At 47.3% G+C, this 576,716-nt stretch overlaps 4 protein-coding genes across 14 annotated transcripts in view; 1 reads left to right on the top strand and 3 right to left on the bottom strand.

Moving 5' to 3' along the window:
* Positions 1-16,909, bottom strand: part of maptb (microtubule-associated protein tau b) — a 149,502-nt gene extending 132,593 nt beyond the window's left edge. For 2 of the 5 annotated variants that reach the window (XM_038778826.1, XM_038778827.1), the window contains exon 1: positions 16,621-16,901. The gene's annotated coding sequence lies outside the window, so the exon portion shown is untranslated. Of the gene's footprint in view, positions 1-16,620 lie in introns of all 5 variants that reach the window. The other 3 variants (XM_038778829.1, XM_038778830.1, XM_038778828.1) reach the window with 3 other exon arrangements.
* A 142,005-nt stretch (positions 16,910-158,914) lies between these two features.
* On the bottom strand, positions 158,915-239,397 carry LOC119954251 (myosin light chain 4-like). The gene is made up of 7 exons (XM_038779331.1): positions 239,179-239,397; positions 205,757-205,784; positions 203,253-203,402; positions 178,877-179,050; positions 175,759-175,836; positions 168,838-168,880; positions 158,915-159,196 (listed from the first exon to the last, which is right to left on the bottom strand). Exons 1-6 carry the CDS (start codon positions 239,284-239,286, stop codon positions 168,852-168,854), a joined length of 567 nt encoding a protein of 188 aa, XP_038635259.1. The 5' UTR covers positions 239,287-239,397; the 3' UTR covers positions 158,915-159,196; positions 168,838-168,851.
* Positions 239,398-293,491: 54,094 nt separating this feature from the next.
* On the bottom strand, positions 293,492-381,877 carry strada (STE20 related adaptor alpha). 6 transcript variants are annotated; one of them, XM_038779865.1, is made up of 13 exons: positions 381,792-381,877; positions 366,203-366,258; positions 356,231-356,288; positions 345,654-345,682; positions 336,928-337,030; positions 330,426-330,547; positions 320,904-321,012; positions 318,975-319,098; positions 313,032-313,203; positions 309,838-309,942; positions 302,073-302,314; positions 301,016-301,058; positions 293,492-297,840 (listed from the first exon to the last, which is right to left on the bottom strand). In XM_038779865.1, exons 2-13 carry the CDS (start codon positions 366,212-366,214, stop codon positions 297,688-297,690), a joined length of 1,272 nt encoding a protein of 423 aa, XP_038635793.1. In that variant the 5' UTR covers positions 366,215-366,258; positions 381,792-381,877; the 3' UTR covers positions 293,492-297,687. The 6 variants fall into 6 exon arrangements, with proteins under 6 accessions (XP_038635793.1, XP_038635797.1, XP_038635796.1 ...); XM_038779869.1 differs by lacking the exon at positions 381,792-381,877 and adding an exon at positions 381,104-381,253; XM_038779868.1 differs by lacking the exon at positions 381,792-381,877 and adding an exon at positions 377,124-377,232.
* Positions 381,878-382,458: 581 nt separating this feature from the next.
* Positions 382,459-529,193, top strand: ddx42 (DEAD (Asp-Glu-Ala-Asp) box helicase 42). Of its 2 annotated transcripts, XM_038779390.1 has the most exons (19): positions 382,459-382,610; positions 402,118-402,345; positions 414,408-414,567; positions 434,598-434,659; positions 444,051-444,087; positions 451,406-451,552; positions 452,335-452,439; positions 456,617-456,736; positions 470,699-470,875; positions 476,244-476,372; positions 477,933-478,032; positions 478,742-478,789; positions 481,392-481,489; positions 488,653-488,929; positions 496,998-497,099; positions 508,797-508,921; positions 515,576-515,686; positions 524,595-524,693; positions 527,820-529,193. In XM_038779390.1, exons 2-19 carry the CDS (start codon positions 402,125-402,127, stop codon positions 528,624-528,626), a joined length of 2,925 nt encoding a protein of 974 aa, XP_038635318.1. In that variant the 5' UTR covers positions 382,459-382,610; positions 402,118-402,124; the 3' UTR covers positions 528,627-529,193. The 2 variants fall into 2 exon arrangements, with proteins under 2 accessions (XP_038635318.1, XP_038635319.1); XM_038779391.1 differs by lacking the exons at positions 382,459-382,610; positions 402,118-402,345; positions 444,051-444,087 and having other exon boundaries at positions 414,512-414,567.
* The last annotated feature ends 47,523 nt before the right edge of the window (positions 529,194-576,716 follow it).

Below are 576,716 nucleotides of genomic sequence, written 5' to 3'. Positions count from 1 at the left end.
ACTACCTCCCTATAACTCCTCTCAATAACCTCCTCCGCCTCCCAAATGATCCGAAGTTCATCCAGCTCCAGCTCCAGGTCCCTAATGCGGCTCTCGAGGAGCTGGAGTTGGGTGCACTTCCCGCAGATGTAGTCAGAAGGGACACTAGAGGTGACCCTTTCCTCCCACATTCTGCAGGAGGAACATTCAACTGCCCTAGCCTCCATTCCCACTGAACTAACTTCCCAACTACTGAAAAATAAAAATAAAAAAACTTGTTAGTTTTGCAATCCAACGGACAGAACTTTTTTTTTTGGTTAGAGGAGGAGGATGGGTGGGAGACACTACGTAAGTAGTGTTTTGGGTAAAGCTGTCACTCGAGAACAGTCCCTTAACCTAACCCTAACCCTAACCCTAACCCCAGTGGAACAGCACTGGGGTGCTGTTCCACAAATTGGGCGGGATTCTCGATGGCGTCAATACATAGATTTATATTACATAGAATTTACAGTGCAGAAGGAGGCCATTCGGCCCATCGAGTCTGCACCGGCTCTTGGAAAGAGCATCCTACCCAAGGTCAACACCTCCACCCTATCCCCATAACCCAGTAACCCCACCCAACACTAAGGGCAATTTTGGACACTAAGGGCAATTTTAGCATGGCCAATCCACCTGACCTGCACATCTTTGGACCGTGGGAGGAAACCGGAGCACCCGGAGGAAACCCACGCACACATGGGGAGGATGTGCAGACTCCGCACAGACAGTGACCCAAGCCGGAATCGAACCTGGGACCCTGGAGCTGTGAAGCGATTGTGCTATCCACAATGCTACCAATACGGCCCCAATACGGCCCCAGGATCAACAATTCTGGCCCCTACAGGGAGCCATCAGGGCGCTGGAACGCTTCACGTCGCTCCAGCTGCTGATCTGGCCGTAGACTGGGTGCCGGAGGACGCGTGCATGCGCAGTGGGTCCAGCGCAAACCCGCACATGCGCAGTTCCACTGGCACGTTTTCCGCGCATGCGCGGTGTCTCCCTTGTCCGCACCGGTCCCAACCCAACATGGCGCAGGAGTACAGGCGCCGGCGCGGAAGAAAGGCGGCCGGGAGACAGAGAGGCCGGCCCGCTGATCAGTGTTAAGTAATGGGTTAAGAGACATTCCAATTAGTTGTCTCATTTATGTTAAGTATCCAATAATTGACACTGATATGTAAAGGGGCTACAGATGGCCTTTGTGTCAGGTGATGTGATGTTAGAGTTTTGTACATAGTCTGTTGTAGTAAATTAAAGCTGTTTGTGGAAAAGGAGCAGAACCTTTGACTCTTTATACAACAGCAGCTAAACGTTTATCAAATGGTAGCAGAGGATGGTTGCCGTGTAAATGTGAAGGACTGAAAAATACAACTTTTCCAGACCAAACCAAGGAGTGAGTGAGAAGAAAAAAAACAGATATATGGCTGACCCTAGGATAAAGAAGGCCGGATATGACTATCCCTTTTATTTTCTGAAAGGGGATCGTACAGTCAGTGGAGAAGTGCAGTAGTTATGTGGAATAACTGCCTTGGGAAAGAGAAAATAAGGATTGGCTCTTTCTCTACCTTATGACAGTAAAATACGAAGCAAAGTGTTTACTGAGCTGGAATTGGAAGAGTTAGACTCAGAAGATGGTCTGGAGACTCTATTGCGTTACATGGATAAGATTTTGAAAAAGGATGACTTGTTAAGTGCGTATGAAGCATTGTCGGATTTTGATAGGTTCCGGAAAATGGAGGATTTCTCCATGGAAGACTATATAATGGAATTTGGCAGACTATATAAAAGGCTGCAGAAACACAACCTGGAATTTCCAGTCAGTGTTGGCCTTTAAATTACTTGACTGTGCTAGAGTGAGCAACATGGATAGGCTCCTGGTTTTGACAGGAGTTTAGTTTGCGGATAAGGATACCTTAGTTGATCAGATGACAGAAGCTTTAAAAAAAGTTCCTGGCGAAACATTTGATTCCGTTGGCTCTGATGATCAGAGGATTAGATAGGGTGGACAGTGAGAGCCTTTTTCCTTGGATGGTGATGTCTAGCACGAGGGGACATAGCTTTAAATTGAGGGGAGATAGATATAGGACAGATGTCAGAGGTAGGTTCTTTACTCAGAGAGTAATAAGGGCGTGGAATGCCCTGCCTGCAACAGTAGTGGACTCGCCAACACTGAGAGCATTCAAATGGTCATTGGATAGACATATGGATGATAAGGGAACAGTGTAGATGGGCTTTAGAGGGGTTTCACAGGTCGGCAACATCGAGGGCCAAAGGGCCTGTACTGCGCTGCAATGTTCTATGTTCTATGACCCAAATAGGTCAGTCTGCAATAAAGCAGAATATGGAAGATACACTACCAACAGGATGGCGAAATCGCACGGCTACAAACAGGTTCCAAGACTATAGAGGGAGATCAGGACCGGAAAAGTATGAAGACAGAAACCCAGTTAGAACCTACAATAGGAAGATGAACCCCAGAAATGCACGGGGTATGATAAATCGATGTTTTTGATGTAACTCTCAATACCATTATGCTTTCAACTGTCCAACATGCTATAATAGAGTGTTTGAAGCCACACATGACACGGAAGAGTCAGAAGAGGAAAAAGATAGTGACCAGAAAGAAGGCATTGTCCTATTAACAAGCAGTTTTACCCCGGTAATGAGGGTGTTGGTTGCAGAATCTTTCAATCGTGCTGTATTGGACAGTGGCTACACATCTACTGTGTGTGGAATTGACTGGTTAAAATGTTACCTGGACTCCTTGAAATGCTGAAAATCGTAACAAGGTTAAGGAATTTGAAAGTTCCACAAGTTTCAGGTTGGGGATAATACTCTGAAGTCGCTGAAAAGAGCGGTGATCCCTTGCAATATTGCCGGAGTGAATCATTTCATTAGCACGGATGTTGTATCAAGTGAGATACCTTTGCTTCTGAGCAGACCGTTGATGAAGAAAGCACACATAAAACTGGATATGGAACAGAATAAAGCAACAGTTTTCAAAGATGGTGGACTTACAATTTACACAGTCGGGACACTATTGTATTCCATTACTGACAAATAATATTTCAAATACAGTTGTTAAGGATGTGTTAATGGCAGTTGAAAATTAGACTTTAGCTGATAAAAAGCTTGTTGTATTAAAACTGCATAGGCATTTTGCACATCCGTCTCCTCGGAGGCTGAAAAATTTATTGAAGGATGCAGGGGTAAGGGATGACGACAATACTAAACTGATAGAACAGGTTAGTGACCACTGTGAAGTTTGTAGGAAGTACAGAAGGACATCAGCACGACCGATTGTAACCCTACCTTTGGCCAAGAATTTTAACGACATTGTGGCCATGGACATTAACATAGAACATAGAACAGTACAGCACAGAACAGGCCCTTCGGCCCTCAATGTTGTGCCGAGCCATGATCACCCTACTCAAACCCACCTATCCACCCTATACCCGTAACCTAACAACCCCCCCACTTAACCTTACTTTTATTAGGACACTACGGGCAATTTAGCATGGCCAATCCACCTAACCCGCACATCTTTGGACTGTGGGAGGAAACCGGAGCACCCGGAGGAAACCCACGCACACAGGGGGAGGACGTGCAGTTAAGATCTGGGATAAAGCCTATCATATATTTATTTTGCATTTTGTAGATTTAGCAATCAGATTTAGGCAATCAACGATTTTGTATGAAGTAAAGAAAAGAGTAATTCTGGATCAAATCGTGGAAAATGGATAGGGACACGAATGGGCCCACCGGCAAAATTTCTTACGAACAATGGGGTGAATTTGCTAATGATGAGTTTAGGGATATGTGTGAAAACATTAATATCACAGTTATGAATACAGCTGCAGAAAGCCCATTTAGTTATGGTGTGTGTGAAAGAAACCATGCGATAATAGATGACGTGCTCTGGAAAATTTTAGCAGATAGACCAAACTGCAAGCTAAATTCAGCTTTAGTATGGGCGGTACATGCAAAGAATTCATTGCAGATGGTTGGGGGCTATAGTCCTTATCAATTAGTGTTTGGTAGAAATCCTAAAATTCCCTCCATTTTGGATGACCAGCCTCCAGCTTGGGAAGGGACTACAATTAGCCCTGCCTTTGCTGAACATGTAAATGCCTGACATAGCAGAATAAAAGGTTTTTTGGAAGCAGAAGTCTCTGAAAGAATTCACAGAGCTTTAAGGCATAATGTACGGCCATCAAATACCGTTTTTCAGCAAGGAGACATAGTATACAATTTTAATGAATGGAAAGGCCCAGGGAAGATCATAGGCATAGATGGCAAAACAATTATTTTGCAACATGGCAATCAAACTGTTAGGGTACATTCATCAAGGATAATGGATACAGATTACAAATTTTAAATTTAGACAGAGCAGACAGACATAACGAGGAACCAGAGTCATCTGGTACGCACGTGTTACAGAACTATGAGGACCAGTTAACTGATATAGACAGGGTTTAAGGAGAGGAACACAACACTTCTGATGAATTGGAACAGGCCATTTTTCTGAAAGGACAACTGCCAAAAGTTGGTACAAAAGTGACATACTTGCCTGAAGGGGCTAGTCAATGGAAGAATGCAACTGTTATTAGTAGAGCAGGGAAGGCCACTGGAAAGTATAAACATTGGTTGAATGTACAGCATTCAGCAGAGGGAGTAAAGACAATGGATTGGGAACATGAAGTTCAAAAAATGGAGGGCAGAGAAATGCACTGCCAGTTCAGATAGTACATCGGATAGTGAACAGGTCTGCAGGAAAAGGTCAAGAACTATTGAATGAACATCCAACAGCAGATGGGAAAGATCAAGCAGTAGCAGTACAGAACGAGATACCAGGCGCGAGAGGGAATGTAGTTTATCAACCTCCCGGAACATGAGCAAGACTATAAATACTGACAGGAGTAGAAGCCCACATGCACGTGAGAATATGGTGGCTTCCATAAAATTAGATGAAAAAGTTATCAAAGATGCCAAACAGCAAGAACTGGAGTGAATTTGGGGTATACACGGAAGTACCGGATAGGGGACTTTTTCCCACAGATGGGAAGCTCTATCCCACAGATGGATTTGTACGGAAAAGGTTCTTCCGGATGGAACTTATAAGGCAAATGCCAGGCTTGTGGCAAGGGGATTTGAAGAAAACTTAGAAGATAAGGATTTAAGGGTAGATTCACCTACGGCAGGAAAGGTTATTTTAAAGATCTTCTTGGCTCTATTAGCCACAAAGGCATGGGAATGCCATATAGATATAAAAGCTGCCTTTTTGCAAGGGCATCAGCTCCAGAGAGACATTTTCCTCCGTCCTCCTAAAGAGGCAGCTAACACAGGAGGGGTACTCTGGAAGTTGAACAAATGTGTATATGGGCTAAATGATGCGTCTCGTGTCTGGTACGTTTCAGTCAGGTCAGTTTTGTTAAAGTTAGGCTGTTGCCAGTTGAAAGCAGGTTCGGCATGTTTCTCTGGCACTATAAAGGAAATCTTTCTGGCATCTTTATTCCACACACACTGACTCGAACATAAGAACATAAGATAAGAACATAAGAACTAGGAACAGGAGTAGGCCATCTGGCCCCTCGAGCCTGCTCCGCCATTCAATTAGATCATGGCTGATCTTTTGTGGACTCAGCTCCACTTTCCGGCCCGAACACCATAACCCTTAATCCCTTTATTCTTCAAAAAACTATCTATCTTTACCTTAAAAACATGTAATGAAGGAGCCTCAACTGCTTCACTGGGCAAGGAATTCCATAGATTCACAACCCTTTGGGTGAAGAAGTTCCTCCTAAACTCAGTTCTAAATCTACTTCCCCTTATTTTGAGGCTATGCCCCCTAGTTCTGCTGTCACCCGCCAGTGGAAACAACCTGCCCGCATCTATCCTATCTATTCCCTTCATAATTTTAAATGTTTCTATAAGATCCCCCCTCATCCTTCTAAATTCCAACGAGTACAGTCCCAGTCTACTCAACCTCTCCTCATAATCCAACCCCTTCAGCTCTGGGATTAACCTAGTGAATCTCCTCTGCACACCCTCCAGCGCCAGTACGTCCTTTCTCAAGTAAGGAGACCAAAACTGAACACAATACTCCAGGTGTGGCCGCACTAACACCTTATACAATTGCAACATATCCTCCCTAGTCTTAAACTCCATCCCTCTAGCAATGAAGGACAAAATTCCATTTGCCTTCTTAATCACCTGTTGCACTTGTAAACCAACCTTCTGTGACTCATGCACTAGCACACCCGAGTCTCTCTGAACAGCGGCATGCTTTAATATTTTATCGTTTAAATAATAATCCCGTTTGCTGTTATTTCTACCAAAATGGATAACCTCACATTTGTCAACATTGTATTCCATCTGCCAGACCCGAGCCCATTCACTTAACCTATCCAAATCCCTCTGCAGACTTCCAGTATCCTCTGCACTTTTCGCTTTACCACTCATCTTAGTGTCATCTGCAAACTTGGACACATTGCCCTTGGTCCCCAACTCCAAATCATCAATGTAAATTGTGAACAATTGTGGGCCCAACACGGATCCCTGAGGGACACCACTAGCTACTGATTGCCAACCAGAGAAACACCCATTTATCCCAACTCTTTGCTTTCTATTAATTAACCAATCCTCTATCCATGCTACTACTTTACCCTTAATGCCATGCATCTTTATCTTATGCAGCAACCTTTTGTGTGGCACCTTGTCAAAGGCTTTCTGGAAATCCAGATATACCACATCCATCGGCTCCCCGTTATCTACTGCACTGGTAATGTCCTCAAAAAATTCCACTAAATTAGTTAGGCACGACCTGCCTTTTACGAACCCATGCTGCGTCTGCCCAATGGGACAATTTCTATCCAGATGCCTCGCAATTTCTTCCTTGATGATAGATTCCAGCATCTTCCCTATTACCGAAGTTAAACTCACTGGCCTATAATTTCCTGCTTTCTGCCTACCTCCTTTTTTAAACAGTGGTGTCACGTTTGCTAATTTCCAATCCACCGGGACCACCCCAGAGTCTAGTGAATTTCGGTAAATTATCACTAGTGCATCTGCAATTTCCCTAGCCATCTCTTTTAGCACTCTGGGATGCATTCCATCAGGGCCAGGAGACTTGTCTACCTTTAGCCCCTAAGTTCACTGGGATATGGATTCCAAACTCATGAGGTACGGATTTCACACACATTGACTCCCACCAGGGTACGGGTTCCACACACACTAACTCTCAGTGGGGTACGGGTTCCACACACACTGACTCTCACTGGGGTACGGGTTCCACACACACCCTGACTCTCACTGGGGTACGATTCCACACACACTGACTCTCACTGGGGTAAAGCTCCACACTTACTGACTTCCACTGGGGTACGGGTTTCATAAACACACCGACTCCCACTAGGATGTGGATCCCACACACACTGACTCCCACTACGGTACAGCTCCACACTTACTGACTCTCACTGAGGTTTGGGTTCCACACACATTGACTCTTACTTCATAGAATCATAGAATTTACAGTGCAAAAGGAGGCCTATCAACCCATCGAGTCTGCACGACCCTTGGAAAGAGCATCCTATGCCTCCACCCTATACCCGCAACCTCACCTAATCTTTTTGGACACTAAGGGTAATTTATCATGGCCAATCCACCTAACCAGCACATCTTTGGACTGTGGGAGGAAACCGGAGCACCCGGAGGAAACCCACACTACACGGGGAGAACGTGCAGACTCCGCACAGACAGTGACCCAAGCCGGGAATTGAACCAGTGACTCTGGAGCTGTGAAGCAACTGTGCTAACCACTGTGCTACCGTGCTGCCAAGTACTCATCCTGACTCCCACTGGGGTATGGGTTCCACACACACTGAAAGCCACTTGGGTTCCATACATACCGACTCGGAAGGAGGTACAATACCACAAACCCTGTCTCTCACTGGTAGAGTTGCACACACACTGACTCTCACTGGGGTACGGGTTCCACACACACTGACTCTCACTCGGGAACTGGTTCCACACACACTGACTGCCACTGGGGTATGGATCCCACAAACACTGACTCTCACTGGGGTATGGGTTCCACACTCACTGACTCTCACCGGGGTACAGTTCCACACACACTGACTCTCACTGGGGTACGGGGTCCACACACACTGACTCTCACTGGGGTACAGTTCCACAAACACTGACTCTCACTGGGGTATGGGTTCCACACACACGGACTCTCACTGGGGTACAGTTCCACACACACTGACTCTCACTGGGGTACGGGTTCCAACACAGTGACCTTCTCTGGGGTATGGGTTCCACACACACTGACTCCCACTGTGGTATGGATCCCACACTCACTGGCTCTCACTGGGGTACGGGTTACACACACACTGGCTCTCACTGGGGTGCAGTTCCACACACTGACTCCCACTGAGGTACGGGATCCACACACACTGACACTCACTGGGGTACAGTTCCACAAACACTGACTCTCACTGGGGTATGGGTTCCACACTCACTGGCTCTCACTGGGGTAAGGGTCCCACACACACTGACTCACACTGGGGTACGGGTTCCACACACACTGACTCCCAGTGGGGTATGGGTTCCACACACACTGACTCTCACTGGGGTACGGGTTCACACACACTGGCTTTCACTGGGGTGCAGTTCCAGACACACTGACTTTCACTGGGGTACGGTTCCATGCACACTGACTCTAACTGGGGTACAGCTCCACACACACTGACTCTCACTGGGGTACGGGTTCCACACACACTGACTCTCACTGGGGTACGGGTTCCACGCACACTAACTCTCAGTGGGGTACGGGTTCCACACACACTGACTCTCACTGGGGTACGGGTTCCACACACACCCTGACTCTCACTGGGGTACGATTCCACACACACTGACTCTCACTGGGGTACAGCTTCACACTTACTGACTTCCACTGGGGTACGGGTTTCATAAACACACCGACTCCCACTAGGATGTGGATCCCACACACACTGACTCCCACTACGGTACAGCTCCACACTTACTGACTCTCACTGAGGTTTGGGTTCCACACACATTGACTCTTACTTCATAGAATCATAGAATTTACAGTGCAAAAGGAGGCCTATCAACCCATCGAGTCTGCACGACCCTTGGAAAGAGCATCCTATGCCTCCACCCTATACCCGCAACCTCACCTAATCTTTTTGGACACTAAGGGTAATTTATCATGGCCAATCCACCTAACCAGCACATCTTTGGACTGTGGGAGGAAACCGGAGCACCCGGAGGAAACCCACACTACACGGGGAGAACGTGCAGACTCCGCACAGACAGTGACCCAAGCCGGGAATTGAACCAGTGACTCTGGAGCTGTGAAGCAACTGTGCTAACCACTGTGCTACCGTGCTGCCAAGTACTCATCCTGACTCCCACTGGGGTATGGGTTCCACACACACTGAAAGCCACTTGGGTTCCATACATACCGACTCGGAAGGAGGTACAATACCACAAACCCTGTCTCTCACTGGTATAGAGTTGCACACACACTGACTCTCACTGGGGTACGGGTTCCACACACACTGACTCTCACTCGGGAACTGGTTCCACACACACTGACTCCCACTGGGGTATGGATCCCACAAACACTGACTCTCACTGGGGTATGGGTTCCACACTCACTGACTCTCACCGGGGTACAGTTCCACACACACTGACTCTCACTGGGGTACGGGGTCCACACACACTGACTCTCACTGGGGTACAGTTCCACAAACACTGACTCTCACTGGGGTATGGGTTCCACACACACGGACTCTCACTGGGGTACAGTTCCACACACACTGACTCTCACTGGGGTACGGGTTCCAACACAGTGACCTTCTCTGGGGTATGGGTTCCACACTCACTGACTCCCACTGTGGTATGGATCCCACACTCACTGACTCTCACTGGGGTACGGGTTACACACACACTGGCTCTCACTGGGGTGCAGTTCCACACACTGACTCCCACTGGGGTACGGGATCCACACACACTGACACTCACTGGGGTACGGGTTCCACACACACTGGCTCTCACTGGGGTAAGGGTCCCACACACACTGACTCACACTGGGGTACGGGTTCCACACACACTGACTCCCAGTGGGGTATGGGTTCCACACACACTGACTCTCACTGGGGTACGGGTTCACACACACTGGCTTTCACTGGGGTGCAGTTCCAGACACACTGACTTTCACTGGGGTACGGTTCCATGCACACTGACTCTAACTGGGGTACAGCTCCACACACACTGACTCTCACTGGGGTACGGGTTCCACACACACTGACTCTCACTGGGGTACAGTTCCACACACACTGACTCTCACTGGGGTACGGGTTCCACGCACACTGACTCTCACTGGAGAACAGGTTCCACACACACTGACTCTAACTGGGGTACAGTTCCATGCACACTGACTCTAACTGGGGTACAGTTCCACACACACTGACTCTCACTGGGGAACAGGTTCCACACACACTGACTCTCACTGGGGTACGGGTTCCACACACACTGACTCCTACTTGGGTACGGGTTCCACACACACTGACTCTCACTGGGGTACGGGTTCCACACACACTGGCTCTCACTGGGGTAAGGGTTCCACACACACTGACTCACACTGGGGTACGGGTTCCACACACACTGACTCCCACTGGGGTACGGGTTCCACGCACACTGACTCTCACTGGGGTGCAGTTCCAGACACACTGACTCTCACTGGGGTACGGGTTCCACACACACTGGCTCTCACTGGGGTGCAGTTCCACACACACTGACTCTCACTGGGGTACGGGTTCCACACACACTGACTCCTACTTGGGTACGGGTTCCACACACACTGACTCTCACAGGGGAACAGGTTCCACACACACTGGCTCTCACTGGGGTACGGGTTCCACACACACTGGCTCTCACCGGGGTACAGTTCCACACACACTGACTCACACTGGGGTACGGGTTCCACACACACTGACTCTCACTGGGGTACGGGTTCCACACACACTGACTCTCACTGGGGTGCAGTTCCAGACACACTGACTCTCACTCGGGAACTGGTTCCACACACACTGACTTTAACTGGGGAACAGGTTACACACACACTGACTCTAACTGGGGAACAGGTTACACACACACTGACTCTAACTGGGGTAAGGGTTCCACACACACTGACTCTCACTGGGGTACGGGTTCCACACACACTGACTCTCACTCGGGAACTGGTTCCACACACACTGACTTTAACTGGGGAACAGGTTACACACAAACTGACTCTAACTGGGGAACAGGTTACACACACACTGACTCTAACTGGGGTACAGCTCCACACACACTGACTCTCACTGGGGAACAGGTTCCACACACACTGGCTCTCACTGGGGTGTAGTTCCACACACACTGGCTCTCACTGGGGTACGGGTTCCACACACACTGACTCACTGGAGTATGGGTTCCACACACACTGACTCGCACTGGGGTATGGGTTCCACACACACTGACTCTCACTGGGGTACGGGTTCCACACACACCCTGACTCTCACTGGGGTACGATTCCACACACACTGACTCTCACTGGGGTACAGCTCCACACTTACTGACTTCCACTGGGGTACGGGTTTCATAAACACACCGACTCCCACTAGGATGTGGATCCCACACACACTGACTCCCACTACGGTACAGCTCCACACTTACTGACTCTCACTGAGGTTTGGGTTCCACACACATTGACTCTTACTTCATAGAATCATAGAATTTACAGTGCAAAAGGAGGCCTATCAGCCCATCGAGTCTGCACGACCCTTGGAAAGAGCATCCTATGCCTCCACCCTATACCCGCAACCTCACCTAATCTTTTTGGACACTAAGGGTAATTTATCATGGCCAATCCACCTAACCAGCACATCTTTGGACTGTGGGAGGAAACCGGAGCACCCGGAGGAAACCCACACTACACGGGGAGAACGTGCAGACTCCGCACAGACAGTGACCCAAGCCGGGAATTGAACCAGTGACTCTGGAGCTGTGAAGCAACTGTGCTAACCACTGTGCTACCGTGCTGCCAAGTACTCATCCTGACTCCCACTGGGGTATGGGTTCCACACACACTGAAAGCCACTTGGGTTCCATACATACCGACTCGGAAGGAGGTACAATACCACAAACCCTGTCTCTCACTGGTATAGAGTTGCACACACACTGACTCTCACTGGGGTACGGGTTCCACACACACTGACTCTCACTCGGGAACTGGTTCCACACACACTGACTCCCACTGGGGTATGGATCCCACAAACACTGACTCTCACTGGGGTATGGGTTCCACACTCACTGACTCTCACCGGGGTACAGTTCCACACACACTGACTCTCACTGGGGTACGGGGTCCACACACACTGACTCTCACTGGGGTACAGTTCCACAAACACTGACTCTCACTGGGGTATGGGTTCCACACACACGGACTCTCACTGGGGTACAGTTCCACACACACTGACTCTCACTGGGGTACGGGTTCCAACACAGTGACCTTCTCTGGGGTATGGGTTCCACACACACTGACTCCCACTGTGGTATGGATCCCACACTCACTGACTCTCACTGGGGTACGGGTTACACACACTGGCTCTCACTGGGGTGCAGTTCCACACACTGACTCCCACTGGGGTACGGGATCCACACACACTGACACTCACTGGGGTACGGGTTCCACACACACTGGCTCTCACTGGGGTAAGGGTCCCACACACACTGACTCACACTGGGGTACGGGTTCCACACACACTGACTCCCAGTGGGGTATGGGTTCCACACACACTGACTCTCACTGGGGTACGGGTTCACACACACTGGCTTTCACTGGGGTGCAGTTCCAGACACACTGACTTTCACTGGGGTACGGTTCCATGCACACTGACTCTAACTGGGGTACAGCTCCACACACACTGACTCTCACTGGGGTACGGGTTCCACACACACTGACTCTCACTGGGGTACAGTTCCACACACACTGACTCTCACTGGGGTACGGGTTCCACGCACACTGACTCTCACTGGGGAACAGGTTCCACACACACTGACTCTCACTGGGGTACGGGTTCCACACACACTGGCTCTCACTGGGGTAAGGGTTCCACACACGCTGACTCCTACTTGGGTACGGGTTCCACACACACTGACTCTCACTGGGGTACGGGTTCCACACACACTGGCTCTCACTGGGGTAAGGGTTCCACACACACTGACTCACACTGGGGTACGGGTTCCACACACACTGACTCCCACTGGGGTACGGGTTCCACGCACACTGACTCTCACTGGGGTGCAGTTCCAGACACACTGACTCTCACTGGGGTACGGGTTCCACACACACTGGCTCTCACTGGGGTGCAGTTCCACACACACTGACTCTCACTGGGGTACGGGTTCCACACACACTGACTCCTACTTGGGTATGGGTTCCACACACACTGACTCTCACAGGGGAACAGGTTCCACACACACTGGCTCTCACTGGGGTACGGGTTCCACACACACTGACTCACACTGGGGTACGGGTTCCACATACACTGACTCTCACTGGGGTACGGGTTCCACACACACTGACTCTCACTGGGGTACGGGTTCCACACACACTGACTCCCACTGGGGTACGGGTTCCACACACACTGACTCTCACTGGGGTGCAGTTCCAGACACACTGACTCTAACTGGGGAACAGGTTACACACACACTGACTCTCACTGGGGTAAGGGTTCCACACACACTGACTTTAACTGGGGAACAGGTTACACACACACTGACTCTAACTGGGGAACAGGTTCCACACACACTGACTCTAACTGGGGTACAGTTCCATGCACACTGACTCTAACTGGGGAACAGGTTCCACACACATTGACTCTCACTGGGGAACAGGTTCCACACACACTGACTCTCACTGGGGAACAGGTTCCACACACACTGGCTCTCACTGGGGTGTAGTTCCACACACACTGGCTCTCACTGGGGTACGGGTTCCACACACACTGACTCACTGGAGTATGGGTTCCACACACACTGACTCGCACTGGGGTATGGGTTCCACACACACTGACTCCGATTGGCGTACGGGTTCCACATACACTGACTCTCACTGGGGTATGGGTTCCACACACACTGACTCCGATTGGCGTACGGGTTCCACACACACTGACTCTCACTGGGGTATGGGTTCCACACACACTGACTCTCACTGGGGTATGGGTTCCACACACACTGACTCCGATTGGCGTACGGGTTCCACATACTAGCACTCACTTGGATGCATTTCCACGCACATGACGTTCACTGGGATATGGATTCCAAACATATGAGGTACGGGTTTCACACACATTGACTCCCACCAGGGTACGGGTTCCACACACACTAACTCTCAGTGGGGTACGGGTTCCACACACACTGACTCTCACTGGGATACGGGTTCCACACACACCCTGACTCTCACTGGGGTACGATTCCACACTTGCTGACTTCCACTGGGGTACGGGTTTCATAAACACACCGACTCCCACTAGGATGTGGATCCCACACACACTGACTCCCACTACGGTACAGCTCCACACTTACTGACTCTCACTGAGGTTTGGGTTCCACACACATTGACTCTTACTTCATAGAATCATAGAATTTACAGTGCTAAAGGAGGCCTATCAGCCCATCGAGTCTGCACGACCCTTGGAAAGAGCATCCTATGCCTCCACCCTATACCCGCAACCTCACCTAATCTTTTTGGACACTAAGGGTAATTTATCATGGCCAATTCACCTACCCAGCACATCTTTGGACTGTGGGAGGAAACCGGAGCACCCGGAGGAAACCCACACTACACGGGGAGAACGTGCAGACTCCGCACAGACAGTGACCCAAGCCGGGAATTGAACCAGTGACTCTGGAGCTGTGAAGCAACTGTGCTAACCACTGTGCTACCGTGCTGCCCAGTACTCATCCTGACTCCCACTGGGGTATGGGTTCCACACATACTGAAAGCCACTTGGGTACAGGTTCCATACATACCGACTCGCACGGAGGTACAATACCACAAACCCTGTCTCTCACTGGGATAGAGTTGCACACACACTGACTCTCACTGGGGTACGGGTTCCACGCACACTGACTCTCACTGGGGTACGGGTTCCACACACACTGACTCTCACTGGGGTACGGGTTCCACACACACTGACTCTCACTCGGGAACTGGTTCCACACACACTGACTCTCACTTGGGTATGGGTTCCCCACACACTGACTCTCACTGGGGTACGGGTTCCAACACAGTGACCTTCTCTGGGGTACAGTTCCACAAACACTGACTCTCACTGGGGTATGGGTTCCACACTCACTGACTCTCACTGGGGCACAGTTCCACACACACTGACTCTCACTGGGGTACGGGGTCCACACACACTGACTCTCACTGGGGTACAGTTCCACAAACACTGACTCTCACTGGGGTATGGGTTCCACACTCACTGACTCTCACTGGGGTACAGTTCCACAAACACTGACTCTCACTGGGGTATGGGTTCCACACTCACTGACTCTCACTGGGGTACAGTTCCACAAACACTGACTCTCACTGGGGTATGGGTTCCACACTCACTGAATCTCACTGTGGTACAGTTCCACACACACTGACTCTCACTGGGGTACGGGGTCCACACACGCTGACTCTCACTGGGGTACAGTTCCACAAACACTGACTCTCACTGGGGTATGGGTTCCACACAGACGGACTCTCACTGGGGTACAGTTCCACACACACTGACTCTCACTGGGGTATGGGTTCCACACAGACGGACTCTCACTGGGGTACAGTTCCACACACACTGACTCTCACTGGGGTACGGGTTCCAACACAGTGACCTTCTCTGGGGTATGGGTTCCACACACACTGACTCCCACTGGGGTATGGATCCCACACTCACTGACTCTCACTGGTGTACGGGTTCCACACTCACTGACTCTCACTGGGATACAGTTCCACGCACACTGACTCTCACTTGGATACAGTTCCACGCACACTGACTCTCACTGGGATACAGTTCCACGCACACTGACTCACATTATGGTACGTTTTCCACACAGATTGACTCTCACTGGGGTATGGTTCCGCACACACGGGTTCCACACGCACTGACTCTCATTGGGAGACAGTTCGATAAATGTCTGATATCTCGCTCCTTTGCTATTCTGCCTGTGTGAATCTGCCTGTCCTTAACCCGTGGACAATGTTAGTGCCATTTATATTTGCCAGTGGAGTGCACAGGGAGGTTACTGTGCTTTCTTTACGCACAATCTCTTCACTACAGTGTTTGACATTCTCCCTTTCTCACACTGCCACGCAATGACCTCCTCCCAAACAATCGAGGATTCACCGTCCGAATAATATCACAAAGAATTCCGACAGAGAAGCTTTTATTCCAGCAGTCTGGGTTGATGCCAATTCGAATTGTGTTCACCACTTCTACATTCCATTGACAAGCACATTGACATGAAAGTGCGACATGGTTTACTCACGGTGCATGGTGAGATTCACTTTCAGACAAGAACGGGAATCATTGTGGGAGCCGATCTTTGAGGCGGAGGAGCAGAGCAGGCTGAGAACCACCACCAGCCAATGTGGGTGTGTTCAGTGCCGAGCAGTGCCAAGTATTAGATAAGTGTCTATTATGGGCTGGGTTGGATTACACGGAAGCCGGCAGGAACTGCAGTTGGGTTAGATTGCAGAGAAAGGACTGACAGGAGTGTGACATGTCGTTCTAATTAATGCAGCAAACAGGAATGGGCAAATGTTCAGCCTGCTAAAGAAAAAGAGAAATAAAATACATCTCCTGTGCTGCTGGAAGGATCAGAATGGCTGCAGCACACAGCATGCATTCAGAGAGACAGCAGCGTACTACATCCTGACAATTTCTCAGCTGGATGGGTCTGGAAGCTATTGGATAAATAATCTCTAAGAGGGAGGGCGGTGGTGTTGGTTTGTTTAAAATGCTGAGCACAGTGCAACTAGAGGCTCCTTCAGGCAGACGCACACTAATAATGCTAACAACAGTACAAGAAGGCAACTCACACCACCTTCTGAAGGGCAACTAGGGACGGGCAATAAATACTGGCCTAACCAGCAACGCCCACATCCCATAAATGAATTTAAAAAAAACAGACTTTCAATTACTGATGCTTCCAGTTGATGTGCCGTGTTCAGTAGCCGAACATTCGCTAGACATGATCTGGACATTTAATCTGGAAGTGCGTCAACCAATACCTTGCTGGAATAAGAACAGATAGTGCAGGAAAAACTCAGTTGGTCTGGCAGCATCTGTGGACGAGAAATAGAGGGCGAGATTCTCCCATATGGGGAGAAATCGTAAGGCTGGCGTCAAATCCGGGCGGGTTTGACGCCAGCCCCCCCTACCCGACCGGGAACCGATTCTGGTCCCCGGTCGGGGCTAGCAGCCCGACGCCGTAAGCTCCGGCATCACGGGCTTAACGAATTTCGTTAAGCCCGCTTGCCCGAGTTAGCGCCGGCTGACGCGTCATATGACGTCAGCCGCGCATGCGCGGATTGGAAGACTCCAACCCGCGCATGCGCGGATGACGTCATCGCGTATTTGCGCGAAACCCGCGCATGCGCGGGCCGGGATGCCCCCTCAGCCGCCCCGCGAATGGATACTGCGGGGCGGCGGAAGGACAAATAGTGCGCGGGCATCGGGCCCGCTGCCCGCGTTCGGTGCCCACCGATCGCGGGCCCATGGCACCCTTGGCACGGCCGTGGTACTGCCGTGCCAATCGGTGCCATGGTTATAAAATGCGAGTGTTTACGGCCGTTTCTATGAACGGCCAGACCAGGTGTGTTTGCCATTCGTAAAAACAGCCGTAAAGGGCTGGGAACTCGGCCCATCTATCAGCTGTGAATCGCTGCCGGCCGTAAAAAAACGGCGGCAGCGATTCGTGTTGGGAGTTGGGCGGGGGGGGGGGGAGAGAATAGCGGGAGGGCGTCCGAACAGCGTGGCCGTAAAATTTTACGAGCTACGCTATTCTCCGCACCGTCGGGAGTGCGGAGAATCTCGCCCAGAGTTTTGAAATTTTTTTTTAGATCAAGGTAGCACCTGTTATTATTCATTTTTTAAATGTTTTTTTTCCCAATGAAGTGGCAATTTAACGTGGCCAATCTACCTACCCTGCACACCTTTGGGTTGTGGAGGTGAGACAAAGGAGAATATGCAAACTCCAAACCGACAGTGACCGGGTCTGGGATCGAACCCGGGTCCTCAGCAGTGAGGCAGCAGTGTCCTTTTCGGGACCCTGACGTTAACTCTGTTCCTCCCTCTACAGATGCTGCCAGACCGTCTGAGCTTTTCCTGCATTTTCTGTTTTTAATTCAGATTCCCAACATCCACAATATTTTGCTTTAACTTTAGTCCCCCTGCTGGATAAGTCCAAGAGCCCTTCAGTGGGTGTGGCCCCCAGCTCACTTCCCCATTTCAGCAGCAATTGGCAGCCCTACATTGTGGTGTTCCCTGCAGCTGATACTGAAAGATCTGGGAAACAAACTGGCTTCAGGCTGGTACAGTTTGTTACTCCTTCACCTGTCTTATCCTACATTCCACACTGGCGTTTGGACTGCCCATATTCCCACAACCGTTGATCATTGGAAACACAGTTCCTTAAAAATCACACAAGACTTTGCAAATCAGCTCAGTGGATTGAGTAAGGAGGTCATGGTCTTGCACTGAGGCTTTCTGCAGGAGCCAACATTTGCTGATCTTGCTGTACACAGTGTTATACCCAGAAACACATTGTGTTATTCCACAACAGATAGAGGATAACATTGGGCTGATTCGTGGCAAGTAACATTCATGCTGCACAAGTTCCAGGCAATGGCAATCTCCAACAAGAGAGGATCTAACCATCACCCCTTGATATTCAATGGTATTACCATTGCTGCACCCTCCACCATCAACATTCTGGGAGTTACCATTGACCGGAGTAGCCATATAAATACTGTGGCTACAAGAGCAAGTGTGAGCAAGTGTGCCGAAAAAGAGAAAGGGGTCATGTATTGAGGGATGATTATAATCTCATTATATAAAGGAGCCTTGAGGGAAGAATGGCCATAATACAGCGGAACTTTTGAGTCAGTTTGAAAGTGACATAGTCTTAACATAGAAACATAGAAAATAGGAGCAGGAGGAGGCCAAATCTAAGCAAAGGTACAATGGACAAATTGGCTGTAGGTTGGGAAAATATATTAAAATGTATGCCGTTTCTGACAAATGTACTTTCCTTTTAGGCATAAAAACCCAACAGGAAAAGTGAATCAACCATGGCTAATCAAGGATGTTAAAGATTGTAATCGATCAAAGGAAAATGTTTATAAAGTTACCAAAAACGTTGTAAGAGTAAGGATTGGGAGCTTTTTAGAATTCAACAAAGGAAGACCAAGAAACTGATAAAGAATTGGAGAATAGAACAGTAGAGGAAACAAATGTTTACGAGGATGCTACCAGGACTTGATGGTCTAAGCTACAAGGCTGGATAGACTGGGACTGTTTTCCCTGGAGCATAGGAGGCTTAGGGGTGAACTTATAGAGGTCTGTAAAATAATGAGGGGCATAGAGAAGGTAGATAGTCCACATCTTTTCCCAAAGGTAGAGGAGTGTAGAATTAGAGGGCATAGGTTGAAGGTGAGAGGGGAGAGATACAAAAGAGACCAGAGGGGAAATGTCTTCACACAGAGGGTGATGAGTGTCTGGAATGAGCTGCCAGAGGCAGTGGTAGAGGCAGGTACAATTTTTTCCTTTAACAAACAGTTAGACACTTATATGGGCAGGGTGGGTATAAAGGGATATGGGCCAAATGCGGGCAAGTGGGACTAGCTTAGTGATAGAAACTGGGCAGCATAGACAAGCTGGGCCAAAGGGCCTGTTTCCATGCTGGAGTCATCTATGACTCTAAATAAGAAACATAAAACCAGACTGGAAAAGTTTCTATGCATATGCCAAATGGAAAAGATTAGCAAAAACACATGTGTGCCCACCACAGGAAGAGACAGATAATTTATAATGGAGAACAGGAAAATGGTTAAGAAATGAAATATTTTGCTTCTTTCTTCAAGGAGGAAGATACAAAAGAGCTCCCAGGGATAAATAAAATGTAGCCATAGTGCCAGATGAACATAGGCTGTTTTCCCCATTGAGGGGGAGAGCTGACTGGTCTTATGCAATGAGATAGGATTAATTAATGACCTCATAATAAATACATCCTTAGGTAGCAGTGATCATAATATGATTACATTTTGCATTCCATTGGAGGGAGAGAAGAATGGGTCCAAGACAATATAGGATTCATATTGATTGGTAGGTGATGGTCATCATAGATATGGTGGGCTGATGGGCCTGTATCTGTGCTGCATGACTATGACTAGTATTTTAATTGTAAATAAGGGCTATTATAACTCTCATATTTCTCTTCCTCAAAAGGCAGAGGAGTCAGAACCTCTGAATGTTTAAAAAAATTAATTTAGAGTGCCCAATTCAATTTTTTCCCATTAAGGGGCAATTTAGGGTGGCTAATCCACCTACTCTGCACATCTTTGGGTTGTGGGAGTGAAACCCACGCAGACACGGGGAGAATGTGCAAACTCCACATGGAGAGTGACCAAGAGCCGGGATTGAACCTAGGAGCTGACCACTGCGCCCTATCTTTGAATGTTTTCAAGACAAAGATAGACAGGGAAGGTGGTGGCAGTCTGCCTCTCACTTCTGTCCCATGGGTGGAAAGGTTGGCCTGGGGCAGGGTCTTGGGGCTGTGGTGGCTTTTGAGGGGGAGTGGGGATTCAGGTCACATTAGGCCCCTGAGATGTAGTCCTCATTGCACAATCAGGGATCAACCAGGCGGATAGTGGTAGGTTGTCTAAAAGCCAGGAGTAAGACTTTGTCAAATAATGAGGAGCACCAGAGCTCATCTCACAGCGAGTCATCATCATCCTCCGTCCTGTGGACAAGATCCGCTGATACTGTCAGCCTAGGACAACACCCTGTGGTGATGCTGGTAGGACCCTTGGAAAGGGGAGGGAGAGCTGTGGTCATAGGAAGGGTGATGGGCTAAGAAACTGAGGGAAAGTTGGTGGGGACAGGGGCGTGGGGGGATTGCAATGGTGATGGAGAGGCCAGAAATTTGGCTTCCTAGTCAGCAAATCAGGTTCTCCATTGATCTACAGCCCTGAAAGACTGGTTCTGTGGCTTGTCAAGCCGGCCCCAGGTCTTTGCCTGCCTCATCCTGGACACCGTCCTCATCCAATGAGGCCTGTTGATCTCCCCCCTCCTCCAGTGTATAGCCCTGCTGCTGCACAATGTTGAGCAGGCCACCACAATGTGAGAAACCCTCTGGGGGTGATATTGGACAGCCCCACCAAAGTAGTCCAGGCAGCGGAAGCGCCCCTTAAGGAGACTGATGCACTGCTCGATGATGTTCCTGGTTGCTGAGTGAGAATTGTTATAATGCCTCTCCACCTCAGTCTGGGGCCTCCACACAGGTATCATCAACCATGACCTCAGTGGGTAGGACACCTCACCCACGAGCCAACCCCTCACCCAAGGGAGTGCCTCAATAGTGCCAGGAACCTCCAAGTGTGCCAGGATGTGTGCTTCATGCACGCTGCCTGGGTATTGTGCACAGATATGCATGATGTGCAGCTAGTGATCACACACCAATTGCACATTTAGTGAGTGGAACCCCTTCCTGTTACTCTAGGGCACCCTCTGTCAAGCCAGTACTCTGAGGGTGACATGTGAGCCATCAATAGCCCGCTGGACTTGGGGCATGCCAGCGATAGCAACAAGTCCAGCAGCCCGGGCATCCTATTAGGCCTGGTCCAGGTTAAAGGAGATGTAGGTAACTGCCTGGGCACATAGGACAACCGTGCCATCTCAAATGCAGCTGTGCGTGGATGTTGCAAAATTCCACACATGTTCCTGCTCTAGCCTTGAAACGAGATTGAGGCATAGACGTTGAGGGCAACTTCACCTTGGCGGTCACCTGGAGCAAGCGTCTTCTTCCTAGCCCTCACGGTACCAGGTCCATCACCATCTGACACAGGTGGCACACAATCTCCTTGGGGAGGTGGAGTTGATGTATAGAGGCACGTCCTACACTCATACCCAGTGATTTGAATATTTACTTGGAGGGCTGGAGAAATCACCTGATCATCAGGAGTGAGTTTGTAGATTGTCTCACTAGTGAGGCTGTTACTCTGAGAGGGGCTGTGTGCCAGGAATGTGCACTGTTGCAGGTATCCTTTGTGTGGGGTTCGCTCTGTTAATCTCCTGCTGCCTCTGCTGTGGAGCTGTGCATCTAAGGAGTGCAATGAAGAGTCCCAACACCCAGTGTTCTGGTGATTGAGACTGGCTACACCCTTCCCCTTGATTATACTGTGGATACACAAGGGCTTCCAGATGATGTAGGTGGATATGATCATGATCAGGAGACCTCAGGCTATTTCCAGGATACTGGCAGCAGTCAACAGTTCAAACAGTCAGGAGCCTGTAAGTAACCCCTAAGGGGTGAATTGCTCGTTTTTTACAGCAGAAATGAGAGGTTCAGCGACGGCACCCGATCCAGGGGGGCTGAACCAGAGACTGGAGACATGTGTGCCACTCAGTGCCGATCCATTTTTGTTCGGGATTCCTGAATGTAGCGGCGGGAAGTGGAAAATTCCGCCCAGTGACAGCTTCATAGTGGTCAGTGAAAGTTACGACCAATTGCAAGTTCAGCTGGTGTCTTTCCAGTCAAAGAGTGTTGGGTATTTGCAAAGTACAAGAGAAATGGATTGTGCTAATGTTTTCCCCGCTGACATACCCGTTCCCAGACTTTTCTTTTCATCCAGGAAACCTGGCGCAAAACGACCACCGATTCCCTTCCCTGCTCCGTTGGGGGGGAGGGGGGGGGGGGTCCTGGCGCTAGGAGCCAGGTAGCGTAGAGCTCCCAGCTCTAGTTACTGATATGGCCCAGAGCATTGCCGGGCCAGAGCATTGGTCCGCGGACCTGGACCCCAAAATTAGTCCTCCCCTTCGGCCGCTCACGCGCCCTGGGCTGCCCCCAACAATGCCCCCAGCCCAAAATGAAGCCACCCCTGAGTGAGAATTGTTATAATGCCTCTCAGGGTCGGCCCTCCCCTGACTGTGGCGGTGCTGGACTGAGTTCCCGAATGGTGAGAGCACACGTGTCCCACGCTGTTGGGAACTTGGCCGGTCGGAGAATCGCGGGGCGCGCCTCAGGTAATGGCCTGAGGCCGTGGATACAGCGGGCGGTGTAGAGTGCTAGAGTATGCGATTTTGCCATTGGGAATCGGAGAATCCTGCCCACTGTTCCCCATTGACCTTGGCGATAGTCTCTGCAAAGCCACATTTTGTGAACAACTCAATCAGAATATCAATGACCAAATTGGCTGTAAAGGAATTTGCTGTAGCGATTTCCAACCACTTGCCACGTGGACCATGAACAACAAACTAAACAATGTTGATTTCTTGGGTCTGGTTGCTCTTCTCCAAAAATATCTACTTGGAGTTGTTCCCATGGTTTTGTTGGTCATGGTTGCAAAGTTGTAGGACTTTATTGAACAGATTTTTTGCTGAGTGTACGAACTATGCAGTTTCTAAGGAACTCCTCCATTCAGCGATCTATTGTTGATCAGCAGACTGCTACATGGGATTGGTGTTTAAGCCTTAACCACACCCAAATAGCCTTGATGGACAAGATTCCATACCTGTTGAATGCTTGTAGAGTCTTTGGGAAAAAGACTAGAGACTTCAACAAAGCCAACCTCAAGAGTGTACTGCCAAAATTCCACCAGCACATCTCCTGTCCCACCAGGGGTGACAACACTCTTGACCACTGCTACTCAAAAATCAAAGGCGCCTACCGTTCCATTCCCCGACCGCACTTTGGGAAATCAGACCAGATGACGGTGCTCCTTCTCCTGGCATACAAGCAGAAACTCAAGCGGGGAAATCCAGCTAAGAAGGTTGTGCAGTGCTGGTCCGAGGAGACAGAAGAGCTCTTACGTGAATGCTTAGAGACAGTGGACTGGTCCATATTTAAGAACTCAGCGACTAACTTAAATGAGTATGCCACCACCGTCACAGACTTCATCAGCAAATGTGTGGACGACTGCGTGCCAAAGAAAGCAGTACGTACGTTCCCCAACCGGAAACCATGGCTCAACCGCGAGATTGACTCCCTACTGAAGGACAGATCTGAGGCGTTCAAGGCAGACAACCCTGTCCTATACAAGAAACCCAGGTACGACCTCCGCAAAGCCATCCGAGATGCCAAGAGAGAATATCAAACCAAGCTAGAGCCACAGACAGGCTCTCGGCGGTTGTGGCAAGGAATAAGCAACATAATGGGCTACAAAGCGAAGCCGAGCAGTATCTCTGGCAGCAGCGCACCCCTCCCCGATGAACTTAATGCATTCTATGCTCGGTTTGAGCAGGTAACCAACAATCCGCTGTCGAGTGCCCCAGCAGCCCATAATTCACCCATACCCACCATCACAGTTTCCGAAGTCAGATCGGCCTTCCTGAAGTGAACCCACGGAAGGCGACGGGCCCGGACGGGATCACTGGTCGTGCACTCAGAGCCTGCGCATACCAGCTGGCAGAGGTATTCACAGACATCTTTAACCTGTCCCTACTCCACTCTGAGGTTCCCACCTGCTTCAAGAAGACCACCATCATACCGGTACCAAAGAAGAACCAGGCAACATGCCTCAATGACTACCGCCCGGTGGCCTTGACGTCAGTTGTAATGAAGTACTTTGAGAGGCGGATAATGAAGCGCATCACCTCCATACTCCTGGAACGCTATAACCCACTTCAATTTGCATACCGTCGCAACTGGTCCACATCAGACGCCATTTCCCTGGACCTACAAGCATCCCTAGAGCATCTTGAAAACAAGGACTCCTACATCAGACTCCTATTTATTGACTACAGCTCTGCCTTCAACACCATAATCCCAGCCAAGCTCATATCAAAGCTCCAAAACCTAGGACTTGGCTCTCCACTCTGCAACTGGATGCTTGACTTTCTGACCAACAGACCACAATCACTAAGAATGAACACCAACACCTCCTCCACAATAGTCCTCAATACCGGTGCCCCACAAGGCTGCGTACTTAGCCCCCTACTCTACTCCCTGTACACACACGACTGGGTCGCAAAACTTGGTTCCAACTCCATCTACAAGTTTGCTGACGATACGACCATAGTGGGCCGGATCTTGAATAACGATGAGTCCGAATACAGGAGGGAGATAGATAACCTAGCGGAGTTGTGTAACGACAACAATCTCTCCCTCAATGCCAGCAAAACTAAAGAGCTGGTCATCGACTTCAGGAAGCAAAGTACTGTACACACCCTGTCAGCATCAACGGGGCCGAGGTGGAGATGGTTAGCAGTTTCAAATTCCTAGGGGTGCACATCTCCAAAAATCTGTCCTGGTCCACTCACGTCGACGCTATCACCAAGAAAGCACAACAGCGCCTATGCTTCCTCAGGAAACTAAGGAAATTCGGCATGTCCACATTAACCCTTACCAACTTTTACAGATGCACTATAGAAAGCATCCTATCGGGCTGCATCACAGCCTGGTATGGCAACTGCTCGGCCCAGGACCGCAAGGAACTTCAGAGAGTCGTGAATACCGCCCAGTCCATCACACAAACCTGCCTCCCATCCATGGACTCCATCTACACCTCGCGCTGCCGGGGGAAAGCAGACAGCATAATCAAGGATCCCTCCCACCCGGCTTACTCACTTTTCCAACCTCTTCCATCGGGCAGGAGATTCAGAAGTCTGAGAACACGCACGAACAGACTCAAAAACAGCTTCTTCCCCACTGTCACCAGACTCCTAAATGACCCTCTTATTGACTGACCTCATTAACACTACACCCTGTATGCTTCAACCGATGCCAATGCTTATGTAGTTACATTGTATATCTTGTGTTGCCCTATTATGTATTCGCATATATTTTCTTGAATTTTGTTTAATTCCCTTTTCTTCCATGTACTGAATGATCTGTTGAGCAGCTTGCAGAAAAATACTTTTCACTGTACCTCGGTACACGTGACAATAAACAAATCCAATCCAATCCAATCCAATGAAATGCAGTTGTCATCCGACAACTCATTGCGTTCCCTGTGGTACAGGAATAGTTCTTCCTCTATTTCACGAGGTCATTCAGTATTTAGGTACTGGCTATTTCTGCAGTGTGCTGGCTGTCACTGATCCTCCCTCCAACTTCTCTCATGTAACAAGACCTGGGGTTGGATGCGAAACTATTGTGATCACATAGTCTTTAATGCTGCAAATCGCTTCGCTATCGCCAATGTGTTGTGTGCATCAGTTGTACTTTGATTTGATTTATTATTGTCACATGTATTAGTATACAGTGAAAAGTATTGTTTCTTGCATGCTGTACAAACAATGCATACCGTACATAGGGAAGGAAGGAGAGATTGCAGAATATGTTACAGTTATAGCAAGGTGTAGAGAAAAGATCAACTTAATACAAGGTAGGTCCATTCGAAAGGCTGATGGCAGTAGGGAAGAAGCTGTTCTTGAGTCGGTTGGTGCGTGACCTCAAATTTTGATATCTTTTTCCTGACGGAAGAATATGGAAGAGAGTATGTCCGAGGTTCGTGGGGTCCTTAATTATGCAGGCTGTCTTTCTGAGGCAGCGGGAATTATAGAGTCAATGGATGGGAGGCTGGTTTGCGTGATGGACTAGGCTACATTCACGACCTTTTGTAATTTCCTGCGGTCTTGGTCAGAGCAGGCTCCATACCAAGCTGTGATACAACCAGAAAGAATGCTTTCTATGGCGCATCTGTAGAAATTGGTGAGGGTCGTAGCTGACATGCCAAATTTCCATAGTCTTCTGAGAAAGTAGAGTCGTTGGTGGGCTTTCTTAACTATAGTGTTGGCATGGGGGGGACCAGGACAGGCTGTTGGTGATCTGAGCACCTAAAAATCTTGAAGCTCTCGAGCCTTTCTACTCTGTTCCCATTGATGTAGACAGGGGCATGTACTCCACTACGCTTCCTGAAGTCGATGACAATCTCCTTCATTTTGTTGACATTGAGGTTTTTGTCGTCGCACCAGTTCAGCAGATTCTCTATCTCATTCCTGTACTCTGTCTGATCATTGTTTGAAATCCAACCCACTACGGTGGTGTCATCAGCAAATTTGAAAATTGAGTTGGAGGGGAATTTGAAATGAAATAAAAATCGCTTATTGTCACGAGTAGACCTCAATGAAGTTACTGTGAAAAGCCCCTAGTCGCCACATTCCGGCGCCTGTTCGGGGAGGCTGTTACGGGAATCGAACCGTGCTGCTGGCCTGCTTGGTCTGCTTTCAAAGCCAGCCCAGTGTGCTCCACACAGTCATAGGTGTATAAGGAGTAGAGTAGGAGGCTGAGGACACAGCTTTGTGGGGTACCGGTGATGAGGATGATTGTACAGTTAAGCATGTCAGATACTTGGTGGCGTGACACTGTGAGACATTTGAACTCTGAATGATGAAGATGATCAATCTGTAAATGAGTAAAAGTCGATGGTCAGATCCTGATCACCACTTGGTAAATGGTGCCAAGCGTGAACTTGCCACTGTGATTAAATACTGTGCCATAGTTCACAATAGGAAATACAGGCTAGTGTTTCCCATTCCCTATGTGCGAGTACTTGCATCACGACAATTTTTTTTTTAACAGTGCAGAAGGAGGTCAGTCGTTCCATCGAGTCTGCATTAGAAAGATGAGAAGGGATTGCATGGAAACTTAAAAAATTCTAACAGGATTAGACAGGGTAGATTCAGAAAGAATGTTCCTGATGGTGGGGGAGTCCAGAACTAGGGATCATAGTTTGAGGATAAGGGGTAAACCTTTTAGGACTGAGGTGAGGAAAAATTTCTTCACCCAGAAAATGGTGAATCTATGAAATTCACTACCACAGAAAGTAGTTGAGGCCAAAATGTTGTGTAATTTCAAGAAGGAATTAGATTTTGCTTTTGGGGCTAAAGGGATCAAGGAATATGGGGGAAGGCAGGATCAGAGTATTGAACTTGATGATCAGCCATTATCATAATGAACGGCTGAGCAGGCTCAAAGGGCCAAATGGCCTCTCCTGCTTCTATTTTCTATGTTTCTATGTAACCCACTGAAAAAGCATCCTACCTAGGCCCACATCCCCTCCCTATCCGCATTACCCCATCTAACTTGCACATCTTTGGACACTAAAGGGCAATTTAGCATGGTTAATTCACATAGGTGAAAGGTTGAGGGTGCTAGGCCTTTTCTCATTAGAACGGGGAAGGATGAGGGGCGACTTGATAGAGGTTTATAAGATGATCAGAGGAATAGATAGACAGTCAGAGACTTTTTCCCCGGGTGGAACAAACCATTACAAGGGGACATAAATTTAAGGTGAATGTTGGAAGATGTAGGGGGGATGTCAGAGGTAGGTTCTTCACCCAGAGAGTAGTCGGGGCATGGAATGCACTGCCTGTGGAAGTAGTTGAGTCAGAAACATTAGGGACCTTCAAGCAGCTATTGGATAGGTACATGGATTACGGTAGAATGCTGGGGTGTAGGTTGATTTGTTCTTAATCTAGGACAAAAGTTCGGCACAACATCGTGGGCCGAAGGGCCTGTTCTGTGCTGTATTTCTATGTTCTATAACCCGCACATATTTGGACTGTGAAAAGAAACCGCAGCACTCGGAGAAAGCCCACGCAGACACGGGAGAACATGTAAACTCCACACAAGCACCCAAGGCCAGAATTGAACCCGGGTCCCTGGTGCTGTGAGGCAGCAGTGCCAGCTCCTGTGCCACCATGCCGCTTGGGGGTGATGCTTAAGCAATTGGTCATCTGCTTTCCTCAATGTACTGTGAGAGTATAGCTCCTATGGAGTGGCGATGGTGGCCACCAGCTCCCTCGAGTTCCAGCCTCTGATGATGCCGCGTCTCACAGCCAGCAACCGGAACTAGGCAGCATGGCTGTGCATGTGCCGCCGACAAGTGCATCGGGTCCTCCGGCCCCAGAGGCCCCAGAGGACGTAGTCAGGGGATGTGGTAAGCAGCTGGCTGCCTACACCTCTCATGTGCATCCTGGGGATACACCTACCTGTAGTGGTAGAGCAAGGAAGGCCAAGCACATCGGGAATCACTGAGGGCACTGGGGGGAGGGGTGGTTAGGAGGTAGGGATAAGGAATGGAGTGTATGTTTTGGGGAGGGGAGGGGATGTTGTAGGGCATTGGGAGGTTTGGGGAGGAGGGAGGGTGGGGATAGTGGGGAAGCACCATTGTGAGAGTAGGGCATTAAAATACCCTCACCACAATCAGCCGCCTCTGGCTCTTTGTTCCGTGATGTGGGCCGACTACCAATCCCGTGCCCCATGCCCACCAGACATCCGCCCCCCGCCCTCCCGAGACACCCTGCTCACGCACACCCGGCCACAGGCATGTGCCTGGGGCTAGGGTCCATCCTGGGTGATCAAAGGCTGGCCGCTGTGTCTGTGGTGCTGCCTCCTGCAGTGTTCAAGCATGGTGTCCATGCATCAAGCTGTGATTGGGGTGCTGGGCAATGAGCCCCACAAGCTACCTGGCCCGCCCACCCATTGGAATCTACTTGGGATGTGTAAAGTATAATAATCTTAATAACAATAATCTTTATTCGTATCACAAGTAGGCTTACATTAACACTGCAATGAAGTTACTGCGAAAATCCCCTAGTCGCTACACTTAACGGAGCACCCGGAGGAAATCTACTTAACCACATTTGCCAATTAACCACAAAATGTTCACTTAACCACGATTGCCAGTTCCCTATTGGCAAAAGCCTTCAGCTGCATGGCCAGAGGCCTCTGCGGTCAGTGGGAGTTGTGGGTGGTCAGTGTAGCAGACAGGCAAGGGCTAGGGTTGCCCCCGGTATGGGAACACAAGGTCCAGGGGTTGGTTTAGTGGATCCGCGCACATCTACCCCCACCACCACCACTCCGCAGGGTGCTCCCCCCTTCCCAGCACCAATACTCCAAGCCCTCCACCCCGTCCATGGCCCCGGGCTCATTGCCTGTGAGCGAAGATGGCTGCTCACCTCCTCAGCTCCCTCTAGGTTCACATTTTTCAAAAGGAGTACTAATCAGCGGAAGCGTGACCACTTGCTGGCGAGGTCGCTGAATCACAGGAGCTGTCTCCTGTGGGTTGGATTTGGGTTATCTCCCATTATTAGTATGGAAATAGGGAAATAAGTGAGGATAATCAGTTTCTTGCCATGCTACGGCAAGATCCCGATTTCACTTACGGGAGTGGGTCAGTTTCATTGCAAACGGTTTGGTGGCTGGTGCAGTTTTCATTTTCCACCTCTCCTGCTATTCACCAGTTTCGTTTTGCTTGAGCGACTGTGCAACGAGGCCAGAGAATCAAACCCATTACATTTTGTTCCCTCATCTAAATCATTAATCTATTGTGAATAGCTGGAGTCCCTGTGGTACCCCACTAGTCACTGTCTGCTATTTGGAAAAGGATCTGGTAATTTCTACTCTTTGTTTCCTGTCTGTCAACCAGTTTTCTCTCCATCTCAATACATTACCCCTAATCCCATGCATTTTAATTTTACAAGCTAATCTCTTATGTGGGACTTTGTCAAAAGCCTTCTGAAAGTCCAAATAAATCACATCGACTGGCTACCCCTCACCTCATCTACTATTTACATCCATGAAGAATTCAGATTTGTCAAGCATGATTTCCCCCTTCATAAATCCATGCTGACTCTGTCCGATCCTGCCACTGCTTTCTCAGTGCTCTGCTATAAAATCTTTGACAATGGATTCCAACATATTCTGCACTACCTTACTACCAGGCTTACTCTTTTATAATTCCCTGTTTTCTCCCTACCTTCCTTTTTAAATAGTGGAGTTACATTAGCTACCCTCCAATCTGCAGGAACTGTTCTAGAGTCTATAAAATCTTGAAAGATGACAACCAATTCAATATCTATTGGTGATATTAGCTCATCCACTTTATTGCTAATGCTCCGCGCATTAAGGCACAAAGCCATTAAGCTTGTCTTTTTATCATTTCTTGTCCCACTCCCAGGGCGCGATTCTCCGCTGCCCACAACGGGTCGGAGAATAGCGGAAGGGCCTTCCCGACATTTTTCCCGACCTCCCGCTATTCTCCCCCCCCCCCCCCCCCCCCCCCCCCGAATCACTGCTCGCCGTTTTTTACGGCGAACAGCGATTCTCCCCAGGCCGATGGGCCGAGTTCCCAGGCCTTTACGTCCGTTTTCACGAACGCAAACACACCTGCTCTCACCGTTCGTGAAAACGGCCGCCAAGTGCCGTCCCGGACAACCATGGCACCGAGGCCGTGCCAAGGGTGGCATGGGCCTGCGATCGGTGGGCACCGATCGCGGGCAGCGGGTCCGATACCCGCGCACTCTTTGCTCCTCTTCCGCCGCCCCGCAGGATCAGTCCGTGGAGGCGGCTGAGGGGCATGACGGCCCGCGCATGCGCGGGTTTGACGCATATGCGTGATGACGTCATCGTGCGCGTCAGCCGCACTGCTAGCCCCGACCAGGGGGGAGAATCGGGTTCCGGGAGGGGGCGCGGAGGCTGCCGTGAAACTGGCCGTGTTTCACGGTAGCCTTTACGACTCTCCGCATTTGCGGAGAATCGCGCCCCCAATATTTTTCACTGTGGCCCTGTTTAAATCTGGCCCTTGGTTTCACTGCCTATCGCTTCCCTTTATTCCCCTCTCTTGTCTTTTGTTTTTGTCCTTGATTCCCCCTCCTCTGACTCCTTGCATAGGTTCCCATTTTATTTTAAACCCTCCCCAGCCACTCCAGGATGCCCCCCTAGACATCAGTTCCGGTCCTACCGAGGTGCAACTCATCCAATTTGTGCAGGTCGCACACCTTCCAGAACGGGTCCCAATGCTGCAGGAATTTAAAACCCTCCCCCTCACAATATCTCTTTCGTCATGTGTTCATCCAATATATCCTGCTATTGCTACTCTGACCAGCACGTGGCACTGATAGTAATCTTGCGATTACTACCTTTGAGGTCTGACATCTCAACTTTCTTCCTTCTATAGGACAAATATGAATGCGGAATACAGGGTAGGGTTCTTGGCAATGTGGAGGAGCAGAGAGATCTTGGGGTCTATGTTCATAGTTCTTTGAAAGTTGCCACTCAAGTGGATAGAGCTGTGAAGAAGGCCTATGGTGTGCTAGCATTCATTAGCAGAGGGATTGAATTTAAGAGCCGTGAGGTGATGATGCAGCTGTACAAAACCTTGGTCAGGCCACATTTGGAGTACTGTGTGCAGTTCTGGTCACCTCATTTTAGGAAGGATGTGGAAGCTTTGGAAAAGGTGCAAAGGAGATTTACCAGGATGTTGCCTGGAATGGAGAGTAGGTCTTACGAGGAAAGGTTGAGGGTGCTAGGCCTTTTCTCATTAGAACGGAGAAGGATGAGGGGCGACTTGATAGAGGTTTATAAGATGATCAGGGGAATAGATAGAGTAGACAGTCAGAGACTTTTTCCCCGGGTGGAACACACCATTACAAGGGGACATAAATTTAAGATAAATGGTGGAAGATATAGAGGGGATGTCAGAGGTAGGTTCTTTACCCAGAGAGTAGTGGGGGCATGGAATGCACTGCCTGTGGAAGTAGTTAAGTCGGAAAAGTTAGGGACCTTCAAGCGGCTATTGGATAGGTACTTGGATTAGGGTAGAATAATGGAGTGTAGGTTAACTTCTTAAGGGCAGCACGGTAGCATTGTGGATAGCACAATTGCTTCACAGCTCCAGGGTCCCAAGTTCGATTTTGACTTGGGTCACTGTCTGTGTGGAGTCTGTACATCCTCCCCGTGACTGCGTGGGTTTCCTCCGGGTGCTCCGGTTTCCTCCCACAGTCCAAAGATGTGCAGGTTGGGTGGATTGGCCATGAAAAATTGTCCAAAATTCTATGATTAACCTAGGACAAAAGTTCGGCGCAACATCGTGGGCCGAAGGGCCTGTTCTGTGCTGTATTTCTCTATCTATCTATCTATCTAACTCCTACATACTGCTTTTCGGACCTCATCCCTATTTAGTACCTATGTCATTGGTACTGACGTGTGGCGTCACCATGGCCTGCTCACCTCCCCGTCCAGAACATCCTGTAATGGCTCTGTGGCATCCTTGACCCGAGGGCCAGGCAGGCAACAGACTATCCTGAAACTTGTTTGTGGCCACAGAAAAGTCTATCTGTTCCCCTCACAATTGACTCCCCTATAACTATTGCATTCCCACATTTTTTACTCCTCCCCTCTGCAGCAGAACCAACCATTGTGCAACAATTTGGCTATTTCTGCTTTCCACTGAGAAGTAATTCCCCTCAACAGTATCCAAAGTAGTATATCTGTTTTGCAGGGGAACGGCCACAGGGGATTCCTGCACTGCCTGCCCAGGTCTCTTGCTCTGCCTGTCTTTGGAGTCTGAGCCTGCAATGTGACCACATCTCTATATATGCTATCCATGGCACTCTCCGCCTCAAGGATGATCCACGTTGTGCCCTGCCACCTCTCCAAAACCCGGGCTTCCACAAGCTGTGGCTGGAGATGCATGCTGGCCCCAGGTGCTGGAAATGTTCCTGGCTTCCCACATAGAGCAAGAGGAGCAAACCACATCTTTGAACTCTCCTTCCATGACTTACCCCTTTAAACTAAACCTTTGGCAGATGCTTGATATCAGATTATATCCAATTCTTTCCTAGTCCTTGTTACAACCACTTACAGCCCTTACAGATTATAAACCACAAAATGTATTTTCAAAGTGTAAGTGAGAAAAGTTGTAAAGACTTAAACAAAGGTCGATAAGGATCCACTACTCACCAATCAGCTCTCTCACATGCAGCCTCAACTGCTGCAGCAGGCCAAGACCACTCACCGAAAATTTAACAAGTTACGAAGCAAGGAGAAAAATAAAAAATCCCCCCTTCCCACTCTGTACTGAATTCCCACTCTGATTCAAATTCCTGATACCCACACTAACTCTGGCTGTGTCTCATTTAGGAAGTGTGGGCTTGACTAACAAGGCCAGCATTTGTTGCCCATTCCTAATTACCCTTGAATTCGTTTAGCAAATTGGTCACACCACAGATTAGGATTGCTGAGGGAGAAAGGGAATGGGTGACCAAAAGGCAGAGAAAAAACAGGAATGTAGTGCAGGTGTCCCCTGCGGTAATCTCCCTCTAAAACAGGTATACCATTTTGGATACTGTTGGGGGAGATGGCACACCAGGGGAAGGCAGCAGTAGCCAGCTTCATGACACCGTGGCTGGTTCTGCTGTACAGAAGGGCGGGAAAAAGAGTGGAAGGGCTGTAGTCATAGGGAATTCAATTGTAAGGGGAGTACACAGGCGTTTCTGTGGTCGAAAACGAGACTCCCGAATGGTATGTTGCCTCCCAGGTGCACGGGCCAGGGATGTCTCCGATTGGCTGCAGAACATTCTGAAGGGGAGGGTGAACAGCCAGTTGTCATGGTGCATATAGGCACGAATGATATAGGTAAAAAAACGGGATGAGGTCCGACAAGCAGAATTTAGGGAGTTAGGAGCCAAGTTAAAAAGTCAGACCTCAGAGGTAGTAATCTCAGGATTGCTACCAGTGCCACGTGGTAGTCAGAGTAGAAATGAAAGAATAGGCAGGATGAATGCGTGGCTTGAGAGATGGTGCGGGAGGGAGGGGTGCAGATTTTTGGGACATTGGGACTGGTTCTGGGGGAGGTGGGACTACTACAAATAGGACGGTCTACACCTGGGCTGGACTGGAACCAATATCCTTGGGGGTGCATTTGCTAACGCTGTTGGGGAGGGTTTAAACTAATGTGGCAGGGGGATGGGAACCAAATGAGGAGGTTAGTGGACAGTAAGGAAGTAGTAACTAAAGCCTGCAAGGAACTAGATCATGAAGTCAGCGTGACTAAGGGGAAGAATAGACAGGGAGCAGATGATGAACGCAAAGGGACTGGTGGTCTGAGGTGCATTTGTTTTAATGCGAGAACTGGGGCTGTTTAGCACAGGGCTAAATTGCTGGCTTTGAAAGTAGACCAAGGCAGGCCAGCAGCACAGTTCAATTCCCGTATCAGCCTCCCCGAACAGGCGCCGGAATGTGGCGACTAGGGGCTTTTCACAGTAACTTCATTTGAAGCCGACTTGTGACAATAAGCGATTTTCATTTCATTTCATTTCAAGTGTAGTAGGTAAGGCAGATGGACTTAGGGCTTGGATTAGTACCTGGGATTATGATGTTATTGCTATTACTGAGACTTGGTTGGGCATGATTGGCAACTAAATATCCCAGGATATCGATGCTTCAGGCGGGATAGAGAGTGAGGTAAAAGGGGTAGATTAATTGCATTACTGGTCAGAGAGGATATCACAGCTGTGCTGAAGATGGCACTATGGAGGACTTGAGAAGTGAGGCGATATGGGCAGTGCTCAGAAATAGGAAAGGTGCGGTAACAATGTTGGGGCTGTACTACAGACCTCCCAACAGCGAGCGTGAGATAGAGGTACAAATATGAAACAGATTATGGAAATATGTAGGAGCAACAGGGTGGTGATAATAAGAGATTTTAATTTTCCCAACATTGACTGGGATACACTTAGTGCCAGAGGTCTAGATGGAGCAGAATCTGTAAGGAGCATCCAGGAAGGTTTTCCAGAGCATTATGTAAATAGTCCAACTTGGGAAGGGGCCATACTGGACCTGGTGTTGGGGAATGAGCCCGGCCAGTTGGTTGAAGTTTCAGTCGGGGATTACTTTGGGTATAGTGATCACAATTCCGTAAGTTTTAGAATACTCATGGACAAAGACGAGAATGGTCCTAAAGGAAGAGTGCTAAATTGAGGGAAGGCCAACTATACCAAAATTCGTCCGGAACTGGGGAATGTGGATTGGGAGCAGCCATTTGATATGTGGGAGGCTTTTAATGAGAGGTTGATTAGAATGCAGGACAGACATGTCCCTGTGAAAATGAGGGATAGAAATGGCAAGATTAGGGAACCATGGATGACAGGTCAAAGTGTGAGACTAGCTAAGAGGAACAAGGAAGCATACATAAGGTTTAGGCGACTAAAGACAGACGAAGCTTTGGAAGAATATCGGGAATGTAGGACCAATCTGAAACAAGGAATCAAGAGGGCTAAAAGGGGTCATGAAATATCTTTAGCAAACAGGGTTAAGGAAAATCCCAAAGCCTTTTATTCATATAGAAAGAGCAAGAGGGTAACTAGAGAAAGGGTTGGCCCACTCAAGGACAAAGGAGGAAAGTTATGCGTGGAGTCAGAGAAAATGGGTGAGATTCTTAACGAGTACTTTGCATCGGTATTCACCGAGGAGAGGGACATGACGGGTGTTGAGGTTCGGGATAGATGTTTGATTACTCTAGTCAAGTCAGCATAAGGAGGGAGGATGTGTTGGGTATTCTAAAAGGCATTAAGGTGGACGTCCCCAGGTCCGGATGGGATCTATCCCAGGTTACTGAGGGAAGTGAGAGAGGAAAAAGCTGGGGCCTTAACAGATATCTTTGCAGTATCCTTGATAATTCAGATAATTATAGACCGGTGAGTTTGACGTCAATTGTAGGGAAGCTGCTGGAGAAGATACTGAGGGATAGGATCTATTCCCATTTGGAAGAAAATGGGCTTATCAGTGGTGGGCAACATGGTTTTGTGCAGGGAAGGTCATGTCTTACCAACTTAATAGAATTCTTTGAGGAAGTGACAAAGTTGATTGATGAGGGATGGGCTGTCGATGTCATATACATGGATTTCAGTAAGGCATTTGATAAGGTTCCCCATGGTAGGCTGATGGAGAAAGTGAAGTCTCATGGGGTTCAGGGTGTACTAGCTAGATGGATAAAGAACTGGCTGGGAAACAGGAGACAGAGAGTAGTAGTGGAAGGGAGTTTCTCAAAATGGAGAAAGGTGACTAGTGGCGTTCCACAGGGATCCGTGCTGGGACCACTGTTGTTTGTGATATACAAAAATGATCTGGAGGACGGTATAGGTGGTCTGATTAGCAAGTTTGCAGATGACCCTAAGATTGGTGGAGTAGCAGATAGCGAAGGGGACTGTCAGAGAATACAGCAAAATATAGATAGATTGGAGAGTTGGGCGGAAAAATGGCAGATGGAGTTCAATCCGGGCAAATGCGAGGTGATGCATTTTGGAAGATCCAATTCAAGAGCGAAGTATATGGTAAATGAAAAAGCCCTGGGGAAAATTGATGTTCAGAGAGATCTGGGCGTTCAGGTCCATTGTACCCTGACGGTGGCTGCGCAGGTCGATAGAGTGGTCAAGAAGGCATACGGCATGCTTTCCTTCATCGGAAGGGATATTGAGTACAAGAGTTGGCAGGTCATGTTACAGTTGTATAGGACTTTGGTTCGGCCACATATGGAATACTGCGTGCAGTTCTGGTCGTCACATTACCGAAAGGGTGTGGATGCTTTGGAGAAGGTGCAGAGGAGGTTCGCCAGGATGTTGCCTGGTATGGAGGGTGCTAGCTATGAAGAGAGGTTGAGTAGGTTAGGATTATTTTCATTCGAAAGACGGAGGTTGAGGGGGGACCTCATTGAAGTCTACAAAATCATGAGAAGTATAGACAGGGTGGATAGCAAGAAGCTTTTTCCCAGCGTGGGGGACCCAATTACTAGGGGTCACGAGTTCAAGGTGAGAGGGGAAAAGTTTAAGGGAGATATGCGTGGAAAGTTCGTTACGCAGATGGTGGTGGGTGCCTGGAACGCATTGCCGGCAGAGGTGGTAGAGGCGGGCACAATAGCGTCATTTAAGATGTATCTAGACAGATACGTGAATGGGCAGGGAATAGAGGGATACAGATCCTTAGAAAATAGACGACAGTTTGGTGAGTGCCCACATTAATGGTATTCAGAAGGCATCTTGGCAAATACATGGATAGGATGGGTGTCGAGGGATATGGCACGAGGAAGTGCTGAGGGTTTTGGCCAAGGATGGTATCATGACCGGTACAGGCTTGGAGGGCCAAAGGGCCTGTTCCTGTTCTTTGTTCTTTGAAAACGCAGGTAGAACAAGTAATTAGAAAGCTAATAGAATATCATTTATTGTGAGGGGAATTGAGTACAAAAGGATCCAGGTTTTTCTTCAATAATACAGGGGACTAGTGCGACCACATCTGGAGTATTGTGTACCGTATTGGTCACCTTATTTAAAGAAGGATGCAAATGTGCTGGAAGCAATTCAGAGAAGGTTTACTAGGCTAATACCTGGAATGGGCGGGTTGTCTGATGAGGAAAGGTTAGGGCTTGTATCCACCGGAGTTTCGAAGATTAAGAGGCGACTTGATTGAAACATTTAAGATCCTGAGGGGGATCGATAGGGTGGATGCGAGGAAGATAGTTACTCTTGTGGGAGAATCTAGAACTAGGGGTCACTGTTTAAAAATAAGGGGTCGCCCATTTAAGGCGGAGATAAGGTGAAATTTATTTCACTCAAAGGGTCGTGACTCTTTGGAACTCTCTTCCTGAAAATGGGTGGCATGGTAGCACATAGTTAGCACTATTGCTTCACAGTGCCAGGGTCCCAGGTCCGATTCCCACTTGTGTTACTGTCTGTGCCGAGTCTGCACGTTCTCCCTGTGTCTGTGTGGGTTTCCTCCAGGTGCTCCGGTTTCCTCCCACAAGTCCCGAAAGACTTGCTGTTATGTAATTTGGACATTCTGAATTCTCCCTCTGTGTACCTGAACAGGCACCGGAATGTGGCGACTCGGAGCTTTGCACAGTAACTTCATTGCAGTGTTAATAGAATTTACAGTGCAGAAGGAGACCATTCGGCCCATCGAGTCTACAATGTAAGCCTACTTGTGACAATAATAAAAATTAATCTTAATTAATTAATTAATCTCAGTGGAAACAGAAGACTGTATTCTCTGCCCCACCACGCCACATTTTTTTTAAATTTAGAGTACCCACTTAATTTTTTCCAATTAAGGGGTAATTTGGCATGGCCAATCCACCCACCATGCACATCTTTTGGGTTGTGGGGGTGAAACCCACGCAAACACAGAGAGAATATGCAAACTCCACACGGACAGTGACCCAGAGCCGGGATTGAACCTGGGATCTCGGCACCTTGAGGCAGCAGTGCTATCCACTGCGCCACCGTGCTGCCCAGCCATGACACATTTCTGCCCCGACCCGCCGGCGGGATTCTCCATTACACTGGCCGGTCAATGGGGTTTCCCATTGTGGGGCAGCCCCACACCGTCGGGAAAACCCCGGGCGCCGGCAAAACGGAGAATCCCAGCGGCGGAGAATCCCGTCCCTGCTCTTTGAATTTTTTTAAGGCAGAGGTGGATAGATTCTTGATAAACAAAGGGGAGTGAAAGATTATTGGGGTAGGTAGGAATTTGGAGTGGAGTTTACAATCATATCAACCATGATCAAGTAAATGGTGAAGCAGGTTCAAGGGGCTGAATGGCCTCCTCCTGCTCCTTGTTCACATGTTCGGAATATGCTGGAACTACTTCCCTAACAGCACTGTGGATGTACCGACACCACATGCACTGCAGCAGTTGAAGAGGGTAGCTCACCATCCATCACCTTCTCAAGGCCAATTAGGGATGGGCAATAAATGCTGGGTGAGCCACAATGCCCACATCCCATAAATGAATTTTTAAAAACTCGTGACGCCAAATATTAATATTTTTACTGTTGAACATTCAGAAGCTGATTCTGCAATCGCAGACTCAATGTGTGACAGATAAAGACTTATAAAGAGGCGGGGAGTTGCCTCACTTACTTGGATCCAAACAAACAGGAAATTAAGGCACTTATCACCCACTGCCATTCTGTCACATGGCCAGCTTATCACTGACCACCAGCACATCCCGCCCTCAGGATACCAGCGATATTGCCAGAATGCTATCTGACATCGTGAAAGGCTGCACATGCCTGCCAACTTAAAACAATGATAGACAGAAGGGTTTGTGGGGAGGGAGGGAGCTCTCCCCCTTCGCCGTCCTGCCTTCTGCGTAGTTCAGATAAATAAGGGAAGATTAGCAAAAAGGAGAACGCAGAGAATTGATGATAGTCTTGTGACCTGGGTGGGAAATTGATTGGGAGCTAGGAGTCAGAGAGGGGCAGCATTGTGACTGGGTGTAACAGGTGGGAATCCCCAAGATCTGTTACCAGATTCATGATTTGGAAAAAGAAATAGTCGGTTGTAAATGAAAAGTTTGTGAAACTAAATTAGGCAGGGGAGATCGGGACAGGAAGCTGCAAAGGAATTGAGTGGGCAAAACTATTGCAGATAGAATCAATGTGGACGATGTCGTGTTATTGACCCTGGGGTAACACAGACTGCAACTGGATGCAGTTAGACTGGAAAGCAGACACCAAACTTAAACATTGGTTCAATACGATTTATTGAACTTCTGTAACAACGCACACAGCTTGCTGTGGGTCACGCTCATGTTAATACCACAAGGCTGTGATTATGCTGATTTCAGAGACACTAAGATAATGAATCAATTAATTTCTGGACTATCTGACAAAAATTTGAAGAAGAACATTCACAAAATAAGCATCTAACTCTAGAAACTGCGATACAAAAATGTCTTGCTTATGAACAAAAACAAAATCATACTGTCTGTCTTTACAAACACAGAATCAATGTCTAGAAAAGAAAATCGGGAAAAACGGCGCCAAAACTTACCACGAGGCAGAGACAGGATTGAAACAGAAGAAGACGGAGATTCTGAGCGGCAGACATCTTGAGAAAGGAGTCGCACATGCGCAGTTGTGCCATGAGTGCACAGTAAATGAAACTCGAATTGCGCATGCGCGATCGGGCCCTATGCATGACATCACAAGCGCCATGATGTCAGAGATCCAGGACCACGCCCACTTAAAAGGGAAATGCACAAAAATGAACAAAAAGAAATTTAAAGTAGCAAAACCCAATTTTCTTACCTCAAAAGACAGAACAATGCCCAAACTTACACCAGCAGTTGAAAATAACTTTCACAACACCCTGGAACAAGCAGTCTGCACCACCCAAAGTGAAGAGCACAATAAAAAAATCCGAAACCAAAGAAGATGACTTGTTCATTGAACATGAAGAGAACGATAACAACTCCGAAACAAAAAGGGATGATTTGTCTATCGAACAACACACACAATACTACTCAGACATGGCTGAGTTATTCGGAGATCCTGATCACATCATCAGAAACATGGTTGAAAAGCTCAACACGACTCTTCCCATGGTAGATGAATCCAATGGTTCCATGGCAGATCGTCGATACATTGGATGACAGCAATACACAAGATGAAGACAACGCCAAACAGAGAGCACAGATCGACTCTACAGCGAGAACACTGTACGACTCCACAAAGAGAGCGATGACAGACTCCACAGAGAGAGCGACGAAGGACTCCACAGACAGCTTGGTAACAGACTCAAAAATGGAAGCAAGCAAACACTCCATAGCGAACGCCATGTATGAACAAGACCATGAAGATCTATCAAGCTTATTTGAGCCACCAGAAGAAGACACTGAATGTCTACCCACTGTATGTGAGACAAGTGATGAAGAAATCACAATTCCCATACAGGATGTGCAGGATCACAGTGAGAGTGACAGATCTCAGCTTGTCTGCACAGAAGCACTCAACAATCAGAGGAGGGCTACTCATGAGTCCAGTGCGACCACATCAAATGAAATCATGAAGATTTTGACTCCAAAAGAGGAGCGCCAAGAGTCTAGAGAGACCACGTCAATAGAAATCCTGAAGATTTTGACTCCAGAAGAGGAGCACCAAGAGTCCAGAGAGACTACGTCAATAGAAATCTTGAAGATTTTGACTCCAGAAGAGGAGCACCAAGAAACCAAAGGTGATACAAATGAACCAAAAATAACTCCAGAACAGGAGCACAAAGAGATCAGAGATGATTCAAGTGAACCAGAAACACTCACACACAGACACTAACACATACACACAGGTACTAATACACACTCACAGACACTAATACACACTCACACACACACACAGACACTAACACACACATACAGAGACACTAACACACTCGGTCATACACTAACACACATAGAAGAGGAGTACCAAGGAAGCAAAGAAGAGGAATCAAATCCACCACAAATGACTGATGTCACCATCAATGCAACATCAGATCATTCTCGCAATTCTCAAGAAAAAACGCTCAATGTAACAGATACCACAACGGACACTGATACCAATAACTGTGACAATGACTCACATTATCCACACGGAACACTCATGGAGCTCAACAGGAACAACAAAAACCGCAAGAAGCACAGCAGAAACAAGAACAGTAACAGCAACAACGAAAACAACAAGCAGCGCAACCAGAGCAACAGCAACACGAAGCGTTGCAGAAACAAGAACAATGACAGCAACATCAAAAACTACAAGCACAACAACAAAAATTACAAGAACAACAAACACAACAAGAAGCACAACAGAAACAGAAACAATGAGCACGATGAGAAAGACAACAAGAACAACAGCAAAAACGAAAACAGAAACAACAAGCATGATGAAAACGACAACAAGAACGACAACGAAAACGACCAAAACAGAAACGACAACAATAAAACAACGACCTGTACAACATGGTACAACTCTGCACACGAAGGACAATGCCACAGCACACTGCGACACAATGGCAAGAGTACAAACATGCCATGCCATGGCAACAAATCTCACAAATTCACATTTTCTCCACAACAAACAAGCAAACCAGCTGTCAAGAAAGATTACATGCAGAATCAATACCACAAACACAAGAAAAGCCCAGGTCAGACAACAAAGATGTAACACCTAATCAATACCACCAGCATAGAAAGAAAAAAGCACAAATCAGACATCAAAGTGATTCAACCATTCAAAGATGTGCAGGTTAGGTGGATTGGCCATGATAGATTGCCCTTAGTGTCCAAAATTGCCCTTAGTGTTGGGTGGGGTTACTGGGTTATGGGGATAGGTTGGAGGTGTTAACCTTGGGTAGGGTGCTCTTTCCAAGAGCCAGTGCAGACTCGATGGGCTGAATGGCCTCTTCTGCACTGCAAATTCTATGAAAATATCTCATTGCTGACTTCTTGGCTACTTAAACACAGGAACACTGACGACAGTCACAAAGAAATAACAACATCAACATCACCACTTCAACAACAAAAGAACAAAGCAACTCGACGGAACAAACTCAAAGTATGGACTTACAAAAATGTTTTTATTAAGATTGGACTCATAAATATTAATTGGCTTTGTATAATCATCAAGATCATCATAACTTGTACATAACATCATTTGTCTACCTATTTCATGCAAGCAAAAAAATACTTAAGAGACTGAAAGTATTAACATTTGCAAACTGCATCCATTATGTTTTGTTCAATTTTCTTTACATCATACAGAAAATATGTAACACGAAAAAACGGGAGATGTGGTGATCCATGTGTGCATGTACACAAGGGGTTAATGTGTATTCAGTAGCAACACATGATCACTAGAGGGCTGCACCAACAGGGGTATAAAAGGCAGCCACATTGTCTCTCTCGCTCTCTCTTGGGTGCATTGTGGCCAGGGCAATAGCAGACTAGTTTAGATGGCCAGTGGAGTTACGTATAGTTACCATAGTTAGATGTTAACCTTATCATTGGCATCAAAGTTAAAGTTCATGTAAATATTGTTGTAGTTACTCAATAAACATTTTGTTACTACTGGAAGAGTTCAAATTTTCTTCATCGAAATTCAGAAGACCTCATCACTAAACAAGGTTTGAGTAGCACATGTTACCTACCAGACAGGTTACAAAACACCTTCTACATCCTGTATAAAAGTGGAGGGCCAAGAACTGTGAGCTGGTTCCTGGTAGTAGAGTAACTGATCTGTACTCTTGTTCTGTGCCATTAAACCATTTTTCTTCGACTCAACTTGTTTGGCTCGGTGTGGACTCCTTTCCGACCGTGGACTGGATTATCTACATCCCGATGGCAAAATTGCGGTTGACGATGGGGCAGAGAATCCGAAAAGGACTCAGGGAGTACGCCGCGCCGTGTATCCACCGCCTCAGGGCATGGCCTGAGGCCTGCCCACTATTCTTCGTCCCCAATGGCTGAAATCCAGACGGCGTGTTTCTAATGTGGTCCAGCCATTTGGGAAACTCGCGCAGCGGCAGCGGACTCTGTCCGGGGTCGCCGCAGTTGGGGGAAGGCCAAGTGGATGGCAGGGGTGGCCTCATTCGGGATTGGGGGTTATATGTGTGGGCGGTCGGGTGAGCGGCCAATGTGGGGCGCTATTTTGGCGGTCCAGGTCCGCGGGCTGAGTCCAGGTCCACGGGCTGCCATGGAGCATGGCGCGGTCGCTGGAGGCCGCCACCGTGCACATGTGTGACCTCTGACCTGTAGGTGCGGAGGGCTGTATCGGCAGCTAGAGCTGTGAGCTCCACAACAGCTGCCTGCTAGCCCCTGCAAGACGGTGTTTACCTTTTGACGCCTGTTTTCCTGGCGTAAAAGGCCACAGTTTTCACAACCTAAAAACGGAGAATCCAGCCCCTATTTATAATTAAGTCATCCACTTTGGACCCAAAAAAGACAAACTCGAAAACATTTTGTAAATGATGAAAAGCTAGGATCTAAGGAGTAAAACGATTTAGGAGTCTGAGTAAACGATCTGGCAATATTCTTGTAAATCTACTCTGCGCTTTTCAGAGCAATCGGCCGGGATCCTCCATTTCAAAGTCTGTCAACTGGATTCCCCATTTCTGACACTATGTGTTGACGCCGGCGCAGGAGTTCCACGGCAGCAAAACTGGCCCCGCACCTGGACCGAGTAGAGCCCTGTACAAGCTCCTGAGCATTCCCAGAGCTACTCCCCCTAGTGGCCGGATAACGCTACTGCGCTTACAAAGATACAGTGTGAATTACCATGTTACATTCACCACACCCAGTAACCCCCCACTTAACCTTTTTGGACAGTAAGGGCAATTTAGCATGGCCAATCCACCTAACCCGCACATCTTTGGACTGTGGGAGGAAACTGCAGCACCCGGAGGAAACTCACACAGTCACGGGTAGAACGTGCAGACCTCGCAAAGACAGTGACCCAAGTCGGGAATCGAACCTGGGACCCTGGAGCCGTGAAGCAACTGTGCTAACCACTATGCTACCATGCTGCCCCTATAATAGACGCGCCGTACAACATGGAGACGGCTGCGCGCGGACCCAGCCTGCCAGATACTGCCACCCCTGTAACTCCCTTCGCCACCCCCGGCAACACCCCCCACCAGTATCTCCAGCCCCTGCCAAAGCCCTCCCTGCCAACGGAACTGCTCCCCCCCCCCCCGACTGTGGGGGCGCTGGACACAGTCCGCAGCCACCACGCCAGGTTCATGAAAGTTGAGACGACACGTCTCCCGAGCCTCTGGGAAGTCGGCCCTTCGGGGGCGGAGCATGGGGGAGGGCCTTAGGTGACATCCTGAGGCCACCCCAACTCCTCAAGTACGCAATTTTTGAGAGGGCTGAGCCTCTGAAAAACGACAGCACCCCTGATTTCGGCGCAAAAACAGATTCTCTGGCCAATCGCCGAATGCAATTTTGCCGTTGGCAACCAGAGAAACCTGCCCCTTGTGTCTGTCTTCATGGAGGAAAGTCTGAAAAAACCTCCCAAAAGCACTAGAGAACCAAACGACTCGCATTAGTATTAGTAAACCGCCAATGTTCACAGCCACTTCTTTTGTGAATTTGCTTAACCATGCAAAAATGTTTGTAAACCCAATTGCCCATCGCAGTCCCAGATCTTTGCCCATTTGTGGTATTGGTCCCAAAATATCTCTTTCGGGGTTCATTTTAAAATACTTGTTTATCATTTTCAAGATATTGTGAATGAGGGTAAGAGCCTGAAATAAGGGTTTGCCTTTCTATACTGTAGTCAGTGGTTAAAAGTGAAAACACAATATGGATTAGGGTGGGGGAGGGGTGGGGGCTGACACCTGGTGAGCTATTTCATCGATTAATGCTTTGTAGGTTTTAAGTGGTTGAAATAAAAATAAGATGTGTTTGGGTGAAAGGGTTAAACGTGTATCGAGCTTCTTTATGAAGTGTGAATAAGCACAAAGCCAAGCTGCTAAATAACATGCTGGTACTGTGGAATAATTATATGCTGGGTAAAGTGAAGACTCTAATTGGACGTTGCGGTGATGAGGTGTTTTTTAATGATAATTGCATTCAAGAACATGTTTTTATTAACATTTTAGAGAGTTTGAGAGACATGACTGCTCAGGAGCGATAGGTGCAGAATTAGAGAGGTTTCCACATCTGGACCAGCAAAGCTTGGATGTACAGTTGGGAAGTTGTTTTTGTAATGGATAGAAGCTGTCCAATTCATTCCCATTATAAAGTAATTTCGCTCTTTGCAAGAAATTGCAGGACTGTATCTCGCACAAATGGCGAGACCTTGTTGCATTTGTGTAAAAGTAATACTCGAGAAATGACTGGGACTGAAAGTAGATAAAACCCCTAGACCTGATGATCTATATCAAAGAGCGTTGAAACCAGTGACTGTGGAGATAGTGGATGTATTGGCAATCATCTTCCAAAATTCTATAGATTTGGTTCCTGAAGATTGGAAGGTGGTAAATATCCCCCCACTATTTAAGAAAGGAGGGAGACGAAAACAGGGAATTCACACAGTTCAGTTTATGGAGAGAACAGTGAAGATAATCAGCACAGAACATTCCCACCAGTCACTGCCGCTCCCCCTCATTACCCACCAAAGGTTTTTAGTGAGTGAATGAGTGCATGAGTAAATGGATGGGTGGATAGGGTTTGTTGTTATTCATTCGTGAGGCGTGGGCATTGCTGTTAGGTCAGCATTTGTTGGCCATCCCTAATTGCCCTTGAGAAGGTGAGCTGCATTCCTGAATCATTGCAGTACCTGAGGTGTACGTGCACCAACAGTGCTGTTAGGGAGGGAATTCCAGGATTTTGACCCAGCGACAGTGAAGGAATGCAATATATTTCTAGGTCAGGAGAAGTGACTTGGAGACAAGTGCTTTCACTTCCTCTCCTTCTCAGCAGAAAGCACTTAATTGCTTTTGATATGGCGAGGACCAGTCAATCATAGCTAGATGTTTATAAAGATTGTGGTTAGGTTCAAAGCAGGGTACCTGGGATGTATTCAAGCATGAAGAAAAATAACAACAAACAATCCAGACACGTGGGGTGGGATTCTCAGGCTCCCCCGTCGGGTCGGAGTATCGCCGGGGGGCGGTGTGAATCCCGCCCCGCCGCTCGGACGGCGGCTGCCGAATTCTCCTGCACCAGTTTTTTGGCGGGGGCAGGGATCACGTCGCGCTGGTCAGGGGCTGTTGGCATTGGCCCCCCACGGCGATTCATTGTCGAGTGGCTGCCCATTTTCGGCCGGTCACGCCGGCATGAAATAGACAAGGTCCATACCGGCGGGACCTGGCTCTGAGGGCAGTTAAAGGGGTCCTCAGGGGGGCCCTGTAGGATCCAGCCCTGGGGTGGCCCCCACGGTTGCCTGGCCCGCGATCAGGACCCACCGATCTGCGGGCGGGCCTGTGCCAAGGGGGCACTCTTTCCCTCCGCGCCGGCCTCTGTAAAGCTCCACCATGGCCGGCGCGGAAAAGAAACCCCCTGCGTAAGCGCAGGGATCACGGCAGCAGTTCTGTGCATGCGCCAGAACATGCTGGTGCTCCCACGCATGCGCCAACTCATGCCGGCCGGCAGAGGCCCTTCGCCGCCAGTTGGCGCAGCACCAACCACTCTCGCTCCGGCCTAGCCCCCGGAAGTGCGGAGGATTCTGCAACTTCTGGGCAGCCCGATGCTGGAGTGGTTCACGCCACTTTTTGAGGCCGGTACAGCCCGCCCGCCGGTTGGGGGAGAATTCCGGCCGTGGCTGCCTGGAACCAATTACCCTGTCAATTACAGCCTACTAAAAGCTATTACTCTTTGAAAGTGAAAAGAAGCCATGAAGATTGAAAGTCTTGTGATGTGTTTTGCCTTCCTATGAAGTGACAGCTGCTACTTTCATCATTTCTGTCTGAGGCAGCAGGTGTAAGTGACAGATAAGTGAAAAAACTGATTTTTCACTGTTTCTGCCTGGACTGCTCTTTAGCTTCTGGGCAGGGGTGACTGTTGGCTGTGGGTCTTTGATTGGGTGGGGGTGGAGTCTTTCTTATGGGGGTTCTCTCATATTGGGGGGTTCTCTGACGGGGGGTCTCTGATGGGTGTGTCTGATGGGGGACTGGGGTTATGTGGGCAGGATTTGCATTGTGGGGGGCCCTCCGATGAACTTTGAGGGCATATATCTACCCCTTGGCCCACTATGGAGTCCACCACGTCAGGGTCATTCTGGTAAATACTTGCACCAATCCACACCCACATGGACTTCAGCTGAGACGGGTTGGAGCATCACTGGGAAGTGCAGAATCGAGCTTCCAGTTAATTGGATGCACATGGGCTCAGATGACTCATCTGTATCCTCTCACAGCATGGGGCGCGTTGCTGACTGCTGCTGACAGCGGGAGACCTGAGCATCGGAACGGGTGCCTATCCCATTTTTAGCCCAATGCTCGATTCTCTGCCGCATTGGGAACTTTGCTACTGATGGCAGTAGCGATTTTGAGCGGAAAACTGGTGCAAATTGCATTGGCCGTTCAGGCGCAATTTCCATCACAATTCTCCCACACAGTCATTTTGTTGGAGCCAGGGTTAAAACCCATCGGAAAACTGATGTGTGCAGCCTGAAGACTCGGGTTTCCCACAAGCTCGGTCCTCCCAGAGGGTCTTGTCATAATATACACCAGTATATCATGGTGCAGACACACACTGACTGACACACTGAAAGACCAATCAACACACACAACACCACAGCCAATCACCAGTTAGAGCACACTCACTATAAAGACAGAGGGCATCAGTTTTCCCGCTCATTCGGGATGCAGCCTCTCAGAAGGACTGAGCTCTCAGCTTACAGCACAGATCTTCACCATGTGCTGAGTGCATAGACTGGTTAGGATAGGCATAGGTCTTTAGTTTAATCTAACATAGTGTCGATCCACAGTGAAAGTATGTTCAACAGTTTCTAGCTTAATAAAATAGTGTTGTATTATTTCAAGTGCTGGTAGCCTGTATGTGTTACTGCCGAGGTAAACGCAGTCTCCACGGATCCAGAGTACCCAACACATCAGGTCTCACTTCAGGCCCCTCCCCCTTCAGGCACCAGCACCCCGCCTGCTCCCAGGTAAGCGACCCCCCAATATAGAGTTGCCAAATGTCCCCCACCTCATGCCCTCTTCACACCGGTCCCCTTCATGCCCCCTCATGGCCACGTCCTTTTTCAGGTCCCACACCTTGGTAGTGTCCGCTAACACCTTGGTATTACCAACTTGGAAGGTGCCAGGGGACAGTGCCAGGGTCCTGGCCTGCCAGGTCCTGGTCCTGAGGGCTCCATTGGCCTCCGAGCTCCCAGTGTGGTCATCACATCTGGTCCCCAGTGATAGAGACCAGTAGTGAGTCCCACCACTGTCAGATGTGCTGATGGGGGGAAGAGGAAGGAGGGGTAGGGGGGGGTCGGAAAGGAGGTGGAGAATAATGGGAGCCAGGAGACTCCAGACCTTAGTGGGCCGGATCTCGAATAACGACAAGTCAGAATACAGGAGGGAGATAGAGAACCTGGTGGAGTGGTGCAGCGACAACAATCTCTCCCTCAATGCCAGCAAAACTAAAGAGCTGGTCATTGACTTCAGGAAGCAAAGTACTGTACACACCGCTGTCAGCATCAACGGGGCCAAGGTGGAGATGGTTAGTGTGGTAGTCACCATTGTTGTATATATCACAAATGAGATGTAATACGGTAAGGCTTCTGTACTACAGGTGGGGGGGTAGATCCCTGCCTGCTGGCTCCGTCCAGTAGGCGGAGTATAAATGTGTGTGCACACCGAGCTGCAGCCATTTCGTCAGCAGCTGCAGGAGGCCACACATCTCTGCTTAATAAAGCCTTGATTACACTCTACTCCCGTCTCATCGTAATTGATAGTGCATCAATTTATTACGCAGAAATTTTACAACGATGGACCTCCGCATCAAGCCAGATCGCCTGCAGCTGCACCCTCAAGCAGACAACGCCAAGTCGGCCTTCGCATATTGGCTAGCTTGGTTTGAAGCCTACATCGGATCTGCGACAGAACCACCCACAGAGGCTCAGAAGCTCCAGATCCTCTATACACGGCTGATCTCCGATATCTTTCCCCTCATCCGGGACGCGCCTACCTACGCTGAGGCCATGGCGCTGCTGAAAGAGAACTACACCCGGCCGACCAACAAGCTCTACGCCAGGCACCTCCTGTCCACACGGCAACAACTCCTCGGTGAGTCATTAGAAGATTTCTGGCGTGCCCTGCACACCCTGGCAAGGGACTACGATTGCCAGACCGTTTCGCCTGTTGAACATTCCGAACTCCGAATCAGGAACGCTTTCGTTCCGGCATAGGGTCGGCCTAAATCTGCCAGCGCCTCTTAGAACAGGGCTACCCTCGACCTCGCGGCGACCAAGAAACTCGTGATCTCACTAACGGTCGCCTCCTGTAATGTACAAGCGTACGCCCCCGACCACACGGTCCACCCCTCCTGGACATCATGGACCCCACCAGCGACCGCCCCCAGCCAACCCCAAGCCTGCACTGTGTGGCAGCCAGCCAACCCTTGGGACCCAAGTGCTACTTCTGCGGACAGACAAAGTACCCGGTAGCGCTGCCCGGCGCGGAGCGCGCTCTGCAAGGCCTGCGGGAAGAAAGGACATTTTGCTGCTGTGTGCCAGGCCCTCTCGATCGGCGCTGTAACCAGGCCCATTGACCCTGCACCCCCACCTGTGACCCGTGGGCGCCGCCATTTTCACTCCCGCAACCCACACGGCGCCATCTTCCTCGCCTTAGGACAAGTGCGCCCGTGGGCACCGCCATCTTCCCCGCCTCAGGACACCTGCTTGCCGGGCACCTCATCGGGCCGCTCATCGCCCGCAACCACCGCCGACCAGTCATGCCCTACCAACACCAGCTACAGCTCGCCTCCATCACGATCGACCAGTCCCGGCCGCACAACCTTGCAACCGCGTCGACGACGGTAAAGTCGATGAGCATAAGACATCATGCCTTCTTGACTCCAGGGTGCACAGAGAGCTTCATCCACCCCGATACGGTAAGGCGCTGCTCCCTCATGGTACATCCCATTAACTAGAGAATTTCCCTGGCCTCCAGATCCCACTCCGTGGAGATCCGGGGGTACTGCACCATCAACCATCACCATCCAGGGCGTAGAATTCAGCAACGTCCGGCGCTACATCCTCCCCAACCTCTGCGCTGCCTTGCTACTCGGCCTAGACTTCCAGTGCAACCTCCAAAGTTTAACTCTGAAGTTCGGCAGGGCCCCTACCACCCCTTACTGTATGCGATCTCACAATCCTTAAGGTCGATCCACCTTCCCTGTTTGCAAACCTCACCCAGGATTTCAAACCCATCGCCACCAGGAGCAGACGGTACAGTGCCCAGGACAGGACCTTCATCAGGTCTGAGGTCCAGCGGCTGCTGCGGGAAGGCATCATCGAGGCCAGCAACAGCCCCTGGAGAGCCCAAGTGGTAGTTGTGACAACTGGGGAAAAAAACAGGATGGTTGTTGACTACAGTCAGACCATCAATCGGTACACGCAGCTCGGCGCGTACCCACTCCCACGCATATCTGATATGGTCAATCAGATTGCACAGTACCAGGTCTTTTCGACAGTGGACCTCAAATCTGCCTACCACCAGCTCCCCATTCGCAATGCGGACCGCCCAAACACCACGTTTGAAGCGGATGACCGCATTTACCACTTACTTAGGGTCCCCTTCGGCGTAACTAATGGGGTCTGGGTCTTCCAAAGGGAGATGGACCGAATGGTTGACCGTATGGACTGCGGGCCACCTTCCCGTACCTGGATAACATCACCGTCTGCGGCCACGACTAGCAGGACCACGCCGCTAACCTTTCCAAATTCCTCCACATCGCCAAACTCCTCAACCTAACGTACAACAAGGAGAAGTGCGTGTTCAGCACCAACCGCTTAGCCATTCTCGGCTATGTGGTGCAAAATGGAGTTCTAGGGCCCGATCCGGATCACATGCGCCCCCTCATGGAACTTCCCCTCCCCCAAGGCCCTGAAACGATGCCTGGGGTTCTTCTCGTACTACGCCCAGTGGGTCCCTAAATATGCGGACAAGGCCCGTCCACTCATTCACTCCAGCGCTTTCCCCCTGACGGCCGAGGCTCACCAGGCCTTCAACCGTATCAAGGCCGACATCGCCAAGGTCGCGATGCACGCGGTCGACAAGACTCTCCCCTTCCAAGTCGAGAATGATGCATCCGACGTCGCCCTGGCCGCCACCCTCAACCAGGCAGGTAGGCCCGTGGCATTCTTTTCACGCACCCTCCATGGCCCCGAAATTCGACACTCCTCCGTCGAGAAGGAGGCCCAAGCCATCGTAGAAGCTGTGCGGCATTGGAGGCATTACCTGGCCGGCAGGCGATTCATATCCTCACTGACCAACGGTCGGTTACCTTCTTGTTCAATAACACACAGCGGGGAAAGATCAAAAATGATAAAACCTTGAGGTGGAGGATCGAGCTCTCCACCTACAATTACGAGATTTTGTATCGCCCCGGTAAGCTCAACGAGCCACCCGATGCCCTGTCCCGAGGTACATGTGCCAGCGCACAAGTAGACCAACTCCACACCTTGCACGACGATCTCTGTCACCCAGGGGTCACCCGGTTCTTTCACTTCATAAAGGCCCACAATCTGCCCTACTCCATTGAGGAGGTCAGGGCTATCACCAGAGACTGCCAGGTCAGCGTGGAGTGCAAACCGCAATTCTACCGGCCAGACCGCGTGCATCTAGTGAAGGCCTCCCGCCCCTTTGAACGCCTCAGTGTGGATTTCAAAGGGCCCCTCCCATCCACCGACCGAAACACGGACTTCCTTAAAGTGGTCGACGAATACTCCAGATTCCCCTTCGCTGACCCATGCCCCGATATGACGTCTGCCACCGTTATCAAAGCACTCAACACCATCTTCGCCCTGTTCGGTTTCCCTGCCTACATCCACAACAACCGGGGATCCTCATTTATGAGCGATGAGCTGCCCCAGTACCTGCTCAGTAAGGGCATCGCCTTGAGCAGGTTGACCAGCTACAACCCCCGGGGAAACGGGCAGGTGGAGTGGGAGAATGGGACGGTCTGGAAGGCCATCCAGCTGGCCCTACAGTCCAAGAATCTCCCGGCCTCCCGCTGGCAGGAGGTCCTCCCCGATGCCCTTCACTCCATCCGATCGCTGCTTTGCGCTGCGACTAATGAAACCTCGCATGAACGTCTCCTTGCCTTCCACAGGAAGTCTACCTCTGGGGTTTCGCTCCCAACGTGGCTGGCAGCTCCAGGACCCATTCTCCTCCGCAAGTATAGAACATAGAACATCGAACAGTACAGCACAGAACAGGCCCTTCGGCCCTCAATGTTGTGCCGAGCCATGATCACCCTACTCAAACCCACGTATCCACCCTATACCCGTAACCCAACAACCCCCCCCTTAACCTTACTTTTTTTATTAGGACACTACGGGCAATTTAGCATGGCCAATCCACCTAACCCGCACATAGAACATAGAACATAGAACGATACAGCGCAGTACAGGCCCTTTGGCCCTCGATGTTGCACCGACATGGAAAAAAACTAAAGGCCATCTAACCTACACTATGCCCTTATCATCCATATGCTTATCCAATAAACTTTTAAATGCCCTCAATGTTGGCGAGTTCACTACTGTTGCAGGTAGGGCATTCCACGGCCTCACCACTCTTTGCGTAAAAAACCCACCTCTGACCTCTGTCCTATATCTATTACTAACTTTGGACTGTGGGAGGAAACCGGAGCACCCGGAGGAAACCCACGCACACAGGGGGAGGACGTGCAGACTCCACACAGACAGTGACCCAGCCGGGAATCGAACCTGGGACCCTGGAGCTGTGAAGCATTTATGCTAACCACCATGCTACCCTGCTGCCCTCATGCTACCCTGCTGCCCTCGAAGTATGTTCGACTCCACAAGGCAGACCCGTTGGTCGAGAGGGTACAGCTACTCCATGCAAATCCGCAGTACGCCTATCGTACCCCGACAGCCACCAAGATAGTCTCCCTCAGGGACCTGGCACCAGCTGGGTCACCACCCCCCCCCCCCCCCCCCTCTGCCCCGGCACCAGCCTTCCTGCCCCCAGCGCACCTCACCATGGTCCCCACTCCAGGACGATCCGTCCTCCCCTTGGCCCCACCCGGGGATGAAGATGAGGTCTACACGCTCCCAGAGTCACCGGCGACCGAACGGACGCCTGCATCGCCACCGGGACTGCGGCGCTCACAACGGAGGATCAATTTGTGAATTTGTGAACTTTCCCCAAAATGTTAACCTATGCATGTAAATAGACTTCCACCACCTCCGCTGGACTCTTTTTAACAGGGGGTGAATGCGGTAGTCACCACTGTTGTATATATATCGCATACGAGGTGTATTATGGTAAGGCTCCTGTACTACAGGTACGGGGTAGATCCCTGCCTGCTGGCTCCGCCCAGTAGGCGGAGTATAAATATGTGTGCTCACCGAGCTGCAGCCATTTCAGCAGCAGCTGCGGGAGGCTACACATCTCTGCTTAATAAAGCCTCGATTACATTCTACTCTCATCTCGTTGTAATTGATAGTGCATCAGTCAGCAGCTTCAAATTCCTAGGGGTACACATCTCCAAAAATCTGTCCTGATCCACCCCCATCAACGCTACCACCAAGAAAGCACAACAGCGCCTATACTTCCTCAGGAAACTAAGGAAAGTCCACATTAACTCTTACCAACTGTTACAGATGCACCATAGAAAGCATCCTATCTGGCTGCATCACAGGGAAAGTGGGCAGCATAATCAAAGACCCCTCCCACCCGGCTTACTCACTCTTCCAACTTCTTCCATCGGGCAGGAGATACAAAAGTCTGTGAACATGCACGAACAGATTCAAAAACAGCTTCTTCCCTGCTGTTACCAGACTCCTAAACGACCCTCTTATGGACTGACCTCATTAACACTACACCCCTGTATGCTTCACCCAATGCCGGTGTTTATGTAGTGACATTGTATACCTTGTGTTGTCCTATTACGTGTTTTCTTCTATTTTCTTTTATTTTCATCTACTTAATGATCTGTTGAGCTGCTCGTAGAAAAATACTTTTCACTGTACCTTGGTACACGTGACAATAAACACAATCCAATCCGATCCGACTACCCCAGGTTGTAGCTGTCATACACATTCTGGGGAAGCATCAACTTCAGGTGGTGGCTGTACACAAGTTGAACGTTCAAGGTGTGGAACCCCTTCCTGTCAATGAAGGTCACTCCTGTACGGCCTAGTGTGCCATCTATTACTGTGGACCTGGAGCATCCCAGCAATGGCGGAGAATCCTGCTGAGGGCATCTTGATGGGCTTGGTCCAGGTCTAAGTTTATATAGTCAGCTGTCCTGGCAAACAAGGCATCCACAACTTGTCACACAAGTCCCTGCTTGAGCCCTGGAATGATCCTGAGGCATACATTTTCAGGACTTGACGGGTATCGTCCTACGCCACGTGGTGCCAAGTCCGCAAGGACATGGCACAGGTGCCACACCATCCACTAGTTTAGGCGGGGCCTCCTGCAGACCTCCCAAATTGGGTCTTATCTGGCCTGTTTATTAACAGTCAACGGTATCTTTATACAAAATGGGTCGGCACGGTGGCGCAGTGGTTAGCACTGCTGCCTCACGGTGCTGGGGACCCGGGTTCCATCCTGGCCCCGGGTCACTGTCTGTGTGGAATTTGCACATTCTCCCTGTGTTTGCGTGCGTTTCACCCCCACAACTCAAACATGTGCAGGGTAGGTGGATTGGCCACACCAAATTGCCCCTTAATTGGAAAAAAATTGGCCATTTTAAAAAATAAATAAATTTAGAGTATACAATTATTTTTGTTCCAATTATGGGGCAATGTAGCGTGGCCAATACACTTACCCTGCACATCTTTGGGTTGTCGGGGTGAAGCACACACAAACACGGGGAGAATGTGCAAACGCAACACAGACAGTGACCTGGGGCCAGGATTGAACCCGTGTCCTCATTGCCGTAGGCAGCAGTGATAACCATTGTGCTACCATGCCACCTATTTGGATATTCTAAATTTTAAAAAACTCTTTACACAAAAAATATTTAAAATATCAAACTACTTAACAGTTCACATATCACAACATCCATTAAGAGACATTATGGGGTTGTACGGTGGCATAGTGGTTAGCATTGTTGCCTCACAGCTCCACGTTCATTCCTGACCTCGGGTGACTGTGTCGAGTTTGCACTGTCTCCCTGTGTCTGAGTGGGTTTCCTCTAGGAGCTCCGATATTCTCCCACAGTCCAAAGATGTGCAGGTCAGGTGGATTGGCCATGCTAAATTGCCCCTTAGTGTCAAAAAAAGGTTAGATCAGTGTGGTGAATGTATTATACCAATAATCCACCATTGTATTTGTATCTGTGCTATGCTGTTGCCCTTGTGGGCTTCTCCTATGGGCCATTGTATGGCATTATACATAGGGGAACATGGTGAGGCATGTATGGGCTCCGCCCATGGCTCCTCCCCTTGAAGGGAAGTATAAGGAGTAGTCGACCTAGCAGTAGGCGATTCTCAGTATTGGATCAGTCGCAGGCAGGCACTGTTCTAAGTTGATTAAAGCCACGGTTTACTTCTACTCATGTCTCGAGTGAATTGATGGTCGCATCAATCAGGTTACTGGCTTTACTGGGATAGGGTGGTATCGTGGGCTTAAGAAGGATGCTCTTTTCTGAGAGCTGGTGCCTACTCGATGGAATGGACTTCTTCTGCACTGTAAACTCTATGAAGAGGCACTGTGCCATACACACGGGCACTATTCATTACATGAACATAAAGCCATAACTGTGGATTTAAAACATGGTAAACATTAAACAGTCAACAATAGAGAAAGTTACCAGCATCCAACTCAACCCGCTGCTCTCTTCTGCCGTCCCCCCGTGCCTCGTAGCTCCCAGCAGACTGACATCAGTGGAAAGCCGCCTGGGGATAGTGCAACAACACACTGGAGAGGCACACTGAGGCAGAACATGGCGGAAGGCGAGAGAGCACCCCTCTCTGATTCTGCACATTCCACAGCAAAAGTTACAACACAGAGCATGGCGGAAGAGCGAGACAGCAGCCCCTCCCCCTCTCCAGCATTGGCAGTGGTTTTGAACTCCAGTCCGCAGAAGCAAAAAGGTCTGCAGCAAACAAGCCCAAAGCGTCCAGGCATTAAACAGCAAACAACAACCGTACAATAACAAGCACACGGCTTCCGAACATTAAACATAAACAAGCAACAGTACTAAAAGGCACCTGCAATCTTCAAAGGCATTTCTTCACAATCTTCAAGTTGCACAGTTTAAAAAAATATATATTTAGAGTACCCATTCATTCCCCCTGTGTTCGCGTGGGTTTCGTCCGCACAACCCAGGCTAGGTGGATTGGCCACGCTAAATTGCCCCTTAATTGAAAAAAATTAATTGGGTGCTCTAAATTTATTTAAAATAAATAAATAAATAAATGATCTGGAGGAAAATGTGAATGGTCTGATTAGTAAGATTGGCGGAGTTGCCAATAGTGCCGAGGGTTGTCAGAGGATACAACAGGATATCGATAGATTGGAGACTTGGGCAGATGGAATTAAATGGAATTTAATCCGTAAAAATGTGAGGTGATACATTTTGGAGGATCAAATCCAGGTATGAATTATACTGTAAACGGCAGAACCCTTAGGAACATTAACGTACAGAGGGATCTGGTCGTGCGGGTCCACAGTTCCCTCAAAGTGGCAACACAGTTGGCCAAGGTGATTAAGAAGGCATATTGCATGCTTTCCTTCATCGGCTGGGACATTAAGTACAGGAGTTGGGAAATCATGTTCAGCTGTATAAAACCTTGGTTCAGCCGCATTTGGAGTATTGAGTGCAGTTCTGGTCACCACATTATCAGAAGGACGTGGAAGCTTTGGAAAGAGTACAAAGAAAGTTCACCAGGATGTTGCCTGGTCTCAAGGGTGTTGTCTATGAAGAGAGGTTGAATAAACTAGGATTGTTTTCACTGGAAACACAGGGGCTGAGGGGAGACCTGGTAGAGGTCTACAAAATTATGGGAAGCATAGACAGGATGGATAGTCAGAGGCTTTTTCCAAGGGTGGAAGTCTCAATTACAAGGGAGCACAGGTTTAAGGTGAGAGGGGGAAAGTTTAAAGGACCTGTGTGGGTAAGTATTTCACGCAGAGAGTGGTGGGTGCCTGGAATGCGCTGCCAGAGGATGTGGTGGAAGCAGGCACATTAGTAACATTTAAGAGGCATCTGGATGGATAGATGAATAGGGAAGAAATAGAGGGACATGGACCGAGTAAGGGCAGAAGGTTTTGTTTTTAGTTTGGGCATCATGATCGGTACAGGCTTGAAGGGCTGAAGGGCCTGTTCCTGTGCTGTACTTTTCTTTGTTCTTTGTTCCTAACATGGAGAATGGTGGAGGAGAGGGAGAAGAACTTGGTTGAGGGAAGGGCAAGACTGGCAACTAAATATCCCAGAGTATAGATGCTTCAGGAGGGATAGAGAGGGAGGTAAAAGGGGTGGAGGAGTTGCATTACTGGTCAGAGATGATATCTCAGCTGTGGTTAAGGAGGGCACGATGGAGGATTCGAGCACTGAGGCAATATGGGTAGAGCTAAGAAATAGGAAGGGTGCAGTAACATTGTTGGGACTTTACTACAGGCCTCCCAAAAGCGAGCGTGAAGTAGAGGTACAAATATGTAGACAGATTATAGAAAATGTAGGAGCAATAGGGTGGTCGTGATGGAAGATTTTAACTTCCCCAACATTGAATGGGACTCATGTAGTGTTGGAGACGTAGATGGAGCAGAATTTGTAATAAACTACTAACACTAATTAACTATTGTGGAACTACTGCAAAATACGACTACCCTCCAGCACTACCTACTCCCAACTCCCCAGCCACAGGGTCACGTGGTGGGTTTACACATTGCAAACTTGCTTTGAGCATACCATCACAACCAACAGGAGCAAACAGCAAACAAACTCTCAGCCTCTGTAGCCTCCAGGTATTGGCAGCCACCAGCAGCAGCAAGCAGTAAACAAAATCTGCAGCCGGGAAGTGCTCACATAACTGACATTGCCAATTCCTATGATCGATAACCTTCAACTGTGCAGCCCGAGGCCAGCACAGTCAGTGAGGGTGAAAGCGTCTTTTACCATATTACCACAGACAGGGCTCTGCCACTTCTTTGCCCACTCTCCTAGCCTGTCCAAGTCTTTCTACAGCCCCCTTGCTTCCCCAATACTACTTGTCCCTCTACAGATCTTTGTATCATCTGCAAACTTAGCAACAGTGCCCTCAGTTCCTTCTTCCAGATCATTAATGTATATTGTGAAAAGTTGTGGTCCCAGCACCGACCCCTGAGGTACACCACTAGTCACCACTAGTCACCGGCTGCCATCCTGAAAAAGACCCCTTTATCCCCACTCTCTGCCTTCTGCCAGTCAGGCAATCCTCTATCCATGCCAGGATCTTACCCTTAACTTATTTAATAGTCTCCTATGAGGCACCTTGTCAAAGGCCTTCTGGAAATCTAAATAAACCACATCCACTGGTTCTCTTTTGTCTAACTTCCTTGTTACTTCCTCAAAGAACTGTAACAGATTTGTCAGACATGACCTCCGTGCTGACTCAGTCCTATTTTATCATGCACTTCCAAGTACTCCACGATCTCATCTTTAGTAATGGACTCTAAAATGTTACCAATGACCAAAGGCAGGCCAACCGGCCTATAATTTCCCGTCTTCTGCCTCCCTCCCTTCTTAATCAGTGGTGTGACATTAGCCACTTTCCAGCCCTCTGGGCCCCTTCCTGCCTCCAGTGATTCCTGAAAGATCACCACCAATGCCTCCAGCAATCTCTTTTAGAACCTTGGGGTGTAGTCCGTCCGGTCCAGGTTATTTATCCATCTTCAGACCTTTCAGTTTCCCAGAACCTTCTCCTTAGTGATGGCCACTGCACTCACTTCTGCCCTGATTCTCCTGGAGCTCTGGCATCCCACTGGTGTCTTCCACCGTGAAGACTGATGCAAAGTAACTATTCAGTTCCTCTGCCTTTGTTTCCTATTATTACTTCTCCAGCCACATTTTCCTGTGGTCCAATGTCTATTTTTGCCTCTCTCTTACCTTTTATATATTGAAAAAACTCTTCCTATATTCCTTTATATTACTAGCTAGCTTCCCTTTATATTACTAGCTTGCTTTCATCTTCTCCCCCTTATTATTTTTTTAGTTGTCCTCTGCTCGCTTTTAAAGGCTTCCCATTCCTCTAGCTTCCAACGAATCCTTGCCAATTTGTATGCTTTTTCTTTAGCTTTTATGCTGTCCTTGACTTCCCTCATCAGCCATGGATGCCTTGTATGTTTCCGCCTCCTTGGGATGAATTTCTATTGTGCCTCCCGAAAAAAAAAATCCAGCCATTGCTGTCCTACTGTCTTCCTGCGAGGCTTCTTTTCCAATCAACTCTGACCAGCTCCTCCCTCATGTCTTTGTAGTTACCCTTATTTAATTGTAATACCGTTACATCTGACTGCAGCTACTCCCTCTTAAACTGCAGGGTAAATTCTATCATGTCACTGCTCCCTAAGGGTTCCTTCACCTCATCAAGTCTGCCTCATGACACATCACCAAATCCAGAATTTCTGTCACAAGCTGCTCCAAAAAAATATCTCTTCGACATTCCACAAATTCCTTTTCTTGGGATCCACTACCAACCTGATTTTCCCAGTCCACCTGCATATTGAAGTTCCCCCATGATTATTGCATTATTGCCTTTTTTAGATGCCTTTTCTATCTCCTGATGTATTTTCTGCCCCACATCCTGACTACTGCTTAGGGGCCTGTACATAACTCCCATTAGGGTCTTTTTATCTTTGCGATTCCTCAACTCTACCCACAGCCTTCTGATTCTATATCACTCCTTGCTATCGATTTAACTTCACTCCTTACTAACAATGCAACCCCGCCCCCTTTGCCCATCTGCCTGTCCTTTCGATAGGACACATATCCTTTTATATTTAGATCCCAGCCCCGATCCCCTTGCAGCCACGTCTCTGTGATGCCCACAACACCCCCCCCCCCCCCCCCCCCGCCATACTAGTTTAAATCCTCCAGAGTGACTCGAGCAAACCTTCCAGCCAGGATATCAGTGCCCCTCCAGTTTAGATGCAACCTGTCCTTGTACAGGTCCCCCCTGCCCCAGAAGAGATCCCAATGGTCCAGAAATCAGAAGCCCTCCCTCCTACACCACCAGTTTAGCCATGTGTATAGCTGCATTATCCTCCTGTTTATTGCCTCACTGGCATGTGGCACAGGGAATAATCATGAGATTACCACCCTGGAGGTCCTGCTTTTTAGCTTACTGCCTAACTCCCTGAACTCCTTCTGCAGGACCTCATCACTCTTCCTGCTGATGTCATTAGTACCTATGTGGACTACAACACGGTTCACCCTCCCCCTTCAGGATGCCCTGTGTTCGTTCAGAGACAGTCTTGACCCTGGCACCAGGGAGGCAGCATACCATCCAGGGATGGTATTCATTCAGCAGCTCTTTCACATGCACAGAAGTGCCACTCCGCTGCTGAGCAACAGAGCCAGTTGTGGTGCTACTGTTCTGGCTACTGTTGTTTTCCCCTGATAGGCTATCCCCCTGATCAGTATCTAAAACGGTATACCTGTTAGAGAGGGGGACAGCCACAGGGGATTCCTGCACTGACTGCCTGCCCTTGCTAACGGTCACCTTGTGACCACGTCTCTATAACTCCTATCTATGACGCTTTCCGCCACCTGCATGCTCCTAAGTGCATCCAACTCTGCTCCGACCAAACCACGCAGTCTGTGAAGAGCTGCCATTGGTTACACTTGCTGCAGACGTAGTCGACCGGAATGCTGGAAGTGTCCCTCACACTCTCACATTATGTAGTTGCTGCAAATTCTGCAGGGTTTGTATCGATGATTAACAATATGTTTGTCTGTAATAATTCATAATACGAGAAAAGAAGTAAAACGTCCTATGGACAGAACACCATTCGTATCTGATTCATTCAGCAGCTTTACTTGGCTATATTTACGGTCGAGAGACACATGTTGAAGACTGAGCCTCAGGCAGAATTACAGCTATTTCCAGCACCTTGGAGAATTCAGCAAATGTAGTCGACCTGCCTAAATCCAGAGTCTTTCCAACACATGCTGACCCCCAGCCTCATTACCCAGACCCCAGCCTCATTGCCCAGACCCCAGCCTCATTACCCAGACCCCAGCCTCATTACCCTGACCCCAGCCTCATTACCCAGACCCCAGCCTCATTGCCCAGACCCCAGCCTCATTGCCCAGACACCAGCCTCATTACCCTGACCCCAGCCTCATTCCTGACCCCAGCCTCATTGCCCAGACCCCAGCCTCATTGCCCAGACCCCAGCCTCATTACCCAGACCCCACCCTCATTACCCAGACCCCACCCTCATTACCCAGACCCCACCCTCATTACCCAGACCCCAGACTCATTACCCAGACCCCAGCCTCATTACCCTGACCCCAACCTCATTGCCGCGACCCCAGACTCATTACCCAGACCCCACCCTCATTACCCAGACCCCAGACTCATTACCCAGACCCCAGCCTCATTACCCTGACCCCAACCTCATTACCCAGACCCCAGCCTCATTACCCTGACCCCAGCCTCATTACCCTGACCCCAGCCTCATTACTCGGACCCCAGCCTCATTACCCGGACCCCAACCTCATTACCCAGACCCCAGCCTCATTACCCAGACCCCAGCCTCATTACCCTGACCCCAGCCTCATTACCCTGACCCCAGCCTCATTACCCTGACCCCAGCCTCATTACCCAGACCCCAGGCTCATTACCCAGACCCCAGCCTCATTACCCAGACCCCAGCCTCATTACCCTGACCCCAGCCTCATTACCCTGACCCCAGCCTCATTACCCTGACCCCAGCCTCATTACCCTGACCCCAACCTCATTATCCTGACCCCAGCCTCATTACCCAGACCCCAGCCTCATTACCCTGACCCCAGCCTCATTACCCTGACCCCAGCCTCATTACCCTGACCCCAGCCTCATTACCCTGACCCCAGCCTCATTACCCAGACCCCAGCCTCAATACCCTGACCCCAGCCTCATTACCCTGACCCCAGCCTCATTACCCAGACCCCAGCCTCATTACCCTGACCCCCAGCCTCATTACCCAGACCCCAGCCTCATTACCCTGACCCCCAGCCTCATTACCCAGACCCCAGCCTCATTACCCTGACCCCAGCCTCATTACCCTGACCCCAGCCTCATTACCCAGACCCCAGCCTCATTACCCAGACCCCAGCCTCATTACCCAGACCCCAGCCTCATTACCCTGACCCCAGCCTCATTACCCAGACCCCAGGCTCATTACCCTGACCCCAGCCTCATTACCCAGACCCCAGCCTCATTACCCTGACCCCAGCCTCATTACCCTGACCCCCAGCCTCATTACCCGGACCCCAACCTCATTACCCAGACCCCAGCCTCATTACCCTGACCCCAGCCTCATTACCCTGACCCCAGCCTCAATACCCTGACCCCAGCCTCATTACCCAGACCCCAGCCTCATTACCCTGACCCCAGCCTCATTACCCAGACCCCAACCTCATTACCCTGACCCCAGCTTCATTACCCTGACCCCAACCTCATTACCCAGATCCCAGCCTCATTACCCAGACCCCAGCCTCATTACCCAGACCCCAGCCTCATTACCCAGACCCCAGCCTCATTACCCTGACCCCCAGCCTCATTACCCTGACCCCAGCCTCATTACCCAGACCCCAGCCTCATTACCCAGACCCCAGCCTCATTACCCAGACCCCAGCCTCATTACCCAGACCCCCAGCCTCATTACCCTGACCCCAGCCTCATTACCCTGACCCCCAGCCTCATTACCCTGACCACAGCCTCATTACCCTGACCCCAGCCTCATTACCCTGACCCCAGCCTCATTACCATGACCCCAGCCTCATTATCCTGACCCCAGCCTCATTATCCTGACCCCAGCCTCATTACCCTGACCCCAGCCTCATTACCCAGACCCCAGCCTCATTACCCAGACCCCAGCCTCATTACCCAGACTCCAGCCTCATTACCCTGATCCCAGCTTTGGCACCCTGGCCAATGCCTCACCAACCCCACCTGTCCTCGCCACCCCTACCCCTGTCTTGCCACCCAGACTCCAACATCGCCAAACTGACCCTGGCCTCACCACCATGACCCCAACCCTGACACCCTGATGCCGACCTTGCCACTGCAACCCTGGCCTCACAACTGCAATCTCAGCTTTGCCACAGCGATCCCGGCCCCACCATCCCTATCCTGACCCCGCCACCCTGACCCCCTGACCCCAGCCTCGCCACTGTGACCCCGACCCTGACACCCCGACCCTGGCCCTGCCATCTTGACACCGAAACCTTGACCACAGACTTGCCCTCCCAATACAGGCATCACCACACTGACCCAGAAATCCTGACCCCAGCCTTGCCATCCTGACCACGACCTTGCCAACCAGGCCCCACCACCCCATCCCGGCCACGCTACCCTAACTTGGCCTCTTTCTGGCCTCCGGGTTAATAATAGTCTGCCTCAGCTACAACTTCCAGTATTATCTCCATTTCCCTTGATTCCATTCATTCATTTTTTTAAATAAATTTAGAGTACCCAATTCATTTTTTTACAATTACAGGGCAATGTAGCATTGCCAATCCACCTAGCCTGCACATAGATCATAGAATTTACATGCCAGAAGGAGGCCATTCGGCCCATCGAGTCTGCACCGGCTCTTGGAAAGAGCACCCTACCCAAAATCAACACCTCCACCCTATCCCCATAACCCAGTAACCTCACCCAACACTAAGGGCAATTTTGGACACTAAGGGCAATTTAGCATGGCCAATCCACCTAACCTGCACATCTTTGCGTTGTGGGGGCGAAACCCATGCAAACACGGGGAGAATAGAACATAGAACATAGAACAGTACAGCACAGAACAGGCCCTTCGGCCCTCAATGTTGTGCCGAGCCATGATCACCTTACTCAAACCCACGTATCCACCCTATACCCGTAACCCAACAACCCCCCCCTTAACCTTACTTTTATTAGGAGACTACGGGCAATTTAGCATGGCCAATCCACCTAACCCGCACATCTTTGGACTGTGGGAGGAAACCGGAGCACCCGGAGGAAACCCACGCACACAGGGGGAGGACGTGCAGACTCCACACAGACAGTGACCCAGCCGGGAATCGAACCTGGGACCCTGGAGCTGTGAAGCATTTATGCTAACCACCATGCTACCCTGCTGCCCCAGAATGTGCAAATTCCACACGGAAAGTGACCCAAAGCCGGGATTGAACCTGGGACATCGGCACCATGAGGCAGCAGTGCTAACCACTATTCCACCGTGCTGCTCTGATTCCATTCATTCATGTGTGTTTGGCTCAAAGGCAGATCCTTGGCCTCATGCTCTGCTGGCTTCATCCTGAGCCAATTTCTGAACCGTTTATGGCAGGGTGGTATGCCATCATCTTCCACTCTCAGCAAAGGGACGAGAAAGCAGCTCTCAAGTCTATTTCAGCCAGAATGGGAATCGAGCCCACTCTATTTAAGGTATTCTGCCCTCCAAACTAACCATCTGGGCAAATGAGCTAACCAGCCCCATTGATTCTATTAGTATCCAAACATTTATCAATCTCAGTCTTGAATATATTTGTCAACCCAACATCTGGCATTGGAGTTATCCAAGGATTCACAATCCTTTGACTGAGGAAATTTCTTCACATCTCAGCCCCAACTGGCTGATCCTTTATTACGTCATGGAATGTGGCCAGCGGTAATAGTTTCACCCGTTTGTTTGTCTGTAAACAATATACCTCAAAAACTAATGAATGGATTTCAACGTAGCTTGGTAGACAGATAGAGATTGGCCCAAGAAGGAACTGATTTTTTTTTGACAAAGGTGCAGAACCAGATCCAGATCCTGACCTTGGAATTTTTTTAAGGATCATTGGGAAACATGTTGAAATGACTTATTTGGGAGAATGTTGGGTTTATTTGATTTGGAATGCTGTTGATTGTTTTAGTATGTTATAGATTGTCTTAGCTCCTGTGGTGCACTTTGTCATTGCTGTCAAAATGTGTACAGAGTTTACAGAGCAGGTTGTTGGATGTGGGTTGGCCTGAAATTTGCACATACAAAGCATCAACCAGGCAGGGAAAAGTCTCAAGGAAGAATATAAATTTACAGCGCATCATAGAGCTGTGTGCTCTCTTTGAGTGCCCACTTCACCTGTGCTGAGAATGTGACCTCATATTCTAGATTTCCAACCAGGGAAACAAATTCTCAACATCTACCCTATTATGTTCCTTTGTTTCTGTCATAATCCCCACGAGGAACATGGGGAAACCCGTGTTGGTCTAGCTGAGGGACACATTGAGTACGAGCTTCTCAGGTAGGGGACAGAGGCCACCCAGCTGGAGCATGCTAGATCTACATATAAAACCAGCCCAAATAAGGCCCGGAGCTGGATTGGTAGAGAGTTACTGTCATGGGCAGAGTATTGTACATAGTTCAATAATCCTTGTTCCACTACTGCTAGCTTCCTCGGTTACTAAACTGGCAATGAAGACAAAGGAGACTCTGGACTTGCCTGTGAAACTGTCCAGTTGTCCCATTACCATCCCGGAAGTAGAGAGGTAAAAGTTCAAGATACCGTTGTTTGGTAAGTTGGATGCCTCCGATGCAGGCTGGTAAGAATGGAGCCAGTACGCTAAACATATGAGGTACTTCTTCCGGGCTAATGGTATTCTAGGGGAAGACCATCAGAAAGTCATCCACCTGACTGCCTGTGGGACCCGGATTTTGGAATTATAAAAAGTCTAACTTAGCCGTCTGCACCAGACTCCAAATCATTTGATGAGCTGGTTGCGTTGGAAGCTGAACATTATGACCCTAAACCTTCCGCTATCATGTAGCAGTATGGGTTTAACATGGCGATGCGGTCTCCACGTGAATCAATCACTGACATCTTGACCTGCCTTAGGCGACTGGCAGAGTTCTCCCAGGCAGCACAGTAGCATTGTGGATAGCACAATCGCTTCACAGCTCCAGGGTCCCAGGTTCGATTCCGGATTGGGTCACTGTTTGTGCGGAGTCTGCACATCCTCCCAGTGTGTGCGTGGGTTTCCTCCGGGTTCTCCGGTTTCCTCCCACAGTCCAAAGATGTGCAGGTTAGGTGGATTGGCCATGCTAAATTGCCCTTAGTGTCCAAAATTGCCCTTAGTGTTGGATGGGGTTACTGGGTTATGGAGATAGGGTGGAGGTATTGACCTTGGGTTGGATGCTCTTTCCAAGAGCCAGTGCAGACTCGATGGGCTGAATGGCCTCCTTCTGCACTGTAAATTCTATATATATACTTGAGGATGAGGGACAGGCTGGTTTGTGGCATAAACAACATGGCCACTCAGAGGAAGTTGTGGAGCCGACCTTGGATGTGAAACAGGCCATCGAGCAGTCACTGTCCCATGAGCACCCAGAGAAAGGACTGCAGGAGCTGCAGGGGGTCCATGAACAATGGTACCCATAGTTTGACTCGCCCTCCATTTCAAACTCCTACTGCAGCAACGGAAATGCTGGTCAGCCAGATACCTTCCAAGGGCAACACCGGAGGCAATTCCGCAGCCGAGCCAAGCACTCGGGAGCCACTCCTGACCTACGTGATACCTCCCCCTGAGGATGAAGGAGAGATCCGGCCACACTGCCAGATGTGTGGCTGGAGGACACATGATGGCCTGAGCCACCAATTTCTGTATAGAGAATGCCACCCACAGCAGCTGCTGAGATCACGTGAGCCAGGGCCTTGCACGTGGCCCCCCACATGAGGATGTCTGATACAGATGAATTGCGGCACTGTCCTGAAGGTAGCGCCGATCCAGATCACGTTACAAGTAAATGGTCACCCTGTAGTGTTGGAAATGGATACTGGAGCAGCCAACTCCATCGTGGACCATCAGACATTTCAACGACTTTGCGCAGGGAATCATGCTGCTTATGTTGCTCGACCTAAAGGCAAGTATGCCGACCTATATCGGTGAGTCATTGAGCATCATGGGGACCATCTCAGCTCCAGTCACACCCGGGCAACAATCGGTCTGACTTCCCTTGGTTCAGATACAGGGACCCGGGCCCAATTTGCTGGGGTGTGATTGGTTGTGAGTCCTCCGTTTCCATTGGCAACAGGTTTTTTGGATGGGCACTGGGAATCTGTATGACGTACTGGGCAAATGCCCCAGAGTGTTCCAGGACAGTCTGGACATGATAAAAGGGGCCAAGGCCCATATCTACATGGATCCTGGTGCGCAGCCCCAATACTTTAGAGCGAGGCATGTCCCTTACACATTGCTTGCCAAGGTTGACACAGAGCTACAGCGCATGAAGGATCTGGGGATTATGCACCCTGTACAATTTGCAGAGTGGGCCACACCTGTCATGCCGGTGATGAAGCCCGACAAATTTGTCTAACTCTGTGGGGATTACAAGCTCACAGTACAGAGCTTGATGCCTGGACTGGCACCCGATGCCTAGAGTGGAAGATTTGTATGGCCTGCTTGCATTTATCAGCCTTGATTAGGCTGCATTTGGAGTATTGCGTGCAGTTCTGGTCACTACATTATTAGAAGGGCATGGAAGCTTTGGAGACAGTGCACCGAAGGTTCACCATGATGTTGCCTGGTCTCAAGGGTTTTGGTTATGAGATGGATAGCCAGAGGCTTTTTCCAAGGATGAAAGTATCAATTACAAGGGGGCACAGGTTCAAGGTGAGAGGGGGAAAGTTTAAGGGAGATGTACGTTGGATAGTTTCATCCTTACTTGTTTCCGCTATAATTTCAACTTGGCATCAGACACAGGTAGGTTCTCTTCAATGAGGGTTGCTTGAGCTTCTCCGATCTGTACGACGTCTGTCATCCCTGGATCATCGGATGCACGGGCATCAGCTACAACTACCTCCTCTCCTGGCATGTAGACCAACTCAAAATCGTACCCTTGAAGTTTCATGGCCATTCTCTGAAGTCGTGGAGACATGTCGTTTTAATACATTTATATAATTGAGACGAGAGGACAATGATCAAATTTGACTGTGAATGTGGGTAAGCCATACACGTAGTTATGGAATTTGTCCATACCCGTGAATAGACCCAAACTCTCCTTTCCAATTTGTGCATAGCGCTGCTTGGTTGGTATCATTGTTCTCGAGGCATATGCAACTGGTTGCCATAGCCCTTCACGTGTCTGTTAGAACATAGAACATTACAGCGCAGTACGGGCCCTTCGGCCCTCGATGTTGCGCCGACCTGTGAAACCATCTGAAGCCTATCTGACCTACACTATTCCATTTTCATCCATATGTCTATCCAGTGACCACTTAAATGCCCTTAAAGTTGGCGAGTCTACTACTGTTGCAGGCAGGGCGTTCCACACCCCTACTACTCTCTGAGTAAAGAAACTGCCTCTGACATCTGTCCTATATCTATCACCCCTCAATTTAAAGCTATGTCCCCTCGTGTTGGTCATCACCATCCGAGGAAAAAGACTCTCACTGTCCACCCTATCTAACCCTCTGGCTATCTTATATGTCTCTATTAAGTCACCTCTCAGCCTTCTCCTCTCTAATGAAAACAACCTCAATTCCCTGAGCCTTTCCTCGTAAGACCTTCCCTCCATACCAGGCAACATCCTAGTAAATCTCCTCTGAACCCTTTCCAAAGCTTCCACATCCTTCCTATAATGTGGTGACCAGAACTGCACGCAGTACTCCAGGTGCGGCCGCACCAGAGTTATGTACAGCTGCAGCATGACCTTGTGGTTCCAAAACTCAATCCCCCTGCTTATAAAGGCTAGTACACCATATGCCTTCTTAACAGCCCTATTAACCTGGGTGACAATTTTCAGGGATTTATGTACCTGGATGCCGAGATCTCTCTGTTCATCTACACTACCAAGAATCTTGCCATTAGCCCAGTACTCTGCATTCCTGTTACTCCTTCCAAAGTGAACCACCTCACACTTTTCCGCATTAAACTCCATCTGCCACCTCTCAGCCCAGCTCTGCAGCTTATCTATGTCCCTCTGTATCCTATAACATCCTTCAGCACTATCCACAACTCCACCGACCTTCGTGTCATCTGCAAATTTACTAAACCATCCTTCTACACCCTCTTCCAGGTCATTTATAAAAATGACAAACAGCAGTGGCCCCAAAACAGATCCTTGCGGTACACCACTAGAACTGAACTCCAGGATGAACATTTACCATCAACCACCACCCTCTGTCTTCTTTCAGCTAGCCAATTACTGATCCAAACCGCTAAACCACCTTCAATCCCATACTTCCTTATTTTCTGCAATAGCCTACCGTGGGGAACCTTATCAAACGCCTTACTGAAATCCATATACACCACATCAACAGCTTTACCCTGATCCACCTGTTTGGTCACCTTCTCAAAAAACTCAATAAGGTTTGTGAGGCATGACCTACCCTTCACAGAACCGTGTTGAGTATCGCTAATCAACCTGTTCTTTTCAAGATGATTATAAACCCTATCTCTTATAACCTTTTCCAACATTTTACCCACAACCGAAGTAAGGCTCACAGGTCTATAATTACCAGGGTTGTCTCTACTCCCCTTCTTGAACAAGGGGACAACATTTGCTATCCTCCAGTCTTCCGGCACTATTCCTGTCGACAAAGACGACATAAAGATCAAGGACAAAGGCTCTGCAATCTCCTCCCTGGCTTCCCAGAGAATCCTAGGATAAATCCCATCTGGCCAAGGGGACTTATCTATTTTGACATTTTCCAAAATTGCTAACACCTCCTCCTTTTGAACCTCAATTTCATCTAGCCTGGTCGACTGAACCTGAGTGTTCTCCTCGACAACATTGTCTTTCTCCAGTGTAAACACTGACGAAAAATATCCATTTAATGCTTCCCCTATCTCCTCTGATTCCACACACAACTTTCCACTACTATCCTTGATTGGCCCTAATCTTACTCTAGTCATTCTTTTGTTCCTGATATACCTATAGAAAGCCTTAGGGTTTTCCTTGATCCTATCCGCCAACGACTTTTCGTGTCCTCTCCTCGCTCTTCTTATCTCTCCCTTTAGTTCCTTCCTGGCTAACTTGTAACTCTCAAGTGCCCTAACTGAGCCTTCATGTCTCATCCTAACATAAGCCTTCTTCTTCCTCTTGACAAGTACTTCAACTTCCTTAGTAAACCATGGTTCCCTTGCTCGACAACTTCCTCCCTGCCTGACAGGTACATACTTATCAAGGACACGCAGTAGCTGTTCCTTGAAAAAGCTCCACATTTCGATTGTACCCATCCCCTGCAGTTTCCTTCCCCATCCTATACATCCTTAATCTTGCCGAATAGCATCATAATTGCCTTTCCCTCAGCTATAATTCTTGCCTTGCGGTATATACCTATCCCTGCCCATTGCTAAAGTAAACATAACCAAAGTGCTATCACCAAAGTGCTCACCTCCATCTAATTCTAACACCTGGCCGGGTTCATTACCCAGTACCAAATCCAATGTGGCCTCGCCCCTTGTTGGCCTGTCTACATACTGTGTCAGAAAACCTTCCTGCACATACTGCACAAAAACTGACCCATCTATAGTACTCGAACTGACCCATCTATAGTATTTCCAGTCAATATTTGGAAAGTTAAAGTCCCCCATAACAACTACCCTGTTACTCTCGCTCCTGTCAAGAATCATCTTTGCAATCCTTTCCTCTACATCTCTGGAACTATTCGGAGGTCTATAGACAACTCCCAACAGGGTGACCTCTCCTCTACTGTTCCTAACCTCGGCCCATACTGCCTCAGTAGACGAGTCCTCAAGCGTCCTTTCTACCGCCGTAATACTTTCCTTGACTAACAATGCCACACCCCCCCCTCTTTTACCATCTTCTCTGTTCTTACAGAAACATCTAAATCCTGGAACCTGCGACAACCATTCCTGTCCCTGCTCTACCCATGTCTCCGAAATCGCCACAACATTGAGATCCCAGGTACCAACCCATGCTGCAAGCTCACCCACCTTATTCCGGATGCTCCTGGCGTTGAAGTAGACACACTTCAAACCAGCGTCTTGCTTGCCGGTGCCCTCTTTCGAACTTTTAACCCTATCCCTGACCTCACTACTCTCAACATCCTGTACACTGGGACTACAATTTAGGTTCCCATCCCCCTGCTGAATTAGTTTAAACCCCCCTGAAGAGCACTAGCAAATCTCCCCCCCAGGATATTGGTACCCCTCTGGTTCAGGTGAAGACCATCCTGTTTGTAGAGGTCCCACCTACCCCAGAATGAGCCCCAATTATCCAGGAAACCAAAACCCTCCCTCCTGCACCATCCCTGTAGCCACGTGTTCAACTCCTCTCTCTCCTTATTTCTCACTTCGCTAGCACGTGGCACGGGTCACAACCCAGAGATAACAACTCTGTTTGTTCTAGCTCTCAGCTTCCACCCTAGCTCCCTGAATTTCTGTCTCAAATCCCCATCTCTCTTCCTACCTATGTCGTTGGTACCTATGTGGACCACGACTTGGGGCTGCTCCCCCTCCCCCTTAAGGATCCCAAAAACACGATCAGAGACATCACGAACCCTGGCACCTGGGAGGCAACACACCAACCGTGAGTCTCTTTCGTTCCCACAGAACCTCCTGTCTGTTCTTCTAACTATGGAGTCCCCAATGACAAGTGCTCTGTTCCTCTTCTCCCTTCCCTTCTGAGCAACAGGGACAGACTCTGTGCCAGAGACCTGTGCCCTATTGCTTACCCCTGGTAAGTCGTCCCCCGCAACAGTATCCAAAACGGCATACTTGTTATAGAGGGGAACGACCACAGGGGATCCCTGCACTGCCTGCCGGTTCCCTCTCCCTCCCCTGACGGTAACCCATCTACTTTCTTCTTTTACCTGAGGTGTGACTACCTCCCTATAACTCCTCTCAATAACCTCCTCCGCCTCCCGAATGATCCGAAGTTCATCCAGCTCCAGCTCCAGGTCCCTAACGCGGCTCTCGAGGAGCTGGAGTTGGGTGCACTTCCCGCAGATGTAGTCAGAAGGGACACTAGAGGTGACCCTTTCCTCCCACAATCTGCAGGAGGAACATTCAACTGCCCTAGCCTCCATTCCCACTGAACTAACTTCCCAACTACTGAAAAATAAAAATAAAAAACTTGTTAGTTTAGCAATTCAACGGACAGAACTTTTTTTTTTTTTTTTCGCTCCGATGTCAAGTTTACTGCCATCTGTGGAGATCTTTTTACTGCTTTTGGAATCGAAGAACATCAGAACAGGTGCTGTGGTGAGCGCTCCTTTCAGATTGGACCACTCTGTTGCATTCATCAGACCAATTGAACATCACATAAGTATCTTCATGCTGTGGTGTGTGATGCCAAGTTTGGTATGAATTTTGCCAAATATTTACAACACCTAGCATTCTTAGGACTGCCTTATTGTCTTTTGGACATGATGTGGAGATGCCGGCGTTGGACTGGGGTGAGCACAGTAAGAAGTCTTACAACACCAGGTTAAAGTCCAACAGGTTTGTTTCAAACACGAGCTTTCGGAGCACGGCTCCTTCTTCAGGTGATGTCCTTCTTTTGGACATGACATTCTGGTAATGGCTGCTATCTTGTCACTGTTTGGCTGGATTCCTGGAGTTGATCACCCAAGAAAATTAGTCTGGCGATGCCAAATTGGCATTTGGCTCTGTTCAGTTTGAGACCAAACTTTTCAATTCGCTTCATAATTTGCAAAAGTCGTGCATTAAGTTCCTCTTCATTTGATGGCCAAATCATGATGTCATCCATGTACACTCGTACGCCTGTGATACCTTTGACCGTCTGTTCCATAGCACAATGAAAAATTTCAGAACCTGAAATAATCCCGAAAAGCATTCTGTTGAAACAGTCGGCTGGATTCTCCGCACCCCAACGCTGAAATTGCGGCTGGAGCCCAGTCGGAGAATCCATTTTTCCGCATGGAATCGGGACCGGCACCGGTTCCCCGATTCTCCGGGCCCCGAAAAGCGACGTACTTGGAGAGAACGCCGGACCGCATATCGCCTACCTGCGGTCATTGCTGGTGTCGCGCCCCGTCATTCTCCACCCCCTGACCGGCCGAAGTCCTGACGGCATGGATCTAACATGGTCCTGCCGGTCGGGATATTAGCGTGGTGGCTGCTGGTCGGAAGCGGGCCCATTGGAGGGCAGGGGGAGCCTTATTGGGGGCCTGGCAATTTTGGGGCCGGCAGTCCGAGCCGGACGCGCGGCCGATCGGGGGCACTATGTTTAAGGTCCACCTTCACGGTCTGAGTCCACCATGGAGTACGGCATGGCCGCTGGAGGCCGCTGGAGGCCGCTGGCGTGCGTATTCGCGGCCTCTGACCTGGATGTGCGGTGGCCCATATCAGCAACAGAAGCTGCCAGTTTTATGATGGTTCATTGCTAGCCCCCTGCAGGGCTATGAATATGTGGCCCTTTCACACCAGTTTCTCTGTCAGTATCTCCTGTATGGTGTGTTAAACATGCAGAATATTTAATATCTCCTGTATGGTGTGTTAAACATGCAGAATATTTAATATCTCCTGTATGGTGTGTTAAACATGCAGAATAGTTAATATCTCCTGTATGGTGTGTTAAACATGCAAAATATTTAATATCTCCTGTATGGTGTGTTAAACATGCAGAATATTTAATATCTCCTGTATGGTGTGTTAAAAATGCAGAATATTTAATATCTCCTGTATGGTGTGTTAAACATGCAGAATATTTAATATCTCCTGTATGGTGTGTTAAACATGCAGAATATTTTACTTGCATCATCTTCATTGTGGTCTATGGATCAGGACGTCAAGGATCCAGTTGCAGAGTGAGAAACATAAGAACATAAGAACTAGGAGCAGGAGTAGGCCATCTGGCCCCTCGAGCCTGCTCCGCCATTCAATTAGATCATGGCTGATCTTTTGTGGACTCAGCTCCACTTTCCGGCCCAAACACCATAACCCTTAATCCCTTTATTCTTCAAAAAACTATCTATCTTTACCTTAAAACATGTAATGAAGGAGCCTCAACTGCTTCACTGGGCAAGGAATTCCATAGATTCACAACCCTTTGGGTGAAGAAGTCCCTCCTAAACTCAGTCCTAAATCTACTTCCCCTTATTTTGAGGCTATGTCCCCTAGTTCTGCTGTCACCCGCCAGTGGAAACAACCTGCCCGCATCTATCCTATCTATTCCCTTCATAATTTTAAATGTTTCTATAAGATCCCCCCTCATCCTTCTAAATTCCAACGAGTACAGTCCCAGTCTACTCAACCTCTCCTCATAATCCAACCCCTTCAGCTCTGGGATTAACCTAGTGAATCTCCTCTGCACACCCTCCAGCGCCAGTACGTCCTTTCTCAAGTAAGGAGACCAAAACTGAACACAATACTCCAGGTGTGGCCGCACTAACACCTTATACAATTGCAACATAACCTCCCTAGTCTTAAACTCCATCCCTCTAGCAATGAAGGACAAAATTCCATTTGCCTTCTTAATCACCTGTTGCATTTGTAAACCAACCTTCTGTGACTCATGCACTAGCACTAGTCTCTCTGAACAGCGGCATGCTTTAATATGCTTTAAATGCTGAAACCACTCAGGAAACTAAGGAAATTTTGCATGACCACACTAACTCTTACCAACTTTTACAGATGCATCCTATCTGGCTGCATCACAGTGTGTTAAACATGCAGAATATTTAATACCTCCTGTATGGTGTGTTAAACATGCAACTGCTCAGCCCAAGACCTGAAGAAACTTTAGAGAGTCGTGAACACAGCCCAGTTCATCACATGAACCTGCCTCTCATCCATTGACTCCCTCTGCACCTCCCGCTGCCTGGGGAAAGCAGGCAGGATAATCAAAGACCCCTCTCAACCAGCTTACTCACTCTTCCAACTTCTTCCATCGTGCAGGAGATACAAAAATCTGAGAACACGCATGACCTGGTTCAAAAACAGCTTCTTCCCTGCTTTACCAGACTCCTAAATGACCCTCTTATGAACTGACCTGATTAATACTGCAGTCCTGTATGCTTCACCCGATGCTGATGGCTATATATTTACATTGTCTACCTTGTGTTGCTCTATTATGCATTTTTTCTTTTTCTTTTCTTTTCATGCACTGAATGATCTGTTGAGCTGCTCACAGAAAAATACTTTTCACTGTACCCACTGCATTACACACTGGTTTGTCCGTATACAGGGCATTTTTTAATCTGCTGCGTGTTGCCACAGCTTTTACATATAATGATGCTCCCGACGTCATGCGTAAAATGGCTACCGTCATTCTTAAAATGGCTGCCATTTAGAGCACGTATCTTCTTTAGGTGCGCTACTACACTAATGGCATCGGCTTTGTTTGTTAGTTTTCATGCCACTTTTTCCGCCAATCATTTCTGAAAATTGATTTCTTGCAAGTTCGCTTGCTCTACACATACTGATTGCACCTTTTAAAGGCAAATTGGTCTGTTGCAAAAAGCTTGATGCACTATCAATTAGGACGAGACGCGAGTAGAGCATAATTGAGGCTTTATTACACAGAGATGTGTGGCCTCCTATAGCTGCTGCCGAAATGGCTGCAGTTCGGAGAGCACATACTCCGCCTACTGGGCAGAGCCAGCAGGCAGGGATCTACCCCCGTACCTGTAGTACAGGGGCCTTACCGTAATCACAGACAGATTATCGCAGAATTTACAGTGCAGAAGGAGGCCATTCGGCCCATCGAGTCTGCACCAGCTCTTGGAAAGAGCACCCTACCCAAGGTCAACACCTCCACCCTATCCCCATAACCCAGTAACCCCACCCAACACTAAGGGCAATTTTGGACACTAAGGGCAATTTATCATGGCCAATCCACCTAACCTGCACATCTTTGGACTGTGGGAGGAAACCGGAGCACCCGGAGGAAACCCACGCACACACGGGGGAGGATGTGCAGACTCCGCACAGACAGTGACCCAAGCCGGGAATCGAACCTGGGACCCTGGAGCTGTGAAGCAGTTGTGCTATCCACAAGGCTACCGTGCTGCCCACAAGTAATACCCTCGTATGCAGTGCAGTTTATACAATATAATACAAAAGTGGTGACTATCACAAACCTTTCTTGCATTTTGTCACTTTTTACTCTGTAGACTATCTGATCTCGCAAGAGTGAGTCTGGGAGAATCAAAAAATTACATGTCTGCGCTTTTATACTCAGATCCGTTATGAAGCAGTCAAGCGTTTCACCTGCTTTTTGCACTCTTTGCCTGAACACATACCGTTCAAACGTTTTGTTTTGTTACAACTGGCAGTGCTTGTCAAACTTCTCGATAACTTTGTCGTACTTTTTTTTATCTGCCTCATCCTCAAACCGGAAGGAGTTAAAGATTTCAATGGCTTGCGAGTCAGCGCTGTTAAAAACAGTGCTATTTTGCGCTGGTCGCTGGCCGCTTCTAGGTCGAGGGCAGAGATATACAATTTTAACTGGTGCTTGAAATTGCACCAATTAACGTTTACTTTACCCGAAGTACGAAATTGCCGTGGAGTTTGCTGATCTTCCACCTCGTTTCAACTGGGATTTGCTTTGACGTCATAGTTGAAGTCAAACACTGGTTAGAAATGTTTTAAAAGTTTTTTTCACAGGAATTTCTTGCAAACTTCGTGTTTATCCTTCTGCACCTTCCTACTTATCTACTTCCTACTTATGCAAGCACACCTGGTACCTTATGATGTCCACACCTGTAATGTGATGTTCTTTGATTTATGAAAGATGACTTTGAAGTGTAGTGTCTCACAAAGAACATCAAGCAATGTATTGAACAATGTATTTACACTACAAGTAAATAGATTTGTCTTGCTTGTTAAGATATAAAAGATAACAGATTGACTAAAACTATGATTCTAACTACAGAGCTCCTGAAAGCACAAGTATTCACTATCTCGCCTGACACACTAATCCCCGAGTCAAGAATATCACGTGATCCATGTGCATGCACTTGATTGACATCTAGTGGTTGGATGTAGTTACAGTAAATTGTTAACCTTCATTATGTTTACAATACACATATTGTCACAGTTGGATGTTTGCAGTTAGTTGTCTATCCTTGACACAGCCCGTCTGGTCCTCTGCGACCTCTCCCAGTTCTCCAGCCCCTTGCCAGGACTTTCACAAGTATTTTCGCATCTGTGTTAAGCAGTGAAATGTGTCTGTATGATCTGCATTTCGCATTTGTCTTTTTTGGGTATCAGCGATATGGAGGCCTGTGTTAGCGTAGGATGCAGGGTGCCCCTTGCTAGTTAGCCTGCGAACCTCTCCCGCAGGTGTGGGACGAGAGCCGGTGCTAATATTTTGTAGAAATCTGCCGGGAACCCACCCGGTCCCCGCGCCTTCTCCACCTGCATGCAATTAATGCTCTCCGTATCCTCACCCAGTCCTATTGATGCTTCCAGTTCCCTCTTTCTATCGTCTCCCACAACTGGCATATCCAGTCCATTGGGGAACCATTTCATTCCGAGTCTCCGTCGGGGGGGCTCAGAGGTGTACAGTACCTGATATAAGGCCTCAAATGCTTGGTTGACCTTTTCTGGTTCGACTACCAGTCTGCACTTGCTAACCTTTACCTGGGCTATCTCCCTCGTGGCTGCCTGCTTTCTCAGCTGGATATCCAACAATTGGCTAGCCTTTTCTCTGTGCTTGTAGAAGGTCCCCCGTGTCTGATGGAGTTGGTGCACTGCCTTCCTGGTGGATAGCGGGTTAAAGTTCATTTGTAGTTCTTTTCCCTCTCCGCCAGAAGCTCTTCGGTCGGGGCCTCAGAGTGCCTCCTGTCGACCTCCAGGATGGACTCAATCAGTTGTTGCCTAGCCGCCCTTTCAACCCTATAATCTCGAGAAGCCTTGTAGGCTAAAATCTCCCCCCTAATCATCGCCTTCAGTGTCTCCCATGATGTGTAAGGTGAGACTTCTTCATTCTCGTTGTTACGAATGTACTCGTCTATAGCCTGTGATATTTTCTAGCAGAAGTCCTTGTTGGCCTCCATATGAGGCATTGGGCACGGCCCATCTCCAATCTCACAACCATGTAGTCTGGAGCATGGTTGGAGATGACCATCGCGGAGTATTCCGCTCTGACTATTTATGGAAGCATGATATTGTGGCTGTCACAGAAATGTGATTAAAGGTGGGGCAGAATTGGCAGCTGAACATTGGGGCATATAGATGCTTCAGGAGAGATAGAGAGGAATGTAAAAGGGATGGGGAGTAGCATTACTGGTTAAGGAGCCCATTATAGCCGTACTGCGGGAGAATACCTCGGAGGGCTCATACTTTGAGCCAATCTGAGTATAGCTCAGGAACAGGAAGGGGGCAATGACAATGTTGGGGGTTTATTACAGGCCCCCCAACTGCCAGCAAGAGATAAAGGAGCAGATGGGTAGAGTGATTTTTGATAGATTGTAAAGTAACAGGGTTGTTGTGTTTGGGGATTTAACTTCCCCTATATTGACTGGGATCCACTTCGTGCTGGGGGCTTGGATGGGGCAGAGTTTGTAAGGTGTATCCAGGAAGGCTTCTTGATGTATGGGCAGCAGGGTAGCATGGTGGTTAGCATAAATGCTTCACAGCTCCAGGGTCCCAGGTTCGATTCCCGGCTGGGTCACTGTCTGTGTGGAGTCTGCACGTCCTCCCACTGTGTGCGTGGGTTTCCTCCGGGTGCTCCGGTTTCCTCCCACAGTCCAAAGATGTGCGGGTTAGGTGGATTGGCCATGCTAAATTGCCCGTAGTGTCCTAATAAATGTAAGGTTAAGGGGGGGATTGTTGGGTTACGGGTATAGGGTGGATATGTGGGTTTGAGTAGGGTGATCATGGCTCGGCACAACATTGAGGGCCGAAGGGCCTGTTCTGTGCTGTACTGTTCTATGTTCTATGTAATATGTAGATAGTCCAACTAAGGAAGGGGCAGTACTGCACCTGGTATTGGGGAATGAGCCTGGACAGGTGGTTGAGGTTTCAGTAGGGGAACATTTTGGGAGTAATGACCACAATTCCGTAAGTTTCAGCGTACTTTTGGACAGGGATGAGGGTAACCCTCGCGTTACGTTGGTAAACTGGGGAAAGGCAAATTATGATAACATTAGACAGGAATTGAAGAATTTGGATTGAGGGCGGCTGTTGGAGGATAAATCAACATTGGACATGTGGGAGTCTTTCAAGCAACAGTTGATTAGAATTCAGGACAGTTACATTCCTGAGAGAACGAAGGATAAGAATGGGAAGCCTTGGATAATGAGGGATATTGTGAACTTCGTCAAAAAGAAAAAGATGTTTTGTTTGTCGTTCTGGGTGAGTGTGATTAACACTCAATTTGGCTCTGTTTCTTTACTTAGCTCTGGAGTCGCCAGGTATCGTTAAGATACCGCCACAAGTTCAAGGTGAAGTTCAAAGCAATAAAACCATACACCAATTAGTAAGTTCAAACAACTGAGTTTATTATAATAATTATAATAACTACCCATGCACACGCTAAAAGGATTAAGCTATTCCTACCGCTAAATAAACTAATACTTATCTCGAAGGAACTGCCGGGTCAGGGAACAAGGCCTCTTGCTCTGCTCTGGTCTGCAGACTTCAGGTTGGTATAAGTTAAAAGGGGTCAGGAGTGTCTATCTCTGGTAGCGATCGTTGTGAGACACTTACTTGCTGGCGGCTGCTGTCCGAACCTCTCTCTCTCTCCTTCAGGGTCTTCTTGGCAAAAGCTGGTCGAGGTGCTGGTCCACGGAGGAGTGCTGGTCAAAGAGAGAGGAGGGCTGGACAAGAAGACTGAACCATGTGTTGGACTTGTCTTTTATAGTTCCCAGGGATCCGCGCCACTTTGGGCGGACTCCCTTACCTGCTTGGAATCGATTGGGTCTCTTCCCAATCGATATGTTTGAATCCCCCAATACTGAGGCTGTTCCTTAGCTACTGGGCTGGCTTTCAGGCTCTTTGTTTTCGAACCCTGTTGGTGCCTGAGTGTCTGGTATCCTTTACAATGTTGCAGTTGCTTCCCCATTTGTGTGCATTGTATCTGGAATCGTTCCATTAACATGCTAATTATCCCGGTGATTGCCTCATTAGTATGCGGAATGTTCGTTTCGGTGCTGTCTGCTTTCTTAGCAGACAGAATCCACACCTGCTAGGTGCAGCCTGCTGGCGCTGCAAACATTGTCCATTTTATCCTATATGCTTTGCGTTCCTCCATTTTGTATTCAGGGAAATGGCCAACTTCGGTGGCTACACTTTGTATGATCTAGAAGGCAGTGACAGTTGTTATGGGCCAGGGTTTAGAGAACCCCAAAGTGTATCATAGAGTTCACCTGACCCACAACTTTGAATAGATTGTGGTATGGGGGGCACACGGCCCACTCTAAAGGTGTGGTACAGCAGAAATGGAAAAGTATTTTTTAAAGCAAAACAATGTTTATGCTATGAACTCAAGTTAACCTTTTTAAAACATACAGTGAATACATTAGCAACCCTTAATTCAAATGCAACCCCCAAAGAATACAACACTAAGTAATCCTTTAAGCTTTCCTTTTAACATCCGTACGACTTAAAACACCTTTTACCAGAAGCACACCCATTTCACCTGAAACCTTCTACACTTCCGGGATCCATATCCCTCTATTCCCATCCTATTCATGTATTTGTCAAAATGCCCTTTAAACGTCACGATTGTACCTGCTACCACCACCTCCTCTGGCAGTGAGTTCCAGGCACCCACTACCCTTTGTGTGAAAATCTTGCCTCGTACATCTCCTCTAAACTTTGCCCCTCGCACCTTAAACCTATGCCCCCTATTAATTGACTCTTCCATCCTGGGAAATGCTTCAGACTATCCACTCTCTTCATGACCCTCTTAATCTTGTAGACTTCTATCAGGTCGCCCCTCAACCTCTGACGTTCCAGTGAAAACAAACCGAGTTTAGAAACACAGAAAACAGAAAATAGAAGCAGGAGGAGGCCATTCGGCCATTTGAGCCTCCTCTGTCATTCATTATGATCATGGCTGATCATCAAGTTGAAAACCCCAATTCTGCCATCCCCCCATATCCCTTGATCCCTTTAGTCCCTCCAAGAGCTATATCTAATTCCTCCTTGAAATTGCACAACATTTTGGCCTCAACTACTTTCTGTGGTAGTGAATTCCACAGATTCGCCACTCTCTGGTGTAATGTTCTTATTGGATGGCCTGATTTATATTACAAGAACACTAGTAGCTACAGCTATAAATGATTTATTAACATTAACTATATATAACTATATATAAAACAACAGGTTATAACAGTATGAACACGCACAAGCAATCTTTCTCTTTCCCGCTCTCCAAGCAGTCTAAGGGGGTCACCTGACTCGAACATTCACTTATATACTGGTGAGACTCCTAGTGGTCAGTCAGTGTATTACAATGCAATCATGATATCGCCGCATCTGGGTAAAGAAATTTCTCCTTATTTCAGTCCTAAAAAGTTCTGGACTCCCCCACCATCAGGAACATTCTTTCTGAATCTGCCCTGTCTAATCCTGTTAGAATTTTATAAGTTTCTATGAGAACCCTCCTCACTCTTCTAAACTCCAATGAATATAATCCTAACCATCTTAGTCTCTCCTCATATGACAGTCCTGCCACCTCATAAATCAGCCTGGTAAACCTTCGCTGCACTCTCTCCATAGCAAGAACATCCTTCCTCAAATAAAGAGATCAAAACTGCACACAATATTTCAGGTGTGGCCTCACCAATATCCTAACCTTTGCAGTAAAACATCTCTATTCCTATACTCAAATCCTCTCGCTATGTAAGTCAACATACCATTTGCCTTCTTTACTGCCTACTGTATACCTGCGCGCTTACTTTCAGCGACTAATGCACAAGGACACCAAGGCCTCGCTGAGTATCCACCTCTCTCAATTTACACCCATTCAAATAATAATCTGCCTTCCTATTTTTGCTTACTGAGGCAGATAACCTCACATTTATCCACATTATACTGCATCTGCCATACATGTGCCCCCTCACTCAGCCTGTCCAAATCCCACTGAAGCATCTCTGCATCCTCCTCACAGCTAACCCTCCCACCCAACTTTGTATAATCTGCAAATTTGAAGATAATACATTTAGTTCCCTCGTCCGATTCATGAATATATAATGTAAACAGTTGGGGTCCTAGCACAGATCCTGCGGTACCCCACTAGTCACTGCCTGCCAATCAGAAAAAATCAGTTTATCCAACCGCTCCTCATAGCTAATGCCCTCCATACCAGGCAACATCCTGGTAAATCTCTTCTGACCCTCTCCAAAACCTCCACATCCTTCTGGTAGTGTGGCTACCAGAATTGAACACTATACTCCAAGTGTGGCCTAACTAAGGTTCTAGACAGCTGCAACATGACTTGCCAATTCTTATACTCAATGCCCCGGCCAATGAAGGCAAGCATGCCATATGCCTTCTTGACTACTTTCTCCATCTGCGTTGCCACTTTCAGTGACTTGTGGACCTGTACACCTAGATCCTTCTGCCTGTCAATATTCTTAAGGGTATTTACTGTATGTTCCCTACCTGTATTAGACATTCCAAAATGCATTACCTCACATTTGTCCGGGTTAAACTCCATCTGCCAACTTTCTGCCCATGTCTCCAACCGATTTAAATCTTGCTGTATCCTCTGACAGTCCTCATCGCTATCCGCAATTCCACTAACCTTTGTGTCGTCCGCAAACTTACTAATCAGACCAGTTACATTTTTCTCCAAATCATTTATATATACTACAAACAGCAAAGGTCCCAGCACTGATCCCTGCGGAACACCACTAGTCACAGCCCTCCATTCAGAAAAACACCCTTCCACTGCTACCCTCTACCTTCTATGACCGAGCCAGTGCTGTGTCCAACTTGCCAGCTCACCCCTGATCCTGTGTGACTTCACCTTTTGTACCATCTGCCATGAGAGACCTTGTCAAAGACCTTACTGAAGTCCATGTAGACAACATCCACTGCCCTACCATCATCAATCATCTTCATCACTTCCTCGAAAAACTTAATCAAGTTAGTGAGGCAAGACCTCCCCTTCACAAAACCATGTTGCCTCTCACTAATACGTCCACTGGCTTCCAAATGGGAATCCTCTCCAATAATTTGCCTTCTACTGACGTAAGGCTCACCGACCTGTAATTTCCTGGATTATTCTTGCTACCATTCTTATACAAGGAACATCATTAGCTATTCTCCAGTCCTCTGGGACCTCACCTGTAGCCAGTGAGGATACGAAGATTTATGCAAAGGCCCCAACAATTTCCTCTCTCGCCACACAAGGCCGAATGTGGACCACCTTCCCACCTCCTCCTCAGCCTGTTGGACGGCCGGCTCTCCATCCTCACCGGCTGACTCCTGTTCCTCTGGGGCAGGCCCCACTGCTGCAGGGTCCTCCCTGAACAGCTCCTGCTCGTACAGCCTCAATACATCCCTCAGAACTGCAGCGGCAAGGTAGATGCCAACTATTCCTGGTTGAATTCCAAAATCCATTGTCTGTAGAGGATGAAAGGCAGACATGTTAGCATGGTGCATACCCCTGTGTCCAGCCAGGTCTAACGGGTTACACGGTGGCCTCAGCCTGCACTGCAGCCCCTTCCTCCGCATGTCCCCCTCCCTCCTCCCCTCCCTCCTCTCCCATCCCCACATCCACCTCCAGCCGCTCCTCCTGGTACTCTGCCCTCTGCACTGCACCCCTGGCCCTATTGGTGACTGGTTGGGGGCCTGTGGCTCCGACACCCGTCCCTGCCAGCAGGGCTATCAATGGATGGCGCTGTCCATGCCAGCAGTACGCTCTGCTGCTCACGCCTGGTGTCCTCTTGTAGGAGCCACTGTGGGCATCCCCCTTGGGTGGACTGCATAATGCCCCACTGGCAGGGTAACGCTTGGATGTGGGTGGGGGCTCAGCGCAACTATGGGCTATGGTGGGAGGTCAGTGAGGTGCGCAGCAAAATGGCTGCATGCAGGCCATGGCAATGGCGCTCCGTGCCTGGGCACCTGGTTGCAGGGGGGCACACCAGCCTCACGGCCCATCCACTGGTCATCTACCACTACTTTCCCCCCCCCCCCCCCCCCCCACCCCCCTACAGCTATCCCTGCCAGCGACAGGACCAGCAGCCCTTAAGGAACATGTCCTACCTCCTTTCTCTCCCTCAGCATGCACAGGGCCTGTTTCCTGATATTAAATACCACAAGTGAACCTTACCGTCAGTATTTCCTCCTGGTAGAGACTGAGCATGGTGGGAGACGCGGAGAAATGCAGGGTGGGCCCGTTAATTATATGCCAATGGCGTTTAATGTATGTGCAGAGTAGAATGCATTCACACCTCTGCCGAGGCAATGGAGCATGGTATTCAGTTGGGCGCCAGATGCAAGGCCTTGAATTTTGGCTGACGTGCGATTCTCCACCCGATCGTGCTTCCCGAATCTGACGGAGAATCCTGCCCTATGGTTTTTACCGGGAGGTAAATGTTCTTGAATTCTTTCAGGATTATCTCTGGATCTTTCAGTTCCTTCTCTGTCTGGAAGTTTAATAACTTAAATCTTTCAAGGGCTTCAGAGTGTGCAAGGTTCAATAGGGTAAAAGCCTGTACCTTCTCCAATCTATATTGAAGTGCAGCACCGCATTTCTTCTGGAACTTTTCCCATTATCCGCAATAGTTTCATCAAAGATGACTGGGTCAATTCAGCGAAGTCCTTGTAAACACGCTGACAACTCCTGACACCATGTGGAATATTGTGGGTTCCTTAAACCACCGACATCAAGGACTTCCAACAAAGGTAGTTGATTGCTCAGCTCAACAGCTACACACAGTACTTGTGCTCTGCCCAGGATCCCGGAATAACTCCCACGCTCCCGCTACATCACCTCTTATGTAGCCACGTCATCACATTCTCATGTGACCACTGGGTTTACAGTGCCTGAGACAGGAGAGTTATGAGAGGGTTTAGATGGAGCGGAATCAAATTAATTCTTGGGCATTTGCGTTGTTAGAGCTCAGGCTTTTCAACAAGCTCTTGCCAAAGGAAAGGCCTAGGCGATGAACCACTCCCATTCATCTCTGTTCTGTATATTCAGGTAAATAAGAGGAAAATATCTACCTGGGGCTTTATTGTAGGTCAAGCAAAATATTAATAATTCCCCCCAAGTTCTAAGATATCTCAGACAACTCTACAGGACATCGATCAACGGTATTATTTGGCTGAATACAGAACAGGGCTTGAGTAGCAAACTGACAGACTGACAGCGAGTCGGTCAGTCAGGGACTGAGTAACCCATCAGAAATCAGGCTCCAGGTACCTGACGACTTCAGCAATAACCTGGAAGGTTTACTCGTGACAACAATCACCACTATTGCACCTTCAGTAGTATTACTGGGACTGTGATGTGCTTCACCTATTATAATACAACTTAACCATGTTCAGCCAAACCTTTAAAAGCCCGTAACCTCCCATTAAATCTATTGGTTGATGACATAACCACTGTTTATGTTCCTTCCACAAAGTAAACTTCTTCAGATCTTCTCGCCAACCACCTTCACTCCTCGATAGATCAGTCAATAAACAGTCAGTGTTGCTCCATTTCTTTCACCAAAACTGCTTGTACAGTCTCCGGACTCAGATTTACACAGTTTATAAACCTTTTGTGATGTCTGATCTCACTGTGATGCTCAGTGAGAGGGTGAGGCTTTCTCTCTGATGTCACGGCTGATCTCTTATTTAAAAGGGTCAAATCTTGATGAAATTGTGTTTGACAAACCCAGTTAAGTCGCTGAATATATTTACAGATCAGGGCATGAGGACTAAAACCAGAGCCTGTCAGTGTGATGCTCAGTCAGAGGCTCCAAGGAGGGACCCGAGAATAGTGGGCTGATTAACCATCGGAAATCAGGCTCCATGCTCCCAACTATCTCTGAGCAATCACAAGGAAGATTTACTCTGAGCATCAAATACAATTCTTCGACCCCACTGAGCAGCAGTTTGTGATGTATCTTCACAAATTACAATACAAATAACCATATTGAGGGCGCGATTCTCCGCCCCCCACGACGGGTCGGAGAATAGCGGGAGGGCCTTCCCGACATTTTTCCCGCCCTCCCGCTATTCTCCCCCCCACCCCCCCCCCCCCCCCCCGCCCAACTCCCGTCACAAATCGCTGCCGCCGTTTTTTTACGGCCGGCAGCGATTCACAGCTGATAGATGGGCCGAAGTCCCAGCCCTTTACGCTGTTTTTACGAACGGCAAACAGACCTGGTCTGGCCGCTCGTAAAAACGGCGGGAACAACTCGCTTTTTATAACCATGGCACCGATTGGCACGGCAGTACCACGGCCGTGCCAAGGGTGCCATGGGCCCCGCGATCGGTGGGCACCGATCGCGGGCAGCGGGCCCGATGCCCGCGCACTATTTCTCCTTCCGCCGCCCCGCAGTATCCATTCGCGGGGCGGCTGAGGGGCATCCTGGCCCGCGCATGCGCGGGTTTCGCGCAAATACGCGATGACGTCATCCGCGCATGCGCGGGTTAGAGTCTTCCAATCCGCGCATGCGCGGCTGACGTCATATGACGCGTCAGCCGGCGCTAACTCCGATAAGCGGGCTTAACGAAATCCGTTAAGCCCGTGATGCCGGAGCTTACGGCGTCGGGCTGCTAGCCCCGACCGGGGACCAGAATCGGTTCCCGGTCGGGAAGGGGCGCGCTGGCGTCAAACCCACCCGGGTTTGACGCCAGCCTTACGATTTCTCCCGTTTTGGGAGAATCGCGCCCTGAGATCTGCAACCTTCCACTGAACTTAGTTTGATGGTGTTTCCAGTGATTCCCTTCATGAAGTAAAGCAATTATGATCTTCGAGCCAATTGTATTCACTCTTAGATAGATCAATCAGTTAGTGAACACCGTAGAAACATAGAATCACTACAGTGCAGGAGGAGGCCATTTGGCCCATTGTGTCTGCACCAACCCTCCAAAAGAAGATCCTACATAGGCCAACTGCCCCGCCCTATTCCCGTCACCTCACCTACCATGCACATCTTTGGATACCATAAGACCATAAGACATAGGAGCAGAATTAGGCCACTCGACCCATCGAGTCTGCTCCGCCATTCAATCATGGCTGATTTTTCGCATCCCCATTCACCTGCCTTCTCTGCATAACCCCTGATCCCCTTATTGATCAAAAACTTGTCTATATCTGTCTCAAAGACACTCAATGATTTGGCCTCGATAGCCTCCTGCGGCAAAGAGTTCCACAGATTCACCACCCTCTGGCTGAAAAATATTCCTCCTCATCTCTGTTTTACAGGATCGTCCCTTTAGTCTGAGACTGTGTCCTCTGGTTCTAGTTTTTCATACATGAACATCTGTTCATGTCCACGCTATCCAGGCCTCGCAGTATCCTGTAAGTTTAATTAAGATCCCCCCTCATCCTTCTAAACTCCAACGAGTACAGACCCAGAGTCTTCAACCGTTCCTCATACGACAAGCTCTTCATTCCAGGGATCTTTCTTGTGAACCGCCTCTGAGCCTTGCCAAGGCCTTAGATACGGGGCCCAAAACTGCTCACATTACTCCAAATGGGGTCTGACCAGAGCCTTATACAGCCTCAGAAGTACATTCCTGGTCTTGTAATCTAGTCCTCTCAACATGAATGCTAACATTGCATTTTCCTTCCTAGCTGCCAACTGAACCTGCACGTTAACCTTAAGAGAATCGTGAACAAGGACTCCCAAGTCCCTTTGTGCTTCTGATTTCCTAAGCATTTCCCCATTTAGAATATAGTCTACGCCTCCATTCCTCCTTCCAAAGTGCATAACCTCAGACTTTTCCACATTGTATTCCATCTGCCACTACTTTGCCCACTCTCCTAGCCTGTCCAAGTCCTTCTGCAACCCGCCTGCTTCCTCAACAGATCTTTGTATCATCTGCAAACTTAGCAACAGTGCCTTCAGTTCCTCACTCCAGATCATTAAGTATATTTTGAAAAGTTGTGGGACGGAATTCTCCCATACCCGGAAGGCGAGGGGTCCAGGGGCTAGGCCGGCGCCGGAGTGGTTTGCGCCCCACCGGCTGGCGTGGAAGGCCTTGTCATGGCGGTTGTGGGTACGTCCTTGTCTCCTTTCGTAAGAGGTTTTTGAGCTGCAGATACTGTAGCTCGTTCCCCCTGGCTAGCCGAAATTTCTCTGTCAGTTCGTCCAGTGTTGCGATCCTGCTGTCCGTGTATAGGTCCCTGACTGTCAGTGTTCCTCCGTCCTGCCTCCACCTTTTGAAGGTGGCGTCAGTCAGTGCTGGTGTGAACCTATGGTTGTTGCAGATGGGAGCCTTGTCCGACATTTTGGTCAGGCCAAATTGCTGCCGCAGTTGGTTCCAGGATTGGAGGGTGGCTGTCACCACTGGGCTGCTGGAGTGTTTTTTGGGTGGGGATGGGAGTGCTGCTGTGGCGAGGGCCCGGAGGGAGGTCCCCACGCAGGAGGCCTCCTCCGCGCGCACCCACTCGGCCTCTGGCTCCTGGATCCATCCCCTTACTCGCTCGGCTGCTGCCGCCCAGTGGTAGAATTGTAGGTTTGGGAGGGCTAGCCCCCCCCCCCCTGGATTTTGTTTTTTGTAGGACCTTCTTTGGGATCCTAGCATTTTTACCCCCCCCCCCCATACGAACGCCATGATTAGTTTGTCCAGCGCTTTGAAAAATTCCTGTCTTCCTTTATATTCTAGCTAGCTTGCACTCATATTTCATCTTCTCCCCTTATTGCTGTTTTAGTTGTCCACTGCTCGCTTTTAAAGGCTTCCCAATCCTCTGGTTTCCCACTGATCCTCGCCACTTTTATGCTTTTTTCTTGAGCTTTTTTGCTGTTCTTGACTTGCCTAATCAGCCATGGATGCCTTGTCCTCCCTTAAGCATGTTTCTTCCTCGAGTGACAGCTTTACCCGAAACACTACTTACTTAGTGTCTCCCACCCATCCTCCTCCTCTAACCAAAAAAAAGTTCTGTCCGTCAGATTGCTAAACCAACAAGTTTTTTTTTAGTTTACAGTAGTTGGGAAGTTAGTTCAGTGGGAATGGAGGTTGGGGCAGTTGAATGTTCCTCCTGCAGAATGTGGGAGGAAAGGGTCTCCTCAAGTGTCCCTGCTGACTACATCTGCGGGAAATGCACCCAAATCCAGCTCCTCGAGAACCGCGTTAGGGACCTGGAGCTGGAGCTGGATGAACTTCAGATCATTCGGGAGGCGGAGGGACTTATTGAGAGGAGTTATAGGGAGGTAGTCACACCTCAGGTAAAAGAAGAAGGTAGATGGGTTACCGTCAGGGGAGGGAGAGGGAACCGGCAGGCAGAGTGGTCGTTCCCCTCAATAACAAGTATACCGTTTTGGATACTGTTGCGGGGGACGACTTACCAGGGGTAAGCAATGGGGCACAGGTCTCTGGCACAGAGTCTGTCCCTGCTGCTCAGAAGGGAAGGGAGAAGAGGAACAGAGCACTTGTCATTGGAGACTCCATAGTTAGAGGAACAGACAGGAGGTTCTGTGGGAACGAAAGAGACTCACGGTTGGTGTGTTGCCTCCCAGGTGCCAGGGTCCGTGTTGTCTCTGATCGTGTTTTTGGGATCCTTAAGGGGGAGGGGGAGCAGCCCCAAGTCGTGGTCCACATAGGTACCAACGACATAGGTAAGAAGAGAGATGGGGATTTGAGACAGAAATTCAGGGAGCTAGGGTGGAAGCTGAGAGCTAGAACAAACAGAGTTGTTATCTCTGGGTTGTTACCCATGCCATGTGCTAGCGAAGTGAGAAATAAGGACAGAGAGGAGTTGAACATGTGGCTACAGGGATGGTGCAGGAGGGAGGGTTTTGGTTTCCTGGATAATTGGGGCTCATTCTGGGGTAGGTGGGACCTCTACAAACAGGATGGTCTTCATCTGAACCAGAGGGGTACCAATATCCTGGGGGGGAGATTTGCTAGTGCTCTTCGGAGGGGTTTAAACTAATTCAGCAGGGGGATGGGAACCTAAATTGTAGTCCCAGTGTACAGGATGTTGAGAGTAGTGAGGTCAGGGATAGGGTTAAAAGTTCGAAAGAGGGCACCGGCAAGCAAGACGCTGGTTTGAAGTGTTTCTACTTCAACGCCAGGAGCATCCGGAATAAGGTGGGTGAGCTTGCAGCATGGGTTGGTACCTGGGATCTCGATGTTATGGCGATTTCGGAGACATGGGTAGAGCAGGGACAGGAATGGTTGTTGCAGGTTCCAGGATTTAGATGTTTCTGTAAGAACAGAGGAGATGGTAAAAGAGGGGGGGGGGGTGTGGCATTGTTAATCAAGGAAAGTATTACGGCGGTAGAAAGGACGTTTGAGGACTCGTCTACTGAGGTAGTATGGGCCGAGGTTAGGAACAGGAAAGGAGAGGTCACCCTGTTGGGAGTCGTCTATAGACCTCTGAATAGTTCCAGAGATGTAGAGGAAAGGATTGCAAAGATGATTCTCAACAGGAGCAAGGGTAACAGGGTAGTTGTTATGGGGGACTTTAACTTTCCAAATATTGACTGGGTCAGTTTTTGTGCAGTGTGTGCAGGAGGATTTTCTGACACAGTATGTAGACAGGCCAACAAGGGGCGATGCCATATTGCATTTGGTACTGGGTAATGAACCCGGCCAGGTGTTAGATTTAGATGTAGGTGAGCACTTTGGTGATAGTGATCACAATTCGGTTATGTTTACTTTAGCGATGGGCAGGGATAGGTATATACCGCAAGGCAAGAATTATAGCTGGGGGAAAGGCAATTATGATGTTATTCGGCAAGATTTAGGATGTATAGGATGGGGAAGGAAACTGCAGGGGATGGGTACAATCGAAATGTGGAGCTTTTTCAAGGAACAGCTACTGCGTGTCCTTGATAAGTATGTACCTGTCAGGCAGGGAGGAAGTGGTTGAGCAAGGGAACCATGGTTTACTAAGGAAATTGAAGCACTTGTCAAGAGGAAGAAGAAGGCTTATGTCAGGATGAGACATGAAGGCTCAGTTAGGGCACTTGAGAGTTAGCCAGGAAGGACCTAAAGGGAGAGTTAAGAAGAGCGAGGAGAGGACACGAAAAGTCGTTGGCGGATAGGATCAAGGCAAACCCTAAGGCTTTCTATAGGTATATCAAGAACAAAAGAATGACTAGAGTAAGATTAGGGCCAATCAAGGATAGTAGTGGAAAGTTGTTTGTGGAATCAGAGGAGATAGGAGAAGCATTAAATGGATATTTTTCGTCAGTGTTTACACTGGAGAAAGACAATGTTGTCGAGGAGAATACTCAGGTACAGTCGACCAGGCTAGATGGGATTGAGGTTCACAAGGAGGAGGTGTTAGCAATTTTGGAAAGTGTAAAAATAGATAAGTCCTCTGGGCCAGATGGGATTTATCCTAGGATTCTCTGGGAAGCCAGGGAGGAGATTGCAGAGCCTTTGTCCTTGATCTTTATGTCGTCTTTGTCGACAGGAATAGTGCCGGAAGACTGGAGGATAGCAAATGTTGTACCCTTGTTCAAGAAGGGGAGTAGAGACAACCCTGGTAATTATAGACCTGTGAGCCTTACTTCGGTTGTGGGTAAAATGTTGGAAAAGGTTATAAGAAATAGGGGGCGAAATTCTCCCCCCCCCACGACGGGTGGGAGAATAGCGGGAGGGCCTTCCCGACATTTTTGACGCCCTCCCGCTATTCTCCCCCCCCCCCGCCGAAATCCCGACACGAATCGCTGCCGCCGTTTTTTTACGGCCGGCAGCGATTCACAGCTGTTAGAAGGGCCGAAGTCCCAGCCCTTTACGACCTTTTTACGAACGGCAAACACACCTGGTCCTGCCGTTTGTAAAAACGTCGTGACCACCTGGAAAAAAATAACCATGGCACCGATTGGCACGGCAGTACCACGGCCGTGCCAAGGGTGCCATGGGCCCGCGATCGGTGCCCACCGATCGCGGGCAGCGGGCCCGATGCCCGCGCACTATTTGTCCTTCCGCCGCCCCGCAGTATCAATACGCGGGGCGGCTGAGGGGCAACCCGGACCGCGCATGCGCGGGTTTCGCGCAAAACGCGATGACGTCACCCGCGCATGCGCGGGTGGAGTCTTCCCACCTGCGCATGCGCGGCTGACGTCATATGACGCGTCAGCCGGCACTAAGTCCGACAAGCGGGCTTAACGATTTTCGTTAAGCCCGACTTGTCGGAGCCTCCGACATCGGGCTGCTAGCCCCGACGGGGGACCAGAATCGGTCCCCCGTCGGGAAGGGGCGGGTTTTACGGCAGTTTGACGATTTCTCCCGTTTTGGGAGAATTTCGCCCAGGGTTTATAATCATCTTGAAAAGAACAAGTTGATTAGCGATAGTCAACACTGTTTTGTGAAGTGTAGGTCATGCCTCACAAACCTTATTGAGTTTTTTGAGAAGGTGACCAAACTGGTGGATGAGGGTAAAGCGGTTGATGTGGTGTATATGGATTTCAGTAAGGCGTTTGATAAGGTCCCACACGGTAGGCTATTGCAGAAAATAAGGAAGTATGGGATTGAAGGTGTTTTAGGGGTTTGGATCAGTAATTGGCTAGCTGAAAGAAGACAGAGGGTGGTGGTTGATGGCAAATGTTCATGCTGGAGTTCAGTTACTAGTGGTGTACCGCAAGGATCTGTTTTGGGGTCACTGCTGTTTGTCATTTTTATAAATGACCTGGAAGAGTGTGTAGAAGGATGGGTTAGTAAATTTGCAGATGACACGAAGGTCGGTGGGGTTGTGGATAGTGCTGAAGGATGTTATAGGATACAGAGAGACATAGATAAGCTGCAGAGCTGGGCTGAGAGGTGGCAGATGGAGTTTAATGTGGAAAAGTGTGAGGTGGTTCACTTTGGAAGGAGTAACAGGAATGCAGAGTACTGGGCTAATGGCAAGATTCTTGGTAGTGTAGATGAACAGAGAGATCTCGGCATCCAGGTACATAAATCCCTGAAAGTTGCCACCCAGGTTAATAGGGCTGTTAAGAAGGCATATGGTGTGCTAGCCTTTATCAATAGGGGGATTGAGTTTCGGAGCCACAAGGTCATGCTGCAGCTGTACATAACTCTGGTGCGGCCGCTCCTGGAGTACTGCGTGCAGTTCTGGTCACCACATTATAGGAAGGATGTGGAAGTTTTGGAAAGGGTTCAGAGGAGATTTACTAGGATGTTGCCTGGTATGGAGGGAAGGTCTTACGAGGAAAGGCTCAGGGACTTGAGGTTGTTTTTGTTAGAAAGGAGAAGGCTGAGAGGTGACTTAATAGAGACATATAAGATAGTCAGAGGGTTAGATAGGGTGGACAGTGAGAGTCTTTTTCCTCGGATGGTGATGACCAACACGAGGGGACATAGCTTTAAATTGAGGGGTGGTAGATATAGGACAGATGTCAGAGGCAGTTTCTTTACTCAGAGAGTAGTAGGGGTGCGTTCCGCCCTGCCTGCAACAGTAGTAGACTCGCCAACTTTAAGGGCATTTAAGTGGTCACTGGATAGACATATGAATGAAAATGGAATAGTGTAGGTCAGATAGGCTTCAGATGGTTTCACAGGTCGGCGCAACATCGAGGGCCGAAGGGCCCGTACTGCGCTGTAATGTTCTATGTTCTATGTTCTTGGCATGAATTTCTTTTGTGCCTCCCGAATAACCCCCAAAAACTCTTGCCATTGCTGTTCCACTGTCTTCCCTGCTAGGCGCCTTTTCCAATCAACTCTGGCCAGCTCCTCCCTCATGTGTTGCAGGTGCCCTTATTTAATTGTAATACCGTTACATCTGACTCCAGCTTCTCCCTCTCAAACTGCAGGGTAAATTCTATCATATTGTGGTCACTGCTCCCTGAGGGTTCCTTCATCTTAAGTTCCCTCATCAAGTCTGCCTCATTACACATCACCATATCCAGAATTATCTGTTCCCTAGTCGGCTCTGTCACAAGCTGCTCTAAAAAACCATCGCTTCAACATTCCACAAATTCCTTTTCTTGGGATCCACTACCAACCTGATTTTCCCAGTCCACCTGAATATAGAACATAGAACATAGAGAAATACAGCACGGAACAGGCCCTTCGGCCCACAATGTTGTGCCGAACTTTTGTCCTAGGTTAATCATAGATCATCATAGAATTTTGGACACTAAGGGCAATTTATCATGGCCAATCCTCCCAACCTGAACATCTTTGGACTGTGGGAGGAAACCGGAGCACCCGGAGGAAACCCACGCACACACGGGGGGGATCTGCAGATTCCACACAGGCAGTGACCCAGCCGGGAATCGAACCTGGGACCATGGAGCTGTGAAGCAATTGTGCTATCCACAATGCTACCGTGCTGCCCTTCAGAACAAATTAATCTACACTCCATTATTCTACCATAATCCATGTACCTATCCAATAGCCACTTGAAGGTCCCTAATGTTTCCGACTCAACTACTTCCACAGGCAGTGCATTCCATGCCCACTACTCTCTGGGTAAAGAACCGACCTCTGACATCCCCCCTATATCTTCCACCATTCACCTTAAATTAGTTCCCCCATGACTATTGTAATATTGCCTTTTTTACATACCTTTTCTATCTCCTGATTTATTTTCTGCCCCACATCTTGACTACTGCTAGGGGGCCTGTACATAACTCCCATCAGGGTCTTTTTACCTTTGCAATTCCTCAGCTCTACTCACAGAGATTCTATGTCTTCTGATCCTATATCGCTCCTTGCTATCGATTTAACTTAATTCCTTTCTAACAATGCAACCCCGCCCCTTTTGCCCATTTGTCTGTCCTTTCGATAGGACACACATCCTTGTATATTTAGATCACAGCCCCGATCCCCTTGCAGCCACATCTCTGTGATGCCCACAACATCGTACCGGCCAAATGTGCGCAACAAGCTCATTTACCTTGTTCCGTATACTGTGCGCATTTAGGTACAACACCCTCAATCCTGCATTGACCATCTTTCTTTTCACACTTGTCACCTTTTTTCCTCTGCCTGAGGGTGATGTTGTTCTTTTATTTTGGTTCTCTATTTCTCCTTCATGTATTACACCTTCTAAGTTCACATTCTTGTCGTCCCCCCCCCCCCCCCCCCCCCCCCCCCCATACTAATTTAAATCCTCCCGAGTGACTCTAGCAAATCACCCAGCCAGGATATCGGTGCCCCTCCAGTGTAGATGCAACCCGTCTTTCTTGTACAGGTCCCACCTGCCCCAGAAGAGATCCCAATGATTCAAAAATCTGAAACCCTCCATCCTACACCACTGTTTAGCCATGTGTTTAGCTGCACTATCCTCCTATTTCTAGCCTCACTGGCACATGGAGTAATCCTGAGTTTACAACCCTCAAAGTCCTGCTTTTTAGCTTACTGTCTAACCCCCTGAACTCCTTCTGCAGGACTTCATCACACTTCCTGCCTATGTGGTTGGTACCTATGTGTACTACGACCTCTGGCTGTTCACCCTCCCCCTTCAGGATATCCTGTGTTCGTTCAGAGACATCCTTGACTCTGGCACCAGGGAGGCAACATACCATCCTGGAGTCTCTTTCATATCCACAGAAGAGCCACTCCGCTGCTGAGCAACAGAGCCAGTTGTGGTGCCACTGTTCTGGCTGCTGTTGTTTTCCCCTGATAGGCTATCCCCCTCAACAGTATCCAAAACAGTATACCTAAGGGACAATTGATCATGGCCAATCCACCTAACTCGCACACATTGGACTGTGGGAGGAAACTGGAGCACCCGGAGGAAACCCACACAGTCACAGGGAGAACATACAATTTCCACACAGACAGTTGCCCGAGGTCAGCATTGAACCTGGGTTCCTGGCGCTGTGAGGCAGCCATACTAACCACTGTTCCACAGTGCCAGCTTAGAGTTTGTGCAGCTCCATTTCCTTCACTTCAACTGATTGGGCTGTTTCACGTTTACCCAGTTTACAAATGTATTGTGATGTCAGATCTCACTCTGATACATATTGTGTGGGTGAGGCTTAACTATGATGTGACGGTTTTACTCCTCAGTTAAAGGGGTCAGACTTTTGGGTTCATTTCAGGTACAATGACTTACTGCAATAATACATTTCCATGTGATCAGAGCGCAGAGAACGAGTAACGTGGGTGATGGGCAGAAATGGGATTCTTTGCCTCCTGACATTGATGTTAAATAGTTGTATAAATTGACGGCAGCATGAGTAGGTCATCCTTACGTGTACTTCACCATTGATTTAGATCATGGCCAATCTGAACCACAAATATATTACCCTGTTTTTGGTCCATATTGTCATGTGAGAGTACCTTTAAGTAAGGGGTGTTTAAGAAATGAAGCTGCTCATGTTACTGGAGTGATGTCAGAGTGTGGGTGGAGCTGAGCTCTACTTGTGCTTTTTAGTTTCAGTTTGAGAAAAAGCTTGGGTGTATCTGTGTTTTTCAGTGAGCTGCACCTGGAGTTAAAACAAATGGCTGTACTGTTGATCTCTGCCATCCAAAGACTATCTCTGGATCATTTGGTGAATTCAGTAGAATTATAAATGTTTTCAGTAGTGACTGTCAACTCTGATGTGCTTATGTTTAAAGGTTTGTTAAGTCTTTTGTGTGAAAAAGGACAGCATACAGGTTATTTAGTGTTGTATTCTTTGGGGGGTGTATTTGATTTAATGGTTGCTAAGATGTTCACTGTTTGTTTTAGAAAAGTTAACTTGAGTTCATAGAATAAACATTGTTTTGCTTTATAAAAGAGCCCTTTCTGAAGTACCACACTTGTAAAGTGGCCTGTGTGCTCCCCATACCACAATCTATTAAAAGTTGTGGGTCAGGTGATCTCCATGATACACTTTGGGGTTCTCTAAACCCTGGCCCATAACAACATCCCAAGATAAACTTAAGAAAATAAGAACAGTAGTATCCCGTTCAGCTTCTTGAGCCTGGTTCATCATTCAAGTAGATCATGACTGATCTCTAAATTCAATCTACTCAACTTGTTTTCGTACCCCACAATAACCTACTTAACATAAATTTATCATCCCCCCCCCCCCCCCCCCCCCCCCCCGCCAAGAAACAATTTTTTATGGGCACAATAAGAAGTCTTCCAACACCAGGTTAAAGTCCAACAGGTTTGGTGGAATCCCTAGCTTTCGGAGCACTGCTCCTTCCTCAGGTGAGTCTGTGCTCCAAAAGCTAGTGACTCCAAACAAACCTGTTGTACTTTAACCTGGTATTGTAAGACTTCTTACTGTGGCCACCCCAATCCAACGCCGGCATCTTTACTTTTATTGGGGAGAAGAATCCTGAGTTTCATTGCCCTTTGATTGATGAAATGCTTCCTGACATCACCCCTGGACAGACAAACTCTGAGTTTCGGAATATGCCCTTTGTTCAGGACTCCTTCATCAGAGGAAATAATTCCTCCCTAACTATGTTCAAATCCTAACCATCTGAACCAGCACGGTAGCATTGTGGATAGCACAACCGCTTCACAGCTCCAGGGTCCCAGGTTCGATTCCGGCTTGGGTCACTGCCTGTGCGGAGTCTGCACATCCACCCCATGTGTGCGTGGGTTTCCTCCGGGTGCTCCGGTTTCCTCCCACAGTCCAAAGATGTGCAAGTTAGGTGGATTGGACATGATAAATTGCCCTTAGTGTCCAAAATTGCCCTTAGTGTTGGGTGGGGTTACTGGGTTATGGGGATAGGGTGGAGGTGTTAACCTTGGGTAGTGTGCTCTTTCCAGGAGCCGGTGCAGACTCGATGGGCCGAATGGCCTCCTTCTGCACTGTAAATTCTATGAAAGAAATCCTTAAGCTTCCAAACTAGGAATAGGAGCCTAGTCTATACATGTCCTCGTATTTAATCCCCTAGGGTGCAATCTAACCAAAACAAAACCGAGTCTGGATGGGAATTGAGGGTCTGTACCTGCCGCTTGTAGCCCGCAATCTAATAGCACAGTTTTTTTGGGTGACCCAGTGGGGAACGCAACCCCCCCCCCCCCCCCCCCCCCCCCCGGCCAGGCCACACTCAATCACATTTCCTGCACTAAGGAGCTCCTCTTGCCAGAACTCCTCAGTGCAGGAGGAGATCGGGGTGTTGTTTTTAAATGGCCCCCCGATCTCTCGAAACCCCAATGTGGCCTCGGCCCCCCTCTAATTCCCCAACTCACCAATAAGGGGTCCTCTCAGATGTCAGGGTCTCATGAGGCATGGTGAGCCGGGTAAATCCTGGAAGAGGCCTCTCCTGGTATCTAAAGACCGCATCGTGCCCTGGTGCGGGCGGGAGGTAGATCACACCCCTAATATCCAGCATCATTCTGATGGAATATATGCGACACCCTCCCCAGGATCAATATTGTGAGAAGCAGTGCCGAGAACCGGATTCTGTAAGTCAGGGGTTGTCTAAACCAGAGCACCAGACAAATGGAGCAAAGTTTTCAAGCATTTTTACGTCAGCAGATTTGAGATGAAAACTAACAATTCATGAGCTTTAGAAAATATTTTTTGACTTGTCTCATCAGTTCCCAGTTTATCGCCATTTGGAAAATATCCTGATCTCTCTTTCTTAGCTCCAAACGTTTCCTTTGCCCTTCCTCACAATGAACTCCATCTGCCATAGTTTTGCCCATTCAGTCTATCTTTGTCCCTTTGCACAATTTGGACTCCGTTCATACAGCACAGGAACAGGCCTTTTGGCCCACCATGTCTATGCTGACCATCAAATACCAATCTGCACTAGCCCCATTTACCAGCGCTTGGCCCATAGTCTCCTATACCTTGGCGACGTAAGTGATTGTCCAGATGCTCCTTAAATGTTGTGAGAGTACCTGCCTCCACCACCCTCTCAGGCAGCACGTTCCATATTCCCACCACCTTCTGGATGAAAACATGTTCCCTCAGGTGCCCTCTAAACTACTTACTCCTCAACTTAAACCTCTGCTCTCTGTGATTTGACAAGTTGGCCGTGGGGAAAAGATTCTCACGATTTGCCCGACCTGTGCCTTTCATAATTTTTGAATACCTCTATCAGATCCCCCCCCCCCCCCCCCCCCCCCCCCCCCAGCCTCCTCTGCTTCAGGGAAAACAACCCCAGCCTATCCAGTCTCCACTTATAGCTGAAACTTTCCATCCCAGACGACATCCTGGTGAATCTGCTCCCCTACTCCTCCAGTTCAATCACGTATGTTGGTGATCAGAACTGCACACAATCTTCCATCTGTTTTATAAAGTTGTACCAAGACCTTCCTTCTCCTAAGATGTGTACGTTAGGTGGATTGGCCTTGCTAAATTGCCCCTTAGTGTCTCAGGATATGCAGATTAGATATTGGGCCATGGAAATAGGGTGAGGTGGGCAGGTGAGTGGCCCAGGTAGAGTGCTCTTTCGGAGGTTCAGTATAGACTTGATGGGCCAGTTGGCCTCCTTGTGCACTGCAAGGATTCTATGATATTCTACGCCCCGTCTAACGAAGGAAAACATTCCATTTGCCTTCTTCACCACCTGTGCTGCCACATTCAGGTATCCATGGGTTTGTACGGTGGCACAGTTTTTAGCACTGCTTCCCCACAGCGTCAGGGACCCAGGTTCAATTCCGACCTCGGGTGATTATCCATGTGGAGTTTACACATTCTCCCCATGTCAGCGTGGGTTTCCTCCGGGTGCTCCAGTTTCCTCCCACAGTTTAAAGATGCGCAGGTTAGGTGAATTGGCCATGCTAAATTGCCCAAAGGTTATGTGGGATTGCAGGGATAGCATCGGGGGATTGGGCCTAGGTAGGGTGCTCTATCGAGCAAGGGCCGGTGCAGACTTGATGGCCGAATGGCCTCCGTATGTACTGTAGGGATTGTAGGGATTCTAAACACCAAGGTCCCTTTGTTCCTCAATACTCCCTATTGTGTATGTCTGGCCCTCCCAAAATACATCACCTCACACTTCTCAGGATTAAATTCCATTTGTCATTACTCTGCCCAATTTACCAGCTGATCAGTATCAGTCTGTCGCTTAAGACTATCCTCCTCACTGTCAATTTATATCCCTTTAAGACCATTTATGAGGTTTGCAAGCTCGAGGAGCATGAGTGTCCCCAGCATTAACTGGGCAGAAAATATCAGAGCTGCCACTTTCTAGCACATTCCTGAATCTCAAATTACTCTGAATTTTCAGCATTCCCCGTGCGCAACAGCTGCAACTCCTGATGTGCTTTTGCGCTCCATGGAACGCTAACTCACTCTCTGCTCTCACAAACTGGCCACATCTGCTGCTGTTTTGTCTCCATTTGTATGTCTGTATTTCCATATTTTTCACGGTGAGTTCCTGAAGTGTGAGCTGCTAACAGTGTAATGAGGGAAACCAAACATCCACAATTTGACTTGGCAAGGCCAGTAGCTGCATATCTCCTCAACCAATCAGATTGAAGGATTGGGAAACGGACAGTGAAAAGATCGGAGAATGTCAAAGCAGATACAGAAAAAGAAGTGAAGAGGGGGACAGGAAGAAATGATTGAGAGAGAGAAACTGACCTGTAATTTCCTGCTTTCTGACCCCCTCCCTTGCTAAATGAAGGAGCCAGATGCACTATTTTCCAATTTAATAGAACCTTCAACTGCATCTAGTGAATTTTGGAAAATTAAAACCCGTACATCACTTATCTCTGTAGCCACTTCTTTGAAGACTCCAGGAAGTCCATAAGGACCCGGGTTCTTGTCAGCACACAGCTCCAACAATTTACTCAGGACCACTTCTAATGCCTGTAATATTCCTGTGTTCCTCCTTTCCAATTCCTGGTTTACAGCTATTTCTGGGATGTTTTCTGTGTCCTCCCGAGTGAAGACCAGGAGGTTTTGTGGTGCAGTGAGTAGTGTCCCTGTCTCTGAGCCAAAAGCTCCACATTTTGAGTCCCAGGACCTAGAGTGTCCATAACGGAAACCCTTCCAAACACGTCACTGGCTGTTGGTACGAGTGGGAGAGAGACCTGGTCAGACATGCTTGATGTGGAGTGATGTCCCTCAAGCTATAAGCCTCTGGTGACAGACTAGTGATCTGTTGCAGGAATTACTAGCCATGGAAACAGACAAAAGTCTCCCTTAGGACACCACTAGGTGTGGGAAAAGAATTTGAAAATACCAATTCAATTTTCTCCTTATTTTCCATTATTGGTTTTTCAATCTTACTTTCTATAACGACCAATGGTCACTTTGTTAACTCTTTTTTAAAAATGATAGAAACTCGTACTATCTTTCTTTATATTTTTTGCTAGCTTTCGCTCATACTCTAGTTTCCACCTTTTATTAATCTTTTGATCATTCTTTGCTGTTCTTCATGTTCTGTCCACTCCTCTGACCTTCTACCCATCTTTGCACAATTATATGTTATTTCTTTATATTTGATACTGTCTTTAACATGTTACTTAACCAATGGCTGACAGGTCACCCCTTGGAATTTCTCTTTCTCATTGGAATGAAAGCTATTTTGTGTATAATGAAATATCCCCTTAATGTTTGCCACTTTATCTCGATTAAGCTAAATTGCCAATTCACTTCAGCTAGCTCTGATTCCATGTCCTTATAATTGTCCTTCTTTAAGTTTATAATACTGGCCTTAGACCCACTCTTTTATCTCTCAAACTAAATGTAAAAGTCAATCATATTATGATCACTGCTACCTCGGGTGCCTTCTCAATGAGGTCATTAGTTAATCCTATCCCACTGCACAATACCAGGTCTAGTAAAGCCTGCTGTCTGGCTGGCTCCAGAATGTGCTGTTCTCAGAAACTATCCCCAAAACTCTCTATGAACTCTTCATCTCTGAATCGTTTACCCATCTGATTTTTCAAGTCTATATCGATAAAAATCCCCATGATTAACACAGTACCTTTCTGACAAGGTCCCATTTGCTTCCTTCATTATATCCTGTCCTACTGTGTATTTACTGTTAGGAGGCCCGTATAGCACTTTCAGAAATGACTTATTTGTCCTCATCTCTACCCAAGCCGCTTCTATATCCTGGGTTCCTGAACTTATTGACAGGGCCACCCTTCCACCATTATCCAGCTTCCTGTCATTCCTAAATGTCAAGTAGCCTTCAATATGTTCTTCCAAAGCCATATCTCTGTGATGGCGATCTGATCATACTTTCTATTTTGCCCATGAGTTCATCTGTTCATTTTTAAAGCAAAGTGCATTCAGATACAAGCTTTTAGTTGCGTCCTTTAATTATTTTTGTAACCTCGAGGCTCCGTTAAGGGGGAACCATAGGTTCGTCCCGGGGAACATGGATGGGGGATTTCGGGGATGGTATAGAGCGGGCATTAGACAGCTGAAGGACCTGTTTATCGACGGAAGGTTTGCGAGCCTGGGGGAGTTGGAGGAGAAATTTGGGCTCCCGCCGGGAAACATGTTTAGATATCTGCAGGTAAAGGCATTTGCTAGACGGCAGGTGGAGGGATTCCCTGCGCTCCCCGCGAGGGGGGTGAGTGACAGGGTGCTCTTGGGGAGGGGAAGATATCCGATATCTACAAGGTTATGCAGGAGGTGGAAGAGGCGTCAGTAGAGGAGCTGAAAACGAAGTGGGAGGGGGAACTGGGGGAACAGATCGAAGACGGGACATGGGCTGATGCCCTGGAGAGGGTTAATTCTTCCTCCTCGTGTGCGCGGCTTAGCCTCATCCAATTCAAGGTGCTGCATAGGGCCCACATGACTGGGACGAGGTTGAGTAGGTTCTTTGGGGGTGAAGATAGGTGTGTCAGGTGCTCGGGGAGTCCAGCGAACCATGCCCATATGTTCTGGGCATGCCCGGCATTGGAGGAGTTCTGGAAGGGGGTGGCGAGGATGGTGTCAAGGGTGGTGGGATCCAGGGTCAAGCCAGGATGGGGACTCGCGATCTTTGGGGTTGGGGTAGAGCCGGGAGTGCAGGAGGCGAAAGAGGCCGGTGTGCTGGCCTTTGCGTTCCTAGTAGCCCGGCGAAGGATTTTGCTACAGTGGAAGGACGCGAGGCCCCCAAGCGTGGAGACCTGGATCAATGACATGGCGGGCTTCATTAAGCTTGAGAAGGTTAAATTCGCCCTGAGAGGGTCAGTACAAGGGTTCTTTAAACGGTGGCAACCTTTCCTCGACTTTCTGGCTCAACGATAGGGTTGGGACAGTAGCAGCAGCAACCCGGGGGGGGTGAGGGGGGGGGGGGAGACGTTGATTCTGTTGGCTTATTTTATTTAAATTTGATTTATTTAATTTTAATTTATGGTTAAGTTCTCTTGTTGGGGGGGGGGGGGGGTGGGGTGGGGGGAGTGTGATACATGTGATGTTACGGTATGGGGGGAATTGTGGGTGTTATGGGGCTGTTAGTTGCATATTACTGCTTTTTGCTATACTTGTTGTTATATTTTTATATTTTCTGTAAAAAATTCCAATAAAAATTATTTAAAAAAAAAAAATTATTTTTGTAACCTCTAGCCTCATCTGTTCATCATCATGGAAGGCGTGAACAGTAGAAGGAGGCCATTTGGCCCATCGAGTCTGTACCAATCCCTCTGAAAGAACACTTCACCTAGGCCCAATCCCCTGCCCGATCCCTATAAACCCATAACCTAACCTGAACATGCTTGTGACACTAACAGAAAATTCAGCATGGCCAATCCACCTAACCAGTACATCTTTGGACTATGGGAGAAAACCAGGTTACCCGAGGAAACCCACGCAGACACGGGGAGAACATGCAAACAAACAGACATTCAGGGCTGGAATCAAAGCCAAGTCCCTGGCACTGTCCCTGGTGTGGCTGGTGTCCCTGGTGTCCCTGGTGTTGCTGGTGTCCCTGGTGTGGCTGGTGTCCCTGGTGTCCCTGGTGTTGCTGGTGTCCCTGGTGTTGCTGGTGTCCCTGGTGTGGCTGGTGTCCCTGGTGTTGCTGATGTCCCTGGTGTTGCTGGTGTCCCTGGTGTTGCTGGTGTCCCTGGTGTCCCTGGTGTTGCTGATGTCCCTGGTGTTGCTGGTGTCCCTGGTGTTCCTGGTGTCCCTGGTGTTGCTGATGTCTCTGGTGTGGCTGGTGTCCCTGGTGTTGCTGGTGTCCCTGGTGTTGCTGGTGTGGCTGGTGTTGCTGGTGTCCCTGGTGTCCCTGGTGTGCCTGGTGTTGCTGGTGTGGCTGGTGTCCCTGGTGTCCCTGGTGTCCCTGGTGTGGCTGGTGTCCCTGGTGTCCCTGGTGTGGCTGGTGTCCCTGGTGTGGCTGGTGTCCCTGGTGTTGCTGGTGTCCCTGGTGTCCCTGGTGTCCCTGGTGTCCCTGGTGTGGCTGGTGTCCCTGGTGTTGCTGGTGTCCCTGGTGTGGCTGATGTCCCTGGTGCGGCTGGTGTGGCTGATGTCCCTGGTGTTGCTGGTGTCCCTGGTGTTCCTGGTGTCCCTGGTGTTGCTGATGTCCCTGGTGTGGCTGGTGTCCCTGGTGTCCCTGGTGTTGCTGGTGTCCCTGGTGTCCCTGTGTTGCTGATGTCCCTGGTGTGGCTGGTGTCCCTGGTGTTCCTGGTGTCCCTGGTGTGGCTGGTGTCCCTGGTGTGGCTGGTGTCCCTGGTGTCCCTCGTGTTGCTGATGTCCCTGGTGTCCCTGGTGTCCCTGGTATCCCTGGTCCCTGGTGGGCTGTGTCCCTGGTGTCCCTCGTGTTGCTGTGTCCCTGGTGTCCCTGGTGTTGCTGGAGTCCCTGGTGTGGCTGGTGTCCCTGGTGTGGCTGGGTGGCTGTGGTGTCCCTGGTGTGGCTGGTGTCCCTGGTATCCCTGGTGTTGCTGGTGTCCCTGGTGTTCCTGGTGTCCCGGTGTTGCTGATGTCCCTGGTGTGGCTGGTGTCCCTGGTGTTCCTGGTCCCTGGTGTTGCTGATGTCTCTGGTGTGGCTGGTGTCCCTGGTGCGCGGTGTCCCTGGTGTTGCTGGTCCCTGGTTTCTCCCTGTTCCTGGTGTCCCTGGTGTCCTGGCGCCTCCTGGTGTCCTGTGCTGGTGGGGGGGCTGGAGTCCCTGGGGTGGCTGGTGTCCCTGTGTCCCTGGTGTGCTGATGTCCCTGGTGGTGCTGTGCCCTGGTGTTGCTGGGTGTCCCTGGTGTTGCTGGTTCCCTGGTGTCTGTGTCTGGTGTCCCTGGTGCGGCTGGTGGTCCCTGGTGGGCGGGTCCCTGGTGTGGCCTGGGTGGTGCTGGTGTCCCTGGGTGGTGCTGGTGTCCTGGGTCCCGGTGGGCTGGTGTCCCTGGTGCGGCTGGTGTCCCTGGTGTCCCGGTGTGGCTGGTGTCCCTGGTGTTCCTGGTGTTGCTGGTGTCCCTGGTGTGGCTGGTGTCCCTGGTGTGCTGGGTCCTGGGTGTGGGGTCCCGGTGTCCCTGGTGTGGCTGGTGTCCCTGGTGTTCCTGGTGTTGCTGGTGTCCCTGGTGTGGGGGTCCCTGGTGGCTGGTGTCCCTCGTGTTGGTGGTCCCTGGTGTCCCTGTGTTCTGGTGTGGCTGGTGTCCCTGGTGTTGCTGTGTCCCTGGTGTTGCTGGTGTCCCTGGTGTTGCTGGTGTCCCTGGTGTGGCTGGTGTGGCTGGTGTCCCTGGTGTTGCTGATGTCCCTGGTGTGGCTGGTGTCCCTCGTGTTGCTGGTGTCCCTGGTGTCCCTGGTGTTTCTGGTGTGGCTGGTGTCCTGGTGTTGCTGGTGTCCCTGGTGTTGCGGTGTGTCCCTGGTGTTGCTGGTGTCCCTGGTGTCCCTGGTGTGGCTGGTGTCCCTGGTGTGGCTGGTGTCCCTGGTGTGGCTGGTGTCCCTGGTGTCCCTGGTGTTGCTGGTGTGGCTGGTGTCCCTGGTGTGGCTGGTGTCCCTGGTGTTGCTGGTGTCCCTGGTGTTGCTGGTGTCCCTGGTGTCCCTGGTGTCCTGGTGTGGCTGGTGTCCCTGGTGTGGCTGGTGTCCCTGGTGTGGCTGGTGTGGCTGGTGCCCCTGGTGTGGCTGGTGTCCCTGGTGTGGCTGGTGTCCCTGGTGTGGCTGGTGTCCCTGGTGTGGCTGGTGTCCCTGGTGTGGCTGGTTTTCCTGGTGCTGTTTCTGTCTCTGGTGTTGCTGGTGTTGCAGGAAAGGAGTGTTTATCAAAATAAAAACACCATGGTAGCAACCAGGAGTTCCAAAGTATTTGACATCACCTCTCACACAGAGAAAGCACCATCTCAGACCAAGACCTACGGCCTGATTCAATGCACAGAAAGCATGTTCCCGTTTTGGGCGTTTATAATCCGGTGTTTCGTAATGCCTGCAGCCCCAAGAACGACCCTGCTATCAAATGGGACTTTGTCTTTTTTTTGGCCTTGGCAAGGAATGCCATGGTGAGGCCGCATTTACCTCATTTCCTGCACTGACATCTTTAGCGTGGGTGGATCTCTTGACCCTCCCCCCCCCCCTCGGACTGAAGCCTACACCCTCCCACCCTCTTCCCCAACTTACCTCTTAGGGGGTCCGCGATCCCCCTCCCTCATTCCACCTCTTAGAGGCAGGGCAGCCCTGGGCTCGATCCTAGCCGGGGTAACCTGGCATGTGGGTCCCTTGCCACTGACAGCCTGACACTATATTTTTAAAAATAAATTTAGAGTGCCCAATTCTTTTTTTTTTAATTAAGGGATGATTTGGCGTGGCCAATTCACCTACTGTGCCCATCTTTTGGGACAGACACGGGGAGAATGTGCAAACTCCACAGGGCCAGTGACCTGGGTCAGTATCGTACCCAGGTCCCTTGGCACCGTGTGGGAGCCGTACTAACCACTGTGTCACCGTGTCGCCCAGCCTGACACTCTAGCAGTGCTCCTTCAAGCCTGGCAGTGCCACCTGTGCATCCTGGCGGTACCTGAGTGGCAGTGTGAATTACAAATGCCCATGGCTGCCAACAGCCTGATCACCCAGGGGGACCCCCCTGGTGCTGCTACAGCTGGTCCATGTTTGTGTGGACCGTGCTAAGTGGTGCCCTGCCAACGTCTCCCAGGCACTGGTATTAGTTCCTGGCCCTCGGGAGAATCAGGCACCAACATATTTAAAGATGTTAATCTGGAAGGCACTTAGAGGGTGAAATCCAGATCGTGACGTCTCGCAATATCTCATTAGAGTGTCACAAATCTGGCGAGAGATCTATTGTGAGATTAAACCGCCTCATGGTGTCACCGAATCGTGCAAGACGAGGGCGTTTGATCATGTCCCTCATAAATAAACACCTTTCATTCAGGTAAGTTGTCATAGATCTGTACTTAAAAGCTTTCTAGCCTGTCAGTTCCTGAACCTTGTCAATGTCCACGTACCACTCACCTTTATGGCACTAGTGAATTCCAGACAGTCTGGAAATCCCCTGTCAGGTGAAGACAGATTCCAGGATTAAAGCCGCAGTCAATTAGCTCTTTTGTGTATTTAAATCTCAAACCAGCCAGTTCCATGGAGAACCCCCAAGTAACTATGGAAGTCAATCAGTTTCTTGCCAGATTTGCACCATAAACAAGAATATCGACAGGTAAGTGATTAGGGAAGAGGATTGCAGATCTATATGGGAGTTGGGGCTCAATGTTTTTCAAACTATTTTTCCTCGGACCCACTTTTACCAACCGGCTGACCGTCACCGCCCATGCCAGCCGACCTTTATGACCCACACTGGCTGACCTTCACCGCCCATGCCGGCCGACCTTTATGACCCACACTGGCCGACTTTCACCGCCCATGCCGGCCGACCTTTATGACCCACATTGGCTGACCTTCACCGCCCATGCCAGCCGACCTTTATGATCCACACTGGCTGACCGTCACCGCCCATGCCGGCCGACCTTTATGACCCACACTGGCTGACCTTCACCGCCCATGCCGGCCGACCTTTATGACCCACACTGGCTGACTTCACCGCCCATGCCGGCCGACCTTTATGACCTACACTGGCTGTCTTTCACCGTCCATGCCGGCCAACATTTATGACCCACACTGGCTGACTTTCACCGCCATGCCGGCCGACCTTTATGACCCACATTGGCTGACCTTCACCGCCCATGCCGGCCGACCTTTATGACCCACATTGGCTGACCTTCACCGTCCATGCCGGCCGACCTTTATGACCCACATTGGCTGACCTTCAACCGCCCAAGCCGGCGACCTTGTATGACCCACACTGGCTGACCGTCACCAGCCCATGCCGGCCGACCTTTATGACCCCACACTGGCTGACCTTCGCAACCCATGCCAACCGAACCACCATGACCCACGCCGTCGAATCTTTGCAATTCACATGGTCGAACCTTCGCGACACACCATTTTGCTTACCTTTAATGTGACAGGTGAGCCTGCTTGGTCCTCATGATATCACAGGGGTTTTGTCATTTCTGCTTGAGGATTTAGGCTGACAATTTAAGTTCTCGCTGCATCCTTTGAAAAAAAAAGAGGTTCTCTTTGAACTCGCCATGCTTCGTTTTCAACGCCTTTGAACTTTTGAGGATTTTAAACTTTCATTTGCCACAACTCCCTTGCATATAATATTAGGGGAGGCAGTGGTGTAGTGGTATTGTCACTAGCCTAGTAAACCAGAGACCCAGATTAATGCCCTGGGGACCCAGGTTCAAATCTTGGCACTGCAGATGCTGAAATTTGACTTCAATTTTAAAAAAATCTGGAATTAAAAGTCAGATGATGACCATGAAACCATTTTCGATTGTCGTATAAACCCATCTAGTTCGCTTGAAGGAAATCTGTCTGGCCTACATGTGATTCCCGACCCACAGCAATGTGGTTAACTCTTAACTGCATCAAGGGCAATTAGGGATGGGCAATAAATGCTGGCACATCCTGCGATGGCCCCACTCCCATGAACAAATTTAAAAAAAACACATGGGGTTTGCATCCTGATTTGCACTGGCAAAATTAACAAGCCATTCCTCAAGAGATCATCTTTATCCCACTTTGTTCCTGATTTCAGTTTCTTCTTAATTGTTTGTTCACCAGAGGCCCTGGAGCTCTGGATACAGCTCACACCAGCACTGCTTTGTCCTGCCATAGACTCTCTTGTGAAGCTCTCTCCAGCAGATCCTGGCCTGTTTGTGTCTCTGGTCCTCTCTTCCTTTATTACAAAATGATTCATCTCCAGCTTTTCACACAGTTCTGTTGCTTGCTTGCTGGCAGCTACAAAATGGAGGAATCTCTACGCTGTGATTTTGTGCCCAGAACACGGATCTACAGGCCATGTGCCGTCAGTGTACGGGGTGCATGAGCTACTCTCTGCCACCGATTCTGGTTGGGAAGACTCCATCAATTAAACAAATAATAATCTGGACCTGGGACAGCCCGTTGATGTCAGGTGGAGGTGGTCTGCCCCATTGGGTTCTGGGCCTGTGCACTGCTGGATCTAGCTGAGTGGGCATGCATGCACGGGATGGCCGGCATTCTGGAAAGTTGGTCGCGGCCAGCATTTCTGAAAACTGGTGGCAACTGTTGGGCACTTCTTCCCGCCGGGGATTTGGGAATACCATGACCTCCCAACTCCTGCCCGTGACCCACCTGTGGGTCGTGACCCTGAGTTTGAAAATGACTGCAGCAAAGGACAGCTGTTGGCAGCTGTGTGGCTGAGGAGCTGGAACAGTGCCTGTATCTAGATGCTGGGGTATAGCTTGTCCAACACAGAGGGATCCAGTCTCAGAGGTAGGCCAGCTCAGTATGGAAATAACCATAAAGTGTCTGCAGAGATAGTGAAGATATTAGTTATGATGGAGGGGTATTCTCCGATCCTGTCCATGGCGGGGCCAGTTGTGAGCGAGAATTTAAAATATTTTGTTCCAGCCAAAACTCCAGCCACACCGGAAAATCCCAGCCGCAAAGGAGGACGGGAGATTTTGGCCAATCTTTCAAAATTCCCTTGATTGTGGAAAAGCCCAAGTGGTTTGGGAAACAACAAATGGAACAGCCCATTTCAAGAAAGGAGGGAGACAGAAAGCAGGAAATTATAGACCAGACATTGGCCAAATGCTAGAATCCGTTACATAGGAAGTAGCAGCAGGACATTTTGAAAATCATAATGCAATCAAGCAGAGTCGACATGGCACAATGAATGGATAATTGTACTTGACAAATTTATTTGAGTTCCAAGACAGAACAGGCAGGGTGGATAAAGGGGAACCTATAGATGTAATAGCCAGGATTCACCGATCCCGCGCCCAAGTTCTGACGCTGCCGTCAAAAGCGGCACAAGCCACTCCGGCGTCAACAGGCCTCCAGGCCCAAGTATTCACCCCTTCCGAGGGGGCTAGTATGGCGGCGGAGTGGCGACCGCTGCTCCGGCGCTCTAAAGCTTTCGTTCCACGGCCGTCGTGCATCTGCAGATGCGCGCCACGGCCGGCGCACGTCCGCGCATGCGCATGGGCTCCCGGCTCTGCGCCGGCCCCTGGGCAATATGGCACATACAGGGGCCTGGCGCAGAGGAACATAGGCTCCCACAGAATTAGCCGGCCGGCCGATCGGTAGGCCCTGGTCACGGGCCAGGCCACGTGAAGGCCCCCACCAGAGTCGGATCTCCCCACCCTCCCACCAGGGCGGCCCCTGCAGCCAGAACTCCGAGGTCCCACCAAGTGGGACCACAGGTAACCCACGCCGGCGGGACTCGGCCAAACTCGGCGGGCACTTGGCCCATCGAGGCCCGGAGAATCACCCGGGAGGGGGCACTTTCAATGGCCCCCAACCGGCGCGGCAGCGACCCCGCGGGCACCGGAGGATCGGCGGCCTGGCGTCGGGGCAGCGTGGTGCGATTCACACGCCTCCCCTGTCAATTCTCCAACCCGGTGCGGGGTCGGAAAATCCCGGCCAATGTATTTGGATTTCCAAAAGGCGCCACGTAAATGGTGAGATCTCATGGTAAGATAAGAACTCATGTTGTTGGTGGGTAGCCTGTTGGAGAATTGGCTGATGAACAAGAAGCAGACAGTTGGGGGTCATTTCCAAAGTTCAGCTAGATAGGATTTTTGTACTTTAAGGGTGGCAAGGATTAGGTGACAAAGTGGATTTGAGTTGAGGATCTGTAAGAGGCACTGAGTCAGTGAGGGAAGACTTCGGCCTGAGTAAGACATTGAAGTCTCACAACACCAGTTAAATAATGCACCTGAGGAAGGAGCAGTGCTCCGAAAGCTCGTGTTTGAAACAAATCTGTTGGACTTTAACCTGGTGTTGTAAGACTTCTTACTGTGCTCACCCCAGTCCAACACCGGCAACTCCACATCATGAGTAAGACGTTGACGCAGTGAGTATATCTGGGAATTAGGTGCACAGGCGCAAGAGGTGTTTCGGGTAAGGTTCACTGCAAGAAGGGCAACTCATTAGGTGCTGGGTGTTGGGTAGTTAACAGAGTTAGGAATGATAGGGAAAGAGGTTCACTTTGCTTATTGTTTTCTAGCTTTCTCGGCTTTCAGAAGAAGCTGGTAAGTGACTAAGATGTATTCTTTTCCTAAGTTTTAAAATAGTCTAACACAGGTGGTAGGATTATAAAGAGGTAAAACAAGGTAAAATATATAATTGATTAAAATAATTAAATAGTTGAATGAGAACACATTAAGGATGGCAGTACAGATGATGTGTTACAGCTGCAACACGTGGGAGCTCCTGGATGTCGGCTTGATCCAGGGCAAACCTGTCTGCAGGAAGTGTTTGAATTTCCAGCAGCTTAAGAGCTGGTGGTTGAGCTACACAGACTGCGACACATCAAGGAGGGGGAAGTTATGTGGATTCTTGTACCAGCGGACAGTCGCACCTCTTCGGGCAGGTTCTTCCGATTTGGTCAATGGTCGGGGACAGGAAAGTGTGATGGTGAGTGAGGCAGATAAGGGAACTCAGAGGACAGAAGCCTCAGCCTTTAGAATAGTCCAACAGGTTTGAGGTATTTTCAGCTTGCTTGGATGAGAGTAGGGGCTGCAGGGTGGATGAGCTGACTAACCAAGGCTCTGAGGTACAGGAAGCCATTCATGAGGGGGAGCATAAAGAAAACGTAGTGATAGTCGGGTACAGTATTGTCAGAGGGATTGACACTGTTCTCTGCAGAAAATGAGTCCAGACTCCTTCTGCACTGTAAATTCTATGATTCTATGATAGAGTAGACATTTAACAGTCAATCAACAGATGAGGCCAGAGGTTACAAAAAGAATAAAAGATAGAAATAAAAACTCTGTATGTGAATGCAAGAAGCATTTCAAACAAAAAAAATGATCTGAGAGTGCACGTAGAAATAAATAAGTCCAATTTGATCACCATTCGGAAGACATGGCTGCAGGAGGACATGGATTGGGACATGAATATTGAAGGTTACAGGATCATAGAATCTACAGTGCAGAAGGAGGCCATTTGGCCCATCGAGTCTGCACCAGCTCTTTGAAAGCTCACATCTCCACCCTATCCCCATAACCCAGTAACCCCACCCAACACTGAGGGCAATTTTGAACACTCAGGGCAATTTACCATGGCCAATCCACCTAACCTGCACATCTTTGGACTGTGGGAGGAAACCGGAGCACCCAGAGGAAACCCACGCACACACGGGGAGAACGTGCAGGCTCCACACAGACAGTGACCCAAGCCGGGAATCGAACCTGGGACCCTGGAGCTGTGAAGCAATTGTGCTATCCACCATGCTACTGTGCTGCCCTTTGATATTTAGGAAGGACAGGAGGCAAGGAAAAGGTTTAGGGGTGGCTTCTCTAAATAATGACGGGATTAGCACACTAGATTTTGATTAGATTTAGATTTATTGTCACGTGTACTGAGGTACAGTGAAAAATATTGTTCTGCCTACAGTCCAGGCAGACCATTCCATGCATGAAAAACATAGGACCTATGATAAATACACAATGTAAATACATAAACATCAGGTGTTCGGGAGAAGCATACAGAATTTAGTATTACACAGCAGAGAAGATGCATGGAGAGATCAGTTCAGTCCATAGAGGATCATTCAGGAGAGTGGTAACAATGGGGAAGAAGCTGTTTTTGAATCTGTTTCTGCGTGTTCTCAGACTTTTGTATTTTCTGCGCGATGGAAGAGGTTGGAAGAGAAATTCAGAAATACAGGATTTGGAAAAGAGTTTGGGGTAGAGATGAGAAATGATAACGGCAAGAAGTCACTTGTGGACATCGTGTACAGGCCTCTCTTTAATAATCATATGGTATGGTGGAGCATAAGGGAAGAGATAAGGAGGTCGTCAAAAGGCACGGCGATAATCATGGGATATTTTTAATTTACACATAGGCCAGAAAAGTGAAATGAGCAAAGACAGCCCAGATGGAGAGTTCAGAGAATGTTTTCCGGATAATTTCTCAGAACTGCAAGTTCTGGATCCAACCAGAGAGCAGGATATACTAGACCTGGTATTGTGTAATGAGATGGGAGTAATTAATCATCTCATAGTGAAAGTGCCCCTAGGTAGCAGTGATCATAATATGATTGAATTTTACATACAGTTTGAGGGCAGAGTGAGTCTCAGGTTATGTTTTAATTTAAATAAGAGCAATCATGAGGACCTCAAAGATGAGCCGGCTATAATTAACTGGTAAATGAGTTTAACGGATAGGTCAGCAGAGATGCAGTGGCAAATATTTAGGGGATTGATGCACTATCAATTACGATGAGACGAGAGTAGAGTGTAATCGAGGCTTTATTAAGCAGAGATGTGTAGCCTCCTGCAGCTACTGCTGAAATGGCTGCAGCTCGGTGAGCACACATGTTTATACTCCGCCTACTGGGCGGAGCCAGCAGACAGGGATCTACCCCCGCACCTGTAGTACAGGAGCCTTACCATATTACATTTCATATGTGATATATATACAACAGTGGTGACTACCACAGGGATATTTCAGAATAAACAGAATAGATACATTCCAAAGGGTATGTAAAATTCCAAGCGATGGACCCACCATCCATGGTTAACTAGAAAGGTTAAAGATTGTATCAAACTGAAAGAAAAAGCATAGAATTGTGCAAAGACAGGTGGTGGGTCAAAGATTAGACAGAATGTAAGGAACAGCAATGGTTGATGAAAAGATTAATGAGGGGAAAGCGTATGAGAGAAATTTAGCCAGAAATATTAAAAAAGATAGTAAGAGTTTTATAAATCTTTTTAAAAGAAAAGAGCAAACAAAGTGGGCGTGGATCCTTTGGAAAGTGGTCCTGAGTAAATTGTTGAGTCCGTGGCTGACAAGAGCCCGGGTGCTGATAGATTTCATCATGGAGTCTTCAAAGAACTGACCAATGAGCTAGTTGATGTGAATTTTCCAAAACTCCTTAGATTCGGCGAAGATCCCTTTGAAAGTAAGATACCAGATGTAACTCCTTTATTCATAAAAGGAGGGAGACAGAAAGCGGGAAACTACAGACCAGTTAGCTTAACAGAAGTCTGAGGGAAAATGTTAGAAGCTATTATTGAAGAAGAAGTTACAGCAGGGCACTTGGAAAGGCTGAAGTTGATCAAGCGGAGTCAACGTGGATTTGTGAAAGGGAAATTGTGTTTCACCAACTTACTGGAGTTCTTTGAGGAAGTAATCTGTGCTGTGGATAAAGGCGAAGCAGTCGATTTGATAAAGTGCCATATCAAAGGTTATTGTGCAAAATAAAAGTCATGTTATTAGGGGTAACATATTGGCATAGATAGAATATTGACTAGCTAACAGGAAACAGAGTGTAGACATACATGGGTCTTTTTCTGGTTGGCAGGATGTAAAGAGGGATATATCACAGGGATCAATGCTGGGACCTCAATTGCTTACAATTTATATAAATGACTGAATGAAGGGGTTAAGGGATGGCTGCCAAATATACTGATGGCACAAAGATATAGGTAGAAAAGTAAATTGCGAAGAGGACATAAAGAGGCTGGAAAAATATATAGATAGGCTAAATGAGTGGGCGAAGATCTGGCAAATGGAGTATAATGTGGGAAAATTTTAAATTGTCCATTTTGGCAGGAAGAATAACAAAGAAGCTGATGATCTAAATGGAGAGGCATTGCAGAGCTGAGATGCAGGGGAATCTGGGTGGCCCAGTGCACAAAGGTTAGTATATAGGCACAGCAAGTAATTAGGAACTCTAATAGAATGTTATTGTTTATTGTGAGGGGAATTGAATGTAAAAGTAGGGAGGTTATGCTTCAAGTTGCACAAGGCATTGGCAAGACCACCTCTGGAATACTGTGCACAGTATTGACCTCCCTATTTAGGAAAGATTAGATTTGTTTATTGTCACGTGTACCGAGGTACAGTGAAAAGTGTTTTTCTGCGAGCTGCTCAACAGATCATTAAGTACATGGGAAGAAAAGGGAATTTAAAAAAATACATACTAGGGCAACATAAGGTATACAATGTAACGACATAACCACTGACACCAGATGAAGCATACAGAGGTGTTGTGTTAATGAGGTCAGTCCATAAAAGAGGGTAATTTAGGAGTCTGGTAACAGCGGGGAAGAAGCTGTTTTTGAGTCAGTTCGTGCGTGTTCTCAGACTTCTGTATCTCCTGCACGATGGAAGAAGTTGGAAGAGTGAGTAAGCCGGGTGGGAGGGGTCTTTGATTATGCTGCCCGCTTTCCCCAGGCAGCGGGAGGTGTAGACTGAGTCAATGGATGGGAGGCAGGCTTGTGTGATGGACTGGGCTGTGTTCGCGACTCTCTGAAGTTTCTTGCGGTCCTGGGCCGAGCAGTTGCCATACCAGGCTGTGATGCAGCCAGATAGGATGCTTTCTCTGGTGCATCTGTAAAAGTTGGTAAGAGTTAATGTGAACATGCCGAATTTCCTTAGTTTCCTGAGGCACTGTTGTGCTTTCTTGGTGGTAGCATCAATGTGGGTGGACCAGGACAGATTTTTGGAGATCTGCACACCTAGGAATTTGAAACTGCTAACCATCTCCACCTCAACCCCGTTGATGCTGACAGAGGTGTGTACAGTACTTGCTTCCTGAAGTCAATGACCAGCTCTTTAGTTTTGCTGGCATTGAGGGAGAGATTGTTGTCGTTACACCACTCCACAGGTTCTCTATCTCCCTCCTGTATTCGGACTTGTTGTTATTCGAGATCCGGCTCACTATTGTCGTATCGTCAGCAAACGTGTAGATGGAATTGGAACCAAATTCTGCCACGTAGTCGTGTGTCACAGGGAGTAGAGTAGGGGGCTAAGTACACAGCCTTGCGGGACCCCGGTATTGAGGACTATTGGGGAGGAGGTGTTGTCAATTCTTACTGATTGTGGTCTATGATCAGAAAGTCAAGGATCCAGTTGATTGGGGAGCCAAGTCCTAGGTTTTGTAGTGTAGGGCCAGGGAAATGGCATCTGCTGTGGACCGGTTGCGATGGTATGTGAATTGCAGTGGATCAAGGCGTTCTGGAAGTATGGAGTTGATGTGTTTCATGACCAATCTCTCGAAGCATTTCATTACGATCTATATTGGTTGGAGGCAATTCAGAGAAGATTTACCAGACTAATTCAAGCAACCAGCAGAGGGCAGCAGAGCAGAGCTACTGATCAGCTGTTCTGGGGAAATTTGCATACGTGCAGTGCGGTCAGCCGAAGTTGAAGGTGAACCTGCGAAGAAGACCCAAGGAGTTTGAATAAAGGCAAGCAACCAGCAGAGGGCAGCAGAGCAGAGCTACTGATCAGCTGTTCTGGGGAAATTTGCATACGTGCAGTGCGGTCAGCCGAAGTTGAAGGTGAACCTGCGAAGAAGACCCAAGGAGTTTGAATAAAGGCAAGCAACCAGCAGAGGGCAGCAGAGCAGAGCTACTGATCAGCTGTTCTGGGGAAATTTGCATACGTGCAGTGCGGTCAGCCGAAGTTGAAGGTGAACCTGCGAAGAAGACCCAAGGAGTTTGAATAAAGGCAAGCAACCAGCAGAGGGCAGCAGAGCAGAGCTACTGATCAGCTGTTCTGGGGAAATTTGCATACGTGCAGTGCGGTCAGCCGAAGTTGAAGGTGGTTTGTGGAGGGGCTGTTGGCAAGTGACAGTTAAACCCGAAACTCTTTGTGAGTGTTTCCCACCCTACCTCCTCCTCTAACCAACCCCCCCACCCCACGGTGGTTGGGAAGCGGGAGCAGGGGCCTGTCGTGAAGGTGAGTGAGTGCCTTTAAATTTGCTTACCTTTCAGCGGGATCAGGGTTTGAGGTAATATCAGGTAAGCTCTTCCGTTCTTTTTCTTTTTCTTGTTTTTTTTTAATCTAGAGGGGATGTCAGGGAAGGCAGTACAATGCTCCTCCTGCAGAATGTTTGAGGTGAGGGACGCCGTCAGTGTCCCTGCTGATTTCATCTGTGGGAAGTGCACCCAACTCCAGCTCCTCAAAAACCGTGTTAGGGACCTGGAGCTTGAGCTGGATGAACTTCGGATCATTCGGGAGGCAGAGGGGGTCATAGATAGGAGCTTCAGGGAAGTAGTTACACCAAAGACTGGAGATAGATGGGTAACTGTAAGAGGGATTGGGAAGAAGCAGTCAGTGCAGGGACCCCCTGCGGTCGTTCCCCTGAGTAACAAGTATACCGTTTTGGATACTTGTGGGGGGGACGACTTACCAGGGGTAAGCCATGGGGTACGGGCCTCTGGCACGGAGTCTGTCCCTGTTGCTCAGAAGGGAAGGGGGGAAAGGAGTAGAACATTAGTAATTGGGGACTCAATAGTCAGGGGCACAGATAGGAGATTTTGTGGGAGCGAGAGAGACTCACGTTTGGTATGTTGCCTCCCAGGTGCAAGGGTACGTGATGTCTCGGATCGTGTTTTCCGGGTCCTTAAGGGGGAGGGGGAGCAGCCCCAAGTCGTAGTCCACATTGGCACTAACGACATAGGTAGGAAAGGGGACAAGGATGTCAGGCAGGCCTTTAGGGAGCTAGGATGGAAGCTCAGAGCGAGAACAAACAGAGTTGTTATCTCTGGGTTGTTGCCCGTGCCACGTGATAGTGAGATGAGGAATAGGGAGAGAGAGCAATTAAACACGTGGCTACAGGGATGGTGCAGGCGGGAGGGATTCAGATTTCTGGATAACTGGGGCTCTTTCTGGGGAAGGTGGGACCTCTATAGACAGGATGGTCTACATCTGAACCTGAGGGGCACCAATATCCTGGGGGGGAGATTTGTTAGTACTCTTTGGGGGGGTTTAAACTAATTCAGCAGGGGCATGGGAACCTGGATTGTAGTTTTGGGGTGCGAGAGATTGAGAGTAGAGAGGCCAGGAGCACAGTTTTGACTTCGCAGGAGGGCGGCAGTGTTCAGGTCTGTGGTTTGAAGTGTGTCTATTTCAATGCCAGGAGTATACGAAATAAGGTAGGGGAACTGGCAGCATGGGTTGGTACCTGGGACTTCGATGTTGTGGCCATTTCAGAGACATGGATAGAGCAGGGACAGGAATGGTTGTTGCAGGTTCCGGGGTTTAGGTGCTTTAGTAAGGTCAGAGAAGGGGGCAAAAGAGGGGGAGGTGTGGCGCTGCTAGTCAAGGACAGTATTACGGTGGTAGAAAGGATGCAAGATGGGGACTCTTCTTCCGAGGTAGTATGGGCTGAGGTTAGAAACAGGAAAGGAGAGGTCACCCTGTTGGGAGTTTTCTATAGGCCACCTAATAGTTCGAGAGATGTAGAGGAAAGGATGGCGAAGATGATTCTGGAAAAGAGCGAAAGTAACAGGGTAGTTGTTATGGGAGACTTTAACTTTCCTAATATTGACTGGAAAAGATATAGTTCGAGTACATTGGATGGGTCGTTCTTTGTACAATGTGTGCAGGAGGGTTTTCTGACACAATATGTTGACAGGCCAACAAGAGGTGAGGCCACTTTGGATTTGGTTTTGGGTAATGAACCAGGCCAGGTGTTAGATCTGGAGGTAGGTGAACACTTTGGAGACAGTGACCACAATTCGGTGACCTTTACGTTAGTGATGGAAAGGGATAAGTATACCCCGCAGAGCAAGAGTTATAGCTGGGGGAAGGGCAATTATGATGCCATTAGACATGACTTAGGATGTGTTGGTTGGAGAAGTAGGCTGCAAGGGTTGGGCACACTGGATATGTGGAGCTTGTTCAAGGAACAGCTATTGCATGTTCTTGATAAGTACGTACCAGTCAGGCAGGGAGGAAGGGGTCGAGCGAGGGAACCGTGGTTTACCAAAGAAGTGGAATCTCTTGTTAAGAGGAAGAAGGAGGCCTATGTGAAGATGAGGCGTGAAGTTTCAGTTGGGGCGCTTGATAGTTACAAGGAAGCGAGGAAGGATCTAAAGAGAGAGCTGAGACGAGCAAGGAGGGGACATGAGAAGTCTTTGGCAGGTAGGATCAAGGAAAACCCAAAAGCTTTCTATAGGTATGTCAGGAATAAAAGAATGACTAAGGTAAGAGTAGGGCCAGTCAAGGACAGTGGTGGGAAGTTGTGTGTGGAGGCTGAGGAGATAAGCGAGATACTAAATGAATACTTTTCGTCAGTATTCACTCAAGAAAAAGATAATATTGTGGAGGAGAATGCTGAGACCCAGGCTATTAGAATAGATGGCATTGAGGTGCGTAGGGAAGAAGTGTTGGCAATTCTGGACAAGGTGAAAATAGATAAGTCCCCGGGGCCGGATGGGATTTATCCTAGGATTCTCTGGGAAGCCAGGGAAGAGATTGCTGAGCCTTTGGCTTTGATTTTTAGGTCATCATTGGCTACAGGAATAGTGCCAGAGGACTGGAGGATAGCAAATGTGGTCCCTTTGTTCAAGAAGGGGAGTAGAGATAACCCCGGTAACTATAGGCCGGTGAGCCTAACGTCTGTGGTGGGTAAAGTCTTGGAGAGGATTATAAAAGATACGATTTATAATCATCTAGATAGGAATAATATGATTAGGGATAGTCAGCATGGTTTTGTGAAGGGTAGGTCATGCCTCACAAACCTTATCGAGTTCTTTGAGAAGGTGACTGAACAGGTAGACGAGGGTAGAGCAGTTGATGTGGTGTATATGGACTTCAGTAAAGCGTTTGATAAGGTTCCCCACGGTCGGCTATTGCAGAAAATACGGAGGCTGGGGATTGAGGGTGATTTAGAGATGTGGATCAGAAATTGGCTAGTTGAAAGAAGACAGAGAGTGGTAGTTGATGGGAAATGTTCAGAATGGAGTTCAGTTACGAGTGGCGTACCACAAGGATCTGTTCTGGGGCCGTTGCTGTTTGTCATTTTTATAAATGACCTAGAGGAGGGCGCAGAAGGATGGGTGAGTAAATTTGCAGACGACACTAAAGTCGGTGGAGTTGTAGACAGTGCGGAAGGATGTTGCAGGTTACAGAGGGACATAGATAAGCTGCAGAGCTGGGCTGAGAGGTGGCAAATGGAGTTTAATGTGGAGAAGTGTGAGGTGATTCACTTTGGAAAGAATAACAGAAATGCGGAATATTTGGCTAATGGTAAAATTCTTGGTAGTGTGGATGAGCAGAGGGATCTCGGTGTCCATGTACATAGATCCCTGAAAGTTGCCACCCAGGTTGATAGGGTTGTGAAGAAGGCCTATGGTGTGTTGGCCTTTATTGGTAGAGGGATTGAGTTCCGGAGCCATGAGGTCATGATGCAGCTGTACCAAACTCTGGTACGGCCGCATTTGGAGTATTGCGTACAGTTCTGGTCGCCTCATTATAGGAAGGACGTGGAAGCTTTGGAACGGGTGCAGAGGAGATTTACCAGGATGTTGCCTGGTATGGAGGGAAAATCTTATGAGGAAAGGCTGATGGACTTGAGGTTGTTTTCGTTAGAGAGAAGAAGGTTAAGAGGTGACTTAATAGAGGCATACAAAATGATCAGAGGGTTAGATAGGGTGGACAGCGAGAGCCTTCTCCCGCGGATGGAGGTGGCTAGCACGAGGGGACATAGCCTTAAATTGAGGGGTAATAGATATAGGACAGAGGTCAGAGGTGGGTTTTTTACGCAAAGAGTGGTGAGGCCGTGGAATGCCCTACCTGCAACAGTAGTGAACTCGCCAACATTGAGGGCATTTAAAAATTTATTGGATAAGCATATGGATGATAAGGGCATAGTGTAGGTTAGATGGCCTTTAGTTTTTTTTTTCCATGTCGGTGCAACATCGAGGGCCGAAGGGCCTGTACTGCGCTGTATCGTTCTATGTTCTATGTTCTAATTCCTGGAATGGGTGATTTGTCTTTTGAGGAACGGTTGGACAGGCCAGGCATTTTACCTACTGGAGTTTAGAAGAATAAAAGGCAACTTAATGGAAACCTTGAAGATCCTGAACGGGGTGGATGTAGGGAGGATGTTCCCTCCTGTGGGAAAATCTAGAACTTGGGATCAGTGTTTAAAAATAAGGGTTGTCCATTTTAAATGAGGGCAAATGTTTCCACTCAGAGGGCAATGAGTTTTTGGAATTCTCACCTTGAAAAGAAGATGAAGCAGAATCTTTCAATATTTTTAAGGCAGAGGCGGACAGATTCTTGGTAAGCAAGGGGTGATAGGTTATCGGAGATAGGCTGGATGCAGATTTGAGGTTACTATAACATCATGATCTTAGTAAATGGCAGAGCAGGCACGAGGGCTGAATGGCCTACTCCCTGTGATAATGACTGAATCACGATGATAATCAGCAATCCCCCCCTAATAATGGTCAATCACACACACAATGATAATTGAACCTCCAAAACCAACTTCGAGCGACAATCATTGTTTCCCTATGCTAATGTTCGGCCTTTGCAATACTGATCAATCTCTTTGTGATAACAATAGATTACTTGTTATAACGGTTGATCTTTACTGATAATAATTGGCTCCCTCGGATAATGATCCACACTCTGTAATAATGATTGATAATTGCTGTAATAATAGTAAGAAGTCTTACGACACCAGGTTAAAGTCCAACATGTTTGTTTCAAACACTAGTTTTCGGAGCACTGCTCCTTCCTCAGGTGAATGAAGAGGTATGTTCCAGAAACATAAATAAAAACAAATTCAAAGATGCCAGACAATGCTTAGAATGCGAGCATTAGCAGGTGATTAAGTCGTTACAGATCCAGAGATAGGGGTAACCCCAGGTTAAAGAGGTGTGAATTGTCTCAAGCCAGGACAGTTGGTAGGATTTTGCAAGCCCAGGCCAGATGGTGGGGGATGAATATAATGCGACATGAATCCCAGGTCCCGGTTGAGGCCGCACTCATGTGTGCGGAACTTGGCTATAAGTTTTTGCTCAGTGATTCTGCGTTGTCGCGCGTCCTGAAGGCCGTCTTGGAGAACGCTTACCCGGAGATCAGAGGCTGAATGCCCTTGACTGCTGAAGTGTTCCCCTACTGGAAGGGAACATTCCTGCCTGGTGACTGTCGCGCGATGTCCGTTCATTCGTTGTCGCAGTGTCTTCATGGTCTCGCCAATGTACCACGCTTCGGGAAATCCTTTCCTGCAGCGTACGAGGTAGACAACGTTGGCCGAGTCGCACGAGTATGTACCGCATACCTGGTGGGTGTTGTTCTCACGTGTAATGGTGGTATCCATGTGGATGATCTGGCACGTCTTGCAGAGATTGCCATGGCAGGGTTGTGTGGTGTCGTGGTCGCTGTTCTGAAGGCTGGGTAGTTTGCTACAAACAATGGTTTGTTTGAGGTTGCGTGGTTGTTTGAAGGCAAGTAGTGGGGGTGTGGGGATGACCTTGGCAAGATGCTCATCTTCATCGATGATGTGTTGAAAGCTGCGAAGAATATGTCGTAGTTTCTCCGCTCCGGGAAAGTACTGGATGATGAAGGGTACTCTGTCGGTTGTGTCCTGTGTTTGTCTTCTGAGGTCGGTGCGGTTTTTTGCTGTGGCGCGTTGGAACTGTCGATCGATGAGTCGAGCGCCATATCTCGTTCGTACGAGGGCATCTTTCAGCGTCTGTAGATGTCGGTTACGCTCCTCCTCGTCTGAGCAGAAGGCTGCTGTAATAATGCTTGGTCTGCTGGGTGGCACGGTGGTGCAGTGGATTCAATCCCAGCCCCGGGTCACTGTCTCCGTGGAGTTTGAACATTCTCCCCGTGTCTGCGGGAGTGTCAGCCCCACAAACCCAAAAGATGTGCAGGGTAGGTGGATTGGCCACACTAAATTGCCCCTTAATTGGAAAAAAAGAATTGGGTACTCTAAATGTAAAAGAAAATAATGATTGGACAATCATGGTAATGACTGAACCTCTTGTGCTCATGACCTACACATGATTAATCCTCTTTGGTAATAATCAATCCTCTTTGATAATGATTGTGATGATTAACTCAGTCATATGATAAACCTCTGTATGGAGGGCAATGTTGAAGAGAATAATGTGTGGCAGGGGATAGCTTGTCAGACAATTATGAGTGAGGGGGGCAGGGTGTTTGGCTGGCGGGGGCGGGGGGCGGGGGGGGGGGGGGTGTGTGTACGTGGAAACTGTGGGGTGAGGAACATCAGGGAGGGGAGTTTGAGATTTGCGACATGAAGTGTGGGGCAAAGGTGAAATAGAGGTGGCTGTGCCAGATTGCTGCTACATTTACCTTGGTTTTATTAAACTGGCTGATAAATGGACTCATGGATTCATTGTCTCACAGTGTTTGCTGGTCTGCGAAAGATGCGAGGAGATTGATTTGTTAAATGAGTGTGCCTTGAGAGGGGGCGGCGGGCTCTTTATCAGATGGGAGCACACATCAAGTCAGAGCCATTTGTGTGGGCGTGTTGGCCATTTCCCGTTACATCCTCCTGCTAGGCCTGACACCTCAGATATAATTGCAGCAGAGATTGGAATATTCCAGAAACTGCAGCTGTCTTCAAAATTGGCACTAAAGGCTTCGTTAACATTAAAGCAGTCAGCAAAACACTGCAAATTTATCTCCATAGAAACAGGCTCACACACTGATCTGTATCCATGGAAACGGGCTCACACACTGATCTGTATCCATGGAAACGGGCTCACATACTGATACGTCTCCTTGGAATTAGGTTCCAACAGGGATGTGTTCAACATTTTTGCTGAGATTTAAATCATGTCGATAAAGTCACACTGAATAAGGATCAGAGTCTGGATCAAGAATATGGGGGGTGGGTTCTTTCCTATTGAAAAATGAAAATCGCTTATTGTCACGAGTAGGTTTCAATGAAGTTACTGTGAAATGCCCCTAGTCGCCACATTCCGGCGCCCGTCCGGGGTGGCTGGTACGGGAATTGAACCGTGCTGCTGGCCTGCTTGGTCTGCTTTAAAAGCCAGCGATTTAGCTCAGTGAGCTAAACCAGCCCCTAGTGACTTGGAAGATTTGTTGGCCGTTTTGAAAAACTTGAGGATAAACAAGTCCTCCGGGCCTGATGGGATATATCCAAGGATTCTATGGGAGGCAAGAGATGAAATTGCAGAACCGTTGGCAATGATCTTTTCGTCCTCACTGTCAGCAGTGGTGGTACCAGGGGATTGGAGACTGGCGAATGTCGTGCCCCTGTTCAGAAAAGAGAATAGGGATAACCCTGGGATTTACAGGCCAGTTAGTCTTACTTTGGTGGTAGGCAATGTAATGGAAAGGGTGCTGAGGGATAGGATTTCTGAGCATCTGGAAAGACACTGCTTGATTAGGGATAGTCAGCACGGATTTGTGAGGGGTACGTCTTGCCTTACAAGTCTTATTGACTTCTTTGAGGAGGTGACCAAGCATGTGGATGAATGTAAAGTAGTGGATGTAGTGTACATGGATTTTAGTAAGGCATTTGATAAGGTTCCCCATGGTAGGCTTTTGCAGAAAGTAAGGAGGCATGGAATAGTGGGAAATTTGGCAAATTGGATAACGAACTGACTAATTGATAGAAGTTAGAGAGTGGTGGTGGATGGCAAATATTCAGCCTGGAGCCCAGTTACCAGTGGCGTACCGCAGGGATCAGTTCTGGGTCCTCTGCTGTTTGTGATTTTCATTAATGACTTGGATGAGGGAGTTGAAGGGTGGGTCAGTAAATTTGTAGATGATACGAAGATTGGTGGAGTTGTGGATAGTGAGGAGGGCTGTTGTCGGCTGCAAAGAGACATAGATAGGATGCAGAGCTGGGCTGAGAAGTGGCAGATGGAGTTTAACCCTGACAAGTGTGAGGTTGTCCATTTTGGAAAGACAAATATGAATGCGGAATACAGGGTTAACGGTAGGGTTCTTGACAATGTAGAGGATCAGAGAGATCTTGGGGTCTATGTTCATAGATCTTTTAAAGTTGCCACTCAAGTGGATAGAGCTGTGAAGAAGGCCTATGGTGTGCTAGCGTTCATTAGCAGAGGGATTGAATTTAAGAGCCGTGAGGTGATGATGCAGCTGTACAAAACCATGGTAAGACCACATTTGGAGTACTGTGTGCAGTTCTGGTCACCTCATTTTAGGAAGGATGTGGAAGCTTTGGAAAAGGTGCAAAGGAGATTTACCAGGCTGTTGCCTTGAATGGAGAGTAGGTCTTACGAGGAAAGGTTGAGGGTGCTAGGCCTTTTCTCATTAGAACGGAGAAGGATGAGGGGCGACTTGATGGAGGTTTATAAGATGATCAGGGGAATAGATAGAGTAGACAGTCAGAGACTTTTTCCCCGGGTGGAACACACCATTACAAGGGGACATAGACTTAAAGTAAATGGTGGAAGATATAGGGGGGATGTCAAAGGTCGGTTCTTTACCCAGAGAGTAGTGGGGGCATGGAATGAACTGCCTGTGGAAGTAATTGAGTGGGAAACATTAGGGACCTTCAAGCGGCTATTGGATAGGTACATGGATTAGGGTAGAATAATGGGGTGTAGATTAATTTGTTCTTAAGGACAGCACGATAGCATTGTGGATAGCACAATTGCTTCACAGCTCCAGGGTCCCAGGTTGGATTCCGGCTTGGGTCACTGTCTGTGCGGAGTCTGCACATATTCCCCGTGTGTGCGTGGGTTTCCTCCGGGTGCTCCGGTTTCCTCCCACAGTCCAAAGATGTGTAGGTTGGGTGTATTGGCAATGATAAATTGCCCTTAGTGTCCAAAATTCTATGATCTGTGATTAACCTAGGACAAAAGTTTGGCGCAACATCGTGGGCCGAAGGGCCTGTTCTGTTCTGTATTTGTCTATGTTCTAACGCACCCCTGTCCACGGGTTTCCCAATGACATGGGGTGGTTACAATGGGAAATCCCACTGACAAGCGGAGGGAAGATAGAATCCTACAGCCAGCAATGGCGCGTCGCTGGGAAATACATGGCTGGATTGTGTTGTTCCTCGTGTCTTAATAAATCTCGTAGTCTCAAAGGTGTAGAAGATGCTTTATTGTGAATTTGTTCTGTCTTCAGAGCTTAACTTACGGCTACCTCAAATGCTGCCTGCCTGTGTGTCTGTGTCCTGCTCCCAGTTCTGCCTTCCATGAAGTGTGTCCTCACTTCCTGTCCCTGTGTATTTATAGCTCTCCAGTGCTCCCTCTAGTGCTTGCTCAGTTGTATTGCATCTACTCAGATCTCCAATCACCACATCGCCCCTTTTTCTTTACATATTTTCTATACATCGTTAAAGAAAATTGTACAAAACAGTTAGATTACTTACAGTATGCTATACAAGTGATGGTGCTATTGCATATTTTACAAAGCCAATTTATATTTATGAGTCCAATCGTAATATAAACATTTATGAGTCCAAACTTGATGAATTTGTTCACTGAGTTTTTTCTTTTGTTGTTGTTGACGTGGTGATATTGATATTGCAACTCCGTTGTGAATGTTGTCAGTGTTCTTGTTATTTTAAGTAACCAATACGTCATCCCATGGTGTTTGCATGGTCGAACCACTGATGTTGACTGACATGGACTTTTTTCTGTGCTTGTGGTATCGATTTAGTATGTCATCTGCCTTCAAAGCTGGTGTGCTTGCTTGTTCTGGAGCAGATGTGAGTTTGTGCGATTTGTTGTCATCCCATGGCATGTTTGTAGTCTTGTCATTGTTTTGCAGTGTGCTGTGGCATTGTCCTTCATGTGCAGAGTTGTACCATTTTGTACAAGTCGTTGTTTCATTGCTGTTGTTCCTGTCGTCCCTTATCTTTGTTGTTTTGGTTGCCGTTCTTGTTGCTGTTTTTGTCGTTTCTGTCTTTGTTGTTGTCGCTATCTTTGTTATGCTTCTTGTTGGTTTTGTTGTTCTTCTTGTAGTTTTTGTCGTTGTGCTTGTAGTTTTTGTTGGTGCTGTTGTTGTTCTTGATGCTGCAGTGCTTCTTGCGATTTTTGTTGTTCTTGTCGCGCTTCTTGTTGCTTTTGTTCTTGCTGTTGGTGTTCTCATTTCTGCTGTGCTTCTTTTGGCTTTTGTTTTTCTTGTTATGCTCAATGAGTGTCCCGTGTGGATAATTTGAGTCATTGTCACAGTTATTGGTGCGAGTGTCCTTTGTGGTGTCTGTTACATTGAACGTTTTGTCTCGAGAATGGTGAGACTGATCTGATGTTGCATTGATGCTGGTGACATCAGTCATTTGTGGTGGATTTGATTCGTCGTCTTTGCTTTCTTGGTGCTCCTCTTCTGGAGTCAAATTCTTCACGATTTCATTTGACGCGGTCTCTCTGGACTCTTGGTGCTCCTCTTCCGGAGTCAAAATCTGCATGGTTTCTGTTGATGTGGTCTCACTGGACTCTTGGGTGGCCTTACTCTGTGCTTCTGTACAGACAAGCTGAGAACTGTCAGTCTCACTGTGATCCTGCACCTCCTGTATGTAGAGTGTGATCACCTTGTCACTGTTTTCGCATGCAGTGGGTAGATGTACATTGTCTTCTTCTTGTTTATGTGAGCTTGGTAGACTTTCATAGTCTGCTTGCGGTTGCTCAGATACGGCGGGTTGACCTTCATGGTCTTGTTCATACATGGTGTTTGCCAGGGAGTGTTTGCTTGCTTCCCTTTTGGAGTCTTTCATCACTCTCACTGTGGAGTCTGTCTGTGCTCTCTGTGTGGCGTCGTCTTCATCTTGGGTATTGCTGTCATCCAATGTATCAACGATCTGCCATGGCACCATTGTGTTGGATTAATCTACCACGAGTAGATTTGTGTTGAGCTTTGCGACTGTGTCGCTGATGCTGTGATCAGTATATCCGAATAACTCAGCCATGTCTGAGTAGTATTCTTCGAAAACCAAATCATCTTGGTTGGATTCATCTACCACGAGTAGATTCGTGTTGAGCTTTGCGACCGTGTCGCTGATGCTGTGATCAGCATATCCGAATAACTCAGCCATGTCTGAGTAGTAATCTTCGAAAAACAAATCATCTTCTTTTGTTTCTGATTTCTTTTTGTTCTCTTCACTTTGGGTGGTGCAGACTGCTTTTTCCAGGGTGTTGTGAGTTATTTTCAACTGCTGGTTTAATTCAGGCGTTTTTCGGTGTTCTGAGGCAATAAAGTTTGGTTTTACAGCTTTAAGTATTTTTTTTCAATTTTCGGGCATTTACCTTTTAAGTAGGCGTGGTCCGGATGCTCAGACGTCATGACGCTTGTGACATCACGCATAGGAATCAATTGCACATGCGCAAATCGGCCTTCCTTTACTGTGCGGTTTTGTGTCCACTGCGCATGTGCAAGCCGCGAAAACGATCCGCGACCAAAACGTTTTGAGACTGCGCATGCGCAGAACGCAAAACGGGTGATTGTAACTGTGCATGCGTGGCTTCCGTTTCCTGCGCATGCGCAGACGTAGTTTTTGGTTCTTTGTCTCCCCGAGACTGTAAAATGTGCTCCGACTCCATTTTATCGCGGATTTCAGCGTTTTTTCTTTCTAAAAGTTGTAAGTTACCTTTTGCTTTCGATCTGGACTGAATTTCAGCATTTTGGCTTTGTGAAAAATTCAAGTTAGTTCTTCTTTTTGATCTGTACTTTTCACTCGCGATTTCTTGACTGAACCCTTTCTGTTTGTAGAGTTTTGCATCACTCAGTCTCTGTGCAGTTTGGCCTCTGAGCATACCGTGCTGTTCAAATTCCTTACAGTACTCTTCAAATTTGTTTAGTATTGTTTGTAAGTTGTTGCTTCCTTCACCTTTTGAGTATTTAAATCCATTATATACTTTTCGAGCTTCATGTCCTGCGATGAGCAGTGCTATTTTCATTTCGTCTGAGGCTACTGCTACATCATTAGCTATGATATATATATCGAACACTTGTTTAAATATTTTCCAGACATTTCTTACATTGCCGGTCGTGTCCAGCTGAGGTGGGGTTCCAAGCCACATCCTCGAATAAGCGATGTCTTCCCAAGTCAAATGTCCAGTAGGAGATTTCCATGCCATTTTGTTCTTTCTGTGTCTGCAGCTGAGTTGTCCTGTAGTAAGCGTCTGAAGCCACTGCTGGTACCATGTGTTGTTCCTCGTGTCTTAATAAAGCTCGTAGTCTCAAAGGTGGAGAAGATGCTTTATTGTGAATTTGTTCTGTCTTCAGAGCTTAACTTACGGCTACCTCAAATGCTGCCTGCCTGTGTGTCTGTGTCCTGCTCTCAGTTCCGTGAAGTGTGTCCTCACTTCCTGTCCCTGTGTATTTATAGCTCTCCCGTGCTCCCTCGAGTGCTTGCTCAGTTGTATTGCATCTACTCAGATCCACAATCACCACATGGATAACCAGAGAATCCAGCTTGTTTCTCAAACTTATGTTCATTTTCATTGGTGCATTGTGGCAAGAATTCTGGTGTGAAGTTTGGGGTCAGGTTCAAACCTTTAGTTCTTCCCAATTCCAGCAGATGGCAGCATAAGCCCAGGATTGGCAGCAATTTTCTCCAGACCACAGATAACCCTTCCAGCTGCTCTACGTTTATTCCTGGTCGTTACCTCACCGCCATACCTGCCTTTATTATCCCTTAACATTCTTACCGATCAAAAAATCTGCTCACATTTACTCAGTGTCAACAGTAAACTGAAGAGTATCTTCAATCTATTGGACCGAAAGGATTTATTTATAATTTCGCAGAATTCCCAGATCTACTAGAGTCAAAATAATACATGTTCCCTGATCCACTGGCAAATCAGTTAGCACACCGACAGATTAAATTGTGCATTAGTTGGAGTTGAGTACCTTTGGTCTCCTGTAACTTGCATCTTAATTTATTTTGAGGAACGAGCAAAGACCATAAGATTCTTGTCTTGATCCTTCCTGTTGCCTCCTATTTCCCTATACACTGTCTCATAGGAACATCGGACTTCGGAGCATGAGTAACCCATTCGGCCCTTTGATAAGATCATGGCTGATATGGTTATGGTTCCTCACCTGTCTATCAAAAATCTGTAATTCTGCATTTAATAAATTCTATACGCAGATCATATTGAAACGTATACGATCCCAGGAGACTGGACAAGGCGGATACTGGGAAGGATGTATCCTTTTGTCAGAGAGACTAAAACTAGGGGGACAATAGTTTAGTCTCCTTTTTAAGACCAAGGTGAGGAGATTTAAAAAGAAAAATGTTTATTAAAAAGGGCAGCACGGTATCATAGTGGTCAGCACAGTTGCTTCACAGCTCCAGGGTCCCAGGTTCGATTCCCTGCTGGGTCACTGTCGGTGCGGAATCTGCACGTTCGCCCCGTGTCTGCGTGGGTTTCCTCCGGGTGCTCCGGTTTCCTCCCAGAGTCCAAACATGTGCAGGTTAGGTGGATTGGCCATGATAAATTGCCCTTAGTGTCCAAAAATGTTAGGTTGGGATCCGGGGTTATGGGGAGGGTGGAGGTGTGAGGCTTAAGTCAGGTGCTCTTTCCAAGGGCTGGTGCAGACTCGATGGGCTGAATGGCCTCCTTCTGCACTGTAAATTCTATGAAATTCTATTCATTGTGTTACCTCACTTCGAGTCCTTAGCAAACTATAGGGCTCAGTCCCCAGGACAGGTCACTTGTGGGTACAGCTAGTGTCATTTTTGACACTTTGAGAATGTGTCCATTACCTCTCCTCACTCTCTCCCCTCTCCCACAAATTTCCTATTCAGACAAGCAGTTGTGTGGCCAATTCAGTGCAATCTCAGCAGTGAGACTGTGTGTCATCGGTTCCGATACTCTGCTGAGTGATGAGGTGGAAATCTAACTCTCGACTAGCTTCATTGAAGTGTGAGTGCCTGAGCTGCACCAGGGGTCTGCATGATTCCTGTGAGATTGAACCCAAAGAATCTTTGAGTTCCTCAGAGGAGTCGACATCCGTAACTCCTCTGTCACCCCCAGCTGGACACATAAAGGGCATGTGGGAGATAAGACACGAGCGAGTGCTGCAAAGGTAAGAATGCTGAGGTGATCGTTAAACACTAATGGATGCCAACGTCAGTGGAGCTGTCTGGGCATTCATTGAGCCGCCAGGTAGCTGGCAAAATCCCATCTCCCCATTGCTGACAGCAAAACCCCACTGATCCCCAGCACCGCCTCCTCTGCAGCTGATAATTCAGATACTTGTGGAGGACCATCTCCGTATCTCAATCTCTCTGTTGTATTTCCTGCTCTCTTCTCCTACAAGGAGGGTATGAGTGAGAAGGATGGTGTGTGTTCACCCAATGGATGGAGTGTATTTGTTGAGGATGAGGGGACAATGCCTGAGGGTAGATGAATTGAAGGGGAGGTGGCAGTGCCTAGACACAGAGGGTTTGTATACTACAGGGTAAGTGGGCATGAGAACTGATGTGGCCAAGTAGGTTTGTGAAGGCAGAGTGAGGGGAGATGGGGTGTTGCTGTCATCAGGACGTGTCGCCACACTACCAGAAGGATGCAGAGGCTTTGCAGAGGAGGTTTCTTTTTCATAGAATTTACAGTGCCCATCGAGTCTGCACCGGCTCTTGGAAAGAGCACCCTACCCAACCCCATACCTCCGCCCTATCCCCATAACCCAGTAACCCCACCCAACACTAAGGGCAATTTTGGACACTAAGGGCAGTTTATCATGGCCAATCCCACCTAACCTGCACATCTTTGGACTGTGGGAGGAAACCGGAGCACCCGGAGGAAACCCACGCACACACGGGGAGGATGTGCAGACTCCGCACAGACAGTGACCCAGCCGGGAATCGAACCTGGGACCCTGGAGCTGTGACTCATTTGTGCTAACCACTATGCTACCATGCTGCCTATAAAGGATGCTGCCTGATCTGGAGGGTGTTAGCTTTCATAGAATTTACAGTGCAGAAGGAGGCCATTCGGCCCATCGAGTCTGGCCCGGCTCTTGGAAAGAGCACCCTACCCAAGGTTAACACCTCCACCCTATCCCCATAACCCAGTAACCCCACCCAACACTAAGGGCAATTTTGGACACTATCGCCAATTTATCATGGCCAATCCACCTACCCTGCACATCTTTGGACTGTGGGAGGAAACCGGAGCACCCGGAGGAAACCCACGCACACACGAGGAGGGTGTGCAGACTCCGCACAGACGGTGACCCAAGCCGGAATCAAACCTGGGACCCTGGAGCTGTGACTCATTTGTGCTATCCACAATGCTACCGTGCTGCCCAAGAACGACGGAGAGTGAGGGGTGACCTGATAAAGGTCTAAAAGATTATAAGGGGCATGAAAGAGTGGATGGGCAGGCACTCTTTCCTAGGGTGGAGGGGTCAGTCACCAGGGGGCATAGGTTTAAGGTCCGTTTGGCAAAGTTTAGAGGAGACGTGTGAGGCAGGTTTTTTACACAGAAGGTGGTTAGTGCCTGGAATGCGTTGCCAGGTTGTGGAAGCAAATCCATTAATGGCGTTCAAAAGGCATCTCGACAAATACATGGACAGGATGGATATAGAGGGATACGGCACCAAGAAACGCTGAGGGTTTTGGCCAAGGGTGGTATCATGACCGATACAGGCTTGGAGGGCCGAAGGGCCTGTTCCTGTGCTGTATTGTTCTTTGTTCTAAAGAAGGCAGCAATCCGAGCTTCGGCCTCATTTTAAAAACCCTAATCTCCATAATTGCGGGCAGCATGGTGGCGCAGTGGGTTAGCACTGCTGCCTCACGGCGCCAAGGTCCCAGGTTCAATCCCGGCTCTGGGTCACTGCTTGTGTGGAGTTTCCACATTCTCCCCCTGTCTGCGTGGATCTCACCCCCACAACCCAAAGATGTGCAGAGTAGGTGGATTGGCCATGCTAAATTGCCCCCTAATTGGAAAAAATGAATTGGGTATTCTAAATTTTTTTTTAAAAATCTCTATAATTGCTCTGCGGAGGATGGCCACACACAACCATCTCAGCTATTGGAAGCCAGTGTCCAGTGTTGTATCACAGGGATCTGTTCTGGGTCCTCTATTGTCTGTCTTTTATATAAATGACATAGATGACTGTGTGGGGATAGGATCAGTAAGTTTGCGGATGACACAAAGACAGGCTGGGTGGTTAACAGTGAGGCTGAGAGTCTTGGGTTACAGTAAGATATAGACGGGATGGTCAAATGGGCAGAAAAGTGGCTGATGGAATTTAATCCTGAAAAGTCTGAGGTGTTAGATTTTGGAAGGTGTAATGTGGCAAGGAAATATTCAATGAATGGCACCACACTGGGAAATCCTGAGGGACAAAGAGACCTTTGCATGTTTGCAAATGGATCTCTGAAGGTAGAAGGCAGGTTGATAGAGTAGTGAAAAAGGGCATATGGTACACTTGCCTTTATCAAACATGGCATAGATTACAAAAGCAACAAAGTTATGTTTCAGTTATATAGAACATTGGTGAGGCCACAGCTGGAGTATTGTGTGGCAGTTCTGGTCACCACATTATAGGAAGGATGTGATTACACTTGAGGGGGTGCAGAGGCGATTCACCAGCATGTTGCCTGGGATGGAACATTTAAGTTATGAAGAGAGTCTGGATAAGCTTGGGCTGTTTTCCCTGCAGCAGAGAAGATTGAGAGTGACCTGATCGAGATGTACAAGATTCTGAGGGGCATGGACAGGGTGGATAGGGAGCAGCTGCTCCCCTTAGTTGAAGGGTCAGTTACGAGGGAACACAAGTTCAAGATGAGGGGTGGGAGGTGTGGTGGTATGATTTGCATAGCTGTCTGCCATTGGTGCAGAACACCGGCTTACCATTGGCCCTGGTCGGTCATGTGCCTCTCGACCGATTGGTTAAGACCAGTCATGTGACGGCTCTCCGATTGGTTGAGAGGCTGAGTTAACCACGCCTCCATACCGAGGTATAAATAGTCAGAACGCCCGGCGGTCGTCCATTTACTGTAGTCGACCACAGGGCTAAGTTCTAGCTTATTAAAGCCTAACTTTTGTATAGCAACTCATCTCTCGTGCAATTGATGGCTCATCAGGAGGTTCAGGGGGGTTTTGAGGAAAAATCGTTTTCACCCAGAGGGTAGTGCCAGTCTGGAATGCACTGCCTAGGAGGGTGGTAGGGGCGGGTTGCCTCACATCCTTTAAAAAGTATCTGGCTGAGCACTTGGCACGTCATAACATTCAAGGCCAAGTGCTGGCAAATGGGATGATGTAGGTAGGTCACACAACACCAGGTTAAAGTCCAACAGGTTTGTTTCAAACACGAGCTTTCGGAGCACTGCTCCTTCCTCGGTTGACTGGAGTGGTATGTTCCAGAAACATTTATATAGACATAGTCAGAGATGCCAGACAATGCTTGGAATGCGAGCATTTGCGGGTAATCAAATCATTACAGATCCAGAGATAGGGGGTAATCCCAGGTTAAAGAGGTGTGAATTGTCTCAAGGCAGGACAGTTGGTAGGATTGGTAGGACTTGCAGTGCTCCGAAAGCTAGTGTTTGAAACAAACATGTTGGACTTTAACCTGGTGTTGTAAGACTGCTTACTGTGCTCACCCCAGTCCAACGCCGGCATCTCCACATCGTAGATAGGTCAGGTACCTTTCAGGCAGCGGTGCAGACTCGATGGACTGAAGGGCCTTTTCTGCACTGTATTTTTCTGTGATTATATCGAGAGCACATGCGCGAGCTTTTCTTCTAAGTCTTCTCTCCCAACCTTCATTAATATTTTATGTCCTCCCGGGTGGACGGCAAGCGCCGTTCAAAATCTGCGTTGCCAGATTGCTGTGTTGTATAATGTGGGGAACTGACGCTGGGAAGCACGAAGGGTCAAAACTGCCTTTATTTACCAGGTGTGTTCACTGCAAACTGCTTCTTTGCTCTGCCAGTTTCCCCTGGTGGAGACCTGTGACGTCACTTCTGGTGACAACATGCAGATATTAATACACGGAGTTTACAGCAGCTGCTAAGATTCGACATAAGATTAAATACATAACAGAAAGATGTGACTCTCTGGAAACCGCTGTCAACACTGGGCCCCAAAACCAAGATGTAATCGCATGAGCTTCCGTGGCAGCTGTGAGAGCTCAGGACAGGCTCCATAATGGTCGAAGCACAGTTGCGTTGATGGAGCCACTCCATGTTGAGCAGAATCATCTCCGTGTGCAATGTGAAAATTGGATTCCTCCCTGTTTTGCGATATAGTGCGTAACCCCCTCCAGCAGGCTGCCTGGTACGCCGGACAATTCACAGGAGATCTCCTTCAGCCTTCTTTATTAGGCTGGGGGCTACAGTCAGCATCTGCATCTTCCACGAAGAATTAGTTCATGATCTCATCACCGTGTCCCATTTTCCACCCCCTGCCCCTGCAGCAATCCCCCCCCCCGGTGATGTCTAGGACATCTCCTTCAGGGAATAGAGACAGAAAATGAGAAGTGTTGGACAGTCTTTATTTGCTGTTGTTGACTGGAAGCTTTGTGACTCCAGTGTGGAGACCAGAAAGCCCAAAGCCCCATTGTGGAGCTGCCCTGTCCAGCCATAATGTTAGTTTAAAGGATGCGTGTTACTCAATCCTTGAATTGTCAACATGCAGCTAATGTCCCAGTCACAGGAGTGCCTGCTTGAATAGTGCAGCCCTCAGGAAGGGCCGGTGCTGAGCACAGCCCGTGCAGGTCACGAATTGGAGGAGGGTGGAATCGACAGTCTCAGCAGGGCCTACATTTCTCACTCCTCCTGAGGGTGAGGCAATTATTTCTGGGTAATCATTTCCCCTTTGACCCCACAACAGGTCTATAAATGGTCATCAACTATTGCTTGAGATCTTCACTCAGTGGCTCTTTGACTTAAATAGCAGTCCGCTGCGTGCCCCCCTCCTTGGGGTTTTCCACGAATGTTATTTTGGATTGGTTGCTGCTGCTGTTGATATTCAGTCTGTGTTCAGTCCACAGAGGCCAGGAAATTGGATCAACCAAAACCAACTTGGGAGCTGGGCATGCAATAAGCACCATAGACCCTTAAATTGTGCAGCGAGTAGGGCTAGCAGCTGCTTCAGGCGGGCAATCTGGGTGAGCAGAGAGTGGCCAACTCAATTTAACATGTGACGAATATGCAGTGTGGAATGTGAGCCTGTAAGTTGCACTATGTAACCAAATATCACAGGTTAATCCTTCCTTGTCTCACCCATGTCTCAGCAAGTTCTCCAAAGGCAGCTCAACCAGACCCCAGCTTTCTGGTTTGGTTGGCAGAAGAGTAATTCGATTGGCAATATGTGACCTTAGCTAAAGGAATGTTGGAATATGAACATCTGGGACCATTTCACATTCTGTAACATCTCTCAGTTTTTAGAGACTGATCTTATTGTCCCGGGACCTCTAAGGGAGGCATTTTGCACATTGTTTCTCGGACGGCCCGTGAGAGACTCAGCTGCTTGCTTTTGCCTCTTTGTTTCTGTGTTGTTCCTTATGTCTTAATAAAGCTCGTAGTCTCAAAGTTGGAGAAGATGCTTTATTGTGAATTTGTTCTGTCTTCAGAGCTTAACTTACGGCTACCTCAAATGCTGCCTGCCTGTCCTGTGTCCTGCTCCCAGTTCTGCCTTCCGTGAAGTGTGTCCTCACTTCCTGTCCCTGTATATTTATAGCTCTCCCGTGCTCCCTCTAGTGCTTGCTCAGTTGTATTGCATCTACTCAGATCTACAATCACCACATCCCCCCTTTTTTCTTTACATATTTTCTGTACATCGTTAAAGAACATTGTACAAAACAGTTACTTATGATATGTGTATCTATACAAGTGATGGTACTATTGCATATTTTACAAAGCCAATTTATATTTATGAGTCCACTTTTAATAAAAACATTTATGAGTCCAAACTTGATGAATTTGTTCACTGAGTTTTTTCTTTTGTTGTTGTTGACGTGGTGAATGTTGTCGGTGTTCTTGTTATTTTAAGTAACCAATGCGTCATCCCGAGGTGTTTTCATGGTCGAACCACTGATGTTGACTGACATGGACTTTTTTCTGTGCTTGTGGTATCGATTTATTATGTCATCTGCCTTGAAAGCTGGTGTGCTTGCTTGTTCTGGAGCAGATGTGAGTTTGTGCGATTCGTTGTCATCCCATGGCATGTTTGTAGTCTTGTCATTGTTTTGCAGTGTGCTGTGGCATTGTCCTTCATGTGCAGAGTTGTACCATTTTATACAAGTTGTTGTTTCATTGCTGTTGTTTCTGTCGTTCCTGTCTTTGTTGTTTTCATTGCCGTTCTTGTTGCTGTTTTTGTCATTTCTGTCTTTGTTGTTGTCACTATTTTTGTTATGCTTCTTGTTGGTTTTGTTGTTCTTCTTGTAGTTTTTGTCGTTGTGCTTGTAGTTTTTGTTTCTGCAGTGCTTCTTGCGATTTTTGTTGTTATCATCGCACTTCATGTTGCTTTTGTTCTTGCTGTTGTTGTTCTCGTTTCTGCTGTGCTTCTTGTGGCTTTTGTTTTTCTTGTTATGCTCAATGAGTTTCCCGTGTGGATAATTTGAGTCATTGTCACAGTTATTGGTGTGAGTGCCCTTTGTCTACAATCAACACAGTTTCCTTTGGTGACCATGTGAACTGTGGGTGACATCAGCCCCCCCCCCCCCCCCCCCCCCCACCCGCAGGTAATCACCCTGTTCATAATCCACCATCAAATTATCCAGAACCCCCTCAAGCTTGCTGGTAACTGACCTCCCCACACCTCGACTTCCAGTCAGCTCTCCACAGTCAACATCCACTGTGCATGACCCACACACCTCAACTGTCATCTTTTTTTCTCAATTTAAGTTTGGATTCACTTATTACTACCTCGCTGTTTGCACCAGTTTAGAAAAACCCCATTAAGCTGTGTGAAAAGTTCCCAATCTGTCAATGCATTGATCGATTGGAGTGCGTGATAGTGAATGGGTAACCAGCCCCCCACTGTGATTGAGGGACGTGGATAGTCAAGGCGAGGGCATTTTCAGAGGAACTGGATCAATAACCACCAGGAAGGGTAAAACAGACAGACTGTGTGGCGGCGAGGTTGGTCAATGTGAGGTTGAGCGATGTGAGGTTGATTGATGTGAGGTTGATTGATGTGAGGTTGATTGATGTGAGGTTGATTGATGTGAGGTTGATTGATGTGAGGTTGATCGATGTGAGGTTGATTGATGTGAGGTTGAGCGATGTGAGGCTGATCGATGTGAGGTTGATCGATGTGAGGTTGATTGATGTGAGGTTGATCGATGTGAGGTTGATCGATGTGAGTTTGATCGATGTGAGGTTGATCGATGGGAGGTTGATCGATGGGAGGTTGATCGATGTGAGGTTGATCGATGGGAGGTTGATTGATGTGAGGTTGATTGATGCGAGGTTGATTGATATGAGGTTGATCGATGTGAGGTTGATCGATGTGAGTTTGATCGATGTGAGGATGGTCGATGTGAGGTTGATCGATGGGAGGTTGATTGATGGGAGGTTGATCGATGTGAGTTTGATCGATGTGAGGATGGTCGATGTGAGGTTGATCGATGGGAGGTTGATCGATGTGAGGTTGATCGATGGGAGGTTGATTGATGTGAGGTTGATTGATGCGAGGTTGATTGATATGAGGTTGATCGATGTGAGGTTGATCGATGTGAGTTTGATCGATGTGAGGATGGTCGATGTGAGGTTGATCGATGGGAGGTTGATCGATGGGAGGTTGATCGATGTGAGGTTGATCGATGTGAGTTTGATCGATGGGGGGTTGATCGATGGGAGGTTGATCGATGTGAGTTTGATCGATGGGGGGTTGATCAATGTGAGATTATCAATGTGAGGTTGATCGATGTGAGGTTAATCGATGTGAAGTTGATCGATATTGATGTGAGGCTGATCGATGTGAGGTTGATCAATGTGAGGCTGATCGACGTGAAGTTAATCGATGTGAGATTGATCGATGTGAGGTTCATCGATGTGAGGTTGATTGATGTGAGGCTGATCGATGTGAGGTTGATCAATGTGAGGCTGATCGACGTGAAGTTAATCGATGTGAGATTGATCGATGTGAGGTTCATCGATGTGAGGTTGATTGATGTGAGGCTGATCGATGTGAGGTTGATCAATGTGAGGCTGATCGATGTGAAGTTAATCGATGTGAGATTGATCAATGTGAGGTTCATCGATGTGAGGTTGATTGATGTGAGGCTGATCGATGTGAGGTTGATCAATGTGAGGCTGATCGATGTGAAGTTAATCGATGTGAGATTGATCAATGTGAGGTTCATCGATGTGAGGTTGATTGATGTGAGGCTGATCGATGTGAGGTTGATCGATGTGAGGTTGATCGATGTGAGTTTAATCGATGTGAATTTGATTGATGTGAGGTTGATCGATCTGATGATGGTCGATGTGAGATTATCGATGTGCGGTTGAATGATGTGAGGTTGATCGATGTGAAATTGATCGATGGGAGATTGATCGATGTGAGGCTGATTGATTTGAGTTTGATCGATGTGAGATTGTTCAATCTGAGGTTGATTGATTTGAGAATGGTCGATGTGAGATTATTGATGTGAGGTTGAACGATGTGAGGCTCATCAATGTGAGGTTGATCGATGGGTTGCTGATTGATTTGTGGTTGATCGATCTGATGATGGTCAATGTGAGAATATCTATTTTTGCCTCTCTCTTACCTTTAATATATTGGAAGAAACTCTTCCTATCTTCTTTTCTAATATGAGCTTGCTTGCACTCATATTTCATCTTCTTCCCCCTTATTGCTTTTTTAGTTGTCCTCTGCTTGCTTTTAAAGGATTCCGAATCTTCTGGCTTCCCACTAATGCTTGCCATTTTGTATGCTTTTTCTTTTGCTCTAATGCTGTCCATGACTTCCCTCGTCAGCCGTGGATGCCTAGTCCTCCGCTTAGCATGTTTCCTCCTCCTTGAGATGAATTTCTGCTGTGCCTCCCTAATAACCCCCAAAAACTCCTGCCATTACTGTTCCACTGTCTCCCTGCTAGGCTCCATTCAAATCAACTCTGACCAGCTCCTCCCTCATGTCTTTGTAGTTAGCCTCACATCGTTCAACCTCACATCAATAATCTCACATCGACCATTCTCAAATCAATCAACCTCAGATTGAACAATCTCACATCGATTATTTAATTGTAAGACCGTTACATCTGACTGCAGCTTCTCCCTCTAAAACTGCAGGGTAAATCCTATCATATTGTGGTCACTGCTCCCTATGGTACCTTCACCTTAAGTTCCCTAATCAAGTCTGCCTCATTACACATCACCAAATCCAGAATTGCCTGTTCCGTAGTGGGCTCGGCGACAATCTGCTCCAAAAAAACACTTCTCATAGAATCATAGAATTTACAGTGCAGAAGGAGGCCATTCGGCCCATCGAGTCTGCACCGACTCTTGGAAAGAGCACCCTACCCAAGGTCAACACCTCCACCCTATCCCCATAACCCAGTAACCCCACCCAACACTAAGGGCAATTTTGGACACTATGGGCAATTTATCATGGCCAATCCACCTAACCTGCACATCTTTGGAATGTGGGAGGAAACCGGAGCACCCGGAGGAAACCCACGCACACACGGGGAGGATGTGCAGACTCCGCACAGACAGTGACCCAAGCCGGGAATCGAACCTGGGACCCTGGAGCTGTGAAGCAATTGCGCTAACCACAATGCTACCGTACTGCCCTTAAACATTCCACAAATTCCTTTTCTTGGGACCAACTACCAACCTGATTTTCTCAGTCCACCTGCATATTGAAGATCCCCATGGTCATTGTAATATTGCCTTTTTTACATGGCTTTTCTATCTCCTGATTGATTTACTGCCCCACATCCTGACTGCTGCTAGGACACAACTCCCGTCAGGGTCTTTTTACTTTTGCAATTCCTCAACTCTACCCACAGAGATTCTATGCCTTCCTGCTCAAGGACGGGGCATGGCCTTTGTGCTCATTGGGACCAGGCACAGCTTGATGGCAGGGTGATCATAATCAGTGGTGATGGACATGTCGGGCTCACAACTGGGCTGCACAAGGGATACATCTGCAGCCTGTAAATGGGGGGAAAAGTGAGGAGGGTACACAAATCTCTCCTGGGGTGGGGGAGGGGTCCCTTGTGTGTGGGGCAGCAGTGATGAATTCAAAGGGCAATGTAGGATTGTCCACTGTTATGAATGCAGAAATTGGTATATATTTTATATTATATGTATTTGTTGCAGTAATGTTTTAAAAGCCTGGGTTAGGGTGTGTCTCTATCTGCGCAGTAATATTTTTAAAAATCCTGGTTTAAAATACACACAGTCTTTGTGGTTGCAAGAGGTGCAATTAAGATGTCATAAAAGTGAAAGCATTCTTTCCAACTATGAATATGTTTTCGATGAGAGGCCTAATGTGATTTTGCTATGATTGCTAGGGATTCTCTGGGGGTGTAGTCATAGAATAGATTGTCATAGAATTCATAGTGCAAAAGGAGTCCATTCGGCCCATCAAATCTGCACCGGCTCTTCAAAAGAGCATCCCACGTAAGCCCACACCTTCATTATATCCCCGTGAACCAGTAACCCCACCTAACCTAAGGACAATTTAGCATGGCTAATCCACCTAACCTGCTCATCTTTGGACTGTGGGAGGAAACCAGAACATCCGGAGGAAACTCACGCAGACACGGGGAGAACGTGCAGACTCCGCACAGACAGTGGCCCAGCCGGGAATCGAACCTGGGAGCCTGGAGCAGTGAAGCAATTGTGCTAACCACTGTGGTACCGCGCTGTCCTAATTATTAAAGACATTGGGCGCGATTCAATGGCCTCGTCACACCCAACTTGGTGACTTGATGAGGTTGTTGAATCTTGTAGACCTATCGCAAGATCCGCAATGCTTGAAACATCTCGCAAAATTAAATTAAACCTTGTAAGACATCGCAATCTGCATCTCGCCCTCGCTGGGCTTATTTAAATAAGTCTGCGCTATAGTATCCTGGGGGCCAGAAACTAATGGCCTTGCCTGGAGACATTGCCAAGGCGCATTTAGAACTGGTTTCTACCAACATGGACTAGGTTAATGGCACCTGGAAGGGGACTTCCCAGGCCATTACAGACCCTGGGCATCAGCCTCTGGGCAGCGTGGTACCTTTGCATTCCCTCTAACACCCAGGCACCTTGGCACAGCCAGCCTGGTACCCTGGCAGTGCCTCCCTGGCGTTGCCAGGCTGCCAGAGTTGCACTTCCAGGCTGGTAGTGCCAAGGTGCCTGAGTGCCAGGTTGCCCATGCCAGGTATTGGACCTGGGGTGCCTTGCCCCTAAGAGGTGAGGTAAAGGGGGGGGGGGGGGGGAGGCTCGAGGACCTCATAAGAGTAAGTTTTCAAAAATCTTTAGTAGTGTCACATGTAGGCTTACATTAACACTGCAATGAAGTTACTGTGAAAATCCCCTAGTCGCCACATTCCAGTGCCTGTTCAGGTACACAGAGGGAGATTTCAGAATGTCCAAGATGGGAGCAGTGGGGGAATCTGGAGGTCATGGCGGGTTCCCTGAGGAGAGTTGAAAGAGCTGCAAATACTTTTCCTGCCCAGGCGAGTTGAGCTCATCAGTACAGCAAATTATGTAAGTGCGGCCTTGCCGGGCGTTCCTCACTGAGGCCCCAATAAATGGCATGCTGCCAATAAATAGTGGCATCATTCTCGGCACTAACCCCAAAATGGAACTCAATTTCTGCCTCATTAAATCATCCCATTGAGATTAAACATAAGTAAGTAGATCATGGGATTTGAATGGGATAAAGGTGATGTAACAATGGGAGGAGCCAAGTCTGCAGCAGTCAGTTTTGAGTTAATTTCTGGAAGCTGTGAGCTAAACAGCAGCTTTTGCAGAAGGCTGTCAGATTCGGCATTAATCTGACAGATATGGTTCTGCAGAATGTTCCTGAAAGGATCTCTCTCTCTTCAAGCAATCTTTTAAAATAACTTTATATCCAGAGGCAGGCAAGTAATCCTGTGTTTGTTAACTTTATTTCTGAGTGGTTTTTGACCCATGATGAATTTTGCTTGATTGGAGATAGAGAAGATATAAGTTAGACGTTGAAGTGTTGAACTTTATTGCTAGGCATTGTTTAATTGGTAGTTGTAAGCTACATATACCCCGATTGGAAGGTAGTTTAAGACTGTGTTAGTAATAAAGTATTTTTTACTGCACCATATCCCTATCTGTGTGTGGAATCACTGCTGGAGCAAAGCACACTTTCCTCACAGTTTTCCAAATTTAAAAAAAAATGGCTGGGTTCCTGTCCGGTATTGTAATACTGTTATGTAAAAAATGGGATCCAGGGTTACTGGGGCTGGCTGGAGAATCACCGGAGGGAGTTCTACCTCATATTGTGAGGTTTCAGGAAGATCGGGAGGACCCGAACCTGGACAGCGGAACGGTTGAAGCTGGTCTCAAAGACCCTGAATAATGATGCAACCGGGAAAATAATCTGCAAGGGAGGGGCCTGAGGCAGTGTGGGACCAGGACCCTAACGGGGGTACCAACTGGACTCAGGACCCTAACAGGGGTTACCAGGGAAATGCAGTCTGAGCTGATAGAACTCAGGAAGCGTTTATTGAGAAGATGCAATTGGAGCCACTGATATTTGGAGGGCTTTAAGGTGAGACTGCAGGAGTGATTGGATTCACAGTGAAGTTGATCAGTTGGAGCTTTGATAGAGAGGAATGGAAGAATGGACGATACATCTAAATATAAAGTGAGCACAGCTGCTGGATATCTGCAAGATGATCAATGAAAGCCTCGAAGGAGCTTTCTCCAATTGCCATAGCTAACAGGACAAAGGGCACCCAGTCATTCCAAAAGTTAGGGGAAGGCATAATCCACATACAGACAGGATTGCATTAGATAAAGTTGAACATATCTTGATTGCACTCAAGCGTCTTCCACCCTCTCTGAGATTAAGATATCGAGTAGCTGGGGTGGAATCTTAGTCGCCTTGATCTGTGAGGTAGAGGCTCAGCTGGATCAAGGAAAGACGAGTAGAGCAGATGCAGCTCGAAGGCACGACGATGACTTTCTGATCGTGAGTGGGAGGTTCTCTATAGTTGACCATTACTCATGAACCTGTTGGATCTATCTGTCCACAGGGGGAAGGACTGAATAATGTAGTCTGCACTCAGTGATGCCTTCTTGATGGCAGTGATCGGATTGAGGTGAATAAGAAGGGCCCAGTGGCACCAGCATAGCTTCAAGAGGAGACCTGATCTGAAGACCATGGTTCAGGGGAGCCCCAGAAAACCTGAAGGTTGATGAGGTCAGACACATCTCTAGGCTGTGACTCACGTGACACGGGGTCTTCTGACGATACTGTTCCAAAATGGAGATGAGCAAGAGTCTACGGCTCTCGAGAAATATGGTGGCTCATATCTGCCACATTCAGCGTCCCATGGACTGTGGGATCATCACCTTCCAGTGCTCCGAAGGTCATCAGTGCATTCAATGTTTTTGCCAGGATCTACAGGAGTATCGCTCACTCCGCAACACAAAGTGACCGATGCCCTCTCCAGTATGTTTCATCATTCTATGAAGTTCAGACTCGGTGAAGCTATCCAGGTTGCTAGGTTCCTGGCTTTCACTGGAATACAGGGTGCAATTGATTGTACACATGTAGCTTTGAGGACTGCAGCCCTTGATGTTCATTAACAGCGAAGTGTTCCACTCATTAAATGTTCCGCTGCTGTTTGACTACAAAAGCACATCATGCACGTTTGTGCCAGGAACCTTGGGAGATCACATGGTTCACACATCCTGAGACACTCCCAGATGCCTCAGACATTCAAAGGACTGCAACGCGTACAGGACCGGCTGCTTGGGGATAAATACCAGCGTCTGAAATCTGCGCCACCCTCAAAGTCACTCCCTCGGCTGACAGATATAACGTGGCACATAGTTAAACACGATCCACCATCCTGAAGATGCACCTCCGGCACTTGGAACATTGAGGTAGGGTTCTTCAGTGCTCTCCAGAGAGGGTGTCCTGCACAACCCGCACAACCTGATATTTCAACAGAGACATCACTTGACAGAGGGACACAAGGAAGAGGCTGAGAACTCCTCCGACAAAGAAGACCTGGAAGGGCTGGAACCTGAAGAGGGTGATTATGGACGCTTCCATGTGAGGATGTGCAGAAGACATGCCTGTGACACACCTATAACTACAGGGTTCAGGTGGAATAAAATGCAGGCAAGGGTACCCAAGCACATTTCTCCTGTCCCACACTGTCATGTCAGTGATCGAAAAGGTCTTTACAGCCACAAACATCGAGATCAAGGTCAGCACTGGGCCTTGGATCTCCAACCCTCGTGTTTTACCAGACCTGAATCTTTTGCAAGATCAGCAGACAAAGCTGCAGTTAGCCGCTCTGGGAAGTGAAAGGCAGCATACCAGCACAAAGCCTGCAGAAGGTGGACTTTATGCAGCCATGGCTTCCTCAGAGATACACACATGGCTGGAGAGACCATCATGGCTGCAGGTCTTGTGCTTTGGCACAAACAATCAACAGCTGTTTGATGATGAGGCTAAATGAGTAACTCTGCAAAGCAACTGAGCTGGCAGAACGTCATGGTGTCTTTTCATGACTATCACTTCCTAATGCAATTTGCAGTCATTTTCAATAAAGATGTTGAATCACCTCCTTGACGTTAAGGGGCAATTAACTAAACATGACATGAATATGAGGTTCACAAAGAGAGGCGATCATGGAGTGGGAGCTTGGGTCTTCCTCACAGTAAAAAGCCATATAGATGTAAACGCATAACTGATTCTAATAACGAGACCATTGTGATGAGCAGCAAATTTATTTTTTTTAAATAAATTTAGACTGCCCAATTATTTATTTCCAATAAGGGGCAATTTAGCGTGGCCAATCCACCTAACCTGCACATCTTTTAGGTTGTGGGAGTGAAACCCACGCAGACACGGGTAGAATGTGCAAACTCCACACGGACAGTGACCTGGGGCCGGGATTCGAACCCAGGCCCTCAGCGCCATAGTCCCAGTGCTAACCACTGCGCCACTATGCTGCCCAGAAAATGTATTTATAAAGGTGTGTGATATATACAGTGATGGCCAAAAAGTGATATCAAAGTTTCTTAATCTTTCTAACTCCACCACTATGGTGGATGCCCAAGACCAGTAGCAGAGGGGAAGACAGCCTGCTGACTGCTATGTCCTGTTCACTTTGATGGCTTTGGTAGGTGTCCTCTGCAGGACTAAGGTCTGGAGGATCCCAGCCTGCATTGGGTTTCCTGTTGTGAAGTAGGTTCACCCTCCTTATCCTGTGCAGCTGGAGGTGATGGGGTCACTGGCAGAGGGAATTGGGATTGGCTGAATACTCATGGAGTCACATGAGTGAATGACCCCCGGGTGTCCAGTTGCTGGTTCTCCTCCCTGTGAATTTCCTTGGACCCATGTCCGTCTCCCTGAGGAGTCCCTGCTATAGGCAATGGTGGGCTCCATCAGTAGCTAGGCGAGTAATGGATGCAGCGCCGAGTGCAAATCTGGCAGAATATGCTGGACCAAGGTTTCCAGGACAACCGCCAACGTTCCCATGGAGACTTCAAGGCACTCACATGTTTGAGCTATGAAATGTCAGTGATGGCATCTGCAGCCATGACAGGAGGCAGATGGATCCTTCCATCCTTCACTCTCGTCTAGACTGCCTCTTTCAACTCTGCCTGATGTCCCCTCCTCTGTCTTTCTATTTCCAGCATGTTTGTGACAGCTGCTTCCAGAAGCTTAGGCTTCACAGGTGGTTGTTCAGCAGGCCTCCGAATGCCAGAGACTTGGGCGTCACTGTCTCTGCCTATTGTGGAGATAGGTCAGTGAGATATTCCCCAGAATGTGGCCCTAAGCCTAATGCAGGGTGGGTGTCTCTACAGTGGTGGAGAGTGCAGGTGAACATAATGACAGGTCTTCTTCAGATGACACCTCACCTTCCTCCTCTCACCTGTGGGAATCCCGTTCCCCAACTCTTGCAAGGTTTTGGACGTGCATCGCCATTTACGCAGATGGATAAGGCGGGCTCCAAATCGTGCCCCGTCCCCACCGTGTTTGCTTTAACAAGACTTTTCAGGAAGTGGAGAAGTTACATTGAAGCACTGTATCAGTGAATGACTGGGAGTGAGGCCTGTGTCTACTGGGCTCAGTTACTCTTTCCTCTTCTGTTTGTGGTTATAATGATGCCTCTGAGGAGCCTGGAGGCTCATTATCTATTCTCGGAACTATTTGTGGGCACAGATAATGTGAGCAATTAAAGGGATCTGAAGAGAACGAGCATCAGGAGACCAGCTCTTGAATGCTTGAGGCTCGCATAACAGTTATTATAGAGACCCAATAGATATCTCAGGCTGGTCCCCATAGACATCAGTTGGAAGCTGAAGATGCCCCTGATTTGGCAGTTTATCATGTTAATGCAGCCTGATTTAAAATTAGCTGTCGGAATCTGACAAGGGTAAAGGGCTGAGCTAGCAGGGATTTAAACTTACTTTGAAATGAAGCCTCTGCCTCTAATCCATGCGCTACATACTGGCCTTGTCCAGGTTGAGATGAGCCTGGGGAAAGCTGTGAAAGATGACTCCAGAACTCTGCATAGGGTTCCAGAATCCACTGTTCTCTGAATCTTAATAAAAAATCCTGGAACTCCCTCCCTGCATGGTGGCACAGTGGTTAGCACTGCTGTTTCACAGCGGCAGAGACCCAGATTCAATTCTTGGGTCACTGTCTGTGCGGAGTCTACATGTTCTCCCCATGTCTGCATGGGTTTCCTCCGGGTGCTCTGGTTTCCTCCCACATTCCAAAGATGTGCAGGTTAGGTGGATTGGCCATGATAAATTGCCCCTTAGTCTCCAGGGATGTGCAGGTAAGGTTATAGGGTTACAGGAATAGGGCAGGGTGGAGGGGGGAGTGTAAATAGGTAGCTCATTCGAAGGGTTGGCGCAGATTTGATGGGCTGAATGGCCTACTTCTGCACTGTAGGGATTCTATTCTATTCAAACAGCAGTGTGGGCGTACCTACACCTTAGGAACTGCAGCAGTTCCAGAAGGCTGCTTACCGCCAACACGTCAAGGGCAATAAGGGATGTGCAATAAATGCTGGCCGAGCCAGTAACGTCCACATCCCATAAATTAATTGAAGAAAAAATTAGATTGAAGGAAATAATAACAGCGTGGAACTAGGAAATGGCAGAGAAGTTAAATAAATACTTTACGTCATTCTTCACAGTAGGCGACACTAATCACAATTTTAAAATATTAAATAATCAAAAGGCAAAAAGCGGGGAGTAAATAAATACAATAACTATCACTAGAAGAAAAGTGCAAGGGAAACTAATGGGGATAAAGGCTAATATGGTCCCCTGGAAATGATGGGATGCATGCAAGGATAGTCAAGGAAGTAGCTTGACTATCCTTGACAGAGATAGTGGGTGCACTGGTCCAAGAATCCTTAAATTCTGGGACCGTCCCAGAGGATTGGAAAACAGCCAATGTAACACCTTCATTCAAAAAGGGAGTGAGACAGAAAAAACAGGTAACTATAGGCCTGCTAGCTTAGCAGCTGTCAATGGGAAAATGTTAGAATCCATTCTAAAGGATGTAATAGAAGAGTGTTTAGAAATATATTATAGAATCAAGTAGAGTCAACATGGCTTGATGAAGGGGAAATCGTCCCTGACAATTTTATTAGAATTCGTTGAGGTGGTAATGAGCAGTGTGGATAAAGGGAACCAGTAGATGTAATATACTTGGATTTCCAAAAAAGCATTCGGTATGGTATCACACAAAATGCTAAGAGCCCATGGTGTTGGGGCAGTAGAGTAGAATGGATAGATGATTGGCTAACTAATAGATGGGATAAGAGGGGCATTTTCAGGATGGCAACCCGTAACTAGCGGTATGCCACAGGGATCCTTCAGCCCTCTTTATTGCGCGTTTGAGATTTGTCCTACTTTCCCGATCTTCCTCCAAAGCTTCATGAGTTTTAAATCTCCTAGATCTTATGTATGCTTCCTTTTTCATCTCAGCTAGTCTCACAATTCCACCTGTCATCCATGGTTCCCTAATCTTGCCATTTCTATCCCTCATTTTTACAGGAACATGTCTGTCCTGCATTCTAATCAACATTTCCTTAAAAGACTCCCACATTTCAAATGTGGATTTACCCTTAAACAGCTGCTCCCATCCACATTCCCGAGCTCCTGCCGAATTTTGTTATACTTGGCCTTTCCCCAATTTGGCACTCTTCCTATAGGACCACTCTCGTCTTTGTCCGCGAGTATTCTAAAACTTACGGAACTGTGATCGCTATTCCCAAAGTAATCACCGACTGAAATTTCGACCACCTGGCTGGGACTATTCCCCATATACCAGGTCCAGTATGGCCCCTTCCCAAGTTGGACTATTTACATACTGCTCTAAAAATACTCTCCAGGATGCTCTTTACAAATTTTGCTCCATCTATGCCTCCAACACTACGTGAGTCCCATTCAATGTTGGGGTAGTTAAAATCTCCCATCACGACCACTCTATTGCTCCTCCATTGTTTGATAATCTGTCTACATATTTGGACCTCTACTTCACGCTCGCTTTTGGGAGGCCTGTAGTAAAGTCCCAACAATGTTACTACACCCTTCCTATTTCTTAGCTTGACCCATATTGTCTCAGTGCTCGAATCCTCCATAGTGCCCTCCTTAATCACAGCTGTGATATCATCTCTGACCAGTAATGCAACTCCTCCACCCCTTTTACCTCCATCTCTATCCCTCCTGAGGCATCTATACCCTGGGATATTTAGTTGCTAATCTTGCCCTTCCCTCAAACAAGTCTCAGGAATACAAATAACATCATACTCCCAGGTACTAATCCAAGCCCTAAATTCATCTGCCTTACCTGCTACACTTCTCGCATTAAAACAAATGCACCTCAGACCACCTGTCCCTTTGCATTCATCATCTCTTCATGTCTACTCTTCCCCTTAGTCACATTGAGTTTACTATCTCGTACCTTACTGGCTCTAGTTGCTGCCTCTTTACTGACCTCTAACTTCCTGATCTGGTTCCCATCCCCCTGCCACATTAGCTTAAAACTTCCCCAACAGTGTTAGTAAAAGCACCCCCTAGGACATTGGTTCCAATCCTGCCCAGGTATAGACCATCCGATTTGTAATTGTCCCACCGCCCCCAGAACCGGTTCCAATGTCCCAAAAATCTGAACCCCCCCCCCCCTCCCTCCTGCGCCATCTCTCAAGCCACGTATTCGTTCTGGCTATTCTGGAATTTCTACTCTGACTGTCCCGTGGCACTGGTAGAAATCCTGAGATTGCTACCTTTGAGGTCCTACTTTTTAACTTATCTCCTAACTCCTTAAATTCTGATTGTAGGATCTCATCCCGTTTTTGACCTATATCGTTGATGCCTATATGCACCACGACAATTGGCTGTTCACCCTCCCCCTTCAGTATGTCCTGCAGTCGATCAGAGATATCCCTGACCTGTGCACCCGGGAGGCAACATACCATTCGGGAGTCTTGCTTTCGACCACAGAAATGCCTGCTACTCCCCTTATGATTGAATCCCCAATGACTATAGCCCTGCCAGTCTTTTTCCCACCCTTCTGTGCAGCAGAGCCAGCCATTGTGCCATTAGCCTGGCTACTACTGCCTTCCCCTGGTGAGTCATCTCCCCCAACAGTATCCAAAACGGTATACCTGTTTTGGAGGGAGATGACCGCAGGGGACACCTGCACTGCCTTCCTGCTCTTTCTCTGCCTTTTGGTCACCCATTCCCTATCTCCCTCACCAATCCTAATCTGCGGTGTGACCAACTTACTGAACGTGCTATCCACGACCTCCTTAGCATTGCGGATGCTCCAAAGTGAGTCCATCTGCAGCTGCAGAGCCGTCATGCGGTCTAACAGGAGCTGCAGCTTTTGGGGGGTCTGTAGTACAGCCCCAACATTGTTACCGCACCCTTTCTATTTCTGAGCACTGCCCATATCACCTCACTGCTTGAGTCCTCCATAGTACCATCTTCAGCACAGCTGTGATATCCTCTCTGACCAGTAATGCAATTAATCCACCCCATTTACCTCCCTCACTATCCCGCCTGAAGCATCGATATCCTGGGATATTTAGTTGCCAATCATGCCCTTCCCTCAACCAAGTCTCAGTAATAGCAATAACATCATACTCCCAGGTACTAATCCAAGCCCTAAGTCCATCTGCCTTACCTACTACGCTTCTTGTATTAAAACAAATGCACCTTAGACCACAAGTCCCTTTGCATTCATCATCTGTTCCCTGCCTATTCTTCCCCTTAATCACGCTGACTTCATGATCTAGTTCCTTACAGGCTTTGGTTACTACCTCCTTACTGTCCACTAGCCTCCTCATTTGGTTCCCATCCCCCTGCCACATTAGTTTAAACCCTCTCCAACAGCGTTAGCAAAAGCACCCCCAAGGACATTGGTTCCAGTTTGGCCCAGGTGTAGACCGTCCTATTTGTAGTAGTCCCACCTCCCCCAGAACTGGTCCCAATGTCCCAAAAATCTGAACCCCTCCCTCCTGCACCATCTCTCAAGTCACGCATTCATTCTGCCTATTCTTTCATTTCTACTCTGACTACCACGTGGCACTGGTCGCAATCCTGAGATTACTACCTCTGAGGTTTGACTTTTTAACTTGGCTCCTAACTTCCTAAATTCTGCTTGTAGGACCTCATCCCCTTTTTTACCTATATCATTGGTGCCTATATGCACCACGGCAACTGGCTGTTCACCCTCCCCTTCAGAATGTTCTGCAGCCGATCTGAGACATCCCTGACCCATGCACCTGGGAGGCAACATACCAGTTGGGAGTCTGTCACTTGACAACAGCTCCTCCACAAACCACCTCCTGGATACAGTGACTGCAATGCACTGATGCAAATTTTCCCTGCAACAGCCAATCAGCGGCTCCGCTCTGCTGCCCTCTGCTGGATAGGATAATCCTTAACTCCACTTTCCCACCCTATGTACATAACCCTTGATTTCAATACTGATTGAAAATCTATCTATCTCACCGTGAACATACTTAACGACTCAATCTCTATGGCTCTCTGTGGTAAAGAATTCCACAGATTCACCATTCTCTGAAATAAATTCCTCTTCATCTCTGCCTTAAATGGATGACCCCTTAGTCTGAGATTCTGCCCTCTGGTCCTCGACGCTCCCATCAGGGGAATCAACCTCTCAGCATCGACCCTGACAAGCCCCCTGAGAATTCATTCTGTCTCAATAAGGTCGCCTCTCATTTCCTAAACTCCAATGAGTACTCGCCCAACCTACTCAACCTATCCTGGTGAGAAAATCCCTCCACACTGAGGGTCCACTGAGTGAATCTGTCCTGGACTGCCTTAGATTAGGGTACCACAACTGTTCACAGTATTCCAAGTGCAATCTATCTAATGTCTTGTATAGTTTTAGCAAGACTTGACTATTTTTATATTTTATTCCATTGGGGGCAGCACAGTAGCGGGGACAGCACGGTAGTACAAGTGGATAGCACTGTGGCTTCACAGTGCCAGGGTCCCAGGTTCGATTCCCCGCTGGGTCACTGTCTGTGTGGAGTCTGCACGTTCTCCCCGTGTCTGTGTGGGTTATCTCCAGCTGCTCTGGCTTCCTCCCTATCAGAATATAGATAGATTGGAGAGTTGGGCGGGGAAATGGCAGATGGAGTTCAATCCGGGCAAATGAGAGGTGATGCATTTTGGAAGATCCAATTGAAGAGCGAACTATACGGTAAATGAAAAAGCCCTGGGGAAAATTGATGTACAAAGAGATCTGGGAGTTCAGGTCCATTGTAGCCTGAAGGTGGCAACGCAGGTCGATAGAGTGGACAAGAAGGCATACGGCACGCTTTCCATCATCGGAAAGAGTACCAGTATAACAAAATTCGGCAGGATCTAGGGAATGTGGGTTGGGAGCAGCTGTTTAAGGGTAAATCCACATTGAAATGTGGGAGTCTTTTAAGGAAAGGTTGATTAGAGTGCAGGACAGACAGGTCATGTTTGGTCATGGCAGGTCATGTTACAGTTGTATAAGACTTTGGTTCAGCCACATTTGGAATACTACGTACAGTTCTGGTCACCACATTACCAAAAGGATGTGGATGCTTTGGAGACGGTGCAGAGGTGGCTCATCAGGATGTTGCCTGGTATGGAGGGTGCTAGCTATGAAGAGAGGTTGAGTAGATTAGGATTTTTTTCATCAGAAAGACAGATGTTGAAGGGGGATCTCATTGAGGCCTACAAAATCAGGAGAGGTATGGACAGGGTGGATAGCACGAAGCTTTTTCCCAGAGTGGGGGACTCAATTACTAGGGGTCACGATTTCAAGGTGAGAGGAGAAAGTTTAAGGGAGATATGCGTGGAAAGTTCTTTATGCAGAAGGTGATGGGTGCCTGGAACGCATTGCCGGCGGAGGTGGTGGAGGCGGGCATGATAGCGTCATTTAAGATGTATCTAGACAGATACATGAATGGGCGGGGAGCAGAGGGATACAGATCCTTAGAAAATAGGCGATAGTTTTAGATAGAGGATGTGGATCGGCGCAGGCTTGGAGGGCCGAAGGGCCTGTTCCTGTGCTGTAATTTTTCTTTGTTCTTCTTCTTTGTTTTATCAGATCAGTCATAATCTCATTGGATGGCGGAGCAGACTCGATGGGCTGAATTGCCTACTTCTGCTCCTACATCTTGTGGTCTTAATGTGAAATGGGCCCAGACTACTGGGTTTGCATTGGAGAAGAAAGTGAGGGCACAGTTGGAAAAGGAGAGCCAAAGGCTGGTCCTCGTGGCAGGCAATAAACAAATATCACCTGCTGCTGAGTACAGTACTCAGACTGCCATGGTTTGGTGTAAATACATGTTGGTGTTGTTAAATTTTTTGCTTAATTTGACCATCTTTGTACTATATTCACTGTAATCACAAAGTTAAAGAAACCATTTTAATACAAACATGTGGCTGAAAAAGCCATATTATATCCTGTATTATCTATTAATCAAAAAATCGTATTGAGTAGTAACCAATCTGATACCGATGATTTTATTGAGTTATAATCAATGTAATCAATAGTCATTTTAGAAAGTATTAATTCATTTTAAGTATTAATGTATAATCTCTAAAGGTTGAGTCACAGGTAGATAGGGCAGTGAAGGCTTTTGGCAAGCTGGCCTTCATCAGTCAGGGCACTGAGTATAGAAGTTGGGAAGTTATGTTGCAGTTGTACAGGACGTTGGTGAGACTGCACATGGAGAATGGTGTTGAGTTTTGGTCGCCTTGCTGAAGGAAAGATGTTATTGAACTGGACAGAGTGCAGAAGAGATTTAACAGGATGTTGCCAGGACTCAAGGGCCTGAGTTATAGGGAGAGATTGGACAGGGTAGGGCTTTTCTCTTTCGAGTGAAGGAGACTGAGGGGCCTGTATAAGATCATGAGAGGTATGGATATTGTGAATGCACTCCGTCATTTTCCCAGGGTTGGGGAATTGAGAACTGGAGGGCATAGGTTTAAGCTAAGAGTGGAAAGAATTTTTTTTTTTTTTTAAATTTAGATTAGCCAATTATTTTTTCCAATTAAGGGGCAATTTAGCGTGGCCAATCCACCTACTCTGCACATTTTTGAGCTGTGGGGGCGAAACCCACCCAGACACGGGGAGAACGTGCAAACTCCACATGGACAGTGACCCAGAGCCGGGATCGAACCTGGGACCTCAGCGCCGTGAGGTGGTTGTGCTAACCACTAGGCCACCGTGCTGCCCTAGAGTGGAAAGAATTAATGTGAATCTGAGGAACAACTTTTTTTACACAGAGGATAGTATGACTGTGGAATGAGCAGCCGGAGGAAATGGTTGAGACAGGGACATTGACAACATTTAAAATGTATTTGGGCAGATACATGGATAGGAAAGGTTTCGGGCGATATGGGCCAAATGCAGGCAAATGGGGTTAGCTTAGATAGGCTTTGGTTGGCATGGACCAGTTTGGGCCGAAGGTCCTGTTTCCGTGTCGTAGATTCTGTGATTCTATAACGGGGCAGCACGGTAGCATGGTGGTTAGCATAAATGCTTCACAGCTCCAGGGTCCCAGGTTCGGTTCCCGGCTGGGTCACTGTCTGTGTGGAGTCTGCACGTCCTCCCCGTGTGTGCGTGGGTTTCCTTCGGGTGCTCCGGTTTCCTCCCACAGTCCAAAGATGTGCAGGTTAGGTGGATTGGCCATGCTAAATTGCCCGTAGTGTCCTTAAAAGTAAGGTTAAGGTTGTTGGGTTACGGGTATAGGGTGGATACGTGGGGTTGAGTGGGGTGATCATTGCTCGGCACAACATCGAGGGCCGAAGGGCCTGTTCTGTGCTGTACTGTTCTATGTTCTATGTTCTATGTTGTGTAAGTTTTAAGTTTATCATTCGCATGAGAAGGTGCAGCACAAAATCTTTTGGAACACTGATAAGGACCATGAGACAGTACACTTGCAACAGTCCAGCTTCATGAATAAAGAGTTCTTCAAAATCAGATTAAGAAGTGGTTAGAATTAACATTATTGTGTTTCTGTTTGAGATACTGAGGAAAGATACAAACGAAAGCCAGTCAAATTTGCCCAATGAAAGCTAGAAATCATTAAATCAAAAATAACCTGATTCTAATAATGGTCTTCCGGTGTGTGGTTAGGGAAGAAAGCGGAGAGAGAGACACAAACTGAAGGAGGGAGAGAGACAAACTGGGGAGAGATTGACACAAACTGAGGGAACGGGGAGAGAGACACAAACTGGGGGAGAGAGGGAAACAAGCTGGGGGGCAGAGAGAGACAAAAGCTGATGCAACTCGTCATTGGACAGAGAGCGGGTAGCCAAAGTGTTGAATTAAATTTAGCATTGATTTATTTTTACAAGTTGTATATTGTAAAAAGTCAGAACATTGTATGAAAGATTCAATTCAAAGTCATTTTAATAGATTTTAAAAATTGATATTTAGGAATTTCTCATCAGTAGAAACATTCCAGGAATTTGCATTTAAATGTTCCTTAATACTTTGAATCTTCTGTGTTGTTTCTTTGATTGAGATATTCATCCCACTATAAAACAGAAAATCAAATCATTCATTGCAGTGAGGTCTGTGATCCTGAGACACCAAGCTGAGGCAAATGGAATAAAATTCGGGTCTAGGACAACTCATCGCGGCCGACTCATCGCGGCCGACTCATCGCCGCTGACTCATCGCCAGCCCAACTCATCGCCAGCCAACTCATCGCCAGCCCAACTCATCGCCAGCCCAACTCATCGCCAGCCCAACTCATCGCCAGCCCAACTCATCGCCAGCCAACTCATCGCCAGCCCAACTCATCGCCAGCCCAACTAAAAATTGAAATTCATGGTAATTCATGGTAAAAGCTGTCGGCGGCGGGTAACTTTTGAACGGCCCGCACCAAGCATTTGATAGATAGACCGGCCGGCGAACCAAGTTATATCACAGTTCAGACCGGTGGTATTTCAAATTTAATTCATGGTAAAAGCTGTCGGCGGCGGGTAACTTTTGAACGGCCCGCACCAAGCATTTGATAGATAGACCGGCCGGCGAACCAAGTTATATCACAGTTATAACTTGGTTCGCCGGCCGGTCTATCTATCAAATGCTTGGTGCGGGCCGTTCAAAAGTTACCCGCCGCCGACAGCTTTTACCATGAATTACCATGAATTACAATTTTTAGTTGGGCTGGCGATGAGTTGGCTGGCGATGAGTTGGGCTGGCGATGAGTCAGCGGCGATGAGTTGGCAGCGATGAGTCGGCGGCGATGAGTTGTCCCATTCCCTAAAATTCGCAGTGTCACTTGATCAAATGTCATGTGATTAAGTACCACATGAGTGAGGTAATGTGATTGAGTGTATTATGATCAAATGTCACATGGTCAGATCTCCAGGAATTTCGTGTCGAGTCTCTACCTGAAGCTTCTACTTAATGACTGTAGGTGACCCTTTCCCTGTGGTTCGATTGTTGATGTGTTTAATCTCTACTGTCTGTGACTTGTGCTAGCAACAACATGCTGTGCTGTTATTTTTCTCACTCCCACCCCAAAGAAATACTCGGGGGCAAAATCAGAAAGGTCTTTTGTTGCATTTAATTTGTGGTAAAAACTCATAGAAATTAAAGTACAAGTGAGAGGACAATGAAAGTTGGGGTGAGTGTATTGGAACATATCCACATACAGAACATATTGTCAGAGCAGATAGATTTCAGTGCTAATAACAGGACTGAATGGGACTTCCCCATGACACTTTATGGCTTCTGATTGGCTGAGTGACATCAGTGTGGAATCAGGGAAAGTTGTTGATGAAAAGATTTGACTGCCCCGGTCCATTGGCAACCGCACTGTTCACACTCTGGAATCATAAGAAAGAAAACGATCAGCAATTAGAAAGAAGAGCAGGACATTAACACAAAGCCTTAACACAAATTCGACTGAACTAGAATGAAACAAATTTGCAGCAGAGAAACAGAAGCAGGCCACTCTGCCCATCTGGTCCATGGTGGTGTTCAGGACTAACATGAGCCACCTTCCACCTCTCTTCCTTTCACCACACCACTGTGTTGCTTGTATTTCAATGGCAACTATCACAACCCCAAGATCGTCCAAAGAGATTAGCAGCCAATGAAGTCATTTTGAACTGCAGTTGCTGTTGCCATGAAGGCTGCAAGCAAAGTCCCCATGAACAACAAGGAATTAAATAACCAAATAATCTACTTTAGTGTGATTGCTTAAGGGATAAATGTTAGCCAATGTCACAGAGTCATCGGGCGGGATTTACCCACCACTGCATCACCTGTTTGTCGGCCAGCGGGATCTACCAGTCCTGCCATTGTCAACGGGATTTCCCATTGACTGCACCCTTTGTTGCCGGGAAACCCATGCGCCGTTGTGGGATCGGGATTTCCCGCCAGCGTGAACAGCTGCTAAATCCCGCCCATAGTCATAGGCTGTGATTTAACAAGCCCTGTTTAGGGTGGGTTTAAACATTCCCATTCCCAGTGCTTGTTGTGTCGGGAACAACCCCCGTTATCTAACAGCACTCTGTTGTGTTTTCGGGCCCCCCACACTTCCCCGAGACCGCACTTAGGGTTAATTGCCTGCACTGCGGAGCTCCGACAGTCCTCAGGCAGGAAGAGATTGGGACATTATTTTTAAATGGCTCCCCGATCTCAACCCCCCCCCCCCCACCCATGCTCCCCCGACAAGGCACCAGGACCCTACTCCCAATGCCCCAACTCACCTATACAGGGGTCCTCGAGCTCCCCTGATTGTCAAAATGCCAGCTTGGCACCCTGACAGTCTGGCTGGCAATATCACCTGGGCATGCCAGGCTGGATCCAGTGGCCAGGTGGGATCAGCAGTGCAATGGAACCACCCTGTACAGATACCAAACACCCGGGGCCTCCGATCGCCTAGAAGACCCCCCCCCCCCCCCAAAGTGCCATTCTGCCTGGTCCCCATATGGGCGACCAGTGCTAAACGCACCTAGCTGGGGCATCCTTGGCAAAGCCAGTAGATCCCGGGCGCTGGTTCGATCTGGCATCAATGAGCCTTTAAGCTCACTTAGCTCTGCAAGTCTGGGATTCGCCCAGATCTCGGTCCATTTCACCAGGCATAACGACCATTGGGAATCTTGGGAGAGACCTCGGGCGGTACGCGGCCGGTAAATCGCATCCATCGAGTTCTACAGAACAGGAAAGGCCCTTCAGCCCATCACGTTCGCACCAGTCAAAAACAACCACCCAACTATTTTAATCCCATTTTGCAGCACTTGGCTCGTAGCCTTGAATGCTCTGAGATCACAAGTGCTCATCTAAATACTTCTTCAATGGAATGAGGGTCTCTGCCTCCATCACCCTTTCAGGCAGCAAATTCCAAACTTCCACCATCCTCTGGGTAAAAAGGTTTTTCCTCACATCCCCTCTAAACCCCTTACCTTAAATCAATGCCCCCTGGTCATTGATCCCTCCACCAATGGGAAAAGTTTCTTTCTGTCAACTCTATCTACGCCCCTCATTATTTTATACATCTCAATCATGTCCGTCCTCAGTCTCCTTCGCTCCAAGGAAAATAATCCGTCTATCCAATCTCTCTTCATATCTAACCGGGAGATATTTCTTTGCCCTTCTTGGTTTACTAACCCACCCAAAAAATGCACATTGGGCAGTGCAGCATTCCCTCAGTACTGCACCAAGGGTTTTGGTCCATGGTTCTGGAGTGGGAATTGAATCCACAACATTATGACTCAGGGATTCTCTAAAGGGACTGTGCACAACAGGAAATATAGGCTTTGGCCAGCACATAAGTTATATAAAGTTTTAAAGAGTGTTCAGGGACAGAGCAACCTCAGGGTTCACACACATAAAGGTGACAGGTCATATTGAGAGATTATTTAGCAAGAGATGTGAGACCCTGGGCTTCATAATTACAGGTATTAAGTACAAAAGCAAGGAAATTGCACTGAATGCTTATAAAGCTCTGATTAGGCCCCTGATTAGGGCTTTGACAAAGAGTCATCGGACTCGAAACGTTAGCTCTTTTCTCTCCCTATAGATGTTGCACTGCAGGAATTCTATGGTTCTAAACTGGGGCCGTTCTCCTTGGAACAAAGGAGATTGAGTGGAGGTTTGACGGTGCACAAGATTATGACAGGTGTAGACAAGGTAGACGAGGATAAGTTGTTCTTACAAGGGTCGGAGGGACACTGATTTAAGATTTTGGGCAAGAGATGCAGATGGGAGGAAGAATTTTTTAAAGGAGTGAGTGGTAATGGTCTGGGCCTCCTGTCCATCGAGGGTGGTGGAAATATCAAATTGGATGCCTGAGGGAAATAAATTTGCAGGGAAATGGGGACAAAGCAGGGAACTGGGACTGATTGAACTGCCCTACAACAGGCTTATCCAATCGTTATGCACCGGGAAGGTGGGGGGGGGCACACTTCAAAGGTTTTTCACTCGAGGGGAAAATTTACAAATTTTGCAAAGTTAAAATTTGGGACAACTTTAAACATGACTTTCAAAAAACAACTGCTGGATGAAAAAAAACACCTCTTGTGAAATACAAGCAATGAAGGAACCGTGCGTTCAGAGACAAGTGCTAATATTGTAATCTAACTACAGATCATTCAATAGATGACGCTGCCCAATTGAAGTTTAGTTTTCCCGAGAACAAAGCCTTTTTTACATCAGCTAACATTTTCTCCAACTGTCTAAAGATGTGTGGGTCAGGTGGATTGGTCACGCTAAATTGCCCCTTACCGTCCAAAAGGTTAGGTGGGATAGCTGGGTTATAGGGATAAGGTGGAGGTGTGGGCTTAGGTAGGGTGCTCTTTCAGGGGCCGGTGTAGACTCGATGAGCCGAATGGGCTCCTTCTGCCTGTAAATTCTATGATTCTATGAACTTGCCGAGCAACAGATCAATGAGTAAATAGTAAGGGGGCGATTCTCTGAGCCCCACGCCAGGCCGGAGAGTCGCCGCAACCGCGCCACGATGCCCTGATGCCAGCGCGCGATTATCTGAGATGTGGAGAATCGGCGTTATTTGTGCCGGCGTGTTTGGGAAATTGATTCTCCGGCCCGGAGGGGCCGGGCGGCCGAGCCGATACGACAGAGTCCTGCCGGCGCCGTTCACCCCTGGTCGCTGCCGGCGGGAACTCTGCACGAACGGTCGGGGGGGGGGCGGCCTGTGGGCGGGGAGGAGGGCTCCTTCACCAGGGGGGCCTCGAATGGGGTCTGGCCCGCGATCGGGGCCCACCAATTGGCGGGCCGGCCTCTCCTCCCCCCGGCCAACTTTCTGGCGCGGCCGGCCCTTGAACACCAACGCCACGTTGCGTCAGGGCCGGCGCGCTAAAGAAGTCCCCACGCATGCGCAGGTTGGCGTGGCCCAACTGCGCATGCGCGGGTTGGCTAAGCCCCTGTGGGGGCCAGAATTAGTCGTACCCAGGCCCAGTTTGCACCGTCGTGAAATGTGAATCGCCCCCTAAAGATGAGCATTAAGAGTGTATGTTTACAGCTCACTCCCAGGATCAGTCACTCTCACCCCCTGTGAGTGTGGATGAAAGGGCACGACACACGGCAGCATGGTGGCACAGTGGTTAGCACTGCTACTTTTCACGGCACCAAAGACCTGGGTTCGATCCCAGACCCGGGTCATTGTTTGTGTGGAGTTTGCACATTTTCCCCGTGTCTGTGTGGGTCTCACCCCCACAACTCAAAAAAATCTGCAAGGTAGGTGGATTGGCCACGTTAAATTGCCCCTTAATTGGAAAAAAAGAATTGGGTGCTCCAAATTTATTTTAAAAGTAGAAAGGGCATGATGGGATATGCAGGTGAGATTGAATGAAAATCCTGACACTGGGAGTGAGCCAGATTTACAGACATATTCTGCAGCTGCACTCTCAACAACACCCCCTCCCCCACACTCTTCCTTCACACACTCACTCCCCAATCTCCCTTTTCCCTCACACAATCTCACCAGCCACACTCCCTCATGCCCCAAAACTCCTCCTCATACCACGTCATACTGCCTCATGCCCCCTCACACTCTCCCACCTACACACTCTGTACCCCCTGTCACACTCCCTAGCCCTCTCTCACTCTCTGTCTGACTGCCACACTATCTTCTCCCCCACACATTCTTCTCCCCCACACACACACTCTCTCTCTCTCTCTTCCCCCTCACAATATGTCATTCTCTTACAGTCTCAAGTCATTCACTTATTCAGATGTCAGTGAGCCCCACTCTATAGAACCATAGAAATGTTACAGCACAGAAGGAGGCCATTTGGCCCATCTTGTCCATACCTGTCCAAGGATACACAGGTGACCTTTCTAATCCCACTGTACTGTACCCGGTCTCTGGCCCTGTAGCTTACATGACTTAAGGTGTAGATCCAGGTACGTTTTTAAAGACTTTAGGCTCTTTGCCTACACCAACGCGGGCAGCAAATTCCAGACCCCCGCTACCCTCTGCGTAAAAAAGTTCTTTCTCGTGCCTTCCCTACACCTTCTGCAACTTTTCTTGAATCTATGTCTCCTGGTTCTAGAATTCTCCACCAAGGGAAACAATTTTATCCTGTCAACTCTATCATTTTCCCTCATAATTTTGTTCACCTCAAGTGACCCCTCAGCCTCCTTTGTTCCAAGGAAAATAACCCCAACCTATCTAATCTTTTCTCATAACTACACTTTTCTAGCCCTGGCAACATTCTTATAAACCTCCTCTGCACTCTCTCCAGAGTAATTACATCCTTCCTGTAATGTGTTGACCAGAACTGAACACAATACTCCAGTTGTGGCCTCATCAGTGTTTTATACAATTCCAACCTGATATCCTATTTTTATATTCTATACCTCTGCCAATGAAAGAGAGCATTCCATATGCTTTCTTTACAACCTTGTCTACTTGAACTGCTACCTTTAGGGACCTTTGTACTTGTCCGCCAAGATCTCTCACTTAATTTGGATTTGGATTTGTTTTATTGTCACTTGTGCCGCGATACATTGAAAAGGATTGTTCTACTTACAGTCCAGACAGATCCTTCCATACATGAAAAAAAAATAGGACACACATAAATCCACAATGTAAACGCAAAGGCACAGGCGACGGGTAAGCATATGGGTGCAATATTACTCAGTAGAGAAGATGTGTGAAGAGATCAGTTCAGTCCGTAAGAGGAGTCTTGTAGCAGCGGGGGAAAGCTGTTTTTGAACCTGCTATTGCGTGTTCTCTGACTTTTGTATTTCCTGCTCAATGGAACAAGTTGGGAGAGTGAATAACCTGTGTGGGAGAGGTCTTTGATTATGCTGCCCACTTTCCCAAGGCAGCGGAAGTGTAGACAGAGTCAATGGACGGGAGGCGGGTTTGCGTGATGGCCTGGGTTGTGTTCATGATTCTTTGTAGTTTTTTACGGTCTTGGGCTGAGCAGTTCCCATACCAGGCTATGATTCAGTCAGAGAGGATGCTTTCTAAGGTGCATCTGTAAAAATTGGTGAGAGTCAATATGTGCATGCCAAATTTCCTTTGTTTCCTGAGGCATTGTTGTGCTTTCGTGGTTGTAGAATCAATGTGGGTGGGCCAGGCCAGATTGTTGGTGATGTGCACACCTAGGAATTTGAAATTATCAAGTATCTCCACCTCGGCACCATTGATGCAGACAGGGTTGTGCACGATATTTCGCTTTCTGAAGTCAACGACCAGCTCTTTAATTTTGCTGACATTGAGGGAGAGATTGTTGTTAGTGCACCATGCCACTAGGTTCTCTATCTTCCTCCTGTACTCTGACTCATCGTTGTTCAAGATCCGACCCACTATTGTCGTGTCATCAGCAAACTTTTCACAGTAACTTCATTGTAATGTTAATGTAAGCGTATTTGTGACAGTAAAGATTATTATTTTCTTGTAGATGATGTTGGAGTCAAATCTTGCCACATATTCATGTGTGTATAGGGAGTATAGTAAGGGGCTAAGTATGCAGCTTAATATTGAATACTCTCTATAACTGTTTGACCTCCATAAATGTTGACCTCACACTTCTGTGTTAAATTCCATCTGCCACTTTATTGCCCACTCCACCAACTCATCTATATCATTTTGGAGATTACAGCTATCCTCTACGTTGTCCACCACTCAGCAAATCTTTGTGTTGTCTGCAAATTTCCCAATCGTGCCCCCAAAGTTCACTTCCAAATCGTTAATAAATAACATAATCAGTAAGGGTCTCAACACTGAGCCCCGTGGAACACCACTTGAAACAACTTTCCAGTTTCAAGGGCAGCCATCGACCATTATCCTTTGTTTCCTGTTACTCAGCCAACTTTTTATCCAGTTTGCCACATTGCCCTGTATCTCATCAGCATTTACTTTTTGACCAAGTGGTACTTTGTAAAATGCCTTACTAAAATCCATGTACACCACATCCACTGCACTACCTTTATCAACCCTTCTTGTCACTTCTTCAAAGAATTCAATCAAATTTGTGAGGCAAGACCTTCCTTTAACAAATCCATGCTGACTATCCCTGATTGGTCCATGCCTTTCCATAGGACAGGTAACCTGATCTCTCAGGATTGATTCTACTAGTTTGCCCACCATTGACATAAGACTAACTGGCTTATAATTGTTTGTCATTTCCTTTGATCCCTTTTTAAACAATGGAACAACGTTTGCATTTCTCCAGACTTCCGGTACCTCTCCTACATCTAGTGAGGATTGGAAAACCCTCCTCAGAGTATCCACTATCTCCTCCCTGACCTCCTTCTGTAGCCTCAGAAACAATCCATCTGGCCCTGGCGACTTATCAACTTTCAAGGATTCCAACCCTTCGAGTAATTCCTCTTTCTTTATGATTATTCTGTCCAATATCTGACAATATATCTTGACTACTATATCTGCAGCAACCATTTCCTTTGTAAGCACAGAGACAAAATATTCATTGAAAACCCTTCTCACAGCCTCTGCATCCACACACAAGTTCCTTTCTTCATATCTGGTAGGCCACACTTTTTCCTTAATATATATATTTAGCATTAATATATTGGTAAAACATCTTTGGGTTTTCTTTAACTTTACTTGCTAATCTTTTTTCATGCCCTCTCTTTGATTTCCTTTTTAACTTTGTCCCTGCACTTCCTATACTCGTCTAGGCTATCTGCAGTGCTTAGTTCTTTGTGAACAAAGAACAAAGGAAAGTACAGCACAGGAACAGGCCCTTTGGCCCTCCAAGCCCGTGCCGAACATGCTGCCCATCTAAACTAAAACCTTCTACACTTCCGGAGTCTATTCCCATCCTATTCATGTATTTATCAAGATGCCCCTTAAATGTCACTATCATTCCTGCTTCCACCACCTTCTCCGGCAGCGAGTTCCAGGCACCCACTACCCTCTGTGTAAGAAACTTGCCTCGTACATCTCCTCTAAACCTTGCCCCTCGCACTTTAAATCTATCCCCCCCCCCCCCCCAGTAATTGACCCCTCTACCCTGGGAAAAACCTTCTGACTAATCACTCTGTCTATGCCCCTCATAATTTTGTAGACCTCTATCAGGTCGCCCCTCAACCTCCGTCTGATATGTGCCTATTGTACGCTTCCTTTTCTGTTGATCTTCCCCTGTATTCCTCGAGATAACCATGGGGCTCTAGATTTCGCAGTACCTCTCTTATTCTTGGAGCGGACATGTCGACTTTGTACACTTAGGATCTTGTTTTTTAGTGTTTCCCACTGATTTATCCTCGAGCAGTGCTAGATCTAGAATTGCATCTCCTCTCATTGGGTTTGTCAATAATTGTTGAAAAACAATTTCTGGACACACTGCATGAATTTTTCACCCTCGGTTCCTCTTATATTGTTTGAATCCCAGTTGATATTGGGATAATTAAAGTCTCCTACTGTTATTGCCCTCTTGGTCTTACAGCAGTAATTTGCCTAATGTTCTTCTATTTCCCTTTCACTATTTGTGGTCTGTTGTATACCCCAATAATAATAATCTTTATTGGTGTCACAAGTAGGCTTACATTAACACTGCAATGAAGTTACTGTGAAAATCCCCTAGTTGCCACATTCCGGTGCCTGCTCGGGTACAATGAGGGAGAATTCAGAATGTCCAATTCACCTAACAAGCACTTCTTTCGGGACTTTGGGAAGAAACCGGAGGAAACCGGAGCACCCAGAGAAAACTCACGCAGACATGGGGAGAACATGCAGATTCTGCACAAGCTGTGACCCAAGCTGGGAATCGAATACGGGTCCCTGGCACTGTTAAGCAACAGTAGGGGTAGGGGAGAATCCCGCCCATTGTCTCAAATTATCTACTCTCCAGTAATCGTAACAAAATTCCATTAAGCATCTCTTGGTAAACAAGTAAATGGTTGGAATGAATGATTATCTCACTTTTAATACACTCTTAATTGAATCAGGAGGTAGGGGGTGTCAGGGATTAGTCGTTTAACACTGAGATGTGGAGAAACTTCTTCGCTCATATCACCAAAACCAGGCACCTTCATTTTTCTAATACAAATTTAGAGTACCCAATTATTTGTTTTTCAATTAAGGGTCAATTTAACGTGGCCAATCCACCTACCATGCACATCTTTGGGTTGTGGGGGTGAGACCCACGCAGGCACGGGAAGAATGTGTGAACTCCACACGGAAAGTGACCCGGGACCAGAATTGAAACCGGGTCCTTGGCGCTGTGAAGCATCTGTGCTAACCACTGTGCTACCAGGCTGCCTAATGTGCCCCCCCCCCCCACCCCCACCCCCCACCCCCCTCCGCAGGCAGGGAATGGAACCAGCAGAGATCCAGCCCCTGTTTTACTCAGGTAGGTGGTGTATGGGTCAGATTATCAGATGTGAAGCCTTGCAGTACCAGTCAGTGGCCAGACCAACTGAAAAGTGTCCAAAATATAACCCGGTGTCTGACCGAGCAACTCGAGGGGTTGTGAATCTTTGTAATGCTCTACCCCAGAGCTCTGCGGATGTACAGTTTTTGAGCGTGTTCAAGACAGAGTTTGACAGATTTTAGGATACTCAGAAAACTCAGGGGCTGGTTTAGCTCACAAGGCTAAATCGCTGGCTTTTAAAGCAGACCAAGTGGGTCAGCAACACGGTTCAATTCCTGTACCAGCCTCCCTGGACAGGCGCTGGAATGTGGCGACTAGGGGCTTTTCACAGTAACTTCATTGAAGCCTACTCGTGACAATAAGTGATTTTCATTTTTTTTTCATTTTCAATTGAGAGATATGGACAAAGCACAGGAAAGTGTAATTGAGATAAAAGCCATGATCTTATTGAATGGCAGAGCAGACTTGAGGGGCCAAATGACCCATTCCTGCTCCTATTCCTTCAGTTTTTATGTTTATTTGGAGTTATGTTTCCTCTACATCAGATCCATTTTCACGAAGTGTCCATCCTGTGCCTCAGTGTCATTGAACCAATTGTTGGATTTTGATGGTGATGGCCTTCAGGTGGGAATCACCCAGGACGGTAATTAACTCACCAGTGTGGGACTTCTCATCCTGATAAGATGTGTTTCGCAAAAGCTGCAAAAATAAAACAAAATATTATTGTCATTCTGTTAACATTGCCCCTTGCTGCTAGCTCCAGCTCTCCAACATGTGTCTCTCATCAACTACCACATCCTTTTGGCCAATATGATAAATATTTTTTTTAAGTTCTATAACATTGTTGAAATATAAATTCTGTATTTCTGTCAGCATCTGTAGAGAGAGAAAGCAGCACGGTGGCACAGTGGTTAGCACAGTTGCTTCGCAGCTCCAGGGTCACAGATTCAATTCCCGGCTTGGCTAACTGTCTGTGCGCAGTCTGTACGTTCTCCCTGTGTCTGTGTGGGTTTCCTCCGGGTGCTCCAGTTTCCTCCCACAGTCCAAAGATGTGCAGGTTAGGTGGATTGGACATGTTTAATTGACCCTTAGTTAAGTGGGATACGCAGGTTAAGCGTGGGTACGATGTTGCAGGGATAGAGTTGGAGCCTGGCTCGGGTGGTCTTTTGGAGGATCGGTGCATACTTGAGGGGCCAAATTGCCTCCTTCTGCACTACAGGGATTCTTGATTCATGAACCTTTCGAGTCCATTTGGCTCTTCATCACAATCATAGAATTTTAGAGTCATAGAATTTTCATAGAAGTGTAGAAAGAGGCTAATCGGCCCATCGAGTCTGCACCGACCCTTGGAAAGAGCACCCTATCTAAGCTTACAGCTCCCTGTAACCTAGTAACCTCACCTAAGCTTATTGGACGCGAAGGGCAATTCAGCTTGGCCAATCCACCTAATCTGTACATTTTTGGATTGTGGGTTTAAGGTGCGAGGGGCAAGGTTTAGAGGAGATGTACGAGGCAAGTTTTTTTACACAGACGGTAGTGGGTGCCTGGAACCCGCTGCGGGAGGAGTTGGTGGAAGCAGGGACAAAAGTGACGTTTAAGGGGCATCTTGACAAATACATGGATAGGATGGGAATAGAGGGATACGGACCCCGGAAGTGTCGAAGATTTTAGTTTAGACAGACAGCATGGTCGGCGCAGGCTTGGAGGGCCGAAGAGCCTGTTCCTGTGCTGTACTTTTCTTTGTTCTTTGGGAGGAAACCCGGAGCACACAGACACGGGAAGTAAGTGCAAACTCCACACAGTCACCCTAGGTTGGAATTCAACCCGGATCGCTGTAGCTGTGAGGCAGCAGTGCTGACCACTGTGCCACCGTGCCGCCCTTCCATTCTCCCTCCATTCATTCTGACAAAGAGCTGGACGCACACAAAACATTAAATCTGTTTGTTCTCCATACAGATGCTGACAGAGGTGCTGAGTTTTCTAGCATTTTCTCTTCTCATCTCAGATTCCAGTATCCACAGACTTTTATGTAAATGATGGGTATTTGGTACTATATAACATTTCTGGGTTATGAGATTATTCTTTGTTTGCTTCTCTATAATATTGAATATTGTTATTTTTGAATAAACTATTGTATGGCTCAGTCCACATATATAACTCTATTTCACAGGCTTCCACAGATTATTGTGCACATTGCTATCCTTATATTATCGCACCATTCTATTATTGTCTGTCTTTGGTGTCTTTTTATCTCAACTCCAGTATCACTGAATTCAACATAATTCAACTTTCAGAGTGTGAGTTGTAGAGGTTTGAAGCAAATAACTCATCATCTGAAGCAAGGACTTTCTTTTGTTCTTAATCCTGATTATTTTTACCCTTTCTATCCCTCTGTTTTTGTCTGTCTTATGTGTGTGGGTAGAGGGTGGAACAATTAAAGGGGGCTAGTAGGTTAGCCTGCTTGTTATCCAACTATAATTACGCATATTCCTGTTATAAACAGAAAGTAATCGTGTTTCCACTTACAAACCTGGTGAGTGTAATTATTGGACAGCCAAGGGCCAAATATCTTGGATTTTTCTCATAAGAATTGTTGTTAATTCACTTATGTTGTAACGCGGGACGTATGGGCCTAGAATTGACCGCATTTGCCCAGGGTGGCGTAACAGGCAATAGAGTGAGTTGGAGTGAGGGGACAGAGAGTAAGTTGGAAATAGTTGGAGTGAGGGGACAGAGAGTGCGTTGGAGATTCACTGAGGGGTGTAAGGGTCTTCTTCTTTGTTTCCTGTTCATTCCTATATTTCCCTTTTCTTTTCTTTTTGCAGTTACATCTCTGAACCGTGGGTGATTTATGGATATGCGTCTTTAAGGGCGACAACACTCTTGACCACTGCTACTCAAAAATCAGGGGTGCCTACCGTTCCATCCCCCGATCGCACTTTGGGAAATCAGACCATATGACGATGCTCCTTCTCCCGGCTTACAAGCAGAAACTCAAGCGGGAGAATCCAGCTAAGAAGGTCGTGCAGTGCTGCTCCGAGGAAACAGAAGAGCTCTTACGTGACTGCTCAGAGACAGTGACTGGTCCATATTTAAGAACTCAGCAACCAACTTAAATGGGTATGCCACCACCATTCATTAGTAAATGTGTGGACGACTGCGTGCCAAAGACAGCAGTATGTATGTTCCCCAACCGGAAACCGCGGCTCAATCGCAAGATTGACTCCCTACTGAAGGACAGGTTTGAGGTGTCCAAGTCAGACGACCCTGATCTATACAAGAAATATGATGTCAACCTCCGCAAAGCCATCTGAGTTGCCAAGAGAGAATATCAAACCAAGCTAGAGTCACAGACAGACTCTCGGCGGTTGTGGAAAAGACTAAACAACATAATGGGCTACAAAGCAAAGCTGAGCAGTATCTCCGGCAGCAGTGCACCCCTCCCCGATGAACACAATGCTCGGTTCGAGCAGGAAACCAATAATCTGCTGTCGAGTGCCCTAGTAGCTCATTACTCATCCATACTCACCATCATAGATTCCAAAGTCAGATCGGCCTTCCTGAAAGTGAACGGGCACGGACGGGATCCCTGGTCGTCCACTCAGAGCCTGCGTGGTCCAGCTGGCAGAGGTGTTCGCTGACATCTTTAACCTGTCCCTACACCACTCCGAGTTCCCCACCTGCTTCAAGAAGACCACCATCATACCGGTGCCAAAGAAGAACCAGGAAATGTGCCTCAATGACTACCGTCCGGTGTCCCTGACTTCAGTCGTAATGAAGTGCTTCGAGAGGTTGGTCATGAAGCGCATCACCTCCATACTCCCACTGCACTCCACCTTGACCCACTTCAATTCGCATACCGCTGCAACTGGTCCACAGCAGACACCATGTCCCTGGCCCTACACTCATCCCTAGAGCATCTCGACAACAAGGACTCCTACATCAGACTCCTATTTATTGACTACAGCTCCGCCTTCAACACCATAATCCCAGCCAAGCTCATATCAAAGCTCCAAAACCTAGGACTTGGCTCCCCAATCTGCAACTGGATCCTTGACTTTCTGACCCACAGACGACAATCAGTAAGAATGAACAACAACACCTCCTCCACAGTAGTCCTCAATACCGGGGCGCCGCAAGGCTGCGTACTTAGCCCCCTACTATATTCCTTGTACACACATGACTGTGTGGCAAAATTTGGTTCCAACTCTATCTACAAGTTTGCTGATGATACGACCATAGTGGGCCGGAATTCGAATATCGATGAGTCAGAATACATGAAGGAGATTGAGAACCTAGTGGAGTGGTGCAGCGACAACAATCTCTCCCTCAATGCTAGCTAAACTAAAGAGCTGGGCATTGACTTTAGGAAGCAAAGTACAGTGCACACCCCTGTCAGCATCAACGGGGCCGAGGTGGAGATGGTTAGCAGTTTCAAATTCCTAGGGGTGCACACCTCCAAAAATCTGTCCTGGTTCATCCACGTCTACGCTACCACCAAGAAAGCACAAACAGCGCCTATACTTCCTCAGGAAACTAAGGAAATTCGGCATGTGCACATTAACCCTTACCAACTTTTACAGATGCACCATAGAAAGCATCCTATCTGGCTGCATCAAAGCCTGGTATGGCAACAGCTCAGCCCAGGACCGCAAGGAACTTCAGAGAGTCGTGAACACAGCCCAGTCCATCACACGAACCTGCCTCCCATCCATTGACTCCATCTACACCTCACGCTGCCTGGGGAAAGCAGGCAGCATAATCAAATACCCCTCCCACTTGGCTTACTCACTCTTCCAACTTCTTCCATTGGGCAGGAGATACAGAAGTCCAAGAACACGCACGGACAGACTCACAAACAGCTTCTTCCCCGCTGTTACCAGACTCCTAAACGACCCTCTATGGACTGACCTCATTAACACTACACCCCTGTATGCTTCATCCGATGCCGGTGCTTATGTAGTTACATTATTGACTACAGCTCCGCTTTCAACTTGTGTTGCCCTATTATGTATTTTCTTTTATTCCCTTTTCTTTCCATCTACTTAATGATCTGTTGAGCTGCTCACAGAAAAATACTTTTCACTGTACCTCGGTACGCGTGACAATAAACAAATCCAATCCAATCCAATGTGGGCTGCACCTTTCATTCGAGCAGAAGGCTGTGCTGTTTTTGACTGACATCAGTGATGACTCAGATTGATTGATGTGGCTGGTGGCCATTGTATGGGCCCAAGCGGCTGTACCCTGCCCAATAACAGGTAGTGATTGGATATTACCTCACTGGAATGTTTCTCAGACCCACGAGGTTCCATTGTAGTTTCACTTTTGGTTCTGCAGTCTGAGTGGAGGATTCCAACTAATTTTCTCTCAAAAGATCCAGCTAGAATCTCTTCATAAGGTCACTGTGGGGGCTGATTCTCTCTCCTGTCAGTCTAGGTGTTATTTCCCTGAGACAGCAAAGGCTTGAAAGCAAATCCCAAGCTGATGGCAAGGGTTGATGTGAGACACTGTCGCGGCAAATAAATAGGCCTGAATGTGAGCCTTTGAGTTGAAGGCCCAGTTCAATAAGAACTAAAGTGAATCTTCAGAAGGCCTGCAACCTGTAAGTATCGCACTGAATGAATGACTCTGTCAAGAAGCCCATCACTAGTTGTAAACCAGATGCTTTGATCATCCACCGGGAGGAAACTCTGTTGCAAAGCAAGCATCTTCTGAAGCAAGGACTCTTATCTTTTGTCCTTATTATTTTTATCCGCTCTACCCCACTGTGTTTGTCGGTGTGTCTGTGTGGGTAGAGGGCAGGACAGTTAAAGAGGGGGGGGGGGGGGGGGGGTAGGTCAGCCTGCATGTTATCCAGCTGTAAGTACCGCATGTTTCATCTTTATTCCTGCTTTAAATAAAAGGTTATTGAATGTGATTATTGGGCAGCCAAGGGTCAAAGATTTTTTCTTTTTAATAAGAATCATTGGTTAATTCACTTGTGTTGTGACTCCAGGATGAGTGGGGCTGGAATTGTCTGCGCACTTGCCCAGCGTGTCGTAACAGGGGGGCTGGCGAGAGTTGCAGTGAGTTGGAGTGAGGGGACAGCGAGTGAGTTGGAGTGAGGGGACAGCGAGTGAGTTGGAGTGAGAGGACAGCGAGTGAGTTGGAGTGAGGGGACAGTGAGTGAGATGGAGTGAGGGGTCAGAGAGTGAGTTGGAGTGAGGGGATAGTGAGTGAGTTGGAGTGAGGGGACAGAGAGTGAGTTGGAGTGAGGGGACAGTGAGTTGGAGTGAGGGGACAGTGAGTGAGTTGGAGTGAGGGGATAGTGAGTGAGTTGGAGTGAGGGGACAGAGAGTGAGCTGGAGTGAGGGGACAGTGAGTGAGTTGGAGTGAAGGGACAGAGAGTGAGTTGGAGTGAGGGGACAGTGAGTTGGAGTGAGGGGACAGTGAGTGAGTTGGAGTGAGGGGACAGAGAGTGAGTTGGAGTGAGAGGACAATGAGTGAGTTGGAGTGAGGGGACAGTGAGTGAGATGGAGTGAGGGGACAGTGAGTGAGTTGGAGTGAGGGGACAGATAGTGAGTTGGAGTGAGGGGACAGAGAGCGATTTGGAGTGAGGGGGCAGAGAGTGAGTTGGAGTGAGGGGACAGTGAGTGAGTTGGAGTGAGGGGACAGTGAGTTGGAGTGAGGGGACAGTGAGTGAGTTCGAGTGAGGGGACAGAGAGTGAGTTGGAGTGAGTTGGAGTGAGGGGACAGTGAGTGAGTTGGAGTGAGGGGACAGTGAGTGAGATGGAGTGAGGGGACAGAGAGTGAGTTGGAGTGAGGGGACAGAGAGTGAGTTGGAGTGAGGGGACAGTGAGTGAGTTGGAGTGACGGGACAGTGAGTGAGTTGGAGTGAGGGGACAGAGAGCGATTTGGAGTGAGGGGACAGAGAGCGATTTGGAGTGAGGGGGCAGAGAGTGAGTTGGAGTGAGGGGACAGTGAGTGCGTTGGAGTGAGTTTGAGTGAGGGGACAGAGGGTGAGTTGGAGTGAGTGGACAGAGAGTGAGTTGGAGTGAGGGGACAGAGAGTGAATTGGAGTGAGGGGACAGGGAGTGAGTTGGAGTGAGTGGACAGAGAGTGAGTTGGAGTGAGGGGACAGAGAGTGAGTTGGAGTGAGGGTACAGGGAGTGAGTTGGAGTGAGTTGGAGTGAGGGGACAGAGAGTGAGTTGGAGTGAGGGGACAGAGAGTGAGTTGGAGTGAGTGGACAGAGAGTGAGTTGGAATGAGGGGACAGTGAGTGAGTTGGAGTGAGGGGACAGAGAGTGAGTTGGAGTGAGGGGACAGTGAGTGAGTTGGAGTGAGGGGACAGTGAGTGAGTTGGAGTGTGGGGACAGAGAGTGAGTTGGAGTGAGTTGGATTGAGGGGACAGTGAGTGTGTTGGAGTGAGGGGACAGTGAGTGAGTTGGAGTGAGGGGACAGAGAGTGAGTTGGAGTGAGGGGACAGTGAGTGAGTTGGAGTGAGGGGACAGGGAGTGAGTTGCAGAGAGCTGTGTACACAGTGAGCTTCCCCATTGGTGTTTGTGGAGTGTTCGCTGCTCTCATCCTGGTCTCACCTTCGTAATTGACGCATCCATTTGAATCCTCGTGACCAGCCATTAACTGCTCCACTTCATTTTCTGTCATCTTCTCACCTACCGAGTAACAGACTCATTAGATGATTAAAGGAAGCTAAATTCAGGGATAAACCCTCACTACTAATGTATTCCAGCTATAATACCAACTTTATTTATCTTCTCCGATTTAAAAATGTTTAAATGTCCCACAATGGAGCCAAAATAACATCAACTGCAGACTGGAATCTAATTGAGGGATTTGGGTTGGTTTGTACATAGAATAATAACAGATAACCAGGAGTGAGTTATACTGGAATCTAATCGAGGGGTTCAGAGCTGTTTATGCACAGAATAACAGATTGAACTGGATGTGATCCTGTGGGCTGGAATGATGAGCTCTGATAGGCTCCATGATCTGAGTGTGTTTAAATTACAGACTGGATGGAGTGAATGGTATTAACAGATTCCACAGAAAGTGATGATAGGATTCAAGTTGGCCACCAAGCCACTAAGTATGGTTAGGTTATGGAATTTACAGTGCAGAAGGAGGCCATTCAGCCCATCGAGTGTGCACCGGCTCTTGGAAAGAGCACCCTACCCAACACCTCCACCCTATCCCCATAACCCAGTAACCCCCACCCAACAGTAAGGGTAATTTTGGACACTAAGGGCAATTTATCATGGCCAATCCACCTAACCTGCACATCTTTGGACTATGGGAGGAAACCGGAGCACCCGGAGGAAACCCACGCACACACAGGGAGGATGTGCAGACTCCGCACAGGCAGTAATCCAAGCCGGAATCGAACCTGGGACCCTGGAGCTGTGAAGCAATTGTGCTATCCACAATGCTACCGTGCTGCCCTAAATAGAGTACCCAATTAATTTTTTTCCAATTAAGGGGCAATTTAGCGTGGTCAATCTACCTAACCTGCACATCTTTGGGTTGTGGGGTGAAACCCACGCAGGCACAGGGAGAACGTGCGAACTCCACACGGACAGTGATCCAGGGCCAGGATTCGAACCCAGGTCCTCAGCCCCATAGGCGGCAATGGTAACCACTGTGCCACCGTTCTGCCCCTAATGTTAGGACATTAACCACTGCTGGAAGCAGTCAATGACATGATAGGGAAAATCAGGTGGTGAACAGATGTCACCCTGATGGGATGGCAGAGGTTTGGATGAAGTTAGGGTCAAGAAGGGTGTGGAGGGCGGTCAGGAGACTATTGGAATTATAAAACTAAAAGGGGGAGGAGGCACAGACGAGGGTTTCCGCAGCAGATGAGTTGAACTCAGGGCAGAAACGGGTGATGTTGTAATGGTGGAAGTAACAATTTTACTCATCCTCAGAATTAGAGTTGATGTAAACCAGTTTGATACACGCATGAACAGGGCCAACTGGCTGCTCCAGCGCACTCTGCTGACAAACAGCTAGCACAGGGCATAAAGCTGACAGCTGGGGAATACGAGACATTTCAGATCCTGCAGAAAGATGCAGTGAGGACAACATTGTGACGGACATGCCCAGTGTTCGCTATGGCTGAGTTCCCTGGCACTGAGTTTCTGTTCTGGGTCTGGTCAATGGTGAGACCATGCAGTGATGGTCTGAGACAAGGACCTAGTCGGTCATGTTGAAGGTGAAGGATCCCATTACTGCCCCAGCAGAGCAGTGGAGATTTGCCTGGATCCCAACTTCTGATGGCCGGCTGAGAGCCAAAGGCGAGATCATACAGAGCATCACTTCCATAATATTGTTCAAACAATTCTGCTCTCCCTCCTAGTGTTGATCTACTCTAGAGAGCGAGCCACACACCTGTTCCACTTATTATTTCAAACCACTATTCCAAAATCCTCTTCTAGGGCCCAATGCCCCTCTCAATCTGTGTTTTAACTCTCCCCTTTGCTAATGATTAACTGCAATCCGATGGATTCCCTGCAACTCTCGTTGAATCACACAGAATCTCTAATAATTTTAATCATCACTTATTGTCACAAGTAGGCTTCAATGAAGTTACTGTGAAAAGCCCCTAGTCACCACATTCTGGCGCCTGTTCGGGGAGGCCGGTATGGGAATTGAACCAGCGCTGCTGGCATTGTTCTGCATTACAAGCCGGCTCCTCAAGCCTGTGCAGGAGGAGGCTATTTGGCCCATCGAGTCTGGACCACCCTCCAAAAGAGCTCCCTACCTCGGCCCACTGGGGCCAGCCCACTGTATCCTCGCAAACTAACCTGCACATCCCAGGACACTAAGCGGTATTTACCACAGCCAATCCACCTAACCTGCACATCTTTGGACTGTGGGAGGAAACCAGAGCACCCAGAGGAAACTCACCGGGAGAATGTGCAAACTCCACACAGACAGTCACCCGAGGTTGGAATCAAACCCGGGTTTGCTTTATTGTCCCTGACTTGAAGTAGCCCTGGAGATAGCTGGGTGAGTCATGGCAAACCAAACCCCATCAGTGGACACACATCTGCATTAATCTCCCCCACCCAAACGTGCAGGTGCCGCGGGACTGGGCAATGTAAAGGGACATAAGGTGGTGCCCAGTGATCACTGGCAGTAATGGACTGTATTGGTTCAGAGGGCATTTAATAATCAGTTATGATATTGGGGAGTTTTATGACATCAGAAACGGTCAGTTTGTTAAGAAGGTGAGTATGGGCTGGGGTTTATGGGCAGCATGGTAAAACAGTGGTTAGCACTGTTGCTTCACAGCGCCAGGAACCCGGGTTCGATTCCGGCTTGGGTCACTGTCTATGCGGATTCTGCACGTTCTCCCTGTGTCTGTGTGGGTTTCCTCCGAGTGCTCCGGTTTCCTCCCAGAAGTCCCAAAAGGCGTGCTTGTTAGGTAATTTGGACATTGCATTGTTAATGTAAGCTTGTGACACTAATAAAGATTATTATTAATACAGTTCCCAAGAAGAGGAGTGAACAGCAGACAGGCAGGGGCAGGAAGCTTGAGAGAGTTACATTCTCAACAGCTAAATGGAGGGAAAGGAGGAGAAATTAACAATCAATAATAATCTAATATCGATATCTAGACTCTCTGTGTGCAATGGAAAGAACTCCAAGCTCACCTCCTCTCCAAACTGAAGGGTTACTATAACAACTCACCCAGTGTAGCTAGCACGTGACGAAGCTCAGCTCCCATAACAGTTCCATTTCCTTCCTTGTCAAAGACTTTCAAACCTTCTACAAAGTCTTCATATGTGCCTTGATCCTTGTTCCTGGAGATGTGCTGCAGCATTGGGAGGAAGGTCTCAAAGTCCAACATCTTCTGATTCATCTCTGCAAGGAGCAAAACACACTGTCACGCGGACTGATGGGATCCTTCAGAAGGCAGGTCTGGCCGGAGTGAGAGAATTTTGAAGCGTTTCAGGTCTAAAAAAATTAGAGGGTCAATTCTACCTGCTTGGAACCTCAGGGTGATTCAGGAAGTGAACTGAAAACAGGCTACCGTCCATTCTAATGGATATTAATAAAGGTGTATATGTTGCTCTGCAGCCAGTTCACAGGAAAACCCGCAGAACTGGGGAAATAAAAGAGCACGATAAAGAGCGAGAGTGAGAGCAGAGCCAGGAGGATAAAAATGCGAGATTGAGAGCGGAACTGGGAGGATAAAAGAGTGTGAAAAAGAGCAAGACTGGGAGTGGAGTCGGGAGGATAAAAGAGTGTGAAAAAGAGCGAGACTGAGTGGAGTGATCACCTGGATTTTGGCGCTCCTGATGTGACATCAGAATTCAAAAGTGACGCACAGCAAGGAGAAGGGACTCGTTGGGTGAGTTTAGTCGGGTAAGTATTTACTATTTAAATCTCTTATAGTTTGTAAGGTCTATATTTTGTGGCTCATAGTTTGTAAGGTATATATTATCTGGTCTATATTTGTAAGGGTTATATTCTGTATAAAGAGGACCAGGAAAAAAAAAGGCCAGAGAAGACTTGATATAAATTGATCTCAAAGGTTTAGTTTAAAGTTAGTTGATAAGTAGAACCTCAAAGGTAGTGATAGAACCGTAGAAAGTTAGAGCACAGAAGGAGGCTATTCGGTCCATCTTGTCCATGCCAGCCCGAGGACACCCAGGTGCCCTTTCTGATCTCAACTACCAGGTCCATAGCCCTGTAGCTTACAGCACTTGAGGTGCAGATCCAGATATTTTAAAATATAGTTTAGGGTCTCTGCCTCCACCACCAACCTGGGCAGTGAATTCCAGTCCCACTACCCTCTGCGTAATAAAGTTCTTCCCCATGTACCCTCTACATCTTCTGCCGCTTATCTTGAATCTATTTCCCCTGGTTTGAGAATTCTCCACCATGGGAAATAATTTTATCCTGTCCACTTCCCCTCCTAATTTTGTACACCTCAACTAAATCACCCCTCAGCCTTCTTTGTTCCAAGAGAAATAGCCCCAATCTATCCACTTTCCTAGCCCTGGCAACATTCTTGATCTCAGGATTAGTATCAGTGCCACGTGCTAGTCAGAATGGCAGGACATGTTGGATGAATACATGGTTGAAGAGATAGCGTGAGGGGGAGTGTTTCAGATTCCTGGGACATTGGGACCAGTTCTGGGGGAGGTGCGACCAGCACAAACTGGATGGGTTACACCTGGGCAGGCCTGGGACTGATCTCCTCGGGGGAGTATTTTCCAGAGAGGTTGGGGAGGGTTTATACTAAAATGATAGAGGGATGAGAACCTGCATCAGAGGAGGGAGAAACACAGACAACAACAAAAGATTAAAAAAAGTGATACTCAGAGAAATCAAGGGTCAGAATAAAACAGCCAGAGTGAAAAATAATGGGAACAGGTCAAGAATTATTAAAAAGACCAGCCTTAAGACTTAGTGCCTTTATGCGAGGAGCATTGACAATAAAGTGCATTAATTAATTGTGGACAGTACGAAGTCTTACAACACCAGGTTAAAGTCCAACAGGTTTGTTTCAAATCACTAGCACTGCTCCTTCCTCCTTCCTTCCATTCACCTGAGGTGATTTGAAAGTTAGTGATTCGAAACAAACCTGTTGTACTTTAACCTGATGTTGTAAGACTTCTTACTGTGCTCATCCCAGTCCAACACCAGCATCTCCACATCATAATTAATTGTGCAGATAGATGTAACCGGGTGTCATATAGTTGGGATTACGGAGATATGGCTGCAGGGTGATCAGGTTGGGAATTGAACATCCAAGGGTATTCAGGGTTTAGGAAGTACAGACAAAAAGGAAAGGTGGTGGGCTGGCATTACTGGTTAAAGAGAACATTAGCATAATGGGAAGGAAGGATATTAGCTCCGGTGATGTGGAATTTATGTGGGTCGAGCTGAGAAACACCGAGGGGCAAAAAACGTTAGTGGGGGTTGTATATAGACCCCCAAACTGTAGTGGTGATGTTGGGAATGGCATTAAACAGGAAATTAGAGGCCCATGCGATAAAAGAACATTTGTAATTATGGGTGACTTTATTCTGCGTATACATAAGAACATAAGAACATAAGAACATAAGAACTAGGAGCAGGAGTAGGCCATCTGGCCCCTCGAGCCTGCTCCGCCATTCAATTAGATCATGGCTGATCTTTTGTGGACTCAGCTCCACTTTCCGGCCCGAACATCATAACCCTTAATCCCTTTATTCTTCAAAAAACTATCTATCTTTACCTTAAAAACATGTAATGAAGGAGCCTCAACTGCTTCACTGGGCAAGGAATTCCATAGATTCACAACCCTTTGGGTGAAGAAGTTCCTCCTAAACTCAGTCCTAAATCTACTTCCCCTTATTTTGAGACTATGCCCCCTAGTTCTGCTGTCACCCGCCAGTGGAAACAACCTGCCCGCATCTATCCTATCTATTCCCTTCATAATTTTAAATGTTTCTATAAGATCCCCCCTCATCCTTCTAAATTCCAATGAGTACAGTCCTAGTCTACTCAACCTCTCCTCATAATCCAACCCCTTCAGCTCTGGGATTAACCTAGTGAATCTCCTCTGCACACCCTCCAGCGCCAGTACGTCCTTTCTCAAGTAAGGAGACCAAAACTGAACACAATACTCCAGGTGTGGCCGCACTAACACCTTATACAATTGCAACATAACCTCCCTAGTCTTAAACTCCATCCCTCTAGCAATGAAGGACAAAATTCCATTTGCCTTCTTAATCACCTGTTGCACTTGTAAACCAACCTTCTGTGACTCATGCACTAGCACACCCAAGTCTCTCTGAACAGCGGCATGCTTTAATATTTTATCGTTTAAATAATAATCCCGTTAGCTGTTATTCCTACCAAAATGGATAACCTCACATTTGTCAACATTGTATTCCATCTGCCAGACCCGAGCCCATTCACTTAACCTATCCAAATCCCTCTGCAGACTTCCAGTATCCTCTGCACTTTTCGCTTTACCACTCATCTTAGTGTCATCTGCAAACTTGGACACATTGCCCTTGGTCCCCAACTCCAAATCATCAATGTAAATTGTGAACAATTGTGGGCCCAACACGGATCCCTGAGGGACACCACTAGCTACTGATTGCCAACCAGAGAAACACCCATTTATCCCAACTCTTTGCTTTCTATTAATTAACCAATCCTCTATCCATGCTACTACTTTACCCTTAATGCCATGCATCTTTATCTTATGCAGCAACCTTTTGTGTGGCACCTTGTCAAAGGCTTTCTGGAAATCCAGATATACCACATTCATCGGCTCCCCGTTATCTACTGCACTGGTAATGTCCTCAAAAAATTCCACTAAATTAGTTAGGCATGACCTGCCTTTAACGAACCCATGCTGCGTCTGCCCAATGGGACAATTTCTATCCAGATGCCTCGCAATTTCTTCCTTGATGATAGATTCCAGCATCTTCCCTATTACCGAAGTTAAACTCACTGGCCTATAATTTCCTGCTTTCTGCCTACCTCCTTTTTTAAACAGTGGCGTCACGTTTGCTAATTTCCAATCCACCGGGACCACCCCAGAGTCTAGTGAATTTCGGTAAATTATCACTAGTGCATCTGCAATTTCCCTAGCCATCTCTTTTAGCACTCTGGGATGCATTTCATCAGGGCCAGGAGACTTGTCTACCTTTAGCCCCATTAGCTTGCCCATCACTCCCTCCTTAGTGATAACAATCCTCTCAAGGTCCTCACCTGTCATAGCCTCATTTCTATCAGTCGTTGGCATGTTATTTGTGTCTTCCACTGTGAAGACCGACCCAAAAAACCTGTTCAGTTCCTCAGCCATTTCCTCATTTCCCATTATTAAAATTCCCTTCTCATCCTCTAAAGGACCAATATTTACCTTAGCCACTCTTTTTTGTCTTATATATTTGTAAAAACTTTTACTGTCTGTTTTTATATTCTGAGCAAGTTTACTCTCATAGAATGGGCAAATCAAATTAGTAACCACCTGTAGAAGAGGAATCCCTGGAGTGTATACAGGATGGTTTTCTGGACCAATACGTTGAGGAACCAACTGGAGAACAGGCCATCCTAGACTGGGTATTGTGTAATGAGAAATAAATAATTGACAATCTAGTTGTACGAGACCCCTTGGGAATGAGCAACCGTAATCGGATAGAATTTTTCATCAAGATGGAGAGTGACATAGTTAGAACATAGAACATAGAACAGTACAGCACAGAACAGGCCCTTCGGCCCTCAATGTTGTGCTGAGCCATGATCACCCCACTCAAATCCACGTATCCACCCCATACCCGTAACCCAACAACCCCCCCCTTAACCTTACTTTTATTAGGACACTACGGGCAATTTAGCATGGCCAATCCACCTAACCCGCACATCTTTGGACTGTGGGAGGAAACCGGAGCACCCGGAGGAAACCCACGCACACAGGGGGAGGACGTGCAGACTCCACACAGACAGTGACCCAGCCGGGAATCGAACCTGGGACCCTGGAGCTGTGAAGCATTTATGCTAACCACCATGCTACCCTGCTGCCCCCAAATTCTGAGACTAGGTTTCTGAATCAAAATAAAGGAAACTACAACGGTATGAGGCGTGAGTTGGCTATGTTGTATTGGGGAACGTTACTTAAAGGGATGACGGTGGATAGACAATGCAAATATTCAAAGAGCGCATGGGTGAACTGTAACAATTATTTATTCCTGTCTGGCACAAAAATAAAATGGGAGAGGTGGCCAAACCATGGACTACAGGGGAAATTAGAGATAGTATTATATCCAAGAAAGCGGCATACAAATCGGCCAGAAAAAAACAGCAGACTGTGGATTTCGCAAAGGAGGATTGATTAAGAAGCGGAAAATAGAGCACGAGAGTAAGTTGCGTGGAACATAAAACTGACTGTAAAAGCTTCTAGAGGTATGTGAAGAGAAAAAGATTGGTGAAGACAAATGTAGGTCCATTACAGTCAGGAACTGGGGAATTTATAACGGGGAACAAAGATATGGCTGACAAACTAAATACATACTTTGGTTTTGTCTTCACAAAAGAGGACATAAATAACGTACCAGGGTTTAATGAGAGGGAGGAACTGTAGGAAAATCATTGTTTGTAATTAAATGGTGTTGGAGAAATTGATGAGATTAAAAGCTGATAATATCTCCAGGGTCTGATAATTTACATCCCAGAGTACTTCAGGAAGTGGACCTAGAAATAGTGAATGCATTGGTGGTCATTTTCCAGGATTCTATAGACTCTGGAACAGACTGGAGGGTACTGAATTTAACTCTACTACTTAAAAGAGGCGGTAGAGAGAAACCAGGGAATTATTGACTAAGTAAGCAGGAAATGCTAGAGTCCATTACAAATTATTTAATAGCAGAGCACTTGGAAAACAATGGCAGGATTGGACAGAGTTAGAATGGATTTGTGAAAGGGAAATCATACCTGTCAAATCTACTGGAATTCTTTGAGTAGAGTGACGATAGGGCGCCATTGTGGATGTGGTTTATTTGGACTTTCAGAAGGCTTTTGTAAAAGTCCCACATAAAGGTATAAAATTGAAGTGCATGGGTGTATGAATAGTGTATTGAAATGGATTTTAAAAACTGGTTGGCAGTCAGGAAACAAAGAGTAGGAAGAAATGTGTCTTTTTCTAAGTGACAGGCAGTGACCAGTGGGGTACCGCAGGGATTAGTGCTGGGGCCCCAGCTATTCACAATATATATTAATGATTTAGATGAGGGAATTAAATGTAATATCTGCAAATTTGAAGATGACACAAAGCTGGGTGGGAGGGTGAGCTGTGAGGGGGATGCAGAGATGCTTCAGTGTGATTTGGACAGGCTGAGTGAGTGGCTAGTATAATGTGGATAAATGTGAGGTTATCCACATTGGTTGCAAAAAACAGGAAGACAGATTATTATCTGAATGGCTATAGATTGAGAGAATGGAAGGAGCAACAAGACCTGTACACTAGTCGCTGAATGCACTCTATGACTCGAAGCCACAGGAGGGACTGAAGGCAATACTGCAAATACTGAAAGAGTTTGGGGGGGGGGGGGGGGGGGGGGGGAAGAACCCAGGAATTCCCAAACAGACACTGCAAAGAAGGCAAATCAAAGGGGGCTTGGCCTTCCAAACCTACAATAGTACCACTGGGCAGCAACGGCAGAAAGAGTGAGGGAATGGGTACAAGAACCCAACACAGATTCGGTACAAATGGAGGTGGCCTCCTGTAAAGGAACGACTCTCCGTGCCCTGGCCACAGCAGTACTCCCATCCTCCTCAACAAGATACACAACAAGCCCAACGCTGAGAATGTGGACCCAGCTGAGACAACACTTCGGGATAACCAAAATGTCCCCATGGCCCCCATCTGCGGCAATCACAGATTTCCCCCAGCCATGCTGGATACCACCTTCAAAAGATGAAGGGAGGGGGGGACACACTACTAGAGGCCCTGATAGGCACAAGCAGGGAGAAGTGGGGGGCTATGTGGGAAAACATAAGGACAGCTACTGGACAGAGCCCGAACACTACTGGACGGGACCAAACAAAAATGGGAGCCGAAGGCCAGGGCACGGAGAGTCACCTCCATTTGTACCGAATCTGTGTTGGGTTCTTGTACCCATTCCCTCACTCTTTCTGCCGTTGCTGCCCAGTGGTACTATTGTAGGTTTGGAAGGCCAAGCCCCCTTTGATTTGCCTTCTTTGCAATGAAGGCAGGATGGGGGCACACTGACGGTCGGGGACTTCTACGTAGGGCACAGACTGGCGACACTGGACAAACTGACTTAGAAGTGGAAATTAGTAAAAGTACAGGGAATGAGACACCTCCAAATGAAGCATTTCCTCTGCAAAGAGACAGTAGGGTACCCCGGGGCCCCAGAAAACACACTACTAGAGGACCTGATAGGCACAAGCAGGGAGATGTGGGGGGCTATGTGGGAAAATATACGGACAGCTACTGGACAGAGCCCGAACACTACTGGACGGGACCAGACAAAAATGGGAGGACGAGCTGGGGACAAAGATAGGGTAGGGGCTCTGGCATGAAGCACTGAGCAGGGAGAGCTCCACCTCCTCCTGCGCAAGGCTCAGCCTAATGCAGCTGAAAGTGGTGGACAGAGCGCACCTGACCAGAACCCATATGATCAGGTTCTTCCCAGAGGTGGAGGACAAATGTGAACGGTGCCAGAGGGGCCCGGCCAACCACACCCACATGTTTTGGGCTTGTCCCAAACTTGCTGAGTTCTGGGCAGCCTTTTCTGAGGCAATGTCCAAAGTTGTGGGGGTGAGGGTGAAGCCATGCCCAATAACGGGAATCTTCAAGGTATCAGAGCAGCCAGAGCTACACATGGGGAAGGGGGCCAACGCCCTCGCTTTCGCTTCCCTAATTGCATGCCGGAGAATCCTGCTCGGCGATCAGCAGCACCACCCAAAGCTGCAGACTGGCTCGCTGACCTAGGAATTTCTCCACCTGGAGAAGATTAAGTACACCATCCGAGGGTCAGAGGAAGGCTTCCTGGATACTTGGGGGCAATTTGTCGGCCTGTTCCAAAACCTTTTCAAGGCCAACAATGAGAAGTAACCTAATAAGAATTTTTTTAAAACACCAAGGTAGGTGAGGAACCAAAAGACTGCACAACCCGGGGGGTGAGGTGGAAGGAAGGTGGGGAAACCACAAGAGGTGGGAGGGCGGGCGATACCCCGTATTTTTCATCCTTTCCGGAAAATAAAAGAAAAACACAGCCAAAGCCAGCCGGGAGGGGGGGGGGGGGGGGGGAACGACGACATAAGCCTCTCTAGAAAATAAAGGAAATTAGCACGGGCAAGAAGAATGTGATGTATATATACAACTGTTTAAAAGTATGAGAAATGCCAATAAAAAGATTTATAATAAAAATAGAAAAGAAGAATGGAGGTGCAGCAGACAGTGAGGAAGGCAATAACTATCGAACATAGACCAGTACAGCACAGTACAGGCCCTTCAGCCCACGATGTTGTGCCGACCATTTATCCTCATCTAAGATCAACCAAACCTACACCCCTTCAATTTACTGCTGTCCATGTGCCTGTCTAAGAGTCGCTTAAATGTCCCTCATGACTCTGACTCCACCACCTCTGCTAACATTGCATTCCACACACACACACCACTCTCTGTGTGAAGTACCAACCTCTGACATCTCCCCTCTACCTTCCTCCAATCATCTTAAAATTATGTCCACTCATGACAGCCATTTCCACTCGAGGGAAAAGTCTCTGGCTATCCACTCTATCCATGCCTCTCATCACATTGTACACCTCTATCAAGTCACCTCTCTGCCTTCTTCACTCCATGAGAAAAGCCAGAGCTGCCTCAACCTTTCTTCATAAGACATGCCCTCCAGTCCAGGCAGCATCCTGGTAAATCTCCCCTGCATCCTCTCCAAAGCATCCACATCCTTCCTATAATGAGGCGACCAGAACTGGACACAATATTCCAAGTGTGATCTAACTAGAATTTGATAAAGTTGCAGCAAAACCCTCTTAAACTCAATCCCCCTGTTAATGAAAGCCAACACACCATACGCCTTCTTAACAACCCTATCAACCTGGGTGGCAACTTTGAGGGATCTATGTACGTGGACCCCAAGATCCCTCTGTTCCTCCACACTTCCAAGAATGACAAGCGTCTGGGGGGAGTTGATGAGAGAGCCATATAAGTTATTTGGGTGCCATCTGTCACTTGGTTCCAGAGTGCAGGGTGTCTGACCACATTTTGGACTGTGTACTTCTTGTGAACAATAGTGTATTAGCTAAAGGGATCAAGGGATGTGGACGGAAGGTGAGATCAGGGTAATGAATTTGATGATCAGCCATGATCATAATGAATGGCAGAGCAGGCTCAAAGGGTTAAAGGCAGGAATCTTGGAAGTGTGGAGGAACAGAGGGATCTTGGGGTCCACGTACAGCCGGGAATTGAACCTGGGACTCTGGAGCTATGAAGCATTTATGCTAACCACCATGCTACCGTGCTGCCCGATCTCTCAGAATCCTTTCCAATATTGTGCTCACCACAGACGTAAGACTGACTGGGCTGTAATTCCCAGGGATTTCCTTATTCCCTTTCTTGAACAGAGGAACAACCTTCGCCTCATCGCCAAAGGCGCAGCGATCTCCTCCCTTGCTTCCAGTCGTAACCTTGGGTATATCCCGTCAGGCCCAGGGGACTTATCTATCCTGATGCTTTTCAAAATTTCTAGCACATCCTCCTTCTTAATATCAACCTCTTCGAGTCTATTAATCTGGTTCACACTGTTCTCATGAGCAACAAGGTCCCTCTCTCTCGTGAATCTCGGGGATCTTATTGAAACTTACAAGATACTCGGGGCCTGGATAGAGTGGTCGTGGAGGGGATGTTTCCACTTGTAGGAAAAACTAGAACCACAGGACACCATCTCAGACTAAAGGGATGATCCTTTAAAACAAAGATGAGGAAGAATTTCTTCAGCCAGAGGTTGATGAATCTATGGAACTCTTTGCCGCAGAAGGCTGTGGAGGCCAAATCTTGATTAATAACGGGGTCAGGGGCTATGGGGAGAAGGCAGGAGAATGGGGATGAGAAAATATCAGCCATGATTGATGACTCGATGGGCCAAGTGGCCTAATTCTGCTCCTATGTCTTATGGTCTTATGGTCGTATGGTGAATACTGAAGCAAAATATTCATTTGGGGCCTCCCCATCTACTCAGACTTTAGGCACAAGTTCCCTCCACTATCCCTGATCTGCCCTACTCTCACTCTGATCATCCTCTTATTTCTCTCATAAGTGTAGAACGTCTTGGCGTTTTCCCAAATCCTTCCCACCAGGGCTTTTTCATGCCCCCTTCTAGCTCTCCTCAGTCCATTTTTGAGTTCCTTCCTGGCTACCCTGTAACCCTTTAGAGCCGAGTCAGATCCTTGCTTCCTCAACCTTACGTAAGCTTCCTTCTTCCTCTTGACTAGAAGCTCCACTTCTCTTGTCATCCAAGGCTCCTTCACCTTAACATTCCTTCCTCGTCTCAGTGGGACAAAACTATCCAGCACTCGCAGCAAGTGCTCCTTAAACAACCCCCACATTACTGTTGTGCATTTCCCCGAGAACAACTGTTCCCAATTTATGCTCCTCAGCTCCTGTCTAATAGCAGTATAATTTCCCCTCCCCCAATTAAATACCTTCCCATACTATCTGTTCCTATCCCTCTCCATGACTATGGTAAAGGTCAAGGAGTTGTGGTCATTGTCTCTGAAATGCTCTCCCACTGAGACATCTGACACCTGGCCTGGTTCGTGGCCGAGCACCGAGTCCAATATAGCCTCCCCCCTAGTCGGCCTATCTGCATATTGAGTCAGGAATCTTTCCTGTCCACACCTGACAAAATCTGCTCCATCCAAATCACTTGCACTAAGGAGGTTCCAGTCAATATGAGGGAAGATACATAGATACATAGAAGATAGGAGCAGAATGAGGCCTTTTGGCCCTTTGAGCCTGCTCCGCCATTCATCACGATCATGGCTGATCATCCAATTCAATAGCCTAATCCTGCTTTCTCCCTATAGCCTTTGATCCTATTCTCCCCAAGGGCTATATCCAGCCGCCTCTTGAATATATTCAAAGTTTTAGCAGCAACTACTTCCTGTGGTAATGAATTCCACAGGCTCACCACTCTTTATGCGAAGAAGTGTCTCCTTCTGTCTGTCCGAAATGGTTTACCCTGAATCCTCAGACTGTGACCCCTGATTCTGGACACACCCATCATTGGTAACATCTTCCCTGCATCCACCCTGTCTAGTCCTGTTAGAATTTTATAACTCTCTATGAGACCCCCCCTCATTCTTCTGAACTCCAGCGAGAACAATCCCGACGTAGTCAATCTCTCCTCATATGACAGTCCCACCACCCCTGGAATCAGTCTGGCAAACCTTCACTGCACTCCCTCAAGAGCAAGAACATCATTCCTTAGCAAAGGAGACCAAAACTGCACACAACACAGTGTGACTTCACCAAGGCACTATACCTCCCTGCTTCTATACTCGAAACCTCTTGCAATGAAGGCCAACATACCATTAGCCTTCTTTACCGCCTGCTGCACCTGCGTGCTTACCTTCAGCGAATGGTGCACAAGGACACCCAGGTCCTGCTGCACACTTCCCTCTCCCAATTTACAACCATTCAGGTAGTAATCTGCCTTCCTGTTTTTCTTCCAAAATGAATAACCTCACATTTATCCAAATTATACTGCATCTGCCATTGGCTTGCCCACTCGCCCAACCTGTCCAGACCTTGCTGGCGGATCCCTGCATCCTCGTCACAATTCACCCTCCCACCTAATTTGGTATCATCTGCAAACTTTGAGATGTTACATTTTGTTCCCTCATCCAATCATTAATATATATTGTGAATAGCTGGGGTCCCAGCACCGATCCCTGTGGGAGCCCACTAGTTACTGCCTGCCAATTTGAAAAGGACCCATTAATCCCTACTCTTTGTTTCCTCTCTGCCAACCAGTTTTCTATCCACCTCAATACATTTCCCCCAATCCCATGCACTTTAATTTTGCACAATAATCTCTTATGCGGGACTTTGTCAAACGCCTTCTGAAAGTCCAAATATACCACATCGGCTGGCTCCCCCTTGTCGACTGTACTGGTTACCTCTTCAAAGAATTCCAACAGATTTGTCAAGCATGATTTTCCCTTCATAAATCCATGCAGACTCTGACTGATCCTGCCACTGCTTTCTAAATGTTCCGCTATAAAGTCCTTGATAATGGATTCAAGCATTTTCCCCATGACCGATGTTAGACTTACTGGTCTATAATTCCCTGCTTTCTCTCTATCTCCCTTTTTGAATATCGGAGTGACGTGAGCTACCCTCCAATCTGCAGGGACAGTTCCAGAGTCTATAGAATCCCGGATGATGACCACCAATGCATCCACTATTTCCAGAGCCACCTCCTTAAGCACTCTGGGATGCATATTCTCAGGCCCTGGGGATTTATCCGCCTTTAATCCCATCAGTTTTCCCAGCACCAGTTCTCTACTAATGCTGATCTCCCTCAGTTCGCCCCTCTCACTAAACCTTTCATTCTCCAACATTTCTGGGATCTGATTTGTGTCCTCATTTGTGAAGACAGGCCCAAAGTATGTATTTAATTGCTCAGCCATTTCTTTGTCCCTTATTATGCTTTCCCCTGTTTCTGTCTGTAGGGGGCCTACATTTCTCTTCACCAATCTCTTTCTCTTCACAGATCTGTGGTCACCCATGATAGTTGAAGTTGAAGTCACCCATGACAACAACTCTGTTACTTCTGCACTTTTCCAAGATCTGCCGCTCAATCTGTTCCTCTATCTCTCTGCTGCTATTGGGGGGTGTACAGAAAACTCCCAATAATGTGACTGCTCCTTTCTTGTTTCTGACTTCTACCCATACTGACTCAGTAGACATCCCTCTTCGACTACCTCCTTTTCTGCAGCTGTGGTACACTCCCTAATTTACAGTGCCACCCCCCCTTCTCTTTTACCTCCGTCCCTATTCTTCTGAAAACATCTAAACCCCGGAACGTCTAACAACCATTCCTGCCCCTGTGAAATCTATGTCTCCATAATGGCCACAGCATCATAGTTCCAAGTACTAATCCATGCTCTAAGTTCATCTCCCTTATTCCTGACACTCCTTGCATTGAAACAGACGCACTTTAACCCATTCCACTGAGTGCAACTTTGCCCTATCAACTGTCTATCCTTCCTCACAGACTTGCATACTATTTCTGCCTGTTCAACAGCTACCGTATCATCTGATCCATAGCTCTGGTTCCCATCAACCTGCCAAACTAGTTTAAACCCTCCCGAAGAGCTCTAGCACACCTCCACCCAGGATATTGGTGCCCCTCCAGTTTAGGTGCAATCCGTCCTTCTTGTACAGATCCCACCTTCCCCAGAAGATATCCCAATGATCCACATATCTGAAGCCTTCACTCCTGCACCAGCCCTGTAGCCACGTGTTCAGCTGCACTCGCTCTCTGTTCCTTGCCTCACTAGCGCGTGGTACTGGTAGCAATCCTGAGATCACTACTCTGATTGTCCTGCTCTTTAGCTTCCAATCTAACTCCCGAAAATCACTTTTTAGATCCTCATCCCTTTTCTTAGCTATGCTGTTGGTGCCTATGTGCACCACAACGTCTAGTTGCTCCTCCTCCCCCTTAAGAATGCATTGATCTGAGACATCCCTGGCTCTGGCACCCGGGAGGAATCATACCATCCGGGAGTCTCGCTCGCGACCACAGAATCTCCTATCCATTCCCCTAACCATTGAGTCTCCTATCACTATTGCTTTTCTATTCTCCCCCTTTCACTTCTGAGCCACAGAGCCAGACTCAGTGCCAGGGACCAGGCTACTAGGGCCTTCCCCAGTAGGTCATCCCCCCCCAACAGCATCCAAAATGGTGTAATTGTTTTGAAGGGGAACGGCCACGAGGGATCCTTGCACTGTCTGCCCGTTGATTTTCCTTCCCCAGCTACTCTTGTCCTGTACCGTGGGTGTGGCTAACTCCATGTACCGGTTCTCTATCACCCCTCTGCCTCCCAAATGATCCGAAGTTCATCCACTTCCAGCTCCAGTTCCCTAACATGGTCTCTGAAGAGCTGGAGTTGGGTGCACTTCCCGCAGGTGTAGTCAGCGTGGACACCGGTGGTATCCCTCACCACCCACATCCTACAGGAGGAGCATGCAACTGCCCGCGCCTCCATCCCCTCTTAACTTACAGAATGTAGCTGCCCTGTGGACCAAACGGAACTCCGCCTTCCAACTCTGCTCCCAGTCAGCTGCACTCTGTAAACTCCTGGCTCCCTTCTCACTCTTTGAGAAAATGAAATGAAAGGAGCACCTTGCTCCCTCTTCACCTAATACCCTCAGTCACCAAATTCTCACTATAGCACTCAAATGCACCCAAATTCAGCACTCAGTGCAAACAAAGTCTGCACTGTAACTTGCTCAGATTTATACTGTGACTCTCGCCTCTGAAAACCGGCCTAATCCAATTAACTAATTAACAAGCTCCAGCTGCAAGTAGAACCTCTGTTTAAAGCTGATTGAAAACTCACCTTCTAAACCCAAACAGCAACATTTAAGTTAATTAACTAAATAAAAGAAAGACGAGACTTTAGATAAAAATGAACCCTTAATATCCCTCAGTCACCAAACTCTCATTATAGCACTCAAATGCACCCGAATTCAGCACTCAGTGCAAAGTCAGCACTGTAAGCTGGCTCACCAATATTCTGTCTGACTCTAGCCTCTGAAAACTGGCCTAATCCAATTAACTAATTAACAAGCTCCAGCTGAAAGTAGCTGCAAGTAGAACTTCTGTTTCAAGCTATGTTGGCCCTCATTGCGAGAGGTTTCAAGTACAGGAACACAGGGCCTTGGCGACACCGCATTGGGAATATTGTGTGCAATTTTGGTTTCCTTATTTGAGGAAGGATGCTCTTGTTATGGAGGGAGTGCAGCAAAGGTTTACCAGACGGATTCCTGGGATGGCGGGACTGACGTATGAGCAGAGGTTGAGTTGGCTAGGATTGTATTCGCTGGAGTTCAGAAGAATGAAGGGGCTCTCGTAGAAACCTATAAAATTGTAAAAGAACTAGAAAAGGTAAATGCAGGAAGGATGTTCCCGACGGCGGGGGTGTCGAGAACCAGGGCTACAGTCTGAGGATACGGGATAAAACATTTAGGACTGAGATGAGGAGAACTTTCTTCACCCAGAGAACGGTGAGCCTGTGGAATTCGTTACCACAGAAATAGTTCAAGCCAAAACATTGTATGGTTTCAAGGAGTTAGATATAGCTCTTGAGGCTAAAGGGATGAAAGGAAATGGGGTGAAAGCGGGGACAGGTTACTGAGTTGGATGATCAGGCATGATCCTAATCATAGAATCATAGAATTTACAGTGCAGAAGGAGGCCATTCAGCCCATCGAGTCTGCACCGGCTCTTGGAAATAGCATCCTACCCAAGGTCCACACCTCCATCCTAGCCCCATAATCCAGTAACCCCATCCAACATTAACAAAGAACAAAGAAAATTACAGCACAGGAACAGGCCCTTCGGCCCTCCCAGCCTGCGCCGATCCACATCCTTTATCTAAACCTGTCTCCTATTTTCAGAGGATCTACTTCACTCTGTTCCCGCCCGTTCATATACCTGTCTAGATGCCTCTTAAATGATGCTATTGTGCCTGCCTCTACCACCTCCGCTGGCAAAGCGTTCCAGGCACCCACCACCCTCTGCGTAAAAAAACTTTCCACGCACATCTCCCTTAAACTTTCCCCCTCTCACCTTGAAATCGTGATCCCTTGTAATTGACACCCCCACTCTTGGGAAAAGCTTGTTGCTATCCACCCTGTTCATACCTCTCATAATTTTGTTGACCTCAATCAGGTCCCCCCTCAACCTCCGTCTTTCCAACGAAAACAATCCTAATCTACTCAACCTTTCTTCACAGCTAGCACCCTCCATACCAGGCAACATCCTGGTGAACCTCCTCTGCACCCTCTCCAAAGCATCCACATCCTTCTGGTAATGTGGCGATCAGAACTGCACGCAGTATTCCAAATGTGGCCGAACCAAAGTCCTACACAACTGTAACATGACCTGCCTACTCTTGTACTCAATACCCCGTCCGATGAAGGCAAGCATGCTGTATGCCTTCTTGACCACTCTATCAACCTGCGTTGCCACCTTCAGGGTACAATGGACCTGAAGCAAAGAGTTGGGATAAATGGGTGTTTCTCTGGTTGGCAATCAGTAGCTAGTGGTGTCCCTCAGGGATCCGTGTTGGGCCCACAATTGTTCACAATTTACATTGATGATTTGGAGTTGGGGACCAAGGGCAATGTGTCCAAGTTTGCAGATGACACTAAGATGAGTGGTAAAGCGAAAAGTGCAGAGGATACTGGAAGTCTGCAGAGGGATTTGGATAGGTTAAGTGAATGGGCTCGGGTCTGGCAGATGGAATACAATGTTGACAAATGTGAGGTTATCCATTTTGGTAGGAATAACAGCAAACGGGATTATTATTTAAACGATAAAATATTAAAGCATGCCGCTGTTCAGAGAGACTTGGGTGTGCTAGTGCATGAGTCACAGAAGGTTGGTTTACAAGTGCAACAGGTGATTAAGAAGGCAAATGGAATTTTGTCCTTCATTGCTAGAGGGATGGAGTTTAAGACTAGGGAGGTTATGTTGCAATTGTATAAGGTGTTAGTGCGGCCACACCTGGAGTATTGTGTTCAGTTTTGGTCTCCTTACTTGAGAAAGGACGTACTGGCGCTGGAGGGTGTGCAGAGGAGATTCACTAGGTTAATCCCAGAGCTGAAGGGGTTGGATTATGAGGAGAGGTTGAATAGACTAGGACTGTACTCGTTGGAATTTAGAAGGATGAGGGGGGATCTTATAGAAACATTTAAAATTATGAAGGGAATAGATAGGATAGATGCGGGCAGGTTGTTTCCACTGGCGGGTGACAGCAGAACTAGGGGGCATAGCCTCAAAATAAGGGGAAGTAGATTTAGGACTGAGTTTAGGAGGAACTTCTTCACCCAAAGGGTTGTGAATCTATGGAATTCCTTGCCCAGTGAAGCAGTTGAGGCTCCTTCATTACATGTTTTTAAGGTAAAGATAGATAGTTTTTTGAAGAATAAAGGGATTAAGGGTTATGGTGTTCGGGCCGGAAAGTGGAGCTGAGTCCACAAAAGATCAGCCATGATCTAATTGAATGGCGGAGCAGGCTCGAGGGGCCAGATGGCCTACTCCTGCTCCTAGTTCTTATGTTCTTATGTTCTTATGAACTCCCAGATCTCTCTGTACATCAATTTTCCCCAAGACCTTTCCATTGACCATATAGTCCGCTCTTGAATTTGATCTTCCAAAATGCATCACCTCGCATTTGCCTGGATTGAACTCCATCTGCCATTTCTCTGACCAACTCTCCAATCTATCTATATTTTGTTGTATTCTCTGACAGTCCTCCTCGCTGTCTGCAACTCCACCAATCTTAGTATCATCTGCAAACTTGCTAATCAGACCACCTATACCTTCCTCCAGGTCACAAACAGCAGTGGTCCGAGCACGGATCCCTGTGGGACACCACTAGTCACCCTTCTCCATTTTGAGACACTCCCTTCCTGTAGCCACGGAAGTTGGCCATTTCCTCAATACAAAATGGAGGAACGCAAAGCTTGCAGGGTAAAATGGACAAAGTCTGCAGCACAAGCAGGCTGCAACAAACCACTGTGTATTCTGTCTGTTAAGAGAGCAGACAGCACCGAAACGCATACTAATGAAGCAATCTCTGGGACAGTTAGCATAGTAATGGAACGATCCCAGGGACAAAGGACACAAATAGGGAAGTGATTGCAACATTGTATGGGAAGCCAGACACCCCGGCACCAGCGGGGTTCGAAGACAAAGCACCTGAAGGCCCGCCCAGTAGTCGAGGGACAGCCTCAGTATTGGGGGGATTCAAACAAATCAATTGGGAAGAGACCCAATCGATCCCCAGCAGATAGAGGGTCCGCCCAAAAGGGCGCGAAGCCCTGGGACCTATAAAAGACAGGTCCCAAACTCAGTTCATTCTTCTTGACCAGCCCTCCTCTCTTGGCCAGCCCTCTCGACCAGCTTTTACCGAAGAAGACCTTGACTGAGAGAGAGGAAAGGTTCGGAAAGCAGCCGCCAGCAAGTAAGTGTCTCACAACGATCGCTACCAGAGATAGACACTCCTGACCCCTTTTAACCCGTACCAACCTGAAGTCTGCGGACCCAGTGCAGAGCAAGAGGCCATTGTCCCCCTGATCCGGCAGTTCCTTATTCAGATAAGTATTGGTCTATTTAGTGGTAGGAATAGTTTAGTCACCTTAGCGTGTGCATGAGTAGTTTATAATTGTATTATAATAAACTCATTTTTTTGAACTTACTAATTGGTGTATGGTTTTATTGCTTTGAACTTGACCTTGAAACTTGTGGCGGTATCTTAACGATACCGCAGCATGAAAGGGCAGCACGGTAGCATGGTGGTTAGCATAAATGCTTCACAGCTCCAGGGTCCCAGGTTCGATTCCCGGCTGGGTCACTGTCTGTGTGGAGTCTGCACGTCCTCCCCGTGTGTGCGTGGGTTTCCTCCGGGTGCTCCGGTTTCCTCCCACAGTCCAAAGATGTGCGGGTTAGGTGGATTGGCCATGCTAAATTGCCCGTAGTGTAATAGTAAGGTTAAGGGGGGGGTTGTTGGATTACGGGTATAGGGTGGATACGTGGGTTTGAGTAGGGTGATCATTGCTCGGCACAACATCGAGGGCCGAAGGGCCTGTTCTGTGCTGTACTGTTCTATGTTCTATGATACCTGGCGACTCCAAAGCTAACGAACGAAACAGAGCCAAATTGAGTGTTAAGCACACTCACCCAGAACGAGCAACATTCCACCACTACTCTCTGTCTCCTGTTGCCCAGCCAGTTCTTTATCCATCTAGCTAGTACACTCTGAACCCCATACGACTTCACTTTTTCTATCAACCTGCCATGGGAAACCTTATCAAACGCCTTACTAATGTCCATGTATATGACATCTACAGCCCTTCCTTCGTCAATTAATTTTGTCACTTCCTCAAAGAATTCTATTAGGTTTGTATATAAAGTAAATGAGTTGGTGGCACAAATCATCGTAAATGACTATGATTTAGTGGCCATTACTGAAACATGGTTAAAGGATGGTCACGACTGGGAGTTGAATATCCGAGGGTATCAAACTATTCGGAAGGACAGAGTGGATGGTAAGGGAGGTGGTGTTGCTCTGTTATTTAAGGATGACATCCGGGCAATAGTAAGGGATGACATCGGTGCTATGGAGGATAAGGTTGAATCCATTTGGGTGGAAATCAGGAATAGTAAGGCAAAAAAGTCACTGATAGGAGTAGTCTATCGGCCACCAAATAGTAACGAGATGGTGGGGCAGGCAATAAACAAAGAAATAACTGATGCATGTAGAAATGGTACAGCAGTTATCATGGGGGATTTTAATCTACATGTCGATTGGTTTAACCAGGTCGGTCAAGGCAACCGTGAGGAGGAGTTTATAGAATGTATCCGCGATAGTTTCCTAGAACAGTATGTAATGGAACCTACGAGGGAACAAGCGGTCCTAGATCTTGTCCTGTGTAATGAGACAGGATTGATTCATGATCTCATAGTTAGGGATCCTCTCGGATGGAGCGATCACAATATGGTGGAATTTAAAATACAGATGGAGGGTGAGAAAGTAAAATCAAATACTAGTGTTTTGTGTTTAAACAAAGGAGATTACAAGGGGATGAGAGAAGAACTAGCTAAGGTAGACTGGGAGCTAAGACTTTATGGTGGAACAGTTGAGGAACAGTGGAGAACCTTCCAAGCGATTTTTCACAGTGCTCAGCAAAGGTTTATACCAACAAAAAGGAAGGACGGAAGAAAGAGGGAAAATCGACCGTGGATATCTAAGGAAATAAGGGAGAGTATCAAATTGAAGGAAAAAGCATATAAAGTGGCAAAGATTGCTGGGAGATTAGAGGACTGGGAAATCTTTAGGGGGCAACAGAAAGCTACTAAAAAAGCTATAAAGAAGAGTAAGATAGAGTATGAGAGTAAACTTGCTCAGAATATAAAAACAGACAGTAAAAGTTTTTACAAATATATAAGACAAAAAAGAGTGGCTAAGGTAAATATTGGTCCTTTAGAGGATGAGAAGGGAGTTTTAATAATGGGAAATGAGGAAATGGCTGAGGAACTGAACAGGTTTTTTGGGTCGGTCTTCACAGTGGAAGACACAAATAACATGCCAGCGACTGATAGAAATGAGGCTATGACAGGTGAGGACCTTGAGAGGATTGTTATCACTAAGGAGGGAGTGATGGGCAAGCTAATGGGGCTAAAGGTAGACAAGTCTCCTGGCCCTGATGGAATGCATCCCAGAGTGCTAAAAGAGATGGCTAGGGAAATTGCAGATGCACTAGTGATAATTTACCGAAATTCACTAGACTCTGGGGTGGTCCCGGTGGATTGGAAATTAGCAAACGTGACGCCACTGTTTAAAAAAGGAGGTAGGCAGAAAGCAGGAAATTATAGGCCAGTGAGTTTAACTTCGGTAATAGGGAAGATGCTGGAATCTATCATCAAGGAAGAAATTGCGAGGCATCTGGATAGAAATTGTCCCATTGGGCAGACGCAGCATGGGTTCATTAAAGGCAGGTCATGCCTAACTAATTTAGTGGAATTTTCTGAGGACATTACCAGTGCAGTAGATAACGGGGAGCCGATGGATGTGGTATATCTGGATTTCCAGAAAGCCTTTGACAAGGTGCCACACAAAAGGTTGCTGCATAAGATAAAGATGCATGGCATTAAGGGTAAAGTAGTAGCATGGATAGAGGATTGGTTAATTAATAGAAAGCAAAGAGTTGGGATAAATGGGTGTTTCTCTGGTTGGCAATCAGTAGCTAGTGGTGTCCCTCAGGGATCCGTGTTGGGCCCACAATTGTTCACAATTTACATTGATGATTTGGAGTTGGGGACCAAGGGCAATGTGTCCAAGTTTGCAGATGACACGAAGATGAGTGGTAAAGCGAAAAGTGCAGAGGATACTGGAAGTCTGCAGAGGGTTTGGATAGGTTAAGTGAATGGGCTCGGGTCTGGCAGATGGAATACAATGTTGACAAATGTGAGGTTATCCATTTTGGTAGGAATAACAGCAAACGGGATTATTATTTAAACGATAAAATATTAAAGCATGCCGCTGTTCAGAGAGACTTGGGTGTGCTAGTGCATGAGTCACAGAAGGTTGGTTTACAAGTGCAACAGGTGATTAAGAAGGCAAATGGAATTTTGTCCTTCATTGCTAGAGGGATGGAGTTTAAGACTAGGGAGGTTATGTTGCAATTGTATAAGGTGTTAGTGCGGCCACACCTGGAGTATTGTGTTCAGTTTTGGTCTCCTTACTTGAGAAAGGACGTACTGGCGCTGGAGGGTGTGCAGAGGAGATTCACTAGGTTAATCCCAGAGCTGAAGGGGTTGGATTATGAGGAGAGGTTGAGTAGACTGGGACTGTACTCGTTGGAATTTAGAAGGATGAGGGGGGATCTTATAGAAACATTTAAAATTATGAAGGGAATAGATAGGATAGATGCGGGCAGGTTGTTTCCACTGGCGGGTGACAGCAGAACTAGGGGGCATAGCCTCAAAATAAGGGGAAGTAGATTTAGGACTGAGTTTAGGAGGAACTTCTTCACCCAAAGGGTTGTGAATCTATGGAATTCCTTGCCCAGTGAAGCAGTTGAGGCTCCTTCATTACATGTTTTTAAGGTAAAGATAGATAGTTTTTTGAAGAATAAAGGGATTAAGGGTTATGGTGTTCGGGCTGGAAAGTGGAGCTGAGTCCACAAAAGATCAGCCAGATGGCCTACTCCTGCTCCTAGTTCTTATGTTCTTATGTTCTTATGTTCTTATGTAAGACATGACCTTCCCTGCACAAAACTGTGCTGCCTATCACTGATACGTCTATTTTCTTCCAGATGTGAATAGATCCTATCCCTCAGTATCTTCTCCAACAGTTTGCCTACCACTGACGTCAAGCTCACAGGTCTATAGTTCCCTGGATTATCCCTGCTACCCTTCTTAAATAAAGGAACAACATTAGCAATTCTCCAGTCCTCCGGGTCCTCACCCGTGCTCAAGATGTCTGTTAAGGCCCCAGCTATTTCAACCCTCGCTTCCCTCAGTAACCTGGGATTGATCCCATCCGGTCCTGGGGACTTGTCCACCTTAATGTCTTTTAGAATACCCAAAACTTCCCCCTTCCATCCCTAGCCTCAACATCCGTCTTGTCCCTCTCCTTTGTGAATACCAATGCAAAGTACTCATTAAGAATCTCACCCATTTCCTCTGAGTCCACGCATAAATTCCCTCTTTTGTCTTTGAGTGGGCCAATCCTTTCTCTAGTTACCCTCTTGCTCCTTACATACGAATAAAAGGCTTTGGGATTTTCCTTAACCCGTAAGCCAAAGATATTTCATGACCCCTTTTAGCCCTCTTTATTGCGCGTTTGAGATTCGTCCTACTTTCCCGATATTCCTCCAAAGCTTCATCAGTTTTGAGTTGCCTCGATCCTATGTATGCTTCCTTTTTCATCTTAGCTAGTCTCACAATTTCACCCGTCATCCATGGTTCCCTAATCTTGCCATTTCTATCTTTAAGGGCAATTTTGGACACTCAGGGCAATTTAGCATGGCCAATCCACCTAACCTGCACATCTTTGGACTGTGGGAGGAAACCGGAGCACCCGGAGGAAACCCACGCACACAGGGGGAGGATGTGCAGACTCCGCACAGACAGTGACCCAGCAGTGAATCGAACCTGGGACCCTGGAGCTGTGAAGCAATTGTGCTATCCACAATGCTACCGTGCTACCTGAATGAATGGCAAATCAGGCTCAAAAGGCTGAATGGCCTCTCCCTGCTCCTATTTTCTATGTTTTTGTGAAGCGATTGGATTGGATTTGTTTATTGTCACGTGTACCGAGGTACAGTGAAAAATATTTTTCTGCGAGCAGCTCAACAGATCATTAAGTACATGGGAAGGAAAGGGAATAAAATAAAATAAATAATAGGGCAACACAAGGTATACAATCGAACTACATAACACCGGCATCGGGTGAAGCATACAGAGGTGTAAGGTTAATGAGGTCAGTCCATAAGAGAGTCATTTAGGAGTCTGGTAACAGCGGGAAGAAGCTGTTTTTGAGTCTGTTCGTGCGTGTTCTCAGACTTCTGTATCTCCTGCCCGCAGTCTTGATTGGGATGTTCATTCCTGTGTGTATTCACCTTTGTGTTTCATTGTATTTGTTTGTATATTAGCACATCTGGGCTCATGTCTGTGTTCATGTGGTATATAGGTGTTTCTGCATGTGTACTTGTGTGTGTGTGTGTGTGTGTATATGTGTGTGTATATATATATATACGTGAGTGTGTTTGTATTTCTGTGTATATTTGTGTGTGTGTTGGTATGTGCATGTATATGTGTGTGAGGGCATTTGTGTAAGTGTATGTGTGTGTATATGTGTGTGCATGTGTGTGAGAATGACTATGCATGTGTGTAAGTGCATATGTGTGCGTGTGTATATTTTGTGCAGACATATACCATGTTTCTTTCTCCCCAGTTATTTTCCATCTCCCATTTCATGATTCCATGGACAGAACACAACTCTCAATCCAGGAGCCCACGTCCTGTCACACTCAATCCAGGAGCCCACATCCTGTCACTCTCAATCCAGGAGCCCACGTCCTGTCACACTCAATCCAGGAGCCCACGTCCTGTCACTCTCAATCCAGGAGCTCACACCCCATCACACTCATTCCAGGAGCCCACATCCTGTCACACTCAATCCAGGAGCCCAGGTCCTGTCACACTCAATCCAGTAGCCCAGGTCCTGTCACACTCAATCCAGGAGCCCACATCCTGTCACGCTCAATCCAGGAGCCCACATCCTGTCACACTCAATCCAGGAGCCCAGGTCCTGTCACACTCAATCCAGGAGCCCAGGTGCTGTCACACTCAATCCAGGAGCCCAGGTGCTGTCATACTCAAACCAGGAGCCCAGGTCCTGTCACACTCAATCCAGGAACCCAGGTCCTGTCACACTCAATCCAGGAGCCCAGGTCCTGTCACACTCAATCCAGGAGCCCAGGTGCTGTCACACTCAATCCAGGAGCCCAGGTCCTGTCACACTCAATCCAGGAGCCCAGGTCCTGTCACACTCAATCCAGGAGCTCAGGTGCTGTCACACTCAAACCAGGAGCCCAGGTCCGGTCACACTCAATCCTGGATCCCATGCCCCGTCACTCTGAGCCCGGGAGACCTAGCCCCTTCGCTGATTGTCTCTCAGCCACCATCACTGCTGTTTGTTATAGTCAGTATTGTAAAACCAGGTGACTGCAGGCTTCCTGTTCAATGATGTAGCCCCAGTCTATGATACGCACCTTCTGGTTTGGGTTTGCCAAGCACTTTCATGACATCCGAATTAGTGGGGTTCTGTCCTAAGGCACGCAAGACATCACCGCACTGTGCATAGGTAATCTTCATCTCACAGGACGGAGTCCTGTCGAAAAGGGCAAAAGCCTCCTTGAACTCTGAAATTGACACAAATGTGAGATAGTTATTCTCCACACCCGAGGGACCTGAATTACACCAAGTAGACATAACGAGACATAACCAGACACAATCGAAAACAAACCAGACTTAACCAGACACAATCGAAACCAAACCAAACATAACCAGCCACAATCGAAAACAAACCAGACTTAACCAAACACAGTCGAAAACAAACCTGACATAACCAGACACAATCGAAAACAAACCTGACATAACCAGACACAATCGAAAACAAACCTGACATAACCAGACACAATCGAAAACATACCAAACATAACCAGACACAATCGAAAACATACCAAACATAACCAGACACTATCAAAAACAAACTGGACATAACTAGACATAAATGGTGCTCCGGTTTCCTCCCACTGTCTGCAGGCTAGGTGGATTGTGTCACAATATGTGGATACTGTAAAGCACATAAAGGGTGAATGTAATGTTACTATTCCAGTCACTAGATGGTGCTATAGAGCAACCATATAAATATCACATGCCTCCTTGACTTCTGGGAGATATATGGAGATAGATGGAGAGAGTGGAAGAGAGCAAGACAGAGTAACTGTTAGACAGTTAAACTAAAGTACAATTAATAGTGTGGATCTGTAGTGTAATTTTTACTTAACAAATTCCTCAGTAATGTTTTTGAATCTATTCCATCACTGTCAGAGGTAATGTTTGGCAGACCAGTATGGACCAATTTACCTACCCTTCCCAATTCTACTCTTTCAGAAGCTGGAGAGCAACTTTGAAAACTGCAAGAGAAGATGGCCAAGGTATACGATAAAAATACAGATACAGAATAATTAAGGTTAGTTGGAAGAGCAGGTTCACACCCAGGATCCCACAGAAGGTAGGTGACAACCAGCCAAGGTGACAACGATCCATTCCAGCTCCTCAACCACTCCAGTCCTGTTGCATCGAGGACAAAATCCCAAATGTAACCAGGAACAACATCCAAGATCACTGTGAGCAACTAAAGAAACCTCCAGACAAGATCATCATTACAAGATCTGGGTGTACCAGAGAATTACCTCTACACCTTAGGGACTCATAGATTCGCCAGTCCTATCCAGTCATGTAATGATCACTAAACATGAACATGTGTTGTATCTGGTTGTACTTCATTGGAAGGGGTAAAGTATCTTTAAAAAGAAAGGGGGATGTTTTAATATGACCTTAATGGATAGGAGCATGATATCACAAGAAAGGAAGTGTGTCACGTAATCCAGTTTTAGTTTCACTTTTGCTTTTAGGCAGAACATACACACACAGCTCTGATGTCTTCACGCTTGATATCCATGTCCATCTGTTCACAGGTGTCTAGCCTTAATAAATGAACCCACAAAATATTTACCCAATTCCTTATGAGTGATTGGTCCTTTTACATCATAACAATACAACAATGTAAAAGTGCTTTACAACCAATATATTTGAAGTGTTACAATGTAGGAAATTCAGCAGCCAATCAGAGGCAAGAGTGATACCAAGCAAGCTACAATCAATACACCTTGGGCTGGATTCTCCATTTCAGCGGCTATGTGTTGGCTGAAATGGAAAACTCGCAGGCGTTTTGCAACGCCAAAATCGGCGGCGAACCCTCACCGATTCCGTGAAACTCGCCAGCTCACGTGCCGAAAATGGCCAGAGAATGGCTATATCTGTGGCCGCGCTTACGCACGGCAATGACCTGCAGCGGTCGCACCATACAACATGGCGCTGGCCATGCGCGGACCCTACCCGCCATCCGCGACCCCACAGGCCACCTCTGGCCACTCGCCACCAGTCCCCCCAACCCTCATGGAAGCTCTCTCAGCCAGTGGCACGGCTCCCGGCTGAGTGTGGCGGTGCTGGACACAGTCCGCAGCCGCCACATCGGGTTCCCAACCGCTCAGACCACATGTCAACTGAATGGTCAGGAATTCAGCCCATCGGGGGCAGAGCATTGCGGGCTGGCCTTCCTATGATGCATCAACGCCGTTCCCCGTATCACCCATACCTGCGTATTTATCACAGCTTGCTGATAATGAGACCTAAAGTCTGAATGATAGGTGACCCTTGTTAATTCATTCAAGCACAGCACAGTTTGAAGTTTGGCAGCAAAAAATATTTCCACTTTAATTTTACTGAATAATTTGTTTGCTGCCTGGTGATGCTGGGCAGATGTTCTCAGACTGCAGCTTGTGAATGAGCAGTGGACAAGCTTTTGGCCTGGACTCCACTCCCCTCACTCATTCTCTTGGCTGAATAAGCTGCTTTATGAATATTGAGGTCACAATCAGCAAAGAATCAAAGAGTCGGAGGTGTTTGCTTTGAAACAATGTCAACTCACCTTCAATCTGGTCCGCGCTGAATTCAATCTGAAACAGAAACAAAGAGGAAGAGTTTATGAGGAGATGTTCCAGTCTGTTAATTCAAGGCTGACTCACATTGAATAGCTATGTCCTAATATTGCATGTTTCTATGAAATATGTAGAGATATCCTCACGAGTATTCCTAAAATTTTAAAAGCTAGACAAAGATCCTTAAAATGACTGAAACTATGTGTGTGACCCCCACCCCTAAACAAAATAAGCTACCTAGCAGTATTAGAGAAACTAGAACCTCGTTATCCCTAAAGAGCTATTAATGACCCCCTGTGGGTTGCACATGCCAAACTCAGAGAGAGTTATACAAAGTTAGACAAATTTCATAATCCAGGCTGGTCAACAGGGGTCCGCTCAACTGCTAAAAATTGACCTTCCTTTCAATTCTTAATGGTTGAGACATGCAACAATCTTGGGGTCCCAGATGAGGGATACACATACTTTGTAAAACACAGTGTGGAGAGTTGGGAGTCATGTGGCATGGGCTTCTGGCTTGTGGAGCCTGTAATATTTCCTTGCTAAACGAAAAGGTTCAGTCTGCTGTTACCATCTAATAATAATAATAATCTTTATTGTCACAAGTAGGCTTATATTAACACTGCAATGAAGTTACTGTGAAAAGCCCCTAGTCCCTACACTCCAGCGTCTGTTTGTGTACACAGAGGGAGAATTCAGAATGTCCAAATTACCTAATAGCACGTCTTTCGGGACTTGTGGGAGGAAACCGGAGCACCCGGAGGAAACCTACGCAGACACGGGGAGAACGTGCAGACTCCACACAGACAGTGACCCAAGCCAGAAATCCAACCCATGTCCCTGGTGCTGTGAAGCTATAATGCCAACCATTATGCTACTGTGCTGCCCACTGCCCTATCTAACTGGCAGCATCACAGAAAACAAGCTCTGCCCAAGTAGAACACCTGGACCCATCTACACGGCTTCTGTTTGAAATTCTGTACTACAATACTGACTTATCTCTGCATGCCTATCTCATCACGTGAAGTCAACTCCGCCGTGAATTATCTCAGCTTCGTGCTCACTGACATCCGTGAAGAAATATTGCATTGAATTTTGATTCTGGAATCTGAAACGATTGGAAAACCATATTTATTTTCCCTGTGGCCTCTGAACGGTAAATATTCATTTTCTTTATCCGTCTGTTTATCCCTGAGTGTGGAGGTGACATTGCATTTTGAGTGTACATAAATAAACTCTTTGGGTTCATCCTATTTTGAGTCCAAACACCTTTCTGTTTACAGATAGCTTATTAGAGAAGAAATCAGTTCTGTTCAAGTTAACCCCTCCCCTTGTCCATAACAAGAGCTAGAAGTGGTTACAGACTCTTCGATGTGGGACTGTGAATTCCAAATCTTCTTGTTATAAGAGATTGTGCACTTGAATAGAATAATTATTGTCATAAGGCTTTACTTAATTGACGGCATGTAAATATAGTAAATGTGTTTTTATGAATTAGAGTATTTTTTAATACTCTGCTTCTCCTTCAGCAGTCCCACCTCCGGAGCCTCCGCATACCTCCTGTCCACTCCATGAATCTCTTCCACCAGCCCTGCCATCTCTGCCTGTTCCCCACACAGGGTCCGTTTCCCTCTATTCCCTTCCTATTCATGTATTTGCCAAGATGCCTTTTAAGCGTCACTATCGCATCTGCAGGGGTGGGGGGGGGGATATGAGGAAAAACCCAGAGGGTGGTGATGGTCTGGAATGCACTGCCTGGGAGGGTGGAGAGGAGGATTGAACATAGAACATAGAACAGTACAGCACAGAACAGGCCCTTCGGCCCTCAATGTTGTGCCGAGCCATGATCACCCTACTCAAACCCACGTATCCACCCTATACCCGTAACCCACCAACCCCCCCTTAACCTTACTTTTTTAGGACACTACGGGCAATTTAGCATGGCCAATCCACCTAACCCGCACATCTTTGGACTGTGGGAGGAAACCGGAGCACCCGGAGGAAACCCACGCACACAGGGGGAGGACGTGCAGACTCCACACAGACAGTGACCCAGCCGGGAATCGAACCTGGGACCCTGGAGCTGTGAAGCATTTATGCTAACCACCATGCTACCCTGCTGCCCCATTGCTTCACATCCTTTAAAAAGTACCTGGATAGAGGCAGCACGGTGGCGCAGTGGTTAGCACTGCCGCCTCACGGGTTTGATCCCGGTCCGGGTTATTGTCCGTGTAGGGTTTGCACATTCTCCCCGTGTCTGCGTGGGTCTCACCCCAACAACACAGAAGATATGCAGGGTAGACGGATTGATCATGTTAAATTGTTCCTTAATTGGACAAAAATAATTGAGTACTCTAAAAATATATAGTTTTTTAAAGTACATGGATGAGCACTTGGCATGCCATAACAGTCAAGGCTATGGGCCGTGTACTGGCAAATGGGATTAGGTAGGCAGGTCAGGTATTTTTCATGCATCAGTGCTAACTCGATGGGCTGGAGGGCTTCTTCTGCATTATATTATTCTATAATTCTGTGATACACTGGAGTCTTCCATTAATAAACAAAGGGGTTTATTGATGAAAGGCAAAGGCACTTAGATAACAGACGCAGAACACTATACTCAGGTCTTAATTCTTCAGCTCCCTGGTCCCCACTGTAAAGATATGTATAATGTCAGTATAGTAAAGGGTTAATATCTGAATCTATGTGTAAAACAAATGATAGAGGGTGTCACTAATTCACAATATATGAGGCAGCATCTCTAGGAATTCTGGGAGAAGCTGAAGAGAATATGGAGAGAGCAGAGTGAAAGTTGAATAGAGAAATTTAGCGCAAGGTCAAGTCATAGTGTAGTTTAATAGTTAGATAGAATTTTGGATATTGTATTACAGATTCAGTATCATTTGTTTATTATCTGTAACTCAGTAGAGTGTGCGAACTTCATTTAGTTTAGTAGTGTAAAATAAATTAGTTTTGATTCAAACTTCTTATTTGTATATACTTTGTGAACACTACATATCTAGAAAGGGCACCAAAAGCACACGGGGCAATGGCCGAGCCCGTTCAGGCGAGCTAATCGGCGCGCAAAGCGGCAGAACGGAAGGTTCGCCGCAATGAAAAGAACTGGACAGACAGGAGCTTTTTCCCCCTGGGCCAGAGGGGAACTGGAAGGCAGCCTTTGCCAAGGCACTGAGGGAACATCAGCAGGAAAACAAGGCAGACGCTAGGGCAGACATAGAGGCCGCAGTACAGGCAGCAATGGCCAAGACCCTGGCGGAGGTGCAGCTCGCCCTGGGCAGAGCAGAGGAGAAACTGGAAGCCCAAGAGGCGACCATTAAGGAGCTGGAAAAAGCCGCGACTGATATGAGCGACCGGATCACTGCCCCGGAGAAGAAAGTGGCGAGACTGGGCACAACGCAGGTGAGCCTGAAGGGCAGAGTGGACGATCAGGAAAACTGCTCGAGGAGGCAAAATGTCAGGATAGTGGGCCTGCCAGAGGGGATCGAGGGTAGAAACCCCACGTCATACGTGGCCGAGCTGCTGGGCAACTTAGTGGGGAGGAAAACTTTCCCCAACCCACCAGAAATGGACAGAGCACATCGGTCGCTGCGCCCGAAGCCCAAGGCAGGGGACCACCCGAGAGCAGTTATAGCTAAATTGCACCGGTATCAAGACAGGGAAACAATCCTGTTCTTGGCCAGGCAAAACAGAACCTGCAAATGGGAAGGACACTTCATTAGAGTCTATGAGGACATTGGGGCAGCCTAGCCAGGAGACGGGCCGAATTCAATACAGCAAAAGTAGCTCTTCACAAGAATGATGTGCGTTTTGGTGTGCTGCACCCAGCGAAACTCTGGGTCACACGCCATGAAAGAGAGTAGTTCTTCACAGCCCCCACCGAAGCAAACAAGTTTGTCGAGGAACACGGGCTGGAAAACCTGGCAAGGGGCAACAACACGCCGACAGGGGGGTGGGATGGGGAGGGGTGAGGCAACGCCAGGCCCCTCCGTCCCCAACCCGCCACGGCGAGCGCTCCCTGAACAAAAAGTAAACCACTACCCGAGGGATCGCTTCAGGTGGGAGACCAGGCCCCAGCACGAGGGAATGAGAGTAGCGGAAAAGGGAGAGCAAGCGAGAGGAGTGCAGGGCAGCATGGGGGAAGAGCGGGCAGAAAAGCGCAGAGGCCGGGCAAGGAAGAAGTGAAACAGTAACTCCCGAGAGGGGGTGCAACCACACTAGCAGGAAAGCTAGCGCCGGGGACATGCAACAAAGCAGGGCCGCAGCGCGTCCCATACGGCCGGGGGGGGGGGGGGGGGGGGGGACACCACTCAACAGTGACGGAAGAGCAAACGGGGATAGGAACAGGGGAGAGAGGGACAAAGGAGGGATATACGGGAGGGGGGGGGGAGAGACCGTGGGGGGACACAGGGAGGGAGGGACCGGAGGGGGGGGGGACAAGGGAAGGAGGGACAAACAAGGCGAGAAAAGGAATAGCAATAGGGCTACAAAGAGCCACAACCACGGGCTCGGAACAAGGAATCGCTGCAAGCATCCAGCCAGTATGGTCTCTGGGCGAAGGGAGACCCCAGAGTGCAGGGGACTACCCGCGTGGTGGACGCACATTGGCGGCCATTCCCCTGGACAAAGGGAAACCCCGGAGCGCAGGGACCCGACCGCATGGGGAGAGCAGTGACAGTGGCCATCCTGGACGGCCCCCTAACAAAGGGCATCCCTGGAGGGCAGGGGCGCGTCCACCAGGTAAGTATGGTTAATCCCACAGGAGCGAGGGGGCAGAAGCCCCCCACCGGGATAGTCAGCTGGAACATAAGGGTGCTTAACGGCCCAGTGAAAAGATCCAGAGTCCTCACCCACCTAAGAAATATGAAGGCCGACATAATCTTCCTCCAAGAGACACACCTGAGAGAACAGGACCGACTGCGGGTAAGAAAGGGCTGGGTGGGACTGACCTACCATTCCTGCTATGGGACGAGGGCCAGGGGGGTGGCGATATTGATCAGCAAGAGCACAATGTTTAGGGCGACAAGGACAGTTACGGAGCCAGGGGGGCGGTTTGTCTTGTCAGCGGGCCCTGGATGGGGCACGGGTAGTACTAGTCAACGTGTACGTGCCCAACTGGGACGACACGAGCTTCATCAAAAAGCCAATGGCAGAAATCCCTGACATAGCGACGCACCGACTAATCAGGGGGTGGGGGGGGGGGGGGGGGGGGGGGGGGGGGGGTGGGGGCTTCAACTGTGTACAGGATCCAACGACTGACAGATCAAACCCCAAAACAGGGAAAACTTCAAGCATGGCAAGGGAACTCAGTCACTTTATGGAACAGATGGGAGCGGTGGACCCCTGGAGGTTCACCCACCCAGAGGAGAAGGAGTTTTCCTTCTTCTCCCCAGTACACAGCATATACATCAGAAGTCACTTCTTTGTGGTGGGGAAAACGGTGCTTCCGGGGATAGATAAAGTGGAATACTCCTCAATTGTGATATCAGACCATGCTCCACACTCCATGGAAGTGAGGCTGGAGACAGGCAGGGCCCAATGCCCCACATGGAGGTTGGACATTGCCCTACTAACTGACAAGGCCTTCAACGAAAATATATCACAGGCCATAGCAGAGTACACGGAGAACAACCAGACGGGGAGGTCTCACCCTCCACGTTCTGGGAAGTGCTAAAGGCTGTCCTAAGAGGGGAAATCATCGCTTTCAAAGGGCGAAGAGATACGGAGGAAAGGGCTGCTAGGCAGCAGCTGGTCGACTCCATACTGGAGGTAGACCGTAAATACTCCAAGGCCCCGACCGTAGAGCTCCTGGCGGAGAGAAAAGAGCCACAAAGGAATTTTGATCTGCTCTCCACCAGAAAAGCAGTGCTTCAACTCCGCAAGGCACGTGGGACCCAGTACGAACACGGAGACAAAACCAGCCGCCTGTGGGCACACCAGTTGAGAAAGCAGGCAGCCACCAGAGAAATTGTACAAATCAGGGATACCAGAGGCACATTGGAAACAGAACCAGAAAAGATCAACAAAACCTTCAAGGCCTTCTACCAAGGGCTGTACACCTCAGAGCCCCCAATGGGGGAGTCCGGGATGAAATGGTACCTTGATGGACTGGGTAGGCCAGTCGTGGGCGAGGGCAGAAAACGGGGCCTGGAAGCACCACTAGCACTGGGAGAGATCATGGACAGCATTAGCTCCATGCAGGCAGGGAAGACGCGGGACCAGACGGGTTCCCAGCGGACTTCTACAAAACATTTGCGACAGCGCTGGCCCCACACCTGCGGGAGATGTTCACCGACTCACTAGCGAGGGGCACACTGCCACCCACGCTAGCACAGGCCTCAATCTCGCTGATACCTAAGAAAGATAAAGATCCAATGGAATGTGGGTCATACAGACCCATCTCACTGCTGAACGCAGATGCCAAAATACTGGCCAAAATCCGAGCCAAAAGGCTATAAGACTGCATACCTGAGGTGGTCGCAGAGGGCCAGACGGGCTTTGTCAAAGGTTGACAGCTTACCTCGAACATCGGGCGCCTGCTAAACGTGATAATGACGCCCTCCGGAGAGAGAGTACCAGAGGTAATCATCTCCCTAGACGCAGAAACGGCCTTCGACAGGGTCGAATGGAAATGCCTCATAAAGGTACTGAAGCGATTCGGGCTTGGAACAGGGTTCACCTCCTGGGTAAAACCTCTACATAACGCTCCCATATCGAGCGTACGGACCAACAACATCAACTCCCGATACTTCCAGCTGCACAGGACAAGGATGCCCACTGTCCCCGCTGTTGTTCGCTCTAGCGTTCGAGCCATTAGCAATTGCTCTAGGAGCATCAAAAAGCTGGAGGGGGATCCAAAGGGGCGGTGGAGAGCACAGAGTCTCACTCTGTGCAGATGACCTGCTCCTCTATATTTCGGACCCACAGAGCAGCATGGACGGAATCATCGCGCTCCTGAAAGAGTCTGGCGCCTTCTCGGGCAACAAACTCAACATCAGCAAAAGTGAGATCTTCCTGGTACACCCACAAATAGGGGGGGCAGCACTAACGGGACTGCCATTTAAACAAGCCCGACTCAAATTCCGCTACCTGGGGATCTAAATAGCCCATGACTGGAAAGGGATCCACAAATGGAACCTCACCAGTCTGACAGAGGAAGTAAAAAAGGACCTGCAAAGATGGAACACACTCCCACTCTCCCTCTCGGGGAGAGTCCAGATGATCAAAATGAACGTTCTGCCCAGGTACCTCTTCCTACTTAGATCCATTCCGATCTACATCCCCAGGGCCTTTTTCAAAGCGCTGGACAAACTAATCATGGCGTTCAAGGAGCCAGAAGCCGAGTGGGTGCGCGCGGAGGAGGCCTCCTGCATGGGGACCTCCCTCCGGGCCCTCGTCACGGCGGTGCTCCCATCCCCACCCAAAAAACACTCCAGTAGCCCGGTGGTGACAGCCACCCTCCAGTCCTAGAACCAACTGCGGCAGCAATTTGGCCTGACCAAAATGTCGAACAGGGCTCCCATCTGCAACAACCATAGGGTCACACCAGCACTGACTGACGCCACCTTTATAAAGTGGGGACAGGATTGAGGGCCACTGACAGTCAGGGCCCTATACACAGACAGCAGGATCGCGACACTGGACGAACTGACCGAGAAATCCCAGCTAGCCAGGGGGAACTTCCTACGAAAGGAGACAAGGATGTACCCACAACCACCACGACAGACATTACTGGAAGAGTTACTGGACGCAAGCATCCGAGATAAAGGAAACTGTAGCGACATGTATGACCGACTGGTAGAAGGGGCCGACACTGTATTGGACGCAACAAGAAAGAAATGGGAGGAGGACCTGGAGATTGAGATAGGGTGGGGACTCTGGAGCGAATCAGTGCTGGGTCAACTCCACCTCCACGTGCGCAACGCTCAGCCTGACGCAACTAAAAGTGGTACATAGAGCCCACTTAACAAGGACCCATATGAGTAGGTTCTTCCTGAAGGTGGAGCATAGATGTGAACGGTGCCAAGGAGGCCCGGCCAACCATGCCCACATGTTCTGGTCTTGCCCCAGACTTGTGGAGTACTGGACAGCCTTCTTCGAGGCAATGTCCAAAGTGGTGGGGGTGAGGGTGGAGCCATGCCCAAAAGTGACGGCCTTTGGGGTTTCAGACCAGCCAGATCTATTCCTGGGGAGGAGGGCGGACGCCCTTGCCTTTGCCTTCCTGATCGCCCGCCGTAGAATGCTGTTCAGCTGGCGGTCAGCAGCACCACCCAAAGCTGCAGACTGGCTGTCCGACCTCTCGGAATCTCTCCAAATGGAGAAAATCAAATTCGCCATCAGAGGGTCAGACGACGGCTTCCACAGAATGTGGGAGCCATTCACCCAATTGTTCCGGGACCTGTATGTTCTATGTTTGTGGCCAACAAACAACCAGAAGAATATCTAGGTAGCCAAGAATCAGGGGAAAGTAGCCAAGGCATGAAAGGGAGAGATAGACCGGGAGAAGGCCGGGGGGGGGGGGGGGGGGGGGACAGCTAAACCTAAGAGCGAACCACAGGAGGGGGTGGAGGGGCAGAAGCGGGGGGGGGGGGGGGGAGGAGGGGGGGGAAGAGGAAAGAGACAGGGAACAATAGAGGAGAACCAGGGAGGTGGGGGGGGGGGAGGCAGGGAAATGATAGCCGGAAGGAGGGCACGGGAAATGATAACAAACTTGGCATCTACAGGAACAGACAGCAAGGAGAATCCAGGTGAAAGATGGGACTAACGGTTTAAGCGGAGGTGAGCGCGAGACGACAACGGCAGCGAAACCCGTCCGGGAGAAGCAAATGACAACACCAACACCAGACCCATTTGAGTATTGCCCTCTGTAATTGTTTCTCCGGCACCCAAATGTATATCTACCTCCCCAGTCTCCCCAATCCTCCCCCCACCACCCCCCCCCCCCCCCCCCCCACAAACAGATGCCTATTTATGTGTTGTAAGTAATATTGCCAATTGTACAGAGTTGCTGCTGTTGAGCTGGTGCATAATACCCAGTTACTTTATTTTATTTTTTATTTATTTTTTACTATTGTTTTTTGGTATGTTTGTGTGTGCTCTTCTCTTCCATATATAGATATATATATATCTTATTCTGTGTACATAGCGGTAAATATACCTTGTTCAAAAACCCAATAAAAACATTTATTTAAAAAAACACTACATATCTGTCTATCTTGGAGGAAAATGCTACCAGTAGTGTAAATATAACATGGTACCAGGCTCCTGCTGAGGTTATTTTGATAGATTCGTTATAATCTAGTTTACAAAATATTAGCACGTGACTCAGACATCAAAAAACAGATTGCTTCCAGACCTGCTACTTCAAAATACAGAAGAATCCCAAACTCATGGAGAAAGTTGTCTCTACGACAGCTCAGGATATCTGGTAAACTAGATATAAACTGGAAAGTTTTTAAGCAACAATTTCAACTGCATCTCTCATCCTCCACTGCAGAAAATACCAGTGATAAGTGAAAACTGCTTTATTTTTACTAATGGCTAGACAACAGGCTGTAGAATTACATAACTCATTCCATTTTGAGAGTGATGTTGACAAAAATGACTTTGAACTGGTAGTTTTAAAATGTGATCATTATTCTGAAAATAATGAAAAGCCCAGCAGAAGACTGCAAAAGAAACAAAAAATGATGCCTGAAGATTCGATTAAAATGCACAATGCGAGGAAACAATCTCAAAATATATGTGCCGAAACGTTAAACCATTAAAGTAAAACATTTTTCTCTCCGTGGAAGCTATGGCGCAGTTGAAAATTAATTGCACTGAAAAAAAACAAATGTGCGCAAGGCACCGAAAAAAAACATGCAATTTGGATGCTCAATGTTCTGCGCATATGTAGGACCAGTTCGTACATGCGCACTTACAAAAAAGACGTGAACCGGAAAAAAATACCGTTCTGCGCATGCGCACATGAAAAAGAGCGCGATCTGGCAGATCGATTTGCGCATGCGCAACACGTTTTCACATGACGTATCAATGTCATGACGTCAGAATATTATGGACACATCCACTTAAAGGGAAACTGCCCGAAAATCGAAAAAAACTGTTTAAAAGGTACAAAACAGAAGTTTTTTTGACCTCGTAAAGCAGAACATTGCCTGAATTTAAACAAACAGCTGAGGAAAACGTTGCAGCACCATGGAACAAAATGTTTGCAGCATGCAACATGAAGAAAATGTCAACAGATCTCTCACTAAAGAAGATCAATTGTACATTGAAGAATATTACTCAGGCATGGCAGAGATATTCGGATTTGATGATTATTGTGTTAGCAACACAATTGAAAAGCTAAATACCACTCTACTAATGGTAGATGAATCCAATACATTGATGGAATTGCATACCATTGATAAATCTGATAGCAGTAACCTGACAAATGAACGACCAGAAGAGAGACTCCACAGATAGAGCACTAAAAGACACCACAGAAAGAGCAATGAAAGACTCCAGAGAGAGGCAATGAAAGGCTCCAGAGAGAGAGCAATGAAAGACTCCAGAGAGAGAGCAATGAAAGACTCCAGAGAGAGAGCAATGAAAGACTCCAGAGAGAGAGCAATGAAAGGCGCCAGAGAGATAGCTATGAAAGACTCCAGAGAAAGAGCAATGAAAGACTCCACAGAGAGAGCGATGAAAGACTCCAGAGAGAGAGCAATGAAAGACTCCACAGAGAGAGCGATGAAAGACTCCACAGAGAGAGCAATGAAAGCCTCAAGAGAGAGAGCAACAAAAGGCTCCAGAGAGAGAGCAATGAAAGCCTCCAGAGAGATAGCTATGAAAGACTCCAGTGAGAGAGCATTGAAAGACTTCAGAGAGGGAGCAACAAAAGACACCAGAGAGAGAGCAACGAAAGACTTAGAGAGAGAGCAATGAAAGACTCCAGAGAGAGAGCAGTGAAAGACTCCAGAGATAGAACAATAAAAGACTCCAGAGAGAGAGCACTGAATGGCTCCACACATGATCAATGAAAGACTCCACAGGTAAAGCACTGAAAATTTCCAAAATGGAAGCAATGAAAGACTCCAGAGAGAGAACAATGCATGAAGAAAACTACGAAGGACTCTCTGGCTTATTTGATCAACAAAAAAAAGACTATGAATGTCTACTCACTGTCTTTGCGAATAGTGACAAAGTGATCACAAGTAGCAGATAAAATGCGCAAGACAAAAGCGAGACTGATAGATCTCAGCTTGACTGTACAAAAGAACATGACAATCAGCATGAAAAAGCAATGAATCAATTGAGAACACATTAATTGTGCACATCCTACAAGAAAATGGCATCTTGGAGAAGGTGACTGCAGTAGAGGAGCTCCAAGACATCAAAGATACATCAAATCATCCAGAAGAGACTGATGTTACAAAGCTCAATGATGCATCAGATCATGCACATGAACCTGAGATCATGAAGTGCAACGAAACGTCAGATAATACAAAGGACACTGATACTAAAAAGTTTGAACATGAACCAAACAATCCAGAAGGAACAGTTCTTGAGCACAAAAAGAGAAACTATGGAACTTCAGACTGTGCACAATGGTACGACTGTGAAACTGAAAGACAACTGAACAGCCCAGTCCAATGCAATGTCATGAAGAACAGGACATTGTTGAGACAAAAAAGAAATCATGCCAATGACCAGGTCAGACAATAAAAGTGGTTCAACCAGTCAAGCACCTAATCAATTTCAGCTGATGACTTGTTGGTACAACATTAACATTTTCCAAGATGTTGATGTTGATAAGCATGTACCTGTCAGGCAGGGAGGAAGTTGTCGAGCAAGGGAACTGTGGTTTACTAAGGAAGGTGAAGCACTTGTCAAGAGGAAGAAGAAGGCTTATGTTAGGATGAGACATGAAGGCTCAGTTAGGGCACTTGAGAGTTACAAGTTAGCCAGGAAGGACCTAAATGGAGAGTTAAGAAGAGCGAGGAGAGGACACGAAAAGTCGTTGGCGGATAGGATCAAGGAAAACCCTAAGGCTTTCTATAGGTATATCAGGAACAAAAGAATGACTAGAGTAAGATTAGGACCAATCAAGGATAGTAGTGGAAAGTTGTGTGTGGAATCAGAGGAGATAGGGGAAGCGTTAAATGGATATTTTTCGTCAGTGTTTACACTGGAGAAAGACAATGTTGTCGAGGATAATACTCAGGTACAGTCAACCAGGCTAGATGGGATTGAGGTTCACAAGGAGGAGGTGTTAGCAATTTTGGAAAGTGTAAAAATAGATAAGTCCCCTGGGCCAGATGGGATTTATCCTAGGATTCTCTGGGAAGCCAGGGATGAGATTGCAGAGCCTTTGTCCTTGATCTTTATGTCGTCTTTGTCGACAGGAATAGTGCCGGAAGATTGGAGGATAGCAAATGTTGTCCCCTTGTTCAAGAAGAGGAGTAGAGACAACCCTGGTAATTATAGACCTGTGAGCCTTACTTCGGTTGTGGGTAAAATGTTGGAAAAGGTTATAAGAGATAGGATTTATAATCATCTTGAAAAGAACAAGTTGATTAGCGATACTCAACATGGTTTTGTGAAGGGTAGGCCATGCCTCACAAACCTTATTGAGTTTTTTGAGAAGGTGACCAAACAGGTGGATGGGGGTAAAGCGGTTGATGTGGTGTATATGGATTTCAGTAAGGCGTTTGATAAGGTTCCCCATGGTAGGCTATTGCAGAAAATACGGAAGTATGGGATTGAAGGTGATTTAGCGGTTTGGATCAGTAATTGGCTAGCTAAAAGAAGACAGAGGGTGGTGGTTGATGGCAAATGTTCATCCTGGAGTTCAGTTCCTAGTGGTGTACCGCAAGGATCTGTTTTGGGGCCACTGCTGTTTGTCATTTTTATAAATGACTGGAAGAGGGTGTAGAAGGATGGGTTAGTAAATTTGCAGATGACACGAAGGTCGGTGGAGTTGTGGATAGTGCTGAAGGATGTTATAGGTTACAGAGGGACATAGATAAGTTGCAGAGCTGGGCTGAAAGGTGGCAGATGGAGTTTAATGCAGAAAAGTGTGGGGTGGTTCACTTTGGAAAGAGTAACAGGAATGCAGAGTACTGGGCTAATGGCAAGATTCTTGGTAGTGTAGATGAACAGAGAGATCTCGGCATCCAGGTACATAAATCCCTGAAAGTTGCCACCCAGGTTAATAGGGCTGTTAAGAAGGCAATTAAGGTGTGCCAGCCTTTATCAGTAGGGGGATTGAGTTTCGAAGCCACGAGGTCATGCTGCAGCTGTACAAAACTCTGGTGCGGCCGCACCTGGAGTACTGTGTGCAGTTCTGGTCACCACATTATAGGAAGGATGTGGAAGCTTTGGAAAGGGTTCAGAGGAGATTTACAAGGATGTTGCCTGGGATGGAGGGAAGGCCTTTCGAGGACAGGCTCAGGAACTTGAGATTGTTTTCGTTAGAGAGGAGAAGGCTGAGAGGTGACTTAATAGAGACATATAAGATAGTCAGAGGGTTAGATAGGGTGGACAGTGAGAGTCTTTTTCCTCGGATGGTGATGACCAACATGAGGGGACATAGCTTTAAATTGCGGGGTGGTAGATATAGGACAGGTGTCAGAGGAAGTTTCTTTACTCAGAGAGTAGTAGGGGTGTGGAACGCCCTGCCTGCAACAGTAGTAGACTCGCCAAACTTAAGGACATTTAAGTGGTCACTGGATAGACATATGGATGAAAATGGAATAGTGTAGGTCAGATAGGCTTCAGATGGTTTCACGGGTCGGCGCAACATCGAGGGCCGAAGGGCCCGTACTGCGCTGTAATGTTCTATGTTCTATGTTCTAAGATACTAGAAGACTTCCAGAAGACGTTCGAGTTTATATTTATAAAACAGAATTGCGTCTTTTAAAATTTTTTTTAACCAATTTTAACTATCAGGCATCAACAAAAACAAAACACAACAGCCGCCCCCCGCCACTCACCGCAGTAATAAACTGCAGCTCACACGGCTTACACAAACAAGACCTCCTTCCCCAGCCACCCTATCCATTGGTCTTCCTAACCTTACTCAACCCCCCCCCCCCCCCACGCCTCCCCACCCCCCCTCTGCTGACAGCCTAATTTTCCTTGAAGAAGTCGATGAGCGACTGCCACCTCCAGGCAAACCCCGGCAACGATTCCCTCAAGGTGAATTTGATTTTTCTCAAGTCTGAGAAACCCCGCCATGTCACTAGCCCATACCCCTGACTTCGGGCGTTCCGAGTCCCTCCAGCCTAGATCCGTCTCCGGGCCACCAGGGAGGCAAAGGCCAGGTCATCAGCCTCTCTCACCACCTGGGCTCCCAGATCTTCCAACACGACAAAGATCGCCATCTGGACTCAGCACCACACTCACCTTTAATACTTCTGACATGACGTCAGCAAACCCCTGCCAGAAACCCCACAGCCTTGGACATGCCCAAAACATATGGACATGGTTCGCAGGACCCACCCCGCACAGTGTCCATACCTGTCCTCCACCTCCACCTCCTCGAAGAACCTGTTCATCCAGCCCACCGTCATGTGCGCCCTGTCGACCACCTTAAACTGTATCAGGCTGAGCCTGGCACATGATGAGGATGCATTAACTCTCCTCAGTGCCTCCTCCCATAATGCGGCCTCCAACTCCCCACCCAGATCTTCCTCCCACTTTCTCTTCACCTCCCCTATCGGGGCTCCCTCCCACTCCATCAGTTCCTTATAGATCTCAGGAACCTTCCCCTCCCCTATTCCTACTCTTGACACCACCTTATCCTGTTACCCCTAGGGTGACAGGTGTGGGAAGGTCAAAACCTGCCTCCGCACAAAGCCCCTCACTTGCAGATTCGGAAGACATTCCCATCTAGCAGTTCAAATTCCTCCTCTAATTCCTCCAAGCTCTGGAAGCCCTCATCAATAAAGAGATCTCCAAATCTCTCTCCCTGCCAGCTGCCACCTCCAGAACCCCATCCAGCACCCCTGGAGCAAACAGCTGGTTATTACATATCGGTGCCCACACCGACACCCCCTCCAGCCCCATGTGCTGCTGTCATTGTCCCCACACCCTCAGGGCTGTCACTGCTACTGGGCTTGTGGAGTACCTGGCCGGCGAGATCAGCAAAGGTGCCGTTAACCGTGCCCCCAAACTTGTGTCTTTACATGACGCCGCCTCCACCTGCTCCCTCCCACACTACCACTTTCTGACCATCACTGTATTCGCTGCCCAATAATAATTTATAAAATTCAGAAGAGCCAGCCCCTCTGCACCTCCCCTTCCCCCTCACGCCCCTGCTCCAGCAGCACCTTCTTCACCCGCAAAGTTTTCCTCACCCAAACAAATCCCGAGATCACCACAATTACTTTTTTAAAGAATGCCTTCGGGATAAAAATTGGAAGGCTCTGAAAGACAAACAAAAACCTCAGGAGGACCGTCATTTTCACCATCTGTACCCATCCCGCCAATGACAGCGGGAGCGGACTACCTCCGATAGTCCGCCCTCATCAGTTCCACCAACCGACCAAATGCTCCCACTCCCGCGCCACCTGGATATCCAAATGCCTAAACCTCCCTCCCACCATCTTGAACGGCATCTCACCCAATCTGTCCCTTCACCTGAATCACAAAGACCTCACTCTTACCCGTATTCAATTTATACCCCAAAAACCGACTGAATTCCTCTAATATCCCCAGAATCCCTCCAATCCCCCAGCGTGTCTGAAATATATAGAAGTAAATCATCAGCGTATAGTGAGACCCTGTGCTCCACCCTCCCCTCCTTAGTACTATCTGCTGCCAGACTCCCAACGCTCTCTGCACCATTGTCAACGGCTCTATAGCCAGGGCAAACAGCAGTGGGGAAAGTGGCCATCCCTCTCACGTCTCCTGGTGCAGCCTGAAATAGTCTGAACTCACGGGTTTGTCTGCAGACTAGCCATCGGTGCCAGGTAAAGCAACCCGACCCAGTCCACAAAGCCGTGCCCAAACCCAAACCGCCCCAGGACCTCTCATAGATATTCCCAATCCACTCAATCAAAGGCATACTCTGCGTGCATGGCAGCCACTACCCCTACCTCTCGCCCCTCTGGAGGCATCATGATCACATTCAATAACATCCTGATGTTGGCCGCCAGATGCCTCCCCTTCACGTCCCCATCTGGTCCACCCTATCATCCTTAGCACACAATCCTCTATCCTCGAGGCCAAGATCATGGCCAATAGTTTGGCATCTGCATTCGCAGGGAAGCACAGTACAGGCCCTTCAGCCCACGATGTGCCGACCATTTATCCTAATCTAAGATCAACCTAACCGACACCGCTTCAATTTACTGCGGTCCATGTGCCTGTCCAAGACTCGCTTAAATGTCCTTAATGACTCTGACTCCACCACCTCTGCTGGCAGTGCATTCCACACACCCACCACTCTCTGTGTAAAGAGCCTACCTCTGACATCTCCCCTATACCTTCCTCCAATCACCTTAAAATTATGACCCCCTCGTGACAGCCATTTCCGCCCTGGGGAAAAGTCTCTGGCTATCCAGAGGCAGCACGGTAGCAGAGGGCAGCACGGTAGCATGGTGGTTAGCATAAATGCTTCACAGCTCCAGGGTCCCAGGTTCGATTCCCGGCTGGGTCACTGTCTGTGCGGAGTCTGCACGTCCTCCCCGTGTGTGCGTGGGTTTCCTCCGGGTGCTCCGGTTTCCTCCCACAGTCCAAAGATGTGCGGGTTAGGTGGATTGGCCATGCTAAATTGCCCTTAGTGTCCTTAAAAAGTAAGGTTAAGGGGGGGTTGTTGGGTTACGGGTATAGGGTGGATACGTGGGTTTGAGTAGGGTGATCATTGCTCGGCACAACATCGAGGGCCGAAGAGCCTGTTCTGTGCTGTACTGTTCTAATTCTAATTCTAATTCTATCCACTCTATCCATGCCTCTCATCACCTTGTACACCTCTATCAAGTCACCTCTCTGCCTTCTTCGCTCCAGTGAGAAAAGCCCTAGCTCCCCCAACCTTTCTTCATAAGACACACCCTCCAGTCCAGGCAGCATCCTGGTAAATCTCCTCTGTTCCCTCTCCAAAGCACCCACGTCCTTCCTATAATGAGGTGACCAGAATGGGACACAATATTCCAAATGTGGTCTAAATAGGGTTTTATAAAGCTGCAGCAAAACCTCACGTCTCTTAAACTCAATCCCCCTGTTAATGAAAGCCAACACACCATACGCCTTCTTAACAATCCTATCAACCTGAGTGGCAACTTTGAGGGATCTATGTACATGGACCCCAAGATCCCTCTGTTCCTCCACACTTCCAAGAATCCTGCCTTTAACCCTGTATTCAGCATTCAAATTCGACATTCCAAATTGAATCACTTCATATTTATCTAGGTTGAACTCCATCTGCCACTTCTCAGACCAGCTCTGTGTCCTGTCAATGTCCTGCTGTAACCTGCAACAGCTCTTGACACTATCTACAACTCCACCAACCTTTGTGTCATTGGCAAACTTACTAACCCACCCTTCCACTTCCTCATTCAAGTCATTTATAAAAACCACAAAGAGCAGAGGTCCCAGAACAGATCCCTGTGGGACACCACTGGTCACCAACCTCCAGGCGGAATACTTTCCATCCACTACCACTCGCTGTCTTCTTTCAGCCAGCCAATTCTGCATCCGGGCAGCCAGGTTTCCCTGTATCCCATGCCGCCTAAGTTTCTGAATGAGCCTACCATGGAAAATCTTATCAAATGCCTTACTGAAATCCATATACACCACATCCACTGCCCGACCTTCATCAATGTGTCTCGTCACATCCTCAAACAATTCATTGACGCTTGTGAGGCATGACCTGCCCCTCACAAAGCCATGCTCACTATCTTTAATCAAACTATGTTTTTCTAAATAATCATAAATCCTATCTCTCAGAATCCTTTCCAATATTTTGCTCACCACAGACGTAAGACTGATGGGTCTGTAATTCCCAGGGATTTCCCTTTTCTCTTTCTTGAACAGGGGAACAACTTTCGTCTCCCTCCAATCATCCGATACTACTCAGGTGGAGCGTGAGGACGCAAAGATCACGCCAACGACGCAGCAATCTTCTCCCTCGCTTCCCGTAGTAACCTTGCGTATATCCCGTCAGGCCCAGGGGACTTATCTATCCTGATGCTTTTCAAAATTTCCAGCACATCTTCCTTCTTAATATCAACCTGTTTGAGTCTATTAACCAGGTTCACACTGTGCTCATGAGCAACAAGGTCCCTCTCTCCAGTGAATACTGAAGCAAAGTATTCATTTAGGGCCTCCCCCATCTCTTCAGACTCTAGGCACAAGTTCCCTCCACTATCCTTGATCGGCCCTGCTCGCACTCTGATCATCATAAGTGTAGAACGACTTGGGGTTTTCCCTAATCATTCCCGCCAGGGCTTTTTCATGCCCCCTTCTACCTCTCCTAATTCCATTTTTGAGTTCCTTCCTGGCTACCTTGTAACACTTTAGAGCCGAGTCAGATCCTTGCTTCCTCAACCTTATGTAAGCTTCCTTCTTCCTCTTGAGTGGGACAAAACTATCCAGCACTCACAGCAAGTGCTCCTTAAACAATCCCCATGTTACTGTTGTGCATTTCCCCAAGAACAATTGTTCCCACTTTATGCTCCTCAGCTCCTGTCTAATAGCAGTATAATTTCCCCTCCCCCAATTAATTACCTTCCCATACTGTGTGTTCCTATCCCTCTCTATGACTATGGTAAAGGTCAAGGAGTTATGGTCACTATCACAGAAATGCTCTCCCACCGAGACATCTGACACCTGGCCTGGTTGTTGCCGAGCACCAAGTACAATATGGCCTCCCCCCTAGTCGGCCTATCTACATATTGAGTCAGGAATCCTTCCTGTACACACCTGACAAAATCTGCTCCATCCAAACCATTTGCACTAAGGAGCTTCCAGCCAATATTAGGGAAGTTGAAGTCACCCATGACAACAACTCTGTTACTTCGGCACCTTTCTAAGATCTGCCACCCAATCTGTTCCTCTATCTCTCTGCTGCTATTGGGGGGTGTATAGAAAACTCCCAATATGGTGACTGCTCCTTTCTTGTTTCTGACTCCCACCCATACTGACTCAGTAGACAAACCCTCTTCGACCACCTCCTTTTCTGCAGCTGTGGTACACTCCCTAATTAACGGTGCCGCTCCCCCTCCTCTTTTACCTGCCTCCCCATTCTCCTGAAAACATCTAAGGCCGGGAACGTCTAACAACCATACCTGCCCCTGTGAAATCCATGTCTCCATAATGGCAACAGCATCATAGTTCCAAGTACTGATCCATGCTCTAAGTTCACCTCCCTTATTCCTGACACTCCTTGCATTGAAACAGACACACTTTAACCCATTCCACTGAGTGCAACTTTGCCCTATCAACTGTCTATCCTTCCTCACAGACTTGCTGCCTACTATTTCTGCCTGTTCAACAGCTACCGTATCCTCTGATCCATCGCTCTGGTTCCCATCCCTCTGCCAAACTAGTTTAAATCCTCCCGAAGAGCTCTAGCAATCCTCCCACCCAGGATGTTGGTGCCCCTCCAGTTTAGGTGCAATCCGTCCTTCATGTACAGGTCCCACCTTCCCCAGAAGATATCCTAATGATCCACATATCTGAAGCCTTCCCTTCTGCACCAGCCCTGTAGCCACGTGTTCAGCTGCACTCGCTTTCTGTTCCTTGACTCACTTGCTCGTGGCACCAGTAGCAATCCTGAGATCACTGCTCTGCTTGTCCTGCTCTTTAGCTTCCAACCTAACTCCCTAAATTACTTTTTAGATCCTCATCCCTTTTCTTAGCTATGTCGTTGGTGCCTATGTGGTTGCTCACCCTCCCCCTTAAGAATCCTGTAGACTCAACCCGAGACATCCCTGGCCCTTGTACCCAGGAGGCAACATACCTTCCGGGATTCTCGCTCGCGACCACAGAATCTCCTATCTATTCCCCTAACCATTGAGTCTCCTATCACTATTGCTTTTGTATTCTCCCCCTTCCCTTCTGAGCCACAGAGCCCGACTCAGTGCCAGAGACCTGGCCGCTAGGGCCTTCCCCCGGTAGGTCATCCCCCCCAACAGCATCCAAAACGGTATACTTGTTTTGAAGGGGAACAGTCACGAGGGATCCCTGCACTGTCTGCCTGTTCATTTTCTTTCCCCTGACTGTAACCCAGCTACTCTTGTCCTGTGCCTTGGGTGTGGCTACCTCCCTGTACCTCTTCTCTATTACCCTCTCTGCCTCCTGGATGATCCGAAGTTCATCCAGTTCCAGCTCCAGTCCCTAACACGGTCTCTGAGGACCTGGAGTTGGGTGCACTTCCCGCAGGTATAGTCAGCGGAGACACCGGTGGGATCCCTCACCAAAGACATCCTACAGGAGGAACATGCAACTGCCCTAGCCTCCACTCCCTCTTACCTGACAGAATATAGATGCCCTGTGGACCAACTGGAACTCAGCCCTCCGACTCTGCCCCTAGTCAGCTACACTCTCTGTAAACTCCTGGCTCCCTTCACGCTCTTTGCGGAAATGTTGACCCACATTGTTCTGGGTCTTTAAAATGAGGGAGATCGAAGCCTGCGACAACATCAGGCGGGGGGTGGGGGGGGGGGGGGGGGGGGGTACTTCCAGCTTCCTTGCCTCGTTGAAAGCCCTTACCAGCAGCGGTCCCAATACAGCCGAGAACTTCTTGTAAAATTCCACCGGGTACCCGTCCAGATCTGGGGCCTTGCCCAATTGCATCGCCTCCAGCCCCTCCACTACTTCTACCAGCTCTATTGGGGTCCCCATGCTCTACACCAACTCCTCATCCACCTTCGGAACCTTCAACCCCTCTAGAAACCGCCTCATCCCTCCACCCAGGCTCGGGGTTCCGACTCATACAGCTTGCTGTAGAAGTCCCTAAACACCCCGTTCACCCCCGCCAGGTCCAAGACTGTATTCCCCCCTGTGTCCTTCACTTTCCCAATCTCCCTCGCGCCTCCTGCTTCCTGAACTGGTGCACGAGCATCCTGCTCGCCTTCTGTCCATACTCATACACCGCCCCTCTCACCCTTCTCAACTGCCCCACTGCCTTCCTGTAGATAATAGCCCAAACTCCATCTGCAGCCTCTGTCGCTTCTTTAGCAGCCCTGCCTCCGGGGCATCCGCATACCTCCTCACCTCCTGCAGGATTTCCTCCACTAGCCTTTCTATCTCCACCCGTTCCAGCTTCTCCCTAAGTGCCCGAATCAAAATAAACTCTTCCCTGACCACTTCCTTTAGTGCCTCCCAGACCATACCTGCCAAGCCCTCCCCCGTATCATTCATCTCCACATATCCCCAGATGGTCTTCGTCACCTGCTCACACTCCTCTTCCTCTGCCAAGTCCCATCTCCAGCCTCCATTGTGGGCGCTGGGTACCCCCTTTGCTCACCTGTAGGTCCGCCCAGTGCGGGCATGGTCCGACACCACTATTGCCGAGTACTCAATATCAACCACCCCCGCCAGCAACGCCTTGAACACAAAAAAGTCTATTCGGGAATGCACCTTGTGCACATGGGAGAAGAATAAAAATTATTTGGCCCTCGGTCTCCCAAATCTGCACAGGTCCACCCCCCCCCCCCCCCCCCCCCCCCCCCCCCCCCCAACCATGTGCACCATGAACCCCTGTAGCTCCTTTGCTGTAGCGACACCCTCCCTGACCTTGAGCTCAACTGGTCCAGTCTCGGATCTAGAACTGTATTAAAGACCCCCCCCCCTCGCAAAATTAACCGATGGGAGGCCCAGTCGGGGGTCCTCCCCAGCACCCGCCTCATAAATTCAACGTCGTCCTAGTTTGGGGCATAAATATTCACTAATGCCACCGTTTCCCACTCACCATAACATACCTCCCCCAGAGTCCATCACTATGCTTCCCACTTCAAATGCCACCTACTTACTAATCAAAATCGCCCTTCGTTTTAGAATCCAATCCCAAGTGAAATACTTGACCTCTGCATCCCTTCCTCAGTCTAGTCTGGTCCCTCACATTCAGGCGAATCTCCTGTCGCATGGCCACATCGCCTTCAAATGTTTTAAACTGTGCGAAATCATGGGCCCTCTTGACCGGCTCATTCAATCCTTATCCTCGCACGATCCACGTGATCAGCCTGGTCGGGGGCCACCCACCCACCCGGGGCCACCCACCCACCCAACCCCCCCCCACTCCCCCAAATAGCACCCAACACCCCACCCCATCCCCACCCCATCCCCACACCACCCCCACCCCCTCCGATCGCCCATAGCCCCTCTCAGACCAGCCTCCAGCCCGTATCCCACACCTCCCCAGGCCCACCCTTGGGCACCCACCATCATCAACCCTCCTCCTATTACCTTTTAGAAGCCCTACCCATGTCAGCAGTACATCCCCCTCACCCCCCACTGTGCTTCCGTGAACTAGTCCGCCCAGCTAGCCTGGCTGTCCCCGCCCATGGTCCTACCCCCCACTGGTTCCCCTCACCCCCGCCATCCAACAAACCTGCTAGTGCAAACAAACACAACCCCACCCCAAGCCCAATCGAAGAGAACAACCCCCCACTTTCCAACAAAGAACAGAAACAAACCTGAAGCAAAACAATGGCCCCAAACACCGATTAAACACAGCGGCAAAGCATCTCCACCAATGTTCAATGTCCTCCTTCTCCTGCCAGTCCATTGTCTCTAATAAACTCCATTGCCTCCTCCGACGTCACAAAGTACAGTTCCCGGCCTTCATAGGTCACCCACAATGTGCCGGGTACAGCATCCCGAACTTCACCCCCTTCTTGTAGAGGACCTCCTTGCCCTTACTAAAGCTCGCTCTCCTCTTGGCCAGCTCTGCACCCAGGTCCTGGTACACTCGAATTTCACTGCCCTCCCAGGTGCAGCGCCTTGTCTGCCTGGCCCATCTCAAGATCCGCTCCTTGTCCAGGAAACGGTGCAACCGCATCGTCCTCGGTGGCTCGTTCCCCTGGGGCTTCCTCATTAGTGCCCTAAGCACTCGATCCTCTTTCAGAGGTTGTGCGAATGCTCCCTCTCCCAGCAGCTTCTCCAGCATCCTCTCCACGTACGTGCTGGCAGCAGTACCCTCACTTCCCTCTGGCAGGCCCACGATACTTACGTTCTGCCTGCATGATCGGTTCTCCAGGTCCTCAACTTTCTCCTGGAGCCTCCTCTGCTGATCCCGGATCAGCCCCATCTCCGCTGCCATCGAGGCGAGCTGCTCCTCATGTTCCCCCGCCACTTCCTCCAAATTCTGGATCATCTGGGCCTCCAGTCTCGTCTCCACGTAGCCAATCACCACCTTAATCTAGTCCATCGCCCTGGCCAGATCCTCCAGATTCTCCTAACATTGCTGGGTGAACTTCCCATTCAGGAATCCCACCAGCTGTTCCATTGGCCACTGAGCTGGTGGGACCATTCCCTGACCCTCCGCCATCTCCACGTGAGTTGCAGACACCGCACCAGCTTTTGAAATCTGTTCCCCTCCTTTGCATCTGCTTCTGGTCCTCAGCTCCATGCACCAGTGGGTTACTCTCTTCTACCAGCACTCCTGCAACTTTTACCCTCCTCGCATCCACCCACTAACCGGGGAAAAGGTCCAAAAAACCGCCACAATGGGGAGGCACCAAATGAGCCACCACTCACACCACCGGAAGTCTCCAGAATCGTGTCTTTATAACCACTTTCTCTTTCTAAAAAGAATATTTTTATTGAAGTATTTGTAAAATGTTATAACAAAAACAGAAAAAGAACAATAAGCGTTAAACATTAACACAGTGCAAAAATAGATATTTCCCTGAACGGCTCTGTCTTCACAGACCATCGAAAATAACAAAAAACAGACAAACTCAACACTCCCCCCCCCCCCCCCCACCCCCCCCCCCCCCCCCCCCCCACCCCCTCTCCCCCCCCCCACCCCCTCTCAGAAAGCTGCTACTGCCGACATTTTAAATTAAATTCCCCCAAGAAAGTCGACGAACGGTTGCCACCTCCGGGAGAACACTAACAATGATCCTCTCAAGGCAAACTTTATTTTCTCCAGCTTGAGAAACCCAGCCATGTCACTGACCCAGGTCTCCACACTCGGGGGCTTTGAGTCCCTCCGCATTAAAAGGATCCGTGTCCGGGCTACCAGGGAGACAAAGGCCAGGACGTCGGCCTCTTTTACTCCCTGTACGCCTGGGTCTTCTGACACCCCAAAGATCGCCACCTCCGGATTCTGCACCGCCCACGTGCCTAGCACCTTGGACAGTGCCTTGGCAAATCCCTGCCAGAACCCTCCAAGCTTCGGGCATTCCCAAAACACATGGACATGGTTTGCTGGGCTGTCCACGCACCTCGCACATCTGAAAATCTTGCTCATCCTCGCTGCCCGTCATTTGTTCCTTGAAGCTCTCAGCGCTATGGCCAGCGGCTCAATGGTGGAATCAAATAATAACGGGGAAAGGGGACACCCTTGCCTCATCCCCCGGTGCAATTTAAAATACTCCGACCTAAGCCAGTCTGTGCGCACGCTTGCCACAGGCGCCTGGTGCAGCAATCACACCCACCGGATAAAGCCCTCACCAAACCCAAACCTATCCAGCGCCTCCCACAGGTACTCCCACCCCACCCGATCAAAAGCTTTCTCTGTATCCATCGCTGCCACACCCTCTGCTACCTCTCCTTCCGAGGGCATCATAACAATATTTAAAAGCCTCCGCACATTAGCATTAAGTTGCCTGCCCTTAACGAATCCAGTCTGGTCCTCTCCTATCACCCCCGGGTCACAATCCTCTACCCTCGTGGCCAAGATCTTAGCCAATAGCTTGGCATCCACATTAAGCAACGAGATTGGCCTGTAAGACCCAAACTGTTCAGGATCCTTCTCCTGTTTCAGAATGAGTGAGATCGAAGCCTGCAACATTGTAGGGGGGAGGATTCCCCTCTCTTTAGCCTCATTAAAGGTCCTCATCAGCAGTGGGCTCAACACCTCTGAAATTTTTCTTTAAAATTCCACCGGGAAGCCATCTGGCCCTGGAGCTTTGCCCGAGTGCATGCCCTCCAGCCCCTCAATAATTTCTTCTGTCTCGATCGGTGCCCCCAGCCCCTCCACCAGACCCTCCTCCATTCTCAGGAACCTCAGCTGGTCCAGAAATTGCCTCATCCCTTCCGCCCCCGCCGGGGGCTCCGACTCATATAGTTTGCTGTAGAATTCCTTAAAAACTTCATTCACCCACTCCGGGTCTGAGACCAAGCTGCCCTCCTTATTCTTTACTCCCCCAATCTCCCTGGCCGCCTCTCTCTTTCTAAACTGGTGCCCCAGCATTCTACTCGCCTTCTCCACATATTCATACACCGCACCCCTAGCTTTCCTCAACTGTTCTACCGCTTTCCCTGTGGTCAACAATTCAAACTCTGCCTGAAGCTTGCGCTGCTCCCTCAGGCATCCCGCGTCCGGGGCCTCCGCATATTTCCTGTCCACCCGGAGTTTCTCCGGCACCAATCTCTCCCTCTCCGCCCTTTCCCTCTTTTCTCTATGGGACCGGATCAATATAAGTTCCCCTCTAATAACTGCCTTCAGGGCTTTCCAGACCGTCCCTGCTGATACCTCTCCCATGTCGTTTGTTTCCAAATAGTTCTGGATACTCTTATTCACCCGCCCGCAAACCGTCTCGTCCGCTAAGAGCCCCACGTCCAGTCTCCACAGCAGAAGCTGCCCTCTCTCCTCCCCAAACCGCAAATCTACCCAGTGCGGGGCATGATCCGAAACTGTAATCGGTGAGTATTCCGTCCCCGTCACCTTTGGGATCAATGCCCTGCCCAGAACAAAAAAATCAATATGGGAATAGACTTTGTGGACGTGGGAGAAGAAGGAAAATGCCTTTACCCTCGGCCATGAAAACCTCCAGGGGTTTACGCCCCCCCATCTGTTCCATAAAGCCCTTTAATTCCTTGCCGCCGACGGCCTCTTCCCTGTCCTGAATTTTGGGCGATCCAATTCAGGTTCAATGACCGTATACCCTCCTATGACCAAGTTGTGTGACTCATGGTCCAGGAGTTTGCCTAACACGCGCCTCATAAAATCCACATCATCCCAGTTCGGGGCGTAGACATTCACGAGCACCACCCGCCCCCCCTTCAGCTTCCCACTCACCATGATATACCTACCCCCTTTATCAGACACTATTCCCCAGCCTCAAATGCCAGTCGCTTACTGATCGAAATTGCTACCCCCCCTAGTCTTTGAGTCCAGCCCTGAGTGGAGCACCTGACCCACCCAACCCTTCTTTAATCTCATCTGGTCTGTGACCTTCAGATGTGTCTCCCGGAGCATTGCCACGTCAACCTTTAGTCCCTTTAAATGCGCGAACACGCGTGCTCTCTTCCCTGGCCCATTCAGACCTCTCACGTTCCAAGTAATCAGCCTGGACGGGGGGGCTACACCCCCCCCACCCGACTAGCCGTCACCCATTTTTGGCCAGCCCCGAGCCCGCGCCTCCCGCTTCCCGGGCACCCCCTTAAGCAGCAGCCGGCCCCCGATCCTCCTTTTATTCCCTGAAGAAAATTTCTCCCTTGCCCGCAGAGCAGCCACTCCCCTCCCCCCCAACACCAGAAACCTAATCTCCCAAATCAAACACCAACTCAACACTAACTCACCCCTCACTGTGCTTCCGAGAGTCAGCTGATCCATGCTGACCCCGATAGTCCCTGCCCCTGGTTGGGTCAGACTATCGCCCTATTATTCGGACCCCTCTCCCCACCTATTTACAAGATCACATTCCCCAGTAAGTAAACATCAGCTCTCCAAAACCATTAGTATAACCATAAAGCCGAACAGACACTCACTGAAAACAAAACCCAGTCCCCCGAAACGTAATGCTAGCATCAGGCTCCTCCCCCCCAGCATCAGCCACCTTCTAAACAAAGCGCCCTCCAACTGTCCCTCCAACCCGCCATCTCACCCATGACTAATCACAATCTTGTTTAAAACAGAACACCATCTTCGAAACATTAAGTGTCTCTTAACTCGAGTCCAACTTCTTGTCTTTAATAAACGTCCAGACATCATCTGGCGACTCGAAATAATAGTGTCAGTCCTCGTGCGTTACCCACAGTCTCGCTGGGTATAACACCCCAAACTTCACCCCCTTCGTCTTTGCCCGGTTGAACCCCGCACGTCTCTTGGCCAGCTCCGCACCCAGGTCCTGATAGATGCGCACCTCACTATTCTCCCACTTGTTGCTCCGTTCCTTCTTGGCCCATCGCAGGATGTGATGAAAATCGGTGAAAACGGCCCACCATGGCCCTTGGCGGGTCGTTCGCCTTGGGCTTCCTTGCCAGGGCTCTGTGCGCTCCATCCAGCTCCAGGGGTCGAGGTAAAGCCCCCGCTCCCATCAACGACTCCAGCATACTCGCCACATACGTTCCCGCATCTGATCCCTCGATACCTTCAGGAGGGCCAACAATTCTTAAATTCTGCCTCCTGGTTCTGTTCTCCAGCTCCTCCAGCTTCTCCTGCATCTGCTTGTGGTGGTCCTCTAGCACCTCCACCTTGTGCTCCAGCAGTTATCTCAGCCTCTTGGTTGGAGAGTTTTAATTCGATCTCCTGGATCGCTTTCCCCTGGGCTGCCTGAGTCGCCACCATTTGGTCGATCGATGCTTTCAATGGGTCAAGCGTATCCCTTTTTAGCTCGGCAAAGCAACTCTTGAAAAACTCCACCTGCTGCTCCTTCGGCCAGTGAGCCGCCCTCCCTGGTCCTTCCCATCTGCCATGCTTCACCACACTGCCGGCTCCTCTTGCTTCCCTCTATATGGACTAATTTGCTTCACACAGACACTTCTGATCCAGCTATCCATATACCGGGGGGGGGGGGGGGGGGGGGGGAGAGAGCTGTGCTCCGAAAGCTCGTGTTTGAATCAAACCTGTTGGACTTTAACCTGGTGTTGTAAGACTTCTTACGATGTATAAACCAACCTTGGCTTCACAGTGCCAGGGTCCCAGGTTCGATTCCCGGGTGGGTCACTGTCTGTGCAGAGTCTACACGTTCTCCCTGTGTCTGCGTGGGTTTCCTCCGGGTGCTCCGGTTTCCTCCCACAGTCCAAAGACGTACAGATTAGGTGGATTGGCCATGCTAAATTGCCCTTAGTGACCAAAAAGGTTAGATGGGGTTATTGGGTTACAGGGATAGGGTGGAAGTGAGGGCTTAAGTGGGTCGGTGCAGACTCGATGTGCCGAATGGCCTCCTTCTGCACTGTATGTTCTATGTTCTATGAGTGCAGTAGACGATGTCATCTGTGAAATCCAGGTCTGTTAATTGGTGGTGTTGCTAAGGGAGAACATCTGTACCCAGCCGCCTTCATTATCTAATCAATAACCAAGCGGAAAAGGAATGGGAAGAGTCCGCGGTATCTGTGCTGCTCTTGATGCAGCTGGAGTCATGGTACAAGACTTTGAAGATGTTAATACCCCATTCCTGGATATCGCACTGTCTTCTTTAGAATTGCACACTTTATTTGGGGCAGCATGGTAGCATGGTGGTTAGCATAAATGCTTCACAGCTCCAGGGTCCCAGGTTCGATTCCCGGCTGGGTCACTGTCTGTGCTGAGTCTGCACGTCCTCCCCGTGTGTGCGTGGGTTTCCGCCGGGTGCTCCGGTTTCCTCCCACAGTCCAAAGATGTGTGGGTTAGGTGGATTGGCCATGATAAATTGCCCGTAGTGTCCTAAAAAGTAAGGTTAAGGGGGGGTTGTTGGGTTACGGGTATAGGGTGGATACGTGGGTTTGAGTAGGGTGATCATTGCTCGGCACAACATCAAGGGCCTGTTCTGTTCTATGTTCTACTTTATATTGTCACTCCTGCCAAAATGTATCACTTCATACTTCTCTGCGTTAAATTTAAAAATTAAATTTAAATTAAATATCTGTACCTCCTCTTTCCAGATCTCCCTCCCCATTCCACATCTTCCTCTCTCTCTATACCCAGTATCACCTTCAACCCCTCTATCACCCCATCCCACCTCTTTCGATTTCTGTCACTCTTAACCTGTCTCCCTCTCCATTCTCCTCTATCTCACTCTACATAAGAATGTATCGAATATCCAGCACAGAAGCAAGTCTACACACCTGCTTAGGCCCCACAATAGCCACCTCCCATTCTACTGAACACACCTTGTCAATGCACCATTCTATTTTCTCTCGTGGTTAGCACTGCTGCCTCACAGTGCCAGGGACCTAGGCTCGATTCCCACCTTGGGTGACTGTGCGGCGTCTGCACGTTCTCACCGTGGGTTTCCACCGGGTGCTCCGGTTTCCACCCATAGTCTGAAGATATGCAGATTAGGTGGATTCACCATGATCAATTTCCCCTCAGGTGGGGTTGCAGGGATAGTTAGGGCGCTTCTTCAGGGGGTTGGTGCAGACTCGATGGGCCGAAAGGCCTCCATCTGCACTTTTGGAGTTCTATGTTTCTATGATCACCAATCAGCGTTCAATCCCTTCAGTGTCTCAGGGAAATTTCAGCCATCAGTTTGACTGAACTCAGACCTGTTGAGCAACCCTATCAGGAGAATGCCTGATTGCATTTCTCTCTCAGTTAATATATTTTCATTGTAAAACTAGCCTGACTGCATAGCCTTCTCCTGGGAAAAGTAAATGCCCAGGCGGAGGATGCGTTTGTTCATCAGCTGTTAACTGAGAGTGCAAAGTTCTCCAGCTGTGCATGGAGTTGATGCTGAGACAGCCAGGAGGGCACAGACAGCACAGTCAGGAGGGCACAGCCAGGAGGGCACAGACAGCACAGACAGGAGGGCACAGCCAGGAGGGCACAGACAGCACAGACAGGAGGGCACAGCCAGGAGGGCACAGGCAGCACAGACAGGAGGGCACAGCCAGGAGGGCACAGGCAGCACAGACAGGAGGGCACAGCCAGGACGGCACAGCCATGACACAGACAGGAGGGCACAGCCAGGACGGCACAGACAGCACAGCCAGGACACAGACAGGACTCAGCCGGGAGGGCACAGCCAGGACACAGCCAGGAGGGCACAGCCAGTACACAGCAAGGAGGGCACAGCCAGGAGGGCACAGCCAGGAGGGCACAGCCATGACACAGACAGGAGGGCACAGCCAGGAGGGCACAGCCAGTAGGGCACAGACAGCACAGACAGGAGGGCACAGCCAGGACACAGACAGGACTCAGCCGGGAGGGCATAGCCAGGGCACAGCCAGGGCACAGCCAGGAGGGCACAGCCGGGAGGGCACAGCCAGGACACAGCCAGGAGGGCACAACCAGGAGGGCACAGACAGCACAGACAGGAGGGCACAGCCAGTAGGGCACAGACAGCATAGACAGGAGGGCACAGCCAGGACACAGACAGGAGGGCACAGCCAGGAGGGCACAGCCAGGACACAGACAGGACTCAGCCGGGAGGGCACAGCCAGGAGGGCACAGCCGGGAGGGCACAGCCAGGGCACAGCCAGGACACAGCCAGGAGGGCACAGCCAGGACACAGACAGGACTCAGCCGGGAGAGCACAGCCAGGAGGGCACAGCCAGGAGAGCACAGCCAGGACACAGCCAGGAGGGCACAGCCAGGAGGGCACAGCCAGGAGAGCACAGCCAGGAGGACACAGCCAGGAGGACACAGCCAGGAGGGCACAGCCAGGAGGGCACAGCCAGGAGGGCACAGCCAGGAGGACACAGCCAGGAGGACGCAGCCAGGAGGGCACAGCCAGGAGGGCACAGCCAGGAGGGCACAGCCAGGAGGGCACAGATAGGAGGGCACAGCCAGGAGGGCACAGCCAGGAGGACACAGCCAGGAGGGCACAGATAGGAGGGCACAGCCAGGAGGGCACAGCCAGGAGGACACAGCCAGGAGGGCACAGCCAGGAGGGCACAGCCAGGAGGGCACAGACAGGACACAGCCAGGAGGACACAGACAGGACACAGCCAGGAGGACACAGTCAGGAGGGAACAGCCAGGAGGACACAGCCAGGAGGGCACAGACAGGAGGGCACAGCCAGGAGGACACAGTCGGGAGGGCACAGACAGGACACAGCCAGAACGGCACAGCCAGGAGGGCACAGCCAGGAGGACACAGCCAGGAGGACACAGCCAGGAGGGCACAGCCAGGAGGGCACAGCCAGGAGGACACAGCCAGGAGGGCACAGCCAGGAGGACACAGCCAGGATGGAACAGCCAGGAGGGCACAGCCAGGAGGGCACAGCCAGGATGGAACAGCCAGGAGGGCACAGACAGGATGGCACAGCCAGGATGGCACAGCCAGGAGGACACAGCCAGGAGGGCACAGCCAGGAGGGCACAGCCAAGACGGCACAGACAGCACAGACAGGAGGGCACAGCCAGGAGGGCACAGACAGCACAGACAGGAGGGCACAGCCAGGAGGGCACAGCCAGGACACAGCCAGGATGGCACAGTCAGGAGGACACAGCCAGGAGGGCACAGCCAGGAGGACACAGCCGGGCGGGAAAACCGGGATGGCACAGACAGGACACAGCCAGGAGGGCACAGCCAGGAGGGAACAGCCAGAAGGGCACAGCCAGGACACAGGCAGGAGGGAATAGCCAGGACACATCCAGGAGGGCACAGCCAGGAGGGCACAGCCAGGAGGGAACAGCCAGGAGGGCATAGCCAGGACACATCCAGGAGGGCACAGCCAGGAGGGCATAGCCAGGACACAGACAGGACTCAGCCGGGAGGGCACAGCCAGGAGGGCACAGCCAGGGGGGCACAGCCAGGACACATCCAGGACACAGCCAGGACGCACAGCCAGGACACAGCCAGCAGGACACAGCCAGGAGGACACAGCCAGGAGGACACAGCCAGGAGGGCACAGCCAGTACACAGCCAGGACACAGCCAGCTGGACACAGCCAGGAGGGCACAGCCAGGAGGGCACAGCCAGGAGGACACAGCCAGGAGGGCACAGACAAAACACAGCCAGGAGGGCACAGCCAGGAGGGCACAGGCAGGACACAGCCAGGAGGACACTGCCAGGAGGGCACAGCCGGGAGGGCACAGCTGGGAGGGCACAGCCAGGACACAGCCAGGAGGGCACAGCCGGGAGGGCACAGCCAGGACACAGCCAGGAGGGCACAGCCGGGAGGGCACAGCCAGGACACAGCCAGGAGGGCACAGCCAGGAGGGCACAGCCAGGACACAGCCAGGAGGGCACAGCCGGGAGGGCACAGCCAGGAGGGCACAGCCAGGTGGGCACAGCCAGGACACAGCCAGGAGGGCACAGCCAGGACACTGCCAGGAGGGCACAGCCAGGACGGCACAGACAGCACAGCCAGGAGGGCACAGCCGGGAGGACACAGCCAGGAGGGCACAGCCGGGAGGACACAGCCAGGAGGGCACAGACAGGACACAGCCAGGAGGGCACAGACAGGACACAGACAGGAGGGCACAGCCAGGAGGGCACAGACAGGACACAGCCAGGACACAGCCGGGAGGGCAGTGCGTGAACCTGATCCAGCCACTGTTTCGATCTGAAGTGCCGAAGGCTCGTTTAGACTGAAGACTGTGGGTTTTAGCTTCTGTTACTGAGGAACGATTCTGTCCTCAGGGCTGCAATGGCAGCTCTTATGTGATAAGGGACAGATGTGTATTGCATAGATTTTCAGCAATACCTTTTTCAGCTCACAGAGCCGCCATAGATAGAAAGCGTTGTTCAGACAGTGGAGGAGACTGCAGCTCGGGAAAACAGCGTGACTGCTGGCTCGCCATTGCCTGAAACTATTGGTAAAACACAGGAAAGGCAGAATTTGTCAGGAATTAGATGGAGTTAAACAGGAGAAGATTTAAATTGATCATGTTTTGGAGAGGAGGGCACAGTTGCCCTCAACACCACCTGGGCTATGGACAGAAACATAAACTGCAGCAATGGGTGTCGGTGAGTCAAGGTCAGAACACCTGCCTCCTCAAGTTGCAATAGATGTTTTCTGGTTACAGGGAACACTCCTGAAATCATGGGGCTTGTGAGGGTCAGACAGAGTGTTTAGGAGGCGGGGGAGACAAAGGAACGAGAAATGAGAAAGGTTCTTGCAGATACTGATTGCTCGAATTTTCTGCTGACAAAAAAAGGAAATGGGAGAAATAGTGTCCACTCTCCCAGTGCAAACTGCAGTAATGAATTGTCATTGAGGCGGAAAATGAAAGCTGTAATGACAATGGCGTTTCCAGCTGATTATTTATAAAAGTAACATTAAAAAGAAACCTTTCAGTTGCTCAATCTCGAGCTTTGCCCCTTGTGCTATCTCCTTTAATAACTCACATAATCATTAACAGCCCAATATTGAATATCTCACATTGTCGCTCTGGCCTTGGCTGACCTTCTCTCATCTACTTACCATCACACTCTTGGGGTCAAAGACTGGTTCCTTGGGGGGCTCTGGAGGTGGGGGGGCTGCAGCTGCTGGCTTGGCAGGTTCCTTCTTCACTTCTTTCTTGGGGGCCATTCTATCGTGGGAGAGGCAGAGCGGTGTCTGCAGAAACTGTTCAGCGCCCGGACGAGCATCCGCAGCCCCCAGCCCACTATTATATAGTACCCTCCCTCACCAGCAGACAGCTGAGGAAGCTGCAATTACTGCCTATAAATGGAAGAAATCTCCATCCCTCCAGGGAATATTGGAGCATGGCTGGCGGCTTCCATCAGCCGGTGCTGGCATGGCAACCAGAAACCCGACAGCTCTGGAAATCTGAGCTAATACAGTTAAAGGGAAGCCATCCTCCTGAAAAGGTATTTGACAAAGTCTTTAAGAGGATGCCGGAAGGAGGAGATGCTCCCAGTGACTTTAAACAAAGCCGCAGCGTTGTAAAGATGTGATTTGACAAAGCTCCTCTCCCTCGGCTCTGTGCTTGAGAATGAACAAAAGGTTTGTGAAACACACAACAGAAAACACTGGACCATCGATATTTTTATTTCTGTGGTGAAAATGTCCCTTTAATGTTACAGCGCCACAGCTTTGCAATAACCCCGTTATCTGTTTGACTCCACGGCCCCAGAGATCAGAGAGATGATGCTCCAAACTTTAAATAGCTTTTTTACGGTTAGTACCATTGGAGGCTGAATAACAGCCCTGGGCTGGCGAAGCTGGAGCTGGAGTTCCCATCTGTCGGTGCCTGTCTACAGGACGGTGTATGAGGAAGAGCCTTTTGGAAACTTAATAAAATCTGATTCCTGCCTTTCTTTCTCATCCATTGTACAATGACCACTGAACTCCCTACCCATTGACCACTGTACCCACTGAGCTCCCTATCCACTGACCACTGTACCCACTGACCACTGTACCCACTGAGCTCCCTACTCATTGACCACTGTACCCACTGAGCTCCCTACACACTGACCACTGTACCCACTGAGCTCCCTACCCACTGACCACTGTACCCACTGACCTTCCTACCCACTGACCACTGTTCCCACTGAGCTCCCTACCCACTGACCACTGTACCCACTGACCTTCCTACCCATTGACCACTGTACCCACTGAGCTCCCTACCCACTGACCACTGTACCCACTGAGCTCCCTACCCACTGACCACTGTACCCACTGACCTTCCTACCCATTGACCACTGTACCCACTGAGCTCCTTACCCACTGACCACTGTACCCACTGAGCTCCCTACCCACTGACCACTGTACCCACTGACCTTCCTACCCATTGACCTCCCTACCCACTGACCACCCTGCCCACTGACCTTCCTACCCACTGACCACTGTACCCACTGAGCTCCCTACCCACTGACCACTGTACCCACTGAGCTCCCTGACCACTGTACCCACTGACCACTGTACCCACTGAGCTCCCTACCCACTGACCACTGTACCCACTGAGCTCCCTACCCACTGACCACTGTACCCACTGAGCTCCCTACCCACTGACCACTGTACCCACTGACCTTCCTACCCATTGACCACTGTACCCACTGAACTCCCTACCCACTGACCACTGTACCCACTGAGCTCCCTACCCACTGACCACTGTACCCACTGAGCTTCCTACCCATTGGCCTCCCTACCCACTGACCACCCTGCCCACTGACCTTCCTACCCACTGACCACTGTACCCACTGAGCTCCCTACCCACTGACCACTGTACCCACTGACCTTCCTACCCACTGACCACTGTTCCCACTGAGCTCCCTACCCACTGACCACTGTACCCACTGACCTTCCTACCCATTGACCACTGTACCCACTGAGCTCCCTACCCACTGACCACTGTACCCACTGAGCTCCCTACCCACTGACCACTGTACCCACTGACCTTCCTACCCATTGACCACTGTACCCACTGAGCTCCTTACCCACTGACCACTGTACCCACTGAGCTCCCTACCCACTGACCACTGTACCCACTGACCTTCCTACCCATTGGCCTCCCTACCCACTGACCACCCTGCCCACTGACCTTCCTACCCACTGACCACTGTACCCACTGAGCTCCCTACCCACTGACCACTGTACCCACTGAGCTCCCTGACCACTGTACCCACTGACCACTGTACCCACTGAGCTCCCTACCCACTGACCACTGTACCCACTGAGCTCCCTACCCACTGAGCACTGTACCCACTGAGCTCCCTACCCACTGACCACTGTACCCACTGAGCTCCCTACCCACTGACCACTGTACCCACTGACCTTCCTACCCATTGACCACTGTACCCACTGAACTCCCTACCCACTGACCACTGTACCCACTGAGCTCCCTACCCACTGACCACTGTACCCACTGAGCTTCCTACCCATTGGCCTCCCTACCCACTGACCACCCTGCCCACTGACCTTCCTACCCACTGACCACTGTACCCACTGAGCTCCCTACCCACTGACCACTGTACCCACTGAGCTCCCTACCCACTGACCACTGAACCCACTGAGCCCCCTACCCATTGGCCTCCGTACCCACTGACCACCCTACCCACTGACCTTCCTACCCACTGACCACTGTACCCACTGAGCTCCCTACCCACTGACCACTGTACCCACTGAGCTCCCTACCCACTGACCACTGTACCCACTGACCACTGTACCCACTGAGCTCCCTACCCACTGACCACTGTTCCCACTGAGCTCACTACTCACTGACCACTGTACCCACTAAGCTCCCTACCCACTGAGCTCCCGACACACTGACCACTGGACCCACTGAGCTCCCTACCCACTGACCTCCTTACCCACTGAGCTCCCTACCCACTGACCACTGTACCCACTGACCTTCCTACCCATTGGCCTCCCTACCCACTGACCACCCTGCCCACTGACCTTCCTACCCACTGACCACTGTACCCACTGAGCTCCCTACCCACTGACCACTGTACCCACTGAGTTCCCTGACCACTGTACCCACTGACCACTGTACCCACTGAGCTCCCTACCCACTGACCACTGTACCCACTGAGCTCCCTACCCACTGAGCACTGTACCCACTGAGCTCCCTACCCACTGACCACTGTACCCACTGAGCTCCCTACCCACTGACCACTGTACCCACTGACCTTCCTACCCATTGACCACTGTACCCACTGAACTCCCTACCCACTGACCACTGTACCCACTGAGCTCCCTACCCACTGACCACTGTACCCACTGAGCTTCCTACCCATTGGCCTCCCTACCCACTGACCACCCTGCCCACTGACCTTCCTACCCACTGACCACTGTACCCACTGAGCTCCCTACCCACTGACCACTGTACCCACTGAGCTCCCTACCCACTGACCACTGTACCCACTGACCACTGTACCCACTGATCCCCCTACACACTGACCACTGTACCCACTGAGCCCCCTACCCACTGACCACTGTACCCACTGAGCTCCCTACCCACTGACCACTGTACCCACTAAGCTCCCTACCCACTGACCACTGAACCCACTGAGCCCCCTACCCATTGGCCTCCATACCCACTGACCACCCTACCCACTGACCTTCCTACCCACTGACCACTGTACCCACTGAGCTCCCTACCCACTGACCACTGTACCCACTGAGCTCCCTACCCACTGACCACTGTACCCACTGACCACTGTACCCACTGAGCTCCCTGACCACTGTACCCACTGACCACTGTACCCACTGAGCTCCCTACCCACTGACCACTGTACCCACTGAGCTCCCTACCCACTGAGCACTGTACCCACTGAGCTCCCTACCCACTGACCACTGTACCCACTGAGCTCCCTACCCACTGACCACTTTACCCACTGAGCTCCCTACCCACTGACCACTGTACCCACTGACCTTCCTACCCACTGACCACTGTACCCACTGAGCTCCCTACCCACTGACCACTGTACCCACTGAGCTTCCTACCCATTGGCCTCCCTACCCACTGACCACCCTGCCCACTGACCTTCCTACCCACTGACCACTGTACCCACTGAGCTCCCTACCCACTGACCACTGTACCCACTGAGCTCCCTACCCACTGACCACTGTAACCACTGACCACTGTACCCACTGATCCCCCTACACACTGACCACTGTACCCACTGAGCCCCCTACCCACTGACCACTGTACCCACTGAGCTCACTACCCACTGATCACTGTACCCACTAAGCTCCCTACCCACTGACCACTGAACCCACTGAGCCCCCTACCCATTGGCCTCCGTACCCACTGACCACCCTACCCACTGACCTTCCTACCCACTGACTACTGTACCCACTGAGCTCCCTACCCACTGACCACTGTACCCACTGAGCTCCCTACCCACTGACCACTGTACCCACTGACCACTGTACCCACTGAGCTCCCTACCCACTGACCACTGTACCCACTGACCACTGTACCCACTGAGCTCCCTACCCACTGACCACTGTTCCCACTGAGCTCACTACTCACTGACCACTGTACCCACTAAGCTCCCTACCCACTGAGCTCCCGACACACTGACCACTGGACCCACTGAGCTCCCTACCCACTGACCTCCTTACCCACTGAGATCCCTACCCACTGACCACTGTACCCACTGAGCTCCCTACCCACTGACCACTGTTCCCACTGAGCTCACTACCCACTAACCACTGTACCCACTAAGCTCCCTACCCACTGAGCTCCCTACCCACTGAGCACTGTACCCACTGACCTCCCTACCCACTGACCACTGTACCAACTGAGCTCCCTACCCACTGACCACTGTACCCACTGAGCTCCCTACCCACTGAGCACTGTACCCACTGAGCTCCCTACCCACTGACTACTGTACCCACTGAGCTCCCTACCCACTGACCACTGTACCCACTGACCTTCCTACCCATTGACCACTGTACCCACTGAACTCCCTACCCACTGACCACTGTACCCACTGAGCTCCCTACCCACTGACCACTGTACCCACTGAGCTTCCTACCCATTGGCCTCCCTACCCACTGCCCACCCTGCCCACTGACCTTCCTACCCACTGACCACTGTACCCATTGAGCTCCCTACCCACTGACCACTGTACCCACTGAGCTCCCTACCCACTGACCACTGTACCCACTGAGCTCCCTACCCACTGACCACTGTACCCACTGAGCTTCCTACCCATTGGCCTCCCTACCCACTGACCACCCTGCCCACTGACCTTCCTACCCACTGACCACTGTACCCACTGAGCTCCCTACCCACTGACCACTGTACCCACTGAGCTCCCTACCCACTGACCACTGAACCCACTGAGCCCCCTACCCATTGGCCTCCGTACCCACTGACCACCCTACCCACTGACCTTCCTACCCACTGACCACTGTACCCACTGAGCTCCCTACCCACTGACCACTGTACCCACTGAGCTCCCTACTCACTGCCACTGTACCCACTGACCACTGTACCCACTGAGCTCCCTACCCACTGACCACTGTTCCCACTGAGCTCACTACTCACTGACCACTGTACCCACTAAGCTCCCTACCCACTGAGCTCCCGACACACTGACCACTGGACCCACTGAGCTCCCTACCCACTGACCTCCTTACCCACTGAGCTCCCTACCCACTGACCACTGTACCCACTGACCTTCCTACCCATTGGCCTCCCTACCCACTGACCACCCTGCCCACTGACCTTCCTACCCACTGACCACTGTACCCACTGAGCTCCCTACCCACTGACCACTGTACCCACTGAGTTCCCTGACCACTGTACCCACTGACCACTGTACCCACTGAGCTCACTACCCACTGACCACTGTACCCACTGAGCTCCCTACCCACTGAGCACTGTACCCACTGAGCTCCCTACCCACTGACTACTGTACCCACTGAGCTCCCTACCCACTGACCACTGTACCCACTGACCTTCCTACCCATTGACCACTGTACCCACTGAACTCCCTACCCACTGACCACTGTACCCACTGAGCTCCCTACCCACTGACCACTGTACCCACTGAGCTTCCTACCCATTGGCCTCCCTACCCACTGCCCACCCTGCCCACTGACCTTCCTACCCACTGACCACTGTACCCACTGAGCTCCCTACCCACTGACCACTGTACCCACTGAGCTCCCTACCCACTGACCACTGTACCCACTGACCACTGTACCCACTGATCCCCATACACACTGACCACTGTACCCACTGAGCCCCCTACCCACTGACCACTGTACCCACTGAGCTCACTACCCACTGACCACTGTACCCACTAAGCTCCCTACCCACTGACCACTGAACCCACTGAGCCCCCTACCCATTGGCCTCCATACCCACTGACCACCCTACCCACTGACCTTCCTACCCACTGACCACTGTACCCACTGAGCTCCCTACCCACTGACCACTGTACCCACTGAGCTCCCTACCCACTGACCACTGTACCCACTGACCACTGTACCCACTGAGCTCCCTGACCACTGTACCCACTGACCACTGTACCCACTGAGCTCCCTACCCACTGACCACTGTACCCACCGAGCTCCCTACCCACTGAGCACTGTACCCACTGAGCTCCCTACCCACTGACCACTGTACCCACTGAGCTCCCTACCCACTGACCACTTTACCCACTGAGCTCCCTACCCACTGACCACTGTACCCACTGACCTTCCTACCCACTGACCACTGTACCCACTGAGCTCCCTACCCACTGACCACTGTACCCACTGAGCTTCCTACCCATTGGCCTCCCTACCCACTGACCACCCTGCCCACTGACCTTCCTACCCACTGACCACTGTACCCACTGAGCTCCCTACCCACTGACCACTGTACCCACTGAGCTCCCTACCCACTGACCACTGTACCCACTGACCACTGTACCCACTGATCCCCCTACACACTGACCACTGTACCCACTGAGCCCCCTACCCACTGACCACTGTACCCACTGAGCTCACTACCCACTGATCACTGTACCCACTAAGCTCCCTACCCACTGACCACTGAACCCACTGAGCCCCCTACCCATTGGCCTCCGTACCCACTGACCACCCTACCCACTGACCTTCCTACCCACTGACCACTGTACCCACTGAGCTCCCTACCCACTGACCACTGTACCCACTGAGCTCCCTACCCACTGACCACTGTACCCACTGACCACTGTACCCACTGAGCTCCCTACCCACTGACCACTGTACCCACTGACCACTGTACCCACTGAGCTCCCTACCCACTGACCACTGTTCCCACTGAGCTCACTACTCACTGACCACTGTACCCACTAAGCTCCCTACCCACTGAGCTCCCGACACACTGACCACTGGACCCACTGAGCTCCCTACCCACTGACCTCCTTACCCACTGAGATCCCTACCCACTGACCACTGTACCCACTGAGCTCCCTGCCCACTGACCACTGTTCCCACTGAGCTCACTACCCACTAACCACTGTACCCACTAAGCTCCCTACCCACTGAGCTCCCTACCCACTGAGCACTGTACCCACTGACCTCCCTACCCACTGACCACTGTACCAACTGACCACTGTACCCACTGACCTCCTTACCCAGTGACTATTGTACCCACTGACCACAGTACCCAGTGACCTCCCTACCAACTGACCTCCTTACCCATTGGCCTCCCTACCCACTGACCACCCTACCCACTGACCTTCCTACCCACTGACCACTGTACCCACTGAGCGCCCTACCCACTGACCTTCCTACCCACTGACCTTCCTACCCACTGACCTTCCTACCCACTGACCTTCCTACCCACTGACCTTCCTACCCACTGACCTTCCTACCCATTGGCCTCCCTACCCACGGACCTTCCTACCCACTGACCTTCCTACCCACTGAGCTTCCTACCCACTGACCTTCCAACCCACTGACCTCCCTACCCACTGACTATTGCACCCACTGACCACTGTACCCATTGACCACTGCACCTATTGACCACTGTACCCACTGACCTCCCTACCCAATATCCTCCCTATCCACTGACCTCCTTACCCACTGACCTCCCTACCCACGCCACTGTACCCGATAACCAATGAACCCAGCTTCCTACTGGCCACTTTACCCGCTGTCCACTGTACCCATTGTCCACTGTACCCACTGACTTCCCTACCCACTGACCACTGAACCCACTGACCTCCCTATACACTGACCACTGTAGCCATTGACCTCGGCACCCATTGACCTCTGTACCTACTGACCACTGTATACACTGACTCCCTACCCACTGACCACTGTACCCATTGTCCACTGTGCCCACTGACCTCCCTACCCGTTGACCTCCCTACCCACTGACCTCTGTACCCATTGACCACTGTACCCACTGACCTCCCTACCCACTGACCTCCCTACCCACTGACCTCCCTACCTATTGACTACTGTGCCCACTGACCACCCTATCCACTAACCTCCCTACCCACTGAGCACTGTACCCACTGACCTCCCTACCCACTGACCACTGTACCAACTGAGCTCCCTGCCCACTGACCACTGTACCCACTGAGCTCCCTACCCACTGAGCACTGTACCCACTGAGCTCCCTACCCACTGACTACTGTACCCACTGAGCTCCCTACCCACTGACCACTGTACCCACTGACCTTCCTACCCATTGACCACTGTACCCACTGAACTCCCTACCCACTGACCACTGTACCCAATGAGCTCCCTACCCACTGACCACTGTACCCACTGAGCTTCCTACCCATTGGCCTCCCTACCCACTGCCCACCCTGCCCACTGACCTTCCTACCCACTGACCACTGTACCCACTGAGCTCCCTACCCACTGACCACTGTACCCACTGAGCTCCCTACCCACTGACCACTGTACCCACTGAGCTCCCTACCCACTGACCACTGTACCCACTGAGCTTCCTACCCATTGGCCTCCCTACCCACTGACCACCCTGCCCACTGACCTTCCTACCCACTGACCACTGTACCCACTGAGCTCCCTACCCACTGACCACTGTACCCACTGAGCTCCCTACCCACTGACCACTGAACCCACTGAGCCCCCTACCCATTGGCCTCCGTACCCACTGACCACCCTACCCACTGACCTTCCTACCCACTGACCACTGTACCCACTGAGCTCCCTACCCACTGACCACTGTACCCACTGAGCTCCCTACCCACTGACCACTGTACCCACTGACCACTGTACCCACTGAGCTCCCTACCCACTGACCACTGTTCCCACTGAGCTCACTACTCACTGACCACTGTACCCACTAAGCTCCCTACCCACTGAGCTCCCGACACACTGACCACTGGACCCACTGAGCTCCCTACCCACTGACCTCCTTACCCACTGAGCTCCCTACCCACTGACCACTGTACCCACTGACCTTCCTACCCATTGGCCTCCCTACCCACTGACCACCCTGCCCACTGACCTTCCTACCCACTGACCACTGTACCCACTGAGCTCCCTACCCACTGACCACTGTACCCACTGAGTTCCCTGACCACTGTACCCACTGACCACTGTACCCACTGAGCTCCCTACCCACTGACCACTGTACCCACTGAGCTCCCTACCCACTGAGCACTGTACCCACTGAGCTCCCTACCCACTGACTACTGTACCCACTGAGCTCCCTACCCACTGACCACTGTACCCACTGACCTTCCTACCCATTGACCACTGTACCCACTGAACTCCCTACCCACTGACCACTGTACCCACTGAGCTCCCTACCCACTGACCACTGTACCCACTGAGCTTCCTACCCATTGGCCTCCCTACCCACTGCCCACCCTGCCCACTGACCTTCCTACCCACTGACCACTGTACCCACTGAGCTCCCTACCCACTGACCACTGTACCCACTGAGCTCCCTACCCACTGACCACTGTACCCACTGACCACTGTACCCACTGATCCCCATACACACTGACCACTGTACCCACTGAGCCCCCTACCCACTGACCACTGTACCCACTGAGCTCACTACCCACTGACCACTGTACCCACTAAGCTCCCTACCCACTGACCACTGAACCCACTGAGCCCCCTACCCATTGGCCTCCATACCCACTGACCACCCTACCCACTGACCTTCCTACCCACTGACCACTGTACCCACTGAGCTCCCTACCCACTGACCACTGTTCCCACTGAGCTCACTACTCACTGACCACTGTACCCACTAAGCTCCCTACCCACTGAGCTCCCGACACACTGACCACTGGACCCACTGAGCTCCCTACCCACTGACCTCCTTACCCACTGAGCTCCCTACCCACTGACCACTGTACCCACTGACCTTCCTACCCATTGGCCTCCCTACCCACTGACCACCCTGCCCACTGACCTTCCTACCCACTGACCACTGTACCCACTGAGCTCCCTACCCACTGACCACTGTACCCACTGAGTTCCCTGACCACTGTACCCACTGACCACTGTACCCACTGAGCTCACTACCCACTGACCACTGTACCCACTGAGCTCCCTACCCACTGAGCACTGTACCCACTGAGCTCCCTACCACTGACTACTGTACCCACTGAGCTCCCTACCCACTGACCACTGTACCCACTGACCTTCCTACCCATTGACCACTGTACCCACTGAACTCCCTACCCACTGACCACTGTACCCACTGAGCTCCCTACCCACTGACCACTGTACCCACTGAGCTTCCTACCCATTGGCCTCCCTACCCACTGCCCACCCTGCCCACTGACCTTCCTACCCACTGACCACTGTACCCACTGAGCTCCCTACCCACTGACCACTGTACCCACTGAGCTCCCTACCCACTGACCACTGTACCCACTGACCACTGTACCCACTGATCCCCATACACACTGACCACTGTACCCACTGAGCCCCCTACCCACTGACCACTGTACCCACTGAGCTCACTACCCACTGACCACTGTACCCACTAAGCTCCCTACCCACTGACCACTGAACCCACTGAGCCCCCTACCCATTGGCCTCCATACCCACTGACCACCCTACCCACTGACCTTCCTACCCACTGACCACTGTACCCACTGAGCTCCCTACCCACTGACCACTGTACCCACTGAGCTCCCTACCCACTGACCACTGTACCCACTGACCACTGTACCCACTGAGCTCCCTGACCACTGTACCCACTGACCACTGTACCCACTGAGCTCCCTACCCACTGACCACTGTACCCACCGAGCTCCCTACCCACTGAGCACTGTACCCACTGAGCTCCCTACCCACTGACCACTGTACCCACTGAGCTCCCTACCCACTGACCACTGTACCCACTGAGCTTCCTACCCATTGGCCTCCCTACCCACTGACCACCCTGCCCACTGACCTTCCTACCCACTGACCACTGTACCCACTGAGCTCCCTACCCACTGACCACTGTACCCACTGAGCTCCCTACCCACTGACCACTGAACCCACTGAGCCCCCTACCCATTGGCCTCCGTACCCACTGACCACCCTACCCACTGACCTTCCTACCCACTGACCACTGTACCCACTGAGCTCCCTACCCACTGACCACTGTACCCACTGAGCTCCCTACTCACTGACCACTGTACCCACTGACCACTGTACCCACTGAGCTCCCTACCCACTGACCACTGTTCCCACTGAGCTCACTACTCACTGACCACTGTACCCACTAAGCTCCCTACCCACTGAGCTCCCGACACACTGACCACTGGACCCACTGAGCTCCCTACCCACTGACCTCCTTACCCACTGAGCTCCCTACCCACTGACCACTGTACCCACTGACCTTCCTACCCATTGGCCTCCCTACCCACTGACCACCCTGCCCACTGACCTTCCTACCCACTGACCACTGTACCCACTGAGCTCCCTACCCACTGACCACTGTACCCACTGAGTTCCCTGACCACTGTACCCACTGACCACTGTACCCACTGAGCTCCCTACCCACTGACCACTGTACCCACTGAGCTCCCTACCCACTGAGCACTGTACCCACTGAGCTCCCTACCCACTGACCACTGTACCCACTGAGCTCCCTACCCACTGACCACTGTACCCACTGACCTTCCTACCCATTGACCACTGTACCCACTGAACTCCCTACCCACTGACCACTGTACCCACTGAGCTCCCTACCCACTGACCACTGTACCCACTGAGCTTCCTACCCATTGGCCTCCCTACCCACTGCCCACCCTGCCCACTGACCTTCCTACCCACTGACCACTGTACCCACTGAGCTCCCTACCCACTGACCACTGTACCCACTGAGCTCCCTACCCACTGACCACTGTACCCACTGACCACTGTACCCACTGATCCCCATACACACTGACCACTGTACCCACTGAGCCCCCTACCCACTGACCACTGTACCCACTGAGCTCACTACCCACTGACCACTGTACCCACTGAGCTCCCTACCCACTGACCACTGAACCCACTGAGCCCCCTACCCATTGGCCTCCATACCCACTGACCACCCTACCCACTGACCTTCCTACCCACTGACCACTGTACCCACTGAGCTCCCTACCCACTGACCACTGTACCCACTGAGCTCCCTACCCACTGACCACTGTACCCACTGACCACTGTACCCACTGAGCTCCCTGACCACTGTACCCACTGACCACTGTACCCACTGAGCTCCCTACCCACTGACCACTGTACCCACCGAGCTCCCTACCCACTGAGCACTGTACCCACTGAGCTCCCTACCCACTGACCACTGTACCCACTGAGCTCCCTACCCACTGACCACTTTACCCACTGAGCTCCCTACCCACTGACCACTGTACCCACTGACCTTCCTACCCACTGACCACTGTACCCACTGAGCTCCCTACCCACTGACCACTGTACCCACTGAGCTTCCTACCCATTGGCCTCCCTACCCACTGACCACCCTGCCCACTGACCTTCCTACCCACTGACCACTGTACCCACTGAGCTCCCTACCCACTGACCACTGTACCCACTGAGCTCCCTACCCACTGACCACTGTACCCACTGACCACTGTACCCACTGATCCCCCTACACACTGACCACTGTACCCACTGAGCCCCCTACCCACTGACCACTGTACCCACTGAGCTCACTACCCACTGATCACTGTACCCACTAAGCTCCCTACCCACTGACCACTGAACCCACTGAGCCCCCTACCCATTGGCCTCCGTACCCACTGACCACCCTACCCACTGACCTTCCTACCCACTGACTACTGTACCCACTGAGCTCCCTACCCACTGACCACTGTACCCACTGAGCTCCCTACCCACTGACCACTGTACCCACTGACCACTGTACCCACTGAGCTCCCTACCCACTGACCACTGTACCCACTGACCACTGTACCCACTGAGCTCCCTACCCACTGACCACTGTTCCCACTGAGCTCACTACTCACTGACCACTGTACCCACTAAGCTCCCTACCCACTGAGCTCCCGACACACTGACCACTGGACCCACTGAGCTCCCTACCCACTGACCTCCTTACCCACTGAGATCCCTACCCACTGACCACTGTACCCACTGAGCTCCCTACCCACTGACCACTGTTCCCACTGAGCTCACTACCCACTAACCACTGTACCCACTAAGCTCCCTACCCACTGAGCTCCCTACCCACTGAGCACTGTACCCACTGACCTCCCTACCCACTGACCACTGTACCAACTGACCACTGTACCCACTGACCTCCTTACCCAGTGACTATTGTACCCACTGACCACAGTACCCAGTGACCTCTCTACCAACTGACCTCCTTACCCATTGGCCTCCCTACCCACTGACCACCCTACCCACTGACCTTCCTACCCACTGACCACTGTACCCACTGAGCGCCCTACCCACTGACCTTCCTACCCACTGACCTTCCTACCCACTGACCTTCCTACCCACTGACCTTCCTACCCACTGACCTTCCTACCCACTGACCTTCCTACCCATTGGCCTCCCTACCCACTGACCTTCCTACCCACTGACCTTCCTACCCACTGACCTTCCTACCCACGGACCTTCCTACCCACTGACCTTCCTACCCACTGAGCTTCCTACCCACTGACCTTCCAACCCACTGACCTCCCTACCCACTGACTATTGCACCCACTGACCACTGTACCCATTGACCACTGCACCTATTGACCACTGTACCCACTGACCTCCCTACCCAATATCCTCCCTATCCACTGACCTCCTTACCCACTGACCTCCCTACCCACGCCACTGTACCCGATAACCAATGAACCCAGCTTCCTACTGGCCACTTTACCCGCTGTCCACTGTACCCATTGTCCACTGTACCCACTGACTTCCCTACCCACTGACCACTGAACCCACTGACCTCCCTATACACTGACCACTGTAGCCATTGACCTCGGCACCCATTGACCTCTGTACCTACTGACCACTGTATACACTGACTCCCTACCCACTGACCACTGTACCCATTGTCCACTGTGCCCACTGACCTCCCTACCCGTTGACCTCCCTACCCACTGACCTCTGTACCCATTGACCACTGTACCCACTGACCTCCCTACCCACTGACCTCCCTACCCACTGACCTCCCTACCTATTGACTACTGTGCCCACTGACCACCCTATCCACTAACCTCCCTACCCACTGACCATTGTACCCACTGACCTCCCTACCCACTGACCACTGTACCCACTGACCACTGTACCCATTGACCACTGTACCCATTGACAGCTGTACCCACTGACCTCCCTACCCAATATCCGCTCTACCCAGTGACCTCTCTACCCATTGACCTTTGAACCCACTGACCTCCTTACCCACTGACCACTTACCCACTGACCTCCCTACCCACTATCCTCCCTACCCACTGACCACTGAACCCACTGACCTCCCTACCAATTGACCTCCTTACCCACTGACCACTTACCCACTGACCTCCCTACCCACTATCCTCCCTACCCACTGACCACTGAACCCACTGACCTCCCTACCCATTGACCTCCTTACCCACTGACCACTGTACCCACTGACCTCTCTGCCCACTGACCTCCTTACCCATTGACCACTGTACCCATTGACCACTGTACCAATGACCACTGTACCCATTGACAGCTGTACCCACTGACCTCGCTACCCACTGTAGCCACCTAAGATGGACACTGGGCTAACAAGATGGAGAACTGCTAAGACTGCAGGGAAAAAGCAGTTTAGCCAAGACAAGCAGTCTGCAAAGACTGATTAGCATTTTGCACGCAGCAAAACTAGTTTTTGGCCAGGTGGAAGATCTCAACCAAAGGTGTTAATAGCAAAACGCTTTGCATATTAATGAGGCAATCCAGATCTTGGCACACACAATGGCAACATTTGGGTTTGAATAGATACTTTAAGTGGATGTCCAGACAGAGCGGCACCAAAGGTATCCACCACAAAAGACCATAGAGACCGCCCCCTCCATCGAGGAGAGACCCTCACATTGGGGGATTCGAAAGATATCGATTGGGAGCTGATCCAATCGATACCTGAAGGTAAAAGCCCGCCCCAAAAAGGCACGGACATTGGGGGCCCTATAAAAGATAGACCCCCACACATGGTCCGGTCTGTTTTTGTGCTCCGGCTTTGACTTCGACCCAGAACTTCGACTTGTATCCTGTCTCCAGCCGTTGAGCACCAGCCGCCGAACCGTAAGTGACAATACGACGCTCGCTACGCGAACCAGCCCCACTAGACCCCCAGCGACCAGCACACTCTCTGAAGGTTACAGACCAAGATCGGAACGAAGGCCTCGCTCCCTGACCTTGCCTGTTCCTGTTTAGTTAAGTATTCTGATCATTTAGTTTAGTTGTAGCTTAGTCCCTTAGCGTGTGCATGTGTATTTATTATATTTGTAATAATAAATACTAATCGTTTGGAACTTACTAATCGGTGTATTGTTTTATTACTTTGAACCTGACCTTGGAATATTTGTGAGGTGTTTTTTTTTTTTTTTTAATTTTTTTATTGGAATTTTTTGCAGAAAATATAACAAAAAGTATAGCAAAAAGCAGTAATATGCAACTAACAGCCCCATAACACCCACAATTCCCCCCATACCGTAACATCACATGTATCACATTCCCCACCCCCCCCCCCCCCCAAACAAGAGAACTTAACCATAAATTAAAATTAGATAAATCAAATTTAAATAAAATAAGCTAACATAATCAACGCCTCCCCCCCCCCCCCCCCCCCGGGTTGCTGCTGCTACTGTCCCAGTACCCTATCGTTGAGCCAGAAAGTCGAGGAAAGGTTGCCACCGTTTAAAGAACCCTTGCACCGATCCTCTCAGGGCGAATTTAACCTTCTCAAGCTTAATAAAGCCCGCCATGTCATTGATCCAGGTCTCCACGCTTGGGGGCCTCGCGTCCTTCCACTGTAGCAAAATCCTTCGCCGGGCTACTAGGGACGCAAAGGCCAGCACACCGGCCTCTTTCGCCTCCTGCACTCCCGGCTCTACCCCAACCCCAAAGATCGCGAGTCCCCATCCTGGCTTGACCCTGGATCCCACCACCCTTGACACCGTCCTCGCCACCCCCTTCCAGAACTCCTCCAATGCCGGGCATGCCCAGAACATATGGGCATGGTTCGCTGGACTCCCCGAGCACCTGGCACACCTATCTTCACCCCCAAAGAACCTATTCATCCTCGTCCCAGTCATGTGGGCCCTATGCAGCACCTTGAATTGGATGAGGCTAAGCCGCGCACACGAGGAGGAAGAATTTACCCTCTCCAGGGCATCAGCCCATGTCCCGTCTTCGATCTGTTCCCCCAGTTCCCCCTCCCACTTCGTTTTCAGCTCCTCTACTGACGCCTCTTCCTTCTCCTGCATAAGCTTGTAGATATCGGATATCTTCCCCTCCCCGACCCAGACCCCCGAGAGCACCCTGTCACTCACCCCCTTCGCGGGGAGCGCAGGGAATCCCTCCACCTGCCGTCTAGCAAATGCCTTTACCTGCAGATATCTAAACATGTTTCCCGGCGGGAGCCCAAATTTCTCTTCCAACTCCCCCAGGCTCGCAAACCTTCCGTCGATAAACAGGTCCTTCAGCTGTCTAATGCCCGCTCTATACCATTCCCGAAATCCCCCATCCATGTTCCCCGGGACGAACCTATGGTTCCCCCTTAACGGAGCCTCCATCGAGCCCCCCACTTCTCCCCTATGTCGCCTCCACTGCCCCCAAATCTTGAGGGTAGCCGCCACCACCGGACTCGTGGTATACCTCATGGGAGGGAGCGGCCACGGCGCCGTTACCAGGGCCCCCAGGCTTGTATCCCCACAGGACGCTCTCTCCATCCGTTTCCATGCTGCCCCCTCCCCCTCCATCACCCACTTACGCACCATCGACACGTTGGCCGCCCAGTAATACCCCGAGAGGTAGGGCAACGCCAGCCCCCCCCCATCCCTACTCCGCTCCAAGAAGACCCTCTTCACCCTCGGGGTGCCATGCGCCCAAACAAATCCCATGATGCTGCTGGTCACCCTTTTAAAAAAGGCCCTAGGGATAAAGATGGGCAAGCACTGGAAGAGGAACAAGAACCTCGGGAGAACCGTCATTTTGACGGATTGCACTCTGCCCGCCAGCGATAGCGGCACCATGTCCCACCTTTTAAATTCCTCCTCCATCTGTTCCACTAGTCTGGTGAAGTTAAGCTTATGAAGAGCCCCCCAACTCCTGGCCACCTGCACCCCAGGTACCTGAAACTCTTCACTGCCCTCCTGAAGGGGAGCCTCCCAATTCCCTCCTCCTGATCTCCCGGGTGCACTACAAATACCTCGCTCTTTCCTAAATTCAGCTTATAGCCCGAGAAGCCCCCAAATTCCGCTAACAGTTCCATCACCCCCGGCATTCCCCCCTCTGAGTCCGCCACATATAACAGCAGGTCGTCTGCATACAGCGATACCCGGTGCTCCTCCCCCCCCCGCACCAGACCCCTCCACTTCCCTGACTCCCTCAACGCCATGGCCAGCGGTTCAATCGCCAGTGCAAAGAGCAGGGGGGACAGGGGACACCCCTGCCTGGTCCCACGATAAAGCCTAAAATACTCCGATCTCCTTCCATTTGTGACTACACTCGCCATCGGCGCCGCGTAAAGCAGCCTCACCCATTTGATGAATCCCTCCCCAAATCCAAACCTCTCCAGCACCTCCCATAGGTACCCCCACTCAACTCTATCAAACGCCTTTTCTGCATCCAGCGCCACCACTATCTCCGCCTCCCCCTCCACTGCCGGCATCATGATAACATTGAGCAGTCTCCGCACATTCGTGTTGAGCTGCCGCCCCTTGACAAACCCTGTCTGATCTTCATGAATTACCTCTGGCACACAATCCTCTATCCTGGTAGCCAGGATCTTCGCCAGCAACTTAGCGTCTACGTTAAGGAGTGAAATAGGCCTATATGATCCGCACTGCAAGGGGTCCTTATCCCGTTTTAGGATCAAAGAGATCAGTGCCCGCGACATCGTCGGGGGCAAAGCCCCCCCCCTCCCACGCCTCATTGAAAGTTCGCACCAGCAGGGGACCCACCAGGTCCGCATATTTTTTGTAAAATTCTGCCGGGAACCCGTCCGGCCCCGGGGCCTTACCTGACTGCATTTGCCCGATCCCCCTGACTAGCTCCTCCAACTCTATCGGCGCCCCCAGCCCCTCAACCAGCCTCTCTTGAACCCTTGGGAAACATAGCCTGTTCATGAAGCTCTCCATCCCCTCTCTCCCCCTCGGAGGTTCCGACCGGTACAATCCCTCGTAAAAGTCCCTAAAGACCCCTTTTACTTCTGTCCCCTTCTGCACTACATTTCCACCCCCATCCTTCACTCCCCCAATTTCCCTAGCCGCATCTCGCCTACGGAGCTGATGCGCCAACATCCTGCTCGCCTTCTCTCCATACTCATATACCGCACCCTGCGCCCTCCTCCACTGTGTCTCCGCCTTTCTGGTGGTCAACAAGTCAAAATTGGCCTGCAACCTGCGCCGTTCTCCCAGCAACCCTTCCTCCGGTGCCTCCGCATATCTCCTGTCCACCTCCAGAAGCTCTCCCACCAGTCTCTCCCTCTCCTTCCTCTCCCTCCTTTCCCTGTGGGCCCGGATGGAGATCAGCTCCCCCCGGATCACTGCTTTCAGAGCCTCCCAGACCATCCCCACCTGGACCTCCCCCGTATCATTGGTAACCAGATACCCCTCAATGCTTCTCTGAACCCTCTTACACACCTCCTCCTCCGCCAGCATCCCCACATCCAGGCGCCAGAGTGGGCGCTGGTCCCGTGCCTCCCCCATCTCCAGATCAATCCAGTGCGGGGCATGGTCCGAAATCGCTATGGCCGAATACTCGGCATCCTGCACCCTCGGGATCAACCCCCTGCTCAGGACAAAAAAGTCTATCCGGGAATAAACCCTATGGACGTGAGAGAAAAAGGAATACTCCCGCGCTCTCGGTCTCCCAAACCTCCAGGGATCCACCCCTCCCATCTGGTCCATGTATCCCCTCAGCACTTTGGCCGCCGCCGGTCTCCTACCCGTCCTTGAACTGGACCGGTCCAGTATGGGATCCAGCACTGTGTTAAAATCTCCCCCCATGATCAGGCCCCCTGCCTCCAGGTCCGGGACGCGGCCCAACATGCGCCTCATGAAGCCAGCATCATCCCAATTCGGGGCATATACGTTCACCAGCACCACCTTCTCTCCCTGCAGCCTACCCCTCACCATGATATATCTGCCCTCCTTGTCCGACACCACCTCAGCCGCCTCAAACGCCACCCTCTTCCCCACTAGAATCGCCACCCCCCGGTTCTTTGCGTCCAATCCTGAATGATAAACCTGCCCCACCCACCCCTTCCTCAGACGGACCTGGTCCGCCACCTTCAGGTGGGTCTCCTGGAGCATAGCCACGTCCGCCTTCAACCCCCTTAGATGGGAGACCACCCTGGTTCTCTTAACCGGCCCGTTCAGCCCCCTCACGTTCCAGGTAATCAGCCGGATCAGAGGGCAACCCGCCCCCCTCCCCTGCTGACTAGCCATAGCTTGGCAGATGTTCGCCCCAGGCCAGCATACCCCGCTCGACCCGTTCCCCATGGCGATAGCGCCTCTCCTCTTCCCCCCCGGCCCTCATCGGCTCCTTCCTAGTCGTTCCAGCAGCAACCCGGTAATTTGTGAGGTGTTTATACGACACCTGGCGACTCCCGAGCTGAAAATACACATACAGAGCCTAGCAGTGTTAAGCACACGGCCTTTAAACGGAGGAGTGTTAATACACTCCAATAAACGCGAATTACACTCAAGTAAAACGTGAAACACCACTGACCTCCCTACCCACGGACCTCCCAACCCACTGACCACTGTACCCATCTTCCCACTGATCACTGTTCCCACTGACATCTGTACCCACCTTCACACTGACCATTGTACCCACTGACCACTGTACCCACTGACCACTGTACCCACTGACCATTGTACCCACTGACCACTGTACCCACTGACCACTGTACCCACTGACCTCTGTACTGGCTAGGCCAGAATTTATTGCCCATCCCTAATTACCCTTCAGATGGTGGTGAACTGCCTTCTAGAACTGCTGCAGTACACGTGGCATAGGTACACCGACAGTGCGGTCAGGGACTGAGTTCCATGATTTTGACACAGTGACAGTGAAGGAAAGGTGATATATTTCCAAGTCAGGGTGGTAAGTGATTTGGAGGTGAACCTGAAGGCTCTTGAATTCCTATGCACCAGGGGCCCTTGTCCTTCTAGGGATCAAGGTTGTGGACGTGGAAGGTGCTGTCAAAGGAGCCTCGGTGAGTTCTTACAGTGCGTCTTCCCATTGACTCTCTACCCACTGACCCACTGACCACTGTTCCCACTGAACACTGGAACTCAGTCCCTGACAGCACTGTCAGAAGGCACACACGGCTGCTACTGTGCTTCGGTGGTGGAGGGAGTGAATTTATGGGAAAGAAGTGCCAACAATTAGGCTGTTTTGTCGTTCATGGTGTTGAGTTTCTTGAGTGTTGTTGGAGCTGTACACAAGTGGGGAGTATTCCAACCCACTCCTGACTTGTTCCTTGTCAATGGCAGACAGGCTTTGGGGAGTCCATAGCCTTGTATGCTATGGTGTTTCAAATGCTCAGCTAAATGTTTTTTAAATTTTGTGAGGGTCTACACGACCATTTCAGGCAGTGAGTTCCAGATTCCCACCACCTTCTGAATGAAAAAGCTTTTCCTTAAATCCCCCCTCTTACCTTAAATCTATGCCCCCTGGTTATTGACCCCTCTACTACGTGAAAAGGTTTCTTCTTATCGACCCTATCTATGTCCCTCAGAATTTTGTACACGTAAATTAGGCCCCCAATCAGCCTTCTTTGTTCCAAGGAGAACAACCCCAGCCTTATCAAACCCTCTTCGTAGCTGAAACGGGGCTGGATTAGCACAGTGGGCTAAATGGCTGGCTTGCAGTGCAGAACAATGCCAGCAGCGCGGGTTCAATTCCCGTACCAGCCTCCCCGAACAGGCGCCGGAATGTGGCGACTAGGGGCTTTTCACAATAACTTCATTGAAGCCTACTCGTGACAATAAACGATTATTATTATTATTATTATTATTATTATTAATAAACGGTCCATTCAAGCAACATGGGGGACTTCAATATGCAGGTGGACTGGAAAAATCAGGTTGGTAGTGGATCCCAAGAAAAAGAATGTGTGGAATGTCGAAGAGATGGGGCTGGATTCTTCGCCCCCCTGACGACGAAATCGCGTTTGGCGACGGGGCGGAGAATCCATTTTGTCGCCAAAATCAGTAGTGCCGCCGGTTTCTCAAATCTCCGCCCCCTGAAAATCGGGTATTCGAGAAGTAAATCACCTGGACCGATGGACTACACCCCAGGGTTCTAAAAGCGATAGTTGAGGAGCTTGTGGAGGCATTGGCCGTCATCTTTCAGGAATCAGTGGAGGCAGGGAGGGTCTCAGAGGACTGGAAATTGGCTAATGTAACACCGCTCTACACACTAAGAAAGGAGGGAGGCAGAAGATTGGAAATTTTAGGCCGGTTAGCCTGACTTCGGTCATTGGTAAGATTTTAGAGTCCATTATTAAAGATGAGATTGCGGAGTACTTGGAAGTGCATGATAAAATAGGACTGAATCAGCACGGCTTCGGCAAGGGAAGGTCATGTCTGATAAATCTGTTCTTTAAAGAAGGAACAAGGAACCTAGACAAAGAAGAACCAGTGAACATGATTTATTTAGGTTTCCAGAAGGCCTTTGACAAGGTGCCGCATAGGAGACGGTCAAATAGGTTATGGTGTTAAGGGTAAGATCCTGGAATGGACTTCCGGTGGCAGCTATGAAGAAATAGGTCGCACATTTGGTGGCTCCCGCTCGGGTCGGAACTTTGGACCTTTGTCCCCGATTTTCTGTCGGATCTGATTTGGAAAATTGATGGTGAATGGAACTGGGACGAGGAATCCTACATCAGTGCATGGAGAGGCGGACCAGGAGTGCTCGCAAAGGAAGAAATAGGCAAACTCAGAAGGTGTGGGCTGAAGCTGCAGCGGGAGAAAGCACGGCGGACAACCAGAGTTCAGAGTCGACGACTCAGCGGTCGACAGAGCAGCTGATGCAGTTCATACAGGAGGGCTTCGCCAAGCGGAAACAGGAATGCTTGGACCCGATTAAGGAATCGATTGCGTGGTTGGAACTTAGACTGAATGCTCAAGACCGGGCGATCCAGAAAGTGGAGAAGGCACTGACTGAGCAGGAGGAACACCAAGTGTAGTCATCTGGGATGGCCACTTACAAAGGAAACAGGGATACTTGCAAAGACTCAAGGAAAATATGACCAATACAGGCAAACCCGGAGCCTGAATGTGTATTTGCTAACAGAGAACCAGACAGTATCGAAGCCCCGAGCCGATTTGCATTCTAATGGCCCATTTCCCCAGGACAAAGGACTGGTACTCAGGTATCAGATACAATTCCAGACACATCGGCACCACTCCCTTCACCCAGGAAGCCCAAACAGCCAAGGTCAATGACCGCTCATGACGTTTAAGGGGCATCTTGACAAATACATGAATAGGATGGGAATAGAGGGATACTGACCCTGGAAGTGTCGAAGATTTTAGTTTAGTCGGGCAGCATGGTCGGCGCAGGCTTTGAGTGCCGAAGGGCCTGTTCCTGTGCTGTACTTTTCTTTGTTCTTTGTTGTTTGTTCTTTGGGTCGCCCGAGGAAGCAATGGACTTTGCTAGAAGGAAAGGGCTGGTAGCGGACTGAGGTGTTTGGACTGAACTTTGCTTCAGCGTTCATGTTTTTAAAAGTTTTTGTTTGGACGTTATCTGTAATACCTTCAGTATAGGTTTGGGGCCTGCGGATGAGCTGCTTGAGGTAAAGTTTGCATTTGCACTGATGGGGGATGGAGGTGTGAATGTTAGATGATGGATCTTCTTTTTGATTTTCTTTGTATTTCTTTTGGGCAACTGGGTTGGGGTTGTTTTCTTTTGCATATGTGTGTCCGAGCCGGGGAGCAATAGCAAAGGAGCTGAAGGGGTTTTTGGAGCAGATGGGGGTGGGGGGGGGGGGGGGTGGACCCATTGAGATTTGGGCAGCTGTGAGTGAAGGAGTTCTCCTTCTACTCACACGTGCATAACGTGTACTCCCGGATTGACTTTTTAAAATCCTGAACAGGGCTTTACTGACGGGGGTAGTGGACACTGAGTACTCAGCGATTACGATCTCTGATCATGCCCCGCACTGGGTTGACCTACAGGTGAGCAAGGAGGATGGCCAACGCCCGCATTGGAGGCTGGACGTAGGACTTTTAGTGGATGAGGAGGTGTGTGGGCGACTGAGGAAATGTATCCAGAACTATTTGGAAGTCAATGACACGGGAACGTTTCGGCTGCAGTTATCTGGGAGGCGCTGATGGTGGTGGTTAGAGGGGAGCTGATCTCGATACGGGCCCACAGGGAGATGGTAGACAGAGCAGAGACGGACCGACTGATAAAGGAAGTACTACAGGTTGACAGCAGTTATATGGAGGCCCCAGAGGCAGGGATTCTAAGGGAACGATGGAGGCTACACACGGAGTTTGGCTTGTTAACTACAGGGAAGGCGGTGGAGCAGCTGAGGAAAGCGATGAGGCAATTCATGAATATGGGGAGAAGGCCAGCAGAATGCTTGCGTAGCAGCTTGGAAAGCGGGAGGCAGCCAGGGAGATTGGGAATGTAAGGGACAGGGATGAGAACCTGGTCAGAGATTCAGCTGGGGTCAGTAAGGCATTTAAGGAATTCTACAGCAGGCTGTATGAGTCGGAACCCCCAGCTGGTTCGGAAGGGATGAGGCAATTCTTAGGGAGGCTGAGGTTCCCGAAGGTTGACAAAGAGTTGGTAGAAGGGCTGGGGGTCCCGATTGGGTTGGAAGAGATAGCAGAAGGGCTGAAGGCCATACAGTCAGGTAAAGCCCCGGGACTAGACAGGTACCCAGTGGAGTTTTACAAAAAGTTCTCTGGGATACTGGGGTCACTGCTGAAGAGGATATTTAATGAGGCAAGGGAGAGAAGGGGGCTTCCCCCGACTATGTCACAGGCCACTATCTCATTGATCCTGAAGTAGGGCAAGGACCCAGAGCTATGCAGGTCCAACAGGCCGATCTCCCTACTAAATGTGGACGCCAAACTGTTGGCTAAGATCTTGTCCTCAAGGATTGAAGACTGCGTTCCGGACAGGATTGGGGGAGGACCAGACGGGATTTGTTAAGGGGAGGCAGTGGGCGGCCAAAGTAAGAAGGTTGCTGAATGTAATTATGATGCCCACAGAGGGTAGGGACGTGGAGGTAGTGGTCGCAATGGACGTAGAGACGGTATTTGATCGGGTGGAATGGGATTATCTGTGGGAGGTACTGGGGCAGTTTGGATTTGAACGGAGCTTCATCGACTGGGTCAGACTGCTGTATCAGGCACCTGTGGCAAGTGTTTGGATGAACAGATTGACATTGGGCTATTTTAGGCTTCACCAGGGGATGAGGCAAGGTGCCTCCTCTCCCCGCTGCTGTTCGCACTGGCCATAGAACCGCTGGCAATTGTGTTGAGAGCCTCAAGTGGCTGAAAGGGGCTGTTCCAGGGTGAGTGGAATACAGAGTCTCATTATACTCAGACGACCTGCTCGTATGTGTCGGACCCACTGGAAGGGATGCAAATTATGAGGATTCTGGGGGAGATTGGCCGGCTTTCGGGTTATAAATTGAATATGGGGAAAAGTGAGATGTTTGCGATCCAGGCAAGGGGGCAGGAAAGGCGATTGAGGGAGCTGCTGCTTAGTGTGGTAGGGGGAATCTTCCGGTACCTAGGCATCCAGGTGGCGCGAAAATGGGAATGGCTGCACAAGCTAAATCTGGCCCGACTAGTAGACCAAATTAAGGAGGATTTTCGAAGTTGGGACGTGTTCCCGCTGTCACTGGCTGGGAGGGTACAGACAGTGAAAATGACGGTCCTCCCGAGATTCCTGTTTGTGTTTCAGTGTCTCCCCATCTTTATTCCACGGTCCTTCTTTAAACGGGTCAATAAGGTGATCTCGGTCTTTGTCTGTGCAGGTAAGACACTGCAAGTTAAAAAGGGGATGCTGGAGCCCAGCCGGGGGGGAGGGCGGGCTGGCACTCCAGAACTTTAGTAATTATTACTGGACGGCGAATATAGCCATGATTAGGAGGTGGGTGGTGGTGGATGGGGGTCAATGTGGGAGCGAGTAGAGGCAGCATCATGTAAGGGCACTAGTTTGGGGGGGCGTTGGTAACGGCACCTCTCCCATTCCCGCCAGCACGGTACTTCACCAGCCCCAGTGGTGGTTGCAGCCCTGAGAGTCTGGGGGCAATGCAGGAGACACGTGGGAGAAGAGGGAGCATCGGTCTGGTCTCATAGATCATAGAATTTACAGTGCAGGAGGAGGCCATTTGGCCCATCTAGTCTGCACTGGCTCTAGGAAACAGCACCCTACCCAAGGTCCACACCTCCACCCTATCCCCATAACCCAGTAGCCCCACCCAACACTGAGGGCAATTTTGGACACTAAGGACAATTTATCATGGCCAATCCACCTAACCTGCACATCTTTGGACTGTGGGAGGAAACCGGAGCACCCGGAGGAAACCCACGCACATGGGGAGAACGTGCAGACTCCGCACAGACAGTGACCCAAGCCGGGAATCGAACCTGGACCCTGGAGCTGTGAAGCAATTGTGCTATCCACAATGCTACCGTGTTGCCCAATCTCCAATCTGCAATAATCAGCGGTTTACCTGGGGAGGCTAGATGGAGGGTTCCGGAGATGGCAGAGAGCAGGGATCGAGAGGATGGGAGATATGTTTACAGAGGGGAGCTTTCCCAGCCTGAGGGAGTTGGAGGAGAAATTTGAATTGGCGGGAGGGAACGAGTTTAGGTACCTGCAGGAGCGGGACTTCCTACGTAGGCAGGTCTCAACATTCCCGCCTCTACCACCAAGGGAGATACAGGATAGGGTAGTTTCCAGAATGTGGGTGGGAGAAGGGAGGGTTTCGGATATTTATAAAGAACTCATGGGGTCAGAGGAAACGCAGGCCGAGGAGTTGAAACACAAATGGGAAGAGGAGTTAGGAGGAGAGAAAGAAGATGGTCTCTGGGCGGAGGCGTTGAGCACGGTCAACGCGTCCACATCATGTGCCATGCTCAGCCTGATACAGTTTAAGGTCATTCACCCGGCCCACATGACAGTGGCCCAGATGAGCAGGTTCTTTGAGGTCGAAGATAGGTGTGCAAGGTGTGCAGGAGGGCCAGTGAACCATGTCCATACGCTCTGGGCATGTCCAAAGCTTAGGGGATTCTGGCAGGGGTTTGCTGATGTCATGTCCAACGTGTTGAAAACAAGGGTGGCGCCGAGTCCAGAGGTGGAGATCTTTGGAGTGTCGGATGACCCGGGAATCCAGGAGGAGAAAGAGGCAGACGTTCTGGCCTTTGCTTCCCTGGTAGCCCGGAGACGGATACTATTAGCATGGAGGGACTCAAAGCCCCCGAAGTCGGAGACCTGGCTATCGGACATGGCTAGCTTTCTCTGTTTGGAGAAAATCAAGTTTGTCTTGAGAGGGTCACTGTTAGGGTTCACCCGGAGGTGGCAACCGTTCATCGACTTCTTTGCGGGAAATTAACCGTCAGCACGGGGTGAGGGGGGTGGGGGGGGCGTTGGGGTTTAGTTTAGTTTACAGTAGGGTGTTAGAAAAGATGGAACCTGTGAGGGAGGAAGACTGTTTTTGCACTATGTTTATATTTGTATGTACACTGTTTCTTCTGTTATTGTTATAAAACCATAAATACCTCAGCAAAATGTTTATTAAAAGAAGGGTAAGATCTTGGCATGGATAGAGGATTGACTGACTGGCAGAAGGCCAGTGGGGATAAAGGGATCTTTTTCAGGATGGCAGCCGGTGACTAGTGATGTGTCTCAGGGGTCGTTGCTGGGACCACAACTTTTCACAATATACATTAATGATCTGGAAGAAGGAACTGAAGGCACGGTTGCTAGGTTTGCAGATGATACAAAGATCTGTAGAGGGACAAGTAGTATTGAGGAAGCAAGCGGGCTGCAGAAGGACTTGGACAGACTAGGAGAGTGGGCAAAGCAGTGGCAGATGGAATACAATGTGGAAAAGTCTGAGGTTATGCACTTTGGAAGGAGAAATGGAGGGACAGACTATTTTCAAAATAGAGCTTTTCTCACTGGAGCGAAGAAGGAAGAGATGTACAAGGTGATGAGAGGCATGGATAGAATGGATAGCCAGAGACTTTTCCCCAGGGTGGAAATGGTTGTCACGAGGGGACATCATTTTAAGGTGTTTGGAGGCAGGGGAGATGACAGAGGTAGGTTCTTTACACAGAGAGTGGTGGGTGTGTGGAATGCACTGCCAGCAGAGGTGGTGGAGTCAGAGTCATTAGGGACATTTAAGTGACTGTCAGACAGGCACATGGACAGCAGTAAATTGAAGGGGTGCAGGTTAGGTTGATCTTAGATTCGGATAAATTCGCACAACATCGTGGGCCGAAGGGCCTGTACTGTGTTGGACTGTTCTGTGTTCTATGTTCAATGCAGTCTGAAGGCAAGATGTGCAAAATCTGAAAGTGAAACCTTGATGTGAGCAGCGGAGGGGAAGCATAATATCAAAGATTTTAAAACGTGACTTTTGAAAGGGGAATTTGAGATCTCTCGTGTGGAAGCCGGAGTTCAATGAGACAAGGTGGCGCATGGTGTACGAATCACCTGGGGGGTTTTGAGGAGAAATTCACAGACATTCACTTGGGTTCAGAGAGGAGTGTGTCTGATCACAGTCATCCTGTGTGTTTAAAGGCACTTTGTATGTTAATGACACCATTGTTTCTTCAGATGTAGTTAGTAATCCATGTTAATGTTAAATCTGTGTGTAACTGTTAAGCTAAGGGGGGAGTAAAGGAGTATTGTATCAAATCCAATTTTTCCAGGTTTAATAAATGTTTTTTTTCTTGTTGTTAAATCTAATTAGCGGCCCTGTGAGTCTGATCCTCCATATTTTATTAAAAAATCAAGTAAAAGTTACAGCTTTTTGAGCCAGGATACCATTCTGGGATCTCCCGTCCAGCTATAACGTCAACTGGGATCGTAAAAAAATTGGGGTCTTTTGCGGGATTTCAAAACATGGAGAAACAGTTCTCGGATACTGATTAGTTATCATTCGTTGCAAAATTTTGAAATGTGGAAAGCAAGTTACAGGAGACTGAATAGTAAAATTTATCTGGGATTTATTTTTAAATGTTGGGATCTGTGAATCCTTAAAAGGAGTAAATGGGGTACTGAATAAAATAATTGGATTTACTGTGAGGTATATTTTGCAGGTTAAGAATCCAAAATGGCATTGGAAGTTGCTAATACTTTCTGAAAGTCGGAATGTATAACTTTGAAGGTTTACAGAAAGTAATCAAGTACCAGTTAATTGAATTGAATGGAGTTGGGATGACGTGCAGGAGTGAGGAAATTTTACATTTCAAGATTTGTCAGATACGCCAAGTATTTCAAAAAGGGAGGAAAATGAATTAGCTAGCACCAACTGGGATTGTAACAATGGTTTCATAAGACCATAAGACATAGGAGTAAAATTAGGCCACTCGACCCATCAAGTCTGCTCCGCCATTCAATTAGGCTGATATTTTGTCTCAACACCATTCTACTGCGTTCTCCCCATAACTCCTGATCCCCTTATTAATCAAGAACCCGATCTATCTCTGTCTTGAAGACACTCAGTGATTTGGCCTCCACAGCCTTCGACGGTAAAGAGTTCCACAGATTCACCATCCTCTGGCTGAAGAAATTCGTCCTCATCTCTGTTTAAAGGATCGTCCCTTTAGTCTGAGATTATGTCCTCTGGTTCTAGTTTTTCCTACAAGTGGAAACATTCTCTCCACGCTCACTCTATCCAGGCCTTGCAGTATCCTGTAAGTTTCAATAAGATCCCGCTCATCCTTCTAAACTCCAACGAGTACAGACCCAGTGTCTTCAAACGTTCTTCATACTACAAATACTTCATTCCAGGGATCATTCTTGTGAACCTCCACTGGCCTCTTTCCAGTGAAAGATACGGGGCCCAAAAATGCTCACAATACTCCAAATGGGGTCTTACCAGAGCCTTATACAGCCTCAGAAGTACATTCCTGGTCTTGTATTCCAGCCCTCTTGATATGAATGTTAACATTGTATTTGCCTTCTTAACTGCCCACTGAACCTGCACATTAACCTTAAGAGAAACGTGAACAAAGACTCCCAAGTCCCTTTGTGCCTTCCTGAGCATTTCCCCATTTAGAAAATAGTCTATGCCTAAATTTCTCCTTCCAAAGTGCATAACCTCACACTTTTCCACATTGTATTTTGTAGCCATCTAAGATGGGCACCAGTAACACAAAATGGAAGACTGCAAAGAATACAGGGAAAAACGGACATGGTCAAAAGCAAACAGCTTGCAGAAGCAGTCAGCATTGAGACACTTGCAAAAATCGGTTTCCCGACAGCTGCAGAGTTCAGGCAGTGCTGCTAATTGGAAAACAGTTTATCTATTGATACTTTCAATAGAGAAGCTGACACGATGGAGCCAGCGAAACCAGGACAATGAGTCCTAAGAACCGCCCCAGCCATCAAGGAATGACCCTAGGATAGGGGGGTTCAAATCATATCGGGGCCTCACGGTAGCATGGTGGTTAGCATCAATGCTTCACAGCTCCATGGTCCCAGGTTCGATTCCCGGCTGGGTCACTGTCTGTGTGGAGTCTGCACATCCTCCCCGTGTGTGCGTGGGTTTCCTCCGGGTGCTCCGGTTTCCTCCCACAGTCCAAAGATGTGCGGGTTAGGTGGATTGGCCATGCTAAATTGCCCATAGTGTAAGGTTAATGGGGGGGATTGTCGGGTTACATGGGTTTAAGTAGGGTGATCATTGCTCGGCACAACATCGAGGGCCGAAGGGCCTGTTCTGTGCTGTACTGTTCTATATCGATTGGGAAAAGGCCCAATCGATCCCTAGCAGATGAGGAAGCCCGCCCCAAGGGGCACGGACCTCCTGGGACCAATAAAAGAAGGTCCCGCACATGGTTCGGTCTCCGGCCTCCGACTCCAGCCTCCAGATCCTGTCTTTTACACCAGCCGTCGAGCAGCAGCCATCGATAAGTAAGTGCCAAAACGACGATCGCTACCTTGACCCAGGCATTACTTATACCCGTGCCGACCAGTAGTAACAAGAAGTTGCAGACCAGAACGGAACGAAGGCCTTGTTCCCTGACCTTGCCTGTTCCTTCTTAGATAAGTATTAGTCGTTTAATGGTAGAGAAGTAAGTTAGTCTTTAGCGTGTGCATGAGTATTTATTATAATTGTTATAATAAACTCTAACTGTTTGGACTTACTAATTGGTGTATAGCTTTATTGCTTTGAACTTAACCTTGATGCTTGTGACGGTGTCTCTTGCAGCACCTGGCGACTCCAGAGCATAGAAACAAGAAACAGAGCCAAGCGAGTGTTAAGCACACTTCCTCTGTTGGAGGAGTGTTAAACACACTAACTCAGAACGAGCAACAATTTCATTTGCCACTTTATTGCCCACTCTCCTAGCTTGTCCAAGTCCTTCTGCAGCCCCCTTGCTTCCTCAATACTACCTGTCCCGCTACAGATCTTTGTATCATCTGCAAACTTAGCAACAGTGCCTTCAGTACCTTCTTCCAGATGTATATTGTAAAAAGTTCTGGTCCCAGCACAGACCCCTGAGGCACACCACTAGTCACCGGCTGCCATCCTGAAAAAGACCCCTTTATCCCCAGTATCTGCCTGCTGCCAGTCAGCGAATCCTCTATCCATGCCAGGATCTTACCCTTAACACTATGAGCTCTTAACTTATTTGACAGTCTCCTATGCAGAACCTTGTCAAAGGCCTTCTGGAAATCTAAATAAATTACGTCCACTGGTTCTCCTTTGTCTAACTTCTGTGTTACGTCCTCATAGAACTCTAACAGATTTGTCAGACACGACCTCCCTTTGATAAAGCCATGCTGACTCAGTCCTATTTTATCATGCACTTCCAAGTGCTTTGCGATCTCATCTTTAATAACAGACTCTAAAACCTTACAAATGACCGAAGTCAGGCTAACCGGCCTATAATTTCCCGTCTTCTGCCTCCTTCCCTTCTTAAACAGCAGAGTTACATTAGCCACCTTCCAGATCTCTGGGACCATTCCTGCCTCCAATGATTCCTGAAAATCAACATTAATGCATGCGCCACAATTTCCTCAGCTATCTCGTTTAGGACCCTGGGGTGTAGTCCATCCGGTACAGGTGACGTATCCACCTTCAGACCTTTCAGTTTCTCCAGAACCTTCTCCTTAGTAATGCTCACTGCACTCACCTCTGCCCCCTGGTTCTCCTGGAGCTCTGGCATCCCACTGGTGTCTTCCACCGTGAAAACTGATGCAAAATAACTATTCAGTTTGTCTGCCATTTCTTTGTTTCCTGTTATTACTTCTCCAACCACATTTTCTAGTGGTCCAATGTCTATTTTTACCTCTCTCTTACCTTTTATATATTGAAAAAATCTTTTCCTGTTTTCCTTTATATTACTAGCTGGTTTGCACTCATACTTCATCTTCTCCTACCTTATTGCTTTTTTAGTTGTCCTCTGCTCACTTTTAAAGTCTTCCCAATCCTCTGGTTTCCCATTAATACTCGCCGTTTTGTATGCTTTTTCTGTAGCTTTTATGCTGTCCTTGACATCCCTCATCAGCCATGGATGCCTTGTCCTCCCCTTAGCATGTTTTCCCCTCCTTGGGATGAATTTCTGTTATGCCTCCCTAATAACCCCCAAAAACCCCTGCCACTGCTGCTCCACTGTCTTCCCTAATCGGCTCCTCTTCCAATCATAAGAACATAAGAACATAAGAACTAGGAGCAGGAGTAGGCCATCTGGCCCCTCGAGCCTGCTCCGCCATTCAATTAGATCATGGCTGATCTTTTGTGGACTCAGCTCCACTTTCCGGCCCGAACACCATAACCCTTAATCCCTTTATTCTTCAAAAAACTATCTATCTTTACCTTAAAAACATGTAATGAAGGAGCCTCAACTGCTTCACTGGGCAAGGAATTCCATAGATTCACAACCCTTTGGGTGAAGAAGTTCCTCCTAAACTCAGTCCTAAATCTACTTCCCCTTATTTTGAGGCTATGCCCCCTAGTTCTGCTGTCACCCGCCAGTGGAAACAACCTGCCCGCATCTATCCTATCTATTCCCTTCATAATTTTAAATGTTTCTGTAAGATCCCCCCTCATCCTTCTAAATTCCAATGAGTACAGTCCCAGTCTACTCAACCTCTCCTCATAATCCAACCCCTTCAGATCTGGGATTAACCTAGTGAATCTGCTCTGCACACCCTCCAGCGCCAGTACGTCCTTTCTCAAGTAAGGAGACCAAAACTGAACACAATACTCCAGGTGTGGCCTCACTAACACCTTATACAATTGCAACATAACCTCCCTAGTCTTAAACTCCATCCCTCTAGCAATGAAGGACAAAATTCCATTTGCCTTCTTAATCACCTGTTGCACTTGTAAACCAACCTTCTGTGACTCATGCACTAGCACTAGTCTCTCTGAACAGCGGCATGCTTTAATATGCTTTAAATGCTGAAACCACTCAGGAAACTAAGGAAATTTTGCATGTCCACACTAACTCTTACCAACTTTTACAGATGCATCCTATCTGGCTGCATCACAGTGTGTTAAACATGCAGAATATTTAATACCTCCTGTATGGTGTGTTAAACATGCAACTGCTCAGCCCAAGACCTGAAGAAACTTTAGAGGGTCGTGAACACAGCCCAGTTCATCACATGAACCTGCCTCTCATCCATTGACTCCCTCTGCACCTCCCGCTGCCTGGGGAAAGCAGGCAGGATAATCAAAGACCCCTCCCAACCAGCTTACTCACTCTTCCAACTTCTTCCATCGTGCAGGAGATACAAAAATCTGAGAACACGCATGACCTGGTTCAAAAACAGCTTCTTCCCTGCTTTACCAGACTCCTAAATGACCCTCTTATGAACTGACCTGATTAATACTGCAGTACTGTATGCTTCACCCGATGCTGATGGCTATATATTTACATTGTCTACCTTGTGTTGCTCTATTATGCATTTTTTCTTTTTCTTTTCTTTTCATGCACTGAATGATCTGTTGAGCTGCTCACAGAAAAATACTTTTCACTGTACCCACTGCATTACACACTGGTTTGTCCGTATACAGGGCATTTTTTAATCTGCTGCGTGTTGCCACAGCTTTTACATATAATGATGCTCCCGACGTCATGCGTAAAATGGCTACCGTCATTCTTAAAATGGCTGCCATTTCCCTTCATAATCAACTCTGGCCAGCTCCTCCCTCATGTCTTTGTACCCTTATTTAATTGTAATATCATTACATCTGATTGCAGCTTCTCCCTTTCAAACTGCAGGGTAAATTCTATGATATTGTGGTCACTGCTTCCGAAGAATTCCTTCACCTTAAGATCCCTAATCAAGTCTGCCTCATTACACATAACCTAATCCAGAATTGCCTGTTCCCCAGTAGGCTCTGTCACAAGCTGCTCTAAAAAACCATCTCTTAGACATTCAAAGAACAAACAAAGAACAAAGAAAATTATAACACAGGAACAGGCCCTTCGGCCCTCCCAGCCTGTGCCAATCCAGATCCTTTATCTAAACCTGTCGGCTATTTTCCAAGTATCTACTTCCCTCTGTTCCCCGCCCGTTCATATATCTGTCTAGAAATCTTAAATCTTAAATGATGCTATCGTGCCTGCCTCTACCACCTCCGCTGGCAAAGCGTTCCAGGCACCCACCACCCTCTGCGTAAAAAACTTTCCACGCATATCTCCCTTAAACTTTCCCCCTCTCACCATGAAATTGTGACCCCTTGTAATTGACACCCCCACTCTTGGAAAAAGCTTGTTGCTATCCACCCTGTTCATACCTCTCATAATTTTGTAGACCTCAATCAGGTCCCCCCTCAACCTCCGTCTTTCCAACGAAAACAATCCTAATCTATTCAACCTTTCTTCATAGCTAGCACCCTCCATACCAGGCAACATCCTGGTGAACCTCCTCTGCACCCTCTCCAAAGCATCCACGTCCTTCTGGTAATGTGACGACCAGAACTGTATGCAGTATTCCAAATGTGGCCAAACTAAAGTCTTATACAACTGTAACATGACCTGCCAACTCTTGTACTCAATACCCCATCCGATGAAGGCAAGCATACTGAATGCCTGCTTGACCACTCTATCGACCCGTGTTCCCACCTTCAGGGTACAATGGACCTGAACTCCCAGATCTCTCTGTACATCAATTTTCCCCAGGACTCTTCCATTGACCGTATAGTCCGCTCTTGAATTGGATCTTCCAAAATGCATCACCTCGCGCTGCCTGGATTGAACTCCATCTGCCATTTCTCTGCCCAACTCTCCAATCTATCTATATTTTGCTGTATTCTCTGACAGTCCCCCTCGCTATCTGCAACTCCATCAATCTTCGTATCATCTGCAAACTTGCTCATCAGACCACCTATACCTTCGTCCTGATCATTTATGTGTATCACAAACAACAATGGTCTGAGCACGGATCCCTGTGGAACACCACTAGTCACCTTTCTCCATTTTGAGACACTCCCTTCCACCACTACTCTCTGTCTCCTGTTGCCCAGCCAGGACTTTATCCATCTAGCTAGTACACCCTGAACCCCATGCGACTTCACTTTTTCCATCAACCTGCCATGGGAAACTTTATCAAACGCCTTACTGAAGTCCATGTATGCGACATCTACAGCCCTTCCCTCATCAATTAACTTTGAAACTTCCTCAAAGAATTCTATTAGGTTTGTAAGACATGACCTTCCCTGCACAAAACCATACTGCCTGTCACTGATAAGTCTCTTTTCTTCCAAATGTGAATAGATCCTATCCCTCAGTATCTTCTCCAACAGTTTGCCTACCACTGACGTCAAACTCACAGGTCTATAATTCCCTGGATTATCCCTGCTACCCTTCTTAAATAAAGGGACAACATTAGCAATTCTCCAGTCCTCCGGGACCTCACCCGTGCTGAAGAATGCTTCAAAGATATCTGTTAAGGCCCCAGCTATTTCGTCCCTCGCTTCCCTCAGTAACCTGGGATAGATCCCATCCGGGCCTGGGGCCTTGTCCACCTTAATGCCTTTTAGAGTACCCAAAACCTTCCCCTTCCTTGTGCCGACTTGACCTGGAGTATTTAAACATCCATCCCTAGCCTCAACATCCGTCCTATCCCTCTCCTTGGTGAATACCGATGCAAAGTACTCATTAAGAATCTCATCCATTTCCTCTGACTCCATGCATAAATTCCCTCTTTTGTCTTTGAGTGAGCCAATCCTTTCTCTAGTTACTCTCTTGCTCCTTATATACGAATAAAAGGCTTTGGGATTTTCCTTAACACTGTTTGCTAAAGATATTTCATGACCCCTATTAGCCCTCTTTATTGCGCGTTTGAGATTTGTCCTACTTTCCCGATATTCCTCCAAAGCTTCATCAGTTTTAAGTCGCCTAGATCTTATGTGTGCTTCCTTTTTCATCATAGCTAGTCTCACAATTCCACCCGTCATCCTTGGTTCTTTAATCTTGCCATTTCTTTTTTTTTAAATTTAGAGTACCCAATTATTTTTTCCAATTAAGGGGCAATTTAGCGTGGCCAATCTGCCTATCCTGCACATTTTTGGATTGTGGGGGTGAAACCCACGCAGACACGGGGAGAACGTGCAAACTCCACACGGACAGTGACCCAGGGCCGGGATTCGAACCCGGGTCCTCAGCGCCGTAGGCAGCAATGCTAACCACTGTGCCACCGTGCTGCCCTATTTTGCCATTTCTATCCCTCATTTTCACAGGGACATGACTGTCCTGCACTCTAATCAACCTTTCCTTAAAAGACTCCCACATTTCAAATGTGGATTTACCCTTAAACAGCTGCTCCCAATCCACATTCCCTAGCTCCTGCCGAATTTTGTTATACTTGGCCTTTCCCCAATTTAGCAGTCTTCCTTTAGGACCACTCTCGTCTTTGTCCATGAGTATTCTAAAACTTACGGAATTGTGATCGCTATTCCCAAAGTAATCATCGACTGAAACTTCAGCCACCTGGCCGGGATCAGTCCCCAATACCAGGTCCAGTATGGCCCCTTCCCGAGTTGGACTATTTACATACTGCTCTAAAAAAACTCTCCTGGATGCGCTTTACCAATTCTGCTCCATCTACGCCTCCAACATTGCATGAGTCCCATTCAATGTTGGGGAAGTTAAAATCTCCCATCACGACCACCCTATTGCTCCTACATTTTTCTATAATCTGTCTACATATTTGTACCTATCCTTCACGCTCGCTTTTTGGAGGCTTATAGTAAAGTCCCAACAATGTTACGGCACCCTTCCTATTTCTTAGCTCTACCCATATTGCCTCAGCGCTCGAATCTTCCATCGTGCCCTCCTTAATCACAGCTGTTATATCATCCACAAATTCCATTTCTTGGGATCTGCTACAAACCTGATTTTTACAGTCCACCTGAATATTGAAGTCCCCGATGATTATTGTAATATTGCCTTTTTTACATGCCTTTTCTATCTCCTGATGGATTTTCTGCCCCACATCCTGACTACTGCTGGGGGGCCTCTACGTAACTCCCATCAGGGTCTTTTGACCTTTGCGATTCCTCAGCTCTCCCCACAGAGATTTTATGCCTTCTGATTCTATATCACTCCTTGCTATCGATTTAACTTCATTCCTTACTAACAATGCAACCCCGCCCCCTTTTCCCATCTGCCTGTCCTTTCAATAGGACATATATTCTTGGATATTTAGATCCCAGCCATTATCCCCTTGTAGCCATGTCTCTGTGATGCCCACAACATCATACCGGCCAATTTCAATGTGCGCAACGAGCTCATTTACCTTAGAACATAGAACATAGAACATAGAACGATACAGCGCAGTACAGGCCCTTCGGCCCTCGATGTTGCACCGACATGGAAAAAAAAACTAAAGGCCATCTAACCTACACTATGCCCTTATCATCCATATGCTTATCCAATAAATTTTTAAATGCCCTCAATGTTGGCGAGTTCACTACTGTTGCAGGTAGGGCATTCCACGGCCTCACCACTCTTTGCGTAAAAAACCCACCTCTGACCTCTGTCCTATATCTATTACCCCTCAATTTAAGGCTATGTCCCCTCGTGCTAGCCACCTCCATCCGCGGGAGAAGGCTCTCGCTGTCCACCCTATCTAACCCTCTGATCATTTTGTATGCCTCTATTAAGTCACCTCTTAACCTTCTTCTCTCTAACGAAAACAACCTCAAGTCCATCAGCCTTTCCTCATAAGATTTTCCCTCCATACCAGGCAACATCCTGGTAAATCTCCTCTGCACCCGTTCCAAAGCTTCCACGTCCTTCCTATAATGAGGCGACCAGAACTGTACGCAATACTCCAAATGCGGCCGTACCAGAGTTTGGTACAGCTGCATCATGACCTCATGGCTCCGGAACTCAATCCCTCTACCAATAAAGGCCAACACACCATAGGCCTTCTTCACAACCCTATCAACCTGGGTGGCAACTTTCAGGGATCTATGTACATGGACACCGAGATCCCTCTGCTCATCCACACTACCAAGAATTTTACCATTAGCCAAATATTCCGCATTCCTGTTATTCTTTCCAAAGTGAATCACCTCACACTTCTCCACATTAAACTCCATTTGCCACCTCTCAGCCCAGCTCTGCAGCTTATCTATGTCCCTCTGTAACCTGCAACATCCTTCCGCACTGTCTACAACTCCACCGACTTTAGTGTCGTCTGCAAATTTACTCACCCATCCTTCTGCGCCCTCCTCTAGGTCATTTATAAAAATGACAAACAGCAACGGCCCCAGAACAGATCCTTGTGGTACGCCACTCGTGACTGAACTCCATTCTGAACATTTCCCATCAACTACCACTCTCTGTCTTCTTTCAACTAGCCAATTTCTGATCCACATCTCTAAATCACCCTCAATCCCCAGCCTCCGTATTTTCTGCAATAGCCGACCGTGGGGAACCTTATCAAACGCTTTACTGAAATCCATATACACCACATCAACTGCTCTACCCTCGTCTACCTGTTCAGTCACCTTCTCAAAGAACTCGATAAGGTTTGTGAGGCATGACCTACCCTTCACAAAACCATGCTGACTATCCCTAATCATATTATTCCTATCTAGATGATTATAAATCGTATCTTTTATAATCCTCTCCAAGACTTTACCCACCACAGACGTTAGGCTCACCGGCCTATAGTTACCGGGGTTATCTCTACTCCCCTTCTTGAACAAAGGGACCACATTTGCTATCCTCCAGTCCTCTGGCACTATTCCTGTAGCCAATGATGACCTAAAAATCAAAGCCAAAGGCTCAGCAATCTCTTCCCTGGCTTCCCAGAGAATCCTAGGATAAATCCCATCCGGCCCCGGGGACTTATCTATTTTCACCTTGTCCAGAATTGCCAACACTTCTTCCCTACGCACCTCAACGCCATCTATTCTAATAGCCTGGGTCTCAGCATTCTCCTCCACAATATTATCTTTTTCTTGAGTGAATACTGACGAAAAGTATTCATTTAGTATCTCGCTTATCTCCTCAGCCTCCACACACAACTTCCCACCACTGTCCTTGACTGGCCCTACTCTTACCCTAGTCATTCTTTTATTCCTGACATACCTATAGAAAGCTTTTGGGTTTTCCTTGATCCTACCTGCCAAAGACTTCTCATGTCCCCTCCTTGCTCGTCTCAGCTCTCTCTTTAGATCCTTCCTCGCTTCCTTGTAACTATCAAGCGCCCCAACTGAAACTTCATGCCTCATCTTCACATAGGCCTCCTTCTTCCTCTTAACAAGAGATTCCACTTCTTTGGTAAACCACGGTTCCCTCGCTCGACCCCTTCCTCCCTGCCTGACTGGTACGTACTTATCAAGAACATGCAATAGCTGTTCCTTGAACAAGCTCCACATATCCAGTGTGCCCAACCCTTGCAGCCTACTTCTCCAACCAACACATCCTAAGTCATGTCTAATGGCATCATAATTGCCCTTCCCCCAGCTATAACTCTTGCTCTGCGGGGTATACTTATCCCTTTCCATCACTAACGTAAAGGTCACCGAATTGTGGTCACTGTCTCCAAAGTGTTCACCTACCTCCAGATCTAACACCTGGCCTGGTTCATTACCCAAAACCAAATCCAAAGTGGCCTCACCTCTTGTTGGCCTGTCAACATATTGTGTCAGAAAACCCTCCTGCACACATTGTACAAAGAACGACCCATCCAATGTACTCGAACTATATCTTTTCCAGTCAATATTAGGAAAGTTAAAGTCTCCCATAACAACTACCCTGTTACTTTCGCTCTTTTCCAGAATCATCTTCGCCATCCTTTCCTCTACATCTCTAGAACTATTAGGTGGCCTATAGAAAACTCCCAACAGGGTGACCTCTCCTTTCCTGTTTCTAACCTCAGCCCATACTACCTCGGAAGAAGAGTCCCCATCTTGCATCCTTTCTACCACCGTAATACTGTCCTTGACTAGCAGCGCCACACCTCCCCCTCTTTTGCCCCCTTCTCTGACCTTACTAAAGCACCTAAACCCCGGAACCTGCAACAACCATTCCTGTCCCTGCTCTATCCATGTCTCTGAAATGGCCACAACATCGAAGTCCCAGGTACCAACCCATGCTGCCAGTTCCCCTACCTTATTTCGTATACTCCTGGCATTGAAATAGACACACTTCAAACCACAGACCTGAACACTGCCGCCCTCCTGCGAAGTCAAAACTGTGCTCCTGACATCTCTACTCTCAATCTCTCGCACCCCAAAACTACAATCCAGGTTCCCATGCCCCTGCTGAATTAGTTTAAACCCCCCCAAAGAGTACTAACAAATCTCCCCCCCAGGATATTGGTGCCCCTCAGGTTCAGATGTAGACCATCCTGTCTATAGAGGTCCCACCTTCCCCAGAAAGAGCCCCAGTTATCCAGAAATCTGAATCCCTCCCGCCTGCACCATCCCTGTAGCCACGTGTTTAATTGCTCTCTCTCCCTATTCCTCATCTCACTATCACGTGGCACGGGCAACAACCCAGAGATAACAACTCTGTTTGTTCTCGCTCTGAGCTTCCATCCTAGCTCCCTAAAGGCCTGCCTGACATCCTTGTCCCCTTTCCTACCTATGTCGTTAGTGCCAATGTGGACTACGACTTGGGGCTGCTCCCCCTCCCCCTTAAGGACCCGGAAAACACGATCCGAGACATCACGTACCCTTGCACCTGGGAGGCAACATACCAAACGTGAGTCTCTCTCGCTCCCACAAAATCTCCTATCTGTGCCCCTGACTATTGAGTCCCCAATTACTAATGTTCTACTCCTTTCCCCCCTTCCCTTCTGAGCAACAGGGACAGACTCCGTGCCAGAGGCCCGTACCCCATGGCTTACCCCTGGTAAGTCGTCCCCCCCACAAGTATCCAAAACGGTATACTTGTTACTCAGGGGAACGACCGCAGGGGGTCCCTGCACTGACTGCTTCTTCCCAGTCCCTCTTACAGTTACCCATCTATCTCCAGTCTTTGGTGTAACTACTTCCCTGAAGCTCCTATCTATGACCCCCTCTGCCTCCCGAATGATCCGAAGTTCATCCAGCTCAAGCTCCAGGTCCCTAACACGGTTTTTGAGGAGCTGGAGTTGGGTGCACTTCCCACAGATGAAATCAGCAGGGACACTGACGGCGTCCCTCACCTCAAACATTCTGCAGGAGGAGCATTGTACTGCCTTCCCTGACATCACCTCTAGATTTAAAAAAAAAACAAGAAAAAGAAAAAGAAAGGAAGAGCTTACCTGATATTACCTCAAACCCTGATCCCGCTGAAAGGTAAGCAAATTTAAAGGCACTCACTCACCTTCACGACAGGCCCCTGCTCCCGCTTCCCAACCACCGTGGGGTGGGGGGGTTGGTTAGAGGAGGAGGTAGGGTGGGAAACACTCACAAAGTGTTTCGGGTTTAACTGTCACTTGCCAATAGCCCCTCCACAAACCACCTTCAACTTAGGCTGACCGCACTGCACGTATGCAAATTTCCCCAGAACAGCTGATCAGTAGCTCTGCTCTGCTGCCCTCTGCTGGTTGCTTGCCTTTACTCAAACTCCTTGGGTCTTCTTCGCAGGTTCACCTTCAACTTAGGCTGACCGCACTGCACGTATGCAAATTTCCCCAGAACAGCTGATCAGTAGCTCTGCTCTGCTGCCCTCTGCTGGTTGCTTGCCTTTACTCAAACTCCTTGGGTCTTCTTCGCAGGTTCACCTTCAACTTAGGCTGACCGCACTGCACGTATGCAAATTTCCCCAGAACAGCTGATCAGTAGCTCTGCTCTGCTGCCCTCTGCTGGTTGCTTGCCTTTACTCAAACTCCTTGGGTCTTCTTCGCAGGTTCACCTTCAACTTAGGCTGACCGCACTGCACGTATGCAAATTTCCCCAGAACAGCTGATCAGTAGCTCTGCTCTGCTGCCCTCTGCTGGTTGCTTGCCTTTACTCAAACTCCTTGGGTCTTCTTCGCAGGTTCACCTTCAACTTAGGCTGACCGCACTGCACGTATGCAAATTTCCCCAGAACAGCTGATCAGTAGCTCTGCTCTGCTGCCCTCTGCTGGTTGCTTGCCTTTACTCAAACTCCTTGGGTCTTCTTCGCAGGTTCACCTTCAACTTAGGCTGACCGCACTGCACGTATGCAAATTTCCCCAGAACAGCTGATCAGTAGCTCTGCTCTGCTGCCCTCTGCTGGTTGCTTGCCTTTACTCAAACTCCTTGGGTCTTCTTCGCAGGTTCACCTTCAACTTAGGCTGACCGCACTGCACGTATGCAAATTTCCCCAGAACAGCTGATCAGTAGCTCTGCTCTGCTGCCCTCTGCTGGTTGCTTGCCTTTACTCAAACTCCTTGGGTCTTCTTCGCAGGTTCACCTTCAACTTAGGCTGACCGCACTGCACGTATGCAAATTTCCCCAGAACAGCTGATCAGTAGCTCTGCTCTGCTGCCCTCTGCTGGTTGCTTGCCTTTACTCAAACTCCTTGGGTCTTCTTCGCAGGTTCACCTTCAACTTAGGCTGACCGCACTGCACGTATGCAAATTTCCCCAGAACAGCTGATCAGTAGCTCTGCTCTGCTGCCCTCTGCTGGTTGCTTGCCTTTACTCAAACTCCTTGGGTCTTCTTCGCAGGTTCACCTTCAACTTAGGCTGACCGCACTGCACGTATGCAAATTTCCCCAGAACAGCTGATCAGTAGCTCTGCTCTGCTGCCCTCTGCTGGTTGCTTGCCTTTACTCAAACTCCTTGGGTCTTCTTCGCAGGTTCACCTTCAACTTAGGCTGACCGCACTGCACGTATGCAAATTTCCCCAGAACAGCTGATCAGTAGCTCTGCTCTGCTGCCCTCTGCTGGTTGCTTGCCTTTACTCAAACTCCTTGGGTCTTCTTCGCAGGTTCACCTTCAACTTAGGCTGACCGCACTGCACGTATGCAAATTTCCCCAGAACAGCTGATCAGTAGCTCTGCTCTGCTGCCCTCTGCTGGTTGCTTGCCTTTACTCAAACTCCTTGGGTCTTCTTCGCAGGTTCACCTTCAACTTAGGCTGACCGCACTGCACGTATGCAAATTTCCCCAGAACAGCTGATCAGTAGCTCTGCTCTGCTGCCCTCTGCTGGTTGCTTGCCTTTACTCAAACTCCTTGGGTCTTCTTCGCAGGTTCACCTTCAACTTAGGCTGACCGCACTGCACGTATGCAAATTTCCCCAGAACAGCTGATCAGTAGCTCTGCTCTGCTGCCCTCTGCTGGTTGCTTGCCTTTACTCAAACTCCTTGGGTCTTCTTCGCAGGTTCACCTTCAACTTAGGCTGACCGCACTGCACGTATGCAAATTTCCCCAGAACAGCTGATCAGTAGCTCTGCTCTGCTGCCCTCTGCTGGTTGCTTGCCTTTACTCAAACTCCTTGGGTCTTCTTCGCAGGTTCACCTTCAACTTAGGCTGACCGCACTGCACGTATGCAAATTTCCCCAGAACAGCTGATCAGTAGCTCTGCTCTGCTGCCCTCTGCTGGTTGCTTGCCTTTACTCAAACTCCTTGGGTCTTCTTCGCAGGTTCACCTTCAACTTAGGCTGACCGCACTGCACGTATGCAAATTTCCCCAGAACAGCTGATCAGTAGCTCTGCTCTGCTGCCCTCTGCTGGTTGCTTGCCTTTACTCAAACTCCTTGGGTCTTCTTCGCAGGTTCACCTTCAACTTAGGCTGACCGCACTGCACGTATGCAAATTTCCCCAGAACAGCTGATCAGTAGCTCTGCTCTGCTGCCCTCTGCTGGTTGCTTGCCTTTACTCAAACTCCTTGGGTCTTCTTCGCAGGTTCACCTTCAACTTAGGCTGACCGCACTGCACGTATGCAAATTTCCCCAGAACAGCTGATCAGTAGCTCTGCTCTGCTGCCCTCTGCTGGTTCCGTATACTGCGCACATTTAAGTACAACACCCTCAATCCTGTCTTGGTCACCTCCCTTTTCACAGTCTCCTCAGTCCCTGTACTGTGGCTCTTTTTAATTTTTGACTATGGCTTCTCTGCCTTACACTTACCCCCTTACTGCTTTTTGTTTCTGGCCCCGTTTTACTTCCCTCCGACTTTCTGCATCGGTTCCCACCCCCCGCCACATTATCTTAAACCCTTCCTAACAGCACTAGCAAACCCCCCCCCCCCCCCCCCCCAAGGACATCGGTTCCAGTCCTGCCCAGGTGCAGACCGTCCGGTTTGTACTGGTCCCACCTCCCCCAGAACCAGTTCCAATGCCCCAGGAATTTGAATCCCTCCCTCTTGCACCATCTCTCGAGCCACGCATTCATTCTATCTATCCTGACATTCCTACTCTGACTAGCTCATGGCATGTTTCAAGTTTCTTGAGTGATGTTATAGTTGCACGCATCCAGATATTGGGCTGGATTCTCCATGTCAGGGACTATGTCCCCACACAGTTGTGAAAACTGTGGTCTTTTACGCCAGAAAAACTGGCGTCAAAAGTCACAGATTTACCGTCTTGCAGGGGGCTAGCAGGCTGCTGTCATGAAGCTCGCCCACCTGTCGATACGGCCCCCCGCACTTCCGGGTCAGAGGCCATTCATGCGCACGGCGGTGGCCTCCATGGCGGACTTAGACCGCGGACCTGGACCGCGGAAATAGTGCCCCCACTCGGACGCTCGCCTGCCCCTGAGTGCCCGCACAAAAGTACCCCAGTCCCAAATGAGGCACCCCCTGCCCTCCAACTGGCCCGCCCCTGACTCTGGCGGTCGCAGACTGAGTCCGCAGCCACCACGCGAGATTCCCGAATGGCTGGGAGCAGAGTAGAAATACCCCGTCAGGAATGTTGCCGTTTGAAGGCGGAGAATAGCGGGGCGGGCCTCTGGTAATGGCCTCAGTACGCCGAGTACGCTGCTTTTCGGGGGGGAGTGGGGGGGGGGTGGGGGAGTAGGGAGAATCGTCGAACCGGCGCTGGTCCCGATTTTGTGTGGAAACTGGATTCTCCACACCATAGCCGCCGAACGCAAATTCAGCGGCGGGGAGCGGAGCATCCAGCCCAATGCATCTAACCTTGTGGTTTACCTGTCCTGGAAGTGCTTGATAGGGACAGTGTAAGGGGAGATTTACTCTGTATCTAACACTGTGGTTTACCTGTCCTGGGAGTGTTTGATGGGACAGTGTCGGGGGAGATTTACTCTGTATCTAACACTGTGGTTTACCTGTCCTGGCAGTGTTTGATAGGGACAGTGTAGGGGGAGATTTACTCTGTATCTAACACTGTGGTTTACCCGTCCTGGGAGTGTTTGATGGGGATAGTGTAGGGGGAGATTTACTCTGTATCTAACACTTTGGTTTACCTGTGCTGGGCGTGTTTGATAGGGACAGTGTAGGGGGAGATTTACTCTGTATCTAACACTGTGGTTTACCTGTCCTGGCAGTGTTGGATGGGGACAGTGTAGGGGGAGATTTACTCTGTATCTAACACTGTGGTTTACCTGTCTTGGGAGTGTTTGATGGGACAGTGTAGGGGGAGATTTACTCTGTATCTAACACTTTGGTTTACCTGTCCTGGGCGTGTTTGATAGGGACAGTGTAGGGGGAGATTTACTCTGTATCTAACACTGTGGTTTACCTGTCCTGGGAGTGTTTGATGGGACAGTGTAGGGGGAGATTTACTCTGTATCTAACACTGTGGTTTACTTGTCCTGGGTGTGTTTGATGGGAACAGTGTAGGGGGAGATTTACTCTGTATCTAACACTGTGGTTTACCTGTCCTGGGCGTGTTGTATGGGGACAGTGTAGGGGGAGATTTACTCTGTATCTAACACTGTGGTTTACCTGTCCTGGCAGTGTTGGATGGGGACAGTGTAGGGGGAGATTTACTCTGTACCTAACACTGTGGTTTACCTGTCCTGGCCGTGTTTGATAGGGATAGTGTAGGGGGAGATTTACTCTGTATGTAACACTGTGGTTTACCTGTCCTGGCAGTGTTGGATGGGGACAGTGTAGGGGGAGATTTACTCTGTATCTAACACTGTGGTTTACCTGTCCTGGGAGTGTTTGATGGTGACAGTGTAGGGGGCGATTTACTCTGTATCTAATCTTGTGGTGTACCTGTCCTAGGAGTGTTTGGTGGGGACAGTGCAGGGGAAGATTTACTCTGTATCTAACCCCGTGTTGTACCTGTCTTCGAAGTGTTTGATACGGACAGTGTAGGGGAGCTTTACTCTGTATCTAACCCCGTGCTGTACCTGTCCTAGGAGTGTTTGATGGAGACAATGTAGAGGGAGCTTTACTCAATATCTAACCCTATGCTGTACCTGTCCTGAGACTTTGATGGGGACAGTGTAGGGGAAGCTTTACTGCGTTTCTAACCAGGCTGTATTTTACTGGATGAACCTTTAATGTTATTGGATCATTCTGAAAGGACCTGTGTGACCCCTGTACACCAATTGGTTATTAAGAAAGTTGAGTTATTTTAGAAAGGTCAGCTGGGCTGGCAAAGCTGACAGTAACAGAATTCATTTCTCAAGGGTTTTAATAAACTCCTGGAATCTGCTGAGCAGCAACACTGATATCACGCCACAGACTGGCCGAGGACACACAAGCTCACAGCACAGTATGCGATCTTGCAGCAGAATATGCCTCTGATCAGTGTCTGAAAAAAATCTCTAATTTGGACCTCCAGCCCAGCATTTTCCCCATAACACTGCAAACTATGGGCTGGATTCTTTGTTTGAGAGACCAAGTTCTTGCTCCTGGACTGCGCTGACGCTAACTATGGCACCCAGAAGTGATTCCCTCCCCTTTCCATGCAAATGTATGCATGACAGGGAGCTCGGGAATTCTGGCAGAACCCCGTTCTTGTCGGCATTTTGAGGCCGATAACAAGGTTTGGTGTCTGGCGCTCCGCCACAATGCAAATGCTCCCCCACCACCACCATCAGCAAAAGAATTATGGATCACCCCCCCACAGTATGCATGGGAGTGCCCCCCCCCCCCCAAATCAGATCGCCCACAACACCCCCAGGACCAGGATGGCTCTGATCGGCTGCAGGACATACTGAAGGGGGAGGGTGAACAGCCAGTTGTCGTGGTGCATATAGGCACTAACAATATAGGTAAAAAAAAGGGGTGAGGTCCTACAATCAGAATTTAGGGAGTTAGGAGATAAGTTAAAAAGTAGGACCTCAAAGGTAGTAATCTCAGGATTGCTACCAGTGCCATGGGACAGTCAGAGTAGAAATTCAAGAATACTCAGAATGAATACGTGGCTTGAGAGATGGTGCAGGAGGGAGGGGTTCAGATTTTTGGGACATTGTAACCGGTTCTGGGGGCGGTGGGACCATTACAAACCGGATGGTCTACACCTGGGCAGGACTGGAACCAATGTCCCAGGGGGTGCTTTTGCTAACACTGTTGGGGAGGTTTTAAACTAATGTGGCAGGGGGATGGGAACCAGATTAGGAAGTTAGAGGTCAGTAAAGAAGCAGCAACTAAAGCCAGTAAGATACAAGACAATAAACTCAATGTGACTAAGGGGAAGAGTAGACTGGGAAGAGATGATGAAAGCAAAGGTGGTCTGAGGTGCATTTGTTTTAATGCGAGAAGTGTAGCAGGTAAGGCAGATGAACTTAGGGCTTGGATCAGTACTTGGGAATATGATGCTATTGGTATTACTGAGACTTGGTTGAGGGAAGGGCAGGACTGGCAACTGAATATCCCAGGGTATAGATGCTTCAGGAGGGATAGAGAGGGAGGTAGAAGGGGTGGAGGAGTTGCATTACTCGTCAGAGATGATATCACAGCTGTGATTAAGGAGGGCACGATGGAGGATTCGAGCACTGAGGCAATATGGGTGGAGCTGAGAAATAGGAAGGGTGCAGTAACATTGTTGGGACTTTACTACAGGCCTCCCAAAAGCGAGCATGAAGTAGAGGTACAAATATGCAGACAGATTATAGAAAAATGTAGGAGCAATAGGGTGGTTGTGATGGGAGATTTTAACTTCCCCAACATTGAATGGGATTTGTGTAGTGTTGGAGGCGTAGATGGAGCAGAGTTTGTAAGGAGCATCCAGGAGAGTTTTTTAGAGCAGTATGTAAATAGTACTCAGGAAGGGGCCATACTGGACCTGGTATTGGGGAATGATCCCAGCCAGGTGGTTGATGCTTCAGTCGGTGATTACTTTGGGAATAGCGATCACAATTCAGTAAGTTTTAGAATACTCATGGACAAGGACAGGAGGGGTCCGAAAGGAAGAGTGCTAAATTGGGGAAAGGCAAAGTATAACAAAATTCGGCAGGAGCTAGGGAATGTGGATAGGGAGTAGCTGTTTAAGGGTAAATCCACATTTGAAATGTGGGAGTCTGTTAAGGAAAGGTTGATTAGAGTGCAGGACAGACATGTTCCTGTGAAAATGAAAGATAGAAATGGCAAGATTAGGGAACCATGGATGACGGGTGAAATTGAGAGACTAGCTAAAATGAAAAAGGAAGCATACATAGGATCGAGGCAACTCAAAACTGATGAAGCTTTGGAGGAATATCGGGAAAGTAGGACGAATCTCAAACGCGCAATAAAGAGGGCTAAAAGGGGTCATGAAATATCTTTGGCTAACAGGGTTAAGGAAAATCCCAAAGCATTTTATTCGTATGCAAGGAGCAAGAGGGTAACTAGAGAAAGGATTGGCCCACTCAAAGACAAAAGAGGGAATTTATGCGTGGACTCAGAGGAAATGGGTGAGATTCTTAATGAGTACTTTGCATCGGTATTCACAAAGGAGAGGGACAAGACGGATGTTGAGGCTAGGGATGGATGTTTAAATACTCTAGGTCAAGTTGTCATACGGAAGGGGGAAGTTTTGGGATTCTAAAAGACATTAAGTTGGACAAGTCCCCAGGACCGGATGGGATCTATCCCAGGGTACTGAGGGAAGCGAGGGTCGAAATAGCTGGGGCCTTAACAGATATCTTTGCAGCATCCTTGAGCACAGGTGAGGTCCCGGAGGACTGGAGAATTGCTAATGTTGTCCCTTTGTTTAAGAAGGGTAGCAGGGATAATCCAGGGAATCCTAGACCTGTGAGCTTGATGTCAGTGGTAGGCAAACTGTTGGAGAAGATACTGAGGGATAGGATCTATTCACATCTGGAAGAAAATACACTTATCAGTGATAGGCAGCATGGTTTTGTGCAGGGAAGGTCATGTCTTACAAACCTAATAGAATTCTTTGAGGAAGTGACAAAGTTAATTGATGAGGGAAGGGCTGTAGATGTCGTATACATGCACTTTAGTAAGGCGTTTGATAAGGTTTCCCATGGCAGGTTGATGGAAAAAGTGAAGTCCTATGGGGTTCAGGGTGTACTAGCTAGATGGATAAAGAACTGGCTGGGCAACAGGAGACAGAGAGTAGTGGTGGAAGGGAGTGTCTCAAAATGGAGAAGGGTGACTAGTGGTGTCCCACAGGGATCCGTGCTCGGACCACTGTTGTTTGTGATCTACATAAATGACCTGGAGGAAGGTATAGGTGGTCTGATTAGCAAGTTTGCAGATGATACTAAGATTGGTGGAGTTGCAGATAGCGAGGAGGACTGTACAAAAAAATATAGATAGATTGGAGAGTTGGGCAGAGAAATGGCAGATGGAGTTCAATCCAGGCAAATGCGAGGTGATGCATTTTGGAAGATCAAATTCAAGAGCGGACTATATGGTCAATGGAAGGGTCTTGGGGAAAATTGATGCGCAGAGAGATCTGGGAGTTCAGGTCCATTGTACCCTGAAGGTGGCAACGCAGGTGGATAGAGTGGTCAAGAAGGCATACAGCATGCTTGCCTTCATCGGACGGGGTATTGAGTACAAGAGTTGGCAGGTCATGTTACAGTTGTATAGGAATTTGGTTCGGCCACATTTGGAATACTGCGTGCAGTTCTGGTCGCCACATTACCAGAAGGATGTGGATGCCTTGGAGAGGGTGCAGAGGAGGTTCATAGAACATAGAACATAGAACACTACAGCGCAGTACGGGCCCTTCGGCCCTCGATGTTGCGCCGACCTGTGAAACCATCTGAAGCCTATCTGACCTACACTATTCCATTTTCATCCATATGTCTATCCAGTGACCACTTAAATGCCCTTAAAGTTGGCGAGTCTACTACTGTTGCAGGCAGGGCGTTCCACACCCCTACTACTCTCTGAGTAAAGAAACTGCCTCTGATATCTGTCCTATATCTATCACCCCTCAATTTAAAGCTATGTCCCCTCGTGTTGGTCATCACCAACCGAGGAAAAAGACTCTCACTGTCCACCCTATCTAACCCTCTGGCTATCTTATATGTCTCTATTAAGTCACCTCTCAGCCTTCTCCTCTCTAACGAAAACAACCTCAATTCCCTGAGCCTTTCCTCGTAAGACCTTCCCTCCATACCAGGCAACATCCTAGTAAATCTCCTCTGAACCCTTTCCAAAGCTTCCACATCCTTCCTATAATGTGGTGACCAGAACTGCACGCAGTACTCCAGGTGTGGCCGCACCAGAGTTATGTACAGCTGCAGCATGACCTTGTGGTTCCGAAACTCAATCCCCCTGCTTATAAAGGCTAGCACACCATATGCCTTAACAGCCCTATTAACCTGGGTGGCAACTTTCAGGGATTTATGTACCTGGATGCCGAGATCTCTCTGTTCATCTACACTACCAAGAATCTTGCCATTAGCCCAGTACTCTGCATTCCTGTTACTCCTTCCAAAGTGAACCACCTCACACTTTTCCGCATTAAACTCCATCTGCCACCTCTCAGCCCAGCTCTGCAGCTTATCTATGTCCCTCTGTATCCTACAACATCCTTCAGCACTATCCACAACTCCACCGACCTTCGTGTCATCTGCAAATTTACTAACCCATCCTTCTACACCCTCTTCCAGGTCATTTATAAAAATGACAAACAGCAGTGGCCCCAAAACAGATCCTTGCGGTACACCACTAGTAACTGAACTCCAGGATGAACATTTTGCCATCAACCACCACCCTCTGTCTTCTTTCAGCTGGCCAATTACTGATCCAAACCGCTAAATCACCTTCAATTCCATACTTCCTTATTTTCTGCAATAGCCTACCGTGGGGAACCTTATCAAACGCCTTACTGAAATCCATATACACCACATCAACAGCTTTACCCTGATCCACCTGTTTGGTCACCTTCTCAAAAAACTCAATAAGTTTGTGAGGCATGACCTACCCTTCACAAAACCGTGTTGACTATCGCTAATCAACTTGTTCTTTTCAAGATGATTATAAACCCTATCTCTTATAACCTTTTCCAACATTTTACCCACAACCGAAGTAAGGCTCACAGGTCTATAATTAGCAGGGTTGTCTCTGCTCCCCTTCTTGAACAAGGGGACAGCATTTGCTATCCTCCAGTCTTCCGGCACTATTCCTGTCGACAAAGACGACATAAAGATCAAGGACAAAGGCTCTGCAATCTCCTCCCTGGCTTCCCAGAGAATCCTAGGATAAATCCCATCTGGCCCAGGGGACTTATCTATTTTGACATTTTCCAAAATTGCTAACACCTCCTCCTTTTGAACCTCAATTCCATCTAGCCTGGTCGACTGAACCGGAGTGTTCTCCTCGACAACATTGTCTTTCTCCAGTGTAAACACTGACGAAAAATATCCATTTAACGCTTCCCCTATCTCCTCTGATTCCACACACAACTTTCCACTACTATCCTTGATTGGCCCTAATCTTACTCGAGTCATTCTTTTGTTCCTGATATACCTATAGAAAGCCAGGATGTTGCCTGGTATGGAGGGTGCTAGCTATGAAGAAAGGTTGAGTAGATTAGGATTGTTTTCGTTGGAAAGACGAAGGTTGAGGAGGGACCTAATTGAGGTCTACAAAATTATGAGAGGTATGGACAGGGTGGATAGCAACAAGCTTTTTCCAAGAGTGGGGGTGTCAGTTGCAAGGGGTCACGATTTCAAAGTGAGAGGGGGAAAGTTTAAGGGAGATGTGCGTGGAAAGTTTTTTCGCAGAGGGTGGTGGATGCCTGGAACGCTTTACCAGCGGAGGTGGTAGAGGCGGGCACGATAGCATCATTTAAGAAGCATCTAGACAGGTATATGAATGGGCAGGAACAGAGGGAAGTAGACCTTGGAAAATAGGAGACAGGTTTAGATAAAGGATCTTGATCGGCGCATGCTGGGAGGGCCGAAGGGCCTGTTCCTGTGCTGTAATTTTCTTTGCTCTTTGTTCTTAATAGGATGCAAATGGGTTCAAATGACCACCAATTCAAGGCGCATAGCTCACTGCCACCGGTGGAGGGTAATCGGAGCATCAGTACGAGATCGGCGCCCTTTTAGCCCAATGCTCGATTCTCTGCTGGATCAGGAAACCTGCTACCAGTGTTGAAGAATCCATCCCTACAGCTCTCCAAGTATACCCAAATCACAGCAATGTGCCCAGTCTTGGTATAGAATGCTAGGCGCTAAACAGTGCAGGTTTCCTCCATGCCATGGTGTACAGTCTGTCCTCGAACACTACCTGCTCCACATCAGAGTGTGGTCACTGCCCCTCCCCCACTGTCATGTCAGTCTGTCAACTCAGTGCACAGTAAAACTGCAAATACCGAACACACAACCCACAGAGCACAGACTGCAGAAATCTGATTATTCACATAGAGTAACAGAGACCCATAAATGGGTAATTGGGTTGGAATCTAATCAAGTGATTGGTGATTATATGCTGAGCTGTTTGACAGGTTAGACTTCCTGCCAGTTAGGGGATGCTCTTGATCAAGCCGCAAACGATCATGGGAGCCTGTAGCATGGTTAATGAGGGCTCCAAGATCCATGTGTGACCCACATGGGAGCCTGTAGCATGGTTAATGAGGGCTCCAAGATCCATGTGTGACCCACATGGGAGCCTGTAGCATGGTTAATGAGGGCTCCAAGATCCATGTGTGACCCACAATGCTGAACAGGACGTTGGAGATCATGGGGAAGGTTTGATAATCCTGGGAGGGGTCTGAGTACCAGGGTGGGGGAGGTCTGTAATGTTGAGAGGGAAGGCTATTGATTTGGGGAAAGTTTGGCAATCCTGGGGTAGTTCAAAATGTTGAGGAAAGCAAACAGGTTAGCACAGAAGGTGAAGTGGTGAAGCACTGCTGTTCCTCCCAGCCCACAAGCAGTGCTGGGAAGGCACTCATCTCTTGCATGCAGCAATCATCATCTCCCTTTAACTGTTGGATTTCCTATGGTCCGGAAACTCAGGGTTAAACTTGAAATACAGGTAAGGCCCGTGGCATGCAGTCTGATTATAATAATTAAATGACCAACCTGCCTCCTGGCCATATTTATCCTTCAGCCACCATCACACCAACATATGCACGCGAGCAGTGCTTGGGGTCCCATCTATTCAAAGTCTATGTCAAAAAACAAATGTAATATCTCCAGATTTGGTGTTGGCACAAAAGTAGCTGGGAATGTCAATTGTGAGGAAGATGCAAAGAGGTTTCAAGGGGAATTAGACACAGGCCGAGTGGGCAAGAACGTAACAGTTGGAATGTAATTTAGGGGCCTCACGGTAGCATGGTGGTTAGCATCAATGCTTCACAGCTCCAGGGTCCCAGGTTCGATTCCCGGCTGCGTCACTGTCTGTGCGGAGTCTGCACGTCCTCCCCGTGTGTGCGTGGGTTTCCTCCGGGTGCTCCGGTTTCCTCCCACAGTCCAAAGATGTGCGGGTTAGGTGGATTGGCTATGCTAAATTGCCCGTAGTGTAAGGTTAATGGGGGGATTGTTGGGTTACGGGTATAAGGGTTACGTGGGTTTAAGTAGGGTGATCATTGCTCGGCACAACATTGAGGGCCGAAGGGCCTGTTCTGTGCTGTACTGTTCTATGTTCTATGTTCTATGTAATGAGAAAAAATGTGAAGTTAACCACTATGGGAGGAAAACCAAGAATGTTAGCGTACTTCCTAAACAGTGAGAGATTGGGTAGTGTTGACGTCCAAAGGGACCTGGGTGTCCTTGTCCATAAATAATTTAAAGCAAATATACACGTTTAACAAACAATTAAGAAGGCCAGTTGTATGTTCACCTTTATTACAAGAGAATTTGAATACAGAATTAAGAAACTTGATGCAGTTGTACAGAGCCTTGGTGAGACTGCGCCTGGGGTACTGTGCAGTTTTCATCTCCTCACCTAATTAAGGATATACATGCCAGAGAGGGAGTTCAATGTCGGTTCCCAGATTAATCCCTGGGATGGTGGGACTGCCCCATGAGAGGAGATGGAGACTGGGCTTGTATTTTCCACAGTTTAGAAGAATGAAAGGTGATCTCATTGAAATTTACAAAACTATTAAGGGGATAGACACGGTACGTGCAGATAGGATGTCTTCCTTGGCTGGGAGTCTGGAACCAGGGAACACAGTCTCAGAATAAGGGGCAGACCATTTAAGGACCACGTTGAGGAGCAATTTATTCACTCAAGAGGGTGGTGAATCTTTAGAATTGGTTAAGGAAGGAGATACATACCAGAGAGGGAGTGCGATGCAGGTTCACCAGACTAATTCCTGGCATGTTGGAATGAGGGGAGATTGAGGAGACTGGGCCTGTATTCTCTCGAGTTTAGAAGAATGAGGGGTAATCTCATTGGAGTGTCAAAATTCTTAAGAGGGTTTGACAGGGTTGATGCAGGAAGGATGCTTCCCCTTGGCATGGACCGGTTCCGTTCTGGAATTAGGGGGCGAAGTCTCAGAATAAGTCGACTGCCATTAGGTATATTGAAGTCTTCACAATATTAAAGATAATATTAAAGACAATAGGTATCAAGCGGTATGGGGATAATGTGGGAAAATGGTATTAAATAGAAAATCAGTCACGATGAAAATGAATATCAGAGCAGGGTCGAGGGGCTGAATGGACTACTCCTATCTGGTCATTATCACATTGCCAATTGTGGAATCTTGTTGTGTGCAAATTGGTGCTGTTATGCCCACAACTCTGACTATACTTCTAAATCTTGCATTGGCTATAAAATGGATTGGATCATGCTGAGGTTGGAAAAGGTGATACACAAATGCAGTCTTTCTTTTCTCACATCCCAAGAACAAAAATAGTCCTCTTTGTAGTATCCCTGCCACCAGGTCACTATAAATTTCTCATTCTCTGGTCAACATTTGTTTGAAACAATTAGGAAATTTACTTATACAGGTACCGAAAAGGACTGCCCTTCAACAAAAATATAGGTGTCAGCCGTGGCTCAGTGTTTGCACCCTTGTTTGCAAGTCAGAAAGTTGTTGGTTCAAGTTCCACACCAGAAAGTTGAGCTAAAGATTAAGGCTGACACTCCAGTGGTACTGAGGGAGTGCTGCTCTGTGGAGACACTAGCTGGAATTTTCCAGTTGTTTTTACTGGCGGGTTCTTCCAATCCTGCTGTGGGTTTCCCAGCTGTTCTCTCCGGCAGGATCTTCTAATCCTACCGACGGCAAACCCCGCCATGGCTTTCCCAGTGGTGGGGGCTGCATAGAATGGGAAACCCCATTGACTGTGGTGGGATCAGCTGCTGTGCAACACATCGCCCAGGATGAGGGGAGGAATCAGGATGCACAGAAATTCCCACCCACTGTATGTTGGATGATGTGCTAAAACGATTGCTTCGTGACTGTCAATTGCGTGGGAGCAAAATCTTGCACTATTTTGAAGAACTGCCGTTTTTCATCCAAGCTTCATCCCTCGGTCAACTTCACAGATAATTCAGTCATTATCCCATCGCTGTTTGTAGAAGCTTACTTGCACAAATTGGCAGCTGTGTTTCCTACATTAGAACAGTTTCAAGTGTGTGTTTGGTTGGAAAGGCGATATTCTCAGGTTGTGAAAACTGCTATAAAAACACACGCGTTTCTTCTTATTTGAGATTGTTTTTCAGTTGTAATTTCTGTTTCAGCTGTAAATGTTCTGTGAATGTGCCAGTTTTTCCACGTTTTTGAGACTGATGTAAACTGAAGTTGAGGAGGAGGTGGAGGTGTTGGGTTTGAATCTTGCGGGGAGTATGCTGGTAGGAATTGGAACATCCTAAATTTGTTTTTACTTGTGACAATTAACTCCGGTGGTTTCTATAGCATGCACGCACAGTATATAGTTGAAGGGCTGAAAACCAGCCTCACAGAACTTTTATTTTTTTCAGTGCAAACCATTCCAACTTCCAAGAATCTTCCTTCTGGCCTAAGCACCAAAAAAAAAACTTGCATATCTTGTAATACCTTTCACTTCCTTGGAATTTGAAATTGCATCCGAGGCAGTCAGAGGCAAATGTTGCAGCCAATTTGTACACAGCAAGGTCTTGTAACAACTGAAAACAGTAACAAGTTTTGCCCTCCAGCCCCCAGGGTAACTTCCTTCGATAGGAGTCACAGCTTCTTTTGTAATTCACCCCAACAATAATACATCTCATTTAAAAGAGGGCCATTCAACCCTGCGGCACCACCTCAGCACTGTACTGAAGTAGTAGCCTGATTATGTGCTCAAGTCAGTCAAGCAGAGCTGAGATTCATGACTGAACAGAGGGGAAAGCTTGCCACACCGTGTCAAGTCAACATTTTCAACGCTGTTGGTTTAGTGTCAAGAGTGATTTTACTGATGATATTTGATTTGAAAACAGTTGTGGTAAAATAAACCGATAAAAATCAATAACTGCACTGGGAGCTATTTGACCTGCACTTCTTTCGAGCAATTACAGGTCTGATCTCCTTAATGCGAGTGGTATCAGTGGTTCCTTTGATTACTCTGAACAAATTGCCATATTATTTACTTGCACAATATTTTAACCTAGGGATGCAGCAATAACATTCTCTTATGCCTACACCAGGTAATTGTGTCATCTGCATTTGTATTTCTGTAGACTCTGATGGCAATACCAGATAAGACAAGATTTGCTACGAATGAGGTGCCAGGTAGATGATTCCATCACCTGCTTCCCTCCAACTGCCATAGCCCCATAGATGGGATGCAAGAAGCTTTAGTCTGGCAATTTCACAAAGAGTAGCTCCACAAAACGTTGTATATTGGAGCGACAATGATTGCTGCTGTGGTCAGAAACTGAATAAATATCTTTCATTGGAATAGAAAACCCAAACTCTTTTTTTTAAAAACAATAAACAAAAATGTTAATAGAAAATGAAAAAACACACTTTTATTGCCACATTATCGTTCTGCTGGGCACTGCTCAGGCGATTAAAATACTCAGACTTTGGGACAATTATGGAGGAGTTGGGAAACCTACTTTTTCCAAAAAGAGGCCATCAGAAAGTGACCTCCTCAGTGGAGCCCACGGGTTTGTGACTATCTGGCAAGTTTTCTCGCGCAGCTCAGATCCACTGGAGGATCTTGGTTTGGGGCATCACTCAAAAATGCTGGGTTTCTCTTGGAGAATTCTGCACTGCGGCTCAGCTGAGACCAGGTCCTATTTGAAGAGATCCTGCAAACTGCTCCTGTTCTAGCTCTGATGGGATCCATATAGAGCCCAACCTCAACAGTCTGTGGGGTCATAGATCTCACACTCGAGTCCAGCCCATGTTCTGCTGACTCATCAATCAGAGGCAGCAACCGACTGGAAAATACCCCCACTCCCCGATGTCCCTCTAAAGCTGTGTAATGAAAACAATTAACCCAATGGGCTTGACAGAATGTTGAATTGGAAAATTCAGAATCAGGTTTCCTTTTGCATCTGGGACTTGCCCAGTATACAAGGGTTCCACAGATTTCTATCCAAATGTAACTTTAATATTGACTGAATCTGAATAAATAATTCAGGTATAAAGGGATTTTATGTAAGAAGGTAGTAAAATATTATCAGCGTACACTTCACCCTCTCCACTGTGACAAAGGTTTAGAGTACGATGACTGTACTCACAAGTGGTGAAGTTTGAAGACACTGTACTCACGAGGAGTGTGGGTGGGTGACAATATCTGTGTACTCACGAGGGGTGCAAGTACACTGCTGCTGCACTCATGATTCGCTAGCTGCTGGTACAGTTACAGTAAAAGGTAAAGATTTTGATCTGAAATGTCAAGTTCCAAGTTGAGCAACAATGTTCAGTCAGTGGTCCCTGATCCACCTGAGCTGGTTTGATGGGCACACACATTATTCAGCTTCCATCAGTCTGGATCCCGGCTAACATTTGTAGATTAATGAAGTTGGCTTTTTATGTACAAAAAATACAAATAAAGACCATTAGCATCGTGCAACTGCTGCATGGGCTCCGCTTTCAAAAGTCCCAATCCTCTACGTCCAGCTGCTCCAGGCTTGATGCCAGTCCGGCCATTCCTCGCAACTCGTGTGGGTGAGTTCCTTCCATGTCGGTCATAGGGGTGACAGGTCGGAGCAGGTCGGGAAGCACCTCCACCACTCGACGCTTCAGCTTGAAGAAAAGAAGAAAGAATCAGTGACTGGTCACAGCTCAGGAGGAGTGGAATTGACAGAATGGGGAGCTGACAAACTGGTGAAACCAGAGCAGCAACACCTCTATGTAGAAAACTTGTTTTCATTCTTTCATGGGAGGAGTGCGTCACTGGCAAGGCCAATATTTGTAATAACAGTAAAAAAGTCCAAAATGAACTTAACCTCCAGTTTTGGTATGAATGTGTCACCATTCGTATTAAAGAAATTCGATCCACTTAGCAATGTTTCCAAAATTAATTCCCCAGTTCCTGGAGTCCCTATTAATCTAAACAGAAATACATTGGATACCAGCTTCATTTCGTTAACTATTAAAACAGAACGGTAGCATTGTGGATAGCACAATTGCTTCACAGCTCCGTTTTCCTCCCACAGTCCAAAGATGTGCGGGTTAGGTGGATTGGCCATGCCTGTATTGCCTGTAGTGTCCTAATAAAAGTAAGGTTAAGGGGGGGGGGGGGGCGTTGTTGGGTTATGGGTATAGGGTGGATACGTGGGTTTGAGTAGGGTGATCATGGCTCGGCACAACATTGAGGGCCGAAGGGCCTGTTCTGTGCTGTACTGTTCTATGTTCTATCTTCCCAGTGTGTGCGTGGGTTTGCTCCGGTTTCCTCCCACAGTCCAAAGATGTGCAAGTTAGTAGATTGGCCATGATAAATTGCCCTTAGTGTCCAAAATTGCCCTTAGTGTTGGGTGGGGTTACTGGGTTATGGGATAGAGTGGAGGTGTTGACCTTGGGTAGGATGCGCTTTCCAAGAGCCGGTGCAGACTCGATGGGCCGAATGGCCTCCTTCTGCGCTGTAAATTCTATGATAATTCTATGATAATCTCCAGCACCTCTGCTATCACCCCCTTCCCCTTCCCCTTCCTCCCAGGGTAGAGAGTCATCCCTTTTCCTCACTTTTCACCTCACCAGCCTCTGCATTCAAAGAATCATCCTCCACCAGTTCCACCAAAACTCCAGCACGATACCACTACCAAACATCTCCCCCTCACTCCCCCTGTCAGAATTTTGCAGGACCATTCCCTCCGGGATACCCATTTCCACTCCCCCCCCCATCAACTCACCGCCTTCCCACAGCACCTTCCCATGCAATCGCAGGTGTAACACTCATCCTTTACCTCCTCCATGCCCACCATCTCAGGGTCTAAACACTTTCAAGTGTGGTAGTGCTTCACATGTACCTCCTTCAACGTGGTCTATTTGCTGCTCCCAATGCGCTCTGTTCTACATTGGAGAAACTGAACCCAGACTGTTGCCTGCTTTGCAGAACACCTTTGGTCCGTTATAAGCAGGACCCAGACCTTCTAGTCGCTGCCATTTCAACTCACCATCCTGCTCTCACGTCCACATGTCTATCCTTGGCCTGCTGCAATGTTCCAGTGAAGACCAGCACAAACTGGAGGAACAACACCTCATCTTCCAATCAGGCACGTTACAGCCTTCCGGACTTAACATTGAATTCAACAACTTCAGACTGTGAACTCTCTCCTCCACTTTCACCCCATTTTTATTTCTATCAATTTATTTTCATTTCTTCCATTGATATGATTTTCCCACCATTGACCCCCTCCCCCCACCCCACTTGGACCATCTGTTCCCTGTGCCTAGTTGACCGTTGACACATTTCTCACTGTTAACACATTCTAATCTCTATGGGCCACAATCAGCACTCTTCCTAGCCTTAATACCCCCCCCCCCACCATTTACATTCTCTGTGTCTATCTGTTCACGACATCTTTGCCAATCTCCACCTACCGCTGGCCCCCAATCCAGCCCCACAGCAAAACCCCCCCCAACAGTATAAATCTGACCACATTTCCAGTACTCTCCAGCTTTGACAAAGTCATCCAGACTCAAAATGTTTAGTCCGTTTTCTCTCCACAGATGCTGTCAGGCCTGCTGAGATTGTCCAGTATTTTCCGTTTTGTTTTGGATTCCAGCATCCGCAATAATTTCCTTTCATATTTTCTGGAGTTTTGAAGAATGAGAAGTGATCTCGTTGAAACCTACAACATTTTAAAAGGGCTTGATGATAATGTGGACACTGAGAGATTGTTTCTGCCGGTCGAGGAATCTAAAAGACAGGGACACAGTCCCAGGGTCAGGGGGGCCGATCATTTAGGACTGAGATGAGGAGAAATTATTTCACTCAAAAAGGTTGTGAATCTTTGGAATTCTCTACACCAGAGGGTTGCTGATGCTCCGTTGGTGAATACATTGAAGGCTGGGATAGACAGAGTTTTAGTCTCGCGGGGAAATCGAGGAATATAGGGAGTTGGTTAGAGTTGAAACCCCAGGGCAGCACGGTGGCACTGCTGCTTCATGGCGCCGAGATCCCATGTTTGATCCTGGCTCTGTGTCACTGTCCGTGTGAAGTTTGGACAATCTCCCCGTGTTTGCGTGGCTTTCGCCCCCACAACCCAAAGATGTGCAGGGTAGGTGGATTGGCTATGCTAAATTGCCCCTTAATTGGAAAAAATGAATTGGATACTCTAAATTTATATTAAAAAAATATAAAAATAGAGTTGAAGCCCAAGATCAGCCACGATCATATTGAATGGAACAGCCTCGATGGGCCAAGTGGTCTACACTTGCCTCTATTTTGTGTGTTCCAGACCTGACTTCTCTCATCCCTTCTTTCAACTTATCTCCCACAATCTCCTATGCATATGCGAGTTCTTCCCATAAACGCCTTTCTCAATCCCACTTTCCATTTGCCTTCCCAAGATGATATGCAGTGAGTAGTCAACTGTGAGCTTTGGAGAAAAGCCTCATCCTGTAGAATGCTTTATTCCACTCTCCCTTTGCCTGTAAAAATACAGAACCAAGGGCAGCACGGTGGCCTAGTGGTTAGCACAACTGCCTCATGGCGCTGCGGTCCCAGGTTCGATCCCGGCTCTGGGTCACTGTCTGTGTGGAGTTTGCACATTCTCCCCGTGTCTGCGTGGGTTTCGCCCCCACAATCCAAAAATGTGCAGAGTAGGTAGATTGGCCACGCTAAATTGCCCCTTAATTGGAAAAAATAATTGGGTAATCTAAATTTATAAAAAAAAATACAGAACCTTGGGGATCTGAGAAGGTACAGAGGGACAGAGAAACTAAATATATAAAGGATAAATCATGATGCACATACCTGCTTCACAAACGAATGGTTGAGTAATGTACTGGCTGAGGGCCTAGAAAGAACACACAAAGGCAAGTGTCAGCCAAGAGTGGGTAAAGCAGACAACATTGACTGCAGCAACATTGCAGTGAGGGTGATGCAGACAGCATCGACTGCAGCAATAATGCAGTGAGGGTGACGCAGACAGCATCGACTGCAGCAACATTGCAGTGAGGGTGATGCAGACAGCATCGACTGCAGCAATAATGCAGTGAGGGTGATGCAGACAGCATCGACTGCAGCAACATTGCAGTGAGGGTGATGCAGACAGCATCGGCTGCAGCAACATTGCAGTGAGGGTGATGCAGACAGCATCGGCTGCAGCAATATTGCAGTGAGGGTGATGCAGACAGCATCGACTGCAGCAATATTGCAGTGAGGGTGATGCAGACAGCATCGACTGCAGCAACATGGCAATGAGGGTGATGCAGACAGCATCGGCTGCAGCAACATTGCAGTGAGGGTGATGCAGACAGCATCGACTGCAGCAATATTGCAGTGAGGGTGATGCAGACAGCATCGGCTGCAGTAAGGGGGATGCAGATTAACCACAGCTAGATTGAAAAAAATGCTTCCTTAATGGTGCAGTTGGTAAAAACAGCAGTGAGCAGCTGCGCATACAGACCAGACTTGTACCTGTGTCACATTGGCTAACGTCAGCTACGTGCCACATTGATTTGGGGGGGGGGGGGGGGAAATCACTGGTGGTCCATGTTCGAATATGACCAAGTTAACTTCAGAATCAGACTTGGATGATTGCCCAGAAAAACAAACCCAGAGCATTCATGGAGATTAGTCAGTTGGCTGACGTTTCATTGCAAGAGAGACTGCAGTTGGGCAGAATCAAGGGACCTTTACTCTGTATTTCCAACATCTGACGCAGGAGTACTCACTATCAAGAATTAAATGGAAAGGGTTTCATCTCCTGGCATTATCAGCTGCATAAGCACAAAGATTTTTCATATATCTAATTTTATGAATGAAATCTAGGCACTGATCTGCTTCGACAATGCTGGAATGCTGGTACCTCTGCTCAGGCTCCCGTTGTAGGCACAATTCCACAAAATTGTGGAAGAGCCCAGAGAAGGTCCTGTTATATGGATGCTGCACCTGCTCCCCATTTGTTGTTTGTATTCCACAAGCAGCAGAGCTCTCGACGATGCCCGAATCCACCGCTGACTGAGAGTTTGTCATCAACAACTCCTCTGCAGGGATGGTCGTGGTGTCCAGTAGGCACGGCACTGTCCCATTCAACTTCTCCAGCAACATCTGAGGAGAGCAAAGGGTCCATGGGAATAAGGAGGTAAATATCTTAAACGTAAACATTAGATACAAAGGAGGAAATAGGGGAAGATGATAGATTGTGGTAGGGTCACTGGACTAGTGAGGCAAGAGGCCCAGGCTAATGCTCTGGGGACAAGGGTTTAAATCTCACCAACAGACCTGGTGGGATTTAAATTCAATAAGTCTCAGTAATGGTGACCATGAAACAGATTTATTCAGTCGCATCCTCACCTCCACCTTTAATGTCTGAATCTCCAATAATGGTATCACACTCTCTCTCACCCTGGCTAATCTCCAAGCACAACCGTCATTTTAGCTCACTTAAATCCAAGGGACAAATACTGAAAGGATATAGTTTAGCCATCCATTGCCAGGAAGGCTGGACTACAACACTATCGGTCCCCATTCTCATCTGCTAAAACTGCTCCCTTTTCCAGGATGTACAAATCGCTCTCGGCTTCCTGTGGACCGTGTTAAATCCTCTCCCCTGTCCCCACTAAATCGTCTCCCCTGTCCCCACTGTCTCACCTCCCAGCAACAACTTGCAGCAGCTCATGGACTTGTTGTCACAAACATTATCAATCGGATCAGTTGTCTCTGCCCAGTCTCTTCCCCTCGTCCTGCCACTCCTGCCACCCCCCCCCCCCCCCCCCCCCCCCCCCCACCCCCAGCATCCGACCATCCATCCTTGCGAACTACCATTCCAACTCTAACCTCCCTTTCCTCTTTGACCATACAGGTGGCACAGTGGTTAGCTGCTGCCTCACAGCGCCAGAGACCTGGGTTCGATTCTGGCTTTGGGTGACTGTGGAGTTTACATGTTTTCCATTTCTGCATTGGGTTTCCTCCGGGTGCTTTCCTCTGGTTGCTCAGTCTTCCTCCCACAGTCCAAAGCTGGGCAGGTTAGGTAAATTGGACATGATAAAACTGCATGTCCAGAGAAAGGATTAACTTAATACGAGGTAGGTCCATTCAGATGTCTGCAGGGAAGAAGCTGTTCAATTTTATAAAATTCTCAGTGCTGAAAGAGACCACACGGCCTATCAAATCTGCACCGAACCCCCCCCGAAAAAGCGCTCCATCCAGTCCCACCTCTCCTCCCCGCAACCCCATAACCATACCTACTCTACACATCTTTGGACTGTGTCAGGAAGCCGGAGCACCTGGAGGACAACACGGGGAGAACGTGCAAACTCCACTGTCAGTGACCCAAGGCCGGAATTGAACCCGTGTCCCTGGCCACTGTGCCACCATACCAACATCCAATACTTTGCACTGGTGTCATTTGTATTTCTTCTGCCATATTCACGTTATTTCCTCCACCCGTTGTGCTGCTCAAAGCTGACATAATTCCTCTTCGAAGCATTGAGATGTTCAGGCACAGAAAGAGGCCATTCAGCCCATCTTGTGCTTGCCAACCAGAGTTGAAAATATAAACTAGCTGCTCCTTTTAATCCCACTTTGCAGCATCTGGCTCGTAATCTTGCAGTTATAGCAGGCGCCAAGTGCTCACAGCCAGCTACCTATCCACCACCAAATGAGATTACATGTCCACCAACTGGGTTAGTCTTCAGCTGTCACTGTTTGGTTTACTTGGATTTGTCCAGATCCAGCTGCAATTTCGGAGCAGTTTCCTCTTTCTCCGAATCTGTCACTATCTATGCCCCTCAGATTATTGCTATGTCATAATTTTCAATTAGCACAACCATCAATTTGAGTGCTTTCTTTATTCATTTACATACACCCTGGATAGTCAAGTCTATCCTTCAGATCATTTCCTCCTCATTCGGCCTTTTTTTGATCCTCTCCGAACACAGGTCTCGTAATCTTACTGTTTTTATAGTTAATCTCCCAGTACCTCTGTCCTCCGTTCAGTTGTCAGGAAATGAATAAGGTCGATAAACACAGACCCTGGGCTTTTCATATAATAGTTCGTCCTATTGATCCTGCTACTGGTTTCCATTCCTGATCTCCCATTGCAAGTCCTGTACTGAATCTTCTTTCCTCCTCTTGTGTGGCACAGCATGTAGGCAGCTGGTTATTGACACTGCTCTGCATCAACAACGTATATACTCCTTTCCTGACCCAAGACTTTCCGCATCCTGCAAGTTCTACAAATCATGTGCCTCATTCTGGATCCCATCATTCCTACATTCACAAGTAGTAACCCTACAACTCTCTTCCCAGCTGTATTGGTGGTGGTGACTTGGGCCTGCTACTTTCCAGCACCAAATGTCTTAACATAAGAACATAAGAACTAGGAGCAGGAGTAGGCCATCTGGCCCCTCGAGCCTGCTCCACCACTCAATGAGATCATGGCTGATCTTTTGTGGACTCAGCTCCACTTTCCGGCCCGAACACCATAACCCTTAATCCCTTTATTCTTCAAAAAACTATCTATCTTTACCTTAAAAACATGTAATGAAGGAGCCTCAACTGCTTCACTGGGCAAGGAATTCCATAGATTCACAACCCTTTGGGTGAAGAAGTTCCTCCTAAACTCAGTCCTAAATCTACTTCCCCTTATTTTGAGGCTATGCCCCCTAGTTCTGCTTTCACCCGCCAGTGGAAACAACCTGCCCGCATCTATCCTATCTATTCCCTTCATAATTTTAAATGTTTCTGTAAGATCCCCCCTCATCCTTCTAAATTCCAACGAGTACAGTCCCAGTCTACTCAACCTCTCCTCATAATCCAACCCCTTCAGCTCTGGGATTAACCTAGTGAATCTCCTCTGCACACCCTCCAGTGCCAGTACGTCCTTTCTCAAGTAAGGAGACCAAAACTGAACACAATACTCCAGGTGTGGCCTCATTAACACCTTCCCAACTTAAACTCACTGTCACCCTTTTGCAGCCAGCCTCTTGGGCCTCTGGTAGCCTCACAGCAGAGATTCATAACAGTACCTTTGTTAAATTAAACAATATTACTAAATATCCCATAACACTAAGTAGGACATCAGCAGTAACAGCTCTGACTGGTATTATGATTTTCTTTGAAACTAGTAACTGCTTTTGTTAAAAAGAAAACCTAAATCCCAATTATTTACGAAAAGAATGCAGCCACAAGAATCCACTGCTTAAAACAGAAGATGTTTTTACTTTTCAATAATAATAATAATCTTTATTAGTGTCATAAGTAGGCTTACATTAACACTGCAATGAGGTTACTGTGAAAATCCCCTAGTCGCCACACTCTGGCGCCTGTTCGGGTACACTGAGGGGGAATTCAGAATGTCCAATTCACCTAACAGCATGTCTTTTGATACTTGTGGGAGGTAACCGGAGTACCCGGAGGAAATCCATGCAGACACTGGGAAATCGTGCAGACTCTGCACAGGCAGTGACCCAAACCGGGAATCGAATCAGACTTCCTGCCGCTATGAAGCAACAGTGCAACCCGCTGTGTTGCCTTGCTGTGACAAGAGACAAACAAAGGAAACAGCATGCACAATCTTAGATAACCTCCTGGGTGGCACGGTAGCACAGTGGTTAGCACTGTTGCTTCACAACGCCAGGGTCGCAGGTTCGATTCTGGCTTGGGTCACTGTCTGTGCAGAATCTGCGCGGTCTCCCAGTGTCTGCATAAATTTACTCCAGGTGCTCCGGATTCTTATAATCCACAGTGCAGAAGGAGGCTATTCGGCCCATTGAGTCTGCACCGGTCCTTACAAAGAGCACCCTACTCAAGCCCATGTATCTACCACTACCCTGTAACCCAGCAACCCCCACTTAACCTTTTCCTCCCACAAATCCCGAAAGACGTGTCGTTAGGTGAATCGGGCATTCTGAATTCTCCCTCCATGTACCCGACAGGGGATTTTCATAGTAACTTCATTGCAGCGTTACTTTGACAATAAGAATTATTATTATTAGACTCAAACATCCATGAAACCAATAAAAAAAAGAGAATTGAATACAAATGTAAACCAGCAAGAAACATAAAACTAGACTGTAAAAAGCCTCTGTACACATAAGAACACAAGAACTAGGAGCAGGAGTAGGCCATCTGGCCCCTCGAGCCTGCTCCGCCATTCAATTAGATCATGGCTGATCTTTTGTGGACTCAGCTCCACTTTCCGGCCCGAACACCATAACCCTTAATCCCTTTATTCTTCAAAAAACTATCTATCTTTACCTTAAAAACATGTAATAAAGGAGCCTCAACTGCTTCACTGGGCAAGGAATTCCATAGATTCACAACCCTTTGGGTGAAGAAGTTCCTCCTAAACTCAGTCCTAAATCTACTCCCCCTTATTTTGAGGCTATGCCCCCTAGTTCTGCTGTCACCCGCCAGTGGAAACAACCTGCCCGCATCTATCTTATCTATTCCCTTCATAATTTTAAATGTTTCTATAAGATCCCCCCTCATCCTTCTAAATTCCAACGAGTACAGTCCCAGTCTACTCAACCTCTCCTCATAATCCAACCCCTTCAGCTCTGGGATTAACCTAGTGAATCTCCTCTGCACACCCTCCAGCGCCAGTACGTCCTTTCTCAAGTAAGGAGACCAAAACTGAACACAATACTCCAGGTGTGGCCGCACTAACACCTTATACAATTGCAACATAGCCTCCCTAGTCTTAAACTCCACCCCTCTAGCAATGAAGGACAAAATTCCATTTGCCTTCTTAATCACCTGTTGCACTTGTAAACCAACCTTCTGTGACTCATGCACTAGCACACCCAAGTCTCTCTGAACAGCGGCATGCTTTAATATTTTATCGTTTAAATAATAATCCCGTTTGCTGTTATTCCTACCAAAATGGATAACCTCACATTTGTCAACATTGTATTCCATCTGCCAGACCCGAGCCCATTCACTTAACCTATCCAAATCCCTCTGCAGACTTCCAGTATCCTCTGCACTTTTCGCTTTACCACTCATCTTAGTGTCATCTGCAAACTTGGACACATTGCCCTTGGTCCCCAACTCCAAATCATCTATGTAAATTGTGAACAATTGTGGGCCCAACACGGATCCCTGAGGGACACCACTAGCTACTGATTGCCAACCAGAGAAACACCCATTTATCCCAACTCTTTGCTTTCTATTAATTAACCAATCCTCTATCCATGCTACTACTTTACCCTTAATGCCATGCATCTTTATCTTATGCAGCAACCTTTTGTGTGGCACCTTGTCAAAGGCTTTCTGGAAATCCAGATATACCACATCCATCGGCTCCCCGTTATCTACTGCACTGGTAATGTCCTCAAAAAATTCCACTAAATTAGTTAGGCATGACCTGCCTTTAACGAACCCATGCTGCGTCTGCCCAATGGGACAATTTCTATCCAGATGCCTCGCAATTTCTTCCTTGATGATAGATTCCAGCATCTTCCCTATTACCGAAGTTAAACTCACTGGCCTATAATTTCCTGCTTTCTGCCTACCTCCTTTTTTAAACAGTGGCGTCACATTTGCTAATTTCCAATCCACCGGGACCACCCCAGAGTCTAGTGAATTTCGGTAAATTATCACTAGTGCATCTGCAATTTCCCTAGCCATCTCTTTTAGCACTCTGGGATGCATTCCATCAGGGCCAGGAGACTTGTCTACCTTTAGCCCCATTAGCTTGCCCATCACTCCCTCCTTAGTGATAACAATCCTCTCAAGGTCCTCACCTGTCATAGCCTCATTTCTATCAGTCGCTGGCATGTTATTTGTGTCTTCCACTGTGAAGACCGACCCAAAAAACCTGTTCAGTTCCTCAGCCATTTCCTCATTTCCCATTATTAAAACTCCCTTCTCATCCTCTAAAGGACCAATATTTACCTTAGCCACTCTTTTTTGTCTTATATGTTTGTAAAAACTTTTACTGTCTGTTTTTATATTCTGAGCAAGTTTACTCTCATACTCTATCTTACTCTTCTTTATAGCTTTTTTAGTAGCTGTAAAAAGGAAAAGAATAATAAGACAAATGTGGATCTATCACAGGCATAACAGAATAATTTATAAATGGGGAATAGGGAAATGGCAGAGAAACAAAATAATTACTTGTGTCTGTCATCAGGAGGTGTAGATACACCTACAGTGCTCTTAGGTAGAGAGTCCCAGGATTTTGACCCAGCTACAGTGAAGGAACGGTGATATATTTCCAAGTCAGGATGGTGAGTGACTTGGGAGGGGAACCTCCAGGTGGTGATGTTCCCATGTCTCTGCTACTCTTCTAGATGTTAGTAGTTGTGGGTTTGAAAGGTGCTAACCAAGGAGCCTTGGTGAGTTGCTGTTACTGTGTGTTGGTGATGGAGAGAGCAACTGATCGTCGATGTGGTGCCAATCAAGCGGGCTGTTTTGCCCTTGATAAAAGTCAAACTTTGAGTATTGTTGGAGGTGTACTCTTCCAGGCAAGTAGAGTATTCCATTGGAACAAGTCGATGTGGTGTATTTGGTTTTTCAGAAGGCTTTCAATAAGGTCTTACACACTGAGGTTAGCAAAGAAAATTAGAGCAGATGGGATAATATACTGGCATGACGATTGGTTAACAGACAGAAAACAGAATGGGTCATTCTCAGGTTACTAGTGGGGTACCGCAAGGGTCAGTGTTGGGACCCTAGGTATTCACACTCTATATCAATTATTTGTGGGGGTCAAATGTAATATTTCTAAGTTTGTTGATGACACAAAACCAGATGGGACTGAAGAGTTATGAGAAAGATGCAAAGAGGATTCAGGAGGACTTGAACAAGCTTAGCAAGTGGATAAGAACATGGCAGATGGAACAAAATGTCAATAATTGTGATGGAAGAATGGAGCTTCACAGTATTTCTCAAATGATGGGAAATTAGGAACTGTTGATGTCCAAAGGGACTGGGTGCCCGTGCCCATGAGTCACAAAGTTAAAATGCATGTGCAGCAAGCAATTAGGAAGGCAATAGGTATGATGGCCTTTATTACAAGAGGATTTGAGTACAGGAGTAAAGATGTCATGTTTGAATTGTATAGAACTTTGGTTAGATCACATCGGGTGTTCAGTACAGTTTTGGTCCCTATAACTTGTCAGAGGGAGCGCAGCAAAAGTTTACGAGACTGATTCCTGGGATGGTGGGACTGTCTCATGATGAAAGATTGAGGAAACTGGGCCTTTATTCTCCCGAGTTTAGAAGACTGAAAAGTGATCTATTAGATATTTACAAAACTATTAAGGGGCTAGACATGGTAGATACTGGAAGGATGTCTTCCCCAGCTGGGATTCCAGAAACAGGGGACATAATTAGAAATAAGGTGCAAACCAGGACCAGAGTCAGCTTTACTAACAGTGTGATGAATAACAACATCATAGCTAGTACAAATCAAGTTGCATGTTAGAAAACTAAAGGGAAGATAATTCTGTGATTGAACTGAACCGTAACAGTGACAAATACTGATCAACAATTCTTAGCCTGCCAATTAAATCTTCCTTCACAATCAATTGATCATTATATTATCAGAGCCCTGTGATGTGCCAACCTCATGTTGTCTATGCCTATGGCAAGCAGCACTGAGTACATTATAACACACATACCTGAGTCGCAGGCATATTTTTAAAGGGAACATGTCCATTAGCCAGTTCGCATGCCGTTATTCCCAGGCTGTAAATATCAGATTTGGCATCATAACCCTGCAGATTCTACAGGAAGGAAGGGAACAAATGGTAACAGGATACTCATAGTTAACAGCTGTAAATATTATAACAAGGCATTAATATACAGTTTCCCAATGATCAACAGCCATGTAAATGGAACTTGGTGACTAAATAACCTATAATCAGCTGCTAGAATCTCACACAGGATCGGGTTCACTCTACTGAAAGCCTTTAATTCAGCTTACTGCGAAATAAACCTGCGACACAGTAAATAAATCACTACTTCACACAACCTCCATTCACGAATGAGGTGCAGGACTCCAGTGTACATCAATTTCGCATCACCCGACCCTGATCCTACCCCCATCTAATGAGGATCCGACTCCTGCTGAGTGAGCACAGTGGCAGAGATTTCCAACAGAGACACATTGGTCTTCAAAGCAAATCACCATCTATCTGAGCAGGGTCCCCGACGACAACAGGGATAGGGTCGACGGGGCTCCAGAGAGGGGACAGAGACCAAGGTTGGTGGGCAAATTTGGATGGGAAGCTTTGGTTTTCCAATTTTGACTCCACAGTGTACAATGTTTGTTGAAGAGGCTCCCAACCAGAAATCAGTCCGAATGACTGGCTTCCTTTTGGCTGGAAAGCACTTCAGAGCTGACCCACAGGGACAAGGAAGGACCAGCAGCAGCTCGTCAGACGGTTGGTGGGGAGTGGGGGTACATAATCTAATCTGCAATTTTTGGGGAGAGAGATTTTCTGGATGGGCATTTTAATTGCATGAGCAGAGGAGGTAAGCTTGGTGGGCTGTGGGAAAGCATTCCCATTTTCTCCTTTCCCACAAGCAGTGATGCAAGGGCCTTTGCAGTTGCTCTGAAGCTTACTCACCTCTTGTGGTTTCTCCAGTTTTCCAGACGACCAGGAAACCTGGCCACCCACTGTTGCTCGTTATGCTTTCTCTTTAATTGCTCTGTTTTAATAACCTTTGCTCTAGAGTCGCCAGGTATCTTTCTGATACCACCACAGGGTTTACAGCCAAGTACTGATAAATAACTCAATACACCATAGAACATAGAACAGTACAGCACAGAACAGGCCCTTCGGCCCTCGATGTTGTGCCGAGCAATGATCACCCTACTCAAACCCACGTATCCACCCTATACCCGTAACCCAACAACCCCCCCACTTAACCTTACTTTTTAGGACACTACGGGCAATTTAGCATGGCCAATCCACCTAACCCGCACATCTTTGGACTGTGGGAGGAAACCGGAGCACCCGGAGGAAACCCACGCACACACGGGGAGGACGTGCAGACTCCGCACAGACAGTGACCCACCCGGGAATCGAACCTGGGACCCTGGAGCTGGGAAGCATTTATGCTAACCACCATGCTACCATGCTGCCAGTTAGTAAGTTTGAAATCAATACACATTTATTATATACACAGTCAATCACTACTCATGCATAAACTCTACTTACTAAACTATCACTACTACTAAAGCCTATACTTAGCTTCGAATGGCCCACCAGGTCAGGGGAACAATGGCCGTTGTCCGGTTCTGATTCTGATGGCTTCAAACTGGTACGGAATAGTAGCTAGGAGCGTCTATCTCGTAGCTTGCGTTGACTTGAGCCTTACTTGTTTGATGCAGCTGCTAGGCAGGTCTCTCCTCGCTGAGAGCCAAGGCCAAGAGTTATTTCGAGAGCTGCCAAGAGAGCAAACTGAACTTGGGGACTCTATTTTATAGTCCCCAGGGGTTTCGCACCCTTTTGGGCGGACCCCGGACTTGGTCCCAATTAATTAGACCATGTCCCAATCGTTCTTATCGATTTCTCCAATACCGGAGTTGTTCCCTGATCGTTGGCCTGCCTTTGTCTTAGCTCCCGCTGGCACCGGAGAGTCTGGCTTGGTCTCGATTGTTTTAATGTTGCTTTTTGTCCCTGGAGATAGCCCATTAATATGTTAATGGCTACTGGTTTCAGTTCTGTCTGGGTTCTGCAAATCTTAATACACAGGAAACCTTGCACCTGCTTGTGTTCTCTGGTGTTATCCAATTTTCCCTACACTCCTTGCGAGTGTCCATTTTGAAATCGGGACGTGGCCACCCCAGATGGCTACACCACCCAGTGTTATACCTGTTGAGCAGGGCAAGTGTGAAGCTCTCAGCTTCATTATATTTAAATGTTTCCCCGTCTCATCTCTGTTAACCCTGCGAGTGGTCAGTTTGGAGACAAGTTTGAGATTTAATTTGTTTTTCTTACATCCGAATAGTATTCCTTGCTGCGACAGTAATACAGGCTAAGGGCAGATACTTCCCCTCCCCCTCATCATTGTGAATAGAAGTTCCACTGGTTCAGTAACAAACTTTCCGCTGCAAACCATTCCAACAAGGAACGATAATCGTACATCCTGCATTGTTACTAGTTCAAAATCCTGGAATGATCTTCCTAATAGCACTGTGGTGTACCTACATCACACGGACTGCAGCCGTTCAAGAAGATAGCTCTCTATCACCTTCTCAAGGACAATTAGGAACGGCAAATAAATATCAACTTTGCCAGTGACACCCACATCAGAAGACTGAATTAAGACAAAACAGTCCACACTCACTTTTGTTCCCAGAATCAGTAATCAACAATTGCAACCAAGTACAAGAAGGTGGATTCTGAGCGCAAGCTGAATATAAGGGCACCAAACCCCTGACCAAGAACAGCAGGAGCATTAACCCAAGCATTACTTCTCAATCTACAGGTTCGCAGATGAAAACACATTTTTTTCAACCAGCAGGAAACATCAGTGTCAAGTCTATTGGGATCTTGGCATTAGCTCTAGTGTTCTGTCACAAGGCAGACCACCATCACTGTAACTGGCCAGCAACGGGATCACTGTAGACGTTCCCTTGCCATTGGCCCAGTAACAATCAGAGGTCTTCCTGGTTTACTCAGCTGAATGCTGGTTAATTCAAACAGTTATGTTAAATATATTTTAATGCACCAGCAAATAATAAAATCAAAAATTTATCAGACTGGACTGATTTTGCCACACTTTCCTGGTTCCATACTGGCAAGATTATAAATATAAAATGCAACCCGACGTGCAAAGAGCTTGGTTACAGGTGTGAACTTACCTGTTGCAGCAGCTCAGGGCTCAGCCATGGTAATATTTTAACACTGTATTTAGGGAAGTCATGGATCACCCTTAGCCTCTGCCCATGGCTGATCATACTGAAAATACTGCGGAGTCCTGATAAATAAACTTGTCCATCTGACGATATTAGAATGTGACTTGCTTGAACACTCCTGAAAGGAAGGAAATAAGGTGGTTGAATATATACAGTTTGGTGAAACAGATGTCATGAGAGTGAGTGAGCCTGAGAGAGAACAGTGCCCAAGTGAAAAGCAGTGACAGAGTCAGTGGGAATCGGCACACAGGTTTGAAAGAAAAATGTGATATTAGAAAGTATCTGATAAGTTGCTAGTTGAGGTGGTTTGCACCCCAGGCCACTAAAGGAAGTTTAGGGGTGGGCAGGTGCCAGAGGATTGGAGTGTGACACACTTATTCAAGAGTCCGGACATTAAACATTAGTTTAACGTCAGTGTTGGGTTAGGTTTCAGAAACCATGATTAAGGAAAAAAAATCATTAGGGGCCAGCACAGATTTATAAAAGGCAGAAGGTGCTTGGCTAATGTAATTAATGTTTTTGTGGTGTAATAGAGAAGGTTGATGAAGGGAAAGAATTGGTGTTATCTATAAAATAAATGTTGTCTGTATAGACTTAAGAGTGTCTGGCAAAGTATCACATAAAATGCTGGCACATAAAATTGAGGCTCATCAAATAAGCGGGTCAGTGTCAACTTGGATTAAAAAAAAATTGGCTTCAGGACAGAAAGGGACAGCCATGGGAAATGTTCTTTTAAAAAATCAGACATGTAGCTGTGGTGTTTCCCCAAGGATCACTGCTCGGGCCAGTGCTTTATGGTTTTTTAAATTTTACTTTGTGTTCCATTTGTTGAGAATCCAATCTTGGAGATGTGGATGATACCGATTGACTACAATGGGTCACGGATAGGTTAGTAAAATGGACAGACAAATACAGAAATGTGTGACCTCATTCACTTTAAGAAGTCTTAAAACACCAGGTTAAAGTCCAACAGGTTTGTTTTGAATCACTAGCTTTCGGGGCACTGCTCCTTCCTCAGGTGAATGAAGAGGTATGTTCCAGAAACATATATATAGACAAAGTCAAAGATGCAAGATGATACTTTGAATGCGAGTCTTTGCAGGTAATTGAGTCTTTACAGATCCAGAGAGAGGGATAACAAAAGGTTAAAGAGGTGTGAATTGTCTCAAGCACCTCATGCACTTTGGCAGAAGGGCTAGGAATAGAGGCAATACAGATTAAATGAAACAGTTCTAAAAGGTGTACAGAGGAGAGGGCTTCATGTGCAGATATTTTTGTGGGTTGCAGGACATGTTAAGAGAACAGTTAGTTATATATAGAATCTTAGGCTTCATTAATAGCAGATAAGAGTGCAACAGCAGGGAAGTTCTGCATAAAGTTCTGGTTAGGCTTTAACTTGCGTATTATTGTTATGCACACATATCCGTCCTTGACCTGCTGCAACGCTCCAGTGAAGCCCAATGCAAACTGGATGAGCAACATCTCATCCGCCGATTAGGCAGGTGACAGCCCACAGGACTCAACATTGTGTTCAACAACTTTAGACTGTGACCATCCTCCTCCATTTTAAACACCCTTTAAAAAAAAACATTCTAATATTGTCTCAATACAAACACCCCCTCCCACATCAGTCAATTTGTCTTTTGCTCTTACAGTTGCTACACGTTATTGCAATCTCTCCCAGCTACAGTTTGATATCCAACACATTCTCCCGCTCTTCAGTTCCGATGAAGAGCCGAGTGGGCTCGAAACTACAGATGCTGTCAGACCTGCTGAGTTTTTCTAGCATCCTCAGTTCTTGTTTCGGATTCTAGCATCTGCATATTAAGTATTATTGTCCAGTTCTGGTCACACCACAAGGTCCTTGAGAGGGTGCAGAATATATTTACCAGAATGACTAGAGGGATGAGAGATTTTAGCTACGTTAGGTTAGGTTCGAGAAGTTGGGATTGTTCTTCTTGGAGTGAAGGAGATTGAAGGGACATCTGATAGGTGTACAAGATTATCGCAAGTTTAGATAAATGCAGACAAAGAAAAGCTGTTCCCATTAGTTAACTGTACAAGAACTAGGGGAGACATATTCAAGGTTTTGGCCAAGGATGCAGAGGGGAGGTGACAAGAACTTTGATGCACCAAGTGTTAATTGAGGGTAGTGGAAGCAGAGACAATGAATAATCTTAAAAACAAATTTGGATGGGCACTCAAATGAAATAAACTTACATGGTTACAAGGATAGAGCAGGGGAATGGGATTGTTTGGATTGTTCTGCAGACTAATCTAAGGGTGGCACAGAGGCTAGCACTGCTGCCTCACAGTGCCAGGGACCCGGGTTTGATTCGGACCTTGGGTGACTGTCTGTGTGGATTCTGCACGTTCTCCCTATGTCTGCGTGGGTTTCCTTTGGGTGCTGCAGTTTCTTCCCAAGTCCTGTGCTGTTTAGGTGGATTAGTCATGCTAAATTGCCCCTTTGTGTCCAAGGTTAGGTGGATAGGAAGTGGGTTTAGGCGGGGGGGGGGGGGGGGGGGGGGGGTGCTCTTTCAGAGGGTCAGTGCAGACTCAATGGGATGAATGGCTTCCTTCTGCACTGTAGGGATCTTACGATTCCTGTGAGATCCAACATGAACTGATGGGCCAAATGGCCTCCTTCTGTGCTGTACCAACTTATGACTCTTTGTGGAGAGACTGGCATTGTTCTCCTTGGGAGTATGAAAGATTAAATGGAGATTTAATGGGTGTGTTCAAAATTATGAATGATTTTGAAAAAAATGTTTTTACTGGCAAAAAGGCAAAAACGTACCGTAATACATATAATACGGTCTACCACACTGTTTTAATAAAAAGATATGACAGGAGTGCAGCAGTCAAATCCAGACACTAAAATATCAGGTTCACACTCTTTGTGGCAGCCTCACAAATAATGTGAATCAATTGGAACTGGATTGAAAAATTCTCTGGAAGCAGCTGTGGGAAAGCTGGAATGACCTTTCAGCTACGCCCGAGGTAATAATGCAGAATGTACCTAGCAAGCTCATTCGCTATGTGTCACTTTGTCCACGTGTCCTTCAAACGTCTGCTCCAAGAGTAAACTTCTGAAGTTGCATAATAACTTGTCACCTCTCAGAACTCCCGTATACTATAAACAGCATTCACCTTCCTACTGTGTGATGCCAGATAAATCAGTAAAGCAATAATTTTGTGCAGACATTAGGCTGTGAAGTTATAATGGGCTCTTGACCTTAGTCGAGCAGTAGGACATTTAAAGGCAGTCTTGCATTTTGTAGCTATTTTCAACATGTTTCACAGGGTCTTAATAGCTTCTAGCAATTCTCCCACCTGCTGCTAAAAATAGCCCTCCAGAAAATGTTGGTGAAAGATGAGCATCAATAGTTGCTGCTCTAACTCCAATGGGGAATGAGGCAGCTGAACATCAAATGTCATGGAATCCCACCAAGGCATTGATGATGCCTCTTACTGCAACCTCAGAATTGCATACAGTTGTCAGCAAAACAGACTCCAGTCTGCTTTAACAAGCTGTTTGGCAGTGCAATGATTGTGACTGGGCTGTTATACTCCTGATGCTGAAAGAAGAATCCAAAGCCAGTCTTTACTTGGGGGATAGATTTATTCAGAGTGAAGGAGTTAACTTCAATTGATACAATTAACATGGACCATCAACGTGGAGCAATCATACCAAGTTGGGAAACAGCTCTATAAATGTAGACATTTTTGGTTTGGCACTGTTGCATTCGAGGGGGGGGGGGGGGGGGGGCTCTTTAAAGTATTAGTTAAAATGATTCTTGAAAATTATTGAATTTGTAGAAATATGAGCAAGTTAAAATTGTGTGAATACTGTCCCTGGCGGTCTCAAATGTTATGAATAATGTACTACAAGTTCTGATATGGAAGATACATTCCACAAGATTGAAACAATATCGTAGCTGAGACCAGACGTGACGTAGGGAGTTTGACCATGGGACAGTTAATTAATTTGGAGTCATTGATTCATGTCTAATTAACCAATCGCCTGTTAAGTGACTGTCACTTTCTGAACGATTCAAAGGAGTCTCAGCTGAGAATTAGAACCAATGAAATTAAGTAAGGGGTTAAACCCAGATAAGGATTCCCTTAAGAATGTGATTCAACGAACTGATTGGCAGAGAAAATTACAGCCGTTGGAGAATAAACACATCAACAAAGGCCTTTGTTGAAATGACTTTTAATTTTGTAAGTCTGAAGTCACTTTTATCTTGAAGTTTTTGTTTCCACTTGTTGGTGCTCCAAGGACATTGAGAGACACGGAAGAAGCATTTTCCAGTTATTTTCGTGTGAAAGTAGCGAAATGTGTTTTTAAGAAATAAACTTTGCTTGCATTCATTCAACTTATCTATGAGCGAGAGACAAGACAAATCTTACTGGCACCAAAACAAATTCTGAGAGTCTGGTGCATTATTGTAAACAGGTCACTGGTGCCGATCAATAATCACAACATGAAACAGCCACAACCACAGTCGCAGAAGCATCCAACATTATTAGTGTCACCCAAAGCCTGAGAACAAAATAATTAACTATGCTGCCTGCAACTGCAAGAGTCTCCAAGTTAAAAACTCTTCCAATAAGCTTGTCGGTACAATATTCTGACCTGATTAAGTCTTTTAAGTTAGTCAGTTGATATAAACAATCACACCAAATCAGGAAGCAGTTCTATAAATGTAGGTAGATTTGGCTTGACACCAGAACAAGTTTGGAGAACCTGCTGCATTATTGTAACCGGTTCACTGGTGTCCTTCAAATATGTTTGCAGCTAAAAGCCCCATCAACAAGAGGGGGGGGGGGGGGAAATCCCAGAAAGACCTGGGAGATCCATCACTCAGTCAATGGATGGGATACTATATACATGTTCTACTAACTGATAGGGTAGTTTGTAGACTTGGTGCAGCTTGGAAATACCCTGATAATGTACACGTTAGTCAGATCCCTGTGATTGTAGCCCACAGGAAAATGGGCAGATTAACAGTGCCATGATAGTGTTTTGTTATGGTTTGTGCCAGTCTTTGGAGGTACCCCCAGTTAGGGAGCATTCCACAGAGGGGGAAAACACGATATTCACTGGATTAATTTGTTATGGAAATTGAATCATTGCCATTGTGTGATTTGCCATTCTTCCAGCATGCCTGAGCCAACAGTCTCACTCTGCAGGCCAGATGACACAACAATTTGCATTTATACAGTACTTGTAATACAGAAACAAGTCCCAAAGTGCTTTACAGGGCAATTTGGACAGATTGTGAACAAAACAAACTAGGGATGGTAAGTGAAAGAGAAGTTGACAGTCAGGTTTAAATAAGATTTTGAAGAAAATTAAAAATTGTGAAGGGGTAGTGGCAGAGAATTCTGGAAGTGCAATATGGTGGCTGGTTGCTTAGCCCCGAAAATGAAGGGCACATGGAACACCTGACACTCAGAAGCCTAAAGAATAGCAGCTAGGATAACAGCTGGGCGATGTGAAACAGCACACTGATTAGTCAATTAAGGTTCACAAGACAAACAACAGCACCATAAGCAGACAAGACCATTAAATACTATGAAACATTGGGTGGAATGAAAGGTAGAGTACACAAATGGGGAATTGATGCAAATTCTTCATAAGATCACAGCATATGGGGCTTTGGGCTTCACAAAGTAGGAAAGGTGTCTGCAATAGAGACAGTGCAACACAGATTGTGTTTCCTGATATGCAGATATGGGGCTGTGTTGATTAGAGCAGATGAGATTAAAAGACTATTTGACAGATGATTAAAATTATGAAGGTATGGATGAAGTTGTCAGAAACAGTTTTCAATGTTGACATATTTATTTCATTTTCTGTCATCTGAGCTAACGGTACATTACCTGTGTACGTATCCCATTCTATGAATATAAACCAAGGCCTTTAGCACCCCCTGCAGGATGTAAGCGATTGTTTGCTCATTTAGTCCATCTGTAAAATGGGTGTTCATCAGATCTTTAGCAGAACCTGGCAATTAGACCATATAAAATCATTAAAAGCTATTCAATTTGAAAACGTAAACTGACCCATCTGAGACAGGGGTGAAAATCTGTCGTAACCCCTCATACTAAACTGGTGTCTTGATTCATTCATTATTCAGTGTCCAATAATTTCAGTTTTATACAATCGTCCTCACTTTTGCCAATTTACCTTTATAGATTAAGTGAGAATTTTAGAAGCTTTTCTTCCAGTTATTACATTTATAAAAGCTCATGTGTAAAAAGAAAACACTTGGTAGAAAATGCTGGTATTGCATTTCTGGTTACCAGTCCCATCAAACAGATACATGATAATAATAATCTTTATTGTAACAAGTAGGCTTACATTAACACTGAAGTTACTGTGAAAAGCCCCTAGTCGCCACATTCCGGCGCCTGTTCGTGTACACAGAGGGAGAATTCAAAATGTCCAAATTACCTAACATGCCTTTCAGGAATTAGAATAGTACAGCACAGAACAGGCCCTTCGGCCCTCAATGTTGTGCCGAGCAATGATCATCCTACTCAAGCCCACGTATCCACCCTATACCAGTAACCCAACAACCCCCATTAACATTATTTTTTTTTAGGACACTAAGGGCAATTTAGCCTGGCCAATCCACCTAACCCGCACATCTTTGGACTGTGGGAGGAAACCGGAGCACCCGGAGGAAACCCACGCACACACGGGGAGGACGTGCAGACTCCGCACAGACAGTGACCCAGCCGGGAATCGAACCTGGGACCCTGGAGCTGTGAAGCATTGATGCTAACCACCATGCTACCGTGCTCCGTGGGCCAATCCACCTAACCCGCACATCTTTGGACTGTGGGAGGAAACCGGAGCACCCGGAGGAAACCCACGCACACACGGGGAGGACGTGCAGACTCCGCACAGACAGTGACCCAGCCGGGAATCGAACCTAGGACCTTGGCGCTGTGAAGTAACAGTGCTAACCACTGTGCTACAATGCCGCCTGGATAGGGTTAGATACAGAGTAAAACTCCCTCTGCACTGTCCCCGTCAAACACTTGCCAGGCAGGTACAGCATGGGGTTAGACACAGAGTAAAGCTCCCTCCATCAAACACTTCCTGGACAGGTACAGCATGGGGTTGGGTAAAGAGTCTACATTGGTGCCCATCAAACATTCCCAGTACAGGTACAGCACTGGGTCAGAAATTCAATTTCATGGTGAATTAGAAGAAATTTTGTTCTGAGAGTTCATATTCTTTAGGAATGGGACTGAAATTGCCCAAAATTATTTCATAGGTGGCATGGTGGCAATGGTTAGCACTACTGCCTCAGAGCCAGGGTTCAATTCTAGCCTTGGATGACTGTCTGTGTGGAGATTGTACTTTATCGTGTCAGTGTGGGTTTCTTACAAAGCTAGGGCGGGGGAGTGGGCCAAGGTAGGGTGTTCTTTGGAAGGTCGGTGCAGACTATGGGTCGGATGACTTTCTTCCGCACTACAGGAATTCTATGTTAAGTGCATGACCCTTAAAGTCAGTAAGAAAGAGATATCTTTTATCCCATCATTGACCTAAAATTGCCACCAGGATCAATGTCCCAGTTTCCAGACAGTAATTAGACCCCAACCTGGTCAATATGATAATTCTATGTATTGTATCATAGTGATGCAATGTTTTTTTTATTGTTCAAGGAATAGCAATGGAGAGAGGAGTTAGCAACGTGAAAAATTGAAACGTTTTCAAAGTTGTCCTTTGAAAATGAGAACAAGTTCAATTTGACTGTTACACAGTGCTGTCCAAAGTTTTACACACACCAAACTTACCATAGGCCATGAATGGAGTCACGACCCACACCTCATTGTTGGCTATCAGGGTGGCTTTATATGGCAATATATTAGGATGATGAAATAACTTTGAAACGTGGAGTTCACTCTGGTGAAATAAACTCATTGTTAGGTCACATATCAAACTTCATGGTTCAGCTGCTAATGAGTTAAGAGAAAGAGATCATCAGTAAATTAAGAATCGCTACACATCTTGTCCGATGGTAACAGGCATCACTTAGATTTCCTAATCCACAGTTTCACGGCACAACACCATTATTCTCAATGTTGTTCCTTAATGTAGATTGACTCAGAAAACATTTCAATTAGCAACATGAGCCTCATATTAGACTCACAAAACATGAGAAATCACAAGGATAAATACATACACCCTTCCTAACATACCACAGCTTCCTAATCAATACTCTGTCCACTACCCTGCTACATGTTTCACAGCCAAGGTGTTGAGGTTTAAAGCTCCAGGCAAAATCTCTTGCAGTTTTACAGCATCAGTAAATATTCTAAGGTGTGAATTCATGCAGTGTGATGTTAGATGGGTCTAGGTGGAAAGTTTCCAGTAACGTTTCCCAAACAAGTTAAGTTATTGGGAAGTTGCTAAAGTCCGATACTCAGGAGATTATAGCAGGATACTTAGCAAATCATAGTCAACATGACTTTGTGAAAGGAAATTGTGTTTATCCAATTTATTAGAGTTTTTTGAGGAAGTAATAAGCAAGGTGGTTAAAGAGGAACTTGTAGATATGTTGTCCTTGGATTTCCAAAAGGCATTAGACAAGGTGTCACATTAAAGGCAAGATTCCATGGTGCAGGGGGTAACATCTTAGCATGGATAAGGGATTGGTCAACTAACAGGAAGCAGCAAGTAGGGATAAAGGTTTTTTTTTTGGGTTGTAATTAGTGGAGTGCCACAGGGATCAGTGCCAAGGCCATAACTACTTAAGGTCTTTTTAATGACTTGGATGAAGGGACAGAATGTACAGTAGCTAAATTTGCCAATGGCACCAAGAGAGGTCAGAAAGTAAATTGTCAAGAGGAGAGTCTGTGAAAGTGATATGGTGAATGGGCAAAAATTTGACAGGTGGAGTTTAATATGGGAAAATATGAACTTGCCCACTTTTGCAGGAAGAATAGAAGAGTATACTATTAATTGGTGCTAGATTGCAAAACTCAGTGAGAGAGGGATTTAGGTGTCTGATACACGAATTCCTAATAGAATGCAGGTACAGCAAGTAATTAGGGAGGCAAATGGAATGTCAGCCTTTATTGTCGGGGGAAGGAATATAAAAGCAGGGATAAGAACAAAGAAAACTATAGCACAGGATCTCCCAAGCCTGCACCGACCATGCTGCCCATCTGAACTAAAACCTTCTACCCTTCCGATGACCATATGCCCAACCTATTCATGTTTTACTGCAGCTGTCCAGAATCTTGGTGAGACCACAGCTAGATTATTATGCAGTTTTGGTTTCCTTACATAATTGCATCAATAGCAGTTCAGAGAAGGTTTGTTCAACACATTCCTGGGATGAGGGGTTTAGCTTCTGAGAAAAGGTTGAACAGGTTGGGCCTATATCCACTGGAATTTAGAAGAATGATACGTGATCTGACTGAAACATGTAAGATTCTGAGAAGTGGGAGGTGCAATTTAGGAATAAGGGGTCTCCTTTTCAAGACAAAGATTAGTTTAATTGTTTTCCCCCAGGCTCATTAGTCTGCGAAACGCTTCTCCAGAAGGCAGTGGTGATTGGGTCATTACATTTTTTAAGGCAAGAGATGTTTTGATAGATGGTGTGGGGGGCAAACAGCAAAATGTTTCTATGATTGATCTTTTGATCTTTGAATACATGCTCCTGGTGATCTTTATCCCCCACAGCCAATGTCTCTCTGCCATGTTTAGTATGGAATCTCAATATCACCACCTGTTGGTATGAGCTAATTCTACTGTCACAAATACCGTACTGACTGCATCAGTCTGACATTAGTGCAACTGCACCTAGACAGCTTCTTGCACATCGCCCTATTGGACTAGGGTGCACTGCTTTACAGACCTAAAAACATTGAGGCCTGCTCTGTGCGACAAGTTATCAGAACCTGTGGAAGGAGGAGAAGAGAAGAGAAAACAATTAACCAGGGTTCTAGGATCTGCTTCTACCCAGCAGCCTGCGCCAGAAAGGAAAAGCCTTGCATTGCTGTACATCCTTTCACGGACCCCCCCCCACCCAAAGCTCCTTACAGATAATCAAGTATTTTTGAAGAGCAGTTACTATTGTAATGTCAAAAACGCAGCACTATGTATAGCAAGATCCCTTAAACAGTAGTGTAACATCCAGATAAACTGTTATGGTTATGCAGGTTGAGAGCAAAATATTGGTTAGGACACTGGGGTTAACTTTATTGGCCCTGGAACATAGCAAGACAAGTCTCAGGAGCAGACCATTCGGACCTTGGGGCCTGCTCCACCATTGGGCAAGATCATGGTTGATTTGGCTGCAGTCTCAACTCTACTTTCCTCTCTGCCCCCCACCCCCAATTAACCCTCGACTCCCTTGTCTATCACAATCTATCTAACTCAGCCTTCAATAAAGTCAACGACCCAGCCTTCACAGCTTTCGGGGACCAAATGCAGGAAAGGTTACGCTATCCAGGAACCAAACTTCCAAATCAGATTCATCAGCAATACCATATTTAAACGAGTCTGTGTGGAGGTTGTACTTTTCTCTTCCAGTTCCTCTTCCACAGACATATTCGTAAAGCAAACCATTTGTCTCAGGCTGAGATATTGCTCAGGTAGGTTATGAATGTTGACAAACTTCAGAAAGAGACTGGTGAGCAAATATAACTAGACCCATTACCTAATCTGGACACCTGGGAGTGAAACCAGTCACTGCATTACTACAATTCTCAAAATAATTAGCAGACAATGTTTTTGAAGTGCCATTTTTCTTCAGCAATTGAAACTGGTTATGTTAAAAATAAGATTCCAAAAACAAAATACAAACTAAATATATTTCACAATTCCATATGTTCACTGAATTGCCTTTTATTTATCTTGATAAAAAGGCTCCAGCCTCACAGTTGGTACTTTGCCCAGAGCTGTGACTTGCAGCTGAATTTGGTTTGCACTCCGAGCAGGTGCAGTGCACCTAATTGGCCAGTATGCACCAGCCCAGTTCGGTCAGCTGTCAAGTGAATTTTGTCCTCAAGTTCTCGCATTCTGTTTAGTTCTCAAAATTATTTGGGAAAAAATTGGGACGTCAGTTTTCAAAACAAAAATTCATAGAGTGCTTTTAAATAAAAAAACTGTCTGACACTAAAATAATGGGGGAGTTATGTCTGCCTTGGTCCATTTGTCTCTAATTCCTAACCCTGCTTAATCTGAAGAATTGGTTGTAAATTCTAGTCTGCAAATCCATGGGAGATTAAACAGTAACACAACTGAAAAAAGGGCGGGCTTGCTTGTTCAATGACAGAAGGATCTGGACATGGCAGATGGGGAGAAGGTGTTCACGTTGTTGAAAAGGGAGAGATCGATTTTAGGTAAATTTAAGGCAAGAGAACCAAAGGTGACAGGAAAAATAACTTTTTAATGGACCAAGTGTTTAGGATCTGGAATTCACTGCCTAAGGGTGCGGTGGAAGCAGATGGAATTGTGACTTTCAAAAGGAACGCCCTACGGGGGAGGTGGTGGAAGCAGATACGATGGCAGAGTTTAAGACGCATCTTTCATGAATAAGATGGGAATAGAGGGATAGGACCTCGGAAGTGAAGGTTTTAGTTTAGACAGGCATCATGATCGGCGCAGGCATGGAGGGCCAAAGGGCCTGTTCCTGTGCTGTACTGTTCTTCATTCAATTATCCAACAGGTTGGTGGTATTTTCAGCTTGCTTGGATGGGAGTAGGGGGTGCAGGGTGGATGAGCTGACTAACCAAGGCACTGAGGTACAGGAAGCCATTCTTGAGGGGGGAGGGGGGGGGGGGGGGGGAGAAGCATAAAGAAAATGTTGTGGTAGTCGGGCACAGTATAGTCAGAGGGATTGACGCTGTTCTCTGCAGTAGAGAGTACGAATCCAGGCGGCTTGCTCAGTGCCAGGGTTCTGCCACCTGCTCATGGCTGGAGAAGAACTTGCAATGGGACAAAAGGTCAAAATCTCAGCTTTTCACAGTAATTTCATTGCAATGTAAACCTACTTGTGACAATAAAGATTATTAATTATTAATCTATGGATTATTACCTGAACCATATGATATAGGACAAATCAGATTAGAGAGATGAATGTGTGGCTGAACGACTGGTGTGGGAGAAGTGGTTTCTGGTTCAAGGGGCACTGGCACCAGTACTGGGGAAAGTGGGGGCAGTACCAGTATAGAGAAATACAGCACAGAACAGGCCCTTCGGCCCACGAAGTTGCGCCAAACCTTTGTCCTAGGTTAATCATAGAATTTTGGACAATTTTTCATGGCCAATCCACCCAACCTGCACATCTTTGGACTGTGGGAGGAAACCGGAGCAACCGGAGGAAACCCACGCAGTCACGGGGAGGATGTGCAGACTCCACACAGACAGTGACCCAAGTCGAAATCGAACTTGGGACCCTGGAGCTGTGAAGCAATTGTGCTATCCACAATGCTACCGTGCTGCCCTTAAGAAGTTAACCTATACTCCATTATTCTACCCTAATCCAAGTACCTATCCAATAGCCGCTTGAAGGTCCCTAACTTTTCCGACTCAACTACTACCACAGGCAGTGCATTCCATGCCCCCACTACTCTCTGGGTAAAGAACCTACCTCTGACATCCCCTCTATATCTTCCACCATTTATCTTAAATTTATGTCCCCTTGTAATGGTGTGTTCCACCTGGGGAAAAAGTCTCTGACTGTCTACTCCATCTATTCCCCTGATCATCTTATAAACCTCTATCAAGTCGCCCCTCATCCTTCTCCGTTCTAATGAGAAAAGGCCTAGCACCCTCAACCTTTCCCCGTATGACCTACTCTCCATTCCAGGCAACATCCTGGTAAATCTCCTTTGCACCTTTTCCAAAGCTTCCGCATCCTTCCTAAAATGAGGTGACCAGAACTGCACACAGTACTCCAAATGTGGCCTGACCAAGGTTTTGTACAGCTGTATCATCACCTCACGGCTCTTAAATTCAATCCCTCTGCTAATGAACGCTAGCACACCATAGGCCTTCTTCACAGCTCTATCCACTTGAGTGGCAACTTTCAAAGAACTATGAACATAGACCCCAAGATCTCTCTGCTCCTCCACATTGCCAAGAACCCTACCATTAACCCTGTATTCCGCATTCAGATTTGTCCTTCCAAAATGTACAACCTCACACTTGTCAGGGTTAAACTCCATCTGCCACTTCTCAGCCCAGCTCTGCATTCTATCTATGTCTCTTTGCAGCCGTCAACAGCCCTCCTCACTATCCACAACTCCACCAATCTTCGTATCATCTGCAAATTTACTGATCCACCCTTCAACTCCCTCATCCAAGTCGTTAATGAAAATCACAAACAGCAGAGGACCCAGAACTGATCCCTGCGGTACGCCACTGATAACTGGGCTCCAAGCTGAATATTTACCATCCACCACCACTCTCTGTCTTCTATCGGTTAGCCAGTTTGTTATCCAACTGGCCAAATTTCCCACTATCCCATGCCTCCTTACTTTCTGCATAAGCCTACCATGGGGAACCTTATCAAATGCCTTACTAAAATCCATGTACACTACATCCACTGCTTTACCTTCATCCACATGCTTGGTCACCTCCTCAAAGAATTCAATAAGACTTGTAAGGCAAGACCTACCCCTCACAAATCCGTGCTGACTATCCCTAATCAAGCAATGACCACTGGGACGGTCTACACCTGAACCATGCTGGGGCTGGTGTTCTTGCAAGCCACATATGGAGGCAGAAAGGGTTTTAAACTAAATAGTGAGGGCAAGGGATTAAATTTGGGAAGATGTGATAAATCAAAGAGTAGAGACAAGATAAAAGTATTATTACAGGAAATGAAAGAGACTGTGATAGGAGTAAATCAACAGTCGAGACTAGAGGTTGTAAAAGGAATACAAGGATAAAACTAAAGGCTCTGTATCAAAATGAACGTAGCATTCAAAACAAAACAGATGCAGGGGATAAATAACTACACTAGGATAGCCTGAACTGAGACATGTCTGCAGGATGACATGGATTTGGATCTGAATATTGAAGGGTACAGGATATTTCGGAAGGCCAGAGTGAGGAAAAAGGTGGAAGGGTAGCTTTGTTAGTTAGTGATGGTATTACCGCAATAGAGAGGGGTGATCTAAGTTCAGAAAACCAGGCTTTGGAGACAGTTTGGGTAGAGATGAGAAATGGTAAAGGCAAGAAGTCACTTGTGGGAGTCGTACACAGGCCCCTTAATAATAACCACATGGTATGGTGGAGCATAAAGCAAGAAATAGTTGAAGCTCGTCAGAAAGGCAAAAATCAGATAGACAAAATGACGACGGCAGAGAATGTTTTCGGGATAATTTCTCAGTATAGCACATTCTGGAGCCAACCAGAGAGCAGGATATACTAGACCTGGTATTGTGTAATGAGATGGGAGTAAATCATGATCTTAGTGAAAGTGTTCCGAGGTAGCAGTGACCATAATATGACTGAATTTGACATTTAGTTTGAGGGCGGAGTGAGTCTCAGATTATGTTTTAATTTAAATAAGAGCAATAATGAGGGTCTGAAAGATCAGCTGGCTAAAGTTAATTGGTAAGTGAGGTTAAGGGATAGGTCAGTAGAGATGCAGTGGCAAACATTTAGGGGATATTTCAGAATAAACAGAATAGATGCATTCCAAAGAGTAAGAAACAATCCAAAGGATGGACCCACCATCCCATGATTAACTAGAAAGGTTAAAGATAGTTTCAAACATTGTGCAAAGGCAGGTGGCAGGTCACAAGATTAGGAATATTAGAAACTATAAGGAATAGCAAAGGATGATGAAAAAGATTAATGAGGAGGGAAATAATAGAATACGGGAAAAATCTAGCCAGAAAAATAACAGATAGTAAGAGTTTTTATAAATAGTTAAAAGAAAAAAAAAGGTGAAAGTGAACACTGCTCCTATGCAAAGTAAGTATGGAGAACTGATAATCGCAAACAAGAAGATGGCAAATGAATTGAACAGGTATTTTGCATGGTACCCACAATACCTAGAAGCAGATATAAATCAGGAAATGAAAGAGAGGGAGGAACTCAGGAAAATTATCACCAGAGAAGTGGTGCTGAGTAAATTGTTGGAATTGTGGCTGACAAGAGCCCAGGTCCCAATGAACACCATCCTGGAGTCTTAAGGAGAAATATCTAGTGAGATAGTTGATGCAATCGTTTTAATTTTCCAAAACACCTTATTTGGGAAGGTCCCATTAGATTGGAAAATATCAAATGTAACTCCATTATTCAAAAGGGTAAGGTAGCAGAAAGTGGGAAACTACAAGCCAGTTAGTTCAACATCTGAAATAGGGAAAGCTATTGAAGAAATTTTAGCAGGGCACTTGGATATTCTCAAGACGATCAGGTGGAGGAAACATGGTTTTGTGCAAGGGAAATCAGGTTTAACCAACTTATGGAAATAACGTGCTGTAGATAAAGGGGAACTGGTTGACGTACAGTACTTAGATTTCCAGGAGGCATTTTATAAAATGTCATATCAAAGGTTATTGTGGGAATAAAAGCACATGGTATAGGGAGTAACATATTCGCATGGATAGAGAACATTGGCTGTTAACAGGAAGCAGAGAGTAGAAATATTTTTCTTTCTGGTTGGCAAGATCTAATGAGTGGTGTGCCTCAGGGATCAGTGCTGAACCTCAGCTGTTTACAATTTATAGAATTTGGATGAGGGGAGAGAAGACATGATAGCTGACACAAAGATAAGTAAAAGTACGTTGTGAAGAGGACACAAGGAGGTTGCGAAAAGATTTAGATAAAGTGAGAGGGCAAATATTCTCAAATGGAGTATAATGTGAAATTGCCCATTTTGACAGGAGGAAAAAGCCTATTATCCAACTAGTGAGATTGCAGAGCTCGGAGTACACAGGGATCTGGGTGTTTCATGTCTGATCACAAAAGGCCAGTATGCAGGTACAAGTGATTAGGAAAACAAATAGAATGTTATAATTTATTGGGGGGGGGAATTTAATACAAAGGTAGAGAGATTATGCTTCAGTCATGAGACTACATTTGCACAACTTTATCTACAACCAGACTCTTTCGCCCTTCGTGTGGCACAGTGGTTTGCACTGCTGTCTCACAGCTCCAGGGACTCGAGTTCAATTCCAGCCTTGGATGACTGTCTGCACTTTCTCCCCGTATCTGTGTGGGTTTCTTCTGGGTGCTCCGGCTTCCTCCCACAGTCCAAATATGCACAGTTAGGTGGATTGGCATTGCTAAATTGCCCCTAAACATACAAAGGTTAGCTGGTAGATAGATAGATAGAATAGATAGAACAGTACAGCACAGAACAGGCCAATCGACCTCGATGTTGTGCCGAGCCATGATCACCCCACTCAAACCCACGCATCCACCCCATACCCCCAACAACCCCCCCCCCCCTAACCTTACTTTTTTTTAGGACACTACGGGCAATCTAGCATGGCCAATCCACCTAACCCGCACATCTTTGGACTGTGGGAGGAAACCGGAGCACCCGGAGGAAACCCACGCACACACGGGGAGGACGTGCAGACTCCGCACAGACAGTGACCCAGCCGGGAATCGAACCTGGGACCCTGGAGCTGTGAAGCATTTATGCTAACCACCATGCTACCGTGCTGCCCCTACATGGTGTTATGGGGATAGGACAGGACAGTGGGCCTAGGTAGGGTGCTCTTTCAGAGGATCGGTGCAGAGTCAATGGGCTGAATTGCTTCCTTCTGCACTGCAGTGATTCTATGGGTTCCCTTTATTATGGGGAGCAATGTGTGTGGATCAATTTTGTCAAGTCTCTTTATAATGTTAAAATCTTCAATTCACTCTTCCCAAAATCACCTATTTTCCGATAAAACAGATTCAACTGCCTTAATAATCCCGTAAAATTTACAAAGGCAATTCTCTATATCAGGATTGTAACAGACTTCTGTTCCATCATGGATTTCAAATCCTCTATAGATGCCACCGATCAATTCAAACATTTCTTATAAGCCACTAACAAGTATACTCAAGAAATCTGGCCCCAGGGTCCAATCTAGCCCAGGGATAGTATGTTCTTTGAAGTTACAGCTCTTCATTCAGAATAGAAACACATTATAATGTCAGACTGGCCCCATGTCATCAGTCACATCAAATGAAATAAGGGAACCTTTTAGCATGATCATAACTGGTTTCAAATACTTACCTGAAAATGTATTCATTTAAAATATCACTATGGGCTCTTTTAAATCTAAAAACACAAGGCACATGCTTCCTCTACTAACTCCCAACTCCCATACTTTACTAACGCAAGGGATTACCTGTAATAAAGAAAACATCTCATTTGTGCAGTAGTCCAAGTTAATTCTTCGAACAGCCACCTGCTGGCCAGTCCGTTTGTACCTCCCCAAGGTCACAGTCATAATGTCATTAAATCCTTTACCTGTGCACAAAAGACAATCATTTCATTCTGGGGGGGAAAGCAGACCAGTTCAATACTGAGTTTACAGCTACATTTACCGAATTCAACAGTATTCTACTCATTCTTCTTTCCTATGCAAATGGTACATCCTTTGGGAGGTGTCCACAGGTGGATAGTATTTCTGTTGTGGAATTTTTGTTCAGTTTCTTTAGCTGACTTTGCGTCAGTTGATCTCTCTCTCAGAAACTGAGTTGGAAGGATATGGATCCAAGGTCATGTTGACTGAATAATCTAGGCTAAAACTCCAGTAGTGTGGAAAGAGAGCTGCACTGTCAAGCGTAGCTGCCCTCTAACAGAGATAATTACAATATGGCTTAATGTGCCTGCTCCAGCAGACATTAACAAGCACACGTCATTATCTGAGGAGTAGGGAGTTTTCCCAGTGTCCGAACAAAGATTCCTCCTCTAAACATGCAAGTTGGATTATCTTTCACTTCAAATGTTGTTTGTTGGATTTTGCTGCAATCAAAATGGCTGGCAAAATGCCGGTGTAACTCTCTCCCAAGTAACTGCATGTATGCGAAGTACTAGGATGCACTGCTCACTGACCTAGTGAAGTGCTTTATAAATATTTAAATCTTTCCTTAATTCCTTTAAAACTGTTCCTTGTTGAAAGCACAATTACCAAAAGATTTGGTCTCTTTTTAATGGTGGTGACCAGGTGCAGGTAATAAAGAGAGGGAGGGTTCATCAATATTTGACTCTCAGTTCTGAGGTTTGTGATATTGATAACGAGGATAATTTAGTGCACAGTTTGATTTTATTTTGTAGACTCATTTTGTTCTGTATTCCAGAGTCTGCTGCAATAAATTTGGTCAGATTATTGATTTTACACATCAGGATCATCAGTTTATAAATTTATACTTGGGTCCTTGGTCAGTCTATTGGCAAATTTTGTACGCTGCTGCAGGGTTTAATTTTATATTTGTTTTCTGCACATTCCTATTTTCGATGTATTGCACGACAGATTTTCTGTTGTTTTGGTTCTTTTTGGCCCAACAGCTGCTCCCATGGGATTGGCTTTCTCAGCGTCACCTGGGACAGTTTGTATTCCCCCATTTAGTTGTGCACAGCCTATTACCACCAAGAAATAAAAGGGTAAAGTACTGTTTCTCCATTTGCATTGGATTTGTTTTTTGTCAGGTGTACCAAGATACAGTGAAAAGTATTGTTCTGTGAGCAGCTCAAACAGATCATAAAATAAAATTAAAATAAAATACATAATAGGGCAACACAAGGTAAAAGATTAGTACCATTATGAGAGATGTAAAAAGAGGATCTGTTTGCGAGAGTTCGCAGAGAGTCACCACGCTCTGGCGCCATCTTGTGGGAGAGTATTTGAGAAAATATCTGTGGCTGTGACCCTAGAACTCATGTTATAACAGTATTTACTGACATGGAATTACAAAGTATATCAGGAAATTCTCAACTCAAAGTACAGCAAGTTCCTGGTGAAGGACAGCTGACAGTCTACAAATAAACAATTCATTGACAAACACTTTCCGGGGTTTCAATGTGATAAACTGGATTATCCAACATGACTGAACCTTGTACTTCCAAAATGTTTTTGCAGTACTTTCAGCAGCTCCTATTTCTGCACCCTCTCATTCACTCACAGTTGTGCAAAAGTGAGGGCGTCCTCATCCCAATTGTTAATTTGGGTGTAGAAAAGGTCAGCATTTATTGTCGATCCCGAAATGTCCTTGGGAAGGGGAGCTGCCTTCTTGAACCGTTTTCTTGAACTATGTGCTGGGGGACACACCTTCAGTGATGTTAGGTAGGGAGTTGTGGTATTTCAGCCCAGTGACAGTGAAAGAATGCTGATATACCTTCAAGTTAAGGGAATCTTACATTTAGTAATTGTGGGGTTGGAAAGATTTGCACACATTTCCAAGATCACAGTTTGATGTCCAAATTCCATTTAATCATTTACGTACCACAGAATTATAGAATTCCTACAGTATTAAAGGAGGCCATTCAGCTTGTTGTCTATCAGACAGTTTGACCATTTTATTAGTAAAACGTTTTACCCAGGTGCCTTTATTTGCGAGATGAACAAAGGACTAACAGAGGTTAACGAATCCACCCCAATTTGTTCAGAACCACAACAAAAGTTATTTTCCCAAATATAATCAGCCCAAGGTTCTCATGAATTTGATCAAGCTGTGGGTCCAGGGTCCTCGTCCGTGAAGGTGGGTCTCGCACACCTCTTCCATCCGTTCTCGGGCCCGCTGCCTAGTCTCTCCAATGTCTCTGCGCAGAGGGTCGTCCCTGGGTGTCGTCTTCTTATATTCCCCTTCACACCCTTCCAGAAGTTTCTCTGGCCCTCAGCCAATGAGGGCGCTGGGCGAGGATCTCAACACCCAATGGAATCGCCAACTGAAACTCTGCAGGACACCAGAAACTCCCCTCAGGGGTCCATCCTCAGATGCATTGGTCACATGTAACCATACACCATAAACGGTAATGGCAGGAAATCTGAGTGTCAGAAAGTCTGGCTTCATCTGGGCAATGATCCATTTGAACAGGGCCGATTATCTGCCGATCTCCTGTTTACAGGACAAGCCCAGACTTGCCCTGGCTGTGTCTGTCTGTCCAGGTTTTTCAAGTTTGGTTGTTTGACTTCCCAGCTGGAATGTCTGTGGCTCCGACTGTGGTTTTAATTTAAAATATCCATTTTTATGTCGGGCCTGAGATTCAGGCCATTGGCCATTTTACCACAGGCCCATAGAGTCTGCAAGAGCACCAACCAGGCTCACTCTCCCTTATCCCTATAACCCCACAACCTGCACATCTTTGAACTGTGGGAGGAAACTCACGCATCCAGGGGAAATCCACGCAGACACGGGGAGAAAGTGCAAACTCTGCACAGAAAGACCCCAAAGCCAGAATTGATCCCGGGTCCCTGGCACTGTGAAGCAGCAGTGCTAACCATTATGCCACCATGCCATCCCCAAGACTGTAGACTGAAAGGGAACCTTTTTTGCAACATGTTGAGGTGGTGAGATGATGGGTTAGCCCAGTGTGTCACACACTGTTGTGCTGAAACTTCTGCTTTTGCCATGATTCAAAAAAACTTCATCATTTATCAGCTATGTGGAGAGGCTGAATAGACTCGGACTGTTTTCATTAGAAAGAAGGAGATTGAGAGGTGACCTGATAGAGATCTACAAGATTATGAGGGGTATGAAAAGAGTGGATGGGCAGGCACTCTTTCCCAGGGTGGAGGGGTCAGTCACCAGGGGGCATAGGTTTAAGGTCCGTGGGGCAAAGTTTAGAGGATATGTGCGAGGCAGGTTTTTTTTTTTTTTTTTTTTACACAGAGGGTGGTGAGTGCTGAGAACGCGTTGCCAAGGGAGGTTGTGGAAGCAGATACATTATTGGCGTTGAAAAGGCATCTTGACAAACACATGGATAGGATGGGTATAGAGGAATACGGTACAAGGAAGTGATGAGGGTTGGTATCTGACCAGTATAGTCTTGGGAGGGCCGATGTGCCTGTTCCTGTGCTGTATTGTTCTTTGTAGCACCAATTTCAACCAGGAGGGAAGGAGAACAATAAAAAAGTACCTTTTGTTCAAAATACTCCGATTTATCCAAAGTAAAATATTTGGCAGCAACATATCGAATTTATAAATGTTTTGATTCCCCAGCATTGGCTCTTCCTCTCCAAGTTGTCACTGACTGGGAGCAGAATTCTAGGATCGCAGCTGGGAAAAATTAATTCATGGGGTTTAGGCATCACTGGCTGGCCCATTTCAGTCACCTGTAGGTAGGTCAGACCAGATAAGGACAGCAAATTTCCTTCCCTAAAGGACATTAGCGAACCAGATGGACTTTTGTGACAATCAACAAGGGTTTCATGGTCAACATTTAGACTTTGGATTCCATAAAAATCTGGAATTAAAATTTTACTATCTGCCATGGTGGGATTCAAACCTAGGATTACTAGTCCAGCGACAATTTTGCAATACCACCACCTCCAGTAATGGCATCACAAGAGCCCATAAACATTTTTTAAGAGTTAACACTGAATTCTTTCAGTTCTCTTTTGAAGACAAGATTCTGGCAACTTAATTACCAGACAATGTCATCTACTAGACCAAGTCAGGCTCAGTTATTTTTCTATAATAAATTTAGAGTACCCAATTATTTTTGCCAATTAATGGGCAGTTAGCATGGCCTATCCACCTACCCTGCACATCTGTTTGGGTTGTGGGGCTGAGACCCACCCAGACAAGGGGAGAATGTGCAAACTCCACATGGGCAGTGACCTGGGACCAATCGTGGATCCTCGGCGCCATGAGACAGCAGTGCTAACCACTGCACCACAGTGCTGCCCTGGGCTCAGTTCAATACAGTCTGTTGTCAATTAGTCCCAGAACAATCCAAGGAGGTGACATCACTGACCCACAGGAGGGCAAACCCAACCAGAGGGCCTATGGATGGACAGAGATACTCTATGCAATCATAAAATCCCTACAGTGTAGAAGGAGGCCATTCGGCCCATCGGGTCTGCAACGGCCCTTAAAAAAGAGTGCCCGACTTAAGCCCACACCTCCACCCAAACCCTGTAACCCAGTAAACCCACCTAACCTTTTGGACTCTAAGGAGCAATTTAGCATGCCCAATCCACCGAACCTACACAGCTTTGGACTGTTGGAGGAAACCAGATAACGCGAAGGAAACCCACGCAGACACGGGGAGAAAGTGCAAACTCCAGACAGTGACTCGAGGCCATAATTGAACCGGGGGTTGCTGGAGAGGTGAGGCAGCAATGCTAACCACTGTGCCGCTGAACCCGTTAAACTTTTGGGGGCCTTGAGATTTTCAATATGGTTTAGCTGTTCTGGAAATTGCTAGTTTCATGGTGCAGGGCTTTACTGAATCTCAAGTCTAGCTCAGTCAGTATCAGTAGCTGCATGTGCCATTCCTCTCCTGTGACCTCTTATCACCAAAAAGGGCAAGACCTGCAATGTTGTGGGACCATCTCGCTCTAAGTCACATACCAGCTTAATTTGCCACTATTCCATTATTCGCTGGAGTTTCATGCTGAAAGATATTGTATTACATAGATTTATACAGACTTTGTCACACAGAAGCGGACCATTTGGTCCAATTCGGCTTTGCCATTGTTTATACTTGACATAAGTCTCCTCCTACCCCTCTTCATCTCACCTTTAAACAAGAAATTAACATTAACTACAACAATTTATATTTCTAGAATTGTACATTATCATTTGACACTGAGCCACATGTAGGTATTGGGGAAGATCACAAACAAAAAAATGTATCAGCCAATGAGTAGGTTTTAAGGAATGTCAAAGGAGGGAAGAGAATTGGAGATTTAGGGAGAGAATTACAGAGCTTCAGGTCCTGGGAGCATGGCTGCTAAAGGAGCAATTAAAATTAGGAATGCTCAAGAGGCCAGCAATGGAGTTAAGAAGAATAAGAGGTGTTCTTATTGAAACTTGATCTTGAGGGGATTTGATAGGGTAAATACCTGGAGGATGTTTTCACTTGTGGGGCAGACTAGAACTAGCGGACACAGTTTAAGAATGAGGCGCCTTTTGCTCTCTCAAAGGGTCATTAGTCTGTGGAATTCTCTTCCCAGAAGCAGTGGAGACTCATTGAACTTACAGATCTCTGATAGACAAGAGGATCAGGAGTTATTTTTTTTGGGGGGGGGGGGGGGGGGGGGGGGAGAAAGGTGGGAGAAGAGAAACAGATGACAAAGTGGAATTGATACACAATCAGATCAGCCATTATCTTATGGAATGGTGGAACAGGCTCAAAAAAGGCTGAATGGCCAACTCCCAAGTCTTATGTTATGAGGGTGGAAATACAAAGTATTCTCAAATGGCGCAAATATGTGGTAGGAAACTCATTTCAGGACCACATATCAAGGTAGTGAACAGCCTGGTTCATCCTCAGATAGTTGCCAGAAGAAAACTGGAGGCATGGCAAGGGTACAGAGTTTACGGCAGGGACCAAAGACAGAGCAAAGTTCTACAGATCCAGTACTCAATATCAGGTGAGCAGTATGATAGTTTAGAGATAGCTGCAGGAGGAAAGGAAGGAAAGGCAGACTTGAGCGTTCCAATCTTCATGTCCATTTTGTGATAGGTGGGGCCCACTTCATTAACGTCTCATTTGGTGTCACTGTGTTGGGATATATTTCATTGTTCATAATTGCCACGCGATAGTTGGAGTACGTAAATCCACTTTCTAGTTGGATAATGCATACACATACACACCCCACAGAGCAGAGCTGGATTAAAACTAAAACCCAAATCACTCATTAAAAAAAAAGGCAATTTATACACATGTGCAAACATTACCTATTGCAGTCAGCAGCTCATAGGAACTACTATCTGCTGGGAAGTTGCTCACGATATCCCAGTTCTGGGGAGACGTAATATTTTCCGATGGGTGTTCATCTGGCTGAAGGAGGAAAGAAACAGAACATGGGTATTGTAGCAGAGTGGTGAATGAACAACTGTGAGATCAGCAGTCAGACTTGCTGCCAGCTGGTGGTTCAGCCGAGCCATCCAACTCAGCTGGTGCAGCTTTATATCTCTTCAAATTGTTGACTAAATTAAGCTATTGTGATAAAACACTGTTCATCCTCTCCAATTTGTGTCCCCTTTAACATCACAGCACTGGCAATCAATTTCACAATGAATATCTCAGAAACCAGCTACCCCGCATTTTCTCCGTCTTCCACAAGACAGTTCAGGTAGCCAGTGGCGCACAATATACAGCTATTTAATATCAGAGCAGGAGACATACAACGAGCAGAGTCTTAAAAATTAATAGCAGCAATAAGGGTCGAGATCAAAGGGGATGCGACTTCATTTAAATGTCAACAGCAAGCAAGAATAGGCAGGGTAAGCTGACAAGGAAAGCATCCGTGTACAACAGATAAGACAAACAGAATCATAGATTAATACAGCACAGCAGACAGCCATTGAGTCTATCAGCATTTCCAACCACAACCCAGCTGCTCCCACTCTCCTGCCCTTTCCACCAATCATTACAATTTTTTTTTCAAGTATTTATCCAACTTTCTTTTGGAAACTGCTATTGAATCGGTTTCCACCATCTTACGAAACAGCAGACTGAAAACTACTCATTGCATAGAAAAGATTTTCCTCATTATCACCTCTGGTTTGTCACCTTGAATTTGTGTCTCTGGTTATTGACTATTCAGCCCTTGAAAACGGGTTGAATTACTAACTTTATCTAAACCCAACATTGATTTTAAACATCTTTATTGCCTCTCCTCTCAACTCTATTTGGTCTAAAGGGGAATAATCTCAACTTGTGCAGTCTATCCAGGAATCTGTAATCCTTCAACCATTCTAGCAAATCTTGTCCACACCCTCTCCCAAGCCTTTAAGTTCTTTCTCAAGTTTGGTGTCCAGAATTTGATTTGATTTTTTGATTGGATTTGATTTATTGTCACAGTACAGTGAAAAGTATTTTTCTGCGGCCAGGGAATGTACACAGTACGTACATAGTAGACAAAAGAATGGGACACAGTATTAGAAGGCCAAAACTAGTGTTCTTTATGTTTATAATTTCATAGAACATAGAACAGTACAGCACAGAACAGGCCCTTCGGCCCTCAATGTTGTGCCGAGCCATGATCACCCTACTCAAACCCACGTATCAACCCTATACCCGTAACCCAACAACCCCCCCTTAACCTTACTTTTATTAGGACACTACGGGCAATTTAGCATGGCCAATCCACCTAACCCGCACATCTTTGGACTGTGGGAGGAAACCGGAGCACCCGGAGGAAACCCATGCACACAGGGGGAGGACGTGCAGACTCCACACAGACAGTGACCCAGCCGGGAATCGAACCTGGGACCCTGGAGCTGTGAAGCATTTATGCTAACCACCATGCTACCCTGCTGCCCCGATTTCCACAGGCTTCCTTTCTCTGTGCCTCAAAACCAGGGTCCCATTTGCTTCAACTGTTTTATTAATCATTAGTCACCTTCAAAGATAGTGCACAATTACTCCCAGATGTGTCTATTTTGGCACTTCTGTCTGTAATCATTCTTCCTCCCAAAATATATTTCATACTTGATTTTCATCAGTCATGTTTCCATGCATTCCACCAGCTGTTTACATCCGCATGAAGTCTATTATCATCTTCCTTACATTTTATTTTCTTTCCAAATCTTATGGAAATTGCAATTGCGCTTTGCACTCTGAGATCAAAGTCCTGTATCAAAAACAGGAGCATGGAACCTTGGTGAACTCAACTTCAATTCAAACTCCCTCCAGTCCAACAAAAGTCATATGCCATCTTTTAACTAACTTTGTATCCATGTTACTACTGTCCTTTTTATCCCATCAGCTTCAATTTTGCTAACACTAGCTTTTGAAAGCTCTTATGCACAACATCAACATTATTAGGGGAATGTCAGAGATGGATATTACGATTAGCTGTGGGCTGGATGGGTTGATTGCCAAGAGCCAGGTTTAATGGCCATTTTGTAGAACAGGTGCAGCACAAAAGTGGTGTCCATGTTGGTTTTCTGAAAGAGCTCTACTACCCCCACTCCTCCACCTTTAGTCCGACATTGTTTTTTTATATTCAGATAACTTCTGTAGATGTTAGTTTACAAGTTAACCATTGAAACTTCCAAAAATAAATTATAAAACGTGAACCACTGGCATGAGTGGTCACCAAATATGAAATGTGAAAAAGCACCAGGTACTTCTATTAATATGGCACAGTTCAGTGAATATATTAATTGCACAGAGGCACTTTAATCACAAATGAAAGCTTTTTAGAATCCACTAAGCTAGTCTCTGGCACCCAACAAAGAGTTTATCAAATTCATTGAATCCCTTTGGCTATGGCACCATTGTGAGAATCCCACTAAATCAGATGTGGTGCTTTCAGTTTCAGAATCCTCCCCCCCACCCTCAACAAATCATCTTCCTCTCCAACCATTGAATTGAATATTCTGCATTTTGATTGATCCGATGAACGTTTGAGCATTAATACTGTCTGATAACAAAAATTCACAAAGCAGCAAGCGCACACATTTCCAATCTTTATAAAGTTCTTTCCTCCATCAACCATCCATCTATTTGATTTGGTACGGACATGATCCTCGATTGGCTTGTTGAGGCACACATCCAAATTTTGAAATAAGGTCGTTAGCCCCCCGCTTGGTGTAACTGTGGGTGTTATTCCTTCACAAGTACCTCTTAATTTAAGTGATTATTATTGATTTCATTGGAGATATGGGGTCTGAACATGTCCTACACGAATAAGCTGCATTCATTACATAGGCCACCGGGACACCTATTTCACACATTATTGATCCGTAACTTCGATCCATCCAACTGTTGTCATGGTCAGGCACTGAACCTCCAGCAGGGAACTTCGTGATTATCAGCATAGTTTTATGTTTGAAAATTACCATAGGTGTCAGCCAGGCAGATTAGAACTACCATGAATCTGATCTTCCCATGTCCTGTGGTTTTCACTAGAACGGTTTTCAAACTTTTCCTCTCCACAATTCAGTTGCTGGGTAGATAAATTCATGGGGGATTCATCCATGCTAATTGTGGCAGAATGGGTATTTTGCCATTGTCTGATGAATCACTGGAAACTGGTTATTTTAGCACCAAGCGCTGTTGGATCTTCAAGGGATCCCTCTCAAGGGATCTACACCTTCTGCTGCAAACTAGACATTTTCACTCCGTAAAGAGGTTACAGCAGGCAGCTCGGAAATCGCTGCTGGGCTGATGGTTTGATTTCGTCCATTTAAATACACATTGCATTTTGGTGATGAGGAATCCATTCTGACAATGAGGATAATTTGCACGCTTGTCAAGATTGGTCCTTGTTCTCATGGTGCATTTGGTCTTGGGCATCTTCTTTACGGTGGCTTCTTTCTTTCATTCTCGCACCAGCTCTTCACTGACACTGCATCACAGTTATTCGGTGAGTTTGAAATGTTAGGACATGAAACTTAAAGCCAACTTCATACTTAATTTGTTCTCCTGGAAGACTGATTTCTCTGTCAATTGACATGCAGGGTCTTGGCTATGTATTAAACTTCCATACAGCTTCACGACATAACCCACATCAATTTTCTCTTCTGCCCCCCACCCCCATTCCTGCATCCATTCTATTACTGTACATTTCCTTCTCGTTCTCCCTGCCAAATGAATCACGTCACACTTGTCTGCATTCAAATCCTTCTCTCTCGTGACCACCCATTCCACCAGTCTATGTTGAAGCCCTTCACCATCATACTCAGTGGATTGTGACATATAGAACATAGAACATAGAACATAGAACATAGAACAGTACAGCACAGAACAGGCCCTTCGGCCCTCGATGTTGTGCCGAACAATGATCACCCCACTTAAACCCACGTAACCCGTATACCCGTCCCCCCCATTAACGTTACACTACGGGCAATTTAGCATGGCCAATCCACCTAATCCGCACATCTTTGGACTGTTTGGATATCAATCGACAGGACATACAAGATAACCACAATTCCCAGCATCAAAATGCATATTTAAGTCAGCACACAAGGCAACACCCATTTTTCAGCTGATAATGTTTAGGTCTATACTTGCCTTTAGGTCAGTGCGTGGGATCAAGCAGGAGATATGGGCCATGTTGCTACAGTGATGGGTTGTGGACACTTAAGACATGCCCAAACAAAGCAGACTGTGCACGGTGACAGACGAACAGAAATGGATACCGCAACAACACTGGCAGCTCATATTTTATACTCAAAGTACAAGTTTTTGGAAAGATTTTTGGAAGCTTCAAAACTCAACTTACACACTGCAATTCATGGCAATTCCAGGTGTTGTCTCATTTGCTAATTTTGAAATAATGCCTCGCACACTCTCTGGGCATTAATATACATAAAGAAAATGAGTGGCCCCAAAATCTCCTCCTGCACCATAAACAATGAGCCCACTGTCTATCTTCCTCCAGTTTCTATTCCTGAGGTTGCCCAATCCTATCTTTGTTTAAGAGCGAAAATGGATTTATTTTCAGTTCAGTGGGTTTGATGTTAATTCTTCAATCAAGGGCAGATCCAACTGCATGTCTACACCTGCACGAACCTCCACTATGATTCCATTTAACCCACTGCAAAGGCAAGATTCAGCTTGTTGGGATGGTTGCTGATTATAATGAATCATAGTTCTAGAATCCCAACGGTGCAGAAGGTCATTTGGCCCACTGAGTCTGCACCGACCCTCTGAAAGAGCACCCTACCTCGGTCCTCCCCCCACCCTATTCCCATAACCCCATCTAATCTTTTGGACACAAAAGGAACAATTTAGTGTGGTTAACCCCCCTAAACCTGCCCATCTTGGACTTTGTTACTAAATGCTGAGTCCTTGGATTTCAAACAAGTTTTTAAAAAAAAAAAACGTATATTTTCTCCCGTGACCAATTCACTCTTCACATCTGCTTTGCTACCTTTATGAGAATCCGAGCATCCCCTCAGCCTCATTATCGCTCAGGTACAGCAACTCCTGCCCCATTCGGAACAGTCAGAGGCCTGGCTGCCCATTGTCTAACATTAATATCTCTCAGGCTGATGAGCTAAATTTACTATTAGAGATGTGATATATTAAAAAGGGCCTCAAACAGAGAGAATATGCTCAATTATCAAGGCAGCACACTGGCCCTGACACAATATGTTAGAGTCTCACTTACTTTGCTGGTGCTAATAGAATGAGACTGAATCATAGAAACCCTACAGTGCAGGAAGCCATTCGGTCCATCAAGTCTGCACTGACCCTCTGAAAGAGCACCCTTACCAAACTCCCACCCTATCCCTACAACCCTGTAACCCCACTTAACCCACATATCCCTGAACATGAAGGGGCAATTTAGTATGGCCAAACCACTTAACCTGCTCATCTTTGGACTGTGGGAGTAAACCGGAGAACCTGGAGGAAACCCACGCAGTCACGGAGGGAAGCACCCAAGGCGGCAACTGAACCCGGGTCTCCGGCACGGTTAGGCAGCAGTGCTAACTACTGTACCAGCCCAAATAATGGATCTGATGTGTCTATCCAATTACCATGTCAGCTCCACATTGAATTGTCATGGGTTCCCAGTCCAGGAGTTAATACAGCAGCATTTAGTCAAACTACAAATCAGTAAAAACAAATGAACAGGACAGATGCAAATCTCTCACAAGTAAAGCAGCATGTACAGAGACTCCAGAATATATGAACTTGCAATCAACAGCAAGCTTTGTCTGTTAAATCTTTGTTAGGTACAGGAAAACAAATAGATACTATATTAAATTATGAATATTACCAAAGTAGTAAAATGCAGTAAGTTTCGTGGCAAACACAATGTTGGAAATCACTGCCCTCAGCAATGGTAGCACAATATAATGCAGACACACTGCACAACAGCCTTGTTCCCAACCACCATTTAGTGAACCCACCCCCCCCCCCCCCCCCGCCCCAGAGATAGGATCAGGTGAAAGCAGGATAAAGCCAAAAGTAGCTGCGCTGCCACTTTTGTTGCACAGCTTTTGACAAGTCAAGTGTACACTTATACTTGAGCAGGTTTGCGAGGTTTTGTACTCACACCCAAGCAAGGACTTCAAGGAGAGGATAGGGAAAAATAAGAATGGTTTAAAATGGCTGGGTGAAATGAAGGGCAGGGAAATTGAATGAGAAAGCAGCGAGGATCATGCTGCATTGCTAGTCACAAACAGTTTTCACCAACAGGAGTTTGAATCTGGTTTATTACTGAAATTTCCTGATGGAAGATTGTCATGGGAATAAAGAGAATACTGCTCCACAGCAGCCTAGCCCATAGAACATAGAACAGTACAGCACAGAACAGGCCCTTCGGCCCTCAATGTTGTGCCGAGCCATGATCACCCTACTCAAACCCACGTATCCACCCTATACCCGTAACCCAACAACCCCCCCCCCTTAACCTTACATTTATTAGGACACTACGGGCAATTTAGCATGGCCAATCCACCTAACCCGCACATCTTTGGACTGTGGGAGGAAACTGGAGCACCCGGAGGAAACCCACGCACACAGGGGGAGGACGTGCAGACTCCACACAGACAGTGACCCAGCCGGGAATCGAACCTGGGACCCTGGAGCTGTGAAGCATTTATGCTAACCACCATGCTACCCTGCTGCCCCTATGTAGCAGCATGGAGGGTTGTGTTCATGGATGGACTGCTGCATCCCCCAAAGTTGCGGCATGAAGTATTAATCTGTGTCTTGAAATGAAATGAAATGAAAATTGCTTATTGTCACAAGTAGGCTTCAAATGAAGTTACTGTGAAAAGCCCCTAGTCGCCACATTCCGGCACCTGTTCGGGGAGGCTGTTACGGGAATCGAACTGTGCTGCTGGCCTGCCTTAGTCTGCTTTCAAAGCCAGCGATTTAGCCCTGTGCTAAACAGACGACTTTCACTTTAAACAGTTTATGTTAATGTTCTATAGCAATGCTCCAAATCATATTTTAATTTAATGGATTATGAAGATCTGCACAATGAACCAGTTCCATCCTCACAGTTAACTATTCTCTGCTGACTGTTTTTATGTTGATGAGCTGGCCACTGGAGGGGTACCCCCACATACTTTGGGGCAGCAGGGTAGCATGGTGGTTAGCATAAATGCTTCACAGCTCCAGGGTCCCAGGTTCGATTCCCGGCTGGGTCACTGTCTGTGTGGAGTCTGCACGTCCTCCCCCTGTGTGCGTGGGTTTCCTCCGGGTGCTCCGGTTTCCTCCCACAGTCCAAAGATGTGCGGGTTAGGTGGATTGGCCATGCTAAATTGCCCGTAGTGTCCTAATAAAAGTAAGGTTAGGGGGGGGGGGGTTGTTGGGTTACGGGTATAGGGTGGATACGTGGGTTTGAGTAGGGTGATCATGGCTCGGCACAACATTGAGGGCCGAATGGCCTGTTCTGTGCTGTACTGTTCTATATACTTAAACTCACCTGCTGACTTTTGTATTTTTCTTCGTAAGCAATCAGCAAGTCAGTGTCCAGCTCCACATCGCAATCGGAACCTCTGTCTTACAATAAATGCTGCTCAGAGCTGTCTCTACCTGTGATGTGTTACAGGAGACAATACCTTGTTGACCATTTATTCTGTGATATTTGGAGACAGATGGAATCCATCACAGAGAATGATTTGCAGTAATGACTCTTTAAATGCTGAATTTTAAAGAATAGAGCAAGGGCTCCCAGCCTTTGGCTTTACAGGTTTGTTGAGATTTGCTTTTCAAAATACAAATATCAAACCTTGCCACTCAGAATATGAGAAATGCTTTGAAATTTGTTCCCAGTGCATCAAATTACTAACGGACTATGCACTGCTATAATATTAAATGGGCATAGAGGAAGTGAAAAAAAGGATATACAAAAAGATGAATCAAAATGGAGAGATGAGCAGGGACAATGAACAAGCTGAGACTCCTCTCTTTTCTAGACAAGACTGAGGGGTAACCTAACATAGGTCCTTATGAAGAGCTTCGATTGGATAGACGAATAAATATTTCCACTTGTGGAGAAGACAAAAAACTTTGGGCTAATAAGATAGTCACTGATAAGGGATTCAGAGGAAACGTCTGTACTCAAGAATAGTCAGAATGTGGTATTTGCTACCACGGAGGAGTGGAGATGAATGGCACAGATGCATTTCAGGGGTAACGAGATTAAGTACTAAGGGAGAAAGGAATAGAGGATATATTAATGGGAGGAATGGGAGAAGGCTCTTGTGGGCACAATCATAGAACTATTGGGCTTCCATGTCATGTCATTTATAACAATTATCTTTCTAACACTACATTGTGCAGAAGTGGAACAAAGTAAAACAAAAAAGGAACTTTAATAAACAAATGCACAAAATAAAATTCCCTTCAGCAACATATGGACATACAGGAGGGCAAATTATGCAAGGATGCAGTTACAGTGAAGCCAACTGCAACACAAAATGACATACCACATTACACAAGGGCTCACATGCAACCGATATCACAACCTTTTGTGCTCGGTACTCACCTTTTTGTGATATCCCGCCTGAGGCCGCTCTGAAGTAAAGAAACTAAGAGTTGACTTTCAGTTGTGGGGCAGAACAATTGGCAAACAAGACTGGCAATTATGATTATAGCCGACACCTCGATCAGAGTCACAGTCACATGGCACAGAATTGCCGATTGCTCAGAGTAAAAATGTTGGCATTTCACAGCAATAATAGTATTTGAATGATAAAGAGATTGGAGTTATTTTTATTACACCTGCACAAAATTAGAGTCTTATACTGTAGTCACTTATAACACTGAATTACATACATGTTATAGATGCCATGAAAATGTTTACAATACGGAGATCAATTTAGAATAATTCAATCACTACATTCCACAAGAGCAAAGGAATTAACATTGCAGCACAGTCCCCAAATGATGGGATTCTGAAAAATACCGCAGACCTTATGTAAGACAGTGCGGCCCTCCCATAGGCTCGAGAGATCATTTAGACACAACAACAGAAGATTATCTGTAGAATTGCAGTTTGCAACAAAGCTGAATGTCATTAAAAAATCTTTCAGATCAAACTGCGCAAGGAAGAGACAATAATCTTCAAGACATCAAAGATGAAATAGCAAGGCTGGATTTTAAAGGCTGATATACTGGAGGTGGAAGAGGAAAATGAGGGACGGAAGAAGTTAAACCCCATTTAGCTCCTGAGAATGCAAGGGATATTGAAGTGTTGAGTGTTAGTATCCATGGAAAACAAAGAGAGGAAAGTACAGAACAGATAAGACCATCGCAGTACAGTCAAACAGATAAAAAAGTGTGTAAAGCAAGATGTCGCAGGCTAGGAGTTAGAATGGATTGCTCATCAGATACAAAGACACCAAACAAGGTGAGGAAATGTTAATTGATACTCAGCTAAAACCACACATCACTCTCCCTAACCATAAATGTCTAGGCAAGACAGAGAAAAATGCCTGACCAGTTTTCCAGGAAAAAGTCCGAGCAGTTCCAGGGCATCCAGGGTTATTGATGCAACTAACCAAAACTCTCCACTCACGTTTCTCAATTTCCTTAAGAACACAAAACGAGAAGACTAGGAAAGGTATTTTCTATCAAACCCAAATATCATCAACTTTTCTATTCAGATACACATTCTGTCTAAACATCAACCATCACCCTTCCAAAATTAATAATATCCTCTATTTCCACTGCCTTTCTGGGTAGATTATTCCATAAGCAGTCTCCTGTGTATTCAACCCCCTCATAGGAGGCAGCATTGTCCATAGCACTCATCCTGGCTCTTTGGTAGAGAAATCCAGTGAATCGAATCCTGTTCTGCTCTTTTCTCATAGCCCTGTTATTTTTTTTCTCCTTCAAGCATTTATCCAATTTCCTTTTGAATGTTACAATGTGTTTGGCTTTCACCATCCTTCCAGGCTATGAATTCCCCATTAAGAACAGTTACAACACCATTGTGTCTATTCTGGCTCTCCGAAAGAGCAATTCCCTACATTCTCCCTGTAACTTCCTTTTCAGATAATAACCCAATTCCCTTTCGAATGCCTCGAATGGCCCTGCCTCCACCACGCTCACTCACATTCCAGATACATGAAAATGTTGATCATGTCGCCATTGCTTCTTTCGCCGATTAACTAAAATCTGCGCTCTGGTTCTCACTCTTTCCACTAATGGGAAAAAGCTCTTCCCATCTACTGTGTCCAAATTAAATCTCCTCTCAACCTTCAAATCCATGTGACTTTAGTTCTTCAGCTCTGGAACTATTCTAGTGAAACTTTTTTTGCACTCTCTCCAATACCTCCATATCCTTCCTGAAACTGCAGCGCCCAGAACTGGACGCAATTCTCCAGCTGAAGCCAAAGCAGTGCTGTGAGAAAGTGTAACATAATGTCTTGGTTTCCACACTCTTATGCTCCTATTTATAAAGCCCATGATACTGAATGCCTCATAACTGCTCTCAGCCTGTCCTGACACCTTCAGTGATTTATTCACAAATACACCAGGTTCCTCTGCTCCGGCACCCCTTTTAGAAATGTAACCTTTTATGTTGTATCATTCATCCATATTTTTCATCCCAAAATGAATTACTTCTGTATCAAATTTTACCTGTAACTTCTCTGTCCATTCCACAAACTTTTAAATTTCTACACAATCTCCTCACAATTCACAAGTTTTGAATCAACCTAAAGTTTTGAATTTGTGCCATGAGGTTGAAGCAATTCATATACATCAGGAAATGTTGGGGTCCTAATACTGACTTAATGAATGACTCACCTGAAGAAGGAGCCGTGCTCCGAAAGCTCGTGTTTGAAACAAACCTGTTGGACTTTAACCTGGTGTTGTAAGACTTCTTACTGTGCTCACCCCAGTCCAACGCCGGCATCTCCACATCATGACTTAATGAACACCACTATAAACCTTCCTCCAATCGGAAAAACGCCGATCAACCATTATTTGTGGTTTCAATCAAATTTGTACCCACACTGCTACTGTCTCTTGAATGCCACCAGTTCAACAGGTCTGTTGTGGCACGGTATCAAATACCTTATGAAAGTCTAGGTCGACCACATCAATAGCATTGTCCTCAGCAACTCTGTTACCGTGTCAAAAACCTTCAGCAAGGCAAACACTATTTCCCCTTAACAAATACATCCTAGCTTTCCTCAATTAAGGGACACTTGGACAAGTGCAGGTTGATTTTGTCTCAAATCATCATTTCCAGAAGTTTCCCCACCACCAAGCATAGTTGCCTGTAGTCACTGGCCTTATATTTATAAGCTTTCTTTCAAGAAGAGTGTATTATTTGCAATTCTCCAGTTTTCTGACACGAACCTGAAACTAAGACTGAAACATTATAAAAGTGTCACTGAAATTTCTACTCCCAATTCCCTCAGTATCTTTGGATGCATCTCATCCAACCCTGGTGCCTGATCAACTTGAAGTACAGGTGGACTATCCATCACCGCCTCTTTCAATTTTAAAACCTTCAAGCAACTGAATTACCTCCTCTTTCACCCGGCCCTGTCCAGCATCTTTCTTGGCAAAGACAGATGCAAAATATTAATTTCATATTTCAGCCCCCTCAGTGCATAAATCCTCTGTTTGATCCCTTATCGGCCCTACCCCTCCTTTTACTATATGCCTGTAAAAGGAAATCCAAAATCCTTCTATGTTAGCTGCCAGTCTCTTTTCATACTTTCTCTTTGATTCTTTTATTTGCTTTTTCAATTCCTCTCAATCTTTTCAATTCAGCAATTTTCTTGGATGTATAATCCACCTGACATCTGTCACAGGCACAGGTTTTCTTCTTCATCCCGAGATCTTTGGTTATCCAGAAAGCTGTGAATTGGTGTGCCTGCCTTTTATATTTGTACTGTGCCCAAACTCTCTTGGTTTAAAGACAGCTCATTGCTTAGATATAATTTTGTCTGCCAATCTTCGAGCATCTCTTATCCCATTGAAGTTTCCCCAGTTAATTATTCTTCCTCTGGATTGTTCCTAGTCCTCTTTCTAACCTAAACCTTAATAGACAAAAATCGATGCACCCCCCTCAACTTCCCCGACTGACACTTGATCGACTTCATCCCCAAGAACTAGGTCTAGCAATATCTTTTCTTCGCGGACTGGAAACATTGCTGTGGAAAAATTGCCTCATCAAATACTTGGAACTTCTGCCATCCCCCTCCCCTCCTTTACACAGCCAATTATCCAAATATACATTGTGATTCTACCATTACAACTACATTATAATTTTTGCGACTCGAATTTTCTTGCAGATTTGTTCCTCTACCTCTTTCCCACTAATTAGATGCACTGGGTAATGTAATTTCACCTTTTGTCCATATCTCTAACCAAATAGAATCGGTCTTGGCCCAGCACTGCAATATTCAACTTAATCGATACAGCCACCCCTCCAGCTTTCCTACCTAAACACCTTATATCCAGGAATATTTCATTCCTGGCCTTCTTTGAGTCAGGTCTGTTATAGTCACAACATCTTATTTCCACATGGCAATCTGTGCCTGTAACTCAATCTTATTAACTATACTCTGCATATTCACATTCATGCACAGTAACTCTAATGTAAGCTTTGTTAATTTCTCTGTTACTCTGAACCCATCTAACAAGCCTTCATCCACCCTTGCTACTCACGAAAACATACCAGCTGCTCATCTCTTTCTGTTGATTTACTTAATTATCGGAAGCTAACTAAATGCTTTTCGTGGAATGAATCTTTTTAGTCTGCTCAAGCTTGCTCTTTACATAAAAGACATTTCCTCCTGTTATCCATTATCTTAAATGTGTTCTTTGGTTACTGAATGTTTTGCCACCAGAAATAGTTTCTACATTATTTGATCACTGCTACCAAGACTCTTCTTAACCTTCCGTGTGCCAAGAACAATTCTAGCTTCTTCAGTCTCTCCATGTAACTGAAGTCCCTCGGACAACTCTAGTAAATCACCTCCATGCTCTCCATCTCCGAAAGTGATGTGCCCCCAATTGGATGTGATACTTAAGCAGGGGCTTAACCTGGATTTTATAAAGATTGAGCATAACTTAATTGCTTTGTACTCTCTTCCGCTAAAAACAAAAGCAAAAATTCCATATGCTGCAAGAACAGCCTTCTCAACTTGCCCCAAGATAGGTGTAATTATATCAGATCTCTCTTTTTCAGCATCTCTTTAAAATTGCATAAACTGCCTCACTTCATCTTCCTGCCTTCACATTTCTCAGCATTAAATGTTTTCAACTGCATATAATTTAAAGAGAAAATTTAAAAGAACAATGTTAGCTGGGACAAGGATAGAAAAGCAACCTGGGATTAGGCAAAGGCAATCCAAAACTGTAACAGTGTTATGGGTCAGACACCTGCACCAGAATGTCTGATTAGTTGAATTATCAGATTCTTGGGTGAAGATTAGAAATTTAGTTGAACTGAAGAAAATGTTCTCATTTTGTATTACGCTGTAGCCTACAAGAATTCCTCCAAGGGACTGCAATCGAATACATTGCCATGTCTGTACACAAGGTATGGATTTGCTGGGAACAGGAGTGGAATGGTACTACCCCACACTCAGCAGCAGCATTGTAGGAGAGAAAAATCTGCCATTTACGTATTCCCCAGTTAACTACTGAGTAGAAGAGGCATTGACCTGGATCTCACCCTCCCTCCATTCAAATTGGTGTGCGGTATGCCAGCCTCAGGGACTCTGGAGTCAAGAGAGAAACATCAGCCAAGGTTCCTATTCTCAATCACTATCCAGCGATCCCTGCTGAAAAGTGAGTCAGGTGAGGACAGGTTTAGGTTTGGCTGTGATGCCTTGCATGAGAGAATAGCCTGTGCAGACTGACTGGCCAGGCTTAGATTTGGGCAATGTGATAAAGATGTTGCTGATGCCTGGGGAGCTAAACATTCAATTAACAAAACACATCGTCATTTTTCTTCACGCACCGAGGGACAAAGTGCAGTTGGTCTTTCACAGATCAAAAACATCGTAGGAAATAAGTGAAAAACCCAAATTATTCTTAAGGATTATTAGAGCCGTTTCTGAACTCACATGGAGTGAGGACAACCATTCTCAGTCACGTCCTGTCGGGGAGACCCGTGATTAGTTTTCACTGTTTCACCATCGTTGAAGGGCTTAAGAGAGTAGGATCAGCCTGTCAACCCCAATTGATATTGAGGCAGGCAGGCAGCTCAAATTATGGTGAAATTTCCAACAATTCCACATCACAAACAAATCTACAGACCCTAATCAAACACGTAATTTTGAAAATAAACTGGAATAAAGACAGGAAATGTTGGAAATGTAGAGATCAGTCACTGAAAAGTGATCCTTCCAAAGATTTACACCCAAACTAATTTGTATTTCCTCTTCCAGATGTTGATCATCTGGCTGCATATTTACAGCAGTTGCTGGTTTTACAACAGGATTCTCAGTGGTACACAGCCAACAAGGGAGAAATATTTCTCACTCTGATACTGCAGTGTCATGTTATTTGTCTCTGTTCCTCCCGACCCTGGTTCATAAACATCTGAAAACATCAGCTTTGCTGGTCAAAGGATTGCAAATACAGGTTCTGGCAAGTGTGTTACAGAGAGGAATGAATAGCAAAGAAATTCAGAAGAGTTAAGCAACAACCACAAAAGTTCAGGGTTGTTCATGGTGTGGGGATATAATACAATATATACACGAGTAACCTTGTAAGGGTCCTTCCTCACAATACCTTAGAGACTGTGTGGGCAGCACAAGTGGATAGCACTGTGGCTTCACAGCGCCAGGATCCCAGGTTCGATTCCCTGCTGGGTCACTGTCTGTGCGGAGTCTGCACGTTCTCCCCGTGTCTGCATGGGTTTACTCTGGGTGCTCCTGTTTCCTCACACAGTTCAAAGGCATGCAGGTTAGGTGGATTGTCCATGATAAATTGCCCTTAGTGACCAAAAAGGATAGGAAGGGTTATTGGGTTACAGAGATAGGGTGGAAGTGAGGGCCTCCTTCTGCACTGTATGTTCTTGTTGATTCCCTTATTTCCCCTTTCCTTATTTTTGCTGTTATCATTTTGATCCATGGATGTTTAATGGACATATGTCTTAAATTCAAGAACAGGAAGTGAGGAACTCAAACGTTACACAATACTTGACTGTACTAGTATTTGGACAGCAGAACTGACTTTTTGGCACCCAACAGATCAGTGGGAGATTGGTTGGCTGGTCATCAATGAATTGGCCAACAGGCTGTATTCAGCTTTGTGACAGGTGGTGATTGGATCCTAGCCAAGTGGAGACTTTCAGAGAATCAAGGAAAGGACAGTGGGGTCCTGGACGCTCAGCGGGAGGGAACCGCTCCCTCTCGTTTTTTCCAGAATAGTTGCATAGCTGTACAGAGAATCTGGATGAATCTACAGTGAAAACTATTACATACTGAAAGCAGAAACATCAAACTGAAAGCCTTGATTGACGGAAGGTGTGCTAGAAGTCAACCATATAAAATAGGCTTTTATAATTTTCACTAAGTTTTACACCCTTTTCCCCCCTCCGTTTGTTTGTTTGTTGTGTGTGTATATATATTAGAGGGTGGGGAAGAGTTGCGGGTGGAAGGTGGGGAAGAGGAGAGGAGCTGGGAATTAGATAACCAGTTGCATTTGCTGCACGTTTAATTATAGTTATTGCTTTTAACAAAATTAATTATGTTTAAATTTACAAACCTGGTGACTGTAGTTATTGGGCAGCCAAGGGCCAAAGACTTTGGGTGCTTTTCTAAATATTGTGAGATAACTTCAATTGTGTTGTGACTCCAGGTCAAGTGGGTCTGGAATTGACCATGCCCTAGTCTGGGGGTTGCAACAATATTAGTAGCAGGTTTTAGGCATTCAAAAGGCATCTCGACAAATCCATGAATAGGATGGATATAGAGGGATACGGCACGAGGAAGTGCTGAGGGTTTTAGCCAAGGGTGGCAACATGACCGGTACAGGCTTGCAAGGCCGAAGGGCCTGTTCCTGTATTATATTGTTCTTTGTTCATGGGATCTGGGCAACGTTGGCTTGGCCAGCCTGCGTTGCCCAGCCCTAATCTCCCTTCAGAAGATGGTGGTGAACTACCTTCTTTCACCATTGCCATCCATGTGTTGGAGCACCCAGAGTGCTGGAAGGAAGGGAGTTCCAGGATTTTGGCCCAGTGACAGTGAAGGAATGACGATATATTTCAAAGTCAGGGCGGTGTAACTTAGAGGGGAACTTCCAGGTGGTGTCCTTGTCCTTCTAGATGATAATGGTTGTGGGTTTGGAAGATGCTGTAAATAGAGCCTTGGACAGTTGTTGCTGTGCATCTTGTAGTTGGTACACACAGCTGTCACTGTACATCAGTGGCGGAGGGAGTGACTGAATGTTTATAATGGTGGATAGGGTGCCAAGTCAAACAGCCTGCTTTGCCCTGGAAAATGGTGGAGCTGCACTCATTGTGGCAAGTGGAGAACATTCCATCACACTTGTGCCTCGTCAATAGCAGACAGACTTTGAGGAGTCAGGTGTTGAGTAACGTGCTGCAGAATTTCCAGTGTCTGACAGACTCTTATAGTTACAGTATATAAATGGTTAGTCCAGTATCGTATCTGTTAAATGGTAACCTCCGTGGTGTTGATAGTGAAGGATTGAGCAATGATAATGCCATTGAATGTCAAGGGGTGGTGGTTAGATCCTCTCCTGTAGGAGATGGTTAGTGTCTGGCACAAATATTACTTGCCACTTATCAGCCCAGGATAGAATGTTGTCCAGGTCTGGCTGCATATGGACACAACTGCTTCAGTATCTGAAATGGTTCTGAACATTGTGAACATTCCTTCTAGATCGGTAATGAATGTAGGAAATTTTTATATATTGTATATTTTGTTGTAGTAATGTTATTAAAAACCCTGGTTTAAAATACATACAGACAGCATTGCTGTGATAAATGAGTCGTTAGGTGAGGTAATCATTGATTTTAACTATTTACTTGTTCACAAAGAGCTGGCTAACGGAATATTGTTTATGTTTTCGGAGGTTCCCTCAGGTGTAGATAATGAGGGATAGTGTTTAGTCCTAGCTAAGCAGGTCATGGGATATCTTAGTAGGATTCAGATGATGTAATTAAAGGGAGGAGCCAGCTCTGCCCATGGTTTTAGCAGTTGGTTGTAGGATTAGAGTCTGACAAGGCAGAAGGGTTTTCAGGTTGTTCACAAAAGGTTCTACCTCAAAGTTCTACACAGAGAACAGCAAGTAACCCTGATTACTAACTAGTTACATGGATTTTGAACTGTATTGGGTTGCTTGGTTGGAATATATAAAGCAGCAGGTGTAGAGTTAAAGCTTTTCCTCTGAAGAATGGTTTATCTTAATTGTAAAGTTATTTCTTTGATGTTAATGTGGTTAAATCTGGTGTTTAAATTAAAGTTTGTTTCAATATAAAATATACCTATTGGTCAGAGTCATCACTGCATCCTTTCCTCAGCTTTACAAATAGAAAAATTGTTTGGAGTTTCTCATCTGGTACCCTAACAAAAATTGGGGTCTGGTCCAGAATCCTAATTGACGGAAAGTCGCTGACGATCGACAAATGCTGAAACAGCTAAAGATGGTCAAGCTGAGGACACTTACTGCAGCCATCTCGAGACTGAGATGACCGTTGAAAACCAAAACCACCTCCGTTTGTGCTAGGTTCGACTCCAACCAGCAGTTTGCCCCGAAGTCCATGGACTTGAATTTTGCAGTGCTCTTCGATGCTACACATTGTGAAATGGTGCATCGATTTCAAGGGTAATGACACTATGATTACCTCTTGAACTCACTTCTCTTGTAATGCGTTCAGAAGCCAAGCTGTTAAACTGAACATCTGAAAACAGGTTATTGCTGACCAAGTGCCCTTCGCCCTAGCACTGTCATCGACCTCTCCCATCACTTTGCTGACGATCGGGGTAGACTAACGGAGCTACAGTCGACAGGATGAGATTTGTTGTGCTTTGTTTGTAGGACATATGGGTAATTTTTCACATCAGCAGACAGTTGCTGGTATTGTAGTTGTCATGAACTCTTGCCTAGGGGTTTGGCTAGTTCAGGAGCATATGTCTTCAGTACTACTTCCTGGGATGTTGTCAGTATCCATGGCCATTGTTGCATCAAGAATTGACTGAAGGCAATGGATACTATGTACAGTGCATCAAATAGAATGAAGTCTGGTATCAGCGATGCTGGGCAACTCATTAGGAGGCGGAGATGGATCATCTACTTGGCACGTCTGACTGAAGATGGTTGCAAATGCTTCAATCTGGTCTTTAGCACTGATGTGCTGAGCTCCCCCATTACTTGGCATGTTTGTTGTTTAGTTAGTTGTGTATTGTCCACCATCATTGATATGGCAGGACTGGAGAGCTTTGATTTGATCTGTTCATTGTAGGATCAGTTTGCTGTCTAAGGCATGCTTCCACTGTTTGTCATGCATGTAGCCCACTGTGGTAGCTTCACCAGGTTTGTACCTCATTCCTAGATATGCCAGGTGCTGCTTCTGGTCTGCTATCCTGCACTCTTCCTTGAAACAAAGTTTGCTCACCTGGTTTGATGGTAGAGTGAGGGGTAAAGTGGGCCATGAGATTACAGATTGTGGGTTGAATATACACTACATGCAAGTGGTTGTTTTGCATTATTTCAACGACTTAGTTCAATAAAGAGGCCAAAATGTTTGAGGCTTTCTTTTACCTCAAATGGAGATTTGAGCTCAAGAATATATGGCAATATCTTCAAACGTAGGATATCAGACTGGAAACAAACATCCATTCCCCCATACTAGTCCGAGCTAGTCGAGAGCTATTTTTAGAATGCCCAATACAGGAACTACTAGCTCATCCGCCTGCCTCCACATATCCCAACTCTTGGGAAGAGGTGGTCCATGGCACATTGACATCAAGTATAGGAACGAGGAGAAATGGGTATCAAGAGTGCAAAGGGGGCTCAAAGGCATTGCCATTGCTCCCTGATGAATGACCATCACATCGTAGTTATTTAACCAGTTAATCTCTAGCTGCAATGATGCAAAATGGTTCAAAACTAACTTACCACCAAACAGTCCCACATCCTGCAGGCTCTCCACGCTCAGCTTTTCAGACACCCACCTCTACACCACGCAATTCCAATAAGTAGAAGAAACAAAATGGTGAGAAATCACAATTAGTATGTATATATTTTTAGAACACTTTTGCTACCTTTACAAAGCTTCAAAACAATGCAGGAAAATCCAAGCAAGATCAGAAGCCGATAAGCAACTTCCAGATTCTAATTCACTGTTCTCTCAGTCTGCACTATGTAGCTTCAGATTCTATTGCAAAGTAGCAGTTTCAAATCTCCTCCTCCAAATTTCTGCCCTTGTTGCTCTTTTTATGGAGACTTGCAGGCATACGAGCCCATGGCACAATCCATCATCCAGTGCTTTACCCAATGGCCACTATGGATTTTGAACATTGTCTAAGGGTCAACTACACAAATGTTTGAGATACAAGTGCTAATAATTGGATTCCTTTGCATCTTAGAGCAACAGGATGAACTTCGGATCATTCGGGAGGCGGAGGAGGTTATTAAGAGGAGTTATAGGGAGATAGTCACACCTCAGGTAAAAGAAGAAGGTAGATGGGTTACCGTCAGGGGAGGGAGGGGGAACCGGCAGGCAGTGCAGGGATCCCCTGTGGACGTTCCCCTCTATAACAAGTATACCGTTTTGGATACTGTTGCGGGGGACGACTTACCAGGGGTAAGAAATAGGGCACAGGTCTCTGGCACATAGTCTGTCCCTGTTGCTCAGAAGGGAAGGGAGAAGAGGAACAGAGCACGTGTCATTGGGGACTCCATAGTTAGAGGAACAGACAGGAGGTTCTGTGGGAACGAAAGAGACTCACGGTTGGTGTGTTGCCTCCCAGGTGCCAGGGTTCGTGATGTCTCTGATCGTGTTTTTGGGATCCTTAAGGGGGAGGGGGAGCAGCCCCAAGTCGTGGTCCACATAGGTACCAACGACATAGGTAGGAAGAGAGATGGGGATTTGAGACAGAAATTCAGGGAGCTAGGGTGGAAGCTGAGAGCTAGAACAAACAGAGTTGTTATCTCTGGGTTGTTACCCGTGCCACGTGCTAGCGAAGTGAGAAATAAGGAGAGAGAGGAGTTGAACACGTGGCTACAGGGATGGTGCAGGAGGGAGGGTTTTGGTTTCCTGGATAATTGGGGCTCATTCTGGGGTAGGTGGGACCTCTACAAACAGGATGGTCTTCACCTGAACCAGAGGGGTACCAATATCCTGGGGGGGGATTTGCTAGTGCTCTTCGGGGGGGTTTAAAACAAATTCAGCAGGGGGATGGGAACCTAAATTGTAGTCCCAGTGTACAGGATGTTGAGAGTAGTGAGGTCAGGGATAGGGTTAAAAGTTCGAAAGAGGGCACCGGCAAGCAGGACGCTGGTTTGAAGTGTGTCTACTTCAACGCCAGGAGCATCCGGAATAAGGTGGGTGAGCTTGCAGCATGGGTTGGTACCTGGGATCTCGATGTTGTGGCCATTTCGGAGACATGGGTAGAGCAGGGACAGGAATGGTTGTTGCAGGTTCCAGGATTTAGATGTTTCTGTAAGAACAGGGAAGATGGTAAAAGAGGAGGGGATGTGGCATTGTTAATCAAGGAAAGTATTACGGCGGTAGAAAGGACGCTTGAGGACTCGTCTACTGAGGCAGTATGGGCCGAGGTTAGGAACAGTAGAGGAGAGGTCACCCTGTTGGGAGTTGTCTATAGACCTCCGAATAGTTCCAGAGATGTAGAGGAAAGGATTGCAAAGATGATTCTTGACAGGAGCGAGAGTAACAGAGTAGTTGTTATGGGGGACTTTAACTTTCCAAATATTGACTGGAAATACTATAGTTCGAGTACTATAGATGGGTCAGTTTTTGTGCAGTGTGTGCAGGAGGGTTTTCTGACACAGTATGTAGACATGCCAACAAGGGGCGAGGCCACATTGGATTTGGTACTGGGTAATAAACCCGGCCAGGTGTTAGATTTAGATGTAGGTGAGCACTTTGGTGATAGTGATCACAACTCGGTTATGTTTACTTTAGCAATGGGCAGGGATAGGTATATACCGCAAGGCAAGAATTATAGCTGGGGGAAAGGCAATTATGACGCTATTCGGCAAGATTTAGGATGTATAGGATGGGGAAGGAAACTGCAGGGGATGGTACAATCGAAATGTGGAGCTTTTTCAAGGAACAGCTACTGCGTGTCCTTGATAAGTATGTACCTGTCAGGCAGGGAGGAAGTTGTCGAGCAAGGGAACCGTGGTTTACTAAGGAAGTTGAAGCACTTGTCAAGAGGAAGGCGGCGGCTTATGTTAGGATGAGACATGAAGGCTCAGTTAGGGCACTTGAGAGTTACAAGTTAGCCAGGAAGGACCTAAAGGGAGAGTTAAGAAGAGCGAGGAGAGGACACGAAAAGTCGTTGGCGGATAGGATCAAGGAAAACCCTAAGGCTTTCTATAGGTATATCAGGAACAAAAGAATGACTAGAGTAAGATTAGGGCCAATCAAGGATAGTAGTGGAAAGTTGTGTGTGGAATCAGAGGAGATAGGGGAAGCATTAAATGGATATTTTTCGTCAGTGTTTACACTGGAGAAAGACAATGTTGTCGAGGAGAACACTCAGTTTCAGTCGACCAGGCTAGATGGAATTGAGGTTCAAAAGGAGGAAGTGTTAGCAATTTTGGAAAATGTCAAAATAGATAAGTCCCCTGGGCCAGATGGGATTTATCCTCGGATTCTCTGGGAAGCCAGGGAGGAGATTGCAGAGCCTTTGTCCTTGACTGGAGGATAGCAAATGTTGTCCCCTTGTTCAAGAAGGGGAGTAGAGACAACCCTGGTAATTATAGACCTGCGAGCCTTACTTCGGTTGTGGGTAAAATGTTGGAAAAGGTTATAAGAGATAGGGTTTATAATCATCTTGAAAAGAACAAGTTGATTAGCGATAGTCAACACGGTTTTGTGAAGGGTAGGTCATGCCTCACAAACCTTATTGAGTTTTTTGAGAAGGTGACCAAACAGGTGGATTAGGGTAAAGCTGTTGATGTGGTGTACATGGATTTCAGTAAGGCGTTTGATAAGGTTCCCCACGGTAGGCTATTGCAGAAAATAAGGAAGTATGGAATTGAAGGTGATTTAGCGGTTTGGATCAGTAATTGGCTAGCTGAAAGAAGACAGAGGGTGGTGGTTGATGGCAAATGTTCATCCTGGAGTTCAGTTACTAGTGGTGTACCGCAAGGATCTGTTTTGGGGCCACCGCTGTTTGTCATTTTTATAAATGACCTGGAAGAGGGTGTAGAAGGATGGGTTAGTAAATTTGCAGATGACACGAAGGTCGGTGGAGTTGTGGATAGTGCTGAAGGATGTTATAGGATACAGAGGGACATAGATAAGCTGCAGAGCTGGGCTGAGAGGTGGCAGATGGAGTTTAATGCGGAAAAGTGTGAGGTGGTTCACTTTGGAAGGAGTAACAGGAATGCAGAGTACTGGGCTAATGGCAAGATTCTTGGTAGTGTAGATGAACAGAGAGATCTCGGCATCCAGGTACATAAATCCCTGAAAGTTGCCACCCAGGTTAATAGGGCTGTTAAGACATATGATGTGCTAGCCTTTATAAGCAGGGGGATTGAGTTTCGGAACCACAAGGTCATGCTGCAGCTGTCCATAACTCTGGTGCGGCCCCACCTGGAGTACTGCGTGCAGTTCTGGTCACCACATTATAGGAAGGATGTGGAAGCTTTGGAAAGGGTTCAGAGGAGATTTACTAGGATGTTGCCTGGTATGGAGGGAAGGTCTTACGAGGAAAGGCTCAGGGAATTGAGGTTGTTTTCGTTAGAGAGGAGAAGGCTGAGAGGTGACTTAATAGGGACATATAAGATAGTCAGAGGGTTAGATAGGGTGGACAGTGAGAGTCTTTTTCCTCAGATGGTGATGACCAACACGAGGGGACATAGCTTTAAATTGAGGGGTGATAGATATAGGACAGATGTCAGAGGCAGTTTCTTTACTCAGAGAGTAGTCGGGGTGTGGAACGCCCTGCCTGTAACAGTAGTAGACTCGCCAACTTTAAGGGCATTTAAGTGGTCACTGGATAGACATATGGATGAAAATGGAATAGTGTAGGTCAGATAGGCTTCAGATGGTTTCACAGGTCGGCGCAACATCGAGGGCCGAAGGGCCCGTACTGCGCTGTAGTGTTCTATGTTCTAGGCTGTTCAGGATTAATAGCTTTGAGGTATCAGAGGTTGCCTGGCTTATCTTCTGTTCCATATATCTGTGTAATTACCATGAATACTCTTGTAAAAGTAGAATTGGAGACCAATGTTTGAGCCTAAAAGTTAAGAGATCGACTTTTATATGGGTAATGTTTGAGGGGCTTAGTTTCAACTGATACACACCAATGATGGTTCCCCAAGAGAATCCACAGGGTACTTGGGGTGGGAGGGGGGGGGGGGGGGGTTCCTCCACTTCCCAGAGCAACAGTGGGTGAAGATCAAGGATACATGACTGGAGTGATTATTTATTTAAAGTTTGCTCTTGAAGTTGATCCCTGTATTCATGTGCACTGTTTATTAGTCTGCCCCAATCTGTTAGTTTCTCCCCCCAAGAAATTAAAATCAATCTACATTCCAAATAGAACGGTGGCAGAGTGGTTAACACTGCTGCCTCATAGCACCAGAGACCCGGGTTCGATTCCAGCCTTGGGTGACAGCCTGTATGGAGTTTGCACATTCACCCCATGTCTGCACGGGTTTCTTCCGGGTTCCTCCAAAAATGTGCAAGTTAGGTGGATTGGCCATGCAATTGCAGGTTAGTGTCCAGGCATTTGCAGGTTACGTTGGGTTATTCGATTGCATGGATAGGGTGGGAGCATAGTTAGGGTACTCTTTCAGAGGATCAGTTCAGACCTGGATGGACCAAATGACCTTCTTCTGCATTGTAGGGATTCTAATGATTCCATGATAAAAGCAAAATACTGCAGATGCTAGAAATCTGAAATAAAAGTGAATTCCAGAAAATACTCAGGTCTGTTAACATCTGTGGGGAGAGAAACAGAGTTAATGTCTCGAGTCAAATAGGATTTTATCTGAAGATAGAAACGTGGCGAGTTTTATGCCATTGCAAGGGAGGGGGGTGGGGGGAGGCAAAGCAAAAGAGAAAGTCTGGAATAGGGTAGAGGGCAGGAGAGATTAAATGACAAAGATGGCCTGGACCAAAGGGCATAGGGAGTGGTAATGGTTGTAGTATAGAAAGAAAACATTTGTCCAGAGAGAGTCTGAATGATAGAACAATAAATAGTTTTGTCTGACCAACATTTTTCCTGCCTTCACTGACGAGTCGGAGCTGGATGGATACAGCAAGTAACCTTTGTAATGAATTGGCGTTTTTGATTTGATTGTAGAGATTATTTTTGGTTCTGAAATTTTTGGCCTCTGATCCCTAAAAATGTAGGATCGACTTTTTCACAAGGTTTATAAAAAAGCATGGGGTTTTAGACCAGAAAACATGGGGTGAACTTTTACACGAGTATCTACGGTATCTTGAAGAAATGTTTCAACAAGGAAATCAGCAGCTGAGATAGCAACAACTAGGAGTGATTCAAGTACAACTTAAGTGGCTTGTGTATTAAACATGGGTAGAAGGGTCCATTAACTATTCATAAAACCACTCTACTGGTTTGATGAGTTGAAATCTTGTTTCAGTATAATTGAAGTAAATAACTCCAATATTTCATGCAAGTCAGCTGTTTTGAAAGGATTCTGAAACAAATAAATCAGTAAGTCTTATCTGTGCTATATATTATCGATGCAGGCAACTATGGGGTTATAACTGGAGCACATTTTGCAACAGTCATTTGCAGAGCCGGAGAAAGATACAAAAACCAAATCCTTGTACACAGTATACATTGATCAATTATGTTGCATAGGGATAAAATCTGCTCTGTACAGCAACATGTTTACTCGGGTGTCACCGTGAACCATCGAAGGAGGAGGACTAACAATTCCTGTAGGAGTAGAGGCTTTCACCCTAATGTAGGTCTCAAATAAAATGAGTGCAATAACCCACAATTTATTTATAATGTACATTGGGTATCAGACCCAGTTCTATTTGGATTTGACCCAAAGTATTTCTTTCTTCCGGCTGCAAGCTCCTGATGAGGAAACACAACCCAAAGGACAAAACTGTCCCTATTCAGCACAATCTGGGCTCTAGCTACAAAACAACTGGTGTGAAACATAGAAAAATTGCTGCAATGGTGCAGGAGGGAGACGGTGTTTTCTTCGGTAGTCACCGAGAGTCAAGGGTGATATGCTTCCACTGTAAAAATGGAGTTCTCAGCTGAGTGAGGAGTCTAATGCATGACCTAGAGTCTGTCATGGGTTGGGGGAGGCGACACTTGGTTTCAGCTTGTTCTCGGTGATGAAACTCAATATGTTCAGCTCCTTCCCAGGGTCCTCCTCCTCTCTCTCTCTCTCTTCCTCCCCCTCCTCCCCCTCCTCCCCCCCCCCCCTTTTGATAACAGGGAAACAGTGCTGTGCGGCAGAAGCAGGTTAGTAGACGACCTTTGTCTTAATGCAAGGCCCATGCACTCGTATGCCCCAATGAAGGTGTTCTCGATGGCTTGGAATTCGGCCTCAAGTGTTTGCAAATGTAAGCATCATCTGCATACTCTAGTTCAATGAGAGGGTGGGATGACGTTGAGTCTGGCCTGCAAGCAGAGGCTTAATAGGTTCCTGTTTGTTCTGTGGTTTAGCTCCACTCCAACGGGTGAGATGGAGTATTGCAGCAAGGAGATCGAAAAGAGCACTGGTGCAATGACACAGCCTTGCTTGACCCCAATCTGAATGTCAATTGGGGTCTGTGGTTGATCCGTTGTTCAGGATGACTGCTTGTATATCATCATTGTGGAGCAGACAACGGCTGGTGACAGATTTTTAGGTGCAGCCAAAATGGAGGAGGACGCTCCATCTTCCCTTAGATCAAAGGTCATATCTGAGGATTGGTGCTGTTCACTGCATTTCTCTTGTAGGGAAATTCCTCTGCAGTTGGATGTGTTACCTTTCTGAAGATAGTCACAATTACAGTGTTTGAGATTGCCTGGCATGTCCCCCTCCTTCCAGATAAGGGAAATGAGATGACGTATGCATGCTAATAGTGCTTTTCCAGCATGTTTTAGTGCATCCACAGGGATTCCATCGGTTCTTAATGTTTTGTGATTCAGTTGTTGAATAGCCTCTTCCTTTTCTACCTGGTTGGGATTGGATTATGCCGAGATGGTGGTGGGTAGCTGTGGAATGGAGCAGAGGATACTCACTTTTAAGACCGTCTCTGTTAAGAGCTCCTTCCAGCGGTTACTGGCCACCTCTGTTCTTGACGAGCACCGTTGCATTCTTCAATAGCAGTGGGGCCTGGGGTGCTTGGTGGTCATGACTGCGCTGAAGAAAGTTTGTGCATTATCGTTGCCAGCTAACTGCTGGATCACCCGCTCTTTCACCATCCACCATCTATTGTTTAGTTCACAGGTTTTTGCTTGACCTCAGCCATCTGCTTTCTTGCAAGAGTTTGGTTGTTGCTTCAGGTTCATGGTAGCACAAGTGGTTAGCACTATGGCTTCACAACACGAGGGTCCCAGGTTCGATTCCCAGCTTGGGTCACTGTCTGTGGGGAGTCTGCACGTTCTCCCAGTGTCTGCATTTCATCCGAGTGCTCCGGTTTCCACCCACAAGTCCTGAAAGACGTACTATTAGGTAATTTGGGTATTCTCCCTCCGTGTACCCAAACAGGTGCCGGAATGTGGTGACTAGGGGCTTTTCAAAGTAACTTCATTCCAGTCTACTTGTGACAATAAAGATTATTTAAAAAGATTCAGAAAAGCCTTGCGCTTGCTGCTTATCAACCCCTGGTCATTCTTATTGAATCAGTCTTGGCGTTTCCTGGTTGAATGATCAAGCATCTCTTGATACAGTGGGCATTGCATCTCTGGGAGTTATCAGTTTCGCAGTTTGGCACTGGCTGAATAGGGCTTTCTGATCAGGATCATTTCCTTAGCGTTGATTTTCCTGCTGCATTCTGTCCCATGATGTTGCTGTTTTAGGGCTACATTAATGTTGACCAGAGTGGATCAGCCAGTGGTCCGCACAGCAGTCATTGGCTCTCATTACGGCACAGTCCCATGTCCCATGCATGTCCCAGAGGTCCCTCGCTCAGACAACGCTGTAGTCGAACAGGTGCTTGGAGCAAGGTTTTAGAACAAAAGAAGAAAAGTACAGCACAGGAACAGGCCCTTCGGCCCTCCAAGCCCGTGCCGACCATGCTGCACGACTAAACTACAATCTTCTACATTTCCTGGGTCTGTATCCCTCTATTCCCATCCTATTCATGTATTTGTCAAGATGCCCCTTAAATGTCACTATTGTCCCTGCTTCCACCACCTCATCCGGCAGCGAGTTACAGGCACCCACTACCCTCGGTGTAAAAAAAACTTGCCTCGTACATCTATTCTATACCTTGCCCCTTGCACCTTAAACCTATGCCCCCAGTAATTGACCCCTCTACCTTGGGGAAAAGTCTCTGACTATCCACTCTGTCTATGCCCCTCATAATTTTGTAGACCTCTATCAGGTCGCCCCTCAACCTCCGTCGATCCAGTGAGAACAAACCGAGTTTATTCAACCACTCCTCATAGCTAATGCCCTCCATACCAGTCAACATCCTGGTAAATCTCTTCTGCACCCTCTCTAAAGCCTCCACATCCTTCTGGTAGTGCGGCGACCAGAATTGAACATTATACTCCAAGTGTGGCCTAACTAAGGTTCTATACAACTGCAACATGTTTTCCACGAGGTGCAGGAGGGAGACTTCTAGTCCTGGGCTAAACAGTGTTAACCCAGTGTTAACAGTAAGCTGTGGAATCTAGAAACAATAATTTATTTTGCATTGTTTCATTTTAAAAGCCGCAACTGCACTGGATGTTGAGGCTTTGGAGAGGGCGCAGAGGAGACTTACCAGGGTGGTGCCTGGTCTGGAGGGTATCAGCTGAATAGACTGTTTTCATTGGAAAGATGGAGGTTGAGGGGTGACCTGATAGAGGCCTACAAGATTATGAGTGGCATGGATAGAGTAGATGGGCAGGCACTCTTTCCCAGGGTGGAGGGTCAGCTACCAGGCATAGGTTTATGGTTCGTAGGGAAAAGTTTAGAGGAGCTGTGCAAGGCAGGTTTTTTATGCAGAGGGTGGGGAGTGCCTGGAACGCGTTGCCAGGGGGGCTGTGGAAGCAGATACATTATTGGCGTTGAAAAGACATCTTGACAAACACATGGATAGATGGGTATAGAGGGATACGGCACAAGGAAGTGCTGAGGGTTTTGGCAAAGGTTGGTAACTGACCGGTACAGTCTTGGGAGGGCCAAAGGGCCTGTTCCTGTGCTGTATTCTTCTTTGTGCACAGTAAACACAAAAACTCACTAAAAACTAAAGAGAGTCAACATCTTTTCCCAAAGGTAGGGAGTCTAAAACTAGAGGGCATAGGTTTAAGCTAAGAGGAGAGAGTTACAAAAGAGTCCAGAGGGTCAATTTTTTCCACAGACGGTGGTGTGTCTGGAACAAGCTGCCAGAGGCAGTAGTAGAGGCGGGTACAATTTTGTCTTTCAAAAAGCATTTCGACAGTTATATGGGAAAGATGGGTATAGAGGGTTATGGACCAAATGCGAGCAATTGCAACTAGCTTAGTGGTAAAAACTGGGCGGCATAGACAAGTTGGGCCAAAGGGCCTGTTTTCATTCTGTAAAACTCTTTGACTCGGTGCTTCATACAAACTCACTTGCAGACTCGATGTCAAACTAACTCATCCTGCACTCAATCTGTCAACTAGCTCACATTTTTCCATAAACCAATCAGTCCTTAAACATCTCAGAGCTCAAGCTAATAAAACAGCTAGTACTTCACAATTTACATCAATGTATATGTAGAAATAAAATGGGACTTACCAAAAATGACATGGAAAAGCTGGTGTGTCACCAAACAGGCACTGCCATGAAGAGATCTAATATGAATAAGAGCACCAATATAAACATAATGATTTCACAGTGTATCTGCATCACTCATCTGGTGCATGAATACCCTGGTGATTAAATGAGGTTCCGGAACGTCCGGTTGCAACCATGAGCTGAGCAGTCGCATGAAAGGTGGCTTTCTCTTGTCTAACTTGACCTTTTAAACCTGTTAAAAAAGGGTACGAAAGGTTCCCCAGCTTCACCCCCATTTCATACCCAACCGACTGAGATGCAGATGAACCAGCAGCAGGGCGACAAGAACAGCAGAAGCAGGAAAAGGAAGACCCCAACCCTAGAACAAGGAGACATGTGGGTCGAACTAGACCGGAGTATGGCAGGTCCAACAGATCACTAGCACCAGCCCAGACATTGATGGGAGTTTATCCCTGCAGAGCTCCAGGAACAGAGACTCAATAAAAGTGAACCTTATGTCGGCCAGGAGGTCTGTAATAGAGACCACGCTGGGAAAGATGGATAGAGCGGAGTGGGGACAGGAAGCCCAGGAGGGGACGTGCAGGGCATCGGGAAATCGGCCACCGACCAGATGAGCGGATCACTTCGCTCAAAGCCAAGATTGGTGACGACCCAGAAGATGCTAAATGGGAAAGTTGACGACCAGGAATACAGATCGCATCGACAGAACCTGTGGACTGTCAGGCTACCAGAGGGTGCAGAGGGGAGGAAATCGACAGAATATGTCTCGAAGATCCTCGGCAAACTGGTTGGGGAGGGCTTCGCCAAGCTCCCAGAGGTGGAGTCGGCCCACGGGTCACTCCAGCGTTCTGGCAAAAACCCAAGTCAGGGGAACCGCCACGGGCAATAACCGCAAAACTAAGTTTTATGATAAGGAGCGGGTTCTTAACTGGCCGAAGAGAACGCAGCCGTGCACCACAATCCGCATATATCAGGTCATTGGAGCCAACCTGGCCAAGTGCCAGGCCAAATCCAAACTATTTAAAAGTAAAGTGCGACTCGGCACGTTGCACCCGGTCACGTACAACAATAAAGAACTTTGTTTTTAACATGGAGGAGGAAGCGAATAGGTTTGTATGAAAGAATAGACTCATGAAGAAACAATGAGGGACAATTAAGAACTATGTGAACTTGCACGATCTGAGGGGCGGGTGGGGGGGGGGGGAGGTGTGGCACTATACTTGGGCACGTTGGGTGGGGGTGGGGGGGGGAAGAGGAGGAGAAAAGAGATAACCAGATGGATTGGGCACTATATATTTTTAAAAAGCAGTTCTTGGGGGGGGGGGGGATCCACCACACCAGCAAGCAGACTGGTGTACTCAAGGTCGGGTGAGGGGGAAAGAGGTTTAATAATGTGGTTACAACAATTGCACATGGAGATGGTCAGAAAGAGGAAGGCGATGGTGGCCATCTTGGAAGGTCCATGAACAAAGGGAACTCCGACGTGCAGGGGGACGTCCACGATGGAAGTATGGCTGACCTCACAGAAGGGGACTATCCCCAATCAGAATAGTCACCCGGAACGGGCACGGCACAACATTGAGGGCCGAAGGGCCTGTTCTGTGCTGTACTGTTCTATGTTCTAACGCAAGGGGATTTAGGATTAGTGAAAAGATGCAGAGCATTTGCCCACCTAAAAACCTCAAGGTCGACGCAGTTTTCCTTCAGGAGACATATTTGAGGGAGGAGGACTACGGAGGATAAGAAACGCTGGCTAGGTCAGACGTGTTTCGACTCGAGCTGTGGGCCATGCTGCAGATGGACAGCCTTTACAGCGCCGAACACCGACGATTAAATGGTTAGCGGACCCTAGGAAGGGGCCCCGGAGGTACTTGCAAATAAATATATGCCACAAACTGATGGAACGACAGTAGTAGAGACAGATACAATTTTGTTTTTTTTTAAATCATTTAGACAGTGATGGGTATAGAAGGATATGGGTCAAATGCGGGCAATTGGGACTAGCTTAGTGGTAATAACTGGGCGGCATGGACAAGGTAATACAATAATAATCTTTATTGTCAAAGGTAGGCTTACATTAACACTGCAATGAAGTTACTGTGAAGAGGCCCTAGTTGCCAAAGTTGGGCCTGTTTCCATTCTGTAAACCTCTACGACTATGACGCCGAGTTCATTTAAAATTATTTTGGATATCTCCAACCTCGACTCCATGGGGGGGGCAGAAAGAGAAGAGAGAGAGAGACTTCAATATGTACAGGACCAAATGATAGACATGTCTGGCCAGATCGGGGGCAAAGTCAGGGATGACAAAAGAACTAAACTCTTTTGTGGAGCAGATTGGGGGAGGGGGGGGGGGGGCAATTGGTGGACCCCTGGAGGTTCAACCACCCGAGGGAGAAGGCGATCTTCTTCGCCCATGTACACAAATCCTACTCCCGCATAGACTTCTTTATAGCGGTAATTCAATGCTTCCAAGGAGGTAGGGGTGAAATACTCTGCATTAGTTATCTCGGAGCACACGCCACATTACATGAATGTGAGGCTGGAGACGGGCCGGCAGTGCACCCCACAGAGACTAGACAGTCCTCCTCGCCAACAAGGCATTCTGCTGTCACGAGCCATCAATGGGTATGTAAACTACAACCAAAATAGAGAGGTCTCAACCTCCACATTCTGGGAGGCACTGAAGGGAGGAAACAATAACATACAGGGCCCCAACCATGGAGCTGCTGGCAGAAAGGAAAAAGCTAGAAATGGAATTTGATCTGCCCTCCACAGGGAAACTGGTGAACCAGCTGCGCCAGACATATGGGAACTTTGACAAACATGGAGCACACCAGCTGAGGAAGCAGGCTCCACGAGGGAGATTGCACAGGTAAGGGACAGGAACGGTGGAATAGTCACAGCACCAAATAAGATCAACGAGGCCTTCACAACCTTCTACCAAGGACTGTACACCTCCGAGCCCTGGAGAGGGACTCGTAGAGGGAACGGTTCCTGGATGAGCTGGACATACCAGTGGTGGGGGGATGAAAAGAAACAGGGACTGGAAGCACATCTAAGACTGGGGTAGGTCATTAAATTCATGCAGTCAGGGAGGCACCGGGACTGGACAGATTCCTGGTGGACATCTATAAGTCCGCAGCAGCACTGGCTGGCCCCGCACCTGCGGGAAATGTTCAACGACTCACTGTCAAGGGGAGTCCTGCCACCCATGTTGGCACAGGCCTCGATATCACTGATCCCTAAAACGACAAGGACACGATGGATCGTGGGTCATACAGACCGATCTCACTCCTGAACACAGACGCCAAAATCCTGGCGAGAGCTCTGGCGAGGCAACAGCAGAGTTGCTTGCCATGAGTAATTGCTGAAGATCAGACAGGGTTTGTGAAGGGCAGACAGCTAAACGGCAAACATCAGGCACCTGCTGAACGTGACCATGGCCCCATCCGGGGAGGAGAGACCAGAAGTGATCATCTCCCTTCTGCCAGGTTGGGGGGAGAAGAAACGAATGGAGGTACCTCATAGAGTTTCTGGAACAATTTTGGTTTGGGCCAGGGTTCACCTCGTGGGTGAAACAACTATACAGTGCTCCTATGGCAAGCGCACAGACAAATGCTACCAGTTCTGAATATTTCCAGCTACACAGAAACATGAGGCAGGGATGCCCATTGTCCCTCTTGTTGTTCGTCCTGGCAATCGTGACACTGGCTATTGTTGTCAGATCAGCGAAAGGGTGTAGAGGTATCCAGAGGGGAGACGGGGAGCAGAGTCTCATTCTATGTAGATGACCTGCTCCACTACGTCTCAAATCCCTGAGCCAGCATGGGAAAGATAATGGAACTGCTAAGGGAGTTCGGAACCTGCTTAGGTTACAAACTTAATCCGAGCAAGGGCAAAATCTGCACCGTGAGCCCCCAGTGGGGGGTGGGGACCCAAGGCAGAATGGGTATAGGTGGAGGAGACCTTCTGCATTGGAACGTTCCTCCGAGTACTGACCATGACCCACTCCCATTCCCCGCCCCCAATTAAATACTCAAAGGAGCCCAGTGTTGGTGGCAATGCTGAGGACCTGGAACCAGCTCAGACACCATTTCAAACTTGGTGACATGTCTGTTGCAGCCCCCATCTGCAAAAATCATAAATGAATCCTGACAAATATAGTCACCACCTTCAAAACATTGGGAAAGGATGAAGGGTAACTGACAGTAAGGGGTCTGTTCGTAGATTGTAGAGTAGCAACCCTGGGGGAACTAACAGAAGTTCCAGCTCCTGAAACAGAATGAGCTCCGATACCTACAACTGCGGGACTTCCTCCACAAGGAGACCGCAACATTCCCCCAGTTACGCTCCACTGGACTGCTAATGGCGGACGAATTAGGGGTCGGTAATGTACAGGTACATGTACAGGTGAATGTTAAAAGAGATGAGGGCTCCGCTAGACGAGACACGGGAAAGATGGGAGGAAGAACTGGACATGGAGATAGGGGGAGGGGGAAGGACTCTGGATCGAAACACTGCAAAGGGTGAACTTCACCTCCTCATGCGCAGGGCTGAGCCTAACGCAGCCAAAGGTGATGCACAGGGCATACCTAACCAGGACACACATGGGCAGATTCTTCCTGGAGGCGGACGATAAATGTGAATGGTGTCAGGGAGGTCCTGTCAACCACGCCCACGTGTTCTGTTCCTGTCCCCTGTTGGGCACCAGACCACCTTTTTCAACACCATGTCCAGGGTTGTGGGGGTGAGGGTGGAGCCATGCCTGTTAGTGGTGGTTTTCAGGACCAGCCGGAACTCTATGGGGAAAGGAGCAGATGTCCCAGCCTTTGCCTCTCCGATGGCTCGGGCGGACATAGCTGTACCACCCAAGTCCCCGGACTGGCTGTCTGACCTAGCGGAATTCCTCAGATTGGAAAAAATGAAATTTACCATGGAGTTAGGGAGAAAGTTTGTATAAAACCATAAGACATAGGAGCAGAATTAGGCCACTCCGTCCATCGAGTCTGCTCTGCCATTCAATCATGGCTGATATTTTCTTATCCCCATTCTCCTGCCTTCTTCTCATAACCCCTGATTAATCAAGAACCTATCTATTTCTGTCTTAAAGACACTCAAGTGAAATGAATGAAATGAAATTCACTTATTATCACGAGTAGGCTTCAATGAAGTTACTGTGAAAAGCCCCTAGTCACCACATTCCGGCGCTGCCTTCTGCGGCAGAGACTTCCATAGATTCACCACCCTCTGGCTGAAGAAATTCCTCCTCATCTCTGTTTTAAAGAATTGTCCCTTTAGTCTGAGATGGTTTCCTCTGGTTCTAGTTTTTCCTACAAGCGGAAACATCTTCCCCACATGCACTCTATCCAGGCCTTGCAGTATCCTGTAAGTTTCAACAAGATACTCTTTCATCCTTCTAAACTCCAACGAGTACAGACCCAGAGTCCTCCGCCGTTCCTCACAAGACAAGCTCTTCATTCCAGGGATCATTCTTGTGAACCTCCTCTGGACCCTTTCCAAGGCCAGCACATCTTTCCTTAGATACGGGGTCAAAAACAGCTCACAATACTCGTAATGCTGCCACGTCTGTGATGCCACAACATCGTACCAGCCAATTTCAATGTGTGCAACAAGCTCATTTACCTTGTTCCACTACAATTCATCAGTCCGAGGACCTGTTTGTAACAAGCAGAAAACATAAAACACATTGGTTCCCATCCTGCTCCTTGTTCAAATTGAATTAACATGCCATCGAAAGAGTTTGCCAGGTGAGTTTCCCACAGACCTTGTTACAGAGAACTCTGGTTAGCACACAGATAAACTCATATGCCAAGATGATGGTAGGCCTGTTCTCTGCAATGACCCAAGAGGATGGTGGACCTGTTCTCTGCAATGACCCATCAGTGAATCCCCAACCCACCACTGGTGATAAATATTTGGAATCAACATCAACACATTTCTTTTTTGCGTCAAATAAAGAATCCAAACAAACGAGGGGTCTGGACATATTCTGTAACAGCTTCATTCTACCCGGGACATGAAAATGAAACCCTTCCTATTTCTTCCATCATGCAGCTCTGGCTGGATACAGATTAAAGCTCCCTCTACTGGGGTATGGGCACCAGGATGAAACGAGAGAGAAAAATGGCACACACTGGACGTGGAGACATGAAAAAATAACTGCTATAGTAGGCATCAGAGAGAGAAATTGCAGGCAGACTAAAATGGTCTGGAGTGTTTGATGCGTGGTAAATAACATTGCGAGCTGCAGCCACAAATTGCCACATGCAACGAACATAGAACAGTACAGCACAGAACAGGCCCTTCGGCCCTCAAAGTTGTGTCGAGCTTTGTCTGAAACCAAGATCAAGCTATCCCACTCCCTGTCATTCTGGTGTGCTCCATGTACCTATCCAATAACCGCTTGAAAGTTCCAAAAGTGTCAGACTCCACTATTACAGCAGGCAGTCCATTCCACACCCTAACCACTCTCTGAGTAAAGAAAAGAACAACACAGCATAGAAACAAGTCCTTCGGCCCTCTAAGCCTGTACCGGTCATGATACCATGCTTGGCCAAAACCCTCAGCTCTTCCTTGTGCCATATCCCTCTATACCCATCCTATCCATGTATTTGTCAAGATGCCTTTTGAAAGCTGTTAATGTATCTGCTTCCACAACCTCCCCTGGCAACGCGTTTCAGGCACTCACCACCCTCTGTAAAAGAATTGACTCGCTCATCTCCTCTAAACTTTGCCCCATGGACCTTAAACATATGCCCCTGGTGACTGGCCTCTTCACCATGGGAAAGAATGCCTGCCCATCCACTCTGTCCATGCCCCTCAAACTTGTAGACCACTTTCAGATCATCCCTCAACCTCCGTCACTCTAATGAAAACTGTCTGAGTTTATTCAGCCTCTCTACATAGCTAACACCCTGCAGAACAGGCAACATCCTGGTGAACCTCCTCTGCATCCTCTCAAAAGTCTCCACATCCTTCTGGTAGTGTGGCAACCAGAGTTGTGCGCAATATTCCAAGTGCAGCCATAACAAGGTTCGATACAAATGCAGCACGACTTGCCAATTTTTATACTCAATGCCCGTCCAATGAAGGCAAGCATTCCATATGCTTTTTTGACTACCTTATCCATTTGGGTTGCCACTTTCAAAGATCTGTGGACCTGCATGCCTAGATCTCTCTGATTCTATATTCCTTCGAATTTTGCCATTTACAGTATATTTCCCTTCTATGTTCGACCTACCAAAATACATGACCTCACATTTGTCTGCATTAAACTCAATTTGCTATTTCTCTGCCCAAGCCTCCAACCTATCTATGTCCTGCTGGATCTCTGAGAATCCTCAACACTATCTGCCACATCACCAACACTGGTGACATCCGCGAACTTACTAAATCAGACCAGTTACATTTTCCTCCAAATCGATTTTGTATACTACAAATCAACAGAGGTCCCATAACAGATCCCTGTGGAACACCATTAGTCACAACCTTACATTCAGAAAAACACCCATCTACTGCTACCCTTTGCCTTCTGTGACCGAGCCAGTTCTGTATCGATCCTACCACCTCACCTCTGATCCCATGTGACTTCACCTTTTGTACCAGGATTATGGTATTGTGGCAATAACAGAGATCTGATTCAAAGCAGGATCCAATTGGGAATTTAATATTCAGGGCTACAGGATATTCAGGAAATATAGGGACTGAAATTAAAGAGTGGAGGTCGCTGCAATAATCACATAAATGATTAAAAGTCAGAGTTCCTCCGACGTATGCTGTCCTCCAGTCTCGCTGATGCTCACTACTGTATTCTCTCATCGGACAAAGGAAACTCTGCATTGTTTTTTAATCCATCCGGACAGAATATCTGTTCTCAGTAACTTTACTACCACAAAGACCAAAATCTGGTCAGCGAAGGAAACCCACACACAATAATTGTATATATCCACAGCTTCCTGTTTTTCAATGAATCAACCCCAAAATGCAACCACCTATAGTGGGGGAAATTAATAAACAAAAAAACTATGCAATGTTCTTTACTTTGACAATCTCTCTCAGTTGCTGCAGTTCCTACATCCTATGCTCCACAGGGAAACGATGGACTGGCATGCCCTGTTGTCAAAATAATGCTCGTGTGTCGGAGACAGCATTTTCTTGCATAATGTCAAGATTACTCTGCACCAAAGCAAACTTCCTGCTGATAGCTCAAAGCAGTCATTTTGTCTGGTGTTAAGGCTGGCAACAATCAATGAGCCCTTACATTTCCTGGAATGAGGCTGTGGCCCATTGTGCAGGACACCACCAGTAAAAGAGAACTAGATACAGAACTTCTACTAACTCAAAACTATACTATCACTGATGATTCTTGGGAATTTGCCAAATGCTGCATCATTTGGAGAACAGGAAGAAGTCTTACAACACCAGGTTAAAGTCCAACATGTTTGTTTCAAACACCAGCTTTCGGAGCACTGCTCCTTCCTCAGGTGAATGTTGGACTTTAACCTGGTATTGTAAGACTTCTTACTGTGCTCACCCCAGTCCAACGCCGGCATCATGATTTGGAGAAGTAACATTTAAACATTTTTGTGGGGGCATTTCACAGTACCAAGGAATGTTAAAGAACAGACTGTCCCTATAGCTGCTTTTATTCTGTTTTTTTAAGATAAAGACTTATACATTTATACAGAACACTTTCTGTCCCTTGGGCATCCCAAAGTACTCCAGTGCCAATGGTTTTTAGTTTGAGTAGTCATGGTTGTTCTATCGGCAAATATGATTTGTCATGTACAAAGCACGATCCCACAAACTGCAATTTGATGACAGGACTCACTCCAAAGACACCAAGATCAAAATGCAAAATATAGGTGACCACATATCGGTGTTTGCAAATGTGAAAACACAGTTGTTAAGTATTTACAGTGAAATGTTGAAATGCAGGATTGCCAAATCCAGTTGTGAATGCTGGGGTACGACTAAAAGGAGAGGACTCCACGAACATCCCCACCATCAACAATGGTGCAGCCAGCCTGCAAGGGCAAAAGGCAAGGTTGAAGCATCTGTAATCGTCTTCCATGAATTTGATTGACTCCACATGATATCAGCACACAGAATATGAAAAGAACATTGCTGAAGACTTGTGTTCCAGATCTAGTCCCAAGTCTAGCCAAGATGCTGTGTGGAGTCTGCACGTCCTCCCCGTGTGCGTGGGTTTCCTCCGGGTGCTCCGGTTTCCTCCCACAGTCCAAAGATGTGCGGGTTAGGTGGATTGGCTATGCTAAATTGCCCGTAGTGTCCTAATAAAAGTAAGGTTGAGGGGTTGTTGGGTTACGGGTATAGGGTGGATACGTGGGTTTGAGTGGGGTGATCATGGCTCGGCACAACATTGAGGGCCGAAGGGCCTGTTCTGTGCTGTACTGTTCTATGTTCTATGCTCCAATAAGCTCCACCATTGGAATCTACCAACAATGTGAAAAATTGCCCAGTTCTGTCGTCGCCCAAATAAGAACACAGAACAATTACCACCCGACCAGTCTATTCTCAATCACTGAATGAAGGCATCATTAACAAGCAATTTCAAGTGGCACTTAATAGGAATAACCTGACCACCCACCGAGTTTAACCAAGGTGATTCAGCTTCAAACCTTATTACACGTGGTCCAATCACGGACAAAAGAGTCGTATTTTCGAGGGAAGCCAAATGTGACTATTGTTCACATCAAAGTAGCGTTTGAGAGTATGGCTTCAAAGAGCTTATTAAAACAGGTGGAAGGACATATTGGGAGAGGAGTTAGCAAAACATATGGGATCTTGGGCTTCATAATTAGAGTAAGAAGTCTTACAACACCAGGTTAAAGTCCAATAGGTTTGTTTTGAATCACTAGTTTTCGGAGCACTGCTCCTTCCTCAGGTGATTCACTGAAAGCTGGTGATTCGAAACAAACCTGTTGGACTTTAACCTGGTGTTGTAAGACTTATTACTGTGCTCACCCCAGCATGGATGTCATGTTGCACTTTTATAAATTTCTGATCAAAGGTCACAACTAGAGTAGTGTGTCCACTTCTGGTCACAACAAGAAGGAAAAAGGATTCTTCAGAGGATGCAGAGATGATTTACCAGAATAAGCCCAGAGGGAAGGGATTTTAGTTACAAGGTTAGGTTGGATAAACTGGGGTAATACTCCAAGAGCAAAGGAGATTGAAGGGAGGTTTAGAGATGTACAAGATTATAACAGGTTGAGATAAGATTAACTGCACCCATCAGCTGAATGTACAAGGACCAGAAGTCACAGATGAAGTTGAGGAAGAGATGCAGGCCGAGTGTATGGCTGAACGTTTTTTTGTGCAGGAAGTAGTAATGATCTGGAATTTGCTGCCAACAAGGATGGTGGAAGCAGAGCCAATCAATGATTTCAAATGGACACCGGACACGCACTTGAAGGAAAAACGTTTGGGGCTAGAGGGAAATCGAGCAGGGGGAAGGGGAATTACTGAATGCTCAACAGAGCCAGCATTGACTCAACGGGTCCAATAATCCCCTTCTATGCCACGACTATGAGAAGTCAATGGGGATTGCAGGAAAAGTCTCCACTGCTTGGAGTCATGCCCAGCACAAAGGAAGATGGGTATGGTGATTGAAGGTTAATCATCTCAGCCCCAGGAAATCATTTGTTGAGTCAACGAATGATTTGTTGAGTCATGTTTCATTAGTCAAACATAATACAATATAGCTGGTAGGGCAGGTGATGTGTTGCAGTTGTAGAATGTGGAAGCTGATGGGCATCAGTATGATGCACAACAACCACAGTAAGTGACTGCAGCTGGAAGAACTTTTGTCTCAGTTGATGAGCTGGAGTCAGAGTTTCAGACACGATGGTGCATTAGGAAAAGGGAAGCTTACCTGGACATTTTGGTCCAGGAGGCACTCATGTTGTTGGTCAGCATAGTAGCACAAGTGGATAGCGCTGTGGCTTCACAGCACCAGGGTCCCAGGTTCGATTCCCCGCTGGGTCACTGTCTCTGCGGAGATGATGTCAGGGTTAATGGTCCATCTGGGTCCCAATGACATTGGCAGAATGAAAAGGGTTCGGTTGAGAGACAATGAGCAGCATGGACTACATTTAAAAAAAAACTACATTAATAGTTAAAATTGTTGGATTACTACCCAAGCCACAAGCAAATTGGTACAGGGTAAATAAGATCAGAAAGTTGAATGTGTCACTCAAAGATCAGTGTGGGGGAAATGGGTTTCTATTCATGGGACACTGACACCAATCAAGGGGAAAGTGGGTGTTGTGCCATTGGGACAGCCTTCACCTGAATTGTGCTACATTGTTGGGGAGATTACATCAAGAGCACAGTTCGCTCAGCAGGCTGGGCGGCTGGTTTGTGATGCGGAGCCAACTGCATGGGTTCAATTCCCGTACTGGCTGAGGTTATTCAAGAAGGCCAGCCTGCTTTCTGAACCTTGCCCCTCGCTCAAGGTGTGGTGACCCTCAAGTTAAATCATCACCAGTCAGTTTTCTCTAAAAAGGGCCATGTAATTTTTGGTATCTATATTTAAAGGAGGGATATGCTTGCATCAGAGAACATTTATTAGATTGATTCCTGGAATGATAGGATGGGGAAAGGTGCGGAGAGGTTGAACAGGTTGGTGCTATTTTGACTTTAGAAGATTGAAAGGTGTTGGATTGGAACATTGGGCCTTGACAGAATGGAAGCGGAGAGGACTTTCTCTTCAAGGGAAGGTCAAGAACTAGGAAACAATTTCCATGATAAGGAGACGTCCATTTAAGACTGAGATGAGGAATTTTTCCTCAGAGGGTCACATTCTTTGGAATGCTCCATGCTAGAGATCAATCGAGGCTGGGTTAGTAAATATATTCAAGCTGAAATGCTTATGTTCAAAAGAATTTGGGTACCTTTCATAGGGCCCAATGTTAACATGCCAGTACAATAAGCAATTAGGAAGGCAAATGGTAATTTGATCTTACAAGAGGGAAGACGTCTTGCTGCAATTGTACGGGACTTTGAGTGGGACCACACTTGGTGTCCCGTGTTTTGGTCACCATATCGAAGGAGGGATATATTTGTCTTGGAGGTAGTCCAACAAAGGCTCACCAGATAGAGACCTGGGATGAGGAAGCTGGAATACGAGGAAAGATTGAATCAAATCAGTCCATAGTCTGAAGTTTAGAAAAACTTATGGATGATCTAATTGAAACACAGGACCGAGGGAACTGACAAGAAAGATTCGAAGGGGCTGTTTCTCCTAGTTGAAAAATCTAGAACTTGGGAACAAAGGGTCAGAGGATGATCATCTGGAACCAAGATGGAGATAAATATTGGTTGTGAATTCTTGGTATTTTCTACCCCAGAGAGGATGCATGCTCAGTTGTTGAGTATATGCAAGGCTGGGAACAACATATTTTTGCACTCTTAAGGGAATCAAGTGATATGGGGATTAGGCAGGCAGAGGCTGGTCCTATTACTTATGCCCTTACTCACAATTCCTGAGATAATCAAACAGCTGTGCCAACGTGCAGCAACACATGGACAAAATTTAGGCTTGGAATGGTAAGTGGCTAACAACATTGACACTCAAATGCAACACATTGGACATCTGCAACAAGACTCTAGTCATCTCTACTTGACATTCAATTATTACTAACATTTATTGCTCCACCAAAACATCTTGGCGATCACCTGACCAGAAGCTTAACTGGACCAACCACAAATGCAGTTTCTACAAAAAGCAGGTCAGAGGCTGAGAACTTCATGGCAAATTAGCAAAGCCCCCTCACCATCTAGAAGGCACCAAATGTGATAGAATACTGTCTACTTCCTTGGATGGCTAGAGCTACAAATATACATATTGTTGCCGGCAGAGTTTTATTCCAAAACAGAACTTACACTGCACCTGACAAGTGAACATGGTCAATTTCTGAGTATGGACATAAGACATTGGAGCAGAGCAGGCTATTCGGTCAATCGAGTCTGTTCCGCCATTCAATGAGATCTGAAGTAAGCCTCAACTTCACTTTCCCACCTTATCCCCATATCTCTTAATTCCCTGACTGACTAAAAATCTGTCTTTCTCAGCCTTAAACATACTCAATGACCTAACCTCTACAGTTTACTGCAGTAAAGAATTCCACAGATTCATTACCGTCAGAAGAAATTCTCCTAATCTCTGCCTTAAATGGGCGACCCTTTACTCAGATAATGGCCTCTGATCCTAGATTCACCCACAAGAGTGAACATCCTCTCAGCATATACCATGTGAGAATCTTGTAGGTTTCAAAAAGTTCACCTGTCATTCTTCTAAACCACATTAGTACAGGCTCAGCTTGCTCAATCTCTCCTAAACAAATCTCTCCATACCTGGGATCAACCTAGTGAACCTTCTCTGTACTGCCCCCAATGCCAATATACCTTTCCTCAAATAAGGGGATCAAAGCAGTTTGCAGTATTCTAGGTGTGGTCTAACTGGTGCCTTGTGTAGCTTAAGCAGGACATCCCTATTTTTATACTCCATTCCCTTTGAAATAAAGGCACTCTATTTACCTTCCCAATTGCATGCTGAACTTGCATGCTAAATTCTGATTTATGCATGAGGACCCCCAAATCCCTCTGTGCTGCAGCTTTCTGCATTCTTCCTCCATTTAAATAGCGTTCAGCTCCTTTATTCTGCCTAGAGTGCATAACTTCACATTTTCCTCCATCATATTCCATCTGCCAAGTTTTTGTCCACTCACCCAAGTCTATATGCCTCTGTAAACACTATTATCCTCACCATTTGCCATCACACAGAAACAAACTTAGAAGAGTGATTTTCTCTTCTATATTCCATATTACATTCTGGACTAAAATGGAAGGCAAACTTTTATTTTGTGTCATTGATTTAGCAGCAGCATTCCTTCTAGGAAGATTGTGGGTTAAAGCTAATTCCAGAATTTGAATACAAATTTATCTGACATTGAGTGTAATACTGAATGAGCGTAGCCTTGTTCAGTAGAAGTGTTATGCTGCAATGCAACACAATCTGCCTATTCAAGTGTAAATTAACTATTCAAAACCAGCAAGATTCCTCCTGCTGTCTCCATTAAACATTCATTCCGTAATCAACACCAAGCAAAAACAATTCATGTATCATTTCACACAATTCTTCTTTGTGGCACATTTCCAGATAAAAAGTGGCTTCTGCACTTCAAAAAAGCCATTAAATAGTAATAAGACACTTTGGGATTTCCTGGAGATAAGAAATGCATGATCTGAACACTTTTTAAAATTAAGACTGTATGGGGTTAAATCACAATATATAAACCTAGGCTAACAATTAACTACAATATTAAGAGAGAACTAGATTGCCCTCCTCAATTAGTTAGAAACAATCCCACAGACCTATTGGATGAGGGTAGACTGTTCCCTCCATATCACTTCACTGTTTATGGAAGCTTGCTATGCACATTTTGACCACCATAGTTCCAACATTACAAGTACACTTCAAAAATACTTTGTTGGCTGCAATGCACTTGATGCTTTGTTGTCCTGAAACAGTTATACAAATGCATTTATTTTTCTTGGACCGCAACACTGGTCAATTGTTTCATTGCTGTTTAGGGCCATGTATGCACAAAGTATTTCAAAAGTAATTAAGTCACCATGAAACACTTCTGAATATGATAGGGATGTGAAAACATATACAGCTCAGTCACATAGCACAGTCACACTTGCAGAATGAAAAATACAGCAACCAATTTGCACATAGGAAGCTTCCACAAAATTGTTTTATAGTTGAATGTGGACAGAAATATCAGCCAGGACACCAAGAGCCCTGCTCCTATTTGAAATAGTATTTAAATGATCTGTTCCATTCACCTGAGACACAAAAGGGTTTCACACCTCATCAGAACTAACGGCAGCACAGCTCCCCCTCAGATGATGATTCGCCCTCGGTGCTGACCCTCCGGCAGCACAGCACCCCCTCTTTTAATAATAATTTAATAACCTTTATTGCCACAAGTAGGCTTACATTAACACTGCAATAAATGAAAAACACCAAGTCACCACATTCCAGCACCTATTCAGGTACACCGAGGGAGAATTCAGAACATCCAATTCACCAAGTCTTTCAGGACTTGTGGGAGGAAACCGGAGCACCCGGAGGAAATCCACGCAGACACAGGTAGAACGTGCAGACTCCGCACAGACAGTGTTCCAAGCCAGGAATCGAACCTGGGACCCTGGCGCTGTGAAGCAACAGTGCTGATGCTCCCTCAGCGCTGACCCTCCGGCAGTGCGACGCCCCCTGGGCGCTGACATTGAAGTGTCAGGTTGGACAACGGGCTCTGGCTGGAATGCCTGACCTTCTGACTGGGAAGAGTTATGCAGAGCCCAGCTCCCATTGCAAAGCCAGGGTTATTGTCAGCCCTGCGCCACTGCAGCATCTGGCCTGCTGAGTATTCCCTGCACGCCCCAATGCTGCCGCAGCGGCCGGGATCTGACTCCCTCACCCCCAGGAGTAGCCTGAACTCCGCCGCGGAACCGACCAGATACCGTCACTGACCTCCAGCTGCTGCCGTCTCCCTTTGCCCGCACCACCCAGCACCAGAAGTCCCGCCTTCCCTGCCTACTCCCATTGGTGCATCCTCTCGAATTGACGTTAGCGGATGCGGGGCGGTGCAGCTGTCCCGGTCTCCGATTGGCTGCCGTAGGTGCCAATCGCCATCCTCCCGCCTTCCCGCTCGGTTGGTCAAAGGTCACTGTCCGGAGCTTAGCCCATGACGTCACCAACACAATCCTCAATTCCTTTTCCATTATTTTTATTTTTAGCCGACAACAAATTGTCTTTTACTCATCAGGAAAATCATTTGTTTTTACTTCGCTCTAAAGGTCATTCGGTAAAAGAAAATGCCTGAGGTCGTATTGCCCTTTGACCTAGTGACGTCAAGCCATTTGAGTGAAAACTCAAATATTGTCCAGAGTTTATTTTTATTTATTTCCCGTGCGGCCGGAGAGTCTTTCTGAGAGACTTAGACTGGCGGCGAAATCAGCCAGAAATAAACCCGGCCTTCGCCTCAGGGCGGGCAGCGCGCATGCGCGGACTGGGGCTCGCACGACGGCCTGGAGAGAGCGGGTATCGGGGGGCCTGGACAGAGCGGGTATCGGGGGGCCTGGACAGAGCGGGTATCGGGGGCCTGGACAGAGCGGGCATCGGGAGAGAGCGGGCGTCGGGGGCTGGGAGAGAGCGGGCGTCGGGGGCCTGGAGAGCGGGCATCGGGAGAGAGCGGAGCGTCGGGGGCCGGGACAGAGCGGGCGTCGGGAGAGATCGTGAGGCCAAGGCCGCGCTGAGGAACATCGACGTCGAGTGTTTATCTTCTCTCAGGTAGGCTGCGGCCTGGCTGTCCGCTCCGGGCCCTGGGCCCGGGTACTCAGCTGCTGCCTGTTTACAGGATTGTGACCGGCGCAGTTCCATCCTTGTGTCCCCCCGGCCTGGCTGGCCTGCACTGTCTGCGGTTTCTGGGCACAGAGTTGTGTTTAAATCCGGGGGGGGGGGGGGTTCAGGTAGTCACCTAATTAATGTGACAATCTTACTTATATCGCACAATGGAACTCGTCTGTTTGCAAAGGAAGCTGCTTAATGTTTTGGATTGGAAACCATTGGAGCTGGAGCTCTAATGAAAAGCCTTGATCTGATGTGTTAACTTTTCTCAGATAGGGTCTGCGCAGGATACTCACTTGGCATTTTACTAACCAACTTAAAATAATCAATTTGTTTTGGGTTTATTAGTAATCATCCTGGACACAGGTCTGATACAGTGGAGAACACTGGTGCCATCCCAATAGTAACAGGTAATGAGAGAGAGGAATTTAGGACAATCATCATCAATAGGGAAAAAGTACGAAACAAACTATTGGGATTGAAGGCAGACAAGTTCCCAGGGCCTGATGGCTTTCACCTTCGGGTCATGAAGGAAATGGCAACAGAGATAGTGGATCCATTAGTTATAATATACCAAAATTCCCTGGATGCGGCAAAGGTTTCAGTGGATTGCAAAAAAGGGAGGGAGGCAGAAAGTAGGAAACTATAAGCCAGTTAGTTTAATATCTCGTTCAGAAAGTATTAGAATCCATTATTGAAGAAGTAATAACTGGACATTTAGAAAGTCAAAACGCAATCCATCGGAGTCAGTATGATTTTATGAAGAGTAAATCCGTTTGACTAATTTGCTAGAGTTCTTTGAAGATGTAACACACCAAGTGGATAATGGGGCTCGTGTAGATGTAGTACATCTGGACTTGCAGAAGGCATTTAATAATGTGCCATAAAAAAGGTAAGATCACTTGGGATTTGGGATCATTTATTAACTTGGATAGAAAACTGGCTAACTGAAAGAAGGGAGAGTCAGGATAAATGGGTCTTTTTCTGGTTGGTAAGATGTAACTAGTGGGGTGCCATTGGATTTGGTCCTTGGGCCCCAACTATTTACAATATGTATTAATGAGTTGGATGTAGGGATGGAAGATACTACAGTTAAATTTGCGGATGTCACTAAAATACGTGGGACAGTAAGTTGCATTGAGGAAATAAAAAATTTACAAATAGATAAAGGGTAGCATGGTGGTTAGCGTCAATGCTTCACAGCTCCAGGGTCCCAGGCTCGATTCCCGGCTGGGTCACTGTCTGTGTGGAGTCTGCACGTCCTCCCCGTGTGTGCGTGGGTTTCCTCTGGGTGCTCCGGTTTATAAGAACATAAGAACTAGGAGCAGGAGTAGGCCATCTGGCCCCTCGAGCCTGCTCCGCCATTCAATTAGATCATGGCTGATCTTTTGTGGACTCAGCTCCACTTTCCGGCCCGAACACCATAACCCTTAATCCCTTTATTCTTCAAAAAACTATCTATCTTTACCTTAAAAACATGTAATGAAGGAGCCTCAACTGCTTCACTGGGCAAGGAATTCCATAGATTCACAACCCTTTGGGTGAAGAAGTTCCTCCTAAACTCAGTCCTAAATCTACTTCCCCTTATTTTGAGGCTTGTGTGGCTGAGATCCACGCACACACGGGGAGAATGCAAACTCCACAAGGACACGGGCCTCACGGTAGCATGGTGGTTAGCATCAATGCTTCACAGCTCCAGGGTCCCAGGTTCGGTTCCCGGCTGGGTCACTGTCTGTGTGGAGTCTGCACGTCCTCCCCGTGTGTGCGTGGGTTTCCTCCGGGTGCTCCGGTTTCCTCCCACAGTCCAAAGATGTGCGGGTTAGGTGGATTGGCCATGCTAAATTGCCCGTAGTGTCCTAAAAAAAAGTAAGGTTAAGGGGGGGGGGGGGTATAGGGTGGATACGTGGGTTTGAGTAGGGTGATCATTGCTCGGCACAACATCGAGGGCCGAAGGGCCTGTTCTGTGCTGTACTGTTCTATGTTCTATGTTCTAATATGGTTAGGTGAATGGGCCAAAATTTGGCAGATGGAGTTTAACGTGGATAACTGTGAGGTTATCCATCCATCTCTTGGTCTGGTCTGAAAAATGGAACGGCAACTTATTATCTAAACAAGATAAACTTCGGGGCAAGGGATTTTGGTGTCCTCGTGCATGAATTGCAAAAAACTAGCATGCAGTTACACCAGGAAATAATGATGTGGAGATGCCGGCGTTGGACTGGGGTGAGCACAGTAAGAAGTCTTACAACACCAGGTTAAAGTCCAACAGGTTTGTTTCAAACACGAGCTTTCGGAGCACGGCTCCTTCTTCAGGTGAATTGATTCACCTGAAGAAGGAGCCGTGCTCCGAAAGCTCGTGTTTGAAACAAACCTGTTGGACTTTAACCTGGTGTTGTAAGACTTCTTATCAGGAAATAAGGATAAGGAAGGCAATGGAAATTTGGTCTTTATTTGGAGCATAAAGGTAGGGAAGTGTTGTTGCAACTGTACAAGGCATTAGTGAGACCGCACTTGGAATATTGTGTACAGTTTTGGTCCCCTTTGAAGAGGGGTGTAATTTCTTTAGAGACAGTTCAGAGGAGGTTCACTAGATTGATTCCAGGGAAGATGGGTTTGTTTTATGAAGAGAGATTGTAGGATGGCATGGTGGTTCAGTGGTTAGCACTGTTGCCTCACGGCGCCGAGAACCTGGTTTTGAACCAGTCTCCGGGTCACTGTCATAGAACATAGAACAGTACAGCACAGAACAGGCCCTTCGGCCCTCAATGTTGTGCCGAGCAATGATCACCCTACTTAAACCCACGTAACCCGTAAACCCGTAACCCAACAATCCCCCCATTAACCTTACACTACGGGCAATTTAGAATGGCCAATCCACCTAACCCGCACATCTTTGGACTGTGGGAGGAAACCGGAGCACCCGGAGGAAACCCACGCACACAGTGGGAGGACGTGCAGACTCCGCACAGCCAGTGACCCAGCCGGGAACCGAACCTGGGACCCTGGAGCTGTGAAGCATTGATGCTAACCACCATGCTACCGTGAGGCCCGTGTCCTTGTGGAGTTTGCATTCTCCCCGTGTGTGCGTGGATCTCAGCCACACAAGCCAAAGAGATGCAGGGTCGGTGGACTGGCCAAGCTAAATTGCCCAACAATTGGAAAAAAAATAATTGGATTTAGAAGAATGAGAGGATATCGGCACGGTAGCACAGTGGTTAGCACTGTTGCGTCACAGCGCCAGGAACCCGGGTTCAATTCCCGGCTTGGGTGACTTTCTGCACGTTCTCCCCGTGTCTGCGTGGGTTTCCTCCAGATGGATTATCCTCCCACAACAAAAGGTTATATTTGTAGAATAAAGGGAAGCAGATCTGTAACTGACATGTGGGGAAATTACTTCTCTCACAGGGTTGTGAATATGTGGAATTCACTACCCCAGAGTTAAGTGGATGCTAGGGCATCGAGTAAATTTAAGGAGGAGATACACATTTTTATTTAGTAATGAGTTGAAGGGTTATGGAAAGTGGGCAGGAAAGTGCAGTTGAGGCCAAGAGGAGATAAGCCAGGGGCTGACTTGACAAATCCTGCTCCTAGTATTTAGGTTCTGATGTTTATTGTGATTGTCCTGGACACACAATTGGCATTGTATAAATCCAAGTATTTTTTTCTTGGGTCTGAAGATATTTGGGGATCTATATATCATGGACAAAGACTGAAAATAATTATAAAGCTTTTGGAATGTTTCCCTTTTCTATTTAGAAAATTATTGGGTGGGAGTCATGTTACAGCTATACAAAGCTCTCCTTTGACCATATGCGGAGTACTGTATTCGGTTGTGGACACCACACCATAGAAAAGCTATTTGGTCTTTGAGGAATTGCAGCACAGATTAGTACCTGGATTACAGGGTTAAATTATGAGAGGTAATTACACAAGTTAGGCATATGCTCCCTCAGAACACAAATCATGATTGTTTTCAGGTTATCAGGGGAACAGTAAGGATAGAAAGAAATTATTTCCACTGTTTAGAGAGATAACGGACAGTGCCTAAAAATTAAAGCCAGACTTTTCAGGAGTAAAATTAGGAAACATTTTCTTTCCATGGCACTATTTTGAAGCAGGCGATTTCTTCCCAGGGTCCTGCCCAAAATCTATCTCTCAATCAACATCAAGAACACAGATTGCTTGGTCATTATCACATTCCTGTTCGTGGGAGCTTGCTGTGTGAGAACTGGCCTCCTTAAAGTGCTTTACAGCCAAGGAAATACTTTAAAATTGTAGCAATGAACAGTTGCAATTTAGAAAGTGCTGGAGCCAATTTGTACACTGAGCGCTCCCACAAACGAGAGTGTGAGAATGAAGAGATAATCTGTGCCAGTGATGTTGATTTAGGCATAAATATTGGCTTGGACACTGGAAATAACTGCACTTCTCTTCAAAATAGTACCATGGATGATTTTACATCCACCTGCAAGGGCAGATGACACCATGGTTTAACATCTCATCCAAAACATATTTAATTAGGAGCAGGGGAGACCCTTTGAGCCTGCTCCATCATTCATTATGATCATAGCTGATCATCCAACTAAATAGCCTAATCCCGCTTATCCCCATATCCTTTGATCCCCTTCACCCCAAGTGCTATATCTAACTTGTTCTTGAAAACATGCAATGTTTTGGCCTCAACTACTTCCTGTGGTAACAAATTTCACAGGCCGACCACTCGCTGAAGAAATTTATTTTTGCCCATTCCCCTTAATCTATCAATATCTCTTGCGATTTTATGATTCCTTCTAAACTGCTTACAGTGCTGCCTATCTTTGGGTCATGAGAAAGTTTGCATATGTGGCTGTCTGTCTCATCATGCAAGTAATGAATCAACACAGTGAACAGTTGAAGCTCCAGCACACACCTTCACAGAATCACATCCTGCCAATTAGAGCATCTACCCGTTATCCCTACCTTCTGTTGCCTGCAGCTCAGTTAATTTCCAACCAGATCAATAATTTGCCTTCAATTCTGTTTGCTTGGACTAAAGGTCTTAAAACAGACTTTATCATTTATCTATTATGTCCATTGACTTTTCTCTGCACTATGTTATTCTCATCTTCATAAATTAAATCAGAATCACCTGGTATGACATGCCCTTTACAAATCTGTACAGCTGAAAATCTTTAAGGTGTTCAATTACTGTATCCTTAATCATAGACTTTAGTAATTTCCTGACAACAGATATTATTGGTTGGTTTATAATTCTTTGATTAAATAGCAGAGTGATTTGTAATCGGAAGAAACAGTTTCTGAATTAAGAGAATTTTACAAGATTAGAATTAAGCATCAGAAATGTTTTCACCTACCCAAACCCTAAGATGGAAACCATCTGGGATATACGTCATTCTTTAGGGCCATTATTGTCTTCATTACTTGCTTAATTAGTTTTAGTGAGTCCCCATCTCTGATTCAAGATCTTGCTGAGTCTGTCTACTGTATTGACCACTGTTGCAAAGCAACAATTTAAAATGTCAGCCATTTTCTTTTCATTTAATTTATCATTATAAATTTTCAAACGGCCCACATTACTTCTGATCACTCTCTTTTAAATACAAGTGTAAGCTATTTTGTGTTGACTTTGACATTTTCATACGTTCTGCATATAAATTGTGTTTGCTACTGCACAGAGTAATGCAGCACTCCATGATCTGGGAACCCTGTGCCAAATTGGGAATTTGGTACAGAGGGGCAAGGAGGTTTTGCTTTTGTTTTGTTTTCTCTATAGTGGTTGATGAGTGTTCTTTTGTCTCCGAGCAAGGAGACTGGCGTACCATTACTTTCACTTACCGTTAGTCATTTTGTTACTCATTTAGTTAAGTAATGAAATAAATAGGTTAGATGGACATGACAGAGCATGTGGTAGGTCATGGATATAAAAGTTACTTTAGATCTAGTGTTGTGTAATGACAGGACTAATTAGTAATCTCGCAGTAAAAGATCCATTGAGGAAAAAGTGATCATAATACAAATGAATTTTGCTTTTAAGTTTGAAAGTGACATCCTATTCCAAAACAAGAGCCAATTACATAGGCTTGAGGGACAGCTGGCCGTTGTTGATAAGTTAAATAGGCTGAAAGATATGGCGATAAATGAAACATGGGAAACATTTAAGGAAATAATTTAGCATGTTCAACCAGAATACGTTCTGGTAGAAAACAAAAATCAGCCAGAAAGATCGATACAGGTCTTACTAAGGAAGTCCAGGATAGTATCAGATTAAAAGAAAAGGCTTATAATTTGCCAAAGATTAGCAGTAAAGTGAAGATTGAAAGTGTTTTAGATACCAGCAAAGAGTCACCAAAATGTTGATGAAAAGGGGAAAGATAAGATATGAGTAAACTATCCAGGAATATAAAAACAGGTGAGAGCTTTCAGGACTCTAGAATAAAGGGGAATGGCTAAAGTAAGTATTGGTGATAGAGACAGACACAAGAATGAGGACATGTCAGATATATTGACCAGATCCAGCAGTTTCCCAGGACCAAATGGTGGTTATGATTTTCCAGAGTTCCATTGATTCTCGAACGGTCCCAGTGGATTGGAAGATAGTAAATTAACTCCACAATTTGAGAAAGTTGGGAGAGAAAACCGGGGCCCACAGTTAGCCTGACATCAGCTGTCAGGAAAGAACTGGAATCATTCATTAAGGACACTGAGAAAATCATGCTACATCCGTATGGAGTCAGTGTGAAAATCGCTTTGACATTTCAGTGTTTTTTGGGAGTATATCTTAATAGGGTACAAGAAGCAGAACCAGTGGATGCAGTATGTTTTAATTTCCATAAGGCTTTCATTAAAGTATCACATAAAGGTTAATCCGCAAGATAAGGGTTCATGGGGTTGGGGGTAATATGTTGGCATGGATGAAGGATTGGTTAACAAACAGGAAGCCATGAGTATGGACGTACAAGTTAGGAGTAGACCACTTGGCCCCTCGAGTCTGCTCCGCCATTCAATGAGATCATGTCTGATCGAATTGTAATCTCAATCCCACATTCCTGCCTACCCCCGATTCCTTAAATGTTTCACCCCCTGTTAATCAAGAATCTATAAAGCTCTGCTTTTAAAATATTCAAAGATTGTGCTTCCACTGCCTTTTCAGAAAGAGATCTCCAGAGACTCTACTCTCGGGGGAGGGGGGAATTTTCCTCATTTCAGTCTTAAATGAACAACCTCTTCTTTTAAACAGTGACCCCTAGTTCTAGATTCTTCCACAGAAGGAAACGTTGGGTCCGATCTTACGACCTTGTTACGCTTGCGCTAAAGTGTAACGAGTTGATGAATAGCGGGAGAGGCCAAAAACGGGAATCGCGCCAGGCGCCAAACAGTTTGCGATGCAACCAGCCTGCTGCCGGAGGCGAAATGGGAATCTCGCCGTAGTGTCACGAGAAACCAATTATCACCACTTAAACCCCATTTCCAAGCAATTAACGAGAGCCACCCCTTATCCAACAGCCTCCTTTCACTCAGCGGCCTGACAAGTGGTCACGCTGGCGTCAATTAGAACGCCTTTTAGAACATAGAACAGTACAGCACAGAACAGGCCCCTCGGCCCTCGATGTTGTGCCGTGCTTTGTCCGAAATCAAGATCAAGCTATTCCACTCCCTGTCATTCTAGTGTGCTCCATGTGCCTATCCAATAACCGCTTGAAAGTTCCTAAGGTGTCCGACTCCACTATCACAGCAGGCAGTCCATTCCACACTCCAACCACTCTCTGAGTAAAGAACCTACCTCGGACATCCCTCCTATATCTCCCACCCTGAACCTTATAGTTGTGCCCCCTTGTAACAGCTACATCTACTCGAGGAAATAGTCTCTGAACGTTCACTCTATCTGTCCCCCTCATTATCTTATAAACCTCTATTAAGTCGCCTCTCATCCTCCTTCGCTCCAATGAGAAAAGCCCTCAACCTCTCCTCATAAGACCTACCCTCCAATCCAGGCAGCATCCTGGCAATTCTCCTATGCACTCCCTCCAATGCCCCCACACCCCTCCCACAATGAGGTGACCAGAACTGCACACAATACTCCAAATGTGGTCCCACCCGGGTCCTGCACAGTTGCAGCATAACCCCACTGCTCTTAAACTGTTAATAAACGCCAACACACCATAGGCCCTCTCCACGGCTCTATCCACTTGAGTGGCAACCCCCAGAGATCTGCGGACATGAACCCCAAGATCTCTCCGTTCCTCCACACTCCTCAGAACCCTGCCGTTGACCCTGTAATCCGCATTCAAATTTTTCCTACCAAAATGAATCACCTCGCACCTATCAGGGTTAAACTCCATCTGCCATTTTTCGGCCCAGCTCTGCATCCTATCAATGTCTCTTTGCAGCCTACAACAGCCCTCCACCTCATCCACTACTCCACCAATCTTGGTGTCATCAGCAAATTTACTGACCCACCCTTCAGCCCCCTCCTCCAAGTCATTAATAAAAATCACAAATAGCAGAGGACCCAGCACTGATCCCTGTGGTACACCGTTGGTAACTGGTCTCCAGTCTGAAAATTTTCCATCCACCACCACCTTCTATGTGATGGCCAGTTACTTATCCAGTTGGCCAAATTCCCTCTATCCCACACCTCCTTACTTTCTTCATGAGCCGACCATGGGGAACTTATCAAATGCCTTACTGAAATCCATGTATACGACATCAACTGCTCTACCTTCATCTACACACACTTAGTTATCTCCTCAAAGAATTCAATCAAATTTGTGAGGCAAGACTTAACCTTCACGAATCCGTGTTGACTATCCCGGATTAAGCTGCATCTTTCCAAATGGTCATTAATCCTATCCCTCAGGATCCTTTCCATTAACTTACCGACCACCGAAGTAAGACGAACCGGCCGATAATTACTAGGGTCATTCCTATTCCCTTTCTTGAACAGAGGAACAACTTCGCCACTCTCCAGTCCTCTGGCACTATCCCCGTGGACAGTGAGGACCCAAAGATCAAAGCCAAAGGCTCTGCAATCTTATCCCTTGCCTCCCAAAGAATCCTAGGATATATCCCATCTGGCCCAGGGGACTTGTCGACCCTCAGGTTTTTCAAAATTGCTAATACATCTTCTGTCAGAACATCTACCTCCTCCAGCCTACCTGCCTGTATCACACTCTCTCATCCTCAAAAACATAGCCCCCCTCCTCGGTGAACACTGAAGAAAAGTATTCATTCAATGCCTTTCCTATCTCTTCTGACTCCATGCACAAGTTTCCACTACTGTCCTTGACTGGCCCTAACCTCACCCTGGTCAGTCTTTTATTTCTCACTGAAGAGTAAAATGCCATGGGGTTTTCCTTGATCCGACCCGCCAAGGACTTCTCATGCCCCCTCCTAGCTCTCCTAAGCCCTTTTTTTTTTAGCTCATTCCTTGTTACCTTGTAACCCTCAAGCGACCCAACTGAACCTTGTTTTCTCATCCTTACATACGCTTCCTTTTTCCTCTTGACAAGACATTCAACCTCTTTTGCGAACCATGGTTCCCTGACACGACCATTTCCTCCCTGCCTGACAGGGACATAACCTATCAAGGACACTCAGTATTTGTTCCTTGAACAAGTTCCACTTTTCATTTGTGCCTTTCCCTGACAGTTTCTGTTCCCATCTTATGCTCCCTAATTCTTGCCTAATCGCATAATAATTACTCCTCCCCCAATTATATACCTTGCCCTGCCGTACGGCTCTCTCCCTCTCCATTGCAATAGTGAAAGACACTGAATTGTGGTCACTATCTCCAAAGTGCTCTCCCAGAAACAAATCTAACACTTGGCCCGGTTCATTACCCAGTACCAAATCCAATGTGGCCCCATCTCTTGTCGGCCTATCTACATATTATGTCAGGAACCCTCCTGCACACACTGTACAAAAACTGTCCCATCCGAACTGTTCGACCTATAGAGGTTCCAATCAATATTTGGAAAGTTAAAGTCACCCATGACACCTACCCTGAGACCTCCACACCTATCCATAATCTGCTTTGCAATTTCTTCCTCCCCATCTCTATTACTATTTGGGGGCCTATTGAAAACTCCTAACAATGTGGCCTCCTTTCCTATTTCTAACTTCAGCCCATATTACCTCAGTAGGCAGATCCCCCTCGAACTGCCTTTCTGCAGCCGTTAAACTATCCTTGATTAACAATGCTACTCCTCCACCTCTTTTACCACCTTCCCATCTCTTGCTGAAACATCTATACCCCGGAACTTTCAACAACCATTCCTGTCCCTGTTCTAACCATGTCTCCATAATGGGCACAACATTTGAAAAACCTGAACCTGATGGAAGGGCGTCTGTGGGGACGTGAGGAGATGAGTAGCCATCTTTGCTCACAGGCAAAGAGCCTGGGGGTGTGGGGTTTGCTGCCCCAGTGCTCAGCGGGGGGATGGGGAACTCTCTGCTGGGGGAGGGGGGCCCTCTGCATCAGTGGGCCGCCATGGGAGGGTGGAGGGGGGGCAATCGCACGCGGCACCGCCATGCCAATCCCTGGATCCCTACCCCATTCCGGGGACAACCCTTGTCCCTCCCATTTGTCGCACCCATAACCCTCACCGGCTGTTGAGGACCCTGGCTGCGTGGTTGAAGGCTATCGCTTACAGGGAATTGGCAATTGTGGGTCAGTAGGCACCTGACACAGAGAATCATTGAATTTACAGTGCAGAAAGAGGCCATTTGGCCCATCGGCTCTTGGAAAGAGCACCCTGCCCAAGCCCACACCTCCACCCTATCCCCATAACCCAGTAACCCCACCCAACACTGAGGGCAATTTTGGACACTAAGGACAATATGGCCAATGCACATCTTTGGACTGTGGGAGGAAACCGGAGCACCGGGAGGAAACCGGAGCACCAGGAGGAAACCCACACACACACGGGGAGAACGTGCAGTCTCCGCACAGGCAGTGACCTAAGCCGGGACTTGAACCTGGGACCATGGAGCTGTGAAGCAATTGTTCTAACCCCTATGCTACCGTGCTGCCCAAAAATGCAGCAGCCAACACCCAAACACCCAGGGGATGGGACACCGCTCTGGGGGCACGGCCAGAGGCTGGGTAAGCGCCACGGAGGGGGTTGTTGTTGCCTGGAGAGATGGGCATGGGTCCCGGGGCCAGCATTGTGGAAGAAAGTGACAGAGGCATCATAATGGCTGTGCAAAAAGTTGTTTAATGTGCTGCACAATTCCCGATAGTGCCGCCGGGAAGAGGGGTGGAACTCAGGAGAGCTGGTGGTCACCATCGTCACCCCATGGGACGGGTCCTTATTGGGTCCTTGACGGGTTCTTCCCGGTCAGTGCCCATAGGGCCCTGGGGTTCACCTTGGGACGGGGTTGGGGGGGGGGGGGGAGCAGCTGGATCGAGCCCTGGCTGCCCCTGCATCATCTGGCTTTGCCAGCCCTGGCGGTTCCCCATGGTCCGCACCATTGTGTGGACGGCCCCGGCAATGCTCCTCATTGATTGGGCAATGCTCTGCAGCACCTCGCCAATGTCTACCTGCAACTGGGACAAGCTTCTCGGCCATGCCCATCTGAGAGCGAGACATGACCTGCAGAACCTCATAAAGGTCGGCTGGCACTGGGCGACATCTCCCAGTGAGGCAGACATACTGCTGAGACCCTCCGCCATGACGGTAACCGACTGTGCCATGCCTTGGACACCTTCACTCATGGTGCCGACGTCGTGTACCAGGCTCTCCACTGCGGTCGCCACCCTAGCAGTGTTGGCTTCAGTGCCACTCATTGCCGGTGCCATCTCCTGCACCCGCAGCTATGGATGTGCTGGAGTGACGCTGATTTCTCCCTCTGAATGTCCCGGCCACTCCCTATCGTCTCCATCAACTCCGGGTAACCCTGTCCCATAGGCTGTGTCAAGCTTGGACCCAGCTGGGCCCAGGGATCCAGCAGACCTCCAACTACTGTCTCGCCTGGGGCTTCGTGCCTCCATCAGCAGCAGTGTACCCCAGAAGCCTGACCACTAACATGTCCCACCGAGGTGTGCTTATCTGCGCTGGTGGAGGGTGGGGATGACAGCTGTGCCGCGACTATAACAGTTGTGTCCTCGGGGCTCTCCTCCAGGGGTTCTCCTCTGAGTCATGAGAGGGTGCCGCTCGGGATGGGCCACGCCGTCGGCTGCTGGCCCTGCGGGAGAATGGACTTGTGGTTAGTGGGAGGGATGGATCAGTCAGTAAGGCAATCGCTACTCACATTTGACAGATCCTCCGGGTGGAGCATAGTGGTTCCTCGCGTCTACGACGTCTGCCAGCCTCCCCGTTGGTGACTGCCCTGTACTCGGCTACACCAGTCACCTCCAGGGCCTGTTCTTCGAATGAGGTGAGGATTCTCAAGTCTGGCACCCCACCGCCAACCTGGACCCTCTCCTGTCAATTATGGGAGAGCTTTTCCTGAGGAGACACAGAGTGGGCAAAGTTAGCCACACATGCGCTTCACAGTTGTGGGGGGGGGGGGGGGAGAGCGGGATGGAGGGAGGGTTGGGGTCGCTTGGGGGGGGGGGGGGGGGGAATGCTCATTTGGGGGAGGGGTGGGATGTTGGTGTCTATGCATTTGTGCTTCTTCCGACACTGGAGGAGGCCAGTCCTCCTGGTCACACTGCCCGAGCAGGCTGCTGCCACCACCTCGTCCCAGGCAGCACTGACTGCCTTGTGACTTGCCCTTCGGGACTCTCTGGGTAACAGGACATCCCTCCTCGCCTCCACTGCATTCAGGGGCCTTCACAGGTCAGTATCCCCAAATCTTGGGGCTGGTCTCCTCGGTGCCATTGTTGCTTGCTGGCTGAGCAAGTGTAACTTAAGTGCTGCTCGACCTTGTTCGTTGGGGGCTGGCGAGCCAGCATTCGGGGCGTTAAGTTGACCAATTAATATTGAATTGCGTTGCCTGTTTCGCTGGGCCAAGTGCCGGGAAATATGTGGCAATTCCCGCTCGCTGCAACACTTGGAAATTTTTCAGGAAGATTGCACCCATCCTCTCCACATCTACTGTCAATATATTTCAGCATCTTGAAGGTGTCGATCAAGTCATCTCTTACTCTTCTAAACTTGAATGGATACAAGCCTGGCCTCTCCAACCTTTCCTCACAAGACAACCCGCCCATTCCTGGTATTAGTCCAGTAAACCTTCTCTGAACTACTTCTAACACATTTACATTCTTCCTTGAATAAGGAAACTAATACTGTACACAATACTCCAGATGTGGTCTCACCAATCCCCTGTACAACTGTCAGTATAATCTCCCAATTTTTGTAATCAATTCCCCTCACACGCAATATCCTATGACACCCAAATCATTGACCTTGGAGCTCTGCAATCTCTCACCATTTAGATAATAAGCGTCTTTTTTTAAATTCTCCCTGACAAAATGGGCAATTTCATATTTTCCCATATTATACACTATTTGCCAGATTTTTGCCCCCTCACCTTATCTATAGCCATAGTCTTCTTCAGTATGTACTTTCCTACCTAGGTTACAGACCAAGTACTGGAAAATGGAATGAGAATGGATAGATGCTTGATGGCTGGGGTCTCAATCAATATTCATCAATAAATCAATAATTAGACTAAGAGAATAATGTATTGAAGTTTGCTGATGATACAGAGCTCAGATTGTAAACCGAGGAAAGGACACAGAGGCTGCAAAGAGATATAGCCAGATTAGATTAGCAACAAGACAGCAGACGTAATATAATGTGGGGAAGTGCGAGATTATTAATTTTGGTCCTAAGAATAGAAAAGCAAATTACATGTAAAAAGGTGTGAAAGATGTAATTGTTGATGTTCAGAGGGACTTGGGTATACTTGCACAAGTTGTCCAGGGAGTTTGCATGGAGGTACAGCAAGCTATCAGGAAGGAAAATTACAAATTGGCCTTTAATTGCAAGGGGAGTGGAGAACAATAATAAGGAAGTTTTGCTACAATTGAACAGGATTTTGATGAGATCACTCCTGCAATACTGTGTGCAGTGTTGGTCTCCATATTGCGTTGTAGGTGTTGTAGCAAAGGTTCACCAGACTGGTTCCTGGGATGATAAGATTGTCCTATGATAAGTGGCTGAGTAAGTTGGTTCCATGTTCTGTGGACTTCAGAAATTTCAGAGGTCATCTTTTGAAACAAAGATCTTGAAGGTACTTGACAGGCTCAACGCTGAGGTTGTTTCTCCTGCCTGGGGAACCTAGAACATGGGGCACAGTCTCAGGATAAAGATTGATTATTTAGGTCTGAGATGAGGAGAATTGTATTCACTCGGAGAATTGTTAATCGTTGGAATTTTCTATCCCAGAGGGTTACAGATGCTCCCTGATTACATAGATTACATAGAATTTACAGTGCAGAAGGAGGCCATTCGGCCCATCGAGTCTGCACCGGCTCCTGGAAAGAGCACCCTAACCAAGGTTAACACCTCCACCCTATCCCCATAACCCAGTAACCCTACCCAACACTAAGGGCAATTTTGGACACTAGGGGCAATTTATCATGGCCAATCCACCTAACCTGCACATCTTTGGACTGTGGGAGGAAACCGGAGCACCCGGAGAAAACCCACGCACACACGGGGAGGATGTGCAGACTCCACACAGTGACCCAAGCCGGAATCGAACCTGGGACCCTGACGCTGTGAAGCGATTGTGCTATCCACAATGCTACCGTGCTGCCCCAATTGAATTAAGACCGAGACTGTAACCAAATTAAGGAATATGTGGAGCAGTGGGAAAGTGGATTTAAGGTTGAAGATCAGCCATAATTGGATTGACGCGCAGGCGCCAGTATGCTCCACCCCCGAAAGTATCCTCTCTGTGCGGAGCATGCGCGGTGCTGCTCCGGGCTGAGCGCAGCCGCAGTGAGTGAGTGCGGCTCCCAGAGGCTGAATGAGAGCTGCCGCGAGCGGGGACAATGGTGAGAACCCAAACCCCCCAATAAGACCCATTGGTTTTATTGTCAGTCTGCAGACAGGAGCTGGAGAACTGAACCCAGGCAGAGGAGAGGGAGGGAGAATTATATCTTTCTTAGCATGGTGGTTAGCGTCAATGCTTCACAGCTCCAGGGTCCCAGGTTCGATTCCCGGCTGGGTCACTGTCTGTGCGGAGTCTGCATGTCCTCCCCGTGTGTGCGTGGGTTTCCTCCGGGTGCTCCGGTTTCCTCCCACAGTCCAAAGATGTGCGGGTTAGGTGGATTGGCCATGCTAAATTGCCCGTAGTGTCCTTAAAAAAAAGTAAGGTTAAGGAGGGGGTTGTTGGGTTACGGGTATAGGGTGAATACGTGGGTTTGAGTAGGGTGATCATTGCTCGGCACAACATCGAGGGCTGAAGAGCCTGTTCTGTGCTGTACTGTTCTATGTTCTATGAATATCAGAGCAGACTTGATGGGCTGCATGGTCTACTCCTATTTCTTACGTTGTTGCATCATTTGCATGTTCCTTTCAATAGTCACATTCTGTAGCTCTTACTTTCTGTTTGTCACCCTTTGTATATCTCCAAGTCACTGGAATCTCTGGAACCTGTGCTACACTTTTGTTTTGTTTTCTCCCTTGATTTTATGTTGTCCCTTACCTCTTAAGAGTTGCATGTTTTTTTTTGCCAAGTAGAGTTCTTGTTGCTTTATGGTTATAAACCAGTTAGAACATAGAACATAGAACAGTACAGCACAGAACAGGCCCTTCGGCCCTCAATGTTGTGCCGAGCCATGATCACCCAACTCAAACCCACGTATCCACCCTATACCCATAACCCAACAACCCCCCCTTAACCTTACTTTTTATTAGGACACTACGGACAATTTAGCATGGCCAATCCACCTAACCCGTTCTGTATTATTTAAAATTCTTGTTTGAACACCACCCACTGACCTTTTGATGAATTCTTCGTTTACATATTTGCCCAATTCATTGTCAGTGTCCCATTCCATTGAAGTCAGCCGTATCAAATTTAGAATTTAGTGGCAGTTTTGCTTTTTCCAATTAAAGGCATCATTGAACTCGATCATATGATCACTGGTAATGTTCACACACTGTTAGGCTGTCTAATCTAGCTCAATACCCATTAAGTCAAACAACGCTTGCCTTCTTACATAAAAGTGTAAGTAGGAGCAGGAGAAGACCATTCAATAAGATCATAGCTGATCTGATTGTGACCTGAACTCCACTTTCTTGCCTGCCACTTCTATCCCACCCATAATCTTTGAGTCCTTTGTAGATCAAAAACCTGTCTAACGCACCATCTATGTAGTCAAACCCCCTCAGAATCTTTCAATATGATCAGAAGACCTAGGAGCAGAATTAGTCCATACGGCCGATTGAGTCTGCTCTGCCATTCTATCATGGCTGATATTTTCTCATCCCCATTCTCCTGCCTGCTTCTCCCCATAACCTCTGACCCCTGATTAATCAAGAACCTATCTATGTTTTAAAGACACTCAGTGATTTGGCCTCCACAGCCTTCTGCGGCAAAGAGTTCCACAGATTCACCACCCTCTGGCTGAAAAAATTCCTCCCCATCTCTGTTTTAAAGGATCGTCCCTTTAGTCTGAGATGGTGTCCTCTGGTTCTAGTTTTTCCTGCAATGGAAACATCCTCTCCACGCCCACTCTATCGAGGCCTCGCAGTATCTTGTAAGTTTCAACAAGATCCCCGCTCATCCTTCTAAACTCCCGAGTACAGACCCAGAGTCCTCAAACGTTTCTCATACGACAGATCACCTCTCATTCTTCTGAACTTAAATGAGTGTAGACTCAATTTTTTCTCTGAAGACAATCCCTTCATCCTAAGAATCAGCCAGGTGAACTTTCTCTGAACTGCTTCTGGTGCAAACATTGGAAGGAGAACAAAACTTTACACACTATTCCAGGTGTGGTCTCACCAATGGCCTGTACGGTTGTAAGAACACTTTCCAACTTTTATACTCCATTACCTTTGCAATAAAGACCAACATTCTATTTATCTTTCTAATTGCTGGTGCCCGCATGCTGACTTAAGTTATGTATGAGGGTACCCAGATCCCTCTGTACCTCAGCATTCTGCAGTATCCATTTAAATAATATTCTGCTTCTTTGTTCATCCTGCCCAAGTGAACAACCTTCTCTGCCAAACGTTTGCAAAAAATTATTTATATTCATTTTGTTTCTCTACCTATCTTTTTGTGTATTCTAAGAATTAGTGCTGCAGAAAACTATGCTGAACACACTCAGTAAATTTGCTACTTTTCTGACATGAGCAAATCTCAACTCAATTTGTAAGAATGTTTAAAATCTCATTAAAACTATGCTGCCTTTGCTACAGACTTGTTTAATTTCTGCATTAATACATTCTGCCACTTAACAGCTGTTGGCAGGCAATATATACATGACCATCACTACAATCTTAAATACTTTTCTGTTTCTTAACTTCCCATTGCTTGATTTCCTCTCACTATATTCTCTTATCATTAAAGTCATTTCCTCCTTAATCACAAAGACCACTCCTCTATCAGTTTCTCCCAGTGGACCGTCTAACCTGGTATATTTAACCTTACTGTCTTCTGATGGCAACCATGTTGCACTCAAAAGATAAATTTGTGTCTTCAGTTCATTCAATTTGATCCTATAAGTGGGACATATTTTATTAAGAATACTTCTTTGGATCGATTCCAACCTGTCCTTCTGCTCTCATGTTTTTTCTCATTTTTCTTTTTAAAAATTACTTTACATCTTTTACTTTTCCCATTACCTGTTTGACTATTTATTTACTCTTTTGCTTTCAAATGATCACTAATACTACTCTTTCCCACCTGAGCCTTCCCATTTACTGGGTTAAAATCCTAGCCTGGTTCAAATGAACCCCAATACAACTCTACAAATCGAGAATTAAAAGCCTAAATCTGACCATGAAACCATTGTCGATTGTTGTTGAAAATCCATCTGAATCACTAATGTCCTTTAGGGGAGGAAATCTGTCGTCTTTACCTGATCTGGCCTACATGTGACTCCAGATCCACAGCAATGTGGTTGACTCTTCAATGCCCTCGGTGATGGACAATAAATGTTGGCCGAGCCAGCGACTCCCACATCCCATGAACCAATAAAAGAAAAACTGTACAGTTTCTTACCTGTTCCAGTGTTCGCTCCAGCGATTTACAAAACGGAACCCCACTTTCCCAGATCACGCCTTCAGCCATGAGTTAATTTCCTTCAGCTGCTTAATCTATCTCCATTTGCACATGATTCAGGTAATGAAGTCTGTTCTAATTTAGTTCCCAGTACCCCGTACCTGATATTCTCTGAATCACTAGCTACGCTGGGCAAGTGAAATTTGTTAGGCACCTGGTAGATATTCTGATCATGCTCTCTCATTCGGCCATTACAAAAAGGCTCAGCACAATGCTTGTTAGGTTTGTCCAGGGAGAGTAAGAGTGCCCATACTGTACACTCTGTTGCTAAAAAAGCTACATGATGTGGATAGTGGAAATCATGAAATAAAACAGGAAATCTTGAAGTACTCGGGTCAGGCAGCATCTGTGGAGGGAGAAACGGTTAACTTTTCTGAGCTTTTCAGTGCTAACTGCAAGGAGTTGTAATCCCTAACCTCCATTCTGGAGGAGTGAATAGTCCCCACAACAAATATTGAGCTTCACATCACATGCTATTATGTGTTTACCAATGAACTTGTGGAGATACTGAATAGCTTGGAACCTATTCTTGGTACCTTATTTTAGTGAATAGCACAATGTCCCCTCAAATTTTATTTGTTGTGCATGGCCTATATTAAGTGCATGCAGCCCATTAAATTTCTTTGCCCAGCCAATTTGTGCTCATGGGAAATTCCTGCATGTGAGATTCTGGGTTGCTTTGCAGCTTAGAGGGAACATTGGCACATCCCCTCACCCAAACCATCATCGAGGAGCATAAATCAGACACAGTCACTTACCAATAAGTGGGCAAGGACAGCAATCCCACCCAGTGGGATCACTAGGAGGCAGGGCCTCAAGTCAACCGAACTGAGAATCCGAACAAACTACTAGAATCCATGTGGCTGCTATCCAAGAAACTTTAGTGTATTAATCCAACAATCCTACAAGCACTGTTAATGGTTCGTAAAATGTTAAACTCACAATATATTTTCGGTGTGATGTTTATTTCACACCTAGCTATCCTGCTGATAAAGCCTTTCTTCCTAAATGTATAGCTAATTAATGGTTGTCAGACATCTTGCTGACTGTTCTGCTAATATAATCTCTGATCCTATTCGTGTAGTTTACGTCTTTGGGTTTTTTTGGGTAGTGTTTTCTTTTTCATTTTCCTTTTAAATTCAAAAGGCAGCATGAAGGACTAGAAGATCTTTTCCTAGCTGTCATTGTTTAAATGAAGTCTCTGGTTGAAAGTGTTTTCGGGAGCACTAATCACTCGTGATTTATGTTCATGCAGCTAAAGAATGAATTGGAATAAAGGAGGCAGTGGAGCAAAGAGGGGATTTGGTTTTGGTGGCTTTGCCATTGTACCTGGGAAGAAGGAAGAACCAAAGCTCCCAAAGACATCACATTCTGTATTCGGTCCGTTGGGCCCGCCTGGAGGTTATGGAAAAACACAGCCTGCTCAAACACCTTGTTTCTACAAAGTGGGCTCTAAACGGCCAAACTTCGATGAAGAAAATGCGTGAGTATTGTAGAATGAGCTGTCGACAGATTGGAATTACTGACCAGAGGGGAAAATATAAAGAAATAACCTCACCACTGTACAAGCATGAGGAAGCGATTCAAGCCTGTTCCATTCAATTAAATCATGGCTGATTTGTATTTTAACTCCATTTACCCACATTGGTCTGCACCCCTTAATATCTTAGTCTTACTAAAATCTTATCGGTCTTTCTTTGTTTTGAAATTTCTAATTGAAGCCCAGCTGCTGCAGTTATTTGCTCTCTTTTGTGGACTGTTGCAAGAAAAATATTTCTTACAAATTGAAATTGAGTGGGTCACAACAGCTGACAAATCTGATGTATAACTTGGTTACAGCTTTAACTTTAAAATAATTGCAAACTGTTTCAAAGCAGAACATAGAACATACAGTGCAGAAGGAGGCCATTCGGCCCATCGAGTCTGCACCAACCCACTTAAACCCTTCCATCCTATCCCAATAACCCCTTCTAAACGTTTTGGATACTAAGGGCAATTTAGCATGGCCAAAGCACCGAACCTGCACGTCTTTGGACTGTGGGAGGAAACCGGAGTACCCGGAGGAAACCCACGCAGACACGGGGAGAACGTGCAGACTCCACACAGACAGTGACCCAGCAGGGAATCAAACCTGGGACCCTGGTGCTGTGAAGCCACAGTGCTAACCACTGTGCTACCATGCTGCCCTGAATGCACTTTAAATATTCTCCATGTATTAAATATAAAGTTTGTATATTGTCTAATTTTGGAATATGATTCCCTGATTACTCAAGACTGAATCGAAAGGCAAGCTAGAATCTTGCATCCATATCTTCAAATATTTTTGCAAACTGAAAACCTGCCAGATGTAAGTTTATATGTTTTTAAGACAGAAAGTTGTATCTCTGGTGTACCTTACTGATTTGAATTGGGAGCATTCTGCCAACAATAGGGGAGAAAAACGATTTCAAAGTGATCTGGAAACATTGGGGATTGAGGCTGACAGCAGATAATAATAATCTTTATTAGTGTCACAAGTATTAACACTGCATGAAATTAATGTGAATGTTGCAAGGGAATAAGTTGAAATATAAAGGGAATGATAGATGTCGACAAGGCTTTTCCAACCTTTTCATATAGGGAGTGGAAGGGGAAGTTGAACTACATTTCAAATTTTTTCTTGCTCAAGGGTCTGATCAAATTTCAGCAAGATAAGATTTGGCAGAACATTAAATATAAATTTTAAAAAGTCAAAGCAATATATTTATAATCTATCAACAATTAATAAAAATGACTGTTTAAAAAGTGCCAAGCAGCAGAGTGAACGAATAAAACCTTTTTTTGTCTCTTTGCTTATGAAGCAGAGATAGAGAGAGCGACAGACTAGATCCCGAGTCCTGGTCACCAGAGAAATGTGGGGACCCAGATTGAGCAAAGGTGTTGGGTTTAACTAGCACTGACCTTGTATTCACCTTTGGTGGTACACACTCAGAGCTGACATATGCTCTGCAGAGCAAAATTCATATGAAAGTGTGGGTTGGAAGTAGGGTGGCTTTCAACCTGGGTTTTCCTCCTGTCCTGGCTTGCTTTTTGGATAGATTTTTGGGGAGGGAGGGAGAGGAGGAAATGATTTGTGTGTGTGTATATATGTCCATCTCGCTCCCTGTCTGTCTCGGGGTTCTCGCTGTCACCCGCTCATGCGCCTGCCTGCCCAGCCACACTTACCTCATCCGGATTTGGTCGCCCCGCCATGTCTGAGCCTCCAGCTAAAGAAATAAACAATATATTGTACAAGAGCACTACAACAGTCCCTCAAATACAGTTTGTCAGTCCTGGAAAACCAGGCCACAAAGCACAGACTTTTGTTTGCATTCAGATTTCATACTTGCTGATCTGCTCTCTTTGAATTTTATGGTTTGGAGTGGACTGTCCTTACTTCAGTTTTCTCAATGGTGGATGAATCCAAAACCTTGGCACCAAGAGATGTTGATGTATATCGGCAGCTTAAGATAACTATGGAAAACTGGAATTCAATATTATGGCCTTTAATACTTGACATATGCATCAAATACAAAAATCCTGCACGCTCTGGTGTACAGCTAGCGATAGAGACACATAACCCGTAAGGATATATGAAATAGGAGCTGAAGTAAGCCATTTGACTCTTTGCCCCTGCTCCGCGATTCAACAAGATCATGGCTGATCTTCTACCTCATCTCGCCTTCCTGCAAAAAGAGGCAACAGTGAACAGTTAGAGCACTGACCCAGTCCCCGCTGGAGTACTGTGCAGTTAGTCACTTGGAAAGGACACAAAGAGAAATTGAACTGATACAGCAGATTAAGCATTTAACTCAGAAAACTGATGAGATTTACTTTGGACTTTATGATCCCAGAGGTAATGATGGAAGTCCAATCTTAAAGCAAATGCTGTAGTTTGGAAGCATGGGCACACACTCACTTTAGATTTAACTGTTCCAGACATAAAGTGGCGTGTGTGTGTGAAACTGGCACTTAATGGGATCATGTCAACAAGTTCAAGAGGGTCCGGCATCGTGTCTTGGACAATTTTAGAGAGATTTACGAGAGAGCTTATTTTATGGGATTGTTTGAATGAAAGGAGAGATGAGGTATTACATAAGATATGGGAAGTGATTTAACCTAGGTTTATATGGGTTTCTAATGTAACTTCCCTGTTTTTCAGTTCCATTCTTCTAAAATGTACCTCAGTTCTTTGTTTGCATCTTTATAACCTTGTTAACTTGCATTGTTACATCTAATAATTTGTCAATGTATACCCCTAGATCCTTTTGTTCTTTTACCCCTTTAGGTTTCTGTTCTTCCAAAATGTACCACCTCACATTCATCTGTTTAAATTTGTTTTCCATTTAAATGCTCTTTCTACAGTTTAGTGGCATCTTCTGCACTTTGTTATAGCCTTAAAATGGCTTTTAGCTACACTTCTCAATTTTGCATCATCTGCAAACTTTGAAAGAGGGGGGGGGGGGATGATCTGTTTAAAGGCCAATAATGTTTTATTTTAAAGTAAATAAAGATTCAGATTCAAGACACCTGCTCAGTGAATAAAGCCACAAAATTCCACTGGTTTTGAGCAAACAAAAACAAACTTTACTAAACTAGTTCAGAAAGATGAAACACATTTGCAACATGTATCTTGTACTCCAACATTCAGGGTAAGTATGAGGTACATGTAAATGAACAGATGAACTGTAATTCATCTGGGGCGGCCATGAGGGGCTGCACAGTAGCACAGTGGTTAGCATAGTTGCTTCACAGCTCCAGGGTCCCAGGTTCAATTCCCGTCTTGGGTCACTAACCGCATACTCCCCATGTCTGCGTGGGTTTCCGCCGGATGCCCCAGTTTCCTCCCACAGTCCAAAGGTGTGCAGGTTAGGTGGATTGGCCATGCTAAATTGCCCGTAGGTTAGGTGGGGTTACGAGGTGTGGGCTTGGGCAGAGTGCTCCTTCCAAGAGCCAGTGCAGACTCAATGGGTTGATTGGCCTCCTGCACTATAGATTCTACGATTAATTGAAAGCATCACACGACAGAGTAAATGGCAGATGCAGCCAAGACTGATGTGATGTTGCACGAAATAAGTAATGGCATGATGGGAAAACTGGTCAATTACTTGGTACAATGTAAGAAAAGCTGACTTTGCATGACTTGAAGCCTGAATAAGATTGGAGAAGGTCAAGCAGTTCCGAAATGCCTTACCTCCGCAACTTCTGATCAGAGTAACTCGTCATAACCCAAAGCAGTCTAAATAAGACGAGATAAGGGTCAGGAAGGAACAAGTCTCCTCCGACCTTTTAATGTTCCATCAAAGGACAAGATAATGGTATGATAGATGAGACAAAGAGTCCTGGAAGGTCAGCAAGGTGACGCTTGTTTTATGATATTGCTTATGTTTATACTTCTGATCGAATTCCTGACTAAGCTGTAGTCACGTAATCCTGATTCTGATAATGTATAAATACTGAGCTGATTCTCTGAAAGCGCGAGCTTAGGAAGGAATCAGCAGTAATACTAACTGCCTCTGACCTCAAGTTTCAGCCATTACTGCATGCAGTCTGTTCATAAATAAAGTCTAGTTATTTTTCCATAACGAGTGTTGTTGAATCTTTCTACCACAGTCCAGAAGTGGGAAAAATATTGACTTCTACACTGAGCCTATGGATTTTTAATGAATCCACCTAGACATCACTACACACCAAGTCAAACAATCACGTTCAAACTATGTCTCACAAGGTATTCCCAGCTTCACCTCTCCTTGGAATTCTCCCCAAAAGTTGCTCCCATTAGGACAACTTCAACAATGGCCCCCTTCACAGGGTTTAAATCTCACCTTCCGAGATTGCTTCTCCTTGGATTCATGTCTGCACTTCAGCCTCTACTTGCAGGTGTAATTTCAACTTTTTGGGAGACAACTAGTTTCACTGCACTGGCACTCCCCTGAGTTTCTCCAAACTCCTGTACCAAGCCACATATGACCCCTCGGGTGCATCCTGAGCACTGTTAAGTTGCCAGGGGATGATACCAATCGACTGCAGCAGGACAAGGCTCGGATAACAGAATGGACAGAAAAGTGGAACATTGAATTTTGCACAGAGAAGTGTGAGGTGATGCATTTTGGCTCAAGCAATCAAGAGAGGCCATATAGCGTTCATGACACAATTTTAAAGCATGTGCTGCAAACTCCCACATTGTACTTGATTGCCATCCCATCCACCAATTTCAACATTCACTCCATCCACTACAGATGCACAGCAGCAGTGTGCACCATCTACAATATGCATTGCAGCAGCTCAACAAGACAATTTCAACAGCACCTTCCAAACCCCTGCCACCTAGAAGGACAACCTCTATCACTTAGAAGGACAAAGACAGTAGAATCATGGGAACACCACCACCTGGAAGTTCTCCAAATCGTACACCATGCTGACTTGGACCGATATCCTTGTTCTTTCACTGTCTCTGGCTCAAAGTTCTGGAACTCTCTTCCTCACAGCTCTGTGGTTGTACCTACGCAGCATGACACACTACCACCTTCTCGAGGACAATTAGAGATGAGCAACAAATACTGGCCTAGCATTTAATGTAACATCCCCACTAACACTTGTGAATTGCTTGCCTTAGAGCACACAAGCTAGAGAAAAGGCATCTGTGAAGGCGGCAATCACTTTTGAGTATCGTAGGGTGGAGCATGTGGAGGCCAAGCATAAACAGCGGAAGGAGAGCGCAGAATCTGGAGCGTCCCATCCACCCACCACGGATAGTACCACCTGCCAAACCTGTGGCAGAGTCTGCGGATCAGGATCGGACTTTTCAGCCACTGCAGAACCCACTTCCCCGGAGCGGAAGCATACATTCTTGAGGCTGAGATACTGCCCAAGACTGGCCTAGCCAGCGAAGTCCACATCCGTGAACGAATCAAAAATAAAACATAGCTGTTCCTGAACAGAAGAACAAATACAGGGTTCTCTACATGGATAGATTTGGAATAAACAAGGCAGTGAAAGCTAATTGTGGGTAGGGGGGCGCAGATTTGAGTTTACTATCTGATCAACCATGATTTTGTTAAATGGCAGAGCAGGCTTGAGGGTATGAATGACCTACTCTTGCTCCTTGTTCCTATGTTTACACAGTGAGTGATAATGATCTGGAACTTGCAGCTTGTGAGGGTGATGAAAGCGGAAATTGGATGAACGCTTGTGGGAAATAAACCTGCAGGCTGCTGGGATAGAGCTGGGAGGGAATAAATGGAATGGATTGTTCTGCAGATGGCCAACATGGGCGAAATGGTCACCTTTTGAGCCACACATTACTCTATTGGATAAACAAACCATAGTGTGTTGTGTATTTGGTTTCCCATTTTGTTAGATTTTCTTTCAAAAATGCCGTGGGACCAGCTGAACAATTCTGATGAATGCATCTTGCTGTACTATTGCTGTATCACCACAGCTACTGAATTGGTTGCATAGCTAAAATGTTTAAAACTGTGAGATGCTTCAATATTGGATCAGTTGCAGTATCCTACAACTGGAAAGAGTATTCCTCCTGCCAGCCTTGTACGTTTAAATTGGTGTTGCCATTGGCTGTACAAAAGCTGTGCATTGGAAGCTAGCAGCACTGGCAATGCAAAGCAGCTTTAGAAAAAAACATATCAATTTTATTTTGTATTGAAAAGGTGTGTGTGTATTTGCTTTTTAACACTGGTTCTTTGATAGACTAGTTGTCAAGTGCAAGTATGATGTGGAGATGCCGGCGTTGGACTGGGGTTGGGCACTGTACGAAGTCTTAGAACACCAGGTTAAAGTCCAACAGGTTTGTTTCGAATCACTAGCTGTCACTCACCTGATGAAGGAGCTGCGCTCTGAAAGTTAGTGATTCGAAACCTGTTGGACTTTAACCTGGTGTTGTAAAACTTCTTATGATGTAAGTAATTCATGAACTGAAAAGCAGAATAACACTGAATTTCAAAATAAAAGCAAAATACTGGGAGGAAAATCAGTTCAGGCAGAATCTGTATCGAGCGGAAAACAGAGTTGACATTTCATTCTGAACCGTTCATCAGAACTGGAAATAGTTTGAGATATTATGTGTTTTGAGCAAGGGGTGTGTCGGGAAAAGACCAAAGTAAGGATGTGATAGGGTGAAAGTTGGGCGAGATTAACTGACCAAAGTCTTCCCGGGTCAGTGGTGATAGAGCAAGAAAAGAAACAAACAATGTGCCTAGAGCAAGTACTAACTGAAATTAAACGAGCAAAGCAAAGGAAACAAAGTAAGGACAGAGTTTACAGTCAGAAATTGTTGAACTCAGCATTGAGTCTAGAAGGCTGCCACATACGTAACTGAAAGATGAGGTGCTGTCCCCGAAGCTTACATTGAGCTTCACCAGAACAGTGAAGCAGGCCAAGGAAAGAGATGTCAGCGTGAGAGCAAGCCATCCGCACAATTGAAATGACAGGTGTTCTACAAAGTGGTCATCCGATCTGGGGTTGGTCTCCCCAGTATAAAGGTGACCACATTGTGAATAGTGAATACAGTAAATACAATTGAAAGAAGTACATGCGTCATCTGGAAGGAGTATTTGGGGCCTTGGACGGTGTGGCGAGAAAAGGTAAAAGGGCAGTTTGCATGGGAAAGGGAATGTTAGGGTAACCTGAGAAGTCAACCACGGTATCACAGAGCGGACAGTCCCTTTGGAATGCTGGAATGGAAGGGGAAGATGGGGTGGCTGAAGCGGCAGAAAATTATTCGTTGAATGCGGAGGTTAGTGGGATGGAAGGTGAGAACAGAGAAACCCCTCGTGGCGGACCGTGACCGTACGCTACCTTTTTATAAAATATATATACTTTTGCTCATTCTAAATTTTAAAATGGGACCTTGGCTGAACACAGTCCTTAAAATGGCAGAACCTATGTCTGTCTGTGACCCCAGAAATAAAATAAGCCATTTTGCAGTTTTGGGATAACGCACACCTCGTTCTCTCTGAGGAGCCACTCGTGCACAACATAACTTCAAAGAGAGCTATAAAAGGCCAATTGCATTTGATAACCCAGCTGACCAGCAGGAGACGGACTCTGTCTGTGAACACAAAAGACCCCTCAAATAAGGAAATTTGCCATGCCAGCTACGACCCTCACCAACTTCGCCAGATGCACCATAGAAAGCATTCTTTCTGGTTGTATCACAACTTGGTATGGAGCCTGCTCTGCCTGAGACCGCAGGAAACTCCAAAAGGTTGTGAATGTAGCCCAGTCCATCACGCAAACCAGTCTCCCATCCATTTACTCTATAATTCCCGCTGCCTCAGAAAGGCAGCCAGCATAATTAAGGACCCCACGCACTCTGGACATACTCTCTTCCACCTTCTTCCGTCAGGAAAAAGATACCAAAGTTTGAGGTCACGTACCAACCGACTCAAGAACAGCTTCTTCCCTACTGCTATCAGACTTTTGAATGGACCTACCTCGTATTAAGTTGATCTTTTCTCTACACCTTGCTATAACTGTAACATTATATTCTGCAGTCTCTCCTTCCTTCCCTATGTACGGTATGCATTGTTTGTACAGCATGCAAGAAACAATACTTTTCACTGTATACTAATACATGTGACAATAATAAATCAAATCAACCATTCAAGCCATATTGGCTGGGACACTTAGTCTTTGAGACATAGTCAAATTGCAGGTGACTCGTGTACATCATTTGTTGAAGACCTGGTGGAGAGGTGAGGGTCATGTGACCTGGACCTCTGGCTTGTTGAACAAGTTAATATTGCCTTGCTAAGTTGAATAGCTCAGTCTGCTCTTTAACATCTGACAGAAAGAAACTCACCCAGGTTGAGCATCTTTGACACTGTTTCTGTGGTGGAGGTGCTGGCTTTGGACTGGGATGGACACAGTAAGAAGTCTTACAACACCATGTTAAAGTCCAACTGGTTTGTTTGGAATAGGTTTAAGGTGAGAGGAGAGGGATTCAAAAGAGACCAGAGAGGAAATGTCTTCACACAGGGTGGTGAACATCTGGAACGGGCTGGCAGAGGTTGAGGCGGGATAATTTTGTCCTTTGAAAAGCAGTTAGACAGTTACATGGGCAGGGTGGGTATAGAGGGAAGAGTCGGACATGGACCATGTGAAGCCGGATGAAGGGTGGAAATTCAACCTTTCCTGTCTCACCCTATCACACTTCTGAAATGAAAATCACTTATTGTCACAAGTAGGTTTCAAATGAAGTTACTGTGAAAAGCCCCTAGTCGTCACATTCCGGCACCTGTTCGGGGAGACTGGTACGGGAATTGAATCGTGCTGCTGGCCTCCCTTGGTCTGCTTTAAAAGCCAGCTCTTCAGCCCTTTCTTTAATCATTGTTCCTCCTACCCCTTGTTCAAAACTTATTGCATCTCGAACTTTACCCAGTTCTGATGAAAGGTCACGGGCATGGAAGATGGGGCGCGATCAGTTTTGGTCTCCTTACTTGAGAAAGGACGTACTGGCGCTGGAGGGTGTGCAGAGGAGATTCACTAGGTTAATCCCAGAGCTGAAGGGGTTGGATTATGAGGAGAGGTTGAGTAGACTGGGACTGTACTCGTTGGAATTTAGAAGGATGAGGGGGGATCTTATAGAAACATTTAAAATTATGAAGGGAATAGATAGGATAGATGCGGGCAGGTTGTTTCCACTGGCGGGTGACAGCAGAACTAGGGGGCATAGCCTCAAAATAAGGGGAAGTAGATTTAGGACTGAGTTTAGGAGGAACTTCTTCACCCAAAGGGTTGTGAATCTATGGAATTCCTTGCCCAGTGAAGCAGTTGAGGCTCCTTCATTACATGTTTTTAAGGTAAAGATAGATAGTTTTTTGAAGAATAAAGGGATTAAGGGTTATGGTGTTCGGGCCGGAAAGTGGAGCTGAGTCCACAAAAGATCAGCCATGATCTAATTGAATGGCGGAGCAGGCTCGAGGGGCCAGATGGCCTACTCCTGCTCCTAGTTCTTATGTTCTTATGATCTTCCCAAAATGTTCCTGAGCGAGCACGTTTCGCAGTGCCGAGAAACATGTGGCTATTCACCGCGACTTGCTTTGCACAAGGGGTCTAAATGGTGAACGCGCGGCCACACCGCGCACAGCGCGTTTTCTATTTACAACAGGGAGCTCAAACACCCATGCGGGTAACCCCAGCCCAATTGCTCGCGTACAAAAAATGTCTTACTGGCACCTTGGCAGTACCAGTGTGGCAGCCTGGCAGTACCAGTGTGGCAGCCTGGCAGTGCCAGGGTGCCCAGGTGGCACCAACAGTGCCAGGGCATTACCCTGCCTGGGAGACCCCCACGAGTGCCGTTCCATCCGGTCCCGTGTTTGGGAACAAGTATCAAACGATGCTCACCTGAGGTCCCCAAGCTGAAGGGATTGAATCCCAAAGCCTCCGGAATCTGCATATTTGAATCAGGCTTTTTGCCTTGCTCCAATGTGCAGATTTGCCAAAAACTGATCGTGCCCATTGCACTGAATCTCGCAAGGCGTTGCGTGCCTGGTAGATCTCTGGAGCAGGGTCTCCCGGCTTTCATCGGCCACACTGCGAGAAGCCTTTCCGGGCAGCATAGCTGGAAGATCGAACGCATGAACTCTGTTTCGCACTGTGCACAGTGCTGCCTTACTTTGCTGAGATTTTTCACGCATTTTCTGTTTAATTTCCCAGCTGATGTGTTTCTTGGTTGGGCCTATTTCCATTCTGCTTAATAAGGTGGTTTTGACAAAATACACTTCGAATGGAATATAACTTTGCTTGTTATGTCTTCTCAACCCACGCAGCCGCCTTCAGGTTTTGGCCTTTCATTGTTAACTGTTGGCTATTAGAGTCATAGTGTCATTATTATGGCACAGAAAGAGACCATTAAACCTATTGAGTCCATGCCGGGTCTCTGTACAGTAATCCAGTCAGCCCTATTCTGCCCCTCTATCCACGTAGCCCTGCAGGTTTATTTACCTTCGGTGACTATACAATGTTCTTTATAAATAATCAGTGGTCTCCACTCCAAGGCAGCGACTTCCCTATCATTATTATTTGTGACCCCCGCCAAAGGTAGGTAATGGCAGGAAGGGTTTTGGGGGCAAGGCTGAGGGTGTGTGGCTCCCAGCAGGCTCAGACTTGCCCACCCCTCTTCCCAGTGCCAAGTCTTTCAAAAAGGCACTGATTTATTGCCTTTGAAGGAGGGAACCCCCAACCCACCCCTCTCCGATGACTGACAAACAGCTCACACAGGTTTACTTATTGTACATGCCACGTGGCAAAACGTCTACCTGCGACAAGGTGAATATAAGTAGCCGCTGGATGAGGCTCTTACATAGTCATTAGTTGCCACCTAAGGGCGATGGACAGCAGTATATGGGCAAGCAAACCACAGACATCCCCACCTTGGTCTACGTAGAGGTGGAGGCAGGAAGATGATGGGCTGCTCACTTGCTGCCCTCCCTGCCTCCAACCACGCTACTAGAGCGGGTAAAAATTCCACCGTTATTTCTGCCAAATATATACAATATCTTTAAGAGTCCCACTGTTTAAGGAGGCTAAATAAGTTTGCCTTATCCTAATGATTTATTGGATAAATAAGGGCAGCTGTTTTAGCTCAGTTGGCTGGATAGCTGGTTTGATGCAGAGTGTGGGTTCAATTCCCGTACCGGCTAAGGTTACTCATGAAGGTCCACCTTCTCAAGCTTCCCCCTTGCCTGAGGTCTGGTGATCCTCGGGTTAAATCACCACCAGTCAGCTCTTCCCACCAAAGCGGAAAGCAGTCTATGGTCAACTGGGTAAATGGCGACTTTACCTATTAGATAAATACACTGCCTGATCGTGTGGAACAGTTGCATTCTGCGTAGTTAGTCACTATCAGATAGGATAAAACATGATTGTATTCCTCCTTGATAGCCCTGCAATGGGGAAGAGCAGTGGTAGATGGGTAATCCTAGAAGTAAGAGATTACTGCAGTCCGTTTTATGTATGGGAAAGCATTGGGCTGCATTAATGTTAGTTTGGAGTCACCTGTGTTCTGGAAGTTAATACAATTCAGTGCGATGTGACTGTTCTATTTCTTTTATATTTCACACTGATTTAGAAGAGCGTAGAATTTTACCAGGAAAAAATGATTGTTAGTTTCAAGGTGTGTTTTAATTGAAAACTGTACTAAATTCTACTCTGCCATTAAGAAGAAGCAGCCGATCAAATCACCTGCTTGAGTACTATATATATATATATATATATATATATATATTGCGCTTGAGTAAGAGTATACTATTTTCAAATTAAATTCTGCAAATCAAAACTTCAAAATAAACATAATGCCCTCATCTTGAGAAATTTGAAGTGTTTCCTCTTCCCCAATCTGATGTGAATACTTAACAACTAAAAATATTTTAAAAATATGCTTTCTCATCTGACTACATTGCTGTGTAAAAGAAAAAGCATGTCGAATGGAAGCAGATTCTATTTAACCTGTCATATGGTGCTACTTCCAACTACACAAAATCTTCACATTAGAATTGCGTTTTCTAGGTATTTTGAAGATGACGATGAAGATGACAGTTCAGCAAATGTCGATTTGCCTTACATCCCTGCAGAAAATTCTCCAACCAGACAGCAGTTTGCTTCTAAGGGTGATGACTCTGAAGACAGTGAGGAAGATCCATTGGATGCATACATGGCAGAAGTGGAGGTGATGTTTGTGTTTTCCCTTTTTTTGCCTCAGGATGAGAATTATTCAGTGTATTCAGAATGCATTTTGGGCACTAACTGTCAACATCTACCACAAAACTCAGCCCACAAACTCTGTTTGCTGTTGCACCTTTTGGTTTACCGGATTGATTCCAACATTGGTTTCAATGAAGAATTGGGAAGAGAGAACATTGACCGTTGGGTGAACAGAGTCGGCAGAGTTCTTGGTTCTACGAACTTGCCTTCTACAAATGCCTAACTCAATGTCAGACTTTTATTACACGGATTGTGGGTAATATTGGGATTCAGTCCATGTGACCCCAGAACAAATGTAGAAGATGCGCTCTGTCACCCATTCATAGGTCGCATAGTGGTTAGCATAATTGCTTCACAGCTCCAGGGTCCCAGGTTCGATTCCGGCTTGGGCCACTGTGTGTGCAGAGTCTGCACGTTCGCCCCGTGTGTGCGTGGGTTTCCTCCGGGTGCTCCGGTTTCCTCCCACAGTCCAAAGATGTGCAGGTGAGGTGGATTGGCTATGCTAAATTGTCCTTGGTGTCCAAAATTGCCCTTGGTGTTGGGTGGGGTTACTGGGTTATGGGGAGAGGGTGGAGGTGTGGGCTTGGCTAGGGTGCTCTTTCCAAGAGCCGGTGCAGACTCGATGAGCCGAATGGCCTCCTTCTGCACTGTAAATCCTATGATTCTATCTATGATCCCTCTTTGGTTCCCTTAACGTCTACAATTTTTCTAATGTAGCTAGTCTGTAGCTGATATATTTCCTCCTTGTAGATCACCATTGCCCCATTTCAGTTTTCCTTATCAACCTTAGTTTAATTTTATCCTGGCTAGCTCCCTTCTCATCCCATGGAGGCTAGCTCTATTCAAAAGTAGAAATTCTACTCCTGAATATTTGAATTAAGAGCAGGAGTAGGTCACTCAGCCCTTTGTGTCGGCCCCACCATTCAGTAAGATCATGGCTGATTTGATTGTAACTTCAAATTCACATTCCTGCCTACCCCCAATAACCTTTCACCCCCATATTAATCAAGAATCTATCTAGCTCTGTCTTAAAAATATTCGAAGATTCTGCTTCCTCTGCCTTTTCAGGAAGACAGTTCCAAAGATCCCCCTCGTCCTCACATTTCATCCCACCAGCCTCCGTTTGCAAAGCATAATCCTCCGCCATTTTCGCCAACTCCTGTGTGATGCCACCACCAAACACATCTTCCCTTCACTCCCTCTGTCAGCATTCCGCAGAAACCGTTCCCTCCGAGACAATCTAGTCCACTCCTCCACCATACCCAGTACCTCTCCCATCACCCATGGCACCTTCCCATGCAATCGCAGAAGGTGTAACACCTGCCCCTTTACCTCTCCCATGCTTAACATTCCAGGCCCAAAACACTCATTCCAGGTTAAGCAGCGTTTCACTTGCACCTCTTTCAATCTGGTCTACTGCATTCGCTGCTCCCAATGTGGTCTCCTCTATATCGGAGAGACCAAACGCAGACTGGGTGATCGCTTTGCTGAGCATCTTCGGTCTGTGCGCATTCAGGATCCTGACCTTCCTGTTGCTTGCCATTTTAACAAAAGACCCTGCTCCCATGCCCACATGTCTGTTCTTGGCCTGCTGCAATGTTCCAGTGAAGCGCAACGCAAACTGGAGGAACAACTGGGCAGCACGGTAGCATTGTGGATAGCACAATCGCTTCACAGCTCCAGGGTCCCAGGTTCGATTCCGGCTTGGGTCACTGTCTGTGCGGAGTCTGCACATCCTCCCCGTGTGTGCGTGGGTTTCCTCCGGGTGCTCTGGTTTCCTCCCACAGTCCAAAGATGTGCAAGTTAGGTGGATTGGACATGATAAATTGCCCTTAGTGTCCAAAATTGCCCTTAGTGTTGGGTGGGGTTACTGGGTTATGGGGATAGGGTGGAGGTGTTAACCTTGGGTGGGGTGCTCTTTCCAGGAGCCGGTGCAGACGCAATGGGCCGAATGGCCTCCTTCTGCACTGTAAATTCTATGATCTAAACAAGCTGAACATCTCATCTTCTGGTTAGGCACGCTACAGCCTTCTGGCCTTAACATCGAATTCAACAACTTCAGATGATCAGCCCCACCTCGACCCATTTGTTTTCATTTCATTTTAACTGTCTTTTACCATTTCTTTCTTTCTTAATATACATTTAATTTCTCTCCCCCCCCCCCCCAATCTTATCCACCTTTCCTGCACCTTTCTCCTCTTTGCTTCCCCCTTCGCCTCCCCCCACACCCACAGGTCATCCTCTGATGTTAGTTTCCCTGCTGTTTGACCGTTTACATCTTTTGTCCTCTCTGGGTACTGCCATTAACACTCTTTCACCTTGGTATCTGTGGCCATTAGCACCCAGTTTCCCTGGGTTTCTGTGGCTATGACTCATCTTTCATTCTCACTCCTGGTATAAAAAATTCCCACTTTCTGTCTGTTAGCTTTGACAAAGAGTCATTGGACTCGAAACGTTAGCTATTTTCTCTCCCTACAGATGCTGCCAGACCTGCTGAAATTTCCAGCATTTTCCCTTTCGTTCCAGAGACTCATGGCCCTCTGAGAGAAAACATTTCTTCTCATCTCTGTCTTAAATGGGCGATCCCTTATTTTCAAAAAGTGACCCCTGGTTTAGATTCTCCGACAAGAGGAAACATCCACAACCTCCCTGTCAATACTGCTCCGTATTCTAACGGTTTTGATCAAGTTGCCTCTTACTATAAACTCCAGTGGATACAAATCTAACCTCTCCAACCTTTCCTTGTAAGTCAACTCGGCCATTCTTGTGTGAGTCTAGTACAAAGAACAAAGAAAATTACAGCACAGCCCTTCGGCCCTCCCAGCCTGCGCCGATCCAGATCCTTTACCTAAACCTGTCTCCTATTTTCCAAGGTCTACTTCCCTCTGTTCCCACCCGTTCATATACCAGTCCAGATGCATCTTAAATGATGCTATCGTGCCCGCCTCTACCACCTCCGCTGGTAAAGCGTTCCATGCACCCACCACCCTCTGTGTAAAAAAAACTTTCCACGCACATCTCCCTTAAACTTTCTCCCCCTCACCTTGAAATCGTGACCCCTTGTAACTGACACCCCCACTCTTGGGAAAAACTTGTTGCTATCCACCCTGTCCATACCTCTCATAATTTTGTAGACCTCAATCAGGTCCCCCCTCAACCTCCGTCTTTCCAACGAAAACAATCCTAATCTACTCAACCTTTCTTCATAGCTAGCACCCTCCATACCAGGCAACATCCTGGTGAACCTCCTCTGCACCCTCTCCAAAGCATCCACATCCTTCTGGTAATGTGGCGACCAGAACTGCACGCAGTATTCCAAATGTGGCCGAACCAAAGTCCTATACAACTGTAACATGACCTGCCAACCCTTGTACTCAATACCCCTTCCGATGAAGGCAAGCATGCTGTATGCCTTCTTGACCACTCTATCCACCTGCGTTGCCACCTTCAGGGTACAATGGACCTGAACTCCCAGATCTCTCTGTACATCAATTTTCCCCAAGACCCTTCCATTGACCATATAGTCCGCTCTTGAATTAGATCTTCCAAAATGCATCACCTCGCATTTGCCAGGATTGAACTCCATCTGCCATTTCTCTGCCCAATTCTCCAATCTATCTATATTTTGTTGTATTCTGTGACAGTCCTCCTCGCTATCTGCAACTCCACCAATCTTAGTATCATCTGCAAACTTGCTAATCAGACCACCTATATCTTCCTCCAGGTCATTTATGTAGATCACAAACAACAGTGGACCGAGCACGGATCCCTGTGGAACACCACTATTTTGAGACACTCCCTTCCACCACTACTCTCTGTCTCCTGTTGCCCAGCCAGTTCTTTATCCATCTAGCTAGTACACCCTGAACCCCATACGACTTCACTTTTTCCATCAACCTGCCATGGGAAACTTTATAAAACGCCTTACTAAAGTCCATATATATTACATCTACAGCCCTTCCCTCACCAATTAACTTTGTCACTTCCTCAAAGAATTCTATTTGGTTTGTAAGACATGACCTTCCCTCCCATGCTGCCTATCACTGATAAGTCTATTTTCTTCCAGATGTGAATAGATCCTATCCCTCAGTATCTTCTCCAACAGTTTGGCTACCACTGACGTCAAGCCCACAGGTCTATAATTCCCTGGATTATCCCTGCTACCCTTCTTAAACAAAGGGACAACATTAGCAATTCTCCAGTCCTCCGGGATCTCACCCGTGCTCATTTGTTATTTTGTTATACTCTGCCTTTCCCCAATTTAGTACTCTTCCTTTCGGACCCCTCTTGTCCTTGTCCATGAGTATCTTCTCTGAACTGCTTCTAATGTATTTACTTATTTTCTTAAATAAGGAGACCAATACTCCAGATGTGTTCTCACCAGTGCTTTGTTTAACTGAAACATAACCTTTAGTAATTTATTCCTCTCACAATAAATGATAACATTCTATCAGCTTTCCTAATTACTTGTAACTGTATAGTTCATGCACTAGGATCCCTCTGCACCTCAGCTCTGCAATCTTTCACCATTTAGATAATAAGCTTTTTTATTCTTCCTACCAAATAGAGAATTCCACATTTGTTCACTCAGATTGCATTATTACTCTTCAAACAGGTATTCACACTCAATCCGGTCAAATGCCTTCTCCATGTCCATAGATATTATCACCTCCGCTTCCTGATTCCTCGGGGACATCATCACCACATTTAATAACTTTCTAATATTTTGTGAGGGCCACGAAGAATCCAGCACGAGTTTTCAGGATACAAAGAAATAACATTTATTTACAATAACACATATATACAACAGCAGCAGCAACTTCCCTTGCTGCTCATTCCTCTCTCTCTCTCTGCTGGTTCCAAACTGGCCAACTCTCTTTATGCAGGGAGTCTGCTAATGATTTCTCCGCCCCCCCTCATTGGGGAAGCTCATACTCCCATAGGATTGTGGGATTGTCATTAGTCCCCAGCCAATTGTAAGCAGGCAGGTTATAACATCCCCCCCCCCCCCCCCCCAAAGTCCAAGGAATCCACCGAAGACCCTGGCGAAGGAGGGCGTTGGACTCGATTTGCCGCAGACCGGACACCATTTGCAAGATGGAGACCGGCGCTTCCGTGATGAACGGCGCAACGGTTGTACATCCACGGTCCGTGGGCCCGAGGATTCCCCCTCTGAGGTGTCTTGTGTCTCCATCTCGGAGTCAAAGTCTGCTGCCTCTGTCATCTCGGCGTCTTTATCTCCACGCGGTTCTGTCACGACCTGTGCAGGCTTTGAGTGAGGCACCAGAGGAAGATTGTGAGGCATACTTTCCATTTTGTCTGTTCTCTGTGGCTGTAGAAATGAGCTTCTGGGGCGGGGAATGTTTGGAAGGGATAGTCTTCTGGACCGAACATGGACTACATGTTTGCGCTGGAGACGACCCGGGGCTTGCACCTGGTAAGAGATAGGGCCCGTTTGGCGAAAGGTTACGGCAGGGACTCACTGGGCACCACCAGCAAAATTCCGAACGAACAGTGGGTCACCGGGCGTAAACTGCCGAATCTGCAGATGACGAGAAAAACCATGTCCCTGCCGTTCTTGTGTGCAACGTACTTTTGCGCCAATGTCCGGGAAAACCATGCTAAGGCGGGTGCGAAGTCTCCGGCCCATTAGGAGTTCTGCGGGAGCTACCCCAGTCACCGCATGGGGGGTGGTCCTATATGAAAAAAAAACCGAGCCAGTCTCGTGTCCATCGACCCGGAAGACTGCTTCTTTAGTCTTCGTTTGAATGGCTGCACTACGCGCTCCGCCAACCCATTTGAAGCCGGGGGGTCGGGGCAGTGCGGATATGGCGTATGCCATTCATCTTCATGAACCTCGCAAACTCCTCGCTTGTGAACGGAGTGCCGTTGTCCGTGACCAGCACCTCGGGGAGGCCATGCGTACTGAAAGACAAACGCATCTTCTCGATTGTTGCGCAGGACGTTGTGCCTCCCATCTTATGCACCTCTAGCCATTTAGACTGGGCGTCGATTAATAGCAGAAACATGGATCCTTGAAAAGGGCCGGCGAAATCTGCATGCAAGTGAGCCCAAGGCCGCCCTGACCATTCCCAGTGATGTAGGGGCGTGGCCAGCGGAAGTTTCTGATGCTCCTGGCAAATGGAGAAGTTTTGGGCCACCTTCTGAATGTCGGTGTCGAGGCCTGGCCACCAGACATAACTCCGGGCCAACATTTTCATTTTGGTCACACCTGGATGCCCATTGTGCAAGTCTCTCAGTATCAGCTCCTGTCCTTTTTCTGGGACAATCACACGCGTCCCCCACGAAAGGACGCTGAATTCGGACAGCTTGGAGGAAAATGCCTGCAACTCGCCTGGGAGCTGTCTATGCTGCCCACCATACAAGATTATGTGCCGAACCTTTGACAGGACTGGCTCCGTCTGGGTCCACTCACGGATCTGTGACAGGCAAGGTGTCCATAAAATTTAGGGTTGCAACCACCTCACCGGTCGTGGGGGGGCGACATGGAGCCGGTCGATAAAGGCAGTCGGCTCAGTGCGTCGGCATTCTCTATCTGGGTTCCTGGTTTGTGCTCCAGAGAATACTCGTATGCAGCGAGCAACAAAGCCCAGCGCTGGATCCGTGCGGAAGCAATAGGCGTTATTGGCTTATCCTCTCTGAAAAGTCTCAGCAGAGGCTTATGATCAGTCACGATAGTGAAGTGGCGGCCATATACGTACTGGTGGAAACGTTTCACCGCGAAGACCACTGCCAGGCCCCCCTTCTCGATCTGCGCGTACTTTCTTTCCGCTGCACTCAATGTGCAGGAGGCGAAAGCTACCTTCTCCATCTTGTGGGACAGGACGGCCCCAATACCATACGGGGATGCATCACATGTGACGAGCAAAGGCTTTCCAGGATCATAGTGGGTTAGTAACCCAGACGGTGACAATTGTTGTTTTACCCGCCGGAAAGCGGTTTCTTGCGGCTGACCCAAACCCAGGTGTGATTCTTCTTCACCAGAAGGTGCAACAGGGCCAGCATAGTTGCCAGATTGGGGAGGAACTTTCCGTAATAGTTTACGAGGCCGAGAAACGAACGAAAATGCGAAGTGTCAGTCGGGGCGGGGGCCTGTTGAATCGCGCGCACCTTCTCTGCGACAGGGTGCAAACCTTCGCGGTCCACCCAATAACCCAGGTAGACAACTTCCTTCGCCTGAAAAACGCACTTTGTGCGACGTAAACGGACTCCAGCCTCCGAAAAACGTCTAAGGACAGCCTCCAAATTTTCCAAATGTTCCTGCTCCGATGTCCCTGTGATCAAAACGTCATCTAAGTAGACAGCAGCACGCGGTAAACCTCTCAAAATGCCCTGCATAATTCTTTGAAAAATAGCGCAGACAGAGGATCCTCCAAGGGGCAAACATGTATATTCATACAGGCCCCGGTGTGTATTAATCGTTACATATGGCCGGGAGGCAGGGTCCAGCTCCAACTGTAAGTAGGCGTGACTCATATCTAATTTTGTGAACAAGAGTCCGCCTGCAAGCTTTGCGTAGAGATCCTCTATGCGAGGCATTGGGTATCGGTCGAGTCGCGAAGCCGTATTCACTAAGTTTATAGTCGGCGCACAAGCGAACTGTGGCATCTGGCTTAATTACAGGTACAATTGGTGCTGCCCAGTCAGCGAAACGGACGGGCCTGATGATACCCAAAGTCTCCAAACGAGTGAGCTCCCCTTCTACCTTCTCGAGCTAGGCGTAAAGGCACCGGGCGCGCCCGGAAATAGCGCGGCGTGGCTCCTGGTTCGACTTGGATACGGGCTACAGCCCCTTTTATTTTACCCAAACTGGGCTGGAATTTAGAATTTAGAACAGTACAGCACAGAACAGGCCCTTCGGCCCTCGATGTTGTGCCGAGCAATGATCACCCTATTCAAGTCAACGTATCCACACTATACCAGTAACCCAACAACCCCCCCTCCCCCCCCCCACATTAACCTTATTTTCTAGGACACTATGGGCAATTTAGCATAGCCAATCCACCTAACCCGCACATCTTTGGACTGTGGGAGGAAACCGGAGCACCCGGAGGAAACCCACGCACACATGGGGAGGACGTGCAGACTCCGCACAGACAGTGACCCAGCCGGGAATCGAACCTGGGACCCTGGAGCTGTGAAGCATTTATGCTAACCACCATGCTACCGTGCTGCCCTTATTCATCTGGGTATCGTCCAAGCACCTCAGTCAACCCTCCAGAAACTGTTTGGAGGATGTGCTGCCACTGCAACCGCAAATAGCGCAACCAGTCCCGACCCAACAGGCTGGGCCCATGGCCGCGCACCACGATAAGTGGGAAACGCCCCTCCTGGCGTCCATAAACAACAGGGGTCATTGTAGTTCCTGCAATGTCCAATGGTTCCCCCATGTAGGTGGCCAATCTGGCCTCTGTCGGTTAAGGTAAGGGTCTGTATACCCTGCTTGATGCGGTCAAATGTTCTCTGGGCGATCACTGAGACCGCTGCGCCAGTGTCCAACTCCATCTCAAGCGGGTGACCATTGACCCGTACTGTCACTTTAATGGGGGCCACATGGGGCGCTGCCACACAATGCAGCTGCAGGCAGTCATTCTCCGTCTCCACGTCCTCGGGGGTAGTCGCCGCAGGTTCATCCAATAGAAAGGTACGGCCCCTGGGCTTGCCCCAGTTTCGGTCGGAACAACGGCGCCTCTGGCGCCCCCAGGACCGGCGTCCACGACGGGGTCGGCGTCTACAAGTCTGACACGGACATGGCTCCTCATCCATTGTTTCTGGAGAAGGCTCCCTTCGGGGAGGAATGTCCAACGGCCACTGGCGACGATCCGGATTTCGCCTCGCCCAAGGTACCGCAGGGGTGCAGGGGGACGCTTTCGGACGGAAGGGGTTGCGCCCCAAGGCATGCACCTCCATTCCCTGTAGCTCCTGCACTCCTCGTTCTGCGCTGTCTTGGGACAATACTATTTGAATGGCCTGTTGAAAAGTCAATGTTGGCTCGGCTAACAACTTTCTCTGGGTGGCCGCATTGTTAATACCGCAAACTAAACGGTCGCATAACATTTCTGACAAGATCTCACCATAGTCACAGTACTCCGTAATCCTGCGTAGCCTGGATAGAAAGTCGGCAAGAGATTCTCCTGGGGTCCTCTCAGCGGTATTAAACCGGTAACGTTGGACTATCGTGGATGGGGTTGGGTTAAAATGTTGCCCCATTAAGTTCACAAGTTCATCAAACATTTTGGTGTCCGGCGCAGTAAGGCTCCTAATCACCCCAAACATATTCGGTCAGCAATATGACCACCTGGCGCTTGTTTTCGGCGATGTTGTTTGCCCGGAAATAGTAACGCATCCGTTGTGCATACTGGTTCCAGCTTTCCAGCGCAGCATCAAAAACATCCAAACGTCCATACAGAGGCATGGTGTAATAGAAAACAACTTCCAACCTGTATCCAACAAAAATCCAGGGAGGTGGCTTCAGCAGTGGAGACAGCTATTCACTTTAACCCTCGTCGCCAGTTTTGTGAGGGCCACGAAGAATCCAGCACGTGTTTTCAGGATACAAAGAAATAACATTTATTTACAAAAGCAACAGTAATAGGAGATTCAATGGTCAGGGGAATAGATAGGAGATTCTGTGGTCGCGAGCGAGACTCCCGAAAGGTATGTTGTCTCCCGGGTGCCAGGGCCAGGGGTGTCTTGGATCGAGTCTTCAGGATCCTGAAGGGGGAGGGTGAGCAGCCAGAAGTTGTGGTGCACATTGGTACCAACGACGTAGGTAGGACAAGGGGTGTGGAGGTAATAAACAAGTTTAGGGAGTTAGGCTGGAAGTTAAAGACCAGGACAGACAGAGTTGTCATCTCTGGTTTGTTGCCTGTGCCACGTGATAGCGAGGCTAGGAATAGGGAGAGAGTGCAGTTGAACACGTGGCTGCAGGAATGGTGTAGGAGGGAGGGCTTCAGGTATTTGGAAAATTATAGCGCATTCTGGGGAAGGTGGGACCTGTACAAGCAGGACGGGTTGCATCTGAACCGGAGGGGCACCAATATCCTGGGGGGGGGGGGGGGGGGGGGGGGGGTTCTAGTAGTCTTCGGGAGGGTTTAAACTAATTTGGCTGGGGAATGGGAACCGGATTTGTAGTCCAGCAACTAATGAAGCCGATATTCAGGACGCCAAAGCACGTAGTGATGCAGTGGGGAAGGTAACACTGACAAAGGTGAGTACTTGCAGGCAAGGAGATGGGTTGAAGTGTGTATACTTCAATGCAAGAAGCATCAGGAATAAGGTGGGTGAACTTAAGGCATTGATCGGTACTTGGGACTACGATGTGGTGGCCATCACGGAAACTTGGATAGAAGAGGGGCAGAAATGGTTGTTGGAGGTCCCTGGCTATAGATGTTTCAACAAGATTAGGGAGGATGGTAAAAGAGGTGGGGAGGGGTGGCATTGTTAATTAGAGATAGTATAGCAGCTGCAGAAAGGCAGTTTGAGGAGGATCTGCCTACTGAGGTAGTATGGGTTAAAGTCAGAAATAGGAAAGGAGCAGTCACCTTGTTGGGAGTTTTCTATAGGCCCCCCAATAGCAGCAGAGACGTGGAGGAACAGATTGGGAAACAGATTTTGGAAAGGTGCAGAAGTCACAGGGTAGTAGTCATGGGTGACTTCAACTTCCCAAACATTGAGTGGAAACTCTTCAGATCAAATAGTTTGGATGGGGTAGGGTTTGTGCAGTGTGTCCAGGAAGCTTTTATAACACAGTATGTAGATTGTCCGACCAGAGGGGAGGCCATATTGGATTTGGTACTTGGTAATGAACCAGGGCAGGTGATAGATTTGTTAGTGAGGGAGCATTTTGGAGGTAGTGACCACAATTCTGTGACTTTCACTTTAGTAATGGAGAGGGATAGGTGTGTGCAAAAGGGCAAGGTTTACAATTGGGGGAAGGGTAAATACAATGCAGTCAGACAAGAATTGAAGTGCATAAGTTGGGAACATAGGCTGTCAGGGAAGGACACAAGTGAAATATGGAACTTGTTCAAGGAACAGGTACTGCGTGTTTTTGATATGTATGTCCCTGTCAGGCAGGGAAGAGATGGTCGAGTGAGGGAACCATGGTTGACAAGAGAGGTTGAATGTCTTGTTAAGAGGAAGAAGGAGACTTATGTAAGGCTGAGGAAACAAGGTTCAGACAGGGCGCTGGAGGGATACAAGATAGCCAGGAGGGAACTGAAGAAAGGGATTAGGAGAGCTAAGAGAGGGCATGAAAAATCTTTGGCGGGTAGGATCAAGGAAAACCCCAAGGCCTTTTACACATATGTGAGAAATATGAGAATGACTAGAGCGAGGGTAGGTCCAATCAAGGACAGTAGCGGGAGGTTGTGTATTGAGTCTGAAGAGATAGGAGAGGTCTTGAACAAGTATTTTTTCTTCAGTATTTCCAAACGAGAGGGGCCATATTGTTGGAGAGGACAGTGTGAAACAGACTGGTAAGCTCGAGGAGATACTTGTTAGAAAGGAAGATGTGGTGGGCATTTTGAAAAACTTGAGGATAGACAAGACCCCCGGGCCTGATGGGATATGTCCTAGGATTCTATGGGAAGCGAGAGATGAAATTGCAGAGCCGTTGGCAATGATCTTTTCACCCTCATTGTCAACAGGGTTGGTACCAGGGGATTGAAGAGTGCCGAATGTCGTGCCCCTGTTCAAAAAAGGGAATAGGGATAAACCTGGGAATTACAGGCCAGTTCGTCTTACTTCGGTGGTAGGCAAAGTAATGGAAAGGGTACTGAGGGATAGTATTTCTGAGCATCTGGAAAGACACTGCTTGATTAGGGATAGTCAGCACGGATTTGTGAGGGGTAGGTCTTGCCTTACATGTCTTATTGACTTCTTTGAGGAGGTGACCAAGCATGTGGATGAAGGTAAAGCAGTGGATGTGGTGTACATGGATTTTAGTAAGGCATTTGATAAGATTCTCCACGGTAGACTTATGCAGAAAGTAAGGAGGCATGGGAGAGTGGAACATTTGGCCAGTTGGATAACGAACTGGCTAACCGATAGAAGACAGAGAGTGGTGGTGGATGGCAAATATTCAGCCTGGAGCCCAGTTACCAGTGGCATACCACAGGGATCAGTTCTGGGTCCTCTGCTGTTTGTGATTTTCATTAACGACTTGGATGAGGGAGTTGAAGGGTGGGTCAGTAAATTTGCAGACGATACGAAGATTGGTGGAATTGTGGATAGTGAGGAGGGCTGTTGTCGGCTTCAAAGAGACATAGATAGGATGCAGAGCTGGGCTGAGAAGTGGCAGATGGAGTTTAACCCTGACAAGTGTGAGGTTATCCATTTTGGAAGAACAAATATGAATGCGGAATACAGGGTTAACGGTAGGGTTCTTGGCAATGTGGAGGAGCAGAGAGATCTTGGGGTCTATGTTCATAGATCTTTGAAAGTTGCCACTCAAGTGGATAGCGCTGTGAAGAAGGCCTATGGTGTGCTAGCGTTCATTAGCAGAGGGATTGAATTTAAGAGCCGTGAGGTGATGATGCAGCTGTACAAAACCTTGGTACGGCCACATTTGGAGTACTGTGTGCAGTTCTGGTCACCTCATTTTAGGAAGGATGTGGAAGCTTTGGAAAAGGTGCAAAGGAGATTTACCAGGATGTTGCCTAGAATGGAGAGTAGGCCTTGCGAGGGAAGGTTGAGGGTGCTAGGCCTTTTCTCATCAGAACGGAGAAGGATGAGGGGCGACTTGATAGAGGTTTATAAGATGATCAGGGGAATAGATAGAGTAGACAGTCAGAGACTTTTTCCCCGGGTGGAACACACCATTACAAGGGGACATAAATTTAAGATAAATGGTAGAAGATATAGAGGGGATGTCAGAGGTAGGTTCTTTACCCAGAGAGTAGTGGGGGCATGGAATTCACTGCCTGTGGAAGTAGTTGAGTCGGAAACGTTAGGGACCTTCAAGCGGCTATTGGATAGGTACATGGATTAGGGTAGAATAATGGAGTGTAGATTAATTTCTTCTTAAGGGCAGCATGGTAGCATTGTGGATAGCACAATTGCTTCACAGCTTTAGGGTCCCAAGTTCGATTTCGACATGGGTCACTCTGTGTGGTGTCTGCACATCCTCCCCGTGTGTGCGTGGGTTTCCTCTGGGTGCTCCGTTTTCATCCCACAGTCGAAAGATGTGCAGGTTGGGTGGATTGGCCATGATAAATTGCCCTTTCTGTCCAAACGTCTATGATTAACCTAGGATAAAAGTTCGGCACAACATCATGGGCCGACAGGCCTGTTCTGTGCTGTATTTCTCTCTCTCTATACAACAGCAGCACCAACTTCCCTTGCTGCTCACTCTCTCTCTCTCTCTGCTGGTTCCAAACTGGCCTGCTCTATTTATGCAGGGAGTCTGCTAATGATTTCTCCGCCCCCCTCATTGGGGAACCTCATACTCCCATAGGATTGTGGGATTGTCATTAGTCCCCAGCCAATGGTAAGCAGGCAGGTTATAACATAATATTAGACCATAGCTAGCGCCCCTTCATGAACCCCGTTGGGTTCTCACCTATCACATCCGGCACACAATCGTCCATGTGCGTTGCCAGCACCTTGGCCAACAACAGGGCATCTACATTCAAAAACAATGTCTATCAATACGATCCACATTCTTCTGGATCATTATCCATCTTTTGAATAAGTGAAATTGATGCTTGTTTCAGCGTGTGCTGAAGCTCCCCCTTATTAATCGAATCATTAAACATTTCGACTAAGAGAGGCCCCAACTCCGTAGTTAACGTTTTATGAAATTTTGATGGGAATCCATCTGGACTCAGGTCCGTCCCAGTCTGCATCGACCAGTACACCTCATCACCTCCTCCAGCCCAACTGGAGTGCCCAGCCCCTGGACCTTGTCTTCCTACACCACCGGGAAATCCAAGCCGTCCAATGCCCGTGTCTCCCCCCGGGGGCTCCGACCTGTGTAGTCCTTGGTAGAAGGCCTCAAACACTCCATACATCTAACCTGGCTCAGTGACCATCCTGCCCCCTGAATCCCTAATCTCCTTCGCTGCTGCCTCAACTGGTGCGCAAGCAGCCTAGTGGCGTTTTCTCAATTCTCTTATAACGCCCCTCTAAACTGCCACAACTGGTCCACTGCCTTCCCATAGACAGAAGCTCAAACTCCATCTAGAGCTTCTTCCTTTCTATCAATAACCCCTCCTCAGGGGCCATCGAGTACTTCCGATACACTGCTGAAATGGCCTCCACCAACCTCTGATTTTCCGACTGCTCCATCTTATCTCTATGCACTTTGATCAAAATAAACTCTCCTCCCCCCCTCCCCTCCCCCCTTTCAGCACCTCCCACAGCACGGAGACCAAAACCTCCTCACTTTTATTAAGCTCAACGTATGTGCGTAAAGCCACCCCATACCTCTCACATGCCCCTTATCAGCTAACAATCTCACAGACCGCCTCCGCTGCGGTCGCTAGGATCCCCCCTTCTCTACACACAAATCCACAAAATGTGGCTCATAGTCCGACACCACAATCACTGAATACTCTGCCCCAACCACCCCCACCAACTACGTCTTGTCCATAACAAATAAATCGATTCGGGAAAACACCCTATGCCCACCGGGAAGAACGTAAATTTCTTCGCCCTCGGTTGCCCATACCACAATGGGTCCACTCCTCCCATTTGCTCTACAAACCCCAATAATTCCCTTGCCATTGCTGACATGTTCAAGGACTTGGGGCACAAACAATCCAACCTAGGGTCAAGAACCATGTTAAGATCAACCCCACAGTCAACTGATGCGAGAATCCGGAAACTTTGCCAACAAACTCTTCATGAAATCCACATAATCCCAGTTGGGGGCGTAGACATTCACCACTGCATCCCCTCTAATCACCCACATATCTACCTTGAATTCCCCACCATGCAATTCGCCAGAAAGCCACCCTCTTATAATTAACACCACAGTCCCCCTCACCTTCATAGCCAACCCCGAATGAAACACTTGGCCCAGTCACCCTCAGGTGCATCTCCCAGGCCCCTATCTCACCCACCACCTTGGTCTCCTCAAGATGGCTGTCGCCATCCATTTCCTCCAAAACTAAATCTTTGACATCAGCAACCCCTACCCCAAAGAAAGAAAGCCCCGACCTCCGCGTGCTACCCACCTGTCCCCACACATTTTAATATTCGCAACACCAACACCCCAAACAAAGGAGGAAAATGGTACAAATTACTTACACTACGATACAGAATAGGTAAAACTAACAAAAACATATATAACAACTGCATGCAAAAAGATACTATTCCTCCCTCCCACTGAATAAAATTTTCCCAGTTCAGGTAACCGGTGAACCCACCAAAAATCCAAAGTTTTCAAACTTCCCTCTGTCATATCGAAGTAGTACTCCTTTCCCCCTTGCGTGATCCACAGTGAACAGGGTACGTCATCCCGAATCATACCTTGTTGCCAAAAAGGGCTACCATGGCTCTATGAAATCTGGCCATTCGCTTGGCCAGCTCTGCTCCCAAATCCTGGTAAATACGAACCGTATGGTGCATTCCGGTGTCTCCTTCACCTACCTCAGGATCTTTTCCTTGTCTAAGTGCTGATGTATCCTCACAATAATTGCTTGTGGCGCTCACAATGATTGCTTGCACTCTCATCCAAACAAGCTGAAAGAACCTCAAACCTGTTGACAATTGCAGAGGCTGACACTCCTGCCCTCTGGGTCCCCTTATCTACCTGAGCTGTAGTCACAACCTCCCATCTCTTACCACCTTCCAAACCCTAAGATCCTACCCTAAGGTGTGTGACTGCCTCCTGAAACAAAGCATCCAACTTGCTCTCGCCCTCCTTGATGTGTCACAGTATCCACAGCTCAGCATCCACCTCTGAAGCTCCTCAAGTCACAGACACTTGCTGCAGATGTGCTTTCCCTGGATAACACTGGTATCCATGAGCTTCACAATCTGCAGCCTCGACACATTACCAGTCCTGTCATACCTAAGAGCTTTACTTAATTATTTTGTTCAGTTGTTTATTTTCTTTTAAACATTGGGAAAATAGATTTTGACCACTTACCGGATATTCACCAGATACTCACCAACTCACTTCTTCCCTTGTAGTGGAGCAGACACCAATTCCTACTGGTTGAAAAAGTTAAAAAACTTGAAGGATAACCTCCCTTTCTCACCAAACTTCCACACTCTGTTTTAAGTTCTACTCAGTAATTTAGATTATTTCTTGCTCTTCTCCATCACTAATCTAAATATTTTTGATATGCTGATCTCTCTTACCAGTGTTTTTCCACATTTGGCCCACTTGTCCTGCCACATTGTGCTCTACCAGGCTTAGAAATGCCGCCTTTCTAGTTGGATCAAGAACATTCTGGTCAAAGAAATTCTGAACACATTTCAGAAATCCCCCCCCCTGCCTTCCTTTCCCTTTACTCTAATGTCTTCCTAATTGATTTTTGGATAATTAGATTCTTTACCCCCCTCCCCAACACATACATCACCATTCTATAACTTTTACACATGGCCTCTGTTCCTAAGCTCAGGTGGTGAGTTCCAATCAGGCAAAAAGTACACACCTACTAACGCTCATTATTTATTTACAAAATAATGCATATTCCCAGAGCTTTCTCCACTCTGACTGAACCTCATGCACTGTGTGCTGGAGACAATAAAAAAATAAGTTTATCCTCACCTGGTCACCACATATTCTGAATGCTCAATACAAAACATTGGCCAAAGTTCTGACCTTTCAACCAGACACCAGACATAGATCATCATTTATAGAGATTAAATAATATAATGAATCAGATATATTGTATTGTGTGTATTCGGTGCAGTAAGGGCAGCACGGTAGCATGGTGGTTAGCATAAGTGCTTCACAGCTCCAGGGTCCCAGGTTCGGTTCCCGGCTGGGTCACTGTCTGTGCGGAGTCTGCACGTCCTCCCCGTGTGTGCGTGGGTTTCCTCCGGGTGCTCCGGTTTCCTCCCACAGTCCAAAGATGTGCGAGTTAGGTGGATTGGCCATGCTAAATTGCCCGTAGTGTCCTAAAAAGTAAGGTTAAGGGGGGGGGGGGGGGGGGGGTTGTTGGGTTACGGGTATAGGGTGGATAAGTGGGGTTGAGTAGGGTGATCATTGATCGGCACAACATTGAGGGCCGAAGGGCCTGTTCTGTGCTGTACTGTTCTATGTTCTAAAAGACTGAGGGGACGATCTTCTGGCCACGCTGCGCCGGAAAAGTATCTCGCTGTGATGTAGCGTGGTGGGTGAAAACCGGGATCCTGGGCTCCTGGGATCCACCCACTTGCAAAGTTTCACGAGATTGCTTTGAATCTCGCAAGGAGGATGCTGCCCACAATGGGCGGGATCACTTTTTCGCAAATCTGTATAGAATCAGTGCAGAAGGAGCCATTAGGCCCATCGAGTCTTCTCCGGCTCTTGGAAAGAGCAACCTGCTTAAGCCCTATCCCTGTAACCCAGCAACCCCATCTAACCTAAGGGCAATTTAGCATTCCCAATCCACCTAACCTGCATATCTTTGGACTGTGGGAGGAAACCGGAGCACCCGAAGAAAACCCACGCAGACACAGGGAGAATGTGCAGACTCCACACAGACAGTGACCCAAGCGGCAATCGAACATGGGACCCTGGCGCTCTAAAGCCATAGTGCGAGCCACTATGGTATCGTGCTGCATATTAGAGCGAGGCTGTAGGCCTTGCTATATGTGCAGATTTTCAAGATACCAGAGGCTTGGAGATTCAATCCCTTTTCCTCAGGCGAGCGCCATTCAGCACTGGTCCCCACAAACGGACCCAACGGACCCTGCCCTGTTGCATTCGGGCTGGCAGTAGGTCAGGGATTTTATTTGTGGACGTCTGAGATCAGGATGCCATTTAAAAATGGCGTCCCGATATCTTGCTGCAATGGCAGTTCCGGCGAACAGAGCTCCCAGTTGTAAAAAAACGTGGCCATGTGCGGCCTCAGCCGCATGTTCGCCGTTTAGGCCCCTTATTCAACATGAATGCCGTTGAATAGCCACGTATTTCTCGGCACTGCGAGTGCTGGGAGACATGCAGCTAAACACGCCCGCGAGGGGACTTTGTTCTTTTGGGCTGCGCGGTCGCACAATGGTCGCACTGTTTCTTCACAGCGCCAGGTTCCCAGGTTTGATTCCCGGCTTGGGTCACTGGCTATGCGGTCTCTGCACGTTCTCCCGATGTCTGCATGGGTTTCGTCCGAGTGCTCTGGTTTCCTCCCACAAGTCCACAAAGACGTGCTGTTAAGTGAATTGGATATTCTGAATTCTCCCTCTGTGTACCCGAGCAGTTGCTGGAATGTGGCGACTAGGAGCTTTTCACAGTAACTTCATTGCAGTGTTAATGTAAGTCCACTTGTGACAATAAAGATTATTATTATTTTGGGAAGATCACGCCCTGAGTTAGTATGTGACTGCTGCAATCATATTTTAAAAGAATCCTGGTTTGAAAGGTTAGGAACCGGGGTGCAATTAGGGCATTTTAAAAAGCTTGGGCTAATGCAATTTTGTTTGGATTAACGGGGATCTCTGTGGAGCTAATTAGATTTCAGCCTGGTAAGATGATGTAGTTACAGGGTGGAGCTAAGGTATCAGGCATTTTGCAGAAAAGCTTGTCTGTGGAGTGTTAGATGAAGCTGTGAGCAGAAGTCAAGATTTTGCTCTCTCTGCAGTTCAGTTCAAAGATATGTCTGTAGACTAGTAGTGTGGCTGGAAAGGTGAACAAAACAGCTGAAGCAGCTCTTGAAGACATACAGCTAGAGTTTCTGGATGGTTCTGACAGGAGTCAGATCTTTTCTTTAAAAACAGTGTGAAAAGGTCTTTCTCTTCGTAAATTATCCAGACATCTCTTTAAACCCTAAGTGCTCATGGTATTTAAAGTGGATTGAGAGTTGAGATGGTTTTTCTTGTTGTTTGAGTGAGAATAAAGATAGCAGTTAGAGGTTGCTGTGCCACTGCATTGATTAGCATTGTTTAAGGAGTGATTGTAAGTTATTTGTTCTTATGTTCTTATTTGCTTTGTGGGATCTTTAATATATTTTAATACTGTGTTATTAATAAAGTTTGTTTTAATATCCCTACTTGGTGAGAAATCACTCCGGGAGAGGGGTATCCTTTCCTCACAGGCTTACAAAATTAAAACAAAATATTGGGGTTACTGTCCAGTATCCTAGCCACTGTTGGGGCTGGCCTGTGATTGTAATAATTGAGTTTCACTGGGCTTAATGGGGCATATCATTCCTCCATGCTGTTTGCTGTAAAGGGCCACTGAATCTTCTGATCTGCAACAGCTCATCTCATGATATTTAATAACAGTTCTGATTTGTTTGTGAACATGTTTTTCAGTTCTGCTCTTTAGATGTTAGTGGAGTTGTCCATTTGTTTCAAATTAGTACCTTGAAGCAGGAATAAAGAATGAAATCAGTCGTAATAAAGTAGGACTTGAGCAAATGGATAGAAAACTTTATGAATGACCAAAGTGTCAATAGCCTTGCAAGCAAGCAGGCCACATTGTGTTCACTTGCTCTGTGCAAAATTATGTGATCGCAGGTGGAACACCCATCCAACCTCACCATTATCCTTCTCTGGATAATGCAAATATGTGGAGATGTGAAAATTGGGGTAGGCATTGCTAAGTAGCTGCTAAAGTCACAAGAAGCACATCCACTTGGAAAAGGTAGCAGGCAGTGACTCACATCCCTGGCACTGTAGCTACCTAAGGAGGATGTGGGCGAGGTATATGGGCAAAATAATTGGGTACAGCAGAATTTAAAGCAGAAATCTGCCAATTTTGTTCAAGCTGAATAAAATTCATGGATATACCAGTCACAGCGCGGAACGTCATTCGTCAGAACTGCTCACTGACAGGATTATGATTTTTGTTGTGCACTCAAACTTTTTTCCCAGGACCAAGCAGCAAAAGATATAAGAAGACTTGATGAAAAGGAGATTGAGAAGAAAAATGCAAAGTAAGAACCATTTCTTCTCTTTAATTTCTCACAAGCTCATTTGTAATTGCATTGTTATGGTAAGCTGTGCATTATGATTCACCTATCAGTCCTAATGAATATGCCCTAGCCTTCGTTTTGGAAAAAGTAAAACAAAGTAACATTTCCAACTCTTTTTTTTTTCAGCCCAATCTGTTCCCATAAAATGGCCAAGCAATTGATATCTGGATAACCAAACAAAATTCTTCAGAAATATGTCTCATAGTTTTGGAAAATAAAAGTAAGGTTGAGGGAATCTTTTACTTCATCTTAGAAAAAGGTGATTTGAGGACACATGATCTGGCTTGTGTTACCTTTGAAATTTTAAATAGTTTTCTCAAATTCCAAAAAAGAAACAAATAGTTTGCAATTTTTTGACAAAGTTTCAAAGTGTTTTACCCAATGTGATTTCAAATAATGCATGGCATTCTTCCACCGAGAATCGTGAAAACTGAGGAAAGACACGGGTAGTAGTCAGCAGAGGGGTGCAGTTGTTCGTAGATCATCTTTGAAAAATCTTTTGAGAATACAACTGAGTTAATTAAGGTAAATTTAGTAGATTCAGTTTGCAGGGTCCACAGACACATTTACTATTTCAATGGAGTCAGTGCAATATACTTTGATTCAGGCCTCACCCAAGAAGCCAAGGCTCAAATCCAGTTTGAGGATCCGGGTAAGGCTTTGCAAACATACTAATGAAAAGCCTATGAATCTATTTTACTTTGTAAACTGGGAAATACTTTCAGTAAAGTTCTTCCTGTTTTGTAGAGCGCCTGTTGGAGCACCTATAGGCTTCAAGTAGGATATGCAGACTGGTGGTAATACAGGGTGGCATGGTGAGTTTATATAAGTTTGTCACATGTTCCTTATCCTCAAGCTGCCCCAAAGGGAAAAGGTTAGCTCCAACTCGTAGGACTGATGGCAATCTGTGAGCACAGATACATGATGTTGGTTAACAGAATTGTGACTCATGGAACATGAGGGTCAGCATCAACTTGGGTTTTAAAAGAAATGGCTTAAGGCAGAAAATCACTCAAAGTAAATGCTTGTTTTTCTAGACAGGAGGATGGTAGACTTATGCTCCCCAATGGTGAGTGCTTGGTCTAATCTGTCTTGAAATGAATGACTTAGATACATTAGAATACAGCGTGAAATTTCAAGATCTGTCTGGGATAATTTAGAGCCATGGCAACAGTGATGATTCCTACTGACTGCAACAAGAAGTGAATAGCCTAACTGAATATACAGACAAGTAGCAGATAGAATTGAATACAGAGAACTGTGAATTTAATTTAGAGAAGTGTGAATTGATATTGCTTTGCAGAAAGGAGAGAGAGAAACAATATAAACTTAAACAGCATAGTTCTAAAGTGTGTGCAGGAACGAGAAGCATGGGAATTTATCTGCATTGATCACTAAAGGTGACAGAACATGTTGAGAGAGTACTTAATAAAGCATTCGGAACTTTACACTCCACAGAGACAAGTATGAGTGCATACTGTGGTTGGACCGTAACTGGGGCATTGCGTCCAATTCTGATCACCACACTTTGGGAAGGATATGATGTCCTTGGTGTGTGCTGAGCAGGTTTACCCTAATGTTCAGAGGATGAGGGCCTTTAGCATTAGATTGGAGAAGCTGGGTTTGTGACCTTTGGATGGAGGTGCATATACTTTATATAAACAAGGTTTAGGGAAGGTAGATAAAGAAAAGTTGTTCCCATTATATGATTTTACAAGAACATGATTTTACAAAGACTTGGGGACACACTTAAGATTTTGGCCAAGAGACGTAGAGGACGACCTTTTTTACACAGCAAGTGGTAAAGACCTGGAACCCATTGCAGAAGGTGGTGGATGTGTAGACGATGAAAGATTTCAAAAGGAAATTGGATCAGCACTTTGGGGATAGAGCAGGGGAAAGAGACTGACTGAGTTGCTGCACAGAGAACTGGCATGGACACGATGGGCAGAATGGCCTCCTTCATGGCCATAAATTTTCTCATCCTCCATAATATGCAAAAAAGAATACTGTAGAATGTCAACAAAAGGAAATTAAAACTAGATTTCCTGAGGCATTTAAACATGAGATGAGTTCCAATTGGTTTGGTTTCATTATTGAACACACACTGACATAACTTACAGAAAAGCTACTCAGGATGTAATTGTAAATTTTGTCCAGTGTCGGATGTGGGATATTAATGTTTTCACAAAAGTTTTAAAACACATATTTTGCAGCACTAGTATGCTTACCACTTTGCACATTCAGCTGCACTACTATGGCGAGGGAAGGAGCATTTTAGTATTGTAAATTCGAGAGATGTGGGTACATGAATAATTCAGAGTGAGCCCCTTCTAACAAGATTAGTGTGATTGATTGGAGGAAGGAATGTTCAAGCGAGGTAAAATTTGGATATTGCAGTGGTATCGATTTTTTTTTTTCTTTCTCTGGGACTTGGGTTTAAATCCTGGACTGGCTAGTTGGGTAAACGTGCCCACCCATCTGTCAAATGCAAGGTATCTGTAAGGAACTATGCTCAAGCAGTCTTAACTCAGAACCAAGTGAGCAACAGCACAGAGAACAAGCTGCTAAATGTGGCCCTCGGGATGAGCTCCATTAAAATCCATCTCCAGCTCTGATTTGTAAATAAAGTCTAGAGAGAACATAAATGGTTTATTAATAGGGGTACAGCGTACAAGAACAAGGCAGTTATGTTAAATTTGTGTGAAACAGTGGAGTTTGGGTTCAGCTGGAATATTGCACCCAACAGACTCGAGAACAGAAACCAGTGAGTCATAGAACATAGAAAAATACAGCACAGAACAGGCCCTTCGGCCCACGATGTTGTGCCGAACTTTTGTCCTTGATTAAGAACAAATTAATCTACACCCCACCATTCTACCGTAATCCATGTACCTATCCAGTAGCCGCTTGAAGGTCCCTAATGTTTCCGACTCAACTACTTCCACAGGCAGTGCATTCCATGCCCCCACGACTCTCTGTGTAAAGAACCTACCTCTGACATCCCCACTATATCTTCCACCATTCACCTTAAATTTATGTCCCCTTGTAATGGTTTGTTCCACCCGGGGGGAAAGTCTCTGACTGTCTACTCTATCTGTTCCCCTGATCATCTTATAAACCTCTATCAAGTCGACCCTCATCCTTCTCTGTTCTAATGAGAAAAGGCTGAGCACCCTCACCTTTTTCTCGTAAGACCTACTCTCCATTCCAGGCAACATTCTGGTAAATCTCCTTTGCACCATTTCCAAAGCTTCTACATCCTTCCTAAAATGAGGCGACCAGAACTGCACACAGTACTCCAAATGTGGCCGTACCAAGGTTTTGTACAGCTGCATCATCACCTCACGGCTCTGAATTCAATCCCTCTGCTAATGAACGCTAGCACACCATAGGCCTTCTTCACAGCTCTATCCACTTGAGTGGCAACTTTCAAAGAACTATGAACGTAGACCGCAAGATCTCTCTGCTCCTCCACATTGCCAAAAACCCTACCGTTAACCCTATATTCCGCATTCATATTTGTCCTTCCAAAATGGAAAACCTCTCACTTTTCAGGGTTAAACTCCACCTGCCACTTCTCAGCCCAGCTCTGCATCCTATCTATGTCTCTTTGCAGCCAACAACAGCCCTCCTCACTATCCACAACTCCACCAATCTTCGTATCGTCTGCAGATTTACTGACCCACCCTTCAACTCCCTCATCCAAGTCATTAATGAAAATCACAAACAGCAGAGGACCAAGAACTGATCCCTGCGGTACGCCACTGGTAACTGGGCTCCAGGCTGAATATTTGCCATCCACCACCACCACTCTCTGACTTCTATCGGTTAGCCAGTTCGTTATCCAACTGGCCAAATTTCCCACTATCCCATGCCTCCTTACTTTCTGCATAAGCCTATCATGGGGAACCTTATCAAATGCCTTACTAAAATCCATGTACACCACATTCACTGCTTTACCTTCATCCACTGCTTCACCTTCATCCACGTGCTTGGTCACCTCCTCAAAGAATTCAATAAGACTTGTAAGGCAAGACCGACCCCTCACAAATCCGTGCTGACTATCCCTAATCAAGTAGTGTCTTTCCAAATGCTCAGAAATCCTATCCCTCAGTACCCTTTCCATTACGTTACCTACCACCGAAGTAAGACGAACTGGCCTGTAATTCCCAGGTTTATCCCTATTCCCTTTTTTGAACAGGGGCACGACATTCAGCACTCTTCAATCCCCTGGTACCAACCCTGTTGACAGTGAGGATGAAAAGATCATTGCCAACGGCTCTGAAATTTCATCTCTTGCTTCCCATAGAATCCTTGGACATATCCCATCAGGCCCGGGGGACTTGTCTATCCTCAAGTTTTTCAAAATGCCCAACACATCTTCCTTTCTAACAAGTATCTCCTCGAGCTTACCAGTCTGTTTCACACTGTCCTCTCCAACAATATGGCCCCTCTCATTTGTAAATACTGAAGAAAAGTACTTGTTCAAGACCTCTCCTATCTCTTCAGACTCAATACACAATCTCCCGCTACTGTCCTTGATCGGACCCACCCTCGCTCTAGTCATTCTTGTATTTCTCACATGTGTAAAAGGCTTGGGGTTTTCCTTGATTCTACCCGCCAAAGATTTTTCATGCCCTCTCTTAGCTCTCCTAATCCCTTTCTTCAGTTCCCTCCTGGCTATCTTGTATCCCTCAAGCGCCCTGTCTGAACCTTGTTTCCTCAGCCTTACATAAGTATCCTTCTTCCTCTTAACAAGACATTCAACATCTCTTGTCAACCATAGTTCCCTCACTCGACCATCTCTTCCCTACCTGACAGGGACATACATATCAAGGACACGTAGTATCTGTTCCTTGAACAAGTTCCACATTTCAATTGTGTCCTTCCTGACAGCCTATGTTCCCAACTTATGCACTTCAGTTCTTGTCTGACAGCATCGTATTTACCCTTCCCCAATTGTAAACCTTGCCCTGTTGCACGCACCTATCCCTCTCCATTACTAAAGTGAAAGTCACAGAATTGTGGTCACTATCCCCAAAATGCTCCCCACTAACTATCACTTGCCCATGTTCCTTACCAAGTACCAAATCCAATATGGCCTCCCCTCTGGTCGGACAATCGACATACTGTGTTATAATAGCTTCCTGGACACACTGCACAAACACCACCCCATCCAAACTATTTGATCTAAAGAGTTTCCACTCAATATTTGGGAAGTTGAAGTCACCCATGACTACTACCCTGTGACATCTGCACCGTACCAAAATATGTTTCCCAATCTGTTCCTTCACATCTCTGCTGCTATTGGGGAGCCTATAGAAAACTCCCAACAAGGTGACTGCTTCTTTCCTATTTCTGACTTCAACCCATACTACCTCAGTAGGCAGATCCTCCTCGAACTGATTTCTGCAGCTGTTATACTATAATTAATAATGCAACCCCCCCCCCCCCCACCTCTTTTACCACCCTCCCTAATCTTATTCATAGAATTTACAGTGGAGAAGGAGGCCATTCGGCCCATTGAGTCCGCACCGGCTCTTGGAAAGAGCACCCTACCCAAGGTCAACACCTCCACCTTATCCCCATAACCCAGTAACCTCACCCAACACTAAGGGCAATTTTGGACACTAAGGGAAATTTATCATGGCCAATCCACCTAACCTGCACATCTTTGGACTGTGGGAGGAAACCGGAGCACCCGGAGGAAACCCACGTACACACGGGGAGGATGTGCAGACTCCACACAGACAGTGACCCAAGCCGGAATCGAACCTGGGACCCTGGAGCTGTGAAGCAATTGTGCTATCCACAAGGCTACCGTGCTGCCCCCACAAGGCTACCGTGCTTTGGAAATTGAAACATCTAGAACCAGGAACCTCCAACAACATTTTTGTCCCTCTTCTATCCAAGTTTCCGTGATGGCCACCACATTGTAGTCCCAAGTACCGATCCATGCCTTAAGTTCACCCGTCTTATTCCTGTGCTTCTTGCGTTGAAATATACACACTTCAACCCATCTCCATGCCTGCAAGTACTCTCCTTTGTCAGTGTTACCTTCCCCACTGCCTCGCTTTGACATCCTGAATATCGGCTACCTTAGTTGCTCGACTACAAATCCGGTTCCCATTCCACTGCCAAATTAGTTTAAACCCTCCCGAAGAGTATTAGAAAACCTCCCTCCCAGGATATTGGTGCCCCTCTGGTTCGGATGCAACCCGTCCTGCTTGTACAGATCCCACCCTCCCCAGAATACGCTCCAATTATCCAAATACCTGAAGCCCTCCCTCCTACACCATTCCTGCAGCCACGTGTTCAACTGCACTCTCTCCCTATTCCTAGCCTCGCTATTACATGGCACCGGCAACAAACCAGAGATGACAACTCTGTCTGTTGTGGCTTTTAACTTCCAGCCTAACTCCCTAAAGTTAATGGTTGTTTTTTAAACTGGAGAATGGTAGATAGCTGTGTTTCCCCAATCATCAATGCTCGGACTACTGCTTTTTTAAATTGACCTGTATATTGAATACAGTCAAGTTTTAAAATTATCGATGGTACCAAACTTGGAGATGTAGCAGACAGTGTGGATGGTATCAACTGACTGTGTAACAAATGCAGAATTTTAGATACGTTGCATTATAAACATTTGGAAATTTAAAGGTTAAAAGCCTGGAGTTAGTGTGTGTTTGATTGTAGTAGTCATGTTTTTGAAAAGAATCTTGTTTTGCAGGACCAGCAAGCTTTTAGGGGCCAAAGGTATAATTGACCAGAGTAAAAGCAGCCTGGGCTAATGCAATGTTGTTTGGCTAGGGGGAGTTCCTGAGGAGTTAATTTGTTTTCAGTTTGGGGAGATGATGTAATTTCTGGGTGGAACTAAGGTATCTGGACATTTTGAGAGAGTTTTTTGAGTTGCGTTCTGATCTGACTAACCCTTTAGACACAAGTATCTCACAGTAGGATAGTCTTAAACCAAAACAGACGCCTGAGGATAGGAGGAAAGCTGAAATAAACCAGTTGAAACAGCTTTTTGAAGACATCCAGCCACAATCTGCAGGAGTTCTAACAGGAATCAAATCTGTTCTGCAAAGCAAGTTTTACTCTGTGCCATTGGGATGGATTGAGAGCTGTATGCTTTTTTCCCTTTTTCTTGTTGTTTAATTTGGATCACAGATAGTAAGTATTGGGTCGTATTGTTTAAAGGATAATTACAAGCTATTTTCGGGTGTGATGTTAAAGAGAATGTTGTGTGAATAATAAAGTTTTGTTTTAAAATGCCAAATCCCTAATTCTTCGTGCGATCATTCCTGGGGCGAAGTACTCTTACCACACAGTCTTTCAAAATAAAATATTGGGGTTTTGGTCCAGTATCCGAGCCACTGTTGGGGTCAGGTCTGGGATCGTAATAACTGTAAAAAGGACATAGTTGGCCAGTGGAATTTACAGACAGAATTTAAGACAGAGAAGTGTGAGGTGATGCATTTTGACAGAAGGGATAAGGAGGGGTCATCTAATTGTAATGGCACAGTTTTTAAGAATATGCTGGGACAGTGAGATTTGAGGGTTTTTGTGGGTTGATACTTGAAGATGACAGGGCAGGACATATTGAGAGGCTGTTTAGCAAAGCATATCAGGTTTTGAGCATAAAAACAAGAAAGATATGTTGCACCTTTTATAAAGCTCTGGTTAGACCATAATGCAGTGTTCTTCAAACTTTTTTTCCGGGAACCCATTTTTACTAACCGGCCAACCTTCAGGACCCAACCCGGCCAACCTGTGCAACCCACCATTTTCTCTTGCCTTGTTTGCTGCTGACAAAAATGGGGGAAATGGATTTGGGTCCCTTTGGCCCTCGTACACGCTCCTCCAATGGAACCCGTTGGATGAAGGTGAAGCCTTCCGGTGTCGGAAAGTATGGAGTCTCCATCTGTCCAAAGTTCTGAATTTTTTCCCTGTAAAATGTAATCAAATAAACCCCCACCCCCCCCACCCCCCGAACTTTAAAAAAAAATAAAATGAGTAAAATAAATGAAAAAAATGAATAAACCCCCCCCCAAACTTATAAAGAAAAATGAATAAAATAAATGAAAAAATAAAAATTAAATGAATAAAATAAATGAATAAAAACCACTACTGAACTTGTAAAAAAGCTGCAACCGTTAAAAAAAAATAGCAGCCGCAGTGCGCTTACGCGCCGATCATCATGCGCAATGCGGCCAAATTTTTTTTTGACATGTTCCCGGCTGCTTGCAGCCGGCGTTATGAAAAGCCGGCTGCTGCGCGGGGATTTGCGTGATCGGGAGCGCCGTGGACAACGGCTCCACGGCCCTTCCGATGCCCGCGAAGCACCCGCGAGTCGAGCCCCCGACTTTGAAGGACACTGCCATAATGAGAGTATTTCATCTCGTTCTGGTCACTGCATTTCAGGAAGGATGTGAGGGTCTTAAGAGGTGCAAAGGAGATTTAACAGAATGGTTCCAAGGAGGAGAGATAAGCTGGAGTTATTATCCTTGGAGCAAAGAATATCGAGGGGTGATTTGAAAGTTGTACAAGTGCTGACAGGCTTAAATAGGGTAGACAAAGAAAAACTTCCCAATTCCCTATCTTGTGCTGAAGTCAGAAGGCTAAGGCATATTGAAAAAAGTTAGCGAAAAGGCAGTAAGATCAGTGCATCATTATTAGCACGCTTTATAAATTGTATCTAATATTCCATAAACGTTTCTTTAATACTTGTGATGGTTTTTAACCATGCAGCAAGGGTAGTTGAGAATATCGATTTAATCTGTTCAGATTTATGACAATGCCACATAGTTTGAATATTGATGAGGTAGAAAACAAATCAGTTTAAATGTGTTCACTTAAAAAAAATAACATTGAAGCTGCTAAGAACTACGGCTGACTCACCATTTACTTGAGCAGCATTTCATAGTTGGATTTTTTGCAACTTGAGTGCAGTCATGTCATCCAAGAAACTTTCTTTGGTGTGCATCTAACGTTCACAGCAATAAATGCTGTTCAGGTATGTTTTAAATTATGTAATATCAAATAACATGTAGCCTGCTAGAATTACTTTGTAGAATATTGTTACTAGTTAATGTAATTAAGATGGATTTGTCCCTTAAGAAAGATACTGCACAGAAATGTCCATGTTATTGGAAAATCTGTTTAACAGGAGAATCATTTTGGTATTTGTATTTCCCTGATTTTAAAACAGGAGCAAAATATGTAAAGATTTTCAAGAAACTAGGAACTTCTTGGTGTTTTCACACTGTGATCATTTCATGCTTTGCTGCATTCGTGCTGGGTCTGTTGAACACTTGTAGGGAGTTGGTTTTTCCCTTTGTTTTTGCAGGGGTATAAGGGATGACATTGAAGAGGAAGATGACCATGTGAGTTCTTGTGCTGTCTTTCTTGAATATACTGAAAAGATTGATATAATATTGAATGTACTGTTAAACATATAATGCAGATTGTTGTGCATTCACTGTAGCCTTTGGTCTGGATCAATTCTTGGTATGCAGCCACATTTCCAAAAGGTGCTTAATTTCACCTTGTGTCTTGAGGTTTTTCCATAAGACTGGCCCACATTATGGCAGTGATTTCTGCTTTCCTACTCCATCTAGATTATTTTTGGAGGATTACTGCTCTGGAGCAGCAACATCTAGTTGCCAGTGGAGCTCCATATTTACAATCCTAGCAGTTACCTGTGGTTCAGATGGTTGTTTCAGTGTCCTGTGACAACAGAGGTTGTCATTGGACCATCTCCCTCTGCCAAATGTTTTGATTGAATTTCCACTTATCAATGAAAGGACTTTCTTGACTTATGAAAAATGCTCAAAATGTCAATTGAGAACCATATCAATGACCTGGTGCTAACTCTTGGCTGCAGTGTTGAATTCTATGTGTGTAAAGTAACAGAAGATCTCAGTCATCTTTATAATTCAGACCCCGGACAGGTTTTTGAAAACATAATGTTATTAATAATCTGTTTCTTCTTAGAAACCCCAACTATTTTCAAAGAGTAAAAAGAATCAGTAAGCTAACCTAAACTATACCCCTCATATCTTGAAGGGTTTCATTAATGCAAGTTCTTTGCATTTTGCCCATGTGCTACTTTTTGGGCTTACTGAGTAAAGGGTAGATCATTCTGTTGATTACAGTTTCTTATTTACCTTCTGGTGATCTGTCTAACTGTGGGTGTAACCAGGTACAAGCGGTACAATTTTTGCTTTATTTTTCTAAGACCTTATTTTTGTCAAGGATCCTACAATATTTTTAATCAAAAGGAAAGGACAGCAGTGATAGTATTTCTTCCTGATTGACTATCATAGAGCACCTTCCCTCAGCTGCATGAATCAGTGCTTTCTCTACCTAGCCATGTCCAATCTCACAAATACCAACTGGTGACTACAAAAATAGACAGGAGCATAGAATCATAGAATTTACAGTGCAGAAGGAGGCCATTTGGCCCATCGTGTCTGCACTGGCATGAGTGAGGTGAGTGCAGGAGGAAATTAGTATATTGAAACATTAGCACAACAAAATTGAGGGTTATAGCGAGAAAGGAAGAGGAGGCGGCGAAAAGGGAAGAAAGAAAGAGAGAAATCGAGCGGTGAGAGAAAGGCGGCAGGTGAGTTATAGAAAAGCAGACGATTAAAGGAGTCTGTACGGAGTCTGAACGTTCTCCCCGTGTCTGTGTGGGTTTCCTCTGGGTGCTCCCGTTTCCTCCCACAGTCCAAAGATGTGCAGGTTAGGTGGATTGGCCAGGCTAAATTGCCCTTAGTGTCCAAAAAGGTTAAGTGGGAGTTATTGGATTACGGGGATAGGGGAGAGATGCGGGGGCTTGAGTAGGGTGCTCTTTGTCAGGGACGTGCAGGCTCGATGGGCCGAACTGTAAATTCTATGATTCTATGATAAAGTAAAAACAAGTGGGAGAGGGAAATATTTCAGAAATAACAACAGACACACTGAAGGAGGGGTGGGGAAGAGCAAGAGGGGAGTGAGCAAGAAACACAGAATTTATGGGAGGGAATATAGTAGTTAGAGGGAAGAAGGGAGGGATGGAGCGGGACTTAGGGACAGACAGGATGGAATGGAAATGGAGATTTATGACTGGGTGGGGTTTGACATGACAGTGAGGGAGCAGCAGAGTGGGGAGCTACATGGCGACAGGGAGTAACAATCTGGGACAAGAACAGAGGAAGCAATAGATGGGGACAGACAGAGACTATGGGCTGGATTTTCTTATTACAGGCAGGTGACTGGAGTCAGGAAATAACCCAGCTTGGCGTGCCTGCCTCGGGGGAAAAAGGGCTTTGAAAGGTGCGATCTTCATTCTGAGGGATGGGCGCATGCTGGAGTTGGGCCCACTGACTCAGAAAGCAGCTTGGCAGTGGGGACGGTGGCTGATCAATGCCAGGCCCACCTCATTTCTCTGGGATTTATTATTCAATATTAGGACCTTTATCCTTCACCACGCCATGCCCCGACTAATGCCTTATCTGTGCCAACCCATGCCCCTCCACCCTGCCCCAATGGCCCATCATGCCATCCCATGCCATTTCACCTCATGATCTCCCCTCAACCCATAGCCCCCCATGCCAACTTAGTGACAGCTCATGCTAAACTTCCCCCCAACCCCTTTGCCTTCCTTTGTCCTTCTATCCTCTAATTTACCCAATATTCATTATGCATAGATCTTGGGAGCCATGCTGAGATTAAATGAGACACATTTCTGAGTATTTAATATGGACTTCACTCTTTAAAAAACTTTCATTCATGAACGCACATTCTGTGCATTAAAATTCTCTCAAATGTTTAATTCTGGATAAAAATAAACATTTTTATTCAAAGACCGGTAATCTTTTAATAGCCACTTGATAGCTGTCAATCAAACTGACTGTTACCTTTGCAGAGGCTGAGCGCCAACTCTTAGAAACTCCCCATGGACCATGACCCCATTACCAAACATCAAGTCATTGTTTCAGAACTGTCACTGATCTCAACGTCTCCGGAGATCTTCATTCTAGTTTCCTAGCTCATAGTCCCCCAAACCTCGCACAGCTCGCTTCTACTTCTTTCCCAAAATCTACACACGGGACAGCCGTGGTAGACCCACTGTATCAACCTGTTCCTGCCCCACAAAATTCAATTCTTCCCATCTTGGCTCCATCATCTTGCACAAGTCTCTTCTCACCTATATTTGTGGTTCCTCTGATGCTCTACGCCATATCAACAGTTTCCAGTTTCCTGGTCCTAACCGCCTCCTCTTCACAAGGATGTCCAATCCTTCTACACCTCCAGCCCCCACGAGGAGGGTCTGAGGGCTGTCTGCTTCTTCCTTGAGCAGAGGCCCAAACAATCCCTGCCCACCACCTTCCTCCACCTGGCTAAACTTGTTCTGTCGCCCAACAATTTCCCCTTTAACTTGTCACACTTGCTGCAAATAAACGGTGTGGCCATGGGTACCTGCCTGCGCCCCAGTTATGCCTGTCTTTTTTGTGGGTTTTGTAGAACTCTCCTTCCAGTCAGACTCGGGCACGTTCCCACAACTCTCTTTCTGGTACATCAATGACTCTATCAATGCTGTTTCATGCTCTCGTCTGGACCTGGAAAAACCCTATCGGTTTTGCTTCCAATTTTCACCCCTTCTCAACTTCACGTGGTCCATCTCCGATACTTCCCTTCCCGTTCTTGACCTCTCTGTTTCCATTTAGGTGATGAACTGACCACCAATGTTCATTACAATAATTATAATCTTTATCAGTGTCACATGTAGGCTTACATTAACACTGCAGTTAAGTTACTGTGAAAATCCCCTAGTCTCCACACTCTGGCCCATCTTCGGCTACATGAGGGAGAATTCAGAATGTCCAATTCACCTAACAAGCACGTCTTTCGTGACTAGTGGGAGGAACCAGAGCACCCAGAGGAAACCCACGCAGACACTGGGAGAACGTGCAGACTCCACACAAACCCCCAAGCTGGGAATCGAACCCGGGTCCCTGGTGCTGTGAAGCAACAGTGCTACCGTGCCGCCCACTGATTACAAACACACCAATTCCCGCAGCTACCTCGGTTACAGTTTCTCACACCCCACTCCTTGTAATGCATCGTCCAATTCTCCCAGTTTCTTCGCCTTCATCGCATCTGTTCCGAGTATGCCACCATCGTAAATGGTGTTCTGACATGTTTGCTTACTTCGGCCCTCACTCCTTCCCCTCCCTCCCAGAACGATGACGTTGTCCTCACTTTCCACCCTGCCAGCCTCCACATTCAAAGGATCATCCTCTGCTATTTCCGCCGAGTCCAGCTTAATGCCACCAATAAACACATCTTCCCCTCACCCTACCGTCAGCATTTCACATGGACCGCTCCCTTTGTGATACCCTGGTCACCACTCCTTTCTCATCCCATTCCCATCGCATCTTCCGTTGCAATAGCAGACGGTGCGACACCTGCCCCTTCACCTCCTAACTGTTCAAGGCGCCAAACAGTCCTTTCAGGTGAAGCAACATTTCTCTTACACCTCCTTCAATGTTCTCTAAATAGTTCACTGGTCTGGCATATATGTGACTCCCGATCCACATTATGTGGTTGACTCTTAAATGCTGTCGGGAATGGGCAATATGCCCACATCCCATGAACAAATTTTTAAAAATATGCTCCACTTCATCGTTCCCAATGCAGTCTCTTCTACATTGGGGAGACTAAATACAGATTGGGTGACTGCTTTGCAGAACAACTTTGCTCAGCCCGCAGGAATGACCCTGACCGTCCTGTCGCTTGGTATTTCAGCTCTGTAGCTCTTATGCCCACATGTAATTGGCCTGCTGCAATACCCCAGTGAAGCCCGACGCAAACTGGAGGAGTAGCACCTCATCTTCCAATTAAACACATTACAACCCTCAGGACTCAACATTTGGGTTCAGCAACTTCAGACTGTGACCGTTCTCCTCCATCGTGACCCTTTTTTAAATATCCAAAACATTTTTTTGTTCCAATGCAAAAAAACAACTCCCACACCAGACCACTGTCACTTACATTGAGCATAGAACATACAGCGCAGAAGGAGGCCATTCAGCCCATCGAGTCTGCACCGACCCACTCAAACCCTCACTTCCACCTTATCCCCGTAACCCAACAACCCCTCCTAACCTTTTTGGTCACCAAGGGCAATTTATCATGGCCAATCCACTTAATCTGCACGTCTTTGGACAGTGGGAGGAAACCGGAGCACCTGGAGGAAACCCACACGGACACGGGGAGAACGTGCAGACTCCGCACAGACAGTGACCCAGCAGGGAATTGAAAATGTGACCCTGGCGCTGTGAAGCCACAGTGCTAACCACGTGTGCTACCGTGCTGCACTTGTTCTTAAGTTTCACCTTCACTGAGCACTAACCTTATATTATCCAAGTAATCTTTAAACCACTACTAGCACCGTCTCCTGCCTTCCTCTATCTCATGACCTGCACATCTTTGTTGCAATCTCTCCTAGCCCCCACTAATTACTGATCTACTCTGCGCCACCTCTGCTTCTACAGTATATAATCCATCACATTTTCCCTCCCATTAGCTCTGAAGAAGAGTCATGCAAATTCAAAACGTTAAGCTATTTTCCTGGGGCAGCACGGGGCTGCAGTAGTTAGCACTGCTGCCTCACAGCGCCGAGAACCAAGATCGATCCCGGTGTCTGTGTGGGTCTCATCCCCACAACCTAAAGATGGGCAGGATCGGTAGACTGGCCACGTTAAATTGCCCCTTAATTGCGAAAAATTAATTGGGTACTTTAAATTTATTTTTCTCTCTCCATTTAATATTTCCGGTATTTTCTGTTTATTGTTTCAGATTCCAGTATCCGCATTACTTTGCTTTTTTGAAAGCTACTCTATCTCCCCTCCCAACTGTTATAATGACAGGTTATGGAAACTTTCAAGCCATAATAATGTACAGTGGTAGCCCTTAAGGCTAGGAGCAGTGCTCCGAAAAGCTAGTGTTTTAAACAAACATGTTGGACTTTAACCTGGTGTTGTAAGACTTCTTACTGTGCTCACCCCAGTCCAACGCCGGCATCTCCACATCTGGACAGCTCAGCAGTTCAACATAATTTATACACTCTTCACCAGCATTTATGGCTCCACCATAAAGTTGTGGTACATGTACTGCAAGTTGTGACCATTCCTGGAGTGAAAATCACTTCTGCTTGTCCTGAGCACTAAATTTAAATAGCCCAGCTGAGTTTGGGATTCCCCCATGTGTGCTTCACACCCTACCCCCTACCCATGAAAATGTTGTGTGCTGGAAATCAGGGTGGAACATCAGATCCAGATCCCATCCATTATTTTTGAAAGGTCCCTGCACAAAAATCATCCCTATGAGACTGGCGGGGAGAGAGAGGGCCCAAAGTGACTGAGCAAATTGGTGGTGATTTGGAAAAGCGAGGGGCAGATGGGTATGAAGCGAGAAAAGACAGAAATATTTGAGGGAAAGTGTGTTGAGATGTTCTGTTGAAGGAGAAGAGGTGTAGACCTGGGCTTATTAGAAAGAAGGGCAAAACATGGCTGAAGTAAAGGGAATGTGGAGTAGGGAGAGCAGTATAACAAAATAATGTCGAAGGAACAAATTGTGTGTGTGTGTGTTGGGGAGGGGGCGTGGAAACAGAAAATGCTGGAACTGCATGGCTGATCCAGTCAGTATGTAGCTGTTTCAAGAGTGGTTCTTCTGTCAGAACACACATAGAAACCACAAATCATTACCTTCTGTGACTGCAGATTCCCAAAATGTTTGTGCGACACAATTATATGGCTTATATTGTCAAGTAAAATTGTTTCTGGGTTTTACAGTGAGCAATTTGCCATGTGTTTTTTTAAATCTGCTTACTGACTAGATCCAAAGTACTTCCAAGTTCATTTGATGGTACTGTTCTGACAACCTTACAAAGTTCCATCTTTCGAGCGTTTTTAAAAAATAGAGCAGTTTTTGCAGCAGCTGATTTATAGTGATTTTAATTGCCCTTTTTTGACATCTGTCAGTATCATGAAAGCCAGAGTGTATCATTCTGTCACTGGGACAGTCAGGGAATCAGCACACTGATGCTGTCCTTCCATTAACTAAACAAGTTCTACTGTGATGCTCCTTGCATTCCATGCGGCTGCTGATCCCCAAGGATAGAGGGTGTACATAATGATAGCCAGAGCAATAACCAGAAACAATAGATAATGTAGCTAGGAATGGATGGAAACAGGAGCAGAAAAGATGTCTTCAAAAGGAGAACAAGAGAAACAAATTAATAGTGTGGATAAAAATTAATTGTACGATAATGGGATCATTGAAAAGGAGAGAATAATAACACCAAGAGAAAGGGAGGAAAGTGCACACAGAATATTCACCTGATTGTGAGAGTGCACTGTGCATTTAGAAAGCACAGGATGATGATTATACTGCACACAATTCATGGACGACTACCAGTGTTTTGTGGCAGGTGACTGGCACTGCAAACTGTCCTTTCAGGCCCTACCAAATACTTTTTGCCCTATTCATAGTTTTTTTTTGTGTGTTCAATACACTTAAAACAATTCGATTTAGTGAATACTGCTTGAAAGTATTGTATTTTTCAGGGGTTGACCTCGATCGAGGAAGTGTTCAATTACACTGAGCCGTGTTGCGTTATTTCCAGTTTGACTTGTGGATTACGTTTATGTGCAGGAAGCCTACTTTCGGTACATGGCTGAAAATCCTAACGCTGGTGTGATTCAGGAGGAGGAGGATGATATTGAATATGACAGTGATGGTAATCCCATACCTCCACAAAAAAAAGCGATTGATCCATTGCCTTCTATTGACCATACGGAGGTAAGCAGAAATCTGAAAAAGTCCCTAGTTATACAATGTCTGACTTTGATCCCCTTGAAAATGAACCTGTTGGACAGATGTCTGCTGTAAATGGTAACCTCGACTGATGGGACAGATTGGATCTTTGACTTAACCTGGAATGTTTAACTCATCCCTATGGATATGAGGAAATACATTTGTGGGAGGGGCAATTAATGTTGGGACGTTTATAATTGGCTGACTCCAACTTTCTGACAAAGATAATGGAGTGATGTGAAAAATTAAGTTTTTTTCAGAAAAATCCACGTCATCTTGCCTTGATGAGTCATTGAGAGAACCTGGTTATTAATGAATAATGAGCAGTTTGTGTTAATGGATCCATGGAAAACTGGATTGAAACTGTACCAAATTCAAGTTCTTAAACATATGGTCAACAGTGGCGCCTTACCACCATCTGAGTTTGTTCCGAACTCCAAAAGTAAAACCTCAGTGCTGTAACTAGTCTTTAATTTGTTGAAAGCTAATTTGGACTAAGAGGGTTTTGCTCCTCACGTTATAATAAAGACCAATCTTCTGAGACTGCTCAATCCTTCCTACCTTCAGACAGTTCTCACTAATCTGGAGATTTTGTGCTGTTTAATGAATGTATAACATAATTGCATATTATTATAAAACTGCATCCAATCAAGGAAACAGACGAGAACATTTTTGATAAAAGATCAACATCAGATTTTAGTAATTTGTCACTTTAAACATTCTGTTGAAATGAGCCCGGCGGAGCCAGTAACTTGTAAATCTTTTAGATCGAGTACCAGCCATTTGAGAAGAATTTCTACATTGAACATGAAGAATTGGTCAAACTTTCACTCATCCCATTAGCTGAACTCCGGCAGAAACTGAACTTGAGAGTAAGTATGGAATTTCATCTACTAATGCTTTATATTATTATGTTGACAGTTAGTAAAATGCTGAGTTTTACTAAAAATGTCAGTTTGGTCTGCATCTTATCTTAGAACTCAAGTAGCAGTTTGGTTGAGGTTGATCAAACTACTGAAGGTTGTCTCTGACCAGTTTAGTGTCATGTGAATGGTCATGTTAGAATCATAGAATCCCTGCAGTGCAAAAGGAGGCCATGTGGCTCATCAAATCTGCAACCACCCTCTGAAAGAACACCCTCCCTGGGTCCATATCCCCGCCCTATCCCCGTAACCCCACCTAACCTTTGGACACTTAAGGGGCAATTTAGCATGGCTGATCCATCGAACCCGCACATCTTTGGACTGTGAGAGGAAACCGGAGCACCCGGAGGAAATCCAGGCAGACACTGGGAGACTGTGCAAACTCCACATAGGCAGTCACCCAAGGCCAGAATTGAACTCCAGTCCCTGGCGCTGTGAGGCAGCAGTGCTAACCGCTGTGCCACCTTTCTCATCCATTTTTCAATCTTTTCTCATTGCACAGTACCCAGTCTAGAATAGCCTATTCTCTGGTTTGTTTCATCAAAGTATTGATCAAAAAAACCATTAGGTACATGTTTATAGGGAGTCAGTGGTGTTAACGGTATTGCCAGACTGCTGTGTAAAGAATATAAAAGACCAAGATCTGCTAAATGGATTAAACCCCCACACAATCTCGTTGTGTGATAAAGAATAATGTAGGCTTACATGTTTGAAAGATGCAGTCTATATACAGCTTCAGAATATTTGGAAGAGGCAGCCAAACATCCATTGACTTTGGCTGGGAATTACATCTGCCATTTCTATGACCGAACAGCCAGTGCAGCCTTCAGCACTCTGTGGTCCAGTATAATATGATTAAATTCTTCATTTGGAGCTTCCAGAAAGTGAGCTGTATTTTGAAACCTGCTCAGGTTGAAAAGACTTGGTGGAGAGGATGAATGGGTGGAGGATTATGGGGTGGAGGCAAGAGAATGGCACTAAGTGAATTCAGAGAGCCAGTGCAGTGACCATGGAGTGAATGGCCTCTTCTGCACTTCTGCGATATGAAAAAAATATTTTAGAATTGTTAAAAGAACATTAACTTCAAAAAAACAGCTAAGTTTGTAACAAGATAAAGTTGATTTAGTTGAACATATTGGTTACATTCCGCCATACTAGTTATATTGCAGTTGCATATTCTTTAGGAATTGGTCTTGACAGTGAGAATTGGTTTACATAGAACATAGAACGATACAGCGCAGTACAGGCCCTTCGGCCCTCGATGTTGCACCGACATGGAAAAAAAACTAAAGGCCATCTAACCTACATTATGCCCTTATCATCCATATGCTTATCCAATAAATTTTTTAATGCCCTCAATGTTGGCGAGTTCACTACTGTTGCAGGTAGGGCATTCCACGGCCTCACCACTCTTTGCGTAAAAAAACCCACCTCTGACCTCTGTCCTATATCTATTACCCCTCAATTTAAGGCTATGTCCCCTCGTGCTAGCCACCTCCATCCGCGGGAGAAGGCTCTCGCTGTCCACCCTATCTAACCCTCTGATCATTTTGTATGCCTCTATTAAGTCACCTCTTAACCTTCTTCTCTCTAACGAAAACAACCTCAAGTCCATCAGCCTTTCCTCATAAGATTTTCCCTCCATACCAGGCAACATCCTGGTAAATCTTTAGCACCATTGTGACTGGTTAAAAGGAATGTAAATGTCATCCCAGTTGCCAACTTTGCCAGTTGGCTGGACAGCTGGTTCATGACGGGAGTGATGCCTACACCGCTGGTTCAATTCCTGTACCGGCTGAGATTATTTATGAAGGCTCTGCCTTCTCAACCTTGGCCCGAGTCGGAGGTGTGGTGACCCTCAGGTTAAATCACCACCAGCCAGCTCGCTCTCCCCTCAACAGAAAGCTGATGGCTCTGCCTGGATAGTTCAAGTCTGCTTTTTGTCATCCTGCACAGTACATGTTTGTGATAGTATCTCTACAGTGCTCAAGTAGTTGCATAGAATATTAGAACATCGAACATTACAGCGCAGTACAGGCCCTTCGGCCCTCAATGTTGCGCCGACCTGTGACAGGGCATTCCACGCCCTTACTACTCTCTGAGTAAAGAATCTACCTCTGACATCTGTCCTATATCTATCTCCCCTCAATTTAAAGCTATGTCCCCTCGTGCTGGACATCACCGTCCGAGGAAAAAGGCTCTCGATGTCCACCCTATCTAATTCTCTGATCATCTTGTATGCCTCAATTAAGTCACCTCTTAACCTTCTTCTTTCTAACGAAAACAGCCTCAAGTCCTTCAGCCTTTCCTCGTAAGATCTTTCATCCATACCAGGCAACATCCTTGTAAATCTCCTCTGTACCCTTTCCAATGCTTCCACATCCTTCCTATAATGTGGCGACCAGAACTGCACGCAATACTCCAAATGCGGCCGCACCAGAGTTTTGTTCAACTGCAACATGACCTCATGGCTCCGAAACTCAATTCCTCTACCAATAAAAGCTAACACACCGTATGCCTTCTTAACAACCCTCTCAACCTGGGTGGCAACTTTTAGGGATCTATGGACATGGACACCGAGATCTCTCTGCTCGTCCACACTAGCAAGAATCTTACCATTAGCCCAGTACTCTGTCTTCCTGTCATTCCTTCCAAAATGAATCACCTCACACTTTTCTGCATTAAACTCCATTTGCCACCTTTCAGCCCAGCTCTGCAGCTTATCTATGTCCCTCTGTAACTTGTAACATCCTTCTGCACTGTCCACAACTCCACCGACTTTAGATCATAGATCATAGAATTTACAGTGCAGAAGGAGGCCATTCGGCCCATCGAGTCTGCACCGGCTCCTGGAAAGAGCACCCTAACCAAGGTTAACACCTCCACCCTATCCCCATAACCCAGTAACCCCACCCAACACCAAGGGCAATTTTGGACACTAAGGGCAATTGCACATCTTTGGACTGTGGGAGGAAACCGGAGCACCCGGAGGAAACCCACACGCACACGGGGAGGATTTGCAGACTCCGCACAGACAATGACCCTAGCCAGAATCGAACCTGGGACTCTGGAGCTGTGAAGCGATTGTGCTATCCACAATGCTACCGTAGTGTCATCTGCAAATTTACTCACCCATCCTTCTACGCCCTCCTCCAGGTCATTTATAAAAATGACAAACAGCAGCGGCCCCAAAACAGATCCTTGTGGTACACCACTAGTAACTGGACACCAGTCTGAACATTTCCCATCAACTACCACCCTTTGTCTTCTATCAGCGAGCCAATTTCTGATCCAAACTGCTAAATCACCCTGAATCCCATGCCTTTGTATTTTCTGTAAGAAGTCTTACAACACCAGGTTAAAGTCCAACAGGTTTGTTTCAAACACGAGCTTTCGGAGCGCAGCTCCTTCTTCAGGTGACTGGAGAGGTATGATCCAGAAACATTTATATAGACAAAGTCAGCGATGCCGGACAATGCTTGGAATGCGAGAATGGCTACCATCGACTTTGTATTTTCTGAAATAGCCTACCGTGGGGAACCTTATCAAACGCTTTACTGAAATCCAAATACACCACATGAACTGCTTTACCCTCATCCACCTGTTTGGTCATCTTCTCGAAGAACTCAATAAGGTTTGTGAGGCACAACCTACCCTTCACAAAACCATGTTGACTATCTCTAATCAAATTATTCCTTTCTAGATTATTATAGATCCTATCTCTTAGAAACCTTTCCAATACTTTGTCCACAACAGAAGTAAGGCTCACTGGTCTATAGTTACTGGGGTTATCTCTACTTCCCTTCTTGAACAAGGGGACAACATTTGCTATCCTCCAGCCTTCTGACACTATTCCTGTAGCCAAAGATGACTTAAAGATCAAAGCCAAAGGCTCAGCAATCTCCTCCCTAGCTTCCCAGATATTATTTCTTGTCTTGTTGGAATTGGTATTTCAGTGTTTTAGGTCTACACATTCCACAGCTTATGGAAGAGTAACATGCTCACAAACATGCAATTGAAAAAAAAAAATCATCAAAAATGTTTGTTCTAAAGTTGTCTAGCTGAATTTGTGAGCAATACTCTTAATTTGAACCATTTTAACATAACGGAATTTCTTCCTCCACAGGTCTCTGGTGCGGACCCTCCAAAACCTTGCAGTAGTTTTGCTCACTTTGGCTTTGATGAGCAGTTGATGCACCAGATCCGAAAGTCGGAATACACACAGCCAACACCAATACAGTGTCAGGTAAGAGTCTGAACATTTCACATACACCATCTTCCTTTTATGCAAGACGGTTGAAATACCTACCTTATAAATACTACTCTCATTTCCATTTTCACATGACTTGTATCTTGGATTGTAAACTTGGAAGAGTGACAAAAAATCAAGATGATATGAATTGCCTGTAACAGTGGAACCATCTTCAGCTGCTTCATCAATGACCTCCCTTCCATCATAAGGATAGAAGTGAGGATGTTCGCAGATAACTGCACAATATTCAGCACCATTCACGACTCCTCAGATAATATCCAAATGCAGCAAGACCTGGACAATATCCAGGCTTGTGCTGACGAGTGGCAAGTTATGTTATGCCACACAAGTGCCAGACACTAACCATCTCCTACAAGAGAGAATCTAACCACCACCCCTTGACATTCAATGCCATTACCATCGCTGAATCCCCCACCATTCACATCCTGCGGGGGGTTACCATTGATCAAAAACTGAACTAAACTTGCCATATAAAAACTGGCTACCAGGTTGGGTCAAAGGATAGGAATCCGACAACGAGTAGGACCCCCCCCCCACTCAAAAAAATAAGCTTATCCACCATCTACAAGGCACAAGTCAGGAACGTAATGGAATGCTCTCCACTTGCCTGGATGAGTACAGCTCCAATAACACTCAAGAAGCTTGACCCTATCCAGGATAAAACAGTCCTCTTGATTGCTACCCCTTCCTTAAACATTCAATCCACCGTCACCGACGAACAGTGGCAGCTGTGTGTACCATCTACAAGATGCACTGCAGTAACTCACCAAGGTTCCTTCGGCAGCATCTGCCAAGCCCACAGTCACTACCATCTAGAAGGATAAGAGCAGCAGTTATCTGGGAACCCCACCGCCTGGAGGTTCCCCTCCAAGTCACTCACCACCCTGACTTGGAAATATATCTCTGTTCCTTCACTGTCACTGGGTCAAAATCCTGGAACAGCATAGTGAGTACCTACACCTCGGGGACTGCAGCGGTTCAAGCAGGCAATTCACCACCTTCTGAAAGGCAATAAATGCTGGCCTAACGATAGATGCCCACATCCCATAAATGAATTTTTAAACAGAAAGTAGAATGGGAGGCAGGTGGAAATTAATATTAAGTATGAATTGATGCATTTCGGCAGAACAGATAGGGAGAAGAAATAGATTAAATAGCACAGTTTTAAAGAGTATGCAGGGACAGAGGAACCTGGCGGTGCACGTGCATTGATCTTTGAAGGTGGCAGGACATATTGGCAAAGTATATGGGATCTTCAGCTTCATAAATAGAGATATTAAATGCAAAAGCAAGGAACCTTTATAAAGCTCTGTTTACACCTCAACGAGCGTATCACATCCGGTTCTGGTCATAACATTTAAGGAAGATGTGTGGCTCTTTGAGAGGATTCAGAGATGTACCAGAATGGTTCTAAGGATGGAGGATTGTAGCTACAAGGTTACATTGGACAAACACGTGTTGTTCTCCTTGGAGCAAAGAACATTGAAGGGAGATTTGATGGAAATGTACAAGATTGACCGGTTTGGACAAGGAAAAACCTTTTCCACTAGCTGATAGTACAATGACTGGGGGAACACAGATTTAAGGCTTTGGCAAGAGATGCAGGGTTACAGGGATACAGTAGTGCAACGGAACTGACTGGATTGCCCAACAATAGGTTGCCATCGACTTGATGGGCCAAATGGCCCCCTTCTGTACAGTAAATGAGTCTGTGACTTCAGGTTTGTGATATTATTTGTATTTAAGAGGCATTAAGGATAGAACTGAAGTGAAGAAAAGATTCTGGAATGATTGGGTGGCATAGTAACACAGTGGTTAGCACTGCTGCCTCACCACGCCAGGGACTCTGGTTCAATTCCGGCCTTGGTGTGACTGTGGAGTTTACACGTTCTCCTTGTGTCTGCATGGATTTCCTCCGGGTGCTCCGGCTTAATCCTACCGTCCACAAATGTGCAGGTTAGGTGGGGATACGAGGCTAGGGTGGCGGAGGCAGGGTGCTCTTTTGGAGAGCCAGTGCAGACTCAGTGGGCTAAATGGCATACTTGTGCACATGTGCACTGTAGCGATTGTATAATTCTATAATTAACTATAGGGGAGCAGGTCAGTTACTGTGTTTGTTGTCTTTGATCCTAAAAATGTTGATCGATCCTCGGCATTGGTATTGCAGGCGGTATTTTCAGGTCAGCAAATCCTTAGAAAGGCTATCTCATATGTCATGCCACTGTTTGATGAAATTAGGTTAAACTGCTCATGTGCTGTTCTGGTGTTACAGAAAATTACAAAGGGAATTCTGTTCTTTGACTGCATGCTGGGCAGTCCTGATATGAACATGGGGCGAAAATCTCCCCTAACCGGCGGGGCGGGGGGTCCCGTCGTAGCGGAGAATTCTCGGCACCTTTAGGGGCTAGGCCTGCTCCGGAGTGGCTCCTGCTCCGCCGATGGCGCCAAAACTGGCGCCAACGGCCTTTGGCGCTATGGCGCCCGGTATCGGGGCTGGCCGAAAGGCCTTCGCCGGTCCACGCAAGCGCCGGAGCGTCAGCGGCCGCTGACGTCTCCACCGGCGCATGCGCGGTGGAGGGGGTCTCTTCCGTCTCCGCCATGGTGGAGGCCGTGGCGGCGGCGGAAGAAAAAGAGTGCCCCCACGGCACTAGCCCGCCAATCGGTGGGCCCCGATCGCGGGCCGGGCCACCGTGGGGGCCCTCCCCGGGGTCCGATCAACCCCCCCCAACAAACCCGGGGGCCCGCTTGCGCCGCCAATCCCACCGGCAAAAGGTGGGATCGGCGGGATTGGCCTGTCAGCGGCGGAACTTCGGCCCATCGTGGGCCGGAGAATCGCCGCGGGGGGCACGCCGATTGGCGGGGCGTGATTCCCGCTCCCGCCGATTCCCGGGGGTCGGAGAATTCCGCCCATGATCTTTAATTTTTCAGTTGCATTATATTAGAACAAAGTAGGCCCTTGAGCCTGCTCCATCGTTCACTTAGATTGTGATTGATCCATATCACAACTCATCTACTGGAGGAATTAATGGAATTGAAAATTAATAAATCCCGTGGACCTGATGATCAATGTCCCAGAGTGTTGAAGGAGGTGGCTATAGAGACAGTGGTCATCTTCCAAAATTCTATTAATTCTGGAATGGTACATTGAAAGTTCGCAAATATAAAAAAAGTATAGTGATTATAGTCCCAGGTGATCATAGGCTGCTTTCCCCTTTTAGGGGAGAACTGACTGGTGTGATTTAACCTGAGGATCAACACAACTCAGGTGAGGTGCAAGGTTGAGAAGGGTCTTCATGAATAACCTCAGCTGGTACAGGAATTTAACCTGCACTGTTGGTCCACTCTGCATCATGAACCAGCTGTCCGGCCAACTGAGTGAAACCGGCCCCGTTATGAAAGAAAGGAGAGGGAGAGAAACAACAGACTATAGTGGTGTTGCTCTGTTTACCTGCTATAAATATAGCAGTCAATATGGTGGCCTTTCTTAACCGTAAATTATGCTTACACTTGGAGTCGCCAGGTATCTCGATACCGCCACAAGGTTCAAACCCGAATACTGATCAAAGAGCCAATGCACCAGTTAGTTAGTTCAAAGTCAATAGAACATAGAACACTACAGCGCAGTACGGGCCCTTCGGCCCTCGATGTTGCGCCGACCTGTGAAACCATCTGAAGCCTATCTGACATACACTATTCCATTTTCATCCATATGTCTATCCAGTGACCACTTAAATGCCCTTAAAGTTGGCGAGTCTACTACTGTTGCAGGCAGGGCGTTCCACAGCCCGACTACTCTCTGAGTAAAGAAACTGCCTCTGACATCTGTCCTATATCTATCACCCCTCAATTTAAAGCTATGTCCCCTTTTGTTGGTCATCACCATCCGAGGAAAAAGGCTCTCGCTGTCCACCCGATCTAACCCTCTGACTATCTTATATGTCTCTATTAAGTCACCTCTCAGCCTTCTCCTCTCTAACGAAAACAACCTCAATTCCCTGAGCCTTTCCTCGTAAGACCTTCCCTCCATACCAGGCAACATCCTAGTAAATCTCCTCTGAACCCTTTCCAAAGCTTCCACATCCTTCCTATAATGTGGTGACCAGAACTGCACGCAGTACTCCAGGTGCGGCCGCACCAGAGTTATGGACAGCTGCAGCATGACCTTGTGGTTCCGAAACTCAATCCCCCTGCTTATAAAGGCTAGCACACCATATGCCTTCTTAACAGCCCTATTAACCTGGGTGGCAACTTTCAGGGATTTATGTACTTGGATGCCGAGATCTCTCTGTTCATCTACACTACCAAGCATCTTGCCATTAGCCCAGTACTCTGCATTCCTGTTACTCCTTCCAAAGTGAACCACCTCACACTTTTCCGCATTAAACTCCATCTGCCACCTCTCAGCCCAGCTCTGCAGCTTATCTATGTCCCTCTGTATCCTATAACATCCTTCAGCACTATCCACAACTCCACCGACCTTCGTGTCATCTGCAAATTTACTAACCCATCCTTCTACACCCTCTTCCAGGTCATTTATAAAAATGACAAACAGCAGTGGCCCCAAAACAGATCCTTGCGGTACACCACTAGTAACTGAACTCCAGGATGGACATTTGCCATCAACCACCACCCTCTGTCTTCTTTCAGCTAGCCAATTACTGATCCAAACCGCTAAATCACCTTCAATCCCATACTTCCTTATTTTCTGCAATAGCCTACCGTGGGGAACCTTATCAAACGCCTTACTGAAATCCATATACACCACATCAACAGCTTTACCCTGATCCACCTGTTTGGTCACCTTCTCAAAAAACTCAATAAGGTTTGTGAGGCATGACCTACCCTTCACAAAACCGTATTGACTATCGCTAATCAACTTGTTCTTTTCAAGATGATTATAAACCCTATCTCTTATAACCTTTTCCAACATTTTACCCACAACCGAAGTAAGGCTCACAGGTCTATAATTACCAGGGTTGTCTCTACTCCCCTGTTTATTTACTGTTTATTTACACACCCAGTAGGATCTACACATGCACAAAGTACTACAAACTAAACTATCTCTAACGCTAATGTCTATACTTAACTTCGGGTGCCCACTCAGTCAGAGGAACAATGGCCGTTGTTCGGATCTGAGGTTGTTGAGTTCGAAGAGGTACAGGAGAACAGCTAAGGTCGTCCGTATGATGGGAAGCGTTGACCTTGAACTTACTTGCTTCTCGTGATTCTGGTGGACGGGTCTCTCCGCTTTAGAGCCGGCAGCGGTACCTGGATTCTGTTCCATTCTAGCCGGCTGTGGTACCTGGAATCTGTTCCATTCTAGCCGGCTGTGGTACCTCGATTCTGTTCCATTCAGGCCGGCTGATACCTGGATTCTGTTCCATTCTAGCTGGCTGTGGTATCTGGATTCTGTTCCATTCTAGCCGGCTGATACCTGGATTCTGTTCCATTCTAGCCGGCTGTGGTACCTGGTTTCTGTTCCATTCTAGCCGGCTCTGGTACCTCAATTTTGTTCCATTCTAGCCGGCTGTGGTACCTGGATTCTGTTCCATTCAGTCCGGCTGATAGCTGGATTCTGTTCCATTCTAGCCGGCTGTGGTACCTGGATTCTGTCCCATTCTACCCGGCTGATACCTGCAATCTGCTCCATTCTAGCCAGCTGACACCTAGATTCTGTTCCATTCTAGCCAGCTGTGGTACCTGGATTCTGTTCCATTCTAGCCGGCTGTGGTATCTGGATTCTGTTCGATTCTAGCCGGCTGTGGTACCTGGATTCTGTTCCATTCTAGCCAGCTGGTAGCTGGATTCTGTTCCATTCTAGCCGGCAGCGGTACCTGGATTCTGTTCCATTCTAGCCGGCTGTGGTACCTGGAATCTGTTGCATTTTAGCCGGCTGTGGTACCTCGATTCTGTTCCATTCAGGCCGGCTGATACCTGGATTCTGTTCCATTCTAGCCGGCTGATACCTGGGTTCTGTTCCATTCTAGCCGGCTGTGGTACCTGGATTCTGTTCCATTCTAGCCGGCTGTGGTACCTGGATTCTGTTCCATTCTAGCCGGCTGTGGTACCTGGATTCTGTTCCATTCTAGCCGGCTGATACCTGGATTCTGTTCCATTCTAGCCGGCTGTGGTACCTGGATTCTGTTCCATTCTAGCCGGCTGTGGTACCTGGATTCTGTTCCATTCTAGCCGGCTGTGGTATCTGGATTCTGTTCCATTCCAGCCGGCTGATACCTGGATTCTGTTCCATTCAGGCCGGCTGTGGTACCTGGATTCTGTTCCATTCTAGCCGGCTGTGGTACCTGGATTCTGTTCCATTCTAGCCGGCTGTGGTACCTCGATTCTGTTCCATTCTAACAGGCTGTGGTACCTCGATTCTGTTCCATTCAGTCCGGCTGATAGCTGGATTCTGTTCCATTCAAGCCGGCTGTGGTACCTGAATTCTGTTCCATTCTAGCCGGCTGTGGTACCTCGATTCTGTTCCATTCTAGCCGGCTGATACCTGGATTCTGTTCCATTCTAGCCGGCTGATACCTGGATTCTGTTCCATTCTAGCCGGCTGATTGCTGGATTCTGTTCCCTTCAGGCCGGTTGATACCTGTATTCTGTTCCATTCTAGCCGGCTGTGGTACCTGGATTCTGTTCCATTCTAGCCGGCTGTAGTACCTCGATTCTGTTCCATTCTAGCCGCGCTGATACCTGGATTCTGTTCCATTCTAGCCGGCTGATACCTAGATTCTGTTCCATTCTAGCTGGCTGTGGTACCTGGATTCTGTTCCATTCTAGCCGGCTGTGGTACCTTGATTCTGTTCCATTCTAGCCGGCTGAAACCTAGATTCAGTTCCATTCTAGCCGGCTGAGGTACCTGGATTCTGTTCCATTCTAGCCGGCTGTGGTACCTCGATTCTGTTCCCTTCAGGCCGGTTGATACCTGGATTCTGTTCCATTCTAGCCGGCTGTGGTACCTCGATTCTGTTCCATTCTAGCCGGCTGTGGTACCTGGATTCTGTTCCATTCTAGCCGTCTGATACCTGGATTCTGTTTCATTCTAGCCGGCTGATACCTAGATTCTGTTCCATTCTAGCTGGCTGTGGTACCTAGATTCTGTTCCATTTTTGCTGGCTGTGGTACCTCGATTCTGTTCCATTCTAGCCGGCTGTGGTACCTGGATTCTGTTCCATTCTAGCCGGCTGATACCTGGATTCTGTTCCATTCTAGCCGGCTGTGGTATCTGGATTCTGTTCCATTCTAGCCGGCCATAGCACCTGGATTCTGTTCCATTCAGGCCGGCTGGTACCTGGATTCTGTTCCATTTTAGCCGTCTGGTAGCTGGATTCTGTTCCATTCTAGCCGGCAGCGGTACCTGGATTCTGTTCCATTCTAGCCGGCTGTGGTACCTTGATTCTGTTCCATTCTAGCCGGCTGATACCTGGATTCTGTTCTATTCAGGCCGGCTGGTACCTGGATTCTGTTCCATTTTAGCCGGCTGGTAGCTGGATTCTGTTCCATTCTAGCCGGCAGCGGTACCTGAATTCTTTTCCATTCTAGCCGGCTGTGGTACCTCGAATCTGTTCCATTCTAGCCGGCTGTGGTACCTCGATTCTGTTCCATTCAGGCCGGCTGATCCCTGGATTCTGTTCCATTCTAGCCGGCTGTGGTACCTGGATTCTGTTCCACTCTAGCCGGCTGTGGTACCTGGATTCTGTTCCATTCTAGCCGGCTGATACCAGGATTCTGTTCCATTCTAGCAGGCTGTGGTACCTCAATTCTGTTCCATTCTAGCCGGCTGTGGTACCTCGATTCTGTTCCATTCTAGCCGGCTGATACCTGGATTCTGTTCCATTCTAGCTGGCTGATTGCTGGATTCTGTTCCCTTCAGGCCGGTTGATACCTGGATTCTGTTCCATTCTAGCCGGCTGTGGTACCTCGATTCTGTTCCATTCTAGCCGGCCGTGGTACCTGGATTCTGTTCCATTCTAGCCGGCTGTGGTACCTGGATTCTGTTCCATTCTAGCCGGCTGTGGTACCTAGATTCTGTTCCATTCTAGCTGGCTGTGGTACCTCGATTCTGTTCCATTCTAGCCGGCTGTGGTATCTGGATTCTGTTCCATTCTAGCCGGCTGATACCTGGATGCTGTTCCATTCTAGCCGGCTGGTACCTGGATTCTGTTCCATTCTAGCCGGCTGTGGTATCTGGATTCTGTTCCATTCGAGCCGGCTGTAGCACCTGGATTCTGTTCCATTCAGGCCGGCTGGTACCTGGATTCTGTTCCATTTTAGCCGTCTGGTAGCTGGATTCTGTTCCATTCTAGCCGGCAGCGGTACCTGGATTCTGTTCCATTCTACCCGGCTGATACCTGGATTCTGTTCCATTCTAGCCGGCTGTGGTACCTGGATTCTGTTCCATTCAGTCCGGCTGATAGCTGGATTCTGTTCCATTCTAGCCGGCTGTGGTACCTGAATTCTGTTCCATTCTAGCCGGCTGTGGTACCTGGATTCTGTTCCATTCTAGACGGCTGTGGTACCTGAATTCTGTTCCATTCTAGCCGGCTGTGGTACCTCGATTCTGTTCCATTCTAGCCGGCTGATACCTGGATTCTGTTCTATTCTAGCCGGCTGATTGCTGGATTCTGTTCCGTTCAGGCCGGTTGATACCTCGATTCTGTTCCATTCTAGCCGGCTGTGGTATCTGGATTCTGTTCCATTCTAGCCGGCTGATACCTGGATTCTGCTCCATTCAGGCCGGCTGGTACCTAGATTCTGTTCCGTTTTAGCCGGCTGGTAGCTGGATTCTGTTCCATTCTAGCCTGCAGCGGTACCTGGATTCTGTTCCATTCTAGCCGGCTGTGGTACTTCGAATCTGTTCCATTCTAGCCAGCTGTGGTACCTCGATTCTGTTCCATTCAGGCCGGCTGATAGCTGGATTCTGTTCCATTCTAGCCGGCTGTGGTACCTCGATTCTGTTCCATTCTAGCTGGCAGATACCTGGATTCTGTTCCATTCTAGCCGGCTGATTGCTGGATTCTGTTCCGTTCAGGCCGGTTGATACCTGGATTCTGTTCCATTCTAGCCGGCTGTGGTACCTGGATTCTGTTCCCTTCTAGCCGGCTGTGGTACCTCGATTCTTTTCCATTCTAGCCGGCTGTGGTACCTGAATTCTGTTCCACTCAGGCCGGCTGTGGTACCTGGATTCTGTTCCATTTTAGCCGGCTGGTAGCTGGATTCTGTTCCATTCTAGCCGGCTGTGGTACCTGGAATCTGTTGCATTCTAGCCGGCTGTGGTACCTCGATTCTGTTCCATTCAGGCCTGCTGATACCTGAATTCTGTTCCACTCAGGCCGGCTGTGGTACCTGGATTCTGTTCCATTTTAGCCGGCTGGTAGCTGGATTCTGTTCCATTCTAGCCGGCTGTGGTACCTGGAATCTGTTGCATTCTAGCCGGCTGTGGTACCTCGATTCTGTTCCATTCAGGCCTGCTGATAGCTGGATTCTGTTCCATTCTAGCCGGCTGATACCTGGATTCTGTTCCATTCTAGCCAGCTGTGGTACCTCGATTCTGTTCCATTCTAGCCGGCTGTGGTACCTGGATTCTGTTCCTTTCTAGCCGGCTGATACCTGACTTCTGTTCCATTCTAGCCGGCTGATTGCTGGATTCTGTTCCGTTCAGGCTGGTTGATACTTGGATTCTGTTCCATTCTAGCCGGCGGTGGTATCTGGATTCTGTTCCATTCTAGCAGGCTGATACCTGGATTCTGTTCCATTCTAGCCGGCTGTGGTACCTGGATTCTGTTCCATTCTATCCGGCTGGTACATGGATTCTGTTCCATTCTAGCCGGCTGGTACCTGGATTCTGTTCCATTCTAGCTGGCTGATACCTGGATTCTGTTCCATTCTAGCCGCCTGATTGCTGGATTCTGTTCCGTTCAGGCCGGTTGATACCTGGATTCTGTTCCATTCTAGCCGGCTGTGGTACCTGGATTCTGTTCCATTCTAGCCGGCTGTGGTACCTCGATTCTTTTCCATTCTAGCCGGCTGTGGTATCTGAATTCTGTTCCACTCAGGCCGGCTGTGGTACCTGGATTCTGTTCCATTTTTAGCCGGCTGGTAGCTGGATTCTGTTCCATTCTAGCCGGCTGTGGTACCTGGAATCTGTTGCATTCTAGCCGGCTGTGGTACCTCGATTCTGTTCCATTCAGGCCTGCTGATAGCTGGATTCTGTTCCATTCTAGCCGGCTGATACCTGGATTCTGTTCCATTCTAGCCGGCTGTGGTACCTCGATTCTGTTCCATTCTAGCCGGCTGTGGTACCTGGATTCTGTTCCTTTCTAGCCGGCTGATACCTGACTTCTGTTCCATTCTAGCCGGCTGATTGCTGGATTCTGTTCCGTTCAGGCCGGTTGATACTTGGATTCTGTTCCATTCTAGCCGGCTGTGGTACCTGGATTCTGTTCCATTCTAGCCGGCTGTGGTATCTGGATTCTGTTCCATTCTCGCCGGCTGATACCTGGATTCTGTTCCATTCTAGCCGGCTGTGGTACCTGGATTCTGTTCCATTCTATCCGGCTGGTACATGGATTCTGTTCCATTCTAGCCGGCTGGTACCTGGATTCTGTTCCATTCTACCTGACTGTGGTACCTGGATTCTGTTCCATTCTAGCCGGCTGATACCTGGATTCTGTTCCATTCTAGCCGGCTGATAACCTAGATTCTGTTCCATTCTAGCTGGCTGTGGTACCTGGATTCTGTTCCATTCTAGCCGGCTGTGGTATCTGGATTCTGTTCCATTCTAGCCGGCTGGTACCTGGATTCTGTTCCATTCTAGCCGGCTGTGGAATCTGGATTCTGTTCCATTCTAGCCGGCTGTGGCACCTGGATTCTGTTCCATTCAGGCCGGCTGGTACCTGGATTCTGTTCCATTTTAGCCGTCTGGTAGCTGGATTCTGTTCCATTACAGCCGGCAGCGGTACCTGGATTCTGTTCCATTCTAGCCGGCTGTGGTACCTCTAATCTGTTCCATTCTTGCCGGCTGTGGTACTTCGATTCTGTTCCATTCAGGCCGGCTGATACCTGGATTCTGTTCCATTCTAGCCGGCTGTGGTAACTGGATTCTGTTCCATTCTAGCCGGCTGTGGTACCTGGATTCTGTTCCATTCTAGCCGGCTGATTGTTGGATTCTGTTCCGTTTAGGCCAGTTGATACCTGGATTCTGTTCCATTCTAGCCGGCTGTGGTATCTGGATTCTGTTCCATTCTAGCCGGCTGCTACCTGGATTCTGTTCCATACAGGCCGGCTGGTACCTGGATTCTGTTCCATTTTAGCCGGCTGATACCTGGATTCTGTTCCATTCTAGCCGGCTGATACCTGGATTCTGTTCCATTCAGGCCGGCTGGTACCTGGATTCTGTTCCATTTTAGCCGGCTGGTAGCTGGATTCGGTTCCATTCTAGCCGGCAGCGGTCCTGAATTTTTTCCCTTCTAGCCGGCTGTGGTACCTCGATTCTGTTCCATTCAGGCCGGCTGATACCTGGATTCTGTTCCATTCTAGCCGGCTGTGGTACCTGGATTCTGGTCCATTCTAGCCGGCTGATACCTGGATTCTGTGGTACCTGGAATCTGTTCCATTCTAGCCCGCTGTGGTACCTCGATTCTGTTCCATTCAGGCCGGCTGATACCTGGATTCTGTTCCATTCTAGCCGGCTGTGGTACCTGGATTCTGGTCCATTCTAGCCGGCTGATACCTGGATTCTGTTCCATTCTAGCCGGCTGTGGTACCTGGATTCTGTTCCATTCTATCCGGCTGGTACATGGATTCTGTTCCATTCTAGCCGGCTGGTACCTGGATTCTGTTCCATTCTACCTGACTGTGGTACCTGGATTCTGTTGCATTCTAATCGGCTGTGGTATCTGGATTTGTACCTGTCCAAGATAATTTACAGGTATTGGATGGGCACAGCCCATTTAGAAAGGTGGTGGGAGTAGTGTTGAAATCTTTAACATACGAGTCAAACTTTTAGACTGAAAGAAGTTTAACAGATAACAACACAGTTAATGGTTAAATGATTTTACTTGTCACAAGGAGAGAGGCCGCTGGAATGAAGGGTTGCAGCAAGCATATTCTGAGGAACATGAAGGACGTGGAGGTCTTTATACATAAAAGAACCCTCCCCAGGGGATACATTGGTAATTGCTGAGCCTTTCAGTTGGCTTACACAGAGACAAAGGTATAATTCCAATGAAGGAGGGGTGATCAGATGACGTCAATGTCTACTGCAGTAATTCTACAGCGATGAATATACATAAGCAATATAAAGGCCATGCTAATCGACTGACATCACTGGCTTCATTGGTACTGTTATTGAATAATGGTGTGTGTGTAAATAAGACCATAAGTCATAGGAGCAGAATTAGGCCACTCGGCCCATCGTGTCTGCTCCGCCATTCATTCATGGCTGATATTTTCTCATCCCCATTCTCCTGCCTTCTCCCCATAACCCCTGATCCCCTTATTAATCAAGAACCTATCTATCTCTGTCTTAAAGACACTCAGTGAATTGGCCTCCACAGTCTTCTGCGGCAAAGAGTTCCACAGATTCACCACCCTCTGGCTGAAGAAATTCCTCCTCATCTCTGTTTTAAAGGATCGCCCCTTTAGTCTGAGATGGTGTCCTCTTGTTCTAGTTTTTCCGACAAGTGGAAACATCCTCTCCACGTCCACGCTAGCCAGGCCTCGCAGTATCTTGTAAGTTTCAATAAGATCCCCTCTCATCCTTCTAAACTCCCAACGAGGACAGACCCAGAGTCCTCAAACGTTCCTCATACGACAAGTTCTTCATTCCAGGGATCATTCTTGTGAACCTCCTCTGGACCCTTTCCAAGGCCAACACGTCCTTCCTTAGATACGGGGCCCAAAACTGCTCACAATACTCCAAATGGGGTCTGACCAGAGCCTTATACAGCCTCAGAAGGACATCTCTGGTCTTGTATCTCGCCCTCTTGACATGAATGCTAACATTGCATTTGCCTTCTTAACTGCCAACTGAACCTGCACATTAACCTTAAGAGAATCTTGAATAAGGACTCCCAAGTCCCTTTGTGCTTTGGCTTTTCGAAGCATTTCCCCATTTAGAAAATAGTCTATTCCTATATCCGTCCTTTTAAAGTGCATAACCTCACACTTTTCACGATACAAACTGAATTGATCTCGTCGCGATCGATTAAACTCCACAATGTAATCACGTTACAGGGGCCATCTGTCTGCTGACTGACTTAATGAGGTAGTAAAGAAATTTACAATGGGATCCTTTAAGACTTTGTCTTGTATCCCATGAGGCTGCAAAATGGCCATGTTAGGTTTCCACATTAGTTATCTTTGCTGCAGAAGGAACATGGTATGTCTGCTGGTATGCTTGGCACCCCATGTATAGAATAGCTTATAACCAATGATAACAGTGTGATTTAGGTGGGAAGGTGGTCATAATTTATGTTGCATTGCTTTTGCTTTGATTGGACCATCTGCTTCCTCCTTGTATTAGTTTGCCCAAAAAGAAGCATTTGTCTCAGTGTTATCCTCTATTCTCATTGGTCTGAACTCGGGACCAAAACTGCCTCTAATTTCAAACTAATTGGAACAAAATGAGCAGTGAGGCCACCCGATAAATGGTGTCACAAATGCTGCAATAAGGGCTGAGGCATAGGAGTGAAGGAAACTTGGTTCTATGTTCTGCCAATGCTTGATGTTACAGGGGGCCATCTGTCTGCTGACTGCTCACTCAAAGCCTAAAATAGAAGGTGTTTAATTTACAAGCACAAATATATGAACACAAAGTTCACCTAAAAGCCATGAATTGCTTAGATTGTTATAAAATTGTTATAAAATAAGGTCATTATAAAAGGGCTATTTGCACTGTGCTTACTATGTATGTTTGTTTGAATGCAGGGTGTCCCCATTGCACTGAGTGGGAGAGACATGATTGGAATCGCCAAAACTGGGAGTGGTAAAACTGCAGCCTTTATTTGGCCAATGCTGGTTCACATCATGGATCAAAAGGAGCTGGAGCCCGGGGATGGGCCTATTGGTGTGATTGTTTGTCCAACCAGAGAACTTTGCCAGCAGGTACAGTCGATGATGCTAATGCATGAAAACAGCTGACAACCAGAGCAGCACTGATTTAAAAACGGAGCAAATGATAATGTTATAGAGTCGGCTTCTCAAAGTTAAAGTAAAAATCTTTGAAGATGTGATTGTTCCTTAAGCGTTCAAATTATCCCTTTGAATGTTAAGACTGCGGCATTATTTTGTTAAAATCACTGATATCTATGAATCTACAGCACGGATACCTGAAATAAGATAAGTATTGCAATCAGTTAAAGAAAAAGTTGAAAATACTGGAAATATAAACCGGAGGCCAGTCAGCGCCTGTGGAGGGAGCAGGCCAGTCAGCGCCTGTGGAGGGAGAAGGCCAGTCAGCGCCTGTGGAGGGAACAGGTCAGTCAGAGCCTGTGGAGGGAGCAGGTCAGTCAGCGCCTGTGGAGGGAAAAGGCCAGTCAGCGCCTGTGGAGGGAACAGGTCAGTCAGCGCCTGTGCAGGGAGCAGGTCAGTCAGAGCCTGTGATGGGAGCAGGCCAGTCAGCGCCTGTGGAGGGAGCAGGCCAGTCAGCGCCTGTGGAGGGAGTAGGCCAGCCAGCGCCTGTGGAGGGAGCAGGCCAGTCAGCGTCTGTGGAGGGAGCAGGTCAGTCAGCGCCTGTGGAGGGAGCAGGTCAGTCAGCGCCTGTGGAGGGAGCAGGTCAGTCAGTGCCTGTGGAGGGAGCAGGCCAGTCAGCGCCTGTGGAGGGAGCAGGCCAGTCAGCGCCTGTGGAGGGAGCAGGTCAGTCAGCATCTGTGGAGGGAGCAGGCCAGTCAGCGTCTGTGGAGGGAGCAGGCCAGTCAGCGCCTGTGGAGGGAGCAGGTCAGTCAGCATCTGTGGAGGGAGCAGGCCAGTCAGCGTCTGTGGAGGGAGCAGGTCAGTCAGCGCCTGTGGAGGGAGCAGGTCAGTCAGCGCCTGTGGAGGGAGCAGGTCAGTCAGCGTCTGTGGAGGGAGCAGAACAGTCAGCATCTGTGGAGGGAGCAGGCCAGTCAGCGCCTGTGGAGGGAGCAGGTCAGTCAGTGTCTGTGGAGGGAGCAGGCCAGTCAGCGCCTGTGGAGGGGGAAGGAAAGCATTTATTTCGACGTGGAGAATTACATAGACATTGCAACACAAAAACGGGCCAGTGTGCACATCTAACCCTTGCTAGTGTTTATCCTGAGTAGTAGCCTTGGTCCAGGTGTGTTGCCCTGCTCCATATTCCTTAATTACAGACTGTGGTAATCTGTTTTTAAATGTGCCTGTAATTGCTGTGGAAATACCAAAAAAGGAAGCTCTGGTCACTGCTGTCATTTTTAAACTTTGAACCAATGGTCAGAAGAAGTGTTATTCTCCAGCAACTTCAATGTACTTTTTCAATTTCCTTTTCAACTTTGACAAATGTTTGTGCTTTTCATAATTTTGGAACTATTTTAAAATAGTGATTCATTTTGAGTAAAAGTAGGAAAAAAATCTACTGTCTCCAATTCATGGAAGGCTGAGAAAAATGTTATATGGGGACATATTTTGTAATGAATTTGTTCGTTGGTTAATCAGATTAGGTTAGAGTTGGCGATTGTTGCATATGCTCCTTTGCGAATTATATTAAATAAAGATTACTTGGTGTAGCTAAACTGTTAAAATGTACATTAATCAACATACAAGGTAATGATTAAAACAAGCTTTGAGGCAGCAGGGTAGCACAAGTAGCTAGCACTGTGGTTTCACAGCGCCAGGGTCCCAGGTTCAATTCCCCACTGGGTCACTGTGCGGAGTCTGCACGTTCTCCCCGTGTGTGCGTGGGTTTCCTCCGGGTGCTCCGGTTTCCTCCCACAGTCCAAAGATGTGCAGGTTAGGTGGATTGGCCATGCTAAATTGCCCTTGGTGTCCAAAAAGGGTTATTGGGTGACAGGGATAGGGTGGAAGTTATGTGGGTCGGTGCAGACTCGATGGGCCAAATGGCCTTCTTCTGCACTGTATGTTCTATGTTCATGTTCTATGTTCCATGCATCACAATTTGCTAACAGGTCATTTGGCTTTCCGAAAGAGCAACATGACTTAGTGCCATTCGCCTGCCATTACCCTGTACCCCTACACATCATTTCTATTCAATGCCTTGGTTGGACTTGCTTCCACTACCACGCCTCCAGGCAGTGAATTTCAGAACCGAACAGCTTGTTTTACGAAAAAATTCTCATGATTAGTACAAGTTGAGTGAGTAGGCAAGTGAATGGCAGATGCAGTATAATTTGGATAAATGTGAGGTTATCCACTTTGGTAGCAAAAACAAGAAGGCAGATTATTATCTGAATGGCCATAAATGTAGAGAGGGGAATGTGCAACGAGACCTGGGTGTCCTCATACACCATTCACTGAAGGTAAACATGCAGATGCAGCAGGCGGTAAAGAATGCAAATGGTGGGGCAGCACGGTGGCGCAGTGGCTAACACTGTGGTCTCAGCGCCGAGGTCTCAGGTTCAATCCCTGCTCTGGGTTACTGTCAGTGTGGAGTTTGCACATTCTCCCCGTGTTTGCATGGGTTTCGCCCCCACAACACAAAGATGTGCAGGCTAGGTGGATTGAACACGCTAAATTGCCCCTTAATTGGAAAAAATGAATTGGGTACTCTAAATTTATTTTAAAAAGAATGCAAATGGTATGTTGGCCTTCATAGCGAGAGGATTCAAGTATAGGAGTAGGGATGTCTTGTGACAATTATACAGTGCCTTGGTGAAGCCACACCTAGACTATTGTATTCAGTTTAGGTTTCCTTATCGAAAGAAGGGTGTTCTTACTCTCGAGGGAGTGCAGAGAAGGCTTACCAGACTGATTGCTGGAATGGTGGGACTGACGTGTGAGGATAGATTGAATCAGTTGGATTGTATTCGCTGAAGTTCAGAAGCATGAGGGGGGATCTCCTCGAAATCCATAAAATTCTTAACAGGGCAAGACAGGGTAGACATAAGAAAGATATTACCAATGCTGGGGGTGTCCAGAACCAGGAGTCAACGTCTGAGGATACGGGGCGGACCATTAAGCACTGATCAGGTGAAATTTCTTCATCCAGAGTGGTCGGCCTGTGGAATTCGCTGCCACAGGAAGCAGTTGAGGCTAAAATGCTATGTTTTCACAAAGCAGTTAGATCTAGCACTTGGGGCGAAGGGGATCAGAAGATATGGAGGTGGGGAGGCGGGATCAGGTTATTGAGTTGGATGATCAGCTGTGGTCATAATGAATGGGGGAGCCGACTCGAAGAATAAAGAACAAAGAAAAGTACAGCACAGGTACAGGCCCTTCGACCCTCCAAGCCTGTGCCGATCATGCTGCCCATCTAAACTAAAATCTTCTGCACTTCCACGTATCCCTCTCTTCCCATCCTATTCATGTATTTGTCAAGATGTCCCTTAAACGTCACTATCGTCCCTGCTTCCACCACCTCCTCCGGCAGCAAGTTCCAGGCACCCACTACCCTCTGTGTAAAAAAAACTTGCTTCGTACATCTCCTCTAAACCTTGCCCTCGCACATTAAACCTATGCCCCCTAGTAATTGACCCCTCTACCCTGGGAAAAAGCCTCTGACTATCCACTCTGTCTATGCCCCTCATAATTTTGGAGACCTCTTATCTGGTCGCCCCTCAACCTCCATCGTTCCAGTGAGAACAAACCGAGTTTATTCAACCTCTCCTCATAGCTAATGCCCTCCATACCAGGCAACATCCTGGTAAATCTCTTCTGCACCCTCTCTGAAGTCTCCACATCCTTCTGGTAATGTGGCGACCAGAATTGAACACTATACTCCAAGTGTGGCCTAACCTAAGGTTCTATGCAGCTGCAACATAACTTGCCAATTTTTATATTCAATGTCCCGGCCAATGAAGGCAAGCATGCTGTATGCCTTCTTGACTACCTTCTCCACCTGTGTTGTCCCTTTCAGTGACCTGTGGACCTGTACACCTAGATCTCTCTGACTGTCAATACTCTTGAGGGTTCTACCATTCACTGTATATTCCCTACCTGCATTAGACCTTTCAAAATGCATTACCTCACATTTGTCCGGATTAAACTCCATCTGCCATCTCTCCGCCCAAGTCTCCAAACGATCTAAATCTTGCTGTATCCTCTGATAGTCCTCATCGCTAGCCACAATTCCACCAACCTTTGTGTCGTCTGCAAACTTACTAATCAGACCAGTCATATATACTACGAACAGCAAAGGTCCCAGCACGTGTAAAAAGCCTTGGGATTTTTCTTAACCCTATTTGGCAATGACTTTTCGTGACCCCTTTTAGCCCTCCTGACTCCTTGCTTAAGTTCCTTCCTACTTTCCTTATATTCCACACAGGCCTCGTCTGTTCTCAGCCTTCTAGCCCTGACAAATGCCTCCTTTTTCTTTTTGACGAGACCTACAATATCTCTCGTTATCCAAGGTTCACAAAATTCCTCCCCCCCCCCCCCCAAATTTAGCATATTCACTCGAGGACCACTCTTATCCTTGTCCACCAGCACTTTAAAACTTATTGAATTATGGTCACTGTTCCCGAACTGCTCCCCTACTGACACATCTACCACCTGGCCGGGCACATTCCCCCAATACCTGGTCCAGTACAGCCCCTTTCCTAGTTGGACTATCTACATATTGTTTCAAGAAGCCCTCCTGGTTGCTCCTTACAAACTCTGCCCCGTCCAAGCCCCTAGCACTAAGTGAGTCCCAGTCAATAGGGTAAGTTAAAGTCTCCCGTCACAACAACTCTGTTGCTTTTACTCCTTTCCAAAGTCTGTCTATCTATCTGCTCTATCTCTCGCTGGCTGTTTGGTGGCCTGTAGTAAACCCCCAACATTGTGATTCACCCTTCTTATTCCTGATCTCTACTCATATAGCCTCGCTGCCCTCTGAGGTGTCCTCCCGCAAGTACAGCTGTGATAGTCTCCCGAAACAAAGGGCCAAATGGCCTCTTGTTTCTATTTTCTATGGTTGATATGCACTCTTCAATGCGTTCACATCGTTCTTTATAGTGTGCTGCCCAGAACTAAACACAATATTCCAGCTGAGGTCTAACTAGTGCCTTCTATAAGCTCCTTGCCCCTCAGATATGGACGCCAAACTGGTTATCCATGTGGCTTAATCCAGAGACACATTCCTTGTCGATTGTATTGAACCTGAAGAGGTCCTAATATTGAAACCTTCCACTTTGGTTTGTTTTGCTTTTCTTATACTTATCAACAGGAGGTAGACTGTTCTGCTTGATAATGCAAATATGACAGTTACTGTCACAACCATACCCCGTTATAGTGACTCGTCACTAAATTGCATTTTGTGTGATACAATTTCTGCATGTCTCCCTGTATGTTCACACTAAATTAGTTCATTTCCTGTAATATACAGATTCATTCTGAGTGTCGGAAGTTTGGAAAGGCCTACAACCTGAGGTCAGTGGCCGTGTATGGCGGAGGCAGCATGTGGGAACAGGCAAAGGCTCTACAAGAAGGGGCAGAGATCGTCGTGTGCACACCGGTCAGTACAAAAAAATGGAGAGCCTAGAGCCACTTAGTAACAGAATGCTTTCCAGAATAGCAGATCAAAGGAAGAAGTGTCAAAATTGCTGCTACTATCAAGAGTTGTGGAGTTGTATAATGCTGCAATTTGTAAAATGAAATGTCTGTGATAGCTTTTGACAGTGAGATGTTAACAATGGAAGTCAACTGATTCGACCATATAGTTACGTTTAAAAATCTTGAAAGTAAGTCTTAAAACCTAGAATTTCAAAATACTTCCAAATTCACAAAGAAGAAGAAAAAAGACTTGCGTTATTAGCACTTCTCACAAGCTCAGGATGTCCAACTAAATACTTTTGAACTATAATCATTGGAATGTAGGAAATTCCGGCGTCAGTTTGAATGTGGCAAGCTCCGACAAACACCACTGTGATAATGATCGGGCATTTTTTATTTTATTGAGTGAGGGATACATATTGGCACCAAGGGTGATTCCTCTGCTGTTCTTCAAAATAGTGTCTTGCTTTAATGTCTCATCCAAAAGTTGTCAGCTCCAGCAGAGCAGCACTCCTTCACTTCTGCGCTGGACTGTTGGACTTGATTTCTGTGCTCAAACCCTCAAGTGGGACTTGAACTGACAAAATACAGGCTCAAAAGCAAGAGTTCTACCAGCAAAGTCGCAGTCGAAACTTTAATTGAGACCTGAATATTCGCTATTGAGGCTGCTATTTGCCCTGCGCGATGGGAGGTTGGGGTGGGGGGTGGGGGGGGTGCCGGCACACCTCGACCCAAGGCACATGGACAGTGTCAGGATGATTTTCCACCTCAAGAGGCGGTGGGGGGGGGGGGGGGGGGGGGGGGGGGGGAAGGAGGGGGAGGAGGAGGAGGGGAGTGCCGTGAATGGAAAGGTCTTCATTCTGCAGGGACAGATGCGCGCTGGAGTTGGGCCTGCTGCCCATCCAGATCTGTAGAAGCCACTGGGAGTGGTTAGAAAGTCAGCCTCGGTTATCTGGGGATTTGCCTCAGATGTGAGTGCTCTCACGCATTGCAACATAAGGTCCTCGCTCCAGTGAAATTGAACTCAGCACTGGGTTTTTAAAATGGCCCTTCTGAGTTCATGTTTCCCTCATGTGAGTCACTTCCTGTCCCCGTTCCCCGACCAGCAAAAATAGGATCTGTTGGAAATGGGGGCAGGGCTTTTTGATTCGGGTTCCACATGTCATTTTTATTTAATTGTGGATTCTCCATAACTGTGCAAAATATGGGCTGAAGTAACCACCCTGAATCTCTGCTGAATTGAGAATTCCTTTGAGCAATTTCCTTCCATTTTGTGGTATTTATCAAGTGGACCTTACTGGGTTATTCCGAACATAAAGAGCATTTTTAATATCTCCTATTTGACTAAGTTGTATACGATAATTATGAAATAGCTTTTGAAATCCCAACCATATTAATATTCCAGGAGTAGAAGCTGCGACAAATCATTCAACTTTCTTTGACCAGTGAGCGCAAATACTTGGGTGTCCACGTAAGCCACTAAACAAATTGTTAGATTTTGATTGTTGCTCTTTCTCCCCAGGGTCGGTTGATAGACCACGTGAAAAAGAAAGCCACCAATCTCCAGCGAGTGACCTACTTGGTATTTGATGAAGCTGACCGAATGTTTGACATGGGATTTGGTAAAAGATCAGCAGTTGTTCTTGTTTTGTCAGATTTGGATTATTTCGCATGGTGGCCTCTCGGATATTTACATCTTAATGCTTACAATATTCTTTAAATGTTATGCCACTGCACTTGTGACATATAAATGGATAGATTTTACAAAGAGCCAGCACAGCAGCGATGGATTGAGTCAGCTCCTTTTGTGCTGTACGAATTATATTCTTAAATCATTTCAAATTATTCCTTCTGTGCCTCCCATCAATGGCATGCATGCACACTATAATACGAATTTTTGTTGTCACAAGTAGGCTTACATTAACATTGCAATGAAGTTACTGTGAAAAGTCGCCACATTAAGGCACCTATTCGGAAGGAGAATTAGTGTCCAAATTACCTATCAGCATGTCTTTCTGGACTTGTGGGAGTTAACCGGAGAACCCAGCCAGTCATGGGGAGAACGTGCAGACTCCGCACAGACAGTGACCCAAGCCGGGAATCGAACCTGGGACGCTGTCGCTGTGAAGCAACAATGCTAACGACTGTGCTACCGTGCTGCTTCACCGATGCAAGTTCACTCTGGCTGAATCTTAATGGCAACAGTAAAATTCAGATTTGCATTTTTAAGCTCTTTAAGAGGACATAATGCTGAGCTGCCTGTTAATCTACTGAATGAAGGTGCATTAGTGAGTGCATGTCATGATATAGTGATTTCTTTATCTTTTACAGAATATCAGGTCCGATCATTAGCTAATCATGTCCGTCCAGACAGGCAGAGTAAGTTATGTTTTATTGTATTCCTTATAGCGTAACCAGTGAGTTCAATTAAAGTTTACAGTTTATAGCAGTCATTGTACTGGAGAAAGATGGAAAATGATGCACTCATTGGCATGAAATAGTTTCAGCTCCTTTATGGGAGGGGCTAGAATTCAAAACTATCTGCAGAAACAGTATTTTGTGAGCAGGTGATCTGCTATTTAACATTCTCCCTGGTGTAACCCCTCTTGATTATTTTTTTTTTCCTTTATTTTTATTAGTTCATGGGACATGGGCATCGCTGGCTGTGCCAGCGTTTATTGCCCATCCCTAATTGCCCTTAAGGGGGGCAGTTAAGAGTCAACCACATTGCTGTGGATCTGAGTCACATATAGGCCAGATCGGGTAAGGTTGGCCAATTTCCTTCCTGAAGTACATTAGTGAACCAGATGGGTTTGTATGACAGTCGAGAATGGTTTCATGGTCATCATGAGACAATTCCAGATTTTTATTGAATTAAAATTTCACCATCTGCAGTGACCCCGAGACCCAGGAGCAGTACTCTGGGTCTCTGGTGAGGAACCAATCCAGTGACAACACCACTACGCCACCACCTCCCTTTCTAATGGAAATAGAAGTAACAGTTGGGATATATTTTGAGTAATTTGAACAATGACATTGTTCTATGTCTAACTTGCTTGGGTGGAACTGGTTTTTGGACTGGTGATTCCCAGGGCACTCCACTGCAGGAGTTTTCTGCATCTTGTCTGGGTCACTTGTGAACATATCGTTAGAGATTGGTTGCGAGGATTGGATAATGGTTCCATTCTTGTTAAATCATGCGACGAACAAGTTGATAGAAGGTGAATAAGATTAATCCGCCTTTTGTCGTCTAGCACTTCCTGCGAACAAGTGCAGTGCTTGAAACTGTTACTTCTCAGGAAAACCTGAATTTTCAAATATGTGATTTTCAAACGAGGCAGCATTTATTGCCCACCCCTAATTGCCCTGATGTTGTGGTTATTTTGATGGGGCATTTTGATCAGCTGCACTCCTTCTGGTGGTGGTACACTATTGATTTTAGTAAGTGTTATGGGCCAGGGTTTAGAGAACCCCAAAGTGTATCATGAAGTTCACCTCACCCACAACTTTTAATAGATTGTGGTATGGGGAGCACACAACTCACTCTACAGGTGTGGTACAGCAGAAATGGAAAAGTATTTTTTGAAGCAAAACAATGTTTATTCTATGAACTCAAGTTAACCTTTTTAAAACATACAGTCAACATCTTAGCAACCATCAATTCAAATATAACCCCCAAAGAATACAACACTAAGTAATCCTTAAGCTGTCCTTTTAACATCCATAAGACTTTTAAAAAAGCTTTTAACAGAAGCACATCCGGTTAAAGCCACTACTGAGAGCACTTATTAGTTTTAAAACTGTCACACAAACTCATTATTGTCACTTTTTGAATAAATTCAGTAGCTCTTGTCCTCAACTCTAATTGTTTTTGGAGTTGAGCTACGGATAACTGTGCTACCAGGCTCAGTTGGTGCAGCCATTTCTTCTTGGGGAACAGAGAGGTCCGCAGTTGTTTGTGGATCACAAAAAACAGAGGGTAAAGTCAAGGTTCCCTGACCCAACAGTGACTTCAATCCCACATCCAAGTGGTTAACTCTTTGCTGCCATCTGGTGACCCAGCAAACCTCTGTTTTCTTTCTTCCATACAGTAATTCAAGAAGAATGCCCAATAGCACCTTCATGTACATCTGTGGGCTGGACAATAAATGCTGACCTTGTCAGCAATGTCTAAATCTTGGGTTTGAATCAAAAATGGTTGTGCTGCACAGTCACAAGATTGAGACCAGCGTTGTTGGAGATGCAGTACCAGGCAGCTTCACCACCCAGATAGCTATATAAACAGCAGGCCAGATCTGTAGTGGTGCTGGGTGATACTTGAGGTCAAAAGGGTGTGTTTTCAAGTTATAAGGCTTGATGTGCTAAACTGTTACAATTTTTCTATTGCTATACCTATACCAATGGTACTATCAATAAATGTTTTTTATTCTTCCATGGAATATGAGCTCCTTTGGCAAAGCCTACATCCCGAACTGCCTTTGAGAATTATGAATTAGTGAAAGGCTGATTGATAAGTTAATTAGATCTTGCTTTTGTAAAGATAAGTACAGATGAGGGATGTCATTTGGCTCACTCTTCCATAGAAACCTACATTCCCCATCCTGTCGTTTCACTGCCTCTTGCATGACCCCAGAGTATCTGTCTTCAGTACCCCATCCTTACACCATTTCAGGTACTGGCCACTCTCTGCATATCTAGAATTTGCCTTTCACCAGTTTATAGCTGGAGTTTGTAATCATTGTTATACCATAAGTAGTCCTTAGAATTACACTCATTCAGCTTCGCATTGCATTTACCTCTGATGTCACTTCCTTTCAAAGCAGGAGAGCCTACATCATGACCTCTCCTAACTCAAAACACTTACATTTTAGATTAAAACAAGTGCAGGAGAAATTTCAGTAATCTGCAGTAGATTTCACGTCCAGGGTATGTGATTTGATTGGCATATTGCCGCCATTTTCTCATATGGATTGTCTTACAGCTCTGCTCTTCAGTGCTACTTTCCGGAAGAAGATCGAGAGGCTGGCTCGAGACATTCTCATTGACCCTATTCGAGTTGTACAGGGAGACATAGGAGAGGTAATGGGGCACCTTATTGGTAACCGGGCTTGATTTCCTATTATTAAATGCAGTAAATAAAGTACAAGCTATTCCCAGCTTTAATCACAGAATGGGAGGCAATTAATGTATGGGTTCTGAACTAGAATCTTTGGCTAGCTAAGTGCCTCTACTGTGCAACCAAGGGAAGATATTGTACAGAGGATAAGCACTTCTCCATCGGGAGCAAAGTGCAGATCAAAGAGCATTTTACCTGTGGCTGCTTACAACCTGCTTATTATTTGCAAGCTGGTAGAAAATGTATAGGTTCTTTTTTATGTTAACTGCTAATCTGTTCTCATATTCTCTCTCTGATTGTCTTATTTTCCACTTCACTTCTCTTCAACTCATTGCAGCCTGGTTCTCGCATGGAAAAATTCAACCGACATGCATCATGGATCTTTTTTTTCCATGTCCTCTGTCTCCCTCATCATCCAAGGAGCCCTGGCTCTGATTCCCTACCTTTCTGCCTTGTTGGAGTGTACCCAGCCTATGCCTAAAACATGTTCTTCTTAAAGATCACTCATTTTTCTGTTACAGCTTTTCCTGTTGGTCTTTAGCTGCATTTTATTCTGGCTAGATCTCCCCTCACCTATTGAGTTTAGCCCTTTTCCAATGCCACAGTTCCACTTTAAATTGTTCCTTCCTACTCTGCATTAGTAATCTAAACCTTATAATAAGATGATTACTCCTTTCCCAGTTCCACAGACATTTGGCCTACGTCATTGCCCCAGTACTAGATCCAGCAATGCGTCCTTCCTATTTCGACTGAAACAGACTGGTCAAGAAGGATTCACGTGAGGAGAGATATGAAAAGTTAACAAGAAAGGACAAGACGATAGTGCAGGGTTGTGATATGGTCAATTATAATCAGAGTGTGACAGGAAACATGCAAACATAAGACTGCACCAGCAAATAAGGTTGGAGTGGGGAAAAATGGTAAAAATACAGAATACATGGGCATTTGTAATAACATGAATTGATAACAGAAATTGGTGAGTATGACATGAGAACCATGACAGAGTTGTGACCAAAGGCTGAACCATGAATATTGTAGGATATGTCAACATTTCGGAAGGACAGGAAGAAAGGGGGAGCTGGTGAAGGAGATTTGTTAATAAAGGGTAGCAGTCAGAAATAATTTTGGCTCAAAAGATCAAGATATAGAATCAGTTGGGGTAGGGTTAAGAAATAACAAAGAAAATAAGTCACTGGTGGGAGTAAATTATAGGCTCCCTAACGTAACTGCACTGTAGGACAGTGTGTAGATCAATAAATAAGGGAGCCTGCATAAAAGGCAATAATCATGGGCAACTTTATTTTCCTTTAGATTGGACAAATCAATATGGCAAAGTTGGCCTTGACGATGAGTTCATAGAGTGTATGCATAGAATAGAATCCGTACAGTGCAGAAGGAGGCTATTTGGCACATTGGGTCTGCACCGATGCTCTGTCTTATTCCCTTTTGAATGCCTCAGTGGAACCTTCCTCGATCACATGCTCAGGAAGCGCATTCCCGATCTTAGTTGTTCACTGTATGAAAACGTTTTTTTTCTCACTTTGCAGTTACTTCTGTAAATTATTTCAAATCTGTAGCTTCTCGCTCTCGATCCTTTCACAAATGGAAACAATTTCTCTCTATCTACTCTATCCAGACCCCTCGTAATTTTGCTTATCTCTAATCTCCTCAGCCTTTTCTTCTCCAAGGAAAACAGTCTTCTCCGATCTATTCTCATACCTGAAGTTTCTCACCCCTGAAACCATCCTCATGAATCTTTTCTGCACTCTCTCCAATGTTTTCACATTCTTCCTAAAGTGAGGTGCCCAGACCATAACTGAAGCTGAACCAGTGTTTTATTCAAGTTTAACTTATCCTCTTGCTCTTGGGCTCTGTGCCCCTATTAATAAAGCCTAAGATATTGTATGCTCTATTAGCCTCTCTCAACCTGTCCTACCACCTTATTTGACCCATGCACATATACGCCCAGGTCCTGATGCTCCTGCAATCCCTTTAGAATAGAACCCTTTGTTTTATGTTGTCTCCATGTCCTTCAGGGAAAATTTTAGAATACAGAAAAAAATGGGATCAGAATAGATAAGTGCTTGAGGGAGATACTAGAATGTGAGAGGAAACTAGCAAAAAATATAAAAACAGATAGTAAAAGCTCATTCAAGTATTAATATAAATATTAGTAAAACAGTAGCTGAAGTGAGCATTGATCCCTTGGAGGGTAAGACTGGGGACTTAATAATGGGAAACTAGGAAATGACAAATTTAAACTAGTGTCTTGTATCTGACTTCACAATAGAAGACAAAAAAGGCATCCCAAGAACAATGAAAAATCAAGAGGCACAAGGGAGGGAGAAACTGAAAACAATCAATTAAATTGTCCCTTTGGAGTCCAAAAGAGTAGGTGGGGTTGATTGCTTTGACAAAGGGTCATCTGGACTCGAAATGTTAGCTCTTCTCTCCCTACAGATGCTGTCAGACCTGCTGAGATTTTCCAGCATTTTCTATTTGGTTTCAGATTCCAGCATCCACAGTAATTTGCTTTTAAAACAATCACAATCACCAGAGTAAAAATAGAAGGAAAACTAGCATGACAAAATGCTGGCAGATCCCCTGGAACTGATGGCCTGCATCCGAGGATCTTAAAATAAGTAGCTGCAGAGATGGTGGTCGAGATCCCCTCCACCACCGGCATGTTTTGTGGCGATGGGGGTGGCCCACTATTGACCGCTAGTGGGATCTTCCATCCTGCTGCTATCAACAGGATTTCCCGTTCATGCCCTCTACCGCGGATTTCACAGTTGGCAGGATTTGAAGATCCAATCAGTGGGAACGGCTGGAAAATCCCACCCAGTTACAACCATAGAGTTTTACAGCACGGAATTGCGTCTGCGCAGACGTCACGCACCTATCTATCCTAGTCCCATTTTCCAGCTTTCGCCCATAGCCTCATATGCAATGGTATTTAAAGTGCTCATCTAAATACTTTTTAAATGTCGCGAGGGTTCCCGCCTCTACCATCCTTGCAGACAGTGAGTTCCAGATTCTCACCACCCTCTGGGTGAGAATGTTTTTCCTCACATCTCCTCTAAACCCTGTACCCTGGTTATTGACCCTTCCAAGAAGGGGAAAATTACTTTCCTCTCCACCTTATATATGTCCCTCATTAATTTTATACAATTCCATTAGGTTCCCCCTGAGCCTTCTCTGCTCCAGGGAAAACAACTCCAGTCTACAATCTCTCTTGAAGCAGCACGGTAGCACAGTGGTTAGCACAGTTGCTTCACAGATCCAGGGTCTCGGGTTCGATTCCCACTTGGGCCACTGTCTATGCGGAGTCTGCATGTTCTCCCCGTATCTGCGTGGGTTTCCTCTGAGTGCTCTGGTTTCCTCCCACAGTCCAAAGATGTGCAGGTTATGTGGATTAGCTGTGCTAAATTGCCCTTGGTGTCCAAAAAAACGGTTAGGTGGGGTTACGGGGATAGGCTGGAGGTGAGGGGATAGGGTGGAGGTTTGGGCTTCGGTAGGGTGCTGTTTCCAAGGGCCGATGCAGACTTGATGGGCTGATGGCCGCCTTCTGCACTGTAAATTCTATGATTCTATGAAGCACTCCAGCTCAGGCAACATCCTGGTGAATCTCCTCTGCAACTCTCCAGTGCAATCACTCCCCCTCCTATAGTATGGTGACCAGAACTGCACACACTACTACAGCTGGGGCCTAACCAGCATTTTATACAGCTTCAATATAATTGTATTCAAAGCCTCAGTTAATAAAGGCAAGAATCCCATAATCCTCCTTACCCACCTTATCTGCTTGTCCTGCTGTCAACGGAGATCTGTGGACATGCACACCAAGGCCACTTTGATCCTCTGTACATCCTAGGGTCCAACCATTCATTGTATATTCCCTTGCCTTGCTAATAGAATCTCTACAATGCAGAAGGAAGGCATTCAGCCCATCAAGTCTGCACTGAACCTTGGAAAGAGTGTCCTGCCTAGGTGCACGCCCTGGCCCTATCCCTGAAACCCCACCTAACCTTTTGAACACTAAGGGGCAATTTAACATGGCCAATCCACCTAATTTAGACTGAGAGCAAATCCACGCAGACACAGGGCAAAAGTGCAAACTCCATCAGTCACCCAAGGTCGGAATTGAACCCATGTCCTTAGTGCTGTGAGGCAGCAGTGCTAACCACTGTGCCACCGTGCCCCAAAATGCATTACCTCACACCTTTCATGGTTACATTCCATCTGCCCATCTAACCACCCTGTCTTTATCATCCTGTAATCTAAGACCAGGGGCGGAATTCTCCGACCCCCCGCAGGGTCGGGGAATCGCCCGGGGCCTTCGTAAATCCCGCCCCCGCCGTGGCCGGAATTCTCTGCCACCTGGGAATCAGCGGGGGCGGGAATCACGGCACGCCGGTCAGCGGGCCCCCCACGGCGATTTTCCGGCCCGAGATAGGCCGCTGTCAAGCCTCTCCCGCCGACGTGGTTTAAACCAACTCTGGTGGCGGCGGGAGCAGGCGGCGCGAGCGGGCCCCGGGGTCCTGGGGGGGGGCGCGGGGCGATCTGACCCCGGGGGGTGCCCCCACAGTGACCTGGTCCGCGATCGGGCCAGTGCTGTGGGGGCACTCTTTTTCTTCCGCTGCCGCTACGGCCTCCACCATGGTGGAGGCGGAAGAGACCCCCTCCACCGCACATGCGCCAGGGTGACGTCAGCAGCCGCTGACGCTCCGGCGCATGCGCGGACTCACGCCGACCGGCGAAGGCCTTTCAGCCAGCCCCGACGCCGGTCGGCGTGGCGCCAAAGGCCGTTGGCGCCAGTCGGCGGACCGGGAGCCACTCCGACGCGGGTCTAGCCCCTAAAGGTGCGGAGAATTCCGCATCTTGTGGCCAGAGCAGATTTGAAAATTTTTGTCAGAGCCGCCTCAATCTCCTCACTTGCCTCTTGCAGCAAACTGGGATTACATCTCATCTGGCTCCAGGGATTTATCCACTTTTAGGTCCGTTAAAACTATTAATACATCTTCCCTCAATGTTAAGTCACTCAAATAAATCACCATGTGCCTCCCTGATTTCTGTACCTACATCATCCTTCTCCGTAGTGAACACAGATGCGAAGTACTCACCTACATCTTCTGGTTCCACACACAAATTGCCATATTGGTCTCTAGTAGGCCCTACCTTTGTCAACCTGTTGCCCTTGATATACTTATAAAACACCATTTGATTTTACTTTATTTTACCCGCAGTGGTTTTTCATGCCCCCTCTTTGCTCTCCTAATTTATTTCTTAAGTTGATGCATTAGTTGCAATCTTCCAAAATTCCCTGGACTGGAAAGGTGACAGCGGATTGGAAATCTGCAAACGGAACATGTCTGATCAAGATAGGACGGAGAGAGAAATCAGGAAATGATGGGTCACTTATAGTCTTATTTAGTCTGGCATGTGTTAATAGGAAAATACTAGAATCCATTTTTAACAAAGCAGTAGTAGAGCACTTAGAAAATCATAATACAATCAAGCACAATTAAAATTGTTCTGTGAAAGGGAAATTATGTTTGGCAAATCTATTCTAGTTCTTTGGGGATGTAACCAGCAGGGTGGTTGAAGGGGAACTAACAGATGTTGTGTATTTGGATTTCCAAAAAAGCATTCAGTAAGGTACCACAATATAAGAGCTTGTATTGTTCGGGGAAATTTATTAACATGGATGGAGGATGGCCAACTAACAAGAAATAGAAAATCAAGATAAATGGCTCATTTCCAGGTTGGCAGTTGGAACCAAGTGTGTTGTAGTTAAATTTACTGATGATACAAAAATACGTAGAAGAGCAAGTTCTGAGGAGGTTTCAAAGAGTCTGCAAAGGGATAGAAGTAGGTTAAGTGACTGGGCATGACAACTTCAGGAAGAAGAGAATAGCAGTACTATATAAATGCTGAAAAACTGCAGAATAGGGCAGTACAGAGGGATCTGGGTAATCTGGTATATGAATCAGAAAAGGTTAACATGCAGGTAGAGCAAGCAATTAGGAAGGCAAATGTTGGTGATGGAGTAGAGAATGCTACAGGTGTACGAGGCAATGGTGAGACCACACCTAGAGTACTGTGTACATTTTTTGCCTCCTTAAGGTGGGGCATCGTTGCATTAGAAGCAGCTCCGAAGTGATTGCAAAGGGGTTGGAGTATAGAATCATTGGAATCCCTACAGTGCAGAAGGAGGCCATTCAGCCCATTGAAACTGCACCGACCCTCCGAAAGAGCACCCTACCTAGGCCCACTCCCCCACCTTATCCCTGAAACTCCGTTACCTAATCTGTACATCTTGGACATTAAGGGGCAATTTAGCACGGCCAATATACCTAACCACATCTTTGGACTGTGGGAGGCAACCGGAGGAAATCCACACAGACACGGTGAAAGTGCAAACTCCACACACAGTCACCCAAGGCCAGAATTGAACCCGGGTCCCTGGTGCGATGAAGCAACAGTGCTAACCACTGTGTCGCCAAAGTAGGGAATAAAAATAAAGTTCTGGAAAAATGAAGCAGATCTGGCAGCATTGTGGAGAGAGAAACAGAGTTAACATTTTAAGTCCAAGATGACTCCCCTTTGGAACAGTTCAGTGCTGAGATGACTCTTATGATCTTGTGTTCTTTAGGCAGTTTTACCAAACACATTTTGGAAATATCTCCCTCTCCTCGCCCTTTTATCCTGACATTATCTCAGTCGATATTTCGATAATTAGAGTCCCCCATTTTTACACATCTCTCACTCTCCCCTCACTGTCTCTCATACTTACTCTCAAACACACACACACACACACACACACACACACACACACACACACACACACACTCACACACTCTCACTATTTGGAGGCAATGATGTTGCTTCTCGGCACCAACCAAGTGGACTTGGACTTTGACTGTGCCTCCTCAAAGGCACCCTTTCTTATCTAACCTGTGCTGCTACCTTTTTGCGTTCCATATCTTTTTTAAACACTTTATATCCTTGAATATTATGTGTGTAGTCCCGTTTCTGTTATTACCAATACATCGTATTCCCACATGGCTCTTTGTGTTTGTAAGTCACCAACCTTATTCACCATACCTTGTTTATTTTGTTTTAGGCAAATGAGGATATTACTCAGATTGTGGAGATTTTTGTGGCTGGCTCCGACAAGTGGAGCTGGCTCACGAGGAGACTTGTTGAGTTGACATCCAGAGGCAGCGTTCTGATCTTTGTGACTAAGAAAGTGAACAGCGATGAACTTGCTGCCAATCTAAACCAGGAGGGCTACACAGTTGGGCTGTTGCATGGCGACATGGATCAGAGTGAAAGAAACAAAGTCATCTCTGATTTCAAGAAGAAGTCAATTCCTGTTCTTGTGGCTACAGATGTTGCAGGTGAGTCCTGCTACATGTATGGAATTTGTTGTGGCCAATTACCCAAATGGGTCTGGAGATAGTGTGGGGGGGAAAGGCATTGAAGTGGATGATCAGCTGTGATCGTATTGAGTGGTGGAACAGGCTTGATAGGCTGAATGGCCTACTCCTGCTTTTATGTTCTCCTGTACAGATAACCTCCTCAAATTTTCCACTATATCCACGCAGCTCTTCACAGTTGGAACAACAAAATGCTTACAACAATATTAAGCTTTTCTACACTCGTAAATGAATCCTTACAACCTCAATTTAGAGCAGGTTTTGTTGGCCTACTGCAGTTTGCCTGCTGTACAAGTTGGATACATATTTGAGCAAATAGTTCCTGGCCCTAAGTAAGTTTTGGAATGGGAAAATACATTGGTGCTTTGCATGGAAAGGCACACTCTGATTTCTTGATTGTTATAATTTTCTCCTCTTGCAATTATTGTCGATAAAAAGAACAGCAGAGGCAGTAGTAGCTCGAGCTCCGCTGAAGCTTGATATGGGGAGGAATGACAAATGGCTAAAGTTGAAAAGCTGAAATAAAAACTGGAAATGCTAAACGCACGAGTGGAAAGAAAAACAGATTGATTGATGATGGGTTTTCATCAGAACTGCTATGCGTTCCAGCACTTTCTGAATTTATTGCAGATTTTCATCATCCACAGTATTTAGCTGTTTTAAATACTGGTTGGATTTATTGTACATGAACTGCTTGGTTGGGTTATTGTAATGAATTAGATGGCCAGCATTATGGGTGCCTATTTCTGCCTCTACTCATAGAACATACAGTGCAGAAGGAGGCCATTCGGCCCATCGAGTCTGCACTGACCCACTTAAGCCCTCACTTCCACACTATCCCTGAAACCCAATAACCCCTCCTAACCTTTTTGGTCACTAAGGGCAATTTTATCATGGCCAATTCACCAAACCTGCACGTCTTTGGACTGTGGGAGGAAACCGGAGCACCCGGAGGAAACCCACTCAGACACGGAGAGAACGTGCAGACTCCGCACAGACAGTGACCTAGCAGGGAATCGATCCTGGGGCCCTGGCGCTGTGAAGCCACAGTGCTATCCACTTGTGCTACCGTGCTGCCTACTCGCTGGTGGTTTTAATATTCTGTATGAATTGAAGTAAATTATAGAAGCCCATTACCTATTTTGTTTACAACCTTATTAACCGGAAGTATTGCAATTAATGTTGCGTGAATCTGTGCCGCTAAATACCTCTGCTCTTGCACAGCGCTGAGCTGCTTCCATGCAAAAGATAATTACAGCTGTTATTTTTTTAAACTATAAAATGGATCATCTCATTTACTGACGTAGAATCATAGAATGATATCACACAGAGGAATTTATTCATCCTATTGTGCCTGGTAAACAATTTCTCCGTATTTTATCAAACTCCTTCTTGATTTTGATCACCTCTCTGAAATGACCTCTTAACTTTCTCTGTTTTAAAAACAACTGCACTCTTCCTGTGTCTTCAGATGACTGAAATTCCTCACTCCTGGTACTGTTCTAGTACATTTTGGCTACATACTCTCGAAGGGCCCCAACATCCTCCCAGAGCTGAACACATTGCTCCGGCTGAGGTCTGACTAGTGTTTAATAAATGTTTAGTCTTACTCACTTGCGTTTGTGCTCTGTTCCTCGGTTAATAAAGCTGAAGATGCCATAGCTTTTTTCAGAAAAAGCAAAATACTGCGGATGCTGGAACCTGAAACCAAAGAGAAAATGCTGGAACATCTCAGCAGGTCTGGCAGCAGTGTCCTGCTCTTCACCAGTGTCCAGCACCAGTGTCCTGCTCTTCCGCCTGAAATGTATATGTAGAACCAATGCTTGTGAAACGGCCAGCCAGCAATAAGGCAGCGCCTTCATAAAGGAATGATGCGGAGATGCCGGCGTTGGACTGGGATCGACACAGTTGGACTGGGGTCTGCCCATTTCACCAGTCTGCCTTTCTGAGGTCTGCTTGTTATCTGCCTTAGTGTTTCCTACATTCCTGAGTTTTGTATTATCTTCAGATAGTGAAATTATGTAGGGAGAGAAAAGATGTAACGTTTCAAGTCCAGATGACGCTTTGTCAAAGCTTTTTTCATAGCCTTCTCAGTTTGTTCTGTCATGTTCAAAAGATTTTTATACATGCACCCCCAGATCTCGCTTCCTGCACTGCTTTTAAATTGATCTCCCCTCATTCTTCCGACCAAAATGTATAACATTGAGCTTTAAATTTCATCTGTCACGTGTCTGCCCATTTCACCAGTCTGCCTTTCTGAGGTCTGCTGTTAACTGCCTTGGTGTTTACTACATTCCTGAGTTTTGTATTATCTGCAAATAGTGAAATTATGTCTTGTATTCTAGTCGAGGCCTTTAATCCCAAATGGTAGTAGTGCAAAGTACATCCTGTGGGGAGCACTAGTGTCCTGCTCTTCAGCCTGAAACGTGTATGTGGAAGCAATGCTTGTGGCCAGCTAGCAATAAGGCAGTGCCTTCATAAAGGAATGATGCGGAGATGCCGGCGTTGGACTGGTGTCGGCACAGTAAGAAGTCTTACAACACCAGATGAAAGTCCAACAGGTTTGTTTTGAATCACTAGCTTTCAGAGCGCAGCTCCTTCATCAGGAAGGAAGAATGAGACTTCTGGTGACGGGGATGTGCTGAGAGGATGCACGAAAGGTGACTCTCCCCCTGGAAACTCGGAATTAGACACTTCCAACCCAAAATAGCCCGTTAAACACAGAAAAAATCTGCCACCCTCCTCCAACGCCACCACACAAAAGAAACATACCAAGCAAAAACAACCCGAGAAGCCGAAGAGATGGCAATGGCAGTAAATGCCGGGAGAAAAAGACTGAGGCAATGGTGAACACTCGGGCAAGGAGGTTCCGGGCACACCCGAACAGGATGGACCACCAGAACATATGCCGGGGTACCTCCTGATGAACGACTGGAGGGAATTCCTAACACAGGAACTCGAAGAGCTCAAGGACACCATCAAACTTGAAATAATGGCGATGGTGAAAGTGGCAGCAGCGGAGGCGCTGATCATCTCGCAAGCAGCGCTGGAAAAGATGGAGCGGCGCTTAGAGATGTAGGAGATGGCAATCAGAGAGCTGGAAAAGGGGGAAGGTGAAGGACCAAGAAAATCGATCACTCCACCAAAACCTCCTCATTGTGGCCGTAATGGAGGGCACCGAGGGCAGGAACCCTACGGAGTATGTGGCCCAGATGCTGGGCAAACTGATTGGAAGGGAAATCTTCCCCGAACCCCCAGGTCACTCCTGTCGGCTCACCAGATGAGAAAGCAGGCAGCCACAAGGGAAATAACTCAGGTCAAAGACAGAAGCGGCAACCAAGTCGCCACACCGGAAAGGGTCAACAAGGTCTTCATGGCCTTCTACCAGGAGATGTTTACCTCTGAGCCATCGAGGGAGACTCGGATGAAGCAGTTCCTCAACGGACTGAACATGCGGTTATGGGGGAATAAAAGACGGAGCCTGGAAAGCACCATTGGAACTGGGAGAAGTCATGGAAAGTATCAACTCCATGCAGGTGGGGAAGGCGCCGGGTCAAGATGGATTCCCGGCGCACTTCTACAAAACATTTGCGCTCAAATTGGCTTGGCCCCGCACCTGCGGGAGATGCTCGCAGACTCGCATGTTAGGGGCACCTTGCCTCTGATCCTGGCAAAGCGGCTGGATAACTGTGTGCCAGAGGTAATCAGGGAGGACCATATGGACTTTGTCCCAATTCTAATGGTGCAGGCAGCTAACCTCGAACATCTGGCGCCTGCTGAACGTGACAATGACCCCCATCTGGGGAGAAAAAAACAAGTGATCATCTCGATGAACGCAGAAAAGGCCTTCGACAGAGTCCAGTAGAAGTATCTCATTGAGATTCTGGAACGCATTTTGGGTTTGGACCAGGGTTCACCTCCTCGGTAAAACTGCTGTACAGTCCTCCCATGGAGAACAAGCAAACAAATAACACAGCTCTAAATATATCCAACTGCACAGAGGCATGAGGCAGGGTTGCCCGCAATCCCCGCCATTGTTTGTGCTGGAAATCGAGCCATTGGTGATCGTCTTTAGAGCAGTGAAGGGGTAGAGGTGTCTGGGGTGGCATTGAATTTTGCTCTATGTGCATGATCTGCTCCTCTACATCTTAAAACCCCCCCCAGACCAAACTCCGCTACCTGGGGATCCACAAATGGAACCTCACTAGTCTTGTGGAGAAAGTCAAAAGGGACCTGCAGAGATGGGGCCCACTCCCACTCTCCCTGGCAGGGAGAGTGTAGACGATCAAAATGAATGTACTGCCCAGGTTCCTCTTCCTGTTCCCTGAAGCGTTTTTTAACTAGTTAGATAAACTAATCATGGTGTTTGTGGGGGACCGGATGAAGGTGGAAGAGAGTTTCTATCTAAGGACGTCCCTTGGAGCCCTAGTCACAACCGCCCTTTTATCCCTAACCACATTCGAGAAGCCCAGTGTATTACCCACACCCCAGAAGGTACCAAATAAGGCAACACTTTGGCCTAACCAAAATGTCCACCCTATCTGCAACAACCACAGGTTTACTCCCGCAATAATGGACGGCACCTTCAAAAGGTGGAGACAGGACATGGGGACACTGATGTACCCGGATGACAGGGGAGCGACCCTGGGGAATACGTGAGCGGTTCTAACTGCCAAAAGGAAATGAGCTAAGACAGACCAGTCAAAGATTTTCTCCGTAAGGAAATGACGATGTACCCCCAAATATCAGGACATACAATAGTCAAAGAACTGTTGGACATTGTGACCGAGGGAAGGAAATTGGGGACCTGTTTGGACACCTGTTGGAAGAGGTACACTCCCCCTGTACAAGACAAGTGAAAAATGGGAAGAGGAACTAGGCATAAAAATAGGGGGAGGACTCTGGTTCGAAGCACTGCACAGGGTGAACTCCACCTCCCACATGCGCAGGGCACAGCCTAACGCAACTAAAGTTGGTGCACAGAGTGCACCTAACCAGACCCCAAATTATTTTGGGAGGTGGAGGACAAATGTGAACGGTGCAAGGGAGGTCCAGCTAAACACACCCACATGGCTTGCACCAGACTTGTCAGCTACTGGACAACCTTTTTTGAGCAGGTGTCCAGAGTTGTGGGAGTGAGGGTGGAGCCAAGCCCAATAGTGGCGATCTTCAGGGTCTCAGACCAGCCAGAACCCTTCTTGGGGAGGGGGGCTTGTGCCTTAGCCTTTGTCTCCCTGATTGCCCACCGGAGAATCCTGCTAGTCTGGTGATCAGCATCAACACCCAAGGCTCCAGACTGGCTGGCCAACCTGGCAGAATTTCAAAACTGGAGAAAATAAAATTTACCATCCAAGGGTCAGAAGAGGGATATGGAAGCTGTTCACCAACATGTTCCAAGATCTGTTTGTAGCCAGTAACCAATAGAGTAACTGGGGGATGGGGGAGACACAAGCGAGTCGCAGGATAAAGATGAAAAGGAAATAGTGGGAAGGATGGGTGGGGTATGTAAAATGTAACATGTGAGTTGTGAAATACAAAATGTGAAAACCCAATAAAAACACTTAATATAGTCATGACACTTTTTTAAAATGAGGGGTCACGTGATGTGAGCACAAGAGCAATCGCGTTTTCATGAGCTCCGGCTCTGCTCACCTTTTAACCTTTTTTAAATCTGTATGCACGTTTCTTGCACGTCTGTTCTTGGTTTACATAGTTTTTACTATGTTCTGAGATTTGTTGAGTGATTCGGCACTATTGAGTCAAGACAAAATGCTTAAATCCTCGTTGATTTGTGGCGGCTGGAAGGAGTTGGAGTGGGGCTTTGTCTTCAGGGGCACAGCTACTTTTGGAAGGTGTCCTGCCTTGATGATGCAGTGCATGCCAACCGATGGGGAGTCAGTGGCATGGTTGTATTGTCACTGGACTAGTAAACCAGAGACCTAGCTAATGCTCCAGGGACCCAGGTTCAAATCCCGCCACTGCAAATGATGAAATTTTAATTCAATAAAAATCTGGAATTAAAAGTCTAACGATGACCATGAAACTGTTGTCGATTGTCGGAAAAACCCATCTGGTTCACTAATATCCTTCAGGGAAAGAAATCTGCCGTCTTTACCTGGTCTGGCCTACATGTGACACCAGACCCAAAGCAATGTGGTTGACACAACTGCCCCCTCAAGGGTAGTTACGGATGGGAAATAAACGCTGGCATAGCCTGCGACGCTCACGACCCATGAACGAATAATAAGAAAATGATGGCTGTTTACGATTATATTAATGCATCTGAATGTCTCGGCTCTGCGGTGCAGGTCATCAAAGTCCAATCTTAAGAGTTGCTAGGTGTTTTTGTGGCGGATTTGGAGATGGACAAGGAGCTTCTTGCTGCAGAGAGAGCATTGTCGATGGAGCACATTTAATCCTGTCTTGGGGTGTGTTTGGCCTCCTGACCTTGGTCCTGTGTTGTCCTGTTCCGTCAAGAAAGGTTGGGGTTGACTGAGGCAGCCGGATCATTCCCCTTCCTGTTCAAGCACAGGTTGTTGGCAGCCTGGGTTTGGGTGAGACGGCAATGAGATTTCTTATTCAATCGTTGGAATCCATGGGAGATCCTGAAGTTTGTTCACCATTTTGGATCCTGCTTTATCCTCTATTCTACTTTCTTTGTGCGCCAGTGGAGAAATCTTTATCCTGATAACGGTCTTGCATCTCCATTGTTATCCTGGACATCGCTCCCTGATAGTCATGTTGTTGCTTGTTGATGTTGTAATTGCATTTGCTTGAGGGAAAGTGAATAGGTTGGGTGTGATGTCCTGTACTGTTGGGTATCCTGATATATATCATGTCATGCTCTATGTTAAGTTCGAGATGTGTGCACATTAAGTTTGAGATGTGTGCAGTCTCATTATCCTAATATATCCTTGGTGGGAGGATGTCAGAGCAGGACGAGGGGTAGAAGGGAGGGGTTGGTAGGATTAGTTTTTCCTCGCTATGTTCGAGGAAGGTACCCCCAATGCGACTTAGTTTCTTATTTTTGTTTGCCTCCTTTTCAGGCAGACAGCATGTTCTGCCTATTCTGGTCTGGGCCTGGAGAAGAGAAGAGTGTAGTTTGTGCCGTGAGCATGAGTCGATTTTCCCCTTTAGCTCTGGGGTTCTCAACATTGTTTTTTTTCCTTCTGCTATTTTGTTTTGGGGTATGTGTGCGATGTAGGTCTGTGTTGTTGCCTGTATCCTGTTATACATTGATACCCACAGCTATCTTTTTTTTAAATAATGGTTGTGTTATTGTTGACTCTATCCTACTCTGGTACAGGCAGGTCTTTTTCTGTGAAAGGAGCAGTTTGGGGATACTTTGGTGCCTCTGGTGTAAAGTGGGTTGGAGGATGGGGGAAACGGCACAAGCCTGATTGTGGCATGAAAACTCAATCTTATTCCTTTCTTTGGCCTATTCAGTGGTGGCAGTCTGCAATATTTTGGGGTATACGACCTGAATTCACATCCTTCTGTATCCATATAATCTTACCCTCTTTCCCCACTCACTGTGTTAACTTATTGATTTAATCTAGGGGCCATGGTCCCTCAAACTTCCAGTTCTGAACTGACTTTGTACTGTGTTAAGACCATAAGATGTTGGAGTAGAATTAGGCCATTCGGCTCATTGAGTCTGCTCCACCGTTCGATCATGGCTGATGTTTCTCATCCCCATTCTCCTGCCTTCCCCCCCGTAACCCTGATCCCCTTACTAATCAAGAACCTAGCTATCTCTGTCTTAAAGACACTCAGTGACTTGTTGCTTGTATTTATGGTCGGAAGAACTCTTGTTCTGCTCTGTACCCATTCTGCACTAATCTTTCTGTTACTTTGTTGCATTTATTGTTTAAAAAATGGGGATAAAACCCTAATTCAAAATATATTAAATGAAAAACAAGGTTTGTAACTGCCCTGGGATGCTGAAACACCTTTTGAGATCCTGTGGTTGTTTGAGGTCACTCCACCTGTTAATTTTGAAATAATTGCGTTGTTCCATTTATTATAGCACGTGGTTTGGATATTCCATCCATTAAAACGGTGATTAACTATGATGTGGCTCGTGATATTGATACACACACTCACAGGATCGGACGTACTGGCAGAGCAGGTAAGGCGGTGTTGTTGACTTCTGCAATGTGCGTGCATTATAATGTCCAGCTTTAGGGCAGCACGGTGGCGCAGTGGGTTAGCCCTGTAGCCTCACGGTGCCGAGGTCCCATGTTCGATCCCGGCTCTGGGTCACTTTCTGGTGTGCTCCATGTGCCTATCCAATAACCGCTTGAAAGTTCCTAAAGTGTCCGACTCCACTATCACAGCAGGCAGTCCATTCCACACCCTAACCACTCTCTGAGTAAAGAACCTACCTCGGATATCCCTTCTATATCTCCCACCCTGAACCTTATAGTTATGCCCCCTTCTAACAGCTACATCCACGCGAGGAAATAGTCTCTGAATGTCCACTCTATCTATCCCCCTCATCATCTTATAAACCTCTATTAAGTCACCTCTCATCCTCCTCCGCTCCAAAGAGAAAAGCCCTAGCTCCCTCAACCTTTCCTCATAAGACCTATCCTGCAAACCAGGCAGCATCCTGGTAAATCTCCTTTGCACCCGTTCCAATGTTTCCAAATCCTTCCTATAGTGAGGTGACCAGAACTGCACACACTACTCCAAGTGTGGTCTCACCAGGATCATGTATAGTTGCAGCATAACGCGGCTCTTAAACTCAAGCCCCCTGTTAATAAACGCTAACACACTATATGCCTTCTTCACGGCTCTATCCACTTGAGTGGCAACCTTCAGAGATCTGTGGACGTGAACCCCAAGATCTCTCTGTTCCTCCACATTCCTCAGAACCCTGCCGTTGACCCTGTAATCCGCATTCAAATTTTTTCTGCCAAAATGAATCACCTTGCACTTATCAGGGTGCAACTCCATCTGCCATTTTTCGGCCCAGCTCTGCATCCTGTCAATGTCTCTTTGCAGCCTACAACAGCCCTCCACCTCATTCACTACTCCACCAATCTTGGTGTCATCAGCAAATTTACTGACCCACCCTTCAGCCCCCTCCTCCAAGTCATTAATAAAATTCACAAATAGCAGAGGACCCAGCACTGATCCCTGTGGTACACCGCTGGTAACTGGTCTCCAGTCTGAAAATTTTCCAACCACCACCATCCTCTGTCTTCTATGTGATAACCAGTTACTTATCCAATTGGCCAAATTCCCTCTATCCCACACCTCCTTACTTTCTTCATGAGCCGACCATGGGGAACCTTATCAAACGCCTTATTAACATCCATGTATATGACATCAACTGCTCTACCTTCATCGACACACTTAGTTACCTCCTCAAAGAATTCAATCAAATTTGTGAGGCAAGACTTACCCTTCACGAATCCGTGTTGACTCTCCCAGATTAAGCTGCATCTTTCCAAATGGTCATAAACCTTATCCTTCAGAACCTTTTCCATTAACTTACCAACCACCGAAGTAAGACTAACTGGCCTATAATTACCAGGGTCATTCCTATTCCCTCGCTTGAACAGAGGAACAATATTCGCCACTCTCCAGTCCTCTGGCAATATCCCCGTGGACAGTGAGGACCCAAAGATCAAAGCCAAAGGCTCTGCAATCTCATCCCTTGCCTCCCAAAGAATCCTTGGATATATCCCATCTGGCCCAGGGGACATGTCAACCCTCAGGTTTTTCAAAATTGCGAATACATCCTTCCTCAGAACATCTACCTCCTCCAGCCTACCCGCCTGTATCACACTCTTATCCTCAAAAACATGGCCCCTCTCCTTGGTAAACACTGAAGAAAAGTATTCATTCAACGCCTCTCCTATTTCTTTTGACTCCATGCACAAGTTCCCACTACTGTCCTTGACCGGCCCTAACCTCACCCTGGTCATTCTTTTATTTCTCACATAAGAGTAAAAAACCTTGGGGTTTTCCTTGATCCGACCCGCCAAGAACTTCTCATGCCCCCTCCTAGCTCTCCGAAGCCTTTTTTGTAGCTCATTCCTTGCTACCTTTTAACCCTCAAGCGACCCAACTGAACATTGTTTTCTCATCCTTACATACTCTTCCTTTTTCCTCTTGACAAGACATTCAACCTCTTCTGTGAACCATGGTTCCCTCACACGGCCATTTCCTCCCTGTCTAACAGGGACATACCTATCAAGGACACACAGTATTTGTTCCTTGAACAAGCTCCAATTTTCATTTGTGCCTTTCCCTGACAGTTTCTGTTCCCATCTTATGCTCCCTAATTCTTGCCTAATCGCATCATAATTACCACTCCCCCAATTATAAACCTTGCCCTGCCGTATGGCCTTATCCCCCTCCGTGGCAAAAGTGAAAGACACCGAATTGTGGTCACTATCTCCAAAGTGCTCTCCGAAAAACAAATATAACACTTGGTCCGGTTCATTACCCAGTACCAAATCCAATGTGGCCCCCCCTCTTGTCCATATATTGTGTCAGGAAACCCTCCTGCACACACTGTACAAAAACTGCCCCATCCGAACTGTTCGACCTATAGAGGTTCCAATCAATATTTGGTAAGTTAAAGTCATCCATGACAACTACCCTAAGACCTCCACACTTATCCATAATCTGTTTTGCAATTTCTTCCTCCACATCTCTATTAATATTTGGGGGTCTATAGAGAACTCTTAACAATGTGACCGCTCCTTTCCTATTTCTAACTTCGGCCCATATTACCTCAGTAGGCAGATCCCCTTCGAACTGCCTTTCTGCAGCCGTTAAACTATCCTTGATTAACAATGCAACTCCTCCACCTCTTTTACCATCTTCCCTACTCTTACTGAAACATCTATACCCCGGAACTTCCAACAACCATTCCAGTCCTTGTTCTAACCATGTCTCCGTAATGGCCACAACATCGTAGTCCCAAGTACCAATTCAAGCTCCAAGTTCACCTACCTTATTCCGGATGCTCCTTGCATTGAAGTAGACACACTTCAACCCACCTTTCTGTCTGCCGGTACATCCTGCGACCTTGATACCCTCCTCAGTATATCACTACTCTCAACACTGGCTTCTGGACTACAGCTCATTTTCCCAGCCCCCTGACAAATTAGTTTAAACCCCCTGAAGTGCCGTAGCAAATTTCCCTCCCAGGATATTGGTGCCCCGCCGGTTCAGGTGCAAAACCATTTGTTCTTTGATTGAGGTCTACAAAATTATGAGAGGTATGGACAGGGTGGATAGCAACAAGCTTTTTCCAAGAGTGGGGATGTCAATTACAAGGGGTCACGATTTCAAGGTTAGAGGGGGAAAGTTTAAGGGAGATGTGCGTAGAAAGTTTTTTACGCAGAGGGTGGTGGGTGCCTGGAGGTGGTAGAGGCGGGCACGATAGCATAATTTAAGATGCATCTGGACAGATATATGAACGGGCGGGGAACAGAGGGAAGTAGATCCTTGGAAAATAGGCAACAGGTTTAGATAAAGGATCTGGATCGGCACAGGCTGGGATGGCCGAAGGGCCTGGTCCTGTGCTGTAATTTTCTTTGTTCTTTGTTATCCTGTCTGTACAGGTCCCACCTTCCCCAGAATGTGCTCCCAATTATCCACGTACCTGAAACCTTCCCTCCTTCCCGGCAGCCACGTGTTTATCTGCACTCTCTCCCTGTTCCTCACCTCACTCGCACGTGGCACCGGCAACAAACCAGAGATGACAACATGGTTTTTCCTGGCTCTCAGCTTCCACCCTAGCTCCCTAAATTCCTGTTTTAAATCCCCGTCCCTTCTCTTACCTATGTCGTTGGTACCGATGTGTACCACGACTTGTGACTGTTCCCCCTCCCCCTTAAGGATTCTGAAAACACGGTCCGAGACGTCACGGACCCTGGCACCCGGGAGGCAACATACCATCCGTGAGTCTCTTTTGCTGCCACAGAACCGTCTACCTGTCCCTCTAACTATCGAGTCCCCAATAACTATTGCTCTCCTGCTCTCCCTCCTTCCCTTCTGAGCCACAGGGACGGACTGAGTGCTGGAGATCCGTTCACCGTGGCAATTTCATATTTTTATTTTATTAAAATTAACAAACAATAGAATTGTGGATATTTTCCCAACCCATCACAAAACTCAGTGAGCGAACTTATCTTAAATTTATTTGACTGCAAACCTTTCTCTCACATGCTCTTATTACGGTACCCAGAACAGATACCAATTTATATTAGGAAGCCGGACATATGCCCCAGTTTTTGAATGTTATAAAATGAGGAAATGATTCCGTGGCCTATTGGGAATCTTTTATATGAAAACAAACTTTTGTATTGACACCGAATTAACCCCTTTAACATCCAAGCTTTTCAATTAACAGTTAAACAGTTCTTTTTTTAAAAAAAGGTCTTTGAGCATACTTTCCCATCTACTTCTAAAACTTTCAATTAAGCAAAATCTGCACACACCGGTCAAATGCCATTTATTAATAAAGTTAACACTCAGTGGCTTACAGATTTATGCATAGAGTCCTTGGGAAAGAAGCTTTGGGGCAGCACGGTAGCATGGTGGTTAGCATAAATGCTTCACAGCTCCAGGGTCCCAGGTTCGGTTCCCGGCTGGGTCACTGTCTGTGCGGAGTCTGCACGTCCTCCCCGTGTGTGCGTGGGTTTCCTCCGGGTGCTCCGGTTTCCTCCCACAGTCCAAAGATGTGCGGGTTAGGTGGATTGGCCATGCTAAATTGCCCGTAGTGTCCTAAAAGTAAGGTTAAGGGGGGGAGTTGTTGGGTTGCGGGTATAGGGTGGATACGTGGGTTTGAGTAGGGTGATCATTGCTCGGCACAACATCGAGGGCCGAAGGGCCTGTACTGTGCTGTACTGTTCTATGTTCTATGTTCTAGAAGTCAGTCTGAGAAACACACCTTTCCTCAGAACCCAGAGCAGAACTCAAGAAAAATGAAACTAAAAGCAACAGGCACAGGGCAGGGCTGAAAATGAAACTAAAAACAGACTGAGCCCCTCCCGTGAGTGACATAGCAGCCTACCCAGCTGTTAGCCCCTTAATCACAGTTTTAGCAGACATATAATCTGGATACCGTAAAAGTTATTTAATTACATTGCTGCATCGGGCATATTATACAATATATATTTAAAAAATCCTTCATTCATCACACCGTATTGTCTTTTATCTCCTAACTTACCATTCTCAATGCATGTTGTAATAGGTTTATAGTGAAAAGCAGCACACTTTGAAAAGAAGATTACTGTTAAATATATCTAATGTTTTCATTAAATTTAAGGACAAGTAACTCATGGTGTCGATGCACTAGTAACCAATGCTTATCATAGAATCTCTACAGTGCAGAAGGAGACCACTCGGCCCAACGAGTCTGCACCCACCCTTTGAACGACCACACTACCTGGGCCCAATCTCCCATCCTATTCCTGCAACCCCACCCTAAGGGCAGTTTAGCATGGCCAGTCCACCTAACCTGGACATCTTTGGACTGTGGGGGGGGAAACCTGAGTAGCCGGAGGAAACCCACGTAGACATTGGGAGAATGTGCAAACTCCACACAGACAGTCACCCGAGGTTGGAATCAAACCAGGTCCCTGGTGCTGTGAGGCAGCAGTACTAACCACTGTGCCACCCCTTACATTTGAACAAGGAGCAGAAGGAGGCCATTTAGCCCTTTGAGCCTGCTCCACCATTTAATAAGGTCGTGGCTGATCAGATCTGCATCCCGCCTACCCCCTTGCTTATCAGGAATCCAGCTACCTCTGCCTTAAAAATATTCAAGGACTCTGCTTCCACCATCGTCCCAGGAAGAGAATTTCAAAGACTCATGACCCCATAATTTCAAATAGTGACCCCTAGTTCAAGATTCTTCCACAAGAGGAAACATCCTCTGCGCATCCACCCTGTCAAGGCCCCTCAGAATCTTGTATGTTTCAATCAAGTTGCCTCTTACTCTTCAAAACTCAAGTGGATACAAGCTTATCCTGTCCAACCTTGCCTCAGAAGACAACCCACCCATTGCAGGTATTAGTCTGGTGAACATTCTCTGAAATGCTTCCAATGCATTTACATCCTTTCTTAAATAAGGTGACCAATACTGTACACAGTACTCCAAATATGGTCTCATTAGTGCTCTGTACAACTGAAGCATAACCTCCTGACTTTTGTATTCCATTCCTGTCTCAATAAATGATAACATTCTATAAGCTTTCCTAATTGTGTGCTGTACCTGTATACCAGCCTTTTGTGATTCATGCATTAGGACATCCAGATCTTTCTGCATCTCAGAGCTCTGTAATCTCTCACCATTTAGGCAATAAGCATCTTTTTTTATTCTTCCAGCCAGAATGGACAATTTCAGATTTTCCCACATTATGCTCCAGATCTTTGCCCATTCGCTTAACCTGTCTATATCTTTTTGTGGCCTAGTAAGGGCAGCATGGTGGACAGTTGTTAGCACTGCTGCCTCACAACGCCAGAGACCCAGGTATGATTCCGACTTGGGTGACTGTCTGTCTGTGTGGAGTTTGCACGTTCCCCCATATCTGCGTGGATTTCCTGCGGGTGCTCCAGTTTCCTCCCACAGTCCAACAATGTGGAGGGAGGGTGAATTGGCTACTCTTAATTGCCATTGGTGGGGTTGTGGACATTGCGCCAAGATCGGTGCTCTTTCAGATGGTCGGTGCAGACCCATTGGGCCAAATGGCATCTTTGCACTGTAGTGATTCTATGATTCTAATGTCCTCTTCACAACTTACTTTCCTACCTATCTTTGTGACATCAGCAAATTTGAGAACCATCCTTTGTAAGTCCCCCATCCAATTGATTTGTATAAATTGTAAGCAGTTGAGGTCCCAGCTCTGATTCTGTGCCAGCCAGAAAAAGACCTATTCATGCCTACTTTCTGCTTCCTGTTAACTAGCCAATCTGCAACCTGTGCCAATATGTTACCCCCGACAACATGAGCTTTCATTTCCTGCTTTGATCTTTAATGTGGCCCTTCTTCAAAGCTCTTCTGGAAATGTGAATTAACCCCATCGGGTGTGATGCAAAACTCCAATAGTGTTAATATTGACTTTCAAGGGAACATTTCACCTCTATCTGGTCTATCCTATATGTGATTGCTGTCAACACCACATAGTGATTGTTACTGTCCATCACTATGAAACACCAGTACTACAGTGTCTTCAGACGTTCAAGAAATCATCTCACAGTCTCATCAGGAAGGGCAGCATGTGCTGCCTTGCCAATGTCAGTAATGCAGAATTTTAGTTCTTTACAGCTGATGAAGTACTTTTGAAATGTAGTCACCATTATTTGTGCTCCCACAAGCAGAAGTGTGATAACCAGATGATCTATTCTCTTGGTGCAAGTTGAGGAGTTAATGTCAGCCAGGACACTGGAGAGAACAAGAACAAAGAAAGTTACAGCACAAGACCAGGCCCATCGGCCCTCCCAGCCTGCGCCGATCCAGATCCTTTATCAAAACCTGTCGCCTATTTTCCATGGATCTACTTCCCACTGTTCCCCGCCCGTTCATATATCTGTCTAGATGCATCTTAAATGATGCTATCGTGCCCGCCTCTATCACCTCCGCTGGCAAAGCGTTCCAGACACCCACCACCCTCTGCGTGAACACCTTTGCACGCACATCTCCCTTAAACTTTCCCCCTCTCACCTTGAAATTGTGACCCCTTGTAATTGACACCCCCACTCTTGGAAAACTATTGTTGCTATGCACCCTGTAACCATACCTCTCATAATTGTGTAGACCTCAATCAGGTCCCCCCTCAACCTCCGTCTTTCCAACGAAAACAATCCTAAAATACTCAACCTTTCTTCATAGCTAGCACACTCCATACCAGGCAACATCCTGGTGAACCTCCTCTGCACCCTCTCTAAAGCATCCACATCCTTCTGGTAATGTGGTGACCAGAACTCCACGCAGTATTCCAAATGTGGCCTAACCAAAGTCCTATAGAACTGTAACATGACCTGCCGACTCTTGTACTCAATACCCTGTCTGATGAAGGCAAGCATGCTGTATGCCGCCTTGACCACTCTATCGACCTGTGTTGCCACCTTCAGGGTACAATGGACCTGAACTCCCAGATCTCCCTGTACATCAATTTTCCCCAGGACTCTTCTATTGACCGTATAGTCCGCTCTTGAATTAGATCTTCCAAAATGCATCACCTCGCATTTGCATGGATTGAACTCCATCTGCCATTTCTCTGCCCAACTCTCCAATCTATCTATATTTTGCTGTATTCTCTAACAGTCCTCCTCGCTATCTGCAACTCCACCAATCTTAGTATCATCTGCAAACTTGTTAATCAGACCACATATACCTTCCTCCAGGTCATTTATGTATATCACAAACAACAGTGGTCCGAGCACGGATCCCTGTGGAACACCACTAGTCACCTTTTTCCATTTTGAGGCATTCCCTGCCACCACTACTCTCTGTCTCCTGTTGCTCAGCCAGTTCTTTATCCATCCAGCTTGTACACCCTGAACCCCATACGACTTCACTTTTTCCATCAACCTGCCATGGGAAACTTTATCAAACACCTTACTGAAGTCCATGTGTATGACATCCACAGCCCTTCCCTCATCAATTAATTTTGTCACTTCCTCAAAGAATTCTATTGGGTTTGTAAGACATGATCTTCCCTGCACAAAACCATTCTGCCTATCACTAATAAGTCTATTTTCTTCCAAATGTGAATAGATCCTATCCCTCAGTATCTTCTCCAACAGTTTGCCTACCACTGACGTCAAGCTCACAGGTCTATAATTCCCTGGATTATCTGTGCCACCCTTCTTAAACAAAGGGACAACATTAGCAATTCTCCAGTCCTCCGGGACCTCACCCGTGCTCAAGGATACTTCAAAGATATCTGTTAAGGCCCCAGCTATTTCGTCCCTCTTCCCTCAGTAACCTGGGATAGATCCCATCCGGACCTGGGGACCTGTCCACCTTAATACCTTTTAGAATACCCAAAACTTCCTTCTTCCTTATGCCAACTTGACCTAGAGTATTTAAACTTCCATCCCTAGCCTCAACATCCATCATGTCCCTCTCCTTGGTGAATACCGATGCAAAGTACTCATTAAGAATCTCACCCATTTCCTCTGACTCCACGCATAAATTTCCTCTTTTGTCTTTGAGTGGGCCAATCCTTTCTCTAGTTACCCTCTTGCTCCTTATATATGAATAAAAGGCTTTGGGATTTTCCTTAACCCTGTTAGCCAAAGATATTTCATGACCCCTTTTAGCCCTCTTTATTGCGTGTTTGAGATTTGTCCTACTTTCCCAATATTCCTCCAAAGCTTCATCAGTTTTAAGTCGCCTAGATTTTATGTATGCTTCCTTTTTCATTTTAGCTAGTCTCACAATTCCACCTGTCATTCATGGTTCCCTAATCTTGCCATTTCTATCCCTCATTTTCACAGGGACATGTCTGTCCTGCACTCTAATCAAGCTTTCCTTAGAAGACTCCCACATTTCAAATGTGGATTTACCCTTAAACAGCTGCTCCCAATCCACATTCCCTAATCACCAACTGAAACTTCAACCACCTGGCCGGGATAATTCCCCAATACCAGGTCCAGTATGGCCCCTTCCCGAGTTGGACTATTTACATACTGCTCTAAAAAACTCTCCTGGATGCTCCTTACAAATTCTGCTCCATCTACGCCTCCAATACTACATGAGTCCCATTCAATTTTGGGGAAGTTAAAATCTCCCATCACGACCACCCTGCTACATTTTTCTATAATCTGTCTACATATTTGTACCTCTACTTCACGCTCGCTTTTGGGAGGCCTGTAGTAAAGTCCCAACAATGTCCCAACCACATGAGAGGTTCCTGAAGATTGGAGGGTAGCAAATGTACCCTTCTTTAAGACTAGGGAGGTTATGTTGCAATTGTATAAGGTGTTAGTGAGGCCACACCTGGAGTATTGTGTTCAGTTTTGGTCTCCTTACTTGAGAAAGGACATACTGGCACTGGAGGGTGCGCAGAGGAGATTCACTAGGTTAATCCCAGAGCTGAAGGGGTTGGATTATGAGGAGAGGTTGAGTAGACTGGGACTGTACTCGTTGGAATTTAGAAGGATGAGGGGGGATCTTATAGAAGCATGTAAAATTATGAAGGGAATAGATAGAATAGATGCGGGCAGGTTGTTTCCACTGGCGGGTGAAAGCAGAACTGGGGGCATAGCCTCAAAATAAGGGGAAGTAGCTTTAGGACTGAGTTTAGGAGGAACTTCTTCACCCAAAGGGTTGTGAATCTGGAATTCCTTGCCCAGTGAAGCAGTTGAGGCTCCTTCATTAAATGTTTTTAAGGTAAAGATAGATAGTTTTTTGAAGAATAAAGGGATTAAGGGTTATGGTGTTCGGGCCGGAAAGTGGAGCCGAGTCCACAAAAGATCAGCCATGATCTCATTGAATGGCGGAGCAGGCTCGAGGGGCCAGATGACCTCCTCCTGCTCTTAGTTCTTATGTTCTTATGTGGAGTTGATGTGGACTTTAGTAAGGCGATGTGCGGGGTACATTTTTCACGCAGAGAGTGGTGGGTGCCTGGAATATGCTGCCAGAGGATGTGGTGGAAGAAGGCGCATTTGCAACATTTAAGAGGCATTTGGATGGATACATTAATGTGAAAGAAATAGTGGGATAATAGGTTTTTACACTAGAAATTGTTTTTTTACACAGAGGGTAGTGATGCCTGGAACTCGCTGCCGGAGGAGGTGATGGAAGCAGGGATGGTAGTGACGTTTAAGGGACATCTTGACAAATACATGAATAGGGTGGGAATAGAGGGATACGGACCCCAGAAGTGTAGAACATTTTAGTTTAGATGGGCAGCATGGTCGGTGCAGGCTTGGAGGGCTGAAGGGCCTGTTCCTGTGTTGTACTTTTCTTTGTTCTTTGTTCTCCATGATGGTGTTCATTGGGCTTGATGGTGCACTCTCATCTCAATGAGTCAAAGGACGTGGGTTTCAAGCCTCATTCGAGACTTGAGCTCGGCTGGCAGTTCATTGCGAGACAGAGAGAGTGCTCCACAATCGTAGATGGCCACCTTATACGAACATACAAATTAGGAACAGTTCTCGGGCCCTCTAACCTCCTCTGCCATTCAGTAAGATCATGGCTGATCTGCTGACCCCTGATAGTCTTTCACCCCCTTGTTTATCAGGACTCTATCTTTCTGCCTTTAAAATAATTGAACCAAGATCTAGTCCACCAAATCAAAGGAGAGTGGAAAATCACAATGGCACTTCTGAGATTCTTCCATTGTCCTCCCTGACATTTATTCCTCAACCAGTGTCGCCAAAACGGATTCACTTGTCACATCTCTTTATGGGACTTTATTGTGCACAATAGGCTACTCGGTTTTCCCCCACATCAATGATTGGTTGAAAAGTACTTTTGGATGCCCTGAGAGCTTGACAGCACTATCTAAATACAAGGGGTGGGATTCTCTGTCCTGCCGCCGGTATACCGGTATAGCGTGCCCCCACCGGCAGCGGGATCCTCCGTCCCGTCAGTAGGCCAATGGGGTTTTCCATTGTGGGCACCCCCATGCTGTCGGAAAATCCCTGGCCGCGAGTGCGCTGCCGGCGAAACGGAGATCCTGCTGACCGAGAATCCAGTCCCGGGTTTTTTCCTAGCCAGGAGTAGATATCTAAACAAAAAATCCACTTCCATCCCTAGATTTCCTCCCTATTTAACTTGTGTTTAACTCTAGCCTTATTAAAGGGAAATTTTAATTCTGCCATGATTTATCCTGTTTCTGTCCAGGAGAGAAAGGTGTGGCTTATACATTCATGACCGGCAAAGACAGTAATTTCGCTGGGGATCTCGTTCGCAATTTGGAAGGGGCTAACCAGTATGTTTCGAAAGAACTGTTGGATCTGGCTATGCAGGTATGTTGCTTTAAACTCCTGGATCATATCTACCAACATGAAGGCCCACCTTCTGAATCTTGCCCTTTTCCTGAGATATAGTGGTCCTCCGATTAAATCACCACCAGTCAGCTCTCCCCCTCAAAGGGGAAAGCAGCCTCTGTTCATCTGGGACTATGGCGACTTTACCTTACCTTTACCTTTCCTCAAGCACAAGTGTGATGAATGTAGGTATTTCAGATATATTGTTTTTTATATATTTTAGATAACAGGGGCGGCACAGTGGTTAGCACTGCTGCCTCACAGCGCCAGGGACCTGGTTTCCATTCTGGCCTCGGGTGACTGTGTGGAGTTTGCACTTTCTCCTCCTGTCTGCGTGGGTTGCCTTTCCTCCCACAGTCCAGAGATGTGCAGGTTAGGTGTATTGGCCATGCCAAATTGTCCCTTGCTGTCCAAAGGTTAGGTGGGGTTATATGGGTTGCGGGGCAGAGGGCCTAGATAGGGAGCTCTCTCAGAGTGCAGACCCGATGGGCTAAATGGCCTCCTTCTGCACTGTAGGGATTCTATGGTGCAGTCAGGATTAAAAGCCTGGGTTAATGTGTGTTAATGTTTTATAAATCCTGGTTAGCAAGAGAGCTTGGCTTTTTGGGAGCCAGGGCCGGGATTCCCCCCTACCCGGCGGGGCGGGGGGTCCCGGCATGTCGGAGTGGCGTGAACCACTCCGGCGTCAGGCCGCCTCAAAGGTGCGGCAGTCTCTGCACCTTTAGGGGCCAAGCCCTCACATTGAGGGCGTTTGATAAGGTTCCCCACGGTAGGCTATTGCAGAAAATAAGGAAGTATGGGATTGAAGGTGATTTAGCGGTTTGGATCAGTAATTGGCTAGCTGAAAGAAGACAGAGGGTGGTGGTTGATGGCAAATGTTCATCCTGGAGTTCAGTTACTAGTGGTGTACCGCAAGGATCTGTTTTGGGGCCACTGCTGTTTGTCATTTTTATAAATGACCTGGAAGAGGGTGTAGAAGGATGGGTTAGTAAATTTGCAGGTGACACGAAGGTCGGTGGAGTTGTGGATAGTGCTGAAGGATGTTATAGGATACAGAGGGACATAGATAAGCTGCAGAGCTGGGCTGAGAGGTGGCAGATGGAGTTTAATGCGGAAAAGTGTGAGGTGGTTCACTTTGGAAGGAGTAACAGGAATGCAGAGTACTGGGCTAATGGCAAGATGCTTGGTAGTGTAGATGAACAGAGATCTCGGCATCCAGGTACCTAAATCCCTGAAAGTTGCCACCCAGGTTAATTGGGCTGTTAAGAAGGCATATGGTGTGCTAGCCTTTATAAGCAGGGGGATTGAGTTTTGGAGCCACAAGGTCATGCTGCCGCTGTACATAACTCTGGTGCGGCCGCACCTGGAGTACTGCGTGCAGTTCTGGTCACCACATTATAGGAAGGATGTGGAAGCTTTGGAAAGGGTTCAGAGGAGATTTACTGGGATGTTGCCTGGTATGGAGGGAAGGTCTTACGAGGAAAGGCTCAGGGACTTGAGGTTGTTTTCGTTAGAGAGGAGAAGGCTGAGAGGTGACTTAATAGAGACATTTAAGATAGTCAGAGGATTAGATAGGGTGGACAGTGAGAGTCTTTTTCCTCGGATGGTGATGACCAACACGAGGGGACATAGCTTTAAATTGAGGGGTGGTAGATATAGGACAGATGTCAGAGGCAGTTTCTTTACTCGGAGAGTAGTAGGGGTGTGGAACGCCCTGCCTGCAACAGTAGTAGACTCGCCAACTTTAAGGGCATTTAAGTGGTCACTGGATAGACATATGGATGAAAATGGAATAGTGTAGGTCAGATAGGCTTCAGATGGTTTCACAGGTCGGCGTAACATCGAGGGCCGAAGGGCCCGTACTGCGCTGTAATGTTCTATGTTCTATTGAGGGGCTAGGCCCTCGCCGGAGTGGTTCCCACTCCGCCGGCTGGCGTGAACGGCCTTTGGCGCCACGCCAGCCGGGGCCGAAAGGACTTCGCCGGCCAGCGTAACTCCGCGCATGCGCCATAGCGTCAACGGCTGCTGACGTCATACCGGCGCATGCCCAGTGGAGGGGTTCTCTTCCGCCTCCGCCATGGTGAAGACCATGACCAAGGCGGAAAATAAAGAGTGCCCCCACGGCACAGGCCCGCCCGCCGACCGGTGGGCCCCGATCGCGGGCCAGGCTACTGTGGGTCACCCCCGGGGTCAGATCGCCCCGCGCTCCCCCCCCCCCCCCCCCCCCAGGACCCCGGAGCCCGCCCGCGCCGCCAATCCCGCCGGTCAGGTAGGTGGTTTAATCCACATCGGCAGGAGAGGCCTGTCAGCGGTGTGACTTCGGCCCACCGGAGATTCCCGTCCCCGCCGAATCTCGGGGGAGGGGGCGGAGAATTCGGGACACGGCGGGGGCGGGTTTGACGCGGCCCCGGGCGATTCTCCGACCCGGTGGGGGGTCGGAAAATCCCGCCCCTGAGGTGTAATTAAAGTACAACAAAAGCTTGGGCTCATGGATTTTTATTTGGATTAAGAGGGTTCCCTTTGGAGTCTTTAATTGGAGACATAGTGTTCAGTTAGTAAGATGCTGTAGTTAATGGAAGGAGCCCAGGGCTGAATTAGTCAGATGTTTACGTTTTAGATCGGGATGGGAACAGAAGTCCAGCATCTGCTCCTGACACAGTTCAGGATCTGTCTGTATCAGTTTCCTTCTAAATAGTTCAGAGTTTTAGTGGCCTGGCTGGAAGGTGAGCTGAAACAAGTGATAGAAACTGGGCAGCATGGATAAGCTGGGCCGAAGGGCCTGTTTTCATGCTGTAAACATCCATGACTCTAAGCTGAGAAGCAGCTTCTGAAGAAATACAGCCAGAGTTTCTGCATTGTTCTGAAAGGGTCAGGTCTCTTTCTTGAAAGCAGTGTCAAAAGATCTCTCGTTCAAAGTGGAGTTTCAACACAGCAAATATTCCTGAGTGCTAACTGTTTAAAAGTGGATTGTGCTCTGAGATAAAGAACAATACAGCACGGAACAGGCCCTTTGGCCCTCCAAACCTGTACCGGTCATGATACCACCCTTGGTCAAAACTCTCAGCACTTCCTTTTGCCGTATCCCTCTATACCAATCCTATCATCCTATCCATGTATTTGTCGAGATGCCTTTTGAACGCTATTAATGTATCTGCTTCCACAACCTCTCCAGGCATTTGCCACCCACTTTGTAAAAAGCCTGCCTCGCACATCTCCTCTAAACTTTGCCCCGTGGACCTTAAACCTATGCCCCCCTGGCGACTTACCCCTCCACCTGGGAAAGAGTGCCTGCCCATCCACTCTATCCATGTCCCTCATAATCTTGTAGACCTCCATCAGGTCACCCCTCAACCTCCGTCATTTTAATGAAAAGAGTCCTAGTCTATTCAGCCTCTCCGCATAGCTAACACCCTCCAGACCAGGCAACATCCTGGTAAACTTCCTCTGCACCCTCTCCAAAGCCTCCACATCTTTCTAGTAGTGTGACGACCAGAATTGTGCACAATATTGTGCAGCCTTACCAAGGTTCTATACAACTGGCACATGACTTGCCAGTTTTTATGTTCGATGCCCCGTCCAATGAAGGCAAGAATTCCGTATGCTTTCTTGACTACCTTGTCCACTTGTGTTGCCACTTTCAATGATCTGTGGACCTGCACGCCCAGATGTGATTCTACTGTGTTAATAACATTTGTTTTAATATATCATATTCCTGTGCTGTGTGAAATCACTCCTGAAGTGAGGTATCCTTTCCTCAGAGTCTTACAAAATGAAAGTAAAATATTTGGCTCTCTGTCCAGTATCCGAGTCACTAATTTCATCATGGCTGGTTTCCAAAAGACTGGAGTCATCCTGGTTACATATCTCCAAACCCTTGCTAAAAACCTTTTTTTAAGACATGTGGATCTAAAATACACAACATTGCAATCTGAAATGTCAATCTGACTTGTTCTGATGTGTAATCCCATGTTCTCCAGATGCATTGGAGAATATGATTTGTCTTAATGACTGCTTAACACTGGCCAGATGTATCATCAATGCTCACTCCAAATCGGTTCCTTTTCAATGTCTGCCCATGCAGCGAAATCCACTGAATTGTTTCAGATAACAATTTAGGTAGGTCAGACCTTCCCTGAACAATGTTGGTGGTGTTGCCCCTTTACTGTGAGGTAGCTGTGTAAATTTCAGACCACTAGGATACTAAAGAAGCATGTTTTTGTTTTGTGCCTTCCATATTTTCTGTATATAATTTTTTTCCTGATCTTTCACTGATTTGTGAGTAAATCTTTACTTTTGCTGTGGTTTCTGTGTTCCTTTGTATGCTGCCTAGAAGGTGTAGAACTTTTGATGTAACTAATTAGCAAATCATAGTAACTTAACCTGGCTTTCAGCATTCAAGAATCTGAACCCACGATTGAAAGGCACTAGCTTTTTTCCTCCTTTCTGTCCTGAAGACGCTCACTCATGCTGGCTTACAGTTCCAGCTGAGCTTCTGGAACATTGCCTCGATGTTGCCAGGCTTTGTGTCTGAACCTATATAATGAGCAGCCATTTAATATGCGCTATCACAACCCTATCTAATCCCATCTTTCTCAAAAGTTCATGTCCATGTTTTCCACCAAGAGACACAGAGCAGTGCGAGTAGACAGGAGCCCTTGCTGATTTTTCTCCCTTCCCTGCTGCTAAAACCAATAATACAACTACCGTTGTAGCTGAATTGAGATGTCAGTTGAGATCATGAAACCTGGGCCATTGATAAAGTCCAAAAAAGCCAATCATTCAAAAAAAACAATTACCATTTGAATATCAGGATGAAAAGGAAAAAGCTACTTAGTGCTCCTGGTTCTAAATCATTCAGGTTCACCTGCAGGTGCTCGTTAAAGGAAATGTGGCGTATGTGAAGTGAGATGCAAAGGTGCAATCTTTCTTATCAAAGTATCGGCAATTTTTCCTAGTTTAGTGATACCAAGCTTGTCCCTTTTATGACTCAGCAAGAATTCCCAGTTCTTTCATGAATACAATGGGCAGAATTTTCAACCTCTCCTCAGGGTCTACTTCCAAAGTATTAATAACTTTTTTTCTCTTATTAGATAATAGCTCCCACAAATCTATGGCGCTTGCATAATGCTTTTGATTATTCATTCCATTCCATGAATAATGCATTCCATTATTGTACATTATCTTGGCTGGGATTCTCTGTCTTGGAGACTAAGTGCATCCACCAATAGAGAATCGGGACTGGTCTGAGCTGGCGCCGGGAGCGGAGCCCAGGTGCAAGTCTCACTCCTTAACCATGCAAATATATGCATGGTCGAGAGTTCGCCAGATTCCGTCAGAATCTCTGTATCGGGCTGCCATTTTTTTGAACAGGCGGCCTGTTACGAAGGTCCGGCGGCAGGCCCCCCCTGCCCCCCCCCCCCCCCCCCCCCCCCCCCCCCCATCCCAACCGTTACCCCTGTCTTGAAAGCTGAAGAACAGTTCAGGCAGTATAGTGAAAAATCAAAAGTCTTGAAAGCAGTAGCTATTACAAGTGTCAGAGGCTTACTCCAAAGCCAAGTATACTTGAAAGGGCTTCAAATCCCCTGACAGCCTTTGAAAGGCAAATCTTCCATTCAGTTTCACACAACAATACATTTCACATGCAATGATTGGCATTTTTATTGGTGCAGACACAGGTGTTTGGTGGATTGTTTATTTACCTTCCCCTTTACACATGAATGTATCTCCATTACCCTGCTTTGATGCTGACCACAGTGTTTATAAACGCTCTTACTATGATTGACAACGTCTAGCCACATCAAAAGCAGCTAAGTAGTTTCTGCTGTGAAAAAGAGGAAGTAGCAGCTGTTGCTTGAAATACTTTTGTTTGAGGCAATAGATGTTAGGAAGGCGAAGTGAAAATGCAGTGATTTGCACTGTACTGTCTGGACTGCTCTTCAGCCTTCAGGCAGGGGTGACTGACTTGGCTAACCTTGCACCATTGCCTGCCAGGTGGAGTTCCTGATGAGGGGGTCAGAGCATCATGGTGAGGTGGGGGGGTTAAACTCTGGCTTAAAGCCTGTTAATTGCATGCATATGCATGCTTTAATTTACATATTCCCACTGCACAGGGAAGGTTGTGCATGCTGCCGCCAGCTGGGGATCGGAGTCTGGGCGGCGAACCTGTTTTTCGGGAGATGCTCCATTCTTCGCCAGAACGGGATTCTCAATTGGAACCAAGGGAAATTCCCAGCCCTTGTGTTTCTAGATACCATTTTCACCCTTGTACCCAATTACTAGGTATACATAGAATTTTCTGAATGATATTCCTCTCCATTCTAGTTATACCCAAAGAGAGAAAATCAGGGGGAGTGATAACTCTATATCTTGCACCATTCCAGCTGTGTGTTTCAGTGATGTTTTTCAAGGTCTGGAGATGGATCACCTGCTGTCTTGACCATGAAGGGTCAGGGAGATAATCAAATAGGACCAAAATTACTTTTTTGTTTAATGAGCTTCTTAAGTTAAAGGATTACCTTAATTTATTGCTATGTATCAAACATTTCATGAAAGTATTAATTTACTGGTTTAATAGTGTGTATGTTACTATTTAAGTTAGCAATAAGTATTCCAATCATTTTTATTCACTGTCAGAACCCATGGTTTCGAAAATCTCGTTACAAAGCTGGGAAAGGGAAGAGAATGAATATTGGAGGTGGAGGACTAGGCTACAGAGAACGTCCAGGGCTGGGCGCAGACACTTCCGTGAGTAAATGATGTTTTTGGTGTTACTGCTATCAATGAATATTGTTTGTTGAAAGTAGTGTCACACTGGAACTGCTGGCTTTTTACTGCTGTATACAAATATAAAACTACCATTAACCTTGTGTTCTGTCTAGGACTGTTCCAAGTTTTTTTGGATAAGTTTCTCCAATCAAATTGAAGCCAAAAATGGAATGAACTAGATTAAAAATAATGTTCCATTTTCAGTCTTTAAGCTGCAATTGAGATGGACTGTTGCTGAATCCTTTTTTAAATCTGTTGATTATGGTTTTACATTTTAGCAACAACAACAAAATTACAAAATAAATTGATTGATTGATTTGATTTATTGTCACATGTACTGAGGTACAGTGAAAAGTATTGTTCTGCATACAGTCCAGACAGATCACCTGAGGAAGGAGCAGTGCTCCGAAAGCTAGTGATTTGAAACAAACCTGTTGGACTTTAACCTGGTGTTGTAAAACTTCTTACTGTACTGCATGCAGTAAGTAAGGAAAAGAAAAAACTCAACCTGCGTGAATATAGAGAGGGACAGGAGAACAGCACTAAAACTGGCTCGATACAATCATTCGACGTAGCTAGATACCTCTAAAGCTCGCCCCGCCCCCCCCTGGAAGAAACAGGATGAGGTCACAAAAAAATGCATCAGCTCTCAATTACCACGCCTCGTGGGGGGGTGATAACTGGATATCCACCAAAGTACAGGACCCCACTCATCCCCAGGCCTCCTGCCCAAAGAAGCAAAGCCCAACCTCTCATGATGTCCTTAGTAATCACCTTTGAGAAGGGGCATCCCAAGCCCAAGAGGGAAAAAGAGTCCCAAAGGAGAGATTCCACCTCAGGGAAGAGTCCAAAAGAACCAATCCTCCAGGTGAATAGGGTGGGATGCCCAAATGTACACAACTCGTACCTTCCCAGAAGTCAGTGTGGATGCAGAGTAGGATGAGGCAAAAATGGAAGCTTATGTCAGATACCAAGAGATCAATACTGCAGAAACCCCCAAGCTATGTAGAAAGAAGAAAGAAAAGTACAGCACAGGAACGGGCCCTTCGGCCCTCCAAACCTGTGCCGACCATGCTGCCGTCTAAACTAAAATCTTCTATACTTCCATGGTTCGTGTCCCTCTATTCCCATCCTATTCATGTATTTATCAAGATGCCCCTTAAACGTCATTATCGTCCCTGCTTCCACCACCTCCTTCAGCTGTGAGTTCCAGGCACCCACTACCCTCTGTGTAAAAAAACTTGCCTCGTACACCTCCTCTAAACCTTGCCCCTCGCAGCTTAAACCTATGCCCCCTAGTAATTGGCCCCTCTACCCTGGGAAAAAGTCTCTGACTATCCACTCTGTCTATGCCCCTCATAATTTTGTAGAAGTGCAGGCATAACATGGAAAAAGAGGAATGAAAATATTCTAGCAAGAAAGATCAAGGAAAACCTTGACGTTTCATAAAGACATAAAGAGCAAGAATATTTCAAAGGAAAGAGTAGGGCCTGTTAGAGATCAAAAATGTAATTTGTGACATGAGCATGATTCTAATGGGCACTTTGCACCTGTCTTCTCAAAGAGAGGAACAATAGGCATCACGGTGGTGCAGTGGGTTAGCCCTGCTGCCTCACGGTGCCGAGGCCCCAGGTTCGATCCTGGCTCTGGATCACTGTCCGTGTGGAGTTTGCACATTCTCCCTGTGTTTACTTGGGTTTCACCCCCACAACCCAAAGATGTGCAGGATAGGTGGATTGGCCATGCTAAATTGCCCCTTAATTGGAAAAAAATAATTAGGTACTGTATACCTATTTTTAAAAATAAAGAGAGGAAGAATGCAGATTTTTGTAGTTGAGTTGAAGGAATGAGAAGTCTTGGATTGGATAAACAAAGAGGGAAGTAGGAAGGTGTTCAGCATCTTTCAAAGTGAATACATTGCCAGTCCCAGGTGCAATGTATGTCAGCCTGCAAAGTGAAAGATGAGAAGAAATAGCGGTGGCTCTGATCACCATTTTTCAATCCTCTCTGTCTACAGATTTGAGGCCAGAGGTCTGTAGGGCTGATGGCATTGTATTATTGTTTAAAAGGGTGAAAGAAATAGACCAAGTAATTACAGGTGTGTGATGAATGGAGGAAAGTGTTATACATAATATTTTATATTTGTCATAGTAATGTTATTAAAAACCCTGGGTTCGGCGAATCTCCGCGCTCGACGGGCCGAGTGTCCGCCGAGTCCCGCCGGTATGGTTCACATGTGGTCCCACCTGGCGGGTCCTCGGCGTTCTGGCTGCGGGGGCCGTCCTGGAGGGGGAGGCGGGGGCATCCGACTCCGAGGGGGCCTCCACGGTGGCCAGTCCCGCGATCGGTGGCTACCGATCTGGCGGGCGCGTTCATTCAGGCGGGGTGGGGGCGGGGGCTTTGTTCCTCTGCGCCAGATTACTTTCTAGGAAAAAGTCCGGAGTGATTCTCACCCGTTTACCGACGGGCATGAGGACTTAGTCCGAGAAGGGAGAATCCCGCCCACTGTTTTGATTTTGGAGGATTCCTGGGGTATAGATAATTTGAGGGATTATGTTTACTCCTAGCTATGCAGGTTATAGAACATCTTTGTGGGCGTAGACTGGAGAATGTCTTATGCTTGGGATACAAATTATGTAATTAATGGGAGGAGCCATGCCTGTGTCATTTTGCAGTTTTGCCACAGGATTTCAAGTTGAAAAGAACTGTCTTGACAAGACAAGGGGCAGCAGGGTAGCATGGTGGTTAGCATAAATGCTTCACAGCTCCAGGGTCCCAGGTTCGATTCCCGGCTGGGTCACTGTCTGTGTGGAGTCTGCACGTCCTCCCCCTGTGTGCGTGGGTTTCCTCCGGGTGCTCCGGTTTCCTCCCACAGTCCAAAGATGTGCGGGTTAGGTGGATTGGCCATGCTAAATTGCCCGTAGTGTCCTAATAAAAGTAAGGTTAAGGCGGGGGGGGGGGGGGTTGTTGGGTTACGGGTATAGGGTGGATACGTGGGTTGAGTAGGGTGATCATGGCTCGGCACAACATTGAGGGCCGAAGGGCCTGTTCTGTGCTGTACTGTTCTATGTTCTAAGACACAAGAATTTTCAGCTTGTTCCTGAAAGTGTGCCGTTCCAAAGGTCTGCACAGAAAAGCAAGTAAACTTGATTGTTAACTTTATTTATCAATGGCATTTGGACGATATTGAGTTGCTGTGGCTGGTGTTGCTGCAGATCTTCTACAGCTGTCTGCTGTGAAGGAGCAGCTTCTCCAGTTTATATATGTTTGGTACATTTGGTTGTTCATTTTCACCTTGTGCAATCGAGGTGACAACTTCTCAACACAAGTCCTAACTTGCTAAGTGGGTTAACTTTTGAGTGCATTGAACGTTTGCACTCTGACTGGCTCTCAATTCTCAACTTGTGCAATGACTTGGCAGCTATATCAAAGTGAAAATTGACTTTCTGGTTTAATTATAATTTTGTCACTCACATTCCTGTTAGTACTTCTGACTTCAGTCGTATTTTAGCTATTAGAAGAGTAGTTTGGGTGAGACATTAGTCTCCGAACTGGACTATCTCCATGCCTTCAGTCGGTGTGTTTCTCCACTCTAGGATTGCCTTTATACACATGGGACCCTGGAGCTGTGAAGCATTGATGCTAACCACCATGCTACCGTGTGCCAGGTCTATTCCATTTTCTAATGATCCCTTTGGAAATTTTCACTGCTGCCTCAGCCTTTCCATTTGACTGGAGTTAGTGCAGAAACGACATGTGGTGCTGAATTTCCCAATAATTTTGGTAATGTCTGGATTCTAGTCATCAACTGAGGGCCATTGTCACTCAACAGAATGCCGGTAATGTCATAAACGATTGAAGTGAGTTGTCAGTCATTGTGCGATCCATGGTGGCCGTTGACATCAGCTTGTCTTAACTCCCAATGGTCTGTTCTCAACAGTGGAGATAGTCAGTTCCAAAGAACTCCAAGCTTCATCCATAGCCTGTCTGGAGTGTCATGAGTGGCTCTTTAGCTTGGTAGCTTGATGTTCATTTACAGGCATTGCACTGACTGATATGGTCCTTGATCTCATTGCTCATGTTTGGCCAACCGAGCACTTCTCTTGCGTTCATCAGACTAGATTTAATTTCTTAATGGTTTGCTTAGACGCTATTCCGAATCTCTTTCGGGATGATGACTCCTAGTTCCTTTGTACAAGATGCCACCTTGGGTCATCACTTCATCCCTGCATGCCCAATACTATCTTATAGCAACAGGTATGACTTAATCATCCTTTTATCACTACATCCTGCAGCACTTGGGCAGTTGCATCTTGTTGCGTAGTTCACTTGATCTGAGCAAAATGCTTGTCTGTCAAGTCAATGTCCCTGCTGAATTGATGATTTTCAGAGCTGTTGCTTCTTGCTGAATCTGGTAGATTTCACTCTGTGCCAGCAGCAGTAACATTCTTCAAAAAGGAGTACAGCTCTTGACAGCCTGTCAGTGATGTACATCCACTTCCCCGATTGTACTTAATTTCCAAATGATATTGCTGCAAACGAGTAACATCCTTTGTAGACACTTTGAAACAGGTAGAAGTGGTTTGAGAAAGATGCTTTAAACTAGCTTGTGGTCAGACTCGACCGTCAGTTTGTTCCTTTCAAACAAGTACTGTTAAAATGTGTGACAACAAAAACAATAGCCGGGCATTCTTTCTCAATCTGTGTGACAGTGTTCGGTTTGCGTGAATGTTCTGGATGCAAACACAACCAGTTGGCCTTGCTGCATGAGGCTGCTCCAAGTTCAGTCTCACTGTCACCACACTGCAGTGTGACCTCATTGTTAACACCTCAGTGTTAGCATTGTTGTCACTACTTATTTGATATGAGTGAAAGCAGTTGCTTGTTCTGTGCCCCAATACCACTGAACGTCTTTGGAAGTGAGATTGTGTAGAGGTTCACACAATGATAACAAATTGGCAAGAACTTTGCTGGGTCGTTCACAAATCCACAAATCGTTCCAGAGCCTTCACATTCTTTGATTGCTGCATCTCTGCTGCAACTCTCATCGTATCAGGATTAGGGTGAACACTTCACACTGTCAGTGAACAATCTGTCAGAGTGACTTCAGTCATCTTTGGTTGCAGTTTTTTCTGATTCAGCTACAGGTTTATCTGGCAAGCTCTCTGTAGCCTCCTTAGATTCTGATCATGGTCTGCGATGGCTTCATCCATCATTTCTCACATCCATAGATTAGCAGGTAATTTCTGCTGGCCCGATCGCTTCCACTCCTGGAAGATCTTTAATTGTCTCGTGCTGTCGTTGATATTCTTCTGGAGCAGTATAAATACCAAATGGTATCCGTGACCATCGGTACCACCCAAATGACATCCAGAATATAGTCGGAAACTATTGCTTTCATCGAACTTCACTTGCCAGTATCCATCCTTCTCATTCAAGGTAGACCTTTGCCTTGGAATGTTGCAGCAAAATCTCTTCTGTAGTTGGGATGGAGTAGTGAGTCTCTTTAAAGTTCAATGAGATCCTTTGATCTCTGCACACTCAGCTGACCAGCTTGTTTTGCTGCTACCATGCTGCTAATCCACTCAGTTAAAGTTGTCACTTTCTTAGTTACTCCCATCTTTTCAAGTTCCTCTATTGTATCTTTCTGGCTGGACTTGAGAGGAGCTGGAACTGCCCTTGGAAAATGCTGAGTTGGTTTCACTCACATTTACTTCCAAGATGATATTCAACAGGAAGATGTCCAAGACCTGTGAAAACATCTCAGTCATTTTTTAGGATTTGTTGAGCAGTCTGGTTTTATGCTGTGTGAAACACTGCAACCTTCTAGTACATGAAGGGTTACCAGTCCAAGCTTTCGACTTGTTTCAGCTGAAATGAATAGATTTTGCTGTGTCCATTACTTGGAACTGCATATCATCTTTCTTCCCATTGCATTGGGGTTTCAACTTAGTTTGCCTTCCTTGGGGTAAGTAGGGCGGCACGGTAGCATAGCAGTTAGCACTGTTGCTTCAAAACACCACGGTCCCAGCCTCGATTCGCAGCTTGTGTCACTGTCTTTGCAGAATCTGTATTTTTTCCCTGTGTCTGCGAGTGTTTCCTCCGGGTGCTCCGGTTTCCTCCCACAGGTCCCGAAAGAGGTGCTTGTTCGGTGAATTGGACATTTTGAATTCTCCCTCAATGTACCCAAACAGGCGCCGGAGTGTGGCAACTGGGGGATTTTCACAGTAACGTCGTGGCAGCAGTGCTTGTAAGCCGACTTGTGACACTAATAAAAGGTTATTAATGTTCCATCTTATAACCTCAACGTTACCTGTGGCTTCATTTTTGGGACCTTCAAGGACTTTGAGCAAATTCACACAGGTCTTTAAAGCTCATGATGTTGCTCGGAGCATTAGTGTCTGTCTGGCACTTGACGTTAACTTGATGGTCTCCTTATACAGTCATCATTGCAATCATCACAATCCATTTTTTCCCTCTAGACTTGAGGGCACCAGTCTGTTCTAGGGTGCCAGGTTCATCATCCAACATCATAATAATATTTATTCGTGTCACAAGTAGGCTTACATTAACGCTACCATGAAGTTACTGTGAAAATCCTCGAGTCACCACACTCCGGCACCTGTTTGGGTACACTGAGGGCGAATTCAGATTGTCCAATTCACCGAACAAGCGCGTCTGTCGAGACCTGTGGGAGGAAACCGGAGCACCCGGAGGAAACCCACACACACACTGGGAGAACGTGCAGACTCTGCACAGACAGTGACCTAAACGGGGAATCGAACCCGGGTCCCTGGCACTGTGAAGCAACAGTGCTAACCACTGCTCTCGTGCCATCCATCACTCCTGAGAACATGTTTGTTAGCTAGTTTTTTCTCTTTCCAGCAAAATACTTGTGTGCAAAGTGATTCATCTTCTTGCAGTCAGAGCATGACTTTCCCCACACTGGACCTGTCTTTGTGTAGTGTCCTCAATATTTACATGCAGTACTCTGGCTATCATCTTTCTGCTGGCCCTTCTAAAAATAGTTATTCTTTTTCTCCATTAGCTTATGCTTCAAAGGCAAAGCCTCGTCATTATTTGGTTGACGCAGAGACATAGTGGTTAGCACTGCTGCCTCACAGCTCCAAGGACCCGGATTCAATTCCGGCCTTGGTTGACTGTTTGCGTGAAGTTTGCACTTTCTCCCCGTGTCTGTGTGAGTTTCCTCCGGTTGCTCCGGTTTCCTTCCACAGTCCAACGATGTGCAGATTAGGTGGATTGGCCATGCTAAATTGCCCTTTAGTGTCCAACGGTTAGGTGGGGTTACTGGTTTACGGGAATAGGGTGTAGGTGTGGGCTTAAGTAGGGTGCTCTTTCAAGGGCCAGTGCGATCTCGATGGGCCCTCCTTCTGGACTGTACATTCTATGATTCAATTCTCCTATCAGTACTCTGCAGCTGATTGACCGCTTCTGCACATGTCAATATCTTTCTTGAGAGTAAGTTTCTCTTTGCTCAGCAGATGTGTTGTTATGGCGGGATCTGTTGTTCCGAAGACAATCCTATCTGATCAGGATGTGGAGATGCCGGCGTTGGACTGGGGTGAGCACAGTAACAAGTCTTACAACACCAGGTTAAAGTCCAACAGGTTTGTTTCAAACACGAGCTTTCGGAGCACGGCTCCTTCTTCAGGTGTGAAGACCTGAAGAAGGAGCCGTGCTCCGAAAGCTCGTGTTTGAAACAAACCTGTTGGACTTTAACCTGGTGTTGTAAGACTTCTTACTGTATCTGATCAGATCATCCTTCAGTTGCTCAAACTCATGAGATTCAACTGTTTCCCCCCTTTCCTGAATTCTGGTGTTGAACACCTAACGTTCATAAATACCATTTGAGAGCTCAAGGTTGCTCCTTAAGGCAACAAAATTTCACAAGATTAGCTTTTCTGCTCTTCGGTGATACAGCAATACAGCTTGCAGTACTCTTTACCAAGCACTGATAACAGAGTTGCTAATCTTAATTGTTCAGGTTTCTTTTTTAACTCTGCGGCAATTTTATAGTTTTGCCATTGAGACTTTCCAATTCATTTTCAAATCTGTCTTCATCTTCATTGGAGCAGATGTTGGAATAATCAATGCCATAGTGATTCACGCAGTGACCAGTGTCCTGTACAAAGTTGCAGAATGAAATTTTAATTATCCTCTGCCATTTCTTATACCTTCTGGCTTTCTTACAGCTATCAAAGTTAACTCAATTTCTGTTGCACACACTGACACCATGTTCAAATGGTGGATTAAATGGCTTTGGCTCTCGAGCCTTCATGCAACAAAGATGATGTCCGAGATTACATGATCATGGCCGGTCTCTGGTCACATTGCCCAAAAGGCGCTTCTCCAAAGAATCACAATAGTGAGAGTACAGAGGAGATTCAGTAGAAATTGGATAGGCTGGGGTTTTCTTGGAACCAAGAATGCTGAGGGGAGTTTTAATTGAGCTGTATAAAATTACGAGGAGTCTAGTGGATTTTGTCCTTCCTAGCTACTGTTATTTCCCTTAGCAGAGAGGTAATAAACAGGATGCATAGATTTTAAAAGTATTTGGATTTGCAGTTGAAAGACCATAACCTAAAAGACTGCAAATCAAGAGCTGGAAAATGACGTGAGACTGGATGTGTCTTTCTCAGCTGTGATGGACAGAATGGGCCTACATTTTCTACATTCCACTCTGTTGAATCCTCTTCGGCAAACTGCTGTTAAAAAAGCATTGATGTAAACCCCTCTATCAAATCCTATCACAGTATATTCCTCAGCTAACTCGTGAATTTCTATTGCATGAACTTTGAAGTTTATTTGACTCTATTAATCTTAAACCTGTTACTTGATACGTGGTAACAACAGTTGTCTTTTACAGGACAGAACATCTGGCAACGTGCTGTCTAATTATGAAGCATACAAACCATCCACAGGAGCAATGGGTGACAGAATGTCAGCTATGAAAGCAGCGTTTCAGGTAAAGATTCTTTGACAGATCTGAGCTGTTGGGTTTTTAAACTGTAGCTACCCCTAACATATTTCAAGGCGAAATGTTGTTCCTGGGGTTATAAAAGAGATCCTTGTTATATTTTTCACCCGAGGAACCCCCTATTGCTTCACCTTCCAATGCAATGCTCAGAAAATTAGTACTTTTATATTCTATTCTTTGATATCAATTCAAAGCAGCAATTATTTAAAATACAAGTGAACATCCACCCAGAGATACCTAGCTGTACATACATTGATGCGTCTTTGGAATCCTTGACAGTTAATCAGTTAAGATAACTAGCAGCCTACACATGGGACAATAGTCAAGCGAATGCAAAATCATGCCAAACGTTAGCTGAAGTAATAATGATGGGGGGGTCTGTCACTAAGATAGGTAAAAGCACCAAACTGCAAGAATATAGCGTCAAATGTTTAAAGCAGATGAATTATCATTGTAACTGGTCGTTATGAATAGTGATTCATTGAGCAGGGTTGCGCTGAGCAAAAATGTATGAGGCCATAAACAGCTCTCTGGAGGCAAGAACTTCATTTCTGCAATGTTCACTATCAGACCAATCAAATGTTTTTTTAGAAAGACTGCTGATGCTAACATTACATTAACTCCGATTTTAAAAATGTTACATCAACCAGGATTTATGTGACCTTTGTGATTCCCACAATTTTGAGGACGGTATTTATTTGTTTAAAATTCTGTCATTCCAAGCAACATATTAGGTGGCCGACATTTGGTTTTGAGAATCTGCATTACAGATGTATTTGTAATTTGTAAAGAAAACTCAGCACTGTGGATCAAATGTATCCTGTAATTAATTAAATATCATTAATCTGTCCTTTCCATTAATGTTCTTCTTCCCAACCTGGACGGGTGCCCCTCCATGAGAGAAAAATATGAATTCCACCAATACAAAAGGTCCCAGATTTAGTTCCTGGTTCTTGCTACATTAATTGGTCTCAGCAGTTGAGTTTAATGTCAGTGGATGGGGAAATTCCTCTGGGTTCCCATGCCGGCCTGTTTGCTAAGAAGAGAAATTGCCTGTAATCTGGTATCCCACTCTAACCCAACTTTAACAGTTTGCCAATGTCACCGAGATCATACACTGAGAACATCCTCCACCTGATCCCTCAACCAATTGACAATTATTCTCGCTTGAGGGTTATTCGGCTCATCTTCTGCAGAGGGCATCCTTTGATGTTGGAGCTATTCTGGGTGTGTCACAAATTGCTGGCAGAAGCCATGGGGATTTGCACCTCCTTAAGCTAGACTCAATAAGCTCAATCGTAGGAGCACCATTACTGCCCTGGCCCAGATAGTCAACACAGCATTGTCGTGTCTGTAAGGCTTGGTGCTGCTAACTAGCATGTAAGGGACATAAATCAATTCTAACTGATCATGCATCTCACAATCTCGCCAAATTATCATACATTGAGTCTGGATCTGATAGCTATTGTAACTAGATACGTGATGAGGAGTGGCCCAATGCTCGTGTCACTCCAGTCTGGATGCAACATGTTGTAGCTCCATCACACTGGCAGCAGTTTAGTTTCACCCTAAATCCACAGCAAAGGCATGATCGACCCTTTCTTTATGAACACTCAGGAACTGGCTGTTTGTGTCAAAGTTGTAGATTCCTTTGGACAAGAGACTTCCAAAGAGTCTAAACCATATATATGTAGTTGTTTGGCAGTACAGAACTTGAATATTGCTGAAAAAAGATTTTTATTGTCGAAGCTTTTAATTTTGTACCTATCGGGCCATTCGTAAGACTGCAATGCAAGGTAGATCAACAAATTTATATTGTATGAGAAGAGAGAATACCACTTGTATTTATACTGCATAGTAACAGAGCGAAACAACTAGCTACTAGCTTTAAAAAAATAGTTCCAGGGATGAGAAACGTCTTGTTAGAATAGAATGGAGAGGTTGGGGATGTTCTCATTGGAGAGAAGATGGATGAGAGGAGATTTGATAGAGATATTCAAAACCATGAGTGGCTGGACAGAGTAGATAGAGAGAAATTGTTCCCACTCACTCATAAAAGGATTGAGAACATGTGGTTTGCAAAAGAAGCAAATGTGATGTGAAAATAAACTTGTTCACACAGCGAGTTGCTTGGGCCTGGAATGCAGTGCTTGAGTGCGATGGAGGCAAGTTGAATCAAAGCATTCAAGAGGGCATTAGATGATTACTTGAATAGAAACGAGGGGGAAAGGCAGGGGAGTGGCACTAAGTCATGATGTTCGTTTGGTGAGCTAATGCCGATACAATGCTGTAACAATTCTGTGATTTTGTGCTTCCCTGTAGTTCAGTTTTTTGAGGTACCTTGCCTTTCCAGGGTAATCTGTGGTGGACTGGGCATTTTTCAAAACCGAGTGTGACAGCCTTATGCCTGTTCATGGGTTTGTGTGATACACAGCCCAAAATAATCTGATCAGCGTAGCCATTATCCTACAGGATGTCTTTGAAGTGCCCTATTTCAGCATCAAGCTTGCATGGTGAGCAAATGGCTCTGACCCTATTTATAGTGTTTCCAATTATTTTATGCAGCTGCAGATTTAAATATTTTATATGTATCATTCACATATCAGAAATATGTAAGGGATAGGAGGTTAGGTGTAATTCCAGCAAAGATGCATGGAACTCAACAAAATGTTCGCAATGGGCAAGGTTTAGACCACAGCCAACCAACCATGCTTGAAAAAGACAAACGCTGTGTCCAACATTAGATGTGATTTCGCAAATGGATGTAAAGCTTCGACAGAATTTATTTTTTCAGCAATAAACCAGATATATTCTGCAATGATGAAGATTATCCAAGACCAACAGCACCACCTACAATATTGCATTGTCCTTCAGTATACTGCAGAAGGAGATCAGTGAAAGCCTCAAATCCTTGAACCACAACAGACCATTCTAACCCATCGTTATTGGTTGATTACATCATATTTTGTGTTAAGCAATTTTACGTAGTAGAACATCACTGCTCAATCTATTGATGCAATATTTCTGATAAAGGTTGAATATCTGCAAGACTAATGCTTGTGTTTGGGGATGTACATCACTGCACACTAACATTGTTTTTTTTTATTCCACCAGTCACAGTACAAATCACACTTTGTTGCAGCCACTGGTAGTGCTCCTAAGATCACAGGCTCTGCCGCTGGTACTAGCAACTGGACAAGTGCTGGGAGTCTCAGCATTATCCCCACCTGTCCTCTGGGAAATCCAATCATCAACCAGCCCCCAGCTCCCAGCACTAACAGCGGAGGTGGTGTAGAGAATAAAGACAGCAGCAGTCGTCCTGTTGAGATCAAGGTGAACCGTGTCGTTGATGGCGGCTCTAGCCGTTTTGAAAGCAGCAGTCGTCACAGTGACAACTTTAGTCGTCATAGCGACAGTGGCAGCCGTCACAGTGACAGCAGCAGTCGTCATGGTGATTCTGGCAGTCGCCATTCTGTCAGCAAATACAACGATCGCGGAGGTGAGAGCAGGCACAGCGACCGAGGCAGTGAGAGGCACACTGACCGGGGCGGTGACCGGAACAGCGAAAGACATGTTGACCGCAGCGACAGCAGGCATGGCGACCGGCGCAGTGACAGCCGACACAGCGATAGGCACAGTGAGAGTCGAAGTAGTGATGGCCGGCATGGCGAGACCAGAAGTGCTAGCCAAAACCGGAGTGGTGGGGAAAGTGTGAGAGAGAGCGGGAGTGTGAGGGAGAGCGGAAGTATGAGGGAGAGCGGGAGTGTGAACGAGACCGGGAGCAGCGGAGAGAACAGGAGCACCAGCGAAAGCAGGAATGGAGACAGCAGAAATACTAATCGGACCAGTTCTGCTGAGAATGACGGCTTTGCAGTGCCAGAACCACCTCCCAGAAAGAAGAGGAGCAGATGGGATAATTAAATCCCGACATTTGTGTTCCACATGTTCTCTTGCAGACAAGAGATGCTTACACTTTGAATCTCTGTTAGAAACTAAATTGCATAGTTTTATCTGCATAACCATCGATACAAAAAAGGGACGCTACAAATTGGATTTTTATTTAGAGTAGTGAACTATGTATCTTGTATGTTAGTGTTGGTCTTTGAAATAGAAAGCCGTCATTGGGAGTTTTTTCAAATTGTCAGATACTTTCAATATACATCTGTTTCACATGTTTTGCCTTTGCTCTGCTCTCTTTGTGAAACAGTAAAGTCATCTCAAATGTTTCTAAAGTTGTCCTGAATCCTATCTACTTTTATTTTTCGCTGATTTACAGATTTACATTGTGAAATGCGGCTATGTTTGGGTTGACATTGCTTTTCTGTCAGGAGAAGGCTACCAAGGGGGAACTTTCTTATTGTCTTGACCCCAGGCTAAGGCCAGATTCTGCTGTCAGTTTTGTCGAAGTCTGCTCACTAAGTCGCTTGTGATTACTTTTGAGAACTTGGCTCTTTTATGAAAAAATAAAGAAAGGACAATTCAATTAAATGAAATGTTTACAGAAGCTCTGATTGAACTGATTCACACGTTAAGAATGTACAAGAGCAGCCGTGCACCTCAGTTTTTCTATTTTGTGCTGCCTTGTGAATGGAGAGGAGAGGTGTAAACCAAACAGATATAGTGTGAAGAAATTTCTGAGGTATTGGGTAGCAAGCATTAGAGCGTTGTCATTACCCCAACAGAACTCTAGCTTTTCATACAATGTGTGGTAGCTGGGGATATCTGACAGGGGAGGAAGTAACTTGTGAATCTTACATTGAGGAGCACAGGCAGTTCAGCCGCTTGGGTGCCAATTTTTTGAAATATGTGTACCAATGCTGAGGTGTGCCTCCAACAGCTCCTGGGTTCCCAGCAGAAGTGCCCATGAGTCAAGTGGCAGCAGCAGAAAAAACATTTATATCGAGCCATTTGTGACCTTTGGGTGACCCTAAGCACTTTGCAGCCAATAACGTACTTTGGAAGTGTCTTATCAGCAGTCCGGGATGAGGCATGCAAAAGGAACTGCTAACTAGATTTGGATTGCCAAGCACCCAGGGAGCAGAAATACTTGAGCAGGTACTTTAGGTGATACTCTTTTTCATTTCCTGCTTCTGCTGGAATGTTAAAGAAATTTATAATATTTATAATAGAAAAATACGCTTGGGAAGCATGGGTAATCAGAAAAGTCAGCATGGTTTTAGAAAAGAGAATTCGTGCCTGACAAATTTATTAAGAGTCTTTCGAGGATGTAGCTCGTAAAGGGGAACCAGTGGTTATGACCCTTGGCCTGACCCTGGGATCTGAGGCGGTGTTCCGGATACATAGATACATAAAAATGCTATATCCAACCGCCTCTTGAATATGTTCAAAGTTTTAGCATCAACCACTTCCTGTGGCAATGAATTCCACAGGCTCACCACTGTGTGAAGAAATGTCTCCTTATCTCTGTCCGAAATGGACAAAGCTGAATCCTCAGGCTGTGACCCCTGGTCCTGGACACACCCATCAGAGAACAGAGAGAGAGAGAACAGAGAACGATACAGCGCAGTACAGGCCCTTCGGCCCACGATGTTGCACCGACATGGGAAGTCAAAAACTGAAGGCCATCTAACCTACACTATGCCATTATAATCCATATGCTTATCCAATAAACTTTTAAATGCCCTCAATGTTGGCGAGTTCACTACTGTTGCAGGTAGGGCATTCCACGGCCTCACCACTCTTTGCGTAAAAAACCTACCTCTGACGTCTGTCCTATATCTATTACTCCTCAATTTAAGGCTATGTCCCCTCGTGCTCGCCACCTCCATCCGCGGGAGAAGGCTCTCACTGTCCACCCTATCTAACCCTCTGATCGTTTTGTATGCCTCTATTAAGTCACCTCTTAACCTCTCTAATGAAAACAACCTCAAGTCCATCAGCCTTTCCTCATAAGATTTTCCCTCCATACCAGGCAACATCCTGGTAAATCTCCTCTGCACCCGTTCCAAAGCTTCCACGTCCTTCCTATAATGAGGCGACCAGAACTGTACGCAATACTCCAAATGCGGCCGTACCAGAGTTTTGTACAGCTGCAACATGACCTCATGGCTCCGGAACTCAATCCCTCTACCAATAAAGGCCAACACACCATAGGCCTTCTTCACAACCCTATCAACCTGGGTGGCAACTTTCAGGGATCTATGTACATGGACACCGAGATCCCTCTGCTCATCCACACTGCTAAGAATTTTACCATTAGCCAAATATTCCGCATTCCTGTTATTCTTTCCAAAGTGAATCACCTCACACTTCTCTACATTAAACTCCATTTGCCACCTCTCAGCCCAGCTCTGCAGCTTATCTATGTCCCTCTGTAACCTGCACCATCCTTCCACACTGTCTACAATTCCACCGACTTTAGTGTCGTCTGCAAATTTACTCACCCAACCTTCTGTGCCCTCTAGGTCATTTATAAAAATGACAAACAGCAACGGCCCCAGAACAGATCCTTCATTGGTAACATCTTCCCTGCATCTACCCTGTCTGGTCCTGTTAGAATTTTATAAGTCTCTATGAGATCCCCCCTCATTCTTCTGAACTCCAGCTAGAACAATCCCAACCTAGTCAATCTCTCCTCATATGACAGTCCTGCCATCTCTGGTTAGGGACAAATATCATTTTGTTTAAAGTAGATAAAGTTTGCGATTCAAGACACCTCGGTGAATAAAACCACAAAAGTCCACAGGTTTTGAACAAACATAAACAAACTTAAGTTCAGAAAGATAGAACAATTTACAAAATTTATCTTGTACTCCAACATTCAGGGTAAGTTTGAAATACATGTGAATGAACAGCAGAACTGTGGTTGAACACACCATACCACAGAATAAATGACAGATGCAACCAAGATTTGAGTCCATGGATTTTTCAAGAACCCACCTAGACGTCCGTGAGCAAGTCAAATAATCTTGTTGAAGCCATGTCTCATGAGTGATTCCTAACATTACCTTGCCTTTGAAGGTCTCTCCTTAGAATTCTCTCCACAAGTCACTGCCACAGATGGATTTAACAATAGCCCACTTTACAGGGTTTCAACCTGCCCTTCGAGATTCCTTCTCCCTGGATTCCCAAGTCTGCAGTTCAGCCGCTACATACTGGTGTAATCTCGGGTCTTTGCAAGACTAGCTTCACTGAGCTGGAACTACCCCTGGGATGTTTCCGAACTTTGTCCCCTTGGCTGTATTCAACCATAAATGGCTTTTGGGGCTTCCCTTTAGCCCTCTTTGATTACCAGAGATTCCTCTGAGCCCCTTTCTCAGCTCCTCAAAGCTAAAGGTAGCATGGAGCTTTTCCCCAGTGCTCCTGATTCTCCCGAAACTGACCACTTCAAAGGGGGTTATTCATAAACCCTCGAGTTGTTCTGATGACCTACCAAAATACACCCAGAAGGTTCCACCTTGGTCTCTCAGCAGGAACAAACATAAGAAGCATTAGAACATGTACCTGAAATGTTACAATCTCCACAGGCGGCTAATTTAGCCCCCAGCAACTCCTAAATTAAGGGATTTCATGATACGAAGCTGGGTAGAAATGTAAGCTCTGAGGAGGGCATGGCAGCTGCAAAGAGATATGGACAGGTTAATTGATTGAGCTGGGCAAGGAGGTGAAGCAGACAATGTTTACGGCACCTTTTCTGGCCTTCCCTCGTACAAGGGCAGCGAGAGAATGGTCCTAAAAAGGACCACTTGGTCAATCCAAAAGCCTGTGTGCAGGTTTGCGGCTGCAGCTCCCAGTGAATTCACACCTGCTGCTACTTCACACATCCATCACCACAGGACTTGTGACAAACCACCAGTTCTGGATGAGATGCATCCAAGGATATTGAAGGAAGTGAGAATGGAAATTATAGGGGCACTGGCCATATTCTTCCAGTCTTCTCTAGACTCGGAGATGGTGCCAGAGGACTGGAGAATCGCAAACGTTTCACCCTTGTTCAAAAAAGTTTGTAAGTCTAGCCCCAAGAATTACATGCCAGATTGGTAGGGAAGCTCCAGAAATAACTATTCAGGGTAGAGTTAATAGCCACATAGAAAACTGGATTAAATAAAAAGAGCCAGCATGGATTTTTAAAGGGAAAATCATGTTTGATTAACGTTTTCGGGTTTTTTGACGTAACAAAGCTGGTCGATGAGGGTAATACTGTTGATGTGGTGTACGGGGACTTTCAGAAGGCATTCAATACAGTGCCACATAACAGACTTGTGAGAAAAGTTACAGCTCACAGAATAAAAGGAACACTCATAACATGGATACAAATTTGGCTGAAGAATAAATAGGAAGCAGAGAGGAATGGTCAATGGATATTTTTCAGGCTGGACAAAGTTTTGCAGTGGTGTTCCCCAGGGTCCAGTATTGGGACCCTTGCTTTTCCTGATCTATATTAATGATCTAGATCTTGGTGTGCCGGGGACAATTTCTAAGATTGTCCCCTGCATTGTAGCATTGTGGATACCACAATGGCTTCACAGATCCAGGGTCCCAGGTTCGATTCCAGCTTGGGTCACTGTCTGTGTGGAGTCTGCACATCCTCCCAGTGTGTGCATGGGTTTCCTCCGGGTGCTCCAGTTTCCTCCCACAGTCCAAAGATGTGCAGGTTAGGTGGATTGGCCATGATAAATTGCCCTTAGTGTCCAAAATTGCACTTAGTGTTGGGTGGGGTTACTGGGTTATTGGGATAGGGGGAGGTGTTGACCTTGGGTAGGGTGCTCTTTCCAAGAGCCGGTGCAGACTCGATGGGCCGACTGGCCTCCTGCACTGTAAATTCTATGATGATGACACCAAATTTGGAATTATTGTAAACTCTGAAATGGAGAAGATTGACGGGTGACCTGATTGAGATATATAAGATTATGAGGGGCATGGACATGGTGGATAGCAAGCAGCTGTTCCCCTTCGTTGAAGGGTCAGTTACGAGGGGGCTCAAATTCAGGTGCAGGAGGTTTAGGGGGATTGCAGGAAAAATCTTTTTACCCAGAGGGAGGTGATGGTCTAGAATGCACTGCCTGGGAGGGTAGTCGAGTTGGGTTGCCCTCACATTCTTTACAGAGTAAATGGATGAGCACTTGGCATGTCATAACCTTCTAAGCTATGGGCCAAGTACTGGTAAATGCGATTAGGTAAACACAGTAGCACAGTGGTTAGCACTGTTGCTTCACAGCGCCAGGATCTCTGGTTCGATTCCTGGCTTGGGTCACTGGGTGGAGTCTGCATTTTCTCCCCGTGTCTCCATGGGTTTCCTCTGGGTGCTCTGGTTTCCTCCTACAAGTCCCAAAAGACGTGCTGTTAGATAATTTGGACATTCTGAATTCTCCCTCTGTGTACCCGAACAGGAGCTGGAATGTGGTGACTAGGGGATTTTCACAGTAACTTCATTGCAGTGTTAATGTAAGCTTGTGACAATAAAGATAATTCTTTAAAAAAATTATTAGGTCAGTTTTTCATGCATTGGTGCAGACTCTTCTGTGCTGTATTATTCTGTGATAGTGTAGAACTTCATAAGTACATAGACAAGTTGCTGATGTGGGCAAATAGGTGGCAGATGAATTTTAATACGGAGAAGTGTGAGGTGATGCATTTTGACAGGAAGAACATGGAGAGACAGTTTAAAATAAGGGTTGAAACTCTTAAAAGGGTGCAGGAGCAGCGGGACCTGGGTGTATGTGTGCATAGATCATTCCCGTACCAGCCTCCCCGGACAGGTGCTGGAATGTGGCGACTAGGGGCTTTTCACAGTAACTTCATTGAAGCCTACTCGTGACAATAAGCGACTTTCATTTTCATTTCATTTCAAAGGTGACAGGACAGGTGGAGAGAACAGTGATAAAGCTTATAATATTCTGGGCTTTATTAATAGGGGCATAGAGTAGAAGAACAAGGATGATATGCTGAATTTATACAAGATACTAGTTAGACATCAGCTAGAATATTCTGTACAGTTTTGGGCACCACACCCTATTACTTTTACACTTTTCTAACATAGAACATAGAAAAATACAGCAGAACAGGCCCTTCGGCCCACAATGTTGTGCCGAACTTTTGTCCCAGATTAAGAACAAATTAATCGACATCCCATCATTCTCCCGTAATCCACGTACTTATCCAATAGCCGCGTGAAGGTCCCTAATGTTTCCGACTCAACTACTTCCACAGGCAGTGCATTCCATGCCCCCACTAATCTCTGCATAAAGAACTGACCTCTGACATCCCCCCTATATCTTCTACCATTCACCTTAAATTTATGTTTGTTCCACCCGGGGGAAAAGTCTCTGACTGTCTACTCTATCTATTCCCCTGATCATCATATAAACCTCTATCAAGTCGCCCCTCATCCTTCTCCGTTCTAATGAGAAAAGGCCGAGCACCCTCAACCTTTCCTCGGAAGCCCTGCTCTCCATTCCAGGCAACATCCTGGTAAATCTCCTTTGCACCTTTTCCAAAGCTTCCACATCCTTCCTAAAATGAGGCGACCGCAACTGCACACAGTACTCCAAATGTGGCCTTACCAAGGTTTTGTACAGCTGCATCATCGCCTCACGGCTCTTAAATTCAATCCCTCTGCTAATGAACGCTAGCACACCATAGGCCTTCTTCACAGCTCTATCCACTTGAGTGGCAACTTTCAAAGATCTATGAACATAGACCCCAAGATCTCTCTGCTCCTCCACATTGCCAAGAACCCTACCGTTAACCCTGTATTCCGCATTCATATTTGTCCTTCCAAAATGGACAACCTCACACTTTTCAGGGTTTATTACATCCACACCCCTCTTCCTACCTACGTCATTGGTACCAATGTACACATTGGTGGTGGAAGAAGGGACAATAGTGACATTTAAGGGGCATCTTGGCAAATACATGAATAGGATGGGAATAGAGAGATATGGACCCTGGAAGTGTAGAAGATTTTAGTTTAGATGGGCAGCAGGGTCAGCGCAGGCTTGGAGGGCCGAAGGGCCTTTTCCTGTGCTGTACTTTGTACAGTACTACCCTCTTTGTGCTGTACTACCCTCTGTGTAAAAACAACGACTCGTACATGCCCCTCGCACCTTAAACCTATGCCCCCTAGTAATTGACACCTCTACCCTGGGAAAAAGTCTCTGACTATCCACCCTGTCTATGCCCCTCATAATTTTGTAGACCTCTATCAGGTCGCCCATCAACCTCCGTCATTCCAGTGAGAACAAACCGAGTTTATTCAACCTCTCCTCATAGCTAATGCCAGGCAGCATCCTGGTAAATCTTCTTCACCCTCTCTAAAGCCTCCACATCCTTCTGGTAATGTATACTCCCAAGTGTGGCCTAACTAAGGTTCTATACAGCTGCAACATGAGTTGCCAATTTTTATATTCAGTGCCCCGGCCAATGAAGGCAAGCATGCCGTATGCTTTCTTGACTACCTTCTCCATCTGTGTTGCCCCTTTCAGTGACCTGTGGACCTGTACACCTAGATCTCTCTGACTGTCAATACTCTTGAGGGTTCTACCATTCACTGTATATTCCCTACCTGCATTAGACCTTCCAAAATGCATTACCTCACATTTGTCCGGATTAAACTCCATCTGCCATCTCTCTGCCCAAGTCTCCAAACGATCTAAATCCTGCTGTATCCTCTGACAGTCCTCATCGCCATCCGCAAGTCCATCAACCTTTGTGTCATCCGCAAACTTACTAATCAGACCAGTTACATTTTCCTCCAAATCATTTAGATATACTACGGACAGCAAAGGTCCCAGCACTGATCCCTGCGGAATGCCATTCGTCAGAGCCCTCCAATCAGAAAAGCACCCTTCCATTCCTACTCTCTGCCTTCTATGATCTAGCCAGTTCTGTATCCATCTTGCCAACTCACTGCTGATCCTGTGTGACTTCACCTTTTGTACTAGTCTGCCATGAGGGACCTTGTCAAACGCCTTACTGAAGTCCATATGGACAACATCCACTGCCCTACCTGCATCAATCATCTTTGTGACCTCCTCGAAAAACTCTATGAAGTTAGTGAGACACGACCTCCCCTTCACAAAACCATGCTGCCTCGTGCTAATATGTCCATTTGCTTCCAAATGGGAGTAGATCCAATCTCAAAGAATTCTCTCCAGTAATTTCCCTACCACTGACGTAAGGCTCACCGGCCTGTAGTTCCCTGGATTATACTTGCCACCCTTCTTAAACAAAGGAACAACATTGGCTATTCTCCAGTCCTCCAGGACATCACCTGAAGACAGTGAGGATCCAAAGATTTCTTTCAAGGCCTCAGCAATTTCCTCTCTAGCCTCCTTCAGTATTCTGGGGTAGATCCCATCAGGTCCTGGGGACTTATCTACCGTAATATTTTTCAAGACACCCAACACCTTGTCTTTTTGGATCTCAATGTGACCCAGGCTATCTACACACCCTCCTCCAGACTCAACATCCACCAATTCCTTCTCTTTGGTGAATACTGATGCAAAGTATTCATTTAATACCTCACCCATTTCCTCTGGCTCCACACATAGATTCCCTCCCCTGTCCTTCAGTGGGCTAACTGGCTACTCTCTTGCTTTTTATGTACGTGTAAAAAGCCTTGGGATTTTCCTTAACCCCATTTGGCAATGACTTTTCGTGACCCCTTTTAGCCCTCTTGACTCCTTGCTTAAGTTCCTTCCTACTTTCTTTATATCCCACACAGGCTTCGTCTGTTCCCAGCCTTCTAGCCCTGACAAATGCCTCCTTTTTCTTTTTGAAGGCCTACAATATCTCTCATTACCCAAGGTTCCTGAAATTAGCCATATTTGTCCTTCCTCACAGGATCATGCCGGTCCTGAATTCCTTTCAACTGACATTTGAAAGCCTCCCACATTGATTTCCCCTCAAACATCCGCCCCCAATCTAGATTCTTCAGTTCCTGCCTAATATTGTTATAATTAGCCTTCACCCCCCCAATTTAGCGTATTCACCCTAGGACCACTCTTATCCTTGTCCGCCAGCACTTTAAAACTTATTGAATTGAAATCTCTTTTGCAGCCACAGAAATGCATGTCTGTCCCCCTTACATTTGAATCCCTTACCACTGTAGTCCTGCCGTTCTTCCTCCTCCCCTCTTGTGCAGCAGATTCACCCATGATGCCATGAAGTTGGACACTGCTTTACCCTGTACAGTCACCTTCCCCCAAAAATATCCATAGGGCCATAGGGGACTCCTGCACTACCTGCCTTCCTCTACTCTGCCTGGTGGTCACCCATGCCCTTCCTGCCTGTTGAATCTTCACCTGCGGTGTGACAACCTCACTGAACATGCTACCCAGACTTGCTCAGCATTACAGATTTCCTGCACACATGGTCACCAGGGACAACTGAAGGTTCCATGATTTGCCACATAGCACAGGAGGAGCATATAATGGGTGCGAGCACTCCTGCCATGACTACTCTTAAACCCCTTATTTACTCCTTTTTCAACAAAAGATTATGCCTCTATAAGAATACTATTACATATCTTCCTTACGCTAACTTCTAAAAAAGGTATTTTTATTGGTTTTCGGCATTATTTACAATAACATGTGTAATACACAGTAGCATTAATATCAATATACAACCTAACAGAAAAAAGACTTAAGAGAAAAAAAAAGACCTAAATTGGGGTCTGCCTACGTACAACAGTAAAAGTAACCAGGAAACAAAATTATGTGGGGCAGAGGAGTCGTCTTCGTTAGGCAATAAGGGAGGCAAAGGCTAGGGCATTTGCCTTTCTCCCGATAGAGAGCTCTGGCTGCTCCGATACCACAAAGACTTCTACGAGCAGGCACGGTTTCACCCTCACCCCACAACCTTGAAAATAGATTCAAAAAGGCTGGCCAGTAACCGATAAGTCTGGGACAGGACCAGAACATGTGGGTGCGGTTGGCCAGGCCTCCTTAGCACCGTTCACATTTGTCTTCCACCTCTGGGAAGAACCCGCTTATTCTTGTTCTGGTTAGGTGTGCCCTGTGCACCACTTATAGCTGTGTTAGGCTCAGCCCTCCGCATGTGGAGGTGGTGTTCACCCTGTGCAGAGCTTCGATTCAGAGTCCTCCCACTATCTCCCTGCCAGTTCCTCCTCCCATTTCTCATGTGTCTTGTCAAGTGGTGACTGTTCCTCCTCTAGCAGTAGTCCGTTCCTGTCAATGTATTTACCGCAATCTAGTTCGCCCACAGTCAGAAGTCTGCCCAGTAGTGAGAACAATACAGCACAGGAACAGGTCCTTCGGCCCTCCAAGCCTGTACTGGTCATGATATCACCCTTGGTCAAAACCCTCAGCACTTCCTAGTTCCGTATCCCTCTATACCCATCCTATCTATGTATTTGTCAAGAGGCCTTTTGAACACCGTTAATGTATCTGTTTCCACAACCTCCCCTGGCAGCGCGTTCCAGCCACTCCCCACCCTTTGTGTAAAAAAACCTGCCGCGCACAACTCCTCTAAACTTTGCCCCACTGACCTGAGTGTCCTGGCTTTGGGGGAACATCATTGTCTCTTTTCAGAGGAAGTTCCTAATTTGCATGTATCTTAGCTCGTTCCCTTTTGGGAGTTGGCGCTTGTCCATGGGTTTCCCCAGGGTCGCTGTTCTGCCCTCCATGTATAGGTCCCCTACCTTCTGTGTCCTTTCGTCCTCTGTCTCCACCATTTGAAGGATGTGTCCATCGTCGTGGGGATGCATTTGTGGTTTTTGCAGATGAGAGGCATAATGGACATCGCAGTTATACCAAGTGGTACTGTAGTTGGTGCCACGTTCTCAGCGTGGCCAGTACCACTGGGCTTTTTGAGTATCTGGCTGGGGGGGGGGGGGGGGGGGGGACTGGAGTGGAGCCATGGCCAGCACACCCGATGGGATGCCCCATACAGGAGCTCTCCTCCATCTTAACCCATTCCGCCCCTGTCAAGACTCAACCCCGTACCCTTTGTGTGGTAGCAGCCCAGTGGTAGAATTGGAGGTTCGGTAGAAGCAGGTTCCCCATGTTCCTCCTCCTTTATAGCATCTTTTTCCTGATTCTCAGGTGTTCTGGTCCCCCCCCCCCCCCCCCCCCCCGCCCGCCCTCCCCACACGCACGCACACACAAATGGCATGATTAATTTTTCAGGAGGAATCTGGACGTCTCTGAGTGCCGCTGCACCCATTCACTAATCTGAGAGAAATAGCCAGTGGCTCGATTGCTGGAGCAAATAATAGCAGGTGCAGTAGGCAACCCTGCCTCATTCCTCTGTGCAGCCGAAAGGATCCAGAACTGGTGGTGTTTGCCCGTGTGCTCTCATGGGAGCGCTGTACAGTAGTTTCAGCCATGAGATGACGCTGGCCTGAACCCAAACCCAAGCTGTTCCAATACCTCTGTGAGGTGCCTCCATTCGACCATGCCTTCACCAGGACATTGGCATCAGTGTTTAGGAGTGAGATGGGTCTGTATGGCCCGCACTTTGTTGAGTCTTTGTCTTTTTTAGGGATCAGTGAGATCAAGGCCTGTGCCAGCATGGGCGGCAGGGTCCCTCTCGATAACGAGTCATTGAACATCTCCTGCAGTGCTGGCGTGAATGTTTTGTAGAAATCACTGGGAGCCCGTCTGGACCCGGTGCTTTCCCTGACTGCATGGCGTTAATACACTCCCATGACTTCCCACAGTTCTAATGGTGCTTCCAGGTCCTGCCTTTTTTCCTCCCCCATGACTGGCATGTCCAGACTCCGCACAGACAGTAACCCAAGCCGGGAATCGAAACTGGGACCCTGGAGCTGTGAAGCTACTACGCTGCCCGGTCTTTTTTATAGAGTCAGCGTCATCCCAGTAGGGAACATACACATTTACAAGCACCACTGGTGCCCATTCCAGGACACTGCTAACCATGGAGGAAAATTAAGACGGCCCTCAGCCTTTTCATATGGATGAAGACTGGATATTTTCACCAGACTGTTGAGTCCCCTGAGGTTCCAGGTGACTATTGTGATAGCTTGCAGAGTTACTGAACAGCAAACGATAGAAGACAACTGATTTGATTTGATTTCTTATTGTCACATGTATTAGTATACAATGAAAAGTATTGTTTCTTGCATGCTGTACAAACAATGCATACCGTACATAGGGAAGGAAGGAGAGACTGCAGAATATAATGTTACAGTTATAGCAAGGTGTAGAGAAAAGATCAACTTAATACGAGGTAAATCCATTCAAAGTCTGATGGCAGTAGGGAAGAAGCTATTCGTGAGTCGGAAGGTATGTGACCTCAAACTTTGGTATCTTTCCTGATGGAAGAAGATGGAAGAGAGTATGTCCGGGGTGCGTGGGGTCCTTAGGGCGAAATTCTCCCAAAACGGGAGAAATCGTAAAACTGCCGTAAAACCTGGGCGGATTTTACGGCAGCGCGCCCCTTCCCGACGGGGGACCGATTCTGGTCCCCCGTCGGGGCTAGCAGCCCGACGTCGGAGGCTCCGACAAGTCGGGCTTAACGAAAATCGTTAAACCCGCTTGCCGGAGTTAGCGCCGGCTGACGCGTCATATGACGTCAGCCGCGCATGCGTAGGTGGGAAGACTCCACCCGCGCATGCGCGGGTGACGTCATCGCGTTTTTGCGCGAAACCCGCGCATGCGCGGGCCGGGTTGCCCCTCTGCCGCCCCGCGTATTGATACTGCGGGTCAGCGGAAGGACAAATAGTGCGCGGGCATCGGGCCCGCTGCCCGCGATCGGTGCCCACCGATCGCGGGCCCATGGCACCCTTGGCACGGCCATGGTACTGCCGTGCCAATCGGTGCCATGGTTATTTTTTGCGAGTTTGTCACGACGTTTTTACGAACGGCAGGACCAGGTGTGTTTGCCGTTCGTAAAAAGGTCGTAAAGGGCTGGGACTTCGGCCCTTCTAACAGCTGAGAATCGCTGCCGGCCGTAAAAAAACGGCGGCAGCGATTCTTGTCGGGATTTCGGCGGGGGGGGGGGGGGGGAATAGCGGGAGGGCGTCAAAAAAGTCGGGAAGGCCCTCCCGCTATTCTCCCACCCGTCGTGGGGGGCGGAGAATTTCGCCCTTAGTTATGCTGGCTGCCTTTCTGAGGCAGCGGGAATTATAGATAGAGTCAATGGATGGGAGGCTGGTTTGCGTGATGGACTGGGCTACATTCACAACCTTTTGTAGTTTCCTGCGGTCTTGGGCAGAGCAGGCTCCATACCAAGCTGTGATACAACCAGAAAGATTGCTTTCTATGGTGTATCTGTAGAAGTTGGTGAGGGTCGTAGCTGACATGTCAAATCTCCTTAATCTTCTGAGAAAGTAGAGTCGTTGATGGACTTTCTTAACTATAGTGTCAGCATGGGGGGACCAGGACAGGCTGTTGGTGATCTGTACACCTAAAAACTTGAAGCTCTCGACCTTCGTTCCCATGGATGTAGACAGTGGCATGTTCACCACTACGCTTCCTGAAGTCGATGACAATCTCCTTCGTTTTGTTGACATTGAGGGAGAGATTATTGTTGTTGCACCAATTCTCTATCTCATTCCTGTACTCTGTCTCGTCATTGTTTGAAATCCGACCCAGTACGGTAGTGTCATCTGCAAATTTGAAAATCGAGTTGGAGGGGAATTTGGCCACACAGTCTTTGCAAAGCAAAGTGCATTCTCCAAATCACCAAGAGCAAGTCAGACAACAACTCACTGATGCACAGGTAGGAGGTCAACATTTCAACAAGTTTGCTAAACCCTTGCCTGAGTTGTAGAGAGAACAAATTGCATCTGCAGGATCCAATTCGTGGAAACCTGGGCACAGCAAAGGTGAAACTGAGACACCAAGGTCATTATCATTGAGACAAAAAACAATCAGCAGAATAGGAAGTAACAGAGTCCATATTCAACCTACACCAGAAGTGGAAAAGCAGACAAGATCATCAGAAACATTACTAACCAGCGAGACCACATCAACAGCATCACCAACAAGTGGTCCAACATAACAGCAACGTGATACATCAGCGGCAGCATCAAGTATAACTCCTACACGTGACATGTACAGTGAGCCAACTCATCTGTAAGAGTGAGGGCTACCAAATCCATCAGCTGGAGGTGCATTTTACCACCTCAGCCATACCATGAATAGTGTTTCTTGAGAAAAGAAAACGAGCTATAAAAGAAAATTAAGTTCAGAATTGCAAGTTTAACTATAGAAACTGATTATAAATTTTGTAAATTGAAAGATTATGTTGACAAAGAGAAGCATATTCTTTCTACTATATTGTAATCCAAAATGATTTAAGAACTATATAGTTCATTGAATGTATACATGAAGAGTCAGATAATCACATCACTTACCGAGGCACTGTGGTTTACAAAGCAATGTATCACTGCACAGCACATTGTGGGATCTAGAAAAATACACATGATGAAAGCTCCCTTTTTTGTTTCTAAAAGTGTGATTATTTTAAACCTCTGGGAACGGCATGGAATTACAGAGACAGTCCGATATTCCTGATAACTCTGCTTAATGACTCTGGTATCGTCCTCTTGAATAATGTGTTCATTCTACAATAATATCTTGAATACGAAGTTCTCGAAACACTCAGCAGATCAAACACCATCTGGAAAGAGATCAACGGGGTTAAAATTTCAAGTCGATGAAAGTCAAAGAGATTAAGCAAGTACCGAGGCAGGAGAAAAAGGGAAGGGAGGATGAGAACAAAATGTCTGTGATAGGCCACAGGAAAGATTAAGCAACGGCAAGAGATGATGGTGCAAGGCGTAAAAAGATGGTTATAGGACAAGAAAAGAAATAAAAGATGTATCTAAAGTTGTTGTAAATAGGAAAACAGAATTATCACCAATAGCTTCAGTCTGAAGCTGAAAATGAGGGCAAAGATTGCAGTCTAAAATTGTTGAATGTCTTATGTTCTGTCCTGAAGGCTGTGAAATGCCGAATCAAAAGGTGAGGAGCTGTTCCTCGAAATTAAGTAAGCTTCATAGGAGCAGTTGGAGGCTGGGGGTAATTTGCGTTTGGTCTCTAATGTAGAGGAGACTACTTTATGAGCAGTAAATACAATAAGTACAAGTAAATCACTGATAGTCCTGGAAGAAGTCTTTAGGGCCACGAACTGTGAGGAGAGATATAAGAACTAGGAGCAGGAGTAGGCCATCTGGCCCCTCGAGTCTGCTCCACCATTCAATGAGATCATGGCTGATCTTTTGTGGACTCAACTCCACTTTCTGGCCTGAACACCATAACCCTTAATCCCTTTATTCTTCAAAAAACTATCTATTTTTACCTTAAAAACATTTAATCGGACTTCTGGCGGCGGCAATGATCGAGTGAGCCGCACATTCGGCGGGCTCTCACTCCAGCGGGACCTTAGGAACTGATTCCCCGCGATAGCGGGACTGTGGAGCGGCGAAAAGGCGGCCGCGAGAGTGCGGAGGAGTGGGCAGTAGTTTATGGAACCGCGGGAGGCCAGGACACAAAGGAAGAGGGAGAGAAAGGGACAGAGGCAAGGAGCAGGGGAAGCTGACCTGAAACCCAAGATGGCGGACACATGGACCTCGGACTCAGCAATCCAGCAGGCGCTGGAAAACATGCTACAGGTGATGAAAAGCAGTTTTGAGTCACTGAAGCGGGACAACTTGGACCCACTTCAGAAGGCAGTGGATCAGCTGAATCAGAGGCTGGATGCCCAGGATGCAAAAGTTAAGGAGCTGGGAGAAGTGGTGGAGGAGCAGGCGGATGCGCAGACGATTGCGGCGCTAGAAATCGACGGGCTGAAGGAGAGGCAAAGAAGGCTGCTGGATCGAGTGGAGGAGTTGGAAAATAGAGACCGCAGGAATAATCTGAGGATCATCGGCCTCCCGGAGGGGGCTGAGGGAGCTGATGCCACAGCGTTTGTGGCAGACCTGTTGATGCAGGATGGGGGCTGAAGCCTTTCCGCGACCGCCAGAGCTGGAGGGGGCATACAGAGTGCAGGGGCAGCCGCCGCCCCCCCCCCCCCCCCCCCCCCCCCCCCCCCCGTCCGATGGTGATTAGGTTCCACAGGTTCGTGGACAAGCAGCGGATGCTGCGGTGGGTGAAGAGCGCCAGGAGCAGCACATGGAACAACAGTGTTCTTCGCATATACCAGGGCCTAAACCAGGAGGTGGCTCGGCGGCGAGCAGCCTTTAAACACGTCAAGGAGGTATTGTGAAGTTTGGTCTGCTGTTCCCGGCCCGTCTTTGGGTCACGCATCAGGGTCAACACCACTACTTCTCTGAGCCCGAAGAAGCGATGGACTTTACGAGGGATCGGGGCTGGTCCCGAAAAGAGGTCCCACGGGCGCGAATTAGGGCCCGAGAACTACCGTTCGAAGGGACGCCGAATGTGCCTGGACTGCTGTTCAACGGTTTACATGGTTAAAGGTGCCATGCGGGACATTTGGGACTCTTCCCTTTGTTTTTGGTTGCTGTTTTTTTTTCCTTTCCATGTGAACCATTATTGCCCGGGGTGTGGATCTTACTGTTGTACTTTTTGTGGGGCTCGCTGAGTGCACTGGAGCCGGTATTGTAACTAAGGGGTGGCCGGTCAGCAAGGAGGGTTAAAGACGTGGGTTGGGGGTTTTTGTTTTATTGGTGTTTATGACTTCCTGTGCCAGTGAGTTTGCTCCAGTGGGTTGGAGAGGGGGATGGGGTGCCGGGGAGTGGGGAGTGCCCCCCAACCAGGCTAATCCCCTGGAATGTCAGGGGTCTGAATGGGCCGGTTAAGAGGGCGCGGGTGTTCGCGCACTTGCGGGCTCTGAAGGCGGACGTAATTATGTTGCAGGAGACACATCTGAAAGTGTCTGACCAGACTAGGTTAAGGAAGGGCTGGATTAGCCAGGTCTTCCACTCGGACTTGGACTCGAAGTCCAGGGGGGTGGCAATCATGATCAACAAGCGGGTGTAATTTGAGGCAGAGGGCATAGCCTCAGACAGTGGGGGCAGATACCTGATGGTATGGGGCAGACTGGAGGGGAGAAGAGTGGTGCTGGTGAATATATATGCCCCGAACTGGGACGACGTGGAATTTATTAAAAGAGTGCTGGGACCTGGACTCTCGTAGGCTAATAATGGGGGGGGGGACTTTAACATGGTCCTTGACCCGAGGCTGGATCGGTCGTGTCCCAGAACGGGTATTATCCCAGCAATGGCAAGGGAGCTGAAAGGGTTTATGGAGCAAATGGGGGCTGTGGACCCCTGGAGAGCCAGACAGCCAATGGGAAGGGGCTACTCGTTTTACTCGCACGTTCATAAAGTATATTCTAGGATAGACTTCTTTATTCCAAGCAGGGACTGTATAGGGGAGGTAAAGAACACGGAATATTCGGCAATCACTATCTCGGACCATGTCCCGCACTGGGTAGCCCTGCAGGCCAGAGGGACGAATCACCAACGCCCACAATGGAGGCCAGACCGTTGTCGGAGGAGGGGATATGTGAGAGACTTTGGAAGTGTATGCAAAACTACTTGCAGGTGAACGATACGGGGGAGGTCTCAGCGGCGACCCTGTGGGAGGCAGTAGTGCGGGGAGAGTTGATCTCAATTGGGGTCCACAGGGCCAAGGCGGACAGGGCAGAGATGGACAGATTGGTTAGGGAAATGTGTCGGATAGACAAGGAACATGCGGAATTCCCGAGGGAGGATCTACTCAGGGAGAGGCAGAGACTACAGGCGGAACTGGGGGCGCTATCCACGAGTAGGGCCGTGGAACAGCTTAGGAAGGCGAGGGGTGTGGTGTACGAGCATGGGGAAAAGGCCAGCAGATTGTTAGCGCAGCAGCTTAGGAAGAGGGAGGCGGCCAGGGAAATAAGTAGAGTGATGGATGGGATGGGGTGCAGAGTGGAGGACCCGGCAGGATTGAATAAGGTATTCCGGGACTTCTATAGCAAGCTGCACACTTCGGAGCCCCCGGAAGAGCCGGAGAAGATGAAAAGGTTCCTGGATGGGCTAACATTCCCAACAGTAGGTGGGGGGCGAGTGGATGGGCTGGGGGCCCCGATTAGAGTGGAGGGGGTATTGGGGGGCATGAAGGCCCATGCAGTCGGGGAAAGCCCTGGGGCCGGATGGATACCCAGTAGAGTTTTACAAGAAGTTCTCTGAGTTAGTGGGACCGATCTTGGCGAGGGTTTTTAATGAGGCAAGGGACAGAGGGACCCTGCGGCTTCGTGCAGAGGCACCAGCTTGGCAGCCCTGGTCACGGCTCCCCTACCGCTGCCGCCGGCCAGGTACTCCACCTGCCCGATAGTGGGGGCGACCCTGCGGACATGGGGCCAGTGGAGGAGGCATATAGGGGAGGTGGGGCCGTCTGTCTGGGCGGCAATCTGCGACAACCATCGGTTTGCCCCCAGGAGTAATGAAGAAGCCTCAACTGCTTCACTGGGCAAGGAATTCCATAGATTCATAACCCTTTGGGTGAAGAAGTTCCTCCGAAACTCAGTCCTAAATCTACTTCCCCTTATTTTGAGGCTGTGCCCCCTAGTTCTGCTTTCACCTGGCAGTGGAAACAACCTGCCCACATCTATCCTATCTATTCCCTTCATAACATTATATGTTTCTAAAAGATCCCCCCACATCCTTCTAAATTCCAACGAGTACAGTCCCAGTCTACTCAATCTCTCCTCATAATCCAACCCCTTCAGCTCTGGGATTAACCTAGTGAATCTCCTCTGCACACCCTCCAGTGCCAGTACGTCCTTTCTCAAGTAAGGAGACTAAAACTGAACACAATACTCCAGGTGTGGCCTCACTAACACCTTATACAATTGCAGCATAACATCCCTAGTCTTAAACTCCATCCCTCTAGCAATGAAGGACAAAATTCCATTTGCCTTCTTAATCAACTGTTTCACCTGTAAACCAACTTTCTGTGACTCATGCACTAGCACACCCAGGTCTCTCTGCACAGCAGCATGCTTTAATATTTTATCATTTAAATAATAATCCCGTTTGCTGTTATTCGTACCAAAATGGATAACCTCACATTTGTCAACATTGTACTCCATCTGCCAGACCCTAGCCCATTCACTTAACCTATCCAAATCCCTCTGCAGACTTCCAGTATCCTCTGCACTTTTCTCTTTACCACTCATCTTAGTGTCATCTGTAAACTTGGACACATTGCCCTTGATCCCCAACTCCAAATCATCTATGTAAATTGTGAACAATTGTGGGCCCAACACGGATCCCTGAGGGACACCATTAGCTACTGATTGCCAACCAGAGAAACACCCATTAATCCCCACTCTTTGCTTTCTATTAATTAACCAATCCTCTATCCATGCTACTACTTTACTCTTAATGCCATGCATCTTTATCTTATGCAGCAACCTTTTGTGTGGCACCTTGTCAAAGGCTTTCTGGAAATCCAGATATACCACATCCATTGGCTCCCCGTTATGTACTGCACTGGTAATGTCCTCAAAAAATTCCACTAAATTAGTTAGGCACGACCTGCCCTTTATGAACCCATGCTGCATCTGCCCAATGGGACAATTTCTATCCAGATACCTCGCTATTTATTCCTTGATGATAGTTAAGCTCACTGGCCTATAATTACCTGCTTTCTGCCAACCTCCTTTTTTAAACAGTGGTGTCACGTTTGCTAATTTCCAATCCACCGGGACCACCCCAGAGTCTAGTGAATTTCGGTAAATTATCATTAGTGCATTTGCAATTTCCCTAGCCATCTCTTTTAGCACTCTGGGATGCATCAGGGCCAGGAGACTTGTCTACCTTTAGCCCCATTAGCTTGCCCATCACTACCTCCTTAGTGATAACAATCCTCTCAAGGTCCTCACCTGTCATAGCCTCATTTCTATCAGTCACTGGCATGTTATTTGTGTCTTCCGCTGTGAAGACCGACCCAAAAAACCTGTTCAGTTCCTCAGCCATTTCCTCATCTCCCATTATTAAAATTCCTTTCTCATCCTCTAAAGGACCAATATTTACCTTAGCCACTCTTTTTGTTTTATATATTTGTAGAAACTTTTACTGTCTGTTTTTATATTCTGAGCAAGTTTACTCTCATACTCTATCTTACTCTTCTTTATAGCTTTTTTAGTAGCTTTCTGTTGCCCCCTAAAGATTTCCCAGTCCTCTCTTCTCCCACCAATCTTTGCCACTTTGTATGCTTTTTCCTTCAATTTGATACTCTCCCTAATTTCCTTAGATATCCACCATCGATTTTTCCTCTTTCTCCCGTCCTTCGTTTTTGTTGGTATAAACCTTTGCTGAGCACTGTAAAAAACGCTTGGAAGGTTCTCCACTGTTCCTCAACTGTTCCATCATAAAGTCTTTGCTCCCAGTCTACCTTAGCTGGTGAATTTTAAACTCACCACTATTCTTAGAATTCCCCCTATACCAAAAAGGGCCAATATTCTAAATGGTGAACATGGATTCTCACTCCCTGACTCCGATGCAGGCTTCGGTGGGTGCTATTTAGGACAAACTATATTTTCAAGTTATCTCCCAGTATAACCCATACCTTCACCGAAGAATTTTACCTACTTACCCCTTAGTAGCATCGATGTCCTGGGTCCTGCGTTGTTAAGGAAGTAAAGTAGGCTAATAACCACTTTTTCAGGTTAAGTAAAGTTATTTTATTATTATATTTTTTCTTTTAAAAGCTGCAAACACTTTCTTTACAGAAAGGTAAAAAGATCTTGCTTCGGGATCCTTCCTGTTGGTTGTAGAGACCTTCAGGCCCACATTGACACTCAATCTTCTTTAAATTCTGGTCTTCTTGAGTTGTATTCGCTGGTGAACTCGGTTGCAGTGTCCTGTCCTTCCCATGCACCGAGCTGTGAGAGCTGGCTCTGCTGGCTGTCCCCTTTCTTCAGGTTTATATTCTCTTTCGAAGAGTCACCAAGTTTTAACGACTTTATTGTTTATGAGCTTGTTTCATTTTGATTGTCAAAAAGTATCCTTGATGCAAACAGCCAAATACAACCAACTATTCACTTTGCGCATAACGTCACCTCTCAGATCTGATTACAAAACGCCCCGGTTTCAATAGGTGTTACCTCCACTTCCTGCTTTTGAATTGCTTAATTTTCCAATTGTCCCCAGCTCATAACATTGCCTTTGATTTTGACTTCAAATTGTGTCTCCCGTAGACAGGTCGTCTCCAATTTTCTTTTAATTGACTTGATGTCCATAGAATTTTACATTTTAGAATTTACACCAAATTCGACTGAGCATCTTCCATCCTTTCCAGCTGTTTACTAAGAGTTTATTTCAATTAAGGTGTGAGACTTTGCTTTTAGCTGTATGCTAAAATTTAACTGAAAGACCTGCCTGTTTTAAACATTTGTCAATTGAAACTCTCATCCATGCCTTTCCAGATACTTCCTGAGATAGTTACATTCCATGAAGGTGTGAGCCATTGTTTTAGCTTACCACATGAAACCTGTGTGTTTGATAATCTGCATTTTACAATCCTGCTCTTTGCAGCTGCTATTAACCTTTTGTGGGATCTTTCCCTGTATCCTCTCAGACCAGATATTGCCAGACTTCCATGTTTCAAATGACACATTTTTCTGTATTTTCAAGAACACTAGTTCTTCTCCCATCCCATTATAATCTCCTTTGTTTAAGCACAAAACACTAGTATTTGATGTTACCTTCTCACCCACCATCTGTATTTTAAATTCCACCATATTGTGATCGCTCCTTTCGAGAGGATCCCTAACTATGAGATCATGAATCAGTCCTGTCTCATTACACAGGACAAGATGTAGGACCGCTTGTTCCCTCATAGCTTCCATTACATACTGTTCTAGGAAACTATTGCAGATACATTCTCTAAACTCCTCCTCAAGGCTGCCTTGACCGACCTGGTTAAACCAATCCACATGTAGATTAAAATCCCCCATGATAACTGCTGTACCATTTCTACATGCATCAGTTATTTCTTTGTTTATTGCCCGCCCCACCATAACATTACTATTTGGTGGCCTATAGACTACTCCTATCAGTGACTTTTTCGCCTTACTGTTCCTGATTTCCACCCAAATGGATTCATAAGAACTAGGAACAGGAGTAGGCCATCTGGCCCCTCGAGCCTGCTCCGCCATTCAATTAGATCATGGCTGATCTTTTGTGGACTCAGCTCCACTTTCCGGCCCATTCAACCTTATCCTCCATAGCACCGATGTCATCCCTTACTATTGCCCGGATGTCATCCTTAAATAACAGAGCTACACCACCTCCCTTACCATCCACTCTGTCCTTCTGAATAGTTTGATACCCTCAGATATTTAACTCCCAGTCGTGACCATCCTTTAACCATGTTTCTGTAATGGCCACTAAATCATAGTCATTCACGATGATTTGCGCCATCAACTCATTTACTTTATTCCGAATACTACGAGCATTCGGGTAAAGTACACTTATGTTGTTTTTTTTACCTCTGTTTTGAATCTTAACATCTCCAGTTTTATTCCTTTTAGTATTACTGGGCCTATTCACTGAGCTCCCCTCAGTCACTGTACCTTGTACTGTCGCCCTTTTTGATTTTTGACTATGGCTTCTCTGCCTTACACTTTCCCCCTTACTTCCTTTTGCTTCTGTCCCTATTTTACTACCTTCCAATTTCCTGCATTGGTTCCCATCTCCCTGCTACATTAGTTTAAACCCTCCCCAACAGCCCCAACAGCTCTAGAAAACACCCTCCTCAGGACATTGGTTCCAGTCCTGCCCAGGTGCAGACCATCCGGTTTGTACTGGTCCCACCTCCCCCAGAACTGGTTCCAATGCCCCAGGAATTTGAATCCCTCCCTCTTGCACCATCTCTCGAGCCACGCATTCATCCTATCTATCCTGACATTCCTACTCTGACTAGCTCGTGGCACTGGTAGCAATCCTGAGATTACTACCTTTGAGGTCCTACTTTTTCGTTTAACTCCTAACTCCCTGAATTCAGCTTGTAGGACCTCATCCCGTTTTTTACCTATATCGTTGGTGCCTATGTGCACTATGACAGCTGGCTGTTCCCCCCCCCCCCCCCCCCCCCTCAGAATGTCCTGCAGCCACTCCGAGACATCCTTGACCCTTGCACCAGAGAGGCAACATACCATCCTGGAGTCTCGATTGCGTCCACAGAACAGCCTGTCTATTCCCCTTACGATTGAGTCCCCTATCACTATAGCCCTGCCATTTTTCTTCCTGCCCTGCTGCGCAGCAGAGCCAGCCACGGTGCCATGAACCCGGCTGCTGCTGCATTCCCCTAGTGAGCCATCTCCCTCAACAGTATCCAAAGCGGTATATCTGTTTTGCAGGGAGATGACCGCAGGGGACACCTGCACTGCCTTCCTACTCTTGCTCTGTCTTTTGGTCACCTATTTTCTATCTCCCTCAGTAACTTTCACCTGCGGTGTGACCAACTCGCTAAACGTGCTATCCACGACCTCCTCAGCATCGCGGATGCTCCAAAGTGAGTCCATCTGCAGCTCCAGAGCCGTCAAGCGGTCTAACAGGAGCTGCAACTGAACACACTTCTTGCACGTGAAGGAGCCAGGGACAGTGGACATGTCCCTGAGCTCCCACATCACACACGAGGAGCATGACACGGGTCTGGGATCTCCTGCCATGTCTTAAACCTTAGGTAAACTTATACAACTACAATTTCAAAAAACGAAAGAAAAATAAATAAATTAGACAATCAAAAGAAAAACTACTTACCAGTCACTTCCCAGGGTTAAAAGCACCTCCTCCCCACCCAGCTTTGAATTCCCATCTAGCTTCAAATTCCTAAACTCACTCTGAGCTGTGTCTCACTCTGGCTGTGTCTTCTCTGGCTAACTGGGAGAACTCACCCAGGGTCTCAGATGCTCCCTGGATCTCTCCCTGCAGATTAAAAGTTACAGGCCAGAAGAAAGAGAGAGAACAAAACAGTAGAGAAAAAGCACCTTCTCCCACTCTGCACCGAATTACCTCACTGCACCAAATTACCAAGTTCCAACTTCCCACTCTGGATGTGCCTCACTCCGGCTGTGTCTTCTCGACTTGTGCAAAGCTTCAAGTATGGTAAAATGGTAAAATGGTCTCCTACATTGACATTGGGTACAAAAGCATGTCATATCAGAAGCTGTGGAAAGTTACGTCATCACAAAAGATGTGACGAAGATGGAAACACTTGGAGAGTGGAAGAGTCTTTACAGGAAGGGTGTGGGGAAGTTGTGGTTGTCCCTGGGCTTAACATGGGTATTTGTAGGTAGCCTAGCCCAGAAATGGAAACAGAGCGGTCAAGCAATGGAAGAATAGCGTCAGAGATGGACCTTGTAAAGATGAAGGATGGGGGGAAATTGGAAGTTGATAGATTAATTTTTCTAGTTCAGAGCAAGAGCAGAAAACTGCGCCAATGCAGTCATCAATGTGCAGTAAAAAGAGGAAGGGGGCTTGAGGTGAACTGTAACAAGCGTTGTTCCATATATCCCACAAAAAGTCAAGCAGAGCAAGGATCCATACTGGTACCCATGCCTTTTAAGGGAGTGAGTGGAGTTTAAGGAGAAGGAGATGTAGAATGTGAGCTCATGCAGGGCACTGGGAACATGGAGTTGGTAATCAGGGGCATATTTGGGGAAGCGGGTCTATGTGTTGCAAGTGTGAACAAACCATAATTATGCCCACCAATCTGTGGACATGGTTGAACTGCAGGTGTAGTGGCCCTATAAGATTTTTGATTTATCTAATCTAAGATTTATGTGATCGCTTGTTTGCAATAACCTCCTCCCCTCCAATCATAAATCACATCAGGTTTGGGAGACTTAACCAGATAGCAAGAAAGAGCACTATAACAGTGAATTCAGAAAGTTTATTAACCATTAAAAAGGTAAAAAGTCAGAAAGATAAAAAGCAAAGTGTCAATTAGCAGTAAATAACAGTAAGAGGAGAAAAAATAACTTTAACAATCGTACAAATTGCTCACCACCTTCTCAGACCCGGACGTGAAGTGAGGACTCCGCACAACATCGATAACTCGGGCAGTGAATTCCAGACTCCCACTACCCTCTGCGTAAAAAAGTTCTTCCTCATGTCCCCTCTACACTTTCTGCCACTTATCTTGAATCTATGACCCCTGGGTCTAGAATTCTAGACTAAGGGAAACTATTTTATCGTATCCACTCTATCTCCTCCCCTCATAATTTTGTACACTTCAATTAAGTCACCCCTCAGCCTGCTTTGTTCCAAGAAAAATAACCCCAACCTATCCAATCTCTCCTCATAGCTACAGTTTTCTATCCCTGACAACATTCTTGTAAACCATTCTTGTGAGTTTCTTCTCAAACTATATTTCTTATCTTCAGGTAGGCTGAGTATCGACCAAGAATTGGTTAACTGAGCTGTCTGACATTTAAAGTTGAGGCTCCTTAACAGGTCAATTAATTCCTCGTAGTCAAGGTTAACAGGTCATGTTATATCAAAGAGAAAATGCTGGAAAATCTCAGCAGGTTTGGCAGCATCTGTAGGGAGAGAAAAGAGCTCACGTTTCGAGTCCAGATGACCATTTGTTAAAGGTAAAAGACAGAGAAAGTGAGAAATATTTATACTGTGGAGTGAGAATGAAAGATGAGTCATAGTCACAGAAACCAAGGGAACAGAGTGCGAATAGCCGCAAAAACCAAGGGGAAAGAGTACTAATGGCAGCCCGCAGAGAGAACAAAAGGTGTGAAAGGCCAAACAGCAGAGAGGGTAAACTGTAGCAGATGTAGATGTGGGGGGAGGGGAAGGGGGAAGCAAAGGGGAGAAAAGGTAAGGAAAGGCGGATAAGATGGGGGGGGGGTTAAGTATATATAAAGAAAGAAAGAAATGGTAAATGAAATGAAATGGGATGAAAACAAATGGGTTGAGGTGCCATTCTCCTCTCCCCTTCTCTCCCCACAAATCTACATCACTGTTTAATTCCACCTCATCATGTTATTGCAGCCAGTACTTCTCTGATCTTCACAAACTCTCACTAACACACTCCACTCTTTATTGCAGCAGTAGGTAACCCACAATTACCACCAGGAAACTGGCACAGGAGGAGGCCACATTACTTGCCACCTTCTCACTCTAGAGCCGGGGGGTGGGGTGGGGGGGGGGGTGTGTGAGTCAGGCCATTTGGAGGGGCAACACCAGAGAAGGCACCACTCAGGGTTCAAGCATTTATTGCCCGTCCCTAATCACCCTTGAACTGAGTGGCCTATTGGGCCATTTAATAGTCAACCGCATTGCTGTGGGTCAGGAGTCACATGTAGGCCAGACCGGAGAAGGACGTTAGTGAACCAGATTTACGACAATCAACAATGATTTCATGGACTTTTAATTTCAGACTTCTTTTGAATTCGAATTTCACCATCTGCTGTGGTGGGATTGGAACAAGGGTCCCCAGAGCATTACCCTGGGTTACTAGTCCAGTGATAAGACCATAAGACTTAGGAGCAGAATTAGACCACTCAGCCCTTCAAGTCTGCTCCGCCATTCAATTATGGCTGATATTTTTCTCATCCCCATTCTCCTGCCTTCTCCCCATAATCCCTAATCCCATTATTAATCAAAAACCTATCTATCTCTGTCTTAAAGACACTCAGTGATTTGGTCTCCACAGCCTTCTGTGACAAAGAGTTCCACAGATTCACCACCCCTGCCTGGAGATGCCCCATCATCCTGACTGACCCTCACAAGCATCCACCCAGAGACTGTGTGGAGTTTGCACTTTCTCCTCCTGTATGCGTGGGTTTCCTCTGGGTGCTCCAGTTTCCTCCCACAGTCCAAAGATGTACAAATTAGGTGGATTGACCATGTGCCAAATTGATCCTCAGTACCCAAAGGTTAGGTGGGGTTATGGGTATAGGGGAGGGGAGTGGGCCTCGGTACGGTACTCCTTCAGAGGGTTCTGCAGGTTTGATGGGTTGAATGGCCTCCTTGTGCACTGCAGGCATTCTATGATCTATGGAAGTTACCATTGACCAGAAGCTGTCTTGATCAGCCAAAGAAATACTGTGGCTACATAAGCAGGTCAGACATTCGGCAGAGAGTAACTCGCCTCCTGACTCTTCAAAGTCTGTCCACTACAAGGCACAAGTATGAACATAGAACATAGAGAAATACAGCACAGAACAGGCCCTTCGGCCCACGATGTTGTGCCGAACCTTTGTCCTAGGTTAATCATTGAACATAGAATTTTGGACACTAAGGGCAATTTATCATGGCCAATCCACCCAACCTGCACATCTTTGGACTATGATGGAATACTCTTCACTTTCCTGGGTGATTGCAGCACCAACATTCAAGAAGTTCAACATGATCCAGGACAAAGCAATGCACTTCACTGGCACCCCATCCACCACCTTCAACATTCATTGCCTCCACATCCAAGGCTATAGTGTGCACCATCTACAGGATGCAGTGCCACTAAAGCTCCTTTAACACCAACTTCCAAACCCACCTAGAAGAACAGGGAAAGCAGATGCTTGGGAACAACACCACCTGCAAGTTCTCCTTCAAGCTACGCAGCACCCTGACTTAAAATGATAGCACATTCCTTTACTGTCTCTGGTTCAAAATCCTGGAAGCTCCTCCTTACACCACATGGACTACAGCGGTTCAACAACATGGCTCACCGCCAATTTCTCAAGGACAAATGGACAAATAAATACTGGCCTTGCCAAAGATGCTCACATCCCAAAAATAAATAACAAAGTCTTTTTTGATTTCCATTTGCCCCTAAGTGGTTGGTTGACTGACAAGATGAAAATTGTAAGTGATGCTCCTTGTTGCAAACAAACAGCTCGCTATTAAAGCACAGAATCGATTTGAGGACAACACAGGTTGTGCATGTTTCCAATGTTTTCATTTAATTAACCTCATTGTTCTTTCCTCAATTCAGCAACCCCCACCCCTATGTACTTCTTTAAAACCTGATACCTTTCTAACCTTGAAGTTCGGATACCGGAAGCCTTCATTCTATTTCTCTCTTGACGATGTTGCCTGACTAGCTGAGTATATCTAGCAACTGCAGTATTTTGTTTTTGTGTCAGATGTAGATCTAGCGACCTTGTCATTTTTCCCTTGCCATTTGGGAAAAATGCCTGCCGCACAATAGACAGCTCATCAAGGATAATAACAATATGTATTTTCACTGTGCTACCGTGCTACCCTTCTCTCTTCTTTCTAAATGGGTTTATGATCTTGTTACACAATGTACAGAATAATTGTCCATCACCTGACTCGCTCCCCTGCATTTCCTATCCGGGCAGCACAGTGGCATGGTGGTTAGCATAAATGCTTCACAGCTCCAAGGTCCCAGGTTCAGTTCCCAGCTGGGTCGCTGTCTGTGCGGAGTCTGCACGTCCTCCCCGTGTGTGCGTGGGTTTCCTCCAGGTGCTCCGGTTTCCTCCCACAGTCCAAACATGTGCGGGTTAGGTAGATTGGCCATGCTAAATTGCCCGTAGTGTCCTAAAAAGTAAGGTTAAGGGGGGTTGGGTTACGGGTATAGGGTGGATACGTGGGTTTGAGTAGGGTGATCATTGCTCGGCACAACATCGAGGGCCGAAGGGCCTGTTCTGTGCTGTACTGTTCTATGTTCTAGTGGTTAGCACTGTTGCTTCACAGCGTCAGGGTCCCAGGTTCGATTCCCAGCTTGGGTCACTGTCTGTGCGGAGTCTGCACATTCTCCCCCATGTGTTTCCTCCGGGTGCTCTGGTTTCCTCCCAAAAGTCCTGAAAGACGTGCTGTTACGTGAATTGGACATTCTGAATTCTTCCTCTGTGTACCCGAACAGGTGCCGGGGTGTGGGCGAGTAGGTGATTTTCACAGTAATTTCATTGCAGTGTTAATGTAAGCCTACTTGTGACAATAAAGATTATTATTGTTAAGATTTTTATCCTCCTGACCCCATGTGCAGTGAAGCCCCAACTCCCCCATCCCATCATTCACTGCTGCAAACTTAACTAACATTTCTGCGAATACGCTTTGCTGATTCCTGACCCCTGATGACAAGCTAGCATTGCTCAAAATGAATTGCTGTAATACTTCACCAGCTTATCTCTGTGTTGCATGGGGGATGGGAACAGCAAATAAATATAAGCGCGATTAACTGTTGGCAGGGTCTCGAGGTTGGCATGGTAACATGTGACTTTATAACCCCATTTGCTGGTTCCAATTCAGAAATGTCGTGTTTCAGGATTGAGGTCTCCAATTCATCAATTTCTAATCCTCCAACGTGTCACCTACTCCGTGCACCGTCACTGGATTTCTAACAAGACTTTTATCTCTTGGGAAATATTATTCTGCTGTGATGGCAATCAGTGTTTGGAATTCACATTCCTCTTCAAAGAACAAAGAAAAGTACAGCACAGAAACAGGCCCTTTGGCCCTCCAAGCCTGTGCCGACCATGCTCTGCCATCTAACCTAAAGCCTTCTGTACTTCCGGGGTCCATATACCTCTATTCAAATCCTATTCATGTATTTGTCAAGACACCCCTTAAACGTCACTATCGTAACTGCTTGCACCACCTCCTCTGGTAGTGCAATCCAGGCACCCCCTACCCTCTGTATAAAAAACCTCACACGCACATCTCCTCTAAACTTTGCCCCTTGCACATTAAACCTATGTCCCCTACTAATTGACTCTTCCACCCTGGGGAAAAGCTTCTGACTATCCACATCCTTGTAAAGATTCTTCAAAAGCAGATTGAACTCTAGAGTAAGAGAGACCCCCTTGGGAAGATGGTTATCATAGAATCAGAGAAAGGTTATGGCACAGAATGAGGCCAGTCTGCCCATCGTGTCTGCGCCAGCTGGAAATCGAGCCACGCAGCCTAATCCCACTTTCCAGCATTTGGTCCATAACACTGAAGGTTGTGGGACTTAAGGTGCAAATCTCAACACTTTTTAAATGAGGTGGAGATGCCGGCGTGGGACTGGAATGAGCACAGTAAGACGTCTTACAACACCAGGTTAAAGTCCAACAGGTTCGTTTCGAATCACTAGCTTTCGGAGCACTGCTCCTTCATCAGGTGAATGAAGAGGTGGGTTCCAGAAACATATATATAGACTAAGTCAAAGATACAAGACGATACTTTGAATGTGAATCTTTGCAGGCAATTAAGTCTTTACAGGTCCAGGTGGAGCAGGTTAAAGAGGTGTGAATTGTCTCAAACCAGGACAGTTGGTAGGATTTTGCAAGCCCAGGCCAGATGGTTGGGGGGGGGGGGGGGGGTGAATGTAATGCGACATGAATTCAAGGTCCCGGTTGAGGCCACACTCATGTGTGCGGAACTTGGTTGTACATTTCTGCTCGGCGGTTCTGCGTTGTTGCACGTCCTGAAGGCTGCCTTGGAGAACGCTTACCCGGAGATCAGAGGCTGAATGCCCTTGACTGCTGAAGTGTTCTCCGACTGGAAGGGAACATTCCTGCCTGGTGATTGTTACACGATGTCCGTTCATCGATTGTCGCAGCGTCTGCATGGTCTCGCCAATGTACCACGCTTCGGGACATCCTTTCAGAACATCGGGACCTGTAAAGACTTAATTATCTGCAAAGACTCGCATTCAAAGTATTGTATTGCATTTTTGACTTTGTCTATATATATATATGTTTCTGGAACCTACCTCTTCATTCACCTGAGGAAGGAGCAGTGCTCCGAAAGCTAGTGATTCAAAACAAACCTGTTGGACTTAAACCTGCTGTTGTAAGACTTCTTACTTTTAAATAAGGTGATGGTCTCTGCTTCTCCCAACCTTTCAGGCGACGGGTTCCAGACCCCCAAAACTCTCTGGGTGAAAAACATGTTTCCCCACCTCCTCTCTGATCTTTCTATCAATCAGTTTAAATCTATGCCCCCTTCGAGTCACTGACCTCTCTGGTAAAATAAATAGACCCTTTTCATCCACTCTACCTGGGGCCCTCACCATTTTGTACATCTCAATTAAATCTCCCGTCAGCCTCCTGGAGAACAACCCTATCTTTCTCACAGCTGCAATTTTCCAGTTCTGGCAACATCCTGGTAAATCTCTTCTGTACCCAACACAATTACAGAACTGTGCACAGTACTCAAGTTGTGGCCTAACTGGTGTTGTATAGAATCCCAGCAGAATGTCCGTGGTCTTTATTCAAAACAATGGAAATGATCGATGAGGGTGCGATTCAAACTCATGTATGTGATGCACAAATGGGTTAACAGCCTATCTCTGCCATCTCATCTGGTGAAATCCCTGCTGTGGTAGGATTTGAAAACCGTGCCCCCCCCCCCCCCCCCCCCCTCCCGCCCCCCCCCCCCCCCCCCCCCCCCCCGGGCAGACAGTGCAGGGATCCTTTGTGGCCGTTCCCCTTCAAAACAAGTATACCATTTTGGATGCTGTTGGGGGGGGACGAACTACCAGCAGCCAGGTCTCTCATACCAAGTCTGGCTCTGGGGCTCAGAAGGGAAGGGGGAGAATAGAAAAGCAATAGTGATAGGAGATTCAATGGTTAGGAGAAGAGATAGGAGATTCTGTGGTCGCGAGCGAGACTCCCGGAAAGTATGTTTCCTCCCGGGTGCCAGGACCAGGGATGTCCCGGATCGTGTCCTCAGGACTCTTTAGGGGGAGGGTGAGCAGCCAGAAGTCGTGGTGCACATTGGTACCAACGACGTAGGTAGGAAAAGCCGGTGCCACGTGATAGCAAGGCTAGGAATAGGGAGAGAGTGCAGTTGAACACGTGGCTGCAGGAATGGTGTAGGAGGGAGGGCTTCAGGTATTTGGATAATTGGAGCGCATTCTGGGAAAGGTGGGGCCTGTACAAGCAGGACGGGTCGCATCCGAACCAGAGGGACACCAATATCCTGGGAGGGAGATTTTCTAGTACACTTCGGGAGGGTTTAAACTAATTTGGCAGGGGAATGGAAACCGGATTTGTAGTCCAGCAACTAAGGTAGCCGATGTAGTGAGGCAGTGGGGAAGGTAACACTGACAAAAGAGAATACTTGCAGGTATGGAGATGGGTTGAAGTGTGTATATTTCAACGCAAGAAGCACAGGAATAAGACGGGTGAACTTAAGTCATGGATCGGTACTTGGGACTACGATGTGGTGGCCATCACGGAAACTTGGATAGAATAGGGGGAGAAATAGTTGTTGGAGGTTCCTAGTTATAGATGTTTCAATAAGATTAAGGAGGGTGGTAAAAGAGGAGGGGGAGTTGCATTGTTAATTAGAGATAGTATGACAGCTGAAAAAAGGCAGTTCGAGGAGGATCTGCCTACTGAGGTAGTATGGGTTGATGTCAGAAATAGGAAAGAAGCAGTCACCTTGTTGGGAGTTTTCTATAGGCCCCCCATTAGCAGCAGAGATGTGGAGGAACAGATTGGGAAACAGATTTTGGAAATGTGCAGAAGTCACAGAATAGTAGTCATGGGTGACTTCAACTTCCCAAATAATGAGTGGAAACTCTTTAGATCAAATAGTTTGGATGGGGTGGTGTTTGTGCAGTGTGTCCAGGAAGCTTTTCTAACATAGTATGTAGATTGTCCGACCAGCAGGGAGGCCATATTGGATTTGGTACTTGGTAATGAACCAGGGCAAGTGATAGATTTGTTAGTGGGGGAGCATTTTGCAGATAGTGACCACAATTCTGTGACTTTCACTTTAGTAATAAAGAGGGATTAGGTGCATGCAACAGGGCAAGGTTTACAATTGGGGGAAGGGTAAATACGATGCTGTCAGACAAGAACTGAAGTGCATAAGTTGGGAACATAAGCTGTCAGGGAAGGACACATTTGAAATGTGGAACTTGTTCAAGGAACAGATACTACGTGTCCTTGATATGTATGTCCCTGTCAGGCAGGGAAGACATGGTCGAGTGAGGGAACCATGGTTGACAAGAGAGGTTGAATGTCTTGTTAAGAGGAAGAAGGATACTTATGTAAGGCTGAAGAAACAAGGTTCAGACAGGGCGCTGGAGGAATACAAGATAGACAGGAGGGAACTGAAGAAAGGGATTAGGAGAGCTAAGAGGGGGCATGAAAAACCTTTGGCGGGTAGGATCAAGGAAAACCCCAAGGCCTTTTACACATATGTGAGAAATATGAGAATGACTAGAGCGAGGGTAGGTTCGATCAAGGACAGTAGCGGGAGATTGTGTATTGAGTCTGAGAGATAGGAGAGGTCTTGAACGAGTACTTTTCTTCAGTATTTACAAATGAGAGGGGCCATATTGTTGGAGAGGACAGACTGGTAAGCTCGAGGAGATACTTGTTAGGACGAAGATGTGTTAGGCATTTTGAAAAACTTGAGGATAGACAAGTCCCCCGGGCCTGACGGGATATATCCAAGGATTCTATGGGAATCAAGAGATGAAATTGCAGAGCCGTTGGCAATGATCTTTTCATTCTCACTGTCAACAGGGGTGGTACCAGGGGATTGGAGAGTGGCGAATGTCGTGCCCGTGTTCAAAAAAAGGAATAGGGATAACCCTGGGAATTACAGGCCAGTTAGCCTTACTTCGGTCATAGGCAAAGTAATGTAAAGGGTACTGAGGGTTAGGATTTCTGAGCATCTGGAAAGACACTGCTTAATTCGGGATAGTCAGCACGGATTTGTGAGGGGTAGATCTTGCCTCACAAGTCTTATTGAATTCTTTGAGGAGGTGACCAAACACGTGGATGAAGGTAAAGCAGTGGATGTAGTGTACATGGATTTTAGTAAGGCATTTGATAAGGTTCCCCATGGTAGGCGTATGCAGAAAGTAAGGAGGCATGGGATAGTGGGAAATTTGGCCAGTTGGATAACGAACTGGCTAACCGATAGAAGACAGAGAGTGGTGGTGGATGGCAAATATTCAGCCTGGAGCCCAGTTACCAGTGGCGTACCACAAGGATCAGTTCTGGGTCCTCTGCTGTTTGTGATTTTCATTAATGACTTGGATGACGGAGTTGAAGGGTGGGTGAGTAAATTTGAAGACGATACGAAGGTTGGTGGAGTTGTGGATAGTGAGTAGGGCTGTTTTGTCGGCTGCAAAGAGACATAGATAGGATGCAGAGCTGGGCTGAGAAGTGGCAGATGGAGATTAACCCTGAAAAGTGTGAGGTTGTCCATTTTGGAAGGACAAATATGAATGCGGAATACAGGGTTAACGGTAGGGTTCTTGGCAATGTGGAGGAGCAGAGAGATCTTGGGGTCTATGTTCATAGATCTTTGAAAGTTGCCACTCAAGTGGATAGAGCTGTGAAGAAGGCCTATGGTGTCCTCGCGTTCATTAGCAGAGGGATTGAATTTAAGAGCCATGAGGTGATGATGCAGCTGTACAAAACCTTGGTAAGGCCACATTTGGAGTACTGTGTACAGTTCTGGTTACCTCATTTTAGGAAGGATGTGGAAGCTTTGGAAAAGGTGCAAAGGAGATTTACCAGGATGTTGCCTGGAATGGAGAGTAGGTCATACGAGGAAAGGTTGAGGGTGCTAGGCCTTTTCTCATTAGAACGGAGAAGGATGATCGGTGACTTGATCGAGGTTTATAAGATGAACAGGGGAATAGATACAGTCAGAGACTTTTCCCCCGGGTGGAACAAAGCATTACAAGGGGACATAAATTTAAGGTGAATGGTGGAAGATATAGAGGGGATGTCAGAGGTAGGTTCTTTACCCAGAGAGTAGTGAGGGCATGGAATGCACTGCCTGTGGAAATAGTTGTGTCGGAAACATTAGGGACTTTGAAGCGGCTATTGGATAGGTACATGGATTATGGTAGAATGATGGGGTGTAGATTAATTTGTTCTTAATCTGGGACAAAGGTTCGGCACATCGTGGGCCGAAGGGCCTGTTCTGTGCTGTATTTTTCTATGTTCTATGTTCCCCCCCGCCGCCGCCGCTGATAGATCCTGCAAGGCCGACTCCTCAAAGATTTAGAAAGTGCTTCAATCAGTGTAGAAAGTGAATGGCCCCCCCTCCCTGCCACAGACACGAAGGCCCTTCTTCAAAAGCATCGTGGGCTCCCCCCACCCTCCCCAGCGCCAGCATCCGGGCTCCCCCCACCCTCCCCAACGCCAGCATCCTGGCTCCCCCCACCCTCCCCAACGCCAGCATCTGGGCTCTACCTCCCCTCCCCAACGCCAGCATCCGGGCTCCCCCGCCCTCCCCAACGCCAGCATCCGGGCTCTACCTCCCCTCCCCAACGCCAGCATCCGGGCTCCCCCCACCCTCCCCAACGCCAGCCTCCGGGCTCTACCTCCCCTCCCCAACGCCAGCCTCCGGTCTCTACCTCCCCTCCCCAACGCCAGCATCCGGGCTCCCCCCACCCTCCCCAACGCCAGCATCCGGTCTCTACCTCCCCTCCCCAACGCCAGCATCCGGGCACCCCCCACCCTCCCCAACGCCAGCATCCGGGCTCCCCCCACCTTCCCCAACGCCAGCATCCGGGCTCTACCTCCCCTCCCCAACGCCAGCAACTGGTCTCTACCTCCCCTCCCCAACGCCAGCATCCGGGCTCCCCCCACCCTCCCCAACGCCAGCATCCGGGCTCCCCACACCCTCCCCAACGCCAGCATCCGGGCTCCCCCCACCCTCCCCAACGCCAGCCTCCGGTCTCTACCTCCCCTCCCCAATGCCAGCCTCCGGTCTCTACCTCCCCTCCCCAATGCCAGCCTCCGGTCTCTACCTCCCCTCCCCAACGCCAGCAACTGGTCTCTACCTCCCCTCCCCAACGCCAGCATCCGGGCTCTACCTCCCCTCCCCAACGCCAGCCTCATGGCTCCCCCCACCCTCCCCAACGCCAGCATCCTGGCTCCCCCCACCCTCCCCAACGCCAGCATCCGGGCTCCCCCCACCCTCCCCAACGCCAGCATCCGGGCTCCCCCCACCCTCCCCAACGCCAGCATCCGGGCTCTACCTCCCCTCCCCAACGGCAGCATCCGGGCTCCCCCCACCCTCCCCAACACCAGCATCCTGGCTCCCCCCACCCTTCCCAACGCCAGCATCCGGGCTCCACCCACCCTCCCCAACGCCAGCATCCGGGCTCCCCCCACCCTCCCCAACGCCAGCATCCGGGCTCCCCCCACCTTCCCCAACGCCAGCATCCGGGCTCCCCCAGCCTCCCCAACGCCAGCATCCGGTCTCTACCTCCCCTCCCCAATGCCAGCATCCGGTCTCTACCTCCCCTCCCCAATGCCAGCATCCGGGCTCCCCCCACCCTCCCCAACTCCAGCATCCGGGCTCCCCCCACCCTCCCCAACGCCAGCCTCCGGTCTCTACCTCCCCTCCCCAACGCCAGCATCCGGGCTCCCCCCACCCTCCCCAACGCCAGCAACTGGTCTCTACCTCCCCTCCCCAACGCCAGCATCCGGGCTCTACCTCCCCTCCCCAACGCCAGCATCCGGGCTCCCCCCACCCTCCCCAACGCCAGCTTCCGGGCTCTACCTCCCCTCCCCAACGCCAGCAATTGGTCTCTACCTCCCCTCCCCAACGCCAGCATCCGGGCTCTACCTCCCCTCCCCAGCGCCAGCATCCGGGCTCCCTCCACCCTCCCCAACGCCAGCATCCGGGCTCCCCCCACCTTCCCCAACGCCAGCATCCGGGCTCCCCCCACCCTCCCCAACGCCAGCATCCGGGTTCCCCCCACCCTCCCCAACGCCAGCATCCGGTCTCTACCTCCCCTCCCCAACGCCAGCATCCGGGCTCCCCCCACCCTCCCCAATGCCAGCATCCGGGCTCTACCTCCCCTCCCCAACTCCAGCCTCCGGTCTCTACCTCCCCTCCCCAACGCCAGCATCCGGGCTCCCCCCACCCTCCCCAACGCCAGCAACTGGTCTCTACCTCCCCTCCCCAACGCCAGCATCCGGGCTCTACCTCCCCTCCCCAACGCCAGCATCCGGGCTCCCCCCACCCTCCCCAACGCCAGCATCCGGTCTCTACCTCCCCTCCCGAACGCCAGCAACTGGTCTCTACCTCCCTTCCCCAACGCCAGCATCCGGGCTCTACCTCCCCTCCCCAACGCCAGCATCCGGGCTCCCCCCACCCTCCCCAACGCCAGCATCCGGGCTCCCCCCACCCTCCCCAACGCCAGCAACTGGTCTCTACCTCCCCTCCCCAACGCCAGCATCCGGGCTCCCCCCACCCTCCCAACGCCAGCATCCGGGCTCCCCCCCACCCTCCCCAATGCCAACATCCGGTCTCTACCTCCCCTCCCCAACGCCAGCAACTGGTCTCTACCTCCCCTCCCCAACGCCAGCCTTCGGTCTCCACCTCCCCTCCCCAACGCCAGCATCCGGGCTCTACCTCCCCTCCCCAACGCCAGCATCCGGTCTCTACCTCCCCTCCCCAATGCCAGCATCCGGGCTCTACCTCCCCTCCCCAACGCCAGCAACTGGTCTCTACCTCCCCAATGCCAGCAACTGGTCTCTACCTCCCCTCCCCAACGCCAGCATCCGGGCTCCCCCCACCCTCCCCAACGCCAGCCTCCGGTCTCTACCTCCCCTCCCCAACGCCAGCATCCGGGCTCCCCCCACCCTCCCCAACGCCAGCAACTGGTCTCTACCTCCCCTCCCCAACGCCAGCATCCGGTCTCTACCTCCCCTCCCCAACGCCAGCATCCGGGCTCCCCCCACCCTCCCCAACGCCAGCATCCGGGCTCTACCTCCCCTCCCCAACGCCAGCAACTGGTCTCTACCTCCCCTCCCCAACGCCAGCATCCTGGCTCCCCCCACCCTCCCCAACGCCAGCATCTGGTCTCTACCTTCCCTCCCCAACGCCAGCAACTGGTCTCTACCTCCCCTCCCCAACGCCAGCATCCGGGCTGCCCCCACCCTCCCCACCGCCAGCATCCGGGCTCCCCCCACCCTCCCCAACGCCAGCATCCGGGCACCCCCACCCTCCCCAATGCCAGCCTCCGGTCTCTACCTCCCCACCCCAACGCCAGCAACTGGTCTCTACCTCCCCTCCCCAACGCCAGCATCCGGGCTCCCCCCACCCTCCCCAACGCCAGCATCTGGTCTCTACCTCCCCTCCCCAACGCCAGCATCCGGGCTCTACCTCCCCTCCCCAACGCCAGCATCCGGGCTCCCCCCACCCTCCCCAACGGCAGCATCCGGGCTCCCCCCACCCTCCCCAACGCCAGCATCCGGGCTCCCCCCACCCTCCCCAACGCCAGCATCCGGGCTCCCCCCACCCTCCCCAACGCCAGCCTCCGGGCTCTACCTCCCCTCCCCAAAGCCGGCATCAGCCTGCCACTTCCTTCATAGGCTCCGCCCTCTTCCATCCCACCTCGCTGGCATTGGGGTGACCCCCCAACCACAGCAGTCTCAGGAGCACCCACCGCCGTTACAGGCATCAGCCCTACCAACACACATATAGGGTATCCGTCCCATAGAACTGCCCTGAGGGCCCACCACTGGCAGTGCCCCTGGCACAGGGGACTATACTTGCTTTAACGTCCTGGCGAGATCCCCTCGACTGTTTCCTATTTTCACAGACCTGTTTTGACCCTGGACGAACAGATGTCACATCAACGGCATTTCAATGGGGCCTCACGGTAGCATGGTGGTTAGCATCAATGCTTCACAGCTCCAGGGTCCCAGGTTCGATTCCCGGCTGGGTCACTGTCTGTGTGGAGTCTGCACGTCCTCCCCGTGTGTGCGTGGGTTTCCTCCGGGTGCTCCGGTTTCCTCCCACAGTCCAAAGATGTGCGGGTTAGGTGGATTGGCCATGCTAAATTGCCCGTAGTGTAAGGTTAATGGGGGGATTGTCGGGTTACGGGTATACGGGTTACGTGGGTTTAAGTAGGGTGATCATTGCTCGGCACAACATCGAGGGCCGAAGGGCCTGTTCTGTGCTGTACTGTTCTAATACTCTAATATTCAGTGAGGAGGGAGGCCTTTTAATAATACATCAATGTTTTAAAATGTAATTAAAATGTATTTAAACCTTGAGGCATTGTAACGTCAGCAGCGAGGAGTGAGGAGATTGGGGAATGGCGATCCTGCCAGCGAGAAATGCGTTTCCTGACTCGCTGAAGATGAGGATGGGCACAAATCCCCCCAGAATGTTCTAACAACATCGTTCCACAGATGAACACTGGCATTAGTTTTGATATAGGTGATACATAGTTACATGGGCATAGTCTCACACACACTGACCCTCACTGGGTTACGTTTCCACACACACTGACCCTCACTGGGTTACGTTTCCACACACACTGACTCTCACTGGGGTACAGATCCACACACGCTGACTCTCACTGGGGTACAGATCCACACACACTGACTCTCACTGGGGAACGGGTTCCACACACACTGACTCTCACTGGGGTACGGGTCCCACAGACACTGACTCTCACTGGGGTACGGGCTCCATACACACTGACTCTCACTGGGGTACGGGCTCCATACACACTGACTCTCACTGGGGTACGGGCTCCATACACACTGACTCTCACTGGGGTAAGGGCTCCATACACACTGACTCTCACTGGGGTATGGGTTCCACACACACACTGACTCTCACTGGGGTATGGGTTCCACACACACTGACTCTCACTGGGGTATGGGTTCCACACACACACTGACTCCCACTGGGGTACGGGTTCCACACACACTGACTCTCACTGGGGTACGGGTTCCACACACACTGACTCTCACTGGGGTACGGGTTCCACACACGCTGACTCTCACTGGGGTACGGGTTCCACACACACTGACTCACTGGGGTACGGGGTCCACACACACTGACTCTCACTGGGGTACGGGTTCCACACACACTGACTCTCACTGGGGTACAGGTTCCACAGACACTGACTCTCACTGGGGTATGGGTCCCACACACACTGACTCTCACTGGGGTACAGTTCCACACACACTGATTCTCACTGGGGTACGGGTTCCACACACACTGACTCTCACTAGGGTATGGGTCATATGCACACTGACTCTCACTGGGGTACGGGTTCCACACACACTGACTCTCACTGGGGTACGGGTTCCACACACTGACTCTCACTGGGGCACTATTCCACACACACTGATTCTCACTGGGGTGCGATTCCACACACACTGACTTCCACTGGGGTACGGGTTCCACACACACTGACTCTCACTGGGGCTCTATTCCACACACACTGATTCTCACTGGCGTATAGGTTCCACACACACTGACTCTCACTGGGGAACGGGTTCCACACACACTGATTCTTACTGGGGTGCAATTCCACACACACTGACTCTGACTGGCGTACGGGTTCCACACACACTGACTCTCACTAGGGTACGGGTTCCACATGCACTGACTCTCACTGGAGTATGGGTTCCACACACACTGACTCTCACTAGGGTACGGGTTCCACATAAACTGACTTCACTGGGGTATGGGTCACACATGCTGACTCTCACTGGGGTACAGTTCCACACACACTGACTCTCACAGGGGTGCGATTCCACGCACACTGACCCTCACTGGGGTACGGGTGATGCGACTATCAATTCACTCAAGACACGAGTGGAACTAAACTGTGGCTTGAATCGACTTACAACTGAGCCTGCCTACGACCAGAAGAACTGAGGGTAGGCTCACAAGACCGCAGCACTTTATACTCCGGTAGTGGGAGGAGCCATGGGTGGAGCCATGGGCGGAGCCAAGGGTGGAGCCCTGTACAAGCTCCTCATCTCCCCCTGTGGGCAGAGCCGTGCAACGGCTCACAGATGGAGCCCACAGGGACACAGTGATACACAGTGTGAATAATACGCATTATGCATTCACCACATTCACCCCCTGTAAAAAAAATCAAGTCCAGCGGGGGTGACGGGTCTACAGATTGGTGGCCGAATCGTTCGCTGGGATCGGCGTAGCACCGGGGTTGCAGCCGCTTCGGATGGCTGTGTGCTGATGTCCGGTGTGGATGTGAGGGTGGTTTGTTCAGAGCTTCATTCCTGACCGGTGCGATGGGGGATGCAGGAAGACTGTAGGCGCGGGGGAGCAGGGCGTGGGGGTTTCGGTGGGGTGCAGTGTGAGGGGTACCTCGGCGGTGGTGGTGGTGGATCCTGCAGGCACCAGGTCCCAGAGGGAAACGGTGTCCTGCCGGCCGTCGGGGTGTTTGATAAAGGCGTCATGGGGGTTTGAATGTAGTAGTAGTACCCTCTCTACCAGCGGGTCCGTTTTATGTGTCCGGACGTGCTTCCGGAGGAGAACCGGGCCCGGTGTCCTCAACCAAGATGGAAGCGAGGCCCCCGTGGTAGTGCCCCTAGGGAAAACAAATAATCGCTCGTGAGGAGTCTGATTAGTGGCCATACACAGGAGGGACCTAATTGCATGGAGCGCGTCGGGGAGGACCAGTGGGAGGTCGGGAGATTCCTGGACCGTAGGGTCAGTAGGACGGTCTTCCAGACAGTCACGTTCTCCCTCTCCACCTGCCCGTTCCCCCTGGGGTTATAGCTGGTAGTCCTGATCGAGGCGATGCCCTTGTCGAGCAGGTGCTGACGCAGCTCGTCACTCATGAATGACGAACCCCTGTCGCTGTGGACATAGTTAGGGAAACCGAACAGAGTGAAGACACTGTGCAGGGCTCTGATGACTGTATGGGAGGTCATATCGGGGCATGGGATAGCAAACGGGAAGCGGGAGAATTCGTCTATGATGTTGAGGAAGTACACATTACGGTTGGTCGAGGGGAGGGGCCCATTGAAATCGATGCTCAGTCGTTCAAAGGGCCGGGAAGCCTTTACCAGGTGGGCCTTGTCTGGTCTATAGAAGTGCGGTTTGCACTCCGCGCAGATCGGGCAATCCCTGGTGACAGCATTTACCTCCTCGGTGGAGAAAGGCAGATTGCGGGCCTTGATGTAGTGGGTGAGCCAGTTGACCCCCGGGTGGCAGAGGTCATTGTGGATAGCCTGTAATCGGTCATCTTGCGCGCTGGCGCATGTGCCGTGGGACAGGGCATCTGGGGGCTCGTTGAGCTTCCCCGGCCCATATATGATATCATAATTATAGGTGGAGAGTTCGATCCTCCACCTCAAGATTTTATCATTTTTAACTTTGCCCCGTTGCGAGTTGTCGAATATGAAGGCAACCGATCTCTGGTCGGTGATGAGGGTAAATCTCCTACCAGTGAGGTAGTGTCTCCAGTGCCGTACGGCTTCCACAATGGCTTGAGCTTCTTTTTCGACTGAGGAGTGTCGAAGTTCTGAAGCGGAGAGGGTTCGGGAGAAGAAAGCTACTGGCCTCCCTGCCTGGTTCAGAGTGGCGGTGAGAGCGACCTCTGAGGCATCGCTCTCCACCTGAAAGGGGACGGATTCATCCACCACCCGCATGGCGGCTTTGGCGATGTCCTCCTTGATGCAGTTGAAGGTCTAGCGGGCCTCGGCTGACAATGGGAAGAGTGTAGTCTTAAATAGTGGGCGGGCTTTGTCCGCATACTGGGGGACCCACTGGGCGTAATAGGAGAAGAATCCAAGGCACCTCTTGAGGGCCCTGGAACAGTGAGGGAGAGGGAGTAAAAGTGCATACAGTCCGGGTCAGTCCCCAGGACCCCGTTTTCCACGATGTAGCCGAGGATGGCTAGCCTGGTTGTGCGGAAAACGCATTTCTCCTTGTTGTATGTGAGGTTGAGTTTTTGGGCGGTTTGGAGAAATCAGTGGAAGTTGGCGTCGTGGTCCTGCTGGTCATAGCCGCTGATGGTGACGTTATCCAAGTACGGAAACGTAGCCTGCAGCCCGTACTGGTCCACCATTCTGTCCATTGCTCGTTGGAACACCGAGACCCCATTCGTGACGCCAAAGGGGACTCGGAGGAAATGGAAGAGGCGGCCATCTGCCTTGAACGTTGTGTAGTGGCGGTCCTCCGGGCGGATTGGGAGCTGGTGGTATGCAGATTTCAGATCCACCGTGGAGAATATGCGGTACTGGGCGATCTGGTTGACCATGTCTGCAATCCGGGAGAGGGGGTACACATCGAGATGCGTGAACCGGTAAATGGTCTGGCTGTAATCAACCACCATCCGGAACTTTTCCCCGGTCTTGACAACCACCACCTAAGCTCTCCATTACTGGCCTCTATGACTCCCTCACGTAGGAGCCGCTGGACTTCGGCTCTAATCAATACCCTGTCCTGCAGGCTATACCGCCTGCTGCGAGTGGCTACGGGTTTGCAGTTAGCGGTGAGATTAGCGAAGAGTGGAGGGGGGTCGATTTTTAGAGTCGCTAAGCTGCATATAGTGAGGGGGGAAGGGGTCCGCCGAAGCTGATGGTTAGGCTTCTAAGATTGCATTGGAAATCGAGCCCGAGTAGGAGAGGAGCGCAGAGGTCTGGGAGTACATACAATTGGAAGTTGGAGTAGCTGGCACCCTTTATCGTTAATGTCGCAATGGTGCGCTCTTGTATTTGGACCGAGTGCGACCCCAAGGCGAGGGAGATAGTTTTCCGTGCTGGAAATATCGGGAGCGAACAGCGTCTTACCAGGTCTGGATGCACGAAGCTCTCGGTGCTCCCGGAGTCAAAGAGGCTTGTATCCGTTGACCTGAACGGACATCATTGAGCTTTTGAGCTGCTTTGGCCGCGACTGGTCCAAAGTGACTGCGTTGAGTTGCGGGTAGTCGGTGGTTTGATCAGCGGTGCTGGAGTGGCCCCATGATGACTGTCCGCAGAGGTCGTAGTCGTCGATATGCACATCGGGTGATGGCCAAGATGGTGGCCCCCGTTGATCGCATGTGGCGGGCGATGAGGAAGATGGCGTCCAAGATGGCCACCCCCGTGGATCACACGTGGCGGGCGGTGAGGAAGATGGCGCCCAAGATGGCGGCCCCCATGACTCGCACATGGCCGGCCGCGTGGGGGATGATTGCCAAGATGGCTGCCCCCATGAGTCGCACATGTCGTGCGGAGGCGGAGTCGGCAGACACGCTGCAACATTGCGGGGTCTGCGGGCCTGCGAGTTGGAGGGGCGATTGCTCTGAATAGCGGTAGAGTTTGAGGGTTTAGTTTTAGACAGGCATACCTTTGCAAAATGTCCTTTTCGACCGCAGCTGCTGCAGGTCGCGTTGCGGGCTGGACAGTGCTGCCGTGGCTGTTGGGGCTGACCGCAGAAATGGCACGATGGCGCTCCCAGGTGGACGGGCGGCCGCGCGGCGCAGGCCTGGGGCAGTCTCTCGTCGGGGGTCCACGATGGGGTCGCGTGGTCGGCTGGGAATGAGTTCAAACTTTGGAACGCGACCTCCAGCGAGGTTGTTAGCGTTACTGTGTCCTCCAGGTTCTGGGCCCCTTTTTCGAGGAGACGCTGGCGCACGTAGTTGGACCGGACCCCTGCAACATGCACATCACGGACAGCGAGTTCCATATGCTGGGAGGCAGTTACAGCCTGAAAGTTACATTCCTGTGCAAGAGCTTTTAGGTCGTGCAGGTAGTCCTCTAGCGACTCTGTGGGGCGCTGGCGGCTGGTAGTGAAAATATGCCGCGCGTAAACTTCATTTATATGCCGCACGTACTGGCGGTCGAGTATAGCGAGAGCTTCGGTGTACGAGTCGGTACTATCGAGTTGAGTAGAAATGTGATGGCTCACCCGTGCGTGTAGGAGACTGAGTTTCTGCTCTTCAGTAACCACGGAGGTAGTCGACGCAGCCAGGTAGGCCTTGAAGCACCGAAGCCAATGTAGAAAGATTTCCTTCGCTTCTGCGGCCTGCGGGTCGAGTTCCAGTCAATCAGGTTTGAGGGCTGATTCCATGGTGGTTTTTTAAGTCGATTAAATTGATGCGACCATCAATTCACTCAAGACACGAGTGGAAGTAAACTGTGGCTTTAATCGACTTACAACTGAGCCTGTCTGTGGCCAGAAGAACTGAGGGCAGGCTCACAAGACCGCAGCACTTTATACTTCTGGTAGTGGGAGGAGCCATGGGTAGAGCCATGGGCGGTGCCAAGGGTGCCCTGTACAAGCTCCTCATCTCCCCTTGTGGGCAGAGCCATGCAACGGCTCACAGATGGAGCCCACAGGGACACAGTGATACACAGTGTGAATTATACGCATTATACATTCACCACAACGGGTTCCACACACACTGATTCTCACTGAGGTACGATTCCTCACACACTGACTCTCACTATACAGTTCCACACATACTGACTCTCACTAGGGTACGATTCCACACACACTAATTCTCACTGGGGTAAAGTTCCATACACATTCACTCACACTGGGGTACAGTTCCACACACACTGACTCTCACTGGAGTACAATTCCACACACACTGATTCTCACTGTGTACAGTTCCACGCACACTGACTCTCACTGGGGTACGGGTTCCACACACACTGATTCTCACTGGGGTGCAGTTCCACACACACTGACTCTCACTGGGGTACGGGTCCCACACACACTGACTCTCACTGGGGTACGGGTTCCACACACACTGACTCTCACTGGGGTACGGGTTCCACACACACTGACTCTCACTGGGGTACGGGTTCCACACACACTGACTCACTGGGATACTGTTCCACATACACTCACTCTCATTATACTTTTAGAAGCGTCAATCATACTAGAAAGCTATGCCAAAGCGGCAGGGTAACACAGTGGTTAGCATTGCTGCTTCACAATGCCAGAGTCCCAGGTTTGATTTCTGCTTGGGCCACTGTCTGTGCAGAGTCTGCATGTTCCCCCTGTGTCTGCGTGGGCCCCTGACATTATAACATTTGCTTTTCTTGATTTTCTGAGGACAGAATTTGTAAAATAAATTTGCATGCTGAAAGTGAGATGGAATCAATCCATTGTGAGATGTTGCTCTGTTGAATTGATGATGAACAGGGAGGTTTTACCAGGTGGATCTGGTCCGTTGCTCATCCTCCATCTAACACTTTCTATTTGTTCTGAGCATTTTCCTGTTGATGTAACCAAAATCTGTAATTGCCAAATTTGCAACTGTCAATTTGAAATATAGTTCCTGGCTGGAGATTGTTACATTCAGCTGTGTTCCCGGCCCCTGGGCCTGAGGTTTTGCAGATTTTCTTCTCACATCTCTCCTGAAGGAAATAATTCAGGCACCGACTGCTCTTTGCCACCTCAAAAAAGTGACCATTCTTCAAACGTTCCACCACTTCAAGAATGTTACTGAGCAGTTGGAAAAGGAGCGACATGCTAACTGTTTCTTCAATGAAAGACAACTTCATCAAGGTGTCATGTTCAGACTGTATCTAGTCATCACTGGACTTTATTAGTGTGTTTTGAATGGAAAGAGGGTGAATTCTTATCCTTGGAGTTTGTATTAGAATTAAATTACACAGGAGCAAGCTTTCATGAGTTTAAAATAAAGGCTATTTATTCTCACACATCCTGAATTAATGCAACGTCACACGCTCAGTCTGATACACACACTTACACACAGACACACACAACATTTGGATGCAGATAGTAACTGTTAATCTAATTTCCACTCTCTCACACGGCAGACCTGTGGTTTATTGAATGGATTTGATGGTTTAAAGTTGAGGTCTAAGCCTGTGAAGTGCAGGGTGAGAGGTTTCTAACAGTCAAATACCTCGGAGGTTGGTTCTCAGATGAACTTTGATACCAGAACAGACTAAGTATTTTAGCTGTTTGATGACTAGTTTCAGAGTTCAGACTAACTGACGACTGATTGTTCTTAAGAAGGCAAATATGATACTACCTTTTATTTGCTTCTTCTGTATTTTTCTGCAGACTGCCCAGGTCTTCTCTGGGTTTTTACATCAAATCTGCTTATCTCCAGCTGGATTCAATCACATGACCAATATTGGTATTGTTTAACCAGAATGATTTGGAACCCCAAAGACATTACAGCACTTTAGGGGTTAGCTAGCGGGTCTTTTGAACTTATTTACTGGATAACTGCTCTCTTCAGCTCTCTTGTGCGGCATTGGCCTTAGAGACAACTTGCGGCTGCCCCCGCACCAATCTTCCGTCCGGTGGGGGGCTAGCAGCCATGCAGCATAAAGACCCCAGCTTTACCTGCGGATACGGCTGGACAATGGCTGGGGCCGTGGATGCACATTCGCTTGGCAGCGGTCTGTGGCGTGCAACATGGCACCGGCCGCATGCATAAGAACATAAGAACATAAGAACTAGGAGCAGGAGTAGGCCATCTGGCCCCTTGAGCCTGCTCCGCCATTCAATTAGATCATGGCTGATCTTTTGTGGACTCAGCTCCACTTTCCGGCCCGAATACCATAACCCTTAATCCCTTTATTCTTCAAAAAACTATCTATCTTTACCTTAAAAACATGTAATGAAGGAGCCTCAACTGCTTTACTGGGCAAGGAATTCCATAGATTCACAACCCTTTGGGTGAAGAAGTTCCTCCTAAACTCAGTCCTAAATCTACTTCCCCTTATTTTGAGGCTATGTCCCCTAGTTCTGCTGTCACCCGCCAGTGGAAACAACCTGCCCGCATCTATCCTATCTATTCCCTTCATAATTTTAAATGTTTCTATAAGATCCCCCCTCATCCTTCTAAATTCCAACGAGTACAGTCCCAGTCTACTCAACCTCTTCATAATCCAATCCCTTCAGCTCTGGGATTAACCTAGTGAATCTCCTCTGCACACCCTCCAGCGCCAGTACGTCCTTTCTCAAATAAGGAGACCAAAACTGAACACAATACTCCAGGTGTGGCCGCACTAACACCTTATACAATTGCAACATAACCTCCCTAGTCTTAAACTCCATCCCTCTAGCAATGAAGGACAAAATTCCATTTGCCTTCTTAATCACCTGTTGCACTTGTAAACCAACCTACTGTGACTCATGCACTAGCACACCCAAGTCTCTCTGAACAGCGGCATGCTTTAATATTTTATCGTTTAAATAATAATCCCGTTTGCTGTTATTCCTACCAAAATGGATAACCTCACATTTGTCAACATTGTATTCCATCTGCCAGACCCGAGCCCATTCACTTAACCTATCCAAATCCCTCTGCAGACTTCCAGTATCCTCTGCACTTTTCGCTTTACCACTCATCTTAGTGTCATCTGCAAACTTGGACACATTGCCCTTGGTCCCCAACTCCAAATCATCTATGTAAATTGTGAACAATTGTGGGCCCAACACGGATCCCTGAG

This window comes from Scyliorhinus canicula, chromosome 19 (genome assembly GCF_902713615.1).
Source record: "Scyliorhinus canicula chromosome 19, sScyCan1.1, whole genome shotgun sequence".
Lineage (NCBI taxonomy): Eukaryota > Metazoa > Chordata > Chondrichthyes > Carcharhiniformes > Scyliorhinidae > Scyliorhinus > Scyliorhinus canicula.
Note: the sequence above shows the minus strand (reverse complement) of the source record. Positions and strands in the feature narration are given on the sequence as shown.

Excerpts from the sequence above, each read along its gene's own strand:
- LOC119954251 (XM_038779331.1), bottom strand. The coding sequence starts at position 239,286 with ATGGCCCCCAAGAAAGAAGTGAAGAAGGAACCTGCCAAGCCAGCAGCT. Across the intron at positions 203,403-205,756 it reads CAGCGCGGACCAGATTGAAG|AGTTCAAGGAGGCTTTTGCC; the intron begins GTGAGTTGACAT and ends TGTCAATTTCAG. Across the intron at positions 175,837-178,876 it reads TCACGTGCTAGCTACACTGG|GTGAGAAGATGACAGAAAAT; the intron begins GTGAGTTGTTAT and ends GTTACTCGGTAG.
- strada (XM_038779865.1), bottom strand. Across the intron at positions 302,315-309,837 it reads AAAATATGCCTGCGACTCAG|ATGTTGCTGGAGAAGTTGAA; the intron begins GTATGTGTGTTA and ends TGCTCTCCTCAG. Across the intron at positions 301,059-302,072 it reads CAACGGGAGCCTGAGCAGAG|GCCCTCAGCCAGTACATTAC; the intron begins GTACCAGCATTC and ends TGTTCTTTCTAG.
- ddx42 (XM_038779390.1), top strand. The coding sequence starts at position 402,125 with ATGAATTGGAATAAAGGAGGCAGTGGAGCAAAGAGGGGATTTGGTTTT. Across the intron at positions 456,737-470,698 it reads CAACACCAATACAGTGTCAG|GGTGTCCCCATTGCACTGAG; the intron begins GTAAGAGTCTGA and ends GTTTGAATGCAG. Across the intron at positions 470,876-476,243 it reads CCAGAGAACTTTGCCAGCAG|ATTCATTCTGAGTGTCGGAA; the intron begins GTACAGTCGATG and ends TGTAATATACAG.